We start from the raw sequence: 494,678 nt of genomic DNA on the forward strand, positions 1-494,678 counted from the left end.
CCCCTAATTCTCATGCACTGTGGTTTGTGGCCTGGTGATGAGGCGATCCGCGTCTCCCGCACCAGGCAGTGGCTTGGAGAGGGTCTGGGCGGCCTCGCCCGCTTTCTGCCCCGCCGCCGCTGCTGCAGGCGAGAGCTCCCTCCGCGCGGGCATCTGCTCCGGTGACCGCGTCCGGCCTTAGGCCCTCCGTGTCTGACGTCAGCCTCGCCCCGGAGGCAGCGGGACCAGCGGGAGCAGGTGGGGCTCGGCCGAGGCTGCAGGGGTGTGGCTCCAGTCAGGGGGCCCCAAACTGGTGGGGCTGCCCTGTCTGACCCCGGACACTTTTGGGGCACATCAGCCCCACCCTGTCCCCACGAGCCTCTCCCTGGCTGTCTCCCCACCCAGAGGAAGGCAGCGCCTGCGCCTCTGGGCTCTCTCAGCAGGAGGCTGGGCGGCTCCACCTCAGACCTGCCCGCCTGAGGTCCAGGCTGTGCCAACTGTGACTCTGGGCGCCCGAAGGGCCTCGTCGCCACCGCGGGCCTCTGTCCCTCGCCTCTGGGTCTCTTCTGCACTCACGCCCGCCGTCCCGTCTGCTGATTGCTCAGCCTCTGCCCCTGGGCCCACATCCGAGCTTGGGCATCCGGAGAGCGGCTGCCAGGGCCACCCTCCTGCTGGGCCGCAGTCCCTGCCCGGCGGCTTCCACAGCCGAGGCTGCGGCAGCACAGGTGCCTCCCGGCCAGTGTCTGTGGCTGGGGCCGGCTCCGGGACTGGAGCTGCCCGGTCGTTTGCCGAATGACCCGCCTGCCGGCTGCGCCCTGGCCTCGCACCCGCGTGTCCTTCGGGAGGCGCCTGTCTAGCTCGAGGGCCCATTAAAAAAACCGGGTTCTTGGCTTTGGTCCCGCGGGCTGCAGGCCTTGGTCCGGCCCTGTGCCCCCCGCGGGCGCCGTCCTGCTTCTGTGCGCGTCTGTTGCCGGCAGCTGTTCCGTTCGGCTCGCTGGGCCCCTGGTCCTTCCTGCTTGCTTTTGTTTCCCACGCTGTCTGGAGTCGAGGCCCCGAAAACGTCCCTAAAATGAATACTGGGGAGTCTTCTACCTCTTTCTTTAATACGTGCCCTACGGTTTCCAGGCCTTTATCTTATTTTGAGTTAAATTTAAGTGGAATTTTTATTTTAGTGTTTCAGGGGTCTCTGTGTCGTCCCCCACGTGCCACAGCACCCCGCGGCCCCCCCATGGCACGTCTTTGCCCGTCACTCGCAGCTCCCTCCTCTCGCGCGGCCTTCTGGGGCGAGGCCCCGGCGGATGGGTTTGCCTGTCCCTGCTGGTGTGGCCGGGAAGCGCCGTCTCGCGGCCGCTGCCCTCTGTGGGTCTTCCTGGGACACGGGTCTGCTCGGAGCCGCGGCCCAGTTCCTGGATGATGTCGTTGGTCTCCTGCCTCCACTGCCGGGCGTCCCCGCAGCCTGCGTGGGCCCCTCGTTGGGCGATGATGCTCCCTTGGTGGGCGCCGTCGTGCTGTGAGGCAGTCTCCTGGCCGTGCGGCGCGTCCGGTCGCTGCGGCTGGTGCTGTGCTGGCTTTGACCCCTCGCCTTGGAGCGGAGTCCACGGACTTCTCGCCGTGGCCACTGGCCCGTTGCCTGCGTCTTCGTGTATCTCAGGCCCCACGGGCCGTCTTTAGCCCACGCCGAACTGCTTGTCACGGTCTCCGCTGTCCATCTCGCGTGATTCTTCTGCGGTGACTGTCTGCCCGCCCTGCCTTTCCTGGGGAGACACCCCCGCCCCGCCCGCGCCTCTGTGTCGTGGCAGCTGCCATGTCTTTGCGCTTCAGTGACACGGACACGCAGGCGTGGGCCTGCTCTGTGGCCCTCTAGCAGTTGGTGGACTCAGGCCAGCCACGCCCACGTGATCGTTGCCGGAGCTCGGGCAGCAGCTGCCGTGTCTGTTCTGCTTCCTGCTTGGCTCTCGACCTCCCTGGCCGCTTGTGTCCTAACTGAGCATTTCACAGGACACGTTCGTGCTCTTTCCTGGAGACCAGGCGGGGCCAAACTCAGGCGTCAGTTCTGCCACGGGTCGCACGTTTTCCGGGCTCATGGGTCAGGGCAGGCCTGTCGGAGGTGGCATGGGGGCGCCCATGGGGTCCACACCATGCTCCCCATACAGGGCCCCCAACGCGCTCTGGGGCGGCCGGCGCAAGGGGCTTCGCCATCCACATCGCAGACGAGGCCGGGCAGCAGGTGCCCCTGCTTGTCTCTTACATGGAACAAATGGCAACTTGACACCGGCTTTTGGATTAAAAATGTGAGCTGCTTGTTGACTTGGCGAGAGTTGATTTGAAGGACAGGGAGAAAAATGTGGACAAGCGTTTGCTCTGCTCCAGTTATTCCGCCACGTAATTCACGCCATAGCAGCTTCCTCGCGGCACTTAAAATACCACCAACCCGGAACACTTGCCAGAGGCAACATCTGTTTATGCCCAGAGTGTGGCTCGTGACTCGCCTCGTGCTGGTCTCCCTCGCCCGTGCAGGCTGGGTCCTGTGCTCTCCGCTTTCTGTTCATGACCGTGGACACCGAGGGCAGGGCGAGGGCAGGGCGAGGGCGGGTCGTGCGCAGGTCCTGGCCTGCCCCCCCGGGTCTCCCGCCCCGACGTCCAGGGTGACGTCCAGCCCACTCGGGGTCCTCTGGGTCCACAGCCTTATCTCATCAGGGGCCTCCGCAGGTGTGTCCTTTCAGAGGCCCGGCCCCAGCTGCCTGGTCACGCGGCGCTGCCGCCCGGTCGTCCCCTTGACCTGGTCATGATGTGTGATGGTTAAGGAGGTGCTGGGCCTTTTGGCACCTGCATGGGTTCCCGGCTCCCTGTGGAGCTGCAGGAGGAAAGGAGGGGGGGGGCGAGAAAATGCTCCTGGATGCCAGGACGTTGAAGCTCACCAGGTAGAGACACGTGGGCACGTGGGCGTCACTTCCCATCATGTCCCCGAGCGCCTCATTATCAGTAAATAATCATAAGCGTGTCAGGTTTTTTTAAGAGGCAATTTTCTATGACAAATGCAGCCTGGAATGTCCCAAGACAATTCCTGACCAGATCTTCTGAGAAATACGTTTTCCTGTAAAGTGTCCATACGGTTCAAGGCTACAAGTGAGCTTTTCTCCGAATCATGGGAACAAACCTTTCAGCGGCGTCAGAAAGCCTCCGCGTTCTCCCCGCAAGGACACACCCGCGGCCTCGGAGCCCCAGCGGGGTCGTTCCTGAGGCTGCCCTGCGGCCTCTCCGCCCGCTCCGGCTCTTTGGCCAGCCCAGGCCTCCGTGTTTCCAGGGCCAAGCTGCTCGCCTCAGCCTCCTCCTCACATTCTGTGACACAATCTGTGGATCAGATTGTCACCCCAGGGCCTCCCTGGTGCGCAGCGGGTTGAGCGCAGCACTGTGAGGCTGTCCACAGCCTCTGCAGTGTGGGTTCGATCCCAGCTGGCCACCGAGATGCCCACGTGGCACGGCAGACCTCTCCTGTCTCCCCGCTGCCCCCCTCAGCGGTGGATTTCAGTGGATCTGTCGGCTGTTCTGTTCCCTTCTCTGTCTCTGGTGAATCCTCTCACCCTCCCGCGCCTCTGGCCTGCACCCCAGTTCTTGTATGCATAAATAAATAAATCTTTAAAAAAAAAAGTCACCTCAGCCAAGGTTGGGCGAGGCCACCCGCGCTAGCATTGGGCAGCCTCAGAGTGTCACAGTGTCGCGTCCACAGGTGTGCGTGTGCGATGTCATCTTATTGACTCACCTCGCATTTGCAGTCCCATGTAAATTGGGGGTGCATCTTCATCCCTCCGTGTGGGGAAGCCTCACCTCGCTCACCCTAGAGCTGCCATGCCCCTGTCAGATCGGCCCCCACCACCTTCCTTCCTGCCTCCTGCCCTTCCACCTCTGGTAGCTGCCATTTTCCTCAGACTCTAAGAGCTGCTTTGTTGCGACGTGTGCCTGTGTTTGCTTTAGTCGTTTGTATTCTGTGGAGCGAAGGCGCCGTTAGTTGCCTTTTTTCTGACTTACTTCACTCAGCACCACCCTCTCCAGTTCCACCCGTGTTGTCACAAAAGACAAGGACAAGGCTCCATCCTTTTTTTTTTTAAAGATTTATTTATTTTTATACAAGAACAGACTGACGAAGTACACTGCGGAGGGGAGCAGCGGGGAGTCAGGAGAGGTCTGCTGCACCATGTGGGCAGCTCCCTGGCTGGCCAGGATCGAAATGGCGCTGCAGAGGCTGCGGACAGCTCCGCAGCGCTGCGCTCAACCGCCTGCGCCACCAGGGAGGCCCAAGGCTTCATCCTTTCTAACAGCCGTAGCGTTCCGCTGGGTATCTACGACTCCGCTTCTCTGGCTGGTCGTCTGCCAGGAGCCCCGAGCTTGGCTCCATGCCCACGGGTGATGCTGCCGTGGGCTGAGGTGCAGGTGGCTCTTCACACTAGTTTTCACGTTCGCCAGGAAAGCGCAGGGAGGCCCTGCTGCATCGTGGGTGGTCCGAGTTAGTCTAAGGACTCGCCTTCCTGTTTTCCCCGGGGCCTCACTGATTTGCCTGCCAGCCCTCCCTCCACCAGGGCCCGTTTCCTCGACACCCCAGCCCCCGCCGCGCACTGCCCCCCCAGGCTTGCGTGTGGCATGGACGTGGGTGTGTGGTTCCATCCGTGTGGCTTCTGGCGCGCGTGTTAACTATGTGTGTGTGTTTGTGTGCCACGCCTGGCTCTGGACCGTGGCCGGTGCTTGAAGCCGGCCTTGCCTGCGAGCGAGCCGCGCGCTGGGCAATGTCTTCAAGCTCAGAGCCGGGACAGCGCACCGGGGGGCGGGCAGGAGGGCCAGGTCGCGGGCCCGGCCAGGACGAGGTGTGACTTTCCCCTCTCCCTCTCCCCCCGCTCCCACAGACTCGCACATCCCACCCCACTTGCGTGCAGACAGCCTGCCGTCTCCGCGGGGTTCGTGGTATCAGCCTCGCGGCCCACGTGGGCACCTGTATGGGGTGTGGCCTGTGGGCGTGCGGGCCTGGGGTTCCGGTGCTGCTCTGAGCCACCCTCCGAGTTGTCCTCGACGCTGCGTGTCTCCGGCGGGTGTGACGCGTGGAGATCCGCTCCCGCCACCGGCCCCTCCGTGGGCTCCGTGGCCTGGTCCTGAAGACCACCCCGCCCCGCTGTAGTGGCTCAAGGAAGCAACAAGAGACATTTGTTAAACTGCTTCGTAATAAGGAGTCATTTCCTGCCACCTACCATCACATTCCTCCAACGCGCGCATGGGGAGGGCCGCGCCACCGTCTTCCCTCCGTCTTAAAACCCAAGTGTGATTTTTGCTCTTTTTTTTGGCATCTTCAGAAGAGGCATCACCGTCAGCAGTGATTTTTTTTTAATTCCTGAGGCTTGTTATGAGGAAATAAGCAGTGCCGCCGCTGCCCCGTCTGAGCTCGCTTTTGGCTTGGAATCGGCGGTTTTATCTGTGGAAGGAATTAGCGTGGCCGGCAACGTCGGGGACCGCGGCTGCGCGAGGCTGTCCACGTGCCGAAACACACCCCGCGCGGCTCAACCTATGTACAGTCGGCAATTTTCTGAAATTTCTCTTTTTATTGTCTCCTCCTATTTGTTGCTAGGGACACATTCCGGGCCCACACCCCCTTTCTGAGATGCCACCCCATCCGTTGAGTGGCCCTGTGTCCTGGGGAGCTGAAGTGGGGGTGCAGCCTCCCCCAACGTTGGCTCTTATGGGGAGTTGCTCCTTCTCTGCCCTGGACTCTTTCCTACACGAGCTGGTCTCCGTGGCCCTTGAGGTGAGGTGGCCCCGCGCTGTGCCAGGATATGTTAGTTTGAATTTAGGTGTCAGCAGGAGTCAGCCCACGAGGGCGCTGCAGTTGCCACCACACACCAGAGTGGCTCAAAGCCGTAGTGGCGACGGTGCAGCCAGCAGCGAGCAGGAGTGCCCGCCCCGCCCCACCCCAGGACAGCACTCGGGGCAGCCTTGGCTGCGACCTGGGCCCGCCCACGTGGTCACCCCACTTCCTGGGGGCCTCGCAGGGTTCCCAAGTTAATGAAAGGGGGACTCAGCATTGCCCCAGACCGAGTGGGATGACCGCTGCAGGGGGATTTTGGAATTTTGCTTCATGTTCAGAAGAAGTGATTTTGGGTCTTTGGTAAACCGTGCCCCAGGGCAGGCCACCCCGAGTCTCTCCCGTCCCACAGAGCACCGTGTCTGGCGCGCTCGGCTGGGCTGATTCCAGCTGTAAAGTCTCCATGAGAAGCGCTGCGCCCGCCGCCGCCGAGACGCGCCCGTGAGCGTCTGAGAAACAACGAGCCATTTCAAAGGGCTTTGTCTCCGCTGTGCTGTGCCTTGAAATGAAGGCGCACACGTGATTTTTCGCTTTGATTTAAAATATTTCTCTTTGTTCCTTCCTGGTTGATGCAGCCAGCATTTAAAAGTTGCTCTCCTTACAACTGACTTTAAAGACAACCTTTAAATAAAAAAACCCCGCTGCCTTTTGTGGGGCGCCTCAGCAATAAGATCTACAATAAAAAATGTAGGCCCGAAGTCCTACGTCTCTTTGAGAAACGCCGGGTTCGTGTTGGTTGCTGCGGTGAGCGTGCGCGCAGCAGGCTGGGGCGCAGCCCCACGTGAGTGTTACGGAGGCCGCCAAGGGCCGGGCGGCCTGGACGGTGCCGTCACGGAGCCCCGGCCCGGCCTTCTGGCTGATCGCCCGGCACGAGGGCCCCGCCGCCGGCTCCGACCCCGTCGCCCTGTAACGCGCTCTCAGCTCATCGTGATTTAGTGTATGTAGAAAAAATAATGCCGCGGGGGGTTTCTTTATGTGAAGGTAAAGCTTTTTGTTGGGCAGGTTGGGGCTGCCTAGGCCCGGCCCCCAGCAGTGGGCGACACCCTCATGCTGGAGACTCTGCAGGAGGGACCGTTAGGGGACACTTGATCCAGTGAGCCCGGAGTCCTCGCATGGGAGAGGCGGAGCCTGAGGGACAGGCCGGGCTGCCAGGGCGCAGGGGTCAGGGCGCCTCCCCAGGGTGGGACCCTCCAGGAGCTGCAGGGAGCAGCGTCTCGGGAGGGACAGGTGCGCCCACACCCTCACCCCCCTGTCCCCCCCATGCCCGCTGCTCCGGGGGGCTGCCCGGGAGACTCAGCCGGCCGGGACAGCAGGCGCTGCAGTGTCGGGAGCTGTGACCCCGTGAACGTTGTCAGGGTCCGACCCAATCGAATCTGGGTTTACACAGTCACTTGTGGGTCCACCTGGCTCTGGGGCTGGTCCGGAAGTTCCACTGTGAGGCTGCTTGGGGGGTCTTTGTGGGGGACTGGCGGGACCCCCCATACCTCTGGCCCCTGCAGCTAAAGGCAGGGCCCAGCGGCGGGACACCCTCAGGGGTCGCTCCAGGGACTTGGAAGTCCACAGCGGGCGCCTGTGCACACCCAGGGCGTGAAGTCACTGGGGAGGGGGTTTCCGGCTCTTCCGCTGGCGCCCTAACGGCTGCAGGCAGATTTCTGGGTGAGCTGTGGGGCAGGAAGGCCTCATGGCGGCCACAGAGCTTCAGAGACGTGCCCCAGCCGGCCAGTGGGTCGTTGAAGCCCTTGGGCTTTTAGCCGAGACTCTCCCGCGAGGCAGGTGACCTTCCCTCCCCACCGCCTGCGGGGCTGGGTGGTCAGCCCGGCTCCAGGACCCTCTGGGGCCCGCGGTGGGCTGCGAGCTGAGCGCCAGGCGGGCCTGCCCCCAGGGCTCCACCCGGCACGCCTGACCTCGGGAGCTGAGGGCTGGACTCTGGGTCCTCACCTGGGCCCCGTTCCTGCCGGGGCCGGACCCTCCACGGACGGTGGTTTGGGGCTGACCGGCAGGACGGCTCTGGGAGCCTGACCAGTGCGGCTGCTGGGGAGAGGCAGGTGGTCTTGGAAGGGGCGCCGCGACCTGGGGGCTGGAGGGGCGCGGGCCGCTGCAGGGCTGACTCGGGCCCCCCGGACCCCCTTCTCTCTGCTCCGGCTACCCCGGTGGGCGCGGGGTCTGAGGCTGCCCTCCCGCCGCCTTCCTGCCGCGCGGGCCCTTCTCGGCTGAGCAGTCTCCACGGCAGGAAGGCAGCCAACAAGGCCCAGGGGACCCGCCCGAGACAGCGCGGCCTGCAGGGCCAGCACCCAAGGGGCAGGGCGGGCTGCTTGTGGCCTCTGCCCTGGACAGCCGCCTGCGCTGGCGCACGCCCTGGCCGCCCTCGCTTCTCATCGTGGCCAGTCCCAGCCCACGCCTGCCCGCTCCCTCTGCGCTGGCCGGCCTGCAGTGCCCACCGCCCTGGACCCGGCCAGCCTCCGGGGAGCCCTCGGCTCTTAGCCGTGCGCGGGGACCCAGGACAACCTCCTGCAAGGAAAGGGCGGCCCCCGACACGACACTGGAGACGCCTGCAGGGCCGGGGCTCCTCTGGGCCTGCCCGGGGCGGGGCCTCGCTGCTGGCCGCAGTCCATCTGGGGTCCACGGCGGCCACCAGAGGCAGGGCCTCGGCTTTGGAGCGGAAGCGCCGAGCGTGTGCCGCCAGGCCGGCGCCTCCCCGCGAGAAAGCAGCGTGACCCGAGCAGCACCCGCGGGCTCCCCTCACAGCTGGGCCCGGCCGCCCCCGGGACTCGGCTGTGTGATTTTCAGACACTGTTGGAGCAAAGAGGCTTTTGCAGGGCGAGCCACGTGCGGCTGGCTCTCTCCTTGAATTCCAGAGAAACAGCGGACGTTCTAGAAAGCGTGGAAAACGTGGAAACGGATAAACCATCCCGTAAGCCCCCTCAGTGGACACCAGAGTCCCCCCCACCCCGAGTAGCTCTGGCCCCGCGCCGCCCCGCCAGAGCCAGCGCCCGCCCGTCCTCACGGCTCCAGCGCCCATCGTGGCCAGCGCGGCCCCGGCTTCTAACCGCAGCCTCTGGACACCTGCCCGCCGCCCGGGCGCGGGGCTGTTCGCAGCAGCCGGCGGAGCAGCGCGCCAGGAGCGTCCCTCGCGCGGTCTGTGCTCTGCTGTGGATTTGGGGTAAAATTTCAATTTCTCCTCGTTATTAAAACCCGAGGGAAGCATCTGCGTGCGTAAGCCTGTGTCGCTGGGGAAACCCTAGCAGTGACTGGGTTAACGCACGCGGGTTGTTTGTACCTCAGCCTGTTTGTTTACATCTTGTCTGATGCAGAACAGCATCCGAAGGCCTGACTTGGAAGAACGTCTCACGTCCTGCGATGCCCCCCGTGGCCGGTGCAAGGTGCACGCAGGCCACGTCTCCGAGCAGAGTTCCCGGGGAGGAGGGACCCCACAGCAGCGCCCGGCCCGGGTGTGTGTGTGTGTGTCTTTGTGTGTGTGAGAGTGAGCGCCCAGCCCGGGTGTGTGTGTGTGTGTGTGTGTGTGTGTGTCAGCGCCCAGCCCAGGGGGCGTGTGTGTTCGCTGTGCGCCTCTCTCCTGCCCTCTGGTGGCTCTGCCGGAAGCACAACCGAACCTTCTCTTCAGAGGATGAAATGACCGTGGTCACCTGTCAGGGGTCGCCTGTCAATGGCGTGAGCTCCAGGGCTGTGCGTTAGCGCACGATTGCTAAAAATGTAGCAGATACAATTAATTTCTGCATTCTATACGGGGGTTTGTATTTTTAGCTTTTTTTCCTCGGGTGAATTGGACGTTGTTGGCACGAAGGCGCCACCCCACGCCCTGCGGGTGCTTCTGGGCTGGGAAATCAGCAAACCAGCGTCCGGACGGGCCGCTCTGCGCTCTCAGAGCTCCGCAGTTAGAAGTCCTTCCCCAGCCCCCTGGCTCAGAGGTGACAGTGAAGCCCCTGGCTTTCCGTGGTGCTGGCCCTGGCTCCGTCCGTCACCCCTGTGGGCTCCCACTTCCTTCCTTCTTGGGTGTGGCCACCATGATCCCCCCACCGCCCGTCTCACTCCTGCGTGTGCACCTCAGCCTGCCGGCAGCCTCTTGCTCAAGCGGTACGGGGTGGGGGCTCCTTGGTGCTGGCCTCTCTGGCCCGGTCACAGCCGGGGCTGCTCGGCAGAACCACCCTGCTCCGGAGGGGCCTGGACCCCGTGGTGACCCGTCCCCTGTCCTCTGGGCCGGCGCTGTCCAGGAAGGGACAGGCCACCTCGGGAAGCAGGAAGTGACTGGCGAAGGCGGGTTTCTGCCCAGACCTTGGGAATCCACACGCACTCAGAGAGCCCGCAGTTCTAGGGCGCTTGGGCCTCTGGAGAGGAGGGACACGAGGGCCAGGGCGGCGTCTGGAGGCCACCAGGCATTCCCTAGAGCTCACCCATCAGGCGCAGCGCCCAGAGGCCCAGCTCCTGCCCAGGCAGCCAGAGGTCCCGCCGCGTACTCTGCTGCCACCTTGTGGTGGACGTGCTGGCCGGGCGGGAGAGGCCGGGCTGCTCTGGGACCCCGACGCTGGCCGCCGACTGTCCTCAGCTCAGAGACTCCCGACCTGATGGCCAGCTCCACCTGATGGTCAGTGCCGAGAGGCCTGGAGGAAAGATCCGCAGGGGCCAACAAAGCCTGCCTGACCAGGCCGCCCTGCCGAGCTCCTGCGGCGTGGCCCGTGGTTGCCGCTCAGAGACTTGCGAAGTAGCCGGCCCACGCTTCCCCCAGTGGGCGATGTTGCCGGAAGCTCCTGATGTTTTAGTTCAAATCAACAAAACACAAAAATATTTGCTCACCCACTTCTGCTTGTCAATTGATTTTCCACAATTTCAAGCCATTTCCTTGTCACTGAGACACCATGGGCAGTGCAGGGTGCCCGCAGGACCCCGCTGACCTGGAGACCAAGCTGAGCTGGAGGCCGCCCAGACCCGGAGGCCGCCCTGACCCGGAGGCCGCCCTGACCCGGAGGCCATGCTGACCCGGAGGCCGCCCTGACCTGGAGGGCATTCTGACTCGGAGGCCACCCAGACCCGGAGGCCATGCTGACCCGGAGGCTGCCCTGACCCGGAGGCCACGCTGACCCGGAGGCTGCCCTGACCCGGAGGCCACGCTGACCCGGAGGCTGCCCAGACCCGGAGGCCACGCTGACCCGGAGGCTGCCCAGACCCGGAGGCCACGCTGACCCGGAGGCTGCCCTGACCCGGAGGCCACGCTGACCCGGAGGCTGCCCTGACCCGGAGGCCACGCTGACCCGGAGGCTGCCCTGACCCGGAGGCCACGCTGACCCGGAGGCTGCCCTGACCCGGAGGCCACGCTGACCCGGAGGCTGCCCTGACCCGGAGGCCATGCTGACCCAGAGGCCGCAACCCGGAGGCCGCCCTGACCCGGAGGCCATGCTGACCCGGAGGCTGCCCAGACCTGGAGGCTGCCCTGACCCAGAGGCCACGCTGGTGCCTTTGCACGAGGGCACAGCCACAGGCACCCAACAGGGTCGGGGGGGCAGAACGGGCCTTGGGCCTGAGCCTCGTGCTGGCGACCCCAGGTGGCAGTGAGGTGTCACCGCGAACCATCTCTCCTGCCGCCGCCTCCCCGGCCCGCCACCGTCACCCGCAGGGAGGTGCCTCCACGCACCTCGGGCTGGCATGAGGCCAGGAGGAGCGCGCGGCTGCAAGGGCCCTGGCCCCCACCCAGGCCTGGCTCAGGAGCAGAGCCAGGGCGGAGTGGGGTCCGGGGGGGGAGCTTCGGGGCCTGACAGGCACAGCTGAGTCCCCCTCCCCCCGTTTCGTTCACTGACTCTTGTTCGCGAAGTGCAGGGCGCGGGGTGGGCCAGGCAAGTGAGCAGGGGCAGGAGCAACGATAAATGAGCCAGTGTCTCAGCGACTCGCTTTGGGGGCAGCCCCCAAACACCGCCCGAGACACCCCGGAGAGGTGCCAGTGTCGCCCCTGGGGGCTCCGTTGTTGGCGCCGCTGGGGCTGACCAGGGCCATGGCTGGCGGGGTCCTGCTCTCAGCCTCGGTTCAAGCCACAGGAACCACGTCAGGCCAACTTAGACGAGGCTGCGACTGGCCAGCGGGTCCAGAGGGAGCTGGCGCCGGCAGCTGTGAGCCCAGGCCTCCGCACTTTGGAGACCCGGCTGGCCATCCGCCTGCCACCCTGTCCTCAGCCGGGCGCTCCCCGGGTCAGCCAGCTCTGCTCCTGGCGCAGGCACGGGGGGCTGTGTGGGAGCCGGGACAGGCCCCCCTTGTTCCGGGTCTCTGAGCAGCAGGCCCCACCCCGAGCACCTTGTCTGAGGCCCAGCCCTGCCCGTGACGGTGGCCGCCTGCTGCGCGGGGCTCGCGCCCCGACAGGGTGCTCCCGTGGAAGGGAGGCGGCCCAGACATGCTGCCCGTGCGGGGCCAGCGGGGGCCGCGTGAGAACAAGAGGGCCCAGGGAGGACACCGCTCGGGCCGCTGACCTGTCCTGTTGGGGGCAGGGCTGCGGCGAGCCCCGGCCCCGGCCCTGTGTCCTCGCCCGGGAGTTGGTGACACCGCAGGTGTTTGTGACGCACACCCCAGGCGGGGAACCAGACGGGGCTGAAGACGCCACAGACAGCCTGGTTGTGTGCCTGCGTGCATGTGTACAGGTGTGCCTGCGTGCGTGTGTGTGTACAGGTGTGCCTGCGTGCATGTGTGTGCGTGTGTACAGGTGTGCCTGCGGGTGTGTGTGCGTGTGTACAGTGTGTCTGCGTGTGCGCGGGTGTGCAGTGACGGAGGGCGGCTGGGCGGCCAGAGCAGGGGCAGGGCCCAGCGCTGCAGTTGAGCTTCCCGGGACCCGCCCCGGCCGCGGTGGGAGCCCCCGAGGCCTTCCCCTGCGGCGGGGCCCACACCCCGGGAGGGGGCGGGGGTGAAACTGCCTCCCCACCTCTTTTTTCAGCAGTTGCTTTTTGATGCCCTGGGGTCAGGGAACAGAAAGGAGGCCGGGGCCAGGGGTCATAGCAGATGGACACGGAGCTCCTTCAGCCTCGCGTGTGCTGGGGGGTTCAAGGTCTTATTCTAGCGGAAGAGGCTGGAGCGGGGTCCCCTGTGTGCCTGGTCCTGTGGCCAACGTGGTGGGAGGGGTGCGGGGCAGCCTGCTGAGGGGGCCCGGGAGCCCGGCCGACCTGCGGCCAGGGGAGGTGTGGGGCCGCCACTTCCCTGGGCCCCGCCAGCGGCTTGCACAAAGCGGCAAGTTCCCCTCGGGGCGCCGGGCTGTTCGCAGCGAGAAGCATGTGGGGCTGGCGTTGCGGAGGACGCCCTGGGCGCGGTCGGGTCTCCGCTGTCCTGCGGGCGGCCGCGTGGCTGGGCGTGACGGAGCCTCTCGTTCTGCTCCCACAGGGCACGGGTGACTTGGCCTTGCCCCCAGCCCGGCCCGCGGCCCTGGCGGAGGTAAGTGAGGCTGCTCGGCACCGGGCTCGGGGTCTTTCTCGGCGTCTTCGCTGGTTTTTCCCAGCGTGCAGAGACCTGCCGCGGGGGCGGGGCGGGGGTGCGCTGAGTGTCGGCCCCACAAGCCCTGGCCGCGGGGGCTGGGGTGAGCCCGGGGCCTGGTGCAGCTCCTGCTCTTCCTGGAATCCCGAGCTGCCCAGGGGCCTGGGCCGTCTGCCGTGGGCGCTGCTTTCCCGCGGCCCGAGGAGCTGGAGCGAGAGCGGCGGGAGGGGCCCGGGGTGGCCGGGGCGGCTGACCTGACGGGCCTGCGGCCGGCTCTCCTCGGGACCTGCCCTAGGGAGTGGCCCCGTGGCCGCCCTCCCCGGGAGCAGGCGTCTGAGCTGTGTCAGCTGCGCCTGCGGTGGCCCGGGCCGGCAGGGGAGGTGCCTGAAGCCGGCGCTCTGGCTCCGCGTTCCCGGCCTGGAGGCCCCGGCCCCACCCCCTGACCGTGCCGCAGGGAAGCCCGCGGCGGCCCAGGCCCTCAGTGGACTCTCCATGCAGTGTCCACAGCCACTGAGGAGCGGATGTTCCTGCTGCTGGTCAGAGCCGGTGGACACAGCCGAGAGCAGGAGGGCCCCACCCTGGGTGCCTTACTCTGCCCCTGCCTGGGGGATGGCGCCTGGGCTGGAGGGTCTGGGGTGGCGCGGAGGCCCTCAGTCCCTCAGTCAGTGACCAGGCCTGCAGGGCTGGCCCTTGGGAGCTGGCGGGCAGAGCATCCAGGGACAGTGGGGGTTTCGTGTGCGGGACCAGTCCTGAGGCCTGGAGCGCCCAGGGGCACCACTGACCCGCGTCCTCCAGGCCAGCCCCTGCTGGTCGCCGTGCACTCGGCCAGCTCCTCAGCGTGAGGGGCGACAGGTCCCTTCCTGCATTCAGGACGGAAAACTGAGCCAGGCCTCTCAGAGGCCCCCCTCACCCTCCGCTGCCCCCCACCCCCCAGCCCCCTTCTCTCCCTGTCTCCCCCTCCCCGCTGCCTGTCTCTCTCCATGGTTAACGTGGCGCCTGATGTGGGGAGGTGGCTCCGGGTGAGGGGTGGGAGGATGAGGCGACCCTGGGCAGAGGAGCAGCCGGTGGGGGGGGGGCAGTGGCCTGGCAGGGTGGGGATGGGGGCCGCCGCATCCCCCCTGTCCGGTGTGGCCCTGAGCACCTGCGCGGCTCCCACGGCAGCCAGTGGGGCTCCCTCCGGCCCCCTCCTGTGGTCACTCTTATCACCAGTGTGAGGAGCACCTTGGAGGGCGCAAGGGTGGAAATCCGGGGGGCCCTGGAGGAGCTCCCACTCCCGCCCGGAGCTGGCTGGGGCCCGTCCCTCGCATCTGCCTGGGCTCTCGCGCCTCGGCTCGCGGCCAGTGGGGCGCCGTGTTAGCTATTTTTAAGGGCACGGCTGAGTGGTCAGGGAGCAGCTGAGGGGCACCCCGGGCACCGCCGGCACCCCCCAGCAGCGGGGCAAGGAGCTCGCGGCCCGGGGCGCTGCCCAGGCGGGGGCGGACCGTGTGGGGCGCCCACACCCCGGAGCCGGCTCCCCAGAGGCTGCGAACCTGTGGCCAGGAGTGACCTTCCACGAGAGACCCCCCCGCAGCGCGCCCGCCCCCTCCGCGGGCCGCCCCCCACCTGCCGCGCCTGCAGCACCCGCAGCCCACCAGGCTGAGCCGCCCCGTCCCTGCTCCGCCTGCTGAGGGGCCTCCGGCCGCCCCCCCCACCCCGAAGCGTGAGTCAGACACGCCCCGAGCTGTCTCCCATCTGCCCCCCACCCCCGGGGTGACAGTGTTTGGAAACAGTCGGTTGATTTGGAAACATCCAGCACCTGCGCAGGAAGCGGGGAGGTCCTCGGCCAAGTCCTCGGAGACAGCCCCAGGGCCCCCCAGCCGAGGTGGCCATAGGAGGGTGGGCGCCTGGGGGCGGGGGCCGGGGGCAGTGGAAGGGGACACTGGGCATTCCGGCAGGGCCGGCGCTTGCCTCTGACCCTCGCTGCGCTGGCCGGGGGAGGCCCTTGCTCTGGCTGTGAGTGCGACCCCGTGCAGAGGGCACAGTCTCGGGGCCCCTCGGAGCTGGGGCAGCCTGCGGGTCCCGAGGGTGTCACCGCGGAGGGACCAGGACTGCCGCGTGTCCCCACGTCCAGCCCGGCTCCCAGTGCCCGTCTGTCCTCCCGGGGACGTCCTCTTTGGGGGCCGGCGGTGCCAGGTCACCGTGCAGGTCCCTGATGGTCTCCTGCTGGACGGGAAGTCCAGGCGACCTGTCAGGACAGCAGGGCCGAAGGGCCCCCCTGGCCAGGAGCGCAGCTCCCCGGAGCAGCCCCCGTGCCCCCAGCCCCACAGGAAGCCGCCCCTCGTGGGTCCTCTCCGCACGCTCGCGTCTCAGCCCGACCTGCCCTGGTGTTCCCCACTGAGCACCCACCACCTCCCCGGGGCGCCGACGTGCGGGGAAGGGGGAGTGGGTCTCCCCAGAGCAGCTCCCCGACTCTGGCGCGGCTGAATCAGCGGGCCGCAGGCAAGGGAGGTGCAGGGACATCCCCCTGTCTGGGAGGTGCCTCCCCCCCCCCCCCCGCCGTCTGCCTGCGAAGGCCGGGGCGGGGCAGGGAGCGCTGGCGCTGAGCAGGCCCTGCTCCCCTAGACCCCCGGCTGGGACCCGCTTGTTGGGGCTCTCGTCCCGCGATGCCACGTCCCCGCACGGGCGCCCGCAGAGAGGGGACGCGCCCGCCTCACTCTGAACCGAAGGTTGGGAGATGCCCGCCCGCCCGCCTGCCCGCCCGGCCTCGCCGCCTCCTGGCATCTCCGGGACAGCCCCGTCCCGCTGGGTCCCTGGCACGGAGCCCACGCTTGGGTCGGCCTGGAGCGTCCCCCCTCAACAGCGCCCTCGGCACCCCCGATCAGTGCAGCCCCCGCGCCCCCACCCCTGTGGACACCACCTCAGCCACGTCCAGCGCCCGGCCGGGGGGGGCGCCCAGGGCCCTTCCTTGTTTCGGCGTCGCTCACCGGCCCGCGAGCCGCACACCACCTGCCTGTGGCAGGGGCGCCAGCATGGCCGCTGGACCCCACGTCTGGCTCTGCCCGGCTCTGCCCCTCAGCAGGGTGGGGGACAGCAGACCCGTCAGAGTGGGAGGTGTGGACCTGCCTCCACCCGGAGTTCCGGCCCCGGGGGGGAGGGTCTCGGTCCCGGGGCTCCCCCCTCATCTCAGCGGGTCGGGGCAGGCTCCTCCCTGACCGCACTGCGGCCATTTCACCACTTCCTTCTGCAGACGCTCTGCCGCTGCCCTGGCCTCTGCCCATCCCGCCACAGAGACCCGGCACACACCCGCGGGGGCACCTCCCGCACCCCCACCCATGGGTGTCACCCCCTGCACCCCCATGGGCATCACGCCCCACATTCCCCCGCAGGCATAACCCCTGTACCCCCACCGGTGGGTGTGACCCCCCCGCACCCCCACCCATGGCTGTCACCCCCTGCACACCCACCTGTGGGTGCGTACCCCCTTGTGGTGTCACCCCCAGGTGCCCCCTCCTCACGGGGCTCCGGTGCAGCGCTCAGGCGGCCACACTGTTCTTTCCCAGCCGGTCGTCATGGCGGCCTGTGTTTGGAGGCAGGCGGTGCCCCCGGGACCCTAATTGCCTCCGGGGCCGCCTTGGGGCGGCCGCTCTCCCCGGCCGCGGCACCCAGCTGGCAGCGGTTGCCAAGCTGCTGTGTGTTCGCGTGGTGATATCATGGCCCACGACCGGCCGGCGGCGCGGGTGGCCTGGGGGCCCCCGTGCTCAGGGGCCCTCGCCAGCTCGGCCGAGCGCGCGGAGGCCCCGGTCGGGCGGCAGGACGTGGGCGCAGCCGCGGGGCTGGGCGTCCTCGGGAACCTTCTAAAGAGCACGATGCAGGTGGGTGGACGCGTGGGTGAGTGCGGCTGGCTGTGCTGGGGTGCATCCTGGGGTGCCAGAGGCCCCAGCAATCCAGCTGCCCCGGACGCACGCGGGAGGCCGCCCTCGCGGGCCGGGGCCAGCGCAGATGCCGGGCCGGCGGCCCCAGACAGCCCGTGGGCCGTGCAGGCCGGCGAGGACAACGCCCACGTCCCCCGCTCTGGCTGCCCAGGACTGGTGTGCGCCGGCGGGCCAGGCCGTGCTGGGCCGGAGACGGCCAGGGTGGGGAGCCCCGCAGCACCCCAGCAGGACAGCCGTAGCTCGGCCGGAGCAAGCGCAGGCACAGCACCGGCGCCTCCACACCGGCCGCTCGGGCGGGCCGGGGTCAGGAGCTCGGAGCTCCGTGCAGTGCCCGGCCTGGCCTTCTGCCCGCCCCAGGCGCTGCTGCCTGGGGATTCCCAACACACTGGGTCCGGGCCGGCCTCAGGGCCACGTCCTCTGGGGTCTCCAGGGCCTTCTCCGGAGCCGGCCTTGCCAAGTGGCTGCTGTGCAGGGGCCAGGGGGCGTGGCGTGAGCAGAGTCTTGGCAGGGGCTCCCCTGTGAGTCGTGGGCTGGGCTCGGGACCCCGCGCGGGTGCCCAGGCGGCTGATCGAGAGCCCGGTCTCCAGCCCCGGCCGTGGCTGCAGTGACGGAGCAGCCTGCGTGGGTGGGCGGGGGGGGGGGAGACCCCGCTTGTCCTCCTGTCCCTCAGAGGCAGGGGGCCCAGGGGAGCTTGCCGGAGCCGGCAGCGAAGGCCTCGGGACGCTCGACATGCGGGGCAGTGCGGCCTCAGCCCAGCCGCCGGCCGGAGCAGCCTGTTCGCTCTGGAAGGCTCCTGTGCCGGCGTGTCAGCCTGTCCACGCGGGTGCCGCCCGCCTGGGGCTCGGCCACCCTGCCCTCTGGCGGGCCGTGCTCCGGGCCGGCCGCGGGGCCTCTGCTGACGCTGGGCTCAGCAGGTGCTGGGGTGAGCGTGGGAGGGGACAGCTCCGAGCGGGAAGCCAGGGCCCCTGCCCGAGGGCCCCCCACAGTGCCCGCCGGTCTCCGCGCCGGGGGCGCCCGTGACTTTGGCGCTTGCACACGCGTGCACCTTTCCTGCTTGTTCCACACTCAGCTCCTCTCACCGGCCCGGGCGCGAGAGGGTCCCCAGGGGACAGTGCAGCGCGCGGTGGAGCGGCCTTTCTCTGGCCCCGCTCCAGCTGCCCGAGCGCCGGCTGGGGTGGGCAGCGTCCGGCCGCCCAGCGAGCGCGATCCCTCAGGCCGAGGTGTCGGGGCTCCTCCGCCAGCAGCTGTCGGGAGCGGCACGGCCCAGGGAGCCCCGGCAGAGACCTAGGGGTCCTGGGGCGCTCTGCAGTCTGGTGCCTGCGCCAGCCTCAGGGAGGGGGAGGGGGCGCACTGCGGGTTCGCTGGCCCAGGCAGCCGGGGACACCCCCCCCCCCGCCGCCCCCGCCGCGCCACCTCCATGAGGGGTGCACTGATGAAGTACCGGGGGGAGGGGGGCAGCGCGGGGGGGCTGGGCAGGGCCTCGGGAGTGCCGGCTCCTGTTTCTCCCCGGGCTCGTCCCTTTTCACCCAGGAGACCCAGGATGACCTGACCCTGTACACCCGGAGTTCAGCTGCGCCCCGAGCCCCGGCGCTGTGCTCCGGGGCCCCAGCCCCTCCGGGGCCCGGTGGCAGTGGAGCCTGACCCAGCACTCCTGGGGGGGTGCGTGCTGGTGGGTGCCACAAGGGTGCTCGCTCGAGGGGGGCGTGCTTGTGAGTGGGAGCCGGTCTCTTTGGCCGCTGGGTCTGGCTTCCCCGCAGCAGCTGCCTCCGGCTGCGGCCCCAGGTCCCCGGCGGCCCCTGGCGCGGCCGGGCACACGCGCCGCAGCGGCTGGGGCTCCTGGCCTCGCCGCGTCTGTGTTCGTGGTGAGAACGCCCCGAGCTTTCCAAACCATCCCTGCTTTCGTGCACTTTTACTTTATGTTTTGGCTTGTTAAGTTCTTCCTACTTAAAAGCAGCGCGACTGCCCCGCCTCCCCTCATGCCGGGCCGTGGTGCAAACCCGACCTCGGGGTGGCCGGGGAGGGCCGGGCTGGCCTCGCAGACCAGTGGTCTCCGCTGGGCTGGCGGCTCTGGCCCTCCCCGCCCTGCCCCTCGGCCTCTGTCCCTCCGCCGGGGCCACCGCCGACCGGCTGAGCTGCAGTTGGGATGGCCCCGCGGCCTGTCCACCGACCTGGCGTTCAGGCCCGCTCAGCGCCACGCCTGTGGGGCGTCTGCGGGGCCGCGACTGCGGCAGAGGTCAGGCTCAGGGAAGCCGCTGCGTCCCCAGCACCTGCCCGGCATCTCGGCCCCCCCAAGGCATGGCTCTCTCCTCGGGGGCCTGCCCAGGAGGCCCCGGATATGGAGGGAGCAGGCCTGGCTGGTGGCCCTCGCTGCGGGCGGGCGTGGAGGGGCCCCTGTGCAGGGCTCAGAGGCGGCTGGTGGGCGCCGGGGCCACACCCCGCTCTCTGGGGGTCAGCGCCTTCCAGGGCCCTCGCGGGCGCACAGAGCAGGAACAGAGGTGGCGCGAGACTGAGAGACACCGTGACACTGCGCTCCATGTGCTTCTCAGCATCTGCTGACTCCCCGACTTTGTTTCTGACTTTGGGGTGCTCACCCCATTTAAAAATTACTGTGACCTTTCCCCGCATGCCCACTGAGGCTGTCAGCTGCTCCGAGTGAGCCCAGCCTGTGGCCGCTGATGGACAGAGGCCGCGGAGCCCGGACCTAGCCGGTGGGCGGCCCGGTGGCGTCCACGTCTCCCGGGGGGGTCTTGCTGTTTCCAGAGGACTGTCCTTGGGAGCCCGCGTGGGTCCCCCGAGCCCTTCACCCGCGTCTCCCAGTGGACCTCACAGCCCAGCTACGAGGAGGACTTGTTAGACCCCAAGACGTCTCTTTCTCATCTGGAAAGTGGGGCTGACACCAGGGACCACTTCTGAGGCCCAGGACGGCGGAAGCCGCCAAGCTCGCCAGTGAAACGTGCCAAGTGGCGAAGGCGCAGGAGGCTGCGAGGACGGCGGAGGCCCTCTGTGGGGTCTCAGGCCACGCTTCTGCCTCTGCTCTGGAGGCCTGGCCTGCCCCCCATCCCTCCCTCTCCCCGACCTGCCCCTCTCTCTTCTCACTTGCTTCTCCCTCTCCCCCACCTTTTCCCCTCAGTCCTCCAGGGTCTCGCTGCCCTCCAGATGCCAGGTGTGCAGACGCGCCTGGGTGGCCAGCCCAGGGGCCGCAGGGTGGGGATCCGGGGTCTCCCGGTCGGCGGGCAGGTGGCAGGCAGGTGGCGGCAGGCTGGCTGTGTCGCCTGAAGGACCCGCTTTCAAGTTCCCGGCTGAGAGCCGCTGGGCCAGGGCCCCAGTTCCTGACAGGGTGGCTGGGGGTCCCTGGGTGGAGGACACGTGTGTCCGCAGCTGCTATTGGCGTGCGGGCCCAGGGCCGACCAGACGCACAGGGTCTCAGGTGGCCGGGCTCTGAGAGTGGCCACTGCAGCATCGCCCCGTCCCGTGACGCCTCTGGACAGCGGTGCTTGGGGAGGGCGACACCATGCGACTCTGGAGGCGGGCTCCTAGGCCGTCGAAGGCTGCCGCCGCCACGTGCCAGTGCAGGTGCGGGCGGGAGCAGGTGCGGGCGGGCGCAGGTGCAGGTGTAGAAGGAGCCGGTGCAGGTGCGGTGAGTGGAGTGCGGATGAGGGGGCTGCAGGTACAGGCGTGGACAGGTGCGGGCGGGAGCAGGTGCGGGTGGTGAGTGCCCCGGAGCCACTTGTCCGAAGTGTGACCGCACACGCTGCCCCGACGCTGCCCCTGCTGGCTCTTGCTGCCACCTCCAAGGGAGCAGGGGGTTTTCTCTATTCTTTGTCCCCATTTTGGGGTGTCAAGGCTGCGCTGCAGGGAGGACATGACTGCGGCTGGGCTGCTGGCCACAGGACTGCCCAGGCCCCTCACACAGACCCTGAGCGGCCTTCTTGGAGCCCAACGGGCACGGAGCCCCCGCCACCATGAGGGTGGCCCTGGTGGCTCCATCGCTAGGTGCTCCTCTGGGGTCCCACCCACAGACCAGCGGGCCTGTCTGCCTGCAGGGCGTGTTCTGCTTTAGCAAATCACGGCCTGAACGGTTCTCGGCATCCGTGGGAGCGTCGAGGAGCCGCCCCCACCCCCGCCCCGCCCGGCTCTTGCTGGGAACAGCCCTCCGGCGCTGGTCAGCCCACGCCCCTCTCCTCGAGGTGTGGGTGTGACGGGTGTGGGCGGAGCCAGGCTCCCCAGGACTCTGGCAGGAGCCGCCTGCAGGTGCAGCCCGGGCCGGCGGGCGTGCGAGCCCAGCGTGCGCCTCTGGCTGAGGACGCTGTGCTGGTGGCGGCGGCTGGTCGCGCGCGCGAGCCGGGATCCGTTATCGCTCTGCCGTGAGACGGTCACGAGGACGGGCAGGTGGTTATATTTCACGAGACAGATTTGTAAAGTATTTAAATGTCCCTGAGGGAGACATAAAACGCGGCCCCGCCTTGCGCCGCTGGCTCAGCTGATGCAGGCGCCAGACCCCGGCCTGGCCGGGCCCAGAGCTGCGGGCGAGCGGCCCGAGGCTCCGCCGGGGGTGTAAGCAGAGGGCGGCTTACGCTCCGGTGCCTGACGGCCGAGCTGGTTAACTGGCAGGTAGAGGAGCTCACTGCTGGCCCTGCCCACGACGCCCCGGCCACCTGCGTGGACGAGCCGGGCGGGTGGCGGCGGGACCTGCTGGCTTCCTGGGGCCTGGACAGGCAGGGAGCGGAGTCGAGGCCTTCGGAGAAGGCTCTGTCGTGTCCATCGCAGGCCCGTCCACACCGGGGCGCTGCTCGGGGGAGAGGGGGTGGCAGGGCCCGGGGAAGGGGGGCTGGTGGCCAGCAGGAAGCAGTGCTCATGCCCCCCCCCCCATTTCCAGGCACAGATGCCGCCCTCTTCTTGCTGGCCCGCGCCCTTCCGGAACATTCGCTTCTCTTCTCACGGCCTTTCCCGGCTGCTGAGCGGATGAGCTTAGCGGCTCCGTGGGAGGAGATCGGGGGCAGCCTTCGGGTGGCCTCAGCTTCCTGTCTCCTTTTTACAATGCAATTGCCGGACGTGGCCTCCCAGCCTCCGGGTGGGGACCCCTCCTCCACCAAGGATGACCCCTGTGTCCTTGCGCTGGGCTTTGTGCCCCCCCCCACCGCCCTGGTCCTCTCGCAGCCCGGATGGGATGGGACACCGGGTCCCTCCAAGGTGCTGGAAGGTGCGGTGACCAGGCCAATGAGGACACCAGGACCGAGGCGGGTGTGGCTTGGCTGCTGAGGCCACGGCCCCTCATGGGGCCACCCCAGCTCCCTGGCTCCTCCCTGACCACCCGCTGCTTGCCAGGCACAGTCGGGTTGCGTCCCCCCTGCTCCCCGGCCCCTCTCAGAGACCCGCCTCCAGCTCCCCGCCCTTCCCCCCAGGTCAGCACTCAGTAGCGGTCCCAGGACCGCAGGGTTCTAAGGCTGGACAGGCGCTTTGGGCCTCATGGATACTGACCCCGAGCCCGTCCTTGGGCTGGACGAGACCCGCCGCAGGCTCAGGCGCCCCTAGGACGCTTCACTCAGAAAGCAGAGCCTGACCGTGGGCTGTGGACGCTGTGCGGGCGCCTGATGCTCCTGCCCTGCCCGGGCTGCCCTGTGCGCCGTGCCAAGCGTGGCTGGGGTGCAGGCGTGGACGGCAGCTTGGGCCTCGGCCTTGGGGTTCTGAGACGTCGAACCCACTGAGAGCGACTCGCAGTCACCACTGACTTTAATGCCAAGTGCGGCTTTTTCTTTCTCTTCTGCGTGAGATGCTTCAGCCGTCGTGCGAAGCGGGATGCCCGCCGATGGCTTTCGTCGTTTCCGGCAGTCGTGGCTCATCTTCGCGTGTGATAAATAAACAAGCTGACGAGTAGGCCCCGGGATTTCAGACGTCATGTCGCGCGGCCCATGCCCAAGTGCAAGTCTCAAGAGAGAACACGTGGCTCGAATCAGGCCCGACTGGGCCGCAAGTGGCCGGGGCCTCAGACATCCGCCGGGGTCTCCGCAGAGGACACCCCGGGCCGGGCCGGGAGAGGCATTTGCCAAACGCCTGTGGCGGGCCATGCCGGCCCGAGAGGCCTGGGCGAAGCAAGAGGAAATCAGGCCACGCCGGAGGACGGCAGACCCTGTGCCGTCCACGCCGCCCCCGAGCAGCCCACGCTGAGCCGTCGCGGGTAGATGCACGCGGTGCCCGGCGTTCGAGGCTGGGCCTCCACCGCTTTGACGCGGCTCGGGCGGTCTTTGGTCAGCCTCGGCCAGCGGCCGCGGGCTCCCGCTGGGTCCCTGGCTCACTCTGGGACGACATTCACTGGGCACCAGCACCCCCGCCGTGGAAAGACCGGTCCTTTCCAGCTAACGCATCTGTGTTTGTTGTGCAAAGGCCCCTCGAACGCTGATGACTCAGACCTGTGACCGAGGTCCGAGGGCTCCCCAGCTGGGAATGAAGTCAGCTGGAAGCTGTCGTCTTGGGACGGAGCATCGGCGAGCGGGACGTGCGCCCGCCCTGGGAACTCCCGCCGGCCTCGTCGCCATCTCCGGGACACTGGCTGGAAAGGACGCCTCAGACGGCCGTGCTCCCGCAGGCCCCGGCACGCTTCCGCCATGGGGCAGCTGCTTGGCTCCGTGGGCCGTGAGTGTGGTCAGAAGAGGGTACAGAGGGAGGCACCTGCTCCTGCTGCGCATGGCCATGGGTGGCCGGCAGGGCCAGAGTCCAGAGCTGCGTGGCAGGCGAGGGGCCCGTTGGGGGGGCAGCTGCGGCAGTGCCCACATGCGGCAGGGCCAGTCTGGCGGCCTTGGTGGGCGGGGAAGCTGCAGGTTGCATTCCGCTTGTGGACGCTCTGGTTATGTGAGAGCTGGGCAGGAAGGAAGGGCCGGAAGGTCAGGCTTGGCTCCTCCAGTTGGGGAGGACACGACAACGAGGCCGGGATGGAGGTGCCAGCACCCGCAGTTGCTTCCTCCACTGGGATGGAGGGGGACGCCCCACGGCCACTGCCCACACCATGTGTGGGTTCTACTAAGAAAGGCTTCACGGTTTTAAGTGCGGTGAAATCCCAAGATGTGGCACACGGAGGTGTTGCGTGCCAGGAGCATGTCCCCATCCTGTCCTCCGGCGACAGCGTGGCCAGACAGCCGTGGTGGCCGGTGCCGCCCACAGGGAGACTTCGTGGCTGCAGCCAGATCTGGGCCTTGCTGTCCGGCCTCCCCGGTCAGGCGGGGAGGGTTTCATCCCCAGGTCAATCGGCAAGATCCCAGGTCTCCCTGGCCTGCGGGTCTTGGTAACCCTCAAATGCAGACGCCGTCACCCCAGCCCGTGCGTCCGTGAACACAGACAGGTGGCCACGGAAAGTGGCTGGATTTTCAAACTGGCCAACTTTGTTTTCCCCCAATTTTATTCTCAAGTGCAAGACCCGGTCAGCGTGACAGGGGCATCGGGCCAGTGTCTGTGATGGACCCACCAGCTCTCTGGGCACCGCGGCCCCACCCCCCAGGGGTCTGAGACGTCTGGGTCGAAATATTTGTGGGGTGCGCTCGGAAACAAGGCCTCTGTGTTACCGTAAGTCGTCATGCCCGTCTTGAGAGGCGCGTGGCACAGCCTGGCGTGTCCTCAGGTGTGCTTTTTTGTGGGTGTGATTCGACGTGTCTGTGTTAATCCGGATGTGATGTGACGCAGACTGCGCGTCATTCAGACTTGGAACGCTTGTTCTTGCCGAAGGGAACTGTCTTTGGAGGCTTTCGGTTTTCCCAGCAAGTGGGTCAGGAGTCTCCCTGGAGCTGGCGCTCAGCCGGCGTGGGCCGCGGTGGCCCTGAGAGGCGGCTGGCGTCGGCGCCTCGGGCCTGGCCCCTCTCTCACCGGAGCGGGTCCCGGGCAGATGACCCGGGCTGGCCCCCTTTGTGCTGTGACTCGGCGCTGCTGAGCGGGCAGTCGAGCTTGAGTCACAAAGCTATTCTTGCCTCTGTAGGAAATGACCGGGGACACAGCGATAGTGACCGCTGCCCAGATGCGGGCCGGGCACAAGTAGACGGGAGGCCCGGCGGGAGCTTCCGGCGCCTCCGGGAGGCCGATGTGTATCCCTGGAACAGTCTGGGCCGGAGCGGAGGGGCTGTGCAGGCCGGCCCCCGTGCTGCCCTGGACGCCCGCCTCCCTCGGCCTGGCCGCGCCCCCCCCCCCCCCCGCCGGTGCGCGACCCTTTGTTGGCCACGGGCGGGCCTTTCTGCTGCTTATTGAAATTTTGGTGATAATGTCTGACATCGATGGTTTTCAATTCAGTTTTGATTTCACGCTTTAGCAGTCGTGCCCGAGGGACGATGGCCTGACGTCTCTCCTGCCTTCACCCTGCTCTGTGCCGTTAGCGCCGCACACGCAGGCTGGGGTTTTCTCCCGGCGTCTGCCTTGTCGGATGCAGCCTTCAGGGTGAGCGGCTTTTCCCAAATGGCTCGTCTGTTCTCATTCAGCCCGGGTGTCCGTGCTGTTAGCTCGACTTCACGTGTTTTAATTGTGGTGCAATTTGCTGTCTCTCATCAATGTGACCGTGGAGACCAGTGCCAGAGACTTCGACTCAAGGCCCCTGCTCTGAGACCTGCCGAGGGCCGGTGCCCCCTCTCCCGGCATCTGCCCTGAGAGGCGGCGCCGGCCTGAGGCCTGGGTGCACCTGCTCATGAGGGCGCCAAGCAGAAGCAGGTGTGGGCGTGGCGGAGGCCGAGGCTGAGCCGAGGCCGAGGAGGACACGGGGGCGGCTGTGCCATGAGCTGGATGCGCTCCTGCTCCCCCCAGCGACACGGGGGGCCGGAGGGGCCCGGGCCAGGCCTGGAGGGGGCAGGGGTCTCCCCTGTGCGTGCTCTGGAGAGACAGGACGGAGAACAGACGCAGCCAAGCCCACCCTGGAATCCCACTGCAGGACTGAGGCTGCTGGGCTGGGGGGTGGGTGCAGGAGGCACCCGCGGGCGGTTGTGTGGGCGGGGACACCAGAAGCTGCACCCTGAACCCGCGGTGCCGTGAGCCACCACTGCTGCACTGCTGATGAGGAGAGAGCGCCGAGTCAGCTGCTCTGAAGCCGCGAGGGAGCAGCCTCAGTGACCCGGGAAGGAAGTCGTCTGTGTGAAGCCTTAGAGCAGGTGCAAAGCTGCTCATGGCCACGAGCACGGGGTCCACCGTCCCCCAGGCCCTGGCGGTCACCCGCCCCCCACCTAGTTCCGTCAGGGCCGAGGCAGGGGAGGGGAGGTTTCACTCAGACCGAGCGTTTTAAACATCCTCTTTGTCACATCCTAATAAAGGAGCCCGCTGGCTGGCGCCGGCGTCTGAGAGATGGGGACTCGGAGCCCAGTCCAAGTGATGGTTCCTAAAGCGGCTCCGCCCACTGTGTGTCCCCGGAACTAGCAGACAGCGAGGGAGCGCTGAGGGGCGGCAGCCAGCTCCCCGAGAACCAGCCCTCAGGGCCTCCCTGGGGGCGCCGGGGTTAACGACAGCGATGACGAGCTATCGCCAGCCACTGCGGCCTGAGTTCGATCCCCGGCCAGGGAGCTCCCCACAGGGCGCAGCAGACCTCTCCTGTCTCCCTGCTGCTCCCCTCAGCAGTGGATTTCAGTCAATACGCCTGTTCTGCTCCCCGCTCTGTCTCTGGGGAGTCCTCTCACTCTCCACGCCTCTAGCCTGCACCCCAGCTCTTGTGCATAAATAAATAAATCTTTAAAAAAAAAAAGAGCAAGCACTTTAGTGAAACGACAGCACTCAACGCGGACACCTGGGCTCAGTTAAGCTGGAGACGAGCCCATTTTCTCCATGGCTGCGCAGCGTTAGCGAGAACAAGTCTCTCCTTTGGAGATACAGACAATAAAAACAAGGACAGTGACCAGGTGACCTTTACACTGTCTCCGTGTCTCTCCCGCAGCGCCCAGCCCCGGCCCCGGCCCCGGCCCCGGCCCCAGCCCTGGCGCCCGGAGCATCCAGTGACGGGGCCCCGGGGAAAGCTGCAAAAACGCGTTGCGGGCGAGAAGCAGCCTGGCCTGACCTGCAGGCCTCTGGCGCGGGCCGGCGGAGGACACGGGCTGCACCGGCGGGTGTGGGCCGTCCCGCGGGGCCACGGTGCCCTCCGCCTGGCACGGCACCCGCGAGCGCGACCGGGCACCGCAGGCCAGCTGGCGGCGGAACAGGTGGCCGGCCGGCGAGCCCGCCCCGCGGCACAGCAGTCCCTATATTAAGTAAATGACCCCGCGGGTCTGGTGAGGTCAGTTACTAAAAGTGACCAAGACTGGCCCTGCCCGAGCTCCGATGGTGCCCTGTGGGCACCGGCGGGTGTTTACAGCTGCGCCTGCGTCTGTCCCGCCCGGAGGCGCCAGTGCGGCCAGCTGGGCCGTGCCCCTGCCCTCGCGCCTGCAGTGAGATGCTGTCTCGGGTGCGCCAGGCCTTCGCCAGGGTCTACGGGGCGCTGCTCGTGAGTACGCGCTTGTCTCGGCACGCGCTGCGCGTGAGCTGTTGTGGGGGCTCGTTTCATTTCCCAGGTGATGGCAGCTCTCCCGGGAGCCAGGCGGGCGGGGAGGATGGTCAGCTCTGCGGAGCGCCTGGTGTGCGTGACCCCCGCCCCCCCGCTGCCCGGCGGTGGAGGTGCCGGCCCCGCGCGTCCCTCTGGGATCAGGTGCTGGCCCGCTGCCCCGGGTCTGTTTTCCCTCAGTTTCGGCCGCGGCGCCCCGGCCGCACCCGGCTGCTCTGTGTCTGGCCCTCCGTCCAGCGCTGGGGGCAGGTGCTGGGCCACCCCGGGGCTTTATCTGGAGCTGGAGGCGTGGGGTGGGGGTGCCTGTGTTTTTCTCACCCCCATCCCCTTTCCTCCCCTTGCCGCCGCCCCCGCGGGGCTGCGGGAGACGCGCGCTGGGAGGTGTCCCTGCTGCGGGCCGCAGGGCCGTCCCCGTGGCCGCATCAAGGGCAGGCCCGGGCCAGGGCTCTCCTCCCCTCCCGGCCGCTCCTCGGGTGGCCCTCGACCTCTGCCCCGGGCTGGCTGGCTTGCTTTGGCAGAGGCGAGCCGGGAAGCAGAGTGGGAGCTTGGGACACGCGTGCGGGTCTGTGCTCATGACCGGGCCCGGCCCCAGGCAGCGGCTGAGCGAGGAGGGACGCAGAGCCGCGGCCCCCGGCCGGCCAGGGCGGCGGGAGGGGCGGAGGCGGGAGGGCGCAGCCGGGCGCCAGGCGGGGCGGGAGGGCAGGGACGCACTCGGGGGCCTGTGCAGACCTGGCGTGGAGCCCTCCGCCTGGGCCGGGAGACCGGGCTGACCGGCGCGTGCCTGCAGCCAGCTGTCTGGGCCCCGCCGCCCGCCTGCGCTCTGCGCGCCCCGCTCGGCCACCACGCCGGGGGCCTTGCGGGTCCTCTCAGCCCGTGCCGCTGCACGGTATCGGCAGGCAGAAAGCGCCACGCTCGGCCGCTCACCCAGAGTCCTCCCGGGAAGCAGGTCGCGCTGTCTGGGGCAGCGCTTGATCAGCGTCTGTCTTGGGGGGTGAGGCTGAGGGGGGCAGGGCGGGGGCCCGAGGGGGCCTGGGCAGCTGGAAGGCAGCAGAGGTGCGGGGATGCAGGGCACAGCGAGACCCCGTCTGCCTCGGAGGATGCTGCTGGGCAGCTCCTGGGCCTGTCCCCGGGCGACAAGGCCCCCTCGTAGCCCCGTATCACGTCCCCGGGAGCTGGCGGGACGACGGGCCTGGTGCTCCATGCCCCCCACCCCGTGTTCACACGCCCCTCTCTGCACGCAGGGCCCGCGCCTGAAGCGCCGTGGGCACCACAGAAGCCGCCCCCGCCTGGAGTGACTCCGGGAGGCCGAGCAGCGCACCCGGCCCTGGGGCGGCATCTCCGCGCTGATGAAAGGGCCGACAAGGGGCCAAGTGCCATCTGGGGCCTCATTCTTTTTTTTTTTTTTTTACGATTTATTTATTTATTTACACAAGCACTGGGCACAGTCGGAAGCGCGGGAGGGCGAGAGGATCCACCAGAGCCAGAGCGGGGAGCAGAGCAGGCAGAAGGACCGAAGGACACTGCTGAGGGGGGCAGCGGGCGGCAGGAGAGGTCTGCGCGCCATGCGGGACCCTCCTCCGGGGCCGGGGAGCAGCCGGGGATCGAACCGGCGCCGCAGAGGCCGCGGGCGGCTTCGCCACCCAGCGCTCAACCGCTGCGCCCCCGGGGAGGCCTTGGGGCCTCAGTCTTAAGGGAGCTCGCCCCCTGAGGGCGGGCACGCGCCGCTGCCCGTGGTTGCTCAGTGCTGTCCATTCTGAGACGCGCGCCGCGGGCACATGGCCGCGGGGCAGACAGCAGCTCCCGAAAGCCCTCGACCCCACTTAAGGGTGGGCGAGACCCGCCCTCGGGCAAGAGGTGGACCTGGGCAGTGACAAAGGGGCCACGTTCACCACCCGACAGCTCGTGAGCCTCTTCCCTTCACGTTCTCATTTCTCACCAAAAGAGGTTCACCCCAGCCCTCCCGGGAGCGGGTGTCGGGGGGCACACCCGGGAGGCGTCGGGAGGGGCCCGGGCGGAGGCTCCCCCTGCCAGGGCACGAGGGTCAGGGCACCCCGCCCCGCGGCAGGCGCAGGCATGTGTGCGGGCGGCAGGTGTGCGGGGCGGGGCCAGCGCTGCCTGCGGGGTGCACTGAGCGTGCAGGTGAGCGTCTGAGTTATAACCTGTACCCCGGGTGTTCTTGGTCACCCCATAGTCTACATGGGGCGTGTCACCGTGTCAGAAAGGTGTGGCCCGAGCTGCAGTCCTCATCTTGGGAAAGGACTTTGCTCCCATGCGAGGGGTCCTCAGCCTCGGGTCAGGCTGCGTGGTCCTGCCCTGTTTGGCATGTCTCCGCCTGTCAGGGTGCCCTGTTATGGGGTGCGTTCTCTGGCTCTTGTGCTGATCTTCATTCCCCTTTTCTTGCCACTCTCCTAAGTCTGCTCCCGACCACGCGGCACCTCCAGAAACGGGTGCGGAGCCCGAGGGGGCCGTGTGCTCGGGCGGCGCCGGCTTTGGCTGCTGTCGGCCCCGCCGGCCGTCTCCGGGGGCCGCTAGACGCGTGGCCACGAGGTGGGCGCCGCCTGACCTGACGCCGGGCTGAGGCTTGCGCGTGCTGCTGGCTCGGGGCCCCCACGCTGTGTGCTCACGCGTGGCTTCGCCTTTTGTGGATTTGCACGGTTTTACCTAAGTGACAAATGTGAGTTAAAATAGCTTTTTGTGCCACGTTGTGTCTCGGCCTCTGTCTGCCGTTCTCCCCTCGCCACCTGCCGGGGGGCAGCTGGGGCTGCTCATGTGAATGAAATCCTGTGTATCAGCATTTGTGGGGCGCAAATAAGACTCACCTGCTAATGAGCCCGGCCAAAGACTGGTCTAACAGGCAGCCGGTTCCCTCGGGCACAGACGCGCGGTTGGTTTCTGGGGCTTTTCCCGCTTTTGGCAAACTTGAGAAATTGATTTGGCCACAAATAGCTGCTCCGCCCTGGGCATTGCAGTGCTGCTGAGCGAGGCGCGGCCAGGGGCTGCGAGGAATTGAGGGTCAGTACCTCGAGCCCCTGGGGGCCCGGTGTCGCGCTGGCCTGGCGAGCTGCCTCTCCTCCGGGGCGCGCTCCGTCCTTCTCACCTCGCCCCACCGCCCCCGAGTCTGGGCCGAGTCCCGACGTGTCAGCCCCGTCCGGGCGGCGTGTGAGTGCACGTGCTGAGAGGCAGCGTCTGCGTGGGGGGCCTTTGTGCGGGGAGACCTTGAGGGTGAGCCCGCCCGTGGGCTCACGGAGAGCCAGCGCTCGTCACGCGGACGAAGGAGAGGCGCCGAAGGCAGAAAACCACGTCCCTCTTACACACGTAGGTAAAGGGAAGCGCAGAGAACACCGCAGGCGCTTTCTGTGGACTCCGGCTCGCCGGGGCCTGTGGGCTTGCGTGGACCTTGAAGGAGGCAGTTTGGGGGAGTGGAGGGTGCTGGGGTCCGGGGAGCTCTCGGCACAGACCGGCCTTCGCAGGCCGCTCCTCTCGGGGACGCTTCCTCCCGTCTGCGGGAGTGACGCTGCTCTCGAGGCATGGACCGCGCTGCGAACCCACAGACGCTGGATGTGCTTGAGTGACCGCGCAGGCCTTCCAGGCAGCATCCACGCCACGTTCCGGGATTGGGCCACGGAGACGGGCAGCCCCAGCCTTTGCCAGGAAGGACTTGCTGCCTGGTGTGCATGGACGCCGACCACTAGGGAGCCACGTGTTTGAGAAAAGAAAACATTTTATCACAAGGAAGGGCCTCAGATCTGCCCTCCTGTCCCGGATGGGGAGGGTGTATGGGTTGCAGGGAGCGAGGCTGGGAGTAAAGCAGTTAAAATGTATTGGCCAAGATGCAGCCTAGGGACCTGGGAAGGTGGGTTTGGCTGAAGTTCACGGGCCGGGGGGGATGCAGTCTACACGGGAGACTGCAGGGGCCTGGGCTTTCAGAGCTGCCGTTTATCGGCCCCATGCTTGGGCACCCCCTCCCCTGTTATTTCTGACTTGGGGCTGGCAGTCTGCGAGTTTGGCTGGCTTGGGAGCTCATTTAAAATCACTTGCCTCGGGGCCTGCTCGGGCTGCCTGGCCTTCATGAACATCTGGGTGCTCTTGACCTGCACATCTCAAAAAAACGCATGGGAAAGCGGGGCTGGCTGAGCTCAGGGCCAGTCACTGCAGAGCTGACGGGGGAGGCCGTCGTGGGAGGGGGTCCGGGAGGGTGACCCCAGGCGGTCAGCATAGGACACCCTCAGAGGAGGGTGGACATGGGGTTCGATATGGGTATGGGGTTCGGTGAGATCTGGCTGCAGGAGTCTTTTCGTGATGGAGGAATTAAAAACCTAAGAGGAACTGAAGAGGCGAGGGCTCGTGGAACACCATGGCAGGCTGGAATTTCACAGGAGGAGACTCATCGGCCCACGTAGAGAAGGGCTGGTTCCCAACTCCCGGAGAGAAGGGGCTCAGGGGGTGTCTGAGGCTGCTGGGCCCGGGGCTGTCTTCTGGGAGGCCGCAGAGCCCCTCATCCGGTGGAGTCGCTGCACCCCCCTTCTGTTACCACCCAGGACGACCTCCCTGCCCAGGGGCGCCAGCAGTGGGGCGCAGCAGCTGGGGCCCGTGGGGCGGCGGGACTTGAGAGCTGTCGGGGGACGCGGCCCGGACGCCTGCCTCAGGCAGGACGGACGAGCGAGGCGTGGCCGAGAGGAAGGTTTCCACCATGCCTGCTGCAAAAAAACAAAAACCAGAAAACCTGGGACAATGTCGAGGGATCCTTCTAGCACGAAGAACCAGAAAACACACACGGAAAATACATCAGAAAGAGAAGGCGCCTCCCAGGTCTCCGCCGTGACGGCGGCGCGTCGCGGGGCCGCGGGGCCGGCCGGGGCTCAGCGTCACCCGCGTCGGGGAGGACACCGCCCGGCAGGGCCCGCGTCAGCGCCGTCCGACCGGGGGCCGGGGCGCCGGGGCCGGGACTGGCCGCGAGTCACCAGCCCCTCTGTCTTGCCGAGCTGGTGGCCTTGCCGGGGGACCTGCCGCGACGTCTCCACGGCAGGTTCTGCCGAGGGAGGACGGGTGACGTGCAGGCGCAGGGCTGGCGGCGGCGCGCGTGAACCTGGCCTCAGCCTCAGCCTCAGCCGGGGCCACGGGCGCGGCGGAGGCGCTTTGCTTTCCGAGGGCGGGGGCCGGCGCCGGACCCGGGTGCTTCTTGGGAGCTGGCCGCGGTGGGGGCCGGCGCTGGCCGTGGGCGCCTCTCAGGACACGGCGGGGGGCGGGGAGAGACCCCGAGGCCCGGGGCCCGCCGCTCGTCTGTGGTCCCGCGTGTGCGGCTGTGCGTGGCGGGAACGCTCTGTAGACACGAGTTGTAAAAGATTCTTGAGCTCGGTGGTTTCTGGCCCACGGCCCACTCTTTCACGCGGGAGTTTTGTTCTTTCCATAAATAATTTCTTGGCGAGTTCCTCGATCTCCTGCTCGGTCCTCGCTCGTCCCCGGACCCTCTCCCACCCTGAGCTCCGGAGTCATCAGCCCGTTGTTCTCGGTCGGGGCTTCCTGTGGGCGCCCCGCACCCCGACGTCAGCCGAGCCCCCCGGCGCCCCACCCCCCGCCCCCGCAGGACCCCAGGCAGCTTGGCGCTTACCCGCCTCACCCTGTCCCCAGCCGGGGTGGCCCTGGGAGCCCCTGCCATGCCCCAAGGACCGTTGCCCCTAATCCCCGTCAACAGTGCCCCGCAAATCACCTCCTGATGCTTCACGCTCGTGCCTTAAATTTTTTTTTTTAAATTATTTATCTGTCTGTGCATGTAAGAGCTGGGGTGCAGGCCAGAGGTAGGGGTGAGAGGACTCCCCAGAGACAGAGTGGGGAGCAGAACAGGCAGATCCACTGAAACACACTGCTGAGGGGAGCAGCGGGGAGACAGGAGGGGTCTGCTGCGCCCTGTGGGGAGCTCCTTGGCCGGGGATCACACTAAGGCCACAGCGGTGACCGCCTTGGACTGACCCCTCGCCCCCAGAGAGACCTCTGTAGGGTCAGCTCGAGAGCTGGCACGGCAGCATCAGCCCCGTGGGGCATCAGGGCGTGGCTGTCTCAGAGGAGCTGGCATTTCCTCCCCCAGGCCTCCCAGGGGCACCCGCTCCGGGTCCACACAGGCGTGTCTGGAGACCTCGCTGAGGGGGAGATCCGGGTGGCATTTTATGTTCATTTGATGGGAACGTTCTAGAACAAGCACATTAGGTCCGTGTGACAAATCCAGTCTCTTTTGCAGCAAACTGTGTGTAAAGTCACCGTGAGCTGGCGCCTCGTGCCTACTCTGAGCGCGGCTGCCCTGCTCTGCGTCTGCAGTGCCCGTCAGGGATCGGGAGCACCTGTGACCAGCCACTCTCCTCACAGCCAGGCCAGGCGCCTGGAGGGGCAGCGATGGCCCCAGAGGGTGTGTCTCAGTTGCTTCCACTCAGGGTCCTTGTCCGTGCACAGCCTGGCCGCGGGCGCCCCTGGTGGGACCGCATCGGTCAGCAGTGGGCTGTGGGGCAGCAGCCGTGCAGGCAGGTGAGGGGACTGGCGGGTCACGCCAGTGTAGGGCAGAAGCCCGCGGCCCCGGGAGGGATGGGGCCTGCGTCCACGCATGCTGGCCAGGGCCCGGGGCCATCACAGCGGGCATCTCGCTGCACTGTGAGCGCCGCGCTGGGCGGTCCGAGCCCGGGGCGGGGGGAGGGGCGGCTGCAGGGACAGGCCTCCCGCCCAGGCCCGATCGCCTGGAGCCGGCGAGCACAGGAGGACGTGGCCGCCCCTGCTGCTGTGGTCAGGCCAGCGCACCCCCTCGGCCGGAGCTCCCTGTCGGGGGGCCAGGTCTGCGGGACGCGAGGCTCCCTCCCCCGCGGCCAGGCCCTGCTCCGGGGCACCAGGACAGCGAGTGTGGTCCCTCCTGGGAGCTCAGCCACAGACGCTCATCGGCAAATCCCCGCTGTTGACAGGCCCGGCGCACAGTGCGGGGCCACGGGGCCGGGAGCCACAGGCCCGCCGCCCTCTGTGGGTGGCCGCTGACCACTCCCTGGCCGGTGGCGGGTGGGTGGGTGCTCAGGGGCGCGGGTCTGTCTTCTCCGGACCCCGCGGGTGCCGTGTCACTGCAGCGGGCGTTTATACGGCGACCTCCTCCCCGGCCTGCTCCCCGGCCTCCTCGCCCCGCCCCCCTCCCTGCCTCCCCCACCCCGGCCTCCCCCCCCACCTCCTCCCCGGCCTGCTCCCTGCCCCCCCCCCGCCCCGCTCCTCCCCCAGCCTCTCCCAGCTCCCGGGGCGGGGGTGTCCTCCCGTTCCTGTGTCTCTCACCTCCTCTGGTGTTGCCGTGATTGTTTTTGCCAAACAGGCTTTAGGCTCTTCCCACACGCTAACTGCACTGGCGGGCAGGCCCCGCGGGCAGGATGGGGCGGGGGACGCGCCCCTCTGACTTGTACGTGGGGAGCTGCCTTGGGGACGCCAGACTCTAAGCCCCTCACCTTCTCCCTCTGCCCGGAGAACCCCCTTTCTGACTGTTCTGCGCATCTCCAAGTCTAAGCCATGGGGACCCTGCCCTGGCACCCGTGTCCATTCCGCGGGTCCTGGCCTGGCCCTTCCCGGGGTAGGGCCTGTTCCCATTTGGGGGGCCCCCCCTGGCTCTCAGGGCAACCTCGAAGGCCCCTTCAGCCAGTGCCTTCACCCACCCTAACCGCATTCTCTGCAACCCGTGTCCCACCGGAGGTGGTGTCAGGTGCCCCCGCCAAGGCTGCGGGTGCCTTCCCTGTCCTGGCCACTGCTGGGGCGCGTGCGGCCGACCCTGCGTGTCTGTCTCCAATGCAGGCCACGCTGCAGCGGGCAGTGCTCCCTCCCCCGCAGCGGGGCCGGGGCATCCAGCGCTGGCGTGGCCGGTCTTCCTGGACAGGACTGGACCTGGGGGCCGGGGGAGCTGCCCGACCCCCTGCGGAGACCCCAGTTCTGACCCCTCCGCAGAGACTGGAGACAGCCGGGCCTGCGGGGCGCAGAGGGCCGTGGGGGCCGGAGGCGTGGGCGCAGCACAGCACTCTGGGGGTGCACATCCTGCCACCTGTGAGCGCTTCAGAAGCCCTGGCGCAGAGCAGCGACGGCACCTTAGACGCGCAGGGATGCCCACGGGGGGACGCGTGGACAGGGCGGGCCGAGGGCCAGGCTTCCAGCCATGCTGAAGGTTTGTACTTCTCCAGAACGAGTGGGAGAGAAAGGGGAAGCGCGTGGCCTGCCGGCCGCCTGGAAAGGCGAGGGAGCGTCTGACCAAGTGCTGCGGGAACTCGCCGGCTGGGGGGGCATCTCCGCTGGGGCTTGCAGGTCCAGGGCTCCCCCCTGGCGCGGGTGGTGCGTCCCAGGACGGCTGCCCTGAGGCCCCGGCTCCCTACCGCCCCGCCCTGGCCTAACCGGTGCCCAGCACGGGCTGTAGGGACAGGGTGAGGAGAGGTCAGCGGGCACCTGAGGGCCCCTGTCTCACAAATTCGGGGTGATTTCACTTTTCAGAAAGTCAGACCCGACCTCTGCCCAGTGGGGTCAGAGCTGCGGGTGTCCGCAGGGGAGTGGGCTGCTCTGCCGCTGTCTCCCTGTCTGGTGGCCAGCTGTGCTGTGCCATGCTGGCGCCCCTTAAGTCAGCTAGGGGCCCCCGGGGACCCCTAGACTCTGGCATGAAGGCTGGGTCGTCTGCACATATTTGAAGCAAGCTCGGTGGTGGGGGCGTATCCGGTCACCGTCGCCCACGCTTCAGTGACGACATAAAGCTGCAGGGAGAAGCCCCCTTCGGAGGAGGCTTCTGCGGCTTTCCCGGGCCCTGTCGTCTTGCTGGGAGGACTGTCCGCGGTTGATGGGGTGTTCAGCTAAGCAAGGACTCGCCCCGTGGACATCGTGAGCCTTTGCGAGCGCAGAAACAGACGTGGGGTCGGCTGCTGGCCTTGAGCTGTTGCTGTGGGCGCCTGGCGTCAGGCCTCACCCCACGCGTCATGGCCTGGGGGACACGCTTGAGTCACTGTCCACGGGTGCGTCTCGCTGTCCCAGCAAGTCACGCGGCCCGCTGCAGGTGGCCCGCTCGGCATGGAGTGTGTGTTCTGCTTTTCACCAAAAAAAAAAAAAAAAATATATATATATATATATATATATATATATATAATGTGGTGTAGCCGGGAGACAGAGTAGGCAAAGCATCACCGTTTCACCCAGAGCGGGGTCTGGAGCAGAGGCTGACCCTGGTGCTGCCCACCGGGCGAGAAGCTGGGCCGGGCAGCTGGGGTTGCCTGGGCACGCGTCCCAGCGCCTCGACAGGCGGCGGTCCATGGGCCTGAATTTAGGTGCCAAAAACAAGTGAATGACCCGGCCAGGTGCCTGGGCAGCCCAGCCTCACCACCTGCCAGCATCCCGGATCCCAGGGAGCGGCTGGAGGTAGGGAGGGTCCATGGTCCCGGGTCAGCTGGCCACAGACTTCTCCAAGAATTGAGAATTTTAGCTGCGATGAGAGAGCGGAAATGAGAGAGAAGGGGGTGGGGTGCTCCGGAGCCGGCGTATCAAGCTCCCCAGGCTCGAAGGTCGCCGCCTGCCTCGTTTTACCTCATGCGGGGGTTACGGGATCTGGTCACTGGACTCTGCTGGAGGCAGGTAGTCGTGAAAGCAGGACATGAGCCGCTTCCCGCCTCGAGGGAGGGCAGAGGGAGAGGCTGCTGGACGCGGCCCCGCTCAGGCCTCCGTGCGTCAGGGTGGCGGAGAGCGGCTCGGGCCCAGGCGCCTGGCTCTGGGGACAGACCAAGCTGCTCTTTCACTGTCTGAGTAAGAAGGTGGTGATGACAGATTTCCCGTGGGGACCCCAAAATAGAGCCCCAGAAGCCTTCTCTTCCCCACCGGCGGGAAGCTCAGCAGCTCGGATGTGGGTAAATTGTGCCGTTTTGGGTGATTCCCAGCAAAGCCACCGTGCCTGGTGCTGAGGGATCTCCCCACGCCGCGCGCACACGTCTGTCCTCGGAGCAGGGGCGGCCCTGTGCCCGCCTGACTGGCCAGCCTTACAGCCAGCGTCTCTTAGGGGCAGTGACGGCTTAGAGTAAGGTGCCGAGGAGGCAGCCGCCGCGGCCCCGCATGGTGAAGTCCCTGTCGGCCTGCGCCCGGCGGGTGGCGTCTGCCAGGAGCCGCTGCTGGGACGCGGCCGCAGGACAAAGCCGAAGGCGCCCTGCGCCCCCCGGGTGCTTCCGTCCCGGACGCGTGCGTGGCCCTGAGCCCGGGCCCTTGGGTGCCCCAGTCTGGTGGGTGTGCACAGCCCCAGCGTCTGCCGTCTAGGCCAGTTCCGCCGCCCCTGCTGGACACTGGGGGCGGGGGTGCCGCGGCCGGGAGGCCAACCCCACAGTAGCGTGTGAGGCAGCAGGAAAGCTAGCGCTTTCTGGGACACTAGGCTGCAGGCTGAGATGCAGAGGTCACAGCTGCCCAGGCCCGTGGCTGCTCCTCCTACTGGGAAAGGAAACCGCGTGCCCGGAAGGGCCAACTAGAGTGAGGCTTTAAAGACAGAGGCCAACACCGGCAGAGCTGGGGGCAGCAGGGCCGGAGGCGGGAGCGGGAAGGGCAGCTGGGGGGCCGCGCCGGCCGGCGGCGCAGGAGAGCAGGGCCGGCTGCGGGGCAGGACATGGGCCGAGGCTGGGGGGGCAGGGGTGTTCTGACCTCAGGACCTGCTGCGTCAGCGCCGGGGCACGGCAGGTTGGGGCCGAGCGGCGGCTGGCACTGCCCGTGGGAGAGGAGCTGGGGTGGGGTCAGCTCCAGCGTCGTCGGAGCTTAGACCTGGGCCAGGAGGTGGCGGGGAGACCCTGGGCCTGGCGGAGGGTGCGGTGCTGGGGGGTGCAGGGACTTCCTTGCTGAGGCTGACGGCTGAGGGTCAGGGCGTGGGTGGCGCCGTTTCAAAGGCAAGGACCCCGCGAGGCCAGGCGCTGGAGCGAGTGCCACACACCCAGCTGGGGTGGACACCTGGCAGCGGCGCCCAGCACAGAAGGCCAAGACCAGCCACCAAGTGTCCTCCTGGGAGCAGACGTCCCACGGGCACTCAGCCACGGGGCCCGTCGTGAAGACAGAAAAGCCCAGTCAGAACGCAAAGGCCCTACGTATACCTGGGTTATACCACCCGGGTGCCTCGTCCGTGGCGGGGTGAGCCTGCCCGGGGGCTCCTGCCTCTGCCCCACCCCTGCCCTCCTGCCCCGGGCTCCTGCGGGGCCTCCACTTTGTCCTTTTCCTGGGAGATTCTGGAAGCTGTGCTTACCCCAAAGCATTTATTTCAGGGTCCCCTGAAGCCCCACCCCACCGGCCCCTCAGGAAGATTCTGCCAGAGACTCAAACCCAGATGCCTCTGGGAGTGTCTGTCCTGGGGTCTCTCCGGCCCCAGCTCCAGGAGCCCTCGGGCTGTCGACAAGCTCTCCGGTCCCTCGGAGCCCATCTGTGTGTGTGTGTGCACGTGCGCGTGCGGATGTGTACGTGTGCGTGTGTTCTTGTAAAGACCCCAGCGCTACCGGGGTCAGGACCCGCCCACCCCCAGGCCCAGCTTGGTTCTGTGCGGCCCTACGGCTGCCCTTGTGGCTTCGCCTCCTTCCGTCGCCTGGCGGGTGCTGGCCGGTCGCCTGGAGAGGTGGGGCCCCGCCCGCCAGCCAGGGGCGGCTGCTCCAGCCGGGCCTGCAGGCCCCCAGGGGCAGCTTGGACTCTGGTGCAGGCCTGAAGGCACATCCAGCCGCGCTTCTGCGGGCAGGTCGTAAACGACAGCCTGAGTGACCCCAAGGAAGCTGGGTCTGGAAACTGCCGTTTCCTTGTGGCGTTAGCATGAAGGCGTCGCGGGGGTCCCCAGCCTCACACCTACAGCCCGACCCCAAACCCGATTACTACCGGGCCCCGGCGGATGTGATCCAGGCGGAAGTGAAATCACACGAGCCGCCAAGGCAGTGACGTCAGGGCCGGGGCGGGGAGGTTCCAGATCGGCACATCGGCCTCCACGCCCCGTGGCCAGATCTGACCCCTCTGGGAGCCTCTGGTCTCCCTGTGTGTGTCGCCTGCCCTTGGCAAACCAGAACTATCACTCGGGGTCACGGGCCAGTCCCCCCAGTAGCCGGGGGCGATGTGACCACTGGGCGTGGGGGTGAGGACAAGGCTGGGGTGGGGGTCGTCCTCCCACCCTGTGCGAGTCCCTCGGCGGCGTGGGCCTCGGCTGTATCTCACTGCTAAAGCGCTGTTGTTTTATGCCTGCTTCCCCCTAGACAGGAGAGGCTCCCCCCCCCCCCGGGCGCGGCCACTGGAGCGCCCCCTCCACCAAAGTGCCCGCGGCCCCCAGCAGCATCCCCCAGCAGGGTCCCCAGGGCCGGCCAGCACGTCCACACCTCAGTCTCCTGCCACGGTCCACGGAGCGCGTCGCGCCCCTCCCCGCCCTGCCCCTCCCCTCCCGGGCGCGAGGCCGGCGGTCGGCCTTCCAGAGCTGCCTTCAAAGCTCGAGACTGTGGTTGTAAGTGAAATGACGTCCTGGGATACTGTCCGCCCCGTCCCTTTTCTGATTAGGAAACACTAATTTAGTTTGCAGGCGCAGTTTTCCAATCCACACCGCGGCGAGTGGCGAGACGCCCCCCGGGCCCAGGGCAGGCGGACTTGTTCTCCCCGTGGGGCGCATCCCACCGTGGAATTAGGGGAGCTTTTTTTTTTTCCATTTGAGACTTCAAAGTTCAAATCCAGGGAATCTTGAATGTCGCATAAGGCATCTCCTCGCCAGTCTGGCCTCGCCGGTCAGGGTGCCGCTGTGCAGCACAGACGTCCTTGAGGCCGGCCCCGGGCCTTCGCCAGGAGCAGGGTGCCCTGGCCCAGCTGGGCACTGCATTCTGGCTTCAGCTCCCCGCTGAGGCTTGGTCGAGCCGACCTTCCTCATCCCCGGAGGCCTGCCTCACGCCCCGTGTGCAGCAGCGCTCCCTGCCAGAGCGCCACGTGGGGCGGGGGCTGGGGCCTGAGCTCATCTCTGCTCGGAGCCCACCTGCGTGCTGGCGGCTGGGGCGGGACCAGGAGTCTGGCTCCACATGTGGACGAAAAGCGCGAAATGTATTTCATGGACGTGGTTTCTTCTTAGAGATGCACGAGGGGGTCACGCGTGTGCACGGAGGCTCCCCAGGCAAGGAGGGGGCTCCACCCGCCTTCTGAAGCAGCGCTCCCCGGAGCCAGCAGCGTCCATTAAACCCCCGGGAGCTCGCTGACCTCACGGGGACCCACCTGCAGCAGGAACCCACCAGTTCTTGTTGGGGGGCAGGATGTGCCCCCTTCGCTCCCTGCGCAAAGAGCAGCCATCAGGTGAACCCAGCGTCTGGGGTGGGTCTTCGCCTGGGGTGGGTCTTCGCCTGGGGTGGGTTTTCGCCTGGGGTGGGTCTTCGCCTGGGGTGGGTCTTCGCCTGCTCGCGGAGGAGCAGCACTTGTGTGCAGCGACTCAGGCCTGATTCTGGACCGGCAGAGGGGGGGACACCACACCCGTGACCTTGCTTGACCTTAGCTGGAACGTCAATGCCACGGCGCGTGGACGTCGCACGGAGTCCCGAGTTCGCAGAGCCGGGACGGCCTTACAGCCCCCCAGGAGCATTTCCAGGGGAGAAATCCCTCTGCGGCTGGTCGGGCGCAGCCTGCCGCGAGCGGCTTCGGGCCCCGGCCTGTGCGGTGGACGCGGCCTGCCCAGCCTCGGGCGTCTTCTGGGTCCGGCGCCGAGGCGGGGGGCGGGGTGCTGGCCTGTGCCCAAGGCCGGGGGCGTCCTGGAGCGGCTCCCCGGCGGCCACCCCCGAGTGGGGCGTCCTCCCCGGGGAGCCGGCAGCCCGGGGCCAGGTGCAGCGCCGCAGGCCCGGGAGGGGCGGGTGGGGCGCGGGACTGGGGGCGCCGGCCGGGCCGAGGTGCAGCGCCCGCCGCGCTCTCCGGGTTTCTCCATTTTCCAGCAACAATTAAAGTTTTGTTCAGCACAAGAGAGCGCGGCGCGGGGCCGAGTGTGCGCTGGGCGGGCGGAGTGAGTGTGCACTGGGCGGGGCCGAGTGTGCGCTGGGCGGGCGGAGTGAGTGTGCACTGGGCGGGCCGAGTGTGCGCTGGGCGGGCGGAGTGAGTGTGCACTGGGCGGGCCGAGTGTGCGCTGGGCGGGCCGAGTGTGCGCTGGGCGGGGCCGAGTGTGCGCTGGGCGGGGCCGAGTGTGCGCTGGGCGGGCCGAGTGTGCGCGGCGGGGGCCGAGTGTGCGCTGGGCGGGCTGAGTGTGCGCTGGGCGGGCCGAGTGTGCGCTGGGCGGGGCCGAGTGTGCGCTGGGCGGGCCGAGTGTGCGCTGGGCGGGCCGAGTGTGCGCGGAGCTCAGCAGGAGAGACAGTGACGCCCCCAGACTGGGGCCGCCCGCGGGGTGTGGGGGGCGGGGGCGCCGCTGCGGCTGCTGCTGGGCGTCGGGGCCGGGGGCGCGGGGAGGGCGCGGGGCTGGGTCTGGGCGAGTGGGGGGCGCGGGGGGCCGCGCGGATTGGCCGCGGGGCCTGGGCGGGGCGCGGGGGGCGGGTCCCCGGGACCTGGAGCGCGCGCCCGGGCGGCGGCGCGGATTGGCCGCGGGGCGCGGGCGGGGCCGCGGGCCGGTCCCGGCGGGGGAGGCGGAGGGAGCCGGTGCCGGGCGCGGTGGCCGCGCGTCCTGCCCTTTGTGCCCGCGCCCCGCGCCCCGCGCCGAGGCCGCCGCGCGCGCCCGCCGGCCGCCCTAGCCCCCCGCCCGCGCCCGGACCCCCGCCCGCGCCCCCGGACCCCCGCCCGCGCCCCCGGGCCCCCGCCCGCGCCCCCGGACCCCCGCCCGCACCCCCGGGCCCCCGCCCGCACCTCCGGGCCCCCCCGCCCGCGCCCCCAGACCCCCGCCCGCGCCCCCAGACACCCCGCCCGCACCCCCGGACCCCCGCCCGCGCTCCCGGACCCCCGCCCGCACCCCCGGGCCCCCGCCCGCGCCCCCAGACCCCCCGCCCGCGCCCCCAGAACCCCGCCAGCGCCCCCAGCCCCCCGCCCGCACCCCCAGACCCCCGCCCGCGCCCCCGGACCCCCGCCCGCACCCCCGGGCCCCCGCCCGCGCCCCCAGATCCCCCGCCCGCGCCCCCAGACCCCCGCCAGCGCCCCCAGCCCCCCCGCCCGCACCCCCAGACCCCCGCCCGCGCCCCCGGACCCCCGCCCGCACCCCCGGGCCCCCGCCCGCGCCCCCAGACCCCCCGCCCGCGCCCCCAGACCCCCGCCAGCACCCTAGCCCTCCCGCCCGCGCCCGGACCCCCGCCCGCGCCCCCGGACCCCCGCCCGCACCCCAGCCCCCCCGCCAGCGCCCTAGCCCCTCCCGTCCGCACCCCCAGACCCCCGCCAGCGCCCCCAGCCCCTCCCCCCGCCCGCGCCCAGACCCCCGCCCCCGGACACCCGCCCGCGGCACCCCCCCCCCCGCCAGCTCCCCCAGCCCCCCCGCCCGCGGCCCAACCCCCCCACCCCGCCCGCGCCTGCGATGCGCCGGGGACGCGCGTCCCCCGGCCCCGCGGCTCCCCCCGGCCGGGCGCGGGGCGACGCACCCCGGCATGAAGAAGTGCGCGGTGCGCAGGCTCTTCTCGGGGCACCTGCGCAGGAAGCCGCGCCCCAAGAGCGCCAGCCTGAGCCGCCGCGAGGTAAAGCCCCGCCGGCAGCGGCCGCGGCCCGGGACCCGGGCGGGACTTGGGGGCGCCCGCGAGCGCCCCGTCTCCGGGAGTCCCTGTCGGGACTGGGGGGCCCGGGCGCGCCCACGCGGGTCTGTCCTGCGAGGACGTCGGCGCTGGCTCCGGGAGGGGGTTTCAGCGCCTGCGGCTGCCGCGACACCCCGGAACCCGGCTCAGACCCCTGCTGCCGCGGGCGCCGGCTGGCTTAGGGGTCCCCAGCGCCAGAGCGGCCCCCCTGGGCCGGCGCAGACCCAGCAGGAGGCTGTCTCCCGGCGGCACGGACCGGCCGGCGGGGTGGTCCCCCCCCCCCTCGGGCTGTCCCGGGCGCCAGGACCCCGAAGCCCGGTCCCCTCCGCCTGTCCCTCATCCTGCCCGCTTGGGTCCGAGGCGTCCGCAGGCCCTTCCCGAGGGAGGCGCTTGCGGAGCCAGCAGCCCAGTCTCGTTCCTTCCTTCCCTCCCCGCGGCCAGAGTGCTGTCGGGTCTGCAGCCGCCCGCCCGGGCGGAGGGGGTTCCAGTTGGACAGCGCCGGGCTGGAGGGGGCCATGGACACAGCCAGGGCGCCGCTCCCCGGCCTCGGGCTCAGGCGGGCTCCTGAGGGGTCGGCTGGTCGCCTCGGCGAAGTCAGGTCCGGGGGACGCGCCAGCCCATGTGTGTTCTGTGCCCGCTGCCGCGCTGTGGTCGCGCCGTCCCTCTGCCCTCCGCGGGGCCCGGCGCCGCAGGGCAGTCCTCGACGCACGGCTTCTGCGCTGGCCTCACGGCGCCGACTTCGAGGTTCTGGTCGGGCCGTCGTGGCCGTGAGGGCGGGACGCGCCTTTCAAACAGCCGCGACCTGGGGCAGTGGTGGGGCCTGGCGGAGGCTGCTTCCTCCCCGGTGACGGACACCAACGCGTCCGCGCTCAGGTCACTCTCCCGGCTCGGGTCCCTGAAGGCCGGAGCCGCGAGGGCGGACACTCAGAACGCGGTCTGTCTTTCTACCCGGCCGGCTCTGCTCGTCCAGATGCCAGGTCCGTGACGCCGCTCCTGTCCCCGTCCCGCGCTGTCCTCGCCAGGGGGAGGCCGTGTCCAGCAGGTGGACGCGGAGCACCAGGGACAGGCGTAGGGTCAGGCCCACGCCAGCAGGGCACCCTCCGCTGGGTGCTGGGTCAGCAAGGCCCCTGGCTGTGGGAGCACCTCGTGAAAGAATTCAGTGGGCACCACAGGGGGTGATAGATATGGGGTCTCTTCAGCGGAAAGCACCATTTCTAAGGCGTGTGGGGCGGCCGTCAGCCACGGGGGCGCCGAAGCCGCCTGGACGTGAGTCTGAGGGTGAGCCCCTCAGACGTGAGTCTGAGGGCCGGAGGGCCTGGCCGGGCAGGGGTGCCGCTGATGAGGCAGGCGCCCTGCAGACGTTTCCCTGCTGGGCCCCCCCGGCCCCAGGGACACCGGCTGGCCAGGGGTGCTTACGCGCCTCGTTCCCCTGCGGCGGGAGCCCGCTGAGAAAGCGAGGGTCTTCCCGAAGCTGGGCGGCCTGTCCGTCTGCTGGTGCACGGCAGGCCGGAGGGTGGGGAGCCTTTTTGTGGATATCGTGGATCCCAGAACGCCTCCTGGCCTTCCCCTGTGCAGGGCCCAGGACCGCTGGCCACCGCGAGGCCCGTGCTCCTGTCCAGTGCCCGCCCCGCACCCCAGCACCCGCGATGCCTTGGCACATCCGCAGGCCGAGGCGCGGCCTCTGATAAACGGCGGCGCGGAGGGGCGGTCAGCGGTGTGAGGGCAGAAATAGGCCCCTCAGCGTGGCCCGGGCACCGGTCGCCCGTCCGAGCGCGCGGCAGCAGCGGCTCACGGATGGAGGGAGAGCCGGCTTTGGTGGTTTCCGTGGAGCTTGTGTTCCAAAACACGAGAGACGGACAAGTTCTGGTTTGAGCCGGAGCTTGCGCACGTTCTCGGGCGGCGAGGGCTGCGGCTTCAGGTCTGCGCGGCTCCGTGGCTGCCCGGGCGTCGGGGGAGAGGCCGTCTCCGCGTCGCCCGGCTTCCTGCTCGGCTGGCTGGACGCGGGGCCCACGCCGGGCGCGGCACAGGGACGCCCACAGGGACGCCGCCCGTCCGCAGAGTCGGGGCGGGTTTGTGAGGATCTGTGGCTTCAGTGCTCTGGGTCCTCAGCTCCGCCCCCATGGGGCGGTGGATCGTTTGGGGGTTCTGAGGGGAAGGGGCGTCTGGCAAGGACCTCATGTGCGTGCCAGGGACGCTCTGGGGCTGGGGGACCCCTGCCCTGGCTTCGGGGTGTGCTGCGGCCTGAGCCCCCCGCAGCACGGCTGGGTGAGGTGGGCAGCCCAGGCAGCAGCTGGCTTGCTCCCTCCTCGAGGCGGGCGCTGCCCCGCGCAGGCCGTGCTGCTGCTGCTGCTGCTGCTCGTCTCAGCCGCCGGCCGGGGCGCTCGAGCCCCCGCGGGTTGGCGAGCCTGGGGGAGCCGCTGTGCGCTTTACGAGGAAACTGCTCTGTGGCATGATTTGGAATCTGCTCCAACACCTAGAATTTCTCCAGAGCCGCGTTCCTGGACGTTGGCGAGTGCCGGGTGAGCTGGGCGTGCGTCAGACGCTTACCTTGGGTTCCCGCGTGCCCCTTCCAGAGCGGGCGGCTCCTCCAGCTGCCCGCGGCTCCTCCTCCCCCCGCGAGCTGAGACGCTGCAGGTCCGAGAGCCGACATCCGGGCGCGAGCTGCCGGCCGTGGGTGAAGACTCAGCCCGGGGTCTGAATGATGCGTGGGGTGCTCCCAGCCGGGGGTGCTCCCTGCCCGGGGTGCTCCCTGCCCAGGGGGCTCCCAGCCTGGGGTGCTCCCTGCCCGGGGTGCTCCCTGCCCAGGGGGCTCCCAGCCGGGGGTGCTCCCTGCCCGGGGTGCTCCCTGCCCAGGATGTTCCGCTCTGGGATGTTGGTAAATATTTCCAGGGTTCACTGGTGCTCGTCACACTGACCAGTTGGTTCTGCGTGACCCTGAGCTGGCGCCTGTGGCCTGCAGAGCCCCTGCCTGTGCCATCTCAGTGCCCACTCAACCTGTGACTGTCACCTTGAGGACCTCCCCGAGCTCTGGGGAAGGAAGGACGGGAGCCCAGGTCTCCCAGGAGGCCGTTGCAGGGGAGGTGGCCGCTCGGCGGGAGCCCTGTCCTCCTCCCGCCCCGTCCGAGCCTGTGGGCCAGCTGCCCCGTCTGCGCTCAGTTTCTGGGCCCGGGAGCATGTCCGTGTCCAGTGTGAGCCCCGACACGGCAGAACTTCAGCACGGAGCCCCACCCCGTGCACACCCGCCTTCAGCTCGGGGAGCGGCCGAGCGAGGCCCACCCGGGGGCCGGGAGCGGGCGACGCAGAGGGGCCTGGGAGGACCGCGGGCTCTCAGCGAGTGAACGTGCCGTCGCTCACTCGGGTCCGCTTGACGGGCCGGCCCGGAGGGGCAGCCCTCACGTCGGTCCGTTTCGGGACGGCTGTCCGGGCGGCCCGGCCGAGGGGCTCCTGCTCTGTGACCCCCTGTCGTCGCTGCTGTTTGGTTGTGGCTCACGGGAGACGCCTGCGGGTGAGCACGGAGGACGCGGGCGGGCCTTTAGCGGCATGTTGCCGTGGAAATCGTGGCGTGGAAGGACAGACAGTTCCATACGCTTACTTCCTCGCTGTGTGCACACCGGAGAGACCGTCGCACACCCACGGCAGCGGCTGAGCGGCTAGAGCTCAGAGGTGCGACCCTGCCTGCAGGCTCTTGGTGCCAAGCTCGAGGCGCCGGTGCGGGGGGACCCCCTGAACGCTGGCGTCTGGGCTTCTGAGCCCCTGAGAGCCGCAGTCACGGAGACTGGGCGTGCTGGTGCGCACAGGGACGTGTGCCCCTCGCTTGCTCCTCGCAGGGAGCGGGGTGCCCTCACAGCACACCCTGGGAGCCACGCGGGCCCCGTCTGGGGAGACAGAAACTTCCTGCAAGGTCAGCCCTGATGCCACTCCCGGCGCGTGGCGGTGACTGCTTCCTCTGCATTTGGGTGGTTTCCAGGAAAACCATTTCTAGTTCATTTCAGTACACGCACCCAGAGAAATCCTGCGTGAACCCGGGTTTTATTGGGCCTTTGGACAACGGAGACAGACGCCAGAGCAGCCCCGGGGACACCCCCGCCATGCACGCCGCCCGGCTTGCCACCCCACTCCTCAGGCCGCAAGCGTGGCCCGTTGGGGCGCTGTGGCGGTGCTGCCTGGCCTTCGCTCGAGCCAGGCTTCCCACCTCCAGTGAACCCCCAAAGGGCTGCACGCTCACCTTACACCCCACACTGCGCACCCTGCACCCCATGCCCTGAACGCCACTCCATCTGCACCTGCTCCCCATACCCGCACCCCCAGGCAGCAGGTGCTGCACCGGGCTGTTCGCCAGGCCTGGGAGCGGGAGGACGAGCAGGACACTGAGCGAGGCAGGGCACGGCCAGGCCTGGTCTCCAGGGAGCCTCTGCCCTGCGGGCCGGGGTCAGTGGCTGGAGGAGGTGGGGACAGGGCGGGCGCGAGAGTGTAAGCCCAGAGCAGGCCTTGGCGCACCAGAGCCCCTGAGCGCTGCAGTGGAGTGCAGGGCCGGCCCCCACGGCTGGCCACCTCTGGCGCGGGGGCCTCGGGCTTGGGGAGCAGAGCCAGCCGGGACGGGGCGACTTCTCCCAGGCCCCGCTGCGGCCCCGACCACCAGGCTGTGGAGCTTCCCTGGCGCTGGCTGCGCGTGGCCTGGGGAGAGCCGGTGGACGGCACCCGCATCGGTGGGAACACCAGCAAGAGGCACTGACCGGCTCTGGCACGGGCTCAGCAGAAGCCACCGCCTGCCTTTGCAGGCAGCAGCTCCAGGGGGAGCCGCTCCTGCAAGGGGGAGATGCTGGGCGAGGGGTCTGACGGCCGGGCCTGAGCGGGACCTGCACACGTCCTGCTCCCCAGGCCACACCGGCCCCGCGAGGCCGCCCACCCGGAGCCTGACCTGGGGCGCCTGCTCACCTGGCTGGGCTGCAGGCCGGCTGTGGCCAAACTCCTGGAGTCAGGGAGCAGAAGCGGCCCCGCCCTGGGCACCTGGTCACCCTCCCTGCCCTGTGAGAAGAGGGGGACACCTGCAGCGTCTCCCCCCCCAGCCGGGTGCCCACCACAGGCCCTGTCTCCCCATCTCTGCCCACCCCAGGGGGGCAGCTCCCTGCCCTGCACCCTGGCCGCCTGGCCGACCTCTCGGCTGCAGGACGCGGAAACCGACGACGCTCTCCCGTCCACGTGGACGCAGGCACAGCCTCGTGGGGGGGCGGCCCTGGCCCCCCAGACCCCGGGCCCATCGCAGGTCCTGGGCCCAGCCCTGGCCTGTCCCGCACAACCCCCCTGCCGGAGCCCTCTTGCCGGTGACTCGCGTGGGGCTGGACGCGCAGGGATTGCACCTCGGCTTCTCAGCCCCCCGGCCTGTCGCGGGAGGGAGCAGCAGAAGCTGGGGCTCCCGGGAGCATTACGCTCTCACCCAGATTCCCGGGAGCAGCACCCCGATCTGGCGGGAACGCGTGGGGACTTGCAGAACCCAGCCAGCAGAAGCGGTGACCCATCGCCCCGGGACGCGGGCGCTGCCCTCAGCCCCTCCACCCTCCTGCCCTCCCACAAGCGGCCTCGGGCGCCTCCGGATGGGGAACCCCAGCACTGGGGCGACAGCGCCTCCTGCCCAGTGGGCCCCGCATTCTGCGTGAGGAGGGGAGAGGGTATGTGTTTGTGATGCCCGCCCCGATGGGGTGACCGGCACGTGCCCAAGTCCTGGGAGTGGGCCAGCCCCTGGGGGTTCACACCAGCACCCCCACTTCCCACTGGCTGGATTCTACCACCCTGAGCTCCTCCTGGGAGGAGCCTCCCCCACTCCTGACCCCCCCCCCCACCCGACCTGTCCCTGGGCAGACCTGCCCCTGCTCCCCGCAGCCTTCCTGTCCTGCCCGCTGTCCCCCCTGGGACCTGCAGCCACCCCCGCCCCTCCCCTTCCCTGCGGGCCTCCCCTGCCTCACCCCTGCCCTCAGCGCCGGGGCTTGGAGGGGGACACCTGTGGTCTCGGGGAGGTGGGTGAGCCTCGAAGGAGCATGCGTGAGGCTTCCTCAGGCTCCCTCAGACTCCTGGGGCTCCGGAGGCCGCAGACCTGCCCTTGGGGAGCGCAGGCCACCATCGTTTCTCAGCCCACGGCGCTCGCGATGCCCGTGCAACCTCAGAAGAGCGGCGTCGCTCCGCGCCTCCCCTTTCTGCATTCTCGTTCGGGCGGCAGTGGAAAGACCGGGCCGGGGCCAGGTAGCTGGGGCCGGATGGGCGTGCGAATGAGCCGGAGCAGGTGCCGGAGGCGGTCACCTCAGGGTGCTCCCCGGGGGGTGCTGGGGGTCGCCGGAGCCACGTCTCAGGTCATGGGGCAGCATCAGGAACTGGGAGTCTTGGTGGGTTAGGGTGGGCCCAGGTTGCGTCTTGGTGGATCTGCGCTTGGGAAACGCACTCGGTGCTTCAAGCGCAGCGAGTTTGCCAGTTTAATTAAGATCGTGAATTGGAAAATCAAAATTAGGCTTTTTCATTCAAAGAAACGGGTTATTTTGCATTTGCGCGCGGCCTGCTGTCCAGTGTGCCCGGCGGGGCCGAGGCGCTCGTGTCCGTCCCGTCTGCTGCTTTCTCCCCGCGGTGCCCGCCGCGCGAGGGCTGACGGGACTCGCGGGTCAGCGCCAGGCCTGAGTCCAGGAAAAGATGCCGTTTCTTGCGTGTCCTTCCCACTTACTGAAACCGCTCGGGCTCCCGGCCCCCCGCATCCCCGCCTGCCCGCGCCCCTGGAGGGCGGGTTTATGAGGCGCCGTTCCCGTCGCTTTTCATGAACCTTCGTGGCACATTTTGGTCAGCGCCGCCTGTTAGCCGCGGGGCCGTGTGTGGGGAATGCCGGGGGCGCGTCAAGAGAGGCCTGAGACGGGCAGGGAGGGCCGGTGCCACCAGCTGTGCAGACCGCGGCCTCCTGCGCCCCGAGCCCTGACTGCCCAGGCTCTGTCCCCACCCGCCCCAGCCTCGGTGAGCGCGTCCTGGGCCCTGCCCGCCACGGATGGGAGCCATGCGGCCTCCGGATGCTCACGCCAGTCCCCGCCCGGCCCGCAGCCCGGGCTGGCTCTCCCCTGCGCGTGTGTCTGCCGAGCGTGCACAGGACGGCCACGCCTGCTCTTCGTGCACTGCAGATGCTCAGCTCCCGTGACCGGGGCCCGCGTGGACTGCGGCCCCGGCGGGCTGTCGGGCCTGAAAGATGCCGTGTCGAGTAGATGAGCACGTGCGGGTGAGAGAAGTTGGGGCAAAGCGTGTGATCAAAAAGTGCAAGAAAGAGCCAGAGTTAGTGACCCCAGCTGTTCGGGCCCCTCACTCTGCAGTAAGTGTTTCTGGGCCACTGTTTCTGGTGGCGCGAGTACCCGGCGCGGGACTCTCCCCTGCGCGTGACCACGGCTTATAAAGTGTGCTCGGAGCTCAGGGCCCCGGCCTCGATGGCCGGGCGGCGTCACGACGCCGGCTCCTGGCCGCTGCAGACCCCCGTGCCTCGCAAAATAACCCGTTTCTTTAAAGAATGGAAAAGCCTAACAAAAAGCCCACGGCGACTCCAATCGGGGCTCCCCCGTGTTCTCCCACGTAGGAACTGGATTTTGAAGGGAACCCCGGGAGCCCTGATCTCCCTGGGCCCCCGCCCGCCGTGGGCGTGTCCCGGCTGCAGGAAACCTCAGGCCACAGAGGCCGCATGTCCTGGACAGCAGAGCCACCCGCCCCAGCCGCGGCTTCGGAAGTCCGCAGAGGTTGGGCGGGGTTCAGGCTGACACCCCACCCCCCGCACGCTCCGAAGTGCTTTCGAGCAAGTCTCCAGTTGTCACTTGTTTACCTCATTTTTCTTTTCCATAGAAATATCCAATTTTTTATAAAACATCCTTGGCCGTTTGGCTGCTTGGATTCGGGCGTGAACAGGCCTGTGGGCCGGCCGGGAGGAGGCAGCGTGGACACCTGGAGGGGAGTCCGTCCCGGGGCCGCGGGCGTCTCCTCCAAGAGCAGAGCCAGAACCGCAGGGGGTGGGGGCTGCCCGAGCCAGGAGACAGGCCCAGCTCCTCACGGCCGCCTCCTCTGCTGGGCCCCGGGTGTTTACTTTCTTGGCCTTGGAGACCTAAACATCAGCCCAGGCTCCTCCCGAAACTCAGAGGGGCAGGGCCCCGCGGCCTCGGGTTTCCTCCGCCGGGCTGGCACCTGAGCGGGGGCGGGCGGGCGCGCCGAGCCAGCCGCCTGATGAGGTCCCCTGCTGGAGCGCGCGAGGGACCTCGGCCTGCCCGGGGCTGCAGCCCCAGCCCAGCTGTCCCGAGAGTCCTGCGGGCCCCGGGCCCTGGCAACAGGCCCGGACTGTGCCGGGGATGACTCAGGCGCACGGCAGCCCGGGGCGAGTGGGCCCCTCGTTTCTGTCCGCGGAGAGTCGCCCCGGGGCCGCGGGCCCCTCATGCCGAGCCGGGCTCTCCCCCGTGGCGAACGGCCTCACGGGTCCCCATGGAAGGCCCGGGCGCCGCGTCTCTCACGAGTCCGCCCTGTGCTGCCTCTCCTCCCGCGCGCAGTAGGGCTTTTCCTTGGCGGCTGTGAGCACGGCGTGTCCGGCGCCCCAGCCTCGGCTCCCGCGCCCCTCCCGCCCCCCTCACCGTCCTGCGGTGGGCCGGGCGTCTCTCTCGGGGTGCGGCGCGGCCCTGGGGGTCTGGCCAGTGCTCGGTGGGCGTGTGGGTGGCCCCGACCCCACAGCTGCCGCCCCGGCTGTGGCTCGATCCTGGTGCTCGCCCGAGCTGTGGGCGGCCCCGGCACGGCCCTTCCTGCCGACGACGCTCCGGGGTCCCCCGAGGGTGCCGCGGCTCCCAGGATCGCGTGTGTCTCTGCGGCCGGGGCGGCCTGGGCACCTTCTCCGTGGACGTTGGCCACATCTGTGCCGGTTTTTAAATTGGGTGATTTCTCATCGTGGCGCTGTGGGGGCGGCTCTGTGTCCCGACACAGACCCTACCCGGCCGCTGCACTCGCTGCCCCCACCCCTGCGGCCTTACCAGCCCGTGCCCCGGCCTCGGGGTCTCCCTGAAGGCCTCCGCCGAGCGGCCTGGTCCCTGGGTCTCTGCGCTTCACACCCGGCCTCAGCCTGACTCCCCGGAGCTCGGGCCAGCGCCACCCCAGCCCGGCGGCGGGCCGTGCGGCTCTCTGGGCATTGTCCCCGGAAAACGCCGTCACCAAGTGGATTTAAGGGCATCTTGTGAACGCCGGTCCCTGTCAGCAGAGCTCGCCCCCGGGAGAGACGCACGGCCGCCTCCGTGGCGGGTGTCCCTGGTCTGTGCGGGCGGATCTGCGCAGCCGCGCGGGACACACGTGGCTCCCGCTGGGCTCCCACGCTCCACCCCCCGCCACGGGCCGCCACCCGTCTAAGACAAGAGGGATTCGCTTTCTGCTCCCCTGAGGAGCCCCGGACCCTCGGCGCCAGGACACGTCGCCCGTCGGGCCCGAGCCGGCAGGGGTGAGCGGGGCGGGGCGGCAGAGGCGGTGGAGCTTCCTGCTGCTTCGTGGCTGTTGTCAAGACGCACGCGCGTCCCGCTCACGGACAGAAGGCGCGTGTCTCATGATCTCCACACACGTGATGTTTCCGTCCACGCGGGAGAGTCACCCGCAGCCTGTAGCGAGCCCGGAGCCGGGGAGGAGCTGCACCCAGTGCCCAGAGGGCTCCCCCCTCACGCCTCAGCCCCCCGGGATCCTGCCTCCGGCCGGTCCAGGCCACTCCCTGCCAAGGCTGGGTCCGCGCCCCGACCGGCTCCTTCTTCTCCCCGCTGAGCTGAGGGTCCAAGCGTTTCTGCGCAGCGGGTCCTGTCCTGGAGCTGCAGGTGTCCTTGGGCACAGACCGGACCCGTGACGTCCAGTGTCGTGAGCAGACGGGACTGGGGGCACGTGTGGGCCTCAGGATGGGGCAGAGGGCTGGCGGGCTCAGGCGGGGGGTGTCAGGCGGGGGTCCCCGGGGCAGAACATATGCCCATCTGGCCGGGAAGGCGGGTGCCCTGGCCGCATGGCCCTCCCCGCGCCCTGGCTGGACTTGGCCTTCACCGTGTGGGGCGCCTCCGTCCTGCAGACTGTCCGGGTTTGTGTTGTCGGAGCCTCCGTCTCCCAGGCCGTGTCCACCCCGGAGCCCGCTGCGCTGCGCGCCCCCTGCGGGTGGGTGGGCCCGGCCGGCATCAGCGCCTCCTTCCTGACTGGATGCCTGGTGGCCGCTCTGGTTGTGTGGGGGGCGGCTGTGCTGCTGCCATGGTGCGTGACCACCCCCTGGCCCTTGCCCGAGTACACAGGAGGCGGCTTTCAGGCAACGGCCGGGGTGACCCCCCTCCCAGGGCCCTGGCCCAAGCCTCCCGGCCTGCACAGCGCCCACTGCCTGCGTCAGCCATGACATCCGTCACCTTCGAGAGTCCCCAGGTGTGGTGGCCAAGTCTTGGCCACTGCATAGGGAGCCCGTGACCTCCTGGGCCAGCCGTCCCTGCAGGCGGTTCCCCCACTGCTCCCAGCTGGGCCTCCAGGGGCCAGACCCGTCACCCGAGGGCTCTGAGGGCGTGACCCGGGGGGTGGACGAGGTGCAGGGTCGAGCTGGGAGCCGACCTCACGGGAAGGAGGCCCCTGCGGAGCGGAGACTGCGCCAAGTGTCCAGTCTCCCCAGATAAGTGGCCCCCTCTGACGCAAGAGGAAGGATGTTATGTAAACAGACGCGTCGGACCAGAGCGCGTGGGACTGTCACCCACGCAGCCCCGGGACCAGGTGCAGACGCCGGTGGTTTGGCCGAGAGCCCCGAGGTTCAGAGGGCGTCGCTGGCTTCTCTTCAGACGTGGCCTGGAGCCGCCCCCGCCGGGCTGCCTCTGCTCGGCCTGTCCCCGCCGTCTGCTTCCGGAGCCCATTCTGGAGTGGGCACCCGCCCCACCGCCTGCTGGGTACTGCCAGCGGCAGCCCACACGCCCTCGAGGAAACGCAGACCGGTCACCCCAGGGCCGGGGCGGGCACTGGGCACGCGCAGGAGGATCCGGACACCCCCCATCGGCCTCCCCATCGGCCTCGGCCCGCCCCTCCCTGCAGGCAGGCAACAGCCCTGCTTTCCCGGCCGCCCCGGCCCTGCCCGCCTCGGCTCGGGCTTCGCCACCGGGGCGGCGTTTCAGAGCTGCCGGCTAGACTCACAGAAGCCCCGGGGGGTTCCTGGCCTCGCCCTGTGTCCACTCCAGCCCGGGCTTGCAGCCCCCCAGCTGCGCGCCTCGCCCCCGCCACTGACCGCCCGACCTCGTGCCCCACCTTTGCGAAGGTTGAAGAGGAAAGTGCGAGCGGAGTGAGCGCGAGAGCCGCAGAGGCTGCCACGGTGCCCACGCGGGGTGTGTCCCGTGGAGGACGCCCTGCGCCAGCCTCCCCCGGCTGGGCCGTTTGTGCCGCCCGCCGCCCGCCGCCCCACGAACTCTTAACTGTGCCGCACGAGGCCCTGGAGCCAGCCCTGCCCCCCGCCGTCGCCCTCCGCGCCGCTCTGCTGTCCCTGCCCCTCACGCGGCGGCCGGCACGTCTGTCCGGGCCGTGCGCCTCCGGCAGGCTTGGCCCTCGGCTGGCCAGGACAGCACGGAGGGCCCGAGGGTGGCCGGCCAGGCCAGCTGCTCTGTGCGAGCGCGTCGGCTCGACCCTGCTCGGAGGCCGCGGGCCCCCCGGCGGGCCCCCTGCCCCAGAGGAGGGTCAGGTCGGCGTCACGCGGAGGTGACGGTCCCGCAGGCTGCCCCGTGTCCTTGCCGACGTGCTTGTGGGCCGCCTGGGCCTGAGCTCCTCTGGCCTCTGCGCCGCAGTCCGGGCTCTCGGAGTCGGCGCTCTGGCGGGAGGAGGTGGCCCCCGGCCCGCGGCCTGCGGGACTCAGCAGAGGCAGAGCTCGTCCGTCCTGCTCCGCGGAAGGCCCCTCGCTGCCGCCCACCTCCCGGCCCCCCACAGCCTTCTCCAGGGCCCCCCCAGCTTGGGACTAGCAGGGGTGGGGTGGGCTGCGCTCCTCTCCGGGGCCTGGCGCGCAGCTCTGCGAGCAGGTCCAGGCTGCCCAGCTGACCGTGGCCCCCCCAGCCGTCACCAGGACCCCCAGAGACTCCTCAGCTGTGGGGATTCCTCGGTCACTCGGCGGTGGGGGAGCTCTCGGCGCCCGGGCTGGTGTCCCCGCAGAGCCCCTGCTCCCGGGTGGACGGCTGCCCGCAGGCCTGGCCAGTCAGCTGCCCGGGCGAGACGAGGTGTGCAGGGCAGCAGCGCAGGGACAGCTGCGGGGTCTCCCGACGGGCCGAGGGTGGCCGGGCCGCAGACCAGGCTGGGCAGACTGCAGGCTCAGCGCGGGGCCCTGCCCGTCAGGCGCTGCGGCGCCCCCTAGCGCCGCTCTGCACGATGGCACTTGTGTTTTTTTATCGAATCCCCAAAGCCGTCTTGCTGCGCGGGTCACTGTCCCGTCTGTCCCGTCGGGAGGAGGAAGGGAGGGGTGCAGCTGTCCTGGCCCGGGTCGGGGCGCCAGGGCACGCAGTGCAGGCCCGTCGGACCCCAGGGAAAGCCTCTTCCCTGTGCTGTCCCAGCCCCCCCCCCCCGTGGCATCGGGAGAGGACTGCACACGGTATGCAGGGACACACACACGCGTGTGGGCACGCTTGCGCACATGCAGGGCTCCTACACGCACACACACGCACACGCACGCTCTCGGGGGCACAAAGAACCCTAGTTAAGAAGCAAAGTCCCTGGGGTGACTCCTAAGGGGCTCCTGGCTCCCACGCTGGCCGCCTCCTCCCATGCAGCCCACAGGGCTCAGCCGCTGCGTCTATTTCAGGCTACTCCGGTGGGTGGAAAGGAGATGTGTGAGAGTCTCCGGAGCCTAAGCTTCCTGCACGCGCTCCGTGTGGACGTGCAGCGTGGACGTGTGGAGGTGCGGCGTGGACATGTCCATGTGGATGTGCAGCGTGGACAGTGTGGACGCGCCGTGTGTCCCGTCCACGTGCCTGCACTGTGCTCAGGGCAGAGGCACCCGCCTGAGGACCTGAGTCTGCTGCCCTGGGAATACCCGGCTGTGTGTCCCCAATGCTCTGCTGTGCCACCTTTCCGGGGTCCCCAAAATGCCCCCAGATGACGCTAGCGCCATGCCCGTGTGAACCCCTGGTTCTGCCTGACGCCCTCGCCCCTCTGCACGGCGTCACTGTGGCCTGCGCCAGGGGGCCTTGCGGGGCGTGCTGGTGCCTGCAGCCTCCCGAGAACGCTGCTGGGAGGCCGGCCTGGCCGAGCCGCCTGGCCTGTGTGGGTTTTCGGCTGAAATTGCTGCGGCATCCGTGGGAAGAGGCGGAGCCGATGGGGGTGGCGGTGTTCACAGGCTGGGCCCAGACACTGGGTCAGCGTCCGGCCAGGGTTTGCTGTGGCTGGCACAGGATGTGGCGTGTCCTGGGCACAAAACAGATTTTAAGATGTAAATTTTCACTGCCCTTAATTGGAGTCCCATCCCCACCGGGCGCGGTCGTGAAACCCTGTAACAGGACGTGGCCCCCCGCGTGGCTCTGCCACCCCGGGTGTGCGGTCACTCCTGGGAGTGAGATGCCACGGAGGGGCAAGGACCAGCGCGTTGGCCAGTCCCCTCGGGCGGATTCAGCTTCTCTGAGGTGCTTCCTGGGCGGAAACGAGGGCCCCGGGAGCCTGGGGCCTGTGGCGTCCTCACCTGCGGGTGCTGGGCGGGGCGCTCAGGCAGGCTGGCTGGCTGCACCCCCCACCCCCACCCCGGGGCTTCCCGGGGACTGTGTGTTATAAAAAGCAAAGCCAGGCCACCTGCCCGAAGGCCCTGCCCAGCGCCCAGGCCGGCACACCAGCCGCTTCTCTGGCAGAGGCCCCCGCAGCGGCCACTCGGGGAGGAAGGGGCACCCCGGGACATCCCGCGGCCTTGATTGGGATGCCAGGACGTGCAGCCGACCCCTGCTTCCGTCTGGCTGGTCGTCCGGCCCCGGACATCAGGACGAGGATGAGGTCCGGGCGAAGCAGGCCCTGGTGACAGACCCGCGGGATGGCGACTCTTGGACTGAATGTGGGCAGCGCTGACCACCGCGGCCCTTGGGAACGCTGCACTCGGAGGCGAAGAACAGGGAGAAGGAGGGCGGCCGGCCCTACCCACTGCGCTGGGCTGGGCTGGACAGGCGTGGGCTGGACAGGACAGGCGTGGCCTGGCCGAGGGGCCACCCGCGTGACCGCCGTCCCCGCCGCCTCTGCTCCTCACGGCGCGTCACGGCTGCCTCGAGCCCACGGCCCTCTGGGCCTCGGTGTGGCGCTGGGAGCCAGCGGGGTGCCCGGGGTGGGCGCTGCGCCGGAGCTCGGCTCGGACACGTGTCCGGTGCGGGCTGGGAGCCGACTCTGCGGCGGGCCTCGGGCTCAGCCCAGCTCCCTGGTGGGGCCGAGCCTCCCGGCGCGGCTCTGCGGACTCGGGCTGGCGGCGATGGGCTGTGGGCGCTGCTGGCGCATCCCGGAGCCGCCAGCCTGGTCTGACTTTCCCGAGAGCGTCGTAGCCTCCAGCATGTCGCGTAAGCTGGTGACGGACGCGAGGGCGGCGCGGGGCAAGACCAGGGTTTGTCTCTCCCCGGACTCCGGTGCCTCGCGCATGGCCGTGGTCCCTCCGCTGCGCTGCCCGTGGCCAGGGCGCATCTCGCACGGCGGGCCGCCCTCCCGGTGCTCGCGCCGCAGCCTGCCGCGGCCTCGCTGTGTGGACGGTGCTGCAGCAGCGCTGCCCTGGGGCTCCGCGGTGAGCGGCTCCCAGTTCCCGGGCAGGCGCGGGGGGCCGCCTGCTCGCCGCCTGCCCGTTGGCGGAGCTCCGCGGTGCTTACAACGCGGCGGCGCTAGCCGCCCTGCCTGCACGCGCGAGGGCCCTGGCCCCGCTCTCTGGCCATCTGTTACCAGCCCCCCCATGCGAGCGGCCCCCGGGGCAAGGCGGCTCGGGTTTGGGGGCGCCTCCCGGGCGCCAGTGCCGTGAGCATGTGTTCGTGCGCTGCTGCCCGTCGGTTGCCGTGGAAACGCGTGGCTTCCCATCTCCTCGCTGTACTTTAAGTGTCATTTTGCTGTTGAGTTTCCTGAGTCTCCGTGTGATGCTGACCGCCTGCCGGCTCTGCGGGGCGCGGGGTGCGAGCGCCTCCCCCCAGGCTCCTCCTGCTGTTGTCTTCTGTTGCTGGCGGGAGCATCTTCACATGGTCTCTGCCCCCTTCCCTCGGGGTCGAGCCCCCAAGATGCCTTTGCTGCAGCTGTCACGGGGTGTCCCCTGTTTTCTTCTCTCTGTTGAGTTGTCAGGAAAGTCGTGCTGTGTTTTTTCTGGTTTTCAAGCAAAAATGTGTCATGACTTTTCTGACAACCCAGTATTTCGATTTTGGTTTTTCCATCCAGTTCCGTAGCTTGTGCCTGTGGGGGGAGCTTGAGAGGCATCCAGGTTCATTCTTTTGCATGTGGCTGTCCAATTTCCCTAGCACTGTTCCTTTCTTTTTTTTTAAGAGGCATGTATATTTATTTATTTGTTTGTTTGTTTGTTTGTTTGTACATGCACTGGGTACAGTCAGAAGCTCGGAGGGTGAGAGGATTCACCAGAGCCAGAGCGGGGAGCAGAGCAGGCAGAAGGACCTAAGGACACTGCTGAGGGGAGCAGCGGGCGGCAGGAGAGGTCTGCGCGCCATGCGGGACCCTCCTCCGGTGGCCGGGGAGCAGCCGGGGATCGAACCGGCCCCCAGAGGCTGCGGGCAGCTTCGCCGCCCAGCGCTCAACCGCTGCGCCACCGGGGAGGCCCTGTTCCTTTTTTTTAAAAAGATTCATTTTATTTATTTATACATACGAGAGCTGGGGCACTGGCCAAAGGTGTGGGGTGCAGGGGTGAGAGGACTCCCCAGAGACAGAGTGGGGAGCAGAACAGGCAGATCCACTGAAATCCACTGCTGAGGGGAGCAGCGGGGAGGCAGGAGAGGTCTGCTGCGCCATGTGGGTAGCTCCCTGGCCGGGGATCGAGCTCGTGCTGCAGAGGCTGTGGAAGCTTCATAGTGCGGTGCTTAACCCCCTGCGCCACCAGGGAGGCCTCAACACCATTTCTTCTTCTTTTTTTTAATTTATTTATTTATACAAGAACCCGGGTACAGGCCAGATGCGCGGGAGGGTGAGAAGATTCTCCAGAGACAGAGTGGGGCACAGAACAGGCAGACTGACGAAGCACACTGCTGAGGGGAGCAGCGGGCGGCAGGAGAGGTCTGCTGCACCATGTGGGACCCTCGCCGGCCGGCTGGGATTGAACCGGCGCTGCAGAGGCTGCGGGCAGCCCCACAGCACGCGCTCAACTGCTTGTGCCACCAGGGGAGGCCCCCAACACCATTTCTTAAAGAGCATTTCCTTCCTCCATCGTGTGCTCTTGGCACCTTTGTCATAGATTAAGTGTCGTACGTGTGTTGCTTTATTTCTGGGATCACGACTTGATCCTATTGATCCATGTGCCTATTTTTAGCCAATACTGCAGGGTTTTAATTATTCTCACTTTGTAATGTAGCTTAAAGTTCAGTAACACGACACCTTCATTTTTCTCCTCTCTGAAACTGGGTTGTTTTCTTCATTTACTTTTCTTCTCGTGAACTTTCATATAAGAACGCAGCAAAATATCACGCGCTGGTTTTGTAGCCTGCTGTTTACGGCGTTCATTCATTGCTTCTCGTATTTTGTTAGTGGCGCGCCACCCAAGTTATCCAAACTTAACTCTGACGTTCCCAGTGGTTTGGCCTGGGTGCTGTTTGTAAGAATCCCCAGGACAGGCGCAGAGTGTCTGTGGCGGGGCGGCCGGGGGACAGCGGGTGGCTGCGTGTCCTTTGTCTGAAACGCTGACAGCCCCCGGGCCGGCTTCTCCAGGGGTGACTGGGATGGTCTGTTTTTATAAGAAAACTAACAAAACCGTTGGAACCAAAGTGTTGGCAGATCCAGCTCTTCCCTTGCTCCGGGCCCTTCTGCAGGGGCCCTGCACCCCCAGGAGGGAGGGTGCCGGGCAGCACTAGCGGGACACGTCACTGCGGCTGATGTTTCTCGAGTTGCCATGAATGACGATTCAAGAAAAAAACACCTAGAAGCTAAGGCCAGCACACGCGTCCCATGACACGCAGCCGTCCACTCGCCTGGCAGCCTCGGCTCTCGTGTCACGTCTAGATGGCTGTCGCGCACGCTCGCGTGTGTGTGTGTGTGTGTGTGTGTGTTGGCTGCTGGTAACTGACACCCCCACACCCGCCTCCCAGAAAAACACTCTGGACTCCCCAGCTGCTGGCCAGGCTGGACGGTGCGTGTCCGCTTCAGGCCGTGCGTGGAGGGGCGTCCGCCTTGCACCCGCCTGAGATGTCCGCGCAGCCCGCGGGGGCCTCCCGTGTGCGTCTCGAGGTGCGCCTGGTAGCGCGGCACGCGCCTTTCTGTCTTCGCAAACAGTAGGTTTGGTTTTCACATCCGAAAACGGCGTCCAGCGTCGGCCTCCGTCTCTTGTTCCTTGCGACAAGTCACTTGGTGCGTTTGCCTCAGGACGCAGCGTTGCCAGCGCCTTGCCCTGCGCTGGGGTCTGCGCGCGGCGGTGGGAGCGCGGGCCCCGGACGGCCGCGAGGGGAGGGGCCGCTCGCGGAGCTTCCGCGGAGGCCGGTCTCCGCGATTGTTTCTGTTTCTGTAGGAAATGAGAAAACAAACGAAGGACAATTAATCTCTCCTGTTCCTGTTGTGTCCTCACCTTCCAGGTCTTGATGCGTTTCCCATAAACGCTTGCCCACGCCTCTTGCCGGCGCCGGGGCCGTTGCAACGTGCAGTTTATTTGCCGCCTTCTCTGATGTGAAATCTTGTAAAGGGCCTTTCCGAGTTGCCAGAGAGATTCCAAAATCACTTCTTGTCCTGAAACAGTCACCGAGTCACTGAGGTCCCAGGGCGGGGTCCACGCGCCCCCCGGGGGGTCTCGGGCAGGGCACGTGCCTCCCGCCAGCCTCGCGCGCGGGGGGTGCGCCTGTGGTGGTGTGGCCTGGGGTCTGTGTTGCTTCATCGGTGTGAGGGTTCGTGTTAATCTCACACAACCCAGAGTGCCCCCCGGGGTCCTGCCGCCTCCTGCCCGCCGGCTCGCGGCCGCGGCTCTGCCCTGGGAGCAGCGGGCCGGGCCGCTCTGCTCTCGCTCGCCCTCGTGCCCCTCGCGGCCCCCCAGCCTCGCTCCAGTCTTGGTGTCCGCCGCGTTCGTCGGTGTTTTGCTCTGGGTCACCACCACGCGCACGCCCACTCGGCCTCGTCCCCGCGGCCCCTGCACAGCGCCCCGAACGCCGCCCGTGCGCCGGGCATGCGCCGCCTCCCTGGGCCTGGCGGGCGTCCGTGGGAGGCTCTGTCGGGGGAAGAGAAGAAGAAAATATCCTCAGGCAAGTTTACGGCCGCTCTGAACCCGCACCCTGAGCTTTACCGGAGATTGGCCTCTTCCGCCCTCCCGGGACGGCTGAGGCTCCTCGCTGGGAGAGACCTGCTGGATGTGAATGACAGATGAACGCCGCAGCTCCTGGGCGCGACGGCCCGACGTTCTTTAGGCCGTTCGGGGGAAATGGGGGGGGAATGGGATGTGTGCTCTGGGGCATCCGCTCTCAAGGCTTCAACGGCAGGATCCACTCGAGCTGGGGTCTGGGCAGAGACGCGTGTCTAGACCCTCGCTGTGCAGGGCTGACGTGCTGACGCGGGAAGGTGGAGCGCGGGGGCGGGAGGGCAGGGCGGGAGCCCGGGGGCCGCCCGATGTCCCCGTCTGTAGAAAGGTGAAGCCAGCTTTAAGGTGGGCGCTCCAGGCGGGGGCGCTGGCGGAGCCCCAGGATCTCGGTGGAGGGAACCCCTGGTCCTGGGTGTTCCAGAGGGGGCGGGGCGCAGGTGGCCATGCCCGCGCCTGGGCACCTGCTGGACGCTACAGCCTCCCGCCCCGAGGATAAGACCCTCCACTGATGGCAGACCTGCAGAAGAGGGCCGTGGGGCCACCCTCAGGCCTCTGTCCCTCCTAACAGCAACCACCCGGGGCGTCTGGGGTCTCCAGGAAGCACACAGGAAGCACGCACGAGCGTGCAGAGTGCAGACCCAGGCTCCGGGCCCCGTCAGTCGGCAGCCCCCTCGTTGGCCAACACCCCTGGCCCTAGCCCGGGACACCCCCGGCCCCACTCCTGGCCCATGCAGTGACGTGACTGCCTGGGGCAGCAGTTCTGGTCACCTGCGGTCCTTCCGTGGACGTGGTCCACGTGGTCGCTCTGGGAGTCTTGCAGGCCTCGCCGACCTGTCCTCAGCGGCCTGTCTGTGGGACGGTGCCAGCCTGCTGCGGGCGGGACTGGCCGTCGGAGCCCCAGGGCCACTGGCTGTGCAGTGTGGGCGCTGAGGTGGGCGGCCCCTCACGCACAGGAGCTGTCAGGACCTTGCACCCCCAGAAGAGAGCAGGTCCTCAGGGCTCGCTGCACCCCTTCCCACCCAGCCCGCCTGAAGCCGGGTGCTGTTGCTGGGGCCCGAGGTTTGGTGAGACCCGACGGCAAAAATCCACGAGGAGAGGAGAGACTCCCTGGCCGCAGGACCTGCAGGCAGCCTTGTCGGACAGCCGGGGCGGGTCAGACACAGCCGCAGCTCCAGCCCCGGAGGCCCCTCACAGCCGCGCTCCCCCGCCGCTCCCCCCGCCGTCCCCGCAGGCCGCCCCGGCCGCTCACCCGCGCCGCTGTCTTGCAGGAGGAGGGCCTGGTGAAGGAGATCGACATCAGCCACCATGTGAAGGACGGGTGCGAGAAGGCCGACCCTTCCCAGTTCGAGCTGTTGAAGGTCTTGGGACAAGGGTCCTACGGGAAGGTAAGGCGGTCGGCGCCCTCTGGGGAGGCCTCCCTGAGCCGAGCCCCATCCAGGCTGCAGTCCCGAAGGCCCGTGGAGGGGCCGGTTGAGCCCAAGGAGCACGGCTGCTGGGGTGTCCCGGACAGCGGCCCCCAGCCTCTGTCTCCCCTTCGGAGACGGCAGATGCTGGAGACTGGGCACTAGGGAGCGGCCGCCTGTGTCGCTGGCCCTCCAGCCCTGCCTGCTGGACGCCAGCCAGCCGGGCCGTCCACAGCCTCTCCCCAGGCACGGCCCTGACCTCGCCTCAGCCTGACTCTGCTCCCCAGAGAGTGGTGCGGCCGGGGCCCGGGTGTCCTGGCAGGAGCATGGACGCTGCTCATCACGCCTGCCGAGGGCCGCTCCTGCCGGCGGCGAGCCGCAGCACACTTTGCTGGAATGGCAGGGACAGTGGTCAGTCCAGCCACGTCCGGGGCGGGGCTGCAAATGGACAGGACACCGAGGACAGCCCCCTCCAGTGGCAGAGCGGCCTAGGGTGCGCTGGGGGGCAGTGGGGTGACACGGGCACTCCGGAGCTGTGACCTCAGGCGCCCAGGAGGCAGCAGCAGTCGGGGCCACACGTGAGATGGTCAGCTCGGCCTCAAGGGCCTTGCCCCGGCACCTCCTCGCCGGCCTGCCAGGGGTGCGTCTTCGTGTCCCCTGGGGGGCCAATCACCCCGGAGCCCCTGCCCGCGCCCCCAAACTCGGGGCTGCCCGCAGGCACCCCCACACGTGGCTGCCCTCCCTGCCCAGTGGAGGCAGCTGCCTCTCCCCGTGGCCCGGCGCCCCCTCCCGCCGGTGCTCGCCCCCCAGCCCACCTGCCCGTGGACCCCGGATCTCAGGACACGACCAGCGGCGATGAGCAGAGCTGGGGAGGCGGGGCTTGGGCACCCCCAGAGACACTTGCTCGGCACCCCGGTTCACGGGAGGGGGCTTTGCTCTGTCCCTCACCAGAACATGCCACCGCCCAGAGCTTGTCCCCTCAGGACGCCAGGCGGCCCCTGCCCTGGCACGATGGGCCGGGCAGGGCCGAGCGCGCAGGAAGAGACGCGGTGTCTGGCGGGTCCTTGTGTGTCACGGGGCCCCGCGGGGTCTTCCCCGGAGGACTCACAGCTCCCTAGGACTTGCGCACCTGCTGGTGTTTGGGGGTGTCACCTAGTGTACCCTCTCATAGCACGTCTGGGGACCCGTGGCTCTCCCCGGGGTCGCAGGCGGGGCTCCGGCGGCGGGCGGCCAGGACTGTGGATCCAGGCTCCCGCACCTCACCCCCACGCGGCCGCCGTCTGGGCTCCCCGCCTGCCACCTGTCAAAGCCGGGCGTCGCGCGCTCCCACGCCTGTGTCCCGACAGGTGTTCCTGGTGCGGAAGGCCCAGGGCTCCGACGCCGGCCAGCTCTACGCCATGAAGGTGCTCAAGAAGGCCACGCTGAAAGGTGAGCGCCAGGCGCCCCTGGGACAGCGTCTGCCCCCCACTTCTGGAGCCATGGAGGACGCGGCGAGACGGCCCTCCAGCTCACGGGGGGCAGCCCCACAGACGCCCACAGCCCGGGGACGGGGCGCTTGGAGGGATGCCGCCCGGTGGGGCATGGGCAGGGAACGGGCGGGGGCGGCTCAACGTCCCCTGGTGGGGGGTGGAGAGGAGGGGGTGGGTCCACCCCATCTCTGCCACAGTGGGGAGCCTCAGTTGGGCACTGGGCAGCCGTGTCAGCCCCAGGGGCTGCCCAGGGGTGCAGGGACCAGCAGGGTGGGGCGTTGGCACCACGTGGCCCCGTCCTGCAGAGGGGAGGCTCCTGTGGTGACTGCGGCTGCGGGGACTGAGGCCGTGAGTGGAGGGCAGATGGGGTGCAGCTGGCTGGAGGGGAACCCAGCAGTGGGGTGCGCCCCTGGGTGGCGGTGGGTCCATCAAGAGCAGTAGGAGCTGAGGGGCTCCTGACCGAGACTTTGGGGCCCGTGAAACTCAGAGCAGCTGTGGCAGCTGGAGGTGCCGTGGGGGTCCCGGTGCCTTGAGCGCCGGCCACGTCGTGGTCCTGTGTCCACTCACGTCCCGGCAGCTGGACTCCTACACGCCTTGGCGTGGAACTTGCCGAGTGTTCCGAGCGCCTCGTGCTCGTGAGATTTTAAACAACTGCCGTTCAAAGGGCGATGAGAAGGTGCGCAGGAACATGAGCGGGGAGGAAGCAGGGTTCACTTCCCTCGATTTTTTATAAACGAGTCTCGTCACTGAACGGTGCTGCCGTAGGAATGAAAACTGAGGGGACGTTTTTAAGCGAGGGGCGTCTGGACGCTTCCCAGCGCTTGCTCAGAAGGGCTTTAAACATGGTCCTCGTGGCTCCCAGCTGCCCGCTGCGCCGCCACCCTCCAGGAAGCACACAGGTGCCCCCGGCAGGTGTGCCCCGGCAGGTGTGCAGGGACACCTGTGGCCCATGTGTGGCCCGGGAGTGGAGGGCACCCCGGTCGTGCCCCGGCCAGGACGGGTGGAGCGAGGGGTCACCCGTAAGTCAACTCTAAGCCCAGCGGCCATGCCTCGTCCTGGCTTTGAGGGCCGTGCTGGCTCCTCGGGTCCTGGAGGGAAGTGGGGGATGCTGGTGAGCCCCTGCTGGCAGGGCTGGCAGGGGCACGTGGCCCAGGTGTTCAGCTTCTCCCAGGCGCCGGACCTGCCTCGGGTCGTGGGCTCGGAACTGGGGTATCTGTAAGCTGCTGGTCGGGCCTTTGCGGGGTGTCCGGGGAGCAGCTGGCGCCGACGGGGGTGCAGCCATCCTAGAAGCAGCCACAGAGCCGCAGCTGCGTGAGCCACGACCTGCTGTGCCTGATGGCGGGAGCGGGGAGTGGGTGCCCTTGGGGGACGCTGCCTGCACAGCCACCCAGGGTCGAAGGTCACGGTGGATCACAATCTACTGTCAGATTTTAGGCTAAAATGTTGGGGGGTGAGGTGAGCAAAGGGGGCAATTGGGAGTTACTTCCTGGTCGTCCGTCCCCCTGGCTGTGTGGGGAGCTTCGCCAGCAGAGCCGGGGAGGATACGGGGCGTGCGGGCTCCAGCCGCGGGCAGCGCTCGGCTCTGCCTCTTAGAACCTCAGCTTCTCCGCTTCGCAGTTCGGGACCGGGTCAGATCCAAGATGGAGAGAGACATTCTGGCTGAAGTGAACCACCCCTTCATCGTGAAGCTGCACTACGGTAACCAGGGTGGGGGAGGCCCCCCAGGCGGCTGGAGCCGCTCCCCGGATCACACCCTGCACGCCACACAGCACACACCCCACACAGCACACACCCAGCACACACACGCCCCATACGCAACACACCCCCCATACAGAGCACACACACTCCAGCACACAGCACATACACACTGCACATACAGCACACATGCAGTGCACACACATACACATGACACACCCGGCACACACACTGTATTATCCACAGCATGTAACGTGCGCACAGTGTACACTTTCACACAGTGTGTAATATGCAGCGTACGTGTATCCCATACACATAGCACATGTCATGCACACGCAGTGTCCATACACATCACAGCGTATGGTATGACACGGTACACACTGTATACACATGGCATGCAGCATGCACACCCTGTGTAGTTACCGCGTGTGTCCACACCACACAGCGTGCAGCACATACGGTACGCACTGTGTGCACTGCGTGTGTCATCACACGGTGTGCGGGAGGCATCACCCACAGCATGCGGCGCACATACACGTATGCCGTGTACACACACACACCGCACAGAGTTTGCACGCGCTGTTCCGCGGCCAGAGCAGCGGGGGCTCTCCTGCAGAGCCCGAGGGGGGCGCACGCCCACGGTGGGCCCATGGCCTCTGACCGCCGCTCGCTGTCCTCCGCAGCCTTTCAGACGGAGGGGAAGCTCTACCTGATCCTGGACTTCCTGCGGGGAGGGGACCTCTTCACCAGGCTTTCCAAAGAGGTACGTGGGTGGTGGGTGGTAAGTAGGCAGATGACCAGATGACAGGTAACTAGCCGGGTGGAAGGACAGACTGACAGGCAGACAGACACAGACGCACAGGTGCACAGAGGCATGGACGGATGGGCGAGAGTAGAGGTGGACAGTCAGGAGCGAGAACGCCACAGCCCGGCCCGAGCCTGAGCCTGGCCCGCCGGCCCCTGTCCACCAGCTCCCCACCGACCTGCCGACTCCACACGCGACGTGCCGCTGGGCAGAGAGCAGGTGGCCGGGGTGACGCCCTGGCGTGGTCACGTGTGTTGACATGCGACACGCTCACATGCCACGTGCCCCGTGAGAGGAGCCAGAGATACATGCGGAGCCGCAGACGCGGGGCGGGGGCCAGGCGGGGACGCTCCCCGACTCGCCTCCTGCGGGACCCCGCCCCCCGCTGAGCTGCCACCGGATGCAGTCACTCGTGGCGGGGGCCGGACGCTGTGCTGGGCCCGCCACGCCGTGTGCTCTCCGCCCAGGTGATGTTCACCGAGGAGGACGTCAAGTTCTACTTGGCCGAGCTGGCCTTGGCTTTGGACCACCTGCACGGCCTGGGGGTCATCTACAGAGACCTGAAGCCCGAAAAGTAAGTGGGAGCCAGTGGGGTCCCCCTCCCCGCCATGCCATTGCTCCGGACTCCCGAGTGAGTGCATTTCAGGAGGCAGGGACAGCCTCGTGTGGGGACAGCCCGTGCGGGGACAGCCTCGTGTGGGGACAGCCCGTGGGGGGACAGCCCGTGGGGGGACAGCCCGTGGGGGGACAGCCCGAGTGGGGACAGCCTCGTGCAGGGACAGCCTCATGCGGGGACAGCCCGTGCGGGGACAGCCCATGCGGGGACAGTCTTGTGCGGGGACAGCCCATGCGGGGATAGCCTCGTGCGGGGACAGCCCATGCGGGGACAGTCTTGTGCGGGGACAGCCCATGCGGGGATAGCCTCGTGCGGGGACAGCCCGTGGGGGGACAGCCTCGTGCTGGGACAGCCCGTGCGGGGACAGCCCGTGTGGGGACAGCCTCGTGTGGGGACAGCCTCATGCGGGGACAGCCCGTGGGGGGACAGCCTCGTGCGGGGACAGCCTCGTGCGGGGACAGCCTCATGCGGGGACAGCCTCGTGTGGGGACAGCCCGTGCGGGGACAGCCTCGTGTGGGGACAGCCTGTGCAGGAAGGGCCTCCTCTCACGCAGGCTTCCCGGTGGGCTCTGCCTGCCTGGCGCTACAGGGAGTGGCTGTAAGGACGGTCCCGGCACGCTCTCCCTGGCCCTCCGTCTCTGGGGGCGCGGCCAGGACCCAGGTCCGGGACTGGAGAGACTGGGCAGTCGGAGGAGGCTGGGCCGCCATCCTTGTCCCCCTCCCTGCCCGCCCTCCCCAGCTGCTCGCCACGCAGGTGCCCTCAAGGCCCCCTCACCCGGCCTGTCTCCCCGCCCTGCTCCTCCCCGCACCCCCGGCCCCTGCCCCCTGCCTCGGAGGATGGTCTAGGACTTTTCTCAAAGGCGACAGGCGACTCCGGGGCAGCTCCAGCAGGGCCGGCGTGGCGGTGGCCGCGCCCTCGTGCGGCTGCCCCTGCGTGTTTGCTCACCTGCTCAAGGTGAAAGGTGACCTTCGGAAGCGCTGGCCCCCATGTCGGGTTTCTGCCTGCTGTTTGCCTGAGCTGAGGCGAGAGTAGACGGGTCCCCCCAATGGCGGAGAGGCCAGGCTGCTCTGCCAGCCCCACAGCCTCAGCGAGGCCGCTGGCTTCTCACTCACTGCTCGCTGCCCCCAGGGCACCCTCGAGGCCACCGTCCAGCCAGCCCCGGCCTGGGCGAGGGGAGCCGGGGGGCATGAACCAGCTGTGGGAGGGGGCCCGGACCACCCCTGCAGGCTCCTCTTGGCCCCCCTGAGCCAGGGGGGCGCCCTCATCCCCGGCGGGTGCCTGGTGCGGCGTCACTGAGGCGGCATCAGGGCTGCCCCGCGGTGGTGGATGCGTGTGCAGCTGCGCGGAGACCAGTGCCAACCCAGGGCCCGAGCCCCTGTGCAGAGCAGCCCCCCACGCCGCCATGTCCTTGAGGAAGGCGCAGGCCGCGCCCAGCGCTGCCGGGAGGCTGAGGCCGAGCCCCAGGCACCCGCCGTGCTTTTGTCCACGGTCAGAGGGACCTTCACAGCTAGAGAGTGTGACTTCATTTAAGGCGGCTTTGGGGAAAAAGACCCAGTCGCTCATGGGAACTAGCAGGCAGCTGCCTTGACAGCGGCTCGTTTCCGGGCAGAGGTTAGGGCAGCAGAGGCGCGTCTCCTCGCACAGTGTCGTCTGCACGACGTGCTCCCGCCTGTCCCTTCCGCTGTGTCTGGCCCCCAGGGAGGTGCTCGCACCAAAACCCAGGCCTCGGCGCATGGCCGACCCGTCCGAGAGCTCAGCCAGGCTGAGTGTCCCGCGCGCTGCAGCCCCTGCACGTCCGGCCCAGACGCCTCAGGTTGCAAAGCAGACGGTCCAGCGCCACGATCCCCTCTCCCGCACTCCCCTCCCCGGCCGCGGGGCCACCTGACCAGCAGAAGCCGCTCCTCCGAGCCCGCACCCTCCCGGCGGAGGCCACGGCCTGAGCAGGGCACCCCCGAGGCCACCCCCCACCCCCACCGTCCTTCCTCCTCCAAAGCCCGCCCTGCTACTGTCTTTCAGCATCCTGCTGGACGAGGAGGGCCACATTAAGATCACAGGTGCGTGAAGGAAGCTCTTCCCGTGACTCAGCCCTGAGCACCAGAGGCCACTCGGCGCAAAGGCCTCTGTCCTGCCTGCCTCTGCTGACCGGCTGTGACCACTGTCCACCGCTGCCTGTGCTCGCGCCAGTGCCCTCACCCCCTGCCCCAGCCCTGCCGGCGTCTCCCCTGCCTGCGCCCCAAGCTCGGGCATCAAGTGTCCACGCCTCGCCTCAGGTGCCCGCTGGGGCCCTGGGCCGCCGCCTGCCCACCGTCTGCCCCGCCACCAAGCTCAGTCAAACCAAAAACGGGCCACTGGCCCGTCACCGTCGGGGCCTCCTCTTCTGTGTCATGAGCCGCACGACCTCACGGTGGCCATGGCGTCCCTGTGCGCCCTCCTGTCCACACTGGGTCTCGTGGGGCTGAACCCAGGGTCCGCAGGCCGAGGGCCACTCTGGACAGACTCCAGGGCGAACCTGCTGCCCTGGCCAGCGGCCGCCCTGCCCCTGCAGCCCTCCCCGGCCCTGGCCCCACTGCCTTGGGGCGCACTGACCTCTGTCCCCACCCTGTGAGGCCCCTGTCCCCCCACTTCTTCCCTGGGCCTCCTGCCCTGCTTCTTTGCTTCTGGGCTCCTGCCTTCCCCCTGCTTCTCCCCCTTCTCACCTCCTCCTCCTCCGAAGCCCCTCCCCTGCCCCCCCACTACGCCCCCGCTCGCCTCCCTCCCCCCTGCCCCAGGGCTCTCACTGCGCTGCCACCGCCTGCATCTCCCCACATCCTGGTGACTACGGCGTGACCCCGCTGCCCAGGCGCCCTCAAACCTCGCGGCTGCGCGGGGAGACTGAACGCGGCCGAGCTGTTTTAAGGGCCCGTTCGTGTGGAGAAGTTCGGCTCGCTGGGTTTCCCGGCAGCTCGGCTTTCCTCGAGCTCCTCGGGCCCGTGTGCCTGGCGGTGCCGTCTGGGGCGCCCGGGCTTGGACTCGAGTCACCTCTGGGGGTGGGGTGGGGTGGGGCGGGTCCGGGGTGCTCGCTGCCCCTGGTCTGACCCGCCCTCGCACCCTGGTGCCCCCGCGTGTCCCACCTCAGAGGGTGCCTGGGACAGCCGGGGGAAGTGCCGCTCCGGCCTGCAGGGTCCCGGGGACGCCCGGTGGCGCTGGCGCCGGCCGAGCTCCTCGGAGGTTCCGACTCGGCCGGCGTGGGGCAACCGCACCTCGTCGGGGAGGCTCAGGCCGCGGGCAGACCCCGTGGCGCTGGCCCTCGCTGGAGGGGCGCAGGCCGGCAGCCGCGGGGCGAAGGCGTCTGTGTGTTTGCCTCAGACTTCGGGCTGAGCAAGGAGGCCATCGACCACGACAAGAGAGCCTACTCCTTCTGCGGGACCGTGGAGTACATGGCGCCCGAGGTGGTGAGCCGGCGGGGGCACGCGCAGAGCGCCGACTGGTGGTCCTTCGGGGTGCTCATGGTGAGCCGCCCCCCCGCCCCCGGGCCCCCACATCCACCCCGCCCCCCACGCTCCCCCACAGCCCCGGGGGGCGTCCTCCGCCGGGCACTCGCCGGCGGACTTTGCGGATGGAGCCGGGGCTGCGTGTTCGTCGGGCGCCGCCCCCTCCTTCCGTGAGTCACGCTGCCCTCCTGCGCCCACAGTTCGAGATGCTCACGGGCTCGCTGCCGTTCCAGGGCAAGGACCGGAAGGAGACCATGGCCCTCATCCTCAAGTGAGTGGTCGTGCCGGGACGCGCCCGAGGTCGCGGCCGCGGGGTCAGGGGTGGCGCCCGGAGCGGTTCTGGGTGGGCGTCGGCAGGAGCGTGACCCACGCCTGGCACCCTGGGGTCGGTGGTGCCGGCCCGCGCGGGTGACCAGTGTCCCGACGACGTCCTGGACGTGGTGCGGTTCTGCCAGGCACAGCTGCCCAGGCCGGCCGCTGCGGGGCACAGGGTTAGGCAGGCGGGGTGTGGTCTCCCTCCGTCCTGCCCGCCCCCAGGAGCCACTGTCCTGTCCGGGTCGCGGGACTAGCCGCTGCCGGGTCCACGCACAGGCGCTCCTCCCCGAGTCCAGGGAGAGGCCTCCGCAGGCCCCGGCTGCCCGGCGCCCTTGCTTGCTGGGACACAGGGCGGGCGCCGCCTGAGCAGGCATCAGAGGGAGACGGGGGAGGCCGCGGGGCGCTGCCCGGGTCACGGGGCTCCGTCGGCTCCTCCCACCCGCAGGCAGAGGCTTCCTCCCCACGGGCCGCCCAGAGCCCGTCCCTGAGCCTCGGGTCTGTCACTAGCAGCCCCACCCAAGTGTGCTGGGAGGACCCCGGGGCCCCAGCTTGCAGGTTCCCCTTGTCCAGATGTCCTTCTCAGTGCCCAGCAGGCCAGGCCCAGAGGCAGGCGAGAGACTCCAGCAAGCCAAGGAGACTCCAGATGTGATGTGGCCCGTGTGGGGGCCCCGGGGACTCATGCGCCAGGAAGGCCAGGACCTGCGCCCCCTCCCAGGCGCTGGGGCTGCGTTTCTCTGTCGTGGCCCGGAGGGCCAGGCGGGAGGCTGGAGGGAAGTGCCCGCTCGCTGCGCGCTCACCGGGCCGCTGTCTTCCAGGGCCAAGCTGGGCATGCCGCAGTTCCTCAGCGCCGAGGCCCAGAGCCTGCTCCGAGCGCTCTTCAAGCGGAACCCAAGCAACCGGCTGGGTGAGAGGCTGAGCCCTGGGCTGTGGGGCGCCTGGGGACCCGGGGACGCCTGGGGACCCCTGGGGCGCGGGTCTCCTGGGGGCGTGGGGTGCGGGTGCTCCATGCAGCTCTCGCCCGCCTGCCAGTCCCAGGCTCACCGGTGGTGAAGGGCCGCAGGGGTGCTGCCGGGCGTGAGGTGGGGGCTGCACGCTCCTCCGGAGACCCGGGCCTGGGAGCGGAGGCCACGGGAAGCCGCCCTCTCCCAGGGTGGCCGCTCAGGGTCGTCTTGGCCACCTCCCTCCCGAGCACCGGGGTCCGAGGACAGAACAGCCGCAAACTGCTTCCCATTAAATTCAATTAAACCCTCTTACGTCAGGGGGGCTTCAAATCTATTCAATTGAGATTTACGTGATTATTAATCTAGAGCCGGTTCCTTTTCAAAATAATTGTTTCCACAGTCGCCTGTAAATGGCAGTTTGTCTGCAACGTAATTATTAGACGCTGAATGTCTGCGCGGTCCTCCCGCTCCCCTTCTCCGCACACCCCAAGCCCTGCTGCCCAGCGGGGGCATCATGGCACTGACGAGGACATGGGGTGGACGCCGTGGCCAGCGCGGGCGAGGGCTGTGGGCCTGGAGGGCAGCAGAGCTGGCCTGCTGTGCCGCGGGCGCCCCCACGCGGGCCCCGCCCTTTCTTGGCTTCGGGGCCAGAGCACTCAAATAATGTAAAACCGTTGAACCCAACGAATTTGACGTTCTCGCTGCGGTGCATTTGCCCGACTGACAGGCCGCGTTGCAGGGCGGGCGGTGAGCTCGGCTCGCAGCTGCGTGGTCTCTGGCACGAGCCAGCCTCGGTGCCCCCGCCGCCCTCCTCACGTGGGCCGCCGCGCTCAGAGTGGCTGCTGCAGCTCCAGGCGTCACATCACATGGACGAGGGGCTGTGTCCGTCCCCTCTTCCGGGAGAGCCGAGGCCTGGCTCCCGTGCTCCGCGCTGGCTGGACCCCCTCCCGGCGCTGGGTGCTGGGCGCTGGCCCTGGGAGTGAGGCCGGGTATGGGGCAGAGGTGAGAGCACCGGCTCCGGGCCAGCATGGGAGGCCCCCCTCGTGCAGGACACCCCGAGAGGGCAGAGCCTGAGCTGCTGCCCCGTCCTGGCTCGTAGAGGCCGCACACGTATGGGGCGGGAGGGACTGAGAAAGGCACAGGCGTCCCTCGGACACTGGACAACTCCGGCCTGTACCCCAGCACCAGGCTTCGGGAAAGAAGGAGGCACTTGCAAGCCGGTTAGTGAGGAGACAGGAAGGACCGCACAGCGGTCGCCCAGTCCCGAGGGGGCAGGGCCTGCGGGTTGAGGGCTGGGGACAAAGGAGCTCAGTCCTGCTGCCAGGGAGGGCTGAGGGATGCGGTCAGCGAGGCCCCCTGGCTGGTTGCGGGGAGATCCTGCGTGGCCACGGAGGCCACAGCCCTGCAGCGTCAGGACACAGCAGGCGAGCCAGGCTCAGCATACGGAAGGGACTGCAGCCACATCAGTCACGCCGCCCAGGGACGCTGCCCATCTGATTGCCGGGAGCCTTTAACCAGAGGTGGGGGGTGGCCATCACACGGCCTCTGCTCCGCTCTGCCTGCGGAGGCGCCCTGGATGCTGGACCCTAGCCATGTACTCGCTGTGGAAGAGCTGGACCCTGTGGAGGAGCTGGACCCTGTGGAGGAGCTGGACCCTGTGGAGGAGCGTCCTTGTGGCAGTGGTCTAGGGGTTGCTGTGTTAGGAGCAGGCCCGCTTGGCAAGGACCCTGGGTGGCATCTCAGGCCGTGCCTGTGACATCGAGGGCAGGGCCTCGTGGTGCCCGGCCCGTGCCAGCCCGTGCCAGCCTGACGAGTGCCCGGGCGCAGGCAGAGACCTGAGGACACCCCCCCGCAGCTTGGTCCAGACACCCGCGTGGAGGCGAAACACTGAGCAGGACGAGATCACGTCCACACGGGCCTGCAGAGCCTGGACACGTGCTGGACTGGACACATGCACTGCGGCCCCCTTGATGTCCCCATCCATGCCTTCTGGGCGCCGGGCACCTGGGGCACGGGGGGCAGGCCTGGCTGGGCTGCCCAAGCACCTGTCCTGGCTGTTCTCGGCCACTGGATGTCCGAGCCTCCTCACGGGACCAGCGAGCCTCCGTGTCGGGTCTCGCCCTGAATCGCACGAGAGAGAGACAGTTCCCTGCTCTGCTGGCGAACGTGCCGTCTGTCAGGTGTGCCCCCGTTGGGTCCGCAGAGCCTCCGCGCACGCTGGTTGCCGTGGCGATGCGCTTGCCCGGTCCGGCCTCCGTTCCCTGCCCCTCGATGTCAGCGGAACGGCCACGGCGCTGACGCACTGTTGTCTACAGCCCGAGGCCTCAGAGCCTCGGGGAAAGTGCGGAGGCGAAGCTGCCAGGTGTCCCACAGACCGGCGTGCACCCCGGGGGACCTCGCCGGCCCTGCCCCCGCGTCCCGCGGCTCAGCTCCCGCGCAGTGCCCCTGCGGACGCGCGCACGAGGCGCAGGCCCCTGTGACAAAGGCGACCGCGAGGGAGGCAGCGGGGGAGCCCCGGGCGCGGCACCTGGGCGTGTCCTCACCATGCTGAGAGGCCCCCAGAGCCCGGGGGTGCTCGTGTGGGCACCCCCATGCTCTGCAGCGGTCCCTGTGTCTCTAGAAGGTCCTGGAGGCGGCACGCGTGGCCGGCGTCCCCGCCCCCCTTTGTGCAGGACAGCGCCTGTGGGCCGGATCCGCCCTCACCCCAGGAGGACGCGCCGGTAGATGCTGCCGGGGGCGCCTTCCTTGGGCTGGCTGCCCGTTCCGGCGCTGCGGGTGCTGGGGAGCAGCAGCCAGAGGCCAGCGCTCAGGTCGGGGAGAGATCCAGACGGGACCTGTGGTCAGGGTGGACACGCGCTGGGCGACGCCAGGGAGCCCCTGGGTCTGGCAGAGCGGGCTCCCGCCCCGCCTGCTCCTGGCCGGCCCGGGCTGTGGGGCGTCTGCCCACCCGAGCTCTGGGCGTCCACGGCGAGGGCAGTCGGGCGCCGGCCCCTGTGATTCTTCCACGGGTGCGTTTGCCCCGGAGCACGGTACTGCGGGCAGCCCAGGCCCTCTGTGCACGCGTCCGGGCCTGCCTGGTGCCCCGGCGGAGGGGGGCTTGTCCGCAGGGCACAGAGGGGCCGTCCTGCTGGCCCCCGCCCCTTGTGTTCCTTCTCCCTCCCCTGCAGGGCTCTCCGCCCCCGCACCCTCCCCTGGAAGGCCCCGCCAGCACTAAGGGGCTTCTCTGCTGGGGCTGGCGCGTGAGCACCGCAGGCTCTTCCCGGGTCCCCAGGCCCCCAGTCCTTCAGCAGAGGCTCCCGGCCTGAGCCTCCCCACCCACCTCCTTCCCCCTGCTGGGCACCCCCAGCCCTGCAGGGTGGGTGGCGGCACCTGGAGGCGAGGCAGGAGTAGGCGACGTGGGGCCCCCTCCCGGGAGGGGCCCAACCAGGACTCGTCAGGGCCGCCGCGAGTGCTGGGGGGCTGAGGCCGGCTCTGCTTCCCGGACAGGGGCCGGCGTGGACGGCGTGGAGGAGATCAAGAGGCACCCCTTCTTCGTGACCGTCGACTGGAACGTGAGTGCGCGGGTCGTCCACGCGGATGACGGGGTGCCCCCCCGGAGGAGCCCTCTGGAGCCCTCTACGGGCCGGCCCCTCTCACTCGGGAGGGCTCCGAGGCGCAGGGTGGGCTCGGCCCGGCAGGGGCCTGCGGACTGCAGCGGACTCCGGGCCTTCCCATGTCCGCCGGCTCCGACCGTGCAGCGGGCACCGGCCCAGGCCGTGAGAGCAGGCGTGGGGCGGTCGGGGCGGGGTGAGCAGGGAACAGCAGAGGTGAGCACATCTCCACGGCTGGGGGTCCCGGAAAGGCTTGATCCTGGCCGCCTCCTAACAGAGCTGGTGGGTCACGGTGTTGGTGTCACGCGCTGTGCTGACCCCAAGCCGACCGTGTCTCCAGGTGCTGCCAAGGGCCCCTTGGGCAGATGGGCCTCGGGGGACACTGGGTTTCAGGATTGTTCTGCACAGCTGTGAAGCGGGGGGCAGGCCCCGGGGAGGCCCTGCACCGTCCTGGCCCTGGGCCCCGTGGGGGTGAGGAGGGCTGGAGTGTACAAGCCTCAGCAGGCGTCTCCCTTTGGGCTAAGCTACGACTGCTGCTGCGTCTGTGTGCGCCCGCGTGGGCCCGTGTGGGCCCGTGTGGGCCTATGTGCCGCTTGTGTGGGCCCATGCCTATGTGTGCTCCTGTGTGTGGGCCTGTGTGTGCCAGTGTGTACCTATGCGCATGCCTGCATGTGTGCTCCTGTGCGCACGCCTGCGTGTGTGCTCCTGTGTGTGCGCCTGTGTGTGTGCCTGTGTGTGTGTGCTCCTGTGTGCGCCTGTGTGTGTGCTCCTGTGTACGACTGTGTGTGTGCGCCTGTGTGTGCCAGTGTGTACCTGTGTGCACGCCTGCGTGTGTGCTCCTGTGTGTGCCTGTGTGTGCTCCTGTGTGCACCTGTGTGTGCGCCTGTGTGTGCCTGTGTGTGCCCGTGTGCGCCTGTGTGTGCCAGCGTGTGCGTGTGTGTGCGTGAGAGAGAACCAATTCCCGTAACGGAAGTAGGACCTGGCTCTGTGGGGTGTGTGGGCTCTCTCTGTCTCTGTCTCTGTCTCTGTCTCTGTCTCTGTCTCTGTCTCTGTCTCTGTGTGTCTCTGTCTCCCTTTCAGCTTCTCCCTCCCCCTCCCCCGCCCCCGCCCGCTGTCCTTGCAGAAGCTGTACAGGCGGGAGATCAAGCCCCCCTTCAAGCCCGCGGTGGGCCGGCCGGAGGACACCTTCCACTTTGACCCCGAATTCACAGCCCGGACCCCCACAGGTCAGTGCAGCAGCCCCACGAGCCCCCGCGGTCCTTCCCGGGGACCCCCGCTCTGGGGACGGCTGTCTGGACCCCGGGGCCATGTTCAGGCGGCTCCCACGGAGAGTGGCTCCCAGCCGGCCTCCGCCTCCTGGGTGGCGCGGCGCGTCAGCCCGGCCTCGGCTGCTGGGGGTGAGCTTGGAGTCTGCAGGGGTGCGCCCCCGCGCCCTGTGTCCTGGTGCCGCCCAGTGACCCCACGCTGGGATGCGCACACCGGCCCCAGCCCGGGGGGTCCCCTTTCTCCGTCTTCACAGGAAGAGGCGGGTGGGGCCTGCGGGGCTGCAGCGCCAGGCAGGAAGTGGCCTGTTGGGAGGTTTCGCCACCGCCGGTCTCAGCAGAGCGGGGCGTGTCCACGGGGCTTGGCGAGCACCTGGACGACCTCCCCAGCAGGCGTGGCCCCAAAAGGCCGTCCGCCGTGACAAGGAGGAGCATTTCTGAAGGGCCTCTGTCTCCTCATGCTCAGGCCCCTCAGGACACCACAGCAGGTCACTCCGGCCGCCGCTCTGTGCTCGTGTGGCCTCCCCTGCCTGGGGCAGCGGCGAGGGCCTCGGCCTGGGGTCCCCAGAGCGGGCAGGGCTGGCTCTTCCTCTCCGTCCAGGCGGCCATCCTGCCCCAGCCCTCGCCCACGCCCGCGGTCAGTGTGCGGGCGGTGTCCGGCACCCTGGCTGCTCCCCAGGCGTACGCAGAAAAGCAGAGTTCCGTGGTTACGTCGGGGCTGGACAGCAGCTCTGGGGTCCACTCCGAGGGCCAGTTGGTCTGTGAAAAGGATGTTGCCCCCTTCACCATGATGGGTACCCCCAGGCCAGGCGGGGGGCCCCGAGACTGGGTGTGCTTGGAGCCGCCTCTCACACGGGGCCTGGGCCCCGGGGCACAGCACCTGGGTCACACGGCTCCTCGGGCCCCGCTCCCCCCGCTCCCCGGGGCTCCACTCCTAGTCGCCAGCCCTGGCCTTGAGGCCCTGCCGCGCGAACCCTTCCTGCTTAAGGCCGACCTGAAGCAGCGAAGCCCCCTCAAGTCTGGCCCGGCTCAGAGTCACCCCTGCCTCCCTGCCCACCGTGGCCCCACCCAGCTCCTGTGGGCGGCCGTCTGCAGCAGGGTGGGCAACGAGGTGGGGAGACGCAGTCTCCGTGCGGGCAGCGCTTGGCCTAGGGCCTGCCACCACTTCTGACCAGCGCCGTCAGCCCAGACACTCGCCCCAGAGGCCACGCTTGCGCCTGGCCTCACGCACACCACAGCACACGCCAGCATGCACTCCCCACCCCGCACCCCACAGGCCCGTGGGGCCCCGCAGCGCTGCCCTCACGGCACCGGCCTCTCCTGCCTGCAGACTCCCCGGGGGTGCCCCCCAGCGCCAACGCCCACCACCTGTTTAGAGGCTTCAGCTTCGTGGCCTCCAGCCTGGCCCAGGAGCCCTCGCAGCACGACCCGCCCAAGACCAGCGTCCACCCCATCGTGCAGGTAGTCGGAGGGGCCGGAGCCTTGCACAGGGATGTCCCCCTCGCCCCCTGGGGCGGAGGACCTGCTGGGCCTGAGCAGGGGCCAGCAGCGAATTGGGTCGGTGGCGGGTTTGGGCCTCCGTCCGTCTCCCCAGAACTTCTGAAGGAACCTGGGTGCAGGCTCACGCGCTGTGGGGGCTCTGGTGTCCTCGGGGAGGAGTCAGGCGGAGCAGACAGGATGGGCGGGCAGGCCAGCATGGCGCCTGCGCCTCGGGCCAGGTTTCACGCCAGGAGTTGGCCTCCAGGCCATCCTCTCCGCCCAGGGGCTGCGGCCACTCAGCCCGCTCGGTGTGGGGCGAGAGCAGGCGAGGGTGGGGGAGGGTCGGGCGCAGCCCACCCGCAGCGCCGGCCGGTGCAGGCCTCAGGGCCGCCCCCCTGTGCCCCAGCGGCCGGTGCGGAGCAGCCCCCTCAGCTCCTGTCCCCCACAGCAACTCCACGGGAACAACATCCACTTCACTGACGGCTACGAGGTCAAGGAGGACATCGGCGTGGGCTCCTACTCCGTGTGCAAGCGCTGCGTCCACAAGGCCTCCGACGCCGAGTACGCCGTGAAGGTAGGAGACCCCGCCGGCCCCGCCGCGGCCCTCCACGTGCGCAGACAGGGCGAGTCCTCGCGGCGGCTCTGCGTGTCAGACGGGCCGGACGGAGCCAGGCCGGGACCCGGCGAAGGCAGAGGAGGGCCAGGCCGTGGGGGCGGAGGGCGGCCGGCGGCCGAGCGAGCTGAGCAGGTGCTGGCGTGTTTGCGGGACCGGCGGGGAGTGGGCAGGCGCGCTGTCAACCGCGGAGAGCGGCCACGGAGACCACAGAGCTCCTCTGCCGTCCCCACCGGGCCGCGGCTTCCGTGACGGCTGCGGTGTTTGAGCCGAGGGCCCAGGATGCCGGTTGTGGCCCCTGGGTGCTCACACGTGAGCTGGGCTGAAGCTCCTGCTGACGTCAACGCTAACTCACGTGGGAAGCCGCCCTGGCCCACGGCCTCCCCACTGAACTGGGCCTGAGACGCCAGGGGCCAGGGCCGGCCTGCGGGCCGTCACAGTGCTTGTCGGGCAGGCCCCGGTTGGCCGGTAACTCCGTCTTTGCTCCGAGGCCACAGGCAGCTGCGGACCCAGGTCCTGTTTCCCTCTGCTGCCCTCGGCCCAGCGCCCCGCCTGCTCCAGGGGCCACATCCTGAAACTCCCCGGGGCCAGGGGGCGGCTGCAGACGCCTGGGGGACTCAGGGCCATTCAAGGCCACACCGGCACCCCGGCCGCACATGCCGAGGATGGGGAAAGCCTGGGTCCTGCGCGGTGCCGCCTGCCGTGGACCTCAGGAGAGAGGGTGGGCAGGGCCGGCCCCAAGTGAGGGCAAGGCTGACCTCGAGCGGGGCTGAGGGCCCCCCTTACAGACAGACGCGAGCCCGAGGCGAGGGCCCGGAGGCGGGTTTGAGCGCCCCAGCCCCGGGCACGGAGGACGGCTGCAGCGCCGCGCGGCAGGGGCGGCCACCAGAGGCAGGACGGCCGAGGGCGAGGAGACGGCCGAGCGTGCCTCTCCCTGCAGCGGCCCGGGAACGAGGTCTCAGAGCCCCGCACGCGGCCTCGGCCCGCTGATCGCCTGTCCCCGGGGAAGCGGCCCCCCCGTCCCCGTGCCAGCAGGCCGGCGCCCGTGGAGCCCGGGTCACTGGCTGGCGGGCGCGTCCGAGGAGGCCCCGGCGGCGCTTACAGCAGCCGCCGCCATGAGGCTGCGTTTCCCAAGCCTGTGATGTGTGAACCGGGAGAGGCCGCGGGGCGAGGGCAGACGCTGGACGTGAGCAGAGCGTGTTTTCCGTCCAAGAAATTGACTGGCATGAAAATCTGCGCCTTCCCGGCAGGGAGACTCGGCGCGCTCCCTCTCGGCCGCTCGTTCCCGCGCGCTCCGCCACCTGCTTCCCAGCGGGTGTCGCCCTCGGCCGGGGCAGCCGCCGCCGCGACCCTCTGGCCGCGTCCAGGTCTCTGGGTCTGTGCCGCCGCTGCAGGGGGTCAGCTTCGCCGCTGTCCCGCTCGCCCGGGCCGTTGGGAGGGCGAGAAGCCAGACTCCGCCCTCGCGCCCCGATGCCGCCCTCGCGCCCCGATGCCGCCCTTTCACACGAGCGTTCACTGGGAAAGAACGATGAGCCGCGGCTGTTCGCCTCGGTACGTTCGCCCCCCACGCGTGGAGATCGCAGCTCCCAGAGAGGGGGTGGCCCCGGGACTGAAGCAGCACGCGCCACCGCGGCCCGGGAAGGCGCCCCCAGAGGGGCGTTCCGGAGCGCGCCGTGGGGTGAGGCTGTGTGCACGTCGCCCCTCTAGACCCAGGCTGGGGCCTGTCGCCAGCAGACGCCACCCGGTGTCCTCCCTGAGAGCTCCGTGGAGTTCAAAGGGCGGGAGCGTGTCTTCTCGTCTCCGGCAAGGGGTGCCCTGGGCGCCGCCCGGGGTGACACCCAGCTCGGCGGGGGGCTGGGGGTCTGACGCGCGGGAGGAGCAGGCAGAGTTGCTCCGCCTCGGGGACAGCAGAGGCCCGGGTGCTGCCCGGCATCCTGTCCGCGTAGGGGAAGAGGCTGAGCCGTGTGACGGCCCCGGGCCGCCACCTCACGGCCTGGAGCGAAGCGGCTGCTGCCTCCCCGGAGCCTCGGGGCAGAGCGGCTCCGTGTTCCCCAAGCGGGACACGCCCGGGGCGCGGAGGGAGGGACAAAGGGCTGCAGTCGCTGGGGCCTCTTGGCGAGAAGCTCGCCCGTGGCTCACTCCCGGGCCGTGGCCGGGGCTCCCGCTGGCGTGGACCGGGGCCGGGGGCGCGGCCGGGGCTCGTGACGGTGCCCGGTGCGACCCCGCACAGCGCCTGTGGCAGTGGCTGACAGCCCCCCATGGGAGGCGCCCCAGCCCCCGCCTCCATCCAGCCTGTCGTGTCTGAGAACGAGGCTGCCTGTCCCCTCTGAGGTCACGCTGGTGCCCGCTGGGAGGGACGGGGCCGCCCTGGATCTCCGGGCGAGCGTCGCCGGCGAGTAGAGGAGCGGGACGCGTGCAGCCGCCCCACCCGCTCGCTCGTTGCAGATCATCGACAAGAGTAAGAGAGACCCCTCGGAGGAGATCGAGATCCTCCTGCGGTACGGCCAGCACCCCAACATCATCACCCTCAAAGACGTGAGTGGTCTCGGCCCACCTTGCGGCTCCGCGTGCTGCTCAGCCGCCAGGTCCACCGCCCGCTCTGTGCCCCGTCCGCCGGGGCGGGGTCCGGGCACTGCCCGGCCCTCCAGCGGCACAAGTGTGAAGGCGGACGTGTCCGCCGTCCCGTGGGGTGGACGTGGGGGGGTCCAGGAGGTGCCACTGGCCTCGCTGGGCGGGTGGCGCTGCCCGGCTCTCTGCTGGCGGCCAGAGGTTCTGGGGCGGGGGGAGGCCCTGCGGGGCAGCCGGCCAGCCCAGCGCCCCGCAGGGCTCAGGAGGGGACAGAGCCCCCATGCGGGCACGGGAGAGCCTCCCGGGCCCAGGCCAGCCGCGATGCCGGGCGGCGCCCCACGGCCGAGGCAGGGTCAGGCGGCCTGTTTCAGCCACTTCCCCCCCAGCTTGGGGTTTGTCAGCTCCGCGGGGGTCATCCCGGGCATCGGCCTCCACCTTGGTGCCGGGGGCGGGGCCGCGGGGACAGCCAGGTTTGCTCTCAGAGCCGCGGGTCTGAGCCACAGAGATGCCGGCGCTCTCCACGCCCCCCCAGGCAGGCGCTGCCGACGCCGCCCACACCCGAGGCTGCCGGCCAGGCTCCCCCGACCCGCCCGCACACCACACACACCACACACACCACACACCACACACACACCACACACCACACACCACACTCCACACACACCACACACCACACACACCACACACACCCCACACACACCTCACACACACCCCACACACCCCACACACCCCACACACCCCACACACACCACACACACCACACACACCCCCACACACCCCCACACCCCACACACCCCCCACACCCCACACCCCACACCCCACACACACCACACACCCCACACCCCCCACACCCCCACCCACACCACACCACACCACACCCACCCCCCCCACACCACACCACACCACCCACACCACACCACACACCCACCACACACCACCACACCACCCACCACACCACACACCACACACCCCACACCACACACCACACACACCCCACACACACCCCACACACACCCCACACACCCCATACACACCACACACACCACACACACACCACACACACCGCACACACCACACCCCACACACACCACACACACCACACACCCCACACCCCACACACACACCACACACACCACACACACCCCATACCCCCCACACACACCACACCACATACACACACACCACACACACACCACACACCCCACACACACACCATACCACACACACACACACACACACACCCCACACACACCACACATCCCACACACACCCCGTACACACACCACGCACACCACACACCCCATACACACCACACACACACCACAACCACCCACACCACACACACCCCACACACACCCCACACACCCCACACACACACACCCCACACACCTCCCACACACACCACACCACACATACCACACACACCCCACACACACCACACCACACACCCCACACACACCACACATCCCACACACACCCCGTACACACACCACGCACACCACACACCCCATACACACCACACACACACCACAACCACCCACACCACACACACCCCACACACACCACACACACCACACACACACACACCCCACACACCTCCCACACACACCACACCACACATACCACACACACCCCACACACACCACACTACACATACCACACACACCCCACACACACCACACCACACATACCACACACACCACACACACACCACACACCACACACACCACACACACACCACACACCACACACACCACACACACACCACACACCACACACACCCCACACACACCCCACACACACCCCACACACCCCATACACACCACACACACCACACACACACCACACACCACACACACCGCACACACCACACACACCACACACACAACCCACAACCCCCACACACCACACACACACCCCACACACACCACACCCCACACACCCCACACACACCACACACACCCCACACACACCCCATACACACCACACACACCACACCCCACACACACCACACACACCACACACCCCACACCCCACACACCACACACACACCACACACACCACACACACCCCATACCCCCCACACACACCACACCACATACACACACACCACACACACACCACACACCCCACACACACACCATACCACACACACACACCCACACACACCCCACACACACCACACATCCCACACACACCCCGTACACACACCACGCACACCACACACCCCATACACACCACACACACACCACAACCACCCACACCACACACACCCCACACACACCCCACACACCCCACACACCCCACACACCCCACACACACCCCATACACACACCACACACACACCACATACCACACACACCACACTCCACAAACCACACACACCACATGCACACCCCACACACACCCCACACACACGCCACACGCACACCACGTACACACACAGCACACACACCACACTCCACACACCACATACACACCACACTCCACACACCACGCTCCACACACCACACACACACCAAACACACCAAACACACACCATACCACACACACACCCCCCCACACACACACCACACACCCCCTGTTGGGTATGTCCGCCGTCCCCGCCAGGGCGCTCCTGTCCACCATCTCCCCTCCGCGGCCGTGGCGCCGGGTCAGGTAGTGGCCCTGGGCCCTGCCCTCCGGCCCCCCTGCCACCGGCCGGGAAGCGGGAGTCCTGAGGCGCCAGGGCCGGCGTGAGGAGCGGCCTCGCGGGCGCGGGAGCCCGGCCACAGGCGGAGGGGCGGGGTGTGCCGGGGCCGCGCGGCGCCTGACGCCCCGCCCGCAGGTGTACGACGACGGCCAGTGCGTGTACCTGGTCACGGAGCTGATGCGCGGCGGGGAGCTGCTGGACCGCATCCTGCGCCAGACCTGCTTCTCGGAGCGGGAGGCCAGCGCCGTGCTGTGCACCATCGCCAGGACCATGGACTACCTGCACTCGCAGGGGGTGAGCGCGCACCCCTCGCGCCCGCCTGGGCCGTGCCCGAGCAGGGGGGCCGGGCAGCTGCGGGCGTGCACAGCCAGGAGGAGGCGAGCGCCGCTCTGCCTGCGCAGGTCCCGGGGCGCGGTCATGTGCCGGCACCCGGCTCGGCCGCTGGGGGTGCCCCGGCTTGCCCCCCCTTCACCGCTGCCCCTGACCGCTGGCCGCACCTGTTCACAGTGGGGAGACCATGGCCAGAGGGGCGAGGCGCTCGCCTAGGGCGCGCAGGTGAAAGGGGCAGTCGGGCTCCAGACCCCGCTCGCAGGCCCTCACTTCCTGGAGGCAGCTGCGTGGCGCCCATTGGTCTCCCACCCTGCCTGGGGCGCCTCCCCCTGCCCTGCGCCCCTCTCAGCTCCTCCCAGCAGGCAGTGCTCCTTGCGCCCCTCTCAGGTCCTCACAGGCAGGCAGTGCTCCCTGCATCCCTTCAGCTCCTCAGGCGGGTGGTGCTCCCTGCGCTCCTCTCAGCTCCTCCCAGGAGGCGGTGCTCCCTGCACCCCCTCAGGTCCTCCCAGGCGGGCCGTGCTCCCTGCGCCCCTCTCAGCTCCTCCCAGGCGGGCCGTGCTCCCTGGGCCTCAGCTTGCAGGCGTGTCTGAGCCGGCCCTTCCCCCACCGCCACACGGGGTCTCTGTGTGGTCAGCGGGGGCTGGGTAGGACATCCGGGCTTCTCTGGAACCCAGAAACAGTTCTTTGCACAATGGTTTCCCAGATTTGCTTCTGTTAACGCGAGCCAGCCACGGCCTCAACCCAGGCCTCCAGAGTCCTTGCCTGGCTCTGCTGGCCGCGCGTGGCCCTCCAGCTGCCCTCTGGGCCTGCAGCGGGGTCCTGCGGGGGCAGCGGGGACGCGCAGGCTCCGGGCCGCCCGTTGGCCTCTGTCCCCTCTCTGGGAGCTCGCGGTGTGGTCAACAGCCCCAGCGCGGAGGGTGCCGGCCCTGCCATGCGGCAACTGGCCCGATGCTCGCCCCACTTGGCACCACCCGGCCCGCATGGGGGCGGCTTCTGGGTGTCTGTGGGGCTGGTCCCCGCCCGGGCAGAGGCCTCTGGCCCCGACTCCGCCCCTTTGGGGCCTGCGGGGCACTCGGCACAGACTGGGCTGGGCATCCTCTTAGCTGCGCCCTGCACCGCCCGCCTGGATGGCCACCCGCTCCCTCCTCCATTCAGGCGTCTCCTGGGGAGGGGGGGTCTGCGCTGGGTCCCCAAGAGCAGCGGCCGGTGGGGGATACCAGGCCGCAGCCGAGCGCCCGCCACGCGCTGCCCGCAGGTGGTGCACCGCGACCTGAAGCCCAGCAACATCCTGTACGTGGACGAGTCGGGGAACCCCGAGTCCATCCGCATCTGCGACTTCGGCTTCGCCAAGCAGCTGCGCGCCGAGAACGGGCTGCTCATGACCCCCTGCTACACCGCCAACTTCGTGGCCCCGGAGGTGAGCGGGGCCTCCCCGGAGCGGGCGGGGCGGGCGCCGGCCGGGCAGGGGTTGAGGCAGCAAGAATCAGCCAGACCTGGCTCCCTCGGGGTCGTTTCTTCGTCTCACTGCCCGTTTGTGGAACTGCTAAGGCTGTTTCCGTGGCAACCGTGTGGTGCTGCAGGCCATTTGGACAGAGCCCCCCCCCCCCAGAACCGAGGTGCCCGCGGGCTTCCTGGGGCGGAGCTCGCAGTCCTTTCTCTGTGACAGAAGCGCGTGGGGACCAGGCTCCCCCTAGGGCCTGTAGTGGTTTGCAGGTGCACCCCAGAGCCGAGGGCCCCCGCCCGGCCCCGGAGCCTCCATCCCAAGCCCCTCCAGGTCCGAGCCCGGCCTCCGTCCCATCAGGTCCTGAAGCCGCCGAGGAGCTCCGTGGCCGGTACCCCTGGGTCAGCCTCGGCAGAGGACCGAGCCCAGAGCCACTCCCGCCGGCCACTGAGCGGGCTCACGACCCCCAACAGGCAGGGTGTCGGGGCGGCCAGGTCCCCAGCCGGGGTGCCGCGAGCAGGCCTGACAACGGAGTTGTGCTTTGCCCCTCGCCATGGCCGGACGCAGCCGTCCTGGCCAACTCAGGCCCCGCCACCCGGTGCTCGTGGGCCTCCTCGTGCTGCTCCCCTCTGGGTGTGTCAGAGGGTTCCCGGGGCGGGGCCAGGCCGGGCCCCAACACGCTTGCCAGAGAACTGGATACGGTGCGACTAAGCGCTGCGGCAGGAGCCGTCACGGCGGCGAGAGCAGACACTGTGCACATGGCCGTGCAGTGCCCGTGGCCGCACCAAAGCGCGGGAGCAGCCGGGTGGCCGTGCACAGCCGACGGACGCGCAGCACAAGGCGAGGCCTGACATGCAGGAGCTGGCCCGCGGCTTGCGGGCGCCGCCCTGGGGGCCGGCGGGTGACCCGCTCCCAGCCCCGGGCCGCCCAGGGTTACAAAGTGGACGGGCATCGCGGGGCACAGGGCCTCGTGTCTGTGGGCATAGAGTTTGCAGGAGGGCAGGGGATTCTGGAGGTGGGTGGCGCATTTGCACGAGGTGAACGCACTTGCGCCCCTGAGCTGCGGGCCCAGGTGTGGGCGGGAGGGAGCCTTCCCCTTGGAGATACTTTGCCGTGATTTCAGGAGGCTCTTTGGCCTTAAACATGAGCCTTCAACGGGTCCTCTCCGACCTGTCAGGTGGCCAGCAAGCCCTCTGGCTGCCCGGCGCTGGCCTTTAGGGGCCGGGGGCAGATGTGTGTGAGGGGGCTGATGGCAACGAGCCTCCACCGCCTGCCGAGTGGGCCACGGCCGTGCTCCCTGCCGCGTGACCCGCCCGGCGCGCCCGTCAGAGCCGCCACCTGTGTCTGCTTCCCCGCAGGTCCTGAAGCGGCAAGGCTACGACGCGGCGTGCGACATCTGGAGCCTGGGGATCCTGCTGTACACCATGCTGGCGGGGTGTGTGCAGCCTCCGGGGCCGCGGTGGGGCGGGGCCTCCCGGGACCGGGCGCCCCCCACAGACGCACACTCACAGGTCTTGGGGGGGTCATGCAGACTCGCTGAGCCCCTATGAGGAGGAGCCGACCCGCGCATTGCTTGAAAGGCTCTCCAGGGTGAGGGAGCTGGGACCCCAGAGTCAGCGCCCCCACAGCTCCCACCCATGGCCCACGTCAGCCCCGGGCACCGCGCTGCTCTCCTCCAGGGTCCACACAGCCCGTCCTTGACAGCGTCCCCTTTGCCAGGGCCGGGCAGCGCAGGCCCCGCGGGTGCAGCAGACGGCCAGCTGGCGTCCCTGTAACCGCTGCAGCAGGCCATGCAGGCAGGTTCCAGGAGGGCTCGGCTGTGCCTCCTCCCGGCTGAGCGCCACACCCAGCTCCAACCCCAGCTGGACTTCTCGGCCCCAGTGGCCACTTCCCTCCCTCACTTTTGAATGCGGAATAGACGGGGCTCCCCGAGCCATGGAGGTGTGGACGCCTAAGAACTGGCCGTTTGTGAGAGAGTTGCGTGCAGGGAGAGCTTTGGGAAGGCCCGAGGCCACTGCCATCTTGTTCACTGCAGCGAAATGGACAGGATGACCTCAGGAGGGGGCGAGGGCCTCCTGCGCTGTGGCCTTGCGCAGCCAGTGTCTCGGCGGGGCGGCCCGGTGTCCCAGCACGGGGGAGCAGAGGCGAGGCCTGCGGGTGCCCTGGTTCTCACTTGGCATTGGCGTGGCCGGTGCCACGGGCTTGGCCACTGCAGACGGTGCTGTGGAGCTGCCACTGCTGGTGGTGGGCACTAGGCGCCCGGCCTTGCAGGGGACAGACAGACGCGCTTACGGGCTCCCTGTGCCCACCTGGGTGTGTCCATGGGCATCGCTGCCACGGCCGGGAATATTTTCCTCTAGGTATTTGCAGTTGAAGCTCAAAAATTAACTTGTCAAAGCTGTGGGTAGGGCGTGGGCAGCGCTGGGCCTCCGGCGCAGAGCAGGCTCCATGCACCTCCCGCAGACAGCCGTGGCCGGCCCGCGTGTCCCCAGGCCGCTCTGGCTCAGAGGGCCGTCGGCCCTGCCCTGCACCTGCTGGCGCGACCCGGGGAGTAGTTGAGGGCCCGGCTGAGCTTGATACTGGGCTCAGCCCGGAAGAAACCCTCCCTCCCCGCCTGCGCCGGCTTCCCTTCCTGCTGCCCTGGACGCTCAGTGCCCCGATGCGCTCGTCACACAGGTTCACCCCTTTTGCCAACGGACCGGACGATACTCCTGAGGAGATTCTGGCCAAGATTGGCAGCGGGAAGTACGCGCTTTCGGGGGGAAACTGGGACTCCATATCGGACGCGGCCAAGGCAAGTGCAGGCCCATCACCCTTCCTTCCCGGGCGCTCCGAGGCAGGCCAGGGCAGTGCGGCCGTCTCGGCCGCACACGCCTTCTTGAGCCTCGGCTGAAATGAATGTAAAGGAAACACAGGACACTTGCGCGCGCCCAACGGGCTTCCAGCTGGTCTCCAGAGCAAGGGCAGCAGCAGGCGGGGGGTCAGGCTGCGTGAGTGTGGAGGGCAGTACCATCCCAGGAGCACACAGTAGGGCGGCAGGCTGCAGACGCAGTGTGTGTTGCGGCTCAGGTCCAGGCTGCCTGTGGCAAGCTCTTTTCAAGATCTCTGCTGACGGGACGCCCCCCGTACCGTCGGTCTGCCCCTGACTGACGTTCCACCTCAGCCCGAGACGTGTAGGCGGCGTCGACCCAGTGCAGGCCAAGCCCGGCCCGTTGGCGCATTTGCCACACACGCAGCTGTGAAGTGCCGCCCCGGTGTGGGGCCGGCCGTGAAGCCCTGGTGTGGGGCCCGGCTCTGTGGCCACAGCGCCTGTCCCCTGGTCCTCCGCAGTCCGCTCTGCGGCCAGCTTGTCTCCTCACCCCAGACTGAGTCCAGCTCAGCCTCTGACTAAATAGTGGACCATGACCCAGCACGGGTGAGCAGCGCGCCGGCCTTTGCTTCCTGTAAGAGAACCGGGGCCGGGCCCTGCCGGTGCCCTCGCTGTGCAGCCTCGTGCAGCCACGGAGGCGAGGGAGGGCGGCGGTGACGGTGAAGGCCACGCTGGAGGTGCCAGAGGTCGCGTGGAGGAGTTGAGGGGTGAGCGTGGGGAGAGGGTGGTGAAGGCGGCAGAGTTGATGGAGCTGTGAGGGCGAGGTGGCCGAGGTCGTGACGGAGGACGTGGCGGGGGCCGTGGCAGAGGTCACGGCGGAGGTCATGGCCGAGAGCCCGAGGGTCCGCGGGTCTTCCCTGGCGCGGGTTCTTCACCACCAGCCCCGAGCCTCGTCGGCGAGGGGGAGAGACGGGCCCGTTCCCAGGGCTGCGGTGGCTCCGAGGGCCTGAGCCGCGGGCAGGGCCTGGCGACGCCGTGCGGAAGCAGGCCACACTGGGCGTGGCGCGTGCACACGAGGCGTGCCTGCGTGCGCTCTGCGCGCGACGTGTGGGTGTGCCATGTGCGCGCGTGTGCGTGTGGCTGTGGAGCAGACTCGCCTTCACAGCGCCGCGGGGGTGAGCGTCCCCCTGTGCTGGGCTCAGAACCCCGCCGCCGGGGGGTGTGCACCGGCGAGCTGCGCTGGCCGTTACGCAGAGGCGCGTGCGCGTCTCTAAACCTGAAGAGAGATTTGAGCCCAAACCCGCAGCCACCCCAGACAAGGCTGGGTTTGGCCCGAGAGGGGCCGGGACCCCGTGGGCGGCCCCTGCCCCACCCGACCGGCCCGCCCCTCCCCCGCAGGACGTCGTGTCCAAGATGCTGCACGTGGACCCGCAGCAGCGCCTGACGGCCGTGCAGGTCCTCAAGCACCCCTGGATCGTGAACAGGGAGTACCTGTCCCAGAGCCAGCTCAGCAGACCAGACGTGCACCTGGTGAAGGTGGGTGCGGGGCAGGGCGGCACGTGGGGGGCCCAGGGGCGCCGGGGCAGCCGCCAGCCGGGAAGCGCCACGCACGCAGCCGGTGACAGCCGGTGACTGGGGAGCCGGAGCCCGGGTGACAGAGGGCGAGTCAGAGGCGAGAGGGCGGGGAGGAGCGGAGAGGGGGTGCCCACGGCCGACGGCCTCCAGCCCTGAGCCCCGCTGGGCGAGGTCTGCACGCTCTCCCCACGGCCCGGCAGAGCCATTTTCGACTGCGTGAGCCAGAGTCCGCCTGTCTGCGGTGCCTCGCGGGGCGCAGAAACCCCAGGACGGAGGCCTGTACCAGAGGGTGGGCGGGGGTGGCTGGCCAGGCGGACCCGGCCTGCTCTGGGCCTTCCCGACAGACCCCTGGGCCTGTGCTCCGGGGACCCGGCTTGGCCACTAAGGATGGAGAACCCTGAGACCCGGGGCCGCGAGGCACAGCCGCAGAGCAGCAGGGGCAGGCTCCCCCCACCCCGCCCTCACTGCCCGCCACGGGCTCCGGCTCCACTCGTGGGTGGACTCTCCCCCGGCCTCCCCGGCGCTTGAACTACCTGTGCGAGGAAGCGGCGTCCTGCACCTGCGCCCTGGCCTACAACCCAGATAGACTGACGGACGTCCGGAGGTCTGGGGGTCTCTGCTGCTGGGGCGAGGGGCTCCCCCTCCGTGCGTGGGGCTGCAGAGGGGAGGCTCCGGCTCAGGCTGGGCCAGGCGGCTCACCGGTCCAGTTAGCAGGCAGTGGGGTCCAGTGAGCACCCGGGGGGGCGTTCCAGTCTCACCCCCTTTCCAGGGACCTCGCACCCCACCCTCGGGTCACTGCTGCCATGCCCTCAACTCAGCAAGGCGAGTGGGGCCTGAGCCCCCAAGCTGAGTCTCGGGACGGGGTGCCTGGGGCGGGATCCCTCTCTGGAGAGGCGTGGCCTGCCCCGCCAGGCGAGTGGTCCAGTCAGGGTGTCTGCTGGACCAGCCCCCAGGACTGAGCCCAAATCCAGTTCCCCAGGCGCGTCTCAGCTTCTCAGGCGGGGCAGAGCCACAGGCCAGACCCAGTCCTCGATCCAGGAGCCCCGGGGCCCCAGCCAGACCCGGCCCCACCGGGAGCCCAGAGCCGGTGACCTTCTCCCGCGGTGCCATGCGGCTCTGAGATGGTCACGGGAGGTGGCCCGGGATGAAGAGGGATGCAGAATAAGAAGCAGGTCCCGCCCCGCAAGGGCCCCTGTCCTGAGCTGTCCACTCTGGATGCCCAAGGCCCCCGCATCCATCCAGCAGGGCACCGAGGCTCCGCATCTACAGCATGGTCACCTGCCCCTTGGTTTTGCAGGGCGCCGTGGCCGCCACCTACTTCGCCCTGAACAGAAGCCCGCAGGCCCCGCGGCTGGAGCCGGTGCTGTCCTCCAGCCTGGCCCAGCGCCGCAGCATGAGGAGACTCACCTCCACCAGGCTGTAGCAGCCAGCGGGCATGCGTGCCCCTGGGGACACGGCCGGTGCCAGCGCCGCCATGACTGTGCCCTGGGCCAAGGTGCCGCGCTTGCGTCTGACGCAGCCTCCCAATGCCTTGCTGTGCCAACCCCACCACCTCCACCCACCTGGGCTCTGCCGACGGACACTGCGCCCGCGCCCGTCCCACGCCTGCCAGGCCCCCGAGGCCGCACTTCTGCTCAGACGAACCAACGTCCCCCCCAACTGTCGAGGCTGTGCTGAAAAGACGCACCGGCCAGGCGGAGGGTGGTGGCCAGCAGCTCCGGCCATGTGGTCCAAAGAGCGGGTCGGAGTGCAGAGAGAGCCCCCCAGACGGCGGCAGCACCTCTGCCTCGACGACCACGTTTCCTGAGAGTGGCGTGTCCCCCGGGAGAAGCCGTCCATGCCCAGGCAGCTGGCGGTGGGAGGCCTCGGGGCTGCAGGGCTGACCACGGGCCGAGGGCTCCGGGCCACCCAGGGCGCGGCTGTGCCTTCGGCTTCCACTTTCTAGTCCGCGGAAAAGCTGTGATGTCGGCAGCCCAAGCTCTGTGCTGCCCCGTGCGTCCTCCCCGGGCTCTGCCGCGGCAGGAGGGTTAGGGCCCTGCTTCTGTGTGTGTGCGCGCCCTGCACAAGCGCCCCTTCACGTGCGTGTGTGTCTGGGGTGGTGACCCGGGGTGGGCGTGGCGTCCGCGCAGGGCCGAGCGCGTGGCCGCCCGCCCGCCCGCCCCCACCCCGGCAGAGAGAGCTGGCCGGCCGTGACCTTTCTGGTGACCGTCCCCAGGGTGGGAGCCGGAGGTGCCAGCTGCGCCCCCAAACGGTGGTGGTCCCCAGTTTCCAGCTTCCCTTCAATCCAAAAAAATAAGTGCCACATTCTCAAATTAGGTGGGTCTGATCCTCTTCAGGCCTTAAAACATTAACTTATTTCAGAAGCTTTAATTTATCCCGTGGGGTTTCCTTGCGGAGAATCTCAGAGCAGGCAAGAGCCCGAGGCGGGCCGGCCCCTGGGCCAGTCCCCGCCCCGCTAGGCCTGTCTCGTGTCTTCTCAACACAAAATGCTTGTCCCAAAGCTGAGGCAACTTCCGCCCGTAACAGTTGGTTTCCGGTCTGTTACTTCACTGATCATCAGAGTCTGCGGAAAAACGGGGTCCTGCTTAGGCCCTGGGTCCCGCCCCCGGAGCCGACCGGCCCCGGCTCCACTGTGGGCCGAGGGCAGCCCTGGGGGCCTCGGCCGGGCCTGGTTGGGGGCTGAAGGCTGCAGGCACGCGGGCGGGAGAGCGGGGTGTGCCTGCTCCGCCCCAGGGGGGCCGCCTCAGGGCCAGCCTGTGCTCCCCGCAGCCCCGCCCCGCCCCCCACAAGCAGCTGTACTTGAACGTGGTCCGTGAAATACCTCTGCCCCCCCCACCCCCCACCCCTACCCCCGCGCTCCCGCTGGGGCCCAGATACAGGCGCCTGGAGAGGTCGGTGGGGCGTTCTCCCCGGAGTGTCCCCAGAGCAGTCGTGGCTGTGCTGGGCGAGCCCGGCCCCCGCCTCTCTCCTCCTGGCTCTGGGGCTCCCGGTGCGGCTGCACGCAAGTCGGATGCTGCCCTGCTCGGGCGGCGTCAGCCCCGTGGCGAGACCAGACTGAGGATCCAGCCCGCACTCGGCCCCACGCCAGGGCGGGCCTGTGCCCCGTCCCGAGGGAGAGGTGCCCGCCCCGGCGTGTCGCCCCAGGCCGCCCGGCCCTTGGGGGTCATTTGTATCTTCGAGCCTCTGAGATTCCAGACCGAGCGTGTCCCTGAGGGCGAGGCCGGTGCCCAGCAGCCTCCCCGCCCCGCGGCCGGCCCCGTGACCAGCACTGTGTTTACCCGCCCCGCGCCTTTGCAGCCCAGTTCATGTTCACGCTTTACATTGTGTGTCTGAGAGGGGCGGCCCCTGTACAGGTATTTATTACGCTTTCCAGACTTTCTGAATAGATTTTTGGAATAAACACGGGTTTTATGAAGTGCAATATTCTTCTACGCAATAGCCGCCCTTGGGACCCTCTCCACGGGGCCCCGGGTGAGGGCGCCTGCAGCAGGGGGCGGCGAGGAGAAAGGGCAGCGTTTCCCATCCCGTCGCCAGTGCCAGCCACACAGGCGTGGCCCCAAGCAGGGCCTCGAGGCCTGCGCGCCGCCCCACGGGCCCTTCTGGCAGGGCCAGCAGGCGGGCGAGGGCCAGGCGGGTCTGGGGGGAAGGAGGGAGACCACGGTCACCCCCCAGTCTCGCACCCACGCTCTGTCTCCTCCCAGCGCCTCCTTCCCGGGCCCCCACGTTTCCCTGGGCAGGGCCAAGTCCGAGATGGTGGCTTTTCCCGTCTCCGCTCCGCGCGCCTCCCCCAGGCTGCAACCTGGTCGCCGGTGTCCCCGCCCGCTGGGCCCCTCCGCTGCTCTACGGCTCCCCCAGTGGGCAGGGCCCCCGGGGGAGACCCTTGCGTGGTGCGCCCGCGCTGTAACAGGCCGCGCTGCGTCCCACAGCCCAGCATGCCCTGAGTCGTGCCGCCGCGGGGCCGGGCGTTCCCGAGAGGGTGAGGGGTTGCCCTGTCTGCTTCCTGCCGCTGTGCCCGCCCGGCCCTGCGTGTCCCCTTGTAGGACCAGGAGCCGGGTACAAGGCGCCGGCGGCCACACGGGGATACCCGACCCTGGAGGAAACACCCGTCTCCCACTTCCACCTGCGCCGCGGGCCCCAGTGCCACGTGGCCTTTAACCCCGCCCCGCCCCGGCCTGCACGGGACCCCGCGGGGCCGCTGCGGAGCAGGACGCTGAGGGGCCCTGGCGTGTCTGCAGGGGCGCGGGACGTGTTTGCTGAGCGTGAGCTGTGGGGCCCGGCTGTCTGACCCAGTTGTCTGGCACGACGTGGAGCAGGCGACCCTCCACAACGTCCCGTCATCTCAAGAGCTGGGCCAAGGGTCCCCCAGGGGCGCCCCCCTCAGCCACCGCCAGGGCACAGCCACGCTGGCCAGGGCACCTCGCACTCCCAGGGCCTTGGCCACCGCCCCCACTTGCCCCTGACCCTGCCGAGTCTTACAATGGACACGGCTCCCTGTCCTCCGGCAGGTGCACAGGTGGACACAGCCGTCGACAAAGGGCCGGAAGCAGGCACAGCCGCGCACCTGCAGGCGTGGAGAGGCCGTCGCTGGGCCTGGGGCTCGTGCTGAGCTGCATGGCCCATCGCGGGCCAGCAGCTAGACCCCGCAGCGGGCTGCCATGGTGACAGGTGACTGCTGCGTCCCGCTGCTGCCTCCTCGCCTACCTGCTGCTGCTGGGGCTGAGAGCGGGACAGCAGGACGCAGGCGGCGGGGCCAGGCCTGCAGGGGTGGACATGGTGACGCAGCCGTAACCGGCCGCAGGAAGGACAGTCCTCAGGCCCCGACGGCCAAGGGTGTCAGAGGCTGCGGGAGTACCAGGGCATGGAGCAGAGCCGGGGGTGCACACGGCCTTTGTAGAGAGACCCGTCCTCACAGACCGGCCCAGGCACACCCCGGAAGTGAGTCGTCTCACTGTGGAGACAGGAGCGAGCCCCCAGAGAAGAGCCCCCCCTGGGGCCCGGCAGGCCTCGCTCTCAGCAAGCCTGTCCCTCTGGGGGAGCTCTCTGCGCGCTGGTGTCTGTGCCAGCCCTGCCCTGCCTGCCCTGCCCCCTTCCTAGCCCCTGCCCTGCCTGCCCTGCCCTTTCATAACAAACCGGCCCTTCGGCTGTCCCTAAACATCTCTGCCTGTGGGGGGCTCGCCCTGTGCCTCTAGAGGGGGGCGCCGGTGGAGCTTTCTCAGGGGGAGCCCGAGGGCTGGCTCCCTGAACCCCGCGCCCCTGCACACCCATCACGCGCGTGTGATAGACGAGCCTGAGCGGCAGGTCGGACAGTGTTTCTTGGCTCGCTTGGCGCTGTGGGCAGACTACATGCGCCTGGTCGCGTGCGGGCTGGTTATGTCATGCGGCCTGGGCCAGCCTGGGCCTCAGGGGGGCACCGTCCTCCCCCACCCGGAGGCCTGAGGGCGGGTCTCCTCCTGTGGTCCTGACCCAAGGCCTCAGGCCAGGAGCAATCTGGGGGGTGAGCAGGGGAGGCGCTGAACTGAGTCAGGATAGTCTCTGCCAGCCCTTGGTGCGGGAGGACATCTCCACCGACAGCGCGAGTGTCCCACCCGCCGCTAGAGGCCAGAGTCAGCCCGAATCCAGCAGGCGGGCCGCAGGGGAAGCCCGCTCACCCGGCAGGCTCACTGGCAGCGCGCACGTGGGCAGCTACCCCTCCCAGATGGGGCGGGAGGGCCCCGGGGACAGCCCGCAGGTCCTGCCCTGGCCGCCTCCCCAGAGCTAAGCAGAGACCGGAGCCCTGCCACGGGGCAAGATGGGGCTGCCCGGGCTGTGCTGCCCCAGCTCTCGCTGTCTCGGGTGTTTCCGTTTCCCCATCAAAACCCCCTTGGGGGGCTAAACGCTACTTAGCAAGCACTTCAGTAGAGAAGCTCTTTACGCCCCTGCGGGAAAATGATGCAAAAGCGGTGACATGGGGTGAACACACCTGGGGAGCCCCGAGGAGGATGCTCAGAGGACAGACCTGCTGGCAGGCCCTGCACCCACACTTCCACAGCACCCCCAGTGGGGGGCCCTGCCGAGGAGCACGGCCCGGTTTGTGACTTAGTGAAATGCTGCCTCCGGGGCCGCCACACGGGGTCACACGCACACGTGGCCCCGGCCCTTCAGCGGCGCGCGCCGCTCTTACCCGAGCCGCGGCCACGATGCCTCTGCTCCCGGGCGCTGGCTCGGCGCAGCCCTGTCATCCACAACACTTCCCAAGGCCACATCCAGACCCTTTGTCTGGGCTCCCCCCCACGGCAGCACGTCCCCCCCGCGGGCCCTGAGCGCAGGTCTCTGCACGTCCTCCAGCCCCAGCGGGGCCAGTGGCCGGCCCGCTCCCTGGAGCCCCCTCCCTCCTGCGCTGAGCCCATGCTCCCTCCTCTTCCCCCACCCCCTTTCTCCAGTTGGAAGGCAGAACGCCCACCTGTCCAGGTTTACCTGAGCCCGGAGCAGCACCTGCCAGCCGCTGGGCGGCCCTGCCATGGGGCAGAGAGGCACGGGATGGGCGCACACAAGGGCCTGGCTGCTTCCCTCCCTGGAAAATCCTCCCCTCCCTCCTGGGCCCTCCACGCCCAAGTCTCTGGAAAGCTTGACATGGACACCGGCCCACAGCGCGTGGAAGCAGAGACGTGCGCACCGGGCCGCTGGAGGTCACAGGTTCAAATCCCAGCTCCTGCCTCAGCACCCGCACAGGGTCAGTCAGAGGGAGGTGTGGCCCAGCCGGGACAGGACGGAGGGGGTGCCGGCCCCCTGGTCCCTCCTGGGGCTGGCAGGGCCCTGCGACGCCACTTCCTCAGGTAACTGTTGCTCCAGTGCAGCTTCCCTCTTGGCCTAGAAGCCAAAGAGAACGGATGAGGTCAAACCAAATATTAGCTTCCAGATCAGCCCAGAAGGGCACCCGGACCCGGCACCCGCCGGCGCGTGCAGCCTGAGCCAGCGAACCCTGTCGCGCCAGCCGCTTTGTAGGTGAAAGGTTTCTGGAGAAATCAACCAATGCGGTCGACTCCCCGCGAGCGGCCGGGTCAGCTCTCCGGTGTTGGGACCTTCGCTTTAGCGCGCCACCACCTGCTGGTGAGCCTGAGGCCGGATGAGGCCTCAGCACCCAGGTCCCCAGCCGGTCCCCCGGGGAGCTGCAGAGCTGCAGCTTCTCAGGTGAAACTGGCCAAGAGGAGAGCAACCCCTGGCCACTGCCCCAGGCCCTGTGGCGCGCCAGAGGGCGCCTGGGATGCACCCAGAGGCACCAGCAGGCAGCCCCACCTCAGGCAGGAGGGGGCGGGGAGGGGGATGCAGCTTATAATAAATTCACAGGCATGAAAAACTGTTCAACCGATGTTAGGTAACCAGAATGTACATCCATTTCTCAACTGCTTGGACGTCACTTAGGAAGGGGGACGAGGAGCGGAGTTGGCAGATCTGCAGTGGCCCTAAGTGTCTCCATTCCGAGCCAAGGATGAAGGCAGCGGAGGGAAGCTTTGTCTGCCCGCAGGCCAACCGGCTTCTGCCCACAGACCTGTGAGTGCAGGAGGAGACACGGCGACCTGTGGCCCGAGAAAGAGGCCGCACGGGAGCCTTGAGTCCTCTTGCCTGGCTGCTGGGGGCCACAGAACCCATTTCTGCCACAAGGGCAGGCAGCCCAGCAAGCGGCCCGGGCTCTGAAGGGAGCTGCTGTCACTCTCCCCGCGCCGCGCCTCCCGAGGACTCCTACCCAATTGCCACCTCACGCTCCAAGCAGGCACGCTGGCCAGCGCCACGGCCAGAAACTGTCCAGCTGATGGGCTTCCCTGGTGGTGCAGGGGTTAAGCAGAGCGCACTGAAGCTGTCCGCAGCCGCTGCAGCATGAGTTTGATCCCCCAGACCCCTCCTGCCTCCCCGCTGCCCCCTCAGTGTCTCTGCCTGTTCTGTTCCCCACTCTGTCTCTGGGGAGTCCTCGCACCCCTGCACCTCTGGCCTGCACCCCAGCTCTTGTATGCATACATAAATAAGTCTTTAAAAAAGAAAAAAGAAAAGAAATTGTCCCGCCGACAGGCACCGGCCGGGAGCTGCTGTTTCACAGCAGCTGAAACATCCGTGACCCTGGGGTGTTCGCTGGGCCTGGGGCCCGGCAGCTGGCGCTGGGCAGCTGGCAGAGTTTACCGAGGGCTGTTGTCCTGCGCCTGCCTTCGGGTTTCTGGGATGAAGGCGCGTCTGCCAAGAGGTGGACAAAGACGGCGTGCTCAATAAAGAGGAAATTACTGAATAAAAACTACTCGTGACCCAGCGAGACGGGCACTTCGGATACAAATCCGTGATACGGGCCTCACAGGCCTCACAGGCCTCGCGGACCCTCCACAGCCGGGTCGGCCGAGGGGAGGCCGCGGGGCGGGGGGCGCTGCGTGGGGGGGTGAGGGCACGGGCTGGCCACGGCCCCTCTCCTCGGGGCTGCGTCCCCCGTTCCAGCAGGAACAGTCCCCAGCCCCGCTTCCCGCCCCCAGCAGCACCCCAACTCTCCCCCAGCAGCACCCCAACTCTCCTCCGGCGCCCCGGACACGACCCAGGCGTTCCTCCGTCCACGCGCAGCCAGCTGCGCCTGACCTGTCCTCACAGCCTGAGGGCCCTTCCCCGCCGCCCCCGACCCCCACCCCCCCACTCCCCGCCCCATCCCCCCTCCCCATCCCCCTCCCCCTCCCCATCCCCCCCCTCCCGGCAAAGGGGATTTCCAGTGGAAACAGAAACGGGGGTCCCCGCCGCAGCCCAGGGGGTCGGGGCGCCCTTGGGGGTCGACGGCGGTGCCCCGCGAGTCGGGGCGCCCTTGGGGGGCGGGGGCCGGGCCCACGCGGGTCGAGGTGCCCTTGGGGGGCGGGGGCCGGGCCCGCGCGGGGCGGGGCGCCCTTGGGGGCCCACGCAGGCGGGGGAGCCGCCCGCGCGTTCCGAGGACAGCCGCAGCGCGGGGCGGGGGGCGGGGGGCGGGGGGCGGGCGCCCGGCAACCGCCAGCCAATCCCCGCGGCGCCGGCCATGTTCCCGCGGCCCCGCCCCCTCGGGCCGAGGGGCGGGGGGAGGGCGCGGCCCGCGCCGGCCAATCCGCGCCGCCGCCGGCCGCCCCGCGCCCTGCGATTGGACGGTTGGGCGGGGCGGGCGCCGCGGCGTCGGGCGGGGGCGGGGGCGGGCGGGGGCGGGCGGGGCCTCCCTCGGCGCTGCGCGTGCCCGGCGCGGCGGCGGCGCATCGGCGGGCATGGCGGGCGCGCTGGCGCGCAGGGCGGCGGACTACCTCCGCAGCCGCGACTTCCGCGACTACCTGCTCAGGTGACCCGCGGCGGGCGGGCGGGCGCGGGCGGGGACCCCGGCCCGGGCGCGGGGGGCGCAGGGGCGCGGGGGGCCGGGGGCGCAGGGGCCGGGGGGCCGGGGGCGCGGGGGGCGCAGGGGCGCGGGGGGCGGGGGCGCGGGGGGCCGGGGGCGCGGGGGGCCGGGGGGCGCGGGGGGCCGGGGGGCCGGGGGCGCGGGGGGCCGGGGGCGCGGGGGGCCGGGGGCGCGGGGGGCCGGGGGCGCGGGGGGCCGGGGCCGGGGCCGCGGCGCCCGCGGGTGTCCGCCCCGCGGGGCCCGGGCTGGGGCGCAGCGAGGGGGGGGGCGGCCTCCGCGGCGGACGGCGGCGCCCCAAGGGCACGCGGCGCGCGTCCTTCCCGCCGGGCCAGGGCGCGGGGGGGGCGCGGCCTCCCCGTCTCGGCCGCCCGGCGCCGGCCCGGCCCTGCGGGAGGGTTTGGTGCGCGAGAGGCCGCGCTCCCCCCCCCCCCCCCCCGCCGGCGCGGGCCCGGGGGAAGCGGCGTTTCCAGGCGCTGGAAGGCGGGAGCCGCGGCGGGCAGGGCGGCGCCGCGGGCGGCAGCCGGGGCACCCGGGCCCGCGGACGGGCTCCCGTCGGGCCTGGCCGGCGCCGTGGTGCTGCGCGCGGCCCTCCCGCCCGGCGGCCGCCGTGAGGGCAGGAGTCCCGCCGGGCAGAGGGAAGAGCCGGGCAGCAGCTTCTCGCCCCCGCGCGGCCTCGCCCCGTCCGTCCCCAGGCCCGGGCCGCGCGGGCCCCGGTCAGGCCGTGGGGGCGGCAGGGCTGCAGCACCGAGCGTGTTCCTGGTCCCTCCTGCCAAGTGTCGCCGGTTTTGAATCTTCGGGTTTTTACTGACGTTCTCTCCTTGTGGACCTTGTAATAGTGGCCGGCCAAGGTCAAAGGGGGGAGACGAGGTCACTACTCACCGGGGGTCTCCAAGGGGGAGGCCTCTCGTCCGGCGTGGCGTGTCCCCTTGGCCTGGGGCAGGTGCTCATCTCTTCCCTGGCAGGACTGGCCAGCCCATTCCCAGGAGGAGGGCCTGGCCTGGAGGGTGCCGGCCGCCCCGCTGGCTGCTTGCTGAGCGCCAGCTGTCCGGGCCCTGCCTGCTCCCCTAAGGTCAGCTGCACGCGGCGCGGCGGCACCTCTCCTTTCTGGCTCCGGCGTTGCTTGAGTAAAGCAAGGCAGACTTGCAGCATCCAGGAAGGCCCTGCGATGGGGCACCTGACGACAGTTCAAGGGGGCGCCCCAAGCCAGGGGGCCCTGAGCCCACAGCCGCTGGGCTGCAGCACACCTCTCCGGAGGGGGTTCACTGCCCGTGCCGGGTGCAGCCCTCTGTGAGACTGACCGGCCCCTCCCTGGCCCGTCTGTCCCTCTCTGAACAGCTTGTTCTGCAGGTGTGGGGGGAGGTCGCCCCAGTGTGGGTGTGTCCGGGCTCCCCATCTGAATCACTGTTGTGCAGCCCCCAAAGTGGCCCGGCCGCCTTGGGGTCCCCGCCGCTCGGGGCTGCCCGCGACCTGCCACAGCCTCGGAGGGCACTTGGGGGTCTGGAGCCCAACTGCAGGAGCTTCCATGGGAGCCTCTTCCCCTGGACAGAGCAGCCTTCCTCCTGGACTTGGCCAGGGAGGCGCCCCTGTCCCCACCTTCCTCGTGAGAGAACAAACCCCCTCCCGGGGCGGCTCGCGGCAGGACGGGGGCTTCAAACTAACACCCTTCTGGAAACAAAAATATGCGGAGCGGCTTCGCTCAGCTTCTTACTGGGTCGCAGCATCCCCCGTGCGCCACCTGGCGCTTGTTTTCGTCCTTCGGACTCGCCGTTCCTGCAACTCCCTCCATTTTTTCAGCACAAAGTTGACATCACATTTCCCACAGAGGGTGAATTTCTGTCAGTCAGGTTCTGGGAACACGGCTGAGATGACTTTCTCACGGAAGGGACCTTCCAAGAAGCAGGAGGAAGAGGCCGGGCCCGGCCCAGAATGGAAGACCAGACAGCGGCGAGGGCGGCCCGCGGGCCCGAGCGCCGTGAGCAGCCGCCGCCTCTGCTGGTCTGGCGCGCGGCGGGGCCGTGGCCTGGGCTGTGAGCCGCGGGCTGGGGTTGCGCCCGCCTGGGCCTGGCCGGGCCGTCCGACAACGCGCAGTCTCTGCGTCTCCGTCGCCTCAGCCCCCGCGCCCCGGGCGCGCTCTTCCTCTTCCCGGCGGCTGCCACCCCTTCGCACGCCTGTCTTTGTTCCTGCCTTCATGGGGACTGAGAATCAAGAACTTTCTGGATCTCTGTTATCTTTTTTTTTTTTTTTGGAAACGGTTTCCCTCCGGTCTTTCTTGGTAGAGTGAGAGAAGAGAGTCTTTTTAGCTCTTTTCCCCCGGAGTTTTGGATCAAGAATGGAGGAAGAGGGGCCTCCCTGGTGGCACGGGGGGGGGGGGGAGTCTCGGCGCTGTGAAGCTGTCGGCAGCCACTGCAGCGCAAGTTCCATCCCCGGCCGGGGAGTGACCCACAGGACGCCCCAGACCTCCCCTGACTTGCCCGCTGCTCCCCTCAGCCATGGATTTCAGTAGATCCACCTGTTCTGCTCCCCACGCTGTCTCTGGGGAGTCTTCTCACCCCCCCACACACACACCTCCGGCTTGCACCCCAGCTCTTGTAGGCATGAATAAATCTTGAAAAAAAAAGAATAAAGGAAGAAGAGCAAGTAGGTTTCCAGATGGGGCGTGTATTTTGGTGGCTGAGCCAGCCGAGCTCTGTGCAGATCTGCCCCAGAGAGCCCCCCTGGGGAGGCCGCGGACTCGGATGCCTGCCTCAAGGAAGTTCCCTTCGGGAGGACGCGGGCAGCAGGGCTTTAAAGCCCGTTCGCCATCTCGCGGGCCTGGCAGTCTCCAGCTCGGGAGGGTTCGCCGAGACCGTCCGCAGCTGGCAAGGGCCCGTCTGCGTTCACGGGGGCGTAGCTGCTCGGCGGCCTCCGGGGTCACCCTGACCCCAGGACAGGCGTGGCGGCGCTGCAGAGCTGGCGTCAGCCTGGGCCTCACATATCCGCCGCCTGAGAGGCTTGTCCAGCCAAGCAGAAAGCCTGCCCCGCTCCGGATGCCAAACTTGGAATGCCAAAACCGGACACTGGTCTAGGGCTCAAGGCAAAACAGTGGCGCCGAAGAACGGCCGGCCTAGCAGACCAGGCTTCCGGCACCGCCCCACACCTGCTCCCGGCCACCCAGCGCCGCCTGCCCTGCCCTCGCTGCCCCTTCCCTGCCCTGCGCCTGCAACTCTGGGCGAAGCCCAAAGCTCTGAAGGCAGACCTGGCACCGAGAGTCTCAGAGCACCGGGACAGGCTCCGTCTCCAGGCCTCGCCTGCCAGACAAGTTAGTGCGGCCAGCACCTGCCGCGGCTGCCCCGTCTCCAGCTGTCGCGCTTCTTCCGCCTCAACTCGGGCTGGAAAACCGGGCGCGGCTTGGCAGGAGATGGGAAGCGCCAGGAGGTTCCGGCGGCCAGAACTGCCTTTGGGAGGCCCCGGCCTGGCCGCCCGCCCGCTCCGGCGCTGCCACAGACGGCTCTGCCGGGCGTCGCTGGCGCAGTCGGAGCTGGCGGGGGCCTGTCCCGGCATCTCCAGAGAAGGCAGAGGCCGCCAGTCGCGGCGTGAAAGCGGGAGAGACGCGGCAGGCCCAGGAGACGTGAGGAGGAGGAAAATGGGCTCAGAAGAAACTGACAGGCCAGGCCGGGTCCCCGCCGAGGCGAGAGCAAGACCAGCCCCGAGGAGCAGCGCCCTTGCTCTCACCCCCGAGGACTGGACCGCGCGTGGGGTCTGGACGGAACAGCCGAGGCTGCGCGGCCCCCACGGCCCCGGCTTCCGCGCGGGCTCACCGCGTCCCCGCGTGACGGGCTGGTCTCGTGAACTCACCGTCGTGAGGACAGACGCCGACTGGCCGGCCTGTCTCTCCCGGCCCGCCCGCCGCCCCAGGGAGCCCCGCGCCGAGCGCACTCACAGTGGCTCCGTCACGGCGGAGCTGTTGTCGCCTTTCCCAGGCCGGGCGGGGCGAGAGGCGGGCGCCCTCCCCGGACCCCGTCTGCCCCGAGGCCCCCGCCCCGCGCGCCCACGGGCGGAGTCCGGTGCTGAGGACGAAGCTCCCCGACAGGAGCCGCCCCGGGTGTCGTAGCTCTCGACAGACACGCCCGGCTGCGCGCTCGGGCCTCCTGACCGCTGCGTGGACACGGCCAGAACCGCATTTGGTTGCGAGTCTTGATGAAGGGTGTTACCATTTCATTCCGGCAGAGAATAAGTGGGTGTTTAGCACTTCGCCTCGACAGAGAAAGTCAGCGCTACCAGCACGAGTCGCCGTTTCAGAAAGAAACGTGACCCGCTCTAGAACCTTCCACGTGCTTCTAGGTGGTGTCAGCTTTGGCCTTCAAAGAGCAGTTCGCTCAGCCCTGGCGGTGTCCACTGGTCGCTCCCCCGGGAGGTCCCTCGTGAGCATTGCGCCGCCGGCCACAGGGCCCGGCGTCCAGGAGGGAGCAGGTGTGACTCTCCAGGCTCTTGGGTCTGTTTTGGGGGCTCACCTGGTGATCATCTCTTAGCAGGCAACAGTGGAAAGTGCGTGTTCATGGGGCTCTGCAGCGCTCGGCTCTCCCCAGCCTGTGGTCTTGAGCGAAAGCCCGTGCTGCCCGCCCGCATCCGCCCCGCCCGGAGGCCGCCGCGCCCCAGGAACAGGTGCCTGCGGGCCGCGCTCGAGTCAGAGTATTTTGTGACGTGTTGGAGTAAATAAGCTTAATAAAGCTCTCTTGTTTCCTTTTACTTTGTTAATGCGACTTCTAGAAAATTGCCGGTTCCCTGTGCGGCTCTTTCTGGTGAGCTGCATCGTTTTCCCCGGAACGGTGCTCTCCTGCGGCTCGGCGCCGAGAGCTCAGGCTCACCTTTCCCAGGCTTAAGGGTGTGTCGGGCCGGTTGTCGCGGGAACCGTGGCTTCTCTGCAAGAGCCGCCGACCGGTCCCGTGGCTCCCGCGCGCTGCAGCAGAGGACGCGGAGCGCGGGGCCGAGCTCGGCGTGGAGCCCCGTCTTGGACGGCATCTCATCTTTTCTCTTCTTTCCCTCCATGCCTCCCGCCTGGACTCGGCCGCGCCTCGCCGCACAGCACGGTAAGACGGTCCCTCTCCTCCCTTCCAGGGCTGTGCCCCGGCGTGCGCGGGCGGCAGGCTTCCGGGCTAGGGGCTGGCCCAGTGTCCCTGGGCGTCTGTCCCCTCGGGATGCCACCACCTGCGGGACGGTGCCGGGGTGGCCATGGCCAGCAGTGGGGTGAGACGGGGGCGCTGGCCTGCCTGAGGGGTGCGGGGGCACCATGACTTCCTGAGGCCAAATGACCTTCTTAGGAAACCCGCCTCTGCGCAGCTCGGTGCTGGCAGCCAGAAGCCCGCCGCCCGCGCTACGCCCCTCGCAGCCCGACTGCCGCCCTCCCCTCTGCCCAGTGTGGGTGGCGCTGCAGGCCCCAGGCTGGCGGCTGAGCCCCCGCACCGCCCAGGAAGCGCCCGAGCAGGGAAAGGAAGGTCGGACGCAGGGGAGGGCCCCAGGAGACATAAGAGGCCCCTTCCCAGCGAGTGTCGGGGCGGCAGGGGCAGCAGGAGCTAGGGGTTCACGCCCGCGGGCTCCGCCCTGCCCCAGGGCCTCTGCTGCTGTCGGACACGTGGAGCTGCCCGCGGCCAGCGGTCGGTTCTGCTGTGTGTGCTCCTCCGGATTCCCGCCTGCCTCCCGTCTGGCTTGGCTTCTGGCGACTCCTAGTTGGCGTGCGGTCAAGCGAGGGCCGTTGCCGCTGCGCAGTGCCCTGTGACCAGGCCGCCAAAGGCGGCCTCTTCGTATGTTAAAGTAGCTGCACGTTGTACACAAATAAAACACATTTTCATGGGCCAAAGCCACAGGACTTCCGCCTCCAAAATTAGACAACGAGTGGATGTGGCCCCTGCGCACCCCTCAAGGCACGGTGACAGAGGGGTGGGTCGAGGCTCGCCGCAGCGGCTCCAGGAAGCACAGGTCTGCGGGACCCGGTCCCTAGTCACACCCTCCATGTCCGGGGGCCCTCCCAGAGCCGCTGGCCCGGCGCCGGCTCGGCGCCGGCTCGCACGCAAACGCCAGGGCCCGCCTCCGAGCCACCGTCCGGGGCTGCACCGCAGGGGTGAGGTGAAAACTGACGCTGAGGACTCGCAGCCGCCCGTGGCCCCCTAACTTTCCTCTCCTTCCCCTCGCATCTCTTGACAGCACTTCTGGGGCCCAGTCGCCAACTGGGGTCTCCCCATAGCCGCCATCAATGACATGAAGAAGTCCCCAGAGATCATCAGCGGGCGGATGACCTTCGGTAAGGGCGAGGGCGCACCCTGTGTCCCCAGAGGCTGCAGGCGCCCCAGGCCGCTCAAACTGTGATCCTCCAGGGAGGCCACTGTAAATATTTGCCTGAGTGCCAGGCTGTTTGCCTTTCAGGTGGAGCCTCTGCGTGTGTGTGGGGGGGGGGGTGTCCACTGGACTTTGCTTGGGAAGCCTCACGTCCCTGGGGCCTAGCTGGGGTCGGGAACAGACTCCCACACAGGGGCTGTGGACACTGGGGGGCACGGAGACAAGGGCCAGGCCGCGCACAGCCCACACTCTTGTCCTGCCCAAGAGGGTTACTCACTGGCCAGGCTAGCAGGCAGCTCTCCCCTCGGCCATGCCCGCGCCCCCGCTGTCAGTCACTGCCCCTCTGCTCTGCCGCCGCAGCCCTCTGCTGTTACTCCCTGACCTTCATGAGATTCGCCTACAAGGTCCAGCCTCGAAACTGGCTCCTCCTGGCGTGCCACGCCACCAACGAGGTGGCCCAGCTCATCCAGGGCGGCCGGCTCATCAAGTACGAGTAAGCAGCCCCTTGCCGCTGTGTCCGGGGAATCTGGAGCGCAGCTCCGGGCCTGTTAGGAGGGGCTGGGGGCCTGGGAGGAGGGCTGGGCGTATTGGGGGTGTGGGGGTGTGGTGATGTGGGGGTGGGGGTGGGGGTGATATGGTGTGTGATATGGGTGATATGGCGCGTGTGTGTGGTGCGGGGTGTGGCGCCACTTGCCGGGGACCAGCCTCCGGCAAAATGTCGTGTCAGGGTTTCTGAAAGGATGAGACGGCGTCGGCGAATGATTTGAAACTTAGGGACTGGGGGGAAGGGAATGAGAAGACACCGACACTTGGTGAGGTGCTAGTATCTTCTGCCCGAAAGGCTCAGCAGATTCTTTATTTATACGTTTTTTGCAAGCATTGAGATTACATTATCAAGTTCATAGAAACAAAGCAGAAACAATTAGCGCATCTCTTTTTTGTGCTCTCAGCAAGAAGGCAATAAAAAACTAAGTCTTACACTAAAATTTATTGTTTCAGCTAAACAATAACCTAACACAATTGATAGTCACCAGAACATTCCCATCAGCTAAAGCTTAAGCAAAGAAAGAATTTTTTTTATTCTCATGGCCTTCACACCAGGGGCCGGCTGCTACTCAGCTATCAGAACTTTCTCTACCTAGAAACTTCTTAACTCAAATAGTTTCATTTAAAAACTTTCCCAAGAAACTGCAAGGGAAGGCAAAAAAAACCTTACAATAATAGTTGTATTGTAATGCTTGTCAGGCATGTTTAATAAACCATCTCCCATTGTCAAGTGGGCCAAATTGTTTAATAATTAGTTTTTAAGAAATAATTTTCCGTGTCGTTTATTTACTGTATATTGATGTATATAATGTAGTGCCTGATGTGCCTTTTGGGAAATTTTTTTCCTTTTATGACCAAGAACAAAAAGTGAAGGAATGTTAGATCTTCAGCCCCATGGTGTGAGGCACAAGGAATCTTCGGCCCCACGGTGTGAGGCCCTTTGAGCTTCGCTGCTTGCCAGTAGTTTATCTGGCTGGGGCTCCAAGGCCTCCTGCAGCGGTGTGTGATATGGGTGATATGGTGCGTGTGTGTGGTGCGGGGTGTGGTGTGGTGTGTGTGTGTGGCGTGTGTGGCGTGGGGCGGGTGTGGTGTGTGTGGGGCGCGGGGTGCGCACACACCGGCCGTGGGCAGTCAGGAAACGTGACCCGAGCCCAGCTGTGTGAGCCCGCGGTGGCGGGGCGCCCCTGGGCGGCAGGCCTCACGGGCTGTCCCCTCTGCTTGCTTCCAGGATGACGAAAAGGGCCAAGTAACGGCGAGGCGAGGCCGCGTGGCGCTGGCGCCGTCTCCTGCGGGCCGTCGTCCGGGCCCCGCAGCCGCAGTCTTTACTGACCAGACTTTTTATGGACGTGGCCGAGACCCCGCCGACTCGTGGCCGCCCCGCCCTGGCTGCGAGCCGCCCGCCAGTGCACCTTCCCCGCGGGCCAGCAGAGCCCACGGGCCCACGCGCTGCTTCTCACAGGCAATAAACGACCCAGACGCTTGTCCGATGAGCACGATTCTCTGCTGTGTGTGCCGCGGCCTCTCCCGGAGAGACCCCGCAGCGGCGGGGGGGGGGGGGGGGGGTTGCAGGGCTGGGGTGGCGGGCCTCGAGCAAGGCGCACTGTCCTCATGGCGCCTCGCGGCCTCTGAACCCCGCTGGCCCTGCGTGCCCCGGGTCCTCACTGAGCCCTCGGCCCTGGGGACAGACGTGGCTTCTAGCGGGTGGCTGGGCGCCGGCCCCCAGGCCCAGGCCTCGCAGGGAAGGCACATGCCCGAGCCCAGGCCAGGGAGGACAGCGCTCCTGAGGCACGCCCCGCAGGCGCAGGCTCCTCCCGCCACCCCGTCACCGCTCCTCCTGGGGCCGGGTCTGTCCCTGTCTGCTGGGCCGTGCGCTAGTCTCGCTGTTAAGTGAGGTGCCCCCTCAGAGCCTCAGCTCCTCCCGGGGTGCCTGCCAGTGGGTATCAGCCCCGTTGGGCACCGCCGGGCCCCAGGGCTCAGGAGTAGGCCCTGGAGGTCAGAAGGCAGCATCCGAGAGAGTCCAGGCCATGCCTGGTCAGTGAACTTGTCTCCCACAAGAGCACGGGGTGCGAGGCAGAGGCTCCAGCCCCAGAGGGCCCGGCCACCGGGGACTCATGGCTAAGAGTCCAGCAAACCCTGAGGGCAGAGACCCCCCCCCTCCCCGCCCCACCTCCCACAGCCCATTGACAGGAGCCAGAGCTCAGACGGGGCTGAGGCAGGGCCTCGGAAGCGCCCCGGCCCCCCTCCCGGCACAGCCCCCCCGTGCAGAGGCGGGAACATGGCGCGAGCCCTCACCCGCACTCTTGCCGGGCTCTGTCTCCTGCTGGGACACCCAGGGCGGGCCTCAGAGCCCGGGGACTGGGCCGGGGGCGCGTGCACGGCGCTTCGCAGCCTGCGGCCCACGCGCACCCCGCCCCGCCCGAGGCCTGCCGGTCGTCTCAGCGCGGGAGGCAGCTGTCAAGGCCCCAGCCGCACCAACCGTGTGAAACCGCAATGCCGGGTGCTGCGGCGTGGGGACGAGGTGCCAAACACAGAGCCTCGGAGCCCACACACCCGTGTTCTCCCTAAAACTCTCCCGGCTCCCCACTTCAAACGGTACAAGTGGAGGCCCCAAAGGTGTCCCGGCTCCCAGCGCAGGCCACGCGGGACCTGCACCCGCTGCCCCGCTCAGGGCATTTCCTCCCGGCGGGGCAAGTTCAGACGGAGCGACCTGCCCGCGGGCGCCCGGCCCCCACCTGCCAGAACGGCCCTGGGAGGGACGGTGGAGAAATCAGCGGCCTTTGGTTTCGAAATCGTCCCCTGCCGCAGTTGGCAGAGGCTGTGACGCTGCCTGGCTCCCCCTCCGGGCACGGGCGCCGCAGGGGTGCAGCACTTCCTCCAGCCTTTTGACTTCACCTGAGGTTCTCAGACGTGCCCGGCGGCCAGCGCAGAGAGGCCAGAGCCCCTGCGGGGTGTGAGCGGCTCGCCCAGCTGTCACCTCTGAGGCCTGACCCCGGATGCCGCCAGCGATCCTTTCCTCTGCATGTGCCAGAGGAGAAGTGGACACTGAGGCCCAGGACACTCAGCAAAGCCTGAGCCCCTGGGACTGTACCCCAGGAGCCCGTGGGGGCCGAGGGGGTGCGAGGGGGCTGATCCAGAGTGTGCCCTAGCCCCTCGCCACAGCTCTGGGTCTGGGCCTCCCGGGCCCTGGGTTCATCTGTGCTGGCGGCCACAGCAGCCAGAAAAGCTGCCTGAGGATTAGCCACCCGACAGCCTTGACATGAGAGCTCCTCAGGCCACGGCTGGCGCCCCTGGAATCCCAGAGGCGTCCCCGAGCCAGCAGCAGGCACACAGTCCATCTCTGGTCCTGAAGAGCCCCCGGAAGCCCCCCCGGAAGCCCCAGAGCGGCAACGGAAGGTCAGAGGGAGGCAGAGGCTGCCTGCCCCGCCGCCGGCGGGCCTCCTCCAACGCCTTGGCCGTCAGGGGAACGTGCGCCGGGCTGGGCTCGCCCCTGCAGAAGCGCCTGCCGAGGCAGCAGGTGGCTCAACGACCACCCCTTCCGCCTGATTTTAAAAGCGAGGCTCGGCAGCTATTTCAGGCGTCATAAATTATTTTGGATTTTTTTCCCTTTCAAGCTTGAGGAAAGGATCAGCGTGGGAAGGAAAAGCAGAGCCAGGCTAAGTTTCTCACGGGCGGGAAATTTGTTGGGCTCCCAGGTGAGGTTTGCCGACCCCTGTGAGGGCCGGAGAAGTGGGGGGGGGGTCGAGGGCAGCTTTCACAGGGCGGGTCTGGCCTGGGAGGGAGCTGGAGGATGCGGAGTGGAAGTTGCTTTTCAAAGAAGTTTTTTCTCTCAGAACCGGTGGTGGGTCTCCCCGGTGGCGCAGCGGTTGAACGCTGGGTTGCGAAGCTGCCCGCAGCCTCTGCAGCGCCGGTTCAATCCCCGGCTGCTCCCCGGCCACCGGAGGAGGGTCCCACATGGCGCGCAGACCTCTCCTGCCGCCCGCTGCTCCCCTCAGCAGTGTCCTTCGGTCCTTCTGCCTGCTCTGCTCCCCGCTCTGGCTGTGGTGATTTCTCTCACCCTCCCGCGCTTCTGACTGTACCCAGTGCTTGTGTAAATAAATAAACAAATCTTTAAAAAAAAAAAAAAAAAAGAACCGGTGGTGGCCAGTTCTTTGTTCCTTCAGCCCCACCAGGCCTAGCAGGGCCTGTGCACCAGGCAGAGCCGGCTCCCAGGAGGCAGGTGGCAGCGGTTTCCAGTCCGCCCTCTACCCCGTCTCTGCCGCGGCCTGGACTTGCGGGGCACGGGCTCGCGGGTTCTCCTAGTGCTTGCTTTATCAGCTGCAGTTACTCTCGGCTCAAAGGTAGTTCCGTGGCTGGGACCCCTGTTATAAAGGGGTCCTCTGGCCTCAGCCCATGAACCCTTGAGGCGCCTGTGTTTCCTGGGCGCTGCCCCCCCACCACGGAGACGACCCTGGGAATCGGTTGTTGATCCCCCCGCTGGGTGGTGGGACCTGGGCGGCCAGGAGGTGGCTCCGGCCGCGCCACATGGTGCCTCAGGACACTGACCAGGCCTGAGGACTCGCCTATGCCCGCGCTTCCGAGCGCTTCACGCGGAAAGTCAGCACGAGCAGCTGTGCGGAGCTCACTGGCGCGGCTTTAGGGATGGCCTGAAGCGCATTTACACTCTGCTTAGGCGGGTGGAGAGCACCCCAGGACAAACTGCAGGGAACACCTCCTGCTTGCTCAGTGGTTTCATTGTTTTGCTCACAAAGGCGAGATGGGGAACAAGGAAACATTTCTGTGGTTAAAAATAATGCTATTTAGTAGAAAAGATTCAGTGATGAAAATCAAAGGACTGACGTAGAAATGCCACCAGGTTTGGAATGCACCTGGGGAGTATGTCCACAGGGCCAGCGCCCAGGAGTCGCTGTGCCGGGTGCAAAGGCCACTCCCCAGATGTGGGCCGGGGTGGCCGCGGGCCAGGTCAGGGGTCAGTCTCCCAAAGTGGCGCCCATGGCGCCACCTTCTGCCCTCCCGGTCCTGCCACCTAGCCCACCTGTGCTGACGAGTCCCAGCTGAGCAGTCACCTCCGAGCCATTCCTAGAGTGTGACAACCGGCGTATTTTCACTTTTTATCTTGCCCCAATTGGAAGTTTTATCTTCTGTCCTTTTGAATTGTATTTTTTCTTTTTAAATGAAATTAAAGATATCCGGCCTTTTACATACCACGCTCTATATTTTCACACCAGGGTTTACATTGTAGATTTAAAATTCTCTCCTTTCACAGACTTTTGTTGGAGTCAGAGTTTGATTTTCCTGTCTGGAGACTGCAAGGAGATACGTGTATCCCACATTCCACGTGACAAGCACAGCGAACGCATGTAATACAAGCTCTTGGGGTTCTCTCTGCATCTTTTGTAGCACAATTAAATGCCCTTCAAGTAGCTCCCCTACCTCAAACTATGTAGTAGCTGTAATTATTTTCTTAAAAATACAAACAACCCCTGAGAGTTGTGCATGACCCAATGTGCAGTTTGTAACAGCAGCACCACTTTTGTCATAGGTCAAAATAAGGATCAAGGTCAAGGTCAAGATAAGGATCAAGTGGGGCAGCGAGAAGGCGTGTGTGTTTGTGCACACAGCAGCAGCAGTCCTTGCAATATCTTTGCTTCTGGTCGAAAGAGATTAAATCAAGTTCAGGACAAAACATGTTCCAGCGGACCTCTGCCTGGCCCCGCAGCTGACACGCCTCACGTGCCTGGGAAAATCACACAGACCTGCCGGCGACCCATCTTGTACGTTTTGCCACATTTAAATTGAACCACATTCCACTTTTTTCTAGTCTTTCTAATCAAGCATGATAACTCCATCCTTTCTATTGTCGTTTTCAGAAGTCGTTACTCGAGCAGAGGTAACGCTAAGACACTCGGGGTGCATGGTCACCTGGGGCGGGGGGCATCACGGCCACCTTTCTAGAAGGCGGCCAGGAAGGTACGATATTTCTAAATTTACTGAGAGTAAATATTCATAGTTATAGACTTTATCTTGAGTGAACACTGTAATAACAAAAATATAGTACTTAACTTTTAAAGTGGCACAGTATTCAGAGAAAGAATAGAAGTACAAAGAACATCCAATACAACTACACATGAAATAAGACAGCAAAAGGTAATGTTAACATACAGTCACTGTAATAATTGTAAATGGGTAAAACACACAAATATAGAAAAAAGACTCAGATTTAATACAGAAAAAAACAATTTCCAATTATAGGCTGTCTAGAAGACACATGATTAAAACATAAAGATTCAGAATGATTGAAAATAAAAGATGGCAGAAGCACAAGTAAAATACTAGCAAGTAGAATTCAGGACATTAAGAAACTATTTCACCGTGAGCAAGTAGAATTCATTCCAGGCATGCGAAGCTGGTTCAATATTTGAAAATCCATAAATATCTATATATATTTACAGGTCTGGGAAAACATCATCTAATTACCCCCAAGACACTAAAAATCTTGGACAAAATTCAAAACTCATGTCTGATCAAAATTACTCAAGTAGAACTGAGTCTTTTTTTTTTTTTAAGATTTATTTATTTATTTATACAAGAACGGGGGTGCAGGCCAGATGTGTGGGAGGGTGAGCGGATTCACCAGAGACAGCAGACTGACGAAATACACTGCTGAGGGGAGCAAGGGGCGAGACAGGACAGGTCTACCGTGCCATGTGGGCATCTTGCCAGCTGGCCAAGATCAAACTGGGGTACAGGGCAGAGGCACGGGAGGGTGAGAGGATTCACCGGAGACAGAGCAGGGAGCAGAGCAGGCAGACAGACAGAAAGCATTGCTGAGGGGAGCAGCAGGGAGACAGGAGAGGTCTGCTGGGCCATGTGGGAATCTCCCTGGCCGGCCAGGAATCGAACCGGCACTGCAGAGGCTGCGGACAACTGCACAGCACTGCACTCAACCCTCTGTGCCACCGGGGAGGCCCTGAGTCTTTCTTAATATGATAAAATCCATACCTTGGTCCTAAAGGTACCATTGGATTTAATGAAGGGACATTAGAGGCACTTCCACCAATGTCAATTCAAGGAAGGGGTGTCCAGTACCTCTCCAACCACTGGACATTATGTCATGGAGTTGGCGTGCAGTTACAGGAGAGAAATTAATTACAGGCGTAAGAATTTTTTTTAGGGCCTCCCCGGTGGCACAGCAGTTGAGCGCTGGGTTGCAAAGCTGCCCGCAGCCTCTACAGCGCCGGTTCGATCCCTGGCGGCCAGGTGAGGGTCCCGCATGGTGCGCAGACCTCTCCTGCCGCCCACTGCCCCCCTCAGCAGTGGATTTCGTCAGTCTGCCGGTTCTGTCCCCCGCTCTGGCTCTGGTGAATCCTCTCACCCTCCCGCGCTTCTGACTGTGCCCAGTGCTTGTATAAATAAAGAATTTTTTTTTTAATTTTTTTATTTTATATAATTCTTACATCATTTTTCATCTTTGCACAATGTGTGCATTTTCATTTTGATTATATTCCCCATACAATTGCACCCCCCTTATTTTGACCCTAATCCTTCCTCTCCCCCTCCCACCCCATAGTGTGTCTCTGGTTTATAGTTGCTTGTTGATTTTGATTATTACTTTGTATTGATTAGTCTTTTTCCTGGCCTCTTATTTAGGTTTTCTAGATTCCTGCTATGAGTGAGACCCTCCAGTATTTTTCTTTTTCTTTCAGGCTTATTTCGCTGAGCATGATCCCTTCCAGCGCCATCCATGTTGCTGCAAACTGCATGTGTTTATCTTTTTTGATTGCTTGAGAAAAGAATTTTTTTTAAAGATTTACTTATTTATGCACACAAGAGCTGGGGTGCAGGCCAGAGAGAGGATTCACTAGAGACAGAGTGGGGAGCAGAACAGGTGGATCCAGTGAAATCCACTGCTGAGGGGAGCAGCGGGAAGACAAGAGAGGTCGGCTGTGTCCTGGGGGTAGCTCCCTGGCTGGGGATTGAACTCGTGCTGCAGAGGCTGTGGCCAGCTTCACAGTGCTGCATCTTAACCCCTGCACCACCAGGGAGGCCCCAGGCCTAAGAAGTGATGAAGAAATGTAAAAACTCTCTCATTTCATAGGCTATGACAAGATATCAGGGAAAACCCGAAAACCAATGACAAGATTAACTCATGCAATGAAAGAATTTAATGTGGTGGCAAGATAGAAAACTTACACACAGAAATCAAGTCTTCATGTGTACAAATAATAACTAATTGGAGGAATGACGGCAGAGAAAACCCCGTCTAGAAGAGGAACAAGAGGATGAACCGCTCAGGAATGAAGCATCACACAAAATATGCGAGGCGCATGCAAGGGAACGTTCAAGAGCTCCGGGAAGACACCAATATAGGCAGGAACAAGTGGAGAGACGCCCTGTTCTTGCAGAGAATGACTCAACGTTATGGAGATGGGAATTCTTCTAGATTAATTTATACTTGCAAGAAAGTCCAAAAAAAAAAATCAGAACTTTTGTACGGAGTTAGACGACTTAATATGAAAGTGTGCGTGGAAAAAGGAGCTCCTGACGGAACTAGGGAAACGCTGAACGGAGACGCCCCGACGCCCCACCAGGTAAGCCTGCGGCCGGCATGGAGGGCGCGGCCAGGCCAGTGCGGCGCTGGGGCACGGGCGGGACAGGCCAGGGGAGCCGCCGCCTGGAGACCTCGGATGGGGAGGGGTGGCTGCACACAGCCCCGGGCCACAGCCGGGAGACGCGTCCTCCTCACGGCAGAGCCAGGGCCGGCGACGCCCTGATGCTGGGACGGCCGCAGCCGTGCGGCCCGGCCAGGGAGAGGCGGTGGCGGAGAAGAGCCTGCGCCGCAGGAAGATCAAACGCTAGAAGAAACGTCGGGAAATTCCTCTCCACCACGTGCAGAGAACGCTTTCTCCACAGGCCCGGGGCTCAGCCGTCACGCAGGGACAGGCACCCAGGGGACTTCCTGGTTCCTCGCCGAGCAGCCGCGTACCCAGGGGCAGCGCTCGGGGTCGGGCTGGGACATCTGCGCCGCGCGCCGCCCGGGGCCGGGACTCCGACCCACAAGCAGCTCTTTGAAATGGAACTGAAGACCAAACTGCCCAGCAAAAGCTGGAAAAATACAAGATCAGATGATTCATCTGGAAAGACGCAAGTGGGCACTGGGCTGCTTGGAAACATGGCGCGAGGCCATCCAGGGAAACCGCCCTGCACGCGGCTTCCCCCTGGCAGGGTCAGAAATGCCCGCTCCACACCCTGGCGCCTGCTCCCGGGGGGCTCGCGGCTCGGTGGGGTCCCACGGCCCTGGCAAAGCCGCCAGCCCCCGACTCCGCCCCCCCCACCCCGCTGCGGGGACGCTCCCCTGAAGACGCCTTCCCGGCAGCAGCCTCTGAAGGGGACCCCAGCGACCCCCACCTCCCAAGTTCCTGTCCCGTGTGTCCGCGATATCCTGGCTCCGTGTGGGGGTCGGTGACAAAGCAGGTGGCGTGGGGCGAATCAGGTGAGGGCGCAGGCCTGCTGCTGGCGGCGCGTTCGCACGTCTACAACCATTTTGAGAGGAGATGTCCTGGGGGACACACGGGTAGGAGAATGGGGCCCTGACAGCCAGCGGGGATGCGGCCGCACACACTTTCCACGCGGCACCGCCCCACCTGCCATGGGGAGAGACTGGACCCACGCAGGGCCAGAGTGCGGGGCTGGAAGGCGGCCCCCAAAGACTGGGGCCCTCACCACTGAGCCAAGTGCCCCCGGCTGGAGCCTCCAAAGCCGGGGCTGGACCCCGGATCCGCCCGGAATCTGACCCGGCCTGGGGAGAGAGAGCACGGCTAGGCCCTTCCAGAGGCCCGGGAGCTGCTCCCTCCAGGCCCTGCCCCCTCGCCCCGCTCTTGTCCACAAGGGGGGCCTCATCCCGCGGGCATCTGCACTGGGGGTGGCCCACAGGCAGCTGCAACGTCAGGCTCAGCTGGGGGGCGGTGGGAAGGGGGCTGGAAACAGTGTCACTTTGTTGTCACCAGTTTAGCAATTGGCCAAGTATTTTCAGCTTGAAATAAAATAAAACAAAATTCTGTGAAAATCGCGTGTGTGGGGCCGCGCCTGCTGGAAGAGCCTGCGCTTGGGGAGCCGGGAAACGCGAGCTGCGGGAGGGGCCGGGGGGTGAACAGCACCTGACCCGGCTCCCCAGGGTCCGCTCTGTGGACCGGCCGCGCCCTTGCAGCCACGCAGGATCCAAGGAGAGGTGAGGAGCCTGCTGTGCTCCGGCTCACCCACACCCGAGGGCAGCGCGCCTCTCCCTGGGGGGGCAGCCCTGATCACCAGCACAAGGAGCCGGGGGTGCAGAGCTGGCCCGGCCGGACTCGGTGTCCAGCCCAGCAGCCGGGGCACGGGCGGCCGGAGGGGCCGTCATCACAGAGCTGGCGCCTCTGCGAGGGCCAAGGGCCAGGACAGACGGCCCCGCGGAGACAGACGCGGCACAGACCGTCCCCCGCCGGCGCTGCCTGCACAGCGAGTGGGTGCCGGGTTGGTGGTGCGGACAACACACCCCCACCCTCCCCACGCCCACCCTCCCCCACCGCCCCCCACCCGCAGGGCCAGAGCCGAAGCCTCTGCTGCAAAGGCCGTTTCCCTCGGGCGTTTGCTCAGCGACGCACGCACAAGACGCATGGAGAGCCCGGGTGCCTCCGGCCCTCCGCGCGTGTTGAAGCGGCAGCTCTGACCTGGCAGCGGCGTCCGCGTGAGAACTTCTGCCCGCCCGTTCGTGCCGCGAGAGTCACCACCGTCTCCCGTGACAGGCGGCTGGAGACCGACGCCCGTCAGCCCCAGGCGCTCGCGTCTGGCTGCTCAGCGGGGCTCGGGACAGAGGCCCCCAGACGGTGTCGGCTCACTGCGCCCAGGCGAGCGCAGGAGGGTCCCCGCTGGTCATCACCGTGGTGGTGGCCGGCCCTGGCCACGTGGGGACGGTTGGCGTGGCTCGGGACCGAGATCAGCCGAGAGCTCGGGCGTCCATTCTGTGGGCCTGGGTCGGTGTCCAGAGACTGGACCCTGTCCGGTGGGGATGCACGCCCCACCTCCTGTGGACCCCTGAGGTTTCTATGAAGGGCTGGGAGGCCACCTTGTCAGGGTGGACACACCCAGTGGGGTGCAGAGGGCTGGGCCCCCGCAGATGGCCACGGGCCCCTCTGGGCATTGTGGGGTGAAGTGACAGCTGCAGGGGTCAGAGATCACCTCCCCGTGTCCTCTGGGGTCTGCCTGCAGTGTCCAGGCCGAAGGCGGCATCCTGGGGCTGCTCACAGTGAAGACCCCACCTTTCCATAGGGGGAGAGGTCTCCCTGGGCCCCGGGGGGCGGACCCCGGTTTCTTTGGCAGTGGGCGCGCTCAGCCTGCTCTTGCGGCCCTGGAAGAGCAGCTTGGAGACCGCGGGGAGGCTGGTCTCCGATGGGGGGTCCCCCACCCGTGGCTGCCTCCCACGTCCTCCCTCTGCCCTCTCCCTGCACTGGCCCCCCTTCTCTCTTCTGGGCCCCCCACCTCCCGAACGTCCTCCTGCAGGCGCCGGCAGCCCCGTGTCTTGACCTGGAGACCTGCCCGGCCTTCCTCCTGGTCCTCGGTGCCGCGCTCTGCAGCCACGGGGGCCCAGCCCTCGCCGCACGGCGCCTCGGCCAGGGCAGCGGGCCCGCTTCCGCCCCGGGTTGCCAGCCGCGGGCAGCCCTCGCAGGCTGTGGAGACGCCCTGCCGGGGCCAGCAGGAGCGTTCCCAGGTGCACGTGGGCTCTGGGCCCGCGGCCGAAGGGCGAGATTGTTCTTAACCCGCGGAGGGCCGACGTCGGGCCCCAGCCTGACAGAGCGGGAACAGCCCGCCTTGCTGACCCCCAAGGCTGAGCCGGGAGCGCACATGCGGGCCCGGGGTCCCAGGGGGGCCTCCAGCGCCTGCAGGGCTGAGCTGCCCGGACTCCCCGGCGGACTCTGCGTCCCTCTCCTTCGCCCCAGCCCACTCTGAGCCAGCACAGCTGCTCTCGGCCCTGGCCCCCGCCCTCACTTCCCTACGCAGAGCCCATCTCCTTCCCGGCCGGGGAGGCAGGGTCGTGGGTTCCAGCCCGTCCCGGCCAGCCGCCAGCACAGGCTCCCTTCTCCGGGCGGCGCGGTGGCGCCTGGGCTCGGGCCCTGCCCGCGGTGCCGCTCGCTCCCGCCAGACCCAGCTGACTTCCCTTCTGCCGAGGCTTCGCCCCAAACCCTCACCGTGCTGGCTGGGGACCGACAGGCGTGTCGCCCCCAAAATGACATGTCAAAGCCCTAATCTCCAACGTGAGGGTGTTTCAAGGGGGACCCTTGGGGGTGACGAGGGGTAGAGCGGGTCTCGAGAGAGGGGCCCCAGGATCAGGTCAGTGGCTCTGCAGGAAGAGGAGGAGATCAGGCTCTGCCCGGTGGGCGGGTCCAGGCGGAAGTTGCTGCGCACCCGGAACAGAGGCAGCGGGTGCCTGGGCCAGACTGTCCCATCGCCCCGAGCCTGTGGTGCTGTCCCAGCAGCCCCCGCAGCCGCACCCCGGGACAGTGTCCGCCGAGCGTCCCCTGTCGGCCCTCCAGCCCCAGCCATCTCCCCTCTTGCGCTCCCAGTACCAGGCCCCAGACCAACATTCATTTGGATTCCGCTCCCCACCCCGGCTGTCCTCTTCCCGGAGCTCCCCTCTCAGAGAGCGCAGCGCCCCCAGACGCAGCCCGGGGAGCGGCCCGCCCGCTCACTGCTCGCCAGCGCCATGGGCGCCCACGCCTTTTGGGAGAGCAGTTTCAGGCTCACTGGAGAATGGACAGGAAGAGCAGCGCCCCCAGCCTCCCCTCCCTACCGACGCCGCCTGCAGGGCCTTGGGCCGCTGACCAGACGGGACAGTGGCGACTAGGCAGAGCCCATTTCTGCCCCCAGGCTCCTTCTGGGCTGCGTTCTGTGGGGTCTGCACGACAACGCGCATCGCAGCCTCCGAACTCCCCCACCTCTGACCCCCGTTCCTGCGGCTTTGCTTCTCCAGAAGGTGGTGGATGGGCCCGCGGTGTGTGTCAGGGCCCCGTCCGTGCGGTTGGGCAGCCTCTGCCTGCCGTGCCGAGTCACGGGCTGCTGGCAGCGCCCGGGACGTCCCCTCTGGGGTACACAGGTAGCGGGAGGGCAGGACAAGGGACCTGTCATGTCTCAAGCAGGCCAGGAGGCCTCCCTGAGGAGGGGCCAGAGCTCTGGCAACTGGCCGAGAACAGGAGTTGGAGGAGTTGGGTCAGGAGGGAGGCCGCAAGGTGCCAGGCAGCGAGAGTCCCGTGCAGAAAGGCCCACGGTGGGGCCAGAGCAGGTGTTCCCAGGCACGTGTGCGGGTGTTTTCCCAGGCGCGTGTGCGTGTTCACAGGCGCGTGCGCAGTGCCTGCGGTGGTGGCGTGTGAGGTGGACACGGGCCAGGTCCGTGCATCCCTGTGGTGTGGCCTTTCCTCTGAGGCTGTGGCGGAGTCGCGAGGCTGCTGAGCGGTCACGGGTGGAGATGGGCCAGGGGCCAGCCTGCAAGTGTTAACTGGAGCTCCCGGTGCCACATGTGTGCCCCTGCGGTTGCCGGCCTGGCCGCACCACCTGCGGTTTATTTGCCTGCAGCCTCCTGCGCTTAGGGCCGTGGCCTCCAGTCCTCGGCCTCCCTGCGGCTCCCGGGAAGTGGCGCCTGTCCTGGTGGCACACCCCCACTGCTGTCCCCACTGCTGACGCGGCCCAGCACTCCCTGGATCTAGGGTGACCTCAGCGTCAGCGCTGAGCTGGGGTAGGAAGGAATTCAGTCTCTTTGGAGACAAGACGCACAACCAGAACAAAGGCTGTTTTCTCAGATTTGCCTCATGTCTTCACTCCAGCCAGAGTCCTGCTGAGCAATTATCCCTGACTCCTCGGCTCTCACCCAAGCTGCGGCTCCCTCCTCTGTCCTGTGCCCAGGGCTTTGCTGCAGCGCCAGAGGTAACCATGGCAACAGGCCTGCAGAGCCAGACCTGCCCTGGGGAACCCCCCCAACACAGAGCATCCCGGCTCAGTCCCTGGGGGCAAGGACTAGTGGACTAGTTTCCTGGCCAGGCTCTGCTCTCGGCCCTCAGGCGAGCTGGTGCATCAGGGACCCCCCCAAACCTGTGCTTCCAGGGCTGGGCCTGCCTGGCCCTGGGGTGCTCGCCCCCTGCAAACCTTCTGCCAAGTGTTGGTCTAAAGGAGCTGGGCTCAAAATTTTGCAGCAAGGGGATGGCGAAGGTGCCTGCTCTATGCCCCCCTCCCCCCTCCCGTGGGGGGGCTGGCCCTGCCTTAGGCATGAAGATGGTGGCTGAAAAGAAGGCAAAAAAGTCGCCAACAGCGGCCCGGCCTTGGGGAAGTCGGAGGAGCAGCTGCGCGGTGGCCCGAGCTGGCGCCCACCACCACCACCGTGTGACCCCCGAGAGCTGCGCAGCCGGGGGCGCTCCGGATGGGCTGACCCAGTGCTGGCGGCGCCGAGGCCGGGCACACGGGGTCCAGGCTCCTGTAATGAGAGCGCAGCGTGTGCGGGTGGCGGGGGGCCGGCTGCTGCCGGTGGCGCATGCGAGCCTGTGCGCAGGGTCCTCGCACGGCCTGTCCACCTTCCTCACCCCGATCTCCGAGATCAGCAAGGCCCTGAGCGGGGCGCGGGGCTGACTTCGGCCGTGGCCACCGCGGTCCGACCCCGGGGTGGGTCTGCGGGAGACACGCCGGCTGCCCCTCCCGGGCCGCTGCCCGCCTGGTGAGGGGACGCCGCCGGGAAGGCCCTGGAAAGCCCTGGCGGGCAGGAGGAGGAAGGAGGGGAGTGTTGGGTTTTCTTCCCGCGAGTACCAGGCTTGGCCGCGCGCGGCGGCGCCTGACTGACCCCACGTCAGCCCCGCGAAGGGAGTCGCGTGGCCCCGCGGCTTCCCCCGGGGAAGGGGAACTGGAATTTGGGTGGACGCGGCCGCGATTCCACAAAGCGACGGAGTCACCGAGCTGGAGCCAGACGCGACCGCGCAGCGGCGCAGCCGGGGCCCCCCCCCCCCCCGGCCCCCGTCACCCCACAGCCTCGGGCTGCAGGAAACCCGCGGGCGTCTTCCGAGCTGGGCTCCAGGGACGGGAAGAGAAAGCAACCCCGTCCTCAAACTTCAGCGCTATTTTCTGAGTGAAATTTCTCACCCCAAGGGCAGGTTGAAAGCTACCGAACCACCTTTGGGGGCGCGTCGCGGGGCCGGGCGGCCTCCGCCCGCCGCGCCCCCGTCGCGTGGAAACCGGCCCGCGCGGCCCCGCTTGTTTCTTCTTCTGCGTGAAAGTCCTGCCCGACCCCGCGAGGGGCGCCGGCGGGGGAGGGGCGCGGCGGGGGAGGGGCGCGGCGGGGGAGGGGCGCGGCGGGGTCACGGGGCGGCCTCCGGCCGAGGCTCTGGACCTGGAGTCCGGGCGCTGGACGTGGTCAGAGGCCCTGGGCGTTGGGCCTGGACGCCGGACACGGCTCTGCGCCCGCTCCCGGGTGTGGACACTGCGGAGGGCCGGGCGCCACGCTCGCGGGTCTGGGCGCCGAGCGTGCGTGGGGGGCGGGGGGGGGCAGGGGGGCGGGGGGGCGGGGGGAGATGCGCCTTCTTAGGTCCTCCCGATCCGCAGGTCACCGCCCCCCCGCGGCCCGCCCCCGGCCCCGCGCCCTCGGCCGCCCCACGCGCCTGCCCACGCGCCGCCTACGCACCGCCCTACGCGCCGCCTACGCACCGCCCTACGCGCCGCCTACGCACTGCCCTACGCGCCGGAAGCGGGAGGCCGGACTTCCGGCGGGACTTCGGCCCGGTTTCCGGGTTCCTGTGGGCTCGGGGGTCGCCAACGGGGCCGCCGCCGCCGGGACCGGCCATGGAGAAGCTGCGGCGGGTGCTGAGCGGCCAGGACGACGAGGAGCAGGGCCTGACGGCGCAGGTAGCGGGCGGCCGGCCGAGGTGGGGGGCGAGGGCGCGGGAGGGCCGCGGGCGCGAGTCTCGGGGCGGGCGCGGGGCCTCCGGCGGGGTCGACGGCGTCCTCCGCCTCTCCCCCTCCCCTCCCCCTCTCCCCCTCCCCTCCCCCTCTCCCCCTCCCCTCCCCCTCTACCCCTCCCCTCCCCCTCTACCCCTCCTCCTCCCCTCCCCCTCCCCCTCCCCCTCCCCTCCCCTCCCCTCCCCCCTCCGCGGGGTCTCTGCGGAGCGCCCGGCCTCTGCTGGACCCGTGACCCCGGCTGGGCGCTGTGGAAACTGGGGACGGGCCCCCGCTCCGCGCCCCAGCGGTGCGAGTCTCAGGGACCCCGCGGCTTCCCCCGGAGCGACCCGGGGCGCTGGGGCGGGAGCGGAGCAGCCTCGGGCTGTGGACGCCCCCGCCGCGCAGCCACCGGGCGGCGTGACCGGACTCGGTGTCCGGGTGCCGGGGTCTGAGAAGAGGCGGGCGGACGTGGGGGGTGCAGAGGGGGGCGCTGCGGGCCGGGGAGGGGCGTGGGGGGGGCGCGCTGGCGGCCGGCCGGGGCTGCTGAGGGCCGGGCCCCTGCGGCCCGAGGGTGGTGGGGACAATGGGCTTTTGTTCTGGGCCTCGGGCTGGGGCAGAAGGTGGATGGCGGGAGGCGGCAGGGGAGCGGCGGCCTCGAGTTTTAGGGTAGTTCATTGGAAACCGAAACCATCAGTGAATGGGCAGGCGCGGGGGGGGGGGGCGCTGGACAGGGTCCCGTGGGGGTGGGGGAGGGGCGGGGCACTCACGTGGGCCACCTGCTGCCCCAGGGGTCCAGGGTCAGGGGTGAGAAGTCAGGCCCTACTTGCGATGTCACCGGAGACCACATTGCAGGTGCAGCAGGAAGTGGGGAGCGGTCAGAGCAGTGGGGTGTGGGGAGCCTGCTGATGTGGCCCGGGTGGGTGGAGGTGCACAGGGGAGGGGTGAGCTCTCCTGTGGCGCGTGTGCCAAGGGCGAGGGTTTGGTGTGCTTGACCCCAGCAGCGGAGGAGTCGGGCGAGGAGGGATGTTGGGGCGTGTCCTGTTCTCTGTAGCTGCTCTGTCCTCCTGCCCGGGGGCTTGGGGACCAGGGAGAGGCCCCCCTTCAGAGACATCGGGGGCATGTCAAGGAGGGGGCGACCGAAGTTTGGTCTTAAAGGTCAGGTCCCCGACACTCACTCTCAGGACACAGCCCCCTTCCCTGCAGGCTCCTAGACCTGTGCCCAGCCGCCCCAGCCCCCACCCCAGGGGGCCAGGCTGCCCCTCGCCTCCCCCCTAGTGCAGCCACTTCCTCTGCCGCAGCGGCCCTGGCTCTCCTCAGGGCGCCTGCACTCACCACAGAGGGCCCTTCTCTGCTGCTTCCTGGGGAGCGGCCCCCTCCCGACCTCCTGCTCCTGCCTGCACCTCCCAGCTGAGTGCTGGCCCGAGGGCAGGTGGGCCCCGAGTGCTTCCTGCTGTGTCTGGAACCTACCAGGTGCCTGGCTGGGGACAGCAGCCCACCTGGTGGGTGCATGAGCGAGTGAAGACTCTGACAGCTGAGAGATGGGGACTGGTGCGAGCACTGGTGCCTGTGGCCCCAGGGGTCCGAGGGGGGGAGTGGCGGGTATTGGAACTGGTCCTGGAAGAGCCTAGTTGGGGAGGCCGGGGCCGCTCCATGGAGGGACCGCCTGCCCCTTCCCTCGCCCCCGGGCCTTTCGCTGTGACGGTGGTGCCCCCGTGAAGACCTTTTCCTGTTTCCCGGCTCTCCCGGTTTTCTTAAAAATGAACGTCTCCCTCTTTCCTGCTGTCTGCTGGCCAGCTCGCAGGGGGCAGGCCCGGGGCAGGCCCGGAGCAGGCTTCTGCCCTGAGACAGCTGCTTCCTCTTCCTTTGATAACGAGCGAGACAGCTGGCGCCACTTTCGGTATGTCGGGGACAGCACCGAGGAGCCGCGCGGTGGCTGGGGTGCTTCGGGCGGTGGCCGGACCGGAGGGCGGGCTCGTCCCCGGCGGCTCTCCCGGCCCTGAAGCCTTGCGCAGCGTCCTCGGCGAGCACCTGCCCACACCGTGCGCCGGCTTGGGGTAAATCATTCGCCCGCGGCCCGACTGTTCCATGTCTGCACGTGAACACAGGTGTCCTGGGCAAGCGCCCGCGTCCCGGGCAGCAGCGCCGAGGGCAGGGTCAGCTGGCGGCGGGGGATGGCCGCCGGGCAGGCGATGAGGTGGCTGCACCGTGAGAAGAAGGCGGAGGTGGGCGCTCCCTCCGCCCGCCGGCCCTCACGCCCGCGCGCCCGCGGCGGGGCCGCCCTTCCTGGGCGCTGGCGGCTCCGGGCCGCCTGTGTGGGGTGCGGGCCTGGCGTCCGTCTGTGGTGTGTCCTCAGAGGACGCGCCCTGCTTCCCCCGGGAAGGGAAGAGGGAAGGGATTTTTATAGGCAGGGTCACTGGAAACAGGAGTCAGTTTTGCTATAAACATAAAATTGCTGGAAATGCGGGTGTGAGTTCGCGCAGGTTTTAAGGAATATTTAAAATGTGTTGGGCCTCCCGGGGGCCTAAGGGTCAGTCTCAGGCTGTCCGCGCTGCGGCCTGAGTCCGATCCCCAGCCAGGGAGCTCCCACAGGGCGCGGCAGCCCCTCCTGCCTCCCCCAGCTCCCCTCCGCACTGGGTGTCAGAGGATCTGTAGATTCGCCTGTTCTGCTCCCCGCTCTGGCTCTGGGGAGTCCTCTCAGCCCTTCCCCTCCCCCCCTTCTTACGTGTATAATTCCGTCAATGTTTTTTTGAAAGAAACATTTAAAATGTGTAAGAAAGTGACATGTTATATTGACAGAACAATCTTTAATTACTTTGTCTGTTTTCACGCTGCCGAGGACTGGCGGATTAACCCGTGGAGGTAAGGAGCGGAGCCGAGGGCTTGACCCTCTGTGTATAGAACATTCTGCTTCGTTTTCCCCAAGAACGTGAGCTGGGGTCTTCTTTTTGGCTGCATGTGATAATGCGGGCTGGAAATCGAGGCGTGTGGATTTTTACGTGTTTCCAGTGTCTGGAAACGGCTCTTTGAGCGGCGAGCGGCGCCCCTTCCCTGTGGGGGCAGAGCTTTCCGTGAAGCCTTTCGTCAGCCGGACTGGCCCGGGCTGGAGGAGCCCCCAGCTTGTGGTTCCCACGGAGAAATTTTGTGGCATTCCCAGAACAAAGTGAACCTGCCGGCTTAGGCCAAATAGCATCAGGCCTGGGGTCGCAGCCCAGGACCCGCGGCCCGAGCGGAGCTGAGGCGGCAGGGAAACCGGCCTGTGGGAGCAGCTCTGGGCAGGCCCCGGCGGGAGCCGCTGCCCGGGGCTCGCTGCTCTTTTCGCCTTGCCCTCTGGGCCGCGAGGGGCCGGCACGACGGGCTTCGGGAGCGAAGCGACCGGGTGGGGCGTCGCGCTGGCGAGGGCGTCTGCTCTTGTCCACCACGCGTGTCTGCGCCGCCTGGGCTGTGCCGGGTCAGCCGCTGTCTCCGGGGCGGGGACTGTTGCCGTCCACGTCATTTGGGGAGCGTGTGTGTGACGACGCGACAGCGGCCGCTCTGGAATACGTGGTCCTTCCAGAGGCGTTTGCACTGCTGGCCGGACGGAGGAGTTGGCGTCAAGGGAACTTCTTAAATGGAAGCCGTTGGCTGCATCCCGCGGTGATGCCGCGGTGGCTGCCCAGGTCCCTCCATTGGCCCTGGAGCACCCCCGAGGCGCACGCTGCTCACCCTAGAGCTTCCGGGCTACCCGCTCCTCCCCCAGCCTGCGGCCCACCGCCAGCTGCTGGGGAGAGGGTCCCGCCTGCCTCCGCGCCGGGTGACCCAGCGGTCTGCGCTGCGGGCCCGGCTGACCTCCGGCCCGTCGGGACCCTGGCCTGGCCAGTGCCCCCCACTCCCCTGAAGGCCTCCTGAGCGCCTTTCCTGCACGGGGAGCCCATTCGGAGCCTCACAGAGAGCGCCCTGGCGGGGCGGCGAAACGGGAGCGGGAGGACGATGCCCGGCCTCAGCGTCTGTCACGGCGCAGCCTGTCGCGGCGCCCTCCTGTGTGTCCTCCCGAGTGTCCTCTGCGGGGCCCTGCCCACCTCCCGGCCGGCTGGCCCGGGCCTGCGAGGGGCCTCCTGCTCCGCCGACCCCGGGCCAGCAGCACGAGGCTGGCCGACCGTCTCTGCCTTCGTGAGGCGGGGGCTGCGGCGGCCGTGGAGACTCACCGCGCTCTCGCCTCCCTCCCTGCTCCTCCCCAAGGTCCTGGATGCCTCGTCCCTCAGCTTCAACACCCGCTTGAAGTGTTTCGCCATTTGCTTCGTCGCTGGCATTTTCTTCTCCATCCTGGTGAGTGCGGGCCCGTGTGGGGCGGGCTCCGGGCAGGGCGGGCGGCCCCGGTGCGGGAGTGAGGCGGGGGCGGCCCGTGTTAGGGGAGCTGCCAAGTCCACGTCGCTTGTCCGCCACTTCCGGCCGGCGGGGCTGCTCGCCGACACGGCGCGTCACTTCCGGCGAGGAAGGTGGTGTGGGGCCCGGGCGAGCAGCTTCCGTGCCCGCGGGCGGGAGGGTCAGACGGCCAGCGGCGCTGCAAGCTGACTGGCGGGTAAAACCGTAGGCCGCACGCGGGCACCACCCTGCGCTCACGCGCTGGGCTAGCGCCTGCCAGCACCGCCGCTGGCGTTCTGGGCCGCTGCGCTGGCAGGGCCTCCCTTAGCGCTGCCTGTCCCGTCCCAACGCAGGGCACGGCGCTGCTCTGGCTCCCCGGCGGCATCAAGCTCTTCGCCGTGTTCTACACCCTGGGGAACTTCGCCGCGCTGGCCAGGTACGTGTGGGCCTGGCGCCTGCGCTCTAGCGGGCTTTCCCCAGAGCGCTCTTCTGGGGGCTCTTCTGGGGCTCCGCGCGCGCGAGCCCAGCCACAGGCGCACGCTCCCCGCGGGCCCGGCTCCCTGGCGAGTGGCCAGCCTGAGGGTGCCTGGAGCTGCGCGGGGGTTTCGTGTGTCCCCCCAGAGTGTGAGGTGGGCCTCTCCTCACCCGCCCCCTAGGTGGGCGTGTGGCACAGAGGCCGCTGCCCGTGGCCTGCCGGCGAGGGTGACGGCGAGGCCCTGCCCCCAGGGCGCCCGCGCAGCCCGCGGCTGCTGTGTTCGGCCCCTTGCGCCGAGCCTGGTGGCGAGCGAGGCCGCCACTGGAGAAGGGTGTGGGGTGCAGTGCTGGCGGGCTGACCGTCAGCAGGTGCGGGGGCTCCTCTCTGCGGGTCATCTGCCTCTGGGGGTGCCGGTGTCCGCTGAGTGTATCAGATCCGGGAGCTCAGCACCCGTACACCCGCCTCTCAGGTGGCCTGCTGCTTCAGGGGCGTTCTGCGTCCGAGGTGGTGGGAGGTGAACCGGGGTGAGGCTCGGCCAGCTCTCTCTGGCTGGGCCTGCGCCGCGTCCCCGCCGTCGGCTCGCAGAAGCCCCGTCCCGGGAGACATCAGACGCCCTCGCCTGTGGTTCCAGACCGCGGCGCGCCGGCGTGTGCCTTCCCCACAGAGAACTAAACTGGTGAGGTTTCTTTTACTATCAAGGAGAAATACAGCAGGTAGTGAGGGCTGCCACAGTCAACCCCAGGCGTCAGGGCTCCCGACGGCGCCTGTTCTCAGGGCACACCGACCAGCGGGCCGTCTCTGCTTCTGTTTGCTCCGCAGCACCTGCTTCTTGATGGGCCCCGTGAAGCAGCTGAAGAAGATGTTTGAGCCGACGAGGCTGCTGGCCACGGTCGTCATGCTGGTGAGTAGTGACGACGGCTCGGACACCCGTCGCACGTGCGCTGTGGGTGGCGCCTGGGCCGGGTTGGGGTGCGCGGCATCACCCGCAGAGGCCTGGGCCCCAACCCGCTGTGGCGCCTGCCTCTGCCTCGGCTCCACGTCCTCCGGCCCCGCGTCATCTCTTGACGGAGAGCCCCGTGTGCGTCGCTTCTGGGTCATTCCACCGCCTCCGGGAGGGCGGCCTGAATTCAGAAACCTGTGCCCTGACTTTGTCCCTTCCCGTCAGGCTGCCAAGGGACGTTCCTGTGGGGACACGCCTCAGGCTTGCCCTCGTGGCCCCTTGATCTCCGGGTCCAGACCGCGGGATGGGGGTGCTGAGTTGGAATGTGGGTTTTGGGTCCTTCCCAGATCCTGGCTTTGAGATGAGGGCCGGGAGCCCGAGCCTCTCCCCGGCCGCGGGCTCGCGTGCGCCGCCGCTGCCGGCCGGTCTCCGGCGGGACAGTGTGCTGTTGCGGGCGCGTCAGCATCCTGCTGTCAGCTCGCAGACACGCCGCCCTCTGTGGACTTGTGAGGAGGGACCGTCTTCAGCCGGGCTGCGTGACGACCTCTTCTTCTAAGCAGAGAAACCGTTTCTGGTCTAATTTTCCTGCCTTCCCGGTGAAGCGCAGCCGGTTCTGACCTGCGGCCACGAGGCCGTGCTTGGCGATGGCGGGCGGAGGTGCCCGCGCCAGCCAGCCTCTGCGCCCCGACATGCTGCTGTCGCCTGCTCGTGGCGCCGGAGCCGGGAGGGCACCGCTGTGCGCACCTGAGTGGAAGGCGACAGGACTGGACAGGCAGCGCCTCACCAAGGACGCTTGGCTGGGGCATCCGAGCTGGGACCGCCCGAGTCGCTCGTGGCAGCCTCCTGCCTGTGCCCTCTGCTGTCCCCTGCCTCTCACGCTCGCTCCTGGCCTCTGAGGACACAGGCTCGTGGGTGGCGATGTCATCTTCCTGTGCGCAAAATCGCGTCAGTTCTTTTCTGGAGCTGCGCCAAACTGTGCGAGTGGTTGTGTGGACGGGGCTGTCGTCAGCGCCCGGCGCCGCAGGACAGCTTGTTACGGCTGGTGATTTCCCCTCCCGCGTGCTGTCTGCAGGGGAATGCGGGGCTGGCGTGTGTTCACCAAACTGGTGCACGCCCCCACGCTCCCACTCTCTCCTTCCCTGCAGCTGTGCCTGGTGCTCACCCTGTGTGCCGCCCTCTGGGTAAGTGACGTCCGCCCTGCCGGCTTCCCGCTGACCGCGTCTCTCTCCCTGGTGGCGCGTCGCCACGCATCTCCAAGGAGCTCGACGACTGCTGGAGACCAAGCGTCCCTAAAATGGGTGCCATCCAGTTCCAGCTAGACTCCCTGCCGTAGATGCCGCCAGTTCGGGCGGGCACACCCCGTGCAGGCGCGCACCGCGCACACGCTGGGCTCTGGTTGGGTCTGGCTGACCCCTGTAGTGGGCGTGACGAGAGGCCTGGCCCAGGTCCGGGCTCTCTCCCGGCCGGCAGCGTGCGGCTGAGGGGTGACCAGGAGTCCAGCTGGTGAGGGGAGAGGCCAGAAAATGAACCAAAGCATCCGACACGGACATGGAGGGACTGCACTGGGCGGGGCACCGCCTGGACAGGCAGCTCCTCAGGTGCCTTTGGGGGCCGGCCGGTGGCAGCCACCCGCATGGCCACCCCAGCCGGCCCCGTTGCCCTTCCCTTTGCCCTCCCCCGGGCGTGAGGTGCTTCTCAAGCCGTCAGAAACACACTGTCGGGGGGGACGGCGTACAGGGCGCTTTGGAGATGTCCTCCCAAGAGCAGTCTGTGGTCTGTGTGTTTTCATGGCGGAAGCTGAACCTCGGCGAGCCTTCCCTGACACCGGCTTCCCCACGGTCTCGCAGCAGCGTCTGAGACCGCCTGTGCGCACGGGAAACACTGATTGCTAGTTCTGGAATTGTCTAGGCGCCTGTCCATCAGTAGCAGTAGAAATCAGGAAATAAGTAATAAAAATGGGAATTCCTCAAGATAGGGAAGGCTAAAAATGGATCATCTTTAAACGATGGAATTTGTTTTTATTATTCCAAAAGATCACCATAAAACGCTGCTCTCCTTAAAAAAGGAAACAAAAAAGACACAGGAAAAGGAGGGGGGACGTGGAGTGTGTGGCCTCTGCCTCTGCGGGGACGCCCGCGGCTGCTGCCTGCCCTTAGCCGCGCGGGGCGCTGAGCCGCTGACTTGGAGCCCCCGACACTGGCGCTCTGGCGTCTGCGCTCTGCGCGCTCTCTTCAGGGACAGTCATCGAAGGGGGTGCGTGTGGCAGTGTCTGACGAAGGCAGGATTCTGGCAGGGGCTGTGCTTCCTGACGTTGGGCTGGCCCACGGTGTGACGCTGCAGCCGCACTGCGTTTCCCGGGCCTGCGAATGGCGCCGAGTTCAGTTTGGAGGGGGCGGCGCGGCCCGTGGGTGGGAAGCCGTCTTGCCAGCCCGACTCTCGTTTCTCTTGCCAGTGGCACAAGCGGGGCCTGGCCTTGCTGTTCTGCATACTGCAGTTCTTGTCGATGACCTGGTAAGTCTCGGGCCGTGAGGCCGGGAGTGCCCCCTGGGGAGCGGCCGGCACTTTGTCCTCTGCGGGGGGCGTCCCTGGCACGTCACCGGGTGCTGGGAGGGGCCTCGGGAGAGGTCTGGTGGGCGAGGGGCGGTGCCCGAGGAGGAGAGCCGGGCGCCTGTGGGAGGGAGGGCTCCGTGCTTGCACACTTCCTCCGTGGCGTGTTCACGGCCTTTCCAATAAGTGAGACAGGGCCGGGAGAAACGTAGCCTGTGCCCGCTGAACCCGGGAGCGCCCGACCGCGTGCGGCTGCACCGCGCAGCTGGAGAGGCCCGAAGCAGGGCCCCCCTGGTGGCTGTCCGGTCTGGGCACCCCGTGAGAACGTGGCCGCCTCCTCTACCCGATCCCCCTTCGGGCTCCCCTTCCCGAGCCATCTTTCCGTCTCGGATCCCCCAGCCCGGCCCCCGTGTGTGCCCGTGGGCCAGAGTGGGCGTCTCGCATCAGAGTGATTCGGGAGTGTCTTCCTCTGGCTTGGAGCGGAGTCTGGCTTGCCCTGACCACAGAGGCCCTCCCTCTGCCCCGCCCCCGTCTCCGGCACCTCTGGCCCTGTCTGCCTTTCCGCTGCTGGAGGTCACGCGGCGCCGGCTCCGGCTCTGCAGCTCGCGGGGACAGCGGCTTGCGCTCCAGGGAAACGTGCGGCCCTGTGGTCTGGACCGCGGTCGGTGGGCCCCCCCGGGGGAAGGCCCTTGTTCCCGGCTGGACCCTGTGGTTCCGAGACGGAACTCTCGGAGGGCGGGTGCTGAGCCTGCCAAGGGCCTCCGGGCTGGGTCGATGAAGGCGGGCAGGCTGCTGGTTCAGGCTGCGTCCCTTGGGGGTGGGCCGGGCCGAGGGTGGGGGCCACTATCGAGTCCCAGTGTGAGGGCACCCCTGGGCGGGTGCCCTGTGCCAGGTTCCGCGGCCTGATTCTTGGCGGCGCTGGGCTGCGGCCCTCGGGCACTAGGCGGCGTCTCGTCACTGAAAACACGCGTGGCTTTGTCTTGCAGGTACAGCCTGTCCTACATCCCGTACGCCAGGTGAGCCGGCCCCGCCCCCCCTTTCAAAAGCTGTTTCGTTCTCACTTGACTCTTCCCGGGAGTGAGAGAGATTCTCATGAGACCGGCGGCCCTTGCCTGGTGAGGAGGCGGGGCCTTGGCCGGAGACCCGGGTCCCTCCTGGCCGTGCGGCTCGGGAGAGGCAGCGTCTCCACTAGGCAGAGTCTCCGGGGAGACGGGGAGGGGTGAGATGTCGCGGCCCGTGGACACGCGTCTGCGCTGGGCCCGTAGAGACGCTGTCGCTGGAGCTTCCCTGCTGCGCGCAGGGCCCGCCCGAAAGCTGTACAAATAGAGTTGAGGAAAGTCATCTGTGAGGCTGAGGCGTAGCTGCTCTGTGGGATTTGGCAGCACAGGGGTGGCTCTGTGCACAGCGGCCAGCTGCAGGCCAGGTGGGAACAGGAGGGACACGGCAGCCTTTCTCTCTCCCTTCCTGTCCCGGAGGCGTCTCTGCGGGACACCTGGTTGGGGGGGGGGAGGCAGAGCAGGGCGAGCCGGCCCCGAGCCGGCCCCTCGGCCTGGCGGGCTCCGCCTTTCGCGCCAGGACTCCGCTCGCTCCGCTCTGGTCAGCCGCCCCTGCCGCGGGCCCCGCCCACCCGTCCCCGAGCTCGGGGTGCTGCGCGGGGGAGCGGCCGAGTCTGCTGGCCGCCTGGCCTGCGGGGGCAGCTGACCGCAGGCCGTAGACGTCGTCTTCCGTGAGTCGAGTGTTAAGTCACAGCTAAAGCTTTCGGAAAAGAACGCGAAGGACGGAGCGGTTCATCCTGACGTTTCGGGGCGTTCTGAGGATGTGCTTGTGGACGTTTCGCTTTTTAAACTCCAGTTTACTCTCCCTTTGCTTTTGCCGTCGCTGTCCGCGGTGCTGGCGCTTATCTCCCGGTAGGGTCAGCTCGCGTGCTGGCGGATTTCCTAAGTATGTACTTCAGGCGCGAGCCAGTTATTGCCAAAGCGTAGCTTCAGGTGACGTCATGGAGTTTAGGTCATCAAGACACGTGGGGTCTTCTGGGGTCTCGGGGGGGGGGGTCGCCTGGCCCTCGGCCACGGTGCTCCTGCAGACGCGCTCATCACACCCGGGCCCTCCCGCAGGGACGCGGTGATCAAGTGCTGCTCTTCCCTCCTGAGCTGAGGCCGCTCGCTCGGGCGGCTTCTGGGAGTTCATGCTCTGCTTTTGGCGACGTGCCCTGCCCGACGGACGACCACTCCGGGAGCGCCCGCAGGGACCACTGTGAAGACCCGGCGTGGACGGCCGCAGACGCGCGTGCGCAGCCGCTCCGCGCTCCTGCGTGGGGTGCGGGGTCCTGGCCAGGCTCTCCCCGAGAGGGGTCAAGCCCCAGCCGCGCGCGGGTCCTCTCCGGCCGCTTCTTCCCTCTTCTCCAAGCCGCCTTTGAGACGCGGCTCCGGGGTAGACGCGTGCTGCGTGCGACGCTCCGTTCGGCTCCTTTAAGATGTCCACGTTTTTAACTTTTTTAAACAAACTTTAAATGTGAATGTTTTTACTTTAAGCTAAACATGGCTCATTATATGTAATAAAAATAATATATAAATCTTTACAACTTTGAGATAAATCCTCACTTCCACGCTTGGAAAACTAACATTTTCTAGACGCCGTGTGTGCTGTTTTGGGGGGGCCTCACTCAGGGCCGGGCACTGGCCTTTCTGTGGGGCAGCCGGGAAGGGCAGTGTCTGGGCTGTGCACCGCCCAGCAGCCCACCAGAGCGGGGGCCGGGGGAAGGGCTGAGCCCCCGCGTGGCGTCTGAGGGGGCCCCGGGGCCGAGTCCTCATGCAGGGAGCGCCAAGTCACATCTGCCCCCACCTCTTAACCTCTGGTTTCGCGAAGCCCCTGCCTGGTCTGCTGGCTGCCCGGGCCCCCCGCTGCTGGGCTCGTGCCTGGCTTCACCGCAGGACCTCTGCCCAGGAGGGCGCAGCCCGGAGCCGTGGCGGTGCTGTGGGGTCCTGGGGCCCCTGACACGCGACGCCTCCCCAGGTGTACATGGAACGTGCAGCCCCCTCGGGGGCCCTGCTGTTAGCACCTGCCGTGGGCCGCCGAGGCGGCTCTGGTCGGAGGCAGCAGCTGCAGAGGTGCGGGAGAAGCAGGGCAGGTGAGCCGGCAGGTGCTGCCGTCGCGCTGGGGTGCCGGGGCCGTCTCGGTCTCGCCCTGCGCCCTGGGCCGGTGCTCACCCCTCCGCCTCCGTTTCTCCAGCCCCAGGGGCCGGCGGCCACTCTGGCATTCTGGTGGGCTGTGGGCGGGCACCGCGGGTCTGGCGTGGAGCCTGCTGCTCAGCCTTCTCGTCACAGGCCCCATGCTTGTCTCGAGAAGCTGCTGTCACGCACATCTGCGCGACTCGGGCCTCAGCCAGGGCTCCAGAGCGAGCCGGGCGCCCCGCGGATGAGCACATCTGCTGCTGGCCGGGGAGCCGGCTCCGCAGGGCTGGGGGAACGGGCTGGGGACCCTGGGATGAGGCTTCGGGGCTGGCATGGGGCACGAGCGGGGGGAGCCCTGTGCCCTGTCGGAGAGTGACCTAGGGCGCCCTGGGGGTCTGGAGAGGCGCTGGCACGAAGGCGGCGCAGAGGCTGAGAAGCGGCTCCCGTCCACGTGCACCGACTTGCTCCTGTGTCCCGCCGCCCTGACTGCCCAGCCCTCCCCGGGCACCGCTGCTGCCGGGCTGGTGGGAGGGAGGTGAAGCCATGCCCAGCACGCTCACCTTTCCCATCAGCCCCTGCGCAGGGCGGGAGCACCCAGTAGGGACGCGGGGCCAGGGCCAGAATGTGACCGCATCCTTGTGCCCTGACGTGGGGGGGCGGGTGGGGGGCGCAGCTGCTGTTGGGATGGGATCGGGCTGCGGGCTGGCCCTGGTCACTGACGCGAAGGTGCCGGTACCGGGTGACCCGCCAGGGGACCCGGACGTCCTGTGCCAGAGTGCACGTAGGCCCGGCACTAACCTGTGCCTGCCAGCCGCCTGGCGTCTCCAGGTTGGCTGGGAAAGCACATCCTCCGGGGAGCTGGCAGCCACCCCAGCCGTGGGGGGGGGGGGGGGCTGCTTCCAGGAAACCGGCCGCGGCATCGCTTTCTCGCTCAGGGACTCCATCAACAGACGCGGGACTGTTTTCCTGTCTTTGCAACTAAAACAGAAGTTGGCATGAGGATGAAGCCCGTTTACTGTGAGCCTGTGCTGCAGCAACGGAGCTGCCTCCCCTCGCACCCCTCCCTGGGAGACCCGGACGCCTGGCGTTGGGGGCCTGTAACTGGGGGGAGCCCCTCACCCCCTCGCGGAGCACCAGGTTTTCCAGCTCCCTCGCGGGTGGCTGAGCCCGACATACGTGGAGGCAATCCCTGAAAGCCTCCCCAAGGCCCGCCCTGGCCTCGCCCTGCACCCGAGGGGGCAGTGGGAAAGGACTTTCTCCACCTGCCGGGCCCGGGGCTCAGGGCGCCTCTGATGGGTTAAGGGGGGGCCTGGCGCTGGGTCTGGTTGCCCCGGAGAACTTGCCCCGGCTCCGCCCCCGCCGGCCAGGCCCTGCCCCCCGAGGCTGGTCGTGGGCCGCGCGGGGCCCTCGCCAGCTGGTGGCGGGCGCCTGCCCTGCTGGCTGGGACGCGGGAGCCCCGAGAGCGAGCGGGGTGAGCCCGACCCGAAGGCAGGCAGGAAGCAGGGCGCTGGGCGCACAGCCCCTGTCCGCGGGCGCCGGGCCGCCGCGATGCTGCCGCTGCACGGAGGTGGGTGCGGGGGCACCGGCGGGCACCCCGGGGAGGGCGCCGGGTCGGCCCGTGGGCCCCTGACTGGGAGCCGCCCTCTCTCCGCAGGGCGCCCCTGACCCGCCGCCGGCGCACCATGCCGCCCCCGCCGCGCGCCCCGGCCCCGGCCCCGGCCCCGGCCCCCGCCGCGCGCCCGCAGCTCCCGAGGCCGCGCGCCCCGCCCGGGCCCTGGTCGCCGTCCGCGGCCCCGGAGAAGCAGCCGCGGCCCCGCGAGCGCCCCCGGGGCGCGCTCCCCGGCGCCCCGCCCTCGCCCGGCCCCAAGAGGCCGCCGGCCCCGCGCGCGCCCGGCCCCGCCCCGTGCGCCCCGGCTCGGCCCGCGGCGGCCCCGGCCTCGAGGGCGCGGGCGGCGGCCTGGGGACCCGCGCCCCACAGCGCCCCGCGCCTCTCCCCGAGCCGCCGCGTGCAGGCGGCCCCCCGGCGGCGCGCGCCCGCCGCCCCGCGCCCCCCGCCGCCCGCCGAGCCCCGCGAGCGCGACGACGCGGAGCGCCCGGAGGAGGCCGCGCCCCGGGACGAGGGCCTGGTCCGCAGGTGCACAGAGTGGCTGCGCGGCGTGGAGGCCGCGGCCGCCGCGCGCCGGGCCGCGCCCCTGGACCTGCTGCCGCACCTGAGCGCGCTGTAGCCGCCGCGGGGGGCGGCCCCCAGCCCCGGCCCCCCGCCCCCCCCGCCTCCCCCCGGGCCCCCCCGCCTCCCCCCGGCCCCCCTCCCGCCTCCCCCCGGCCCCCCCTCCCCCGCCGCTCCTCCAGGCGTCGGGCTTCATGCAGACCCTGCCCCCGGGCACTGCCCCCGCGCTGCACCAGGACAGCATCCCCCCAGACACACGCTCAGACCCCCCACGAACGTGCACCACACACTGCAGACCCCCCCCACGCTGGCACACTCACATGCTGGCACACTCACCCCCCATGCTCGCACACTCCCCATGCGCGTGCACACGCGTGCACTCTCACACCCTCGCCCTCACATGTTCTCACACCCTCAGACACACTCGGCCTGTCAAGGCCCCTGCACGCGCGTGTGCACTGTGGCCGCTATCTCCCCGCTGGCAACCGGGCCCCGGGGTGAGGGTCCTGCCGGGCAGTGCTTACGGGCTGCTGCCCGGTGTCCTCCGAGCCCGCAGTTGGGGCACGTGGCGGGCGCTGAGCAGCCAGCACCCCCAGGCCAGGGCCTTGCTGCGGCGGCAGTTCTTGGGGCCATCAGTGTGAGAACGGGGGGCTTGGTGAGCGCACCCCCTTGTACGCAGTTAGATTTTTAACAAGACAGTTGCTATTGTTGGAATAAAGAGCCCAGCTCTCCCGCTGCTGGGGCTGCTCCGTGCCCTCCAGGCCGCCTTCCAGAGTTCGCTTCCTCGTGTCTGTCTGTCTAGCTCTGAGGTGGAGGAGGGGGCAGGTCTCGTCAAATGAAGCCGAGCAGGCGGGTGTGACGCCGGCCCGCGTGTGCGGCTCGCGTGTGCGGCCCGCTCACCAGCCAATGGCCAGTTCTGCGTTTATCTCGCGAGCTGACGTGCCGGTCCTCCGTTATAGTCCACCTTGAAGCCTTCCATTTCCGACCGAGGCTTGTGGAACCCCCCCGCCCCCCATGCGCCCACACACCTGTCACACCTGAGGCCTGGATGCGGCGGCCGGACCTGCCCCCACTGGCCGAACACGCAGCCTCATCTGCCCGCCGCCTGCGGGCGCCAGGGTGGGGTGGGAGAGGCCAGGTCAGGGGCAGGCGGCGGGCAGCCACGTGGCCGTGTGTCCTCCTGCAGCGTCCAGCCCGGGCAGGGCCAGGGGCAGGCTGAGGGGCCACTGAGCTCCAGGGGGCACTGGGCTTGTCTTGGGGTATGTGGCGCAGATCCCAGGAGCAAGGGGCCTTCATGGGCCATAGGACGACCCTCAAAGAAAATGGGGTTCCCATGCACACGGACGCCCCTTCACGCCGGGGCTGCTGCGGACATGCACTGGGCTGCCGCTGCCGTTCTCAATACCGTAACAAAGAGAACCCCAGCGCCTCACATTTCTGGGGGACGGACACTGTGCTGGTCTCCTCGCGGGGGTCTGCCTCTCCTGGCACGGCCGACGTGGGCGGCACTTCCGGGGCAGGGGCTCGAGGCCTGCGATGCCCAGGACCCGGGACTCGGGGATGGATAGGCCCTTAGCAGCGTGACGAGGCTGTTGACAGTGACACTCGGCCTCTGGGGGCCTGAGCCCCGAGAGCTGGGCCCCCGTCCTGGCCCTGCTGTTGGCATCTAATCCGGCGCCGTGGCCCCAGGGGAGCGCCCGAGCTCACAGGCGTGCCCACCGCGGGCGCAGAGCGTGGGCGGGACAGGGGGCCGGCTGAGTCGGGCAGGGCGCAGGCATCACGGCGGGGCGCGGAGGAGACGTGCAGTGCCCGGCGCTGAGTGGGCGGAGGACTCTCGGGCCGGGCCGGGCCAAGCTCGCTGCGTGTCCTCCGGACACTCCCGGAGACCGAGTGGAGGGGCAGACGGCGAAGCTGCTGTGTCCGCGGGTGGCCAAGCACGGGCCGCCCCGGCAGGGCCGCGGGCCCAGAGGCGCCTGCAGACGTCTGCGTGGGGACCCTTAGGATGTGCCGTCGGCCACATCTCCAAGTGGGGGCAGCTGGGACCCCAACCGGGCCGCCAGCCACGGGACCATAGTCGGCGGGGAGGCCTCGCGGGAGGGGCAGCGGTGGCCGCTTTTCTAGACCAGCCCTCGGGGAGCAGCTCCCTTCACCCCACCTCAGCGGCGCGTGCAGAGGCCACGCCGGCAGCCACGCCGCAGAGCCGGTCTCTGGGCTCCCCTTTCAGGGGCGAGGCGGGGAGGCCGCGGCCGTGGGAGGGGGTGGGGGGTGGGGTGCAGAGCCAGGCGGGAGATTGGGGTGGCTGACCCGCGTGCCCGTCGCGCCTCCGCCGGCTGGTTCACCCCCCACCTCTAGGCCAGTCCAGCACCCCCAGAGCCCTCGGACACTTCTCTGGGGGAGATGACCCCTGAGTCTGTTTTCCAGGGAAACAAACCCAGATCGATGATCTGTCACTGTCCGGTCTGCGGGCGTGGTGCCTGGGGTACCGGGGTGCCCCCCAATGATCCTCCGGCAGACAGGACAGTGCGGCGGCTCTGCTGCACCTGCAGGGTGCGGCCGCCTCCCCCCCGGGGTGGCAGGGAGAGGCTCTGCCTGCAGCTGCCACCAGCCATTGTGTCCAGAGCATGAGGCATGGCCTGGCACCGCCTGCGCCTTTGTTGACCGTGGTGTCTCCCTGGCAGCTCTGGGGCATGTGCTGGGGTGCACGGAGCCCCAGCTGCTCCTCTCCAGGAAGCGGACAGGCCCGCCCTGACGTCGCTGAGCCGGGAGCCGCGGGCCAAGAGAGGCCCGGGCCCGGGGGAGCCAGCAGCGCTGGGTCCTCCACGTGCAGACGGGGGCGCGGACTCAGGGGCCAGCCCTAGGCCGGGCACCCCCACCCGGGGCCTCCGTCCAGGGGTGTTTCAAGGAGGGAGGGTAGGATCGCAGAGGCGTTTGCCGAGTGTCAGGCGCGGCCCTGGGTTCGGCTCCTTCCGGCTGGTTTGGTTTTGCTGCACTTGGACAGGAGGGTTCATCAGGAAACGGGGAGAGAACGGGAGGCCGGCGCCGTCCGGGGGGCAGACCCCCTCCAGGTGCAGCAGCTCAGCGGGGGAGGGGGCGGCAGAGGGGAGGGGAGTTGGGCCCCGCCCGAGCACAGAGCCCGGGGCTGTCCCCGGCCCTGGGGGTGGGCGGTCAGCCTGCAGGCCTCGCCGCCTGCCCGGGGGTGGGGCTGGCTGGGGACCTCCTCAGGCCGTCCCTCGACCTGCCCCCACGCGCACCCCCAGCCAGGACGCGCCCTCGGCCGCTCCCCCAGCCCTGGATCCCGAGTGGCCGTCCCCACGGTTTCCTGCACAAGCTGCGGCGGGCGCCTCCTGCCTGTGCCCGCGTGGGAGCGGGTCCCGTCGCTGCCTGGCGCTCGGGCGCCCCTGCCTGCCCCGGCCCCGCTCGCCGCCCCCGACACCACAGCCTTTCTGGGGCCGGGGCTGGCCTGTCTTTCCCCCGCGGCCCTCCGGGCAGCTCCTGACGGCGGCCCGCGTGGCCGGCGGGAAGTCCCTCGTGAGTGAACAGCCGGGCCGGGGACGCTCCTAGGAGCCGCCGTCCCCCGCGGCACGGGCCCCGCTCCCGGCGGGCGAGAGGCCTGGAGGCAGCGGGTGGACCGGGCAACGGCCGCAGGGGCCAGCGGGACGGAGGGCCAGGCCCACGCGCTGCCCGGCCCCCTGGCTGAGGCGTGGGCGTCCCGAGGCCGCGGACGGGCCTTGCGGTCCTGCGTGAACACGGCCTGGCCACGCTGCGGGGGGCCTCGATTTCCTCTTTAGCTCAAGCCCCAGGACACGGCCGCCGCCCGCCCCGGGGGCGAGAGAGCTGGGGCGTGATGCCAGCACGGAGGCGGCCGGGGGCCGGAGGGGCAGGCGGCGGCCCCGGCCGGGGTGGTGGCCTGCGGGGGCTGGCCGGGGGCGGGGCTGGGCGCTGCGCGGGGGACGTGGGTCCTGCTGGAGAGGGGCTGACCCCCCCGCTGTGCCCCCAGCTCCCGCCGCGGTTCCTGCAGTGACGTGCCAGTTCTTTCGGGGATCCCAGGCCAGCGGGGCGGGGGCCAGGCTGGGAGAGCCCGAGGAAGCGAGGCCTTCACCGTCCACAGCCACACCGCGCCGGGCGCCAGGCTCCGAGTTGGGGTGCTCCGGTCTGTAGCAGAAGACAGTGCAGCTTAACTGGCAGAAGGGAAGTTAGGAGGAGCCTCTGGGGGTGAAAAGGAAAAGCCGAGGGGAAGCTTCAGGGGGTTCGGAGCAGCTCGGCCGCATCCCCACCAGAGCCGAGCGCCGGCCGGTCGCTGCTGGGCCTCGGAGAGGAAGGGCAGGCGCCGGCCGCTGTCCGAGGGCGGAGGGTGGGGTGGTGGACGAGGGAGCCGCCAAGACCCTGGAGCTGGCCGCAGAGGGACTGGCGGGCGAGCAGGGCTGGGAGGTGAGGCGTGAGGGAGGCCAGGTGCAGGAGGCGAGGGGCCGGGCAGGGGAGGTCGTGGGGGGAGGCACTGGGCAGGCGTCCCTGAGAGGAGGGCCTGGGAGGTGGGCAGGAGGGGGGGGCACAAGGCAGGTGGTAGGAGGGGAGGTCCTCGGGGGGGCGGGTACTGGGGGCCAGTGGTCAGGCGGGGGCGTGAGGTCCCCGGGAAGCCGAGGGCCCGGGAGGAGCCCCGGCGGGAGGGTGGGCACCGGGAGGGTGCGGGAAGAGGCGGGAGTCGGGGCTGCACGGGCTCCTGGGCAGCGCTTGCCTCCTGGCTGGGTGCCCACGCGAAGGGCCGTGTGGCTGAAGGTGGCCTCGCTGGGCAGCCCTGCACGGCCCCAGGAGGCCCGCCTGCTCTTTGCTGCCCGCTGGGGCTGGGCCCCGCCTCCGCACAGCTCCAGGGAGCAAGGAACATCCTTTCAAAGGGCTGAAGGACCCGAGCGGGAAAATGGAGGCCTCCAAAGCTCCCGTGGGCACCCACGGTCCTCCCCACCCAGAAGCGGGCTGGAGGGCCCCAGCACAGCCCCGCTGGCCTTGGGCTGGGACCGTCCCTGCACCGGCTGGGGTGGGCTACAGCAGGGCGCAGCCGGTGAGGGGCCGGCCAGGGCGAGCAGCGTGGGCACGGGGTGGGTGGGGGCCGGTGCCAGCCGTGCCATCTGCGCCCTCCCCTCCTAGGCGCTAGACAATGAGGGCCCAGGGCCTGCTGCCCAGCCGCCTCCCCATCCCCGGGCCCGGTGCCGAGCAGAGCCGCTCGCAGCAGCTGTCCTCTCGGGGTGCACATCCCAGTACGTCACCAGTGACCAGTGACCCCCAAATGAGCACCCTGCTGGCCTCCCTTGGGCAGCCGTGTCCACTGGGCCTGTGTCCGGGCCCTGAGCGCCTCCCCGTGGCCGGCGATGTCCCCGTCTTGCTGCGCCATCTCAGGGGCTCGGGGCTGAGCTGGCCGAGGGGAGCTGAGACTTATGCGGACGACGGCCTTGCCGCGGCTCTCCCCAAGGCCGCCCAGCGTCACCCAGCGCGGCCGCGACTGTCCCTCCCACCAGCGCCTTCGGACCGGACCGTTCTCTGAATCTGATGTCAAGAGGAGGGGCTCCCCCGGTGTCTGGACTGATGGCGAAGCTGAGGTTTTGATCAGTTTGACGTGGTGCCGGTGCGCGATCCTGCCGGTGCTCCCGTCGGTGCTCCTGCTGGTGCTCCTGCTGATGCGCTGCGCTTGGCTGGCTGGCCCCAGCTGGCCCGTTTGCTCGGAACCTGGGTCTCCGTCGCTCACCCGAGGGTGCCGAGACCTCCCGGTCGGCGCCAACACACTCAGGGCTCCCGCTGTCCCCGAGCGCGGCCGACCACAGGGGCAGCAGGCCAGGGGTCCGGCCACCCTGTAAACGCCCACCCAGGACGCCGTCTCTCGGGTGCCCGGCCAGCCTGGGCCGACAGCTTCTCTGGCGAACAGGCCCTTCGGCTCCACATGCAGCGGGGCCCCTGGGGTTCGAGGGCAAACGTCAGGGCGGGCGCGCCTCGGGGTCTGGAGACGACCTTGCGGTCAGAGGGCCCAGCGGCCAGTGACCCCCAAATGAGCACCCTGCTGGCTTCCCTTGGGCAGCCGTGTCCACTGGGCCGTGTCCGCCTCCTCTGCCAGCGGCGGGCCGGGGCGTGGCCGCTGCCTGTCCGTGCCGGGCGGAGCGAGAGCGGAGAAAGCCTCTTTGGGGAGTGTCTGTGCAGCCGCGCTGGGGGTGGCGTGCCCCGAACCCACCGCCAGCCCCCACCCCGCCGAGGGCCGTGCGTCCTGCCAGTTCCCGCGGGTGGTGAGTCCCGAGGCTCGCCCAGCCCGACAGCCCCCCACCCAGCACCCACCACGCGCTCCCTCCGGGCACTGTCAGGGGGCGGAGGTCGGCCAGGGAGCAGCGAGGCTGCCCCGCGAGGCAGGCCCCTGTCCGCCCACCCCCAGGCTCTGGCCTGTGCCCCTCGCAGCCCCTCGCAGATGGACCAGGCAGGACCGCCCCGACTTCCACCGTTGCTGGGTGCAGCCGGGGCTCTGGTTGGGGGGCCAGCCCCTCAGACAGCATCTCCTTGCCAGGAGTCAAGCGCTTGGACTTGGGGCTCATCCCCCAAGTGGGGGTCGCTTTTGAGTCACTGGCTCTGTGCCCTCCTGCACTTCACCTGTTCTCCTCCCGCCTCCCACTCCGGCAGCAGCTTGTGCCCAGTCCTGGGGCTCCCAGCTGGTTCTCGGGGCTCACACCCAGTTCCTCGGGCTTACAATGAATTATTGGGGTTCACACCTGATTCTTGGGACTTACAGCCAGTTCTTGGGGCTCACACCTTGTTCTCAGGGTTCACACCTGGTTCTTGGGGCTCAGCCAGTTCTTGGGGTTCACAGCCAGTTCCTGGGGCTCACACCCAGTTCTTGGGGTTCATACCCAGGTTGGAGTCTTCACTCTCGGGTGCACGGCTCACCCTCAGGACCCCCCGCAGCTGGATTTTCCTCCTGTGATGCTTTGCTGTGTGAGGCCTCCTGTGATGGCCACGCTGTGTGCTGAGTCCGGGCTGGGATTTATCCACATTCAACCCTGACTCCCCTGGGGGGCCCGGGGCAGGGAGCCCCCTCTGCTGGGCCAGCGGCCCCCGGGAGCCCAGATCTGGCTTCTCTCCCGGGGCTCGAGCAGACAAGCTGCTTCCAGCTCCCGCTCCCACCGCCAGCGCCCACCCCCTGTGAGCTCAGGTGCGTTCAGACAGCCCCAGGGAGCAGGCCGTTGCCTGGGCTGGGCTCAGCTGAGCTCACAGCGGTGCCCGCGGTCACAGTTTTGCGCCACCAGCAGCTGCAGCCTCCACCCGGACGGCCACCCGAGCCTTGGGCCGAGGGCGGAGAACGGGGCGGCCCGAGGGCCCAGCTCACTGGACAGGCGTGGCCGGTCCCAGGGCCTGGGTCGGTCAGGGGGCCACTGTCCACGCCCGGGAGGAGGGACAGAGAGACAGCGCTGCTGGACAGATGGCGCACGCCACAGTTTTCCCTCCTTGTACCAGAGTCGCTTCTCTCCCTGCCCACGACACGTCTCCCTGCCTGCCCAGGGAGCCCATCCGGTGCCAGCTCCAGGCTGGGGTGCGGGACCCTGGGGTTCCAGGCAGGTGCTGCTGGCCCCTGGGCTGACATTTTACTTCTCCTGTGGCTCCGCCTTCTTGGATTGCTTTAGCCTTCTAGAAGGTTCTTCATTTCCCGGTGAGGACCCCTGGGGAGGCGTCGCGGCACCCCAACCCCTCCCTGAGCTGTGTCCATCTCTGAGCCCACAGAGAGGCTTCGCCCCCAAGACCGTTCTGTGACACGTTGTGGCCCCAAGCCGGCAAGCATTTGGGGGGTCTTATTTGCACCCCCAAATCCCTGAGCCAAAGGATCAGATTTTTCCTATTTTCAGCTCTAATGAAGTGACAATGACCCACAGCAGAAGCAGCCTCCGGTCACTCGGCGCACAGGGGCCTGCCGAGCAGCGCCCGGGAGGTGTGGGCCCGTGGCCGCCTCCCCGCGGGCAGGTGTGTGTGCGGGGACCGGACCTTCAGGCTCTAGACCTGTCTCCTTCGGACACGGAGACAGCCGGGCTGGGGACTGGTGGGGGCTCGGCAGGCGCCCGCAGCGTGGGGCCCTCGTGCTTGGACCACGAAGCCTGGGCTGGACGAGCTGCTCGAGCTTCTCCAGGGCTCACGCCACCCCCGCACCCCCCTCGCCCCGCCCCCCCCCCCGGGAGGGCTGCACAGCCAGAGTGACCGGACCCGATGCCAGAGCTGGTGGTTCGGCGTCCCCGTCCCCTGGGCGCGCGGGGCTTACTGCCTTGGCGTCGGGCGAGGCCTCGGCACCCACTCAGCGCGTTCCCCCCCGTGTCACGGGCCCTCTGGGGCGCTCCCGGCGTCCTCAGCCGCGACCTCTGTGTTCTCCCGGCACAGCCCCGAGAAGCTGGCACGGCCAGTTGGGCCCGGCCACGGGCACAGAAGCAGCCGCCCAGCAACCGTGGCAACAAACAACAAAGGGGCTGAGCGGCGCCTGAGGATTGCCCCGCGCCTCTGCCCCCTGGGCTGTGGGCGCCGCACCCCCTCCCCCACGCTGCTCCCCAGGCTCAGGGGCCGGGTCGGCCCCCAACAGGTGATGGGGAAGGCGGTGCGGGGGGCCTTGGAGTGGAGGCAAAGCAGCTGGTCTCCTGGGGGCCCCTTGCCGGGGAGGTGCCCTGGTGGGGGGCTCTGGGGGCTGCACAGAGGAGACCTTTGCGGGGGCGGGGGGTGCCCCATGCGTTGTCCCGGGACCCAACCCTCCCTGCCAGGGAAACCAGACTCCAAACTAACTCAGAGGGCTTCTCAAGGGCCCTCCCCACCCCCATGTCAGCCCAGGCTCCCGCAGGCCTATGGAGCGGGGGTGCTGGGGCGGGGGGCTGGAGCCCCATCTGGAGCATTTGGGATGCCTGAGCAAGAGAACCGGGCTGCCCTGAGCTGTCTCGGCCCCTCTGAGTAATTCTTTGTTTATTTTAATTGCTGTGACTGCAGACAGACGTGTGGATCCACATGGGCTGTGCAGTGGAGACACCTGTGGAACCTCACAGGCCTTGCAGTGTAGACGCCTGGGCCCTCGTGGCCGGGCGCCCCACAGCAGAGAGGTTTCCGTGTGCGCTGAGGCTCCTGGGCGAGCGCCCCGGACACGGGCCGGCCGGCGGGGGTGAGCTGCGTGTGGCTTGTCTGGGGCCGCGGGAAGGCGCGGCGGGAGTCGGGGGCTGGGAGAGCTGTCCTGGCACCGAAGCGGCCCTCGCGCCAGCGGCCCCGGGAGGACGGGTCCCCCGCGCCGCCCCTAAATGCACATGGGGGAGACGGACACGAATTGCCCCCGTGGCGCCAGTGGGGACCCCAGCAGGGGTGCCGAGACGGGAACGGCTGGACGGCACGGGCGGGCGCAGGCTGGCGGTGTGGGTGGTGTTGCTTTGCAAAGAATTTTCAAAAATCTTAAAAAATAGGAGCGAAGAAATGGGCCAGCGGCACGTCGTGAACAAACGCGCGGTCTGGCGGGCGAGGCAGGTGGGGGCGCAGGGGAGACCCACAGCGGGGGCGGAGGGGGGGTGGTCAGGACGGGGCACTGGGCAGCAGCCAGGCCGAGAGCACCAGGAAGACCCTCAGGGGCAGGAGGGGTGGGGCCGGGAGGGACCGGCGGGGCCCCCAGTGCCTTCATTCCTTGGGGACACGTATTCCCTGGTGGAGGGGCCGGGCCCCTCCACTCGAGGTCCTGGATCTGGGCGCTTCGGGTGGGGTCGCCCAGGAATCCCTGGATCTGCTGAGCTGTTCTGTGGCTCTGAGCCCACGCGGGGCCGAGGAGGAGCCGGCGTGAGAACAAACCCCGGCTGTGGCCTTCGAGAGCCATGCACGACGTCACGGGCTGGGTAACCACGAGCCCAAGTCCACCCTCGTGCTGCGACAGCTCGTCCTGGTGGAGGGCGCAGGCCGGCCCACGGGCTCCCTGCTCACGGGTGACTCTGCCGCCCCGAGCTGTGGTCACGCAGAGGCCGGGTAGGGGCCTCATATCCCACTGAGAGCAGCCCACTGGCCCCGGCCCGGCCGTCTCCTGCTGGGTCTGAACCTGGGTGGGCGCTGCAGCGGCCCTGGGGGCTGCACGGAAGATGGGGTGAGGCTAGGCCAGAGCTGGGGCTCGGAGCGGTTTTCCTCTCGGAGACTGTCGGGACGACCAGGGGCCGACCCTGAGCCCAGCTCCCGCGGCTCCTCTCCAGCTTCCCCGCGTGAGTCCCTGTCCCTGGGCCCTGCTCATAGGGACACCCGTGACGCTGGCCCCGAGGCCCCGTCCAGCCTGCCCCACTGTGACTCGGTCCTCAGCACCCTCTTTAGCTCTGCAGCCCTTTCCAGGGCCTGTCACCAAACGCAGTCACACTCTGATGTCCTGCATGGTGGATCCCGACATCTGACTTTGGGGGCACCGTTCGGCCCCTAGCATCCTGGAGGAAGGAGGCGGGTTGCCAGGTGCGGGGGGCTAACTCCGCCTGTGGCAGCTCCTGGACTGGACCCTCCCGGAGAGGTGCGGCAGGCAGGAGGGATGAGGACAGAGGCGCCCAGAGGCCCAGGCCCTGGTGAGGCCTCCTGGGTCCCCGGGCGGCTTTAGACTGGCCACCTGCTCAGGACCCCTGCCTGCCCGTCCACCTGCTGGCGCCTCTCTGCCCATGCTGGGCTCTGAAATCCAGGAAGGACAACCAAGAAGGCCGCGCGGGCCTGGTGGCCGCTGCGAGTGTCCGGCAGGCTGGCTGCTGCGCTCAGAGACGACGCCTGTGGGGCCGCAGCCTGCGTCCCACTTCCACTTCCATGAAAGCCCCTATTCCTGTGGTGAGTCCTCTGGGCCCCTGTGACCTGGAGCGGCGGGGCCTGCTTGTATCCCTGGGCCTTGGCGGGGGGGCGGCTCCTGGCCGGTGCGCCCACCCCTGGGAGCCTCCTGTTCACGTCCAGGAAGACACCAGGTAGACACATCACCGTGGAAATGCCCGACCCAGATTCTGACCCAGTTTTATTTTCAAAAGATGTATTTATTTATGCATGCAAGAGCTGGGGTACAGTCCAGTGGTGTGGGGGGGTGGGAGGAATCCCCCAGAGACAGAGTGACTTTGTCACTCTGAGGCAAGCAGGCTGACTGAAATCCACTGCTGAGGGCAGCAGCGGGGACACAGGGGAGGCCTGCTGCGCCCTGTGGGCAGCTCCCTGGCCGGGAAGGAACGGCTGCAGAGGTTGGTGGTAGTGTGATAGTGCTAAGACTTAACCCCTGCGCCCCCAGGAAGGCCTGATCCAGGTTTAAGAAAGTGTGACTAGGAGACACCTGAAGAGCTGACGAGCACCCCTGAAGCAAAGCAGAGGCACCAGGGGTTCCCCACAGCAGCGGTGTTAGTGCGGAGCTGGTGACTCTAGCCCCGCCACCGGCCCCAGCTGTGTCTGACCCCTGGTGTGTCTGAGCCCAGGTGTGTCTGACCCAGGTGTGTCTGACCCAGGTGTGTCTGACCCAGGTGTGTCTGAGCCCAGGTGTGTCTGACCCGAGGTGTGTCTGACCACGCTGCCTACCCCATCACTGGTGGACAGGAAATCCCGCCGTCTGCACGAAGTTGCAATTTCTAGCGAAGCTGCTTTTTCAGGGTCCCTTTTCTTTTACACGCATGAGGAGAAGGACACCTGCGGCTTTTGCTCCTCCGTGGGGCGGGAGAGACAGGCCGGAGTCAGCGGCCACGGGGAGGACACCAGGGGGGAAGGGCGCGGGGTCAGGGCGCCCCCTGCAGGAGGAGGTGCAGGGCGCAGGCTGGCCGGTTCAGCAGCTGCAGGGCCTCCCCTCCCCAGAGGAGTACCGGGGTGTGCGCCCAGCTGGGAGCAGCCGGCCTCCAGCTCCGCCCCCCCCCCCCGCGCCCCCCCCCCCCGCACCCCTGGCCTGCTTTGTCCTGGCAGCTGCTCTCACCTGGGCCATCGCCCGCCTTCCCACCCTTTGCCTGTGCTGGGGCTCAGCGGGGAATTCCCCAGGGAGCCTGGTGGGGGAGCAGGTGACCCCAGAGGGGAGCAGAAGAAAAGTCGGAAGTTAACAGCTTGGGCGAGAAGAATTTATGGCCGTAATTCTGCAGGGACAAGGAAGACAGGCGTTTGGGTCCGTGCTGCAGAAGCCTGGGTGTGCCGGGAACGGGGCGCCGGATTGAGAGCAGGGACTGACCTGCCTATCTTCACTCCGGGAGCGAAGATGGGGTTCTCGGAGACGGCGCACCTCTCACCAACAGTCCCACACCGGGGAGACCCCACCACATTCCCCTGGGGCCCAGAGGGAGCCGCCGTTGCTGTTTCAGTTAGGAAAAAGGACACAGGAACGAACGCCGTGAGCCCTGCGACGGTCCCGCAGGCCCGGCTGGCCGCCCCCACTCTCCCCTCGCAGACGCCCCTACAGCAGGCCCACTCTGGACGTTTGCGGAAAGCCTGTCTGACTTTTGGGGAGACGACCCAACTGCTCGGAGCTGAGGATGTGGGGTCCTCTGCTGGACTCTGAGCAGGCACACCCGCTTATTGGACCCCGTCAGCTGGACATGCCCTGGCTGTGACCGCCCCAGGCAGCCCAGGGGCCACTACCTCTAAGTCCAGCGGAGCATCCTGAGCTGCCTGGGGCTGGGGCTCTACAGGGCGGGTGAGGAGGAGGAAAGCAGAGGCCGATCCTCCAGGAAGTGCAGGAATTAACCAAAGACCCGTCCTCCTGAATGGACCCTGACGTTTCACAGCTGAGTTTCAAAGCTTTCATGAAAGAGGCTGTTTTCTGCTATTTCAGCTGACCCAGTGCACTGAGAGAGGAAACCGGCCAGTTTTTTTAAACTAGAAAAGCATTAATTTTGGAACAACAGTTCTTTTAAAATTAAAAACATGATTTTACTCATGACGATGGATTAAAAAATACTAAATGAGGGGCCTCCCTGGTGGCACAGCGGGTTGAGCGCAGCGCTGTGAAGCTGTCCGCAGCCTCTGCAGCGCCGGTTCGATTCCGGGCCGGCCAGAGAGAGTCCCACATGGCGCAGCAGACCTCTCCTGCCTCACCCGCCGCTCCCCTCAGCAGTGTCTTCGGTCCGTCTGCCTGTTCTGCTCCCCACTGGCTCTGGTGACTCCTTTCACCCTCCCTCGCCTCTGACCTGTACCCCTGTTCTTGTATAAATAAATAAATCTTTAAAAAAATACTAAATGAGTTTCTGCTATAATCAATCAAACTATAAGAAGAATATGGAAGCAGTAGATGATCAAGCAGTTTTGTGGTAAGACAGAAAAAAATGGTTCCTATCCTAACAATGTCCTGTCGTGTCATTCATACCTTCGGAGTTCAAACGAGAATGAGAATGTAAGCTCGTTTCATCAGATACTGGAAAGAAAGTTGATGAAATTCACCGTTCATCCTTGACTTTCACGACTGTACGGAGAACCAGAGCAGGAGGGCGTGCGGGCCTGGGGAGCGGGAGGGCGAGCGGGCCTGGGGAGCGGGAGGGCGAGCGGGCCTGGGGAGCGGGAGGGCGTGCGGGCCTGGGGAGCGGGAGGGCGTGAGGGCCTGGGGAGCGGGAGGGCGTGAGGGCCTGGGGAGCGGGAGGGCGTGAGGGCCTGGGGAGCGGGAGGGCGTGCGGGCTTGATGGCTCCGTGCTGCCTGGGGAGGATGACTCGGGCCTGGCCCGGGGCTGGTGACAGATGAGCAGGTGGCTTCTCACCAGAAGCCAGGGCGGGGAGGCGGCGGTGGTGAGACACTTCCAGACATCGAAAGAAAACAGCTTCCAGCCCGGAGTCCTCCGGGCCCCTGAGAGTCGCGTGAGGAGCGAGAGGCAGAGACTCGGGTGATGGGGACAAGGAGACTGTCTCCGTCAGACACACCCGACGGCCTCGGAGCCGATGGTGAGGCAAAAAGAGCAGGAGCAATAAAGAGGGGCCCTCGGAGAGCTGAGAGAGAAGAGAACACGTGAGCGAGGACAGAGGCTCCTCCGCTCCTGAGCCGACGCTGAAGCGGGGGCGCCGCGCGAGGGGCTGCGGGTGTCCGGCGAGCGAGTCCTTCAGGCAGGTCTCTCGTGAGCTGCGGGCAGGGAGCACTTGAAGGAGGCCGAGGCCGCTTGACCTCACGGGACCTGAGGCAGCGCCTGGGTCGCGATGAGCTGCGCGAGGACAGCAGGGGCCGGAGCAGCGGCCGGGCAGCGTGTGGCGCGTCGCGCAGGCAGCCCGCGCGAGCCGGGGCGCAGAGCGGGTCAGGCAGGCCCACGCGGGGACTGGGAACGGCGAGGGAGCGGCGCGGGTCGGTGGGAGAGGAGGGTCTTCTTACGAGGTGCCGTTGACACAAGGGGACGGGCAGTTGGAAAAGGTAAAATTGGGCCTCTGGCCCCTGCCGCCCGGAGAGAACCCCAGAGAGAACCCCAGCCTCAGCAGGGAGGCCCGAGCCCCTGCGGACCCGCTGGCGACCGCGGTGTTCTCCTGGCGGGGCGCACGGCGCTGAGCGGGTGCGGGGCCCGGGGTGCCGGTCAGGGGGCCGGCGTCCTGTCCCCGCCTCGGGGAGCCGTCCACGCGGGAACCCCTCGGTGCTTGGGCGGCGGATGCCCGCCCGCTTCTGTCTCTGGCGCCCGACACGGAGGCGCGCGGCCCAGGGGACAGGGGACAGGTCGGCCCCCTCCGAGGCCGCCCAGCTTCCCCTCGAGGAAGTGAGTAAAAGGGCGAAAGGCAACGAGCAGCTGAAGTGCCCCACGTCTGTGTCTGTCGCGCTCTTAAAAAGCTTGTTGTGAATGACAGCGACGCCCCCAGGCCCTGACAGACTGAAAACATGGGATCTGCTCCGTGGAGCAGGAAAGACCTGCGCGGGCCGGGGCCGGCGGCGGGGGCTCCGCCCTTCTGGCTGCCCTGGATGAGGACCGGCGCCTGCAGGGCCGGGGACCCGCGCTCACCTCCTTGCTGCCTCCGGGCCGGCAGGTCAGGTCGCGTCTCCAGATGAAGTCGCAGGGGCAAGTGGGTCTTGCTGAGCCCCGGGCGGTGGGAGGCACCGGGCGGGCGCGTCTGGGCTCACTCCGCGGCGGGGGATGGGGGGGTGGGGGGAGCCCCCCTTTGTCCTGCTTGTGGGCCTGGCTCTGCTTTCTTTTTAAAAGAATTTATTTTTATTAAGAGTTATTATTTATGCATACCAGAACTGAGGTGCAGGCCAGAGGTGGGGGGTGAGAGGACTCCCCAGAGACAGAGTGGGGAGCAGAACAGGCGGAACCACTGAAGCCCACCACTGAGGGGAGCAGCGGGGAGACGGGAGGGGTCTGCTGCTGTGGGCAGCTCCCTGGCCGGGGTGGGACTCAGGCCGCGGTGGTGACAGCCTGAGACTGACCCCGGGGCCACGGGGGAGGCCCCTGCTCCCATCTCTGACTGGGGCCGTCCACACGGAATTGGGACTTTGTAACTGGAGAATCATCTCCGATGCCGAGCAGGAGGGTGGGGTCATATTTCATTATTACAAGTCACACGGCCCAGACCCAGAGCCGACACGCGGAGACTGACGCAGGGAGGGCGAGGAGGGGGCGCAGGCGGGACCCGACTGGCCGCACGTCCCGCGCCCTCCGTCCTCCCTGTGTCCTGCTGTGGGACGCGCCGCTGAGCCAGGGAACCCCAGGAGGCAGCCACAAAGGGGGCTGCCTGTGCTCTGCCCGCTCAGATTCCCTGGCCGGCTCCAGTCTGCCGGGTCCTGCAGGCCCGGCAGGAGGTCAGAGGGTGGGGGCCCTGGAGCTCTGGGGTGGCTGCGCGGCGCCCCCTGCTGGCGGCTGCTGCTCACTGTCCCCCCACAGCGGGTGGAGAAGGCGCGGCCCTGAGTCCGGGAGCTGGAGCAGCTCTGCCGGCGGGTTCCTGATCCTGCCACGGGTGTTTCTTCTAGCGTGACGCTGAGCTGCGCGAGGACGAGCCCAGAGTGAGCCGCGTGGTGCGGGACGCAGCTGGCAATGCAGGGCCCGGCCCCCCGACGGCGCCTGGAGCCGGGGAGGAAGAGGAAGGTATTGTGCTGTCTGACCCGCTCTCGTGGCCCCTGTGCTGCCTCCTGTGCGGTGGGTTTTGTTTAGATCCGTCTGGTGGGCGAGAGGCCGGAGAGCTGCACAGGACGGCCAGTGCCGCGGCCAGGGCGCCGCCTGGGCCATTCCTCTGCCCTTGGAGGGGACGCCCGCCGGGCCGGGCTGCTGCAGGCAGAGCCTGGCTGGGCAGGCCCCTCCTTTCTGAACCCCTTCTCTGTGTCCGAGTTCCTTTGCAGGGCTCCCCGGAGAGGGGACGGCCTCTGCACCCCTCCTGCGGGCTCCTCTTCCTTCTCCGCTGTGCCCACCAGCCCACAGGAAGCAGGGGCTCCCCCGACCTCATTAGGGACAGTTCCACCTACTCCAGGCCCTAGACACCCCTCTCGCCCACTTTATGAGTTTGCTCGCTCCGTGGCGATGTTTATTACCGCCCAAGCCACGAATTTGGGGGCTGACTTAGGGTACCATGTGAGCCTCCGTGGGCGTCCCTTTGTACTGACGAGACAAACTCTCGAACCCCAAACCCAAGGTGACCCAGCGAGTCAGGCGGGCGGGAGGGAGGGGCAGGTGCTGGGAGGGAGAGGAGAGACAGAAAGAGGGGGCTGCAGGCTCTGGGGGAGCTGGGGGTTCTGTGATGTCAGGGGGACAGTCAGGGCGGGCCCAGGAAGGGACTCGGGGGACCCGGGTCTGCTATGGCTGAGGAGGAGCAGCAGGTGCCAAGACCCCGGCGCCGTGCGGAGGGCAGGGCCTGTGGCGGGAGCGAGGGGAGCGGGCAGAGCACCACGACGTCCGGCCAAGCATCTGAGTGTGGTCAGCCTGCCTCGGCGTCCTGTGCTCAGGCCTCTTGCTGTGGCATTTGAGCCCCGGCCTCCGGGGGTGGGTTTTGGGGAGCCCGCTCCTCCGTGAACTGCCTCCGCCTCTGGACGGGGCCGGGCATTGGCCAGCTGGGGAAGACGCCACGTCCACAGCGGGTCCGGTCAGGCCTCCGGGCGGGGCAGCTGGGGCTGGCCACGGAGACAGCGTCATGCATGCAGGGGGGACGCACCGGCCAGCGTGGATGGTGTCCCCACCGTGCACTCGGGGCCTGCCAGGGGCCTGGCCTGAAGTGTGTCCCTGAGTCAGCCTCCTGGAGATGTCCTGGTGAAGGTGCCGCTGGGCCCACATCGCCCGGGGCGGGGAGCAGGAGGGGCTGTGGACACAGAGGAGAAGGCATGTTTTGGGGCGGGTGGGGGTGCTGCTGAGCTCCTGGGGCCCAGACACCCAGAGCAGGAGGCAGAGCAGCCCATGCCCGGCCCCTGGGCGCGTGGGCCCAGCCCAGAGCTGCGGACGCGCATCTCTCAGGGTAGCCCCTGGGGCTCAGCGATGTGAAGGGCTGGGAGCCCCTGTGGGGGCACATCTGGGCTTGGCACTGAGGAATCACAGATGCCCCACACCCCAATCCTCCCCGCCCCCTGCACAGGCCTGCGCTCTCTGTCCCTCGTGCCCCCCCACCCCCGGCCCCCCCCACCCCGTCCCCTAGACCACCGTATCGCCCAGGCCACCCGCCCCTCCCCAGCCCTGCGCCTCCCGAGTGCCTGGGTACACCCCAGGTCCAGGCCTTTGCCCCCCAAACCTCCCTGACACCTGGGCCGGCTGGTGGGCCCTTCCTCCTGCACTGTACCCCTCCACACACCCCACTTTCACTGCCCCTTCCGCCCGCGGCGCTGGCGCCGACACCCCAGGCTCTCCCACCCTGTGCTCCTGGTGCCGCCCCTGGGAGGAGCGTGCCTGACTCATCTGCTCTGTTCACCAGGGTCCCCCAAAAGTCAAAACAGGGTCTGCTGGGGAGCTGTTTCCCAGGTGGTTTGGGGCAGGAGCGGGGTGCAGGGGCAAAGCAGCTTCTCTCCACTGAGTCTGCGGGAACCTGTTCTGGGGGTGCCCGCCTCCTGGGGCACATCTGCGTGAAGCGACACCCCCTGGGGCACCCCCCCCCCCGCGGGAGCCTGGAGCACTAGTGTCCCCCCCAACGCCCCCCCAGCTCAGAGCAGGACTGTCCCCGGACCTGGAACTTCCTAGAAAGCTGACACCCCGCCCCAGTCTGCTGAGTCCATCCAGGGGTGTGGCTGCAAACTGGGGCGAAGCCGGCTGCAGGCCCCCTGGGCCGAGCGGGAGGGGGTTAGGCAAACAGCCACCTGAGGCTTTGAAGGGGGGTTTGCGCCTTTCAGAGAGTCCATTGATGTGGAGATAATTCCCCAGACCACTTTGCTCTCCTCCCAACTGAGAGGCGAGCCGGGAATCCATTCCCAGGGCGCCCCGCCCCGCACCCCGCCCCGGACGCGCAGCGTGGGGCCCTGGCAGCGCCCGGTATGCGCATACCCGTCTGGGCCCGATCCACAGACGAATCAAAGGCCCTTCCCACCTTTTGCTTGGCTTCCTCCCGCACAGTTATTTGCTTAAAACGACTTCCTCGGGGAATTTCCTCCCTGAAAGGGGCTGCTCTCCACTTTAAAGGCGGATGACCGCTGTTCCGTCCTGAGCCAATTTCTGGCCCGGCTCCTTGATGAGGCCGGGGATTGCCACGGTTTTCCTGGCCCCTTTTTAAGTCTGCAGCCACTTCTCGGCACATGGGCGCTGGCGGGACGTCCGCTCCTGGGGTCCCCGCGGCCCCCAGTGCCGGGGCGTGGCGGGGCCTCGGGACCCCGTGTCTGTGGGGGCGCAGCGGCCCCTGCCCTGGCCGGCCACGCGCGTCTGCGCCCACGAAGTGGCACCGGCAGCCAAACCCGGAGAAACGCTTGGGCTGCGAGTGTAAACTGTTCACCCGCGTTCCGCCGGGCGGCGGCACACTTGGGGTGTTTTCCGAGGAGTCAAATCAGGGCTTTTTTTTTTGGCCAAAAAGCTGTGTCTGAGGCTGATTGCGGGAGGATCCTAGCGGCTCTGACGCGCTCAGCTTCGTGCCCACGGAGGGCGCAGGCTGGGTGGCAGAGGGCAGCCTCCCCTCCCCCCAGCCCTGGGCCCCAGCCAGCTGCGCCCCGCCCCCCAGCGGGCCTGCCCCCGCCAGCCTGGGTGTGCAGGTGCCTTCCCTGAGGGCCGTGGGATGGGCGGGTGAGGCGCTGTCTCTGCCCTGGCGCAGCCCGAGTGGCCCCCGCTCTGGCCCTGGGGTCCAGGCCGGCAGACTCCGCGGGGCCTGTGCGCCCCCGTCCTGGCCGCACCCCTTCATCCCGGCTTCCTCCTTGGCAAAGCGGGTGGGGCGGGGCAGGAGCACCTGGAGGGAGCCCTGGGGGTCTCAGGCCTCACTTCCTGCGGTGCGCTTGGCACCCCCCTCGCGGACCCCGGCTTGGCGGGTCCTCGACGGCCGGCTGGGTTTCTCCAGGCGCCGGGCTGCAGACTTCAGCCTGAGGTGGACAGAGGCGCTGCTTTGAAGCGCTGTTTCAAAGCGGACTTCGAGGGCCTGGGCAGAACTCAGTCATCATGTCTAGGAGAAGCTGCTCTATAACAGAACCAGTCCCCCACTTCTCTCCGGGTGGCCATGGCACGTGTGCCCTTGAGCCCTTGAGCCCTGTGGTCTGCTGTCAAGGGCGGCAGGTGTCCAGTCCAGAAGAAAGAGCGAGACTTTAGGGGGGTCGGCCCTGTGGGTGCAAGGTCAGGTCCCTCGTGAGGTCCTTCCTGGGGGAGCTTGGCGTGGCCGCTGCTCTGAAGTCCACGCCAGAGGCCAGCTCAGGCCAGCTCGGCCATGGCAGAGTGGACCTCCAACCCCCGCCCAAACAGACCCCACCTGTGACCTCAGGAGCCTGGGGACGGTCGCATCCCCGTTCTGAGTGGACGGCCGCGCTGACGGACGGGGTAATCGCAGCAGAAAGAGGCAGACGGCTCAGTGGGGCCGAGGCGGACGTGTGCCAGCCGGCCCGGGCAGATTTGGTGCATTTGAAAGACCTTCCCGGTCTCTGTCTTCAGCGGGCGTCCTTCAGGGGACACCCCTCTGCTGGCAGTTAGAGGGGCCGGACTCAGGCGGGCCCACCGGGGACTCCCGGAGTTGGGGCGGTGAAAGGGTGATTCCAGTGGCATCAGCTTGAATTCAGGGCTGGGGGCCCCGCGATGCCAGGCAGTGCAAGGCTCATGGTCAGCCTGTCCCGGGGAACCACGCACGTCCTGGGGAGGGGGTGCCGGTGTGGCCCCCGGAGTATTTCCCACTTAACAGGGGTTTTTGGGGATGTGACCCCAAGCCCAGTAAGATCTGTACATGGGAAGACACCAAGCAAACAGATAACCTGTCAAATAAATACATGTCAATAGTGCAAAAATAATTGTAACTAAATCATTATTCCTGGTGTTTTGCCACAAACACCAAAAACCCCTCATTGATCAAAATGGCGCTTGATGCGGGAAATCTAGTGAGCCACTTCCGGAGAACTTCAGCTCAAAGGCGAGGGCGCCACCACGAAAGGCCACGTTGACCTCCCGCAGGCAGAGCCGCCGGGTCAGCTGTAACCCAGGACGCCCACTGCCGTGTCCTCCCTCCTGGGGGCCTTGCGGCCCGTGGGGCTTACATCTGTATCCCTTGCAGGAAGGCGGACACGCGTGTGTGCAGCTGGGTGAGTGTGCGAGAAAGACCCAGGCCCGCTCCCTGACTCCTCCGTCAACCCCCCGCGGGGCCACTAACAGGGAGGGTCCCCTGGGTGGGACTCAACTGCGCACACCCTCAGCCGCGGCGAACTCGAGATAAAGGAAAACCACGTCGCATCCTTAGGGTCAAAACAGGCCTCGCGCAGGGCCCCTGCGTCAGCACCGCGTTGCCATGGTGACAGGCAGACCCCCCCCCCCCCGTGTCCCCTGCGTCCCTGGGGCGGCCGGGAGCAGGCACGGGCGTCTCAGCTCCATTTCACAGACGGGGAGCTGAGGCGTGCACCCCCGGGCCCGCGGGCTGGGAGACCGGGAGGCGGCCGAGTCTGGACGGGCAGGCGTCTGGATCTCAGCTGAACGCCATTTTATCCGACCTGTCCAAGGCCCTTCGTGCGAGGGCGTTCACACACGCTGCGGCTCCTGCTTGCGGGGTAAATATCCACCTGAGCTTTGCCTGATTTCTTTTGCTGTCTGCACGGTTGGCTGCTGTGTGTGCTGTGTTGTGGCTTAGAAGATACGGCCTTGGTACTCATGGACTTTTTTAGACTTATTTTCTCTTTCTTTTTTTTTAGATTTATTTATTTGTGCATACAAGAACTGGGGTACAGGCCAGAGGTGTGAGTGGTGAGAGGACTCCCCAGAGACAGAGTGGGGAGCAGAACAGGCGGATCCACTGAAATCCACTGCTGAGGGGAGCAGCGGGCGAGTCAGGAGAGGTCTGCTGCGCCATGTGGGTTCCTCCCTGGCCGGGGATCGAACTCGTGTTGCAGAGGCTGCGGATGGCTTCATAGGTTGCGTCTTAACCCCTTGCGCCCCCAGGGAGGCCCCTATTTTCTATTTCTAACAAGGCTGCAGATCGGAAGGATGGAATTGAAAAGGTCAGTGATGCACGAAACAGCGAGAAGGGCAGTCTGAGGGCAGGCAGGCGAGGGTGTGGGCTGGTCAGCGGGCAGGGCTGGCCTTCAGGAGCTCGCATCACCCTGCAAATCTCACAGGGCTTTGACAGATCCAGTTCCGGTGGCTCACAGCAGACTCGCAGAGGACACAATCTGAGTGCTGCCTGCTAGATAGGAGGCTGTTGGGCTGTGAGCATTTTTGGGGAGCACCCTCCCCAGCCCCACCCCATTCCAGGGGGCCAAGAGATGGGAGAGACAGCCAGGGAGCTGACGGGGACAGCGGCCTGGTCCTCCCTGGGCCGGGCATCAGATCTGCTTTGGCAGGGCCTGCGGGCTTGGGGGGCTGGAGGGACCCGGGCCTGGGCGCTCTGGGCCTCTGGTTGACACAGAACAGGGTTGAAGCCCCTGGAGGTGGAGGGCGAGGTTGCTGTCCTTTGGGCGCCCGTGTCGGTCTCCTGGGGCTTGGAACAAGTGACCCCAAACAGGGTGCTAAGGACCCAGTTCACCCCCTCACAGTTTTGGGGTCCAGATGTCTGAAATCAAGGTGCCAACATCTGACGGCAAAAGAGGCTAAAAGGAAGACACAGCAGTTAGGAGGAAAAGCCTGGGACGCCCGAGGCCAGAGGCCCAGGCCGGGAGCCCCTGAGCCTCCCACCTGTTCCCGGCCTCTCAGGAGCTGCGGGGGTCCGGGGGGCACCGTGGCAGGACTCAGAGACGGAGAGAGGGTCAGCCGAGGGGCTTGGCGACTCTGCCCAGGGAGCGAATCCCCCGGGGTCCGCCAGACGCACGGGACCCGGAGAAAATGGCCTCTGCAGAGCTCCGCAGCAGGGAGGGGAGGGCGCCGCCAGCCTGGGCCCCCTTGGCCAGGGGTGGGGTGGGGGAGCCCGGAAGGCAGAGCCCAGAGCTCCTTCCCTCTGGCCTTGAACCCTAACCCAGAGAGGCCCAGCCTGGCCGCCTGGGCTGGACAGGACTCTCCCGCAGGGCCCCGCGGTCGTCACCGGCCCCTGGGGTGAGGGTGTGTGGGGAGGAAGCTCACGGCCTCCAGGCCCATGGACTACATGATGCTGCCCGCGAGCCCCCCCAACCTTCGACCCCAGCTAGATGCTGAGGATTCAGACTTTGCTGCACTATAAGGGAGAGAAACTAATCTCTGGACTCTTGGGGCGGGGGTGGGGGCGGGAGGCGAGGTCAGACCGTGGGGGAGACTGTTCAGGAGGCTGGCCTGGACCCCCCCGTAAGCGTCTCCGAGCCACAGTCGGGCTGGGACTGGCTTCCACCTGAGCCAGGCCACCGGCTGGGTCCCGTGGACGGCCCCGTGTGGCCCCTCGGGGGCTGTGGGACGGCCCCGCGATGGATGGGAAGGGAGGCGCACCGTCGCGGCGAAGTGCCCGCCTGTGCCCGTCTCACGCCTCAGCATCTCCATGAAACTTGAAAAACATCTCAGGATCAGCTTCCCACAGACACGTGGCTGAAGTGTAGTTTTCGTTTTGTAAAGATTTACTTTTATTTATTGATGCACACAAGAGCTGGGGTGCAGGCCAGAGGGGTGGGGGTGAGAGGAGTCACCAGAGACAGAGCAGGGAGCAGAACAGGCGGACTGACTGAAGCCCACTGCTGAGGGGAGCAGCGGGGAGACAGGAGGGGTCTGCGGCACCATGGGGGTAGCTCCCTGGCTGGGGCTTGGACTCGTGCGGCCAGGGAGCTGCCCACAGGGCGCAGCGGACCCTCCTGTCTCCCCGCTGCGCCCCTCAGCAGTCTCTCTGGTCCGTCTGCCTGCTCTGCTCCCCGCTCTGTCTCTGGTGAATTGTCTCACCTCCCGCACCTCTGGCCTGTACCCCGGTTCTTGTATGAATAAATAAAATCTTTAAAAGAAAAAAGAAGGAATTACTTTGAAAAACAAAGAGTCTGCGCTGAGCCCGCCTGCCCATACGAGGGTAAGTGCGGCGCCAAGACCGCGCGGAGCTGCTGGGCCGGCCTCTGCGGCGCCCCAGGGAGGGAAGCCCCTTGCGGTCAGGCGCGGCCCGGAGCCTGCCCCGCGGATGGCCCGGCGGGGTCTGCTCACGGGCGGAATCCCACGACTCGCCTCACCGAGAAGGGCTCCCGGGCCTCCCGCTGCGGGCAGCCCCGTGGGTCTCGCCGGACATCCCCACCTCAGATGGGAGGAAACGCCGTCTGCCCTTTATATTTTTTCCAAGCTTTTGTATTTTGCCGAGTTCCCAGGCCGTGTCTGCAGCCACTTTGCAGCTCCAGATTCCCGCGTCCGCCCCCCACGAAGCTGGATGGGGCTGGACAGATCCGGGCTGCCTGGTGCCGCGTGTGCCGAGGGCTCAGCTTCTCCGCATCAGCGCCCCGGGGTTCCAGGGCTCGGGACCGCCCCTGAGCTGGGAGCCCTGGGCGCTTGGGGCACCCCCAGCGCCAAGCCAAGACGAGGGGGACGGCGAGGGAGACGTCGGGAGCCCTGGCTCTCCCCTGCTCGAGCGTGTCACCAGCCGTGTGTGTGCGTGTGTGTGTGTGTGTGTGCGTGTGTGTGCAAGCGCGCGTGCGTCGTGGGTGGGCCTGGGGTGATCATTCGCTGGTTTTGGGCGGATTCAAACCCAGGTGCGGGCGGGCGGGCCGCAGGCAGAGGCCGGCCCGCGAGGGGGGGCGGGGGGGGCGGGGGGGGCAGGAGCCGCGGCTGCTCATCTGGGTCCTTTCCAGCAATTCGGGTCTGCACCCGCGCGCGCTGCTGGTGACACACCTCGTGGACTCTCGGGGGCGGGCAGGACCACTGCTCGGCACTCTGAGCCCGCAGATCCCGAGGGCAGCGTGGCCCCGGGTCCAGCCCACTCGGCGAGGTCGGCCCCAGGCCCGGGGGTCTGTGGAGCGAAACCCCCGAGGCCGAGGTGGGGCCCGAGGCCGCCCGCGGGGAGATGCGCCCCGCGCCCCGTCTAGCGCAGCCCAGACGAGGGGTCGCGGGGCGGGTTAAAGCCGGAGGGGTCTGGGGGGGGGTCGCGGGGAGGCCGGGCGGTCAGGCTGACCAGTGGCCAGGCCGGGCCACGCGGAGGGGCGAGCGGCCTTCGCGGAGAGCAGGGCCACGGCGGGGCGGGGCGCGGGGCCACCGCTCGCTGGAGAGGGGGGCGGGGGGGCGGGGGGGGGGCGCGGCGGGCGGGGGGGGGTTTGCAGCCAGTGGGGGCTCAGGTACTCAAGGGGGCCGCGCTGGGGAAGGCGGGGCGCTTCTCGGGCTCCCCTCGACGGGTCGGGCCCTTTACCTTGGCTGGAGCCGCCCTGTCCCCGGCGCCCCCCTCCCCCCTGCGCCCCGAGACGTGAGACCGTGCACGATGGCGGCCCCGTCCTCGCTGCTCTCCGACCCCCGCCAGGGCCTGACCGCGGCTGCGGGGCGGGGGAGGGGGGGCTCGGCCTGCGGGGGGTGGGGGGGTGGGGGGGGGGTTGGGGGGGCGGACTCGGCCTGCGCCTCAGGCGGGGCGGAGCGGGCGCCTCCCGGGGCGCTCATTAGCGCCCCCCCTCCCCCGCCGGCCCCCCCTCCCCTGCGTGTTTACTTGTCATTTGTTTTTGCCTTTGTCAGCGGCTCTGTCGGGCGGCTCGACACCCCCCCCCCCCCCCGCAAGCCCCCCCTTCTCTCCCGCCCCCCCCCCCCCCCCCCCGCGCTCGGCGGGGCGCCGGCCACCCAGGCCTCTCTTTGGGCCGGCCTGGCCCCTCCGCGCCTTCTGGCCGCCCCCAGGTTTCTTCAGTGGCGCCCTCAACGCGCTCCCCGGCAGAACCACCCCTGCTGGGGAGCCCTCGCCCCAATCCCGCCCCGCCGCCGGGTGAGCCTTTGTTCCCGGACACCCTCTGTCCAGAGCTGGGCGGGACGCTGGTGCTGGACAGAAGGGGAGCCCCAACACAAGCCCCCCCCCACGGACTGGACGCGCGCCGGGTGGGGTGCTTGGCTCTTCGGGGGGGCCCCGGCCCCCCACCCCCACCCCCGCTCCCGGGAGCAGCTGGGAGCTGCACCTGCGCCTCCGGCAGAACACCCCGTCCTGCCCGACCGCGCCCCGGAACTGAGCCCGGGAGCTCAACCCTTGAGTCTGTTCTGGGGCGCTCAGGCTTCCAGAAGCGCCCGCTCTGCCCACCGCCCCCCAGTCGCCCTGCGCCTCCCCTCGAGCCCGCCTTTGCGGTGTGGGGACCCAGCGCTCCCCATGGGCGGGAGGTAAAACGGGTCGGTGGAGTTGAAGGGAGGCGCTTACCTGTGTCCCTCCTGGTCTTCCGCCTGCACCCCTTCCTCCCCGGCCCAGACCGGCCCCTGCTGCTCCCGCTGCTGAGCCTTTCAAAGAAGGAAGAGGAGCCCCCCCTGCCTGGTTGTTCCCTTTGCCTGTTTTTCATGGAAAGGAACCCCAGAACCCAGGTTTTCAGAGGCCAGCGACTACTCACCATAAACCCCCGTGTGCTGCCCCGCGGCCGCCAGCCGCCCAGGGCCTGCCGCCCGGCTGTGGGGTGCCGGACACTGTCCCCTGAGAAATGTCCCTGCGCGGCCCTGGGCTTTGCAAGATGTCGGGGCTGCCCAGGGACCCGCCCGGGGTGGGGGGTGGGGGGCGAGGAGCGAGAGCCCCGGAGCTTTGGGGAAGCTTGAGTGGGAGAAAGCGGGGCCCAGGAATCAGGGGCAGCTCCAGGACGCAGCGCGGGGGGCTGCGGCTTCTCCCTGGGTTTCCCCTGGAGCTTAGACCATGCTTCGCCCCTGGAGCGCGGACTCTGGGAGCAGCTGCGGCCGCGTCAGAGGTTCGGGCTACGGAAGAGCTGTCGGTTAAAAATTTAAACTGGTTTTAAAACTCTCGATTTTGGTTTGTTTTACCACTCTGGTAACGTTTGTGCTATTTTTATCTAACATAAAAATAGTCGCTCCCTGTGGAGTGTGAGGTCGTGAGTGAGGAAACGCTTGTCCCGGCCCCTGCCTGGGCCCCGGGGCCTCGCTCACCAGCAGGAAATTTCTTTTAAAAAAAGCTGAGCATTTCCTCCCGGCTAAGACCCGGCACCCACGCGTCCCCACGCGTCCCCACACGGTGACGCAGCAGCCCAGGAGCGCTTACCTGTCACTGGGCACGGTCGGTCACCCTCAGGGAGCCTCTTTAAAGGAGATTTCCACAGTTTGGAAGTCAACGAACCTCAAACCAACGCCCCCGCTGGCCTGTGGCGCGGTCAGAGGGGTTGGCCGGGTCCAGCGCCCACATAGACCTGGCACTGTGGTAGGAGGAGGTGGCCTTCCCTGAGGCTGCCCGGAAGCCCCCGCCAGCGGCTGGTGCTCGGTGTCCGCTGTGCCAGGCTGAGGGGCGTCCGTGTTTGCAGAACTGCCGAGACACACTCGTTGTGCCAAAGGCTGAGCGTCGTCTCTCCTCGGCTCTGCGTGGACACCCTCCACGCTGCCGCTGGCCACCAGCCATGTTCTCCTCGCACGGGCGCACAGGGTGTGGGTGCTGTTTCCATTAACAGCAGCTCCAGCCGCTTTGTGCAAACTTGCAGATTTCTTGGCTCCTGCGTTTGCCCTGGGAGCATCCGAGTCCTTGAGCACCGTGAGAGGCTTTTCTCCTGGAGGGGGGGCCACGCGCCCATCTGGTGTGCGGGGGCCGGGGCGCTGGTGTCCTTGCGCGCTGCGGACGTCCTGGAGGAGGGCACGTGCCAGAGCTGCCGAGGACGCCGCTGCTGGGGTGCAGGAGAGGAGGGCCCGGGTGGGTTGGAGCGGTTGTGCGGATGTGGGACTCAGGCCTCTGCCCTCATTTTGCCTGGTCGCGTCCTGTGTCAACTTCTAAGCGGCACCTCACGGTGTGCCTTCTGCTCTTCTGCACGGGTGGGGGTGGAGACTCTTCCTGCTAGATTCTTGGCTCCTGTGTTTGCCCCATATCACCCGCCCTGGGAACAAACAGGTCGCCCTGATGCCCAGAGACAGCTCCCAGTGTCCAGGCCTGGGAGAAGTGCCCCGACTGCCAGGGACGCTGGCCAGAGCACTGGGGGGACCTCCTGCATGGTGGTTTTTTTTTTTAAGATTTATTTATTTATGTATACAAGAACCGGGGTGCAGGCCAGAGGTGTGGGAGGATTCACCAGACATAGAGTGGGGAGCAGAACAGGCAGACTAATGAAACACACTGCTGAGGGGAGCAGTGGGCTATGCAGGAGAGATCTGCCGCGCCATGTGGGTATCTCTGCGGCTGGCCGGGATCAAACCTTCATTGCAGATGCTTTGGACAGCTTCTCAGAGCGGCGCTCCACCACCTGTGCCACCAGGGAGGCCCTGCATGGTTTTTCATAATTGTTTTTAATATTTGTTTTGTAGAAGAACTGGGGTGTAGACCAGAGGTGGGTGGGGGGGGTGAGAGGATTCACCAGAGACAGAGTGGGGAACAGAACAGGCGGACTGACTGAAATCCACTGCTGAGGGGAGCGGCGGGGAGACAGGAGGGGTCTGCTGCGCCCTGTGGGGAGCTCCCTGGGGATCAAACTCCTGCTGCAGTGGCTGCGGACAGCTTCATAGTGCTGAGACTTAATCCCTGTGGCACCAGGGAGGCCCTGAAGTACATTTTAAGAGAAGAAACTGCAGGTCAGTATCTCTCTCATGAACCGGATGCAAAAATCCTCAGCAAAATACTAGCAAATCGAATCCAAACCTGTTCAAGGCGAACTATACAGCGTGGTCCTGGGGTTTCTGGCACCTGTTGGCTGACTCGGGTCAGAGGTCGGGCACTGTGGCCTGTCACCCCCACAGACGAAGGTCAGGCTCGTGTCGGTAGGTGCAGAAGTGTTGACACCCCAACACCACACGTGGGCAAGACCTCCAGCACATTAGACGGGAAGCTTCTCGACGCCACGGCGACCCTCTGTCGGAGGGGCAGCCGGGTGGTGTGGGTGGGGGGAGGCGGCGCCCGCCTGGGGGGCCGGGCGGAGACCCTCTGCGACGACAGGACAGGAGAGGGGTCACATTCGCACAGCTTGGGAGGGACGCGTAAGACTTTGTTCTCACAGACTCGTATTCACGTAAAAATATCTGAAAAGTCTGACAAAATCTCCCGACGCGACGTGGGGTTACAAGAGGTCAGGACTCCAGCGGACAGGGCTCCTGCGGGCGGTGGGGACGCTGTGGGCGGTGGCAGGAGCCGCGGGGCCTCCCCGTGCCTTCCTCTCAGCTCCGTGCGAACCTGAAAACCGGCTCTCAGAGCCGCCTTTGATAAAACAAGAGAAACCTGCGCGTTGTGGACCAGGAGGCCCCGGAGACAGAGACGGCCCCAGCCCTCCAGCGCAGGACAAGCCCGGGGGGACCCTGGAGGCTGAGTGCCCTCTCTCCCGGCTGGCTCCCCGCTGGCCAGGGCAGATCTTGCAGCCCAGGTGGGGTGAGCTGCCAGCTTGGGGCCGCCCCCCGGGCGCTCACACCCAGCTGCGAGAAGGCCCTTTCATCTGGCCTGGGGTCCCAGGGCGGGAGGGCTGTTTGCGCTGCCTGCTCAGGGCAAACAGGGCTCTGACTCAGCCTGCTACGTGAGCGCTGCCGGAGGGAGGAGACGGTTCACAGAGCAGTGAGGAAAAATAAACCGAAATGAGGTGAGGCCTTTGCCAACATGAGAAGAAGAAGGGCCTGTCGAAATTAAATCCAAAATGGGTTGAAGGTGACCGTGGCGACAGCCTGCAGCGGCGGCGAGTGTGGACGAGGCTCTCGGAGAAGGGAACGTGGGAGAACGTGGCGGGGCGTGGGGGCCTGGAGAGTCCCCGCGGGGCAGCCGCCTGTCCATGGAAGAGGGGCTGGGACTGCCCTCGGGGACCAGCTCCCCAGACCTGGGAGCCCCTGGCATTGGCTGGCTCGGGGGGCACGTCATGCTCTGCGCTGGCCTCCAGCCCCTGCGGGCAGCGGCCTACGCACGAGGGTGTGTTTCCACCCCCCTGCCAGGCCGCTGCGTCCACAGGCCTGAAGGACACTGTCGGGAGAGCCCCGCCGTAGCCGGAGCGCAGGGAGCAGGGCCCTTGGGAGCTCCCGGGAGCTCTCGCCCCAGGCCGTGTATGGCCTGGGTCAGGCCGGCCGAGGGACAGGAGCGCCGGGGCTGCCAGCCGCCCGGGACCCCGGCCGCAGCCCCCAAGGCCCCAGCGCTGCAGGGCCGGGCGCGCGGGCCTGTGCAGGGACCGGATGGGGGCGCTTGGGTTTTGTTTTTCCCCTTTTTTGGTTGGTCGACCGAACATGCCGGCTCTGAGGGTCACGTGGACAGACACACCCGCCGGGAAGCGGCCACGGGAAATCTCCCAGGGCTGAAGCAGCAAGAATCACGAGGTGATGCTGGTAGAAGGTGACCTGGCCGTTCCGGGCCTTTTCTCACGACGGTTTGATACAGATTCTTGGACTTTTCATTGGTGTCAAGTGACCCCACTCAGTAGAACCCATATCACGAGATCTGAGCTAGGGTGCCCCGTTTTCAGTCAGTAAACTATACTCACACTTTCTTATCAAGCCGGCTCTGAGCGCGCCGGGCTGCGGGGGGCTGCGGTGACTGACAGACGCGGTCATGGCTGTCCTCAGGCGACGGTGAGGTCGGGGGAAGGTAATCCCATCGGGTACTGGGCGGATTTGTATTTTATTTTATTTTTTCTTTCTGTATTTTTTTAAAGATTTATTTATTTATTTATACAAGCTCTGGGGTACAGGCCAGAGGTGTGGGAGGGTGAGAGGATTCACCAGAGACAGAGCGGGGAGCAGAGCAGGCACAAGGACCAAAATCCACTGCTGAGGGGAGCAGCAGGGAGACAGGAGAGGTCTGCTGCGCCACGAGGGACCCTCGCTGGCCGGCTGGGATCGAACTGGCGCTGCAGAGGCTGTGGACAGCTTCACAGCGCTGCGCTCAACTGCCTGCGCCACCAGGGGAGCCCCCGGATTTGTATTTTAAAGAATAATGCAATTAAATATTTTTGACTCTGTTTCTGGATCCCCAGTGCTAAATTCTTCCCTTTCAGTGTCTTTGTTCTGGGGGGAGTGCTGGGTTGGCAACGGAGAACTTACGTTTACCTCTGTTTGCAGCGTTACCAGGTGGCCGGCCCGGCTTCTAGCTCAGGAGCCTAATCCCCAGCGCCTGTTTATCCTCAGGGAGGGCTCCGAGGCGGTCACACAGCGGGCGGGGGAGGGACTTTTGAACCTCAGCAGTGACCAGACACAACGTGTGGCGGCTGGAGTACTTTGGCCTCGGCAATTTGAAGGAATCTGAGACTGAAAAAAGCACCAGCTCGGCTCTTCGGGTGGCGTGTTCTGTCCTCCGTGTTCTGCCCGACAGCCGCCGGGAAGCACATCTGGAAGCACGTCTGGATGTTGGAGAAACAGATGTGGAGACTTTGGGATGCTTGGTCCTGGGTCTCGTGATTATTAAATCTCCAATATTCACACAGAGGAAAATGTTACGGACCAAAGATTGTTTTGCAAATAAATGATAGAAAATAGCAGCATATATGGGTGCTTCTCGCGTGTGGAGAGTCGGCACAGGCATAAAGACTCGAGCTATTCAAGCAGCACACATTCCACCAACCACTGTGTGTGTGTGTGTGTGTGTTAGTGGTGTGTGTGATGTGTGGTGTGGTGTGTGGGGTGTGTGTGGGGTGTGTGTGGAATGTGTGGTGTGTGTGGTGTGTGTGTGGGGGGTGGTGTGTGTGTGGTGTGTGGGGTGTGTGTGGTGTGTGTGTGGTATGTGGGGGTGTGTGGTGTGTGTGTGGTATGTGTGGTGTATGTGTGGTGTGGGGTGTGTGGGGTGTGTGTGTGGTGTGTGGGGTGTGTGTGGTATGTGGTGTGTGGGGTGTGTGTGTGGTGTGTGTGTGGTGTGTGTGGTGTATGTGGGGTGTGTGGGGTGTGTGGTGTGTGTGGTGTGTGTGGGGTGTGTGTGTGGTGTGTGGTGTGTGTGTGGTGTGTGGTGTGTGGGGTGTGTGGGGTGTGTGTGGTGTGTGTGGTGTGTGTGTGGTGTGTGTGGTGTGTGGTGTGTGTGGTGTGTGTGTGTGGTGTGTGTGGGGTGTGGTGTGTGTGGGGTGTGGTGTGTGGGGTGTGTGTGGGGTGTGGTGTGTGTGGTGTGTGGTGTGTGTGGTGTGTGGGGTGTGTGGGGTGTGTGTGGTGTGTGTGGTGTGTGTGGGGTGTGTGGGGTGTGTGGTGTGTGTGTGGGGTGTGGTGTGTGGGGTGTGTGTGGGGTGTGTGTGGGGTGTGGGGTGTGTGGTGTGTGTGGAGTGTGTGGGGTGTGTGTGGGGTGTGGGGTGTGTGTGTGGGGGTGTGTGTGTGGTGTGTGTGGGGTGTGGGGTGTGTGGGGTGTGGTGTGTGTGGTGTGTGTGGGGTGTGTGGGGTGTGGTGTGTGTGTGGGGTGTGTGGGGTGTGTGGGGTGTGTGGGGTGTGGTGTGTGTGTGGGGTGTGTGTGGGGTGTGTGTGTGGGGGTGTGTGTGTGGTGTGTGTGGGGTGTGGGGTGTGTGGTGTGTGGTGTGTGTGGTGTGTGTGGGGTGTGTGGGGTGTGTGGGGTGTGTGGGGTGTGTGGGGTGTGGTGTGTGTGTGGGGTGTGTGGGGTGTGTGGGGTGTGTGGGGTGTGGTGTGTGTGTGGGGTGTGTGTGGGGTGTGTGTGTGGGGGTGTGTGTGTGGGGTGTGTGGGGTGTGGGGTGTGTGGTGTGTGGTGTGTGTGGTGTGTGTGGTGTGTGTGGGGTGTGGTGTGTGTATGTGGTGTGTGTGGTGTGTGGTGTGTGTATGTGGTGTGTGTGGGGTGTGGTGTGTGGGGTGTGTGTGGGGTGTGTGTGGGGTGTGTGGTGTGTGTGGGGTGTGGTGTGTGGGGTGTGTGGGGTGTGGGGTGTGTGTGGGGGTGTGTGTGTGGTGTGTGTGTGGTGTGTGTGTGGTGTGTGGGGTGTGTGTGGGGTGTGTGTGGTGTGCGTTGAGAGTCCAGCCTGTGGGGTTCTGTGTCCCGAGGCGGCGTCCGCCCTGGGGAGACCCCGGGGAGACCCGGGGGGGGGGCCGGGGGCTCCGAGCTCCCGCCCTGTCCTCCCAGCCCGGCGCCTCCTCCGAGTCCTCCGCTGTCCCCCGCGACCGCAGGGCGATGAGGGAGTGTCCGGAGCGGCCTGGACCCCGGCGGCGGGGGGCGCGGCGGGCGGCGCGGCGGGGGGCTGGGGGCGCCGCCGTCGGGGAGAAGCTCCTGGGGCCCCCCCTTGAGCTGCGCGTCTGAGAAGCCAGCGCGGGCACCGCGGCGAGCCCGCGTCCACCTGGGGGCTCCCGCGGGGCGGAGGGGGCGCCTGCACTGGCCGCATGGCCCTGGGGTGGCACCCCGCCCCCAGGGGCTCGACGGCTCCGGTTTGGGGTGCCCGGCCCGGCGCCGGCCGGGGTCGGTCGTGCCGGGTTTTGGCGCGTGGCGGGCGGCGGCGGGACCAGCCCGGCTCCTGCCCCTCGCGTGGGCGCCGCCCTCGCCCGCCCGCGCCCGCCCGCGGCGCTGCTCCCCGCGGGGCCGGCCCAGGAGCTCTGCGAGCGGCTCCGCGGTGGGGTGCGCGCGGTGGGGGGAGGGGAGCGGGTGGGGTGAGGGGGGGCCGAGCCGCACCCCCGGACTTGCCTGTAGCTGCAGCAGAGGCGCCGGCCAGCCGCCCCCCTCTAGTCAGAGCAGGAACCCCGGAAGGTGGGGCTCGGCCAGAGGCGGGGATCCGAGGACAGAGGACGCCCTGGCCTGCGCGCCTCGGGCTGGGGGGGCGCTGGGTGCTGGCCAGGGAACACCCCGGGGCACTCGACGCATCTGCATTTGTGGGTGTCGCGGCGCCATCTGGCCCTCCCTGCCGAGCCGGGAGCGTTTGCTGTAAACCCTGCCTGTCCTCCCGCGGCGCCAGGGGAGGCCGCTTTGCCCCGCGCGGCCCTGGCGGGCGCCCTGCACACACCTGGCTTCTGCAGCCGGGCCTGGCCCTCCCGGTGGGGCCGCTGCGGGCTTTGGGGGCGACTTCTCCTGCGACGTCCGGTGGGGACGGGCAGCGTCTCCAGCCCCCGTGACCCACCCTCGGCTCCCACGGTCAGGCCCCGAGACCCGAGGTAGGAGGGGCGCCCCAATCGGCCTGGGGTCCGGTCCCACCTGGCCCGGAGTTCGTGGGTGTCCTGACCCCGCCTGCACCTCCAGCCCGGACCCCCACGGCGTCGGGGTCTGTTCTGGGAAGGGGGTGCTGCCGGCAGGGGGAGGGTCCCCTCCGGGGCTAGGCGTTGGCATGACGGAAGCGGGGGCCCACGCGTGGGGTGGCCCGGGGTCCGGTGAGCCTGTGCGTGTCCTGGGCAGCTGCCCGGCGCTGCAGGGGCCTCCGCGAGGCTTGTGGCTCCTTCAAGGGGCCTGCGACCTCTTGGTGACTTGGGGGGCAGCTGAACGCGCCCCAAAGGCCCCGGAGGTGACCGCTGCGGCCGGTCCTGCTTCCTGGCCCCACCGCCCCCCTCCCGCTGCGCGCCGGACTCCTGCTGCAGCCTCGGCCCTGGCCCGCCTCGGCCTCTCGTGCTGCTGCCCCGCAGCTTTCCCGGGCCTCCTGGCCAGCGCCCCTGGGCAGCGCCGCCCCCACCGCCCGCCCCCGCTGTGTCCTGCCGCCCACATCCCCGCCCACCCTTGGCCTTGCTCAGCGCAGGCCCGAGTCCCTTCGTCCTGGGCGTCCCCCGGTGCCGCCGTGGAGCAGGAGTGCCGACGGCCCGCGGCCTGCATGCAGCCTCGGAAGGAGGGAGTTTTCAAAGACATGTTACTTCTTGGCAGTGTTTTCCATTTTCCTTCGTCACAGAAAACTCCGGAACCACCCAGAAGCGTAAAGGAAAGTTGCTTAACTCGCGGCGTGGTCAGGCCAGGCTCCGCAGGGGCGGGCGCCTCTGCCGGGGGTGTCCTGCCTGCCCGGGGCGTCGGCAGCCCCTCCTTCCCCTGCAGACTAGGCCGTGGCCGTGCAGATGCTCCCCCCAGTCCCCAGCTTCGGCGGGCCAGCCCTGGACACCCTGGGGCAGGTGTGGGCCTCACCCTCCTGGGGCCTGGCTCCTGGTGACCGCCGGGGTGCGGCCCGGGCTGGCCGGGCTCCCCCTGAACAGCCCGCCCTCTCCCCGCCCTCAGGGCTCATGTTCCGCCTGGGTGTAGGGCATCGGCCTGCCCCCCTTCCCTCCCCCACCACCCCGCTTCCGTGGGCTGGGCGTGGCCGTTGCTCCTGGGTCACTGGCTCCATCCCGCAGGGTCCACCCTCACCCCCAGCCTGTGCCCTGGCTATGACGCGTGTCTGTGGAGCCTCCAGCTCCCCAGAGCTGACAGTGGGGTCACGCAGCCCTCCCCCAGGGGACACCGCCCAGCGCCGGCCACGGCCTGACCCGCCATGGTGTCTGGTCAAGGGGCTGCTGGAAGGCGCCTCCCTCCCCGAAACCCTCGTATCTCTTGGATCAAGAGCCCCACTTCGAAACATCTCCTCCTCGCTGACGCAGCGCGGTGGCTCCGTGGGCCGCCCGATGGGCCCCAGTGGGGCCCCGATGGGCAGTGCGGCTCCTCAGGGGTCCGGGGGAGGGGGCTCCCTTTTAATACTTCATTTTCCTTGGGCTCCGTGTTGAGCTCCCTGCTTCCGCCGAGGGCGCTCCCTGCCGTCAGGTGACGAGGGCCCCTGCAGGGAGCACCTGCTCTTGTTGGCGGCGTCGGGCCCCGGCAGGACCCAAGCAATGAGCCAAGCCCTGGGCAGCGGCCGGGTCGCGCGGCAGGACGGACGGCGCTTGGGCTGCTGCGGTGATGGGGCCGCTTCCCCAGAGAGGCCGGTGATGCCTGGACATGGCCTCTGGCCGGGAAGGATGGACCGCCCCGTGGGGACGAGTTGGGGGCAGGAGGACGGGCCTTTAGCGCCGACTCGCCGCACGCACGGGGTCCTCTGAGCACGCTTTCTCGCTCGCGCTCTCGGCTCGACTGGAAACGTGCGAGGGGCAGCTGGCAGTCGTGCTGGGCTTTCCCGCCGCCGGCACGGGCTGCGATCCGGGCACCGCAGCTGTGTGTTCAGGTCGGCCACTGTTCAGGGTTCAGGTCGGTCGCCATCACGTCAACCACTTCACAGTGCTAAGAAGTGATCCACATTGTGCTGGTCCCGCCACAACTCCTGTTGTCTATGCGCGTCGGGAGGGACAAGCCTGGCCGGTGGCAGAGACAGATGCGTCAGGGCCCCGGCGCGGCCGAGCTCTCCGGGCCAGGAGCGCCTGTCCGGGTGGCTCCTGCTGCGGCCCCGCCGGCAGAGGCTCTTCCCGAGGGGCTGGTGTGCGTGTTCCGTCGGGTGCAGGTGTCGTGCTGAGAGGTTTTGTTTGATAAACAAAGTGTTTCTCCTCCCCACATGTCCCTGAAGGTGCTTTGAAAGCCTGCGCTGCCCGCACGTGCGCGCCCCTATCACCCGTGAGCAATCGCTGCGTCTGCTCTGAAGCATTTCTTCCCAAACTTTGCCCCTGGGAAGGGTCCGATAAGCCTCAAAGATGTGCTTGCTGGGCCTCCCTGGCGGCGCAGGGGTCAAGTCTCAGCACTGTGACGCTGCGCAGCCACTGTGGCCTGGATTCGATCCCCGGCCAGAGAGATACCCACAGGGCGCAGCAGACCTCTCCTGGCTCCCCACTGCTCGCCTCAGCAGTGGATTTCAGTGGATTCTCCTGTTCTGCTCCCCACTCTGTCTCTGGGGAGTCCTCTCCCACCCCTGCACCTCTGGCCTGCGCCCCAGCTCTTGTGTGCATAAATACATAAATCTGTAAAAAAAAGTAAATAAAATATGGGAACCAACAGGGGCCGTTATCAAAACCACGGCCTTAACCAGGGGGGTGATGCATAAGATAAACATGGAATCCATCGATGTCTGCTATGAACAGGGTGTTAAAACTGGATTAAGGGTGTAAGATAGATTCTTGTGTTTATACATCGGGGACCCCACTTATAAAGCAGCGTCTTTGAGGGGAGCCCTGACTTCCCGTCTCTTTCTCTCATGCTGCTTCTCCCTTACGCCCGCCCAGCCCGGCCCCTCCCCAGAGCAGGCACGCCCCCCGCCAGCTTCTGGGCTCTGAGACGGGGCCCCCCAGCTCTCCCACCCTGCGTTTCCTTAGAGAATGGTCTATAAGGGCAGGAGCAGGACCCAGGGCAGGTTTTCTGATCCAACAGACCGGGTCAAGGAGGAGTCAGAGTCCTCAGTGGTTTTGCAGGTTTTTATGGGGGTTCAGAGGGTACGTGGCAGGCAGGGGTGCTGGGGGGGCCGGGAGGCTGGCCGTCCTCCCAGCCCCCAGCAAGTCTTCACTCTCTCTGGGCTCTCCGGCCTTCTCTGCTTCTGCTCCGGGCTGCTACTCTTTGGCTTCTCCTGGCGTCCCCGTGACGCCGCCCTTAAAAGCACAGTCTTAGCCCAGGTGCACCCACTCCAGGTGCCGCCATCAGGCCTGCAGTCAGGACCACAGGGCTCCCTCGTCTATCCTGATGGCGGGAGGGCAGAAAAGCCTGATTTTTTACCTTACCCTACACGGTCTTTCTCAGTTTGCCAGTGGAAACAACGGGGTCGTTGGCTCCGTCCCTGGGGGCTCACGCTGGCGCAGGCGTCTCAGATGCTTCTCAGGTGGAGAGCCGAGGGCAGAGGGCGGCGGCCTGGCTGTCGGGCCCGGCAGGGGCTGGCATCTCACGAACCCCACGTGCTGCTTGTTCACCGGCCAGTGTGAGGAGGAGGGCGCACCTGGCCTTGAGGCCTCGGAGAAGGTGTTTGTTCCCGTGCTCGAGGCCGCGGGGCACGCTGCGAGAGCCCGGCCCCGCCCCCTGCACGACAGGTCGAGGGCATCGCCGGGCATCGGCGCCGCGAGAGGCTGTGCGGCCTGGCCCGGCCCGGCCGTTTCTCGGAGAGCTGCGGGAGCTGGAGCCCGCACCCCGGCCGGGGCGGGGGAGGCCTGGCCCGGGCCCCTCCCTGGCCGGCACCCAGCATGGGGTGCCAGGAAATCATCAGGGGCACCCTGGCCTCCCTCCCACACCTGCTGCGGTTCCTGCCGTAACTTTATGGGCCGTGAGGAGGCAGGTTTGACGCCAGGGAACAGTCTCTCCCGACAGCTGCAGCCCAGCCGAGACCCAGACAGTAAAACGTGAGGGGAGGGGAGGCCCCTTTGAAGTCTGCGAAAGCCTGGCTTTGGCCACTTCCTCTTCCTCTTTCAATTGGGGTCCCAGGTATGCCGGGGCGGCCTCAGCTGTTTACAGGGAGGGACCCGCCTCCCGGCCCAGGGTCTGCACTCGGCATGGAGGTCCAGGGCCTTCCGGGCCGGGGACGGGGGGAGGGGAGGGGGCTGAGCCCGTCCCCGGCCCAGGCGGCTGGGGGGGCCAGGCCAGACCGGGTGTGCGCCCCAGGGCGGCCTGCGAGAGGGACGCTCTCTGGACAGCCTCCACTCAAGGTGAAGGTTAGCAGGGCCGAGCCCCCCGGCCGTCGCTCCCTCCTCGCCTGTGCGGGCCTGAAGAGCGAGGGGGCTGGAGACGGGCGCGGCCTTGACTTGTGCTTCCACACCTCAGCTTTCATCTCCGCCGAGGCTCTTTGTGGTGCTGCCTGGGCCTTGTCTCTCGCTCCTCGGGTTCAGCCTGCGCTGTCCCCAGGCGTGGTGGGCGGCTCCCGGGGGGCCTGGGGGGTCCGTTTGGGCCCTGCCCGGGGGCTCAGGCGGCCTCTTAGATGACAGAACGCACCTGGAACAGGCCTGTGACTTGCTGTGGCCCCGCGTTCGGGCTCACGCCAGCCGGCGGAACGGATGAAATTAAAAATGTCCGCTGCCCACCGCGGAGCTCGGGACTGGCGGCCGGGAGCGCCTCTGGCGGCCAGCGGGGCGCTGGGGCCAGCCCAGCAGCCCAGGCCCCCACTTCCTTCTGAAGCCTTCGGGGACGGAAGCGCAGCCCCGGGGACCCGCCCAGCACGGACCACGAGGCCCTCACCGTCCACCGCGGGGCAGCCGCCCGACTCCTGGACTCAGTTCCCCACCTGGAAAGGGTGCTCCCCGCTCTCCTGCCCGACACAGCAGCCGTAGTCGTGTCCGAACGGAACTCGACAGTCGGGCGCCCATCACAGGCCCCGTGGGGCTGGGGCCACTGCACTGGCCGAGGGCTGAGGAGGTCCCGCTGTTGGTGGCAGTTTCTTGCGTCTTTAACACGTCATTTCTATTTTATTTTATTTTAAAGATTTATTTATCTATGCATACAAGAGCAGGGGTGTAACCCAGAGGTGATGGGGGCGAGAGGATTCTGTCTCCCCAGAGACAGAATTCCTGGGGCTCAAATCTGCACCTTCAGGCGACGGGGACCTGCTGGTCTTGGTCTTTTTCCCTACAAATAAGGCGGGAGGATTCTGTCTCCCCAGAGACAGAGTGGGGAGCAGAACAGGCAGACTGACCGAAAATACTGCTGAGGGGAGCAGCGGGAGAGTCAGGCGAGGTCTGCTGGGCCTGTGCATCGGCTCCCGGGCCGGGGCGGGGCGGGGGGGGGGAGGGGAGCTGGCGCTGCGGTGGCTGCGGACAGCTTCACAGAGCCCACACTCACCCTGCGCCCCCCGGGAGGCCCTCGCATCATTTTCGAGAGAGTCCTGCGAGGTCATGGACCCGCTGGCCATGGATGAGCCTGTGCCAGCGCCGGTGTCCCGTGCCCCTGCAGGGAGCAAACAGCCCCGGGTGTGGGGGCTGCCGGGGGCTGGGGGAGCCCCGGGGCGAGGCTGCAGGCCAGGAGCTTCCCCGGGCCCTCGGGTGCGCCAGGCACCGCAGCCGCGCAAGCTCAGCCGTGGGGGGCAAGAGGGGGAGTGTGACAGCGACAACGGGCCGGGCTCGAGGCCTCGGGGTCCCCTCAGGCGTGAGGGAGAGCCCGCCCTCCCGCCACGCGCAGCCACCCGCAGCCACCCGCGGCCCCAGAGCGCGCTGTTGCCGACGCTGCAGAAGAGGCGGTTCTCGCGCGTGTCCGAGGCCCCGTTGTGTGCAGCTCGCGCCTGTGTGCGCGGCTCTCTGCGCGCCCAGCCAGCGGGGCTGGTCTCCCCAGAGCGGGTGCGGCGGGGCCCGGGGACACCTGCACTTGCCGCTCGAGAGCGCGCGTCGTCGGGATCGCAGCCTCGTGTCTGGCCCGGCGCAGCCTCGTGTCGGGCCCGGCGGCGTCGGATTCCGCCTTTGCCCTTTGCCTTTACCATGTGTGCATTTTTATGTGTGGAGCCACCGTTCAAATTCCTGGGGCTCAAATCTGCACCTTCAGGCGACGGGGACCTGCTGGTCTTGGTCTTTTTCCCTACAAATAAGGCGGGAGCCGCGCGTGATTCTATTTCATGAGCGGCCGGAGCTGGCGGGCCCGAGCCGGCGTCTGGTCACCGCGCCGGGCCGCCCTCTGACCGGCATCCAGTCCGGAGCGTGCCGGTGATTCCTCGCTCACCCCTGTTCTCTTGCCGACCCTCCTCCTGCCCACAGGCTGGCACAGGCCCCCCACCCCCTTGTGTATTGTGGCAAAGCATATTGTGTTTTTGAGAATTGTTACTGCTGTCATTTGTTCAAAGTTCAGTTTTATTCTTGCCTTTTACGGTGATGACTTGGGACAAATGAAGACAATTTGCAGCCTAACGCCTGCTGGCGTAGTAGAGGCGTCCCCCGGCCCCCCGGCCCCCAAGTCTGTGCCAGGAGACGCGTTTCCAAGGCAGGGCTGGCAGCTCCACAGAGGTGTGTGCCCGGGTCAGCCGGGCAGCAGGTCCCAGGCAAGGCTGTGCCCTCAGGACGGTGCGGGGAGCACGGGGTGGGGATGGGGGTGCTGCCGGAGGCGCTTGCCTCACACACAGTGGGGCTTGCCCTTCTGGTTGCAAAAGGGGCCCGTCCCACTGTTAGGTCGTGGTGGGGTTTGGACATAGCTGGACACTCGGGCCAGCTGCGGGGCTGAAGGGTCCTTTAAAGGGTCTTGCGTCCCCCTGCAGGACCTTCTCTCTCGGCTGACGGAGTGGAGGAGGAGGCATGAGCAGAGGGAAGTGGCGGGGAAGCCTCCCCGCGGCCCGGAGGAGGTGAGCTCGGGTCTCCCACACCCCCACCTCCCGCACCTCCTTCCTCCTCTCCCCGCCGCGGAGCAGGGAGGATTCGGCCGCCCTTCATCTGAGAAGGGCCCGTGGTTTGGGGTTTCGAGGTGAAATTGAGCCTCCCTGGTGGCCTAGGGGCCACTCTCAGGCTGCCACCTCCAAGGCCTGAGTCCAATCCCCGGTGGGAGTGACCCACGTGGCGCCGCAGACCCCTCCTGTCTCCTCTGCTCCCCTCAGCAGTGGATCTCAGTGAATCTGCCTGTTCTGCCCCGGCTCTGTGTCTGGGGAGTCCTCTCACCCCCACCTCTGCACGCCAGTTCTTCTAGGCAATACATAAATAAATGAATGAATGAATCTTTAGGGAAGAAAAGGTGAAACCCAGCGGTGTAGACAGCAGGGAAGGAAGGAGGGCGCTGCTGGATGTTGTGTCCGCGTGCAGGTGGGCAGGGGCTGAGGTCCAGGCCTCTCCCGCCCAGGGTCCTGCCCGCGCGAGGAGGACGCGTCTGCCCACCCTGAGGCCCCCGCCGGTGCGCATGGGGACCTGAGAGCCGGCCCTGCCACGCGCCGGTATCCCCAGCAGGACCTGGGCGCCGGGGGCGTGGGACCCACGTGGACCCACGGCTTGTCCCCAGGCTCCCGGGCTCAGGTCCAGCAGCCGGACTCGGGCCCTGTCACTTCACTTAGCGCTGGGCCCGGCTGCAGATTCCCAGAGAGGCAGGACTCGGCCTTGACCCCCACGCCTGTTTTCCGCAGTGTGAGGCGGCCGGCCGGCCGGAGCGGGGGGAGTCCCCGGGGAGGCGGCACCTCAGCCGCCTGCGCCAGATGCACGCGGCCTCCCTCGCTCACGCGGGCTTCTCCAGACGGTGAGTCGCTCCCTGCGCGCCCTCAGCCACGATGACAGGCCCCGCGGGCGCCCGGCGAGCAGTGGCGGGCGGGGGAGGCCCGGGGCCCTGCCTGCCTGGCCGAGCGGCGGGCGTGAGGGTGGCCAGGGCTTCGGATGGCTCCCGCCGGGCAGCGGCGCCACGTCCTGGCGGAGCAGAGCCGGCCCCGCTCGTGGGCCTCCTGAGGCTCCGGCCGGACTGAGCACGGCCCACGGCTGGTCTCCACCAGGCCGGCAGGAGGTCGCAGGGAAGACCCAGCGCAGGAGCCCCGAGGGGCAGAGGGGGCTTCTGGCCCTCCGTCCACGCCGCTCGGCCCGCGCGGCTGCAGGTGCCCAGGTCCAGCCTGCTGGGCAGGGCCCCGGGCACGCCCCTCGCCTGACCCGTGTGAAGAGGTCAGCCGGCTGCCCCTTCCCCTGACTGGACAGGCCCAAGGCGGGACCCTGGCCACAGTCAAGGCCTGAGCCGGGCAGCTCGAAGGGACTCGCCCAGCCCTGAGCAGGGGGGTGCCGGGAGGAGTACTGGGGGGCAGGGGCGGGTGAGAAGCCAGTGCCTGTCCTCTCGGGCGAGGGCGCTGCCCGGGTGTCCGGACGCACGAAGGTGGCCGTCCATCTCCAGGCCGGCCTTTCCCAGCCGAGCATCCCGGCCTCGCTCCGCTGTGTCCAGACGTCCCCCGGGTCACGACAGAGAGGTAGACGTTCAAGGAAAGCCCCGTGTCTTCCCTCTGCACACAGCACCCCAAGATGCCTGGCACCCCGACGCCCAGGCTGCTCCCCTGCGCCCTGTCGGGGTCGCCGGCAGCAGACGAGAGACGGGGTCTGAGGGACGTTCCCTCTCGTGCCCGCTGGCCCTGCCATCAGCGTCTGAACGGGCGGTCCGTTGCGGTGATCGCAGAGCCCCCAGGCCTTCGCTCCTGCGAGTTGGGGGCTTGACGTGATTTTTTTCTCCTCCTTTAGTCAGTTCCCGGGAAGGAAGCGGCTTCTCCAGAGCGGGGAGGTCTGGCCTGGAACGGCAGGCGTGCGCCCGTGTGGTGCCCCAGGAGGCCCGGGGGTTGCTGGCAGCCGTTGCTGGATGAGAATTTGGCTGAAAGTTCTACATCTTCCTTGAATAATGAGGGCAGCGGCAGGCCTGGCGGAGATGCAGGGGAGGGTCTCCATCGCCCACCCGTTCCCTCCCTCAGGGAGGGGTGGCTGCAACGGGGTCACTCCCAGGACCAGCCGGCCACAGGGGCCATGCCGGGCCCCCGCCTCAGGCGTGGGTGTGGGGTCCAGCAGGCTCGGTGACGGCTGGGCCAGGACCCCGGGAGCCTGGCAGCTGGGACGTCCTCAGGTGTGGGCCTCACAGCCCCCGCAGCCGTTTGTCCCCTGTTTGGACACAACATCTGCAGATTCCTCTCCCTCCTCCGCTCCTGTCCAGGCGCCGGGCGGTTCCCTCCGCGGGGCGGGGTCTGGCCCTCCCCTCCCGCCACCTCCTCAGGAGCCCGCGGGCCCATCTCCCCTCACCAGCCGCTGCGCGCCCCGAGGCCCAAGCTGCCTTTCCTCGAGCCGCGGTCTTTTTTGATGCCAGCTCACGGTGACGTGGCCCCCAGGCCTCTCGAGGGCACAGCTTGGCTGTGGTCACGCAGAGCTGGGCAGCCCCCACTGCTGTCCAGGGATGATCCTTGTCCTCCCCCAGGGACGACGCGTCAGCCAGCAGCATGTCCCTCCCCCCTCGGGGCTCCCCACCCGCTTTCCCCACCATCCTGCCCCTACCCTCTCCCACCATCCTTCCCAGACTCCCAGGAACACTCGCCCCTGCCCTGTGGCTGTGGCTCCGGGGGCAGCTTATGCTGATGGAATCACAGGACATGAGGCCTTTGGGACTCGGTTCACTCAATGAATTAGAGGTTCGGCCACTTGCAGGGGGTGTGAGCCCCAGTCCTTGCCCCGGTCCTCGCCCCAGCCCTCGACCCTGCCCAGGCCCTGCTGCCTGGGGTGCACCACACTTGTGGGCCCCCCTACCCGGCCAGCCTCCGGAGCCCACCCCAGTGCAGGCGGGAGTGCACCGCCTACGGCTGGGCCTCGGACCTTGCAGCCAGGACAGGTGCCGGGCCCCAGCCGGGTCCTCCGGCCTGCAGGCTCACGAGTGCTGCCTCACGGCTCCCTCTGTGTTTGCTTTTCTCGGGCTGGTGCCGCGGGACAGGCTGCTGGAGAGGAGCGGCCAGTTTGCAGACGTGGAGCGAGAGGGCAGCGTCCGCAGTCTGGTCAGTGCAGGCTTGGCCTGGAGGCTGCCCAGGGAGGCTCTGTGCGCGGGCGGGGCGGGGGCAGCCCTGCGCACCGTAGGCCCTGGAGCGCCGAGGGCTGCCCGGAGCAGGCCGCCCTGGCTCTGGGGTGCGCTTCTGGCTGACCCAGCCGTGTCCGTCCGGGAGCTTGATGAGGGGCGGGACGGGAGGCCAGGTCTGGCTCTGGAGGAGCGAGAGTTAAATCCTGAGTGTCACCTAAAGACTAAGTGGAGCCCCAGCTGCCGCCTTTGCATGGCTTCCCAGAGCAGCGCCCCTGCCCTCTGCCCTCCTCACCCTCCCTGCCCCCGCGGCCCCCTGTCCTCAGCACCCCCCCCCCAGCCCTCGGCCCCCACCCCCGGCTGCCTGTAGGCTGCTGGGTAGGCCCCCGGGGAGCAGAGGAGCTGGTGGAGCGGCCTCTACCTGCGGGGCCAGGCACGTGACTGGTGCTTCTTGGCAAGAAAGCGCTCGCCCACCAAGCTGCAGGGCACGCGCGGCCTGAACGCACCCGCCTTAATGGGCGCTCCCGACCCAGTGCCACCAGCTTCTGCTGGGAGATCAGCTCTAGTTTGGACCGTCAGGAAAGCAGCAGTGAGGGCATGACGGTCACGCTGCTTTTCAAAGCTGGACGATGCGCTCCTCGGCGGGCGCGGGCAGCAGGCGGCAGGCACTGCGGCCAGGGCGGTGAGCACCGAGGACCCGGCGCCCTGCACCCCTCAGCCTAATGCTCGGCTGCCCCTGCACTTCCTGAGGCTGGACGGCCTGGCCAGCGGCGCCCCACACTCCAGCCGGAGAGCAGGACGCCCGCGGGCGGCCCTGGGGGTCAGGTGAGTGGTCAGCGGTCAGCACACCAGAACGAGAAATAGAGGCAAAGGCCAAACCTGCCTTGGGGAGATGCTCAGTGGAAGGTCATCAGCTGGCATGGAGCACCCCAAGCTCAGCGAGGATGTGCAGACGGCCCGGGGGCTCCCCCAGGAGGCCTGGAGGGAGGCGGAGACCCTGCCCAGGACACACCATCACCCCTGCTGCCCTTCCCCGCCAGCCTCGCTTCCTCGCCTTCTGAGCGGCACAGGGGCCTGCTCCGGGGTGCTATGGGGCCACAGCCAGTGGCAGGAGCCTGACCCATGCACCCGGCAGCGTCCAGTGTGCTCTGAAGCGGGTGCCCATCCACCCCTATGACCTCCTGGGGGCGGTGGGGGGGCCTAGCCCCCCAGGGCTCAGTGCAGGTGATTGGGATGGACAAACGTGAGGGGGGTCATCGAGGCTGCTGGCAGTGAGAAGCTTGCACCCTAGAGTCCTCGGGGCCCGCCAGGCACCCGCGGGTGCTTACACAGGAGGAGCTTCGCCAGCGCACGAGCTCGGCTGGAGCTGCCGCAGGGGACGCAGTAGGCGCTCGGCCCGGCGTCTAGGGACGCCTGTGATGTTTGAAAGGGTTGGGGTCGTGAAGGTCAGTGGAGCAGAAAAAATCTTACATTTGTAGAAAAAGCACAGCGGCACTGCTGCTTCAAGAGCCTGTGTCTAGAAAAGATGGTTTCAGTCTGGTCTGTAAGAGGAGCCTGTCTTCGCCCTAGGACTCACGCCGGGGCACACGAGGGGAGCCGGCCTGCGCCCCCCGGGGCAGCCACCGTGCCCCTGAGCCTGGAGCAAGTGCGTCAGATGCACCGGGTCCTGGTGGGCGCCTGTCCCGTCTCCCTGGAGCTTTAGAGGGTGCAGCTCCCGAGGTCGGGGACAGACGGGGGTGGGGGGTGGGGGGAGGCGCGGGGCAGAGGGTGCAGGCAGGGGCCGTTGAGCCTGAGGTTTCCCTGTCAGGGGGCCCTGGAGACCCCCAGAGACCAGAGAGGGAGCTGCCCTGCAGTGTGGGCTGGGAGTTGGGGGCTGCAGAGCCCGAGGCCCAGCAGCCCGAAGGGGGGCTCCTGGGAGAACGGCAGGAGCAGCTGAGGACACCTTGCTTCCCTGTCAGAGGCGGGAGCAGGGGCCGAGGGCAGAGCCACAGTGGGTGCTGGGCGGCCCCTGGGTGCCACAGTGGGTGCTGGGCCTTCAGGGGCCATATGGGCAGGTTTGTTCCTTTCCCGCACTGTAGGAGGCCAGGACAGCAGGCCGGCATTGGACTAACTACGTGGACTGACGGAGAGTGCGGCGCCCGCCCGCGGGAAGGGCTGCAGGCACGCGCCAGCCGGGAGCAGCCACGGGGCGCTTCTGTGGCTCCCAGCTGTGATGCCCGGGGGGTGCCTGCAAATAAACAATATATTCATTATAAATGTGCCATTTTCGGCCTCCGTGGTGGCGCAGGGGTTGAGTCTCAGCACCATGAAGCTGTCCGCAGCCACCACAGCACGAGTTCCAGCCCCGGCCGGGGAGCTACCCACAGGGCGCAGCAGACCTCTCCTGCCACCCCGCTGCTCCCCTCAGCAGTGATTTCAGTGGATCCGCCTGTTCTGCTCCCCACTCTGTCTCTGGGGAGTCCTCTCACCCCCCACCTCTGGCCTGCACCCCAGCTCTTGTGTGCATAAATAAATAAATCTTTAAAAAATTAAGAAAATAAATGTAACTTTGTCATGCAGAAACCCAGAACTGTGAATAAGAACAGAGAGAAAATGAGTCAGCAGAATCCCAACCACAAAGAACGGAGCCACCGGGAGTGTCAGAGGTGGGGCACAGTGAGGCCATTGATATGGGTCGGTGTATTTTTAAAAGAATGTTTCGATTTTGAGTAAGGACCAGGAGCCTGTGAAATGGATCACAGACGTCTGAAAATAAGAATTCAACAAATGGGCTCCAGAGTGGGTCGGTCCTACGGGAGGGGAGAGCCTTGAGCTGCTTTGGTCGTTAGGAATTATTCAAAACACAGCACAGGTCCAAAGGCCGGGGTGTGGGCAGGAGGCCAGGGGACATAAAAGTCGGGGTCAGGATGTGCACCGCGTATCCACTCACGGTTCCTGTCAGTGTAACTGAGACAATAGGGAAGAAGCATATTTGAAGAAAAATGAAAATTTATAGCATCGCTGAGAGAGGCGAATCTTCAGATCGAAGGATCCCAAAGAATTACAAGTGCAAGAGATAAAAAGAACTTGGTGTTTGCTTTGCATGAGATTTTACAGAGATTTTTATATCCACATGAGAGAAATGCTCACAACAATTCTGTGATTTTATAAAACGATTTTTTTTAAATAATAAATTTTATTTTTATATTCCCCCATACAATTGCAAACGCCCCATTCTGACCCCAATCCTTCCCCTCCCGCCCCCCACCCCCCAAAAAGTGTCTTTGGTTCATAGTTTTTTGTTGATTTTGATTTTCACTTTCTTATATTCATTTTCCTGGTCCCTTATTTAGGTTTTCTAGATTCCTGCTATGAGTGAGACCATCCGGTATTTTCCTTTTTCTTTCTGGCTTATTTCGCTGAGCATGATCCCTTCCAGCGCCATCCAGGTGGCTGCAAATTGCATGTGTTTATCTTTTTTGAATGCTGAGTAATATTCCATGGTGTCTATGGACCACATCTTCTTGATCCAGGCATCTGTTTTTGGGCATTTGGGCTGTTTCCAAAGCTTAGCTATTGTAAACAGTGCTGCTATAAACATAGGGGTGCAGGTGCCCTTTGGAATTGATGTTTCTGTGTCCTTTGGGTAAATCCCTAGGAGTGGAATTGCTGGATCCTATGGAAGCTCTATGTTTAGTAGGTCCAGAAATCTCCACACAGCTCTCCACAGTGGTTGGACCAGTTTGCACTCCCACCAACAGTGCAGGAGAGTTCCTTTTTCTCCACACCCTCGCCAACATTTGTTGTTGCTAGTTTTTTTAATATGTGCCATTCTCACTGGTGTGAGATGGGATCTCATGGTTGTCCTCTCTGAAAACAGACATCAGAGAAAACACATACGTAGTGGGAGACTTCAACACACCACTATCAACAATGGATAGATCAACAAGACAAAAAATAAGTAAAGAAACTAAAGCTCTAAATAAGGACCTAGAGCATTTGGGCTTAACAGACATCTATAGAACACTAAACCCAAAAAAAACGGAGTACACATTTTTCTCAAGCGCACACGGATCATTCTCCAGGATCGATCACATACTGGGGCACAAGACAAACGTCAACAGATACACCAAGATTGAAATCATACCAACCATCTTTTCTGACCACAAAGGCATCAAACTAGAAATAAACCATAAAAAGAAGGCAAGGAACTATCCTACCTCGTGGAGATTAAAAACCACCCTACTGGAAGACCACTGGACTAACGAGGAGATCAAAGAAGAAATTAAAAAATTCTTTGAATTGAATGACAAGGAGGACACCAATATCCTAAATGTATGGGATGCAGCAAAAGCAGAAATAAGAGGAAAATATATAGCAATAGAAGCTCACATCAAGAAACAAGAAAGAACGCAAAGAAACAACCTAATCTCGAAGCTCAAAGATCTAGAAAAAGAACAACAAAAAAACCCCAAAACCAGTAGAAGAAAAGAAATAATAAAAACCAAAGCAGAAATAAATGAAATTGAAACTAAAAAAACAATCCAAAAGATCAATGAAACCAAGAGCTGGTTCTTTGAAAAAATCAATAAAATAGACAAACCCCGAGCCAGGCTCACAAAGGAAAAAAGGGAGAAAGCACAAATAAACAGGATCACAAATGAAAGAGGAGAAATCACAACAGACACAGCAGAAATCAAAAGAATAATCAGTAACTACTATGAACTATTATATGGAAACAAGTTCAACAATCTAGAGGAGATGGACAAATTCCTACAACTCTACAATCACCCAAAACTAGATAAAGAAGACATAGAACACCTAAACACACCAATTACCAGCAGCGAAATTGAAATGGTAATCAAAAACCTCCCCAAAAACAAAAGCCCAGGACCTGATGGATTTACAAATGAATTCTACCAAACATTCAGAGACGAATTGGTGCCTATCCTTCACAAACTCTTCCAAAAAATTGAGAAGGAAGGGACAATACCAAACACGTTCTACGAAGCCAACATTACACTAATACCAAAACCGAACAAGGACAACACAAAAAAGGAAAACTACAGGCCAATCTCCCTAATGAACACTGATGCAAAAATCCTCAATAAAATTTTAGCTATAAAATGATTTTTAAAGTTTCCTGTTATGGGAGCAATAAAATGGATGACGCGGCAGCGGGAAGGACTGGACTTTGGCTGGTGAACCGAGCGCCGAGCACACGTGTTCGCTCTCGGCGGCATCGACGCTCACACTGTCACGTCAGTAAAAACGTTAAAATGAGACGCGTGTGGAATATTCACGAGAGACATTGAAGAAGACCTAAATGAAAGGGGCCGCCACCCCAGGCGCGGCACCGCCTGGCTAAGGATGCCGGTGCTCCCCACTCTTGAGACGCCACGCGGTAGCGCCCCGTGGACCTTGACAAGGTGAGCCTCAAGGTCATGTGGAGGAGCAGGCGGCCGCGAGGCAGACAGACTGAAAGCAGGTGCGGGGCTTCCTCCGGACACAGGTCAGGCCTCCGCCACTGCTGGCCTGGCGCCGCGGGCTCCGGGTGGACAGAAGCACCGATGGACAGAGCCAGGACCCAGACTCACCCGACTCGGACGCAGGAGCGAGACCCCACGGGGCTCCTGCCAACCCCGGGGAGGCAGAGACGGTTGATGACGGTGTGGGCGTGGATGACGGTGTGGGCGTGGGTGAGGCTGGCGAGGCTGTCAGCACCAGGCGCCCTGTGAGATAGGGCTGGGGCGGGGCGCTGGGGCGGGGGTGGGTACGGGCCTTGATGGAGTCAGGTGCTGGGGTAGGACCCATCGAGTGCTCACCACGAGCTTGGGGGCCTCCACGGAGGGGGACCAGGCCCGCTCAGGTGAAATCAGCAGGGGCCCGGCGCCCCCCAGCCGGAGAGGGGGTGCAGATTCTCCTGCTCCTCCAGGGCCTGTGAGAGGACCCCCTTCCCTGCGTCCCCAGGAAACCCGTGAGCTGAACACATCTCGGGGACCCCTCCCCTCCTGCAGCCCTGGCTCCCCAGGGGCTGGGGCTGCGCCTGCAGGTTAAGGAGAAAGCTTCAGGCCAGGACTCCCTGCTTCGCTGCCGCGTGAGCCAGGGCGGCAGGGGTGGTCTCGGCGACCCTCAGCTGCAGGCCATCAGCCTCTAGCCCTCGAAGGCCGCATCCCACAGCGCCCTCAGCTCCGAGGACGGCCTGGTGGTGCCCTGGACACCCGCTCCCTGGGCGCCCGGGCGAGAAGGACTTTGATCAGCTGGTCTCCTTCCCCACAAACCTGCGCCGGAGTCGCCCCAAACGCCCCAAGGGCCTTCACACAATTTCGATGCCAAGGAATCTAAGGAGTAAAATTGTAAAACTATAAAAAACGTAACAAAGTCCCCGGGGGAGACACAGCAGCGGCCGTGCCGGGGTGGCCGCCACCAGGCCCTCCACTGGGGCCTCTCATCAGGGACCCGGTTGGCCCGGCAGGGGCTCCGCGCGCTGCAGAGTGTGCAGCGGGGGAGCAGGACGCGAACAGGTGGCGGGAGCCGCGTGGAGGCCAACCTCGCCCGCGCCTGTGCACGCGGGAGCGTTGCTTCCAGCACACGCTGCACGGGCAGGCGAAGACTTGCTTTCTCACAGAAAAGACGGACAAGGGTGGGGCGCTGGTAAGGACCCCAGTGCTGTCCCTGCTGCAGGTGGCCGTCAGCCTGCCCAGCACAGTGGACGCAGCTCCTAGAAGACAAAGGGCCTGTGGCCCGAGAGGGAGCGGGGTGGGACCCGCCATCTGGGAATGGAGGGTGTGTGGTGGGAAGCGGCTCCTCAGTTATTGGGGTTGTGCCCTGGGGCTGGCACAGCCTCGCTCTCCTCCCCCCGGAAGGGCAGGGCTCCCCAAGAAGAACGAGGCCTTGCGAGAGGAGCCTCAGAGCCATGGCCCTCCTCCCTCCGAGGAGGCCGCTGCGTGGTCATTAACTGGGGGCCTTTACAGCTGGCCCAGAGGAAGCCTTGGCTGTAAACCGTCATGCACCGCAGCCTCCGCTGAAAAGGCCCCGAGGGCGAAGACTAAGCCACAGTTGCCGAGCCGCCGCTAGGCAAGAGGAGAGGGAGCGCACCCTTGCCAAGCCACGCCGGCCCCACGCTGGCTCCACGCAGCCGCCCAGCCCCGACCGGCCACAGCAGCTCCGGTCTCTGCTTGGCCCCCACTCCGGCCCCTGAAATTTCTGCCTCTCACCCTGTAATTCCTGTCCTGGGCCCGAGGCTCTGGGCGCCTGAGCTGTAACATTCTTTGGGGTTTCATTCCTATGTGATCCTGCCCCTCCCGTCTGAGGGGTCCGCTTAGAAATCAGGGCGCTTCTAGAGCCCTCTGGGGACCCTCCTGTGTGCTGGGATCTTCTGGACTTGGGGAAAGCGGCCCTGCCTTCAGAGTCTGCGCTGCTCTCAGGGGTCAAGGGGCTTCGTCAGAACTTGGACCAGGACGAGGGGGAGGGTCGGGGGTGCCCGTCTCCCAGACGCCCGGGCAGTCTCAGGGCGGAGAGCAGCCTTCGGGCCCTTTTACTCTCCGGGAGGACGAGCACCCCTCCCCACCCCCCAGCCCGGCGCGGCGGCCAGGGGAAGGCCAGGGAGGTGCGGGCCAGGAGCAAACGAGGGCCTTTTGGTGCCTCTTTCCAGAAGGAACTCCCCACCCCCACCCGGGTCAGCCCCCTAGGAATTTCCATGCGTCCCAGACAACAAAAGAAACTGAGAAATGCGGACCTAATGAGGTGCACCCGGCCTCCCGCTCCTGGGGCTCGGTTGGGGAGAGGTGGGGGCCGCACCCCAGCGCAGGGTGCCGGAGCCCTCCCGTGGAAGGGGCTCCCGAGGGGCTGCCTGGCAATTCCCGCTCCCAGGGCAGGCCTGGCCGGCGCCGGCAGGGCAGGGCAGGGTGCGCGGGCGCAGACCCACGTGCGCCCCGAGACTTCCCTGGCTGGGGCGCAGGAACGCCTTGAATGGGGCGCCCCACCCGATGCGTAGGCTTTTCCCGGTGGGTGTGGAGGCCGGGCGCGCGCGGAAGACTGGTCAGCCGGGGCTGGAGCCGCCAGGTCCTGGAGCCGCCGGCCAGGGGCGCGGGCGCGGGGCGCGCACAGCTCGCGCCGGGACAGTCGGTTCCTGCTCCTCCCGGGCCCGCGGGCCGCTCGGCAGGAAAGTTGTTGTTCCAAGTGCCCCGTTGGGCATTTCTCCTGCTCCCCGCGCGCGGCCTCCCCAGAGGTGACAACACCGCGCCCCGCAAGGCCACTGGCGCCGCTGGGTGCGGGTCTCGCTCCGCCCGGGGCTGAGGACACCGGCCGCCCCACGCGCCCCCGCGCAGAAGCAGCCGCGCGGGGTGGGGGGGCAGCCGCGCCCAGGGGCCAGCCGAGCCCGGGGGGCCAGCCGCGCCCAGGGCCAGCCGAGCCCGAGAGGCCAGCCTCGCCAGGGGCCAGCCTCGCCCGGGGGGCCAGCCGCGCCCAGGGCCAGCCACGCCCCGGGCAGCGCGGCCGCGCGGCCAGGCCCGCGGCGGGGCGAAGCCGGCTGGGGCTGGCGCCGAGGGTGCCGGGGGCGGCGGCTCCCGCTCCCCGCCGGGGGACAGCCGGAGACCCCGCCCCTCCCGGCCAGGAGAGGGCCCGGGGAGCGGGGCGCCCCCAGCCGGGCTGACGCGCGGACCGGGGAGTCGGCGGAGCCGCCCGGGGCGCCGCGGGCCGGGACGCGGGAGCCCGAGGCTCGGAGAGGCGCGGCCGGGCAGTCGCGGCGGACCCGGGCGGGGCGGGGCGCGGCGGGGCGCGCAGGTGAGCGCAGGTGAGCGCTGCGGGGGCTGCAGCCTGGCTCGCCGCGGCGTCGGGAGCCCCGGAGAGCGCGCGCCCTCGCGCAGGCTTGGGGAGGTGCTGCCCGGGCGCGGCGTCCCCGCTCCCCACCTCCTGCCCGCGGCCTCCGCTGCGGGGCGCTTTGATGGAGGTGCAAACATTTGGGGGGGCGGGGGTGTGGGGGCTGGCCCGGCGCGGGGATTTACATGAAACGGGCGCGCAGGAGCCCGTGGTTCCCCAGCCCGGCCGCCCCGGGTCTGATATGGCCGCGCGGGGCCAATGGGCGGCGGCCCCCGCACTTCAAAGGGCGCGCGGGCCAATCCCCCGCGCCCCTCCGCGCCGCCGGCCCTATTTATGGGGAGGGGACCCGCCTTCTCCCCGCAGAGCCCTCCTCCGGCCGAGCCGCGGGAGTTCAAGTGGAAGCGCCTCCCCGGCCTCCCCGCCCCTCCCGGCCCCTCTCGCCCCGCGCGGCTGCCCAGCGCCCGGCCCGCGGCCCCTTCCACGCGCCCGGCCGTCCGGGGCAGGGTGCGCCGGCCTAGCCGCGGGCCTGGGGCGGGGAGGGCGCGAGGATGAGCTCCGCGGGCGCGGAGGGCGCGGGCCGGGGCGCGCAGCACCGCGTGGACCACCTGCTGAGCGCCGTGGAGAGCGAGCTGCGCGCGGGCAGCGAGAAGGGGGACCCCACGGAGCGCGAGCTGCGCGTGGGCCTGGAGGAGAGCGAGCTGTGGCTGCGCTTCAAGGAGCTCACCAACGAGATGATCGTCACCAAGAACGGCCGGTGGGTGCGCCTGCCGGGTGCTTCGGGGCGCAGCCTGGAAAGGGGTGCGCTGCTTCCTCCTGATGGGCGCCTCTTCTCCTCGTGGCCTTAGCCGTCACTCCCCCGGGACTCTCCCTGGGGGTGGCTGGGGAGGAAGGACTCCAGGGGCGCTCACCCCGCTGCGGGGCTGCCCAGGTGTGGCCGGCGCTCACGCCTCCCTGCCAGGCCCTCGCCCCCTTCTCTGCTGGGAGTGGGCGGGGGTCTCCAGGGACCAGACAGTCGCAGCCGGCGCAAGGAAGCTTGGGGGTCCCCTTTGCAAGTCCCCGGGGGGCCTCCTGGCCCCAGGTGACAAGCCCTGTCCTGAACCTTCCGCCTGCGGCCCCCGGGGCCACCCCTCTCCAGGAGGATGTTCCCGGTGCTGAAGGTGAGTGTGTCTGGCCTGGACCCCAACGCCATGTACTCCTTCCTGCTGGACTTCGTGGCGGCCGACAGCCACCGCTGGAAGTACGTGAACGGGGAGTGGGTGCCGGGGGGCAAGCCGGAGCCCCAGGCGCCCAGCTGTGTCTACATCCACCCAGACTCCCCCAACTTCGGGGCCCACTGGATGAAGGCGCCCGTGTCCTTCAGTAAAGTCAAGCTCACCAACAAGCTCAACGGAGGAGGCCAGGTAGGCGGGGCAGGGCAGCCCCTGGGGGGCCCACCTGCTGCCTGGAGGAGCCCTGAGGGGGCACGCTGGGCACAGGGGGTGAGGTCCGCACTGAGAAGCTGCTGCCGCCTCCTCAGTTCAGCCATTAGTGTGTGTCGTGTCCTGTGCAGTCGCCCGCGGGGGGCCGGGGGTGGGGAAGGGGAGAGCCTCCCTGCTGCGTCTCTAGTTTTGGGGAACTTCTGTGTTCTGGCTTTCAACTTCCCTGGTGGGGTTGGGGGGATGCCAGCCTTTGGGGTACACAGTCACGCTGCAACTGAGCGAGGCCGCCTGGGTTGTGCCCCCGCGAGAGCTAGCCCTGGCGGTTCTCAGAGAGCCCAGACCGGCTGCAGGGCCCTGGGGGCGGCAGGGGGCGCGGCCTCTATCCCGTTAGTGTCTCTGTTCCTTCCCCGAGCAAACGCCCCGCGGGAGAAGCTGCTGGGAACCCGCTAGCTGCAGTGGAGGCTCTGGGCTGTGCCCCGGCAGCTGGGACAGCGGAAGCGATGCTGCGACAGGTGTGGGAAGGCTGCTCCTGTGTTTCTGCCCCACAGATCATGCTCAACTCCTTGCACAAATATGAGCCCCGAATCCACATAGTGAGAGTTGGGGGCCCGCAGCGCATGCTCACCAGCCACTGCTTCCCCGAGACCCAGTTCATAGCAGTGACCGCCTACCAGAATGAGGAGGTGAGGGCCGGGGCGGGGGGGGGGGGGGGGGGGCAGGAGAGGAGATGAGGGGGAGGTGGGGGGTGGGGAAGCGAGGAGGTGGGGGTGGGGCGGCGAGGGGGCGGGGGAGCGGGAGAGTGGGGGTGCTGGAGGAAGCTCCTAGGCTGCCCCTGGGCCTCCAGGTGAAAGCAGCCCGGGTGATCCGTGTGCTTGGGAGTGGTGCTAACTCTTTCAGCCACTCGCCGGGACCCTGAAGCGGGAGGGTTTTAAGCAAGTCCTCGTCCGGGCGTTGTCCCTGATGAATTCTCCGCAATGTCTGAAACTAGAAGCTCCTACCAAGTGTTCCAGAGCAGAGAGGAAGGAAGCGTTAGGGGAAGCCCTGGGGGCACTTGTGGAGGAGCAGCTAGGCCCAGCCCATGGGTGGTGCCTGTGCACCAGCCTGCCCGGCAGGGCCCGTGGGGTCCTGTGCCTCTGGCCACGTCCTCGGGGCTGACCGGGCCCGCAGGCCCTGCTTTCTGAGCAAGGCCGGCTACGTTGTGAGCCAGATTTGTGTGATGCACACAGACTATTGTCGGCAGCAGCGTATGGGCGGTGATCTCACTTGCAAAGCTGGCACTGGACTCTGTTAGTGAGTATGCCTCCTCCAGGGGCTGCGCAGGAAGATGTGCCTGGACAGAGGTCTGACCGGGTTCGAGCATTGAAAGGGGGGATCGGTGTTTCCCAACTTCTTGGGGCCAAATGAAGTCCGCCGGCTCTCAAGCCACAGGCCACTAAATCCTCCTCTCGTTTTTCAGATCACTGCTCTCAAGATTAAATACAATCCGTTCGCAAAAGCATTCCTGGACGCCAAGGAACGGTGAGAGGGCGCTGCCTGCCCGGTGTGCTGCTCGGGCGGCCGCTGACCGCGCGGCCCCCCCTGACAGTGCCCCCCGCTCTCTCCGCAGGAGCGACCACAAAGACATGCTGGATGAGGCGGGGGACAGCCAGCCGTCCGGCTACTCCCAGTGTACGGTTTGCCGCGCTCTGCCCCCGCCCTATCCGGGCTGTTCTGGGGACAACTGGCCGCGCCACCAAGGCTGAGTGGGGGCCTGGGTGCGGCAGGGCGCCTGCCTCTGCGCTGGCAGAGCTGCCCCTGACCTGGACGCCCCGGGTGGCCACCGTCTGCCCCTGGATCTGACGGGGTGGTGGCCGGGCCCGCGGTGGGGCTCCGGCAGACGGGTGTCCGCGGCTCCAGGCTCTTCGGTTGTGCCGGGAAGGGCGACGGCACCCAGGGCTGGCTGGGGCCGGACCGCTCGGTGCAGATGCTGTTGTTTGGGGCGAGAGGACCCGCGCACGTGTCCACTGAGGGGTGGCGCCCGCTGTCCACGGTCGAGAGCGGGAGGGCTGTCTGGCCCGGTGCTTGTGGACGGCTGTCCTCTGCTCGCCCTCCCGCGTGGCCCTGGGGAGCCTGTGCTCCCGGCTGCGAGGCGGCAAAGGATGGGCTGGAGTGGGCAGGGTCAGCATCCCTGGGGAGGCCGACCGGCTCCAACAGGAGGAGGGCTTTGCGTAGCCCCCCGGAAGCCCGGGGAAGGAGCCGGGAGACCGCACCCCCCGTGGGACACTTGGCCAGCGTCTGTTTGTCCCTCAGGGGGCCTGAGCCCCGTGTCCTCCTCAGCAGGCCTCTCCCGCGCGTGCGTCTGTTACCGTCTCAGACTCACGGTGCGTCCCCCCGGGGCAGCGCCTGGGCAGACAGGTGGGCGCCGGTGCGGCTGTGTGGGCCGGGCGGGGCTGGGTCTGGTGGGCACCTAGGGACCCCGGCGGAGCTGCAGTCCCGGGAGCAGTTTCTGGCTTGGCGGCTGGAGCAAGAGGAGCCTCTCCCTGGAGGTTACTTCCTCTGAAAAGAAACGCCAAAGTGACCCAGACAGGACGGGCCTGGGACGGTCCTCCGCCGCCATGCCCGGGGACGGGACTGGGTCAGGAGACAAGCGGACGAGGGTCGGCGGCAGGGAGGCGGGTGCTGGCCAGGCAGCCCGGCATCCTCAGCAAGGCTCGCTCTGATTCTGTTTCCACATCGTGCTCAGCCGCTGGGCCTGGGAGCTGGCCTGGCAGGGGGCAGGGGACACCCACAGAAAGCTGGAGGCCCCTGGGGGTGTTGGACTAAGAGTGGTTGAGGGGGCGGCTGGGCGGGCAGAGACCGGGGTCTCCCAGGTGTGCTCGGGTGCCCTGCTGTGGCGGCACCGAGTCGGGCATCTGCAGACTGCGCTGGGCGCTCCGTGCCAGGCCCCCGGGAATGAGCCTTGTCCTGGTCCCCTCCCCTCCCCCCGGGGCGAGGAGCCACTACTCAGCTTGCTCTCCCCACAGCAGGGGGCTGGCTCATTCCTGGCACCAGCACTCTCTGCCCGCCGGCCACGCCACACCCGCAGTTCGGAGCTCCCCTCTCCCTGCCCTCCGCACACGGCTGTGACCGGTACCCCGCGCTGAGGAGCCACCGCCCTGCCCCCTACCCCAGCCCCTACACACAGCGGAACAGCTCTCCCAGTAAGTGGCCTCGGTTGGGGGTGGCCGGCGGCTGGGATGCACCACATGGGGTGTGGGCCAGGCTTGGGGCCCACCCAGCCCTGTCCTGTAGTGGCTCCACCTGCGTGAGCCATGCTGGTGGGGCCGTGGGGCCGGCCAGGGGTCCTGCTGATCACCCCTTGCATTGCCTGGCTCTTGGGGAGGGCCCAGCTTGGGCACTTGTGGCCTCTGCTCTCGTGAGAAGGAAGAAACTGGACGTTTCCAAGCACTCACACGTGGGGCTGTCTGTGTCCCTCACATGCGCATGTGTTGTTTGGGTGTGGGTTTCCCAGGTGTGTGTGGCCCAGGTGTGGGTTTCCCAGGTGTGTGTGGCCCAGGTGTGGGTTTCCCAGGTGTGGGTGGCCCAGGTGTGTGTGACCCAGGTGTGGGTGGCCTAGGAGTGTGTGGCCCAGGTGTGGGTGGCCCAGGTGTGTGTGACCCAGGTGTGGGTGGCCTAGGAGTGTGTGGCCCAGGTGTGTGTGGCCCAGGTGTGGGTGGCCCAGGTGTGGGTTTCCCAGGTGTGTGTGGCCCAGGTGTGGGTGACCCAGGTGTGTGTGGCCCAGGTGTGGGTGACCCAGGTGTGGGTGGCCTAGGAGTGTGTGGCCCAGGTGTGGGTGGCCCAGGTGTGGGTAGCCTAGGACTGTGTGGCCCAGGTGTGGGTTTCCCAGGTGTGGGTGGCCTAGGTATGAGTGGCCTAGGAGTGTGTGGCCCAAGTGTGGGTGACCCAGGTGTGTGTGGCCCAGGTGTGGGTGCTCAGTGTGGGTGTCCCAGGTGTGGGTTTCCCAGGTGTGTGTGGCCCAGGTGTGGGTGCTCAGTGTGGGTGGCCCAGGTGTGGGTGGCCCAGGTGTGAATTTCCCAGGTGTGGGTGGCTCAGGTGTGAGGAGCCCAGGTGTGGGGAGGAGTCACTGCACTGTGTGCTCCTGGAGGCCCAGCAGTAACGACCCTGTCTGACCTCCGTAGCCTACCCTGACACCTCCTCCACGTGCTTGCCCATGCTCCAGTCCCACGACAACTGGTCCAGCCTGGGGGTGCCTACCCACTCCGGCGTGCTCCCCGTGAGTGCCCACTCCGGTGTGCTCCCCGTGAGCGCTAATGCCGGCCCGCCCGCGGGCTCCAGGTAACTTCCTGCACGGGCACGTCTCGCGTGTCCTCCACTGGCCTTTACCCGGCCATCTCCCTGAGGTGGTTGCGCCTTTACTTGTGATTCGACCAGTAGCCAAATATGCTGGGGACCCCAGTTTCATGACCGCTGTGAGGTCCTGCTCGTCCATTCTCCTGGAGGACCTGGGGCTCTTGGCAGGGGCCCCTGAGAGATGGGGCTGGTGAAGCAGGGCCCACCTGGCTTGGCATGGCCTGGCTCACAAGGGAGCCTGGGTGGCGGTCCCTCCCCCAGAGCTGGCGGTGATGCTGGCTGACTTCCCCAGGCTTGGGGTGGCCCTCCTGGCTCTGGTCTGAGCTCCGTCTTTGGTGGGTGCTAGCAGGAGCGTCCATTGCACCGGGAGAGCCGCTGCTGGGCCTGTGAGCCGGTCCCCGGGCTCTGAAATCCTCCCAATTGGTAGATCTGGGAATGTTGTGGAACTGCTGGTCGGGAGCCTTCTGTGGCAACATTTGACGGCGTTCTGCCAGGACCCTCAGCTTGTGGCCGCTGGCCGGTCAGTTTTTGTTAGTAGAGCTGACCACGCTGCTCTCCTCTCTGGGTGGTCCCCGCTGTCCACAGTGGAAATGGCCTGTTTGTGAGCATGACCCTGGCCCCCTTCCCAGGCGTGGGATTTGGTGTTGTGGGGCCTGACGTGTCTGTTCTCCCCTCTCCGGTTCCAGCCAGTACCCCAGCCTGTGGTCCGTGAGCAACGGCGCCATCGCTCCGGGTACCCAGACACCAGGGGTGCCCAATGGGCTGAGCACCCAGTTCTTCCGAGGCACCTCAGGCCACACTGCACCCCTCGCCCACCCAGCCTCGGTGGCCTCCTCCTCAGCGTCCCCCCTGTACGAAGGGGCTGCCCCGGCCGCAGACATCACCAACAGCCAGTACGACCCTGCAGCCCAGGCCCGGCTCGTCGCCCCCTGGACGCCCGTGTCCCCGTCCTCCATGTGAGCCCAGTGTCTCAGAGACCAGCGACTCCTGGCCCCCTGCCCGGGCTAAGGGGTTGATCTGCTAGGTACCAAGTAGCAGCCTCACAGGCCCAGGGAGCGAGACCAGAGCGTAGCAGCCCAGTCCTCTGCCCTGGCCGGGGCCGCCTGTGAAGGCAGCTGTGGGTCCCTGCCGCTGGCCTTGTTGCCATGACTCCCAGCAAGAGCCACCAGCTGGGCCCAGAAGCTTTCGTTTGCCCCTTAGAGAGCGCGTAGGTGCTGGCGGCACCTCTGAATTTGTAGACTCCACTGGTCCTCCTGTAGCAAGATAAAAACACACACTGAATCCTCTTCCTGTTGCTTTGGAGTAGTGTCCAGCCCGTGGCAGGCGCCACACTTAGAACGGGCTGTTAAGGACGGCCCAGCCTGGCGCTGCCGATGGCAGAGCCCGTTGAGGGGGCGTTTGCCTGCTCGCCCTCTAGGATGTGTTGATTGGGAGCCTGTGTCACCAACAGCCTCTTCTCCCGTTAAGCCTGTAACTGTCGATATTTTCCTGTTGACGAAGTAGCCAAGGACAATCAGCAGAAAGCGCTTTCTGCAAAATAAAGGCAATATGCAGACCTTGGTCAGTCCTGTTATTACTGTTCAGCCCTTTCCTCTTCTGGGGCGAGGTTTTGCTCTTAGTGTAGCTGGTGGGGAAGGCTTTGTCCCAAAGAAACATCCCAAGTGGGCCGAGCATGAATCTCTTACCCAGTGAGTTGCAGAACTGGAAATTGCAGAACTTGAAATTTGGGTGTATTGACCACAAAAGACAGAAGATGCTAAAGGAGTCCCGAGAGAGTTAAGCAGTCAGCACTGCGTGGTGGGTGGGCAGGCGCGGTGGAGAGTGTGCGGCTGCACGGGGACACCTGCGTCCCATGCAGGGACAGAGACGAGCTGATGCAAAGGGCAGTTGCTGACTGTTAGAGGCGGCGGCCTGAGCCCCCAGACAACATGGCATCAGTGTCCTTCTGATGCTTTGGGGGCAGTTTCTCCATCTACTGGCAGAACCCTGAATTTGATCCTGCTTGTTCTGCTTTCCAGAACCTCCAGGTGGTCAGTGCCTTGGGTCTCGTTAGACTGCGGTGGTGTGGGTGGCACTGTGGACGCAGAGACTGGCGCGGACATTAAGGGCCAGTGATGAAAGGCTGAGAGGGTGTGAAACCTCCAGTAGGAGCTTTAACTACTTCTCATGGTCATTAGCCACTTAGCCGGAGCTCTAGCTCCCGTACACATTCGCGCTTGTCAGGGCAGACCTAGAATTTATCAGGACAAAGGTTGAGATGATGGTTCAGGAATATTGATAAGACATAACAGCTAATTTTTGTAAGAATAATGTTGATGAAATGTTTCTCCCATTCTATTATCGAAGAAACATGAAGGCCACAGCATTGGAGTGTGGGGTGGGCGTATAGGGTGGAGCCTGGGGACCATCTGACGGCGGGCTCTCCAAGGCCAATGACCATGCCGGAAGTGCTGGAAGCAGGCAATAGAACATCTTTTCTCTCCGAGCCTCCAAAACACAACTGATTTAAAGTGAAGAACACGCCACATGGACGCCTCTCTTGTGATTAAGTAGAATTATGTGTCACTTAAGGGCAGGGACCTGTTCTGAGGAGTTCCTCCTTAGCTGATTTCATGGGCTTTGTCCTGTGTGACCATCGCAGGGTGTAATTATGAAGCCTGGACGGTGCTGTCTGCACCCCTGGGCTGGAGTCAGGGATCTGCTGCATAAGTGGTCAGGCCATCATTGAATGAAATTGTGCTATGTTGGCCATGACGGCGAGGCTGGACAGAGTTACAGCTCTAGGACTGGAGCGTTAGACGAAGCTTTTCCAGGGCTGTGGGGCTGCAGCCATGGATGAGACCCCCGGCCCTGGCTGAAGGCCCAGAGCTGAACTGGAGCCGCTTATATAGACAACTGGGCGGGGCTGGGTCTGCTTTATGCAAGTAAGGTTTACAGTCAGTGCCCTGATTGGGGGAAAGCTTGTCAAGCAGCGATTGGTTAGATTCCAGTCCTGGGCGTGGCTTGCCAGTGAGGTTTCACTCCTGGGTGAAGATGCTCTTAGCATCCCCATCTTGCCTGGGCTCATGGGCACACCTGCACAGCTGGACGTGCCCGGGTACCCTGCACACCTGCACAGCTGGACGGCCCGGGTGCCCTGCACACTTGCACAGCTGGACATGCCCGGGTACCCTGCACACCTGCACAGCTGGATGTGCCCGGGTGCCTTGCACGTCTGTACACAGCTAGATGTGCCCGGGTGCCTTGCACGCCTGCACAGCTGGACGTGCCTGAGTGCCCTGCACATCTGTACACAGCTGGACATGGCCAGGACCTGACCCTCCACGGCCTTCTGATCTGGCTGGTGTTATCCAGACCTGGGAAGGCTCCGTGTTTGCTATTTCACTTTAGTTATCAGTCATGTGGCCTGTGACTGGAAACATGCAAGACAGCGTTCGCGTGGGGGAGGAGTGAGACCACAGCGTTGCACTTGCTCCATATGGATCGTGGAGCAACACCCCGTGGGGACGGACTGTGGCGAGTCAAGAATTGTCTACTGTGAACTCTGAAGCAGCCTGTCCCGCAGAGTCCTATCTAGTGAGTCAGCCGGGGAGCAGCCTGTGCGCCTGTTCTCTGCTCTCCTCAGAAGGAGCGCGGGGCCCAGCCCAAGGGGAGGCCATGCTGGTGTGTGCGCTCTCGGGCCCACTCTGAGAGCCAAGCGTAGACCTGGCCTGGGCACGGAGGGCGCCCGGGCCCTGCACACCTGCTCACAGGCCTCGTGTGCCCACGGCAGGGCCAGGCCGGCGTCTCAGGACAGAGTTCCGCGCTCCTGGCCCCAAAGATTCACACTGTCCCGAGTCGCACACTCTGCGGGGAACTAAGCTCCATACGAACCGTGTTCAACCGCTGGTGCAGCAGGGTCCTGGCGAGCCCCAGAGCCCAGCCGTGTGCGAGGCAAACCCATTTCCTGCTCACGTTCTGGGCCAGCGCCGGAGCTTCGCCCGACAGAGCAGGCAAGCCTGGCCCACGGCGCCCCTCAAGGCCCTGCGGCTTCCCCAACACCACCCGGACCTGCAGGCCTCCAGGTGGAGGCTGAGAGCACTGGGCCACGGGCTGTGTCTCTTACACCTTGTGCTCAGACCCGGCAGTTTTAACGCCCACTCCTCTGTCGTGCAATCAAGACACGCCAGGCCTCCTCAGAGGGTCGGGGCCCCCGCGGGAGAGGGGGGCTGTTCATGGGAAAAGACTAATGCAATTTATCATAGGCCCCGCATTCCCACAGAATCCAGCAGACACGACGGCCAGTCCCCCCAGTACACACCCCTCCTTCGTCCAGCTGCCGCGACGGCCAGTCCCCCCAGAACGCACCCCTCCTTCGTAACAGCGTCAAGGGCTTCTCATGGGTGTGACTGAAAAAGAACGTGTTTTTGTTTCTGTTACTGCATCGTGTGGACTTGGCAAGCGGCTGTTAGTTTTCTTTCTTGGCCTTGATGACTGTAGCCACTGACCCACCGCGACCGGCCTTCATAAACATCCTTCTTAGAGTGAAACTTGGTCCTAGAAACAGGAGAGAGAAGGCACCGGGGCTGCAGAGAGCGTGTCACCGCGCGCAGCACCGGCCCTGAGGAAACACGGTGAAGCAGAGCTTGCAGCCAGCCGCTGGGGAGGAGAGCCCGACGGCGGCTCCCTGGGTGGGGGGCTCCTCCCGGTGACCTCCGGACCCTCAACCTCCATGAAGAGGTTTCCTAAAATTGATCTGCTGAGAAGATTCTTGGGGTGGAGTCCCCCCTCCACCGGCATCACCACCTCCGCCTACTTAAAAGGGGCGGTTTACTGTGGGCTCGCGAGGCCCCCCCTCACTGACCCAGGTGTGAAAACCTCCAGACATCAAACGAAATGGACAATCCCGGGGCATCATAAAGGTCCCTGGATGCCCCCAATAAAGCGCTCTAAGAATCCACATGGCAGAAGGCACTTCCCGGCACCCAGACGCGCAACCTTTAACTTCCAGCCACCCCAGAAACGAGACTTGGCTCCAGGCTCTGGAGGCGGCCACAGCTCCGAGCTGGGGGCTGGTCACGCGCCAGGCCCCGACCATGGCCTTGCATGTCAACTGCCTAAGCCCGATCCCCCTTTATAGCAAAGGAAATGAGGTACAGACAAGCCCTGTCTTACTCAAGGTCACACAGCTGACAGGGGGCGGGCGCACCCAGAAGCCGGGCAGCCTGCTCTCCATCTCCCAGCCGGGCCAGGCGCACACGCAGGACACGCACAGGAGTCGGCCCGTCCGCCACCCCGGTTCCCATCACCGCCTCTCCCGGCCTCCGCTCCCCAGCCCCGCCCCGCCCGCCCCCTCCGTCTGCACGCCCGGGGCATGCAGGAGGGTGGAGGGTCATGCTGGCCTTTCTGTGGCGGCTTCCCTGGTGCCATCCTCTGGGCCGCCCGCGGGAGGGGCCCCCCACTTTGCGGTGCAGGCAGACCCCCCGCCGTGCGCCCACGCTCGTGTGACGCCTCTGTCCGTGAACACCCTGCTGGCTCCCACCATCTGGCTACGGTTTCCATGCTGCCGTGAAGATGGGGTGCAGATAGCTGCCCGGACCCCACACATCAGCGTCAAGAGCTGGCCTCGTGGCCTGCCGCAGCACGCGGGCTGGCAGCGGCGGGAGAGACGGTGACCCCCGGGGCTTGCAGGACCCCGGGCCCGCCCGCTGCGCCGCTGCAGACCACAGCAGCCGCAGGACGGCGGAGGAGGTCAAACCACGGGCCGGGGTCAGTTACTGTGGGTGTTGAAATGTCTTTTTCTAACCATTTAAAACGGGCAGCAGTTTTTAGCTCAGGAGTCAAGACAGCAGGCAGCCGGCTGACCCGGGGTGTCCAGGCAGGGGGCCGCCGCAGGCTTTCCAAGCTGGACAACAGTGTTTTAAAAAACACAGGTGCCAAGGCGAGAACCACGGAGGCTGGATTTTTAGGTTCCTCATTTAAAAACTTAAACCAGACAAGTTCTCCACTTCTGGGAATACACTCCCGCGAGAGATGATAATTCAAAATACAAATTCCCACTTAATGAAGAAAACACACAAAAGAAAACATGAGATGGACGTTTCAGCTTAGCGCTTAGCTTGGAAATGAAAACCTGACTGAAGCGATGCGCGTAGGCGCCAGCGGAGAGGAGGGCGCTGTGGGGTATGGTGAGGCCCGCGGGTGCCCGGGCACAGGTCTCACCAGGAGGGTAGCTGAAATGCCCATCACCGTCAGTGAGGGCAGGCACGCCCACTTGAGGCTTCCTGCGGGCTCAGGCACGTGCGTGTGTTATGGGGAGTCCTTGCTCTTCTGGACGTCCACGGGGACCCTGGGCCTGGCCTGAGTCTTGGTTTTCGAATTGACTAGATTTCTTTTATTTTTTTCAAAGATTTATTTTATTTATGTATGCACACAAGAACTGGGGTGCAGGCCAGAGGGGTGGGGGTGACAGCATTTACCAGAGACAGCGTGGGGAGCAGAACAGGTGGATCCACTGAAACCCACTGCTGAGGGGAGCGGGGGGAGACAGGAGGGGTCTGCTGCGCCCTGTGGGCAGCTCCCTGGCCGGGGAGCGGACTCAGGCCGCAGTGGTGACAGCCTGAGACTGACCCCTAGGCCCCCGGGGAGGCCCCACGAAGGTCCGAGGTTTTGGATCCACCCATTAGAGGCTTATTGCTTTTAATTGATATTTAGAAAAAAACAGGTTTGTCCTCATGAATTTCCTCCTTCTTACATTTTCCGTTTACCCGCGTCCACTTTACCTGTTCTGGGCTGAACGGCCCTTTCCCAGGTGAAGGTGAGGCCCGGCGGGCGTCCGCCTGCAGTGGGTGCCGCCCGGGGCTCCCCGCGGGGCTCTACCCCCGCCCCGGTGTGGCCAGACCTCCCGGGGCCGGGCAGCAGGGCCTGCGTGTGCCCGCGGGCGGGTCTGAGCTGCTGCCCGGCCATCGCAGGGCTGGAGCCCGGAGCCTGGGCAGGGGTTTCCTCCACTCCGGCCGGGGCATGTGGCTGGGGCGGGGGACACCCGCGCCTGGCTGGGCCCTCCGCTCCTCAGCCCCAGCAACTGCCCTGGGCCCTCGGCAGGGCGCCCCGGAGCCGCAGGACCAGGCGGGGGCGGCCAGGCCCTCGGCTCACTCTCAGGCTGGCGCGCGCCCGGCGGGTCTGAACCTCGTCACGGGCCAGGACCCGGCCTCCTCGCCCTGCCGCGGCCGCCGCCGGCTCGAGCGTCGCCCCCGCAGGTGTCGTGTCTCCAGAACGCGGGAGGCCGCCGGGCTCGCTGGGCTGCGCGTCTCCCCCCGGACACGGCCTCGGGCCGCTTGTTTCCCTCTTCACGGTGAAATCGGACGCAAAACTCTGGCATGTTGCTCATCACCGTCCTCTTTCCTCTGCGTTTCCTCGTGGTTTACACACCTCAAGGCTGGGCCGGTTCCCTTCCCACGGCTCGTCTTTAAATGAAATGAGTTTTTCCAGATCAGCTACTGAAAGAGAGTGAGGGCTGGCTCGGCGCGGCAGGGGCTGGGCTGCTTCCCAGGGCTGTCTGTTGTGTGTGTGTGGCGTGTGCTGTGCGTGTGGTGTGTGTGTGGTGTGGTGTGTGTGGTGTGTGTGGTGTGTGTGGTGTGTGGTGTGTGTGGGGTGTATGTGGTGTGCGTGTGGTGTGCATGTTGTATGTGTGGTGTGTGCGGTGTGTGTGGGGTGTGTGTGGTGTATGTGGTGTGTGTGTGGTGTGTGGTATGTGTGTTGTGTGTGTTGTGTGTGTTGTGTGTGGTGTGCGTGTGGTGTGTGGTGTGTGTGGTGTGTGTGGTGTGCGTGTGGTGTATGGGGTGTGTGTGGTGTGTGTGGTGTGTGTGGTGTGTGGTGTGTGGGGTGTGTGTGGTGTGTGGTGTGTGTGGTGTGTGTTGTGTGGTGTGTGTGGTGTGTGTGGTGTGTGGTGTGTGGGGTGTGTGGGGTGTGTGTGGTGTGTGGTGTGGTGTGTGTGTGGTGTGTGTGTGGTGTGTGTATGGTGTGTGTGTGGTGTGTGGGGTGTGTGGTGTGTGTGGTGTGTGTGGGGTGTGTGTGGTGTGTGTGGTGTGTGTGGTGTGTGGTGTGTGGTGTGTGGTGTGTGTGTGGTGTGTTTTGTGTGTGGTATGTGTGGTGTGTGTGGTGTGTGTATGTGGTGTGTGTGGTGTGTGCTGTGTGTGTGTGGTGTGTGTGGTGTGTGGTGTGGTGTGTGTGTGGGGTGTGTATGGTGTGTGTGTGGTGTGTGTGGGGTGTGTGGGGTGTGTGTGGTGTTTGTGGGGTGTGTGTGGTGTGTGTGGTGTGTGTGGTGTGTGTGGTGTGTGGTGTGTTTTGTGTGTGGTATGTGTGGTGTGTGTGTATGTGGTGTGTGTATGTGGTGTGTGTGGGCAACGGGCGGGGGCAAGTGTGGAGGGCAGAGGGAGCAGCCACGCAGGGGCCAGAACATCGGGGTGGGGTCTCCCGCCCTGGAGGCCGTGACGCGGGGCGCAGGGAGAAGAGGCGGAGCTGACCCGCACCCCGGGGACGCGGTGCTGGCGTGAGGGTGGGCGAGGGAGTGTCTGGGGCATGAGGGTGTCTCTGGGGGGCGACGGGGTCTCTGGGCCTCTGGTGCCTGCGTGCAGCCGGGCCGCAGCTCTCCGGAGCGAGGACACACGCAGGCCGGAGCTGGCCGCACCCCGCAGCTGAGGGGCCTTGGTGTCTGCCCCGTGGCGCCAGCGCCTCCACCTCGGGCCCGGGGTGACCCTCGCGCCCCCCTGAGCGCGTCCCGCGGCGCCGCACTGGCCGCTTAGCGGGGCAGGTTGTGAGTCTGCTGCAGCCGCCCCTGGCGCTTCGTTTTTTGGGGTCGGAGCCTCGCCCAGCCCCAGCCTCCTGGGTGGGGACCACCCGGGCTCTGAGGGGTCCCTCCCCTCCCAGCGGGCGTCCCGAGCGGCCGCTGTGCCCCGCGGGGGCCGGGCCACGGCGCATTCCTCACCTAGATGGGAGAATTTTCTCCTCGGGAAAAGCACAGTCCCGGCCGGGCGGCGCTGGGGAACATTCCTCGGGTCTGAGTGGCGGGGAGGGGCCGGGCAGCGGGCGGGTGACCTGCCCCGAGGGGGCACCCCACGCGGAGAGCGCTGAGGGGAGAGGCCGCCCCCGCCCAGTTTTCCTTTTTGTGTGTTCCCCAGCAGGGCCGCCCCGTCCCTCTCCAGTCCCTCTCCCAACACCAGCACCGGCCGGCGCGTGTGGGGGCGCTCGGGGCGCACGGCCATCCTCTCCTGGCACGCCTCTGCCGAGGGTCTTGGGGGCGGGCGGGCGTCTGGTCAGCGGGCAGCCTGCGCGTCCTGGCAGCTCTGGCCGGCGAGGGCTGGTGCACCCCTGGGGGCCGCAGCAACCCCTGCCAAAGGTGCGGTGCCTCAGACGGGCAGGGGCCAGGAAGGTCACGGGACAGCTGCTTTACACACACGTGTGCGCACGAATACCCCCCCACGTGTGCATGTGTGCCTCTTCTTGCACACCCACGAACCATTTCACACGCCTTCTCCTAACCCGTCTTCCTGCCCAGTCAGACGCTTCTGGTCCCCACTGCCAGTGCGGGGAGACGCTCAGAGACAGCGCAGGCGGCGCGGCGCCCCAGTCCACTCCCGGGCTGGAAGGGGGGCCCTGGGACCTGGCGCTCAGCCACACCTGAGCCCGGACCCCAACGCTGAGGCTGCCCCTCCATCCCTCTCCTCGCAGTGACGTAGCGCCTCAGGCCCCGCGCCCTGCGTGTGGCTGCGGAGTGGGGGGGGGGAGCCCCGGCCCCCGCAGGCTCCCGTTGCCGGGGCCCCTCCGCCGGGCGCCAGGGCCGGTGCAGAAGGGAGGCCGCCGCGCAGACACACCCGGCATTGAGCTCGGGCCTGGGCAGTCACGGGCGTCTGACTCAGCCGGGCGGGCGGGTGCGAATTTTCACGCCCTGCCCCAGGCCGGGCCTCCCGGGGAGGCGGCCCGCGCTGGCCCAAGACAGCGGGACAACAGCGTCACCCTGGTTTCCACTGACACCGCGCCAGGTGCCCCAGACACAAGCCTCTCTGTGCCCTCCCGCCTCAGGGTGCCCGGCGCCCCCGCCCCGCCCCGTACTTGCCGCCCTCTGAGAAACCGCCCCGGAGGGAAGGGTCAGGGCCTGGAGTGTGTCTGGGTCCCTGCGGCCGTCCCCCGGGGCAGCCCTGGGCCCCCTCAGGCACCCCTGTACCCCCTCCCCGCCACCTGTGGCTGAGGCTCCCTGCTCACCCCCGCAAGTGGCCCAAATGCTCTTCCACGGTCCCCACTAACCTGCACTCTGGGGGCGCTCGGGAGGACCCCCTGTCTGCCGTCAGCCCAGACCCCCGAGCGGGAAGGGACACAGCTGGGGAGTGCAGAGCGCCCCCCGCCCGCGGCCCTGGCGGGCTCCTCCGCACACGAGAGAGCTGGTGTGGCCGGGGCCCCGCGGCCTCAGCGAAGGCGGCCGAGGACTCGCTCCCCGGGCGCCCCACACGGTGGGGTTCAGGCAGGGACACCTGCCCGCCCTCCGCACCTGCAAGGCAGAGGTCACGAGCCAGAGACACGCCGGGGAACAGGAGGGAACTGCGTTTGCGAGACGACAAAGGCGCGCCTTGCCTCACGCGGGCGCAGCTGAAGCCGGGCTCAGCGCTGTGTTGCCTGAACCGCCAGGCGAGGCGCCCGCTGCGGAGGAGGGGCCCGAGGCGGCCATGGGCCCAGAAACTTCCCGAGCAGGAAGGCGGAGCCACGCCCGGACCGCAGGGGCACGCGGCCTCCCTGACACTGGGGGGCCAAGCTGGCCAAGGGGTAGCCCCTTAGCCTGGACTCACTTGCTGGGCCAGGGGGAGGTGGGGGGGGACTGTCCCCCGCGTCCAGAGAAGGAGGCGCTGCAGCCGCAAGACTCTGAGAGGCCACACGATGGCGACCCAGCCCCGCAAGGCCTGGCCGCGTCGCGGCGCTGCCAGGGCGCCCTCTTCTGGCCCACCTAGGGGGTCGCTCCTGGGTCAGCCTCACTCATGTGACTGCAGGCCCTGCCCGGGGCCGCCAGGAGGGCAGGGGGTCCCCAGAGGGCCTGGGGTCCCGGAGGCCTGGGCGCCTGGAGGAGGCGTCCCCGCGGGCAGACAGGGTGGCGGGCTGCCGAGCTCGAGGCTGCGGCTTGAGAGAAGCATCAGCCCCGCCCCCTCCTGGCACCGAGGGCCCCGCGGGGACAGCCGGGTTTTCGGTATCACCCGAAGGGCAGCCCGGGGCAGGGCCCAGGCGCCCCGCTGCACCCCAGGCTCGTGTCCGGCAACTTCCCCCTCTTCCACCTGAGTGTGTCCCTCCATCAGGCGACAGGGCAGAGGCGAAGCTCCGTGTAGCCACCCGCCTGGGCGCACATGGCCGGCGCCGGCCACTGAGTGGCCCCCACGACGGGGCAGGCGCTCTTCACGCCTCCGTCCTCTGCCCTGGAAGGTGGCCCAGGGCCCTGAGGCCTGGAGACACCCCGGGCACGTCCCCTGGGAACAGAGCGCCTTTTACAAAAGAAAACAGTGGCTTCCTGAGACGGTTCGAGGGGCTTTGAACTGCCCCTCGCCGGGCACCGCGTGTCAAGGCCAGGCCGGCGGAGGAAGCAGGACGCGATGGGAGCGCAGGTCCAGAGAGCCCGGCGTGTCTGGTGCCCTCGTCTAAGCCTGCCGCCTCCTCATTGCGCCCCTCAACTCTCTCCTGCCCCCTTGGATCCAGGGGTGAATAGATGTGTGTCTGTCCACGAGAGCACAGAACACCCTGGAAGCTGCAGAGTTGGCCACGGGCACCTGAAACGTGGCGTGAGCCTCCCTGCTGGCTGTGACATGTCCCCAGGGTCTGGCAGGTCACCGCTGGCCCCTGTGCGTGAGGCAAGGGGTCTTGCTCTGCTTTGAGCCTCTCTCAAGAAAATAGGGACTAGACCCGGATAGCGTAAGGGTTTCTCGTCTGCACTGGACTGGGGATGACCCCGGCGATTCCTCCAGATGCCCCACACCCTCGAGGCTGGTGTGGGGGAAGCTGGCCTTTTCTGAGCAGAGATTCTACCCCCGTCCATGGAGGAACCTAACTGCAGTGTCTCGTAGGACGTTTGGCTCCTTCCTCACCAAAGGCCGGGGCAGCCACTCCGCAGCCCCCACGGGATGGGGGGCCTTCAGAGCCCCCAGAGGCAGCACCTTCTTATAGCTGATCCCAAGCCCATGTGCTCATCCTAGGCCGTCCCAGCAGGCACACGGCTGACCAGGGCGGCCCTCTGAGCCGTCCAGAGTGTCCTGACAGGTGGTCGAGGGCTTGTTCCGAGCATGCGGGAGGGAAGGGTGAGGGAGGGTGGGGTGCAGGGTGTGCAGGCGAGCCGCAGTGGGTGGGGAGGCGTGAGGGCATGCGCACCTCACCTCTTCCCAGTGTTTGCGACTCCGCTGTGGGCCAGGGGTGACTGCCCCTTTGTTCCCAGGGGGCTGGGCATTGTCACTCCTTTTGCAGACACTGACTTAATTCCTGCTAAAACGGGGCAGGCTGAGTGACAGTCAAAGAGCCCAGTGAGGAGACAGTCCACTCCCTGAGGAGACAGTCCACGTCGTGAGGAGACAGTCCACACTGTGAGAGACAGTCCACACCCTGAGGAGACCATTCACTCCCTGAGGAGACAGTCCACTCCCTGAGGAGACAGTCTACACCATGAGAGACCGTCCATACCTTTAGAGACAGTCCACACCCTGAGGAGACAGTCCACACCCTGAGGAGACAGTCCACACCGTGAGGAGACAGTCCACACCCTGAGGAGACAGTCCACACCCTGAGGAGACGTCCACACCCCGAGGAGACAGTCCACTCCCTGAGGAGACAGTCTACACCATGAGAGACCGTCCATACCTTTAGAGACAGTCCACACCCTGAGGAGACAGTCCACACCGTGAGGAGACAGTCCACACCCTGAGGAGACGTCCACACCCCGAGGAGACAGTCCACTCCCTGAGGAGACAGTCTGCACCATGAGAGACCGTCCACACCCTGAGGAGACAGTCCACACCGTGAGGAGACAGTCCACACCCTGAGGAGACAGTCCACACCGTGAGGAGACAGTCCACACCCTGAGGAGACGTCCACACCCCGAGGAGACAGTCCACTCCCTGAGGAGACAGTCTGCACCATGAGAGACCGTCCACACCCTGAGGAGACAGTCCACACCGTGAGGAGACAGTCCACACCCTGAGGAGACAGTCCACACCGTGAGGAGACAGGCGGTGTCTTTTTTGTTTGATTTGGTTTTTAAGCCCAACAACACGTGTACCATCCAGGGGAGATGGACAAGCAGCCCCTTTGCTTCCGAGGTTGGTTCTCAAACGGTGACCCCCCCAGGGGACGTTCTGCTGACCAGCGCCCTGGCCTTGGAAGGACGCCCCGGTCTGTGGAAGTTGTTTCCTTGCCACTGACGGGGGTGGGGAGAGCAGGCGCAGGGTGGGGGGCAGGTGGCTGCTCTGGCCTCTGTCACCCGATGCTGCTTCCTCCCCTCAGGGTGCGCGGGTCACGCCGGGGAGAGGGAGGAAACAGAGCAAGGCTCCACCGCTGCTGAGACTGGGATGAGGGACTTCAGCGCTGGCTCTGCGGCGGAGTGTGGTGGACACGGAATTCCTGGAGCCAGGAGCGAGCGGAGGCGTGGGGGGGCCTTCCATCAGGTTTGAAGTGGAGGGGGGAGTTTCCCGTCCACCCCCCACCCCAGCCTCCGAAGTGTTGCTGAAGTTCAGGCTGTCAGGAGCGGCTGCTCCCCGAATCCTTTCCCAGCAGGCCTTGCCAGGAGGCGGGCAGGTGTGAGAGCGCTGGGGGCGCCTGGGGGCTGCGGAGGAGGATGAGCAAGAGGGCTGCGGGCGGTGCTGGAGGCTTGGAAGAGGGAGGCCCCTTTGGGTGGCCCAGAAGCTGAAGGGGCCTCCGCCAAGGGGAGCAGGCGGGGGAGGGAGCAGGCGGCAGCCGGGAGAGGTGACTTTTCTATGCAGCTTAAGATCTTCTGTGGCTGCCCTGAGGGTCCCAGAAGAGGGGTGGGGGGGAGGGAAATTGAGGGGGATGCTGCAGAGTATTGACCTGCCGCTTAGAATTTGGACCAGAGGCCTCGCGGGAAGAGCCCTGGGAGGTCAGGACTAGGGTGCTGGGAGGTGGACCCCCAGCTGGCTGCAGGGCGCCTCCCTGCCCAGAGCCACGGGCCTGGCACGCCCGTGCGGTGAGGTAGGTCAGCAGAGAGGAAACTTCAGGCTAAGGCGGTGCTAGCTGACATGAGATTCTTTGAGGAAACATCCATATCACAGACGGTGCAAGCTCTGCTTGGCTGCCGCCCACTCGTCCACCGACGCATCCCGAGAGGCCCGCGCGGCTTCTCGGCGTGTTTGTCCGCCACGGTGAAGAGCCGCGGTGTTTAATAAGCCGAACCCGGGAGCTGCTGTTCTCCACACAGGCTGGAAACCAGGGGCAAACAGACCACGGCCTGCGGGGCGCAGGCCTGGACGCCGGAGCCCCAGATGCCAGAGGCCCGAGTGGCCAGAGGCCCGCACGCCAGAGGCCCAGCCCTCGCGGCCCTGCCCGCCTGACAGCTGCGGGAATCTTTGGCCTCCTTTCAGACAAAACCTGTGAAACCTTAAACGACAGTTTCAGGCCTTTAAAATCATCCTGACACGAAGACCCTGGAAGTCAACGTGTGAGGGGGGACGCGCGCCCTTCCCGCCACCTTCTCGCTTCCTTGGTTCCCGGAGGCGGCGGCAGGCGAGGGAGGAGCGCGCCGCTGTCGGCGCCACCACGGCTCTGCTTGAAAAAACCGGAGATGAATCTGCACACAGAGAAGTGGGTGCCGGCTGCCGAGCGGAGGCGGCGGAGCGCAGCCCTTCCAGACGTGCGGTGGCGGAGTCGGTGGGTGCTGGAAGGCGCCGGCCCCCGCAGGGGCGGGCAGGGCTGAGCCTCAGCGGGAGCGAGGTCAGCTTTGTCCACCCCCAGGGCGCCGCCAGCCAGGTGGCTGCAGCTCAGTGACACTCAAGCAGGATTTTTAAACTAGGAAATGGACCGAGGCTGTGGACACTCTGGTGCTGCACCCAGGCCCGGGTGGTGCTGCCGCGGCTGGTGGGCTTGGGGCTGCGCTCACTGGTGTCCGACCACAGGCCGAGGGGGCAGGCGGAGGCCTCGCTGGCGTCTGTCCTCACGCAGACACCAGCCTCCAAGTTCCATTTTGGGGTGGTGGAAGGGTCATGTCAGCTCCGGGGTTCCTGCAGGACTGGCGAGGCCTCGGCAACCAAAATCTGCGTCTTCTTTTCTAGAAACTAGACGAAGTCCGAGGCGGATTCTACCGGGGAAGCAGCGAGCCTATGCCAGGGGGCGAGTGGGGCACTGGGCAGCAGGATCTGGACGCAGGGAGCGGTGGCTCTGTGGGTCCTGGTTCCCATGGAGACGGGAGACACTGCCCACTGAGCCAGCCCCCACCCCCAGCAAGTGTGCAGTAGGTCATGAAACACCCCCCGTCACACCCGGAGAGCCGCAGGGCCTGCGTGCCGTGTTCTGGGGCCTCTGGGCCACAAACACGCAGGTTCCAGGTCTGCTTGTTTCTTTTCATTTTGATGGTGGATTCTTCCACTGCGCAAAAGCTTTTTAGTTTGATGTAGTCCTGTCTGCTTATTTTAGTTTTGTTTCTCTTGCTTTTGGGGTGGAATCCACAAAAACAGCTCTAAGGCCCTGTCAGGAAATGTATTACCTGTTTTCTTCTATGTTTGTTCTGGTTTTGGTTTTGCATTCAAGTTTTAATCCATTTAAATTCATTTGTCTATGGTATGAGATAGTGATTTAGTTTTATTATTTTGTATGTGGCTGTCTAAACACCTTTTATTAAAGAGCCTTCTTTTTGCATTCTATGTTTTTGGCCACATATCTGGGTTTTTAATTCTGTTCTATTGAGCTCTATGTCTGCTTTGTTCCCATATCATGCTGTTTTGAATCCTATGGCTTTGTAGTGTTGTTCAAGGTCAGGGAACAGAATACCTCCTTTTATTTTTTTGTGATAGTTTTTGTCTATTCAGAGTCCTTTGCAGTTCCATATAAATTATAGGATTTTGTCCTATTTCTGTGAAGAATGCTGCCAAGACATAAAATTTAACACCCTGGCAAGGACCCCAGAAGATAGTTCAGAAGGGAACTGGAGTTTTTCAAAGAGTGATATCTTTTTCTCTTAAGTGGAGCTGGAATGCAGAGCTGCCATGGCACATGGGGGAAGGAAGAGTCTTAGGAAAGTGGTCAGGGTGAGTGTACAACGCAGCCCAGAAGGCCCTCCGCTGACCACGTCAGTGCAGCGTCCAGTCATTCTCTGTAACTCTGCAGGTGTGTGGGGTCTCCTGCTCTGCCCAGGTGGGGTAGGAAGGCTACAAGTGCCTTCTCACCTTACCTAACTGTAAACCCTGACAAGAAATTCGAAATAATGACTCACAGGTTTTGGACAGCGGGAGAGGGGAAGCCAGGGGGTGAGTTGTCAGGACGTGGGCAGAAAGGGGCGCTGAGGGCCAGCCATCTTACTACCCCAGGGGATGTAGGCTGGACTTCCTGGGGGGCAGGCAGCTTGAGTTTGTAGGTTGAAAATACAGGAGGACTGCAGAGAGTGAGAGAGAATGTTCCAGAGGAATGCCCTGGGGGCCTCCCACTCCGCGCCACTGAGTGAGTGCTGGTCTGCTCTGCACGTGCAGAAAATGAAATCCTCCGGGCTGCGAAGAGAAGCGAAGCAGAGGGGAGGGGCCGCTGGTGCAATTCTTGTAGCCCCAAAATTCATGCAGCTGCTCTTGAAGGACCTCATAGTGCTCGGGCACCAGGCGGCACTCTTGGGGTACTGGGCTGTGCTCGCGGGGTGCCAGGCAGCGCTGTGGGGGCCCCCAAGTGGTACTCTCAGGTGCCGCTGTGACCCATATCTGCTCCAGAGGAGAGAGGTTGCTGGACTGACCCTAGCCAGCTTCAAAGAGAGCCTCAAAAGAAGCAACTGATTCTAAATTGTAAACAAAAACTCCACTGCTATTTCGAACAGTTATTTCTAGCCTGTGTCTGCCGTCGATGCCTGCTCGCGGGCGGGAGGTGTCTGCAGAGAAGCCGGTGGAGGAGAGAGCCGGAAAGGCACGTGTGGGAGTCCCTGGTCTGCAGGGGCCACGGAGGGTTGGACGCTCGAGACAGTCAGATTCCCGGGGTGGGGTGGGGCGTTGCAGTGAGAGCCAAACAATTTACACCTGTAAGAAAAATCCTGAGTCCACGAAGTCCAGACACTCAGTCAAAAGAAAGACAAAGAGGAGGAAAGAAGAAGAAGAGAGGCCAGGGGAACAGTTGTGCTTGGTTGTCACCGCAGTCAAGAACGGCCCCGTACCACGGGGATGGGGAGCCAGGCCACGGGCAGCCCATCGAGGCCTATGTGGTCACGCGCTGACCTTCACAGGGCTGTGAAGTCACCCTAAAGACACGTTTCTCAGAATTACCCGAGGTGGAGCTGCACTCTGTGTTAGGCGTTCCTTGGTTTCGCCGGATCTAATAGGTCAGCTCAGCGGCACCAGACGTCGTCCTCAAAGACGCGAGCTACCAGACTCACCAGGAAGACACTGAGGCTCGATCCGCTCTAGATCTGGGAAGTAATCGAGATCCCACCCAGCCCCTACCCCGGCACAGCCCTGCAGGCCTGGAGAGCGGCCCCGGGAAGGGCACGGGGGGACCCCCCAGCCTCCCAGGCCGGGCAGGAGGCGGACGTCCACTCAGGGCCCAGTGCGGCTGGAGGCCAAGCCCGCATCAGCAAACGTCGTGGCCAGGGCAGCAGACAGCCGTCCCAGCGCCATGTGGACGGCAGAGCCTGCAGATGCAAAGTGTGGTGTGAAGCGGAAACCCCACGTGGTCACCCCAACATTCCGGGGGAGACGTTCACAGGATGTTTACTCAGTTCTGATAAATACAATTCTTGGAAAACGGGGCCTATAAATTAATTTGTCAGTACGATAAGGCACAGCAATAAAAAAATCCCTACAACCACCACTGTCTGACGGTGAGAGGCTTAGCTTTTCTCCTGAGGTGGGAAGCAAGGCCCTTTCACTCAGCGTGCGTTGGGAGGCCCACCCAGGGGCCGGCCGGCGAGGACGAGGAAACGAGAACACAGGCTGACTGAGAAAAATGAAACCGACTTTCTTCACATGACGGTCCGCACAGAATAATTCCCGGGACACTAAGAAGCCCCTAGAACTAGAAGAAGATGAATTATTCTCCCGAGGTGACAGGCTAGATGACCAACATAGAAAAATCAGCTCTATGCTTCTATCCTAGCGATGCAGGGAGATTGAAATTTAAATCAGATCGCTCCTAAGAGCACCAAAAAAAGATGAAGTACTCGGGGACAACGTCAACAAAATATGGGTGAAACCTCAATGCAGGTAACTAAACAAAGACCAGCGTTGAAAAAATTAAAGATGCTCAAGCAAATGTAGAGAAATTCCATGACACAGCAATGCGGGGGGCCCGGGGTGCTTCCGCAGAGCCCCCCTCTCCAGCCGCCTCAGCCCACGCCCCAGCAGGCTGGCTCGCGACCCGATCTGCAGGTGCCGAGGCCCTGGCGCTTCCGTGAGGGTTTTGAAAAATGACGATGAGGCCGAAGCACTGACTGGCCCTGCCTCGGAGGCCCGCGCGAGGGGGGCCGGCGCGCCACAGGCGCAGGGAGGCCCGCGGGAGGCAGCTGCCCGCACGGTGCAGGGCCGCGGCCGGAGCCACGTCCTGGCGACAGCCCCGCTGTGGAGAGCGACCACGGAGCGGCCAGGGCCCGCTGGGGAGGGGCCGGGGCAGAGCGGCCAGAGGGAACTTGAGGTGATACAAAGCGGGAATGGTGATGACCTCCGGGGCTTTGCACACAAAGCCTCATGGGGCCCCTGTGAGCTGAACCCCGCGGGGCCGCCCAGGCCCGGCCAGAGCAGCTCTGTCCCGGGGCGCTGCCACCGGACGCGGCCTGGGAGGCCAGCGGGGGCGGAGAGGACAGTCCCGCCACCTCCACCCGCCACCCCAGGGGCGGCCTGGCCCCCGGGACACACGCCCCGCCTCGGGCCCCGCGTCTGGGACCTCCGGGACGGGCATTTCGCCCTGGCGTTGGGGACACCCGGGGAGTCCCGGGACCGCCGGCCCCTCTGCCGGGAGAGCGGCGGGACGAAGGGAGCTGCTGGCCCGAGCCCGCCGCCCTCCAGGAAAGCCACGGCCGCCTCCCGGGAGGAAGGTGCTGCCGGCCACCCCGGGCGACCCCCAACTTGCAGAACACTCGCGGCCCTGAAGAGCGGACTTTTCACCCAAGGCTGCTGAGAATAATTTGCCAAACTGACCGGGCGTCACCTGCTTGCCCAAGCGCGGGGACGCGTCCCTGGAGGAGCCCGCGCACGCGTGTCCGGCGGGCAGGCGCCCTTGCCGTGAACCCCGACGCCCCTGTGTGGCGTCCAGCCGGCCCTCCTGCGCGGCCACTCCTGGCGGAGACGCTGCTTCCTTCGAAATGGAGTCGATGGCCCCGAAGGTACGTTTTATGGCGGCTTTTTAGAAGGATTGTTCCCAGCACAGCCCTTCGGGCGGGGGCGGGGGAGGAAGGGACTTGCAGGCTGGCTCTGGCCCCAGAAACTGCCCGGGTCGACGTCTGTCGTCCCCCGAGAGCCGGCGCAGGTGCACGGAGCCCGTGGCCAGCCGGATACCGACCTGGCCACTCGGTGGGCGTCCCGCCCCCCCCGGGCCACAGCCTCCCGGTGGCAGCCCCGTCGCCTTCCAGCGGGAGCACAGGGCTGCTCGCGGCGGCTGTTCCCGGTGTGGGGGCCTGAGACGCCCTTCGGGCCGCGCCGCTGTCACTGGGCTCCAGGTTCCTCCAGAGACGGAGGCCACAGCCCCAGGCCGGCAAGTGCTGGCCGCTGTGTGTTTCCAGTCGAGGGCTTAGTTCTGTTTCTGTATCACCTCTGCCGTGTTCTGCCCCTGGTTCTTTCAGTGCCAGGCAAGGGGTTTGAGCTTGTATCTTATGTCTTTATTTATTTTTATTTATTTACGCATACAAGAGCTGGGGTGCAGGCTAGAGGGGTGAGAGGACTCACCAGAGACAGAGCGGGGAGCAGAACAGACAGACTGACTGAAACCCACTGCTGAGGGGAGCAGCGGGGAGACAGGAGGGATCTGCTCGCCCTGTGGGTAGCGCCCTGGCCGTGGATCGCACTCAGGCCATGGTGGTGAGAGCCTGAGACTGACCCTGGGCCACCAGGGAGGCCCCCTCTTATGTCTTTAGTGTCGTCCTTGACCCCTTCTCCACAGCATCCCACGCCGCCTCTAGTGGGAAACTCTAGGGGCTCTGTCTTCAAACCGTGTTCACAATTAGGGGCGTCTCCAGGGCTCCCCTCCCACTTTGCTCCTAGGAGCATCGTCTCTCCCTTGGTTTCTTCTCCCTGGACTCCTGCTGCCCACGCTGGCCCTCCAGTCCACTTGCAACCCTGCGGCCAGAGACTTTTTGATAACCTTTTATCGCTGCACACCGGGAGAAGGCGGCGCTCCATTTCGGGAAAACCGCAATGCTCGGGGTGACCCGTGGGGCTCCCCACCCCCTGGGATCCCCGTCTCCAGCTCTGCTCTGGGCTGGAACGTTCCTTGCACGGGTGCCACTGCTGGCTCCGGCTGCACCCCAGCTCTGCTGAGGGAACCTGCTCTCCTGCCCCGTAACCCTGTCACCTCCTCCCTGAGCTGATCTTGCACAAGCACAGCTGACTCGGGCGTGCCCCTACACGTGTGTCCCTCACTCAGGAGTGGGCGCGCCGGGCAGGGCGGGGCTGGCTGCACCGGCGGGGCATCCCTCGCGCCCAGAGCCGTGCCCGGAGCAGGGGCCGCGGGTTCCTCGCGCAGCTCGCACCTGTGCCCACACAGAATCCTGGGAGCACTGGCTCACGTGCTGGTGATGCCTCCCGTGATGAGCCGTGACAGAGAAGGGAGCGGTCACCCCACGCGGGCGGACCCCACCCACTTTCAAATGCAGGCTCTGCGGGTACAGTGGGACGCCGGCCCCGCCCACTTTTATAAACGCGCCTGAAGCACAGGCTCCTCCGTCTTCACAGGGACGGCGCCGTTGGGACGGGGTCGGGGGGACACTTGTCCGTGGGCGTGGGCTCAGGGGTGGGTGCCCCTCCCCGCCCCAGGCCCCACACTGGAGTAGGAGGGAGGAAAGGTGCCGAGTGTCACGGCCCATCGGGGGCCTCACGAGCACGTGGGGACCTTCGGGACAAGCCTCCCTGCCCCCCTCCCCCGGGGTGGGCCTGTTGCTCCCCGCACTCTCCTTGGTGGTCTGAGATGCCAGGGCCGGCAGGTGCGCCCCTTCACCTCTACACTGCCCGCCGCATGGGGAGCCCCCGCGACTGACGCAGACCTGACTTTCCCTGAGGCTGTCGGTCCCTTCGGGCAGGAGGTGCCAAGACGAGCTGCTCGCGACCCCCTGCCCCGCTCGCGACCCTCTCCCCGGTGCCCCTGCTCCCCGCGAGGAGATCGGGGCTCCCCCTCATGGACTGAGGCCAACCAGACGGCAGAGCCCAAGGCATCTGGGGGTTCATTCTGTCTTCAAAGGACACACGGAAGCCCCAGCTCTGGGCACCAGTGACCGTGGCCTTGTTCAGAAATAGGGTCTTGGCAGCCGTGAGGAGGTCCTTGGGGGGGTCTCAGGTCAGCAGCCAGGCGGGGGGGGGGGGGCAGGGGCAGGGCTGAGGGAGGAGCCCCAGGCTGAGCACCAGGAGGGGAGGGGCAAGGCCAGGCGCCACCCAGAGTCGCTGCCAGCAGAGCCCCCACATCCCGATTCCCGCTTCCAGACCCCACTCCCGCCCCCGAGAGCATCAGTCTGGGGTCCCCGCGTGAGCCGCCAGCTTGGGGTGCTTTGTTCCCAGGCCTGCACGTGGGATCAGGGGTCATTCAGGGCCTCTGGGACAGAGGCCCCGGCCCCACTCTGCAGCAGGTTCCTCCGCCTTCCCATGCCCGCCCGGAAACTTCCGCAGGGTCCCCGGAAAGATCTGCTGCCCCCACTTGCCGAGGGGCAGGCAGCCATCCTGGGTCCTGGGCCGGCCCGCGCCCAGCGAGGGTCTGTGCTTGCTCTGGGGGCCCTGCAGCCGCCCCCCACCTGCCGACCGTTCCGGCTCTTCCCGCGCCGTCCTGCTCCCTGGCGCCCCGCGGGGCCCTGCGCTGGCCGGGGCGGCCGCCCTCCCGGGAGAGGACACGCGGGGCAGCCGCCCTCCGGGAGAGGACACGCGGGGCAGCCGCCCTCCCGGAGAGGACACGCGGGGCACCGCCCTCCCGGAGAGGACACGCGGGGCACCGCCCTCCCGGAGAGGACACGCGGGGCAGCCGCCCTCCCGGAGAGGACACGCGGGGCAGCCGCCCTCCCGGAGAGGACACGCGGGGCACCGCCCTCCCGGAGAGGACACGCGGGGCAGCCGCCCTCCCGGAGAGGACACGCGGGGCACCGCCCTCCCGGGAGAGGACACGCGGGGCAGCCGCCCTCCGGGAGAGGACACGCGGGGCAGCCGCCCTCCGGGAGAGGACACGCGGGGCACCGCCCTCCCGGAGAGGACACGCGGGGCACCGCCCTCCCGGAGAGGACACGCGGGGCACCGCCCTCCCGGGAGAGGACACGCGGGCAGCCGCCCTCCAGGAGAGGACACGCGGGGCACCGCCCTCCAGGAGAGGACACGCGGGCGGCCGCCCTCCAGGAGAGGACACGCGGGGCAGCCGCCCTCCGGGAGAGGACACGCGGGGCAGCGGCCCTCCCGGGAGAGGACACGTGGGGCAGCGGCCCTCCCGGGAGAGGACACGTGGGGCACCGCCCTCCCGGGAGAGGACACGCGGGGCACCGCCCTCCAGGAGAGGACACGCGGGGCACCGCCCTCCAGGAGAGGACACGCGGGCGGCCGCCCTCCAGGAGAGGACACGCGGGGCAGCCGCCCTCCGGTAGAGGACACGCGGGCGGCCGCCCTCCCGGGAGAGGACACGCGGGGCAGCCGCCCTCCGGTAGAGGACACGCGGGCGGCCGCCCTCCCGGGAGAGGACACGCGGGCAGCCGCCCTCCAGGAGAGGACACGCGGGGCACCGCCCTCCAGGAGAGGACACGCGGGCGGCCGCCCTCCAGGAGAGGACACGCGGGGCACCGCCCTCCGGTAGAGGACACGCGGGCGGCCGCCCTCCCGGGAGAGGACACGCGGGGCACCGCCCTCCCGGAGAGGACACGCGGGCGGCCGCCCTCCCGGGAGAGGACACGCGGGGCACCGCCCTCCGGTAGAGGACACGCGGGCGGCCGCCCTCCCGGGAGAGGACACGCGGGGCACCGCCCTCCCGGGAGAGGACACGTGGGGCACCGCCCTCCCGGGAGAGGACACGCGGGGCACCGCCCTCCAGGAGAGGACACGCGGGCGGCCGCCCTCCAGGAGAGGACACGCGGGGCAGCCGCCCTCCGGTAGAGGACACGCGGGCGGCCGCCCTCCCGGGAGAGGACACGCGGGGCACCGCCCTCCGGTAGAGGACACGCGGGCGGCCGCCCTCCCGGGAGAGGACACGCGGGGCACCGCCCTCCCGGGAGAGGACACGTGGGGCACCGCCCTCCCGGGAGAGGACACGCGGGGCACCGCCCTCCAGGAGAGGACACGCGGGCGGCCGCCCTCCAGGAGAGGACACGCGGGGCAGCCGCCCTCCGGTAGAGGACACGCGGGCGGCCGCCCTCCCGGGAGAGGACACGCGGGGCAGCGCGCGGCAGGCACCGCCCCGGGACCGGCCGGGCAGCCACAGCCGACCTCGGGGGGCAGGAGCGCCTCGGCCTGAGGTCCCGGCCTTGGCCGCCCTCAGACTTGGAAAGACACGTTACATTTTTCACAAACTCCTTAACTCTTTGTCCCCCCCGCCCCCGCCCCCGCCCCCGCCCCCGCCCCCCGCCTTTCAGCGGCTGAGGAGGAGCCCTGAGGCGGGCTGCGCAGGCCGGGGCGCGGGGCGCTCTGGCGGGTGGCCCTGGGGGGACGGTGCCCGGCCCAGCGCGGCCGGAGCTGCCCCGCGAGCCCCGCGACCCGCCCCCCACCCGCAGGCCACCGCGGGCCGCGGGCACGCTCGTGTGCAGGGCGGGGCCGAGGGCCGGGGGCGTGGCTGCCGCGTGCAGGGCTGAGTGTGCACGCGAGGGGGCGGCCTCTCAAGTGCTTGTGAGCGCGTGCACGCGCAACACGCTCATGCGCACTCACACACGCACACGCGCACACACGCGCACACGCGCGCACACACGCGCACGCAGGCACGGCCGCCGCGCCCCGGCCCCGCGGGAAGGAGGCGCGTTGGGCGCTGCCCTGGGGGCCGGCCGCGCGCCCTGGGGCTTTGGGAGCTTTTGGGGCGCTCCCTCCCGGGCGCCCCGCCGGCCCCGCCCTCAGCGCCTGCGCGGGGCGCAGCTTCGCGGTCTCGGCACCGGGCGTCTCCGGGCCCACCGTCCCGCGCGGGCGCCCGGGCAGGCTCCGCAGCCCCCGCGGCTCTGGGGCGGGGCGCGGCGGGGCGGGGCGGGGCGGGGCGGGGGGGGGGACACGCCGCCCGCCCCCAGGGCTTGGAGGGACGGGGCGCCGCCTTCTCTCCCGCAGCCCGGCCGCCCGCCCCCTCCCGCCGGCGGGTCCGCGCGGCTCCGCGTCTCCCCTTCCCGGGCGAGGGGCGCGCGCCTCCGGCGCCGGGTGCTCCTGCGTCTCGCGCTGATTTTGTGTAAAAATCCGTTTTTCAAGGAGGCGGATTTGAACTTACTTCGGGCCGAGTGGCCGCGCCCCGCCCGCCGCCCTCGGGGGGCCCGTCCAAGGCTGCGGGTCCCGGGGCGCTGGCCTGGCGCCCCACAGCTTCTGCCGCTCAGCGCAAAGGGCGCCTGGGGGCTGTGGCCCCTTCCCGCTGGCGCTGCCCCCGGGCGGCACCGCCCGTCCACCGCGGCGCGGGGCTGAGACCGGCCCGTCCACCGCGGCGCGGGGCTGAGACCGGCCCGTCCACCGCGGCGCGGGGCTGAGACCGGCCCGTCCACCGCGGGGCGGGGCTGAGACCGGCCCGTCCACCGCGGCGCGGGGCTGAGACCGGCCCGTCCACCGCGGCGCGGGGCTGAGACCGGCCCGTCCACCGCGGCGCGGGGCTGAGACCGGCCCGTCCACCGCGGCGCGGGGCTGAGACCGGCCCGTCCACCGCGGCGCGGGGCTGAGACCGGCCCGTCCACCGCGGCGCGGGGCTGAGACCGGCCCGTCCACCGCGGCGCGGGGCTGAGACCGGCCCGTCCACCGCGGCGCGGGGCTGAGACCGGCCCGTCCACCGCGGCGCGGGGCTGAGACCGGCCCGTCCACCGCGGCGCGGGGCTGAGACCGGCCCGTCCACCGCGGCGCGGGGCTGAGACCGGCCCCCACGTGCCCGGGCCGCAGGGCGGACGTGTGCCCGGCAGCTGCGCGGCTGCGGGAGGCCGCGGGGTCCGGCGCAGCCCAGCAGGTCCGGCCTCGGCTGCTGTGTCCGGCAGCGGAGAAAACCGCGACTCAGGACGAGGAAGGTCGGAACTGGGGGGACAGACAGCCCGGCCGCGCCCAGGTCGCTTATGGCCGGGGCAGAGGGAGGCCGGCGGGGCTTGGTGGCCCGAGCCGGCACCCCACGAGGCCACCCTGCCCCCCGCAGCTCCGGGCACAGGGCGGTGGCAGCCCAGAGCTTCGGCACCGGCCTGCAGACGCGGGATTCCGCGGGGAGGACCCCCAGACCCGTGTGGTGCCCCCGCGAGGCGCCCCCCCAGTGTGCTGTCTGTGTCACTGCTGGGAGCAGGCCTCCGGGTGCCCCAGCTCACCCTGCGGAGTGGCCGGACCTCTCCCCGTGGCCACCTCTGCTGGATCGGAGGAAGGGGTCCGGGGGCGCCCCCTGGGCCTCCCAGCCGCAGCCGAGGAGGAGGACGGGTCGGTTGGCCAGCCCCAGCCCCCCGCCTGCCAGCTGCCCGCTCTGCTCCGGGAGGGGAGGCGCTGGCACGGCCGCCAGGCGCTCGGCTGCTGACGCACTTGCTCTGGATTTGTATTCCTCGCGGGCGCTGCTGCCGTCAGCTCACACCCACACGCGGGCGGGAAGGTGCCCCCGCACCACCTCCTGCCCGCCGCCCGCCGTCCTGGCCCCGCTTGTGCTGCAGCGGCCCCCTCTGCCCAGCTGTCCCCTCTGCCCAGCTCGTTTGCCTGCCAGTCCCATGTTTTAGGGTCTTGGGGGGGCTCGCGCAAGCCGGGTGCGGGTGCAGGTGCGGGTGCGGGTGCGGGTGCGGGTGCGGGGCTGCAGGGTCGCAGCGGTGGAGGGAAGGTTCGGCTTTCCCTGGAGCGGGAGAGGCAGCTCAGCCCCCCCCCCCCCCGCACGCCCCCGTGTCCCCGCGGCGGGGAGGGCTGTGCGCGTGCCAGGCCCTGCGGCCTCTCCCTCCCCGAGTGATTTATGGGTCTGATAATCAAAATCCCATTAGGCTCCTCTCATTGAGAAAAAGGAGCCGAAGAAAAAAAGCCACGTGTGTCACCGAGGCATTGACGCAGGCAGCTCTGACGCCAGCAGCTCGTGGGGTTGCAGGGCTGGGGGGGCTGGGGGACCCACAAGGGGTGTGCGCGAGGGCCGGCAGCTCTGCGAGGCGCCCTTGCACAGCCTCTGCTGCCCCAGTACCCCCTCCACAGCCGCTTCCCCGCGCGCCTGGCCCCGGGGCTGTCCATCCTGCGCTTCCCGGCCTCTCTGCACCCCCTTCGCAGCGCCCCCTTCCCTGCAGAGATGCCCTCCCCCACTGCATCCCTGCCTCCCTCTGCTGCTGCCCCCTGTGCGGCCCAGTGCCCCAGCTCCTCTGCCCGCCCCTCCCCCTGCACATCACCCCTCCCCGCAGGAGATGTCCCCAGCATCCTGCAGACACAGCCCCCAGCTCTGCACCCTACAGCCCCTCCAGTCCCCACCAACCCCTTTGCCTGGGAGAGCAGAGAAGTGGGTGCAAATGGAGGGGGGCACCCTGACTGGTGGGGGCAGGAGGCAGCCCCCAGGAAAGGGGCAACAGCTGCCGGGGGCAGGGACCCTGCTTTGCATCCACACTCTGGCCAGGGGTCACCTGCCCCCGCCAGAGCTGCTGCCCTGGCGAGGAAGCCAGCCCCCCCCCCGCCCCCCAACCCGCGCCTGCTGCTGTGGCCTGAAACCTGCTGGAGGCAGCGACATTCTTCTGCAGGAAAAGCAGCCCCCTGGCGAAGCTGCCGGGTGCACGCCTGGGTGTCTCTGCTCTTCCTGGGGGGTCCTGGCCCCTGGCAGGGCAGATGCAGGGTGCTGGGCGGTGGGTCAGGCTGACTTGGGGTCCCGGGCGGGGTCCCGGGCGGGGTCCCGGGTGGGGCCCCGATGTGTGACCGCTCCCAGCGCCCGGGGCCCCTGGATGGGTCTTCTCATGAGAACGCGTGGCCGGTCACGCTCCCTTCTGGGTGCAGGGCCAGCGTGTCCGCAGGGCGGGCCTGACCGGCTTCACCTTCTCACTTCAAACTCCCAGGGCTGCATCGGCCCTAGGAGAAGCCTGGCTCGGGCACAGACCCAAGGCCGCGTCACCGTCCCGTTAGCCCCTGGCATCCCCACTGCCCTCTGCTCGCCTCCCAGAAGCCGCTTGCTTCTCGCGCCGCCTCCGCCCCTCCCGCCCCTGGCGACGCCCCCCGTGTTGTGAGGTCCCCTCGGCAGGGGCAGGTCGCTGCACACCATTCCCCTTCCCACCCCAGACGTGCGGCCCCGGCTGCTGAGGACGGCCTGAGCCTCGCGTCGCCACCTGCAGCCACAGGCCCGCCTGGGCCGGCCTCTCCTGGCGCCCGAATCCCCGCCCAGCCGGGACCCCGCCAGACTGTGCCTGGGGGTGCGCATGCGAATCCGTGAAATATGAGCGTGTCCCGCACCTTATTTTGGTAACCATGGAGCCGTCACAGGGCAGCGTGGCTGCCGGCCTGGCCCGGGGGTACCGAGCCCCCGCCTGTGGTGTTGCCCCATAAAGTTCTGATGTCCCCCTCTGCTCCCCACATGCACGCCCACCCCAGTTCTGTCACTGAGACACGCTGCGACCTGTAGGATCTCTGTTCGGGATCGCTGGCAGGTGCGCGTCTGCTCAGCCGTGTTCTGCACCTGGTTAAGATAAATGTGCCTCGAGACACCGACAATCTGCAGACACCGGCAAGGCTTTTCCTAGAAGGACCCGAGGCATTTGAACTACAAATTAAAGAGGCGCGTGTCCACCCCTCGGTTGTGCAGTGTCCCCTCAGCCGTGCAGTCGTGCGAATTTCCCACCGTTGATCTTGGGTCTTGTGGGTCATGGGTGTCCACACGCCCTCACAGTTCCCTGTGCGCCCGGGTACACAAGCGCTCGCTCACCGGCCGTGCTTCCCCCAGCAGTCGTGAAAAAATCCTTTTGATCCAAGACCGAACTGTTCATTGGTTGCGTGTCGCTGACTTGCTGTTTCATCACACGTCAGTCAAAACCTTAGCATTTCTCAGTGGAAAATTCCAGATTTGCAAGAGAATCTTTAACATTTTTCCCTGAGTGTCTTGAGAACGATCAACCCTGAGAGGCAACTTCACAACTTTTGATGACACATTTGCTGCGTCCTCATGCAGGAAAGTCCTGTGGGGACCTCAGAGGGCGGGCAGGGGCTGGGAGAGGCCGTGGACTCAGACCGGGGTCAGCCAGGGGTGGTCTCACTTGTGACGTGACCCCTGGCTTGTGCTTTACCGTCACGAGGACCCCGGTTGTCCCCACAGTGACGTGTTGACAGCAGGGAAGCCAGCGGGACTGAGCCCCCCCGGGTTCACACGGCACAGGGACGGACCCCTTACTCTGTTAGCCCCTCGTCCGTCAGCCCTGTTTCCGGAATGGCTTATCAGCTGCTTTTCTAGAATGAAGCTGTTTTGATACGTGGTAGTTCTTCTCTTTACACCCGGGCCAAATCTGCAGTCAGACGGGCTGATGGACGCAGGGACATCTCATGAGGAATGTGATTGACGTGACCAGGACAGTGCCCGCTGTGCCCAGCTCCCGGGGGCGACCGTTGGGCCCTTGGAACAAATGCCCTGACGCAGCCAAGTCCAGCGGCTGGAGGTCACCTCACTCCAAGGGGGAGGACAGGGAAGGACACGACCCAGGGCTGGGTGGCCCTCGAGCTGGGCGCTGAAGAAGAATTAGGCCCGGGGAGCGTGTCCCGACAGAGGGAAGGGCGTGGGAAGAAGCGGGGAGGCCTCGAGGAGCTGGCACGCTGGGCAACCTCGGGTATTCACTGTGCTGAGAGGGGAGCAGGCCGGTCTGAAGGGCTCTCTGTGGCCAGCAGGCAGGCAGGCTCTGTCCTGATGCGAGCAGGGGGGTCAGCTGTGGGCAGGCGGGCTCTGCTGGTGTTTCTGTACAGCTTCACGCCACTTGTGAAGGTTTCTGCACAGCAGTGAGGCTGGAGAGGAGCAGGTGCACCTGGTGACTCTGGGGCTGAGACGTGGCAGTCGTGGTGGGCCGCGGCAGGGGGGAAGAGGGAGGGGCCTTTCCACAGCACTGCGGCCTGGGGACCGGGGAGAGGGCTGAGCAGAGCAGTGAGGGATTTGTGAGTCCCCTGGGTGAGGGCAGAGGGTGGCACTCGGGAGGCTCGGGCTGCAGATGCCAGTCCGTCTTAATTCACAAGGGCCCTGAGTGACTTGGAATGGAAAACCCCACACAAGAGGGCGGCCCCGCCTGGCCAGCGCTGCCCAAGAGGAGCTGCCATCTTAGAACCAGGCTTCAGAGCCCCGATGGAGCTGCCTGAGGGTCTGAGCAGCCTCGCGGGCCCCTGGGGAGGGGCTCTGGTTCTTCTTGCTCCCCTGGGTGAATGAAGCGTGGCGTGCCGGTGGGAGAGCAAGTCCCTGGGGACGGGAGGGCCCTCTCCTCTCCTCCTTGTTTTTGCACGCGGCCTGTCTTTCTCAGCCTACTGCGCTCGAAATAAGTCTCCTAGGTCTTATGGAGAGACGAGTAAGAAGCGCCAAGCCCTTCCGCCAGCTGGAGAGGCGGCCCGCCCTCCCCGGAGGGAGCGCGCTCTGAGGCCCGGGACCAGCAGCGACTCTCTGGGCTGAAAGTTCCGCTTCCAGAGAGTATCTCCTGGTGAAGAGCTTCACAGAGGGGCGCTTGCTCTCGCAGCCACATGTGCTCCTGCACGGAACTCCAGTCACTCGAGGCCTCAGAAGGTTTTGGAGCCGGAATCTGGCAGGGAGTGAGCCCATCCCTGCGCCCTCCCAAGTCGGGAGGTTGACGGCATCAGCTGACTTTCTCGAATTCGCAGAGCGCGGACTCAGCCCTCCCCGCTCGATGACCCACATCGCTTTCCCAAAACATTGCTTTTTCCCCTCATCTGTTGGCACTCGGGGAGCTGTGTTTAATGTTATTTTAAAACGAAAACGATTGGCGAGCTGTGAAGGAGAGCGCGACCACACCTCACAGAGCCACGCTTCGGGTCCGTGGCCGCAGAGACCCACCTCTCAGCGCTGCCCAGAAGCCGCGCCTCCCAGGGGGACATTCGGGCCCAGAGCGTGGCCCGCGGTGCGGTTGCTGGGCCTTCGGGACATCCCTGGTGCCTGGGGAAGGCAGGGAGCTGCTCGCAGAACGAGGAGGCCCGAGAGCCGGGCCGAGTGAGGCCCAGGATCGTGAAGTGAAGCAGCACGTTGCCAGCGCGCAGCTCGAGCCCCGGGTTTGTGCAGGGGATGGCGGGCGAGCGAGGACACGGCCCTCTCCGTCCAGTCCAGCCGGACGGCAGTGCAGAGACGAGGCAGGGCCGCCTCCCGGGAGGGGAGAGCGAGGCGCAGGCGAGGGAGTCACGGACAGTCCGGACTCTCGGAAACACTCACACGCCAGACCCCAGCAATAAGGCGGAGGCGGTCAGAATGAGGGGGGTAAGACCCCCAAACAGCAGAAGCAGGAACCCAGTGTCGGGGATCCAGGATCCAGGCCTGGGCGCGGGGCTGGGCCGCGGTCAATCAGCTGAGCATGGGCTAAGTCTGTGCACAGGGGGGTCATGTGCCTGAGAAGCAGGGGCTTCCGAGGGCTGAGGAGACGCGAGGGAGCTGGGAAGGCCGTGGAGCCCGGCGGAGAACCACAGTGCCGGCCGAGACCCCGCCCTGGGAGGGCCGGGCGGCCCCACGGGCTCCAGGAGGGACGTGTGGGAAGCACGCGGCCCGCCCGCAGGCTCCAGGGAGGCTGAGCGGCCCGCGCCCTCGCGCAGAGGCTGCCCGCGAGCCCGCCGAGAAGGGACGGTCTCTGCATCCTCCCACAATGCTGGCGTCACGGAAGATTCTGGAAATGCTCCAGATTGGGGGTCTGAGAAATAGGGCCTGATCCGGGGCTGTGTCCTGCCCTGGGGAGTGCTGCTGGGTCACTGCCAGAGGGATTCTGGCAGGAGGGAGACAGAGACAGGGACCCCCGGCGGGCAGCGGGCATGCTGGAGAGGAGAGAGCCGCGCTCCCAGGACAGACACGAGCGGGCCTGGGGGCGCTGGCACCCGCGAAGCACTGGAGCCCCGAGCGGAGGGGTGTGGACGGGCCAGTCTGGGCCCTGGGCCTCGGACTCTTTGGGCTGTTTCCGTTCTTCAAACTTTTCTGTGAATTCAAAATTATTTACAAATAAAAATATAAAAAAGGGGGGGTGACGAAGTCTAAATAGAAGAACGTGTGTCGAACGACGCTGTGCTGCTCCTGGCGGGGGAGCAGACGGGACCTGGGCTGTCTCTGCGCATCGTGTCCGCCCTCCGGGAGGCCCCGCCGGCCCGGCCGTGGTTTGCCCTCGTCCTCCTCCGGCGAGGGGCCGCGGCCGGCTGCTCTCCTCGGTAACCGCGTGCTCCTCGGTTCTGCAGGCCCAACGAGGCCTGAGCCGTCCCTCGCACCCACCTGGCGTCTGTCCCGGCTCCTTCAGGTGGCGCCTCGCCAAGGCCCCCTGGGACGCAGGGGCCAGATGGGCGGGGCCACAGGCTTTGCTCGAGGCTCCCCCATTTCCTTGGCCCCCCAACCACCCCCCTGCTCTTGGGAGGTTCCCGAATCCTGCCTCCCCAGGACCTCGTGTCTCTGGAGGCTCTGGGACGGCCTCTCCAGGGCAGGGATGCGGCTCTCGCTCTGGCAAGGAGGCCAGGCCTTTCCGGTGCCGCGATGGAGCTGGGTGGGGCTGTTCTGCAAGGTCCCCCTTTTGCCTCAGGGGGTCACTGGGCGCAGTAAGTGGGCCAAAGGCGGGGAGAAGGTCCAGCTCCAGGTCCAAGGTGTCCTGCAGCCGGATATCTGGGCTGGAGGCTGGGGACACCCCAGATGCCCTAGGACCACCTCTCACTCCTGACTCTGGCTGCGGCCTAGGCTGACCAGCCCGAGTCCGGCATGTTCCACCATTGACTTGTCGGGGCGATGACCGGAGAAGGGATAAAGAGAGGAAGCAGGACGCTGGAGCCCCAAGATGCAGCCCCCACCCTAAGTGCCAGGCTGGCTTGCACATCTTCCGTGAGCCCCTGCCCCACCTGCCGCACGAGGCGGGTGACCGGGGAGAGCGTGGATGGTTTAGACCCTGGAGAGCGCCTCGACCAGAGCCGTCCCCTGACCCAGCACCCTGGGGTCCTGCCGGCAGAACTCAGTGCTCCTTGCGTGTCCGGCGCTATTCCCACGGCCCACCTCCCACGCCCGCCCCCACCCAGTCCTGCTCCAGGCTCTCCCAGCCTCCCGGGCCCCAGTGTCCCCAAGGAGCCCCACTCCCCACCCCATCTCTGCTGGATCAGGTGCCCCGAGGGGGCAGTCCCAGGGCTCCAAGCGTGGGGCCGGAGCAGCAGTGCAGCGTGGAGGGCGAGGCGCGGCCTGGGGCTGGCGTCCTGCATGCAGTGCTGGGCCGCTGCCTGGGCTGAGGAGGGCCGTGGACACCGAGGCAGGGCTGGAAGGGAACGAACCACGGTGCTCTGAGGGCACAGGCCAGCTTGGGGCTCCTCTACCCGCTCACTGGCCCAGGGGCTGCAGGATCCCCCCTGGTGCCCGGGACTGGTGAGGACCGGGCAGGAATGCGAGGCCCCAGGGATGGAGAGGGGGAGCGTGTGACGGGCGAGCAGTGGGCGAGCAGTGGGCGGGAGCCCCACCCCGCGAGCAGCTGGACGGCCGTGGTCTTGGCAGGGGCGCGCGTGGGCACGGGACGTGGGGACCGGCGTGGTGGGTGCGCCCCTGCCAGCTCGCGGGCTCGGAGCGCTGCGTGGGGGCGGCGACATGCCATGCAGCGGCATAGGCCGTGAGGCTATGAGCAAGGAGGGACACAGAGCCCGAGTCCAGGCGGGACCCGAGTCCAGGCGGGGCCCGAGTCCAGGCGGGGCCCGAGTCCAGGTGGGGCCGGGCGGCTCACGAGGCTCAGCAGGCGGAGGCTGAGGGACGGCGGGGCGGAAAGAGGCCTGCGCCTCTGCCCTCACGAGCGTGAACTGATAACACGCAAAGACTAACAGTGGGGAGACCCTGTCCTCCCCGCGGCGGGGCCCAGGTGACCAGGATCCTGTCACCTCAGCTTTGCTCCACCTCTCCTGCGGGGGCCTCCCTCCCCCAGCGCACAGGCTTTGGACTCTCCATGGGAGAAGGGAACTCATTACCCCCCTCCCTGCCCTTCCCTCCCCGGGTCCTGGTTTCGCTTCTCTCCTTGCTGCTCAGCCCCCCCCCCCCCACACACACCTGGGCTATTCTGCAGAGCTCCAGCAGCAGCAGCCACCTGCCACTGTCCACCTGGCCCGCTGCACCCAGGGGTCCACTCAGGCTTAACACCTGCTGGTACCTCTCTGCACCCTACTTCTTTTTTTAAAAAAGATTTAGTTATTTATGCGTACAAGATCTGGGGTACAGGCCAGAGGTGCAGGGGTGAGAGGATTCCCCAGAGACAGAGCAGGGCGCAGGACAGGCAGACTGACTGAAACACACTGCTGAAGGGAGCAGCGGGGAGGCAGGAGGGGTCTCCTGCGCCGCCGTGTGCGTCAGCTCCCTGGCCGGGGATGGAACTCACACTGCAGTGGCTGAGGATGGCTTCACAATACTGACACTTAACCCCTGCGCCCCCAGGGAGGTCCTCTGCACCCCTCTTGCCTGCCTGGCCAGGAAGGCAGGAGGTGTGGATCCTGCCTCCAGTGTGTCCTGTCCCCCCGCCCTGGTGCCCAGCCCCTCAGAGGGAAGTCGCCGTCACTAAACTTTAACTGAAGAACAAGGTGCCTACTAGGTTCCCCCCACTGTCCCCCAGGAGGGGGTGCAGCTCCTCCCACAGCCATGGGTTCAGGTGCCTGCTGCAGGGGGCAGCCTCTGGGCCAGAGCTAGGGGTGCTGGGCGAGGGAGTGGGCAGCCTTCGGGGACAGCCCTGCAGCCCCTCCCGGCCGCTCAGACAGCGCAGTTGCTGGGGTGCCGGGCAGTTGCTGGGGTGCCGGCAGACGCCTGTGTGTTTCTAGGTGGGAGGATCCGCGTGTGGGAAGCTCCGGGGTGTGCTGGGCCCCTCCCAACTCAGACCACCGGGCTCCTGGGGAGGAGCAGGACAGCCCCCGGGGCCCAGCAGAGGGGGTGGGGGTTGAGGGTGCCCCTGTCCCATCTTGGGGGGCGCCATCTGGCTGCTTCCTGCCGCAGCGCAGCGGGAGCGCGGTCCTGCGGATTCCCAGGAGCCGGGCTGGTGTGGGGACCCCGCCGGTGCCCCCTGCAGCCCAGCAGCCCCCCCCCTCCCCGCCACGCACCCCAGGGAACTCGGACGGGCGCGCTGGTGGGCGCAGAGGGAGGGCACACCCCGGAGGCCACGTGGCCGCCGGGCCCCGCTGCCAGGGTGGGCGCGGAGGCCGCGGGGTGCGCCCAGCCCTCCTGCCCCGCAGCCCTGCCTGGGCCCTGCGGCCCGGCCCGCAGGAGGGGCCCGGGGCGGGGGCTGCAGAGGGGCCCCGGGCTGGTCAGGGCGGCCTTGGGGGCTCCTCCTGCCCGGCAGAGGCGTGGGCGCATCCCCAGGCGCGGCCTCCTGCGGACCCGGGGACCCCGCGCAGCCGGCGGCTCCGGGGATGCCCGCGGCCGCCGAATCTGTGAATGGAGCAGGGAAGGCGCCCCCGCAGGCGCCCCCGCCCGCCCCCCGCCCCCCGCCCCCCGCCCACGCCCCGCCGCCTCCCCGCGGCCCCGCAGCGCGACCCCTCTGCGCCCCCCTGGGGGCCGCGGCCGGCGGGGGCGGGGCGCGCAGAGCGGGGGTCCCCCCCACCTCCCCCCCCCGCGGCCGGGCGCCGGCGGGGGCGGCAGGTGCGGGGGCGGCCCGTCGCGGGGAGCGGCCGGGCGGGCGCTGACGTGGGCGCCGCCGCTTCAATGGGCGGCCGCGGGGCTGCAGCCGGCGACGTCAGCGCCGCCCGTGGGGCGCGGGGGGGTCCGCGCGGCGCGGCGCGGCTTAAAGGAAAACTCCAAGTTCCCGCGGCCGGGAGGGAGCGCGCGGCGCCCGCATCGGCCCGGCCGGCCCCCCGCGCCCCGGCCCCCCGCGCCCCGCCCCGCGCCCCGCGCCCCCGCGCTCCGGGGAGCCGCGTCCAAAGTTGGGGCCGCGGGCGGCGGGGGCGGCGGACGGTGCTCGGAGGCGCCGGCGCGGCTCGCGGGGTCCCGGGCCCCGCGGGAAGGGGCAGGAGCGCCGCGCGCGCGGGGTCCGGCCGGGGATGGGCCGCGGCGGGGCGCGGGGGCGCCGGGACTTGGCCCCGGGCTGGCCCGGCAACTTGCTCTGCGCGGCGGGGCGGGGACCCCGGCCGCCCCGCGCCCCGCGCGCCGCCGCCGACGGAGCCGCGGGCACTTGCGATGGAGCGGACCGGACCGCGCGCCGGGGCGCACCTGGGCGGGTGAGTCGGGGCCCCTGACCTGCCGCGTAACCCTTGCGCTGCCGGGACGCCGAGCCCGGCCTTTCCCCACTTCGGGAAACTTCCCGCCTCGCCGCGGGGCGCGCGGGGTGCTGCGGGGCCGGGCGCCGCGGGGAGCCGGCCGGCGGGGAGCGCGGACCCCCGAGGAGAGGAGCGGGCAGCCCAGCCGGACCCGGCAGCCAAGCGCCCTGGGGGCGCGGACCCCGAGGCTGCGACACCGCCGGGAGAGCCCCTGCGGGGTGCGCGCCCCGGGCCTTCCCCCGCGGCCCTCTCGGCTCGGAGGGGGGCAAGACCCCTCCAGCCCCCGCTGCGGCCCCCGCTGCACCCCGGCCCCGGCCGCCCCGCGGAGCGCCGGGATGTCCTGGGGGGGCCGGCGCCCCTAGCACCTGAGGTGTGTCCCCGCGCGGCCGGCGGTTGTCTCTTCCTTCCACCTCGTCTTCCTTGGGCTCCATTGAGGACTCCCCCACCGCGCCCTCCAGACGCCGCCCCCACGACAGGCCCCGAGCCCCGTGCACAGCGCCCCTCCCGCCCTCCCGCGGCTGCCGGGGACGGCGAGGCCGAGAGCCTCTTCCCCGGGCCGCTGAGCGCCCCCGAGGCGGGGAGACGAGGCGCGGGAGCGGGGAGCGCGCGGAGGGCGCGGGCGGGGCGCGCGGGCCTGGACAGGGCCGCCTCCGGCGCGCAGGACCCTGCCCCTCCCGCTCCCGTCCCTTCCCCCGCCGCCGGCCTCCCGCACCCGCCGAGCCTGGCTCGCCCTGCGGCCGACCCCACCTTCACCGCTGTCCTCTCCGGGGGGGGGGGGCCTGGGGGTGGGGAAAGGACACCCCAGAGCCCCAGCCCCGGGCAGACATGTCGAAGAAGCGCAAAGCCCTGGAGGGCGGAGGTGGAGCGGAGCCCCGGCTCCCCGAGGAGGACCCCACTGCCTGGCTGGGGGCCGGCAGCGAGGAGCAAGGTAGGGGGAGGAGGCGCAGGGCAGGCCCGGGGGGGACAGACCCCGCGTGGCCGGCCGGGCCTCCCGCAGCCGTCCAGCAACTCGAGCAGACTTTGCCCACCTCGGGGTTTGCCATGGTCTTCAGGCGCCCGGGGTGGGGTGGGGTTGAGCTGATTAGGCCGGAGAGGCCGGAGGCCCCAGCCCGGGCGCCTGGAGCTGCCTGGGGAGAAGGGAGGGTGGGGCGCATGGGAGGGGAGGCGGGAGGCCTGGAGGGTGGGTGGAGGGTGCCCCACCGTGGCCGTGAACGCGGGGTGCTGCTGTCCTGGGGAGGGCCGGGCTGCGTGGACACCTGTGTCGGAGGGGGTTGCTGGCCGGCCCGGGGGTGTTACTGGAGGCAGCACGGGGAGGGCCATCGCCTCCTCCAGGCTCCTCCGTGCAGGGGCTCCCCGCTGCGTCACGGCGCCCTGGCCCCTGCCCGGCGGGCCCTGCCGCCTCCCGAGGTGAGGTGAGGGCTGCAGCAGATGAGAGCTGTGCTGTGGTTTCAAGGCGGCTGGCGTGGTGACAGCAGCCGGGTTCTCCTCTGCCTGGAATTATGCCGGTGAAACGTGAAGACGGGGATTTTCCCATGGAAACAGAGGTAGCCCTCGGAGGTCGGGTTTGCACAGACGAGCACCTCCGGGCCCCTCCCGGCCATCTGGATGTGGCTGGGCAAGCCCGGCCCAGCCCTCGGGCCTTCCAGGGCTGTGGCCACCACGCAGAGGGCCCCCAGCAAGGAGCAGGTGTCTTGTTGGTGGGGATGCTCTGGACAGTGAGGGGGAGGCGGCGTGGGGCCAGCAGGAGCCCGGGCAGGGGCAGGCCGAACCGGCGTCACTGTTTTCCTTCCCAGGTGGAGCCCGTGGGTCCCTGGCTGGGGCGGGTGCGGGTCTGAGGGCAGTGCCAGAGTCCTGGGCATCCGTCTCCAAGATGGAGCCCGCGGCGCTTGTCCTTGGTGGCGCCGGAAGCACGAGCCACGGGAGTGCTCCCGGCCTGTCGGGTGGCCCCGGCGCACTGGGCGCCGTGGCTGGCTCAGGGGCTGCTCCCTGCAAGGGCAGACCGGGTTCTCTGGAAACGGGGGTGCCGCTGCACCCAGGCCTGGAGGCTGTATTCCAGGGGCTCCATGTTTGTTTTCCTGAGCTTAGAGCAAAAGCCAGTGCGTCTCTTACAACAGTTTTGCTGGAGAAGTGGGATCTGGTCAGAAAGCCGGGGATGGTGCATGACTCTGCCCGAGCAGCTGGTGTTTTTCCCTCTTGGGCAGGATAACCGGGTCTCACCCCGAGTGTCCCCCGAATGTATCGGCTTTGCACACAGCTTTTGATTTCCACCTGAGGGGTGCGCGTGGGGGTACCAGCGTGCTCCTGGCTAAGCAACTAGTGGCGTCTGTGGGAACTGACGTGATCATGATGGCAAATATTACCCCGGCCGCCGTTACTCTCGCGCGGGTGCTGGTCACGAGACAAGCAAGGACTGTCTCTCCATGGTGCTTCTGGCCTTCCTGGTGGAAATCCGTGGTGCCGGGCTGTGAGGGGCTCTGTTCCCGAGGCCTAGGTGCCCTGGGCAAATACACCCCACATTCCGTCATGGGTTAGCACCTGGCAAAGAACATTTTGCAGGTCAGAACAGGCGGTGGCCAGCGTGCGGGGCCCTGTTGTCCAGAGAACATCATCATTCTGCAACGACTTGTACAAATTGCTTTTGTTTTAGAGCTTAAAAATACCTAATGATTTTACTGTGTCCTCTGTACTCAGCAAATAAAAGAGCCGCTTGGCCACTGTCTGTGGGTATGTAACTAGAAGCCACGAAGGGCGGGATCCTTCCAATGGAGAGCACACCCCTGGGAGATGGCCTGGGCCTCGCAGAGCGGCGGCCCGGCCTGCACGTCTGGCGCGGGGCGAGGGGGTGCCGAGAGCCGGCTTCTGAGCCACAGTGGCCAGGCACACGTGGCGTGAGGCCTCCCCCTGCCCGCGCCCCTCCCGGTGCGATCCTTCCAACCCTGGTCTCTGGGCGCACGTGTCTGTGGGCGCCGGGTGGTGGAGAAGGCACCTGTACCCACCTGACCCACCTGGGCTGTCAGGAGGGGCTTCTTCTGACTCCCACACCTGGGAGGCCATCGGTGTTTGTTCATCTCAGCGATTGACACTCCCCAGAGCGCGTGTTCCTGGCAGCTGGAGTGGCTTGTTGGTGGCAGGCACTGCTCTAGAGACCGTCCGTGGGCAGGTGGGTTGCACCCAGGGGTCTACCTGCCCTGGAGACTCGCAGCTGGAGACTCGCAGCTTCAGAACAAAGGCCAGGCTCTCTTTCCTGCCCCTGCATACCCGCGTCCATCCACCCTTGGAGGCCGTCAAGGAGTGTGGGGGGCACGTGCTGAGTAGTTTCTGAGTAGTTTCCTCCCGTGGGAGTCTTTCCGGGCCAGAAGGTGAGCGGCTCCGTGGCCTTGTGCGCACACCCGGGTGCTGGTGTTTCCAAGAGCGCGCCGGCTTCTCCCGCGTCATGGAGCTGAGTAGAGGGGCGAGCCCCGCCCAGCCTGGAGACACGTTTCTCTGGCTGTCCTCTGAGGTTGTTTGTCTCGTGCGTGTGTGCACACGCGTGTGACATCGTGGTCAGAACACGGCCCTCTGGTCCTGCGCTCTGTGTCCGACACCTGCCAGGTCATACTGGGAGATTTTGCATGAAACGTTAAACGCACAGAGATTGTGTCTTTACAACTTGGAGACATGGGTGTGCAAATGAACAGTGCCAGCGCGACCTTCGTCTTGCCCGCGCCACCTTCCTTCTCTGCTGTGAGCTCAGAAGCGCCTGTGGCAGCTGGCCGTGGAGTGGACGGGCGTGGGCAGAAGACCGTGTCTGCGCGGCTCGGAGTAATTATATTTAGGGATCTTTACCCTAAGAAGATACTTACATTTTTTATTCTCTGCACATTCTCTTTCCAAGGATTTATTATTTTCTGCGACATTGGTCAAATCACGAGATATTTCATAGCTTCTCTGCGCCGAGGTCAACGTTCAGCCCTGTGCCCACGGCTCCCTCCCCCCAGGGAGCTGTTCTCTCCGTCCTCGCGGGGCCTCGGAATCCGCCCCGTTTGCACCCTTCTCGACGCGCACCCGAATTGCTTTTTTTGGGGGGGGTGTTTTGCTTTCTAGTTTTAACTCTCATTTTTAAAAGACGAACTTTGCGTGTAAAGTGATGTAGTTGTTTATCACATGCAATTAATCCCGTGAGTGTTGCGCAGATGGCTTTTGTTTTTGCTGCGGCCGCATCCAGTCCTGCTTCCCGGCACCCACCACTGCAGATTTCAGTCACCTCCAGGGAGCAGGTGCTATGAGGGGGTCACACCCAGCCTCTGTGGCCTGCTGGCGTCTCCTGCCGCGGGTCCCGCCCCCGGGGGGCCGCCTGTGGCGGCCGCACCGCATCCTCGCCGCGCACCTGAGCTGAACCTGGTGGCCTCCGGCTGCCCCTCTGCCGTGACGGTGGCCCCTGGCCCTTGTCATCACAGTGACTCTCCCCCATCACGGGGGGCCCTGGGCTTTGGGGCGCTGGGGTCGGGGGCGAGGGCAGGAGGACGCCCGTTCCGTGGCGTGCAGCTGGCCCGCCCCGAGCGCCTGGACCTGGCTTCCCTGCGCGCGACCCCGGCGCCGCCTGGAATGATGCCCTTCCCGGCAGTGCGTGTTTTTAAGCCACGGGCGGGATTGCCTGGCTTCCTCTTTAGAGTCACGAAAAAGCACCTTCAGGGTGATTTATGATCATTATCATGAAAGAGAGGGCAAGGCCCGCGGTAGGGGGACCCTGGGGAAGGAGAAGACTCCCCCAGCACGTGCCTGGGGAAGCCTGGGGGGCCCTCAGCTTTGTGAGCCCCGTTAGCACCTGCCGGAGACCCCGCGGCCAACCTCTGAGAAGAAGCGGAGGGGAGAGGAGGGCCGGGCTGAGGGGGGCTGGACCTCGGCACTCGCGCGGCTGCTCATCCTGTCCTACAAACCAGAAAGGGGGAGAGCGGCCCCGGGGAGTCCCCTCCTCACCGGTGACACCACGGGGTCGAGCTGGACGACCCCTACGGGCACAGAGCATGTGACCTCGCTTCTGCGCCTCTGATGCTGGCTGTGAGAAGAAATGGGGGGACCCTGGGCTGAGCCCCGTCTATGTGGACTCTGGTCTACGTGGACCCCGGACCCCAGAGACCTGAGGGCGGGAGGAGGGCTCCCTGCGGTCTCGCAGCCCGGAGGGGCGGCCGCGGGCAGGACGCTTCCTGTCCAGACCCGCAGGGGCTCGGGCCTGGCGACGTGCCGCACAGGCGCACGTTCAACCGCGGGAGTTTTAAATTTATTTGTTTTGTAACCCCGAAGAAATAGTATTTGTTTCTCACCGGCAGTTTAGCAGCGACAACTCCCTGCGTTCTCCGCAGTGTGGCTTACACTCCTATTTCCCACCCCCTGCTCCCCACAAACGCATGCCCCCCCCCAGTGGAGAAGCAGGAAGGCAGGCGACAGAGGCCCCCAGCGGCGCTTCCTCCTCGCGCCCCCGCGTAGACCGTGGCGCGCAGGTGGCGGCTGCCGCTCTGGTGAGCAGAAGCCTCCCCGCGCGTGAGGAAGAGCATTTTTGATAAAGAGCTGCTCGGGACGTAGCGCCCCGGGCAAGAGCGCCTGGGCTTTCTCCTTCCTTCCTCCATCGACGCAAGATTCAACCACACGTGCCGGCGTCGCTGTCGCAGAGACACGTCCGCTCACGTGTGTGCCCACGCAGAGGGCAGGGCGGCCAGCCGGGGCGCGTGCACAGGAGACACAGTGCGGCTCCCCCCAGCCCCGACCCGTCCTCAGGGGGTGGCCCTCCAGGCTCCTGGGTCCCGGCAGCCGCTCGGCGCAGGGTGCTCACAGGTGCAACCCTTCCTCCGCGGGCGCCGGCGCCGTCCGCTCACCCACCTCGTGCCTTCGCTCCCGCTCTGACGTCCTGGGAGTCGGTCCGCGTGCATCTGTTGTCACTGATCACGGCCGCGCGCGGCACTGAGTGCCGGTGGCGTGTGTTCCAGTCGCCAGGCTTCTGGCGTCGTAAATGTGCTGTCACGGCCCGCGCGGGGTGTGTTTTGAGCACTTCCACACGAGCGCTCGCCCGCGCACATGTGAGTGAATCCCCAGGTGCAGCAGGCGCGCCACGAGCGGGTCCATCAGGACGCCCTGGAGGCCCGTGTGCCCCAAGTTGCTCAGCACCCTGCGCTTTCATCAGGGAGGACGCCACCCCCGGGACCCAGCACTGGAGAGTTTGGGGAACACAAGGGGGCGTCTCTAAACAGTGGGGCAGGTCTGCGGAGCGGACAGCTCGCACCGGGCAGCCCGCGAGGGTGGGCTTCAGGAGTCAAGGGTGATCGTCTCCTGCTCCCGGCTAGCACACGCGGACCAGCCGCCAGGGTGCCCGGACGCGGCCTTGTGATCCTGCTGGCGCCGGGGGTTTAGGCGACAGCAGGGAGGAAGTGCGTTCTTTAAGAAAAGCGTATTGTTTTAACGTAGGCCCCCAGCGCACTTTCTGGGGAGACCCGCGACAGCTCCAGTCGGCGTGTTACTCGCGGATGCTCACGTGACTCGTGACTTGTAAACGTTTCGTGTATGTGGAGATTCTTCACCATCGCCAGTCGGAACGTAAGTGCAGCGGGCAGGGGCGCGTCGCGGCGAGCGGTGGTGGCTGTGGTGGTCTCGCCTGTGAGCGACCAGAGCTGAGGAAGACTCAGTGGGCCTGAAGAAGTTTCTCGTTCATCAAAGAAAGTCATCGCTGAGGTTGAGCATCCGCAGGCGGTTCACCGACACGTATCACCTATCGACGAGCATTTCCGTGGGGCTAATTCTAAGGTCTCGGTGCTGCGGGATGTGTGGAATCTGGATCTGGATACGGAAAGTGTCGAATCTGCCGGGAGCGCCCGGATGCAGGCACTGACCGCTCCTCGCCCGGTTCCCCGTGGCGACTGGTCTCACGGCCGGACTCCGGGTCCCTGCCCGGCTGCGCAGCTCTCAAGTCCCCGCCAGCTGCCCCTGCCGCCCCAGACACCGGCGGTGATGAGAAGCCCGCCTTGCCCTCCTGGGGTGCAGGGCCAAGTCCACCCCAGCCCTGCACGAGCCTTGCCCAGCCCCCCGGTCGGCCTCCCCTGGCCCTGCCCCCCGGGCCCGCCAGCAGTGGGCAGGAACACGCGAGGGCCTCACCAGCCATCCGGGGAGCGCCTCATGGCGTCAGCTGTGCCGGACCCCCTCAGTGCTGAGGAGTCCTGGGCTTGACACCGGAGCTGGCGGTGCAGCGGGGCGCTGTCCTCAGGCGGGTCAGGTGCACGCTGGGGTCACCTGACGCGGCACCGCTTAGCCGCGCGGTCCCCTTCCTGGAGATGGGCTGCTGCCCCCCAGCCCGGGAGCTGCGGCCGCCCTTCCTCCTCACGTTCCTTAGCCTGGGCGGTGACCCTGGTGTCTTGGCGGGCCCAGGCCCGTTACCTCCCAGCAATTCCCAGTCTGGACTCACGGGCTGTCCCTGACGACCAGCCTGGGTGAAACGCATGGGCAGGGCCCCTCCCTGAGGCCCCGTCCCCGGCTCGCACCACGGCAGCTGCGTGGCGCAGTTGGCCACGCTGGTCTCCCTCCCCGGCGGAGGGGAGGGCCGCGGCCTGGTCCAGCGCCCACCCCCGCTGGCTGTCCCACGGCCCAGCGGCGCCCGTGTGCGAAGGCCCAGCGCTGACGCCATCTTCTCGGGATGCTGGCTTCGGCCAAAAAGAGCCCGTGATGGACAATCACAAGAATTTGTGTTTGGTTTGCGTGTCAGTGATTCGCGCGGTGCCGTCCAGGACGTTTGCCTTCTTGGGTGAAGCCCGCGGTGGGTCTCAGGCGACTCTTCACTGAGCCACACGCCCGGGCAGCTCGGGGGCCTGGGCTCCTCGGGGGCTGCTCCTCGTGAGCGCTGGGAGTGCCTCCGCTAGCTCCTCCGCGCATTAGCGGCATCAGCGCCCCGTGACCCACCTGTCCTTGCCACCATCGCTGGGCAGTCGCTTGTCTCCCCCTGGGTCATTGCAGATGAAACGGCTTCGGAACGTTCTTGTCTGTCGCTTGGCGTGTGCCCTACCGTGGCGGACACGGACTCGCCTGAAGCTCCTGCACGTCAGTGCTTGGGTCTCTGATGGAACGTTCCTCGTCGGTCACTGGAGCCCGCCAGCGGAGATGTTGGGTCAGCTCTAAATAGGCCCGTCGTAACGTGGCAGTCATGAGGAAAGCCCAGACCCACGGCACACGCTTTATCCAGGCACGGCCTGCACGTCAGACGGGGTCTCGATGCACGAACTCCATCTCTTCACGAGGGGCGAGGCTCTGCCGTGGGCTCCGCCCTCCCCGCTGCGGGCCTCACTCCCCTGCTTCCCCCCAGCAGGCTGCCTGACCCCGAGGAGCAGGTGGGCGGCATGGATTTCGACGGGGCCTGACGTCCTGGGGTGGAGTGTGTAACAGCGAGCCCGGCTTCTGCTGGGCGGACGCGCGGGGCGAGGGCCACCGCGCGGCTCCAGAGGGCAGCATGCCCAGGAGGAACCTCCTTCCCAGACGGCCCCTCCCCGAGGTGCCCCGTGATGTGTGAGCAGCCGGTGCTGTTGCGAGTCGAGGGCCCCCGGTTCCACTGACCCTTGGCGGGATCCCCCCGGCACGGAGTGGCCCCGGGAGACGCTTGGATGCCAGCGGCAGGGTCAGGCCCGGCTCTGTGCGAGGATGTCCGCTGTGCCAGCAGAAGGGAGGCTCGCTGAGGCAGGGAAGGAGAGGGGAAGGGGAGAGGCAGAGGAAGACCCCGGGGTGGTTGGTGAGGACTCAGCGGGGACGACTCCCGCGTGTGAACTTGGGGTGTGATGTCGTGATGTCAGCGGTGCTCCCCAGCGTTTTGCGGATGTTGTGGAGTGGACTTTGTAGAGGGCAGCGGGCAGGCCCGGGCCCCCGCCGGGTGAGAGGGTGCGTGCGGGGGAGCCGGGGTCTGTGCGCCTCGGGGCTCAGGGCCTCGGGCCAGAGCTGCAATGCTGGGCGGTGGAGCTGACGTCGCTCTCAGGCCGGCCGGGCGTGCAGGTGCTGGGGGTTAAGGGCAGCACTGACTGCAGCCGCGGCCGCTGCCCATGGTGTTGGAGCGGTGCCACCTGTGGGTGGACCTCGGGAGGGTGGCCAAGCCTGGCCACTGACAGCAGAGAGCCTGGCCGCCTTGGTGACCCCGCCCAGCCTCCTGGGGTGTCTTAAGTGATCCAAGTGACGGCTGACACCCGCAAATAACAGTGACTTTCAGGGTACCGGGGGTGTTGTTTCACTTCACTATGAACGTCCGAGGGGCACAGGGAAGACCAGGTCGTCATGACACACGAGAACTTTCCGTTGTTAACTCACAGCGTTTTCACGGAACCTGAGCGCGTCTGCTCAACGCCAGCCCCTCTTGTTGCCGTTCCCTCGCTTTGCTCTTGTCTCTGTCAGACTTGGGGGGTCACGGTGATCTGATGGTCTAAATGCAAAAGGCAGTGCAGCAGTGGTTGTTCTCGGGAAGCCCCGGGTGGGGGCGGGTGGTGTGTGTGCTGAGGCCGGCGAAGGCGCCTGCTGCCCTCTGAAAGGACTGAGGTGTCCACCCGAAGGTCCCGGGCCAAGGAGGGCCGCAGGGAGCCTGCTGACCGCACCCTGCCTGGAGCCGTGCTGCTCACTCGCCCCCCACAGACTCCGATGGGTGAGCCTTGGGGCCCGACGGGTGAGCCTTGGGGTGGGTGGAGACGTCTGTCACATTTAACTTATAGAACAAAGTGCTCTCTGAGCATTTTTTTGGAATCCACCCTAAGTCTCCCTTGAGAATCTGTTCTTGGTAGCGGTGAAACCTCTCTGGTCTCTGCCCAGGGGGGCAGCTGCAAGCCTCCGTGGAGCTGTGGATGAAGACCTGGCTCCTCCTCGGTGTGACTTTTCTCCAGACTTAGGGTGAATTCCAGAAGAAGGCGAAGGCAGGGCTTCAGAAGCACCCGCTCTGTTCCAGGCACCTGTGCCGGAGGGCCCCTCAGCCCCCAGCAGGCGTCCAGAGGGCGTCAGGGTTTCAGGGCTCCCCTGGGTGGTGCAGGGACATGGGGTCAGTGATGGGGTTCCAGGGATTGGCAGCCTGAACTTGGGCTCCCCGGCCCTGCTGCCCTCAGACTGCAAGGTGAGGGCCGCTTGGCTCCCGGAGACGCTGAGCACTCCCCTGCTCCCCCAGGGCCAGACCTCTCATCCTTGCAGCAAGTAGCGTCCATCTCTGGAAGAACCACGGAGGGGAGCTGGGGGTCAAACCCAGCAGCCGCCTCCCTGTCCCCCCGTTCAGGGCCCACCCAGCAGGCAGCCGCCCCTCTCCTCAAGGGAGACCCGAGTCCCGCATCCCCAGTCCCACCCAGCAAGTGCTTCTTCCTCTGGCAATGAGAGTGGCACCCGTCTCATGGGGGGAGTGAGGAAAGGAGAGGGTGCCGGCTGGTTCAGGGGGGCACAGAGCTGCACCCCATCCTCTTGTCTTCAGGACCCCCTTGGGCGCACGGTCCTCAGTGAAGTGGGTCCTTGCTTTCCTCCGGGCGGGGGCTCTGGATGGCGTCTTCGGCTCCCAGGGTTTGGGGGCAAGAGGAGCCGAGGGGGGTTGAGGTGTTGAGTCCCTCCAGCTCCTAGCGTCTGAGGGGTTCAGGGGTCACAGCTGCTTCCTGGGACTCTCCGGCGGTCAGGGGAGTGACCACTTGCTCAGGAGGCCCGAGGACCATTTTTGGTAAACCAGCCTGCACTTCTTTAAAGGCTTGACAAAGTGTGCTTGTACAGCCGCCCTGGCCAGCCTTCGTCTGGGGGGTGCCTGGTCCCTGCTTTCGCTGCTCTGATGGTGACTGGCATCTTCTGTCGTCCTGGTCAGGCTTGCGGACGGCCAGGCTCTAGGGCTGTCTTGTTCTGAAAAGTGGCCCATTTATTCGACATTACTGACCATGTTGGCATCTAGTTGTTCTTTGTAATCTCCTGGGACTCTTAGTATTTCCACAGGATCTGTAGTAATTTCTCCTTTTCCCTTTCAAATTCTTGAAGAATTTTATTTTTGAAGAACCAATTCCTAGCTTCATTCATCTATTTGATTCCTATTTCTGCTCTAGTTTTTGTTATTTTCTTCTTTCTGTTAACATTTGGTTTAGTTTATTCCTCTTTTTCAAGTTGTTTTAGATGTGCCCTAGGACCGCTGTTTAATTGACTAGGGAGACATTTGTTCTTGGGGGAAAGTTATCACTTTTCAGAACAGAGGAAGGAGAAGAGGAGGGCGGGCCCCACCCCTGCTCCAGCGAGAGGAGGCCGCGCGGGGCGTGGGGCTACTTAGCATCGGCGTAGACTTCTGCAGCGTTACCTAAGAATTCACAGTCCTGCAGACTGACTCAAGCGGTGCTTTGTAGATGACAGAAGGTGAAAGGGTAGAATGACTGGCTTGCAGGGTGGATAACTGTAAGCCAAAGTGCTTACGTTTTCTCACAGATTGTCCCGCTATTGAAAGAGGACATGGCCTCCGTGTCTAGGAGGGTGTGTTGTGGTAAAGAGAAGCCTCCAGGAAACCCCTGTACTGAGTCTGTGAAGTCAGACCGGTGCCGCCCCATGTCGCCCAGCTGGCCCAGCCCAGCCTCTGACCCTGTCAGGTGGAGATGCTGGCCCTCCCCAGTATATCCCGCTGTGACAAGCACATCCCCCCAACCTGGCGCTGCCCCCCACAGCCTGGTGCTGTGCCCACGAGGCCTGGCACTGCGGGGCCACTTCAGTTGGCTGTTTCCAGGGTGACCCATGCCTAAGCCAAGTTGAGGGGGTGTCCGCTCACCCTGCTCGCAGAACACGTGGGTCTCAGAGACCGTGGCCCGCAGCACCTGGGGTGACCTCAGTGTGTTTCCAGCTGTGGCTCGTGACCTATTTGTGAGTCCTATAAGCTCTCGTCGCTCGTGGTCTCAACTCCAGCTTTGAAGCCTGAAAAAAAAATGGGATGGGGGGATCCAGCAAGAGGGGGTGGAAGAAGAGTAGGGGCGGGGAGAAGGGAGAGAAGAGGGTAAGGGGAGGGGAGGGGCAGAGGCTCAGAGGGCGGGGTGGTAGCGGGGTGGTGGGGGCGAGAAGCAGCAGTGAGATCCTTGGGGCAGCTGCTGTGTCACCGGCATCTTGGTGACAGAGACTAGAATGGTTACAGGCCAGAAAACAGCAAATACAAAATGTAAGTGAATTTTTTTTTTAAAGATTTATTTTTTATTTATTTATACAGCACTGGGTACAGTCAGAAGCGCGGGAGGGTGAGAGAATCCACCAGAGCCAGAGCGGGGAGCAGAGCAGGCAGAAGGACCGAAGGACACTGCTGAGGGGCGCAGCGGGCGGCAGGAGAGGTCTGCGCGCCATGCGGGACCCTCCTCCGGTGGCCGGGGAGCAGCCGGGGATGGAACCGGCGCTGCAGAGGCTGCGGGCAGCTTCGCAACCCAGCGCTCAACCGCTGCGCCACCGGGGAGGCCCAAAATGTAAGTGAATTTTTAAATTCAAAATTTAAAGCTCCCCCCTGGATGGACATCTCTGGAGGGCTGAGGGGTCGGCACATGGCCCTGAGGCCCCGCGGCTGCCCGTCCTGCGAGCCGGGAAGGGGCGGCCGCCCGCGTGTGACACTGGGTGCCGGGCGGGTGCAGCCCCGCTGGACAGCAGGCTTGAAGGGCGGGGCCAGGCCTGGTGGCGGGTTTTCTCCCAGGGCTGAGCCCAGAGCGCAGGCCACGTGGTGGGCAGGGACGGACACGAGCCACAGTGCGTCCCGACGCGGGGCCAGGGCAGGGGAGGAGCAGCGCCTTGGGACCCCTGCCAGGGCAGGCCACTGTCCACGCAGAGAGCTGAGCCCCACCTGACGTATCAGCAGGGACCCCCAGGCCCCGGCAGCTCCCCCACCCCGTGAGGCGCCTGCTCTGCTTTCCGGAATTGCTCTTCTATGCTCTTGAGAACTTTCCATGCCTGGTTCGCGGTCTTCCTCCAGCCTGCTTGGGCAGTGATCGTCCGGTCTTCCCTCAAGGGCCCCTGGGCCTCCTTTGTCACGGTGCCCCTTCACCCCTCGCCCGGGCGCCGGTGCTGCCCGTTATTTACGCCACAATTCCTGCCTTGTTGGTGTCACTGTGATTCGAAGCTTCTGGGTAAATTGGAGGCAGCTGATGGGCGCACAGCTCTTCACTTTCCCTTCAAGTGTGAGGTCCGAGCTGGCCACTGTGGCGGGGAGAGGTCGGAGGAGGAATGAATGAATGAATGAGCGGAGAAGTGAGAGCCGTGTGGTGGCCTCACCGGACAGAGTGCTCTCGGCTCTCTTCACACGCTTCTTCACACACATGCACACACACACACACACTCACACACACACACAACGTGGGCCTGGAGGGGACAGTACTCCGGAAACTGCTTTCCGACCCAGGGCGCGCGGGCATGCCCACGGATTACCCGCGGAATGGCGCAGAACGATTCTCATCCGGATCAGCGGCTCAGCTCAGCATATTTTAGGGCAAATCACTGTCACTTTTCTGTCTTCACAAATCACTGAGAGCGGGAGGGACGCCAAGAGCGTGGAGTGACCCCCTTCTTCCCGGCCCACCGCCGGGCCGCAGCTTTGCCTGTCCCCACCCGCCCGCCCCGAGGAGGTGCTGACTCGCCCACGTGCAAGCCTGGGCTGGAAGGGGCAGCTGGACACATTGCGGCGCCGCCCAGCCTGGCTGCGGTGGCACTGCCCGCACTCAGACTGGTCCCTCTCATCTGCGCTGCCTGCTCAGAGTGGCTGAGCAGGTGTGGAGCCTGAAGGCGGCCAGCTCAGGAGGGACCGGCCTCCTCTGCTCCGCGTGGGCCCGGTCGCGGGGAAGGCCTGGGCCGTTAGGCCGTGGCGGGAAGGCCCGCGCGCCTCCTCCACCGGAGCATTGCGGCGGGAAGGCGTCTCAGGCAGGAAGCCCTGCACAGGTTTGTGGGCAAACCTCCTTCTTAGAGGATAATAGGCCGGAGGGTAATTCCTGTTAATTACCTGTTTCTATAGAACAAGTGTTTGTTGCCAAACGTGGGCCCGCTGCCCGAGGGCGCAGGCGCCAGCAGCCACTCCAGCGGCTTCTGAGGCCCTGGCGGGAGCCCGGAGCCCGGAGCTGACCTGATGGGCGCCGGCTGTGCTGGGGCTGGGGACCCCGTGGAGAATCAAGGGTGGAGCTGGGGGCTGCTGCTGAGTCCGGGTGCCGTCGCTTCAATCTGGGCCCAGACGACAGTCCCCTCCATCGGGACGGCGTCCCTCCAGCCGTGAGCGGGGCCTCTGCTCCGTTGCCACGGCTGCTTCGGGCCAGCAGAGATCTGACCTGGAGCACGGGCGCATGCTGGGCTTGGGCGCATGCTTGAAATGGGGGGGAGGGGGGTGTCCTGCGTGGTTGCCAGCCCCCCAACACTGCTCTCGCAGGAGGAGGGAAGCAGGACACGACCGTCATTCCGTTTCCCCGGCTGTGCGTCCGGCCGCTGCCCGGCCAGCGTGGGAGAAGCGGAGGCCTGTGGAGCCTGCCCTGGGGTCCCGGACACCCTGGTCTCCGAGCACTCATCCAGCACAACCTCCCTCTGTTTCGTAGCTAAGAGAGAAACTGTGAGGTCTTACTCCGGAAGGATCAGAACCCCACTCGCCGGTTTTCAGCTGGGGCAGGGCCGAGGCTGGCGCTGGGCTGGGGTGAGGAGAGACGGGCTGAGAGGTGGTGTCCTCCGCACCCCCCCCCCCACCGTCCCGTCCCGCCCCAGGCCAGCGCGCCCTGTGGCTCAGCACCTGGCCTTTAAAGCAGGCTGGGGCGGTGGGTAGGGGCGCCGGGGGTGGGGGGCTTGGGCCTGACTGGAGTTTGCTCACCCCAAGCCTCTCCGAGTAGCTGGAGCAGCTCTGAATCCCAGGCTGGTCTGTCACCTCCTCTCTGAACTTATTTGGCTCCTTCCAGGCTCTCAAGCGCTGAGGTGAGGGGCTGAGTCTTGTGCTTCTTGCTGTCTTGTCCTGGCAAAGCTTGGTGCCTGGTCCTGGGCATGGGCGTCCGGCGTGAGTGGGGCGGGCAATGTGGCCAGGGGGCGGGCTCTGTGGGCAGGGAGCCCTTCCCGCGTCCCCCTCCCCTCCCGGTGGGGAGCATCGCCCAGGGAGTGGCAGCAGTGGCTGGTGCTCCCGAGAGCCGCGAGCAGGGCTGGGCCCTGAGTCCTCCTCGCCCACCTCCGCTGGCAGCGCCCTGAGCCAGCCCTCAGCCGTTGGGCCAGTGCCCCTGCCCAAGAGCAGGGCTGGTGGCAGCAGGATCTGCCCCGACCCTCCTGTCTGACACACGTGACTTGTCCACCAGCCTCCCGGCGCCCCCCTGTGACCTTTGGGAGGGCGGGGCAAGCGGGCTCCACCGTCACTGGTCTCAGGAAAGAGATTGCGCGTGACCCCTGGCCTAGGCAGCAACCTGGGGCAGCGGCGGGTGTGGGGAGACCCCCACCAAGGGCCGTCCGTGTTAGCAGGGCCCTGAACATTGCCTGCAAGGGCTGGAGTGGCCAGTGGGCAGGACAGAAGCAGGGCCGCAAAGGCCGGGCGGGGCAGAATGGCCGGCACAGGTGGCACTCGCCCCGGGAGACGGGGGGCTCAGGGCTGTCCGAGCCCCTCCCCCAGCTGCGCAGACGCTGGGGCTCACCCTGGTGATATCTCAGCATCGTCTTCAAGGTGGAAGCAAAACCGGGATGCGAGTAGGTTCTGCAGAGACTTTGCCTGCGAGGGTGTCCTCTCCGCGGCGCAGGGTGGGGCGGGGCGGCGAGCTCACAGGGAGCGGGGCTCACCCCAAAAACGCAGCGGGGCCTTGAGCTGGGGGAGGGCCCCCAGCGGTCCCTGGCCTGCCACATCTGCCCTGACCCCCGCGCCCCACGCCCCTCTGGCAACCAGAATGTTTTTCATTGGGTCTCAGAAGTATTTTTGCTGTTTTGCCAGTTGCCACGATTATTTTTGTAAACGCAAACCGCCGCCGCACTTGCTGTGTGAAGGCGCCGCGGAGGACTGGAGAGGAAGGGCCAAGTGTGGGGAGGCGGAGCGCCCCCCTGCTGCCTCCACCAGGCCATGGCATTGCAGGGACTCAGCGTCTGCTGGGCCCTGCCCTGGCCGCTCTGGTGTGAGCGTCGGAGCCGAGCATCTCCTCCGCCTGAGCCGCTGCACGGGCTTTGTTTCCTGTATGGCCCCCGGACTGGAGAGTTCGCTGCTCTGGATGAAATAGAGTTCCCATCTTGGAGGAGTCTCGGCGCCCCTGTGGCCCAGTCTGCCGTCGGGGGAGGGCCAGGGCACCCGGCAGGGGTCTCTGTAGCTGCTCCCCATCCCCTGCACAGCCAGGGCTTCTGGTGCCTGTGTCTGCAAACAGCAGCGTCGGTCAGCAAGGGGCGAGGGTCTGTGGGGGACTGGGGAGGACGCGCCTTCACCCAGGGGCCCTGCATTTGGGAAAACTCCTCTGACCCTCCTGCATTTAGACCTGAGCCAGTGTCAAAGCATTGTTTCATGACAAGCACTGCATTTCCATAAAGCAGGTGACGGGCCTCCAGGACAGGCCTCCCAAGGCCACGGAGAGCCAGGAGCTGACCCCTCCCTGCTCACGCGGGAGCCTTAAACTTTTGTCTAAAATTTGTTCAGAGAAACAAAAAAAATAATCCAGTCAAGAAATGGGCAGGAGAGCTAAAATGACACTTCTCCAGAGAGGAAATGCAAATGGCCAACAGGCCTATGAAAAAATGCTCAACATCACTTGTCATCAGGGAAATGCAAATCAAAACTACCATGAGATACCATCTCACACCAGTGAGAATGGCACATATTAAAAAAACTAGCAACAACAAATGTTGGCGAGGTTGTGGAGAAAAAGGAACTCTCCTGCACTGCTGGTGGGAGTGCAAACTGGTCCAACCACTGTGGAGAGCTGTGTGGAGATTCCTCAACCTACTATAGATAAAGCTTCCATATGATCCAGCAATTCCACTCCTAGGTATTTACCCAAAGGACACAGAAACATCAATTCCAAAGAGCACCCGCACCCCTATGTTTATAGCAGCACTGTTTACAATAGCTAAGCTTTGGAAACAGCCCAAATGCCCAAAAATAGATGACTGGATCAAGAAGATGTGGTCCATATACACCATGGAATACTACTCAGCATTCAAAAAAGATAAACACATGCAGTTTGCAGCAACATGGATGGCGCTGGAAGGGATCATGCTCAGCAAAATAAGCCAGAAAGAAAAAGAAAAATACCGGATGGTCTCACTCATAGCAGGAATGTAGAGGATCCAAATAAGGGATCAAGAAAAAAAAAAAAAACCTAAGTACAATAAAGTACAAATCAAAATCAACAGGCAACTATCAACCAGAGATGTTGTGCAGGGGAGAGAAGGGGGTAGGGTGGAGACGGGTGGGGCGAGCACGAGGGACAGCGGTGGTGGTCCCGGGAGAGCGGGTGGCGGGAATTTCACGGGGCCTCCACCTGGGAGGAGAAAGCGCGCATTGTGCAAGAATGAAGAATCATGTGAAATATATAAAAGTAAAAAATATAATTAAAAAAATGGGTTCAGAGGCCACAGCCCCACGAAGTCTGCGTCGTGCTTTGCCAGCGCGTGTTCTGCGCCGGCGTCCCGGGGCTGGGCTGGCTGAGCTGCCGGCCTCTGGGGCTGACACCGAGTTGCCGGTGACCACAGCCGTGTGTGCGTCTACCTCGCGGGGGTTCCTGACCTGTCGGGGCCATGTCCCCCAGACTTGCTGTTGGCCACGCAGTTCGGGCTCCGCCGTCTTCCCGGAGGAGCGGGGGGGGGCTTCAGGGGGGAGGGCTGTGCCACCAGCGGGTGCTGCGGGAGGGCGATCCTGGTCTTGGGGCTCAGACCGGCAGGCGCGACAGGCGGGAGTCTCCGAAGCGAGCAGAGCGGCCCGGACGGCGCGGGTCACGGCGTCTGGCCCAGCGCGGGCGGCCTCGGCCGGGGCGTCCTCACAGAACTGGAGGGAGTTTTTTCAACTTGTAACGTGCGGCCCTTGACAACAGGCTCTGCGTGGTGACGGCCGCTCCTTCGCAGCCTGTTTTGATGTGTTTGCCCAGACGACGATTCCGCCTCTGTCACTGGACAAGTGCCGCGGACCCCACCGTTCAGCAACGCCCTGCGTCCCCGCGGCAGCCCCAGGCCAGGGCCGCGGCCGCGCTCCCCAGATGCTCCGACTAGTGGTCGAAACTATTACTCAGAGACATAAAAAGAAAAGTCCTGTGAAGGGAGGTTTCCAACAAGTAGATGTTTGCTTGGGTGCGCCGTGAGGGCGGGTGCGCCGTGAGGGCGGGTGCACTGTGAAGGCGGGTGCCATGCAGCTGTTTCCAGCGAGTGTGCAAGTCTCGGCGTTTCAATCCCTCACACGGGGTCAAGGAGCCTGGTGCGCCGAGAGGAGCCAGGTCGGGTGGAAAGGGAGCGCGAACGGGGTCCAGATGTCAGCTGATGTCCTCATCTGTGGCCCCGCAAGGCAAACGAGAGCCCTACCGGGTCTCAAGTAGGCACTGCCCGGCCCAGAGCAGAGGCCAGGGCTGGCCTTCTGCCAGCTGCACGGGGCTGAGAGACTTGGGGGCTCCCAGAGTCCAAGGCAGCGCTGCCTTTAGGGGACTAAGAATATCTCGGGGCTCGCCCCTCAGCTGTGCGGCCGTGTCTCCCGCTCATGGGGCTGTGCGGAAGCAGCCCCGGCGGGCATCAAGGCCATGTGGGGTCCCGCCAAGGCGCCCCTCGGGCCGCGGGCTGGTCTCACTCCCGTCCACCCCTGGCCTGATGCTGCTGCTCCACCCGGCAGGAAAGGACAAGGGCGCGCACCAAAGGAGGGAAGCCGGGAGGACCACTGCCGGGAGGAGCCGGGGCGCGGGGGGCCCTGGTCTCCGGTCGGAATCCTGCCCATTGACCTGCCCTTCTCCGCCCACGGCTGCCCTTGAGCTCCCCGACAGGTGCCTCTCGCCACACAGCAGGCGGAGCGGCGCCTTCTCCCCGGCGCCCCGTCTCTCCCGCCCCAGAGTCTCCGCGTCTCCGGTTACCTGTGTCGTCCCCAGCCCCGCCCCACCCGGCACGGACACGCTGGGGCGAGGGCCCCGACGCCCCACGCCCGTGGCTGGTGGCTGTGACTCCCCGGCCTCCCCCGCTCCCCCCCTCGTCCTCAGCTGTCTTCCTTGGGTGCTGGGCATCGCTGTCCCTGCTCTGTCGTCCTGTCTGCCCCGCTCCCAGACTCGGGCCCTTGCCAGCGCCATCACTTTGCCTGCAGGCTCCGCACCGCCCCCCCACGCGCCTCTGGCTTGGATTGACCCGCATCCGCCGCCAGCCCACGCCGCGCTGGCCCTGTGTGATGTGCTCAAGCCAGTAAGCGGTCACCTCCACACCCAGGCCCCCCGCGTGGCTGCTTGCATTATAACAAGGCGCGTGGTGGGCCTCCCTGGTGGGGCAAGGGGTTAAGATGCAACCTATGAAGCTACCCGCAGCCTCTGCAGCACGTGTGCGATCCCCGGCCACGGAGCTACCCACACCCCCTGTCTCCTCGCTGCTCGCCTCAGCAGTGGATTTCAGTAGATCCGCCTGTTCTGCTCCCCACTCTCTCTGGCAAATCCTCTCACTCCCTGTACCTCTGGCCTGTACGCCAGTTCTTGTATGATAAATAAATAAATCTTTAAAAAAAATGCAGGTGTTGCATATTCCCAGGTGTTCACCTGTGCAAAAATACATTTTAAAAAGTTAAAAAATGCAAGATTTATTTATGCGTACAAGAGCTGGGGTATAGGCCAAAGGTACGGGGGTGGGGAGGGGTGAGAGGACTCACCAGAGACAGAGTGGGTGGCAGAACAGGCAGATCCACTGAGATCCACTGCTGAGGGGACCAGCGGGGAGACAGGAGGGGTCTGCTGTGCCCTGTGGGCAGCTCCCTGGCCGGGACGGAGCTCAGACCACAGTGGTGACAGCCTGACCCCTCGGCCCCGGGGGAGGCGCGTCCCGGGAACACCTTTAATAATAGCATCTTTGTTTTCTGAGGCTGGTTCCTGGCGGCTCAGCCCGGCTGGCCCTGGAAGGGTCGGTGCCCGCCGGTCAGCTTGCCCCAGGGCCGTTGAGAAGGGCCCGGCAGCCTCTCCGGCCCAGTGCAGCCTTCAGCCGCAAAATCTGTGGGACACAACCTGTTCCTCCTAGAAAACGAAACCCTTTTTGGCGTGAAGGACGAATCTCCGTGAAGCAGAACCCCTTCCGGCGCAGAGGCCGTGACCTGTGCCTGCGGGGACCGGGCGGCAGCGCCGGGCGGGCGGGCAGGGAGTCTGGCCCTTCCCGGTGGGCGCCTGGCCGGTCCTCCGGTCTCCTGTCGCGCGGCCGGGACCCGCGGGGGCTGTGCCCTCGCCCCTTGCCAGGACTTCCAAGTTAACTGCAAGCTGCACTTTCTAAAGGTCGATCAAACGTTTCTGTTTAGCTTCTCCGTGTGAACAAGCTCTCCAGCGCCAGGAAGCCGGACACCGGCGCACCCGCGGGGGTCGCGTGCGGTGCTTCTCCGAGCCGGGCCAGGCGGCCTGGGCCAGGCAAACGCGGCCGGGGGTGTCTTCTGCTGGCCGGGGGCTGGTCCGGTCCCAAGCAAGGGTGGCGGCTTCTTAGCCCAGCCGCGCCCCGGTCGGGCTGCTGGCCGCTGGGCCCCGCGCTCCTGCCGCGGCCCTCCCCGCCGGCCCAGCCCAGGCTCCGGGCGCTCCGGCCTCCCTGGCCGGCAGACACCGCGGTGAGGCCGCGGCCGGGCATCCGTTGGCTCCAGGGACGCAAGGGCCTGCGCTGCCACTTAAATTAAAAAAAAAAATCTTTGATGTAAGTGAAGATTTTTATGCACTGCTAAGAAGTAATCAAGAAAGCCCCCCGCCCCTTCACGCCCCACGGGGTGCCGGCGCCCCGAGGAAAGGGGGCACCGTGGCCCACCCGGCCCAGGGACCCGCCTGCTGGTGTTCGGAGCCGGCGCTGAGCTCCGCCGGGTCTCGTCCCCGCTGGGGCCGCCGCAGGGACCGGCTGGTCCAGGACGCGCCTCGCGGCCGCCGCTGGCCTCGGGGCGCCTCCCCAGCGCCCCCCGCGCCGCGGGTCTGGGGTCTCAGGCGCCCCGCGGTGGGGTCCGAGGGCGGCTCTCGGGGGCGCTGCCGCCTCCGCGGGCTCCGGCTGCCGCGCGGTTGGGGCGAGGCCGTCCCGTCGGGCACCGGAGGCCTCCCCGGCGCCGCTCCCGCCACTGCCGGCCGCTGCCCGGGCGGGCTCGGCCTCCCTCCCGCGGGGCCGCCGGCTCCTCCCGCAGCCGCGCGCCCTGGGGTGCCGTTGCCACGCGACGGCTGCTCCTGTGTCCGGCTCCCGTGTCCCTGCTGGACCCGCGGGCCCGGCACGCCCGACGGGGACGCCCCGAGTCGGGAAGGGGCGCCCCGGGGCGTCCGTCCCCGCGGGCGGCGGTGTCCACGTCGGGCCGCGGGGGCTTCTTCGGCGGGTTTCGGCGCCGCCTCACTGGCCTGGCCGGGCGCGGGCGGCGTGTCCGCGGCGGCCTCTGCGCTGACCCGCCGGCTGCGCACGCGGGGCCCAGACGGCGCCGGCCCCCGCAGGCCCGGACCCGAGCCGCGAACCTGCGCTTGGGCGGAGGGTGGAGGCGCAGCCGCGTGGCCAGCCCGGCCCCCACTTCCCGGCGACCCCAGCAGGGCACCCCCCGCCCCGCCCCCCGCTCCCCCCCCCCCCGCTCCCCGATGGCCACGCCTGGCCCGGCCAGTCCCGCGCTGGCCCTCGCGTGCGCGCCCCTCGTGCACGCGCCCGCAGCCCCCCGCCCCGGGCACGCGCCCGCACGCTGAGTGGGGAGCCCTGGGCAGTGGGCCGGGCCGAGGACCCCGCCGGCCGCGTGGGCAGGAGGTGGGGGCAGGAGGTGGGGGCAGGCGCGGGAGCCACGGGGCCAGTGTCCGGGGCCAGCCCTGCCCTGAACGAGGCCCCCGCGTGGCCAGGGCGGCGAGCCCCGACGGTGCGGGGGCGGCTCGGGGCTCCCTGGCCGTGGGCGCCCCCTCCTGCCCCCGCCCCCGCCCCCGAAGATGGGGCGCGCCGCTCAGGGCTCATGGCGTGTCTCGCGTGTCCCCTCGTTTCACTGTGGTTTTCAAACACGTCCGCCATGTTTCCGCCCCTCGAGACGGGCGGCCGCGCTCGGGCAGGGGCGGCTCGCGCGGGGGCGCCCCTGAGTGACCAGCCCTCCTGCCCCCCTCCTGCCCCCCTCCTGCCCCCCGTCCATCCCCCCCGTCCTGCCCCTCCTCCTGCCCCCTCCTGCCCCCCGTCCTGCCCCGCCTCCTGCCCCCCTCCTGCCCCCCTTTCTGCTCCCCTCCTGCCCCCCTCCTGCCCCCTCCTGCCCCCCTCCTGCCCCCCTCCTGTCCCCAGTCCTGCCCCGCCTCCTGCCCTCCTCCTGCCTCCCTCCTGCCCCCCTCCTGCTCCCCTCCTGCCCCCCTGCGGCGCGGCCTGTGCCCGTGGCCGCCCCGCCGGCGGCGCCCGGCCCGCCCGCCGCTGGGCCTGCAAAGGGGCGCGGCCCCCGGGGGGCTCACCCGCCGTCCAGGGCGGCGCCCCGCGCCCCTCCTCCCGCCGCCGCGTCCCTGGCGCCCGCCTGCCCTGCGCAGCCGCCCCCCGTGGGCACCCCGAGGCCCGGCCGGGACACGGGGTCCTCGTGGGGCGCCCGCCCTGGGCTGGGCCCCCAGGAGCGCGGGCGCCCGCGGAAGTGTCCGTTTGTCGTCCGAGTTGGCGGAGCTCGTGGGTGACGTCTCAGATCGCCGTCACCTAGGCGATGGGGCAGGTTGCCATGGGAACCGCAGAGCCGGCTGGTGGCGCTTCAAAGCCCGACAGCCGGCCCCCCCCCGCCCCCCCCCAGCCGGCCGGGCCGCGGCTGGGGCGTCGGGCAGCCGAGCACGTGGGGACGGCGAGCACGACTCCGGCGCTTGCTGTGGGGCGCGGGGACTCCCCGGCAGCTGCGTTCCGAGGCCTCGGGCTGGCGCCCAGCGGGGGACGCCCAGGGCTGGGCCCTGGCCGCGAGGGCGGGCTCCTGTGCGTTTCTCGTGGCCGCCCGCTCCGGCCGTCGGGGCTCCCGCTGCTGGAGGCCGAGGCGCGAATCTCCTCCCACGGGGCCCGGTGCCTCCGCCCACGCCCGTCACACGCGTGCCCGAGCGGCACCCCGTGCACCCAGGATCACGCTGCGCGCGCGGGGCCGCGGGGCAGGTGCTCGGAGCCGGTAGGGCTGGGGCAGGTTTGGCACCTCCCTAGGGAGACCCCAGGGGGCTGTTAGGGACGCGCTGGGGGCCCGAGGCTGTTAGAGGCTCTTGGTTCTGCCTGGGCCAGGAGGGATCTGGTAGAGGTGTGGGCGGTTCACCTGCCCTCTGCGTGCTGCGGGGGCACAGAGCCACCTGCCCACACTCGGGAGCCCTGGGCCCATCCAGGTGCAAGAAGGGAGACCCAGGTGCGAGAAGGGAGACCCAGGTGTGAGAGGGGAGACCCAGGTGCGAAAGAAGAGACCCAGGTGGACGAGGAGGGTCCAGGTGGGAAGAAGGTGTCGTCCAGGTGGAGCTGGCCAGGTGGCGGGAGGAGGCGCGCCCCTCAGAGCAGTGCTGACATGGGAGGAGGGGTTGCCGTCGGCTACCCTGGGGCTGACAGACTCCTCACAGGCTCTGCAGGCCAGTGGCCGTGGGGTCCGTGGGAGGCGGCCAGGTCGGCCAGGTCAGGAGGCCTCCGGGATGAGGGCCTGGAGCTCCCAGGCGCGGGGCTCTGCATTCGCTGGGCGGGAAGCCTGGGGGTGTGAGCACAGCTCGGCCTGCAGGGGGCGCCAGCGCCTGTGCCTCGGGAGAGAGACTCGGCTGAATTTCCAGGGGGGATGCCAGGCCGTTCACAGCCCTGCAATGGGGAGGGGTGCAGATGGGAGAGGGGCGAGCCCCAGGCCGAGCCCCAAGTTTAGAGGGCCGTGTGTGTGTGTGTGTGTGTGTGGGGGGGGCAGCCAGAGGACAGTGGCTGCAGGGTGACTGCGGGGGAGGAGAGCGCAGGGGAGGTCGCCTCGGACAGCGTGGACGGGCCGGAGCAGGCACAGCTGGGGCAGCGCTGCAGGGGGGCCCGGAAAGCGGGGTACATCTTTTAGAGAACCCAGGCATCTCGTGGGTCCTTCTGCAGAGGACAGTCCTGTGGGGCTTAATAAGTCACTTGGGAGAGGAGAGGAGCAGCCAGCGTTCTCGCCACTCTGGGGGTGACGGTGTGCAGGTGCGCAGGTGTGCGCAGGTGTGCGCAGGTGTGACTGCATGCAGGGCGGGCCTCACCTGCACTGCCAGAGCTGAGAGGCCCACCTCCAGGGAGGGGCAGAGGCAGCCCTGTGTGTCGGGCAGGGCAGGAATTGGCCCCAGTCCCAGGCGGGTCACCCGGCCGGCCTGTCTCCCCTCTTCCCACCCTCCGTCCCATCCCCCTCAGGCGGGCAGGTGCTCGAGCGTGCGGGGCACCACCCTGGCATTAGGGAACCAGCAAAGGGGTCGCAAGTGGAGCGGGTGCGGTTTCCACACGCCACCTTTTCTGCAAGTCGGACGGCCTCGCTTCCGCAGATGGCACCCCCCGCGCCATCTGCTCGATCCGTGGAACCGTGTCCAAGGAGAGTGGAACCTGGTACCCGTCACGCTTTATCTCCCCCGTCCCTCAGCATGAGGCTTCTCCCATTCAAGATGTGATCAAACAGTGTCGACCAAAAATAATTCGAGGCAGCTAACTAAAATTAGGTCTGGACCCTGTGTGTTATTTTAGCTCCTACCCACGTGTGTGCCTGAGTCTGTATCCCTCTGAGACAGAGATGCTTCACAACTGCCTGATTTCTCGTCCCCTCCCCCCATGGGCGTTGGTGTAAAGAAAGTGCTAGTTACTGTGTGAGGGGAGCAGTTCCCAACTGCTGCGTGGCGAGGCCCCGTGGAGCCCCGTGGAGGCCCGTGGACACCCGTGGACACCCGTGGAGGCCTGGGGGAGGCCCCGTGGAGCCCCGTGGGGGCCCATGGACACCCATGGATGCCCGTGGAGGTTTGTGGAGGCCCCGTGGAGGCCCCGTGGAGGCCCGTGGAGACCAATGGGCATCCATGGAGGCCCATGGAGACCCATGGACACCCGTGGAGGCCCCGTGGAACCCTGTGGAAGCCCCTGGAGACCCATGGACACCCGTGGAGGTTCGTGGAGGCAGCAGCAGATGCACTCGAGAGTATCCTCCAGGCTGAGGCCCTGGCCGCACAGGGAATCCCTGACCCCACGAGGCGGTCACGGTTGCAGCCTTCAACGTGCTGAGTCCAGCCAGCTGAGGGGACTCTGCTGAGGTCCTGGGAGGATGAAATGCTGCAGTTTTTGTAAGGAAGTGAGACTTGATGGCATGCTGTCCACCCAGCCTGTGCAGAAAGGCCGCTTCGGGGGTGGGACCGAACTGGAGGGCTGCTCTGCGGGTGCGCACGCGCACACACACACAGCCAGAGGCCGCTCGGGCCCGGGAGCATCTGAGCTCACTCGTAGTGACCCCTCCCTAAGGATCTCTGCGTCTGACGCCCGCACCTTCCTAAGGGCCACAGCCGTGGCCATGCAGGAGGGCAGTCTGCGGCCCAGTCACAGGTCCCCATTGGAAGTTACTCTTGGCCACTGTTTCCTCCAGGCAGGAGCAGGTGGCGCTGGTGCTGGGCTGACCGGGGCTCTGACATGGGTGCACCCGCGTCTCAGATGACCTCAGGCCACTGGGGTTTGTGGACAGTTTTTCTATTTTAAGAGCAGGGTTACTAGTAAGAGGGACAGATAAATGAAGGACACTCGCATAGACACTAGCGGACAGGAAGGGCTGCCCCTGTGGACAGTTTTATGTGACGGGACTCATTTTGTGCGTGCAGCGGGACGAGAGGAGGAAACATGGCACTCTGGAGATGCGCGCCATATGGTGGGGGTAGCGACAGGGAGACGTCCAGCGCGCTTGCTCTGAGGAGCTGGGGCTCCGTGTCCAGGCCGCGCTGCCCTGGAGTGAGGGGCCACCTGGCAGAGGCTTCCAAAGGAAACTTGAGGGACGGCTGGAGCCGGAGGGAATGCTGGGGGGAGCCTCGAGGGTCGGCGTGGCCGGGGCGCTGCCGCCTTGCCCTGGGAGAGGGGGCGGCACGGGTCAGGCGCTGGAGGCACCTCCCTGCCAGGGAGCTGGGCTGCGTCCCACTTGCAGGAGCCCCTGCTGCCTGCAGAGAGGAGACATATGGCGGTGACCCGACGGGGGGTGAGCTGCTTGGCAGAGCCGACTTGCAGGCAGCCTGGCGTGGAGATGGACGCGCCAGAGGCATGAGCCCGTCCCTCGTGGCCCGGCCAGCCAGAGCCCGGAGCGGCCCGCCGGGTCCTGCCAGTGCCTCCCCGAGTCCCGTGATGCTGCTCCCTCCTCCAGGGAGCACCCCCTGCCCGTGGACACAGCCGCGGCGCCCGGCCCTGCTCCCCCTGCATTTCCAGCGGGTTTAAAGGGAGATGTGAGCGTGTATCTTGGAATTTGTTTTATTTTGTATATTTTTTACATCATTTTCCGTTTCGCACACCGTCTGCACCTGCCGGGGCAGCCCCGGGGATTCCCTCCACCCCTCTCCGTGTCCCCCACGGCCCCTGAGCTCTTCCCAGCCCTGCTCGGACCCGGCTCCCTGCCGGCTGCGGAGGAGGCCCGGGGTGTGCAGGGGCCTGTGCTCGGGTTTCCTGCAGCCCCGCGGCGCGGCCGTGGCTGGGCGAGCAGCGCCCCCTGGCGGTGCCGGGTGTCCTGACGGCCGCGGGGACCCGCCCGCCCTGCTCCTCGGGGGCTCGTCTCCCTCCCACACCCCGTGGTCCCGCAGCACCCACAGCTGAAGGTGCCTGTGGTGGTTTTCTGAGATGGAGGCACAGTGGGTGACGTTCAGTTCCTCCAGCCCACGAAGGCCGTCGGCAGTGAAAGCTCAGGCACCCCTGCTGTGCGTTAGGGCCGCGTGGGGCCTCCCCTGCCCCTGCCCCGGACACTCCCGGACGCAGCAGGTCAGGCCCACGCGGCCGGGCAACTCGGGTGTCACTGTGCGATTCAGCCCCGCTCGTCTGATGCAACCCACCGAGGGTCTGGGGGGCAGGCCTCGAGGGGTGGGCAGACGTCAGCAGGGTGAGGGGTGTGTGAGGACCCTGGCTCTGGGTGGGAGCCTGTTTCCAGCCAGCCCGGTGCTGGGTGCTGGATGCTGGGCCTGGGTGCTGGGCCTGGGTGCCTGGGTGCTGGGCGTTGGGTGCTGAACCTGGGTGCTAGGTCCTGGGTGCCTGGGCACCTGGGTGCTGGGTGCCTGGGTGCTGGGCCTGGGTGCTGGACGCCTAGGTGCTAAGCCTGGGTGCCTGGGTGCTGAGCCTGGATGCCTGGATGCTGGGCCTGGGTGCTGGGTGCTGAGCCTGGGTGCTGGATGCCTGGGTGTTGAGCCTGGGTGCCTGGGTGCTGAGCCTGGGTGCTCGGTTCTGGGCCTGGGTGCTGGGTGCTGGGCCTGGGTGCTGGGTGCCGGGTGGGTGACCAGCTCCTGTGTCTTCTGAGGCCCAGCAGCCACGTTCCATGGGCTCTAGGGAGTGACTGGGATGGGGATAAATTCGGGACTGAAATATTGATGGAAGGAGCTTTTCCAGTAAAAGTTTTGTGACACTTTGGGGGGCAAACAGGCGTGGTAAAGAGCACCCCAGGTCTTCCCTGCCCTGCTCACCCCTGGAAGTCTCCCCAGCAAGCTAAGGCTGTTTCCTGGGACATGTGGAGTCCATGCTGCTCTCGGCTCCAGCCCGCGACCCCCACCCACTCTCTTTCCCCTCTGCGATGGCCCTTTGGGGTGTGGGGTGCCTTCGGCGCACTGTGTCGGGTTACCACGTCTGCTCTGTGCAGCCCCCTGGACTAGCGAGCCCAGCGGGAGGCTTGAGATGAGGGGGGCTTGGAGCAAGCAAGGGGTGTGCCTGTGCTGGATCTCTCACGCTGGGGCTGCTCTGCCAGGGGCTCTGTGTGGGCGCAGCTCCCCATCCTGCCATGTCACCTGCTCTTTCGCCCGTGTCCCACCCATGCACCGTGGCCAGATGGCGAGCGGGTGTGGTGTGGGGGCCTCACCGCGGTCCCTCCTGCCAGGGGAGCGGGCTGGGGGTGGGGGACGGTGGCGCCTCCCTGACGGTGCTGCCTCTGGGCTGGGCGGACGCAGGGGGACGTGGGCAGGAGCCCGCGGTGCTCTTGAAACCAGAGCCACTCGGTTTGGGGCTGCTGCCCGGGTCTCCGTGGCCCCTTTCGACCACGCTTACCTGCCGGGCGACCGCAGATCCGTCCCTGGCTTTGACTCACCAGCGCCCGCGACCCAGCGTCGCGTGTCCCGGGCTGGACCAGGTGGAGGAGCGGGGGCCGGTGGAGGTGCCCTGTGGGCCCCAGTCAGCTGCCCAGACACGCGTCCCGGAGGCGAGCAGCGGGTCACCGGGTTGCGTCTCCAAGGTTAGAGGACTGGCCTCTGGTGAGACGACGGGGAGGTGCCAGGGCGCGCGAGGGAGCGGCTGAGCGGCTGTGGGCAGCGGACTGGACGGGGGCTGCCCCCCACCCCGAACCCTGCCAGCTCGCCCAAGCCTCCCCCTGCACCCTGCCCGCACGGGTACCGCTGCAGCACGGGGCCAGGCCCGGCTGTGGGGGGTGGGGGTGTGGTGCTGTCGAGCAAGTTCCTCCCTTGTGAGGCTGGGGAGCCCCCGGGGTAGCCCTGGTGAAACGCGCCCGGCCCCTGGGCTCTGCCCAAGGAGTGGGAGTTTGCACTCCGAGCGGCCTGTCCCGCGGGCTGAGGCCAGGTGCTGCTGACTGAGCTGTGCTGGCCGGGGAGGGGGGGTCTGACTTCTCGGCCTGGGGCACATGTTCTGGCCTGGCAGCGGACACTGCCCGCCCCACCCCCCAAAGGCGGGGGCCACTTCGAGACCGGGCACGCCGTTCTGGAGAGATGGCCCAGCTTTGCAAAGCTCTGGTTTTGTTTGCTCTTTTCCCCCCTTTTGTTAAGAAAGGCGTCTCTGTGGTCTAAACAACAAAAGGAAAAGCTTGTGACCCTACACGGAGGGCTTCTTGGACACCAGCTCCGACGAAACGCCTTGCTGAGTGTGAGTGGACGAGACGCAGACGGTGGGCCGCGTTCCCGTGACCTGCCCGTGGACAGCAGGAGGGGACAGCGCTTGGCCCACGCGCGGGGCTTCCCGGCCCAGGGAGCCTGAGAAAGACCTCAGGGTCTTGCTGAACCTGCAGCTGCCAGCGGAGATGGTTCCGACTCCGTGATGCTGAGTGGACACAAATGCCCGGCCAGGGAGGTGCGTCCCTGCGTGTCCGCAAGGCCTGGCCCCGCAGGCCTGGCCCTTCACCAGAGGGGCCCGCAGGACAGCGGTGCTGCCTCGCCCTCCCCGCCCAGTCAGGGCTTCACGCTGTACTTTTTTCTATACATTTTAAAAGGATGGAGAGAGAGAGAGAGAGAGATTGGTCTGCACAGCCACCGGCCGGCGGGGCTGCTTCCTTCTGTCTGTCTGAGTCCTGCCTCCCCCGGAGCTTTCCAGAGCCCCACTAACGTGTTTACCATTATTTCCTCTATTTTGTATTAAATTACTTGTCCACTGCGGTCACACTCGCTCACACGCTCACGCTCACCCACACCCCTCCCAGCCCCGGGGCTCCCCTCCCAGCCCCTCCCATGGGCGCCTCGGTCCCACGGCAGGTTTCTGGGTGCGTCTGGGTCGGTTTTGTCTGTTCCTTTGCTTGTTTCCCCGTGTTCGGCCCCGGCTGGCCGCTCCGTCCACTCGGGCCTCCCCTCCAGCCCGGCCGTGTTGTCGCAGCGGCAAGATGTCATCTTTTACAAACATTTTGACTAGAAGTGAACTTTTCTTGCGTGTGGACACAGCACGCAGGCCCTCCGGGGTGGCCGTGGCTTTCTGCGTGGCGGGCCACTGCCCAGGCCCACGGAGCCGGGCCCGCCCGCAGGGAGGGACCCTGGGGGGCGTGGGGGCCCGCGGAGGCAGCACCCCACCCCAGGGGCAGGCCGGGCGGGGAGCCCGCTCAGCCGGCTGTGTCGCCGCACCCTGAGCGGGGAGAGCAGGCGGGCTCTGGGAGAAAGGTCGGCACTGACATTGTTTCCAAAGGACGATGGGAGAAGCATGGAGCCCACCCCGACAGAGGACGCGGGCTGGGCGCGCTCGCATTCCTGAGCCTTAGCTCCGAAGGGGCTTCTCCGGGGGTCACCAGCGCGACCTGGCTGGCCTGCTGAAGCCACAGGCCGCTGGGGATGCTGAGCTTGGAGCCGCCTCAGCTCCTCCCGCTGAACTTGCTTGGGGAACGGAGGCTGTGAAGGACACTCCCCCCCCCCCGCCCCCCGCCAAGGAACGGGGCTTGCCGGGTCACAGAACAGTTCCAGTTTTAATTTCCCAGTAAGTATTGCCTGGACGGCCGGGGTGTCCGTCCCCGGGGCTGGGGCTGGCCCCTACTCCTGTCTGCCCACCTAGGCCGGTCGGTTTCTAAAGCAGGTCCCTCCACAGGTTCCCAGCGCTTGTGGTTTTGAGGGCAGTGACTCCCCCCAGCCTGGCCGGAGGTCATCATGGCAAACTTCTCTCCATGGTTTCCAGAAGCCCCATCGAGATCAGCAGAGAGATTCCTTACGGGGAAATTGAAACTGGAACTATTCTGTGACCCGGCAAGTCTCCTCTGCGGACTTACCCAAAAGACTTGAAATCAGTGCTGCAGGCGATGCCCAGCCTGTGTCCACGGCCATGGCTCGCAGTCGGGGACAGCCATGTGTCCAGGCAGACCAGCGGGCCACGGGGGTGTGGCTCGGCCGAGCCATGGACTGTTCTTCAGCTGCCACCAGGAGGGAGCCCTGCCAGGCAGCGGGCACGGGGCAGGGCGTCCTGCTTGGCTGCTGGTGACCCCAGGAGCCGTCCCCTCCAAGGAGGGCCCAGCGGGCTCCCTGTCGCCTCAGCCTGCCCTCCCTGACAGGCCCCGAGAGTCAGCAGTCGGAGGGGCAGCCCCCCGAGGCCCAGGTGTGCCCTCCTGTCACTGAGTGCTGCTCTCCGCTCGCCTGGGGGCTGGCTCACGCGGACAGGTGTGCTCTGAGATGCTGGGAAGCTCGTTCCTTGCCAAGGCAGCTCTTTAGGGTGACTGGGGAGCCTCCCGAGGAAGGGGGGGTGCACTGGGACCCCATTTGTGTGCACCAGCGGCTGCTGTCCAAGGCTGCCCCGAGGCTACACGGCCATGGGGTCCCCGATCACCAGCCGAGCCCACGGCCTCCATGGTGCTCCACCCAGGAGGTTCAGAGCCAGGGCTGTGGCCTCCAGAGGCATCTCAGCACAGAGGGGGTGGTGTTTGCTGAGGTCGAGGGGGTCAGCCCTTCCTGTGCTGGGGAATGGGCTTTCCCTGCCGCTTGGTGGCCAGCTTTGCCGCTCGGCCTCCTGCCGCCCAGGGCACAGGGTGTCTGGGGGCAGCCCCGGGGTCCGGAAGCCTCTGCCGCCTCAGCCCAGCGCTCAGGGAAGGCGACGTCAACGTCACCTGCTCTGCTTAAAATCTCCGCCCTCGGCCTCGCGTCCTCTGACCTCGGGAAAAGCGCGTCTTCCGTGGTCCAAGCGCCGGGAAACCTCCGGGCGCTGCTGGGAAGGAGCGGGGAGGCCTGGACTCCGGGCTTGTCCTCCCCGAGCTGCCATGTGCGTGGAGCGTTGGGCCTCCCTGCCCCTTTCAGCACCTGCACGGCGGTGATGACCGTCCCGGGCGTCAGGAACTCGGAGCCGGGGAGGCCGGCGTGGGCTCACATCCCCCCGAGGGGGCGCGGGCGGCGCTGGGCTCGTCTTAGAAATGAGACGTGCTTCGGCCGCGAGTCTTTGCTGTAGGTTGTAAAGAAACTTTACCTTAAAGGCCTTGGGGTTAAACTCATGAGGACTCTTGCCATCAAGGCATCGTCCTGACGGCGTGTTCCGAGGAGATCGGAGGGTGTGTCTGCAGACGCCGCGCTCCGGGCTGCGGCAGGCAGGCGCCCGAAGGGCTCACCCCTCCTCACCCCTCCTCGGGCCCGGAGCCGCCGGCCTCCTGCTGAGGGGCGGGCCACGTAGGCTGCCCACGGCCGGATTTAGAAAACATCGACCCCTTGAGAATTCAAAGCGTGCGCCTGTCTTAAGCCTGTTTAGAATGAGGACGGGAATCCTGCGTCTTCCATACAAGGAAAACAGCACAACCAGGCCCCTGTCCTGACCAGGCTGTCCCGGGCTGGGCTGCAGCTTTGCTCTCGGAGCCCCGCAAACAGCGCCCTGTGAGAAGACAGACGGTGGCCGTCTGCCCCGCCTGCACACCCAACGGCCCCCTCTCGCCGCGCTGGCCCCCTAACCCCTGCGTCCCCCCTGGCCGGATTAGGTCCGGGGGAGACTCGTCGAGACTGGAAGCGGGAGCCGGGGGCTGCGGGCAGTGAGCCCCCCGCACCTGGCGTTAGAGCCCACGGCCTCCCTGGGGATGCCGGGCCTCCCTCCGCCCGAGGCCCAGCCCCCAGACGCCGAGCAGCGCGGCCCGTGAGCCAGTCCACTTCTGCGCAGCGTAAGGAAACTGTCGCCGCCAGGCTGGCTCAGAGTGACGCATCAGCGTGACCTGGAGACGCCCGCGGGCGGCGGCAGGGCTGGCACGGTGCGGGCGGGGGCCGGCGCGGGTGGGCCTTCGGTGCGTCGTCCCCGAAGTGCTCCGCGAAAGTCGTGTTCACGGAGGAAATTAGCGCCTCAGGGAAAACTTAAATATGCCTCAAAGCCTCCGAAACATGCCGTCGAATCCTCAGTGCTGTGCCTGAGCCTTAGTGTGACGCACGGGGCCATCCAGGGGCCCCACAGCCACCCCCTCGGCAGACCCCAAGTTCCCCAAGGCCCTTGCCTCCCCGGGCTGGACAGCAGACACATCTTCCTGTGCACACATGTGTGTGCCTATGTGTGCATGTGTGCATCCCAATGTGCGTGTGCGCGTGTGCATGTGTGTGCATACAGGTGTGCACAGTGTGCACGTGCGATGTGGCACCTGCGGGTGAGCTCCGTGGCGCTGGGCACCCAGGCCGTGGGCTGCGGCCTTGTGTGTCTGTCCGAGTCCGTGGCTGAGGAGCAGCAACTGGACGGCAGGAACCCGCCGGCTTGTTTCCACCCCGGGCCGCGGAGCTTTGTGTGCCCGACGGACCCTGGGAACCGCCTTGGTTTTCGCTGCTGTGGTCTGTCCGGGGCAGACGCAGTGGCCGGTGTACAGCAGGTGCCCTGGAGTGGAGGTGACTGCGCAGCTTCTCGCGGTGGCGGGCAGCCACGGGGCGGCTGACGTGCTGGGGCCACAGAGCCGCCATTTGCGGTGAGGTGAGGATGGAGCAGCACAGGGGATCCGCTGTGGGAGCGCCGAGCCCGGCTCCTGCGGGGAGTCCTCCTGGCCCGGGTGGCCAGGGGCTGGGCAGGGGGCCCGGCCGGTGGTGCCGCCTGCTGCTGGGGGCTGCGGGAGGGGCTTTGGGGGAGGCCGTGAGGCCGGCGTTGCGCGGTGTCCGGTGGCCACCCCCAGAATTTGCAGGCCCGGGAGCTTGAGGGGTGACACGCCCAGTGGTGTGTTAAGTGCGGGGCGCGCGGGCAGCGCCAGGAGGGACGTGGGCACCGGCGGCGGCGGGGGCTCAGGGCCAGCCCTCGGCCAGGCGCGGAGGGACGGTGGGCAGGAGGAGCCGGACGCCGCGCCGAGAGCCCCCGGCAGGGTCGGCCCCGCCAGGGCGCCTCGGGACGGGCTGCGGGCACGCGGGGCGCTGGCCTGCTGGGCACAGGCGCTGCCCGCGACGCCCGAGGTGGGTGCGGCTCTGGCTCTGGGCTCGCACCCGCGGACGGCTGGGGGTGCCTGGGCAGGCCCCGGCACCGCGTGCTGCAGGGGCGCCTCTGGGGGGGTAGGGGGGCTGGGGGACTTTCGGGGGGGCTCTCGCGGGGTGCTCTCGCGGGGTGCTCTCTGGGGTGCTCTCTGGGGGGCTCTGGGGGGGGCTCTCGCGGGGGCTCCCGGGGGCAGCTCTCTAGAGGCAGCTCTTGGGGGGCTCTCGGGGGGGGGCTCTCGCGGGGGCGGCTCCCGGGGGCGGCTCTCTAGAGGCGGCTCTTGGGGGGGCTCTCCGGGGGGCTTTCGGGGGGGGGCTCTCGCGGGGGCTCCCGGGGGCGGCTCTCTAGAGGCGGCTCTTGGGGGGCTCTCGGGGGGGCTCTCGCGGGGGCTCTCGGGGGCGGCTCCCGGGGAGCTCTCGGGGTCTCCCGGGGGCGGCTCTAGGGGCGGCTCTTGGGGGGCTCTCGGGGTCTCTGGGGGGCTCTCGGGAGCGGCTGTTGGGGGGCTCTCGGGGGGCTCTCGGGGGGGCTCCCGGGGGAGCTCTCGGGGCCTCCCGGGGGGGGCTCTAGGGGCGGCTCTTGGGGGGCTCTCGGGCCGCCGCGCGCAGCTGCAGCCGGTCCCCGGCGCGTCCCCGCGCGGCCGGCAGAGGGCGCCGCACTCCGGGCCGAGGCCGCTCCTCGCGCCGGGGGCGCCTGAGCGGGGCGGGGTCCCGGAAGGGCCGGCGCCCCGTGACCCGCGCGGCCACGGCCCGCCCCGGGGGCACCGCGAGGGGCGTCCACGGCCCGGGGCGCGGGCGCGAGGCGGGAAGCTGCCCCTGACCTGGGGCGCGGCCGCCTCACAGATGCGCGTTTTGTGGGGACCCCGGGAAACGGGGCTCGGCCTCCCTCCAGGGCCGGGCAGTGATGCCAGCGCCTCGGGGGCTGCCGGGGCGGCCGGGCAGAGCCTGCGCGCTGCTGCGCACCCCCATCCGGGAGCGGGGGGGGGGCGCGGGCTCAGCTTGGGGGCCCCGTCTCAGCTTGGGGGCCCGTCTCAGCTTGGGGGCCCCCGTCTCAGTTTGGGGGCCCCGTCTCAGCTTGGGGGCCCCATCTCAGCTTGGGGGCTCCGGCTGGGGCGTGCTGGCCACGTGGAGCAGGTGCGGGCCAGGGCTGGCAGGGGTCCCGCGCTCCACTTCATTGTCTCCCAGGATCCTGGCAAGAAAGCTGGGGGGGGGGGGCCCATCGCCCCATGGAAACTGAGGAAAGTGGGGATCACAGACAAGAAGTGGGTGGTCCATGGGCCTCCACCTTGACCACCCCCTGCCCCCCCCCCCCCCCAGCCTAGTCCCAGTCCTGCAGCAGGATTAGCCTCAGCATACAGGCCAGGCTGGGCCCAAACGTCTGTCAGCCAGAGGAGAGGCCAACGCTGGAGACACCCCTCGGGTGGCCCCTACACCCCGAGACCCCTCTGGGTGACCCCTCCCACTTCCCTGAGCTCCACACGCCCTGCCCCACATCTCCAGGCCTTGTTCAAGGCCACGGTCTCTGCACAGCCCCGAGTGACCCACTAACGGGGCGGCCCTCCCCCGTGGACTGGCCAGCGGTGCCCCTCCCCAGTAGGCGCCCCTCCCCACCAGCACACCCCCGCCTCGCCCTGGTGGGGGGCTCTGGGATGAGAGAAGGGGTGCAGCAGCGTCCCTGAGGCTACCCTCCTCCGCCTCCCAACCTTGACCCTGAGGGAAAAACAAACAAAACCGGGAAGTTTAATGGGCCTCGTGCAAACCCAGCAGGGCCCCCGGTCCCGCAGCAGGAGACACCGCCCAGCCGCCCTCCCCTGCCGAGAAACACCCCATGGTTGCACCCAGTAACCCACACCGGAGCACCCCGCGACGTGAGATCAGAACTGAGATCCAGGCAAATGTGCTCTGGGCCGCAGCTGCGCTAACTCACCTCCCAGGGATTCCGGTTCCTGCTGCCTGGGTTCTCCCCTCCTGGATAAATGCAACCCCCTGCTTTGTTTCCATGACCTGCTGTCAACCCCCAAACCAACCCGCCCAAAGCCCCCTCTGCGGCGGGCGAGCCCTTGCTTCGAAGCAGGACGCTGGGCGGGGGCCGCGCTGAGGGGAGGCATCCGCTGACCGGCGCGCGTGTTCCCAGACTTTTCTCGAGGACTCGGGGCTCCTCGGCGGCTCACGCCTGTGTCTTCCCGCCGCTGCGCTGCTTCGCCGCCTTGTTCGCAGCCTCCACAGGCTCTTCTGTCCCAGGCAGCGCGGCCTCCTCCCTTCTGTGCTGGTGAGTGAGTTTGTTCTGTGCATCGTGAAAATGCCAGGAAAGGCTTTTCAGGATTATCGAAACGCAGCTAATAGACCTGAAGTCGCAGCCCCTGGTTCTCGCTGAGTGGAGGCCCCGCCTTAGTGGCTCTGGGGGTCTCTGCGGAGGCCCCGAAGGGCAGGAAGGGGATTGAGCAAAGCTGGCTGCGATGGCGGGGTACAAGCAGGACGGGGCGAGGCGTGACGAGGGGAAAATGCACCAGAGTGGCCGTCCTGCCAGGCCGCGCCCAGGCCGCTGGGGCCTCGCTGGCAGGCGGACAGCGCTGACCCGGCTCGGGCGCTCCGCGGGAGGGGGGCGGAGGGGGGCCGCTCTCTTCCGGGGGTCGTGGCGTTTGTTTCTCACCCATTTCTGCTTTTATTTGGTTTCCACATTGTTCATCTCCGTCCCTCATTTCCTCCTCCGCAAACTGCTTAAAGGAGAAGCAGCTCCTTCAGGGGTCCTCGGGGAATCTCCCGCCCTCATGTTTGGACTAAAATGAGGTTCAGCCAAGCTCTGGACTGATGCCCGCTGATGGCGGGGGCAGGGACGAGGCGGGGTGCTGAGGAGAAAGGACCAGTCCCTGCTGACTCTCCCCACCCTGCGCCCCGACCCTCACCAGCCCGGCCCTGGCGGCCCGTCACGCCTGATGCTTCGCCACTCGGGAGGGTTTCCCCTCGAGGACGGTTTCCCAGGGGACACCACTTTGCTTGCCCGTTATTACGACACCCCTGATGGGGGGCGGCGGTGGTCTCAGGCTTCTCTTGACTGTCTAGAGCCGTCGCGGGGTGCGGCCCCCACAGGGCCCGGCTTCCCCGGGTGACCAGGCGAAGGGGAGGCTCCGCACCCGGCGGCAGCACTGGGGCCCAGCCTGGCCGACGCCCTCCCCGAGAGACGGAGATCGACTAGGGGCCACCTGGAAATTGCCCTAAATTAGGACCCACCCTCCCTGGCCTCACCCAGATTCTATTTCTTCACCCGATGCCCCAACCCGTGTGCCCTGCACGGACACTGTGGCGCGGAGACGCCGCCCCTCAGGCAGCCGCTGGGCGCCGGGCCTCGTCAGTCAGCGGGCAGCCCCGGCGTCCGTCCGTCACGGGCACACCGAGCAGAGGCTGGCAGGTGTGTGGGCCACGGGAAGTTGCTTGTCAAGGGCCGCGATGTAACGCTTGCGCGCGTGTTCAGTGCCCCGGCCGCCGCCGGCGCTTTCCTCACGAGGCCCGGCAGCCCATCCGCAGGCCGCGCAGGCAGCCTCGGAGTTTGAAGGAAAAACGCGTCCCTGCGGAGTGGCCGTGGCTGCTGGGCGGTGCTGGGCGCTGGGCGGTGCTGGGCGCTGGGCACTGGGCGTCTCCACCGCGGGCCGCTGTGCTGTGAGCGGAGCCAGCCAGACGTGAGGCTCCAGGCGCGCGTCGGCTTTCAACCTGGCTCCGACCCACCCCACATGCTTTTGTGCTTATTGGTGCTTGTAAGGGTCAGGACTGACCACTGAGCAGGTTTCCTGATCCCATGCAGACCGGGTAAAGGAGGAATCGGAGTCCTCAGTGGCTGTTTGCAGGTCTTTTTATTGGGATTTACCCGGCACACAGCAGGCAGGGGTGCTGGCTGGGGGGCCGGGAGGCTGGCCGTCCTCCCAGCCCCCAGCAAATCCTCACTCTGTCTGGGCTCTCCGGCCTTCTCTCTGCTTCCCTGCTCTTCTGTTTGTTCTGTTGCTTCTTGGCTTCTCTTTGGCTTCTCGGCTTCTGCTGGTGTCCTCGTGACGCCGCCCTTAAAAGCCCCGTCTCAGCCCAGGTGAATCCCATCTACCCAGGCCCACACCCCACTCCAGGTGCCGCCCTCAGGCATGCGTTCGGGACCGCAGGGATCCGTCATCTGTCCTGATGGCGGGAGGGCAGGACAGCCTGACATTTTTCCTTACCCTACAGTGCTGAGCACGACTCCCCCGCTCCTTGCTCATTCTTCGTTATCGTGGCTTTGTCTCTTCTCAGCGCCTTCTCCTGCTGCCCCAACTTGGTGGTCTGTTAAGCGCCATCCTGTGACGCCCCCACTAGACTCCTCGAGCCCCTCAGCCTTGCCCTTGGCCATGGCGTGTGGATGGCAGAGCGATGCCTCAAAGGCTCTTTCTTCTCTTTCTTTTGGCTCAGTTGATTCTGTGATGATGTTTACTCGCAAAGGCTGGTTGCTCACTCTACCCCGAGGTGTTTCAACCCAGGCTCAGCACGAGGAGGTCTGTCTAGGACAGACACCGACCCTCCAGGTGAACACCAGAAGCCTTCTGATCGGCAGCGCCACGTCCAGACTGGCACCGTCTGCTCAGGGCTCATGCGGGTCCTGAGCAAGCTGTCCTGAGGTCAGTAAACATCACAGCGGGTGCTTCCAGAAACATCGGCCAGCAAGTGCCTCCTCGGGCAGCGCCGGAACCACTTTTTTTTTTTTTTTAAAGATTATTTATTTATTTATACAAGCACTGGGCACAGTCAGGAGCGCGGGAGGGTGAGAGGATTCACCAGAGCCAGAGCGGGGAGCAGAGCAGGCAGAAGGCCCGAAGGACACTGCTGAGGGGAGCAGCGGGCGGCAGGAGAGGTCTGCGCGCCATGTGGGACCCTCCTCCGGTGGCCGGGGAGCAGCCGGGGATCGAACCGGCGCCGCAGAAGCCGCGGGCAGCTTCGCAACCCAGAGCTCAACCGCTGCGCCACCGGGGAGGCCCCGGAACCACGTTTTTTAAGGCGTTGCGCTGGCCACCCCCAGGCCCACCCAGACGAGCGGCCAGGCTGCCCGGGGCGGGGGTGTCCCCGCACTGACTCGTCTTCAATGTAATTCTTCCCACCTGCTTGAATTATGATTAAAGAGTGAAAACAAGGCTTGGGGTAATCGTGACAGAATGAAATTAGGTCAAGATACTAAGGTTTCGGAGCTATTTCTATCTCGCCTCATGGTTTTAAAACATACTGAACTTTGAAGTTAACTTTTACATAAAGAATTTCTCACTCTCGCCTCACGGAACCTCGCCGACGTTCCAAGCTCAGGTTTGGCAAGAGGGCGGAAGGTCTCGTGTGCTCCTGCGTGGCTGGGGGGGCCTCCCTTGCTCCCGTTCAGCCTCGGCACTAGGCATTTGCATGTTGCACAATGCGCTTCCCCCGAAACCTTCAGGATGAGGCTCAGAGACCCCCGAGTGGACCCGCAGCCAGCTTTCCTCTAGCCGCCTCTTGTCTTGCACCGTCCATGGCTTGAGGCACTTTGACCTTAACCTTGGCCTTGGGAGGCAGGCCTTCCACCGGGCCCTGGGAGGGAGAGGGGAGGGAGAAGCTCAGAAGCAGGGCCAAGGCGCCCCTTTGGGGTCACACTGTAGACTGGGGGGGGTCCTGTCCACTGCTCAGAACTGGTGACCATGTGACCCGGGAACAGAAGGCTCTGGAAGTCGTAGAGGTCTTCTGAGGTCAGCCAGCTCGGGAGAGCAGACGCAGAATTTGCTTTCCTGTGTCCCTGCTCCCCTCAGCACCTCGTGCTCTCTTGGTCTCAACCACCTGCGAGAGGAGCGTGGCCGCTGCCGCCAGCCTGAGGAGCCGCGTGATGAGCTGCCGCGTGGTGAGGGCTGGGGGCTCCCCGAGTGCCGCTGCTGCCAGGCGCCAGTCACAGCACCAAGTGCTTCTGTGTGTTGTCTCGTTCCTCCAGCAACGCCTTGTGGGGTGGCCGCTAAGTGACCCCCTCGGGCGCGTCAGCGAGTCCCCGTTGGCCTAGGTACGCGGAGGGTGGCTTCTGGGCTTCATGGGACAGTTCCTGTCACCAAGAGGGTCAAGTCCATGAGGACAACGTTCCAGCCTGGAGTTCAGGCCGCCTGTCTACTCCCCGGCCTGCTGGGCCCTCGCTTGCCAACAATAGACATCGCCCTAGCGCAGGGGAGGGTGGTTCTGCCATGTGGTCGCCCCAGGCACAGAGGGTGTCCACTAGGACCGGGTCACTGCTGACACTGGGCACCTGCCCCTTTGCACTGGCCATGCGAGTCCCCAAGGAGCCGTCAGTGGCTCAAGCTTACACACGAGGTCCTGGAATCAGGGAAGCAAACCTCTGAGACGTGCGGCCAGACCTTTCCTGGCCCCGTGTGCCGGTTTACGAGCGAAGAAACGCTCATGTTCTGCATGAGGGTGATGGTGGGGGTCATCATCCTGTACGACCACGTCCACCCTGTGGGAGCTTTCTGCAAGACATCCAAGATCGATATGAAAGGCTGCATAAAGGTTTTGAAGGAACAGGCCCCAGACAGTGTGGAGGGGTTGCTGAATGCCCTCAGGTTCACTACAAAGCACTTGAATGATGAGTCGACTTCCAAACAGATTCGAGCAATGCTCCAGTAGAGCTCAAAAAGAGGATCTATGTACTGACCTCAGAAGATGTATATGTTTACATAATTTAATACAGATTGATGTTAATACTTGTGTATTTAAAAAAAAAAAAAAAAAGGGCGCCCACATGACCGGGGTGGGTCCCACGAGAGCGTGTCCCAGGCCTGCACGCAGTGTCTCCAGAGCCTCAGAGCAGTGACAGGCATGGACCTCCCACTGGAGAAGGAGCACACGGCCGGGGGGTGGGGGGGTCAGAGACAGAGACAGAGGCTGGGTTGGGTGGGCCCAGGAAGACTTCTCGGAGGCGGTGAGGTTTGACCTAAGACCTGAAAGGCCCGTGAACGCTGACCCTTCAGAGAGGCAGGAAGGGAGGACACAATTCCTCAGGCCGAGACACGGCACCGTCAGCCTGGACGGAGCAGGATCAGTGGGATTTGCTGTGAGACGGGACCGTGGTCCGGAGAGCGGTGCAGGGGGCTGGAAGTGGGCCGGGCCGAGCCCGCGGACGCCCTGGCGGTTAGGGCCGCGAGGAGTTTGGACAGAAACTCCTCGCTTCTGTCCTCGAGACCACGGGGACTGAGGGTGCTGTCGACCGCTGCTTCCTCCGGGTCCTCCCTCCCGACCCCCAGTGTCCCTCAGTGTCCCCCCAGGGTCCCCAGTCCCCGACACCGTTCCTACGGACAGCTCCCGCAGGAGCCTGGTGGCTCTTGAGTCGAGCGCGTGTCCGGCGACGTGGACGCTGACCCCGGCCAAGCTGTCCGTCTCCTCTCTGCCCAGAAAATGCAGTCTCTCAGCACGCGCTCAGCGCACGCTCGTCACCGGAAGGACTGACTCTTCCCACAACACCAAGTCGGGTGAAGAGAGGAGAAGCAGCGTGTAAGGACATGGTCAGCTCTTTCAACTCAATAAATGACTATTTTTAAGTAGCCACACGGACGCCCAGACTCCTGGCCGTGATGTGAGCGACGCGTCGCGGGGGTCTCCGGGGCTCTGTGCACGAGGCGGTGGAGCTGCAACTGCTGGCATCCTGCAGGGCTGTGCCCAGGTCAGCACAGATGCTGGGGCCCCACGCCCCATGTCCCCGGCTCCCTCCACCCCCCTCCCGGGAGACTTGTGGTCAGTCGGCCGCCTCTGGGGCTGCAGAGGCCCAGCCCTCGGTGGCACAGAGGAGTATGGGGGAGAGGAGCATGTCCCACCTTCAGACCCAGAGCCTAAGCCCTCCCCTCCCCCCCGCCAAGCTGCTTGAGCGCAGACCGGGCTGGGAGCCAGGGGCAGCCCTGCGTGACCTCCCTGTGAGGCCGTGGAGGCCTGCTCCCCAAAGCGTGCTGATGCCCACCGGGCCCCCGGCCTTGGCACATGCTCCTGCCTCTCCTCCCAAGGACCGCGAGCACCGGGCCCCACGGTCCCCAAAATGGCTGTGGGCAGGAACTCAGCCCAAGCAGCCGGCATAATCCTGGAGAACTTACTGGATTAAAACAGTGTCCAGAAGCCGTGCTGCCCAGGGCGGGGGAGGCGAGGGCCCTGCAGGGCCGGGGACACTGGGGTCAGGCAGGGGCTGGCGATGGGGGACAATGGCGGCCGCTCGGATTCTGCACTTTAAGGGGTGGCCCTCACTCTGCGCACGTGAATCCCCGTCAGGACACAGGAAAGTGTCCGGGCCCCAGAGGTCCCAGATCATCTGACGGAAAGCACAGCAAAGGTCACGAACCACCACAGGCCCCAGATGATGCTCATCGTTTCCTGGCTTGACTTCATTTCGGCCAAAAGGCGTTCCAGCCCCGTGGGCTTCGCTAAGGTGAGAGGTCGTGAGCTGCGGGGCGCGAAGGGGCGTTTTCCCCATGAACTCCGCAACGAGGCCGCGGGGTCGACTGTTTTCATGCCTCACAGACCCACGACCTCGCGCTTACCCCCGATGCACCCCCTAAACCGCTGGCTGCCTCCTCTCAGCCCAGAGCCGCTTTCCAGGCTGCAGACATCCAGCGTCCAGCGTCGCACGCGAGGAGGCCTGTGTGGTGGGCACTGGGCCCCGCGGGAGCCGGCCGTGTGAGGGCCCCGGCCCCCTCGCCCCCCGCTCCCCCCCGACACTGAAGGCTGAGCCAGTGGAGGCCGCAGGTCCCAGCGGGACTCCAGCTGTGCCTTCCCGAGCTGGCCAGAGCCGGCACACGTCCAGGGGAGGACAGCGCAGGTGGGAGGGCCCGAGGCCCCCGGGCACAGACATTCAGTTGAGGTTCATGATTTTGGTCTTTCTGGACTTCCGGGCCGAGGCCCAGACAATCCCATCTTCCAGGCTTGCTGGTGCTGAGGGCTTCGGGTTCCGGACGCGGGGCATTCCCAGCAGGAAGGGCTGACCGTGCTGGTCACAGGCCGCCTGGAGGGTGCCCAGGTGAGGGCCCGCCCGCACCGGCACTCAGCCTGTCAGAGGGGGCCGCTCCTGGTGGCAGTGCCAGTGGCTCCTGCCGAGGACAAACCACTGCTCCAGCGAGAATCGCTGCTCCCGGGGTCCGTGCAGTCAGGCCCGTCGGGCCTCTTCTCCTCCACCAAGGGCAGCGAGGCGGGTGGGCGCCTGGCTCCTGGGCTCCGGGCTGCTCCCGCCGCTCGCCTGGGGCGGTTCTCCGTGCAGGGGCGAGCGTGGAATCAGTGTCTCCAGGTGACCTTTGCAGCGCCTCGGGAAGTGGGGTGCCCAATGGCCCCTGACTGGCCGCAGCGCTGCTCCCTGTCCCCCAGCGCCTGCCTTTCTCTGTGGCTGTTGGGTCAGCGGCCCTCGAGCAAGGCCTGGGACGGGGAGGGCCTGTCCCTTGGTGAGAGGCGTGCGCGAGGGCGGGTGGGCCTGCCCGCACGGCCATGCTGCTCTCCGGGTGACATCCAGGGTGGGACACAGCGCTGGGGCACCATCCCCAGGCAGCCCAGACCCAGTGGTCAGATCAGGACGCGCCGTCCTGGAGAGGGTGCCAGGAGGGGTGCAGTGAGCTCCGAGGCTCCCAGCAGGTCTGCTCTGCCCCAGGGCCCCACACTCGCCAGCCCCCAAGGCCTCAGCGGCTGCCCCTCCCAGTCCCCCTCCGCCCCCACCCCTCTGACCACCCCCCACTACCTCCCTCATCTCCCTGCTCTTGTCCCCCCGTCTCCCCCTCCTTGTCCCCTCTCCCTGCAAGCCCCTTCATCTCTCCTGTGCACCCTACTTGGCCCCTCTCCCCCATCCCTTCCCACCTCCCCTCGCCCAGCCTCCCCTGCACGCCCTCACCGGCCATCTCTGCTCCCACAGCCGTGCACAGGGCCAGCGCAGACTCCCGTGCACACAGCTCTGAGCCCCTCCTCTGCGGGGAGCATCAGATGTGACTCGCCCCCCACCGGCGAGGCCTCAGGGGCTGCAGGAAGCCCTGGGTCGTGGGGCTCACAGCAGACGGGAGGGTGGGGGCAGGGGCTGGGCCCCGACTGGCCGCTTGCAGTCTGCTGCTACCTGGGAGGCCAAGCAGGAGCTTTGTCTTGAGGGGAATGGAGAGGACATTTCTCAGCTCTGAGAGTGAGGAAGACGGAGGAGCAGGAAGCTCAAAGGCTCGAGGGAGTGGGGCTGTGTGTGTGTGTGTGTGTGTGTGCGCGCGTGCACACGTGCATGGGCGTGCGGTGGCCGGGCCTCTCCTGAGGCTGGGGCAGGCGCAGGGCTGCGGTGTGTCCTTGCTGCTTTGTGACTGTGTTTTTTTTTTTTAAATAGAGGCATGTTTTATTTATTTATTTATTTGTTTGTTTGTTTTCGTTTTATACATGCACTGGGTACAGTCAGAAGCGCGGGAGGGTGAGAGAATTCACCAGAGCCAGAGCGGGGAGCAGAGCAGGCAGAAGGACCGAAGGACACTGCTGAGGGGAGCAGCGGGCGGCAGGAGAGGTCTGCGCGCCATGTGGGACCCTCCTCCGGTGGCCGGGGAGCAGCTGGGGATTGAACCGGCGCCGCAGAGGCTGCTGGCAGCTTCGCAACCCAGCGCTCAACCGCTGCGCCACCGGGGAGGCCCGTGACTGTGTTGTTGATCACAGTTACGATGACAATATTTTGGGATTTGGGAGGAAAAAAAGGTTTCTTGACGTGATGTCTGCGGCCTGAAGGCAGGGGGAGGGCAGGACGCGAGGGGAGGGCCGGGCCGCAGGCCTGTGGGTGACCTGCCCCTGCCTGCACCTTTGGGGTTGGAAGGGCACCCGCCATCCCCCCACACCCTCCGTGGCCAGTGCAGGAAGGGAGGCCCGAGACCGACCCCCAGACCTGCCCCGGGGCCGCGCGCCCTCCCGAGGCTGGTTTCTAGACGCGCCTGACGGGGGCGGCAGCGGGCCCGGCTTTCAGCTAAGCGCCTTCTGCCTCTTGACGCAGCAGCGTTCAAAACTGTCGCTGGCTGAGGGTGAAATGAGAAGCGCTGTATTTTGCAGGAAACAGACAGCAGCTTGTCCCGAGAAGAACAAGGCCGAAACTGCCCAAAACCCTCCTTCCGGGAAGCCCCCGATGCCGCCGCCGCTGTGACCCCGACGCGGTCGCGGGCCCGGCCCAGTGTCCCGCGAATCCCGAGCCGGCTGGGCCTGCGGGCGGCGCGGGGCTCACACCCCGCTAGGGGGCGGGTTGTGAGGAGAAAAACGTAGGTTTCCAGGAAAGTGGATTTTAGTGCTGGCGCGTGAGATGCAGCGCGAGGGCACCAGCTGCGTCCCGGGCACCAGCTCCGCGAGCCACCGTGTCAACCCGAAGCTCATTCAAGATGCGTCTGGGCAGCTGGTCCCCTGAGGCTGCTGCAATGTCTGTGCTGCCAGCAAATGGTTTTGTTCCATCTTTACCAAATGGAAGGGTGCGTCTCTGAGAGGGGGCCGGGGGGCACCCGGACTTTCTGAGAAGTGGACGACTCTCCCACACTAGTTTCACTGACGGGCGGGGAGAAGACCCCACCTGTGCCGGCCGCTGCGGGGGCTGTGTGGGCCTCCCCCAGGGGCCTCCAGTCAGGACATTAAGGATCACAGCGCCGGGAGGTAGCAGAACCACAGACGCCACCGGTCAGACCCCGGGGACTGCACCCGGCAGGCCCGAGGCCGGCTCCTGGCAGGATGGTGCGCGGCAGGAGGGCCCTGGGCGCGGGCCTGCGGGCTCCCGTGCAGGTGCTGACGTTGGGGGCCGTGAGGCCAGTTCCGAAGCTTAGCACAGAGCACGGTCCGGCTTGCTCAGGCTGAGCCGGCCGTCCGAAGTCCCCGGGCGGCCCCTGCGCCCCCTTCAGTGCAAGGCCATTTGCAGTCTCTAGGCAAAGAAACAGCCCAGCACGCCCTCCCCTCCGCTCGCCGATCCCGAATCTCTACCTGTGTCAGAGAGAAATGATAGACAAGTTCAAGCACATTAGCATAATTTAAACGTGTCTCCTGCATTTAAATAATGGCGTCTTCTCCGCGCTTCTGTCGTGTCATCGTCATCGGTAATTAAACCATTAAATGCTTCATCTGGAAATGGTTTCAGTTTGTTCTCGGTGCCATCAGGACCGTGGTTTTCTGTTTGGGTTCCGAGCAGGGCAGCGGGCAGGCGGGAGATGGACATGGGCGGCTGGGGCCTCCCCGCCCCGTGCGCCCTGGAGCAGAGGCCTCGGGCTGAGCTGATCAGTGCCAGCTCTGTCCCCCACACAGCCCCCCACCCCCACATTTTCATCCCTCCCAGTCTCGCTGGTCGGTTGAGGAAGAGGGGGCCGGGGGAGGAAGCAGCTCATCGGGGAGACAGACCGTGGGCCAGGCTGCTCGCCTGCAGGCCCGCCCGGCACCTGCCCCGCCCGGCACCTGCCTCTCGGGGTCTGCTCCAGGGCTGCCCGCTGGGTTACGGCAGTTTGGACGCTGAATACTCCACTGAGAATGTGTGAGCCCGAACCCCTGCTTTATTGTTTTGAGAGCAAATGCATAAACAAGGTGATGGGTTTCACGTTTGTGAGGTTTTGTTTGATTGAGGATTCTGCCCAAAAAAGGCAAAGGAAGGGCTTGCCTTCCAGCTTCCTCCGGCTCCCGCCTGCTGCTCGGTGAAAGTCGGGGCTGGAGGGAGGGGGAGACAGACGGACTCGGGAGAAAGAAGTAGTGATGGGGAAGTTGATGGGGAAACCCGGAGGGTCCCAGCAGCTGGTGAGATGTCCCTCTTCAAAACCACTTTCCAGCACTACTATCCGTTTATTTAACCACTGTCTTCAGCATCTGTGCCTTGCATCTTGCAAATTGCTTCTGATATGACACTGAATAAGATCCAGAACCTTCCCGAGAGGCTGCCAGTTTGGGGGTGAGGGCGGGACAAATAGCAAAGCAGCATTCATCGAAGCAAGGGCCATCTCGGGGAGCCCCCGCGTCGTCTGGGTCACTGAGGAAAAGTCAGTGGAGTCTTTAAAACACCAGGTCCCTTTTCAGTTGATCTCGCTGCGGTTTTGCCACCTGTGGCCAGAGACCCGCGGTCACATGTCTGTATTTATAATCATTTTGGGGCAACTGGCTTGATTGTGGAAACTGGTAATTTAATAGGCTCCTGCAAGTTGGGGGAAAATTTTAGGAGTTACTGTAGGACTGAGACTTGTTTTCTGGGTGTTGATTTCTAATATTCATAGTTATAAACTAATTATTTTTCCCTCCAACACTAAAGTGAATTTTTCTACTTTAAAAACCTGGTTCTAAAATTCTATTCTGTACAAAATGTTTTCAACTCCAGGTTTTGAGTATACTGCTACCTGCAGTCTTAGCTACTTTAAATTGTCAAAAGCTTGAACAGATTTACAATGTCACATGAAATGAATACTTGGTTTGAATCTGGTTGAGTCAATTAGCTCTTAATAAGCAGCTTTTACCCATCTTTGAGCAGCCACTGAGCTTAAAATGTCGATCATGCAATTAATTTGATAGAAGTCTACTGGAATGAGATCATAACGGATATTGATTCCACATAAGGCTAGAGTCTGTTTTCAATTTATTTTCCCCACTCACCAGATCTTAGTAGGTACCCAAATATTAAGGCCATTGAATGTTATTGCGATGAATATGAATATCACAAACATGAAAGGGTTTGGACAAAATGAAGTATGGTTCTGAGGAAATGTCTTCAGGGAGAGAGTTCATCTGAAAACATAAGCTTGTTCGTGAAAGCAGTTATAGAACTATAGGCCAGGACTAAAGCATTGAGCAACGTTTATGTTACATAATCCTTTATGTTTTTGCATTCACCACTCATTTCTTGTGCAAACGAAGCATCCCAGGGTGTTCAGCCCACAGACGGGCAAGAGCTGCGTGCTCAGAGTCCTACAGGCCCTGAGCAGAGTCTTTGCTCCCTGATGTCTGAAGCCAAGGGAGGGGCATTGCACACTCACACACTCACATTTACACAGAGCAGGGAGATGCAAGCTTCAAACCGAAGCACAGAGTTGGTAACGCGCCTCTGTAGGAAGCATGAAGAAAAATCTAGAACTCAGAATGTGTGGCAAGAAAGGAGAGGAAAAAAGTGATGGTAGATGAGGAACTTGTGAAGCAATCCTGCCACACTTACAAGAGTCTCATTGTTCTTTCCTACGAAAATTGATGCATAATCATAGGGGAGATTTTGTGAAATATACATAAGGAAAAGTGAATTTAAAAAAAATCCTTTGTCTTACATAACTGATAATAATCCTGTTAGAACATTTTGCTATAGATCTTTGTGGCTCATTTGTACATATATTTTTAAACCCAATAAATCCAAAACACGTTATTCTTATAATCTTTCTTTAGTTAACAAATCAAAAAGTTTTCTATAGTATTTTAATGGTTACATTTGCAGTGACAGACACATATTCTTGTCAAATATAATTTATTGTATTCAAAATATTTTATAATAAAAATTGCCTCCTAAATTTTATGTTATTGTTTTCAGGATTTAGAAAACTAAAATTGCCCCTTTGTCATTGGATAAAGTATTATCCTGGGAGGAAAGTGCAGGTTATAAAGCCACTGAAACCGTCTATTAGGGGTTGTCAAGGGTTTGGGCCCAAGACCACAGAAACAGATTATGGAGCACCTGGCTCTGCCTGATGGGGTCAGAACAGCGGACAGTGGATGACCGCCTTGCCCTTGGAGGTCAGAGGGGACTGTCCCTTCCCTGCCATTAGATGGGGCTGTGCACAGGACAGAGGAGTGTCGGAGAGAGACAGCGCTGGTGTGCGAGCACGCTTGCGGGTGCCGTCTTACCCACCTCAACCAGGCTGTTGCGCTCACCACTCAGACCGTCGGACTCCGGACCACGAGAATGTCTGCACACAGGAAGCTTTTTCTTAGAGAGTGGATTCAGGATGGCAGAGTCGCTGCTTAAAAGGCTGCCTCCTCTAGTGGCAATTGAAAGAACATTGTATAGAACAGAGAGGAATGTGGGGACCTAAGGGGCATGGGGGGACTGTCTTCATTCTCAGGTCTGGGAAGCCATCGGGTGGCTGAGGGTAGTCAACCCTGGGATGATAGATGGTATTTCTGGAATAGTTGCTCTCTCTGTTACTGATTTTAGATGACAGGCACTCATGTCATCAGCCTCTGAGGAAGGAACAGAGATAATTCATGAAGCGTTCAGCACCCACTACCTGGGCCCTGAGGGGTCAGTTCATTGACCTTGGCTCAGACCCAACTGTAGACACAGGAAGCAGCAGTGGGGGCAGCCAACAGGTGCTGCTAATGCAGATCTGAATTTCACAGTGGATATGAAATTTTTACAAGAAATACTTATGGGTAGAAGTACAGAAACTGGCAGCCAGTAAAATGTGGGCTGTGAGAGGAGAGTCAGAAGTCGGTTGTGCTGCCTGGGCAGAGCACATCCCGGAGCAGCAGCGTTGGAGGAGAAGCACTTGGTTTTGGGGATGCCGAGCGTCAGATCCCCGCCGTGAGACCGCCAGCCAGTGGGGAGGCCGATCTCAGGTTTAGATGGAGTCCTGTAAAAGCACAAAACCGAATGTATGTATTTTCCTGCCCCCATTAAGCTTTTCCTTCCACTGACATTTTAAGCCTGTAAGTAAAGAAATTGTGAAACGGACCCTTTCTCCAGACTGGATTGACTTGAAACACAACCTCTGCTAAGCATGAATTAATCCCGTCCAGCAGGCCTGAAGTAAACAGGATTTAGTCTCTCAGTTTCAAAGACGCTTCCATCATTTGCTCTTTGTTCTGGCATTTGGATTTGCTCCAGAGATATTAGCAGGAACGTTTGGCACTGCTTTTTAGAAACCCTTCAGATTTTGTTTCGCATTATTTTAAAAGAATGGACTCTGAATTGCACTCCTTTGTGAGTCTGAAATAATCATTCATCATTTGAGATGGTTCTTACTTTTATTTTAATATAAGTATTTGAATTTCATTCTCGAGTTTCCCACAGCGAGCTGACTGGGCAGGACCACCTTCTCACCCAAGGCAAACCACAGCTAATAGGTCTGCACATATTTTTCTACATCCATTAGCTTCTTGCATTTTGCTTTTAGTGTGTGTGTTTGCTTAGCTTTCCCTTGGGATTGAAAAATGGATGAATTTAAAGACTTTAAGTTTGACTTTCTTGTAATTCCCCAGAGATGCATTTCATTTCATTGTTGTTTCCACGCCACTAGCCCAAAGGCAGCAAACCCACACAGCGAGGTTTGCCAAGGCGGGGCGCGGCGTGTTTCGGTTGGTTCCCGGTCCTCTTGTCTCCTTCCCCTCCCTTGCCTTCCGTTTTGCTTCCGCGCGGTGTGGCAGCAGGCAGAGGCGTATGCGTGCGGCGTAGCCGTGGTGATGGGCAGAGGGGACCCTCAGCGCGTGGGCCGGGGATGGCGTCCATGCAGCCGGGTTTTCTCTCTATGAAATGGGGCTCGGGAAGCCGCTTCCCAGCAGAGCGCGCGCCTGTGATGTGTTTACATCAGAACCTGGCCAGTGGCCACCTGAGGAATGTTCCTCCTCAGACTGGACCACCAGCGTCCCACAGGCTTGCCCTCTTCATCTTGCAGAGATTAAAATTCTGTAGCAGTTTTTCATTCGCGTGTCTGATCTCATTTGCCGCAAACCCCTCTGTGGGAAGCAGCGGCTCACATCTCACAGGTCAGACGCCGAGGCGCGCTTCAGCTGTCTCTAAACTCTCTGGCCGAGTCCACACTCGAATCTTCTTCCAAATCCAGTGTTCTCGACTCTGCCTCCGCTGGAGAGGACCAGACCTGGCACGGTCGGTTGCCAAGACTTGTGGCTTTCACATCCATGTTTGGTTTGTTCTGCAGCTTCCTCGCCCCGAGGAGAGGCACCGCCCATGCGCTGATGGCAGGAGTGACCCCGTGTGAGGCGGCCGGGGATGGCCTCCCCACAGCTGAGCTTTCTCTCTGTGAATTGGGGCTCAGGAAGCCGCTGCCAGCAGAGCACGCACCCTCATGCCTCGCGCAGGCGTCTGCTCCCGACCACGACCGTCCTCAAGGAGGCTGACAGCATCTGGCCTTCGCCCTACTTTATCACACCTGTGGGCCGGGCGCGGGGTCACGGAACCATTGGTCCCTCCAGCTGTCACTTCTTTGAGAACTGTCCCCCCTTTACGCCCCGTGCTTCCCGCAAGCCCTCGGGCGCCTTCTGCGCACAGCGCCTTGGTTGGGGCTGGCTTGCCGTCGGATGGGGCCAAGGAGCGTCTGCCCGGCACTGTCGGACCAGTATGGCCCTCTGAGCGGCTGAAGCGATGGGGTCTTATTTGTGGAGCTACCAGCCTCCCTGCTGCATCCGATGGCAGGCGTCTGGACCACGGCGGGAGCGGGTGCGCCATGGAGCAGGAGGCGGGGGGTTGAGGGGGGGCATCTGGAGAGCTTCTGCGGTCCTGGTGAAAATTATTCCACCTTCTTTTATTGGTCATTGAGTTTCCCCAGGTCTCCTGTTTTTCTGTTATTTTCCCTGATGCTGACTCACGATGGGTTCTACCATCGTGAGTTCTGCAACCAGAACTTCCTTAACCATGGCAGCATCTCCTCTCCAGCACCCCCGGCCCTGGGTCCAGCGCATCTGTCCTCCCTCGTGGAGGCTTCCTTCCGGCCAGCGCGCGGGGGCCTGCCCCAGGCCAGGTGCATTCCGCCGACAAGAAGGCCGGTCCTCTCCCCTCGCCCTGTGACTCCTGGCCCAGGGCCCCCTTCTGCCCCCTCCCCCCCCATAGTGCTGTGCTGACTCATACTCGACCTGACCACTAGATCTCCAGCTGCTTTGATTGCTGTTGGATGCTTTGCGTGTGTGCTTATAAAAAACAGAGTGCTTAATGTTTACAAGAACGCGGTAACTGCGCACTGAGCCCTCCTCATGCGCCTCTCAGGATCCCCATCGGACAGAGGAGGCTGGAGCTGAGTCCAGTCCTCGTGGCCAGTAAGTGAGGGGGTGTTTCCACCCATGCAGGTGGGTGGCTTCATTAGCCCCTGGCCTGGGTCAGTCCCTTCACCAGAATCCCCACGGGCCCTGCAGCCTGAGGACCTGGTAAATGGCCAATCAATACTCAGCCCAAAGGCCACCTGGGGGCTGCTATCCTCCAGGCAGCCTGAGAAGGGCGACCCTGGAAGGAGGTGTCAGCAGTGGGGTAGGACATCAGGATATCAGCCAAGGCATGGGTGGGGGTAGAGGCCTGGCTTATCCCTCACACCCTCTGGGCTACAGCTGCCCACACAAACAGTATGTGGGGGCAAAGAGTGGGCAGAGTGGGCTAGTAGAAACACCTATACTTTTTTTGTTGTCTTTTTTTTTTAAAGATTTATTTTATTTATTTATGCATACAAGAACTGGGGTGCCGGCCAGAGCCGCAGGGGGTGAGAGGACTCCCCAGAGACAGAGTGGGGAACAGAACAGGCAGACTGACTGAAATCCACTGCTGAAGGCAGCAGCGGGGAGACAGGAGAGGTCTGCTGCACTGTGTGGGTAGCTCCCTGGCCGGGGATGGAACTCGTGCTGCAGAGGCTGCGGACAGCTTCATAGTGCTGAGACTTCACCCCTGTGCCTCCAGGGAGGCCCCAACCTATATGGATTTTAAAGTTCACTGCTTCTATCAGCCTGTGAGCACTGGACATAGAACTTGAAGCTGAAAGTCAAATACAATATCCAAAGAACACTGGTGTCTCCATGACGTCACAGCTTCTGCGTCTTGTTTGTCCCGCCCCCACCCCATGCAGTCCTGGCTGATGTCCCTATGGGCTCTTAGCTCCTCACCCTCCCCTCCTGCCCCATCAAAGCCCCCACAAACAGGACTTGTCCTGGATTCTCCTGGGCGATCCCCACCCACAGCCGTGTCAGCGGGGGGTTGGTTCGTTGCTAACTGTTCTCCTTGACCTCTGTGAAATCTGAGGCCTAGATGTCAGTAATGACCCCCAGATCCAGTGAGGACACCTGCCCTTTCAGAACAAAACTCCCTGAATTCCATGACTGGGGCAGAAGAGCAAGACAGGGCCATGGCCGTTGTCAGCCTGGTCACGCCCTCCCCGAGCTCATGGGTGGGCACCGGGCACTGAAGGTAACCCCCTGCCCTGCCCACGGCTGTTCTTTGAATGAGCAGCCAGAGAGGAGAGCGGCACTTTCTCAGCCCTTACTCTGGCCCAGAGACCAGGGTGGAGCCCCTTCCACGAGAACATCCTTCCCCAGCGCCCAGCGCCCCCTGCAGGAACAGCGTCAGGACTCCTGTGTGATGGCCAGTCATCACGGATGACCAGTCCCCTGGGCACAGCTGGGAACAGAGCAGGTCCCCAGCGGCCCCGGTGCGACCGGGCGGCCTCTCCAGAGTGGGAGCTGGACCTGACCTCCTGTCTCCATGGACGGTCCCGCTCGCCTCCCAGCCACTGCCCTGTCCTGCCGAGGGATGTGGCTGTAGGAACAGGAAATTTTAGGTTTTGATTTCTACTCCATTGCACTCCTGCCTAGAGAATTCCTGCCCAGGAATTAAAAATCTTGTTTGGTGAATCTGTGTTTAAGGACATGGGAATTATGGGGACATGGGAGTGAAATAATTCATGGAAAACAAATGATTCCTTATTTTTCTTCATTGGTCCAATATTTTAACTTCAAGATAAAGTCTTTTCAGAAATGTGTAAATCACTCTGTAGGCTTTTAGCTATAATTTCATTTGCTATTCCTCACAAGCCTGGCTGGGAGCTGAGCTGGGTTCCTGTCAACCTGCCTGACATGGATGAGAGGCTCCGTCTAGCCGTGGGCTCGATGGTCTGATGAGAGGAGGCGCCTCCCCAGCCGCCATGTCTTCCCAAGGACGCCGACCACTTTCCACCTCCACCCTCCCTGCCCACACCCCAGCCTTGGGGCTTAGTGTCTTCCAAATCCAGAACACGCTGGATTTTTTTTTTTTTTTATAGAGGCATGTTTTATTTATTTATTTGTTTGTTTGCTTGCTTGTTTATACAAGCACTGGGCACAGTCAGAAGCGCGAGAGGGTGAGAGGATTCACCAGAGCCAGAGCGGGGAGCAGAGCAGGCAGAAGGACCGAAGGACACTGCTGAGGGGAGCAGCGGGCGGCAGGAGAGGTCTGCGCCCCATGTGGGACCCTCCTCCGGTGGCCGGGGAGCAGCCGGGGATCGAACCGGCGCTGCAGAGGCTGCGGGCAGCTTCGCAACCCAGTGCTCAACCGCTGCGCCACCGGGGAGGCGCACACACTGGATTTTTAAAAGTCAGTAAATACATCAGATTAACGTGCCAGGTTCGCCCAGAGCACCGACCTCCACCCAGCGCGTGCTCAGCTCCCTGCCCCGCTCCAGGACTCTCCAGCTGGTTCTTTCAGTGCCCAATACCGTGTCGCCTGCCTCGACGGCTGTTTGCTCTTCCACACAGCTGAGCACCTGGTCACGCCAGGCCTGGCAACGGCAAGTGAAGCTGCTGTAAACTCTCGCGGCAGGGCTTCCCGGGTGGATGCACCATCTCAGCTCACTTGGGGGAATACTCAGGGACATGTGCTTGCCGGATTGTGCAGTGAGCCCTTGTTTTGTTTTATAAGAAACAGTGCTGTTTCCTTCCCAGCAGTCCCGGAGGGATGCTCAGGCTCAGCACACTTGCACTCTACCTGGAGTTTCTGGTCTGGACATTCCAACAGGTGTGCATGCCTTCTTGTTGCTTTGCCTGTGCCTCCCCCATGATGTGTGATGTGAAGCTTCTTTTCCTGTGCTTATTCGCCATCTATATTCCCTCCTCCCTTGTTTAGTTAAAGTCAGTTAGGTTCTTGTATTTATTTTAGAGTTATAGGTGCAAATCTCTGAAGAGGTGTGATTTCACACCCCAACAGCCCTCCACCAGGCCCCAACTGGCCCTCTCCTCTCCCCCACTCCCACCGTGATACCCTGCCCCTCTGGCACCCCAATTTTGCAGTCAGATCTCAAGGGTGTGTGTGTTTTTGTCTGAGTCTTTGTTTGGTTTCTCTGTAATTCATATATAAGTGATACTACCCGGTATTTGTCTTTCTTCTTCTGACTTATTTTACTCAGCTTTATCTATTGAATATGTCATCATAAATGGCAAGAATTCATCCTTTTTAGAGCTGAGTAGTATTCCTGTGTGTGTGTGTGTGTGTGTGTGTGTGTTCTGATCCAGTCCTCTGTGATTGGGCACGTAGATAGACTGTTGTAAGTAGAGCTGAAGTGAACACAGGTGTGCATACAAATATTTAAGTTAGCACTGTTTGGGTAGACAAGTAGGTGTGGAATTACTGACTCATTAGGCAGATCTATCTGTAATATTTTCCACAGGGGCTGGAGCCGTCTACATCCCTATCAACCGTTTATGAGGGCTCCTTTCTCTCCACATCCTCACCAACATTTGTTGTTTCTGGTCTTTTTGATCTGGGCCATACTCACCTGTGGTATTTAATTATTGTTTTGATTTGCATGTCCCTGATGGTAAGTCATGATGAGCTATTGTCCATGTGTTTGTTGGCATCTGCGTGTCTTCTTTGGAGAATGTGTATTTAGCTTTTTTGTCCATTTTTTGATTGGGTTAATATATATCTTCTTTAGGAACCTCCCTGGTGGTGCAAGGGATTAAGTGTCAGCACTGTGAACCTATCTACAGTCGCTGCAGCATGAATTTGATCCCTGGCCAGGGAGCTGAACCACAGGGCACAGCAGACCTCTCCTGTCTCCCTGCTGCTCCCCTCAGCAGTGGATTTCAGTCTGTCTGTCTGTTCTCTTCCCCACTCTGTCTCTGGTGAATCCTCTGATGCCCCCTACCCACCGTTCTTTATTTATTTATTTAATTTATTTATACAGTAGCCGAGGTACAGGCTAGAGGCACGGGAGGGTAAGAGGACTCACCAGAGTCAGAGCAGGGAACAGAACAGGCAGATGGGCCAAAAGCACTGCTGAGAGGAGCAGCGGGCATGACAAGAGAGGTCTACCGCACCATGTGGGAATCTCCCTGGCTGTCTGGGAATTGAACCGGTGCTGCAGAGGCTGCGGACAGCTTCATAGCACTGTGCTCAACCCACTGTGCCACCAGGGAGGCCCTCTGCCCTGTACTTCTAACCTGTACTTGTATGCATAAATAAATCTTTAAGAAAAAAAAAATCTTCTTTAGAAAGGGGCATTATAAAATATTTGACTTATTTTTTAAATGAGATTGTTTCTTTTTTTTTCTTTAGTTCCCATACTTTTAATATGTGACACAATCCAAGTTGAATATGTTGCCATAATTAAAATTTTTGTTTTCTTAGAATACATTTTCACCTGCTTGACTAGTTGTCCTCCAAATGCAGACTAGAAATATGCTAATATATATTAATATGCAACTTTAGTATCAAACCAAAATTATAACTGCTTATCCTGGTATCTAATAGGGTACCCCACATAGCCTCCTACTACAATAAGTCTTCATCGACTCTGACATTCAATTATCTACATGTTGCAGTTCCTCTGTTTATTTGTTGTTAAGTTTTAAGAGTTCTCTGCATATTTTGGATAAGAGTCTTTATCAAATATGTGTTTTGAAAATATTGTCGGGCCTCCCCTGGTGGCGTAGTGGTTGAGTGCTGGCTGTGAAGCTGCCCGCAGCCTCTGCAGTGCCGGTTCTATCCCCGGCCACCAGGCGAGGGTCCCACATGGCGCACAGACCTCTCCTGCCGTGCCCAGTGCTCCCCTCAGTAGTGTATTTCTTCGTCAGCCTGCCTGTTCTGTTCCCCGCTCTGGCTCTGGTGAATCCTCTCACCCTCCCATGCTTCTGACTGTACCTAGTGCTTGTATAAATAAATAAATAAATCTTTAAAAAAGAAGAAAATATTGTCTTCTCATTTTCTTGCCATTGTCTTTTACAGAGCAAAGATTTTTAATGAAATCCAAGTCATCAGTTATTGCTTTCATGGATTGTGCCTCTGGTCGTGTATCTTAAAAGTTATCACCATATCCATGGTTGTGTAGCTATTTTCCTATGTTATCTTCTGGGAGTTTTATAGTTTCACATTTTACTTTTATTTATTTATTTATTTTAATTTTAATTTAATTATTTATTTTTGGGACCCTTGCCAGCGGCCGGGGAACAAACTGGCACTGCAGAGGCTGTGGGCAGCCTCGCAGCCCAGCGCTCAACCGCTGCACCACCAGGGGAGGCCCAACACATTTTACTTTTAGATCAAAGATTTTTATGAAGGGTGTAAGGTTTGCATTTAAGATCTTTTTTTTTTTTTTTTGGTCCATTTGTCTCAGTACCACTTGTTGACAAGAGCTCCTTTGTATGGTTGTGTGGTCTTTCCCCCTTTGTCAAAGATCAGTTGACTCTGTGTAGGTGGCTCTTTTCTGGGCTGTCTTCTCTGTTCCATTGATCTATTTGTCTATTCTTTGGCTAATGCCACATGTCATTATAGTTCTACAATAAGTCTTTCAGTCAGATAGTGTCAATTCTCCAACTTTGCTCTTCTTAATATTGTATTGGCTAGTCCGGATCTTTTGTCTCTATATTAACTTTAAATGCAGTTGTTTATATCCACAGAATAGTTTGCTGAGACTTTGGTCTATAGGTGAAGTCAAGAAGACCTTGACAATATTGAATCTTCCTGTCCATGAACATGGGATACCTCTCTATTTAACTAATTCTCTGATTTCACTATCAGAGTTTTGTACAAGTTCTCCTTATATAGCTCTTATGCATTTTTTTTTAGGTTCACACTTAAGTATTTCAAGTATGCATCACTTTAAAATTTATATAGACTATCATAGGGTGCTGATCCTTGTTGGTTATGTGAGGACGAATCTTGTTTAAAAGTTAGTTAAACTCTCACAGACTCAATTTCTTCTTTGCAAGTTAGAGATAGTTGCCCTTGTTTGCAGTTTATAAAAAGCAGAAGTGAATATAAAGAATCACTGCATGGACAATAAATTGTTCTATAATAAGGTAGTAATATTTGAAGACAGAATATAATTTCAAACTTTTTTTTCAATTTTAAATGCCAAATATTGTCTAACTGATATCATTAATTGTGATACTTTTACCTTAAGCTTTTCTAAAGCAAGCTGAAACCTTTGAAACAATCAGCAGTTCTCTTTAAAATAGCCCACTGGCCTCCCTGGTGGCACAGTGGGTTGAGTTCAGTGCTGTGAAGCTGTCAGCAGCCTCTGTAGCACCGGTTCGATTCCCGGCAGGCCAGGGAGATTCCCACATGGTGCGGTAGACCTCTCCTGTCGTGCCTGCTGCTCCTCTCAGCAGTGCTTTTGGCCCATCTGCCTGTTCTGTTCCCTGCTCTGACTCTGGTGAGTCCTCTCACCCTCCCGTGCCTCTGACCTGTACCCCAGCTTTTGTATAAAAAAGTAAATCTTAAAAAAAATAGCCCCACTGATCTTGTCTACAACCAACCTTCTCCATGTACAGTACCAGTTGGGGTGAAACACCCATTTTCCTATTTTATCTGGAGTTGTGGACTATTCACTTAGTGAGATGACATTTTCTTTCTTTCAGGATCCCCAGTGTTCCTGACTTGGCCATTAATCAATTTGCTGAAGTTATTAAGAATTTTTTTTATATACTGGATTTGAATATTAGGAATAATGTATTTTGTCGGTACAATATGTCATCCTCTGAAAAATATTTGTTTGGAACTTACTGTAAACATCATACAGTATGGGAGTGGATAGAAAATGAGTAGCTGACTCAAGCGTGATATGATTATATCTTTCCTACTTCCCAAAAGAACTTGAATTGCTTTACAATAAAACATTGACTAATTAAGACTAAAACCATTAGCATAAGACGCAATTAAAAATGCCCAAGTAAATGGAAGTGGTGGAGGAGCAGTCAGTCCAGACTACTTCGGAGCAGACGCTGCAGCCCAGTTCACGCCCAGCTTAGGGGGCACTGAGCTCCTGGGCTAGCGGGCGGCTCCTGCCTCTGCCAGCAGCTCCAGAGGAGGGTCAGCTTGCACCCTCAGGGGGTCAGACCCACACAGCTTGCTGTGCCCAGACAGGAGGCCGAGATGGCCAGGGAGAGGGATGCCATGGCAGCGGTGGCTCCGGGAGTGCAAGGAAGGACAGGAGTATGAAGCCAGGGCTTCTGGAATGAGAGACTCCCCACTGTGGGGGGAGCACAACGGTGAGACCTCAGGGCCAGGGTGTCTGTGTGGGCGCAGCTGGGCCCAAATGAAGGTCTGTGATGAAGGTGAGTGAGCGGAGCCTGGAGAGCTGGGTGTCAGTGACCTTGGATGCTTGGTTTTTTTTTTTTTTCCTTTTAACCAGAAAAGTGCTAAATGAAGAAAAATTCTCAAAAGATTAATCCAGTCACAGTGGCAGGTGTCGAGAAAAGCGATGTGAGAGGAGAAGCTGCTTCCCTCCCCGCAGTGACAGCGGGATGGAGACAGGAGGGTCATCCGGGGCCATTCAGCGGAGAGCACCTGGCTGGTGGGGAGCAGGCACTTCCACCCAAGGAAAAGGAGGGAGTTGGTGCTTTGAGGATGGAGCAGAGTAAGTCCACGTTGTCAGAAGAAATGGTGGTCAGCCAGCCAGTGGGCCCTGGAGACAGACAGACTGGAAGGCAGGCTCAGCCAGGCAGTGGGCATGAAGAATCAGCAGCACAGAGGGGTAGACGGTCAGTGAGAGTTGAGTGACCTGAGGAAGCGAGTGCAGAAGAGCAAAGTTAGGCAAACCCCAGGCTGGGAGAAGGATGGCTGTCAAGACCAGAGAAGAGTCCACTCCTCAGGGGGCGCCTCCCCCTCCCAAGGCCAGGGACATTCATCCCCAAGACTCAGATGGAAGAGAGGCCTTGTCCATAAATTATTTACAGTTACCCTGAATCAAACTACTTCAATAGATCAGGATAGGCTGTGGTTTTGTTTATACAAAGATGAACGAAGAAATGTCCATGAACAAAGCCCAGGCACAGCCCTCGATTCCAGAGCCAGCCCAAGCTCTCTCTGCAAGTCTGTCAGAGTTTAATGTTTTCAAAACAGCTAGGTCAAGTGGGAGTAACAGGAATTCACCTCTCCTGAACCACCTGCCTTGCCAAGTCTGGGGCCAGAAAGTGTCGATGTAGCAATCCTCACCCGGGCGTGGCAGGGACACCCTGGTCTGGGGAGGCGTCTTCTGAGGCCTCATAGGAAGGCCTTTCGGCCAAGTCACTCACATGTCCCGCCAACAAGGCCCATCCCTGTACAGAGCAAATGTATTCATATCTTGGGGAAAGAACCAGCTTGGGTTCTTGGAGGCACTGCTGTGCTTCCAGCTGCCTTGGGTATTCATCTCCTAGGCTGCACCCTGAGTTCTCTGCGGAGCCTACCCCAGTGTGCATGCTCTTGTGCATTTCATCCACTGCTACACACTGGTACAGGCAGTGTGCCCTGTACCCCAAAATGCACCTGCAGCATCAAAAAATGCACCATAAAATGCACCTGCATCATCATTTCTCATGTGGTACCTGTGCCCCTTACACATCTGCCAGGCCTCCTGGGAGGAAGAGGTGGTGAGGGCCCACCTTCCAGGTGCCTGCCAGGCGTCTGCCAGGCAGTGGAGAAGACGGGATTGAACCACCCTTGCCGTGTGGATGTGAGAGACACTGGGAAGGAGGCAGACCCTAGGTTGAGGGTTCGGGGCACGTACTGGGGTGGGGAGTATCCAGGGGGAGGATTCAGCCCCGGTGGCCGAGCATCCTGGAGCAGACATAGCAACAGCAGTGCAGGACTCCGTGGTGGGGCATGTGTGGGGAGTGAGGGAGGAGCTGAGAGGACACGAAGACCGGTGAAGGACTTGCTCTCTGCATGGGAGCCAAGCTTGGTCCTGAAAGCTGCTGGACATTAGAATGGTTGCTCAACAAGAGAGCGGGGCTGGAGGACTGACGGGAGGGGTGGGCGCCAGGCGGAGCCAACCCAGGATGGCGACCACAGCCGCCCAGGACTGCACAGCAGAGGCCGGGGGCACCCACTCCCCAGCTGCCTCCCGAGACAGGAACAGGCTGCAGGTCTCAGCAGCACAGTGGAGCAGCCCACTCAGCAGCCCTGAGGCATGAGCTGTGGCACTTAGACTAAAGTCTTGCGGCAAATGATGCTTAAGGTGGGACAATTCGTTTCAGAAGTCCATAGCATGTTCTGCCTCGGGGTGACGTCCTGACAGGACGCGCTTGGTGGCGCGCCATGTTGGCAAAATGACGTGCACGTGCCAAAGCGAGGCCGAGGAATATTCGCCAGCAGTGATGTCTTTGACTTCACGTGGAAAACTGCAGCTGCCATTTTTACACACCTCGTCAGTTACGCGGAGACGATCAGGGCGACGTGGGCAGGTGGTGCACACCTCCAGCCACGGGCCTCGTGACGCCTCAGGCAAGTGGACAGGAGGCCTGCCCTGCCCGGACGCCTGCAGGCCTGCACTTCTGGAAAACACTAGCTGGGAGCAATGACTCCGCTCAGTCCTTGTCCCCGCTGGAGCGGAGCCCAGCGCGACAGAGGCGCGGGCTGGAACCGGCCGTCCAGTGACCTGGCCCGAGCAGGCAGGGGCCGGGCAGCCCTGAGGTGCCTCTGCGGGTGTCTGGGGGTAGAGTCAAGCGCGTCCCCCCTGCGCCCGCAGACTGTCGGGGCCAGGAGTGCCAGAACCACGGACGAAGCAGGCGTGCAGGGCACACCCCTCGAGCCCGACTCCCCGAAGGCAGCCGTCCACCTGCCATGGGGCCGGGCAGCGCCTTCCCGCGGAACCTCCCGCCACGAAGCCTCCGTCGTGGCTTCAGCTGGAATCTGAATGTCCGAGGGGACTTTGGGGGTTGAGCACGGGACTCTCCGATGTCCCCGGGCGCTGCCTGAACCTGACGCTGGCGCTGAACCTGCCCTTTTCGCCTGTCTAGCTCACGGCGGCGGCTCCGAGCCCAGAGCTCGAGCTCTCTGCCCTGGCCCGCGCCCCTTGCCGCCCTCCCTGCCTCTGTGGGGTCTGCGCCCTCACTGCATCCAGCCGGGAAACAGCCCGGGACCCGAGCTGGCCGAGGGGAGCGGCCCCGGGGTGAGGCGGGCGGGAGAGGCGCGGGCAGAGGGGGCCGCGAGGGCCACGCGCCCTGCACCTGCTCGGGGAAGATCCCAGGCGTCAGCAGCCTTGCCCTGGGCGCCGGCAGCAGGCTCTGGCCTTGCGGCGAAGGAGACCCGGCTCGCGCCTTCTGGAGAGAGAGTGGAACAACCAGCAGCGACCTGAGGGGTGTGCGGAAGCCCAGCTCTGGGCAGGGCCTCCTCCAAGCGGCCTGGCTTGTGGCGTTTCAGGGCAGGGGCAGCTCGTGGACGCCCCATCGGGGACGCAGGAGGGTCCTCGGAGCCAGCTGAGCAGGCGGAGTCGGACAGGACCCTGGGGTGGGGGGAGGCGAGTCCACAGAGAGCCAAGGCCCCGCGGCCCAGAAGGCCCAGCGCAGCCCGGGCAGCAGAGCGCGCAGGCTGGATGGCAGCAGGGGCCTGGGCAGGGCGCTCTGTAGCAAACCCCGCATCTAGGGGGTGGCACAGTCATACCCCCGAGCAGAAGTTGGCCTCCCACACTGGGCACAGCTGGCACTGCCCGCGGCCAAGGGCCCGGCTTCCTCTGAGGACGCGGAGGCACAGCCAGAGCAGGAGCTCGGCCTCGGGGCTTCCTGAAAAGGCCACGAGAACACAGTCCCCCTGCCAGGCCTCAGCTCTGCCGGGCAGACGGACGTGAGCAAGCTGGACGTGCAGGCTCGGGCTGGGCCCGGTGGAGGTGGGGGACGGACCCTGGCTCTGCCTCCATCAGGGCGGCTTCCGGGACTGCTCTCGCCCCTGGAGAAGCTGTTTTATTTTGGAAACAGGTGCCTCTGGAAATGTGACCTGCTTTTTCACAGAAATACACTTGATGCTATTTTATGACTTTTCTTGGACATGGTATTTTTTATGAGCCTCTGTGCCAAGTGGCCTGGGTTGTGCAGGTTGTGGGACCCTCGTGGGGCTACCCCTGCCAGTGACAAGCTCCGTCATCTCACTGCAGGAGTTTCACGGAATTACGTGCCAAGCACGTCAGAAAGACAAAAGTGGGAAGTTGAAGCCTGTAGACAATTCAACAAAACAAAATATGCACAAATAATAATGTGTTATATTATTATATAATAATAAATGAAGTGAGGGCTCTGGGGTTAACAGGGAGGGATGAACAGTCTGGGGGATGAGGGAGGGTGGAAGGGGAATTGTGAAGTGTTCACAAAATAAAATCAAATCTGTAATCCGGGAAAAATCAACTAATTAATTCGGCCCCCACTGCAATTTTCTTTTTTTTTTTAAGGATTTATTTTATTTATTTATGCACACAGGAGCTGGGGTACAGGCCAGAGGGGCGGGGGAGGGGTGAGAGGACTCCCCATAGATAGATCGGGGAGCAGAACAGGCGGATCCCCTGAAATCCACTGCTGAGGGGAGCAGCGGGAGACAGGAGAGGTCTGCTGCGCCCTGTGGGTAGCTCCCTGGCCGGGGATGGAACTCGTGCTGCTGAGGCTGCCGATAGCTCCATAGCCCTGAGACTCCAACCGGCGTGCCGCTAGGGAGGCGCTTGCAGCTTCTGTTCTAAAGCTGAGCTAAAGCTCTTCCCAGCTGCCCACTGAAGAGATGTGAAGACCTAAAAATCCTCAAAAATGAATTTTTGGATCAAAAAGATCAAAACGAGCATAAACGTGCTAGCAAGACTCTGGGGCTGATGACCTGGCGCGGCCTCCGTGGGCAGCAGCTGAGGAGCGTAGCCCCCCGAGGGCGGATGCCGCAGCCCTGCCCGTGCAAGGGGCCGGCGAAGGGCGTCCAGGCCAGGGGCTCAGGACCCCGGTCTCTGGGCCCAAGAGGGCGCTCCCCCCTTTCTGTCCCCTGTGACCTTGAAAGGAAGGGGCCGCCGCAGGAGGCCCTGGAGGGGCAGGGGAGCAGGGCCCGCCTCCTGGTGCCAGTCGTGGCTGTACTCAGGGAGCAGCCCCCGGGGGAGGGGACCCCTGGGACGCGGGGGCTTGATAGCCGGGTCAGCCTCCAGCACTGACAGGGAAAGGCTCAGCTGGTGGCCAGCGTGCTTTGAGGGCGGTGGTGAGTCCTGAACCTCCTTTTCCTTCCAGCCTCAGCCGCTGCAAGTCGAGTGACCCCTCTGAGAATGGACACGATTTCATTTATTTTTGACGGTGAATTTAAGGGACCAGTCCCCGCACCTGTTCCAGAAGAGCGCGTGCGCTCCGTGGGCCTCCCCGCAGTGGAAGCGCGTGGGGGCCGGCGTGGGGTGCGCCGTCAGCCTGTCCACGGGACCCCACAGAAACCGCAGAGCTGGTGGGGGCAGCGCGTCCACGCTAAGGTGCGTTCACTGCCGGGGACGTGCTTTCTCACGTTGCTCTCCAAGGCGCTCCAAATGGAGGAGAATTTCCTTTTCCTCGGGCGAGGGACAGGCCGCGGCACTCAGCGGGCACGCGGGACAGGCCGGCTCTGGCGCGCCCTCTGCTCCCCGGCCAGCCCCGCGGGCCCTAGACCCCTCCCCACTTGGCGCGTGGCTTTGCAGACGCTTCTTGGAAGAGAGCACAGACGCCTGTCCGGGAGCTAAGGAGCTGCGCTCAGCCCTGGCCCGGCCCCTGCAGCCCTGGGCGGTCACCACAGGGGGCTGAGGACCAGGGTCCGCTGGAGGTGGGGTTCCTGACCCGGGTCCCCTTCAGGGCATGCAGGACCCTTTATCCTGCCACCCTGGAAGTTACTGGAATATACTCGTGAGTAGAGTTAGCCGGAGGGGCGCAGGGGAGGCGGTGGCCGTGTCCTCAGCGCTGGCCGGGCAGGGGCCGGGCCTGGAGAGGGAGGGGACCGCTCCCCTCTGCCCTCGCTGGGGCGCTCCGCTCTCCCGGTCCCTGCGCCCAGCCCAGGGAGCCGGCTCCCCTCAGGAGCGCCCCCAGGGTGAGCCCAGAGGACGTCTGGCTCAGCTGACTGAGGGGGCCAGCTGGTTCCCGCATCTCCTGCTGCCTCTGGAACTTTCTCCTCCCTGCAGGCTGGAGCACCCGCGGAGCTGCCCCCCCCCAGGAGCAGCCCCTCCCACCTGAGCCTCAGGCTGGGGCTCTCTGCACCCCGCTCCCCTGCCCCCGCCACTCCAGGGCCCCGGGCTTGCCCCCGGGCTGTCAGTCACCGCCTGCGCCCTGTCCGCCCCCAGTCCTGCCCAGACCCTGTGCTCAACTCTCACCCCAAATCCCTCCTGCGCCCTGCGTGCTCCGCCTGCTCCCCTACACCGTGGCCCCCCTGCCTCCCCCACCGCACGCCCACCCCACGCTGTGCCCCCACATCCCCAGACTCTAAGCCCTGCCTTGGTAGCTTCTAGGCCTTCAGAGGGGTTGACCTTTGACCACTCCCCCAAAGAGGCTTCTCCCTGCAGGCTTCCAGGGGCCTCTCCTTCCAAAGGGGGGCTCGCTGCCTGGGACCAGCCCTTCCATCAAACAGGGTGGATGAGCTTTGGGGTTTCCTCAGCAAAACAAAGCAGAAGTGAGTGAGTGGAAGCCGGGAATTCTCGCGTCAGGGTGGAATTTGAGGCGCATTCCTGCAACAGCTGTCAGCATTTTAGTGAATTTGGAAGGAAATATTACAATTTGAGGACCTTTGAATCTGGGATGAATCACTGTTTTGATAAAATATTTCCATTAACTTTTCCTATCAATCTGCCCCGCTAGCCCAGCCTCCCAGCGCACCTGTCTCCGCGGCTTCCGGGCGTCTGCCGGCTTGAGGCGGCGCGTCCCCGCCGGTGACACCAGGACCCGCTCTTGGTTACGGCTGGTTTCCCCCGCAGTCCTGCTCTCTCTTCCAGAGCGCGCGTCCCCGCGGGCCTCTCATTTAGAAAAGGGGGACAGTCGGGAGGTTTGGTCCAGGGGAGCAAAGGAGGGGAGAAGACCCGACTCAGGCCCAGTCCCCTGCGTCACAGCAGCGCCGCCGCAGGGCCCCTCGGCCAGGCAGAGGGCCCAGGCCCTGGCCCCCCACCCCGCCGGGCCCTGCAGGAGCTGTGCCCCCCAGGCCTTGGCCGCCCCCCCCACCCCGAAGGGCCCTGCAGGAGGTCGCCCCCTCCAGGCCCTGGCCCCCACCCCTGCCAGGCCCTGCTGGGCCCCCCCCAGGCCCTTGCCCTCCCCGCCCCACCCCCACCGGGCCCTGCAGAATGATTCAGAAAGCGGGAGCCCTGAGCCCAGCAGCCAGAGGGGCTGGAAGCTGCTGCCTTTCTCCTCGGCCTGGGGGCCGCACTGTGGGTGGGCCTGAGAGGAGGCCTGAACCCCCTCTGCCTGACCCCACCCCCGCACACCCCCCAGAGTTGCAGCTCTGGGCGCGGTGACCACGGCCAGCTGGTCCGCAGCAGAGGCGCCGAGCCCTCGGCGACCTCAGATGCTGGACATCCGAGACTTGCTTTTTTTTTATTATTTTTTATTTTTTTTATGAATTATTTTATTTTATATAATTCTTGCATCATTTTTCATTTTTGCACAATGTGATGTGTGCCTTTTCATTTGGGTTATAGTCCCCATACGATGCCCACCCCCTTTTTCTGGCCCTAATCCCTCTTCTCCTCCCGGCGCCCCCACAGCAGCGTGTCTGGTCTACAGCTGCTTGTTGATTTTGATTTTTACTTTATCGCAATTAGTCTTTTTCCTGGTCCCTTATTTAGGTTTTCTAAATTCCTGCACCCAACACTAATGATAAAGGACTAATCACAAAAATCTACAAAGAGCTGAGGAGACTCAACAAACACAAAGAAAATAATCCCGTCAAAAAATGGGCAGAAGAGCTAAAAAGGAACTTCTCCAAAGAGGAAATGCAAATGGCCAACAGGCCTATGAAAAATGTCCAGCATCACTTGTCATCAGGGAAATGCAAATCAAAACGACAGTGAGATTTGCTTTTTTAGGACAGAGGGAGTGAAGACCAGGCCGGTCCCCCGAGGCGGGACAGAGCTGCCCCGAACCCTCTATTTGAACCTTATCCCCCGCCCCTCCGCCTCCGGGCCGCATCCAGTCCTGCCCAAACAGTCCTTCCTCTCGTCAGATTGTAAACCCGAAACAGACAAAAAAGATGTGGCAGAGGCAGAGATGGGGTGCAGGCCTCTCCCACGCCGGCCCCCTGCTGGGTGACCTTCCCTCCCAGCTCTGACTCCCCCAGAGGCAGAGCCGGATGGGGGCCTGGTGGGCTGCCTATGCTTGCTGGCGGGGGGCACCTCTCTCTGCAGCTGGTGTCCCCCATGTTCTGTGGCCTTTGATTTTTTTTAAGATTTATCTATGCATACAAGAACTGGGGTGCAGGCCAGAGGTGTGGGGGATCAGAGGACTCCCCAGAAAGAGTGGGGAGCAGAACAGGCAGATCCACTGAAATCCACTGCTGAGGGGAGCAGCGAGGAGACAGGAGGGGTCTGCTGCGCCCTGTGGGTAGCTCCCTGGCCAGGGATCGAATGGTGCTGCAGAGGCTGCAGATAGCCTAATAGTGCTGCACCCCCAGAGCGGCCTTGCCTTTGATTTTGATGGTAAATAATCACGTCCTCATTCAAATTAATTAGATGCCTCTTGACGCGCTGCTAGTTTAGGATTAACTTCGATGGTCAACGTCATCAAGACTTTGTTTCCGTGAGGAGATTTCAAGCTCTCCTCTGAGCGCGGCCGCCTCCCGCGGGGCGTTCCAGGCCTCTCTCCCGGACGCGCTGGTCCTGGCCCTCCTCAGACGCTGCTGCTCTGAAACCCACGCTGCGCTCGGGGCCGGAGAGCCCTGCACTGGGTCCCGTCGCGGGGTGAGGTCTGGGAGGGTCCAGAGGGGCCGCAGGCCGCCAACAGGACAGAGACTGACCTCCGGGGTCAGCAGGTCTGGGGGAGCAGCCAGCACCCCGAGAGTCTACTCAGCTTGTGTCTTTCCCCCGTGCAGTCTCTTCCAGTTTTCATCTTGATTCTTCTCCCTCAAGGACCCGGTTCACCCCTGCCCGACCTCCTTCTGTTGGCGCAAACAGGGGAGACAGACCTGGACTCCCCGGGCGTGTGACATTGGCCTTGACGGCCAGGGCGCTTTTCAGAAATGTAACTTAACAAACCTTAGACTGGAAGAGCCCCCTGTTTTCCAGCCCAGCCGGGATGTCCCTTCTCATAGCAGGGGTTCAGGACCTGCGGGTCCCCGCCTCAGGCAGCCAAGGCTGTTTCTCCAGTTCCTGGAAGCCAAGGACACGGCCCCGAACGCCCGCCCTCAGCCTCAGGCCACGCCCAGTGCCAGCCCGTGGCTGAATGAACAAAGAGTCACCCCTGCTGGTCTGCTAGATCCTCAGAATAATTCAATCACCCGGCATCAGGCAGGGCAGAGAAAACAGCCAGAGCAAGCGTCTGAGCGAGCTGTGGGCAGCAGCGAGTGCCCTGTGGCGTTAGGCTTGGCGTCCATTATGCCAACGTAAAAGGTTAAGAATATTTAAGCACGGGGCCTCCCTGGTGGCACAAGGGGTTAAGCACCACACTATGAAGCAACCCGCAGCCTCTGCAGTACGAGATCGATCCCCGGCCGGCCAGGGAGCAACCCACAAGGCGCGGCAGACCTCTCCTGTCTCCCCGCTGCTCCCCTCAGCAGTGTGTTTTGTCAGTCTGCCTGTTCTGTTCCCCACTCCGTCTCTCGCCCCCCACATCTCTGGCCTGTACCCCGGCTCTTGTATGCATAAATAAATCTTAAAAAAAAAAATACTTCAGTACGCCTATTTCCATTTTAAAACTGGTGACCGTGCTTTAATCATCTGCCAACGTTAGGCCGATGTGCCTGACTGTGATCATACCTTTGCCCGCCACGAGTGGTCGTGAATTATTAACGTGTGACCCGTCCCAAGGCCGCCGCGTCACTAGAGAGGGAGGGTGCCGTCCCTGGTGCCCCGCTGAACGACGTCGGTCAGAGAATCCCGCTGCCTCAGGGAGGCCGTGGCCTCCCCTGGCTGATGAGGACAGTTCTTCATGCTGGAAAGCGCGAGCTCTGGGACAGGCAGCCTAAGTGAGGGTTTAGTGAACAACCATCTGCGGCTCCCGAGGGAAGGAGTACCGGGCCCGACAAGTCGCCAACGGGCTTTAAAGTCACTAGAGGACCCTGCTGAAAAGGATGCCCCTCAAGGCTTCCTCGAGTCATCACCCCACAAATTACTTGCTAATTGCAAATGGCAGAGCCACGTGCTCAGGAGCACCCGTGGCCTCCCCAGCAGGCAGCCTTAGCAGGGCCGCGGGGCACGCCCTGACCTGAGAGCTCGCTGCACCCCACTGGGCCTGGCCACAGGCCTGTGTGCTTCACACACCTGCATCCTGCTCCCCACCAGGTGTCCAGGGCGACTATGACCGAGGCCCACCCTCGGGGCGTCACGCCTGGGCGTCCATCCCGCGGCTGCCCTATCTGTCTCCTGTCCAGGACACTGGCCAGGCGGGGCGGCCTGCGAGGAAACTGTCACTCCAGAAAGCGGAACATTCTACAGAAGGTTTGGTCTGGTTTCCTCCCGCTTCGGCGTCGTGGAGAGGAGGGGAGGGTGGAGCAGGGCCCGAGACCGTCGATGAAGCAGCTCAAGGCACCCAGCGGCCAACATAGACCCCGGGAAACTGTGCGCCCGGGCCGGACACCGCGGCAGAGGCTTCAGGAGTGTTAGGGCGCTGTTGAGGGCGTGACTCTAGGCCGCAGCCTCTTTGCTGCTATTTTGTGAAATCCTCAGGAGAAGAGCGCTGTGCCGAGCCCCCAGCTGTACCCCACTCGGCCGCGAGGGCTGAGGGGTGGTCCCAGGACATCCCGCGGGGACCCTGGGCCTGTCATGGCTCTGCAGTTTTGGGGGAAACTGCCACAGACCCAGATGGGCAGCAAATGTGCACCAAAATGGGAGGAAACCTCTTCCATGTCCGCCACCAGGAGGAGCTGGGACGCCTCCGGGGAGTCTCTGGTCAGGGTCCCGCCCGCCTGGGCTGGGCCTGGGGCTTTCATGAGCAAAGGCCTTGGGTGAAGTTGAGAGCAAAAGTAGGCCTAAGACCCCAGGTTCGCATGGAGGCAGCGGCTGACCCCAGGCTGAGGGGTGAGGCTCAGCGGACCCACTCGGGACCCCAGTAGGGAGCTGGTCGCTGGCAGGGACACGTCTTCAGGGCAGGACAGGGATGATGCTGCAGATGCAGCCCTGAACTCAGCCTCTGTCTTCCGGGAGCACCCTGACCTCTTCCTCCCGGGAGCACTTCCTCACAGGGAGCGCCCCAACCTCTTCCTCCTGGGGAGCACCCCAACCTCTGCCTCCCGGGAGGACCTGACCTCTTCCTCCCCGGAGGCCCTGTGGGATGGGCAGGAGGACCCTGTGTTTCCCGTCCTGGACGCCGTGGCCGGGCAGCCAGCAGGGCCAGGAGGAGCGTCCCCGCCGGGTCCAGGCCCGCACGGCAGACAGCCACGTGGCGCTGGCGAAGGGCCGGGCCGGGTGTGTCCGGGCTGTGCAGGGGGAACAGGGACAAGCTGGGGAAGAGCCCCAGGAAGACAAAGCACCGGCAGGTTCCCCTACGGGGAGGAGCCTTGTTTGACTCCCTTCAGAACCACCCCCAGAGAAGGAGATTCAGGTGCCTGAGATGACAGGAACAATAGCTGCGAGAGTGCGGCTTGGAGATGCGGGGAATTAACTCCCTTTTGACATGGAAATGACAGCTCTGTTTTGACAGAGCTCTAAAATAAGCCCAGTCACGTAAGGTTTTCTTTTCTAATAGAGTATCTATATAATTTTAATTTTTTTCTATTATAGGATTGTGTGCAGCACAAAACAATAGGCACACTCATGTTTATTCATTAATCATTCTGTAGCTCTTTTCCATCAGTACTGTAAGTTCTTTATTCCAGAAAGTTCCACTGACTCCCAATTTAAAAAATTCAGTGATAAAACCATCACTTCACTCTAGACCTGCCGTTCAAGTCCGGGAGAGCTCAGTCCTGTGCGAGTCGAGCGGCCTCAGTATTGTTAGCGTTTTGTACCCATGTGCGTGTGCACGAGTGTGAGGGTTTGCTGTGCATAGGACAGTGGGCTGCGGGTGTGCATAAGCGTGAGTGCAAACGTGAGAGTGTATAATGGACGTAGGAGTGAGATGTAAACGTAGCGGACTGTGCGCGTGTGTGTGAGCAGATCGGGGGGGGGGGGCCCCGCTTGGGCTGCACTCTGGCCCTCGCTGGCTTTGAGCCTCTGAACGAGGTGCCCGCGAGCCTGCCCGGGGGGCGCCGCACGCAGCCTCGCCTCCCTCCGAGTGTGTGGGCCTGTACCGTGAAGTGACGCAGTGGAAGTTCCCGCCCAGCCACTGGTCCATCCCAAGCGCTGACCAGAGGCAAGGACTCTCATTTTGCACATTTCTCTTTCTAGAGAAGGATTTTGAAGTTGGCATCTTCCCTGCACAGTCCTCACGCGCCTGCACCCCAGAGAAGCGCGTGCACATGCTTGGAAGGCGAGATGGGGTGCTGGGCTGTCCCCACAACCTGCCTGGGCTCTCGGGGGGCTGGCGAGGGGTGGGGGGCAAAGTAGCAGCTCCCCTAGCGCAGCAGGGGGTTCAGCTGCCCGTGGGCACGGGCGGGTCTGACCCGGGCCCCTCCTGGGCACTGACGCGTTCCTGGGGGAGGCTGAGGGCCTGGCGGGACCCTGGAGCCACCCGCGCAGGCTGGCCTGGCCTTCGGGGCTAGGGCCAGATCTGGGCAGCGCTCTGCGGCCCAGCAACCTCTAAAGGGGCCTCGCTTCACGTCTCTGTTTCTGACCGATTTCGTCTTCTGCTTAGTGAGTTGCGGCTTTCCCTCCAGGGCTGCGATTTCTTAAAAGTAAGAAACAGGAAAACGAGACGGGCAGGCGGCCCTCGCCCTCTCCGTCTCTCCGCCGTGGCCTGGGGGTGTGCAGGGTCTCCCCAAGCGGACCCGTTTCAGCGTTGGTCCGAGATGGTGGGTTGGTCCGTTGCAGGGGATAGTTTGAGCTTTGTGGGTGTCTTTCTACGGTGCGCTGTGGCTTCCGGGTGTCTCCGTTTGCACCCTGACTTGGAGACGGATTCTGAAGGGGGCGGCCGGCCCGGTGGCTGCCTTCATCCTGCGGCGTTTCTGATCATCAGAGTTTCGCGGCTTTTTCCCTCAAGAGCAATTGGAAAGTAAAAGAACATCTAATGCCTTAAAATATGCGTTTGTCAGTAAAATATGGTGGTTGAGGGGATGCTTGGCACCCTAAGAATCACTTGGGAGGAGGCACCCAGGGGTGCTTGCCTGCCCGTGCACCCTCTGTACATGCAGCCAGGCCCCCCTCGCCAGCCTCCCTGAGTTGGCCCCAGTTCCCGTGGCTGGGTGATGAAGGAAGCGGCGTCCATTGTCACACTGTCAGCTGTGGGCGCCCAGCCCTGAAATGCATATTCCTGACCACGTCTGTGGTTTTGTTTTTTTTTTTTTTTTTTGGTAAATTTTATATTTAGAGCAGTTTTAGGTTAACAAGGAACACTGAGCGAGGACAGCGTGTTCGGGTGTGTCCTCTGCCCCAGCCCCCTGCCCCGGCTCATTAGGTCCATCTTTTTATTTACTTAATTTAAAGGAATCGTGGGTTCCGGCTTCTCACCTCTGCAGAGCTGTGTCCCCACCCCGCACCCACCGCAGGCGCTCAGCCGGGCCTCTCGGCTGGACGCCCCAGTTCTGCAGCCCCAGGTCCAGGCCGTTCGTCTGTTCTGTGGCTCGTGACGCTCTCGTCCACGCACGAACCCGCCCCGCAGCTCTCCCCAGGCCGGCCCGCGTCCCTCAGCGTCATCCCAGCCAGTTCCACCCCCGTTGCCGCCGGCGGCGAGGGTCGCCTCTTCGTCCAGCTGAGCCGGAGTCCACGGCGCGGCGCCTCGTGGCCCAGCAGCCCCCTCTTCGCCCGGCCCCTCTGCCTCGGGGCCCGGGGCAGCGCGTGTGGCCCGGCTGTCGTGTGGGAGCCGCAGTGACAGCGGCGGGCGCGCAGCCTTTGCACGAGTGACGTTGCATTCTTTGGAGCAATACCGAGGAGCGCAGTTTCTGGGCCATTGGGTAAATCTGCGTTTACTATTTCGAGGCACCGCACGTTGTTTCCACAGGGGCCGGGCCCGGCTACGCCCCGCAACACGGTGTGGGGCTCCTCTCCCTCCACCTCCTTGCCAGCTCCATTGTTTCTGGGCCTGGGCCACTCTCCCGCGAGCGAGGGGCGTCTCCCGTGGCTCTGTTGGCATCTCCCCGGGGCCACGCGCACGTCTTCGGGGAATGCCTGCCCAGCCCTTCTGCCCACGGGATCCGCGGCTTGGGTTTCTTGTTGGGCTTGATGCTTGCGTTTGTAGCTCTCGGGTCCCAGCCCCGCCTTGGCTCTGGGGGGCGAGGCCCCCCCACCTGCTGGGGTCTCTTCATGCGAATGTGCCCCTGTCGCGGGCGGCTTTTCAGTTTGCCGTGTTTGGCTTTATTTTCCTCGCAGCCGGGGGCACGCCCCAGAGACAGCCTGTGGCCACTGTCGTGGGCTGCTTGTCTCTTCTTTGAAGCGTCTCGTAGTTTCCGGCCTTATGTCCGAGACTATCACCCACGTGCCGTAGCGCTCACGCGGCCAGGAGAGTGGCCGGCATGCATTTTCCAGCAGGCGACTGTCCGGTTCTCCCGGCACCATCCGTGAAGGGCCTTTGTCTCTCCACTGTAACGCGCCCGCCACCAGCCCGCGCCAGGGGCCTGCTGCCGGCAGGAAGGCACGCTGCTGCGTTTTCACCGAGCGCAGAGTCTGCACTAGGGCCCGCGCTGGTCTGGGGCATAATGTCAGGAGCCCGCAGAGTTGTACTGCCCGAAACCCTCGTGCTCTCAGCCGCTCACGCCTGCGCCAGCCCCGCGCCCCTCCTGCGCCCTCCGTGGTCGGCCTTCCCGGAAAGCCACACACCAGCACCCGTCCGCCCCTCGGCCCCGCTGTCGCTCACTGATAGGCATTTAAGGCTTCCCAGGCCTTTTCCTGGCTTGACACCTCATTTCTTTTTAGTGCTAAAAGTGTTCCTCTGCCTGAACTTATTTTAAAATAGTTTATTTTTCGTATTCTTACTGGAGGACATCTTGGTTGTTTGCGTTCTCGGCACTTGCGATAAAGCCGTGATGAACATCTGGGGCACGTTGTCCCATGGACGTACATTTCGGCTCCTGTGGTCCGTGGAGGCTGCAGCTGCTGGGTCGGGGCTGCCGGGAGCTCTCGGGGCGTGTCGACGCGCAGCCGTGCCGGGAGCCGCCGGCCAGAGGGCGACCTCACTTCAGCTTGCCTCGCTGGCTTTTCTTCTAATGAGTAAACTGCTTTTGAAACATGTTTGGAATTCTTTGATTTAGAACTAATACACTTTCATAAGATACAGAAGTTTGATAAAGGCTGTCCTTTTCTCATAGTACAGCGGATTTAGAGGCTGTCGGGTTTTGATAGTGCCCAGCAGCTGGGAATTTGGTTCAATCCGTAAAGGTACAGCCACTAACAATAATGACTCTTCTCGCTAAGACTTCACAGCTACGTCCAGTCGTGTCTATGGGGGTGTCTATAATACTCACCAAAGACTCTCTTGACTAAATTTTATTGTATCAACTAGGTGTAAAGAGCAAGTTGATTTAAGACCCGATGCTTTGTCAGATTTTTTTTTTTTCATTTTAAAAAACAGGTTTAGGACCTCCCTGGTGGTGCAAGGGTTAAAGTCTCAGCACTATCGAGCTGTCGGCAGCCATCGTAGCATGAGTTCGATCCCCGGCCAGGGAGCTACCCACGCAGTGCTGCAGACCTCTCCTGTCTCCCCGCTGCTCCCCTCAGCAGTGGATCTCAGTGGCTCCACCTGTTCTGCTCCCTGCTCTGTCTCTGGGGAGTCCTCTCACCCCCTGCAGCTCTGGCCCCCAGTTCTGGCACGCATAAATAAATAAAACAAATCTTTAAAAATGACAGGTTTAAGAGAATGGGGGAAAAAGGTGCCTATATTTGGCACACAGACGCCTTTGCCTCAATTTCCCCCCAATTTAGAAAAGGAATAAATGGTGAGTTAAGGGGGGGAGGAGAACAACGATTAGTATTTACTGAGTAACACGCTGATCGGGAGCATTGTGCTCAGCACTTCACCCACCTGGACGCTCCCGGCAGCCCTGGGAGGGAGGTGGACGCCGCCCCACGGAGCAGGAGCCGGGGCTTCCCCTTGCTGAGTGGTCACCCCCAGAGCCAGGCCTGTGCGCGGGACCGAGCAGGAATTGTCAGGGCCCCGGGAACTCTCCCCAGTACTGACAAGCCCCGTCCCTCGGCTTCCTTCTCTATCCCGTCTTAATGGCGCCTGAGTGACGAAGGTGATTGTCCCCAATTGTGACTTGACTCGTCTTCACCCAATCTGGCCGCGCAGTTTCCTACCTAAACCGGTTTGCAGCGGCCTCACTCACGCTCACACTCGCCTGCCTGGTCTCTCCGCCTCTGAGCACCCCAGGGGCCTTCCTAGGCCTGCAAGGGTGAGAACTAGCAGAGGCACAGTTGTGGAGACGCGGGAGCCCCTACAGGGCTGCTGTTGGGAAGGTGATTTTTCAAGTGTTTGCAATTAAGTAAGAAATCCGGTGCCGCCTGCTACGTGTACATTGAACTCCCGTTAAAACAGAAACGATATGAGTTGTTTTCTATATTCCACATTCTGTAATAGTCGAACTTTGGTATTTGAATTATTTAAACTTATTCCATTGTCCTAAATTCCTTCCCTGTGTGGAAATGGCTAAACGTTGAAAGAGAAGAAAAGATTTAGTTGTCAAATAGATGAGTGCCGTACGCAAACGCGCAGGGAGTTAATGTAGCTACGTGGGACCACGGAAGACGAGCAGGCCCCACGGAAGACGAGCAGGCCCCCCGCAGGCCGGCGCGAGGGGCCGGCACAGGCAGCGGGAAGCCCTGGGGCCCGTATTCTACTGAACTAGATGTGACCCCCCAAGTCACAGGAGTGAAAGACCCACTTTCCACGTCATAGCCTCGTCTTACTTCCCCCTTCGGACACCAGCCGCAGCCGCACATTATCAAACCTGTTCTGACGCTCACAGTCATTAGTACTTTGAACTTGACAAGTCAAGTTCTCATTTCATGTTTCTTTGCAGCCCTTAAACTAGCACATCTACAGCAAATCAAGGGTTGGCAAAGCCCCCGGTCTGTGATATTTCGGTTCCAAGTATGACATCATTCTGAGCCAATCACTTCACGACACCCTCCTGGACGTCTAGAAAAGAAGTTTTCCTTCTCGAAGGATCTTCCTCTTCTCACTGGCCAACACCCCCCCTGCTCCAGAACCAGGCAGAGAAGAGATCCTCAAACTACGGAGCGTCCCGAGAAGTATCTCTTCGTTAGACTGCTTGTTACTGTTCTTAATTTCATCCATTTCTTCTGTAGACGTGGCAAGGGTGAGAAAACTGTGGCACGCTGCACACTCTGACGGGGGGCAAGAGTCGAAAGGCTCTATACCTGAACTTAAAAAAATGTATCTTAGTGGAACCGACGAGACATATTTACAAGATCATGGCTGAGATTATGACTGTGATGCTGACTGGCCTAATATTCCATCCTGGTTATGGACTCCCCGACCCAGGCCGTCCCGTGGACCGTCACGTCCGGTGAAGGGCTCAGGACTCGCATTTGCTCAACGCGCAGTTGCTGAGGGAGTGAAATACTTTCAGCATTATTTCAGACTGCCGCGTAGCCACAAAATGCCTTTGAGGACGGCGTGATCTTCGAGGCGTGAAGTCATGCGCTCATTGCTTTACAAGGCAGGGAGCCCGCGGGAAGCTGCAGAGAGCCGCGGTGTGTGGAAACAGCATTCTCCTTGGAGCTCGGCAGCTGTAAAAATTGTACATAGTGAAGACACAGGAATTGAACTTGGGCTTTCAAACTGGACCATCTGATTTCCTGCTCCACGGAATGTGCATCGCGAAGCCAGCAGCGCGGCGGGGCCTCTGCAGACAGCGAGCGGGTCACCGGGCTCCGAACGGGCGTCTCCCTGAGTTTCCGACGCGCCTTACGCTTGTGCCCGGGGGACTGTGATGGATTGAGTTAGCAGAGTTCCAAGCTCCACAGGAAATGTCAGGGAGGGTTGGATAATTGAGTGCAGCGTTCACCTCAGAAGGTCAAGTGAAAAACAGCAAGACCACGTCGCTCTGCAGCTCAGCGAACCGCTGCCGGGCCAAGCCCCCTCCAGGCAGGCTGGGCCCTTCTTGATCCCGTCCCCCGCCTGGCCCTGGCTCAGAGCTTTGGCTTGAACATAGAGCCGTTTTCAGCCGGGGTGGTCAAGCACATTGCTGTGAATTTGGAGTGAAGTGGGATGCTTTGGCGATGCCTGTGAGGCTGCCTTCAATTAGTGATATGATTTCTCTGAAGCAATAAATCAAATCCACGAGGCGGATGACAGTAAAATCCCAGAGGACAATTAACTTGTCAGCAATTCACATGACGTAGTCCTTTTACCGAGCTATATGCTAACTTTGTGATTAGATTTGAATTATTAAGAAACTTTTGATTTAAGGAATTCAAGGTGAACATACTTTAATTAGAACTTTTAGATTTCACTTAGCTTTGGCAAAAAATCCCTACCTCCTTTTCTACACTCTTGAGCATTTCTCTCCTCTCTGGGCCTTTTCTCCCTTCATATTTCGAGCACCGGATTACTGCTCAAGGACTGGTACACAAATAACCAAAAATGTAGTGTCTGAAGACAACAGAAATATTCAGTGACATGAATTACGCGTCCAGGGAGGGCCCCGGGTAGAGCAAGGTGCTAGCGGCTGGCCCTTCCTGGCGGTCCTAAGGGTTTGTCCATTTTGCAAAGACCAGCTTTAGGCCTTGACTCATGCGTGGCCTCTTTGTCCATCCTCAGAGCCAGCTTGTCTGGTCAGGTCTTCCCACCCAGCATCACACCGACTTCCTCTGCCAGAGTCGAGTCTCCCCCGCCTTCCGCTCCCGTTCCCAGCTTCCACCCTTACGCCCCTGTGATGTCAGCGAGCCCAGCAGATGACCCTGGAGCACCGGCCCGTAGAGCCACATCACAGTCTCTTTCACAACTAGGGGAATATCCATGGGTTCCAGAAGCTTGGGCAGGGGCGTCTTTGGCAGAGGGGGCGTTACTTTGCAAACCACAGGGTCTCGCCACAACGTGATGGCTCCTGTGTGTGAGTGTGAGAGTGTGAGTGTGTGTGTGTGAATGTGTGTGAGTGTGTGTGTGTACGCACTGTATTTCTCTGCTGTGTAAATCCCTGAATACCCAGGGTTATCTCTTGTCTTGAGGTCTCTGCTTTCCCTGGGTTTACTTGCTGGGTCCCCGTCTTGGGGCTGGATACGCCAAATAAGAAGCGGCCAAGTGTGAGCAGATATGAACCCGCCAGTGGTCAGATACCAAACGGATACAGAGGATCAGACTAACCACGAATCAGCGCTGTGTGGGGGCCACAGTCAAGGTCAGACGCTGTGCTAAAGACAACCGGAGAGACAGTCAGGGAAGTCGTCAAAGTCGAGGCCAACCCCCGGGGAGGAGCTTGGAGCCGGTGCCCGCTCTGCGCTGACAGGGGCGCGACCGCTACTTGTTCAGGGGATTTGGTGACCGAGGAAGGTCCGAATCGGTTCCCGTAGAATTTCTTTCTTCCAGCCTGGACTTGGCTAAGCGCCCTGGGTCCTGCCCTCCGGGAGGGTGCGGCTGGTCTCAGGGCCCCGAGAGGCGGGTCTGATGGTGTGTGGCCCCCCGCCCCCCCCCCCCCCCCCCCCCCCCGCTCCGCGTGTCCCCTTGCACTTTCACAGGCTTTCTCCTCCCCCGCACCAGGCTCGGGGCGGCGCCTGGAGGACACGGCACTTCCAGTGAGCGGCTCAGGGACTCTGTCAACCGTCCTCTTATGTGCCCGTGTGGTCTGATGTGGAAATAATTGGTATAAGCTCGTTTCTGTCACTTGAGTAGATTCGGCATCTCTCTTAGTCGTATATTAGTTATATCCTGAGATTTAGTAAGTCTGAAAAATTTCAATCACATTTTGAAGAGAAATAAGTAGCCTTTTTGCACAGTAAAGCCTATTTTATTTTACTTCATTTTCACTCTAAAGACTTAGGCAAAACATTACCGAGCATTATTGTGTGTTGTGCGTTTAATTCCATTTTCCTTAGAAGAACTCAAGGCATTAACAATTAAATTCAAACTTGGGCCACTTGGAGACACAAATGTGGATGGTCTGAGAGAGGAACACGGACGCGAGGAAGCTGGAGAAGGAAGAGAACATTGAGACATAGGGCAAGACAGACATGGGTCCCCAGAGGGGACTCGCCCCGACCAGCCCGTCTCTCCTTCGGCAGGAAAATAGAGTTGTGGGAAAGCATTCACTGGGCCAGAGGTGGTGAGAAACAGCCACCAGCGACTTTGGGGACCCAGGGAGATCCCCTTTACTGCTGAAAAGTCATGTGAGTCACACCCACACACTCACACACTCACTCATCACTATTTTCCGTGATAACCCAGTTCCTTACTTCCCTGTCCATGTGAACAGGCCCTTTGTACATCACTTGGGCAATGGCAGGTCGTTCAAGAAATGGTTTGGGGGGACTTCACTGTGCGTGGGGGCAGTAAGTGTATATTCCTACCTCACACCCTCGCACCATCTGCTCCTGTGCTTCAGGGACTCAGTGTGAAACGCAGGACTTTAAAACTTGAAAAAGATTAAAAAACCTCTTTATGAGCCTGGGAAGGGAGGGGCCCCTGACATGCCCCAGAGCAGGCCCTGCTGGGGCCAGGCCGGGCTTGGACAAGGTCAGTGACTCCAGGATCAAGACTGTGCTCCTGCGAGACCCAGCAGGGAAGGCCCAGCAAGGAGCAGTTCCGGGTCTGCCCAGGGCTCCCGAGATCCGTTTTAAAAATTGGTGATTCAATTGAAAAAACAAACAAACAGCAAAAGATACTACCAAGGCTCCAGGGCCGGGGAACAAGCACAAGGCCGTGGTCATCCAGCTGCAGGCAGGACAAGGACGTGGGCCAGAAAGGGCGACGCTGCCCTTGGCACCCGCGCTGGGACGCACGTGGAAGCGCTGCGGGGGGAATGGAAATCCTGACCCACCTTTAGCACCATCCTGGCGAGCTTGCGGTGCCACTCAGGGCCTTGGAACATTCCAGATGTGGGCAGCAAGACCTGCGCGTCCGTGAGAGCCGCAGACGCCGCCCAGCTGCCCGGCGGGGCCAGGCCGGGCGCGCGCAGCTCGAGGCCGAGTCCACCCGGCGGCTCCGCGGCCTCACACCGGGGCGCGGCGGGGCGGGCGCGGGGAGCCCCGGGCGGGGTGGCGTTGGCGCAGAGGGCCCGGCCCTCCAAGGCAGCCGGCGCGTCCTGTCCTGGCGAGCGTGGATGAGCCACGCGGTCCGGAGGCCGAGCCCGTCAGGGAGGAGCCGCGGCGCGGCGGTGGCTGCAGGCGCCCCCCGCCCCACTGCAGACGCGTCCCCGGCGCGCCCCAGGAGGTGGAGCCCCGGGGTGCTGCCCTCGGGCCTGTGCGTCCACGGGCTTCGGAGCCGGTCCCGGGGCGCCTGGCCCGGCCTGGGGCTCGGCGGCAGCAGGGGTCCCCCGCGCGCGTGGAGGGGCTCCCCGCCTTGCGGCCCGCGCGGGGTGGCCGGGTCCCTCCGTGCCCCGGACCAGCCGGGCGGGGCTGGACAGCGTCGGGCCCGCCTGGCCCTGAGCCGCCCGGCCGCGCTCCCGGGGGCGGTCGCAGGGGAGCCCCGCGCGGGCAGAGACGCTGCGGCGCCGTTTCTCGGGAGGAAAGTCCCCCCGGAACCTCCGGCCCGTCCTCCCGCCGTGCCGCGTGGGGCACGTGCCCCCCAGAGCGCGGCCGCCCCGCCCGGGGTCCGGCCCGAGCGGGCAGCGAGGCCAGCTCGGGGCCGGGGGGATAGCGGAGCGGGGGGCGCCCTCCCGGCCCAGCGCGGCCCGGCCCTCCCCGCGCGTGACGCGGACGCGGCGAGCTCCACCCGCGTGGCCCGGGGCACGGAGGGAACCCCCAGGGGCGCCCCGGCCCCCGCCCCCCGCAGCCGCCCGGGGTTCGGACCGGCAGGCGGCAGCCCGCGGGGGGCGAGGGCAGAGCCGGGGGCGCTGGCCAGGGGCAGAGCCAGGGGCAGAGCCGGGGGCAGAGCCGGGGGCAGAGCCAGGGGCAGAGCCGGGGGCGCGGGGCCAGCGCGGCAGGTTGGGCTGGAAGCGACGCCTGGGGGGTCACGGGGGGCCGCACGAGCCCCGCACGGAGCCCCACGAGCACCGGCTCCCCAGTCCCGCGGCGGGAGGGCGCAGGCCGCGGGGAGCCCCGAGCCTTCCTACCGGTGTAACGCGCGTGCCTTGGAGGAAAAACCACTTTATTTAGAGAATTAACAAGGAACCACCTAAACACAAGTGTGTCCGCGCGCGCGCGCGGCTCTGCAGCCGGCTTCGATGAGAGACGGTTTCGGTTCTTTTTCCCCATCCAGTGGATCAAAAACACCATAAATGAAGCCCCGGACTTCGGCGTTTCCCCGCTCGCACGCGGCCCGTCGATCAAATTATTTGAGGCTTCCGCAGGTGGAAACGGGGTAAACCTGTTACTCAGGTGAGTCTTCGAGGGCGGGAAGCGGGTTGTCTGGAGTGACGTCATGGCGGGTGTTTCTGCTGCTGAGAACGGGGGTCCCAGAGGCTCCGCCCGCCGCGCGCCCCGCGGGTTTCCTGTTTCGCTGAACCACGAGCTCCGCGGGCTCCGGTGGCACCTGGCCCGGGAGGACGAACCAAAGCAACGTTTAAAATCGCTTAAAAAAAGATTTATTTTCCGTCTCGCCCTTCCTGGTGGCCGCAGGGTCGCGTGTCCCGCGCAGCGTCGCTTCCACGTGAAAACGGGGCTCCCGGGGGATCCGGCGACGCCTCCGTGGGCGAAAACATGAATAAACAGAGCTTGGAAAACAACAACAAACAAACAGATACGGGTCAGTCCACACGGGACGAGCCCAATGTCCCCGGGCGAAATTTCCTTTCCCGGCCTCCCGGGGCGCGGCGGGTGAGCGCTGGGTGGCGGAGCTGCCTGCGGGCTCTGCGGCGCGGGTTCGATCCCCGGCTGCTCCCCGGCCCCGGAGGAGGGTCCCACATGGCGCGCAGACCTCTCCTGCCGCCCGCTGCTCCCCTCAGCAGTGTACTTTGGTCCTTCTGCCTGCTCTGCTCCCCGCTCTGGCTCTGGTGAATTCTCTCACCCTCCCGCGCTTCTGACTGTGCCGGGGGCTTGTATAAATTAATAAATAAATCTAAAAAAAATCACTGAAATTTCCTTTTCCCCTCAGGAGCGCAGCGAGGACGCTCCTCTCTTGTAAACAGGGTTCTGGCCAGCGGGGGAGGGCGAGGCCGCGGCCCAGCCCAGGACCCGACCGTCCGCGAGGCCCGCGCCGGGAGGCCGGGGGTGTCCGCGGGTGGTCGGGGCGCACAGACCGGGAGCGCACAGGCCGGGAGCGCACAGGCGGGGGGCGGGAGAGGTGGTCCCGGCCGCTGCTGCCCGAGGGTTCTCCCCCGTGTGCCGGGCAGCCCGGCCCGTCCACTGTCCCCCGGGGCGCCCGCGGCAGCTCTTGAGGTCACCGCCGGCTGAGTCACCCCAGAACGCGGCGCCTTCGCGCTGGGCGCGGCGCGTGGTTGAGGTCGGCGGGGACGGAGGCCGCCTCCAGGGACGCGGAGAGGCGGGTGGGCGCCCGGCTGCGCTCGGCCCGCGGTGCCCGGGCCCGTCAGGTCCAGCGATCACCACCTGCACGTCGGGGCCTCCCGGCCCCGGCAGCCGGGTCCCCCCCGCCCGCGTCCTCCCGGACCCCGGGGACGCGTCCGCACCAGCGGCCAAGGGCCCAGCGCCCCGCCCCCCCAAGCCCCGCCCCCCCCCCCCCCCCCCGCTGCCCCCAACCCCGAGAAGGCACGTCCCCCGCCCCGCCTGCGCCCCTCCCCGGCGCGCCTCCAAAGCCTTGAGTCTCCCTGTTGGGGTGCAGGGGGGCGTTGCTGAGAGTCTCGCTGCCCTCAGGGGGAACGGGGGGGGGGTGGGGAACAGGAAGGTGGGGGGGGGGGCCCTGCCGGCGCCTGGGGGGAGCGGGCCTGGGCGCAGGGGTCCCCCGGCGGGGGGCGGCCGCCGTTTCCCTGGAAGGTTTTGGTGAAAGTGTTTCTGAAACGTGGCGTTGAACTCATCCTGTTCCTTGACGCAGAAAGAAAAGTCAAACATCTGAAGAGTCTCGTTGGCTCGGATGGCGACCCCGAGACACCGCCGTGCGTCCCGTCTCTGAAGGCCCTTCGCCCTGCGCCCCGGGCCCTGAGGGGTCTCCAGTTCCTCTCGCGGGTTTTTTGGTTTTTCTGCCCATTTCCTTGTCACCTTTCTTTTTTTTTTTTTTTTTTTTGAGAATGAGAATTTAAATTTGTTTTTTTCTTTTTTACCTGTCACCTTTTGCGCACCCTCAGGTCGCATAGTCTCTGATGTGCTCACTGGTTGTCTGCCACCTGCGAAGTTTGACAATAAACTAATTAGCTCAAGCTAGGCTTTCACCCTTGACCTCATTTTGTCCTTAATTTTGACGTGGGGATCCCTTTTCTGCCAGAGTCCTTGGCTCTGTCCCAGCCAACATAATTGAAGATCTGAACTTTCCTGCAGTGTGATTTTTAGAAAGAAAAACATTACTGTTTGGAAATTAGAAATATTTTCTACTTTTTTAATTTAGGCTTTTATTTGAGACCATGAAAACTGTAATGAAGATGCGGGGAATAATTTGTTATCAAAAAATATAAGACCGGCTTTTCAAACATTGCCTCGCACAGCGCCAGGAAGCAAACTTTCTGTCGAACATTATTATTTCAGAACCACAGGCTTGTCCGAGGAGACAGAGCGGCACGTGCACCCCTCAAAACAAAGAGCTCTGATCTCTCACAATGACTATTTCCTCTGCCAAGGATGGCAGAGACCAGCTCGGCACGTGCATGTTTTAAAATAACTGTCTGTACTGTTGAGTAGAGAAAAGTAAAAGCTCCTTAATTTGAACCTGGAGCAACATAAAATGGAAATTCAGAGAGATCTGTGCTTTCATGGATTATTTTGTCTGTCTGGTACGAAAGTGACTTGCTCCAGGGAAATAGTGAAAATGAGTTTGTAGAAAAATCATCTATTTAAGGATAAAGGGCTCACCTGATAAATGATGGCCTAAATGCATAAATGATGGCCTTTTGCATAAATGATGGCCTGTTCAAACCCCGGGTCCAAGTGCCTGTGGGCTAGGGGTCATTAGACAGTCACCCGGGGCCCTTCAAGTGTCAAAATATGGCTTCCATTCAGAACATATGGAATGTTCTGTCCTTTGAGTTGTCACTCCACCACGGGTCCTTGTTACCCCCAAATTAGCAAGTGCAGCTTTCCCACTTACTGTGCTGAAAATAGCCCCGAGCTCTTATTCTCCAAAATTTTTTTTCCCCAACTAGTTTCACTTGGAAAGTAGAACACTAATGAAAATATACTATGAGAAATCATGCTAAACATTTGATCATAGAGTTAGAAAGAAGCCCTAAAGACATCCAGCCCCCACAGAGGCGCATGACCGAGGGGTGCCCAGGGGCACGCTGTGAAGGGTGGCATTCTAAAACGGGTCCAGTGTCTGCACCCACAAAGGCGAAGGTAGCAGGCTCTTGGTGGGAGGGATCTTTGGCTCATGTGCGTAGAGACAGAGAGAAGAAATGATGTTCCCATTATAACTGTGAGCAGTGCCCATGCCCATGCGGGCAAATGCTGGACCAAACAGGTGCCACCCAAAGTGCGGCCACTAGTCCTGAGAGTGCACCGCAGTCTAAGTCACCTTCTAACAGAAACCCTCAAGAAATTGGCTAGGCAGGTCCCAGCAAGCTGAGACAGAAGGAGAGACCCCAGATTCAAAATAAACCGGGTAATCCACCACAGGTCACGATACCAACTGCCACGTCCCTCCCTGGCCAGACCCAGCCTTCCCCGTGTCTCACCTCGTGGCGCTTCCCAGGTGTCTCTCCCCCTCCTTAATTCCACCTCTAGTTATTTATCCCCCGACTCTTCCCAGATGTGCCCACTAAGGAAGTCTGGCTCATGGGCAGCAATCGTGGCTTCTTGTCTTTTTTATAATAGTCACGCTGACAGGTGTGAGGTGATACTGCGATGTGCATTTCCTTGCTGATGAGTGATGTCGAGCACCTTTTCCTGGGCCTCGCGGACATTCGTACATGTGTCTTTGGGAAAATATCTATCAGATCCCTTTTCCATTTTTAATGTTTAGATGTTGTTATTTTGCTATTAAGTTATATGAATTCTTTATATATATTGGATATTAACCCCTTACCAGACATATGATTTGCAAATATTTTCTCCCATTAGATAGGCTAATCTTTTCATTTTGTTGATTGTTTCATTGCTATGAAAAAGCTTTCTAGTTTGATAACATTCCACTGGTTTGTTTTTGTCAAATAAAAAAAAAAAAGGCACCTAGATGATGTCAAGGAGCTTATACCTGTGTTTTTTCTATGTATTTTATGATTTCAGGTATTGCATTCAGGATTGTAATTAATTTTTAATTATTTATTTAGTATGGTATAGGATAGTGACCTATTTCTTTCTTTTGCATATGGCTGTCCAGTTTTCCCAGCACCATTTACTGGAGCAGTATTCTTAGTTCCTTTGTTGCAAATTAGTTGCCCATAAATGTATGGGTTTATTCTGGGGTCTCATTTCTGTTCTACAGATCCTTGTATTTTTTTAAAACTCCAGTGTCATACTGTTTTGATTGCTGTAGCTTTGTAGTACAACTTTAAGTCAGTTAACATGATGTTCTTTTCTCTTAGGAAATCCATAAGATCCAACAATTCCACCTCTGGGTATTTGCGAGATCTTATGGATTTCTATTCTTAGTTTGTTAAGGAATCTCCATATTGCATCAATTTACATTCTCACCAACAGTGACCAAGTTCCCTTTTCTCCACATCTTTGCCAGCATTTGTCCTAGTCCACGAACATATAGTTTCTTCCCATTTCATTTTGTCTCCTTCAATTTCCTTCACCAGTGCCCTAGAGGCCTCATTGTTTAGGCTTTCATCTCCTTAGCTAAATAGATTTCTAGATATTTTATTCTTTTTGGTATTACCATTTTGATGGGGTTATTTTCTTAACTTCTCTTTTTGATAGTTTATTGTTTGTATATAGAAATGCAACGAATTGTTCTCTATTGATTGTGTACCTTGCAAATTTGCTTATTATTTCTAAGAGTTTTTAATGGCACCTTTAGGATTTTTCTCTATATAAAATCATGTCATCTGCAAATAGTGACAATCTTGTTTCTTCATTTCAAATTTGGATGCTTTTATTTTTTTCTTGCCTAATTGCTTTGGCAAGGACTTCCAATATTATGTTAAATAAAAGGGAAGCATGTGAGCATCCCTGTCTTATTCATGGTCTTAGAAGAGAAGCTAGAAATGTTAGCTATTGAGTGTGATGTGAGCTGTGGGTCTGTCCTCTATGGTTATTATTATATTCAAGCATATACCCATTGAATTGAGAGGTTTTTATCATAAAAAGATGTTGAATGCTGTCAAATACTTTTTCAGCATCTCCTGAGGTGAACATATGGTTTTCATCCCTTTTTTTTTTTTTAAGATTTATTTATTTATTTACACAAGCAGTGGGTACAATCAGAAGTGCAGGAGGGGAGAGAATTCACCAGAGCCAGAGCGGGGAGCAGAGCAGGCAGAAGGACCGAAGGACACTGCTGAGGGGAGCAGCGGGCGGCAGGAGAGGTCTGCGCGCCATGTGGGACCCTTGCCGGCGGGGGGATCGAATCGGCGCTGCAGAAGCTGCGGGCAGCTTCGCAACCCATCGCTCAACTGCTGTGCCACCGGGGAGGCCCCATCCTTTGTTTTTTAAGGTGGCATGTTGCGTTGACTGACTTGTGGATGTAACCATCCTTGCATGCCTGGAATAACTCCATTGTATCATGGTGCATGATACTTTTAGTGTATTGCTGAATTTAATTAGCTAATATTTTGTTGAGGATTTTTGCATCTCTAGTGATCAGAAGCAAGGTTTGAAATAGTAGCTAAATGTCAGGTTTCTTTCCTGTACTTGTTAAAGCTTCACTCTATGAGGAAAATGTCTCTAAGAACATCGGAGTCACAAAAAAATCTTTGAACGCAACTATATTGCATTTAATAACTAAGTGCGTCCCTTCAAACACAAAAAATAAACCTCATACAGTTTATAGTTTCCTTGTCAGTCATTCTTCAAACAACACATTACTTTATTCTTCATGTTATCTATGAGGCTGATATACTTTGGGCTGCTTAAATGAGATAAGATAACCTTGTCCACTTGTACTATAAGACACTCACTGCATCTTATAATAAGATACAGTATTATAAAATCACAGGAATATTCATCCTTAAGATGGACCTTTTAAAGAATTACTTCAAATACAATAAAAAAATGGAGCACGTGAATGTTAAACTTTGGGTGGGGAGCAGGTGACTCCCCCTAGACATACCTCAGCAGTCACAGGAGCTGCCCCAGACGTTGCTGTGCTCAGGCCGGGGGCTGTTCTAGCAGGCACAGAGGTCAGAAGGTCCACAAGCTTCCTAATCCTGCCACCAGGCTGACCTAAAGCTCAAATAAGGCAGGAGAGCAAGCAGCCTTTAAACTCTTCCCTCTTTTCCGTGGAATTGGAGAGTTGACAGAGGTGAGGTCAGGATCTTGAAATTATACACTTTGCCCTTTTCTGCAAATGTATTATTTCTGCAAATGTTTTATTTAGAGAGTTGTTGCTGATCATAGATTTGAGGAAATATGCTTAATTTTCTGTAACTTCATGGGAGTCAACTGCAATCTCCTTCGGGCCACTGCCCCGTCTGTGTTCCTGGTGTTGTTTGCCTGGAGGTTGGGTCGTGCAGATGAGCACTGCGGCGCTGATGGTGCTGGTCCTGGCGAGGCAGCATGAGTCCTAGGGGCCAGTGCAGTGGACGATGGAGCTGGTAACACTCATCGTCAGGTGCGCCAGGTGCGCCAGGTGCGCCAGGTGTGCCAGGTGGCTGGTGCCACGGGGCCAGCTGCAGTCCTACCAGAACTTGTTCCTCGGCCCCAGGACCCATAGACAAGCAGAACTGCATCTGTCCGGTTTCCCCGGCTGTGCAACCTCCCACGCCGTCGTGCGCCTTCACGGCTCTCTGGTTCTCTTCCTTGAGTGCACACAGGCAGCCGATACTTGGGTCATGGGGGGAAATAGACGTGGCAAAGGGGAATATCAATGAGACCTACCCCCTGCCGCCAGGCCTCGGTCTACAAATCAGATCTCTCCTCTGGGTGCAGGAAGGAGCGTGGCCTTGGGGCAGAGTGAGGGGCTGGAGCTGTGGCTCTGACCCGGAGGGACCCTTTGCAGGAGGAAAGAGGGAAGGAACTCAAGGCAAAGCAGGGGTGAGGCGGGAATGGAGCCGGGATCTGGCAGCTCTGTTCCTTGGCTGTGCCGCCGGCCCGCAGGCAGGCGATGTCAGGAAAGAAGCAGCTCCTGTGTTTAAGGGCTGTTACGTATAAATACTGCACAGAGAACATTCTGGAAGGAAACAGGAAAGCCCTTTCATCCAGGCGTTCCCTGGAAGGTGGGAGCCTGCCCTTCTCAGTTAATACCTTTCTGCCAATTGGTCTGTTTTTAATAGACACACGCTGTTGGCGGCTCCTCAGTCCCATCGCACGAGGAGTCATAATTTGTGACGCAGCCCACCGTCAGCGGGCCAGCACCACCCTCGTCCTGAGGAGACAGAGCCTAATTTTTCGTACTTTCGCCTTGCGTTTGCCTTTGTTTGCTCTCACTGCGTGCTGTCCCTGCGGCGATGCTGCGTCTCTGTGTCTTACGCAGAGTAGATGCGGCTGTCGGCCTCTGCAGGGCAACTTTCTGGGCAGAGAAACCGCTTTCCTTAGACGTCAAAGTATCTGTCAGTGTTTTCTGGGATCACATTGTGAGAAAAAATAAAAATCACATAAGCGATCAAGAATGATCTTTTTACCTATTAGGAATGATGTCTAATAAGTTGCGTTTCTGGAGCCATCACGGCGTCTCTATAGTTGCGTGAGTTTGCGTGGGGCACAGACCCACGGAGGCTACAGTGCTCACGAGCGGGCAGTGGAGGTGAGTGGGCGCTGAGGGGCCTTTGTCCTCTTGAGTCTGGTCCCATCCTCTTTAATTTCTGATCCTCTGATCAGAACCTGCCTTTGCTCACAGGCGAATTTGCCCACATTCTACATTTCTATCTGAACGCAGTTTCCATGATTATGTGCTTTCCAAGATTTTCACAGGGTATAAAAAAAACTATTAGCAATTAAACTTTGGCTTAATTTTAGTTACATGCTTGGCAGCGGCTCGGATATATTCTGCCAGGAGTCTGCATAGATTCTTTTCTTTGGCAGAGAGAGAGGAAGTGCTTCTAGCAATGCGCATCACCCTTTAAATGAACCAATACAATTACCACGGGAATGATATCTTGACTTTCTCCTGTTTTTGAAATAGGTTACCGTCTCAATCAACTGTCCAATCTAGTCTACAATGAACGCCTTGTGTTGTTTCCAAGCAGGCGCGTGGCTACCGGATGACAGGGCAGCGCTGCCGGCTCCGCGGCTGCTACCTGGGGTGCTGGCATTTCACTTCATTAATGAGCAGCGTCAGGGGCCCGTCCCTCAGCGGACTGAGCACATCCCCAGCATCCAGCGGCCCCGTGAGGCCAGGGGCTCTCCACGGCACATGGTGGGACAGTCCCTCCCTGCGGGAAGCTCTGGGGCAGCTCAGTGCAGAGCACGCACATTCCCGAGAATTAAAGAGGGGACGTGTCCGTCCACGCTGCCCACGCTGCCCGGCATGCACGTCCGCAGAGGGTAGGGGAGGACAAGACGCAGTTCCCCTGTGTTTCTGGCAGGACGGAACACGAATTGCTCATAAAATGCTGCGTTCCACCTGTGCGGTTTCACCTGGCGGGGCCCACACCTGACTTCGGGGCGTCAGGTGCATGGCCTGTTCTGTCCCTTCCATTTAGACAAAGGGAGGAACGTGCGAGGACAGCAAAGATGGTCATGGGCTTGGTCTTTCTCTGGCTTCATGTGGCAAGATCTGGCTGAGACCCAGGCCCGGCTGCTCCGGGGGGATGTTGGCGCTCAGTGCTCTCCCTGACACTCGAGGCAAAGCGGCTTCAGACACCGTCTTGACTCCCCGCCTTCCCATCCTGGGACCTCTCAATTCTAGGCCTGCATTCGCACCGTTTGCGTCTGTGTGCCTGCATACACACATGTGACGTGCCGCATATCAGTATACGTGTGTTCTAAACGTGCCTAGACACGCCGCATGATGAGATGCTTTCTCCTTGTGTTCTGATGGACAATCTTCCATCTCCCTGTCAGTGTGGAAAATTTTGAGAGCAAAATGAAAGGTCTTTAAAATAAATTACTACCTACACCATATACAAAGACTGACTCAAAATGCATCAAAGACGTAAGTGTAAAATATAAAACTCTTAGAAAGGAACACAGGTGTAAATCTCTGTGACCTCAGAGTCGGCAGTAACTGCTTGGATGTGACATGAGGCACAGCAACAAGAGAAACGCGGGGGCTGGACTTCATCGAAATTAAAAACCGGTTTCAAAGAGCACTATCGAGAAAGGGCAAAGAAAACTTATTTGCAAATCATGTATCTGGTGAGATCCAGTGCAGAACACACAGCGCCTGGACTCGACAGTGGGGAGATTAATAACATAATTTAAAAACGGGCATAGATTTGAAGAGACATTTCCCCGGAGACACGCCACGGTCGGCCAGCGCTGAGAGGTCGCCGGCATCTCTGGTGCCCGGGGGAGGCACGTCAGGACACCCGCCCCCACCTCCTGTGGCCGCCAAAATAAAATACAGACTACAAGTGTCTTCCGAGAGTCACCGAGACTGGAATATGGGCACATTGCTGGTGTGAGTGCAAAAGCACTGCAGCCACTTTTGACAGTTTCTGACCACGTCAGCGAGAGAGGCCTATGACCCAGCAATTCCACCGCCGGAGAGACCCAAGACCACAGCGTGTGTTCACACGAGCATGTGTGGCTTCCTGTGAGCTGGCGACCCGCCGGCCACTCGCGGGCAGCTGGGACCTCCCTGCCATCTGCAGGCCCCAGCAGGGGCTCCTGGACCGCCCGGAGCTGACCCGTAGCAGGCGGCAGGCTGGGGCGCCCGGGCCCGGGGACCTGACGCCGTGACCGTCTCCGGGGCGGTCTCGGGCTCCTCTGCGGCGATGACCTCACATGCCTGCTGACGCCACGGGCTCCTGACGCAGGGTCACGGCCCCTTCCTGGCCCTCAGGAAGCTCTGTCCTCCGGGAAGCTCTGTCCCCCGGGCCTCCCCACCCTACGGGCCTCAATCCTCCCCCCGTGGCCGCTCGCCCCACTGTCACAGCCGGGGCTCATGGGGGACGGCGCAGGGACGCGTGGGGCGCGAGGACAGCCTCGCACTCCTGCTACACCCCTGCGGGTCCCCCGTCTCCAGCAGCAGCGCAGGCCCCGTGGCCACAAACATGCACTGGAGCAGTCATGGGGCAGCAGAACAAACGTCAAATACCCACCAACGGATGAGGAGAGAAATGCAACTTGTCACCTCCCTACTGTGGAATACTTTCAGCCACGACAAGGAAGGCGGTCCCGATACCTGCGGCAGCCCAGGTGAATCTTGACCACATCCCGCCCAGTGGGAGGAGCCTGGCGCGGAAGCCCGCGAACTGGATTATGATGTTTCTATGCTGCCCGGAATAGGCAAGTCTGAGGAGACAGCAAGCAGCTGGGGTGGCAGGTATCGGGCTGTGAACGCCTTCGAACAGGGCTGGAGGGTTAGGAAAAACCCTTGGGGGTAGAAATGATCTTGAACTAGATTGTGGTGATGACTGTACAACCTTGTGGACAGACCGAAAAATGCTGCACTGTGCACTTCTTAAGGGCAGAGGGAATGGCGTGGGTTATACCTCAACAAAAGCTTTAAAATGCATATTTACATAAACCCCGGTGTTTCTTCTTAAGTGCTTCATCTAATCAACTTTCCCCCCCCAGTGCCTCAGACCGCGTCATTTAGGGAAATTGACAGAAGAAAAATCAAAAAGTCTGACAGGGGCAAGTGTCAGGTGGAAAGATAACAGCACAATCAACGTTTTTATGCAGACACATGAGGAGACATCTCTGCACTTAGCTGGAGCAGAAATTAGAGGTGGAGCGTGTTACTTGTGAGCCAGAAGATTCAATTATAAAACAATGAAAAGTTTGAAAGACTCAAGTAGTTAGCGGGTTTTTTTTAGTCAAAATTGCATGTTATATAATCTTTGAAGAGCCACCTAAGAAGAGCTCTGAGTCGCATAGGAATTTCACACGTGTCTAAGCCCTAAATACATGGCCAGGCTCCAAGTGCACTGGCGAACTATTAAGCACGTTTACTTCGGTTTATCTGGCGCTGTCTTGGCATCTGCGCCTGGCCCTGAGTGTCGGCGTGTCTGCACCCAGGAAGGGGAGGCCCGGCCTGCGGCCTGTGGCTGGGGACCCCTCCCCAGGTCAGGCAGGACTAGCCAGCCAGCGCCTGCAGGAGGGCTCTGCACACAGACGACCGAAGCGGGGGCATAAAAAAGTCTCCCCACTTGGCACAATAAAGCCAGCCCACGCAGAACAGGCTCTGACCATGGCCTGGCGGCTCCGGTGTTTGCTCTGCTCTCCGGGGAGCCTCGCGCAACAGGGCGTGAAACTGCAGCTCCTGCTGACTTAAGAGTGAGCACAATCAAGCCTTAAGATAAAAATCTCGCCAAGGCCTTACAAGCGTGAGTGCCTAGTCAGGATAATCACAGATAAGGAAGAATCCTCCTGGGTCAAGATGAGAAGGTTCTAGTGACTATTCACCAGCACAGCCGTGTGGGGAGGGGGCCCTCTTTGCCCAGCAGCTGTCTGGACCGCACCCCTCCCGGCAGCGTCTCTCAAGCGTCTACCTGCAAAATAGTCTCCGCACATCCGGGATCATTAACTTTTCTGTACATAAATACACTTTTTCTAAAACTTCAGGTCATGGTAACGGAAGCAGGATGGACGGTCCCGAGCAACACAGCACCGTGTCTCCAAGTAGCTGAGTGGGGTCTCTGAACAAAGCAGACGCTCCTGCCCGCTGTGGAGAGGCCAGGACCGTGGGAAGATCGCCCGAATAAACACTGGGGTGTTTTCTATCTGAAGAGCCAAGTTAGGAGAGCACAAAGCCTGATCTTAAGTGTTTAGTTTCAAGCAAAATTCAAAATAACCCAGCGTCATCACGCGCCCCATCTGTCATTACTGGCGATGGTTCTGGTGAAAACGTACGTGTCCCCGTCAAGGGGGCAGAGAGATTTCAGTTTCCTGCCATGTTTATAGAATTTGTCTCTGGCAACCACCAAGGAGCCTGAACATTTGTCAGGATTTACGAACGAATAGTAGAAGACGAAATGAACATTTCCTGCTATCAGAAAAAAGCAACGTCGTAAAGGTGTCACTTCCCTCCAAAGAAAGAATAAGTTGTCACGCCGGTAAACATAAAAACTATTTTTCGCTGCACGTGGTGAGTCTAAAGTTCACATGGGGAAATTAATTGGAACTTGCCCTACCAGAGGTTAAATCATGTTATAGAAACTCAGTAATTAAAACAGTGATAAAGGCATTTGGTAGAGATAAAAATCAGTGCGAGAGAATAGAAATCCCAGAATCTGTGCAGACGCAGGGGCTGCATGTGTGGAGAGACGACTCCGCGGGCTGGAGGACACGCCGCCACGCCGCGGGTGAATCAGAGCTCGTGCTGATCCCGGGCGACATTTCAGACGAATAAAAGATTGAAATTTGTTTTCATTGAAGTCATGAAAAAACTGGAAGAAATGTGAGAACAGTCCCAATCGTTCAACACAAAAATGGCCTTTCTAACTGTGTTTCAAAGTCGAGAAGCCATGAAAGAGAAGACCCACGGATTTAACTTTATTTTAAAAGAAAATTTCTTCAGAAAAAAAGGAAAAGAAAACAAGGGGCACAAAAGGGGGAGCGCTGCTCCAGCCCTGCCCCACAAGCCCACCAGAGCGTGACTGAGCTCTCCCTAGACGAGAGGAGGTGGCCACGAAGGACACGGCCCCTCGGCTCCCACAGCGGGCGCAGGGTGACCCCGACGCAGCAAAGCCGGGCCCCTGCGCCTGAGTCTGGAGGCGTCGGCAGCTGGGAGCAGGCCCTGCTGGCAGAGGGTTTCCAGAAAACAGGTGCGTGGAGAGCAGCTGGGCGTTATCCACCACCCCGGGAAAGACCAGCGCCTCAGAGAACTGTGGACAACCGGCCACACGCGCACACTCAGCGAGCTGTTGAATGCGGGAGCAAGACTAGCAGCACCCTGGGTGTCGGCGGAGGCGGAGCGGATGCAGTCCACATGCGATGTCCACCCCTCTGCCGGCCCACGGGGCAGGGAGAATGAAGCCAGGTACTGACCTGGAAAGATCTCCCGGTTATCATCAAGAGAAAAGTGGAAGGCGCGAAACTTTGTGTTTGTGCATGTGTTGATGTTTGCTTGTGTGAGCCTGAAAATCTGAAAGGATACAAAAAGAATAATGCTAGTGACACAAAATTGTAAGATCTTTAAAGGATCCATGGTGATGATTGGACGCCCACACACATGGACTGGGGAAGGACACCCCCATCTAGGCAATTAACAGTCATCGTCACATCATCACTTATTTAGCCTTTTTTTTGGGGGGGGGGGGAGAAGGTTCAAGTTCTACTTTCAGCAAATTTCCATTACGCAATGCAGTGTTACCAACTAGAGGTATAGATATAGATACCACTGAACATAATGCCCTCGAGGGCCTTCCTTCTGTCACAAATGGCACAAGTTTCATCCTTTTTGTTGACCGAATAATATTCTATTGTGTGTGTGTGTGTGTGTGTGTGTGTGTGTGTGTGCGCGCGCGCGTAAACATCTTCATCCACTCATCCATGGACATTACGGTTGCTTCCATGTCTTGGCTACTGTAAACAATCCTGAATGAATAAGCGGATGCATCTATCTTTTTAAACTACTATTTGCTTCTTTACATAAACACCCAGAGGTGGCGTTGCTGGGTCATGTGGTATGTCCAGCCTTAATTTTTCAAAGAATCTCCCTCCACACCATTTTCCATCGTTTTCAACAATTTACACTCCCACCAACAGAGCGGGAAGGTCCCTTCTTTCTATATCCTCCCTAACACATTGTTCCTAATCCTTCCACAGCAGCCATGCTAAGAGGTGTGAGGTGATCTGACCTTGTGGCTTTCATTTGCATTTACCTGAGGTTAGTGATGCTGAGTGTCATTTCATCCCTCCAACCATTTGAATGTCTTCTTTGGAAAAATGTCTATTCAGATCCTATCCATTTACATTTTAAAAAATTCTTTATATGTTTTGATACTAGCTCCTTGTCAGATACATGCTTTGCAAATATCTTCTCCCACACAGTAAATTGCTTTTTCAATTTGTTGATGATTTCCTTTTATATGGAGATGATTTTTAATTTGATGTCCTGCTGCCTTATTCCTGCTTTTGTGTCCCTTGATTTTGGTGTCAAATCTAAAAAGATATCACTAAGATTAACGTCAAGAAGCCCATGGTTTCTTCTCACAGTTTTACCATCTCAGGCCCTACGTGCAAATCTTTAATCCACTGGGAGTTTCTTTCCACATGGGCTGAGAGAATGATCTAGTTCCGTTCTTGCTCATGTGACTGTCCAGTTTCCCCAGTAACATTGACTGAAGACACTTTCCTTTTTGCATATTCTTAGCCCCTTTTTCATAACTTAGTTGCTCACATATAGATGCCTTTATTTCTGGGCTCTCTGTTCTATTCCATTGATCTTATATGTCTATTTTTATGCCAATACCAGACTACTTTGATTACTATAGCTTTGTAATAAAAATTGAAATCAGAGCCTTCAACTTTGCTTTTTCCCTCAAGATTGTTTTAGTTATTCAGGGTCTTTGGGAGCTCCATACAAATTTTAGGATTTTTCCTGTTGCCGTGAAAAATTCATTGGCACATTGATAGGGATTGTATTAAATTTGTTTTTATTTAATTTTGGATCGTATTGGCATTTTTAATATTAATTCTTCTAACTCACAAGCACAGAATATCTTCCCATTTATTTGTGTCTTCTATTTTTTTCATCCAAGTCTTAGAGTTTACTGTCACAGGAATTCCACCCCCTTGTTTAACATTTTTCTTAGGTATTTTATTATTTTTGATGCAGTTGTAAATGGAATTACTTATTTAATTCCTCCCCAAAAGTTCATTATTAACATATAGAAATACAACTTTTTTTTTTTGTATACTAATTTTGTATCCTGAAACCTTACTGCTTTTGTTTATTAGTTTTATCAGCTTTTCTTTGGTGGATTCTATTGGGTTTTCTGTGTATAAAATCATGCCATCTGCAGACATTGGCAGTTTTACTTTTTTCCTTTATGATTTGGATGCCCTTTGTTCATTTTTCTTGCTTAATTTCTTTTCTTTTCTTTTTTACATTTTGAAAGTCCAGGTTTATTAAGAAAAGGAGAAAGGATGAAAGAGAGACACCTGCATAGTCACAGGGCAGGGTGGCGGCTCCTGTGCTCTGCTGAATAAAAGTGTCTTGTTCTTGATCTTAGAGAAAAAGCGATTAGCTTTTCACTGCTGAGGATGATGTTGGCTGTGAGCTTGTCATATATGGCTTTTATTATATCGAGATACGTTCCTCCTGTACTCTGTTGAAAGGTTTTATTTTTTTATCATAAATGGGTGTTAAATTTCATCAAATGCTTCTCCTGCATCTATGGAGATAACTGTACGATTTTTACCCTTCATTGCTGTGGTGTATCTTGTTGATTGTTTGTGCATGTCGGACGGTCCTTCCACCCCAGAGTAAATTCCGCTTGGCCGTGATACATGGTTTTTTAATGAATTGCTTAATTCTCTTTGCTTGTATTATGTTGTGGACTTTTGCATCTATTTCATGAAAGAAATTGCCTATGATTTTATTTTCCTATGGTATCCTTATGTACTTTTGCTATCCCAAAATACGTGTTCTTCCTTTTAGTTTTCAGAGGAGTTTGATAAGGATGGGTTTTAATTGTTTAAATTATTTTTTAAATATTTATTTTATTTATTTATGCATATAAGAGCTGAGGTGCAGGCCAGAGGTGGGGGGGGTGAGAGGATTTACCGGAGTGGGGAGCAGAACAGGCGGATCCACTGAAATCCACTGCTGAGGGGAGCAGCGGGGAGACAGGAGAGGTCTGCTGTGCCCTGTGGGTAGCTCCCTGGCTGGGGATCGAAATCAGGCCACAGTAACTTTTGTTTATAAAGAAATCGAGGCAGAGAGGGGTTAAGTAACTTGCCCAGTCCCACGGGGCAATGGCGGTACGCCCATAAACCAGAGTGTATGGGCTGTGCCACGCTCTGCTGCCTCGCCTGCTGGCCCTTGAGAATAATGTGATCTTGTCTCCTGATTAATCACGGCGCCTCTTCACTGGTGGGTCACCCGCCCATCCCCCACTCATTCCCTTTCCAAAAGGGGGAACTGGCGCCTGGAGCCAGGCACCGGGCATCTGCCCGCATCTGCTGTGAGCTGAGCAGTCTCCCCTGCCTGCACTGCCCTCCCCTCCCCGGTTTGGCCTTTGCAGAATTGCTGGTCCTGTGGGACCGTGAATACTTTGCCTCTACAGCCCGCATATTTAAATACTTCTTTTGGCACAAAAAAGAAAACAAACAGTTCTGTCATGTCCTTGACACTGCAATAACATTAGTGGTGTCAGCCGCACCGGCCACTCTGAAGTCCACGAAAGAAAAATATTTGAAAGGGGAAAGATGCAAACATCGTGGTTCACTCCCCGCAGGGCGCTCCGCATTCCTGCACCCCTGGGAGCCAGGAGCCCAACCCCAAGCGCCCCCGCTCCCCAACATCGCGGAGCTCTGCCCTGGACACTTTCTAATGGATTGGGGTATCCACTTTCAGGGCAAGCACTGTCTTTTCAGCACTGTCTCTGTGCTCCAGCATCAGCAGTGGGAGCGCAGCCGATAATTAAGTGCTAATAAAACTCAGAGCTACAAGGCAGGTTTCCTAGAAAGGGCATTTTCCGAGGAGGCAGCTTGATTGTGACTCCCAGGTGAGAGGTCTGTTTCAGGAAGGTTCTGGGTGGGGCTGGAAGTGCAGGAAGGGCAGGGGTCCCCACTGAGGTTTCCCTGGGCTGCCAGAAGGAGAGGGGTGGCCCAGACGCCCCCCCCACCCACCGTGATTGTCCTGTTTCCTTAAAGAAATGGCGCCCCCTTCTCTGTGTGGGGCTAAACGCCACCCCAGGGCCCTTTCACGGGGTAGCTTCTTCATAGAGCTGATCATTTCGCGGGGCTTTCAAGAGCTCCAACGAGCGTGGTAGGTGCGTCAACCCTGAGCACTTGCTCCCTCACGCGGCGTCTGGGGGGTCGCCTGCACAAGGCCGGTCAAATCTGTGGCTGGTCAGTCAGCACCTGATGTCTGTCCTGTTTTACTTTTAAAATCCTTTCTTTTGTGATCACTGTTTGCATTCGAGCTCCCAGACTCCAGAGCCCCTCCCAAGGGCTCTCAGTGTGCTCAAGCTTTGTTTTGTTTTGTTTTATTTTCACTGAGGGGTGTAATGCCCCCGGCCTGGCGAGGGTCACGCCGAGCACGGAGCCGGCTGTGTCCTTCGCTCACCATGAAAAGTCAAGCCCAGGCTCCGCTGCTCAGGAAATGTGTATTTGCCATCCTTCCCTTGCCCGGCGTTGGGTCTGGTGCTGGGTTGTCTCTCCTGGGCCTGCTTGTGGCGCTGGCCAGCGCGTCTTGCTGGGACGTCTCCTGTCCAGCGCGGCAGCACCCTCTCAGCGTCCTCCGCCTGGGGTCCTGGCCGTGCGGGCCCTTTGTCCTTCCAGCAGTTTCCAGCCGCCTCCTCAGGGCAGGCTGCAATCCACAGAGCTTGCAGATTCCTTTGGGGAGAGTCGACTCACACCCGTATTCACGACGCGTCTTCCCAAGGGCAGGGCGGCGGCGTGAGGTCTTGTGGAAATGCTTTGCAGCGATGAACCGTGATTTTTGGCTTCCAGAGCGTCCCTACATTTTCTTAAATTTAATATGAATTACTGTGTGGCTGTCCCTGCCACCAAAGGGGCAAATGATTTAAGCCGCGTCGCCCAGCGGGCTTCCCTACATACAGGGAGCGGCTGCCGCGCCAGCCCATACACTGGGGTTCCCCTAAGAGCCCGCCCCCCACTGGCTCCTCGGCAGGCCACGTCACACCTTCTTCCCTTCCTGTCGTTCCGTGACCCCTCCTGGTTGTCTGAGGGCCTGTGTCAACCCTGACGGGTCAGTGGGCATTTCTGAGACTGCATGCGACGCCAGACGAGGACATGGACAAAGTGAGCTGTCGGTCAGCCCTTTGTTACCAACACCCAAGGACAGCCCCAAGAAGCCGTCCCCGCACATGGGGTGGCTGTGTGTTCTCCAGGGTGGGCGGCTCGGGGACAGCAGCAGGTGAGACCACAGCCCTGGACTGAAGGGGGAGCCTGGGGTCCCTCCTAACGATGAAAGAAAATGTTCAGTAAAATGTAAGACTTTTATTTATTTATTTTTAAGATTTATTTACTTATACATACAAGAACTGGGGAACAGGCCAGAGTTTTGGGGGGTGAGAGGATTCACCAGAGACTGAGCGGGGAGCAGAACAGGCAGACTGATTGAAATCCACTGCTGAGGGGAGCAGTGGGCGAGACAGGAGAGGTCTGCTGCACCATGTGGGTAGCTCCCTGGCCGGGGATCGAACTCATGCTGCAGAGGCTGTGGACAGCTTCATAGGTTGTGTCTTAACCCCTTGTACCACCAGGGAGGCCCCGAGACTTTTATTATTTATTTATTTATTCATTAAAGATTTATTTATTTATTTATTTACACAAGCACTGGGCACAGTCAGAAGCGCGGGAGGGTGAGAGGATTCACCAGAGCCAGAGCGGGGAGCAGAGCAGGCAGAAGGACCGAAGGACACTGCTGAGGGGAGCAGCGGGCGGCAGGAGAGGTCTGCGCGCCATGCGGGACCCTCCTCTGGTGGCCGGGGAGCAGCCGGGGATCAAACCAGCGCTGCAGAGGCTGCGGGCAGCTTCGCAACCCAGGCTCAACCGCTGCGCCACCCGGGAGGCCCGACTTTTATTTTTTAAAGACACCTTAGAGAACATCATTTTTAGTAACTACTGCCAGGAGCTGCCTGGTCTCTCGCCCCATCACCCCACACACCTGCTGCTGGAGAGACTGTCCTGGTGGCAGAGCTCAGGCCTCTGGCCTCCCCGGCCTGGTCCTCACCAGGCCTCCACGGAGGCACCCATGCGCCTGGCCTGGGAGGACCCCTGAGGGGCCACCATGGCCTGTGTAATATGTAGCATTGTGGGGTATACTTTTAATATTATAGTATTATAAAATGATGTATTTTTAAAAAATTATCTCTGGTGGAGGAGAACTGCTGGGTAGTAGATATGTTTATATTCAATTTCCTGCTAACTGCCAAGTTGCTCTTGAAATTAGTGGTGTCACTCTAAGCTCCTGTCAAGAGTCTCTGATGACCCAGATCTCTGCCAACACTTGCATTTGTCAGGTTCCAACTGGACTCATCTATTAATGTGAACAAATGGTGTCTCGTCTTAGTTCTGACCGATCGGCAGTTATAACAGCATCACCACCGATGGAGCTAGAGGGACCAGGGCCTCAGGATCTGGCGGCTGATGGTTTCACTTCCCTTGCGCCTGGTGACGCAGCTGTGGAAGTCCCCACCCACCTCTTTCTGGGTGTGTTTCCATCATCTGCAGAAGCCGCTGAGCTGGCAGCTATGAACTCTAGTCCTTGTTTTCTCACAGTCCTTATTTGGCCCTCGCTCCTGAAAAACAGACTGAGGGAAATTCTCTGTCAATACCTTTTCCCTCAGCACACTGGAGATGCGCTTCAAGCATGTCTGATACCTGAAGATGTCCCTGTGGGCCCAAGTCTCATCCCTTCTTCAAATATCTTTCCTCTCTGGTGATTTTAAATGTTTTTCTTTTGTCTTTGCTGTTCTTTCACTTCACTGATCAGGAATCTGTGGTGGTTCACTTTATGTGTCTCCGTGGCTGGACCATGGAGGACCAGATTTCTGCTCAGAGATCATGCTGGGGGTGTCTGTGAGGGCTTTTGGGGTGAGAGTAACACCTACATCAGGAGAGAGGGAAGCAGATTGCCCCGCACTGCAGATGAGGCTAGACTGATTGACTCGGGTCCTGAGCAGAGAAAAGACTGACCTCCCCTAAGACAGAGTTCTCACACTGGCCCCTGGGCCTTCAGACCGAAAATCATCGCTGTCGATTGTGGACTTGCCTCCATAAGATGAGCCGATTCTTTATAGGAAACAACTTGAGAGGTAGAGACATACAGATGCGGAGAGGTGGATCTAGAGAGTAGGGATATGGAGGAAAGAGGGATAAATAGGCAGAGAGACAGATGCAGAGAGACAGAGGTGGAGATGAGAGACGTGGGCAGGAGAGAGCCCAAGGGCAGATGCAGATGGACAGAGGGACTCTGATGGGCCGCTCCCTGCAGAGCCTGGCCAGCACAGACCCAAGCGGGGGCTCTTGTCCTGCCTGGGGCTCTCCTGCTTCTCTAGGCCAGCCTGAGGGCTCTTGTTGAAAACTCCCCGCACTGAGAACGCATTCTGGGCCACCCATTCTCCTGCTCCCCTCCACAGCCCCCCTCCTGCTCCCCGCCAACCCCGGCAGCTCCCTTGAGAACACGGACGTTCTGGGCAGAGCCTGCTTCTGTCCCTTTCTGCCCCTGCTTCTGTCCCCCAGTGTCGGCTCATCTGGGGCGGCCCTGGCCCGCAGGCCCTTCCTGACCAGCCCCCCCCCCACACCCCCCAGGGCTGCTTATCCAGTCTCCTATTTTCAGTGGCGGTGCTTGTGCCTCCAGGAGCTATTATTTCGAATCTCCGTGATGTTTCATTCTCTGATTGTGGCTCTGAATCCTTCTCTAAGAACCTCAAGCAGTTTCCTGCTCTAGTTTCTGGCCCCGTGGGGGTGCTAAGCTGTGTGCTGGCCGGCGTGGGGACCCCGTCCTGCGGCCCTTCCCTCCATCCAGTCACTTTCTACCTGGACATCTTTTTCTGTGGAATTGGGGCCAGGCGCAGGCAGGGGACAGTCCTTTCGGGTGATTAGGCCAAGGGCTCTGGCGGGTGGCCCAGGAATGGAGGCCCAGCCTGCGGGTTCCCAGGCCACGCAGACGCAGGTCCCAGAGACCAGAAGAGACCGCTCCTCGCGGGGAACACGGGCCTTGGTGTCCTTTCTCTTTGGGCAAGTCCTGGTGATGTCTGAGCTCCCTGTTTCCACCTTCCTGGACCCAGGCCTCAGGCCACGTCCACAGACAGGGGCTGAAAACCGCCTGGCTGGGCGGGCGCTGGGGCTGCTGCTGTCCAGGGCGAGGCCTCCGTGCACTGCCCCTCGCCCCCACCGCCCCACCGCCCCGGCCACTGCCGCACGTCTGCGCAGCCGCTTCTCACACATGGGGCTTCTCGCCTTGGGTGAAACTTGGTGCAAGAAGAGATTGTGGGGTACAGCGAGGAACAGCAAAGTGGCATTATGTCTTTAGAGAGAAGAGAACAGCCTAATTTCCTCCTGTCAAACACGGGGTGTTTTAATAATCCCAGCCTTTTAATGTCGCAGACTTGTACGTCTCCTTCCATCTTTGACATGATTTCTCTTTGCAATTCCGCCCACTCGCGGGGGAATAATGAGGCCGGGGTGCTCTCCTCGGCTGTGCTCCTCTTCAGAGCTCCCCTGCACTCTGCACGCAGCCCCGAGGTCCGGCACCCCCGCTGCCGCTACGGCGCTTCAGCCAAGTCCTGGGTGAGGGCCGCGGGTCCCCGCGCGGCTCAGAAGCAGAAGAGCCGGCCGCACCCACTGCAGAGCGGGGCCTCCTGGCCCAGCCGTGGGGAGCTGTTCCCAGGAAGGTGACAGTGACACGCGCACGTGGCCTGACTCGCTTGACACCACTGTCAGCGGCCGGCGGGCGGTCAGGGGCAGAACAGAGATGGTGAGGACAATCGTGCAGGAAGGCGCCTTTCCTCGTTCTTGGAAAGGCACCTCCCGGAAGCCAGCACTATTGTGGGAGCTGGTAGAATATCTAAGTGCGGGTTTTGCTGATACTGTTTCATGATCTGAAACCTACATCACTCAATGCTACTTCAATTTTTAAAAATTACACCTGGGCCTCCAGGGTGGCGCATGGGGTAAAGCACAGCACTATGACGCTGTCCACAGCCTCTGCGGCACGAGTTCGATCCCCGGCCAGGGCGCTACCCACAGGGCGCAGCAGACCTCTCCTGTCTCCCCGCCGCTCCCCTCAGCAGTGGATTTCAGTTCAGTCTGCCTGTTCTGCTCCCCACTCTGTCTCTGGGGAATCCTCTCACCCCTGCACCTCCGGCCTGTATGTACCCAGCTCTTGTATGCATAGATAAATAAATCTTTCAAAATTATACCTAAGAAGAAAAGGACTAAGTTTCTTTTTACATGATGGTCCATAGGGACTTTGAGGAGGTGGCTGGGCCCGAGGCCACCCAGGGCCTGTCCAGTGGGGGCTGGGCCACCCTCCTGTGGCGGGCAGCGCTGACGAGTCATTACCTTATCACGACCTTTCAATATCTCCCAACGCACATTTTTTCTGTCACTGTCCAGCCCTCCAAATCTGTGGTTATGTGAAGTCATTTATCCAGATATATAGTCTCTTATCTATCCACGTTGTAAGTTAGAGAATAAAATAAGGATTTTAAAAAAAAACTGCTGTTTTTTTTTTTTTTGGATTTTCCATCATTGAGCGAGATTCAATTTCACTGAAATTGAATTTTTGCTGGAAAGCTTTAAACATATCCATTTCCCTCTAATCCCTTTTTTTAAAAATTTTTGTGAATTTTTTAAAAAAGATTATTTATTTATACAAGCACTGGGTACAGTCAGAAGCGCGGGAGGGCGAGAGAATTCACCAGAGCCAGAGCGGGGAGCAGAGCAGGCAGAAGGACCGAAGGACACTGCTGACGGGAGCAGCGGGCGGCAGGAGAGGTCTGCGCGCCATGCGGGACCCTCCTCTGGTGGCCGGGGAGCAGCCGGGGATTGAACCGGCGCTGTAGAGGCTGCGGCAGCTTTGCAACCCAGCGCTCAACCGCTGCGCCACTAGGGAGGCCCTCTAATCTCTTTCTTAATTAGCTTTTTTCCAAGTGAAAATCCCTCCCCATTTCTACATAATCATATAACTCTTAGATCCAATAGATTAATCATGAAGGAAGCAGAGGCTCACAGGGCGCCTGCCCTGTTGGGGGTTCTGCACTGTCTGGCCCCAAAGTGGCCGGAGCGCCTTGGGGTGAGGCCTCGCTGCTGCGGAGCTCCCGGCCTCCGCATCGAGGCTGCCTGCTGTGCCTGCGCCAGCCCGTCTCACGCGTCCCTGCTGCGCTTTCACTGCCTGGCACACACGTTTTTTGCCCGCGTGCGCTCATTCCAGCCTCTGCTCAACTGGGTCCCCCAGGTGCTAACGCCCTCCTGCTGGGGCTGGTCCGCGCTGGGTGGCTGGGTGTGAGCTGGCGCGTGAGAACCACGAGTCCACTCCCCACCCCGCCTCACATGTTGACCAGCAGGAGCAGCAGGACCTGTCCTCAGCTGCCAGCTGTGGTGGGGGTACCTGGGCTTCTGCGGGGGTACCCAGGCTGCGCCTCTGTGGAGGGGGGTGAGTGTGGAATTCCTGCGGCCGGATCCGGCTCCTCCTGCAGTGGCAGAGCTCAGGTGGGTGCCGACCTTGACGGCAGGTGCGGAGCCACTGGACACGTGGGTTCTTCGCGTTCTGTTTCATTAAATGCACAGATGGGCTCGGACTTTTTCCTCGCGGGGAATCAAGTTCGGACTTGAGAAGATAACGGACTTCTTTTATTAGAAATGAATTAATGAGATGATTCATTTCTAATATCATTCATTTCTTTTATCATTTTCCTTCTTCCTTCTATCGGCTCCCTTGGGGCTTCCAGCAACCCCGAATTCTTGCGTGTCCCTGCCGCTGCGGCCCGGGCGCCGGCCCTGAGCCTGTGGGGAGGCCTGGCCACCGGGGTTGGCCTCTCCCAGGCCCCCACACCTGAGTTCTCTCCTGGGGCAGGTGGCCAAGGCACAGGCCTGCAGCTTTGTCTTTTTAAAGCCTCGCGTCTGGGAAGGCCGGGGGCTGCAGCAGGCCCCGGCCTGGCGGACTTGCAGGCGGCTGCAGCGTTTCTCCCCAGCTGACCTCTGACGTCAGCGCCTGAGTCAGAACCAGGACCCAGGGTTGAGTCAAACTTGGCTTGGGCTGCGGTGTGTGGTTCTGAGGGCAGGTGGTGTCGATTCTCAAGAACAGCCCGAGTTAACCCCAAGCTCGTGTGGCCAGCGGGCGGGCGGTCCGGGGGCCTGGCTTGCAGCCCAGTGGGGCTGGCGCTCGGGGTGGGGCAGAGGCCGCCTCGGCCCACCCTCCTGTGCCCACAGAGGCCGCCCCTCCTTGGGCGGGTTTGTTGACGTGCGAGTGATTCTGGCTTTATTCTCAGGAGACTTGATCCTCTGTCTGCTGTGTGTCCTGCCGGCCGGCATGTATTTGGGTTTCTCTGTGTGTCCACTTTGGCCCCCAGTGAAGGGCAGGAGGCAGGAGACAAGAGAGGAGGAGGCAGGGCAGGAGGGCTGCCAGAGACAGAGGGGTGCTGGAGAAGGGGGGGCAGAAAGTAGCAGCCAGGAGGCCTCGTGGCCCAGCGCCGGCGTGGGGAGGGGAAGGGCTGGGTCTCTGCTCAGCTCAGGGCAGGGCGGTTCAAGACGAAGGAGTGGGGCAGGGCTGCCAGAGCGAGCCCTGAGGGCTGAGGAGGCCCTGCAGGAAGGGTCTGCAGGGACGGGCAGGTGGGGCCTTGCACCGTGGAGAGGGGATCTGCGTCCACTAGTGAGAAGGGCCTGGCTGGACGGGCGGTGGCCCTGCTCAGGCCTCGGCCCCTCCCTGTCAGCCCAGAGCCCGGCCTGCAGCCTGTGGTTTCTCTCTGCGTTTCCTGTTGCCTAATTATCAGCCATACAAGCAAACCTCATCCGATTACGGCCGCTTCCCAGAAAAAAAAAATGTGAACAGTGCAGCAAACGTCCACTCATTACCCACAAGCGCATCTTAGCGGGGTTGTAAGGACCCAGCGGGAGGAGAAACTTTGAAAGTGCACTTGGCAGGTCGTAGGCTGGACGGCGGGTGTCTGCAGGCCGGCACGAGAAGCGGCGCCCGTCCAGGCCAGCGAGGACGACGCCCTGCTTTGGGCTCACTCTTTCTGGGGCTCCCGGCTCCCTGCGCCTGTCAGCGCGGCGGGACTAGGGGAGACGGGTCGGTTTTGCATTTGTACAGCTCTTGTGACCTCACCACCCCTTCCCATCGGTGACACTCTTAGTGCCAACAAGGCCCGGGGAGGGCCGGGGAGGGTCGAGGAGGTTTTACCGCCTCGTTGAGAGACAGCCGAGCCGAGCCCAGCCGGGAGATCAGAGCGGGGGCTCCACGCCAGCATCTGTCATTTCGTGGGTTCGAATAAAGTCCCCAGTTTGGCAAAGTCTCCAACATCCAATCTTCCCGTGCAGACCCGGGCACAGATGCACGCGCGGAAGGCTGCTGGTGTGCGGAGAGGACTCGGCCTCCCTCTCACCCCACGGCTGCGCGGAGCTCCCAGCAGGCATGGCCACGCCAACCTCCCGGCGCCTCCGACGCCGGCCCGGCTTGCACTGCTCAGGGACATAAGGGCCTTCATTTCCCAGCACCTCGCAGAGCAATTTTATTATTTGAATAAAATCCATACACTGACCTCCAAGGGAAAATAAAGAAATAATCAAGCCTTTATTTTATCCCTTGTTTGTTTGTTTCCACACCTTCGAAATTGGCTTAAGAATGCTTGAGCAGCCGGCGGGAGGCAGCCGAGCAGAAACAGCCTTCTGGGTGTAACTGGGTGTAAACACGGCCCTGGATGAGGCTGCCGGCCCCCACGCCCCGCCGCCTGCCCTGGCAGGGCCACGGTGAGCTTCCGCCTGCCGCGTCTGAAGCATCACATTCAGCGCGCGGGGATGGCGCCAGCGGTGGCCAAGCGCTGCTTCCATCCCCGACACGCACAAGGCTAAGCCCTCCTCGGACTCTGGAGGGACAGACCGGGCCTCCGCCTATCCCTCTGCCCCGCATGCCGAGCCATTGCCCCGAGCGGCGTCCGTGTGACCAGGGACCCCGACCTCGGCCTTGGCTGCGGTCGCCGGCACACGGCGGTCACGCCGCGCACGCCATCTCTGGGTACGGGGTGCAAAAGGGAGATGTGGGTGAAGGGAAACAGCAACCAAGTGGGATCATCATGTCGCATTCAAGCAAAAATGCTGCCAAATGAAGTGTCTGGGGGCAAGGAATGTATTTATTTCTTTATAAAAGGATCCTCGGAGCATAAGAGGCCGGGTTTTACCTAAAAAGTTGGGACATGATGTTAACTCTGGTTCTTCAGAGATCTTGGTGGAAGCGCTCTGGACGTCACACAGCCGCCGCGTGGGCGTCCTGCTCACCTGCCCGCGGGAGCCCGAGAGGGATGGGAGCAGCCCGCGAGGCCTGTGTCACAGTCAGAGCGGGTGAAGCCGGGTCAGCTTGTTAGCCACAGATCGTGGTGGATGGAGCAAATAACCCTCATCCTTTTTGCTTTATTATTATTATTATTATTATTTCAGAGCATTGGACATGCCAGGGAAATAGATTTCCATAAAATTGTTCTACAATCAATAGATTGACCAGGCAGTTAATCTGACATAATCAAATAACCAATTCCACCTAACTGGAAAAATTGGGAGTAAATATATCTGTGATTAGATATGCAAATTTGTGGTTTAGCACCCATAGAAGAAATCGCCTTGGAGCCCCCAGTTTTAAAACTACTCTAATGCCACGAGATGTGGCAGGTCGGCCCCCAGGTTCTCATCTGCGGCCCGATGCGAGAAGATCACGGCAAGTCATTCTCAGGAGAAGTTCTCAGCCATTTTAGGAATCTTACGAGAGCCGGATTCTCTTCATTTATAGATCAGTGTCACTTTTACAGATCTTATTCACTTAGTCATTTTAGACATCACAACCAGAGTTGACTAAAATAGGGGGCGCACAAGTGAGTGAGGGGCATGACAGCTGCGTCCAGTCTGGACTCTGGTGACCGTCTGAGCGTGTGTCCCTGGAGGCCGCGTGTGTGCCCGTCCTGCCCCGGTGAGGCTGCCCGCCACGCTCTGGGTGCCTGCTAGGCGGCCCGGGAGGATGCGCCGCTGCTCCCCAACGCCTAGCACATGGGCACAGATGTCCCTGCCCTTGGGGGGTCCGCTGGGAGGGTGTGGCTCCCCAGACTCCAGCACGAAGGGAACTGGGGAACCCTTGATCTGCTCCCCCACAGCTTCCTGGCCACACTGACCTGAGGATGAGGCCCTCCCTGCGTGCGAGGCTCTCCGGGACACCCAGGGCCACACACGGACCCTCCCTCTCGCCTGCCCTTGAACAAGCTTTTCAGCTCGAAACAGGAGACATGAGCCTCCCAGCCCCAGAGTGGGCGCGGGGGAGGGCGCAGACTCCTTGCCCGCCTCCTCGCTCCCCAGGGACCTGCAGAAGCGCTAACGCCAAACCCTGTCGCACACACGGCCTGTGGGGCGGGGCCCGAGGACCCATGTCCAGTCTGGACTCTTGTGGCCGCCTCTCGCGGTGCCCTGAGGCCTCCGCTCACGGCCTCTGGTGGACACACACTCAGACGGGCGGCAGCTGCAGCGGCCGGCTCCTCAGTGCCGCCGGGCTCGGGCCCTCCCCGCTCGGCTGCAGTCTGGGGCTCCCGCTGTCCTGTCTTGTCCGGACCACCGGTCAGAGCTGGCGCTTCTCACAGGCCGCCCGCCCGTCCTGAACCCACTCCTTCCCCTCGAAACACTCTGGCCCCGGCTCCAGCCGTCCTGCAGGACGCCAGGGAGGCCGCTGACGGTCCAGAGGCGCCTGCGCGGTGTGAGGATTTGGTTTCCTTTCTGGAGCGAAGCCCTTCTGAAGGCGTCGCTAGTCAGGCCAGGGTGCAGACCCCGCCGGACTCGCGCTCGGACACCCACCACGGTGTGAGAAAGGGCGTGAGTTACACACAGGTCCGCCCGGCGTCGCATGCCACGGCGGGGCAGCACATGTGAGGAAGGCCAGCGCAGCCCAGCCTGTCCCTCCGAGGTGGAGCCGGCGTGGCCGAGCGGAGCTGAGCAGGGGGTCAGGGGCTCCCGCTCCGCACACCCGCTTGCCTTCCCCTCAACACCTCCCCCCAGCAACCGCGCGTGCACGCCCCCGACGTCCAGAGCTGTTGGCAAGCACTGGGCAGCTCGGGCAGACCTGAAGTTCTCGGGGGGACCTGGAGCATCACCCCCGTGTCAACCCCTCCAAAGAGCTATCTCGAGCCCACTGCCTGCCTGGGAGCTGCTGCTCCGGCCCATGCAGTTTGCACCACGCTTGTGACAGGAGGGCTGGGGGTCCCCCCTCACTCTGTTCCGGGGCTAGAGGAGGGACGCCAAGGCACAGGCGGCCTCCCCGAGTCGGCTGCGCAGGGTCTGGCCCTGGGGACCGGGAGGGGCGCCGCGCAGGAGGATGGCCGCTAACCCCGTGTCCTTGCTGTTCTCTGCAGCCGGCTGCGTCCCCTTCGCACTTAAAGGCGGGAGCAAAGGACCAGCTTCGCTGAGAGGCAGGACGGACGCCCGGGGACAGATGAGCCCTGAGCCAGCCGAAGGCAGCCCGGGCCGCTGCGGCCTCTCAGGTACGTGCCCCCCGCCCGCCCGCCCCGGGCCTTTCTCCCCCCTGAGCAGGGCTGGGTGTCCACCGCCGCCGCACGAGCGGCCCTGACGGGAGCGTGGGCGCCCCACGTGCGAGCAGTGCCGGGGCGCGGCGGTGGCTTCCGGGACTCCTGTCTGGCTCTGCTCTCTCGCTGGCTTCCTGAGCTTAGGGCGGCTTCTTGGCCCCACGTGGGCCCGATTCGTGCCGCGGTGTCACCACGAAGAGGGGCGCCCGAGCGCTGTCCCCAGGGGCGGTTTCCATGCGGAGTAATTTGCGTTATTTCAACCTGACGGTTGTCATAGCTGAGTGAAGCATCTGGCCAAAGGCTTCCTGGCTGTCCTGACTTATCTGAACGTTGTTCATCAAGTGGTGCTGTTAGAAACTCAGGGGAAAAGCCCCTACATTACAAGCCAAGTGTGCTTTCCTCTGCTTCTGCGCCCGAGAAGGCCTGTGCCGTCTTGAAGAGCAGTCGGCCGGTCTGTCGGGCACGCGTGTGGCAGGGAAGCAGTGTCCCCCCACTCGCAGCTGTGGGGGTGGCAGAGCCCTAGGAACCGGGAGGACACTGACGTGGCTGGGGGCCTTGATCCGCAAGCGGCTCTTGCTGCCCGCCCCCGCCAGGTGCAGGGCGACACTCGGTCCTGGGCATCACTGGGGTCCGACCTATGCCCTGTGTCCACGTGCCCCTTCCAGTAGGGCTCAGAAGAGGCGGCGGACGCTGTCGTGGTGGAGAGTGAAGAAAATCAAGCGGGGGGCCGGGGGACGCGAGGCGCCCAGGACCCACTGCAGCTGCAGCAGCCCTGGCGGCCGCTCAGAGGGTGGCTCCGAGCCGGGACACTGTGCTCCCACACGTGCTCCCACCTGAGCACCCAGGCGGCCCAGGGGAGATGGGGGTGTGGAAAGGAGCAGGATCTGGCGGAGTCAGTTTGGGTCCACGGGTTGGAGGCGCCGGGACGTCTGAGGCAGAAGAGCTGCGACGGGCGGTGGCTGTGAGCACACTTGGCCTGTGTGAGGCCCACCGGAGGGCAGGAGGGGCGCCCAGGCTCAGCGAGGGCGCGGCTGCATGGGGGGTTCTGAAGAGGGGGAGCCGGGCTTGCTGACTGGTCAGAGGAGGGCGCAGGGAAGGGAGCAGGGACAGCCCCGGGGCCTGGTGGTGGCCCTGGGCTGGTGGCTTCCCGGGAAAGAGCCGGGAGCTGCAGGTCGGGGAGGGGCTGAGCTTGTGCTTGGGACGCGGGAGCGTGAGGCCTCCTGATACCCAGGGGTGCCGAGGGGACACTCAGAGGTGCCGAGAGGGCTGACTGGAGCTCAGAGACGAGTCTTGGCGGCGGGAAGTGGAAGGCGTCTGCAGAGCGATGGCCGCGGGGCTGGACAGCTGCTGCGGCCGCAGACCTGGGGAGAGCAGGCGGCCCCTCAGGGTGGGGTGGGGGCGCCGGCAGGGGCAGCTCAGAGGTGGCGGGAGGAAGCGAGTCCTGAGGAAGACGCCCGGAGGACGGCCGTGGGACTGGCCAGAGGCCCTGTGAACCGTGACCTCGGGGCTCTGCGGGCCGGAGGAGGCCGACAGCAGGCCCAGCGGAGGGGCGAGGGGGAGGCTGCAGGCGCAGACCCTCTCCCAGCCGTTGGGATTTAAAGAGCGGGGAGGGAGGAGCCGGCCGGAGGCAAGGTCCTGTGACGGCTGTGCCGGCAGGAGTGGCGCTGCCCTGCCAGGTGGCGCCAGGCCCCGCCATTCCTGGGGCAGCAGCCTAAGCCGACCTCCGGGTCTCGGGCCAAGGGGACCGGCTGCTCCACTCTCCGCCGGGGACTTGAAGGAAGATGGGGCGGCAGCTGCAGGTGCCGCGTGTGCACGCACGGTCCAGCCCCAAAGCCAGACCCACCCCGTCTGTGCCCGTCTGTGCCTGTCTGTCCCCGTCTGTCCCTGTCTGTCCCCGTCTGTCGTTGGTGGCTACTTGCCGGTGGCATCATTATAACTTACGTCCCTGAGGAGTCCTCAGCAGGTGGTCCAGTGGCTGCGGGTCGTCGAGGCACAGGGTGACATGGGGTTGGAGACTCCCGAGTTCGTGGGGTTTGCCCGGCCACCACGGAGGTGCGTCTGGAGGACTTTTGCACCAAACCAGGTGCTGTGGGAACAAACCCAAGTCTAAGACGAGGGCTCCACCTCTAGTGTCTGCTCCTGGGCGCTCTGCAGGAGCCGCCCATGCTGCCGTCCCAGCGGCCCCGCGCCGGAGCCTGAGCTCACAGGACATTCACACGCCCTGCAGGGGCCAGAGGGCTGCCCCGGCTGAGGGCCGGCCCCGGGTGTGCAGCAAGGACCATTGCGGGCCTGGAGCATGGCGGGGTCTGCAGGGAGAGGCGGTGACCGGAGAAGAGCTGAGGCCGGGCCTCCGCTGTGCCCTGAGCTCGCGCATTTGGCCCCGATGTCTGTCTGCGGGGCGTGTCCTGTTGTGCAGGGAAGGCCTTTTCCGCCTGAGCCGCACCGGGAGGTGGGTTCCTTTCACCTGCTCGGGTTTGTCTCTTTACCTTAGCCTCGCGCTCCGCCCACAGACGGCAGCAAGGAGGCGCTTCCTGCGCAGCGAAGCCCGTCCCCAAGCCCAGCCTGCAGGGCTGCTGTGCTGCTGTCCAGGGCACTGATTTTCCCTCTGAGTGGCCGCGACGGTGAGGACAGACACCCCCCGTGGGGTCTCGAGTGGACACTGCCCGTGGACTCTGAACGCTGCCTGCCAAGGACCCGGCAGAGGCGGTCACACTGTGGAGGGGGTCCCGGCCCCTCCCGCCTGTCCTGGACGACTCCCCGGGGCCTTGCCCGGCCGGCCAGGGCGGTGGGGGGTCGGGACGTGGCGCTGAAGGGGGTCCCTGGCCCCCCGTCGCCCCTCCTGCCGAGGAGCACGGCGCCTCCAGGGCGGCTGCCTGCGTGGCTGCTCCCCGCGCGCCCCCTCCAAGGCCCTCGGGCAGCGAGGCCCACGGTGTTTGCGGGCCCGAGCCCGGCGCGGGTGCCCCAGACGCGCAGACCCCTCTGTCAGGGACAACACGGCAGGCTGGGTGCCGCCGGCGCGCCCTCCGCGGCGAGCGTGTGTGAGTGTGTTTGGGAGTGTGCAAAAGAAAACGCTGGCAGCTGCGTCCCCGTGAGCGGACCCTGCCGCCAGCTGTCCGCCCTCTGCGGGACCCGACCCCGCAGGCAGCCGCGTCCTCGCCGCCGCGCCACTGGCCGCCAAAGCCCCCTTCAGGTGTCGGGACACGGAGATGGGCTGGCCGGGGCCTTCTTGGCGCCCCCACCCTCCCCTTGGGGCGCGCGGCCCAGGTGGGAGGGCAGCGGCGAGGGGGCAGGGCAGGGGCCGGCGGGACAGAGGCCCCGGGAGGCCGGGGCTCCTTGTGTCTCTTCTGGCCCAAGGCAAGACTCAGAGCGGAGGGCGAGGCCAGGCTGACCGGCCGCTCGGGCCCAGCTCCTGGCCACACGCCTCCCTGCGTGCTCGCGAGCGGCCGGCCGGCTCCTGCAGCGTCGGGGCTCCCTCCCCGCCCCGGCTCACCTTTGAAAGCTGGGGCTGACGTGTCTCTCTCTGGAGCTCTCTGGGAGGGGTGCCCGGGAAGAGGGAGTGGCCAGGGCGGCGGGGGCTCGTCCTGAGTCCTTGCTGCGGCTTCCCCTCGGAACCCTTGGCCCCTCTACAGCCGGGGAAGGGGCCCCACGTTTTCTCCCACCTGCCCTGCGCGGCTGAGGCTGCAGTGTGGGGGCCTCAAGCCAGCACCCCACGGGGAGCTCCCCGGCCGCCCTCCTGGGAGGGGACGCATCTGCGGGGCTCTCTGCTGCCCAGAGCGTCACGGTTCCTGCCGTCCCGTGTGGTTTTGCTCGTCTCCCTGGCGCTGGCGTGGGCCTCCCAGCCGATGTCCAGCTCCAGCCAGGGCCAGGCGGCGCGCTCTCCAGCGTCGCTCTCGGCCTCCGCGGTCCGGGCGCCGGGCACGCTCGTGTGGTTCTGGGCAGGGCCTCCGTCCCAGCCGCTGGTTCCCACGCGCCCACCGAGCTTGGGGCGGGAGCTGCGAGAAGTCAGTCAGAGACGGACGCGGGGGACACGGGTGATCTCACTCACGCGGGCTAGAGAGAGGAGGCCCGAGGGCTCAGTCAGCCCCTGGGCTCTGGCGGCAAACGGCGGTCACCAAGGAGCGGGCCCGGGTGGGGGAGTGGCAGGGACGGGGTGATGGGGCATTAGAGCTTTGGTGGGAGGTGTGGCGTGCTCAGGTGTCCAGGCGGAAAGCTGCCCACCTGACCCTCACCGGGCTGACCTTGGTACAGAGAGGAGGGGGGCGGGAGGGGAGGGAAGGGGTGGTCCTGACACCCGGACCCCGCAGGAGTGAGACAATGGGGCTCCAAGTCCGACTTAGGCAAACACATTTAGGAAATGGCTCCATTTCGTCTGATCAGAAATGATACTTTGCACGTCTGTAAACAGCCCAAGGACCTGGCCTTTGCGCACAGCCCTTTTCTTTCCTCAAATGAATTGTTCTGTCAACAAAGGCGTGTTGCATTGGGGCCGGGGAGGCCGGAGCTGGGTCCTGCGGTGGGTCCTGTGCTGGGCTCTGAGGTGCTGCCCGGGACCCTGTCCCTCCCGGTGCTCTGACCACCTGGTGCTCGGGACGACCAAGGCCTGAGCTCTCTAGCTCCAGCACAGGTCACGTCCTGCGGGGCTGCCCTGTCCCAGCGCCCCGTCTCAGGCCCTCTCTGCACCACCCCCCAGGCCCCTTGCACTTCGCCTGCTGGTCAGTTTAGCACATTCCTAAATGGGCCGAGCGCTGTCCTTGTTCCCGCAGCCAGCAGCCTGCAGGGTGCTCTGAGACTCAGCTGGAATGTCGTGGAACCCCCTCTCTGCAGGGCTGCTGCAGGCCTGTGCCCCCAAAGGGCAGTGCCATCCCTGCAAGCATGCGCCTGGGCAGCGCCTGGTCCCTGAGCCAGAGATTGGAATCAGGCCCTGGCCTGGCCTCGAGATCCGCTTGGGCAAAACGCCCATTAATTTCAGCTGGGGGAACAGGGTCTGGCTGTGGTCAGTCGCAGTGGTCGAGGTCAGGAGGGAGAGGGCATGTGGAAGGAATTACGCGGGGGAGTGGCCTGTGCTCGCCCTGCGCCCTCTGCTTTGCGGTGAGGGCACCTGGAGCAGGTCCTTCAGCAGATTTGCCATTTCTAGCATCTTCCGAATGCGCTCAGCTCACCCTGCCGCCCCCAGGAGCAACTCCACGCGCAGACACTGTTTGCACTTGAAGGAGACTCTACGCAGACCCTCCCGTGGGTGATCGCTCCTCACCTCCCCGGCCGCCAGCGCAGCCCCAGGGCCTGCTGTCCCCACAGTGTCCCCCAAGCACGTGCAGCCTCTGCCTCAGTTTCTCTGCACTCATTCCTCAAGTCGTAGCCCAGGCCCCTGAAGTCTTCCCTGCCCCCCACTCCAAATACACACATGCACCACGCACTCACACGCGCACACACTCACTGTGCACACACAAGCACAATAGCGCAGGGCACATGTATGCACGCCCATTTGCACGCGCACAGCCAGTGTACATTCTGATACATACTTGTGCACATGCCCACTCGCACGATGCACACGCACACACACACGTGTGCCTGGTTGTGGCTTTTCTGCAAGCTTCCCTGTGTCCCCAGCCACTCTCCAGACTCTGAAGTCAGGGCCTTTTGTCTGAACAAAATAACACTCCTGCCCGCTGTGGAACAATGGGCCTGTGCGGCGGGAGTGTTTATTAGGCACATGCAAGGCATTTAACTGAGTTTCTAGAACCTACCAGGCACAGAAGACTTGGATATTTCAGAGAGGACCCGACTGTCCTCCTATTCATAATTCTGAGGGAACGTGGGCATCAGACATAATGAGTTGAAAGTCCTCCAGGTTCCACCCAGTGCTGCCAACTGCCGTGTGGACAAACACCCGTTTCTCTCGTGGGCACTGCCTGAGCACGTGCTCAACGGTCTCCCCAGGCCCTCGGGGCGGACAAGGGGCGCGGCATTTACTGGAGGTAACTTATTATTTTGACGTCAAGGGTGAGCTGGGAGTGAGCGTCCCTGCTGGCCAGTCCCCCGCGGCGCCTGAAGACGGGGTTCCAGCCCCAGCACCGCGAGCTCTGCCTTGTCCGAGGAGAGGAAGCTGCACCCGGCGCTCGGCCTTGACCCAGGGCAGCCGCTGGCTTAATTTAGATCTGACGCATTCGCTCAGCCCCCATAGACAATTATATCAGGTGACAAATGGCATTTTAATTGTCATTCCTCCGGCTTACGTTCTGTGTGATGTTACCTGCAGAAGGGGGAGGGAGACAGACAAGCTGGGGACGTGCTCTTGCAAGCGCCTCTAAGCCAGGCGGCCTCCCAGCAGCTCTGCGGAGAGGAGGCTCCCCCTTGAGAAGGCCACCGGCTGATGCTCCCTCAGAGGCTTGCATCCGCCTGGCCGTCACCACTGCGGCTCCATCCGCCTGGCCGTCACCACTGCGGCTCTCGGATCTCGGATCTCGGAATATCTCCTGACTTCAAAACAAAACTCAGGCCCTCTGGTTCTCTCTCCCTGCCCCCCCCGCCGCCCTCCCCCAGCCAGCCCACAGCCCTTCCTGGGCTGGACTCGTGTGTGAGTGGGCTCCCGGGCGCTGGTCTTTTGTGACTGGGTTCTTTGGCTCAGCACAGCTTGCTCACAGCCAGGGAGCCGGTGTCGATGCTTCCCCTCTGCTTATGGCCAAAAATACCCTGTTTCTGGCATCTACCATAGTCTGTCGTTCCGGTCATCAACTGATGGATGGTGGGTTGTGTCCACCTCATGGCTACAGTGAATAATTCTGCTGTAAACAGAATTATTTTCTATTCCCTGGGTCATTAATTTCTACTCTAATCCCTATAATTTCCGTCTTTCCACTGGCCTTCGATTTAGTTTGCTCTTCTTTACCCAGAGTCCTAAGGTGGTTCGTTACCTTGGTATCCTTCTCCACCGGGCCAGGCATTCATGGCGCTGAATTTCCTCCTGTGCCCCGTGCATTTTAGAATGCTGAGTCTCCACTTTCACTTGTCTCAACGTATTTTCCTCTTTCTTTTTCATTTATTCTTTCAGCCATTGGCTGTTTGCCAGGATGCGGCTTCCCTTTCACCTATTTGGGAGTTTCTTATGTTTTTCCATGATACTGATTTCTAATTTCATTCCATTAGGGGATGAGACAATACTTTAGATTATTTAACATTTTGATGATTCTAAAGTTATTGAGGTGGTTTTCATGGCCTACCCTGAAGAAAGGTCCATATGCTCTTGAGAAGAATGTGTGTTCTGGGGTTCTGTAAATATTAGATCTATTTGGTTTATTGAAGTCTTTTATTTCATGTTGATCTTCTGTGCCACTGTTCTACCCATTATTGAAATTGGGGGTATGGCAGCCTTCAGCTATTACTATTAACTTGTCAATTTCTCTTTTCCATTCTGTCAGTAACTGTATGTATTTTTTTTTTAATTAGGTATCCATATCTCCAGTATTGTTCCATCTTTATAATTGGATTGATCTCTTTATCATTATAAAATGCCTCTATCTATAGCAACAGTTTTAAGTCTTTTTTAAGTCTTGCCAACTTTCAGATATATGTATATGTGTGTGTGTATGTATATATATACTTTATACCTACTTGTATCTTTAAATCGAAAGCATGTCTTCTGTTGACATGGAATAGTTGAATCACGTATTTTTTTTAATCCAGTCTGATAATCTCCACCTTCTGTATCGCTTAATTCATTGCATGTAGTGATGTTATTGATATAGTTGGGTTTACTCTGCCATTTTACTTTTTATATTCTAAACATTCCTTGCCTCTTTTGTTCCTGTTTCTGCTTTACTGTTTCTCTGCTATTGAGCGAATATTTTCTAATTAACATTTAATTTCATTAAGTTTTTTTTTTCATTTTTTATCTTTGTGATTTCAAAACCCTTGTTCTTTCTTCTGTATCAGACACTTTTCCCATTTATGATTACAAGTGGTATTCCACTCTGTGGCCTCAATCTAATTTCCTGTCTTTTCTTTAGATAGGGCCCTTATTTGGGTTATTTATCCTAGTATTTTCTTTCTTTTTTTTTTTAATGACACTGGGAAAGGGGCTGGAATCTGAGACTTGCTGTAAGTATTTCTGTAGAGACAGAGGAGATTGCTCACGAGTGCCACGGAGTCCCCTGCTTTGTCTGTGGCTGCTCAGCCAGACCTGCCTTGAGCAATGTGTGTGTGTAGAGTCATCTTCCTGGTGTTCAGGGGAGCTGCTAACGGGACTTGGAATTAGGTTAGGTGCTAAAGAAATATGATTTTTAAAAAAAAAATAAGAGGCATTTGGGAGGCTGAAAGGAAAGGGGGGGGGGTTTCATTTCATGAGATGAATTTTAGAAACCCAGGCCTGAGAGGTGCAGGAGTTGCCTGAGATACTTCTTCTAGCGGACTGGCGGGGCCAGTGCTCACTGTTAGAGCAGGAACAGTGACCGAGTAATGCTGGTGAGAGCGGCGTGTGTTCTTTCTCTCTTACCATATTCTTTCTAGTGTGGTAAGAGAAAGGCAACACGAAGTTAACCCTTTGACTCATAATGAAGACTATAAGTTGTGTGTGCATACCACGTTATGTTTGTCCATTCATCTGTCGGCGGACACTGGCTGTTTCACCTTTTGTCCGTGGTGAATTCTGCTGCTATGATCATAGGTGTGCAGATGTCTGCTTGAATCCTTGCTTTCTTTGGGGTGTATACACAGTTAGAGTTGCTTATGGTTTGGGGAAGATTCCAATCATTTTTCATAAAGGCTGTTTCACTTTCTATTCCCATCAGCGATGAATAATTTCCAATTTCTCTACGTCCTTGGCAACATTTGTTATTTTCTGGGTTGTGTTTGTTTTGATAATAGTCACCCAAATGGATGTGAAATGGTTCCTTCATGCTTCCGAGTTACTTTTCAGTGTTTGCTCTAGACCTAGCTTCTATATCCTCATCTATCAGAAACAACTTTAGATTTACATTATCTAAAATGATCGACAGAAATTTTACGCCTTGAGAGCTCCATTGCCTTCTCCCTCCATTTATACTAATGTAATGCAGATTGCATTACCTATATAATGGACCCCAAAATGCATTCCTATCCTTATTACTCTACCATCTCTTATCATTTCTTTAACTATTACAGACTTGCCCTCACCCACTTCCTCTGTGCAGTTGTGGGTGGCTGTGTTCTACTTCTGTTACATCTTTAGACGCTCTACACTCAGCAATACATTATATTCCCATTACTTTTTGCAATTATTTTATACATTTGCTTTCTAAGTGAGTCAACTAAGGAGAAAATATGCTTTTATAGTGTCTTTTTAATTACGTAAATACTTTTACCAGTGGGCATTGTTCCTGTGGATTAGAATTAGTCTTTAGTTTGAAGAACTTCCTTTCGTATTTCTCATAAAGTGGGTCCACTAGTAACAAATTATATCCGTTTTTGCTTCTCAGGAAAAGTCTTCACTTCCCCTATGTTTTTGAATTATGACTTTTCTGGATCTAAAATTCCTTGCTGACAGGTTGCATTTTTCCGTTGAGCTCTTTGGACGTTATTCCACCGCGTCTGAGCCTCCAGTGTTTCTGCTGAGAAGTCAGCTGTGCAGTTACTGGGTTTTCCTCCCACCATGCATTGCTTTTCCCTCACTGCTTTCGATTTTCCTCTTGTCCTTTGGTTTGCAGCATTTTTATTTTGATATGTCTATTTGTGAGCCTCTTTTATTTTCTCAAATTTGGAATTTATTGAGTTTCCTAGATGTGTAGATTTTTTCTCAGTAAATTAGGGAGGTTTCCATTATTCCCTTGAATATTTTCTTTTGCTTTCCCTGTCCTGGTACTTTCACCGTATTGGTACGCCCACGGTCCCTCCTTTTCTATGAGGGTCCCGTTATTTTTTCTTTGTTCCTTTTCACTCTTTGTTCTTCACCTCACGTCATCTCTATGTGCCAGTCTTCGATCTGCTAATTTGTTCTCTTACCTGTTCACATGTAGAGTTGAGCCCCTTCAGTCAATTTTTATTGTTCTTTTCAATTCCATGATTCCCACCTGATTTTTTCCTCATACTTTCTTCCTTTGTCAGTATTCTCTTTTTGATGCTACATTGTCATTAAATCATTCATTACGTGTTTAATTGTGGTTTCTTCCCATTCTTTGAGCATGTTTATTATCGCAACTTTGAAATTAAATTCAGCATCTGGTCCCTCTCATAGGCCGTTTCTGTCGCCTCTTTTTTTTTTTTTTTTTTCTTTTTTGGTAGGAAAATATGAGTCATATTTTCCTGTTTCTTTAAATGTCTCATACTTTTTTGTTAGAAACTGGACATTTCAGATAATGTAACAACTCCGGATATTGGTGCTTCTTCTGCCCAGGGTTTGTTATTGTATTTGCTTGTTTGTTTCTTTAGTAACTGAGTGAATTATTTTAGTGAAGCCTACCCCTCACCACACACACACACACACACACACACACACACACACACACACACTGTAAATCTCTGGTGTTGCTCCTTAGGAAGCCACAGCTTTGAGGTGCCCGCAGTCACCCTCGGGTCACCTTGCCACTGCTGGGGTTCTCTTCCTCCGTTCCTAGACTACACACAGCTGTTGGGGTGCACCAGTCAGCTTGCTGTCTGATTGCTCTATTGTTTGTACAATGTCCTAGGGCGCACGTTCACTTAGGAACGAATCCTATCAAAGTCTATTTCTTTCGAAGGGAAAGTTACTGAGGTGAGTTTTGGTATTTGTTCTGACCCCGAGTGCTCCTCTCAGCTATTGTACCCCTTGGCTCTCTCGTGAGCCACTGGCCTGCACACTAAACTGTCTCTTCACTAAAATCATGGCGTCCTACCTGGCGCTGTCCCTAGCGTGCCCTCAGGGTTAAGCTCCTCCAGGCGCCATTGCAAATACAGTCGGTTCCCTTGGGAAGAGAGAGAAGCTGTCTGTTTTACTGCTTGCTTCTCCTCTCCGGCAAAAGCTGCGAACCAGGGCTCTGGGGCGGAGTGGGGACCTTGCAAACGTCCCTCTGAGTGACCGCTCTGCTCTAGGAGCTGGGTGTTGTGGGGCGGGAAGGACAGGAGCATTCAGGCCTTCTGTGCATCCTCTCCTGGTGTGGAAGCACACATCACAGCTGGGGGACAGGCAGCCGGGGGCCTGTATCATCAGTGCGCTTCATCTGAGGTAGACCTCCCACTCCATGGGTGGGTTTGGACAGAAGGATGCCCTCACCTCCCCGCTGCCCTCACCTGGGACATGTCCACAGCCACGGTGACCAGGACTGGAGGGTACCCTGTCCTGCTCCCCCTGGGAGGGAGCCCTGTGCTCGCAGCTGCAGCCCCCGAGTCTGGAGGAGGGAGTGAGGGCACCTTGCCCGTGAGCCACAGACTATTTGTGCTCTTATCAAATCCCCATAAATTTTCTTGAGTAGATGTTGCTTCACTTGCTAAGTGAAGTGAACCTCCATTTCTGGAGGTTGTAAGCGTTCGTTTAAGTGGTTTCCACCAGTTTCTTTGATGCACAAGCACCTCACAGTCTCTCTCAACGACACACTGAATATTTGGTGCGTGCTGTTTGTCTTAGGGGAAACCCTCATTTTTGTCTCCATAGAGAAAGGAATATTGCTCACTTGGTAGTGGTGGGGGGCGTGTGTTCCAGAAATGTGGCTGTAAAATAAACTTCACTTCCCATTGACTTCACTTTCAAAATAAGAGATTTATTCCTGGGAGGGGAACTCCCATAATTGATTGAGTTGAAGTTTATGGCAGATACAGGGGAAGCTGCCAACTTGTTAAAATTGTGCTTTTAGGGAGTCAACGTTCTCTCAGTGAATAGGCTTCTGTTTTGTTTTGGAACCTGGTTTTGTTCTGATCTTGCATCACCATCCACCTTCCCTTCCCACCATCCACCTTCCCTTCCCACCCTGCGGATAGTTTGAAAACAAACAAAACCTTTCTGGGTGAAGTTTTGACTCATCAAGGCTTCTAGCTGGACGGAAGCTTGGTGACCACTGAGGGGCCTTTTTGGTAAATGAGGCCGTGGGGCTGGGCCTGGGCCATGACTTTCTCATCGTCAGTGAGGTAGGGGAGAGTCTGGGTCCTGGTCCCGTTTACACCTGACAGGGAGGAAGGTGTGGGGTGCTCCCCGAGGAGCAGGGGGCTCTGGCCTCCTGCACAGGAGATTCAGCAGCATCGCCTGTGGGTCCGACCTCTGCTCCATCCGCTGGCAAACGGCTTCTAGCTCATGTCACTCTCCACTCTCTCTGCTGCCTTCCACTCAGGTGCTGATGAGGTGGGCTGTGCTCATTTGAGCTGCTTGTAGCTGCAGAGGTTAAATGTGGTACAAAAGGGCCTGAAGTGGGTTAATTATAAGGCTAACAATCATGCTGAAAAATAAAAGGATTCTAGATTTCTCTGATGTTTCTAAGGTTGCCTGTATTTAATTAATTTATAATGACACAGACCTGTGCACCACCCCCAAAGACAGAAAGCCTGTTATATAACAAACCACCGTCTGTTCTGGAAAGTTCCATTTGCTGTCTTGAGTTCTGCACCTCCTAATATCACCACACAAAGTACTGTACGGCTTCGCGAGGAGCTTCAACTTGTATCCATCCAAAATAAAGTATTTACTTCTAACTAGATTTATGAAACTCAGAATACATTTCAGAAAAATTAAACAAGTTGATTTCAGGTTGTTGCGTATTAGCTGAAAAAAATCTTGTAAACACTTGTGAGCCTTGTGGGAGCAGCGGGCATTATCTGAAGTCTGAAAACTGTTTCACTAGATCCTGTGAAGTGTTTGTTTTTTACCTTCTTGCTTGAAGTTAATTAGCCCCAGACCCAGAAAAAAGTTAACCCTTATTAGATGAATTTAGTCGGTGCCAGGAAATACAGAAAAGGCCTTTACTATGGATTCTCCTCACGAGAGTCCCAGGCTTTTAAACTGCGGGGTGACGAGAGACCTCGAGGGTGTGTAGAACATTACACCCGTCTGCCATTCGTGTTCCCCAAAAGTCGGTGCAATTTTCAATGTTTCACTTCACTCTTGATTCAGAGAATATTCCCCCGAAACAATAAACTCTGAGCTAGCCACCGTGGAGCTGGGCACGTGAGGCTCCGATCAACAAAGCAGTCAATTAATACTCGGCACCAGAGAAGTGAGAGGACCGTGCAGATTCCTTCCTGGACACCGGGCCAGGCTTCCTGGCGGCCGTGAGGAGGCCCCCCCTGCGCTTCCCACTGCTGAGAGGGGAAGGAGCGCATCCTGCAGGCTTTAGCCGGAGCACCCGGCTTCACGACGCCACGTTGCGTGCGGTTTCCATCCTGTTCAGAAACGAGGACGGATGACGCTGCGTCGCTTTGAACACCCAGCCGGTTTCCAGGTACAGATTTTCTCCTAAACGCAAAACCTGCAGCCTCGTGGGCAGGGCTGGCTTGTGCCAGTGTGGCCGCTGCTGAGAAAGTGCTTTCTGAACTGAGGGTGCAAGAGGGAGCTCCCCTGCCCCGGGTTTCCTTGGCCCTGGGAGTATTAGCCGCCAGCAGGGACCAGGACTAGCTGAAGTGGGGGGGTGGTGGGGCTGCAGGGTCCGGGGCTGTCACTGGGTGTGCCCTGGGGAGCAGGTTTGGCTCCTGGGCGGTGACCTGAGCTCCCGGGCAGGCGTCCTCATGGTGGCAACTTGTCCAGATGCGTCTATCTGATCCGGAATCCGGGCCTCACTGGTGGTGCCCAAGGGGCGTGGGCAGAGCCTGCTCTGCACAGTCCCCTGGGAAGCCACACCTGGGCACAGATGTGCCCCTTGCTCCACTGTGATTCTGAAGACCTGGTTGGCAGCAGGACTAGCCTAAGGGCTGCTTCTTGGGCCACTTACTGAGCTTTACTCATGCAAACACAGGAAGCTGGGCTGGGGAGGGCGGGTGCTGGCCTGGCCGCCTGCCTGTGGAGAGAGGCCCCGGTAAGTCCGTCCATGCGAGGGTGGCGAACCGGGTGGTCACCTCTGGGCGGCCACCTCCGGGCGCTGCTGGGGGGCTTCACAGCTGACACAGGCCCCTGGCTGTCGCCACCGGGTGTGCTCAAAGGTGGAGAGGCTCGGTGAGCGCCTGCTGATTCGGAAAGTGCTTGCTGAGAGCCTTTTCTACAAACATAAGAGAAAATGGTCAACGGGACTGAGGGGCCGGCCCGCTCAGAGTGATAGGCCAGTGGGGATGCAGGACGAGGGCCCCATGGGCAGCTGGAGTGGAGGGGAAGGCAGGAAGAAGCCCTGGCAGGTGGTGATGCCGCCTGGGAGGACCGTGGACTTTGGCCCGAGCAGGAGTTACCGGCAGGCGTGGGGGTGAGGCCCCTGTCGGGTGTGAAGACCTGTGGACACTCAGGAGGCGAGTCCTGGGGGCTGTGAGGCCTGGGGGGCTGGGCTCCCCCAGAGAGGGTGTGTGAGGCACAGATGGACAACCCTTTAAGGCCTGATGGGCCCACCAACAGCCTGCATTGGGGGCTCAGGGGTGGCGGGTTGCTGCTGCCCTTTGAGAAGGACAGGGCAGGCCCCCCCCACCCCGGGGACCGGGACTGGCCAGTGGGAGGGAGCAGCGCTCTGGACAGGTGGGGTATGGGCTTTTGGGGGCAGCCTTCAGAGCAGCGGCTGTGCAGCCCAGGCCGCAGACTCTCGGTTTTCTGTGGGGATGAGGCCAGACGCTGGGGTCAGAGCCTCGAGAGCTCCGTGACCGGCCCTGCAGAGCGAGAGAGGGGCGGGTGGCCACGGCCTGGGCTGCAGCGGGTGCCGGTCGGGAGAGCGGGTGGGGCGAGCCGGCCTTAGGGCGGGGGGCGACAGGGCCGGACCCCGCGTGGCTTCAGCGCACCGGCCGGGGCAGAGGAGGGCGCCCACGGGCACGTGCTGCCGCCCCAGGGCGCCTGCGGGCCGCCCCGTCGGAGGGCCGCGGCGTGGGCTCCGGAGTCTGCTCCTCCCGGCACGAGCCCCGCCGGGCTTCCCTACCGCCGCGCGGACCTGCTCTCAGGGCCCTCACTTGCTCCCGCGCGAGGCCGGCCTTCCGGGCCTGACGCCCCCGCGCGCCGGAGCGGGTCTCCCGTCCTCAGCAGCTCTGGGCCGTGGGGTCCGGGGGCTGCCGGAGGCGCGCGGGGGCCGAGATGCGGTTCGTCGGGCACGGGCGCCGCTCGCTCCCCGGGGCAGGTGCCCGGGCAGGGCGCGGAGGCGGGTGGGGAGGCAGGTGCGCGGGGGCGAGAGGACCAGAGGCCCCGGGCGGGCGGTGGGGGGCGGGCGGCGCCGAGGCACGGTCCGGTCACCGCCGCGGGCTCCTGCGCCTCCGGACTCGGGGCGCGTGCTCGCTCCCGACACCCCGAGGCGCCCGGAAAGCGTCTGGGGCGAAGCGGCCCCACCGCCTGCTCTGGGGGCGCTCCGGCCCGTGAGCCCCGGGCCCGTGGGCTGACCCGAGGCGGGCGGGGGGTCCGGGCGTCCGGCCCGCGCTGCTGGGAACGGGCAAGGCCGGGCCCGGGGGGGGGGCGGGGGGAGGCTGCGGCCCGTTCCCCTGGGCCCTGGGCCCGTCCCGCCACCGCCCGTTTCAGGCCCCGCGGTCGTGTTTTGGCACGTGACTAAGCGCGTGCGCAGAATGAGCCCGTCGGTCGGTTCGCCCCGTCGATGCAACCGAGGCGGCCCCCGGAGTGAGACCCGCACGGCCGCCCGGCGCCCGCGCGGATGTTCAGCTCCGCATTGAACTGTGACGTCACACCCGGCCCCCGGGGCTCCAGCGCCCGCAGGCGCACGGCGAGGCTCGAGGCCCTGGGCGTCCCGGGCCCAGTCTCTGCGGGGGAGGCGGGGGTGGGGGGAGACCGCGCCTGCGCTGTGCCGGCGTGGGGGGGGGGCGGCGCCTGGACTCAGGCGTAGGTGTTGGTGTCAGCGGTTGCGCGGGCCGTCAGAAGTGACGTGTACGCCGCGTGAGACGTCAGCAGTGACGTGTGCGCCGCGTGGGACGTGTGTGCGTCGAGCGCACATTTTACGCCGAATGATCGAGGCCCTGGAAAGTGCTGTTTTAACAATCTATTAAACGTGAAGATACACATTAAATTATAATTCAGCATGATCTAAATCTCCTTCCGAATCACAACCACCTCAGAGTACCTCAGTGGAGCCTCACGTCAAGGGCACCCCAGATGAACCCCACGTCACACACCCACAGCGCGGCTGACATAAGCACGTGACACTAGTTTCCGGGGTTCTGATTGAGTCGTGAGTGTGGTGTGTGTGTGGAGGGTGTGCCTGTGTGGGGGGTGTGTGGTGTGTGGGGAGTGTGGGGGGGGTGTGGTGTGTGTGTGGTGTGTGTGTGTGGTTTGGGGGTGTGTGTATGATGTGTGTGGGGGGTGGGGTGTGTGTGGGGTGTGTGGGGTGTGTGGGTGTGCGTGTGGGGTGTGTGTGGTTTGGGGGTGTGTATGTGTGGGGTGTGTGTGGGGGGTGGGGTGTGTGTGGGGTGTGTGGGGTGTGTGGGTGTGCGTGTGGGGTGTGTGTGGTTTGGGGGTGTGTATGTGTGGGGTGTGTGTAGGGGGTGTGTGTGGTGTGTGTGGAGAGTGTGTCCGTGTGAGGTGTGTGTGGGGTGTGGGGGTGTGTGGGGGTGTTTGTGTGGGGTGTGTGTGGAGGGTGTGTCTGTGTGAGGTGTGTGTGGGGTGTGAGTGTGTGGCGTTTGGGGTGTGTGTGTGGGGCGTGTGGGGTGTGTGTGGAGGGTGTGTCCGTGTGAGGTGTGTGTGGGGTGTGTGTGGAGGGTGTGTCTGTGTGAGGTGTGTGTGGGGTGTGGGTATGTGTGGTTTGGGGGTGTGTGTGGTGTGTGGGGTATGTGTGGTTTGGGGAGATGTGTGTGGGGTGTGTATGGTTTGAGGGGGTTGTATGTTGTGTGTAGGGGGCGTGTGAGGTGTGTGTGGGGTGTGGGTGTGTGGCGTTTGGGGTGTGTGTGGGGGGCGTGTGGGGTGTGTGTGGAGGGTGTGTCCGTGTGAGGTGTGTGTGGGGTGTGGGTGTGTGGCGTTTGGGGTGTGTGTGGGGGGCGTGTGGGGTGCGTGGGGTGTGGGCCCAGCGCAGAGCTGGCGGAGGGGCGAGCGGCGCGTGGGGCGCATCCCGGCGCAGGGAGCCGCGCCCCGGCCGCGGGGGGCGGCGCTGGAGGCCGGGCGGGGGCGCGGGCTCCTGGGCGACCCGGCCGAGGACGGCTCAGGACGGCCTCTCGACGCGGGGAGCGGGGCCTCGGGTGCTGGGCCCGTCGTGCCTGCTCTGACGACGCCGGCCGTCTCGGGAAGTGAGAGGCGCGGCCGTTCACACGGGGACCGGACGGATCCGCGTGGGGTCGGCTTAGGGTTCCCGGGGACTCCGGGGCCCGGACTCCTCCAGCGCGGGGGTGGCCTGGAGGCCCCGCCAGCCTCGGGCCTGGGCCCCGGCGCGTCCACGGCCCTCTCGGCGGGAGGAGGAGCGGAGTCACGAAGGAGATGTCTGTGGCCGGCGGAGGCAGGGGCTGCGGACAGTGGGTGTCCCGGGCCCGCGGCGTCGGCACCCCCAGCCCCTCCCCCCACTGCAAATCCTCAGCCTCGCCCCGTCCTGGGAGGCCTGGGCGCCGCCGCCCGGGGTCCTCAGCCAGTCAGGAACGGGAACGTTGATGGCGTCGTGCAGCTCTGCCATTGTCTTTACGTTTTCCCTTCCGGAGAGCCGCATGGACCAAAGTATTAGGAGACGTCCCCCAGCAGTACCCGTCAGGGGCACCCGGCAGCACCCACTGTGACTTCCACAGAGCACCCAGTAGCCGTCACCATGGGTGACAGGACTCCCGATGGTAACCAAGCGCCCCCAGCAGGGGTCCCCAGCAGCACCCACTCTACCCTCGGGGCCCGCCTAGCAATGCCCACGGCACCCACCATTGGCACCAAAGGCCCCGCGTGATCCACCGTGGCCGGAAGGTAGGGGCTGTCCAGAAGGGTCCCTTCCCAGGCGTGTCCGCTCTCCTAAGCTTGTGCACGCTTGTGCCCTCTGCCCTGAAGCAAGGTGGCAGAGGCCATGCCCCGCGCAGAGCTCCCTGTGCAGGCCAGCGGCCAGGAGACTGCCAGGGCCATGCGGGCCAGCCCGATGGTCCAGCTTCCCAAAGTGTGAGCAGACCCACCCGCAACAGAGGCGGCTGGCAGCGTCTCCCGACTTCAGAGTTTGGATGACTTGGGGAGCCCAGCCTCCTGTTGTGACTGGTACCCTTTGGGGGGTCTGTCGGGCGGAGGAGGTAGCTCCAGGCCGCCCGAGGGCTGAGCGAGGTAAGAACTGGGTCAGAACCCAGACTTCCCTTCTCAAATAGTTGCCCGTCCTGTGCGTTTCTCTGGGCTGGCTCGGAAGGTTGGGAGAAGGCGCCGCAGCTTTTCCGTTTCGGGTTCCTGAATTTCTTCCTGCTGGCGCCCGAGGCTTCCGTTCTGCAGAGAACATTCCTGCAACAGAGTAGGTCCCCTGGGCTCACACTGCGCCCCCCGGCACCGGTGCTCACCCGGGGCTTCGTCAGCCCGCCCTCTCCCCCGGCCCTGGGCGGTCCAGCTCTCCGGGAGGTGGTTCTGCAGATACCGGGATAACCCCCGACAGCCCCTGAGCGGAGCCCCCAGCTCCCGGCTTGCTAGTCCTACGTGTCTTCGTGTGGAACGCGTTCTCAAGAGTCCTTAGGAAAAGTCGGAGTCTCCGAGTGGGTCCTTGCAGCGGGATTCTGTTCTCCAGACCAGCTCCCCGCTGCTCCCGGCAACCCCCGCGCTCCCTCACACGGAGCCTGGGGAAGCCGGGCTGTGCAAACCTGGCACGAGACAGCAGGCCCGAGCGCCGAGTCGGGGACAGGGGGTTTGGCGGCTGTTGCTAGGATAGCGTTTCCCCCACGTGGACGAGAGAATGTGCATGTTAATTTGTCGTTCAAAGGGATTTTTTCTTCTTGGTAAGAGCTGATGTTCAGAACCTGTTGGCACAGAGAGGGGGCGCGGCGTGGGCGCAGGAGGGCTGTGCCCGCGCCGAGAAGCCTGTGACTGACGTGGCGCGCGGGGGGAGGAGGGGTCCGGCAGAACGTGACACCCCCCCCCCCCCCGTAGAACGGGGCAATTTTTCATGACTTTATTTTAGAAGCAAATGAGATGGTTATGAAGATTTGAGTGTTCACACTTCCAGCTTATTTTTTTTTAATAGAAATCCCGGAGCGGCTTGCTTCTCCAGAGGAGACTCGGGACGGGGTGTTCAGGAACGCGCGGGGAGCGCTCGGGGCTCGGGAGGTGGTGTCTGGACCACAGAACCGCGACAACGGGCCGTCGCCAGGGTTGGCAGGAGAAGTGGGCCTGACAGCGTGCAGGGCCTGCGGCGGCGGAGGGAGAGACAAGCGGGGCAGGGAGGGGGGAGAGAGAGAAATGGAGAATGAGATGCGACGGATTTATTTGTAGGAGCTGCTGGTGTGAGCGTGGGGGTGGGCAGGCCCAGTATTCGCAGGGCAGGGCAGTAGACTGGGCACCCGTCCGCCCCTCCGGGGAGGGAGGGAGTGAATCCTTCATTGCTCTCTAGACCTCCGGCTGCTCCCACGAGGCCCGCCCAGCAAGAAGGCCTGCCCAGTGCTCATCCTCCCAGAAATACCTTCCCAGCAACATCAAACCCGCGTTTGGCCACGCGCTGGGGCACGGTGGCCCGACCACGCTGACAAACCAGGTTAACGCTGTCGCGGGGGAGCTGACCATTCCAGCCAGGTGCTGTCCTGGTCTTCGAGAGCCGTGCTCAGAGCACGCGCGTTCCTCGCAGGTGAGCTGGCACCGTGGGGTGGCGGCGCTGGCCCGAGGACCCCCAGGCACGTCAGGTGTATGAGGCCTGACCTCGTTGGCTCCCGAGGCTACGGGCCTGTCCCGACACAAGAAGCAGGAAGGCCAAGGCCGCCGTGTCGACCTCGCGACTCACACGTCCTTCCAAAGCAATTCAGGAAAAGAGTGTGAGAGCTCGAGGCTCTGTGAGTCCCCGTCTCGCCCTCTCCAGGAGTGATGGAAACCCCGGGCGTGTGCCGGAGAGCGGCACCAGCACCACCCCGCGGCTGCCTGGGTGCCGGCAGACCCTCCCTGGCCGCCGCCGCGCTCTCCCCCCCCCCCACCTCCTCGTCTCTCCAGCTTCCAGTGAGTTGCGGCCGCACCGGGCAATGTGCGGGGTGCCCCCCACCCGCGCTGCCCTGCACCTCCCCAGCCTCCGCCTCAGGGACTCGGGCCTCTGTGACGGGAGCCCGGGCAGGGCCGTCTGGCTCCCCCCGCGCCCCAGGAGCGAGGCAATGCCTGGCACCGCGCAGACACCAGGTCCGCGTGCACGCGGCAGACACCTGCATGGTTGGAGAGCTGGGCGGGGCTGGCAGCAGCTGCCCCAAATCACTCCCCTCTCAGTATTTCTGGGGTTCCCCCGTTGCCTGACCGGATGACTCAGGAAGGGGAGGGAGCCCTTTTCAGCTCGCAAATTTCAGTTTGGGCGTGGAGAAAGCAGAGACTAGGAGAGGGGGAGGTGGCAGGAGAGGAGAGGAAGCCAGGCCTCCCCGGCTTTGGCAATGGGGATGGGGAACCCGGTGCTGAACGCAGAGTTTCAACAACCGGAGCAGGCTGCGCGCCCCGCTCCTGCCTGGAAGGGCGCTGAGGGCGCTCTGGCATTGGGCGGCTCTGGCTTTGGGGCCAAGTCCCTGGCTTCTATGCCCTTGAGAACAGGCCAGGCTAAAGCTCCCTGGCCAAAGTCACCAGTCAGGACCGGTGGGCGCAGGCTTGTCTGCAGCGCGGCCTCGCTCGGTGCTGCCGCCCAGCTGTGCATGGGCCCCGGGGCCTCGCAGGGAGGGGGCCTGGCCGTGGGGGGTGCTGCCCAAGACTGGGCAAAGCTGGACTCCAGGGCACTCTGCTCCAACTCACTCCTTGACCTTTACTTTTCTCTAAAGTCCATTCCCCTCGTCCCCGGCATTTTGGACACAAAACCTGGCGCCATCCTCATGGCGGCGAGATGACGCGGCTGTCCTGTTACTCCCATTTGTTTTGCGAGATGGGGCGTTCAGGTCCCCAGAACAAAGGCGGCGCCCAGCTGCTCCCCCATTGGCCCCACTGAGGTGGCAGAGAACACGAGGATTGAGATTTATTTTTTATTATTTTTTAAAGACTTATTTATTTATGCATACTAGAGCTGGGGCAGGCCAGAGGAGGGGGGTGAGAGGAGTCACCAGAGACAGAGTGGGGAGCAGAACAGGCAGATCCACTGAAACACCCTGCTGAGGGGAGCAGCGGGGAGACAGGAGACGTCTGCTGCACCCTGTGGGGAGCTCCCTGGCCGGGGATCGAACTCGTGCTGCAGAGGCTGTGGAAGCTTCATAGTGCGATGCTTAACCCCTGTGCCACCAGGGAGGCCCCATGGATTGAAATTTAAAATAGACAGTTTATAGGCCGCGTTCTCCTAGGGCAGCTGGGAAAGTGAACATGAACCAGTCACGCGGCGGGAGGCATTCTTAGCCACCTGCAAATTGATAAAATCACATTTCAGATAACTCCTGTATGGAAGAGGACCTCACCATCGAGGTCAGAATCATCTAGAAATGTGCCTTGGGGTGCATGCGGACATGTATTGAGGGAGCCCCCAAAGCTCAGTTCCGGGGAGGCGCACAGAGGAACCTGCCCTCCGTGTTGAAGGGGAACACAGGCGGCCGGGGCCCTGCGGGCGCACACTCGGCCCTCCTGCCCCTTGGCGTGGGGTGGGCAGCCTTGTCCTGCCCACGGAGTAACACCTGCCGGGCCCAGTGAGCCAGCCCGCCGCAGGGAGGCGCCACCAGAATTCACTCGGGTGGAGCTCTCTGGAAACTTCCTCTGGAAATCTCCCCCAGCATGGAGAACTGGGGGGAGGGAGGCGGAGACCCCCAGGCACTCAGGGGCCCCCCATCTCCTGGGGCCTGGGCCAGGAGGGGGGACTTGACTTCAGAGCCCCCTATGTGGGCTGGGGACCCACTGGCTGCTCTGTTTGAAACGGGAAAGCTGATCAAATAGTTGCTTAAGCGTCAAGCGGACGATGTAGGGGTGAAGACGGGGCGGAGGAGCCCTTGGTGGTGGCGGCTGGGCGGCAGTGGCTGCTGTGCTGCGGTGCCCCAATTTCTGAGCCCACCCAAGCGACGGTGACTGGCCTGGGGCAGCCCGCAGCCCCTCCGGCGCACCTTCCTCGATCCGGGGAAGGTGGGGCGGCTCTGGCTGTGCCCAGGCCTGTGGGCGCCTGTGCGCTGCCTGTCCTCAGGGGCGTCTCAAGGATCCAACATAAAGGTCTCCTTGCGGCTCGCGGAGGCGCCTTCACCCACGCGGGGTGTGAGCGTGTCGGGAAGGAGCCTGATGGTAGGAGCGGCTAGAACGGGGGTGCCCGCCCCTCACCCCGTCGTGGGCCCTGCGCTCGGGCCCATCTCCTGGCGGGCTCGCAGCAGGAGCTGGGGGAGACGCGCCTCCAAACCCGAGGACCAGGGCCAGAGCCGCGGGCCCTGGAGGGCCTGGCTGTGGGCTCCACACCCCAAGGGCCTCCAGTCCTTCCCGGGGCCTGCGCTCCCCCGGCTCCCTCTGCGCCCCGAGCTGTCCGTGGCTTTTTTCGATCTTGAGAGAAGGACAAGGAAGATCTTCTCCGGTGAAGCGAGCCACGTTGAACTTTACTTTGAGAAGAACCTGCAGGAGCGGCCTGTGCTTCTTGCTCCGCGGGGCACCGGCTCCTCGTGAAAGGCCGCGGCTCCTGGTGGGAGTGCCCTCGTGCCCAGAGAGAGACCCAGCCTGCGCCCCCCACGCCAGCCTCGCCCACGCTCTGTGGGCGCGCAGGTGCGTCCTCGGGCACGGCAGGCCGGGCGGGCGCGGGGCCAGGTCTGTGAGGCCTGCGTGTCCACCTGCCGCTTCCGTGGGTGCGCTGTGCTTTGACGCTCAAGGGGGCGTTTCTTTCTCTGAGGCCTTTTTGGGTTTCCGGACACATGTCTCTCGTGCTGCTTTTATTTGATTCTTTAAATGTCTCGAAAGCAGTCGGGGTGTCTGATTGAAGAAGCTGCTGACGGCAGTCACGGGCTCTAAGCGGGCCGCGGGGCGGGGTTGTCCGTGGCCTTCCGAGAAGCGCAAAGGCTGTCTGCGGGACACAGCCCCGCGCGTTTCCGAAGTGGCTCGACCGGTGTCTGCGCGGGGCTTCCAGCGGGGATCTGCTCCGAAAGCCACAGTGCTGGGTTACGTAAGAGCTAATGCCCCCAGTTCTCGCCAGAGCAAGTATGGATTATATAACTCCAGCAGTGACTTAGCGCTGGATACTCCAGCCTTGATACACAGTTTATTTTGGGAGGGAATTAAATGTTCTGCTTTTGATTAATGAAACTTTCCACAAAGATCTGATGGTGAATTAAAAATATACTTAACCCCTTTCTTAGAATGTTTGGACAATTAACACTGTTTAGGGATATTAATGTTTTGACAATCTGCATATTATCAAAAATATTCTAATTTAAACATACATATTATTTTGATGTTTAATGAAGGATAATATAACCGCTAGACGGTTTTAAACATAAAGCAATAATGAAATTGTAGTTTATTTTGTAGTTAATTGGTTTGAATTCGTGGGGAACTGAAGATGTGGAAGCTTCAGGGGTGGTTGAGGCAACTGTTTTTGTCATCTCTTGTCTATTTTCAAGACTCCCCTGTTCAGTGGGATGATTTATGTTAATGTTTTTCTTACTAAAATTGTAATGGCCTTTTATTTTGTAGGCTTGACACGACAATACTGTGAGAAAGCTCTCTCCCTCTAGTCAAGATTTGCTAACGGCCAGGCACTGGCGGCGGTGGGCGTGGAGGGGGGGCCGGGCCTTCAGGGAGCGCTGGGCCTGCTGGCCTGATGGAGGTTGAGGAGCAACCTCTACCAGCTGCTTAAAATGAAATCCTCAACGTGTGTCCATCACTCCTCTTCCCAAGAAGAATGCAACATGTTCATTTGTGCAGATTAGATGCATCCAGGAATCTAGACAACAGAGCTGTGATGGATCGCAGGTGAGAAAAATGGAAGCAGACTTTCTGGAGGGAAGACTCGGACCTGGGTGTGCAGAAGGCAGTAGACCAGCACCTGGCGCTGGGCTATGAGGGCTGCCTGGGACTGGCCTCCATTTTAACTTGCAGACAATGAAGAAATTTCTAGAATGCAGAGTTTTGTGCATCATACCTGAGTGACATAGACATTGGTGATTTACTAGCAATTAGATGGAGTAGGCTGACATGTGAAACCCGTGCCTCCTGCTTGTGAATTATTTTGCTCAGGTAACTGTATTTTAAATGTCACAAAAATGAAACCTAAAGAGAATGTGGCTTTTTAAATAGATTTTATCTGTATGAGTAGATGACTTTAACATTTAACCAACCTTTCTTCTTATAGCTTCACAAAAGGCATTTTAAAAGAGAAAAGAAATTCAAGAATCAACAATGTAGATTGACAGCTATAAGCACGAACATCAAAAGTTGTAAAATAAAATCAAGTAAGACATAGGCCTGCATGTTGAGCAGCAAAAAGCTCATAAAATGTTCACTACGTTAATTATAAACCGAACCCTTACGTTATTCAAAGAGGTTCCTGGTGACAGGGCCGTAAAGAAATTTCATACTTTTATAAGGAAGTTCATTTAAAAAAGGCTGTATACCTTGGCCTGTGTTTTCAAGAACATCCAATTCAAATTAGATAATAATCAGGGATTATTTCCCCTATAGATGGATTATTATGTGCAGAATACTGAAACTAATATAGAATGAACTTGATTGAAAAATTACAATATCTGGAACGATGTCTGGAGAAATTAAATGTATGGTTGCATGGGGTCCCTGCTATAATAATTATTACCAATTTAGCACTTTCTTGAACAGATTTCTTGATAAAGGACAGAGACATGCTTTATGGCCTCTACGATGGTGAACTCCAGCAGGGACCACCTTCACTGAGGCGCCTGCACTGCTGTCCACTGCTGCTCAACGTTGTTGTGGTATCTGCTCTGCCGTGTGGGCTGACATTTCCTCAGCCGAGAAGGAAGAGAAACGTCTGTTTCCCTGGCCCAGTGCTGGTGTCAGTTTCTGCTCTTCCTCTGCGGCCGCAGTTAGGAGTCACCATTTCAGGGGGGCCTGAATGGACTGGAATCTGACTGCATTTTGACAGAAGTTGCAGCCCTTGCGGAGACACCCGGGATGGCGTCTCCATTCACGGTGGACCAACGGGCTCGCTCCTCGGTGGCTTGGAGTCACGGATGATTGGTGACTCAGTCTTCTCCCTTTTTTTGATCAATCACCAGAAAAGCTCAGAGAGAAGAATCTCCGACACCTGCCTTCTGCCAAGCGCGGACGCTCGGAGCCCAGGGTGCGTGAGCCGCTCTGGTGTGTGGGTGTGTCGGGGAAGCTCCCGAGGAAGCAAAGTTCCAGAAGAAAGGAGGGTGCGGACTGCACGGGAGACTTATTTGAACAGAAATGGTTTCCAGTGGAGTGGCGAGAACACTGAACCCGTGTAACCCACATTCAGCCCCCCCATGTGTTGCTGCTGGTTGCCCCACTTTGTCATGTCCAGCCGGTCCAGGACTTGCGTCCCTTCCAGCGAGCGCCTGGCGGGGAGAGGGATGAAAATGGCAGAGACGGATTCCAGAAAAGGGTTCCTGGAGAGTCTAGTTTGCATCCTGATTTAACAAAGACTCGGAGAGTGAATACTTGGGGTTCTCCCACAGGCCCCCCCCACTGAGGCGTCTATTCAAATTACACGAGAATGAGAACGTTCCTGTACCTGGAAAGTGACTCTGGTAACCCTGAAAATGCAGCTAAGGAAATGCAGACAAAGAGGAACCTTCTGCGCGTAAAGGAACGGGGAGTAAACGCTCGCAAGAGCAACTTGTCCTCCCCAAACCTGCGGGCAGCCCAGGGACCCCCATCGGCCCTGGACCACCTGCGAGCCGCGCCCCCGCGGGGAGGCACGGGAGGCCCCCACCGCCCCGCCCCGCGCAGCCTCGCGCCGCCTTTGGGTTTTCCTCCGGCAAAAAAAGAGGGAAGCAGGGGCGAGCTCGCCCCTCAGGTGGGCAGCAGTCGCCAAAGCCATCCTCCCGCTCCGGAGCCGCGGGGGCGGGCGCTGCACGCGCGGGGCTGCGCCGGGACGCGCGCGGTGCCCCGTGGCCCGCGGTCGCCGCCAGCCTCGCGGGTGGAGCCGCCGCGCAGGAGCCCCACCTGCCCGGCGGGGTCCGAGGCAGACACGCCCGCGGCCCGGGGGCTGGTGCGAGCGGGCAACACCAGCCAGGGAAGCATCTGGAGCACGTTTCCAAGCAGAGCACTGGAGCTTTGCCCCTAGAGAGGACAGCGCCAGGGCGAGCGGCGGGCCAGAAAGGCCCGGGCCAGGGGGGTCCGGAGCCCCGGCCCGAGCCGCCCGCCTCCACTCGGGGCCGCCTGGTCCTCCGGGACAGAGCTCGGGCGCGCTCCGCGCTGGGAAGGTGACCTGGCGCCCGGGCTGCAGCGCCGACCGCCCCCCGCACCCCAACACGCTCGGGCCCGTGCGCTCCGGGGCCGGCGCGCCCGCCTTGGACAGACCCTGCTCCGCGGGGCGCTGGGCGCTGCAGCGCCCCCAACTTCTGCCCCCAACTTGTTCTGAGCGCCCAGTGGCCGCAGGTTTCCCTCCAGTGGTCTCCATGGCGCTGGGGGCGGGGGCCGCAGGGGCCGCCCGAGAAGCCACAGGTGACTGGGCGCGCCCTTGGGGCTGTGCGGAGCGGGCGCAGCTTCTCCCCTTGGAACCGGATTCTCCCCCGGCTCCACCTCCCCGGGCGCACTGGCGTGTGCGCACCAGGTTGCTCCGAAGTGGGGATCTGAGGGGCGTCCTGGGACGTTCGCTTCCCGGACCTTAGTCCTTGGTCCCCCGGGAACACCTGTGGGTCCTCCCCCCGCGGGCGCCCACCTTTCAGCCGCTCCTCGCGGAGCTCGGCATGGCTCGGTGGGGCGGCTGACCCGGCCCGGCAGGGATCCCCGGCCCGGGCGAGGTTCAGCCGCCCTGGCCAGCCCGCGGGGGCACCCCCGGGACGCCCGGCCCCTCCCGCCCCTCCCGGCCCCTCCTGGCCCTTCGTGCCCGCCCGGGCCCGCGCCGGGTCCGCAGCCGCCGGGGCGCGGGGGTCTGGCGCGGCGGGGCCGAGTCGCCGCGGGGGCGCTACGTGCGCGCGGGGGCGGCGTGGGGCGCGCGGGTCCTGCGGGGGCGGGGCCGGGGGCGGGGGCGGGGGCCATGGCCAGCCCCGGGGGCCGCGCGCTCCCCGCCCCGGGCCCCTCCGCCCGCAGCCCCGGCGCGCCGCGCCCCCGCGCCCGCCCCCGGCCCGGCCCGCGCGCGCCCCGCGGGGTCCCCGGGCGCCCTGTCTGCGCGCGGCGGCGGCGGCCGGGCCGGGGCCCGCGCGCTCGGGGCGCCCGCCCCGCCCCCCCCGCCCCCCCGCGCCCCCCCCCGCGCCCTCCCTGCACTTGCGGCCGCCGCCCCCGCCCGCCGCCCGCCGCCCGCCGCCGCCTTCCCGCTCCGCGCGCGGCTGGGGGGGGGGCGCGGCGGCCCGGGAGGCGGCGGAGCCGGCGGCGGAGGAGGACAAGAGGCGGCTCCCGGCGGCCCCCCCGGCAGTCGGCCCCGCGGCGGCGCTGGCAGCGGCGGGCGGCGGCGGCTCCTCCTCTCGCGGCGCTCCCGGGCTCGCTGCGCCCGCCGCGCCGCGGCTCCCCTCGGCCCCGCCGCGCCGCGCGGGCTCCCCGGCCTCCCGGGGGGCGGCCCCGGCCCGGCCCCGGCCCCGGCCCCGGCGGCCCCGAGGCGCCCGCCCGGCCCTGGCCGCCGCCCCCCGGCCCCGCCATGGACGACGGGCCCGCCAGCGGCGCGGGCTGCTTCCGAAGGCTGACGGAGTGCTTCCTGAGCCCCAGTGAGTGCCGCGGGGCGCGGGGCGCGGGGGGCGCGGGGCGCGGGGCGGGGGGCGCGGGGACCCCGGGCTTCCCCGCTCCGCGCGCGCGGGGGCAGGGCGGCCGCGGGAGGGCGGGAACCCCGGTCCCCGCCGCCTCGGGCGCCCCCGCGGATCTGGCCGCCGGGCTCCAGGCGCTGCGCCCCGCGCCGGGGCCGCGCGGAGTCGGGGACCCGGCCGGGGAGACGCGCTTCCTTCCACGGGGGCCCGCGCGTCCCCGGCGGCGGGGCGGGAGCACCCCCTGCCGTCCCGGCCTCGGGTCCGCGCCGCGCCCGCCCGGCCCCCGAGCGACCTGCCCCGAGCGCGGCCGGGCGGGGGGCGCGGCGCGGGCCGCGGGGGGCGCGCCCCGCCCGAGTCCACTTTCTCGGGAGCCCGGCCGGCCGGCGGCGCGGCGCGGAGGACAATGGGCGTCAGGCCGCCGCCGCTCGCGCCCCGCCGCGCCCCCCGCCCGGCCCCCCGTCCCCCGCCCCTGCCGCGCGGGCCGAGGTCGCGGGGCGCCGGGTGCCGGTGCCGCGGCGGGTCCCGGGGCGCCCAGGCGAGCGGGGCCGGGCCGGGCCCGCTGCCCGCGGGAGGCGGCGCGGTCCGGGGAGGCGGCGCGGGGCTCGCCGCGGTCGCCGGCGGAGGCGAGGAGGTGAGGCCGGGGCGGGCCGGGCCTGGCGCGCCGGCGGGCGGGGCGCGGCTCCTGCGGGCCTGGCGGGGCTCGGGCGCCGCCGGCCACCGCGCGCGCCTCCGCCTTTGTCTGCGCCCGCGGGGGACCGCGCTTCCCGGCGCCCGCCCGGCCGGCCCCTCTCCAGGTGGCGCTTCCTGTCCGGCGGCGCGGCCCCTCCGGAGGAACTCGCGCCTGCTGCCAGCGGGCGCCTGCGGGCAGCGTCCTGGGCTGGGCGCTCCCCGCGCGGCCCTGCTGCCCCGTCGCGCTGGCGGGGTCCCCAAGACCGCGTGGCCCAGTGGCCGTGGGCGCGCGGGCTGGGGCGCCGGGTGGGCGTCTGCGCGGACTGGCCGGTGATCTGCTCCCCGGCCATGAGTGGCCCTGGACACGCCCTGCCCACCTGCCCCGTGACAGCCTCTGGCCCGAGGGGCACAGCCGGAACCCCACCTGCGGGTGCCTGGTGAGTTCATGGACGGGCAGGGATGCGCTGGGCAGCAGTGACCGGCCTGCTGGTGTGGCCTTGCTGACATCTTCCCAGCCAGGTCCCGACCTGAAGTGGGGATGCCCTGAGCTCTGGCAAGTGACTGGGGAGGCCAGACCTGTCCGTCCTTAGGAAACACCTATTCCTCCCAGGCGGGGGCTGGTGGGGGCTGCCCAAAGGCGGCCTCAGTGACCCTGGGGTCCCCCCCTTGGGGGAGGGGGTGGTGCTGAGGTGACACCTGCGATAGCTTTCGTGCATTGGGCTGACTACTGTTTGCTCGGTGTGGGGGTGGGGCCTGTGTGAGGGGTATCGGGGAGCAGAAGAAAGAGGAGCCGTCAGCTTGGAGGAAGTTGTCCTGGGGGAACCCCAGCTTCCTGGACAAAGGCAGTGCCTGGCGCAGAGGGCGTTGGAAGCCCCATCCAGGGCAGTGCCGCCCCCCCCTCCCCCCGAGGTGCCTCAGGGAGAGCCCCAGTCTAGACCCCAGAGTTGGGGGTGGCTCCTCTGGGGGGGTGCTTGTTTCTCCCCCCACCCTTCTCCTAGCCCCAGGGAGTCACTGGGTCTGAAAAGTAGCAGCAGGTACAAGGGTCTGGGCATTCCTGGGGCCCCAGGTGCTTTGCAGTGACTCTGCTGCACCCACCGGCTGCAGGGGGCCCAGGGAGGGCTCACAGCGCCCACTTGGCCCTTCACCCCACACGCCTTGGGGGGCTTTGTTTCCATGGGAGGCCTCCTGGCCAGCTGCCTTCACCTGAGGTGCCCGAAACTTGGTGGACTTTTGTGAAAATTTTAGTAAAAATGAGCCTTTGGGAACTCACTTCTGTGTTCAGGAAGGACTGTCATGGTGCCCAGTGCAGACCGGCGTGTGTCTTAGTTGTTGAGGGTTTGTTTCCCTTTTCTCTTGCAGTGTCAGCTCCTCTCCCCTGGAGCCAACAGGCAGGCCTCATGTAAGAGACCGCTGGGCCCCATTCTTGTTTGTACAAATGTCAGTTTTATTTTTATCATCAAAAAGCAGATCCTGCACGGAAGGTGTCACACCTGGCTCCGCTCCTGTCCATTTTATCCCTGCGGTTGGTTCACTCGGGTCCACCGTTCGGTCGGCCCTGCAGGAACAAACAACGCCTATAAAGCCGGTGCCGCTTGCCCAGCACCGCCCCAGCCAGACCCCCGCCCTGAGCTCCCCGAGCCCGGGAGAGCCCCCAGGGCCCGTCAGGCAGCTCTGATGCGGGCACTGTGCTGCCCTGGAAGGCGTCAGGGCCGCTCCTGCCCTTACCTGGCCGCAGGCCTCCCCATCGCTTGCCGTGGCCTAAGCCTCACGCCCTCCACTCTGGGCTCCCGCAGGGACGGTCACTCAGGGGAGCCAGGACAGCGCCTGCAGGCAGCGCCCGCCCCTCCCTCGCGCATGCCCAGAGCCCTCTCAGCAGTGGCGTGTGTGTGCGTGTGCGCGCGTGCAAAGACACGCACAGATTGCAAGAAGTTGTGCTGTGACAGGGTGTGTGAGTTGCATTTGATCTAGAAGAGAACAGTTTCCCTGAGGACACTTGGGGGCCCAGGGGAGGGCAGGGCAGGGGACTCGCCTGTGGACAGCGGGGCCGGGTGCTGGAGGAGACTGACTTGGGGGCTTTCAGAGGTCAGAGAGTCACCTCCGTCCGGCGCACGCTCCTGGCCGCGCAGCCCGCCGCTCTGGCTCTGTAGGAAAGGAAGGTGCCGCATGGCCAGGGAGGGGCAGAAAGCGAGACGGGAGAGACCTGGGGTGTGGGCTGCACGTGCTCGGCAGCAGGCCGTTGTGTGGCCTCAGCTGTTGGGAACAGAAGAGGCTCGCGCTTCCAGAAGGTGCTTTTAGATAAACTCCGCACCATCACTCACTGCGCGTGTCCGTTTCTTGATGCACAACGTACAACGCCCCGCAGGGTGGCATAGACAAGTCTGGTGAAGAGCTCGGCACCCAGGTGATGCCCCAGACTTCACCTTGAACTTGATTTCCTGGGGCAGAGGTTCAGCGGGCTGGGGTGGGGGCTGGGGCAGCCACACAGCAGCACAGACAGATGTAAGTCACTTAACAGCCCACGGGCAGGTATTTGAATACCTACTCGCTGCACGTTGCTTGAGGCCATGAAAAGAATAAGGATTCCCTCAGAATCATAGGTAGGGGCGTCTGCCAGGCTAGCCAGGAAGCGAGGCAGGACCCCCCCCAGGTGGAGTGCAGGTAGTGCGTGCACCAGGTGTCTGTGGAGAGGCTCTGTGGTTTTGGCTGGAGTGACCAAAAGGGATTCAACACCAAGGCAGGCCTCTTTAATCCGCCTGCCACTCTTTGGGCTCGTCAATTTTAATTTCTTGAAATTCTTCTTGAAAAGACTTGCATGAAACCAGGTGATCCCTACACATTTCAGTGCGAAATGCTGGTGCTATCAGCCTGACATGTGAAAACGTTCCCTAGCCCATTAGGGAAACCGGAGGCGGTGCACTCGGGAGTGGCCCAAGCTTAGGATTTGGCTGACTACAAAGCCCGTAAACGCCAGCACTTCACCAATTAATACAATGGTAATTTGTTTGTTTTCAAAACATCTCATGTAATGGAAGGGGAAACAGAAAATAATTTTCTCAAAAAAGGAATAGTTCTCCCTTATAAGGAAAACTCTTAGTTATAATGCAAAACATTTTAATTTCCTTTTAAAATGTCAGTCAAGCTTCTCAAGCTGATCTGTTCTCGGAGGGTAAAGGCCTCGGTCATAGGAGAGCTCAGGGATTTACAAAGGAAACTAAGTTTTACCCGCGGCCCTTGGCGCCTGCTGGACTCCGGGCCTGCCTTCGCTCTGCCCTGCGCGGGTGCCCTGGGATGTGGGCCGGCACCGCTGGGAACAAGCTCGAAACCTGCTGGAAATTCAGAGCTGAGAAGCAGCAAGCCACCCCCACATGGCGCCCCTCAGGGGCCTGAGAAGTTGGGGGACACTTTCCCTACAAGGTACATGGCCAGAGCCTGTGTCCGGGACCCAGGACTCCAAGGTGTGTGAGCCCCTCTGTTTCCTCTGGCGCCGCAGTGGGGCCGGGGAGTCGTGGGGGACGGTCAGTCCCGGTGAGGACACCATCGCGCCTGCGGGGACGCGCCCCAGCTCTGCGGAGGAGCTGGCCGGGCCTCCCGGCCAGTGGGCTCCCGTCTGTCTGGAGGGCACTGCAGTGGAGGGGCAGCCGTGCTGGCCCCTGGCCCCGGGAGGCCCTCCAGAGGCTGCTGGCAGAGAAGGGTTGGGGTGTGGCGTGAGTGGGGTGATAGCCGGGGAGGGCACTCTGGGGCTCAGGCGACCCTGGAAGTACTGTTTGGGGAGTGGTCAGAGGTCGCCCTCCCCGGTGGCCCTGGGCTCCTGGGGGCCTGAGGGGGCGGCCGAGAGACCCTCTGTGACAGCGTGAGCCCCAGGTGGCCCAAACCCGGACAGGGAGCTGCCCCGGGGCGGGAGCCCTGGGTGTGGTGGCCCCAGCCCTGGGGCTGGCGGGGGTGGGGGGTGGGGGGGAGGGGGGTGGGGAAGGCCGTTGCAGTGGGTCACGGTCCAGAGTGGGAGGCGGGGCTGGAGGGCGTGGGGGTTCCTTGTCTAGAGAAGAGGCATCTCAGAAGGGGCATGTGCGGTGGAGCCCATGCTGGGTGGTGGGCAGGGCTGGGCCTGGGCCCCTGGCGGGCTGTCCAGCTATTGCGAGCCGGAGCCGCGTGTCCCGTCCCGGCAGCGTCGGCCAAGCTGCTGCTGTTGCAGGGGTGGCGTGGGAGTCCCCGGGATCTGGTGGCGCGGCGCAGCTGGCCCCGCTGACGGTCGAGGAGCGCAGGGGCGTGGAGGGCAGCGCTCCAGGGCCCGGGGCAGGACGGCAGTGAAGGGGGCAGCGGCGGGCCAGGCAGCGGGGCCTGGGCCGGCCTGGGAGCCGGGACGGCTGGGGGCGGGTGGTGTGTGGTTTGCCGACTCGGGGGTGGTGGGCGGGTGAGGGCAGGGGCTGCGGCGGTGGATGAGGTGGTCGGACAAGGAGGGCTCAGGGGGTGTGGGGGGCGGTGGTCAGGCCTCTCCACGGGCCTGGAGGCTGAGACCCGCTGCCCGGCCTGGGGCGATAGGTCCGGTCTGGGTCGGAGGGGGCCGGCCACGCCCGGATAAAGTGGACCTGAGCTCCCCCGAGAGCACACAGACCTTCAGGGACATGTGGACAGAGGTGCTGACTGGACAGCGGGGGACGGCCGGAGCCCCAACAAGCGCGGAGCGGGGAGGGAAGCCTCCTGAGAAGTGTGCGGAGGGGCCGGGCCGGGCGGGGACCTGTGACTGGGTGTCAGCGGGGCGGGGCGGGCCTGAGGGGAGCCCGGGGGAGCAGTCGGAGCTGCCCCCGAGAGGAGATGGCCGGGGAGGCCACGCTGGACGGCGGCAGATGCAGCGGCGGCCAAGCGAGCGCCCCCCGCCCAGAGCCCGTGCCCAGGGCTGGCGGAGGAGGAGCCCGTCTCAGCGGGGCGGGGCCCAGGGGCAGATGCCCGTGGCAGGTTTAGGGCCCGGGAAGCAGGTGAGGGGCCCACGGCTCCAGGGGGCGGCGGGGACTCCCCAGGGGGCTACTGGCTTGCGCGGAAGGGAAGGAGCTTGAGGGGCGGGGAGAGGGCGCAGACCGGGAGGAGCCGGGCGGTGCGTGCGGGGCGGGGGCCTCTCCTGCGGGGGGCTGTGCAGGGGACGCCCGCAAGGCCCGTGTGCGTGGAGAGGGCGGGAGGGCGAGGCTGGCTGGGCCCAGCCCTGGCCTCTGGCTGGAGCCCATGTCCGGAGCGGCCGGTGAGCAGGGCCTCGGAGCAGGGGAGCTGACCCCGGAGCGGGCGGGAGCGGGAGCCCCTGGAGAAGGGCTTGGAGCCCGGCGGGGGGCCATAGGGGGGAGGGCCAGCCTCTGCAGGGAAAAGAGGGGGCTGCGGCTGCAGTCTGGGGAGACACCCTGGGGACTGGAGTGGAGGAGCACTGGGTGGACGCACCCCCCGGGGGCCGCACAGACAGTGGGTGCTCTGGCGCGGCACTCGGGTGCAGATGGATGTGGAGCCGTGTCTCCTGGGAGCAGGAGGCCCGGGGAGAGGCGCTGGGGGAGCCGGCAGGAACAGGGACGCACACCCGAGGCTGCAGGTGGGATGGCCCCGGCCAGGGGGAGCAGCTGGGCGGCAGCCCCGGGCAGCGGGCCCTCAGGTTCCGTGGGGGACGGGTGTGGCCTCGGGGTCGGCGGGCAGGCGGGTGGACACACGCTGCTGCGGGCGGAACTTGCGCCTCAGCCGGCCCGTCCGCACCTCTGCTCGCTGGCAGCTCGTGAGGGTCTTCCGGGGCCGCATGTCTCCTCTGACCAGGCCTTGCTCCCCAGTTGCTGGCGGTGGTCCCCTGGAGCACCCCCTTCTCCCAGTGGGCAACCCCCATCCGCGTGCCTGTGCTTGCACCTGTCCGATGTCGTCCGTCTGCTGCCAGCCCGCAGGGCCAGGAGAGGAGGTTCAGCCACCACTTTACCCCGCACCTAGCGCATCGCCAGGCCGCCTCAGTGCAGGGCTGGTGCAGGGCGGGACTGCGGTGGCTTCCCAATGCCGATCCCCCTGACAGGAAGGGGCGGGCGAGAGGACTGCGGTGGTGAAGTTCTGCTCACTTGACTTGCAGCTTCGCGGGAATCGCTGCTGCGTGGCCCCGCCGAGGGCCTCTGGGTTACTGAGAACCCGGCACGTCCACCCGCGGGCACCGTGGATGGAGCCAGGACCTGAGTCCGGAGGCAGGACAGGGGCTCCGGGCGCGGCCTCGCTCTGTTCCCTGAGGCGGGGCACCGAGCTTGGCCCTTGACAGAAGCGGTATCCCCGCTGCGGAGGCGCCGCACGGCCTGCTGAGTGGCTGCGATGAGCCGCTTGCGGAACAGGAGCCCGGGTGGGCGTTGCCTGCCGCGGGGGCTGCGTGGGCACACAAGGGAAGGGGTGGGGCGGGGCTGCTGCGGGCGGGGGGTCCTCCGCTTGTCTGTGTGGGGTGCGCCTGGGTGTTTCTGTGTTACCCTTTGAGCAGCTTCCAAAACAAACATCTCAAATGATACCCCAAAAAGGCTAGATTACTATGCCCCCTCAGATTTGTTAATTACACATTACAGGGTTGCTGTCAGGATTACATATATTTACAAGATCTTTTCTCGTTCAGGACCAGAAGTTTCCTTATGCGACAGAAATCTCGCGTCACCAGCCCCGCCTTCCCAGGGCACTGCTCTGGGCGGCCCGGCGGCGCAGCTTCCCCAGGACTTACTGCAGCCGGAGGCCTAGTTAAACGCGAGCAATTAAAACGAGGTGGTGCCGACCGTGCGCGGCTAGAGAAGCCAGGGCAGGAGGACAGGAGGCTGGACACAGGCCCCGACGCCCAGGGCTCTGGCGTATTTGGGTCTGGGCGCAGCGTCGTGAAGGTGGGCGCTGGAGGAGATGACCTGGGGGCGACCGGGTAGTCGGGTGGACAAAGATAAAGTCAGGTCAGGCTTCAGCCGCGCCTCCAGGATACAGTCCAAATGGCTCACGTGTCTAAATATTTTTTAAAGGGAAACCATAGAAGGAAAAAAACAAGGAAATGCCCTCTAGCTCAAGGGGGGGAAGCGCTGCATGTGGCCCCACGTAGACAAGGGCGAGATCGATGAGCCGATGTCCGTGGAGAGAGGGGTCCCTGCAGGGCCTGACCCCACGAGCGGGCCCTGCTGCGTCCCTGGAGGGCACCTTGGCAGAGCCCGGCCCGCCTCTCCCACGGCTCCCCCTGAGCTCCAGCGGCCTCGGATACAGTCGCTCTTGAACTTCGGTCTAGGAAAGACACAGCTGGGACCCCAGAAAAAGCACCCAGAAACGGCCAGGAAGAGGAGCGCTCCAGTGACGGCGCTGGAAGACAGGACGGGCAGTTCCTGGAGGACGAGTAAGCGCCTCGGTGGGCTGAGGCAACCGGTGGGCTGAGGCAACCGGCCACTCTCGCATAGAATTTGGAGGACTCAGAACACAGGCTGTGGTCCTCTGTGAAGGGCAGGCTCTGTCCCCACCCCAGCGGCAGTGGGCACGGACGGGGAGCCAGCAGCTGGGCTCCTTCCATCCACGTTAAAAATCCACGTATCTGACGCACCAGTGATGCCACTTCTGGGACTTAATCATCCAGATCACTACCACGTGGGCAGAGCGTCTTAGCCAGGCATCGCCACGCTTCTGGAGAGAACTCTGGAAGAGCCTGACGGTCTGGCATCGGGCCCTGCCCCTGAAGCAGCTCTCTTCACAAGGGCACCTGTGCAAAGTCGGGGGACCCCAGCCGGCTCCCACATCTCTGGTGCAGCCAAGGGCAGTGCATGGGCAGGGACGCTCGCTCTGAGACTTCCCGAGGCATCGCCAGGTAGGGGTGGACAGCAGAGATGCACTCGCACCTTCCTGTCCAAGGGCTGCTGCAGCCACACCGGGGCTGATGCTAGCATAGGGCGCCTGCAGGACCACAGAGGCACCAGGGATGCCTTCGGCAGCCTGGGGGTGCCAGGTGGAAGCAGGAGAGGGGGCTGGGGGCGGGAGTGGTCAGGGGTCAGAGGCTTTCGGGGCTTTCTTTGAATACTCTGATTTTTCTTTTTTTTAAAGATTTTTATTTTATTTGTGCATATAAGAACTGGGGTGCAGGCCAGAGGTGTGGGGGGTGAGGACTCCCCAGAGACAGAGTGGGGAGCAGAACAGGCAGATGGACCAAAGACACTGCTGAGGGGAGCAGCGGGAGACAGGAGAGGTCTGCTGCGCCCTGTGGGTCAGCTCCCCGGCTGGGGATCGAACTCGTGCTGCAGAGGCTGCGGACAGCTTCGTGGTGCTGTGCTCAGCCCCGTGCGCCACCAGGGAGGCCCCACTTTTTGATCTTTCAACAACGCATCTTACTACCTCTGCAAAAAGGAAGTTGGGGACCCAGCGAGAACCCCTGGCGCCGCTGACGCCGCCCTTGCTCGGGCTGTTTGCTTATTGTCTCCCCATCGAGATCATAGTTTTGTTTTTCAGGCCCCAAAGTTTGTTCACTTGGTTTCTGTCTTCCTCTCGCCTCCCACTCACTCCTCCCACACAAGATCCCAGAATGTCAAACCATGAATATTAAAAAAATTCGCCTGCATCAGTTCCCTCATATTATCAACTGCCTTCCGACGTCACACGCGGATCTGCGAGTGGAAAAAAACGCTTGTGTTTTAATGTAATTCCTGACTGATACAGGCCGTGGCTTCACATTTAAGAGATGAGCTATTGTTTAGCTCCTGGCGAGCTGCCCAGCAGCTTCATCTGGTGGAAATCACTACACTCTGGCAAGAGACGGGATGTCTTCCCTGAGGACGTGGGCTTTACATTCTGGCACTTTCCAAGTGAATGAAAATGTAGCCTCAAACGGTCTTGCCCGTGCAAACGCCGCCGGCCGGGGTCGGGGCGGCTGGGGCTGGGCGGCTGCAGCGCGCGTCTCCGCCTGGAGCGGGAGCCGGGGAAGGAAGCTCTGCCTGTGGCCCCAGCTCTGGGCTGGCCCGATGGGCGGGCGGGCTCCCGGGCACATCACCTGGCCGTCCCTTGAGCTCCGACGGCGCTTTGCGGCACAGCTGAATTCTTTAGACCCTCCCGTGCGATCTGCTCCCTGGTCTTTGTGTGCGTTTCGGGTCAGGGCCGCTTCTCCAAGCGCTGGAGGGGGTGTTTTCCTCCGCCCACCCCTCCCCCGTGTGCAGCTCGGCCCTGCTGCTTTCCTTGTGTTCTGCTCATAATGTTGACATTTTTCTTTTGTCTTATCACTTAATATTGTTTCCTCCTAGTCCACCCATTGGTTTTATTTTTGCTGCTACTTCCTTCCTAGTTACTGGACTTCGTGAAAACCCTTTCCTAACCTTAAAGGTCAGCTTCCTACCCCGGCAGACATTTTCCGACCTGCTTGCTGGCTCTAGGCCTTCACACAGGCCTCGTACCTGAGGCCTCGGGAGGGAGGCGCTGCTCGGCCTCTGCCAGCAGCCCTGGGCTTGAGGCCTGTTGTCTCACAGCGGCCTGGGTTCCGAGGAAGGCCCGTCCCAGGCTCTTTCCTGGCAGGGCCTGGGGAGGACTGGGGAGGCTGATTCTAGGCCTTTCCCTTGGTCGCTGAAACCCGGCAGAGGCTCTCGGCCCCGGGAGCGGCTGCGCGGAGGCTGTGCTTCACCAGTGTGGTTGCGCCTGCAGCTTCCCCAGCTGTGGCGTCCGCCCCTTCCGTGCTCTGTGTCGGGACATACTCAGGGGTATCCCGAGCCGATGGTTGAGGCTCAAAACATTGATTTGACTTGTCAATCAGTGGACGTTCCCTCGTGGGAGGTTGCCCCTTTGCTGATACAGGGGTGTTCGGAAGCAGGTTGGGGGGCACCTGGACTCTGCCCAGAGAGCGCATGCAGCGGGCGCAGCCGCTCCGGTCTCTGCAGCACAGCCTGGCGGGCGCCCGGGGCTCCGCGTGCAGAAGCGGGCGCTGGCGCTGCACAGCGCTAAGGGTGGGTGACTCCGCGCGTCCGGGAGGAAGCAGAGGGCTGTCGGGGGTTGGGGCAGGGACTTGCCCACATCGGGCCTGGCCTGGCCGGTCCTGAGCGCGCGGCCAGGTGGGCGGGGTGCAGACACAGTGCCTCGTGCGGGCGCTGGGCCGAGGCTGCTGCCCCCCAGCGCCTCTGGCCGCCTGGGCTGTCCCCGCGGAAGGGCGGCGGTGGCCCTCGAGTGTGTGCGGGCAGGTGGCAGGAGGCGCTGGGCTGCCAAGGGACAGGAAGCGAAGCCTGCCCGTCGGGCGCTTGGCGGGAAAGGTGTTTCTTTGTAGTCACAGGAAGCCCGGCTTCTGGACACTGATGGCAGGAAATGGCTGGAGTCTGAGGGCGTCCCCTTTCTTGGCAAGGAATTAAAGGGAAATGTGTTGAAAATAAAGGGCAGAATTTTTGGAAAGAGAAAGAACTAAAAAAAAGCGATTGCCAGCAGGACGCTCCCGTTTAGGGCCTGCGTGCTGCAGGGGCCGCCCCAGCCGCCCCCCCATCCCAGCGCCTGGCCCGCGGCCCGCCGCTCCCTGCCCGGCTCCGGTGTCGCGCTCACCTGGCCCTGCCGGGCGAGCGGGCGAGGTGCTGTGTGGGGCCTCCCTGCTGCTCAAGGGCATGGAACACGCGGCTCCTTGCAGCCTGGGAGTGGCGCGAGGCCCCAGGTGAGGGGTGGTTTCACCTTAGGTGAGATGTTTTGTCTTCGGGGAAGATTCTTTTCAGCTCAGGTGAGGTGAGTTTTGTCTTCAGGTGAGGAGTGGGGCCTCAGGTGAGGTGTATGGCATCTCAGGTGAGGTATGGGGGCCTCGGGTGAGGTGTGTGGCTTCTCAGGTGAGGTGTGGGGGCCTCGGGTGAGGTGTGTGGCATCTCAGGTGAGGTGTGGGGCCTCGGGTGAGGTGTGTGGCATCTCAGGTGAGGTGTGGGGCCCTCGGGTGAGGTGTGTGGCTTCTCAGGTGAGGTGTGGGGGCCTCGGGTGAGGTGTGCGGCATCTCAGGTGAGGTGTGGGGGCCTCGGGTGAGGTGTGTGGCATCTCAGGTGAGGTGTGGGGCCCTCGGGTGAGGTGTGTGGCATCTCAGGTGAGGTATGGGGCCCTCGGGTGAGGTGTGTGGCTTTTCAGGTGAGGTGTGGGGGCCTCGGGTGAGGTGTGTGGCATCTCAGGTGAGGTGTGGGGCCTCGGGTGAGGTGTGTGGCTTCTCAGGTGAGGTGTGGGGCCTCGGGTGAGGTGTGTGGCTTTTCAGGTGAGGTGTGGGGGCCTCGGGTGAGGTGTGTGGCATCTCAGGTGAGGTGTGGGGGCCTCGGGTGAGGTGTGTGGCATCTCAGGTGAGGTGTGGGGGCCTCGGGTGAGGTGTGTGGCATCTCAGGTGAGGTGTGGGGCCTCGGGTGAGGTGTGTGGCATCTCAGGTGAGGTATGGGGCCCTCGGGTGAGGTGTGTGGCTTTTCAGGTGAGGTGTGGGGGCCTCGGGTGAGGTGTGTGGCATCTCAGGTGAGGTGTGGGGCCTCGGGTGAGGTGTGTGGCTTCTCAGGTGAGGTGTGGGGCCCTCGGGTGAGGTGTGTGGCATCTCAGGTGAGGTGTGAGGCCCTCGGGTGAGCTGCTCTGGCCTCAGGTACGGCATGTGCCTGCCCACCACGCGGCACCATCTCCGCGCCGTTACCTGGCAGACGCAGGTTGTCAGTTTTCCCTTTGCAAGTGCTTATTTCTTTCCTCTAGGATTTTGTAGTTTATTGGTCTTATTGGTTCTTCGTGAGCTGCGTGCGCGGTCCGAGCCCTACACGGGTGTTCATTTCTCCCCGTGTGACTTCGTTCTCTTCGACTGCAGGGGTGAGTGTGCAGCGATGAGCAGCCACTGCCGCAAGGGGACGTTGAGGCTGCGTTTTTAATCCCTTTAAAATATCCTCCCTCTGGCTTGCATTTCTCTGAGGGGTTACGTTGGTTACCTCAGCAGGTTACGTTGTTTTACCTGAAACTCTGTGCTTTGCGGAATCGTCCTTTGCTTTGCTAGGACCCTCTGGGGCCCTTTCGTGCTGGACGCAGCGGACACAGTGGACACAGTGGACACAGTGGACACGTGCCTTTCACACAGCCGCCCCCTCAGGAGGGGCATGACAGGAAGGGCCCACACCCTGGGACACCCCAGCCGCCCAGCGGGGGTCGAGGGCGGCCCCGGACTGCCCCGCCTCTCCTCCTGGGGGCTCAGCTCGGAGCCCCCGGACAGGAGCCCGAGGGGACGCTGGGGGCGAAAAGGTGGTTCTGGAGGGCGAGGAGGCTGGCGTCCCTCCCGGTAAGGCCGAGCCCCTCTTAGACTCCTGCCCGGACTCCTCCTCCAGGGAAACAGCGTCTGCTGGAAGTCCCAAACTGGGGGAAGTTTCTTGAGTTAAAGCAATTTGGCATTTGCCGTATTTTCAGTTTGGTTTTCTATTAAGTGCGAGCGGCTCAGCCCCGGTTTTACTGTGAAGAGGCCAGAGAAGCTGAGTGGTTTCCAGGCCCGGGACGCGCGCTTTCCGGTTTTCAGAAGAGACTGTGACGCTGGCGGGGCCGGGGCCTGGTCTGTGGGGTCGGGCCTGTCTTCCCTAGCCGTGAGTGTTTTGGGGTGCAGCCTGCTGCTTGGCTTCTGGCCCCCATTCTGGCTTCCTGCCTTCTGTGGGGGCCGGCTCCAAGGGGGGGCTCTTGCGCCAGCTGCCCGTGTCTCCCACGGGAGGCTCCCCAGGAGCGCCCTGGGGCTTCCCTGACAGCAGAGCCCGGTCAGGGCGGGCCTGGGGGGGGTGACTCGGCTGCAGAAGTAGGGGTGAAGTGGGGCTACAGGAAAGGCGTTACAGCTCCGGAAGGGGAGAGGCTGGGATTGACAGGTGGGGAGTGAGGGGCGGGGTCCCCTACTTGCTGCACAGACCCTCCTGCTCCCCACCCCTTGTGGCCTATGTGCCTGGGCCCTGCGCTTCCCAGTTCCCCACACCGGGCCCAGGTGGCACCCAGGGGTGCCATCCCGTGAGTCTCCCCTTGCAGGGAGCGGCGCCCCCGCTGGGCGGAAGATCCGGCCAACTGGGGTGCGCCCTGCTGTGCGCAGGCACTGGGGTGAGGCCTCCTGCTGTCCTTGTCCCGCTGTCGGGGTCTGGGCTCCTGACTCCCCACTCGCCCTGCACCCCAGAGTCATCCCATGGTGTGTGGTGCCGCAGGCCGGGCTCTCTCACGTCCACCACCTTCTCCCGTGGACCAGGCGGCCAGGGCGGGCCTGGGCGGGGGGCGGCCGTGCCGACGGGAGGCGGGCCAGGCACGGCGCGCTGACCACAGGGAGCAGAGCGCGCCCCCGGCTCACTCTCAACGAAAACACGTCAAACTAGAATGACATAAAATAATACTAAATAAAATTTAAGAGATAAAATTTAAAAATCACGAAGAGGAATACGGGCGGCTCTGACGAGGTGAATATGAAAATCTGTGCAGGTCGGCATCATCGCAAGAGTCAAAGCAAATGACAAACCAGGCAACACACAAGGGGTTGCCAACCTCATGATGTATTTTTTTTTTTTTTTTATAGAGGCATGTTTATTTATTTATTTATTTGTTTGTTTGTTTTGTTTATACATGCACTGGGCACAGTCAGGAGCGCGGGAGGGTGAGAGAATTCACCAGAGCCAGAGTGGAGAGCCGAGCAGGCAGAAGGACAGAAGCACACTGCTGAGGGGAGCAGCGGGCGGCAGGAGAGGTCTGCGCGCCATGTGGGACCCTCCTCCGGTGGCCGGGGAGCAGCCGGGGATCAAACCGGTGCCGCGGAGGCTGCGGGCAGCTTCGCAACCCAGCGCTCAGCCGCTGCGCCACCGGGGAGGCCCACCTCATGACGTATTTTGACAAAATAGTAAGAAAGTGAAAAAGCCCCGTGCCCAGGGAACAAGGCGCAGGGACAGCCAACTGCTAGGCAGGGCGCCTGGTGCCCGCTGCGTTCTGCAGAGCTAGTAAAAAATGAAAAATATTTTTTCCCATCGACATGGCCAAAATGTGAAAGAAATCAAGTGTCTTCCGTTTTCAAGGATTATTCGAAATAAGCCGTTTTTGAAGAAATTTGAGAGATAATTTATATGGCATAAAATTCACCCTTAAAAAAATAAAGCGGCGCCGTCTGCCTGGAGCATCAAACCATGACGCCCACTGGGTCGGGCCCGCACGTCAGTAACGCCGGGTGGGCGGTGGCGGGGGCGTTGCTTGTCAACGTGGCGCGGGTGGGATTTAGTTGAGCGAACGATCTTCGTTCTGCGTTTCCTGGCTGGGCTCTGCGAGGCGGTCACCTGACCATCGGGCGACTGCAGGCGGCTAGCGATGGACACTCAGAGGGAGCCCCGCTCGGACACCGCTGCCCTCAGCGCCCTGCGGTGGCCGTCCCGTGCGTCCGCGGAGGAGCCGCCTGGCCGGCCCGGTGGGCGGACGGCGTGGCCGCATCTGCTGTCCCGTTGTACTAGGAGACTCTCTCCATGGTGCAAGCCCCTCCCCTGGGTCCCCGGGGGACGCCGGCTGAGTGCCCGCTCACACCTGGGGACACGCCCCGCCTGTGTGACGTGCGGGCTTCTGGAGCCTGGGCTGGACACGCTGCGCCCCATTCAGCTTGTGCGGGCGGCCCCAGGGGTAGCGTTTCCATGAGACAGTTTCCACCTGGACCTGAGGTCACCGGCTTCCGGGCCCTTCAGTGTCCAGGTGTAAGGAGGTGAGGTGGGCCCTGGGGGGCTGGGCTCTCTGAGGCCCAGGTGTGGACATGGCCTTCCTGTGCCCAGCGCTGGCCCGGCGGGTGCTGCCAGGGCGGGTGGTGGCGCTGCAGCCTTGGTTTCCAGTTAGGCCAGTCGGGACGTTCCCTCGGGGCTTCTCTAGTGGACACTCCGCCTGTCCTCGGGCTGTGAGTGTGTCCTCTGAGGGTCACGATGGTGGCGCTGGGGAGTGGGTGGCCCAGGGACACGCGGGAGAGGCCTGAGGTAGCACCTCAGACTTTATTTAAAAGGTTTTCCTTGCCGCGGCACTGGCCGTCATGGCAGGCCCGGCTGCACGGCGTCCGCGCCGTCTGGAGGCCGCCCAGTCCCCGGCCCCGCTGGCCCTCCCGCCCCGGCCCAGTTTCCATTTTGTTCAGCTTGTTCCTGTGGCTTTGCCGCTCTCCCGCCTGCGCCCCCAGTGGGTCCACACAGACCCCTTGCAGGCCTCCAGCCGAGCTCGCTCTCCTGCTTCCCCGCCGCGCGGCCCTGCTTCCGTCTTCACAAGAGGACGGCCATCCTCTTCGTCGGGGCTGACGCTGGCTCACGAGCGGCTGTCGGGGGAGGCCTTGCTCTGGGACAAGTGGGAGAGCGGGGGTGCCCAGCGGGCCCAGGCGCCCCTCGAGGGCAGCCCGCCTCCCAGTGGCGCCCACAGGTACTGAGCAGCGGCCCCTAGGGCGCAGGGGCCTGGCTCCGCTGCGGGGCCGTGACGGGCCGTCCAGGGACAGAAGCCCCAGCAGAACCAAGCGCTCCTCCACTCCACGGTCTGGACAGAACTCCGTGCGAGGCACAGCTGCTGTGGGCACACAAGGGCACCAGGTCCCTGGCGTCCAGAGTGTGAGCTCGAGATCAAGTTTCTGTGTGTCAGCTCTAGGGTGCGTGGTGGGTCTGGACCCCTTCGGAAGCCAGGTGGCCGCTGAGGGTGGGGAGATGCAGAGGCCGCGTCCGCCCCACTTGGGAGTTGCCTGTGGCCTGTGGCCTGGCCGGTGGTGGGGCCCACCCCAGGCACCCCAGAGTGAGTGCAGCGGGGGTGGCAGCAGGGAAGGGCTAGAGATGGACGTGGACTGGGCCTTCCTCTGCAGCGGGCACACCCCGTCAGCGCAGCGAGAGCTGGGACTGCCCCCACCTTGTCCCCACCCAGCCGCTGCCGCTCAGAGGGCGCCGTGGGCTCTGCCCGAGGCCTGGTCTCCCCACGGGGTACAGGCCATCGGGGGCTGTGGGGCCCATGCCTCCCCATCCAGCCTCCTGGGAAGCGTTTTCCAGGTGCCTGAAGCCGGACTTTGAGGACGCCTGCGGGTGGGGGACGAGGGGCGGCGGCACCAGCCTTGGTCCGGCTCTCGGGGACGGCCATGCTCCCTACTCCTGGCGCTGCTCCCATCGCTGTAGTTGAGAACCTCGGGCGCTTAAGCCTTTTTGGCCTGCCGGGTTCCCACGCGTTCCCTGCGCTCCGTGGCCGCACCCGTTGCCCCCAGAGCCAGCTGGCTCCTGGCGAGAGACCTGCGGGGTGCACCCGGGGGGTTGCCCCATCGCCGCTGGACGCAGGGGCCGTATCCGGTTCTGCTCTCGCTGGGGAACGGGTTTCTCTGCCAAATTTGGGAGCCATTCGTCGTGAATGACCGTCATGAACAAACGTATGGATGATCATCCCCGCAACCACGTTCCATTTGCGCCGTCTCCCGGCACCGTCGCCGCGTGGCGTGTGGGCACCTGGCTGCCCAGCGGCCGGCCAGAGGACCGCGGGCTTTGGGCTCAGGCCCAGGCCCGGGAGGAGGGGGCAGTGCCTGCGGGCCGCTGCCGAGGCCTCGGTCTCCGCTCCGCGCGTCCTCTGCAGGGCCTCTGGGCTCACGCGTGTCCTGCTCTCCTTCCCACCTGGCGTGGCACGCGGGGGCTTGTTGAAGGCGGCGACCCCGTCGGCTGACAGCGGACCCCGGGGAGTTTTCCCTCTGACGCCGCTAGAGACGGAGAGATGCGCCGAGGCTCGGGGCGTGGGCGCGGGCGTGTGCGCTGACCGAGGGGATGGCGTGCGGGGGCCGGGGGCCGGAAATGGCGGGGAGCCTTCGCACCCGCGTGCCGTGGCAGACGCACTGAGAGTGCACGTCGAGGCGGAGCGCAGGGCGGGGGGTGAGGCCGTCCCAGCTTTCCCGCTTCGCCGTGTCTCCAGTTTCAGAACGTTTTCAGGGCCCACAGCAGGCCTGTGTTTCTTGTCCTCCAGCGAAAACCTAACAGACATGCCGTTCAGAGAGTCTGGGGGTCCCACGGGTTATTTCTTACGTCTCTTCGTTGCCTTGCTGCGCTGCGGGGTTAGAGCAGACACGGCCTCTGCGAACTCGATTCGCCTCTGAGGTTCCGTCGTGTGAACCAGGGAGTGAGCGGAAGGCCTCGGGCGGGCGGCCGCAGACACGGGAATCGCGAGGGGCCCATGGGCCTGGCCTCGGTAGAGCCTGGCGCTTCTGAAGGCACCGGGTCTGTGAAGTGGGGGGAGCTTCCTGGGCACAGACCCCCCATATCCGTCAGGAGAAAGATGAGATCATGGGCGCGCAGGCGCTGGGCACCCTGTAAAATTCAGCTTGACTGGGATGCGTCGTTAGAAATTCTGGGGCCACAGAATGTTAAAGTTGCTAATCCTTGTGGTTACGTGTTGGGGGGGCCTGTGTGTCCAGCCCGGCCCCCCCACCTTAGTGTGGTGGTCAACTGGCCGCTGTCGTTCAGACCTTCTTTCTCTAATCGCTGGGTGGGCGCCTGTGCAGACCTTGTTACACGGGCACGCCCCGCGGCCGCTCCCCTGGGGATGACGGGCTAACCTTTCACCAGTTTGCACTAGCGTGTGCTCAGGAGACCGAGTGTCTGGATCTCCCCGTACATGCCTCTGAACACCCGCGTCCTGGTGCGTTGTCTGTGCCGCTCTGTTCGCAGGATTTCGGGAGACGTGGCCGGGCTCTGTCTCAGAGGCCGGTGCCAGCAGGGGGTGGGCTGGGGTGCGAGGGGCCTCGGGGCGCGGCCCTCGGAATGCGCGAGGTCGGCCTGGGAAGATGAAGTCGGCTTTTCTTTCAAAGCAAGATTTTCCTTGGTATGAAAATGCCTGAGTCCATCCGTCCGTCCGTCTGTTCCTCTCTCCCTCCTCCCCTCCCTCTGCCTGTGGCTTTCACTTGCATTTAGCGTTGACCCCCCTGTGCTGACAGCACTCGGGGCTGGGGAGCAGGAACAGGGCGGGAGGCTGCCCGCTAGCACCACTTCCAGATGGCAGACATGGAAAGAGGAGCTTTTCTTCCTTCCTGCAAAGAGGCTTTCCGGGGCGCCTCGCGCGGGCACAGTACGGAATGAGGAGCTCTGCGTTCCGAGCGGGCCCTTCCACGGGGAGACCTCTGACCCCGGTGTGGAGGAGCTGTCGCCGCCAGCGAGGGCCGGGCCGAGGCGCAGGCCCTGGAATAAAAGCTGCGAGGAAACGGGACGCGGGAGGGCGATCGCTGAGAAGCGTCCTCGTCCTCGCGCTTCCCGCCGCAAGACGAGGCGCGTTTCCAGAAATTAGTTTTTGGCTCTAGGGAAATTCAAGCCCCTCCTTTCCGGCAGACCTTCCTGGAGACGGTGGTTATGCCTCAAGGAGACTGTCGTCCACTCAGGCCCCCCCCGGGCCACTCGGCCCATAGCGATGCCTTTGTCTTTGTGGTCCTGGCTTTGCTGTCCTGTGGGCTGCCTGGCCCCTTGAGGGGCTGCAGAGACCATGCGTGTCCCCTGGACACACGTGAGGGGAGGAGGGGACGTCTCCCAAGCCTGCCTGCGCTGCTGCCGCCACCCTCGGGCCCAGTGTGCGGACAGGAGCGGCGTGGGCCGTGCTCAGGGTCAAAGCATGTCCCGGCTGGGGTGTCTGCTCAGCCCCGGGGAGCCCAGCGGGTGGTGAGAGGTGGGCGGCTGGCCCAGGTGCCCATCATGTCTTCCGCTGCCCCTGCCGCCACGGCTGGGACCACCCCTGCACCCGTTGTCCTGCGTCACCCCAGTCTGTGAGGAGACAGTTCAGAGACCTGCCTTTGCCCGTCTGTGGGCCACAGGGGGTGGGGAGCAGCCCCCAGGCTAGGTCAGTGGATTCCCCGGGTCCGCCTCCGCACATGACCCGCATCCCAGGCCTGGGCGCTGCCCTCCTGGCTCAGTGTCCCTAACTTGCCACTCCCCCTCCCCCAGGACCTGGTGCTCCCCCCTCCCCCAGGACCTGGTGCTCCCCCTCCCCAGGACCCGGTGCTCCCCTCCCCCAGGACCCGGTGCTCCCCCTCCCCTGGGACCTGCTGCTCCCCCCTCTCCCAGGACCTGGTGCTCCCCCTCCCCCAGGACCTGGTGCTCCCCTCCCCCTGGGACCTGGTGCTCCCGCCTCCCCCGGGACCTGGTGCTCCCCCTCCCCCAGGACCTGGTGCTCCCCCCTCCCCCAGGACCTGGTGCTCCCCTCCCCCGGGACCTAGTGCTCCCCCTCCCCTGGGACCTGGTGCTCCCGCCTCCCCCGGGACCTGGTGCTCCCCCTCCCCCAGGACCTTGCCTGTGGAGGGGAAGGGCAGCTGTGATTAGGGGCGGCTCAGCAGGGAGCTTGGCTTCGGGGGGCCCCTGGCTTCTGGGCCCCCTCACTTTTCACAGACTCACTCTCGGGCATGAGCACGCGCTCCTGGCCTCACAGAGTGGGCGCTGGGGGGCCGGCTTCCCTCTTGGACGGCAAGGGCAGCGTGGTGGGCAGTGATGGGGTCAGCGGCCCGCAGCCTCGCGGGGTGGAGTCCCCGAGGTCCATGCTGGCCTGCAGGCCTCTTGGGAGGGCATCCCAGAAAAGCTGTGAATTGTCCCTGGAGGAGAGCGCCCCTTCTTCCTGCGCTGTTGGGCTCTGCAGGCCCCGTCGAGGAAGGCGCGGCCCCCCGTTGAGCGTCCAGTTGTCCTCTCAGGGGTCCGCCTGCTCTGCTCCTGGGGCCTGCGGGAGTGTTCGGGGTGGACGCGTCTTCGGGTCGGGCTCTGCTCTGAGGGTGGCCGGTGAGGCTGTGAGGCAGGACGTGGGGTGCCACACGGGGTACCTGCTCCCAGGACTCCCTCTCACCCGAGGCCGGGAACAGGGGCTTCTGCTCAGACACGTCCGGCCCCGCGGGGAGCGGTTTCTGTCGCCACCGCAGGGCGAGCTGTGCCTTGGCCGGTGCTGGCACCGCGATGACCGCGGAGACGGGCGTGAGCCGAGCTCCTCAGGCGGTGGCCGGCAGCCGCGTGCAGACGCCGCCTGTGGCTGTGCAGCGCCGCCGACTCCCTTACGGAGACACAACTTCGGTTTTCATGAGGTTAAAAGGAGACGCGCCGAGGGCTTCGGGTTGTGCCACGAGAGATGATCTTTCTTGGAAGCCGGCCACGCGGCGGGCGGCAGCGAGGCCCAGGCCGGGCGCCCTGGGCGCGTGCCTGGGTGTGGGCAGTGCTGGGGGCAGCCGCAGGCCCTGCTTCTGCCAAATGCGCAGGTGAGGACTGGGGGACGTGCGGCCCCGCCGGGCAGGAGGCGCCAGCTCCCCGCGGATGCCGCCCGCTGCCCTGTCCAGCCTGCACCGGGGACGGCCCCCAGCATGGACAGCAGCTGGACGGCGGATGACGCGGCGGTGGCCGTCAGCGGCCCCGTCTCCTCACACCCTGCTGGCTCCCCCTGCGCGGGGCCGGCTTCCACCCCTGCACACCGGGAAGGCCAACGAGCGCGCTGCCCTGCTGGACGCCGAGGCCTGGGCCCTGCTGGGGGGCATGGCCGGTGCACTCGGGCCTTGTGGACCGGACGGTCCTGCGTTTCCTCCTCCAGGGTTTCCACGTGAGCGTCCTGTGCCCGCTGACAGAGGCCCCGGCCCCTCTGCCCGGTTTTACAGAAGAGGATGGACCCAGGGCTCTGGCCTCGTGGCCCGTAAGGTGCGAGGCAGGATGGGGGCTCCCATGCGCCCCCCTCCCCGAGAAACCGGTGGTGCCGTCCAGCTGGGCTCCTTGGGAAGCCCCTCAGCGCAGGCCCTGGCCCCTGGCCCGCCTGACCGGAGGAGAGGCCCCTCCCTCACCCCGCAGGCCGCTCCCCTGCTGTGTCTGGGTGTCACCTTCAGGAGCCGCTGGCGCCTGCCGGGCCTGGTCTTTGCGGCCCCGGCGCTGGGAGGCTGGGGCTGCCATGCCTCTGTCACCTTTGCCCCGTGGCCCAGCGAGTGTCCTCCCTGGAGCTGGGAGCCAAAGGCATTTGCTTTCGTCTGTGCTGTGCGTCAGCCCCACGTGGAAAGTTGGTTTCCTGCCCGCGGTTTTCTGTCTGCAGACCGTGGTGTGTTTACGGCGCCGTGACCGTCCCTCCTGGCGGGGGACGTCCCAGGCTGGGGCCGCTCATGCCTGGCGGACAGACCCCCATGCCTGACCCCGGGGGGCGGGACCCGGCCTTGGGCACCGGAGGCCGAGTGGGCACAGCTGTCCACACAGTCCTCGTGGGCTCGGCTGTCCAGTGGCCACTGGCCCCTCACTGGCTCCCGCCTGCCAGGAATGGCCTGTCCTGGAGCAGGGCCCCGGCCTCACGCTGGGCGGGGGGGGGGCAGCCCTCAGCCTCTTGCTGACCCTCCGGTTTACCTGCAGAATGTTGTCATCTGATGAGCGCGTAGACGGGCCGGGACGCGCCGCTCCAGGGGCTGCTCCAGGGGCTGCCGCGGGGTGCGGGGGCCGCGGGGTCGGGCGCGCCGTCTGGAGGGCGATGACTGAGGGCCGCGTCCTGCCGCCAGCTGCCCCCGCGCGGCTCAGGGAATCGGCTTCTCCGGGTGCCCCCCCCTCTACTCCGGTGGAGGCTGCAGGCGACTCCACATCGAGAGACGACGGATGTTTAGTTGAAGTTAAACCTCCTCCCTCGGGGCAGATGGAGCCGGGCGGCCCGTGGGCCCCGAGCTGGAGCGCCGCGGCGCGGTGATTCAGGAACCCGCATCCGGCTGGTTGTGGGGGCCACGCGGGGAAGCTCGCGGGGCGCTGGCCGGGGCGGGTGGGCACTCGCTGGGCCTGGACCAGCTGCCGTTCCTCCCGCCCTCCCCTGCGCAGGACAAGAGTGAGCAGAAGGTCCTGCCTTCGTGCCCCGGGGCGGGGGCGCCCGGCCTTTGGGAGACGGCCTCAGTTTCCCCTCCTGCGTCTGAACAATGGACGGTCAGGTGCACGTTTCTCGAGTTTCAGCAGAAACGCGTGTCTGCCTCGGCGCCGGGTGGGCCCGGAAGGGCAGCGGGCCAGGCGGGACGGGGAGAGTGTCCCTCGAAGCAACGCGTGCTCGCGGCGTCTGCGAGGAGGACAGAGCTCGTCAGCACGAGGGGAGCCAGGGAGACGGGTCTCCCCGCCTGCAGGAGAGCTCTGTGTCGGGCAGCGCAGCGAGGGGAGGGAGTGGGACCCGAGGGCTCCTGTCCACACCTGGTCGCAGGCCTCCGCGGCTCAAGCAGGGAAACTAGCGGCCGCTTCCTGAATGGGCAGGGGACTGGGCCCTATGTCCCCAGGTCCCTCAGACGGCCTGCTAGCACCGAAGATGCTCCGGGCCCTGGCCAGAGCCACCCCGGCTGTCTCAGGGGGTCGACCCTGCGACTGCAGCCGTGTCTGATAGAGTGACTCAGCCCCAGCGAGGACGTGGAGACCCGGGACCTCAGGCGCCCCGGGGAGCTTTGGGGACATTGTGCCACAGACAGTAGACAGACGTGGTCACCATGCCCCTCACGAGGACGCCTGGCTTCGGCACGTATGTCCACACAGAAGGTCCAGCAGTGTTGACCAGGGACAGGCGGCGTGAGGAGTCTGCAGTGTCCTCTGGGGTGACGGAACCCCTGGAAGCAGGCAGTGGAGGTGATGACCGCAAGGCATTGCCGGGGCGACCCCCACCCCGCCCCTGCTGGGGGAGCTCATGTCCAGAGGCCGCCGGGGGCCCTCCGCTCCGGCGTGTCTCGCCCCTGCACGGCCGCCGCTGGGCTCTGCAGCCCTCTCGGCTGGTTCAGAGCAGGGGTCGGCGCTGCCTGGCTGAGGACGGCTCGGCCATGGTGATGTGCTCGACCGACATGAAGCTGGTTCAGCAACAGCGATTTGGTGTGATTTCCATTTATTCTTGTTAGCTTTTAATTGAAAGCAATCGCTACGCCTCAGCTGGTTCAAATCCTCCAATGCGCTTTAATTAAAAAAAAAGCTGCCTCGTAACTCAAACTAGGCTAATTGAAAGGACTTTTTAATATTTCTCTATGCTGCCTCGGACAGTTTATTAACTAATTTATGTCTAATTAAGAAAACAAAAAGTTTAAATGGGAAGGTGTCAGTCCCGTGACTTATTTCCTGATTCTCTAGCGGAGGGTGCAGGGTTGCATTTCAAACCCGGCTGGGGAGCTGCTCTTTGGACACGGCCCCCTGCACAGCCCCCTCCGGGCCTGCCCTCGCCTTCCGGGATCGCTGGCGTGGCCCGTCTGCCGAGAACTGTGCCCGCGCCAGGCGGGGCCTCTGCACCAAGGCTGTGGCTTCCTGGCGGTGAGGCGGTTCCGGCAGCGAGGTTGCTCGGGCATCTGGGTGCGCGGCCGCTGGGCCTCAGCGCGCTGGGCGTCTCGCTGCACACCGGAACTTTCCAACTCCTAAGAACTCTTCAAAAGTTCTATCAACGCTTAGTCATCAGACCCTCCCACACCATCTACCCACTTGCACATCAAATATCCTGAAATAGAGTAAAGTCATTTATCTCTATTAAAAAAAAATACCACCCTGGAAATCATGATTGCAGGGACTGACACCTGTGACGAGTCTGGGCTTTGAAACGCGGGGAGCTGCAGGGTGGGGGGGCTCTTCTCAGCACCCAGATTGTCCTTTTCAATCAGCACATTGCCTGCTTAGCTCCGGGAGCAGGTGCAGTGGCCACGCCTCGGTCATCTTAATTGGCAGCAGATTAGTGCGTTTCCCGGTCCGTGGGGTGACTGCGTCCTGTTTGGATGGTGACTTTTAAAATTTTGTTTAAAAATAACGTGCTACGCTGAACTCCATATCAGAGCACACTGTTGTCATGAGTTTTCCACGATGGAAATAACAGGCCCTATTATTCCCTGCACTGTGCATGTGTGGAGGCTGGGAGGGGGCTGCGTCGTGGCTGGGGGGAGGCTGGGAGAGGCTGGAGGAGGCTGGGGGAGGCTGGGGGAGGCAGGGAGGACGCTGGGGGAGGCCGGGGGGGGGGGAGGCTGGGTCAGCCACCTGCGTGGGGCAGCGCACTGGGCCTCCCTGACTCCAGAAGTGAGGGCCAGAGGAGAGAGGGGCCCCGCCTGAGCACGCGGGTCTGAGAGCCCAGGAGTCGGCCCACGGAGCCCCGCCTGCCCCAGACGCGGTGGCTGGCGGTTCCTGTGACTTGCGGCCTTTCGGCCTGTCACGCCGACGCGCCCGGCGCCGGGTGCAGCCCAGGTCCAGCGGAGGCCGAGAGCCCCGCAAAGGCCGGCATCGCGTGTCGAGATCGGATTCCCTCTTCAAGTGTAAAATGCAGTGATAATTTGCACCATTTAAGAAAGTTTCTGTGCAAACACGTGTCATTCTGACACGGGTCGCGTTTGCCTTTGGAGAGCGGCCGCCCGTCTGTCCTCGCCCTTCCCGCGGTGACCCTGTGTAGACGAGAAGGCAGGGCGGGGCGGCCTCCGCGTGGTCATCGAGGTGTCCCTCTCCTCCCGGTCTCTCGTCCGCGCTTCTCGCAGGAGGGGGCTCCCCGTGCGGGCGCCGGAGCGTGTGTGAGGCTGTGTGTGAGGCCTGGCTCGGGGCCTGGGCTCCAGCTGGAGCTGGCACAGCGGCTGGACACGCAGGCCAGGTTCCGGGCTGCAGACGGGACGAGAGTGTCTTCTGGGGGGACCCCAGCCTTATGGCCTTTGGCCGAGCGGGGGGCATCCCCACTCCGGAGTCAGTGTGGCTTCTCTCAAAGTTGGCTGATTTGAATGGTCTGTCCCTCTAGGCTGGCGCTCGGCCAGCCGCTGGGCAGCACGGCGTGAAATTAGCCGTCACCGGAGCGGGTGAGTGGGGAAAACAGCCGGTCAGCTGGAAGGGTGGGGGAGGCAGAGAGAGGGCCGTCTCCCAGGCAGCCCTCACCTCCCTGCTGGAGACTTTCGGCCCCCACAGACCTGTGCAGCGAGCCCCATTGGCAAGGAAAAAGGCCTCTCAGTTCCAGAAAGAATCATTTGGTCCCTAATTTCCTATGTGGGAACATTGTAAGAAAGTAATACTCGAAGAAGTGGGCTCTAGTCTCCAGTCAGTGGGTTTCATGGGTGGCGCGGCGGGTTGAGCGCTGCGCTGTGAAGCTGTCGGCAGCCTCTGCAGCGTGTTTGATTCCCCCGGCACCAGCCAGGGAGCTACCCACAGGGCGCGGCAGACCCCTCCTGTCTCCCCGCTGCTCCCCTCAGCAGTGGATTTCAGTGGCTCTGCCTGTTCTGCTCCCCACTCTGTCTCTGGTGAGTCCTTTCACCTGCTGAACCTCTGGCCTGTACCCCAGTTCTTGTATAAATAAATAAATCTTTAAAAAAAAGATTTAAAGTTTCCAATTTCGAAGCTCCCCAGTCATTACATCTAGAATACGCTGCTTGTAACGGGGGCTACGCAGCCAGGCTCCCCTCACTGTGTGATTCTTACCAGCAACAGAAACATGCAGCGGGTCCTCCAGACTTTCCTCAGACACTCGGGACAACTGGATAAAAGCATGAGCGGTGGTAAGTTCCCGGCCCTTCTTCCCAGGATGGTGAACTGGGGTCCAGAGAGGTTCCCCCCACCCCCGCCCCGCCCTCCCTGCCCCCTGCCCTGCCACCCCACGGGAAAGTCCCCGCCTCCCTCACCGCTGGCATCTGCAGGCACAGGCGGGTGTGCGTGGCCCGGCTGTGAGCGTCGCAAGAAGCGCCTCTTGCATTCCACGGCCCTCTGCCCACCTGTCTCCGCCGGCCACGCCGCGTGGCGCTGCTCTCCTCGCTGCTCTCATTCCATGAGCGCAGAGGCCGGTCCTTGGCACAAGCACCGTGGCCGGACACTGGCTGGCCCGCCAGGTTCCCGCTCGGTGAGAGAACAGGGCCGGCCGCGGGGAAGGGCCGGGAGCAGTGCAGGGCCGGGTGGCCGGGACCGGCCTTCTCTGGAACAGCTGGGGGCGGTGTCGCCCCAGGCCTCGCAAGTGGATGTTCCCCAGCTCGTGGGTGCTTGTGCGTGACCGCCCAGGTGGCCCGCTGGGCCGTGAGTCTCCTGCACCTCCGCTCCCCTGCACTCCGGGGTCACGGGTGTTGGCCGGGCCCCTGGTCCAGGCGCCTCTGTGGGGGAGCCCCGCCCCCCCAGGCTCTGGGCTCCTGCTCACTGCGGCTCTGTCCACTCTCTTGCCGGTGCCCGCTGAGCACACCCCTGCCCCGGCGGCGCGGGGGCCGCACTTTCCTCTCACGCGAGGGTGCGGCCGCGTCCTGTGGTGGGCTGGCTGGCGTGGCCGCGGGCTCGGGCCCAGGGCCGCCGTCGGGGGCGTTCTGCCTTGTCTCTCGTGCGCGGGTCTCCGGTCCAGCAGTCGTGCTGCCGGGTCCCTCGCGCGACGGCCACGCGGCTCCTGCGCAGCGCGGGGCTCGGGCGTGTCCACCGGGAGAGGCCCCGTGGCCAGCAGCCCTGCGCCCGCGGCCGAGGAGCAGCCAGGGGCGGGCTCTGGCCGGAGTTCGCCTCCCCGGCGTCTGGGAGGCTTATTGGGGGCCCCCAGCTTCCTCCCGTGGCCAGCGATGTGCGGGGGCGGTGAGGGCGGAGCGAGGGTCGGGGGCTGCCCGGCCGCCGCGGTCCTGCCCGGGAGAGGCGCCCGCGCCGCCCTGCCTGTGCGGGAGTGAGGGGTGACCGCGCGGGGTGGACACGCCAGGGGTGTGGTGCGGGGAGCGCACCCAGGGGTGCCCTGTGGTCAGTGGTTCCTTCCTGTCCTTCCACTCTGGGCCGAGTCCAGCGCGGCCTGAGGACTCAGTGCGCACAGGGGAGCTGTTCCAACCGGGGAGGCAGGTGGCCAGTTCTCTGATGGTCTCCCGGGCCAGGACGGCCTGTCCAGCACCGGCTTAGTGCGTGAGGTTCATCTGGAGGCCTCTTCCACGGACAGCACCCCGTCCCGGGAGCTGAGCCCCTGGTGCTGGGTGTTGAAAGCAGAGGCCAGGGGCTCTTTCTCTGAGCTGCAGGCCCGTCTGCTCCGGGTGGGCTGGTCGCCTCATCCGGGTCGGCCTGGCCAGTGTCAGCAGGGACAGTCTAGTGTCCTGGGAACCCCTCAGTGCGGGCATCCCTGGAGGGTGCTCCACGGCCCCCCACCTTCCAGGGGGCACCCCACCACCAAGCCGCTTGGCCCCTCCACACCTGCGGGACCCACACAAAGGCCGGTCCTGTGGACACGGCCTGTGGGCCTCGCTTATGGGGGTCCAGCCACGCCTCCCAGGCATCTTGCCTCCCCTGGGGGCGCCCACTAAGCCCCTTGGGTCAGAACTTTCCTTCTCCAGGACTGGACTGGCCCCCCCAGCAGCTGCTGCCCCTCGGCGGATCTGGCCTGCTCTTCCAGGTGTGAAGGGAGCCACACGCCTGAGGATACCCCTTTGGTCACTGCGAGCACCTCCAGGCCAGGTCCTTCCCTGGGAGGGGGCGAGGTCCTGTCCCTTGCAGCCGACCGAGAGCCACGGCCTTGCTCTGCCCGCTCAGCAGCGTCTACAGGGGTGGCTGGCGTGTGGCTCCATGAGGGCCTGGAAAGCACGGCCCGTCCTCACCCCGCGTGTGGCTGCGTTTCACTGTGCAGATGCTGGCGCTGTGCCTGCCCCCTCCCGTGCCCGTCAGAGACCTGCTTTTCCACTGGGGAGGAAACAGCTTTGAAGTTGCTGGGCTGGTGAGAAACCGATTGTCCCAAGTTGTCCGTTGACAAAGTGATTCCTGTGTGCCAGGGGCCAGTCTTTCGGGCCCCGTGGCTGCGTTCCCCTTGGCTTCCCAGCTGGTGGGTGGCAGTGACCGTCCGTCCTTGAGCCTGGCCGGGGTGGCGGGGCCTGGTGAGCACACGGAGACATCAGCTGGCCGCCCGAGGGGAGCTTGCTCTGGGGAGTGGACGCAGTGGGGAGAAGAGGACAGTCTCTGTTCACGACCGCCTGCTGGGCCTCCTTCCTGAGGTCCAGCCACACCTCCCGGGCAGCCCCGGGGCCTGCCCCGTCCTGGGTCACACACGCTGTGGGGGCTGCGCCCTGATCCCCATGTGCCCGTCTTGTCTTCCCTGCTGAGCACGGCGAGGGCAGCGGCCCTCAGCCCGCGGCTGCGGTGCAGGGAGCACAGGCCTGGCCGCAGCCCCGGCGAGGAAGTGGACTGACGTGCGGAGGCCTCGGGGGACTCGGCCCTCGCTTGCGTCCGTGTCCTGCGGCCGGGGCCCGGCGGACCCGCCCACATCTGACCTGGAACGCGCCTCTGTGTGCTCGGAAGGAGAGACAGGAAGCTCCGCGGCTCTCGGCACCGCCAGCGGGGAGGCGGCCGGGGAGGCGGGTCAAGCTCCGTGTCCACGAAAATGGTGCCACCTCCTGCGGCTCCCCTCGTTCTCGGGGCCCGATGCCCGCGTCCCTGCCCGGCCGGCCAGCGTGGGGGTGGGCGGGTCGCAGGAGCAGAAAACGAAAGTGACCGCAGCAGCGGGCCGGGCAGCGGAGCCGTCCCTGGACCTGGTGACCAGGTTGGCGCCCGGCCCTCCCCGCGCCCCACGCCGAGTGGGTCTTACCCACCAGCTCCACTTGGCCCAGACGGGCTTTCAGGTAGAACTTGGACTGTTTCCATCCGGGCTGCATTTCAGAGGAGCTCGGGCTCAAAGCTGATGCTTGGTTTAGCTTCACGTCCCTCTTTCAGCAAAACAAGCGGCCGTGTCCTCACTCTGCCCTCGCGCGAGGCCTCTGCTGCTGCCCCGCCGCCCCTCAGGGGAGCACCAGCTCCCCTTGGCCTGGGGGGTGCGGGCGGGGGCGGGGCTGGGCTGGGCGAGGGGCTTTCGAGCGCCAGGCCGCCTTGTCGGGTCTGCCGCCTCCAGGATAGCGGCGGGAGTGCCTCTGTCCGTCGTGCGTGTTCTTACACGTCGGGGTGAGTCGGAGGGCCTCGCCCCTCTGGCCTGCACCCGGCTCTCGGATGCCTGAGCAAATGAACCTTTAATGGAAAGACGAGTCAGCATCACCCGATGAACACGGCGGCCGGCACGGGGGCAGGGCCCACGGGGGTGCGGGTGGGCGGGGCGGTCGGGGTTTCTAGTGGGGACTGCGGGTGAGGGCGAAGCTGCAGAGGGGATTTGGGCCTGGTTTGTGGAAACGCTTCGGGCTGTGTTAACAATTTTGACTAAGCGATAAGGGGATAAGGGGCGGCTGTAGGTGTTTGTTTTCGCTGAGGTGAAGTTAGTTCACAGCGTGGTGTGCGCTTCAGGGGTGCGGGCTCCTGCCTCCGCGGGTGGAGGTCACCGCGCCACACTCCCCCGAAGCCCCCGCAGCCCTCCACACAGCGCACGGCCCCTCCCACCCCCTCCCTGCTCCCTGCTCCAGTCTCCCCGCCGCAGGCTCCGTCTTTCGGTCATGTTGAAGGTCGGTTTGGTTCGGTTCTGTCTGCTCCTTTGCTCCGTTTCTCCCATTCCCGCAGGTGAAATCATCCGGTGTTTGTCCTTCTCCTTTTGAGCTGCTTCACTTCCAGGCATCCCTTCCGGTTGCAGCCACGTTGTGGCCGGATGGCAGGGGCTCCTCTTGTTCAGAACCGGGTGGTGTTCCCCGGTAGCCCGGCCAGGCCCCTCACGCACTCGCCTGCTGCAGCGTAGGAGGGGCTGTGGGGCCCCGCGGACAGGGCTGGGGATGGCTTCGGCACTGAGCATCCGCGGTGTGGACGGACGCAGCTCGAGGCAGAGAGGATCTGGCGGGACGGACCAGCGATGCGGCGACGCGAGTGACTGTGATAAAAGGAGTGAAAACGTGGGAACCTTGCGTCTGCGCGAGGTGGCAGCAGCACCAGCTGGCGCCAGGGCTGCAGGTGGCAGAGGGGCGGGTGGCCCGACCTCTGCTTGGCCCTCACTTTCAGGCGCAGGCCGCCGGAAGGGGACCCCGAGTGGGGCCAGCTGGGGAGGGAGAGGCCGAGGGCGCTGCTGGGCACGGAATCTGCACGGCTTGCGGGATGAACGCGCTGCAGGGACGAGGGGGCTGGGGCCTCGTCTTGGGCTGGGGCTGAGGGGTTCAGGGCCAGGCGTCCTTTAGAACATTCTGTGTCTTACCTTTCATGCTGCCCTGCAGAGCGGGACTGTGCTGTGCGCTGACCCAGATCATTCCCCACGTAGTTGTGACTAATAATAGGTGGTATGGCCCCCACGTCACCGTTCCCGGCTTCCCTCGCCGTCCACACTTGGCAGTTCTCGGCTATTGTCAAATAAGTATTTGATTCGTGGGCGGCTGGGTTCTGGGGTGTGATCCATGGAGAAGATCCAAACGCTGGCAGGTGAAGAAGGCGCCTCCCAAGGCCGCGCGCCGGGGACCCGCGCCTGCCTCGCGCCTGCCGTCTCCGGGGCTCGCGGCAGGGAGGCGGGCGTGACACGCACGTCGCTGAAAGGGCGGCTCCGCTGGGGCCCGGCAGCAAGCGGAAGAGAGGCTCTTGTGGGTGACCCCCCTTCTGTTTGCCTCTTGATGGTCTCGCGGTCAGATTCGCGTCCCTGCGCTTCACGTGTTGTTTCTGCTCACAGAGCTCGCGCGGGGCCGGGCCGCCGCCGCCCATGTAGTCTGGTTTTGAGTTTCTGCTCCGCTCCTTAGAAGGGCGCATCTGGGCTGGGGTCTGCGTGCTCGGCCGGGCTTCACGGGGCAGCGGCTGAGCCCCTGAGGGGGCGTCTCTCAGGCTGGCCCCTGCCCGGCCCATGCACCCCTCTGCTTCCCTGGGCTCAGACGGGCGCCCCAGGCCTCTTTCTCTCGCCCTTAGCCAGTGGGGGGCGTTGCACCCCTGCCTGGAGCACATACTGGTGTCCACATCCGTATTGCGGGGTGGGGTCCCCCCGAGGGTCCGGAGTTTGGAGAATCCCAAATGCTCCCCACCAGGAAGCTGCTGTTGCCCCTTCCGTCTCGCTGGTCTGCTCTTGGGGTCACGACGGCTGATTGCGCTGCCGTGTGGGCACCTCTGACGTGGCCAGGACATGGCGACTTTGGACCCCGCGGCCTCGGGCAGTCTTCAGACACGCCTGGGGATGGGGGGGTGCAGGCACCGGGGGCAGCGTGACCTGGACAGCCCCAGGGCTCGGCTGCGGTGCCTTGTGATCCCGCACAGCCGGGCGAGCCTCACCGGCCAGGGAGGAGCGGCTTTTGAATGAAGGACACCAGGTGGCCGGACGCCGCCCTTGTCGCACCTGCGGTTGCGCGAGCGACAGTGTGTTCCACCGGGTTCTGCGGCGGCTTCCCCGCGGAACCACGGCGACAGCCACGAGGACATCCCGTGGCTCCGAGGAGGAAGGCCTGGTGGCCACGAGCCCGAGGGCCCCGGGCAGGCCGGGGGTCTGCTCCAGAGAGCCGATGCCACGGCCTCGTCAGCGCGGCCTGCCTGGGCCACCAGCGTTCCCGAGACCCCTCTGGAAACGGACCCGCGCTGCCGGCTCCTCATCCGTCCGCCATCCCACCAGGCGTCACTCACAGTCTGGCTTCGCCACCCTCGGCTGGCAGGACGCAGGCAAGGGCTGTCCCTCCAAGTGGGTGTTGAGCAGGGACAGCCGGTGAGGATCCTGGAGGGAGGTCTGGGGGGCTTGGGGAGGATCCTGGGGGGCTTTGGGGGTTCTGGGGGGAACCTGGGAGGCCTGCAGGGTAGACGGGGTCACGGCGTGGACTCCCTGGTGGCGCAGCGCCAGCAGTGCCCTCTGCCCCGCCTGCCTTGCTGACCCGGGGGTGTTTGCACATCGGGAAGGCAGAGTTTTGGTTTCAGTTGTCTTTTGCCCACAGGAGTTTCTGTCTTGTGCGTGTAGGGTTGACTTGCTCTAAAAAATCAAAGTGTAGGTGTGGGGGCGGCGGTCAGCCCCCCGCCTGGCCCCCTCACTCTCCCCCGTGGGTGTGGGGCAGGTACAGGGATGGTGCCCGGCCGCTGGACTCGTGTGTCTGCCCATGCGGCGCTCCCTGGGTGGCCACGCGCACAGAATAGCCCATTTTTTGCAGATTCCACACAGGCGCGCGCTTACGGGCAATGAAGCACGTTTCACAAAACCAGTGGTGAGGGTGCTCCCCCGGCCCTTGGGAGGGGTCTCCAGGGCGCCCCACCTGGCTGCCACGTGGACCTGGCCTGCCCCCAACTCTGCTCCAGGTCAGATTCTCGTGTGACCAACATCGGAGCTGCCTGTGGTCACTCCAGGGGAGTGTGCGGATTCCTGGGCTCTCCATTCAAGTCAGCCCCTTCCCTGCCCAGAGGGCCCAGCTGAGTGAGCCCCAGAGGCAGTAGGTGTGTCCTCCAGAGCCCAGGCCGGGGGTTGGTAGCCGGCCCAGTGCTTTGCTGAGAGAGGGTGTGAGGGAGACTGGGATGTGGTGGGGAGCACCCGGCTTGTGCACCTGCCCCTTGGGCCTTGGAGCTGCTTTCCTGGTGTGATGCTCCTCTCCTGACACGGGACGCCCCGGAGAGCGCTGGGCGAGTGCGGGGCGGGGGCAGTGGGCTTGCAGGGAAGAATCTCGGGGAAGGTGCAAGTGCAGACCCAGAGACAGGCTGCCTCGCCAGCCATTGTGCGTGTGGCCCCGCTGCCAGGATGCTCTCTGGAGACGTCGGCGAGTGAGCAAGCACATCACCCCATTTCCTGATGCCTGGCGAGTCACCGTAATTGGTGGCACAGGACAGGGCTGCTAAATGTCGGGGCGGTGGTCAGCCTCTCAGCCGGACTCTTGACGTTCAGAAACTGTGGGAGGAGACAGTGTGATCACGTGTCATTAACAGATGAGGCCATTGGATGCGCCTAAGAGCAAGTGACCCACAGGGCAGGCGAACAGCTGGGGAGGACGGAGAAGCCGGTGGGCGAGCTCTGCGGGGTCAGGGCGGGGCAACCAGAGACCAGGTCTCTTGAAGGTGAGGCTCTTGGGACACGTGCTTGGAGGACAGGGTCTCCCCAGGCGTGAGTTGGGTGGGCAGCTCGGGTTCTCCCGCCCCAGTCACATAAAGCCTGTGCAGCACACAAGAAGCGATGAACACACGTCACCTAATGGTGTGTGACAGAGTGTTGGCAAAACTAAATGTTACGGGGCCTCCCCTGGTGGCGCAGCGGTTGAGCTCCGGGTTGCGAAGCTGCCCACAGCCTCTGCAGCCCCGGTTCGATCTCCGGCCGCCGGCGAAGGTCCCACATGGCGCGCAGACCTCTCCTGCCGCCCGCTGCTCCCCTCAGCAGTGTCCTTCGGTCCTTCTGCCTGCTCTGCTCCCCGCTCTGGCTCTGGTGGATTCTCTCACCCTCCCGCGCTTCTGACTGTGCCCGGTGCTTGTATGAATCAATCGATCAATCTTTAAAATTAAAAAAAAGAAAGAAAAACTAAATGTTACGTTACCAGGCTCGAGAGCTAAAGAGAAAACCCTAAAGTCACACATAAATCTTTGAGCAGCGGATTTGGCGACTGCTGCCGCCACGTCAGTGGGTTCAGAGAATTAACTCCTCATTTGCCAGGGAGAGTGGGAGGACTGGAGTGGGGACTAGAACTGTGGCTGTGCTGTGACACCAGCTGGGTCCTGTGCCGGACTCCTGGGTCCCGTGCCGGACTCCTGGGTCCCGTGCTGATATGCTGCTGCTGAGCAGGTGGGGGTGCTGAGTGGGCCTGCCGGTGCCTCAGGGTCAGGTGCTTCTCTGTGCCCTTGACGGCACAGTCCAGGGCGCGGAGTCCAGGCCGCGGACACGCGGAGGCCAGATGGAGGTCAGGGATGTTGAGAGGAAAACGCAGCTGGGAAGTTCCCGGGAGGGAGGCCGCGGCCGGGCAGGGGCAGGCGAGGGGAGAGGGGAGCCTGGTTCTGTGGGGGACACCTCTGCACTGGGAACTGCGGGCTGCGTTGTGAGGGTTGCAGGTGCTTGTGTGCAAATGTCCGCACAAGCGCAACATGCGCGTGCGCACGCACAGCACACTCGGCACGCGCCGCGCACACAGCACGCTCAGGCACAGCAGAGGCCCTCCCAGGAGCCGCCCCTCTGGTTAAGCCTGAAACCAACCTCACCTCACAGCGCCCCGTTCACGCCGACGGCCTCAGCCTGCTCAGCCCTGCTGCCCGCCGGGGTCTGCTGCGGCCCTGGCGCCGGGGCCGGCGTGTGGCTGGCGCCCTGGCGAGCCTTGCCTGGCACCCCGGCAGGTGGGCTGACTGCTGGAAAGGGGTCAGATTCTCACCCCGGCTGGGGAGCGACTGAGGGGAGAGCGGAAGGGGTGAGTGAGGCGAAGTGAAGATTCCAGCCCATTCTGTGATGTCAGCGGCGCCCCGGGAACCGGCCCTCCAGCCTCCCCGGCCCTGGCAGTTGGAATCTGTTGGGGCGGTTGGTCCTTCCCTGGTGGACAGAGCTGGGCGGCAGGGCCCCCGAGTGGTAGCTGTGACCCAGGCGGACGGGAAGGAATCTGAGGACCTGCCAGTCCGTGTCCCAGGCCTGGCCGCCTGCCTGATGCCAGCCCCAGCTGCCCTGCTGCCCAGGGGCCGGGAGGCTGCGTCCAGGCTGCGTGCTGCGGGCCAGACCAGCACTCCTGCCCCTGCCCGTGGGCCCTGGCGGCTGCGGGATGCCTGGCATGGCGAGGCTCTATGGTGAGGAGGCTGCGTGCGGGAGGGGGCGGCCCTGCTGAGGCTGGTCCTCCGCGGCTGCTTGGGGTCCCTGTGTCAGTGAGGCTCCCTGAGTAGCTGGGCTAAGGATGTGTGCGGTGGCCTTGAGGCTTCCTCTGCTCGGTACCCCAAGAGGCCAGGAGGAGCCACGAGGGGAGGACAAGACAGAACCGGCAGAGCAGCCGGGAGGAGGCGGGCGCAGAGCAGGACACGGGACAGGGAGCCGGGCGAGGCAGGTGGCCCCTGCCCGGAGGCCCGAGGAAGGCTTCTGGGAGCACCGGCCTCCGCTGCGCTTTGCTGGGCTGTTTGCTTTGGTCGTGGACTGCTGCACACAGGTACTGGTGGCCCTGGGTGGCTGGCAGGGCGACGTGGCAGAGGGCGTGGCCTCTTGGGGTGGCAAAACAAACCTGAGCATGGCAGGCCTGGGTGGCCACAGTGGACTGGCCAGCAGGCCTGAGGTGGCCAGAGTGGACTGGCCCGCGTGTGCGCAGGCTGGTGGCCTGGGGCCCAGCTGGCTGGGGGCAGGGAGAGCCAGGGAGCAGCTGGGCAGCCAGGCAGACGGCCGGCTCTTTCCTTACCCAGCTGCCCGCCCCGGGGCCTTCCACTTCCCGGTCAGGGGTGAAGCTCGGAGTGTCCCTGAGTCAGGCGAAGCAGAGGCGGGATGGGGATCCCGGGCCTTTGTTCTTTGGAAACTTCCCGCCTTGACGAGTCCGTGACCCGCCCACTGCGGTGGCTTAGGAGGACGTGGAGGCGCGTCTCCCCAGGGAGGCCCGAGGCTGCCGGCCTCTGCCCCTGGCCGGGCCGCGACCACGTGTGCCCTCATTCCAGAGAGGGGACCCCTCCGGCCTGGCCCAGTGGTATCTGGGGTCCCCTACTGTTCTGCTGAGTCGGGCTCTTCCCTCTCTTTTTCCAACCAAAAGAAACCTTGAAAACAAGTTGCCGGTGACTTTGCAGATAGTTCTTGAAAGTTTTCTGTTTCGAGATCTCTGAGACATCGTCAGTTTCCGGACCGCTCGGAGGTGGAAATAAGGAGACAGAATCCAGCCCGGGCGCAGCACAGTCACCCCCGCATCCTGGTCCCTCTCCAGCAGGGCCCGCCCTGGGGCGGGGCTGCCCTTGGTGCCCTGACCACCTGGCTGGCAGTGCGGCCCCCTGCAGGGTCCTGCGGTGGGGGGGGGTGGAGGAGGGGCAGGGGCGTTGCTGAATGTCCGGCCCTCACCAGGGGGCGAGTCTGGGCGCGCAGCTCCAGCTCTCTCTCCCCGGCAGGTGCACCCCGCCCGGCTCACGGGGAGGTGGTTCTGCTGCCGGCGTGGCCGTTTGCTTGCTGGCTCCAGCGGGGTCTGTGGAGGGCCCGTCTCTCCCTGGCGCGTCCTCGACGCCCCGCGTTCACTCGCGAGCGTGGCCGGGTGCTGCGATGCTTTCGGGTGTACAGAATGATGGTTTTTGAAAAACCCCACTGTTCCTACTGCATTTAAACCGTGAACTGTGTATGAAAGACGAGCGCCTCCTTTTCTTAAGCTCTCACCCCCCCCCTTCTTTTGCTCTGCTTGGCCTGGGGGATCCTGGTGTGTTCACAGCCTGGGCTGGGCAGGGGGGCACGGTGGGCCCCCTTCTCTCCTCGCGTGTCGCCCGTTCCAGTCCGCGGCTGGGTTCGTGTCCTGCCCCCTCAGCGGCCCAGGCCTGGCCAGAGCTTCCTGCACACGCCCGAGGCGCCCACCTGCCCTCTGCCCGGGGTGTCCGTGTCGCCTGAGCTTGACGGGGACCTGCAGTGAGCCGTCCCGGCCGCCCTAGGAGTGGGGATCCTGCCCGGTGGGGGCCCTGCGGGACCTCGGGCCTGCTCGCCGCCGTGGGGTGAGCCCCTGTGGGGGCTTTGCGTGGGTAAAGATAGGACAGGGTGCCTGACTTTAGGGCTCTCCCCAGCTCCAATGCAGCACTGCGGGAGCGGCGCCAGGAAGGCAACTCAAACAATTATGACTCAAAATCACCCGTATAAGAAGCAAGTCCGGGAAAGCTGGTGTTTCAGGCGAGGAGGATTCGGCAAGAGTTTCATTGCAGTGGGAGTGCTGAATCCCTCGACTTGGGGGTGATTTGTTGGCTCTGACGGAGTGAAGGAACCTGAGGAAGCTTCTCGTGGTCTTTGGGGTTTGGACTAGTCTCTGCATCCCTCACTTGCTCAGAATGACCACAGGGTCCAGAGGGAGCATCTTTGCGGGATGGGGTAGGCCGGGAGCACGTCTGCTGCTCTCAGGCTTCTTCAGTGATCGTTGGAGTCTCTCACGGCAGGCGCTTGCCAGCCTGGCTTTAAAGAAATTGAAATGTGTCTAAATCATGTTTTAATATTAGCGGTAGATTTTGCTCTTGACTAGTCAATACATGAATCTTTTGGGTTTTTTTTAGTCTACGGTAGTGCCCCGTGTTTTTGCTGTTTTTACTCATGTTAGAACGTTATCATTAACTTTCCTAATTAGGGCTTTAAAAAAGTTGAAGTGACACTGGTCTCTGACGTTGTGTGGGGTTCAGGTGTGAACCCGCATCCCCGTGCACTTCACGGGGCTCCTCACCAGGTCTCTGTCCGTCCCCCGCACGGAGCTGACCGCGCTCTCCCGGCTGACGTGGGTCTCCTCCCCTTTACTCCTGCTCACCGTAGCTTGTTCTTGCAGTCACGTTTGTTTGTTTGTTTTATTTATGCATACAAGAGCTGGGGCACAGGCCAGAGGTGCGGGGGTGAGAGGACACACCAGAGACAGAGTGGGGAGCAGAACAGGCAGATGAAATCCACTGCTGAGGGGAGCAGCGGGCGAGTCAGGAGGGGTCTGCTGCGCCCTGTGGGTAGCCCCCTGGCTGGCGATTACACTCGTGCAGTGGAGGCTGCGGACAGCTTCCCAGTGCTGAGACTATGTGCCATCAGGGTGGCTCCTTATTTTTAAATTTACTTTGATTTAAACTGTTCACCGAGAAGAAATGACTATGCAAATGTCAACGCTACTTTTGAGCCTGATGTTTCTTTAGCTTCAGTAATTCCTCCGTCCCTCCCCAGGTGTGTGCATCGCAGGAGTGCGTGAGCCGGGGCAGCTGCGCCGTCACCGCAGTGCGGGGGCGACGTGGCGGGGAGGCTGTGGCTTTGCAGCTGCAGGCACAGCGAGCCCTCGAGGGGCGTTTGGGCGAAGCCGAGACATCCATGGAGCTCGCACGGGGCACGGCGGTGGGACGGTCCACGCCCGGAGTGAGAGCCTGGCCAGGAACGGACACCGGCGTAACCCAGCCTGCCCCAGGCTGGCTTGTGGCCGACTTCTTGGCCTTCTCTGCGCTCGTTCCCACGTCTGTAACGTGGAGGGAATGACTTGGTAGAAAGTCATGAGGGATACACGGAAGCGTGTGCGTGAGCCGCCTGGCCCCCTGGCCTCCCGCGCTTGTTCGCTGTCATCAGGACTGGTTTCCTGTGCAACAGCCTCCCGTGGCGTAATTAGTAAAATTGGGAAAAGCCAAGATCCAAGATTTTCTTGAAATGAACGTGGGTATTATTTTAAATGGAAAGTCAGTCATTAAAAAATGGTTATTCCTCTGCTTCTGAGGCTCTTCTAGCCTCTGTAAACATCTTTGAAACATTTTTACCAATGATTTAAAAATTTGCCTCCTCCTCCAATGTGTCTGCAGTTGAAAATACTTATTTTTGAAGTACTTCTGAGAAGAATCTTATACCTTTAAATCTGTGTGTCAAAAAAATTAAAATCACGTAATATGCATATTTAAATTTAACATTTTGCCATTTGAAGTGCTTTTCTCCTACTTGACATTCCTTAATTTTTCTGTAAATTAAATTTGCACTTTGAAGTTTAAACACGACTAAAACTGTGACACACCTGGGTGGCCGGGCTTTTTGAAACCTGTTTGCCTCACTTTCTAGCTCGGTATCGGGCTTGCAGTTGGCGGAGCAAACCCCAGGCTGCGGCGCCTGCCTCCTAAGTTGCCAGTTTTCCCTCCGATGTGTTTGGTTTTCCAGTCACTCCTCCAGCCATGCGTCCACCTGTCCATCAACCCAGTACCGACATTCTCTGTGTCAGGCGTGTGTCTGGGGATGAATGTGATGAATTAAAAACCCGAGGGCTGGGCCTCCCTGGTGGCGCAGCGGTTGAGCGCTGCGCTGTGAAGCTGTTTGCAGCCTCTGTAGCGCCGGTTCAATCCCGGCTGGTCGCCGAGGGTCCCACGTGGCGCGCAGACCTCTCCTGCCGCACCCGCTGCTCCCCTCAGCAGTGTCCTTCGTCCGTCTGCCTGTTCTGTCCCCCGCTCTGTCTCTGGTGAGTCCTGTCACCTTTCCGCGCATCTTGTCTGTACCCCGGTTCTTGTATAAATAAAGAAAAAAAATCTTAAAGCAAAACCAAAAAACCCGAGGGCGCCGTGAGCAGCGGTGCACACACAGGCCAGCCGGACACCCTCGCTTGGTTTCACAGCTCCCCGCTCTCTTTCATTTTTGATTATTTTACTTAAAGCTGAAATGAGATAAGGAAACGAAACATCTTTCTTTAGCTGGTGTATTTTTGGTAGCATGGAGTGGAAATAGGAAATGTATGTCGTGGGCCCGCTGGCGTGGCAGCGGGGCACGGAGTCAGGCAGGGCCTGCTTCTCAGGAAAGCGGGGGTCGCGGTGTGTCTGAGGCGCAGGAGGGACGGGCCAGCCTCCCTCGGGCCACTGCTGCGTCTCCTCCCACCCCTGACCCCAGGCGGACGGGCCCCTCCCCGCTGTGGCCTCAGGCCAGGCCCCATGTCAGGGCCCGCCCGTGCCCGGCACCCCAACCCGCAGATGAGCCTGGCGTACCCCTGCCCTGGCTGCTCGGTTTGACCGCAAAGCCGCGAGAACCCAGCGGGGTCGGCGCAGTGCCGAGAGTGTTTTCTTGGCTGAGCAGCCGGGGCCGCAGTTCGTGCGCAGTGGAGCCCTGAGGGGCTCGTGCGTCTGGTCTGGACACAGGCGCCGTGTTCTTAGAGGCGACTGTTCGCCACGCAGACAGCGGAGGCCTCTGCGGCGCCCTCTGCCTTGGGAGTTCAGAATCGAAGCCTCGATCCCACTGCGCAACTGACTGCATTAGCAGGAGTGGTTTCTCTAGATAGTAGAAACTTGTTTCCAGGAACTTTGAAGTCGAGCATGGAGTGTTTTTTTTTTTTTTTTTTTTTATAGAGGCATGTTTTTATTTATTTATTTATTTATTTTTGTTTTGTTTGTTTGTACAAGCACTGGGTACAGTCAGAAGCGTGGGAGGGTGAGAGGATCCACCAGAGCCAGAGCGGGGAGCAGAGCAGGCAGAAGGACCGAAGGACACTGCTGAGGGGAGCAGCGGGTGGAGAGGTGGCAGGAGAGGTCTGCGCGCCATGCGGGACCCTCCTCCGGTGGCCGGGGAGCAGCCGGGGATCGAACTGGCTTCGCAGAGGCCGCGGGCAGCTTCGCCACCCAGCGCTCAACCGCTGCGCCACCGGGGAGGCCCGAGCATGGAGTGTTTTTATGCATTGGTTGGGGGGAACTTCAACAAGGCAGTTTTCTCCTCTGGAAACGTGAGGTGACCAAGCCCTGACCCCGCTGGGGCCCCTGTTGGATGGGGTGTAGAGGTGTGAACACTGGGGGGCCCTTGAAAGCCACTTGAATGTTATTTCCAGTCCCCAAAGCCTCGTTCCAGTGGGGCTGACGTGGGGAGGAAGGGGCCCCTCGCCAGCAGCTTTTCCTTTGATGTTTCTCATGGGCTGTGATGGAGTCTCTGTTCCGGAACGTTCTCCCGGGCCGCGGGAAGTGCTGTCTCAGAGTGGAGCTCCTTTAAAGAAGCCTGCGCTCGCTAAGCTCAGGTGAGTGGGTCCCGCAGGGCCTGTTTGTTTTGTTAGCGCGTGGCCCGGCCTGCCGGTGCCGCGGGGCCTCCGCCCTCGCCACTTGCGCCTGCCCCTCCGTCACACGCGGCGGCCGGGGCAGAGCAGACCTGTCAGCTGAGGAGATAAAAGAAGCTCGGGTCCCTGCCATCAGCCGGGCCCGCCGCCGGCTGACGCACACCGGCCCGTCCTGATGTCCCCCGGCTGATAAGGGCCTTGGCTCCCTTCCCGCCGCTGAGCCCGCGCGGGGAGGCTTTGTCTGCGAGGGCAGGTCTGCTGGAGCGTGGAGCTCCCCGGCCCCGCCCTGCTTGTCTTGACTGCGGGCCAGATTCTTGTCTGTTTAAACCGTTGAGCTTTATTTCTGAATTGTTTGGCAGAAAAGGAATGTTTGTTAGCAGAAAACATGTTTAATTCATCACGCGCCCTGCGCGGCGGGCCGCCGGGAGACGCCGAGTCTGGCGTTGGTGTGAAATACGGTGGCAAGTTTGGCGGTGGGGAGGTTGGTCGGTGTCACGTTTAAAAACTGTCACCAACATCTGTGTTTTCGTCCCGATCGTCTCAAACCCGCGGGGCGGGAGACGCCCGACTGGGGGCTCAGCGAAGCCGGCGGCCGTGACCACCCGGCACACCGTTCACCGCCGCGGCCTTTCTGCGGGAAGACGGGCCGGCCAGGAGACGGCACGCCGGGGGTGGGGACCTGCTGGCGTCCCGGACACGTGACCAGGAGTCACAGACCCGGCCAGAGCCCGGCCCTGCTCTCGCGGTGCTGACCGAGTCTGAGCCGCCACCCTGTGCGGTCAGAAGGTCGCTCGCCCCCGGAGCGGCTCCCTGTGGGCCCCGGGGAATCCAGAAAGCACAGAACTGCCATGTCACGACAGCTCGGGAGGAGGCTCCGGCGGGCCTGGCGCGGGCCTGAGGTCAGCGCAAGTTGGAAGCCCAGTCTGGCGCTCTGACCGCAGCTTCCCCGCCGTCCACCTAAGGAGCAGGTGTGCAGGGCTCCTGCGGGGCCAGTGTCTCAGCTGGCCGTGCGCTCGGGGTCCACCACCAGCAGCCTGAGCCAGGTGTCTTGATGCAGAGACACACTCAGCGAGGCCTGCACCGGCTGGTCGGGGAGCATGTGGCCGAGACCCCCTGGACCTGCCCTGGACCCACCCTGTGTCCCCCAAGGGCAGCAGCTGGGAGGGGCTGATTGTGTATTGGTGGAGACTGGACAGACACAGCCTCTGGGACGAAGGTGACCCGCAGGGATCCAGACTTGCTGCGAGAGCGAGTGGGGGTAGGCAGCGTCCCCTCGAGGGCTCCCCTGGGGGCCGGGGGCCAAAGGGGGGCATGGCGTCGCCTTGAGGGCTCCCCTGTGGGAGACTCAGCTCCGGCTTGGGCGGATCCTGGCACAGAAGACCCTCGGGGCGGGGCCTCGCCGCAGAGACGGGAGCGTCGCGTGTTGAGTGCCCGGTGTCCCGACCTGGTGGAAGAGACGAGAGTCACCTTTCAAATCAGGTCGGACTTGGGAAGGGGTTTCTCCTGGAAGGGCATCGCGTCAGCAGGCTGCTTCGTGCTCTTAGCCCAGCCGAGCTTTCTGGGCGCGCTTGCGCGGTGTGGGGGCGCCGAGGCGTCGGCTCAGCCCCACTCACCTGCGCCCCGTCCGGGGCGTGCGACCAGGCCAGGCCCGGCCGAGCCTCTCGTTTGCACCTGTGAGACATCCCGTCAGGCTCACGGTCTTGTTTGCTTTCTTGACCCGGTCCTGTGCAGTCACTAAGAATATCCACCCTGCCTCTTACAAAAGTTTTAGAGTTGAGCACAGTCTACGGAAAGGGGGGTGTCTGTCCGTAGGCGCGGCCACGGACTCCAGTCTCCCGGGTGACCCCCCAGCCTGGTCTTCCGGGGGGGGGGTGGCCCCGACATTCTCTCCGTCACTCCCGGGGTTCCGCACTGCAACACCCGCTCTCACTCTGGCTTCTGCTGCTGCCGCCCGCTGCCCAGGGCTCCCCTCAGCCGCATTCACTGCTCATGCTGGAAGGACACGAGCCTCAGGGTTCTGCAGGCTGCGGAGTCTCCCAGGGCCCAAGGGCAGTGGCCCCCCCGCCAGGGCCCCCTGGGCAGGGCTGTGAGCAGCGAGGGAGCCGGCTCCGCCCCGCGTGGCATCCCCTCCTGACTGTCCTGCTTCTGGGCAGTGGCCCCAGCTGGGGCGGGGGCAGGTAAGAGACACGCCTCAGCCTCCCGTGCTTCCCCGCGAGGCGCTGGGCCGCTGGGGCGGAGGTTGGTGGTTTGATGGCTGTGGAAGGCCAGCCGGTGCTGAGGTCTCCCCGTGAAGCACACCGTCTCATTCTTTCAGTAAATTCATGTTTTACGCCCTAGATTTGCTTGGATCTGCGGGAGAGATGCGCACTGGGCTTTCTAAAGGAGACCCTCTGTGGGATGACCCGAGCTCACTGCTCTGCATACACAGACGTGAGACGGGCGGGCGCGGCGCCCAGATGCTGTCTAGCTGAACGCCCGCAAACCCCAGGCAGGCGCTGCCGCCTTTGTGGGTCACAGGGAAACCGAGGCCACGGGGGCGGATTTAGCCAACCTTGCGCGGTGACGCACGGCAGAGCCACGTCTGAGGTCGGGGCTGCTGGCCCCTCGTCCTGACGCTGCCCTGACCAGCTCCGGCTGTGCCTTCACTGTTCTGGGGGCCAGAGCCGGCGCCTGCGACCTGGAGCTCAGCCCTTCCGCCTCTCCGGACAGTGACTCTGCGGCCCGAGGGGGTGCTGCGGCCTGCGTGGGGCAGCCCCTTGACCCTCGCCACGACGTGTCCACATCTTAAATCAGACCCAGGGAGCGTGGCCTTATTTGGAAGCAGCGTCTGGCAGTGCCGCCGCGTTGAGGATGCTGAGAGGGGTTCATCCTGCGACCCGCGCGGGTGCTCTGGCTCCAGCCACCAGCTCCGCACACGCGAGAAGCTGGGGTGCCCTCGCTCAGCGGGGCGGCGTGACCGGGAGGCGGAGGCCCACGCGGTGCGAGTGCAGGTCAGGAGCGGGGCCCAGGGCCGGACTCCCGGCGGGGTCGTCGCCAGCAGGGGGAGAAGGGCTTTCTGCTGCTCCGGCTCCGCGGCCCCCCACCGCGGTGGTGATTTACGTGGTGGCCGCAGGAAGTAACAGAACTGCTGGTTCCGAAGTGGTGCTGGCTTGGGCCTGAGAACCTGGCAGGAGTCCCGTGCCAAGGAGTGCCCGGATACCCGGGGCAAATCACGACGTTTGTCTCAGGTGTTTCCTCGTGAAAGGGGATCAGAACAACACCCCCCACCCCAGGCTCTCCTCGAGCCCACGTGAGGGTGCACGAGGCTGTCCGTGGGCTTTGGGGGGAGTGTGTGCTTCGCCTGTGGTGAGCGGAGGGTTATTTGTCTCCCCCCTCCCTGCTCAGCCACCAGAAAGAGTGGCTTCCAAAGAGGGCAGGGAGGACGGCCAGTCGGAGCAGGTCCCGTGGCTGTGGACTCACAGGCGATGACCCCGCTGCAGGGGATGGACAAATGGCCCCCTGGCTCCCCCCTCCACGCGGGGCCCCGGGCCAGAGCCGCCGGCGGCGGCTGACAGTCCACTCTGGCTCGGTCCACTGGCTCACGGGGAGCCTCGGGGTGGCGGCAGAGCTGGGGGCTCCCGCACGGCCCATGGAAATGGCTGAGGTTAACTTTAACCGTGTTTTCCATTTAGCTCAATACATCCACATCCGAGACCTCAGCGCGTGGTCAACGTGAACGTGATGTGGTGACGCCTTGGCAGGCTCACGCCTGCGCCTCTCGCGGGCACTTGACGGAGCAGCGCGTCTCACGCCGGCCAGCAGCGTCCAGGGCGGCTGGCTGGGGGCGGGGGAGGGGGCGAGTGCGGCTCCACAGTGTGCGGATCACAGAATAGCGCGTCTCGAGTTGTCTTTCCCCAGAAAGCTTCGAAGTTTCTGGGCCTAGGAGGCAATGAGTGAGCACGTGAGTGATCTGCAGAAGCACCTGTGAATGCTGACAGACTATTTTTTATCTTTGCAGGAAATAACCGGCTGCAAAAATACCCTTGAGCACCACGCACGCCACTTAGATGAGCAGCTGCTAGGAAGGGAAATAAGTTAGAGTCTCGACTTGCAAAGAAGTTAGAGTCAGAATTCAGAACAGATCAGCAGGGTGCTGGCTGGAGGGTGAGCTGAGAGGCGGAGATGGACGGGCGCTCCCCTGGGCTGGACCCTGGCCGTGGCGTGTCACCGCGTGCAGCCCTGCGGGTTTCTCCCTCGGCGCTCATCCCCTTATCGAGCCCGTCTGACAAATGACCTCAGATGGCACCGGCAAGCCCTCAGTAGGGGAACTTGCTTAGAGTGTTGGAACACAAAAGAAGCCAGAGCCTGTGGGGGGCGTGGGCTGCCCTGAGGGTGAGCAGGTGTTTACATGGACGGATGCTGAAGGGCGGGCAAGGCCGAGGGTCTGGCATGAGGCTCAGGGCGGGCAGCATGCTCTGGTGGGAGCTGCCGTGACAGCTCTTCTGAGCAGTTTTTAACCCATGGCTTTTTTTTAAATTTCGTAAACCTAGATTTGAATGCCACTTCTACACTTGCTAGTTGGATGCTTTCTTTCTGAGTTTTGGCTTTGGTAAATAGAAAAAAATTTGAATAACAACCAGAGTGGGAGGTTGAGGAGGGTCTGGTCCCAGGCACATCGGAGATGTACAGATGCACAGGGCACTTGGCCGTGTCCTGCTGTGCAGGTGTGCAGGGTACCCGGGCATGTCCAGCTGTGCAGGTGTGCAGGGTACCCGGGCACGTCCAGCTGTGCAGGCGTGCAGGGCACCGGGCATGTCCAGCTGTGCAGGCGTGCAGGGCACCCGGGCATGTCCAGCTGTGCAGGTGTGCAGGGCACCTGGGCACGTCCAGCTGTGCAGGTGTGCAGGGTACCCGGGCATGTCCAGCTGTGCAGGGCACCCGGGCACGTCCAGCTGTGCAGGCGTGCAGGGCACCGGGCATGTCCAGATGTGTAGGTGTGCAGGGCACCCGGGCATGTCCAGATGTGCAGGTGTGCAGGGCACCCGGGCATGTCCAACTGTGCAGGTGTGCAGGGTACCCGGGCACGTCCAGCTGTGCAGGCGTGCAGGGTACCCGGGCACGTCCAGCTGTGCAGGCCGCCTCCAGATTCCAGACTAGCTGGAACCCCTCGTTTTCCACTCGGGGGAGCTGTAGTAGGCAGACTTGTCCTGGCCCCCGCCCTGCCAGGCCTCACCTGGGCCTTGGAACAAAGGACAGCCCAGCAGACGTGGCGCAGAGGCACAGCCATGTCCTCCAGGGGAGGGGGCCCCTATCCTGGCCTCGAAATTCCCCCTCCAGAGACAAGGCCGCAGAGTCCGGAGGTGTTGAGGGGCTGGTCCAACATCGCAGTGAGGACCCACTTACAGAACTCTGCGGATTGATAGGAAACATATTTTTAGCCCAGATGTCATCATTTTTAAATCTGCATTGTGCAGGCCACATTACTGAGGAGGGCTAATTTTTTTTTTTTTTGAGAAAATTTAAATTTAACTGGTACTAATGATGAATAATAGAGCCCCGGGGTGGTGGTGTGGGGGCGGTAGAGAAGGTGCTTTTAGCAGCTGCCTTCCCTTCGGGACAAAGGCGTTGGTGACTGTCAGGTCCCCTGACCCTGGCCGGCACCTCCTGGGCGTCCAGCCTGGCTGAGTTACTGCAGCTTCCAGCACCCACCCCAGACTGACCCTCGGTGTCCCCTCACCACGGCGCTTTCTCTCCACCTCTCGGGGACTCATTCGTGCGTCAGGTTCAGACTCAGTTACCCCCACCTCGGAGTCCCCTCGGACCTCCGCAGGGGGACACTCCCCTGCCCTTTCTCTCTCCTGCCTTTGCGTTCGGATGAGCCTGGTTTTGTGTGTGAAACTGTAAAACAGCAGCAGGCTCGCTGCAGGCGAAGAGGGCCGAAGCAGCTGGGGAGCGAGTGTGTGTGTCTTCCAGTTTGCCGAGCAGGTGAACCCACCACTTTCCTTTAAGACGCAGGCCAGTGAATTAAGAATAACACACGTCAGTGTTGAGCACGTCTACTTGGTGACTTTATTAGAGTCGTTATTTTTATGACAAAATCATCTCTTTAATATGTAGCTTTAGTTTTTTTCCTGGCAGATACTTCCGGGGAAACGTGAATACACCTTTATGGGGAGTGGTTAGGAAAATGGACGTGGCTTACGGTGACTCACTTTAGAGGCGTCTTTTCAGAACCTCCTATGAGGGAAGCCGCGGCCTTTCTTCCTGAGACGCGTCTGGGTCAGCACTTCTTCCTTGCTCAGCCTGTGCCTTTGCTGGTCACTGAGCTTAGATGAGGTGGGTCTGGCGGGGACAGCCCCGAGCAGGCTTCTGATCCCTCCTCACCCTGCGCGAAGGCTGCAGAAGTGCTGTGTGCTGGGGCGGGGGGCCCGCTGGGGTGCGTTTGTCCAAACCCATCAGGGGCCGTCAGGCGTCAGCTCTGGGTCCCTGATGCCCCAGGGTGGGGCATGGATCATGGCAACTCCCCGCCCGGGGAGGCAGCTGGTTATGTGGAGGCTGCGCATGTGGGGCTGGGGGTGAGCGGGGCACCTTTGGGCCTTCCCCTGGCTTTTGCTGTTGATTTAAAACTTCCTTTAAAATACGAAGTTTTGGGCCTCGCTGGTGGCACAAGGGGTTAAGCACAGCACTGTGACGCTGCCTGTAGCCTCTGCGGCGCAAGGATCCCCAGCCAGGGAGCTACCCACAGGGCGCGGCAGACCCCTCCTGTCTCCCCGCTGCTCCCCTCGGCAGTGGATTTCCGTGGAGCCGCCTGTTCTGTTCCCCACTTTGTCTCTGGTGAAACCTCTCACCCCCCACACCTCTGGCCCGTACCCCAGTTCTTGTATTCATAAATAAGTAAGTCTTTAAAAAATTAAAAATTAAGTCTTAAAAATTGATATTTCAAGTTCATTCACTTCGGGGTGAGTGTGCTGAATGAGGGAGACGGGGTTTCCCCTACGCACCCGTCTGTCACACACGGGACGCCACGGATTCGGAGCGCTGAGAGCTGCACTTAGCCTGTTCAGGCTGCCTTCTCTGCAGTCTCCTGAGCAGAAAGTCTGTGGCAGCGTGGCGGTGTGTGACCCTGCGGGACAGGAAAGGCCCTTCTCACCGAGAACTGGGTGTGCAGGGGCCACGTGAAGACTCCAGAAGGACCAGGAGGGAATTCACCATAACGGGGTTCTCTGGGGGGAACAGCACTGCGGGGAGGCGCCCTGGCCGCATGCCCAGCTCCCCCCTCGGCTTCTTCTCTTTCTAAGACTTCGGTTCTGACTCCGTCTGGATCCTTCTCAGAGTTGGCCCCGGGGCGGGGGTGGTCTCAGGGGCAGTCGCGCGTGTGGCTGGCGAGGGGGCGAGCGTGGACGCGTGAAGCACTCCCCGCGTCGCTCTCCGTGCTGCTCTGGGGGCCGGAGCTCGGGCTGATGCTGCGAGGTGAGTCTTGTCCTTGGAGCGCTGGCCTGCGCCGGTCTGAGCGGACCGCGCTCCCTGCACTTGCCCCTGGAGTCCTGCTTGCACGGTCGTCTCGCGGGGTCCCGTTCTCGCTCCCCCGGCCTCCCCGCGCCGCCGACGTGGTGACTTAGCGAGGAGTGCGCGGCTCTCGTGGGCTGCGGGCCCCTCCTGGGCGGACAAGGGGAGCCGCTGACCGGGGCGGGGGTCAGCCCCCCGCGGGCTGCCCTCCGGCCACTGAAGCTGGTTTGAGCAGAGCCTTAACTACATTTATTCCCGAGCGGCGTCCGCCGTGCGGAGCACACGAGGATGAGTCAGTCACGTGACGGCAACACGTGCTCAGTGTTGGCTCTTCCAGGTCGCGGGGACGTGCTTGATGGAGGCGCCGTCACAGACGTCCAAGCAGGCGGCGGCAGGGGTGGGCGCGTGAAGGGGCGCTCGGCCCTCGGGGACGGAGACGCTGCTCGGCCACCCAGTCGCCTGCCCCTCCTGCCTCCCCTGGGTCCTGGGCCTCCAGTCAGGGCCTTGGGAGCCGAGACCTGAGGAGCCCCTGGGGAGCCCTTGGGCTGGAGGCAGCTCGCACGGGTGGGAAGCCAGCGCCAGAGCCAGCCCACGTCACTGCCGCCCTGAGGCTCGGCTGCTGCCTGCCTCGGTTTCCCCGGCCGCGGGGTGGGATGACAGATGCGCTGGGTCTGTGCAGCAGGCGGAGCCGGCCGTGTGGGTCCGTGGACAGCAGGGCTGGGCCTCCGGCGTCCTCTGGCTCGTGGCTTGTCCCCGCTCCTTGTCTTCCTCGCCTCTCCTCGCACGTTAAGGCTTCCCCGGGCTCGAGGGAGCGCTCGGCTCAGGCTCAGCCGCGTCCCTGGCCTGGTTGCGCCTCCCCGGCCCCTCTGAGCCACGTCTGGGTGCAGGAGGCCCTGCCGCCCCCTCTCCGTCCCTCTCGGCCCAGCTTGGCCGCGTTCCTCTCTTCTGGAGGCCGCCCCCACCCCCAACCGAGCGGTCTCTGGCGTTGGCTGGTGGCTGGTGGTGGGGTCGCCCAGGGGGAGCAGCCGGCGCGGCCAGGGCGGGTCCGCACTCGAGCTTGGTAAGCGACACCAGTGCGGGTGCTTTTCTGCACCTGCTGCTGGGTTTTGGGGCTCAGAAGCGCACGGCTCACGAATGTCCTGTGACCCGTCACGGGAAGTCAGTGTCTCGATCTCGCCGCTCAATCCCAGCGAGCTGCCCTCGCTGGGTTGGGACACTCCAGGTCTCTGGCCCGTGTCTTTATCGTTAGTACCGAGGTGGTTCTGTCTGCGACACCACCTCAGATGCGTTCACGTCGAGCCTTGGATTTGTGAAATGAACCTTAACACGCATTTTAGCTTCTCTTCCTCACTGTCGCTTTTGGGTGTCGAGAGCTCGAGATAACAGCATCCCATTAGCACAGAATGAGAGAAAGGAGACACCTCTCAAAGGCTGCGGCGCGTGCGGGGTCAGACACTAACACACCACAAAGCAAGGTCAGTGCTGCTGAGCGTGAGCTGGGAGTTTTCGTCCTCGCCTTGCACAGACGTGGTTTCCTTGGTTAAAAGGGCCGACCCCGGGTCCCAGCCCAGCAGAGCAACCCAAGGTCCCGCCTGAAGGTGGGCCCGGCCTTGGCATCCGGAGGCCAGGGGGGAAGCGAGACGCTTTTCCACACGCCCCTGAAGAAACAGCAGCTGCTGTGCTCGTAGTCAGGGTTCTGTGGACGCGCCTGGGTTTGCGTCTTTGCTCTACAGTCTGCTTTGCAGACTGGTCTCTGGAAGCCGCCTGGAGGAGCCCTCCCCGCAGCGTCTGTGCTTCCTGGACGGCAGGGACCCGACCAGCCCTGCTGACGGGAAGGCGACCTCCGCTTTCTCCAGGGTTGGGCTCAGGAGCAGACGTGCCCCGTTTCTTCATGGAACCACACGCTGGAGCCACGTGGGGGTCTGACTTCCAAGGTGTTTTCAGCGGAGATAACGTCGGTCATCCTGGCCGTCGTGCCTGGGGCCAGTGGCCGAGTCCACCCCGGAGCAGCTTTGAGAGACCCCGGGGCCTGCCCGCCGTCAGCCTCGGAGACGTGTGCTGTCCGGATGAGGACACGGGCCCAGGCATGGCACGGGCGGTCCCCCGGGGTAGGGGGCGAGGTGAAGGCTGGGCGGGCCTCGGGACCTGGGCGCCCGCCTCTGCGCCCCGCGTCCGCAGGGGGCTCCTCTGCTTGTGGGTTGAGGCTTGTTGAGCGACAGAAGGTCAAGGCCTGGAGATGCAGGGCAGAGACGTGCCTTCCCACGTGCGCCTTCCTCCTGAACAGGGTCCTCTTCGCCTGTCACCACGGTGCTCGGTCCTCCTAGCAGCCGAGACGTGAGAGCTGTTGTTTCTCGGAGCGTCTTACGCTTTGAACGTCCCGGGCGGCCAGGTGCGCTGTGCCCCCCGCCGTGGGGATCGGAGTCTCCGTATCCCTATTTTAAGAGACATTTCAGAGTCGTTGGGTCCGGCAGCGCAGGCTGCGGTTACAGTATTTCCCCCTCAAAATGCAGTTCTCTAGTTGAGTTGTCAAAGACCAGACCAGCTTTACTGTTAGGGCTCATTTTTACTCCGGAAGCACTAGCTGCCCGGGGGGGTCGGGCCCATTTACTGCCCTGTCACCGCAAGCAGAGTTGCCTGCAATTGTTGTGGATGATCAAACTCCCTTTAAGTTAGATGTTTTAGTCATGAGAAAACAGTGACATATTTTTGCAAAATCTGAAGAACTCTGGAGGCATCGGATTTTAGCATTATCTTTAAATCTCTGTCAAATTATACCCATTCTTTACCAAATTCTGGGGAAAGAGATGAGAAGCCTTCTTCTGAGTCAGCAAACGGTCACCTGCAGGGACACGCCGGGCAGCGCGAGGGCGAGAGCCGCGTTCGCCAGGCCACGGGGCCCTGGTGTCCTGTCCTTGCTGGACTTTCACCCCTTGGGGCTTGCGTCGGTTTGGTTTTGTGTCTCGACTGACCAGCCTCTCGGCCCCTCCTTGGGTTCTGGCCTCGCGTTCGCATGAGCCTCCCCGGCCGTGTGGCCATGTCTGTGCAGTCGCCTGGGGAGTTGGGGTAGGGCCAGGTCTCCTGTCCTGGCTCAGGCCCGAGTGGGGCTTCGATCTGCCCCGGGGCCTGGAGTCAGGTCTCAGTGCTCGCCCTGAGCTGGCTGATGGCCGCTGCTCCTGTTGCCTCTGGAGCGCGCGTGGAGGCCACGCTGGGCTGTCGGGGCTGCTGTTCCTTGTGGAGAGAAGTTGGGTCTAATAGCCTCTAGCTGCGAAGGAGCAGCTGCAGCAGCCACGAGCCAAGCGGGGTGAGAAGCACAGACTGGCGCCCGGAAAGCCGCACCCACGGGGGCACTGAGGACTTCACGCTGGACAGACCTGGCCACGGCTTTCATGGGATAGGCACACTCCTGCGTGGGACAGGGCGGCCCTGGGCACGGCGAGCACATCGGGGGGCTCTTGGTAGGATGTCCAGTGTCGGCTGGTGGCACTGGGGGACGAGCAGGCACAAGTTAAAGGCAGAGAGAAGAGTTGCTGGTGCACAATGGAAGGGGCTGCTGGGGCCTGGGGTTGCGTGACGGGCCCTACTCGGCTACTTGACATCTTGAGGGAGGGTGGTTGCATGACAGCCAGCACCTCCTCTGCACCCGGGGTTAACCTGTGTTTGGGGGGGCCACTTGGAGATCCGCTCGCTCGCCACTCCCAGCACGCAGTGGACACCGCGACAGGACCCCAAGGTCTGTGCCTCTGACCGCCTGCCCCTCCCCTGCACCCAATCTGGTAGTGCCCCCATCTCAACTCCACTGTGGGAGCCACACGCGATGGGCCCACGCGGTCCCTGCCCCCGTCTGAGCTCCAGAATCTCCCAGGATGTCCCAAGGACGATCCGTGTTGTGCAGAGGACGGAAGAGGTTTCTCGTTTCTATGACTTAGTAACGGTCGTCGTGTGCGTGTCTGGTGTGCGTGTCTGGTGTGCGTGTCTGGTGTGTGCGTGTGGCGCGTGCAGGCTTCCTCCCAATAGAATTGAGCAGGCATTGTCCTCTAGTGCGTTTGGAACGGCATCCAGGAGAGGGAACTAGTCGGGCCATGTGGAAGGAGCCTCTGCGCAGCCAGGGAGCCAGCAACGAAACGGAAACGTGACCTGCCACGGGGGAAAGTTTTCCACTGGTAACGCTGCTGTGCGGGGATCACACCCAGACCACATCAGGAACTCTTAGAACTCAACAGTGGAGCAAGACAGACAAGCCCGCCCCATTTTCAGAAGGGCAGAAATGTTGAATAGACATTTTCCCAAAGAAGAGCCCCAGACGGGATGCGCAGAGACGCTCAGCGCCCCTCGGGGTTAGGAGTGCAAACCCGAACACACGCGCGTGGCCTCGGCCTCTGGGACGACCGCGGCCCTGGCAGCCGGGAGGACCGTGCCTACACCGGCGTGCAGGAGAGGCCCGCCCTGCGCCTGGGGTGCTCGGGGTGCAGCCGAGGGAGGGGAACCACCCACGACCCCGCAGCTGCCTTTCTGGGCGTTTACGTGAAGAAAATGAAAAGTTAACTCGAAAGCGCATCCGCTGCCCCACGCGCCTCGGCGCGGTCCTCCCGGGGGCCAGGCGCGGAGCCGGCCTGGGTGTCGCCCGACGGACGGCGAGGACGGAGCAGGAGCAAGGGCAGCCGGGCACACGGGGGAGGCGTCCTCAGGGACTCAGCCTGGGGGAACATCCCAGAACATCCCCCGGGACCCCGCTGCCATGTAAGACCGCGGGGCGCCGGGTGGCGCGTGCCGTGTGGCTGGGAGCTTCCTCGGCTGGAGCGAAGACGCAGCAGGATGCTTGCCCGCGGCTCAGGAGAGCCAAACACCCCGCGCTCTCTCCCACGTGGAAACTCGCTCACAGCGCAGACTCGGAGGTCGAGAGCCCAGCGCGGTAGTTGCTAGAGGCGGGCGTGGGGTGGGCGCCGTGGTGGGAGAGGCGGGAAGGGAGCACATTTCCTGAGCTCAGTAGCCCCGAGAGACGGGATGTAGACATCGCGACCCAGAGGGCGTATCTGGAAGCTTCCGAGAGCAGGTGGTAGAAGGTGGAGCATTCTGAATTCAGCGCTCACTCGCACCATTGATTTCCGTGTTGCCGAGAAAAGGGAGACTCTGTGGTGTCAACAAGAGCAAGTGAGAATTTGGTCACTACATTTCGTAGCACCTAGACTGCGCCAGGATTCTGTTCTGTTGGAGGCGGTTGCTCACTTCACCCCCTTAGGTGCCAGATCTGTGCTAAATACTCTCTTATCTCTTAGAAATACCGGAACATCATCAGGCTTAACTGCCCCACGTGGGGACGGTGCAAAGGCTCACACGCACCCTGAGGATTCCTCGTGGACAGGCCCCAGGGCGCGCGTGATGTCGCCGCTAAGCCACGGAGGGGCCACTCCCACCCCGTTGCCCTTTCCCTGGTGGTGAAATACAGACGACCACGCCTGCCGTTCGACCACTTCCAGCCGCGGCTGGTGTGCTCAGGCTCACGGTGGCGCCCGTCCCCTGCACCGCCAGACTCTGCTTTACCCCAAACAGAAACGCTGTCCCCGCCGAGAAATAGCTCTTCTTTCTCCCCTTCCCCAGCGTCCGTAACCCCCAGTCCTGCGTCCTTGAACCCGGCTTTTCTGGAGATTCCATGCAAGTGGACATGTGCAAAGTGTGTCCTTATTCCCACTGTTTTCATGGGGTGGAGCCTGAACCAGGGCTCCGGTCCTCTTCCCGGGCCTGGCATTCCAGAGTGTGCACACGCGCCCTCCCGTTCCTCGCGTAGCCTCGCGTGCTTGACAGCAGGCTTCGCGTCGTCTGACCTTCCTCTGTATCTTACATGCAAAGGAGGATGCCGTGGAGGCTAATTTTATTCTTTCCAATTCTTTTGCAGGTTTGACAGATGAAAAAGTGAAGGCCTATCTTTCTCTCCACCCCCAGGTCTTAGACGAATTTGTATCTGAGAGTGTTAGTGCAGAGACTGTAGAGAAATGGCTGAAGAGGAAAAACCACAAAGCAGAAGGTACGGTCTCTCGCGGCCGCCGTGGCTCTCTTGCTAGCTCAGGGGGCGCCGCGGTGAGGACAACGCCGTGGATCCCCACCCAGGTAGAAAGTAAACTCTAATTCCACCAGGGCTCTGTGGGGCTAGAGAGCAGAGAAGGTGCATTTGCAAATAAAAGCAGAAAGATCCTCGACTGAAAAAGAACTTTGGCAAATAATTCCCTAAAATTTGCTTAGCGAGGACCATGTTGAACAATGCAGAAATCACCATTAGACTTGGTTTTATTTCATGCTTATTCATTATAAGGAAATTGTTTCTATGTCAAAGATACGTTTGTTACTACATTTTGCAAAAGGACTTTTTTTTTGCAGAAAGACTATCTGTGTGTGCGGGTCACAGGAAAAGAGCTGTTGACTTTGCGTTAGACATTTTGTTCACACTCATAACCGTAAGAGCAGCTAGTCATGCCGTGAAGAGAAGTGTTGGCTCAAAGGATGTAAAACAAGCAAATTTCCTCCTGAACTGGAATTATATTAACATGTTGGATTTGAATCGTGTCGTATTTATTTTATTGTTGGTTTTACGTGGGCTTCTGTTGGGTCCGACTTGACTTCTCACGTCTACGAACATTATTTCTATCATGGTTTTGGTTTTCTATGTGGATTTAACTGTACGAGGGACTTTGATATTAAACATGTGAAAAGATTTTCTGGACATGTATTTATTTTAACAAGAATGCCATATTTGATGTCGAGAAGTGATGGTGTAAGAGTTCCGCTGTCAGTGGTGTCCTGCTTGGAGCTGATTTTCCTCATTCCAGCTTTGAAAGTTTAGAATTTTCTTATATAAGGTTTAGGTTAAAAATATGTGAACTTTGAAAAAGGAGGACTTTTAGCATTGAGACTCAGCATTGTTTGAGCATACGTGTGTGAGTGTGTGTGCCTGCTTGTGCGTGAGTGTGCAAACGTATGAGTGCACGCGTGTGCTTGTATGCACGTGTGTGCGCATGTCTGCGTGGAGTCGGGGGGAGGGAAGCAGAGACAGGGAGGTCCCCGAAGCAGCCTGTTCTTGTGCCTTCAGAGCCCGGCCTGAGGCCAGGGTTCCGCCCCTGCCAACCCCAGAGGCTTGAAAACAACGCGGAGGCAGGTGCGTTTCCCGGCGGGGGCTGTGCCGGAGATGGACTTAGTGGTAACACTTGTCCCAAATTTGGGGTGCTCTCAGATGTCAGGGGGGCCCCCCAGGACTCAGCTTGCCCCGCTGGTCTCTGCTGCTTGCTAGGCGCCCTCACCCAGGAGGCTCAGACATCCAGTTATAAAAGCGAGCGCTGCTAGAACGTTCCTCGGAAAGGGGAGTTAGCGCGTGTTAACTATTGGTAAGTTGTAGGAAGTGACTTCTGTTTTGTGTGTGACACTCTAAAGAGGAAATTACAAACAGGTGGTTTCAACTCAGATATTTTTCTCATATTATTTCTCTATAGTTTTTTATAATAGATATTTCTATTATATTATATGAGAATATTATTTAATATTAAATAATATTCTCATATTATTTCTCTATATCTCTATTATTATTTCTCATGTTATTTCTCTATTTCTCTATTATTTCTCCTATTATTTTCTCATATTATTTCTCTTCCCTGGTTGCCGCCCTCCATGTAAAACCTCTATAAAAGCCTGAAAAAGCCAAAAAAAAAAAAAAAAAAAGACACTCCCGAGCGCATGTAAGGAGATGCAAGGTGTCGCTTGTGCTTCTGCTATTTGTGCCGGGGAAGCACAGCCCCATCTGAGCTGTCACGCGGGGTTCACGCTGCCGGGGTTTACCGTGGAAGTCGCGGCGGGGCTGGCGCGCTGGGGATCACCGGGGCGAGTTCGCCAACCCTGTGCGCCACGAGCTGAGCGGCTTCCCGGCGCCATGTGGCTGGCAGGCGCTGGGGAGAAGGCGCGGGGTCCTCATTAGTTTACCAGTTACATTCCTTTTCGGGGTGGGGGGCCCCTCCTGAGCGCTGATGGCACCTGGGGGAGGGGCGGAGATGGGGCCACTTGTTCCCTGCTCTTCATTTCAAGACAGAAGTTGAGAGGAACGTCTCCTTTTGCCGCGTTCCAAAGGTGCCAGGGTAGTAATATGTTACTGCCAACAACATAGAGCCCGTTTTCTCGCGGGGAAGTTATTTCTATAATCGGGAATTTTTTTCCATTTTGCAGTAAGATGCAGCCCGTGACTCAGGCTCACCGTGACTAAGACCTTTCTGATCCGCAGCCCCTTTGACTCGCTCGGCTCCCAGATCTCAACGTCCCGGCCGCTTTGCCTGTATGGGGGTTCCTGCGAAGGCCGCGAACGGCCCAGGGCTGAGGCGAGGGAACGCGGGGTGTGTTCCTGCCCCTGCAGCGGAGCAGGCCCGGGCCTGGCGCAGGTGCAAACTGGCCTTGCAGAAGCAGCCTCGCAGCCTCTGAAAGGAGGGCGGGAGAGGGCGTTTTAAAATGTAACCCCCTGCGTGTTTGTAAGGACTGTTTTCCCTCATGAATGCAGCGGTGAAGACCCTGCCTGGACTGCAGGATTTCTGGGATAAAGTTCATCCTCTGTTTTGCTCTGCAGGGCTCCTGAGCAGCCCGTCCCCTTCCCAGCCCCAGACACCCTCACTCACGCCGCACTCAGGGGCTGCCCTTGGCCCCTGCCACCCCCCCGACTGTCCGTGCTCGTCCCGGGGAGCTCGGTGGCCCGTCCACACACACGAGCAGTGAAAAGAGCCCGTGGAAAAGGACCTTCTTGCAGATGACCCGTGTGATAAGGAGCTGCTGTCCAGGAGCCGGGAGGAAGCCCCACAGCCGACAGCAAAGACGTCGGGTTTAAAACGGGCAAAGGACTCGCAAGCTTTTCCTCAAAGATTCCCAGGGGTCCCCAGGCTCGTGAGCCGCCCCTCGGGGCCTCCCCCCTGGGCCGCCTGCGATGAAGATTTAAAGTCCAGACACGGGCCTGTGTTGGCACAGCCGAGAAACCGCGCACTCTTGGTGGGATGTGAGACGCGGGGGCTGCTGTGGGCCATAGCCTGGGGGGCCTCCAAACACTAAGACCGGGGGTCCCCTCAACCCAGCAGGCCCCTGCTGGGTTTGTCCCAAAGGGGCTGGAGGCAGAGCCGGGAGGCGGCGAGGGGCCCTGGCTGAGCAGCCTGGCCCCGTCGGGGGCAAGTGCACGTGGCGGTCAGTCGGGAAGGCGTCCTGACACATCCTGAGCCTTGAGGAATTCCTCAAGTGGAGAAGGGACCTGGTCTTCCCTGTGGGGTCTTCCCGGCCGTGCCTGGGTAAGGGCAGTCTCCGTGGGACGGGCGCTGCTGGACACCACCGGACACTGGGACGTCCTGGGACACCGCCAGACGCCCTGGGACACTGTGGCCTGCCCTGGGACACTGCTGGATGCCCTGGGATGCTGTAGGATGCCCTGGGGCACCACGGGATGCCCTGAGACGCCACGGGACGCCCTGGGACGCCACAGACCACCCTGGGACACCATGGGATGCCCTGGGACACTGCTGGATGCCCTGGGATGCTGCAGGATGCCCTGGGGCACCACGGGATGCCTTGGGAAGCTGCGGGACGCCCTGGGATGCCCTGGGACGCCACAGACCACCCTGGGACACCATGGGATGCTCTGGGACACTGCTGGGTGCCCTGGGACACTGTGAGATGTCCTGGGACACCACGGCCCCCCCCGGGACACTGCTGGATGCCCTGGGACACTGCTGGACACGCTGGGACACCTCAGCTCACCCTGGGACAATGCTGGATGCCCTGGAACACTGCTGGATGCCCTGGAACACCACGGCCTGCCCTGGGACACTGAGGCCCGTGGGGAGGGTGGCGGTGCCGGCCGCTGTGCCGGACGAGGTGGCCGTCCACCCGACGGCTCCTACCACTGCGCAGGGCCGTAGTGGCTGCAGGTGTTCAGGTCACGCGGGGCAGCCGCGCATCCCTCCCATGCAGCCCACGGCCTCGGGGCCATCGTCCTGGCGTCCACAGACTGACACAGCTTCCCCAGCGTTAGCAGACGAGGTTAGTGTAGCTGTGGGTTAAGAAAATGGGTTTGCTAGACCCCTCCCATGTTGAAAGCTTAAATATAATGAAAGTATATTTTCAATAAATCTTATTTTAGGGTAAACATTAGAACAGTGAATTCTGGATGCAGTTTTAGGTACGGAATACTTCACCTTGCGCGTTTCTGTATCGGTGTAAAGACAGCCTGGCCTTCAGGAGCGCGTTGGCCATCAAGGAAGGTGCGGGTGGAACCACAGACAGGAAATGTGGCCCTGCGGGGGCGCCCACGCCTTCGCACCTGGAACCCCCGGTCAGAGGGCGCCGCGAGCTGGGACTGCCGGGCGCTGAGCCTGCCGCGCGGTGGGTGACCTCCAGCCTCGCACCACTCCCCGCTCTCCTCCTGGGGCGAGGGCGAGGGGCCTGCAGGGGCCTCGGGAGGAGCAGCCGTGGCCTGGCGCTGGCCTCTGCTGAGCCCGCGGCCCAGGCTGTCCAGGCTCAAGCCGGGACTGTCCTGCCGGACAGGGCTGGGCTCTCCTGCGTCCACGTGCAGCTGGCCTCTGGGGTCTTGCCGAAGCCCAAGGGTGTGTGGCTAGAGAGCTCAGCCCTCCCTGGGAGACCCCTCCGGCTGCCCTCTCCTGGCCGGCGTCCACCCTGCAGAGCGACCTGGAGCAGTTTGAGGACGGGGAGTAATCAGGGCCCACCTGCGGGTCCCCCGCAGATATGGAGGGATGGCCGAGGCTTTGCCAGAGCGGGAAGGGGGGGGCGGCGGGAGGCCTAGCCCTCGGCCCCCCGCGCCCGGGGACTGAAGCCTGGGCCAGCAGGACATTCTGCAAGGGGCATCTTCTTTGCAAACCCGGGACGATCATGGGGCGAAGAGTCCCCAGCGCTGCTTCACGGGGCCTGAGGCCCAAGAGACACGTTCTTGTTTGACCACCCTCGCTAAGGGCTGCTTCCAGATAACGGGGCCTCCCTGTCTGGTCCCAGTAGCTCAGCGTATTGTCACGCAGACGCCCCTGGCTGCAGCTGACCCCTCTCCCCCAACGCCGCCCCCTCTGGCCCCGCAGCCCCTGCTGGGCCCCTACCCCGGCTCACGGGAGCAGAGCCGCTGGGCGCCCGCCTCACGCGAGGCCAGGGACACTCAGGGACGGCAGGTCTGGACGGGACTTGGCCGTCCGCCCGGTCCGGCTGCTGGCCGCTCCCTTTGCACTGGCCCGTCGGTGGGTGGCGGTGGCCCCGGTGTCCGGCCTTCCGGTGGTTCCCCACGTGCTCTCCATGGGCCTCTGCGAGGGGCCTGTCGGATCCCTGCCCACCTCCCTGCACCGAGCTGGGTGTGCGTCCGGGGCCGCGTCTTGTCGGCCGTGGGAGGACGCGCCTGGCCTTGGCCCCGGGTTCCTTTCGTGGACGATGCTGTTGACCCGGCGGTGCTAAGCTTCATCGTCTCATCAGTTTCTCTTCTAGAGTTTGCACTTTTTGTTTTTAATGCAGGAAATAGGCCTCAGGGTTTTCCTCCTGAGCTTTGTGGGGTCCGCTCTGGTGCGCGGCCTGTGCCCCAGTGCACGTGCTGTCCGTGTTTGGTGTGAAGTTCGGGTGTCTCCCAGGCGCCTCCCCGTGCACTACAGCCACATTTGTGGGGAGACCAGGGTGGGCTGTCCATGTGGGCCGCGGTCGACGCTCTGCTGCCGTGCGCTGCTCCCCACGCGTCGATGCTACGTGACGCGATGCTACTTCAGAAGAAAGGGGGGTCCTGTGTGCAGGGGTCTGTTTGGCCCAACCCCCCGCCCCCCGGAGCGTCTTCGTCTAGGATCCGCTGCCTGGGCTGCCTTCGCCCTGTGTGGGGTCGGCAGAGAAGGGGTGTTCATCCCAGCGCTCGGGGCAGCACCACCAGCGCCAGGAAGCCCCAGCCTGTGGGGCTACGGGGAGGCGGGTGGGGGCGGGCGGCACACACGGGCACCTGCCCCACAGAGTTCTGTCAAGCTACTGTTCAGCTTCGGGTGCACGGTCAGTGACTGCAGATCTGCTGTGTCCAGGGGCCCAGGGCCCTCGACCCTTAAGCCTTCACGTCCCCAGGCCCCCGGGCCCCAGGTGTCCAGGCCCCCAGACCTCCAGTCCCCCAGGTCTCCAGCCCTCCCACCCGTAGCCCCTGCTCTTGCGTCTGGAGGAGCCGCCGCACCTGAAGAGGAGTTACGTGAACTGCTCCAGCGTGCATCAGTGCCCCAGCAGGAGCGCTCAGCCAAACAAAATCCCAAATACAAGAAGTGGGAGGAGCAGGGTCCCCTTATTCTAGCAAATTTCACCGTGTCGTTGATATCCTCAGCTGGAACCCGCATTCCTAAGCACGGTAGGTGTCACTTTCACTTGACAAAAATTGTTCGACTTCTAAGCTGGAAGAAGAGTCAGCACAGACCTTTCTAAATCGGCCCATAGGGTGAAAACCCCGGGAAGCAGCTGTCATGACTGGCTTCAACCGCGTGGATCCCCGCGGAGCAGAGCGCAGCAGGTGCGGCTGGCCTGCGGCTGTCCCGTGGGGCGCGAGTCTGAGGTCACTCTCACGGGCAAACCAAAAGGGCCGTGGGTTGGCAGGTGTCCGTGGTCCGTCCTCCCTAGCGGCGTCCCGGCCGGGGCAGAGTGCAGCGAGCGGCGGCCCAGGTCTCCTGCCCGGGCCTTGTCTGGCCTGCCCACTGCCCGCTTCATCCCACGCCTCAGTCCACTTGCGCTGTCCAGCCCCGGCTGCCTGTTGCGCAGGGAAAACCTTGAAACTATTCAGTTTGTGTAACCGCTGCAGCTTTGTACGCACTCAGTTCACTTGCTGTAGTGATGAAATGGACCCCCGGAGAGAGTCGGGAAGGCTAGAGGGCTGGGAGCTGGCGGGGCTGCGGTGTCACTGCGGATGGGAGCGGGGCAGGCGCCGACATGTGCCCCGTCAGGAGTCAGGGTGTGACGCTGGGCTGCACGGGTCATGGGTGAGGCGTGTAAGCATGTGTGTATTTACAGGTGGCCCCCAAAATGGGCCTGTTTGTTGAACACCTGCTGGCTGGATCATCTTCCAAAGGTTCCCAGGGAAAGAAAAAGTGAGCCCAGCCCAGGGTGGAAATCTCCTGTGTTTCAGGTCCCAGCGCACCTGAGCCCTGGGCATAGATGGGGTATTTTGAGACAGACTGGGTGGGTGAGCATGTGTGTTTGTGTGCGCACTTGTGTATGAGTATGTGTGTGTGCATGTGCGTGTGTGCGTGCGTGTGCGTGCATGTGTGTTCATGACTGTGACTGTGTGTGTGTGCGTGTATGAGTGTGCGTGTGTGTGTGTGTGTGTTTGTGACCACCAGGGCAGATGCAGGTCCAGACACCACCTAAAGGCTGCCTGCCGGCCAGCCTGTGCTCTAGGACAAGACTTGGTGTAACTTGTGCAGATGGACGGTAAGTGGTAAACTGGAGAAAGAGCAGAGAAAAGGGGACCCACAGGGCCCAGTGTTTTAGTGAATAGGGATGCTGGGGGGACTTGCAGCCCAGATGGACGCTGCGGTCACGCCCCGGTCGTGGGGAGCGGGTGTTCTGAGTCTGCGAGGCTCAGGTGTGCTAAGTGCATCCTAAGGCGGGCCCAGCAGGGTTTGCGTGTTAGGAGACCAGGGCCCGGGAGGAAGCGCGAGAGCCACAGCTTGCATTTCAAGCTGCCGCCGTCGCAGGCCGGAGGGGCCGGGCCCAGCAGCCTTCCTCTGCCAGGCCATGTTCCAGCACGTTCTCTGAGTCGGCACAGGGGCCTGGGTGGGACGCGGAGTCCTGCCCTTGTGCTCCCTGTGCTGGGAGCCCCCCCGCGTCTTGGCCACGGCAGACCCTGGGGACTCGGAGTGTCTCTCCTGGGGAGCTGCAGCCCAGCAGCGGGGTCTGCCGGCCACGTGCCCACCAGCCAGCAGGGACAGCCCCAACGTGGGTCCCTGGAGCAAAGCCCCAGCAGGAGGTGCCATTCATGCCTGGACAGCCACAGAGTGCAGGCTCGGGGCTCTTCCCAGCACCGCGCCTTCGTCGGGGCCCCTCTGGTGGTTGCCGCCCCTGCAGGTCCCCCGGCACGTGGGTGCCCGTTTACAGACGGCTCCAGAGCCTCTGGAAGGTAATGGCGAAAGGCCGAGCAGGCCGTGCGCTCCCTCCCTGGCGCAGCGCGGAGGAGCGGGCTCGGCGCTAGGCGCGGCCTTTGCTTTGTAGACGTCGGCCGTGACCCGTCAGGTCTTAGATGCCACTGGGCGGCGCCCGCGAGGGCAGCGCGGGGTCCGTGGGGGGCTGCTCGGTGTCTAACCGTGTCTCCCTCCTTTTCCACCCCCAGACGAGGCGGCTCCTAAGGAAGTCAGCAGGGTAAGTAACTGCTTGTCTGCTCCGCTCGCCCCCCCGTCCTCCTGCCGCTCCGCTCCGGATACGGCTGCAGAGGAGGGGCCAGACCTGCCGCGCGCCTCGTCCACCGGGCAGCCTCGCGGGGAGAGGGCAGGAGAGCGGCTTGCGCCCCTGTGCGCCCCCATGCGCCCTGCGAGGGCCGCTGGACACTCGCGCCTGGCCCAGCCGCTGCCCTGCCCTGCCTGCGGCTTCGCCCTCTGCCAACCCGCAGCCTGTTTTACAGGGAAAACTGCATCTGCTGCTTCTCCTCCCCGCGCCCTTGCACGTCTCACTCTTAATTCTGCCTCCTCCCGCTGGAGGCATCTCTCCTCCGCCCCTTGTCCCTGCTGTGCCCGAGGAAGGCGCCCGCCTGGGGACTTGGCAGGCGTTCTCCCCGCACCGCGGCCACCTGTGGGCTGTGCTGGAGCGTCCGCAGCCTGGCCACCGGCAAGGCTGGGCGCCTGCTTGAGCCCCTTCCCCGCTGCTCTGGGCTGTGGGGGTCAGGCCGGCTCTGTCCAGTCAGCCGTCTCAGATACAGCGTTTCCTTCTAGTCTCTCCTGCCACGCGCCCACTGGCGTGGCAGTAAATACATTGGTTTGACCTCGGGTTTTCTCACCTTGACCGACACAGTGACTGTCTCCACGAGCTCTTCAGTCGGGTGCAACCGCAATGACTGACCTTCCCCCACGGGGCTTCTCTGGGATTCACCAATTCCCGCTCACATTCCACCGCCGGGCCCCTCTCTGTCCCTCGTTGCCCCCGGCTGACCACCTGTGTGCACGGCAGGTTTATCGTGAGATGTTTCTCAGGGGCGGTGCTGGGGCCAGAGTCGGGGACCCTGGAGTGCCCGTCTTCTGGAGTTTGCGCATCTTGCGGGCTGGCCTGTCCAGCTACTATCCACTTAGGTTTCGGTCAACACAGCAGGTGACCAAGCACCGGCGTGTGTCCACGTGGCGTGTCCTGTGTCAGGGATGACGGCTCAGAGTTTGTGTTTAACGCCAATGAATGTGGCTCAGGTGGCCGCTGTCTTTGGGGGACCCGCATCTCTGCCTCGTGTGGGTGAAACGTTGAAAATCACTTGTCCAGGGAGTGTAAGCGACGCGGAGGTTTGGGTTCCTGTGTTGCCGCTGTTTGTCTGGGTGACCTGGGAAGCGGTAACTTTTTTACGTCTCCCATGTAAAATGGGGATAAAATCTACCAAATCGAGGGGCTGCAGCCCAAACAGGATGAAAATTCCTGACCTTATATTCATTTATTATCACACCAGAAAGAAGCTTCTAAAGAGCGGGGGACGGAGTTAATAAGAGAATAAAGTCCTGGCTCATAATTAAGAACATAGACTTGATTAATAATTCAGAAGACAGTCCCTCACACAGATCAACGCGTGGACTGTCTTTGATACTCTAGTTGGGAAACAAACAAAAACAATGAAGGAACGAGAGAGGGAACGGGCCTCTAGAGGCAGGAAGTTTATTGATTATTGATAGATGCAGGGAGCTGATTGATTACTGCTGTTTAGTGGGGAACAGCGTGCGCTGATGCATGGAGAATTCAGACGCAGTGACCAATGTTGAGGAAATAATGTCTCAGGCGACTCCAGATGAGTTCAGAAACCTCACTGTGTTGCTGTCAGTGAGAAATGCGTGAGGCCATTCCAAGTGGTCTTAGACCCAAAAGATTTGACTGGATCATTCCACTGGACACGCAGAGGGAGACGATTCCTCCACGAGCTGAAGTGTTTCCAACCCCAGGGGCGGCGGCGGCAGGAGGGCGCAGGGGCGCAGATCCAGCGCCTGGTGCAGACGCGGAACCGGCCGAGCAGCCCCGCGAGGGCGTGGTGCAGGCCGAGAGACCTGGCTCTGCGGGCTGGAGCGGGGCCGCTTCCCCCTGCCCAGGGCGGAGGCCAGCAGCCGGTGGTGGCTGGACTCAGAGCCCAGGCAGCTGCCCGGAGGCGGAGGGCGGGAGGTGGGCAGGGCCCGGGATGGAGCGGTCAGCGCTAGGACTGGCCTGGGATGCTGGCTCCAGGCGGGGGCGTGAGAAGGGCGGGGCGCAGCAGTAGGAGGGCTCTGCCTCCCGGGCCGGGGTGTGGGGACGTGGCCAGGCGGGCCGGGCGGCGCTACCTTTCTCCCTCCATGTTCTGCTCTTGGTTTCCCGGCCTGCCCTACGTGGGCCGAGTCCCAGCCTTCTCTTTGGAATGTGCTGCTTCTCCCGACATGTCCTCCTCCGTCCTTCTGCCTTCGTTTCCAGCCCTGCCCCCTGCTCAGAGCAGCAGGCGGATGACCAGCTGAGCCGGGCCGCTGGGGCGCGAGCCGCCGGCCTCCCTCGGCAGCCTAGGCGTCAGGGCCCGGTGCAGTCTGTGGGTCTCCTGTCACCGAGCCTCCGTCCTGACCACCTGCTTAGAGGGTCCCCTGCTGCCCGCCGGTGTCCTCTCCCAGCCTTCCCTGCTCCGTGTGGAGCACCCGCTACCTGGGGTCACCTGTCTAGACGGCTGTTTTATGTTCTGCTACTGGGACGGAGCTTCCTGGGGAGTGGAGTTTCATTTGTTCATTCTCTAGGGATTGTCGCATCCCAGAGCGTGCTCACCTGTAGCGCTCACCTGTGGCCCTCACCTGTAGGGCTCACCTGTGGCCTTCACCTGTCACCCTCACCTGTGGCCCTCACCTGTCACCCTCACCCGTGGTCCTCACCTGTGGCCCTCACCCGTGGCCCTCACCTGTGGCCCTCACCCGTGGCCCTCACCTGTAGCAGGTTGTCATGTTTCCTGGGGACACTCTTGTTGAGAGGTTGGGTCATCTTTTCTTGCATTTATTTGTTCACGTTCATCCCCTCATTCCCTGATAACGGACCGAGACCAGTGCTCAAGAAGAACAGCAGGTTCTCGGCTTTAGGAGCGAGGGTGCCTTGGCGGTCCCGAGGCACATGGGGGCCCTGGGCAGAGCTGGGGCTCCGGGGAGGGGCCTGCCCATTGTCCTGAGTGCCGCAGGACCCCCCAGTGCTGAGCTGCCAGCGACAGCCTCGGGTTTGTGCTTGAGTTCACCTTGGAGAGCGGGCCGGCCGGGCGAACCTGAGCAGGCGGGCTGGGGGGGCCTCCAGCACTCTGAGAGCAGACTCAGGCGCCCGCCCTGTGGGGAGGCCCTGGGCTCCCAGCCAAGGCGGGGGCACAGACGCCAGCGAGTGCAGAGCGGACTCTCGCCCCAAGGCTGGGGGGCGCTGGCATCTCCCACTCTTCGTCTCTCAGCGGCAGAGTTCTGAGTCGTGTTTTCTGCTCTGCCTGCTGATGCTTGATGTAGGAGACTGCAGGAGCGTAACGATCATCGGCAACCTCGGATGGTATACCTGGAGCTTATGGGTCATCCTGAGTTGCCCTGACGTTTTACGTGTCCGTCTCTTACAGCAGACGATGAGGTTGAGTCACGTTCTCTAAAAGCAAATGAACAGCTGGAGGGTAGGGGGCAGGACTGGGGTCGCCCCTGAAGACGTGTGTTTCCTGTATTGAGTGTGCCTGCCTTTTTTTTAAATTTAAAGTACCAAGACACGAACATGCAAGGCGTCGTGTACGAGCTGAACAGCTACATCGAGCAGCGGCTGGACACGGGCGGGGACAACCAGCTGCTCCTGTACGAGCTGAGCGGCATCATCAAAATAGGTGAGACCCCCCGCCTCCCCCGTAGAGATGCCGACCCTCCCGCTGGGCCCTGCGGCCCGTAGAGGCGTGCAGAGCGCCCTTCCCTGACTAAGCTGCAAGTGCAAGTTGTTGGTTTGCCGCTATTTTGGGACCAAGTCAGAAGTGGAAATATTTTATTGTGAAACCACCTATATTACCCCCCCCCCCCAAATGCGTCTGCCTGTCATGGACGTGGAAACCTCTGTGCCTGCTGCTTAATCCTCGTCTTGTCTGGAAAGAATAGTCGTGTGGACTCAAGTCACGTCTTTACAGAGGAAGCCCGTAGCTCACAAGGAAAGCGGTTTAAACTTACCTGGGAAGGTGACGCCTTTACGTCCTGGTGGCACCATTTTACTGATGAGGAGACCGAGGCAAACACAAGCCTCTAGCCTGGCCCAAGGACACACATGTGACAAGGGGAGAATCGGGGTTTAAGTTGGGGTGCTGCCCCTCAGTAACCGCCTGAGGCGCTGCCTGCAGGGCCCCTGAGGCTGGTGTAGACAGACCCAGCAGGTGCTGGCCCGGGAGCTGCTCCTCGGCCGGCGCTGCTGTTGCTCAGGTACCATCCTCAGCGCCACTGCCGCATGCTCAGCCCTTTAACAACGAGTGTAATTCTCAGCTGTTTTGCAGTAGTTCCGGTGTTAAAGTTGGACAGGCGTGCGTGACAGTGCGGGTGGCACATCTCTCCACCCCCAGTAGCTAATAAAAAGAAATGAAACTGGTCATGAAATCGGGGAAAGCCCACGTCACGTTGCTCCAGGAACTGCGTGACCGTTCCCTGCGCTGACGAGCCCCTCCTAGCCGGGTCTCACCCGAGAGGCTCCACGCGTGGTCTATGCTTCCATTGAGATTAGTTTCTTCCTTTTTTTTTATTACTTTGGCAGCCACAAAAGCTGATGGATTTGCACTGTATTTCCTTGGAGAGTGCAATAATGTAAGTATCTAACTTTAGATTTTGGTGTTCTAGATTAAAAAAAATGTCTTATGCTTTTTTTTTTTTTAAAAAAGATAACCTAATGTGCCAAATGCCAGATGTGTGGTGACTGTTCCAGCTCGTTGTGTGCCCTGCTGCTCTGCGTGGCCGTGGTGGTCAGAGCCGTGGTGTGATGGGTCTCGGGCCGCTGCGCTGCGCAGCCGCTGCCGGGTGTCGTCGGGGCCAGGTGGAGCCTGTCCCGTTCCTCGTGTGCAGGGGGGAGACGGGAGCAAGAGTCAGCGTTTTTATGTGACTGTTGGGTTGTCTGATGTTCATCGACAGTGCAAGCGCCCGCCCCTCGTCCTGGCCAGCCGACGCGGGCTGTGCGGCCTGCTCTGGGCCGCTCACGGGGAATGGGGCGCTGCTTGGACTCACCGTGGACTCTGACCCGAGCAGACTGGCTGGGGTGCACACTCCTCCAATGCCGGCGGCCCCGTGGGGCTGCTCCCTGCAGGCCTCTGTCCGCTCCCAGTCCCGGGCAGCCAGCCCCCGTGCGGTCAGCCCACGCAGCCCCTCCGGAGACCTCAGCTGTCCCGTTGCTGCTATCTGACCTCTGCGGTGGTGTCGGGGCAGGTCTGCAGCACGGCTTGGGACGCCAGCGGAAGCCACGACACTGACACCCAGGGCGAGTCAGAGGCCACGCGCTCAGGTGTCTGGCGAGCTCGCCGTGTCCCCTGGGGTCGGGCATGGTTACTCGAGATCTGGGAGGTGTCTTTGCAGCGTGATCCTCGAACGCAGGGATAATCCAGGTGTACGTGCTCACGTGTTCGGAGTCGGGGAAGGGGGCGAGGCCGTGTTTCACTCAGCGGAGCAAAGCGCGAAGCACTTCCTGGCCGATTGGCTGACTCCGACCCGGCCCTCTGCCGTCAGGCCTTTTCCTTGCTTGGTGGTGCTGTGTCCGCCGGGGCGTCCGCGGGCGCGGACCGCCCCACCCCACGGCCGAGCTCCCCCAGCCTCTGTCCCCGGGCCCCGTGGCCAGGGCCCGCGTCTGTTGGAGCGAGGCCGCGTGTCCCCGCCGAGGCTTCACACTGACCTGCAGACGCGGGCGTTTCTTTAAACGGTTCAGCTACTAACATAACAAAACAACTCTTGCTTTTTCCTGTTCATTCTAAAAACTGCCTTCTGTACTTCTGGGATTTTTATTTAAAGGTTAAGAATCGCTTCTCGAAAACGGTGTAACATCTGCGGTTACTGCTGGGGCCGCGGGGGCGGCCGCCCTTAGACCTTCCGAGGCCCCGACAGGCCTCGCAGTTCTGGCTCCGTGACCCACGGTCGTGGCTGCCTGGCGGGGCTGAGGCTCTCGCTCCAGCTCGCACCCCCTCGGCTCCGGCGCTCACCTCCAGGCACCGGGGTCACGGCCCGGCTCCCGGTTCTTCTTGGCGGCGTCTTCCCGCTGGAGTCAGTTTTCTTCACCCAGAGAGAACCTGCTCGTGGGAGCGCCCCCGGATTTTGTCCAGCCGCGTCTGTCTCAGGTCACGCCTGCTGGAAAGGTCTCCTTGCCGGACCGAGTTGAGGCCGACGGATCTCTGCGTGAGCCACTCTCGTAGAGACGTTCCTGCTCTTTCTCAGCTTGTCTCGGGCCAGCATCCTGTTTTTAATTCCCGGACATATTTCCAAGCGTATCCGTCCTTTCTTACACGCGCAGCCATCCCTCGTCCTCGTTATTTTTTCTTCTAATTTATTCTTGTGTCTTGGCTTAGTGTCGCGCACGTCTCGCAGGCGGGTGACCCGTTCCCCGGGCTTCGTTTCTCCTCCCTCCTGGGAATTGCGTTCTCCCTTGGCGCTTGCGGAAGGACGCCCGTGGGGCTGGGCTCCTTCCTCGCAGACGCGGGAGGTCTTTGATCTCATCATGCACCTGACACGTCTCCGTCCAGGACTCTCTTGATGAGATCAGGTGACTGAGATTCCCTTCAGACTGCGGAGCGGGGTGGCCGCCGAGCCCTGTGCTAGGCGGCGACGATTTCTCCCAGGCAGCTTTATTTCCCTTCCTGCCGTGAATCTGAGATAACCCGCGGGAGACACAGGGGAGTGGCCGGCTCCCTGCTGGCCGTGGCGCGGAGCAGCTGTGGAGGGAAGGGTGCCTCCGGGCCCCGCAGACAAACCTCCCGCCGCGGCCGAACGGAGTTGACGCAGCTGCGTGCGCTCAGTGATCACAGAGACGGCGAAACAGTAGATGGTGCGGGTGACGTCACGGAACACCGGATACCTGTGCGAGGACAGTAAGGCATGGACGGCTTCTGAGGAAAATATAAATTGCCCTGTTTAAGGCAAATGATGACAGAAAACCTCCAGGTGTGCAGGCGCGAGTGGGGGCCAGGAGGACGCGCCGTCTCAGCTGTGCTCGGGCACCGTCCCAGCTGGCACCGCGGGCCGGGGGACTCTGGACCCCGAGTCGGGGTTGAATGCGTCGCCCCAGAACCAGTGGGGTCATCAGGTCTGTTTGAGCAGGTCTTGAAGGTCTTTGCCTTAGCAGATAAGAAAGGAAAACCAAGGGCTTCTTTCCTGGGGAGCCAAAGTGTCCATTTGTGAGAACTCTGGAGCCAGGCAGGGAGCGCGCCGGGCATCACAGCTGCTCTGGCGTGTTTGTGCCTAAAGCTGACTTTCCACGATTACAGTTTTGCATATTCAGCGCTCCTTGCTTTTGTTGATGTTTTCCTGTCATCCCTCAGAGGTGTGTGTCAGAGCTGGGGCCCTGTGCACTCTCATTATACCTTGAAAATTTCATTTCACTAAGTTCATCGTTAGCTTCTCATCTCTCGTTAGAGAGAGCGACTTAGAGCCCCTAGTTCAGGCTCCTCGTGTGACTTTGCCAATTGCAGAATAACTCGAACGGATTTATTGTTTGGAATCTTGCAAGCGGAGTCTCCCGTCTCTCAAGTGCCGGCGAACCCGCCGCCAGCGGCGCCGGCCGTCCCCAGGCCCTCGGTTCGTTTGCTCTCCAGCGCCATCTAGGGCCTCGGAAGAGAAATAACAGAAAAATACTTTTTTCTTAAAAAGTCTTCAGATTTTAACTGGTTGCGAGTCGAAGTCAACATAACCGTGAAGGTCCAGGAGTGAAGTGATCTTTGAGCTGCGCGTGGGGAGGAAGGGGTGGGTGAGCGTCTGCCAAGTGAAGTGGACCCTAGACGTGTCCATTTTACATTGAGCATCACATTTTCCCATTTTATCAAAAAAACATGTTTTTGCATAACTCGTGATGGTTTCTTCTGCTGTTTATTTCCCCCCAGACTGGGTGCTCTCAGTTTTCTTTCTCCTACTGGGAATGCTGCTTTAGTTCTCCACGGAGCCCCTGCCGGTCAGCGCCGGATCACCCGCACGCTCTGGTTGAAATTACCGCGCTTTAGAAACACGCATGGCGACTTTCTGGGTAGTTTCTTAGAAAAGTTGCAAAATTGAAAACCTCACCCCTGCCCTCCTGGCCTCTGCGTTGGCCTCGGCCTTCGGCCAGGTGTCCTGATACAGCGGAGGGGGGCGGCAGCTGCCTCCTGCAGGAGCTGGCGAGGGTGGCGGGACCCGCTGCGTGCCGCCGTGCCTGCCTGTCTCGGGCATCCCCTGGAAACCCCCACGGGCAGAGCTGGATGATGCCAGGCGCGTGACCCCGGACTGAAAGGTGAGGGAGTGTGAGAGGATCTCCTGAGTCCAGCCTCAGAGGGCTGGTAGCAAAATCTCCCCAGAGACGTTTGTTGTGAGTCTCCAGACAACAGACAAACAGCTATAAAGTCAGCGCGCGGTTGGCTTTCTGTGGCTGTCCCGGGAGGGCCTACACCTCAGCCCCGGGAGGCTCATCCCTGCAGCTCTGTCTCTGGCAAGGCAAAGGAGCTGAGGCCCCTGCGTCCTTGCAACCCTTTCTCGTGGTCTCCAGCACCGCCCCTTCGCGCTTCCCTCCAGGCTAAACACACCATGTCCTTCACCTTTCTCTCCCCTGTCACCTCTTCCTCCTGCTCTGGAGTCTTTTCTCTGTTCTCAGACCTGAGAAAGGGCGAGACCTTGAACTCAGTTGTAGCCACGCAGACCCTGAGTCAGGGGACCCTGATTTCGCCCACACATCTGGAAACTTTGAGGATAGTGATGCTGGTTTCTGGCCTCTCTCTTCGCATCTTAGGTAGTTACGTTTTTGAAAATCCTTTAAAAATCTGTCACTGTAAGCATTTTAAAGTTAATCCTTTGTAAAGGAAACGCTTGGACTTATTTTCGCGGGCACTGTATTTAACTGCTGCCGCAGCTCAGGCGCGGCCGTAAGGGAGGGAGATGCACTCGTGAATGCAAAAATACTTTTTTTATTAAAGATTTATTTATTTATACAAGAGCCGGGGTACAGGCCAGATGCGTGGGAGGGTGAGAGGACTCACCAGAGACAGAGTGGGGAACAGAACAGGGAGACTGACTGAAATGCACTGCTGAGGGGAGCAGCGGGGAGACAGGAGGGGTCTGCCGCGCCATGTGGGACCCTCGCCGGCGGCCGGGGATCAAACCTGCGCTGCAGAGGCTGCGGGCAGCTTCACAGCGCGGCGCTCAACCGGCTGCACCACCAGGGGAGGCCCTGCAAAAATACTTTGAAAGTAGCTTCCAGTCCATAGAGAGGGGTGCTTTCCTTACAGCCGCCTGGACTGAACAAGCCCTTTGCCTTCCTCCCACCCTGTGCCCCAGGGGTCGAGGGACCTCCGTTTAGGGGGCTCACTCTCTTGTGATTTTAAGCAAGGTTTTATTTGAAGGAAGGGTTCCCTGGCATCGCCAAGCTTAAAAACCGCGTGTCGAGTAAGTTAATGGACGCGTCCAGCTTGAGCTAGCTCCGCGCATCACGGCGTGGTGTCAGCAAGGGTGGCTCGCGCGGATCTGTGGCTCACCACCTCCAGAGCCTTCCGCCTTCCAGCCGCAACAATCCAGCTTAGGATAAAAGTAACAAGTGTCGGGGGAATTTGCCGGAACTTCATCTTCTCACGGCAGCTAGATAATCAAATCCAGTTATGTCAAAATATTGTCTCCAGTCCCTGCATGATTTGTTTTGATTAGCAATTCTTGTTTAGTGGAATTTTATTTTAAAATATAGTTGATTTAGTCAAAATAAGAGACCATATTTTTAAAAGCATTTATTTAAGTACTCCAGGGCTTTGCCCGCCCACCCAGTGGCTGGGAAGGGAAAGATTTGCGCAGAGTTGTCCAGAGTGTTGCCTGTAGCCAGGAGCGAAGCTTTAGTCCCTGTCCGAGCCTGTCCCTGGACTCCGGCTGGAGGAACGGGTGGTGGCGGCTTCCAGGGAGAGATAATGTGGGGCGGAAAGACGTCCCGTGAGGTGGGGTGGGGTGTTGCCAGGTTGGGGCCGCCCCTGGGCCTCAGAGAACTGGCCAGTGCCCCCTTGCTGTCCCGCGTGTGCGTGAGGCCGGAGCCCATCGCCGGGGGCCGTGACTCTGTGTCCCCCGCTCCTCCGAGGTCTCCCCAGCTGGCGGGTGGCGTCGAAGAGACCGCACCCCCTAAGCCGCCCCTCTCTCCCCAGAGCCTGTGCGTGTTCACCCCGCCCGGCGTCAAGGAGGGGCAGCCGCGGCTCGTGCCCGCGGGCCCCATCGCACAGGGCACCACCGTGTCCGCCTACGTGGCCAAGTCCAGGAAGACACTGCTGGTGGACGACATCCTCGGGGTAAGGGCTCGCGGCCTGGTCAGCGCCGGGTCTTTGACGAAGAAACGTGACGTGCCCCGATGCCCGATGTGCCCCGATGCCCCCCTCCCCACAGCTGCCAGGCTGTGGGCGCACGGGCGGGCGTGAGCATCTGGGGTGGCAACCAACTGGGCGGGGAGCGCTGTGCAGCAAAGGCGGTGCGTGTCCACGTGGCCAGGGCTGGCTCCCGGGTCTCCTGGACGGGGGAGGTAGGAGCCCCTGCGAGGAAGGGGTGGCAGTGCTGCCTGAGCCAAGCTGCCACCAGCCGGCACCCCCTCCTTCCCAGCGGCCGCTCCGTGCTGGCCCCCGGCGGCCACCTTGGTCACTGCCCATCACTCGGCAGCTCTGCCCTCTGCTGCCCAGGATGGCGGCCCTGGGGTGGGGTGGGGCTCCCACAAAAGTTTCCACGCCTTTGATGGGGTCACCCAGAGTGGGGCCCCAGAGCAGGCCCGTCTCCGAGTCGGGGTCCCAGGATGGCCGTGGAGTGAACCCGGGGCCCCCAGCCAGCCTCCCCCACCTGGAGAGCTTGGCCCTCACACAGCAGGCGCGAGGCCGGGTGTCTTGCTCAGAAAAGTGCCCCCAGGAGTCCCGAAATCCAACACCAGGCTGCTAGTCACGCGTCAGGAAAGCAAAAGTGTTTGAAGGAAGCGTTTCAGCCGCGCAGTTGCAGCCGCGGCGCGGTGTGGTCGCCCGAGTGCCGGGGTCGGGTCCTGACACTGCCCACCACAAGCGGTGGACATGGTGTGGGCCCCGGGGGACAGCCGGCCCCATAGGCTGGGGCGAGGTGGACCCGCAGCCCGAGCCCGCACTTCCGCGGAGAGAGCCAACCTCCGGCAGATGCGTCGTCTGAGAACGCCCCTCACGCAGACCGGCAAGCCTCTGGGGGTCTCAGCTGTGGCTTGCAGGGGTCTCCCCCCGGAGAGACGCCCTCCGCAGACAGCGGAGAGCGGGGGGACATCGCAGATGGGCCTTCATGCGTCCAGTCGCTTCTCTGCCCGCCTTTGCGTGATCTTGCCAAGCAAGGAAACCCTGATGCCAAAGAGGCACTTCACGTCTGAGATAAGGAGCTGACGGCCCTGATGAGGGGACGTGTGTCGCCCCAAGCGCCCCGGAAAGCCCCCCAGCCCCCGTGCGCCCCCCGCCCCTGGGTGGGAGCCTGTGCTCTGCCGGGGGCGTCTGGCTGGCGGCCTTGCTCCGGGCCGCCCTGAGGACGGTTCTGGGCACACGGTGCCCGAGCGCCTCCTGGGCAAGGGGCAGTGGCCGATGCTGCCTGGCTCGCCTGGGCCAAGACGGCTCAGCGATGCAGGACTGGGCAGCCGGTGTCTTGCAGGGACTTACCCGCCCCTTACCCCCCCCAGGACGAACGGTTCCCCAGAGGCACCGGGCTGGAGTCCGGGACGCGCATCCAGTCTGTGCTCTGCCTGCCCATCGTCACGGCCATCGGGGACCTGATCGGCATCCTGGAGCTGTACCGGCACTGGGGCAAGGAGGCCTTCTGCCTCAGCCACCAGGAGGTGAGCCGCGCGCGGCGCCCGCGCCTCACGGGCCTGGAGCCTCCCTGACGCCTTTGGACGGGAATTGTGTGCCCTGCAGCTATTCCCGAGAACCCTGGCGGGTCAGGAAGAAGAGAGTTTCTAAAGCTGGGCACCCATGTGGCCAACACAGTAGGGGCACTGGCCCCGGCGGCCTGGCCCTGGGTCGCGAGCCCTCTAGTCCCGCTCCTTAGCGATGTCCCCTTGGTCCTGGAGCGTGGCCCCAGGGGGACCAGCGTCAGTGCGCTTGGGAGACACTGCGCCCCGTTTACTCCTCCCGGCATCGGGACTGGCTCGTGCACGCAGTGAGAGCCGGTCCCCCAGGAGCCTGTGGGGTGTCCTGACTGGATAACCGTCCCCTCTCCCCAGCGTCCCCACCCCGGCCGCACTGGGCCCTGAGCAGGGCAGAGGCCCCCCCGCCCCGCCACCGCTCTCCTTTATTGGTTCGTTCTCGTCCTCCTGGTCCCCACGGCGAGCCGCCGCCTCCGCAGTGCCCGGATGTGTGTGTGCCCCAGGGAGGCCTTCCCCCCGCACCGCAGGGACCGGGGCCTGCCCGGGCGCTGCCTGAGGTCCCGCGGCTCCTGGCCGGGCTCTGCCCACCCCCGACCCCCTGCGGTCCTCCTGGCTTGGCGGCCCGGTCCAGCAGCTCGCCGGGCTGGGCCATGGCGCCTGTGTGGGGAGCCCGCTCTTGAGCACAGGCACCGCCCGGTCCCTGGGCCCCACCAAGCGAGTGTCCCTGTCACAGAGGCGGCGGGGCCGCCGGGGACTCAGAGCCGGCCCGTGGACTGGCGAGACTCGTCCATCGTTTAAAGTCCTCCCTGGAAGCCTTTCTGTAGTGCTTCCACCTGCGTGGTGATTTCACACGCAAACAGACCCCGCCGGCCAGGCGACAAGCCGCGTGCCGTGAGCAAACGCCGGGCGAGCATCACTGTTTCTGAGAAGGCAGGCGTGACGGAGGAATCTTCGACGCTGTGTTTGGCCAAATATCCAAAAGCCCAGTGGCCTCAGAACATGCCTCCCACGCGCTGCTGGGCTCCGCTGCGGGGGTGTCTGCCTGCGGTTCGTTGAATGACTTTCTTTTCTTTTGTGTTTAGGTTGCGACGGCGAATCTGGCCTGGGCCTCGGTGGCGATCCACCAGGTGCAGGTAGGCGCGGCGCTGCGGGGCTTCCGGGGAGGAGCCGCTCAGAACCCAGCCAGGCGGGGTGGGGGGCGTGTGAAGGGTGACCCCCTCTGTCGTGGGGTGTGCTCGATGTCTTGTTATTTCTGTAATTGGTTATTCACCTGGGAATTTACTGCCTGCCTTGCCGAGCTCGCGGGCCTCCACGTGTGTGCTTGCATGAGAGATGGCTCCTGCGCTATGTGGCGGTGCCCCTCACGCCGCCTCTTTGCCCCCAGAGCCCAGAAACAACCCGGCGCACATAATACTGACATTTCCATGACGCTGTTTTCCGAGTTAAAACCCCTTCCGAAATAAGCCAAAAAGAAAAAGAAAAATACCGGATGGTCTCACTCATAGCAGGAATCTAGAAAACTTAAATAAGGGACCAGGAAAATGAATATAAGAAAGTGAAAATCAAAATCAACAAAAAACTATGAACCAGAGACACTTTTTTGGGGGTGGGGGGTGGGAGGGGAGGGATTGGGGTCAGAATGAAGGGTTTGCAATTGTATGGGGGAATATAAAAATAAAATTTATTATTTAAAAAAAAATAAAAAAAATAAAAGGGACTGATAATGAGACTCAACTGTAGGCACACGCAAAAAGGTTAATAAAGGGTTTATTTATAGAAAGGGGAAATGAAGAAAGGAATAACTCAGGGAGAAAGAGATAAATCTGTGACTGCGTCCACCAGTTCTGCTGATCTGGAACCCCAATGGCACGCTGAAGCCTGGCGAAAAATCAAGGACCCCCAAGGCCCACATGTCTGGTTTTATGCCACGCCTGGCTGCTTAACTCCACCCTTAGTTCCCAGCAATCCTCCCTTTGGTGGTGATGGAGATTATAAGATTTTCAGTCCTTGGTGTCCTGGATCTCTTTGGTCTGGGTTGGGGGTGGGGTCCATAAAACCTGTGTTTGTTCAGTTTGTTCAGGACAGCCTTTCCCCTCAACAGGTGAATGAACACAAACGTTCCAACTATTAAACTTTCCTAAACATTCCACCCAAAAAAAAAAAAAAAAAAAAAAACCCCTTCCAAACCGAGCGCTGCGTTAGGTCACTCACCTGGGCGCTGAGACACCCGCGTCGCTTGAAAACGTGACGTAGTTTAAAGTATCGCAGCCGGCACAGCCTCTCCCTGCCGACTGGGCGTGGAGGTTCAGGCATTCTGGCTGGTGCCTCGGATCTCTCCACAGCTGCTTTCTTCTTCGGGGGGGCATTTCCGCCAGCGGGGGTGGCGAGGAACGGCAGGGCGGAAGGGGAGCTGCGTGTAGCTGTGGGCGACGGCCCGAGGAGCCAGGCCCTTGGGGTGTGCCGGGTCAGGGGTGGGCAGGATGTGTACCAAGGACAATTTTTTAAACACAAAGTCGTTTTTAAGAGCAACTTTAAAATGGGGGTGGGGTGGGCGACCACCTGGGCCGCACAGACTTAGTGGCTCAGGCCCTCAGCAAGTCTCTACACTTTCTACGCTTCTGCAGACCCCAAGCCTGTGTGCCGGCTGAGAGGACACTACCAGCTCGTGCACGCATGCAGTTCCCATGACGCGCTCTGACCTCATCTCCGCACCGCAAGCTACGTGTTAGCGTGTGCCTTTCACAGTCAGCCGCGAGGAGGCCTGTCGTCCGTTTATTTTTGAACACGTGCAGCTCCCAGAGAGTGACCGACCTGTGTTTTCTTTGGCAGGTGTGCAGAGGCCTTGCCAAGCAGACGGAACTGAATGACTTTCTACTTGACGTCTCAAAGTGAGTGTCCCCTCCCCGGGTGTGGGGCTCTCACTGACCAGTGGGTGGAGCTGAGCACAGGCACAGACGGGGGGCCTGGCCTGCCGCGGCCGTCTCAGGAGCTCAGTCTCTGCTGCGGGTAGTCGGCAAGGGCGGCTGACATACTGTGGCCATAGATCCTTACAGGCGAGGCTGTACAGGTGACTGTACAGGTGCTGTGGGTGCAGGTGGATGTGCCACACTCTCCGTTTGAACCTGCTCTGTAGTTTCGAGGTAGCCCCTCTGGCCCACGTTGGGGTCACTGCTGTTTCTGTTTTTGCAGGAGAAAGCGCGCAGCTGCGGGAGAGGAAATGCTCCCCAACTTATTTTTGTCCAAAGCGCCCTCTCTGGCGTTCCCTGTACACGTCAGTGAAGTGAACTCACGATGATAGCCTTATCTTAACTGTCCCATGGAGGACGGCTCAGATCTCACTTTGGAGAAAATGTTCCATTTCTCTGAAGTCTCACCTAGAAACAGTCTCCCGAGCCGCCCAGTCCTCCGCTCCGCGTTGCTCCCTTGAAGCAGTTGCAGATACTGCCCAAGCCCAGGCCCTCGGCCTCTCGCCGCAGGCCAGGTCTTCGGCTGGTCCGACCACCCCCTCAGCCATTGGCTCGCAAACTGCCCCGGGAGGTGGCGACTTCAGGGGCCTGTCCCGGACAGGTTTCCGACGGCCACCGTGTCCGCTCTGTGTTGTTTCATGACAACATCGTTTCCCGAGGCAGCGTTGCCGTAAGCCCTGTCTGGTTCGGCTGGTTCTCTGCAGACGCCGCCCGCCCCGCCGGGCCCCGCCCGCGCCCCAGCCAGTCTAGCAGCCTCTGCTCCAGTTGGTTTTCCCTGCGCCAAACCCGTTTCATTTCATGATGGCCTCTGTGGAATGCTGCAAACGCCCTCCTTGCCGCCCTCCCAGCAAGACCACTGTTCACCGCGGCCTCCAGGCCTGGTCTTTCATGTCTCCCCTCCAGGTCTAATGTGTCCTCTGGTCTGAACAAGATGACTTACAGCTTTTATGTTCCTCTTTTTCAGAACGTATTTTGATAACATAGTCGCAATAGATTCTCTACTTGAACACATAATGGTAAGTTGCCTTTTGCCTTGAAACTTACTATTTTCCTTTAAGCCTTGGGTTCATGTACTACTGTTTGGGGGGACACGCTACTGTGTTAGATAAGCTGCTGTAAATATGATGAAACAGGGAACTGGGTCACCTAAAGGGATAGCCCGGATTCACTTGTCACGTCTGTATTTTTGGAGAGCTTCCGAAGAACGTATCGAATAACATTTTGCAAAATTCCACGGGTCCGTGGAGAGCTGTACTTGGCAGCACAGTGAGTTTCTTTCTATGGTCTCCAAAGTCCCTTTCGTGGGAGGCTGCGGCAGGAGCCCCCTCCAGATTGCTTGCAGCCTCGACATTTGACTTTGTTTGTTCTGGGTGAACCCCTCTTCCAGAAGGCACTGGCCCTAGGGATGGAAAGGCTCAGGTGGAGAGTTTCGCTGTTCCTGGGGGCGTCCATGGCCACAGTGTCCCCGTGGCGGCCAGGCTAGCTGCGCAGAGCGGGCCCTGTGTGGATGCTGATAAATGTTTCCAGGGTAGACTGTGCAATGAGGGCCCCCCTTCCTGGCTCCATGATGGCATCACCCCCCACCCCGCTCTGCTTCTTGTCAGTCCCGTGGCTGACCAGCGTGGCCTGGGATGCGTTTGGTGTCTTGTCAGGGTGATTAGGGAGGAGCGAGGACTTACTATTTCCAACTGATTTTTTTTCTGTATTCATTATAGTGATGGTTTTACTTGGACAAAAAGAAAGGTAATTAATTGCAGAGAAGATATTTCTTAGTTTTGATAAAATTTAAGGAATTTGTAATTAGGTGGCAAGTAAGAAAAAGAGTATAAAAATAGGAGCCATGAAGTGGACTAGAGATTGTGTTAAGACTACGAGAAATACTGACTTGGTGATTATATTCTTTTTGAAAACCATTGTACTGAGATATAATTCAAATATCATACAATTAATCCACTTAAAGTGTTCGTTTTATTGGCATTTAATGTGTTCAAAAATATGCAGCCATTTTCTGTCAATTTTCGCACATTTTCATGAGCTGAGAAAGAAAGCGCATGCCGTTGTAGCCTTTGACTTCTTATGCCCCCCTCCCCACTCAGTCCTAAGTAACCGCCCATTCACCTTCTTTTTCTGTGGGTTCACCTATTCTAGGCATCTCGCGCGAAGGGGATCATGCTCTCTCTGGCCTTCCGTGCCTGGCTTCTTTCACGGGGCTTAGTGTTCGCAAAGTTCACGCGGGCTGTGGCGGGTGTCAGTCCTCTGGTCTTCCTTACAGCTGAATAATAATCTGCCACGCGGGTAGACTTACTGCTGATTTCTTTTAATCCATTCATTAGCTCATAAACATTTGGATGTTTTCCAAGTTTTGGTGACTCCGAACAGTGCGGCTGAACATTTCAGGTACAAGTTTGTGTTTGAATACTTGTTTTCGATTGTTTTGGTGTACACTAGGAGCGGAACCGCTGGGTAGTACAGTCATTGTGTGTTTAACCTTTAGAGGACCTGCCAGGCTTTTCCTTGGCAGTTGTGCCATTTTATGTTCTCGCCAGAAATGCACTTGGGGTTCAGTTTATCCACGTTCTCACCAGCACCTACTTGTTTAATTTCTTGATTACTGCCGTCCTAGTGGGTAGAGTTGAAATACTTTCCTCAAGGTGGTTTTCATGCCATTTCCATAGTGGTTGCTGAGGCTGAGATTGTTTCAGGTGCTTATTGGCCGTTGGTATATCTTTTTTTGAAAACAGGTTGATTCAGATCTATGGACCACTTGTTAATTAAATCCTTTGCCTTTTTTTTTTATTACTGAGTTGTGAGAGTTCTTCATATATTCTAGACAAAACTCCCTGCAGGATTAGCAAACATTTTCTCCATCTGTGGGTTTTCTTTTTCACTATTTTGATGGTTTCTTTTGAAGCACAAAAGGTTTTAACTTTTGTGAAGTCCAATTTATCTGTTCACTTTTCCTTTTGCTGCTCATACTGTGGGTGTTGTGTCCAAGACTCCAGAGCCAAGTCAGAGATCATGAAAATTTATGCCAATATTTTTTTTTTCTGAGGATCGTGTTGCTTTAGTTTTTGCATTTAGGCCTTTGATCTATGTAGAATCAGTTATCTATCTATCTATCTATCTATCTATCTATCTATCTATCTATCTATCTATTTATTTAATGTAGGGGTCCCGCTTCATTCTTGTGCATGTGGTTATGCAGGGTGAATCAATACTGTTTGTTGGAAAGACTTTTCTTTCCCCTTTGAATGGTCTTGTCAAAATCATTAGATCCTTGGCTTTATGTCTAGACTCTCAATTCTGTTCCATCCATCGGTACGTCTGGCTTAACAACACGCCTCACTGTCTTGCCTACTGTTGTGAAGAAAATTTCGATCAGTAAGTGTGAGTCCCCCATTATTTTCTCCTTTCCCAATATCTTTGGCTGTTTGGGGTCACCTGCAACTTCATATAAATTTTAGAATCAGCTTGTCGATTTTTACAAAAATTCAGATAAGATTCAGACAGGGGTTGTGTTTAACCCGGGTGTTGACCTGGAGAATATCGCCACCTCAGCATTATTAAGTCTCCCCCTACATCAATGGGGGTTTTTCCCCCTTATTTAGATCTTCTTATTTTTTTCCACAATGTTTTGTAATTTTCAGAGTGTAAGCGTTGCTCTGATTTTAGTAAACTAATTGCTAAGTGTTTTATATTTAATGCCATCATAATTGTTTCCTTCATTTTTGTCTTCAGGTTTTTCCACTGAAATGACATAAAAACAAAATTGTTTTTTTATATTTCGATCTTGTAACCTATAACTTGATAAAACCAGTCTTTAATTTTCTATGTACAGGGTCGTGTCATCTGCAATGAGTGGCCGTTTTACTTCTCATTATGAGCTTTCACAGCTCTGGGCTCTTGGAGGCATTTTTCCCCTTACATCAGTGACCTGGTCGAGCCACCAGCACCGCGCTGTTGGGTAGAAGTTGTGGGTGTGGACGTGCTTGTCTTTCTCCAGATCCACTGATGGGAGGACATGTCAACCTTACACCACTTAGTCTGATGTCAGCTGTGGACCTTCATAGCTGCTCGTTATCAAATTGATAAATCTCCCTGAAAGCCCTATTTTTTTTTTAAAGATTTATTTATTTATACATGCACTGGGTACAGTCAGAAGCGCGGGAGGGTGAGAGAATCCACCAGAGCCAGAGCGGGGAGCAGAGCAGGCAGAAGGACCGAAGGACACTGCTGAGGGGAGCAGCGGGCGGCAGGAGGGGTCTGCGCGCCATGTGGGACCCTCCTCCGGTGGTCGGGGAGCAGCCGGGATCGAACCGGCGCTGCAGAGGCTGCGGGCAGCTTCGCAACCCAGCGCTCAACCGCTGCGCCACCGGGGAGGCCTGAAAGCCCTAATTTTTAATGTTTCAAGTCATAATTCGATGTGGCATTGTGATAATTCTGTCGTTTTAAATTTTTATCCCACGGATAAACAGTGCATTGCACAAACTGATTTTCAGATGTTAGAGCTCACCCTGCATTCCCGTGCTCGTGCCACTCCACAAGGTGTGATTTATATTGGAATCACCTTAAATTGATGGGAAAACTTTAATAGAGCTGATTTCTTCAGAATACAAACCGTTCTCATATAAAAACATTAACTTATTTTCAATTAAAAAATGTCTCTCAATTGAGCATGTTTACTTTGGTCTCCTTTATTTAAGCTCTTTTCAAATCTCAGGTCTTGGATTTTAAAGAAACACAAGCATTTGTAAAGTATGTGATAATGGTAGAGGTTCTTTTTTGCCACTGCTTACACCTCTAAGTTCTTGTGCCTTTTTAAAATGTGTTTGCTGGGATATTGCAACACTGTTGAGTGGAAGCAGCGCGAGTGGCTCTGTTTTCCTTCAGGTGTGGGTGGGCCTCTCACATTTCATTGCCATGTGTGTTCCCAGCGATATTATTCATCAACTGAAAGACATAAAGTGTGTCCATTCGTAATGTGCTGTGAGTTTGTATCTGATTGTGTGTTGCGTATTGTCAAACTTTTGTAAAGCATTACTAAAATTTTGTAAAACTTTCCCCCCCCTTTTTTCAGTTAGGATAGGGACTTGTGTGAAGTCATGACTTATTGCCGAACCACTCTTGCCTTCCCTGGGGAAGGCCCTAACTAGAGGGTCTAAAACTTTTACTCCTAGATCGGTCACTTTTATTTCCTTCTGGCTTGAGCCTCTGTGGACACACGTGAAGCCACTCCCTGACCTTCCTTCTTCGGCTTCTGGGCGGCACTGGCTCTGTTGCTAATTATGACCACGTGCCTTTGTCTCACTCTCGACTGTAATGTCTTAGCCCTAACGGGAGGTTCTGCCGTCTCAGGACGGCGCTTAGGGCTGTGTGGGTCCTGAAGCGTCGCTCACCACAGCAGCCGCATTTCCACAGCTTGAAGGTCACCATGAGACTCTCCCTCCTGGGACTGGCCTGTGTGATCCTAATCATCCGCTCTGGCACGGGACCTCTACGAATGCTGTAGGATCTTCTAATGGTGCGGTAGTGGTTCATTTATTCTTCTTTAATTAGCAATTATTTTTATTAATGATGACCCTACTGTTTGCAAGGTAAATTGGCTGATGGTTTTCTTGCTACCAGCATCTGGGTCAGTTTTTGTGACATGCTAGGGTTGTAAAAATGACTGCAGAAGTTTAGATCTTTTTGAATTTAAGTGGTTTAACTTGGATGGAAACTTACTTGTTGATGATTCTTAATAATTTCTTAATTCTCGAGATCACGTGGCCTGATGCTTTTCATAGCAGTAATTCTTTCAATTGTCTTTATGATTTTAGTTCATCTTAAAATTTTCAATTCTTCAAAATTCATTTACTTTTTCTAGAAAGTTATCTATTTTATCCAGATTTTAATAAGTTTTAATATAGATTTGCAGCAAAGCATTCAGTAGCTAACATGGCACTGGGCAACTGGAGGCTCATTTCACTGCATAATATAATCTGCGCGGGGTCCTTATTATGATCGGAGAGCTCGTGAATTTGCCAAATGACGAGGGATTCTTGTCTGTTTGCCAACAATGTATTACCATCACTGCCTTTCTGCCCTTCATCCTTCCTCAAAGATTCATGGGGTGTCTGTACGTTCTGGAGACCAACGTCCTATGCAAAGGTTGGCACTCTTTTTTGTCAGGGGCCTAATCGTCAAGTCCTGTGCTCCGCAGGCCACCTCCTCTTGGGTCTGCAGTGTAACAGCCACAAACCACACAGGGCGGCGTGAACATGGCCATGTCCCAATAAAACTTTATTTACAAAAACAGGCAGTGGGCCGGCCAGTGTTCTGGGGCTGGTTCTAGGCCATTGGGACATGGTGGTGGGAGGGGGCTAGGGGAAGAAGCAGTTTCTGCTGAGCCAAGACTCAGAGACTAATGTAGATGAGGAAACCAGAATTCTGCTCCCCTGAAAGCCCCACGGGGTCGGGCCTGCCCATCACGCGCAGCCAGCGGTTGTCGAGTGACTGAAAACGGTTCCATAGCAGCGGGGGGGGGGGGGGGCGCACACAGGGCGCAGAGGGCCCGGCCCCACCTGCCCTGGTGTCGTCCACCCTGAGCAGCCGGAGCTGTGCTGGAGGTTGTGCTGCCCTCCGCTTCGGTGGCCGGCGCGAGGTCTCCCCAGCCTGGGACGCAGGGCTTCTCGCGGCTCATTCTCTCCTCTGCGGACTCTCCTCCTGCCGTGGTCGGGCGGCTGAGGTTGCCGCGGCCCTCGCAGGGTGCACATGGTGTTTGTGTGCTGACCGCGGCCCCCGGAGACAGCGGGCATGCGAGGCCCCGATGGTTGGCAGGCTCTGGTGACTGGTGAACAGGGAAGATGGAGGCTGAGTTGAAAACCCAGCTTCCCGTTCAGAAAAGGAGACTCTGCCCTCGAGCAGAGGCTGGGGCTGCCAGGCGAGTTGGGGGCCAGGCCTGGTGCTTACCTGGACCCGCTGTCCCAGCAGGCCGAGTGAGACGACGATGCGGCGCCTCTCGCTGCTGCTGAGCATCCCGTCAAGTGATGCAGTGAACGTGTACAAAGTGTGGACACACGCTGGCCGGCCGCACCCTGTCACCAGGGTGGCAGCAGGGCGATAGGCTGGTCAGGGGCTCTGGTCAGGGGCTCTGCTCATGGGCTGTCCAACGTACGTGGCTGGGACTGGGAGCAGCTCAGACCGAGGGGCCAGGGTGCCTGAGGGGTTCCGGGCAGAGGCGGGGGCCGAGGCTTCTGGGGAGTGGGGCAACGTTGGCCCCCTCCCCGCCCCTGCGGGACTCCTGTTCCCGTGGCATCTGCGGGTGTGTCTGCGTCCCCAGCGTCTGACACACGCCCTTTGCATTTGCGCACCTGTTGTCCCCGAGAGGGCGCTGCCGCCGTCAGACGCGGAGGGCAAGGGTGGCGCCGTGGAAGTGCCCGTGGCTGCCGCGTCTCTCACCGGCTTCCTCTCGTGGCCTCTCTTTCTCCAGATATATGCAAAAAACCTGGTGAACGCCGACCGCTGTGCCCTCTTCCAGGTCGACCACAAGAACAGGGAGCTCTACTCAGACCTCTTCGACATCGGGGAGGAGAAGGAAGGCAAGCCCATCTTCAAGAAGACCAAGGAGATCAGGTACAGTGCGTGGGCCCGTGGCGGCCGCAGGGGGCCGGAGCCAGGCCTGTGCGTGTGACTGTCTTCGTCACGCCGTGGTCCCCTCCCGCCAGGGCGCCTCCTGCAGGCCGTCCTGGGAGTGGACTGCACGCCCGCCGGCCCGTGCCTGGGCCGTGTCCTGTCCTCCCTCCTGGCGACGCCGGCTCCTGGAGGTGGGCTTTGGAAGTTGGGCTGGAAAGTTTGCTAGTGCCCCCAGGTGGGTACAGGTGCAGGCATGGCCAGCAGGTCCTCCCAGGCCTGGGATGGGGTTTCCCTGGATGCCAGCCTGAGGGCAGTTGCCTGGTACTGGGCCCCGGCTGCGACCGGTTCCCGTGGCCTCTGGGGGCCCAGCCCCTCTTCGCGGCTGCCTGGCCATGGAGGGGGTGGTGGACACCAGCCACGGTGGGGCGCCCTGTCGCCCACCGATCACCCCTCGCGGGCAGGGACGGCAGTGACAATGCAAGGCTCCGCCGTGGCCCCTATGCTCCTGCCCGCCGCTCCTCCCCGACACGCTGAAGGCTGGGCTGAGGATGCTGTCTGGCATCCTGCCCCCGAGGGAGGCTGCTGGCCGTGGGCCGGGGTCCTGGCAGGGAATGACCTGACCGGGAAGGTGCCCGGCACACCCCAGGGCCATGCGCAGTGCTGCCCCCGCCTCGCCGACTGGCTCCTGCCTGCCTGTGGTTGGATCTCGTGCGTGATCTGGACAGGCTTTAGCTCAGGGAGGATCCTTGCTGAAGGCCCAGCGGCCCTCTCTGAGCTGCTGTGAACTCACGCGCAGGGGCATGGCGGGTCCCATGGGTAGGATCGTAGTGGATCCCATGTCAAGGTCATGGCGGGAGCCTTTCATGCTCGGGAGGCGCGGGGGTGGGGGCAGGGCTGTGGTTCCCCAGGACTGGCCCCTCAGTGCCCTGAGCCCTCTCCGGGGCACACGCTCGGCCGGCGTGTGGCTCGCAGGCGGGCGCTGCGCTGTGTCCCAGGCTCCGGGAATGTGCTGGAAGCTCCTAACGCTGTGCCCCTGCTGGGCCCGCTGTGGGGAGTTTTAAGAAAGTCCTTTCTCTTTCCAGCCAGTTGCCTTTCGAATTTTCAGGGTGAAACTTTATTTTAAAAATACTTCCTACAATGTTAACGATGGGATAGTCTGAAAGTCCTTCCCAGGCTTTGGATCGTGAAGCGTGTGGACGAGCTCCATCTCAGGGCCTGCGGGCCGACAGCATTGTGATGAGAAGCTGTCGTGACGACACTGTGTTGAGGCAAGAAAGGATGCTGCCGTGCGCTTGTCAGGGCGGTTGTATTTACCTGTTTTCACACGGAACGGCTTGGAGAGTAAAAACACTGCGAGTCGCATTGTTGTCCCGGCGCGCCCGTGCCGCAGGTGTCTTACAGTGGAACGGCCGGGCCGTCTCGTAAGGCCTGCGGCTGCTATTGTAAGAATATCAGCAAATCACTGAGCCACGTGGGGCCGGGTCCACGCCAGGCAGGAATTGCTCAGGACAATTTGCATCGCAGCATCCTGACAATGAAGAGGTGCTGAGGGTAGAAACCGGCCCAGCCGGCGTGGGCCGCCCGCGCCTCAGCTCCAGCTGCGGCCCGGCGTAGCTCAGCACGCGGCACCCCTGATCTTCAGGCAGGTTCTCCCGCGAGCGCGGAGTCTCTGTGTTCCCGCTCCGTACCCACAGCTCTCGGCCGCCTGGGACAGGCCGAGGGCCAGTGAGGACGAGCCCCTCAGTAGGACAGTGCTCTGTGGACCACCTGTGGTAACCGCGAGCTGTGCCGAGTTGCCTGAGAGCCGGCGTGCGCTGACTGGCTGCGCCTCTCTTCGTGTGTGCAGGTTTTCCATTGAGAAGGGAATCGCCGGGCAGGTGGCGAGGACAGGGGAGGTGCTGAACATCCCGGACGCCTACGCAGACCCCCGCTTCAACAGGTCAGTGGGCGTGAGCCCCCAGTGCGGCTCCCGGGGCCCAGTTCTGTCCCTGACTCAGCTCCTCCCTCTGCTCGTCAGACGCCCCGAGAGCTCGCACTGCGGAGCAGTCGCGGCCTCAGCGTTTTAGGAAGCGTGGGTCCGGCACCACTGCTGAGCACCCGCTGGGGGCGGGTAAAAGGCTTGAGCTTTGGTCGCTAAATCTGCTGGTTTTCATGATGGTGTCATCACCCTGTCCCGAGTTGCTCCCTACTTCTCAGTCACACCCTGATAGACCATGACGTCTGGTGATAAAAGTAAATGCTCACTTGGAATCCAGGGCCGGTGCTGTATTAGGTCTGGTGTGACCTGGAGTAGTTACCTTTCTGGGCCTCAGTTTGCTCATCTTTAAAATGGCTGTGATAATGCTTATTCGGTAAGTTTTTAAGTTTAGTGAAATTATTCATTAAAGGTCAGGCAGCTGTCCCTGACTGACACAAAGTAGGAGCCAGATCGTTTTCCTCTTGTATTATTATAAAATTATTATAAAGTTGGCATTTAGGTGGCTTGTTCAGATGTTTTTGTCTTATTTTGAATTTCTTTGGCGAGCTAGAAACCCCTTTCTGTAATACGATTTAATAAATGTCTGAAAATGGGGCTTCCCCGGTGGCGCAGCAGGTTGAGCGCAGCGCTGTGGGGCTGTCTGAAGCCTCTGCAGTGCAGGTTTGATTCCCGGCCGGCCAGGGAGATTCCCACATGGCGAGGCAGACCTCTCCTGTCTCCCCGCTGCTCCCCACAGTGTTTTTGGTCCATCTGCCTGTTCTGCTCCCCGCTCTGTCTCTGGTGAGTCCTCTCACCGCCCCCCACTTCTCTGTCCTGTACCCCAGCTCTTGTATAAATAAATAAATCTTAAAAAAAGTTAAAAAAAGTAAATGTCTGAAAATGGAAACTCTCACCATCAATGCTTTGCTGGGGAGTGCGAGTTTATATGTGTTGACAGCAGCGGCCAACCAGTGCAAGTGCCTGACTGACTGGAAGGCACAGATGACAGAAGCAGTAGGAGGGGTTCTCCAGGTCTCTGAGGGGTTCCCCTGTCACAGGCAACAGGTGCATCAGCACACCTGCAGCCTTGCGAGACCCTCTCCATACACTAGGAATAGAATGAAATTTGTTTTTTCCAAAAAGCCAACTTGCGATTATTTAGAGCTGAAATATATATGTGTGTGTGTATATATTCTTATCTAAAATCTTTATATAAAAATTTTAAATCAATTATTAAAGTGCAACGTTTTGCAAAATACACCTGACAGAGTGCAGCTTTCTGGGACACACAAACAAGCCTTCCAACAGAGTGGTAACCAATTTAATAGAAAGGGCACGGGATGTTAACAGACGCGTCACAGGCGAAGGTGTCCTGGCAGTAGGAAGGACAAGTGAAGGGATGCCTTGACTTCAGCTGACAGTAAGATCCCGCCTCTCACCAACTTGAACGGCGAGAACCGTAGAAGCTGGCATGGGAGGGCTGGCAGGACGGCCCCTCTGCGTTGCAGCTGGGAACGGAGAATTGTCCGGCCACGTTGAAAGCAGTTTTGTGCCTTGAGAAGGTTGCAGGCCCTGGCTGGGCCGTCAGCCGGGGCTGAGTGTCCGTCCAAGAAAAGTGGGCACCTCTGCGCACAGGCGGCTGCGCGGTCCTCCAAGGCGCCTTATTCACGTCTCTCCCACGCTGGCTGTCGGTAAAGCGCCCTGTGCTGGAGTGGGAGTGGGGTCCGCACTTAGAGCCCAACTCGGCCGCCTGCTGAGGGGGACGCCCCGGGAAGCCGGCCTCCCCTCCCTCGAGTGGCGCTCACGGCGGTGGCGCTGAGACCCGGTCACAGGAAGGGCCCTCCGAGCGCGGCCACGCACCTGCCGTGTGAAGGGGAGGTAGGGCTTTGGCGTCGGAGCCATAGCCTGTTGTGAGCGCTCAGCTCCGCTGTCGGCGAGGCGGCCCAGGGAGGGGCGGGCGGCTGTGTCCATCACAGCGGACTCCGTCTTAGGGTGCAATGCTCCTGCCATTATAAATGGAGACAGTTTTAAAAAGTTTTATTTTTAGTTTTTATTTTTTTTAAAGACTTATTTATTTAAGCATACATGAACTAGGGTGCAGGCCAGAGCTGTGGGGGGTGAGAGGACTCCCCAGAGACAGAGCGGGGAGCAGAACAGGCAGATCCACTGAAATCCACTGCTGAGGGGAGCAGCGGGGAGACAGGAGGGGTCTGCTGCGCCCTGTGGGTAGCCCCCTGGCCGGCCCCAAATGCCCTAAGTTGAGATCTGTTTAGGAGGAAAGGTTCCGAATATGCAAGAGAAAACTTGATTGACTACAGTATAACCAAATTGCTATTAACGTCATGAAGGCACAATCAGTTTCCGAGGAGGGTGCTGGAAACCAGGCACAAGAAGTTTGTGCACTGGAAATACTCAGGAGAGGCGTGGCGCAGCGTCTCACCCTGCTCTGCCCTGCTCTGCGTTCCCGAGGCGGCCGCTGCCATTTCTGTTTGTTTAGCGAGTTCCTGGCGCGTCGGCACGGCCCAGTTGGCAGGAACGTCTCATTTTACCAAATTTCTCGTAATTTTCCTCTGAACCAACATCTTGTCTGGCTACTTGGTGATGCTGGTTCCCTCCCATGGCGCGGCCCCCGTGGGACTCCCAAGAGCTCCCTGATCAGCCCCTGGCCCCGGGGGCGGGCGGGCGCTCGCGCTCAGGCTGGCGCCCCAGGCCGGCCGGGGGCTCACTTGCTCCTGTCTGTCCTCCTGCCGCCGCCGGCCGCGCTGGCCAGAGAGGTGGACCTGTACACGGGCTACACCACCAGAAACATCCTGTGCATGCCCATCGTGAGCCGCGGCAGCGTCATCGGCGTGGTGCAGATGGTCAACAAGCTGAGCGGCAGCGCCTTCTCCAAGACGGACGAGAACAACTTCAAGATGTTTGCCGTATTCTGCGCCCTGGCCCTGCACTGCGCCAACGTAAGTGACGCCCGCGCCCTCCTCCCTTGCCGCCCGGCCTGTCCAGGGCCCCTTCGGTGCGGCTGCGGGCTGCTCCGCTCTCCCTGGAGACATCCTTCCCCGCCAGAAGGGGCCGCTCCCGGCGTGCACAAACGCTAAGAAACCCCTGGGAAAGAACGAGGTAATAATAGTTTGCATTTTGTCCAAGGGGCGTGTTTGTGAGAGAGACCAAGAGCCCCAGAGCCGGAGTCCTCTTTGGCACGGGGGCGGTGAGGTGGGCCGGGCCGTGCCAGGCTGCGCTCGCGGCCCCAGACGAGACAGGCAGACGCTCAGCCGTGGCGCCCGCCGCCCGCAGCCTCAGCGTCTGCGGAAGAGCGGGGGGCTGCGTGCGCCCCTGGGCGCCTTCACCCTCGCCTCGGTCCTGCCCTGGGCCCTGACAGGAGGAGGAGGGTCCCTTTATTTCATGAAATCGCACTTTAAAATGCTTGAGCTTGTCCCTTTCCTGGTGTGATATTTTAAGTGAGTGGAGCGTTTAGTCCTCCACAAACGGTCGTGGCCCTTGAGGGACGTCCCTGGGATTTCGAAGTTCAGGGTCAACGCTCCCCACCCCGCACAGCGCTCCCAGGGCTCACCGGGCAGTGGGTGCGTCCCTGGTGCTTGTCACCAAGAGCAGCTCAGCAGGACCCGCCAGGATGCGGGCTTGGAGAGCAGCTTCCTGCAGCCACCTGGGGAGCGGGGTCACGGCCGCCGGCGCCCGGTGCACGGCCCCCACCATGCGTGCGTGCCCCCCTTCCCACGTGCACGGAACCCGGCGCCGTCCTGGCCCTCGGGGCTGCAGTCCGCGCGGCCACGCCCACACCCCCATGGGCGCCCAGGCCTCCCTGGTGCGCTCTCGGGGTCGGAGAGCAGCCGGGGTCGGAGAGCAGCCCCCAGCAGGTTGGAGTCTGTTCTCGGGGGGCTGTCCTCAGCGCTGCCCCGGGGCCCTGACGCGCCTGGCTCTGTGCAGTGAGGGTGACGGCGACACGGTCGGGACAGACCCCAGAGCGGCACTCGCCGAGCGTCCTCAGGCACCTTCCTGACCGCGGGGGGCCGCTTTGTGGCCGGGCAGGGGCGGCTCCTCAGCTCGTCCGGGGCCTGCCTCCTGGCGCCCCACCCCGGGGTCTGCGGCTGGCAGTGGCCGCCCTCCCCGCCCCTCCACTGGCCCGGGAGCCCAGCGGCCGCTGACCGCTGTCGCCAAAGATCAGCTTAAAAAGACGACCCGGCTTCTGCCTGCGCTGTCACTTTGAGTGGGACGAAGGGCCAAGGCCACCTGCTGGTCACCTGCTCTCGGTGGCCGTTTAGTCACCACAGTGAAGGTTTTTGGGGCCTGGGGAGTAAGATGTGCATGGAATTTGCCAAAAGTTTTTATTTCTGCCAAAAGGTTAAAATGCACGTGTTGCATATATATACTGACTAGGAAACAAAATATATTCAGGTTCAAAACTTTATATATTTACAAACACATAAGTGGGTTTATATTTGAATTTATAGAGAAAATGTTATTTAAAAATTAAATTCCTTCTACGTGGGAGTCATTAGCTCTCACTGATGTAGAATGGAGAGAAGGATCATTTGAAAGTGATTGTGAAAATGACGATAAAGGAAAAAGTGCCTTGCGGAATTCTTGTGGGAATTGGGTGAACTAGTCTGACATCGTGTCTGCCACAGGGCCCAGGGGGATTCTTGAGTAAAACAGCAGCGCTCACCCCACGCCCTCACACCCCTCCAGCAGCTTCCCCGCAGAGCTAACAGAACTGGGGTAACCCCCGGGCGGCGCCCACCCGCCACAGTTGCCAGCCTCCCCTCCACAGCCCCTGCAGCCGAGGGCAGGGGTGGGGCCATCAAATGGCCTTGCCCTGAGGACCAGGGAGTGGGGGACTTCTCTCCAGAGGTGCTGCTAGATGAGTAATATTAAAGAAACGACATTTCCTTGATGGTGAACACCTGCGTGCGTCTGGGGCGGGCCCTGGCCGGATGGGGTGTACCGGGAGCCCCTGCAGCTGCGAGCAGGCGTGGGTGTGGCCGCCCTGGCAGGTCTGGTCCAGCCTGGGCCCCGTCCCCATCAGGAGGGGTCATCGTCAGCTGCCCAGAACGACTCCAGTTCCACCCCCTCCTCAGGGCCTGCCGCCTGGTCCTGGCTGGAGGGACCGGGCCCCACAGACTGTGCGCACGCGTGTCTTTCACAGAAGGATGAGTTCTCCACCCGGCTGACCTCATCCCATGACAAGTGACAGTGTTTTGTTACTGAGGAGATACACGCAAATAACATGTGATCTGAGTGGTCAAATTGTGAGTGGTGAGACTCCTGTATGAGACAGTAACTGCCTTTCCAAATAAATTCAGGTAAGAAGAGAACACTTTGAAGACAGACGTTTGCAGGCGACTACGTGTCTTCACTGCATGTGACTTTTGCTGAAATGTGTGTCACCTAGGCTGGCTTTAACAAGACTAGGGGCGTTTTCTTAAACAGCTTTGCTGAGGTTGCGAATGTGCAGTCAGGGGCAGCTGTTGAGAGCGTGCAGCTCGACGGGCGTCCTTAACCCCCTCCCCATGACAACCACCAAGAACAAGAGAGATGATGGCTCCGGCCCTCACGAGGCCCCTCCCTCCCAGGTCTGTGTGCCTGTCTGTCGCCCCCCACCCTGCCCATCTTCACCTCCCCCAAGCCAGTTGAGATAACCGCCGATGGCTGTCCTGTGTCTCGATACATGACTGTGTGTTTTCTAGAATCGCTTTCCGTAAATGGACTCTCACAGTCTGGATCCCTCTTGGTCTTTGTTCTTTCCGGCATAGTTAATTATGTTGCATCTCATCCGTGGAGCCACGTGGGTGATAGTTTGTTCCTTTTCATTACTGAGTAGTACTCCATTGTGTGGGTGTCCCTGAAACGCTTCTGTCACCTCTTGGTGGCATTCAAGTTATTTCTGGGTTTTGGCCACCACTGACGAAGCTGCCGTGGACGCACACGCGGTGTGTGTGCAGGCTGTGTGTGCAGTCCCTGGCGCGAGCGCCGAGGTGTGGATGGGCAGCTTTTGGGTGGGGGGTGCTTGGCCTTTTCCGGAACCGCCAGACCATTTTGCCAAGTGTCCTGCCCTTTCACATCCCGTCTCGGTGTGTGTCCGTCCTCTGCCTCTGCAATCTCCCTGCCTTCCAGGTTAAGTGTGTCCTCAGGTCGCTGGCCCATCCTTGCGATCAGTGGGTTCTGGTGCTGCTTCCTTCTCGGCCGGTCACTCGCACATGTTTTCTGCGGTGTCCGGCTTGTCCTGCACTCGCCCCGCCTCTGAGAACATCTGTCCATGTGGAGGCAGCCCGGCCCGCCAGTGCGCCCGTCCGTGCTGTCGGCCTTTACTGGAGCGAGCTGACATCTTCTTGTATGGTTTCGTTTAGAAGTTCTCACAGCCCTACGTGCAGGCCTGTGGGCTATTTTGAATAGATGAGTGTTGATGGTGCAAGAGGGGCTGTTCCAGCTCACGTGGGCATCCAGTTCCAGCCCAGACTGTCCTCTCTGTCCTGCCGCCCGAGTGGACAGGCACTGCCCTTGAGGAGCGCCACCGTCCTCTGGACGCGCGGACCCCTGGGCTTTGCTCTAAAACCTGCTCTGTCTGAGGTTGACCCGGCCCTCGAGCGCCTCGCGGCTGGCGTCCAGTGGCACGTTTCCCGGCCTTCCCTCTTGCCCTGTTGGTGTCGACGTGTCTGAAGTGGGTTCTGCAGACGGTCTCGGCGGGGCCTTGTTCTCGTCTCCCCTCTGACTCTGCCTTCCCAGGGAGACGTAGCCCCTGGCCAGGGTGCCGCGGTGAGAACACCCATCTTGTTGCTCGTTTTCTGTTCGTTCCCTCTGTTCTTTGTTCCCGGCATCTTCCTTTCTGAAAATCCTTCAGATTTTCACGATTTTACCTTACGGCATAGCTTTTAACGGATTGCCTTCTTCTCCGCGAGGACCCTCGTTGAGCTCTGGGGTTTGGAGCCTGTTGATTGTCTGTAAAGATGCGACTGAGTCGTTTGCAGGTTGAACTGACCAAGGCGAGGAAAAGGGGCGGAGTTATCTGAATTTCAGCCCAAATATTAGTGTTTATAGAACAAAACTCTTCAGGGTGTGATGTTTCGGGACAGACCACACTACTGTTATTCCTCCGGGAGCCACATGCTTTTTGGCATGTCTTTCTCAAATATGGTAGCTGGGAACGGAGCGTGGGAGTGCAGGAAGCAGAACCAGCCCGAGTGCCGCCCCCTGACCGCGTGTCGCAGCCTCACCACCGGGACACACGTTTAATGAGGTTCTCGCCGTAAACTTTATCATTGTTTGGGGACAACAAAAACACTAGCTCAGTAAGTAAATGGAAGCATTTAAAAATGTGTGCTTTCCACTTGAGAGTTTTTAAATGTCTTTCTCATGTTACTTAACATCCGAGGACATGGGCTGCCTCACGACGGGGTGCAGGTGGTGGGGAAGCGCCTCCAGCGCGATTTTACGGAGAGAGCTTCTTAAGTCTCGGCGAGTCTTAGTCCATTTGGGCCCCATAACAGAACCCCGGGCCGCGTGGCTGAGGAACGGTGGCCTTCGTTCCTCCCGGCGCTGGGGGCCGCGAGTCTGAGAACAGCCCCGGCGAGGCGCCCCGCGTGGGGACCCCTAGCTCCGGGATGACACTGGGGAAGGGGGGCGTCGCTGCGTCGGCCAGAGGAGCGAGGAATCCCTCAGCGCCGCTGGCCTCAGTCACCTGCGCGGGCCTCTCCGGGGTGTGCGGGGAGGTCCCGGGTCGAGGCCAACGTGGTGGCTCCGGAGCCACGTTCTGACCGGAGGCCGCCGCCGTGTCCTTGCGCAGATGTACCACAGGATCCGCCACTCGGAGTGCATCTACCGGGTGACCATGGAGAAGCTGTCCTACCACAGCATCTGCACCTCCGAGGAGTGGCAGGGCCTCATGCACTTCAGCCTGCCCGTGCGCCTCTGCAAGGAGATCGAGCTGTGAGTATGACGGGGCCTCGGCCCTGCGGCCCCCGGGCCAGAGCCGCCTCCCCAGGCGACGCGCGTCTCCCCAGAGAACTCGGGAACGAGGGAATAAGATCTCTGAAAGCAAAAGGCGGATCCTGCTCTGGGCTGCGCCGCCCCGACGCGCGCCTTCCTCCCCTCCCCCTGCGCTCTCTGTGCCGTCTCATCTCCGATCTTCACGGGGCGTCTGCGTCAGCAGCAGAGGGTCTTTCCACGGCAACTTAAATTTTCTAAGTGAGTGGAGGGTCCAGTCACCGTCTCCCCTCCCTGGGCGTCTGCCTGTGCGGACGGGTCAGCCTGACCGGTGGCCTCGGGCCAGCGCGGGGATGCCTCCCGGGAGCCGCGCTGTCTCGCCGTTGGGCAGCAGCGCCGGGGGCCTGGCCTCACCTGAGGGCGCGCCGGCCTTGGTGCGGACCCCTGCAGGTCCCAGCCCGGCTTTTCTGAGGGCCCCCTGTTCCCGGCCAGCCCCTCTCCACGGCAGTCTCTCCCGGGCAGGGGCTCCTGGCCACGTCCAGTTTAGCTCTGCCCGGCTCAAGGCAGTTTTGCTCAGATAAACCCTGGTAAGTTGCCGCCGACTGGCCTGTGCCGGCGCGTGCGGGGGGACGTGGACGTGGAGTAAGAGCCTTGGGCCTGGCCGGCCTGCCCAGCTCCTGCGGTGCCCTGGGTCACGCGCCAGAGGGGTCTGATGCCCGGCCAGACCTCGTTCGGCTCCTGGCCTATCCCTGGGGCCGAGGGGTGTTCCAGGAGAGCCATCAAGTGACCGAGGCTTGGAATTCTTGGCCTCACCCAGAGCGGAGGGGGCTGGGGTGAGCTAATCACCAACACCGGTGACCCCACCCCTGCCTGCCAGAGATGCCCGCACAGCAGCCCCAGCCCAGCACCCAGGAGGGCGCAGTGGGCCCCACCCTCTGGCCCTGCCGGCCCTGCACATGCAGCTCCTGGGTGCTGTCCTGGGTGGGTGGGTGCCGCCCTGGGTGGGTGCTGCTCTGGGCGGGTGCTGTCCCGGGTGGGTGCTGTCCTGGGAGGGTGCTGTCCTGGGCAGGTGCTGTCCTGTGTAGGAGGGTGCTGTCCTGGGTGGGCGGGTGCTGTCCTGGTGGGTGCTGTGCCGGGTGGGTGCTGTCCCGGGTGGGTGCTGTCCCAGGCGGGTGCTGTCCTGGTGGGTGCTGACCTGGGTGGGTGGGTGCTGCCTTGGGCGGGTGCTGGCCTGGAGATGGTCAGTGCAGGGCTGTGCTGGACCCTGAGTGTCCGCCTCTCTTCCAGCCCCCCGCGGGGCTTGGCTGTTGACGGCTCCCCCAGGCTGTGTGGGGTTCGTGCTTGGAGGTCATTAAATCCAGCAGTGAGGGAAGGGGCGGGGAGAGCTGGCTGGCTCGGTGTCCAGCCCACCCAGCCGTGGCTCAGCGAGCTCTGCCACCTGCCCAGGTACCTGCCTGGTGACTGCCTGGTGACCACTGCCTTCCGTCCATTTCAGGTTCCACTTCGACATCGGCCCCTTTGAGAACATGTGGCCCGGGATCTTTGTCTACATGATCCACCGGTCGTGCGGCACGTCCTGGTAGGCGCCCGAGGCCGCCCGTAAACTGGGGGTGGGGACACCCACCCCCTGCCCGCCACCCTCCGCCAGACTCGCCTTCAGATGTCACATCTGCGACAAGCTGTTTCTTCTAAATGTTCAAGCAAAAGGGGCCCGGCTGCAGGCCAAGGCTGCCTTCTCCCGTCCTGTCCCCTCGGGCCGGTGGCCTGCGGGTGCTGGGGTGGCCTGCGCGGAGGCCGGGCTGGGCTGGGGGTGGCCGCGCCTCTGTGAAGGGGTGCACGCTCCGTGCAGTGCCGCCGTGTTGCAGACGAGGTCGGAGTCTCCCGACGGGCTTCTCCTCGGGCCTGTCCTGGCTGCTTCCCCGAAGCGCCTTCCCAGACCTGTGTCTGCTCTGAAGCTGCGGTGCCAGGGGTTGCTTCATTCCCCTTTTCTCGTTTTCTCCTTACAGGCGTCCTCACTCTCTCTGGCGCTCACTGATCGCTCCTCCCCTTGAGCCCTGTCTGCCGCGCTGTCAGGGAGCGGAGGGAGCCCTGATTTAAAGGCACTGGGTGTTCGCTGTTTCCTAGATGAGGGACGGGTGGGAAGTTTTAAAATGGCGCCGCTGCATTTCAAGGGTAGCGAGCAACCTCAGCGAGGACAGCGTGGGGATGTGTCTCTGTCCCTGTGGATATGAGGACACACGCGTTTGCTTTCGGTGTCTGGTGGGTCTCGTCCCTGGTGGTTGAGCCTGTTTGGGGTGGAGGCACCTCTGCATTGGGCGCCCTGCACCCCTGGAGGTAGCAGGGCCCTGCAGGGTCAGTGCGGCTCACGCTGCACTGTGACAGGGGCCCGGGACAGCTGCGCGCCCGGCAGTGCTCTGCGGGGATTTGGAGACGGCCACTTGCCACCTGGCACTCGCGTGAACTGTGATAACGTGGCCGGTGGCTCCTCTGCGGCGCCCCGGCGGGGTGTTGCAGTTCGAGAACCTGAATGTGCCTTGTGGGGAAATCTGCTCAAAGCAGCCTTGAGCAGGGTGATGCCTCGAGGGGCGCGGGGACCGGGTGAAGGAGGCCCCAGCGCGGGGGTCTGGTTCTCTGAGGTCGCGGTGAGGACCCTCCTGACGGGTCTTCCTCTGGGTGGCTGGAGGGGATGGACTCCAGAGTTTCCGGTTCCATCTGGGATGCCTTTGCTTTCTGTTCTCTTTTGTATTTTCGTTTTACCGAGGTAATGTTGGTTCACAGCACTGAGTGCAATTTGGGGGGCAGTTCACACCCCTTCAGATGTGTGTTTCACACCAAACCTACCACCAAGGCACCCCGAATTCTCGCCCCAGTCCATGGGGCCCCTTCCCTTTGTGCTCTGCACTCCCGCCCTCCCTCTCTGGAGCCTCAGTTCTGCAGGCAGATTGCAGGGTTTGTTTTGATTTAGTTTTCCTTGTTCCTTTGTTTATATCCCACCTAGGAGTGAACCATCTGGTATTTCTTTCTCTTTCTGACTTATTTTACATAGCACCATCCATCCATGTTGTCGCAAATGGCAAACAATCACCTTTTTCATAGCTGCGTAGTATTCCACTGAGACCACACACATCTCCATCCTCTGTCCCTGGGCACGTAGGCCGTTAGCACAGCCTGGCTGCGGCGAGCGTGCTGCAGCGAGCACAGACGTGCCTGCATCCCTCAGCCGTTGCTTCCGTGCGGTTGTGCTCCCAGAGGCCGGGGTGCAGGCTGCGACGTGTGTCTCACCCAGGAGGCTGCCGCCACACCGTTTTCTCTTCCTTTCAGCTTCGAGCTGGAGAAGCTGTGCCGGTTCATCATGTCAGTGAAGAAGAACTACCGGCGGGTCCCGTACCACAACTGGAAGCACGCGGTGACGGTGGCCCACTGCATGTACGCCATCCTGCAGAACAACCACGGGCTCTTCACCGACCTGGAGGTGCGCCCGCCCCCCCCACCGCGGCCCTCTCCTGGCGTCCCTGGGCCTCCGCCGGCCGCCCTCCTCGCTTCCTAGGTCTGTGCCGCAAACCCGCCAAGCCCTGCTCTCCAGCCGGCTCCCCCCCACTCCGTTTCCTCTGAGACCAGCTCTGACCAGTTGTCTCCCTGCACCCCACCTGGGAGATGCCCTGTCCTGGGCCCCCGTCTGGACACTGCGCCCCCCAGCCCGAGGGCCCGCCTTGGCGCTTCCTCGGAGTCACTGTCTCTCTTCCCTCATCCTGGCCCGGCTCTGGGCCGGCCCCGCCCTCTGCTCCGCCTCAGCTCGGCTGTGGTGTTTGGACCCTTCTCCCCCACTCTGGCTTCCTAAAGTCGGAAACCCAGGGTTCAGCTGAGCCTTGTCCCCAGAGGACAGCCTGGTGCCCCCGCTGGCCCTTGGCGCCCTGCGCACACTGGCCGTTGGCTTCCTGAAGCCCATTTAAATAGCAGCCGCCACGAGCTCTCCCGACCATCATCTCCTCCCTCGTCAGCTCCGCCCCCTCCTGCAGCCGCGCCCCCTGCGGTTCCCCCGTCTCCGTGGCCAACAGCCTCAGTGTCTGAGGCCAAGAGCCACGGGAGAAGCCATGCTCCCCCCTCCCCTGCCCTCACCCCGTCCTCCCCTCTGCTCCTCTCACGCCCTGACACCCCCTGACTCTGCCTGCAGACCCCCGAGGTCGGGCGCGCCTCCCCGCCTCCCGCTGTCATCCTGGCCAGCGTCCCCTCTGGTGGCCTGGCTCACTGGGAGGCCGCACTGGCCCTGCTCGCCCTGCTGGAGTCTCAGGACAGCTGCGCGGCCCCTGTCACCAGGGCCCCGAGGCTGATGGGCTGCTCACACCGTGTGGTGCAGCCTCTCACGGCCCCTGTTCTCTCTTTTTTAAAGATTTATTTATGTATGCACGCAAGAGCTGGGGTGCAGGCCAGAGGTGAGGGGGGTGAGAGGATTCCCCAGAGACAGAGTGGGGAGCAGAACAGGCAGATCCACTGAAATCCACTGCTGAGGGGAGCAGCGGGGAGACAGGAGGGGTCTGCTGCGCCCTGTGGGCAGCTCCCTGGCCGGCCGGGGTTGGAACTCGTGCTGCGGAGGCTGCGGACAGCTCCACAGTGTTGAGACATCACCCCTGAGGCACCGAGCAGGCCCCGACCCCTGCTCTCTCGCGGCCTCCTTCCCGCGGCCCTGCCGCTCTGGCCGCTCTGGCCGCTGGCCGTGGGAGACTCGCCTGCAGCCGCCCTCCCCGCGTCGTCGTCCCCAGTCCCTTCTTGCGTTGTCCTTCCTGGGGCTTTCCTGGGGCCACCCCAGCCGCTTCATCCACTGCCCCTGCCCCCGGAACCCCCTTCGGCCTGTTCCTTCATGTCCCTTGTCCTGTGCAGCCTGCCGCCCGCCGCGGCTGTGCGGGCCACTCCCTGTGTCGTTCCCGTTAACAGCAGCGTCGCCGGCCCTCGGCCCTGAGCGGGTGTTTAGTGATGGGCTGAAGCCGTCCTCTTGGGTCGACGACTCTGTCTGTGCGTCTCTAGACAGGTTGCTCTCAGTCTGCTTCAATGTCATAGCGCCTGCCCTTCTCCCCAGAATTAAGCAGGAAGATTAAGCTTGTGACCGAGGCCTAACCAGGGGCCCCAGACTATTAAGGGCTGCACGTTCTGAAAGGAGCTGTCCTCCGCGCACACAGAGGCAGAGGAAGCTTCGCTTCAGATTTTTAATGGAATCAATGTGCAGAGAGAGAGAGAGAGAGAGAGAGAGAGAGAGAGAGAGAGGATTTCACATAACGGTTTCCCGATAAAACTCCATCTCTATCCGTCGTCTCACGCGCAAATGCCAGCCAGCCAGGGCGGGCTAAGTGGGCCTGTGAGAGCTGAGCCTGGCCACAGCCTTGCAAGGAACGGCCGAAGGTGCCAGGCGGGTTCCGGGGCTGGGGCAGGACAGTCGTGATCGCCACGTGGCACGGAAGCCGTAGCAGGTCAGTGTAGCTGCTGCCGGCATCTCCGCCAGGGCCGGGGTCCCCGCCCAGCAGAACCCCCGCCCTTTGTACGCCCCTGTTCCTCCCCAGCCACCCCTGCACGCTGGGACACTCGGGCCAGGCCCCTGGGTCTCTTCAGCGCGCAGATGGGGCCAGAGTGCTCCTCTGACGTAGGATAACTTGGCAGTCAAGGGTTTAAAAGAGTTTGACGAGCAGGACTCAGAGCTGTGGCGGGGGTGGCACGCGGCCAGCGTGGCCAGAGTGTGGCGTCCGATGTCGACCTCTCCGCACCACGTTGCTTCTTCCAGCGCAAGGGCCTGCTGATCGCCTGCCTGTGCCACGACCTGGACCACCGCGGCTTCAGCAACAGCTACCTGCAGAAGTTCGACCACCCGCTGGCCGCGCTGTACTCCACCTCCACCATGGAGCAGCACCACTTCTCCCAGACGGTGTCCATCCTCCAGGTGAGACCCGGCCCCGGCCCCTGCCCCAGGTTAGGTGCCCGCGGCTGTGCTCCCTGCAGAGCTGTGGCCCCGGCCACGGGGCCTTGTGTGTCTCATCGTCCTCAGATGGTTGGGCCTTTGGGCCCCAAGAACCCCGCGAGGACTTTGAGTCTGTGGACTGGGCAGTCACGCTTGGTTTCCAGTCCGTGACGCCCCCAGCAGGTTCCCCCTTGGTGGACGATTCCCGGTGACGCCGTGGCCCTGTGGCTTTGGCCCCGTCCCCGTGATTGTCGCATTCTGAGCCGTGTGGTCCCCAGGCGCTGGCCCTGCGATGCCCAAGGACCCTGGTGAGCGCAGAGGCCGCACGCCCCTCCCCACAGAGGTGCCTGCCCCCTCCCTGCACCCCATCCTGGACAGCCCGCAGTGGCCACAGCAGGCTTTGGGCCCTCAGGCCAGCTCCGAAGGCACAGCCTGCGCTGGCTGCACAGCCTCCAGTTTTCCTGCCCTGTCACTGCTCTCGCAGGCTTCACCCCATGGCCCCGACTGTGGTGGCCGGTGGTGGCCGGAGCTGACTGACGGCTGTGGCAGGTGGGACGGCTCTGCCGGGCAGTTCTCTGTGCCCAAGCCCTCCTGCCTCGGCTCCTGGCCCCTCCTGACTCCTCACTGTCCAGTGTCGGGGCCACCGCCCAGGCCCCTGTCCTGGTCGGTCCCCTTGCTCAGACCCGAGAAGGACTTGCTTGCCGTCCGGTCCCGAGTCAGTGCTGGGTCCCGGCGAGGCCCTCGGGGGCGCCTCAGGCGTTTCACTCCTGGCCAGCGTGAAGAGGCTCCGGACTGCGTCCCTCCGAGAGCACTGAGCAGTGGCCGCGCCCAGCCCTTGGCTCTCCAAGCAGTGCATGTGCGTGTGCGGGTATGTGTGTGTGTTATGTGGGTGTGGTGTGTGTGTGTGTGCATGTGTGCGTGGCTGTGTGGTGTGGGTGTGTGTGTGAGGGTAGGTGGAGGGACTCATTCACACCCAGGGGTTTAAGCAGAATGAAAAGTGTGTTTGCATGTGTGAGTGCACATAGACACACGTGTGCACACACATGTATATGAGCGTAGACACCTGTGCACACACACACGAGATGCTGCACTTGAGTTTCTGGTCTCCTCGGAGCCGGTGCCCGTGGTCATTTCCGTGTTACGACCCAGTGACTTGGTCTGAGGCTAACCCGCTTGCAGTCACAGCTGGTCAGCGTGAGGCCGGGACGAAGCGGCAGGGCCACTGGCCTCCAGAGGTTCCTGGGACGCGGCAGGCGACTAAACACAAAGTGACCCCCGCTGGGCCGCCGCCCTGAGTGCCTGTGCCGCGGGGCTGCTGGCCTTCTTCATCCAAATGCACGTCTCCTCCGTGGGGCCTGGGAGGCCCTGGGCTCAGCCGCTTCCGCAGGCCTCTGCTGCCCTATGGCCATCCGACTGTCACAGGATGTGCGGGTCACCTTGCGGGGGACGTTCCTGGACATCAAATGCTGGCCTGTTTGGGAACGCAGTGGGATCCTCTGCCTGAGGCCGTGTCAGCCTCGGACGTGGTGACGCGGTGGCCTGGCCGACGTCAGCTGCGGTGATCTCGGGTGGGGGCGGCGTGTGGCTCTGCAGAGTCTGAGTTGGCTGGTGGGACGCGGAGCCTTGAAGACAGTAGACACTGGCCACCAGCTGGTGCTGCCCCTCGCTCCCTGGCCGTTGGGGGATGAGCTGCCGCAGCACCTCCGAGGTCTCTGGGGAGGGGCCGGTGTGGCGGCCGCATCTTCCTTGCCCCTGACTCGTAACGCCCGAGGGAGGCAGGTCACGGCGCTGGTCCAGCCGTCCTGCTGGGCCTCCTCCCCAGCGAGTTACCCTGATATAGAAGGAAGATGAAGGAGATAACGCATCCACGCCGGCGGGGCTGTACCAGGAGCTGCCGCCGGGGCCTTGGTGTGTCTTGGCGAGGCTGTGAGGACACACCCTCAGCCCACAGCTGCACCGCTGCGCGACCGCCGTGGCCCGGTGGCACCTGAGAGCCAGCCCAGGAGCCTGCTTCACATCTGTTTTCAGAACATCAGCAGCAGCGGAGCGGGGTCACCTGCTGCCCGCTCCCCACTCGCCGGCGACGGGAGGGCGTAGGCAGCCCGTACCTGCCGCGGTGGCTCCCCCGGCAGCCTGCGGGGTGCAGGCGTGAGCACCAGGAGCCCAAGCGGGCTCCAGCCGGGACCAGGCTGAGGTGGGAACTCGGGTGTCTGAGCTGCTGTGGCCCAGCTACGATCAAAGCAAGGCGAACCTCTTGCCAGGGCAGGGGTCAGAGAGATTTTCTTCTGATAACTTTCCGCCGCAAAACTGGTACTGAGGCTGGACGGGCCTTGAATCCGGCCTTGTCCTCCCTGCCTCCACTGCCCTGGGCTGGGCAGCCCTGCTGTGCCTGGTCTCTCCCAGCCCCGAGTCCCGCCTTGTGTTGCACAAAAGTCTGTCTTGTCGCGTCCACCTCTCTGGCTGTCGTGTCCACCTCTGGCCGGCGCGTCCACCTCTCTGGCCTTGTCTTCGGGAAGCTGCTCCCCACGAGATGGCTCTGCTAAGAACCACTCCAGGGCCCGCTGGCCCTGAGCACTCAGCGCCCTCAGCCGCAGGACAGCCTCGCTGTTGTCTGAGCAAGCGCTGCGTTTCAGAGACGTCGAAGGCTTACATGTTATCGTTGACGGTGGAGTCACGTGTTTGAATGAGCTTTATATCTCTAGCGCTTCCTGCAAGCTCAGGCCTCCCCGCCTCTGCCCCAAGAATGACCAGTGAGAACCGCCCCTTCGCGGTGTCGTCGGGGTCGTCTCAGAGTCTGCAGAGGCGGGAGTGAGTGACGCGGCAGGCGGTTCTCTCGCTGTGTCGCAGCGGCGGGTCGGTGAGGCCCCTCTGTGCAGACTCTTCCCCACGCTGCTGACGGCCCGTGGTGCAGCGAGGCCCAGGGAGGACGTCAGAGTCACCCCAGAGGACTTGGCTGACGCTGGCACCACTGCGGGGAGCCCTCGGTGGCGTTGTCTGAGCCGCCCCAGCCGTTCTCCTCTGAGCAAACACAGCCGTTTCTCTCAGTCAGTAAGAACTTCAGAGCCTCAGGGGAAGAATTTTTTAAAAGTCTTTGAAAAGATGCAGGTATGGGAGCCGGTTCTGGGCCGTGGAAGGTGGACCCCGTGTTGGGTTGGCCTCACCCGCCTGCCCCACAGCCCGCAGCGGCGAGAGGGCGGCCCGGCTTCCTGCCTGAGACCTGTGGGCGAGTGCTTGCCTGCGGCGGTCTCACCTCGCCTGAGCGACCTTTGTTTGCGATCGTGGGGCTTTTTCTTCTAGGGTTCAGAAGAAAGTGGATCATGGCTTGTTCTACTGCTGACGCCACAGGCCCGCGGTGTGGGTGTGTCAAGCCCGTGAAAGTCCAGGATAATATAAAAGTTATCGGAATTTTAACTAGTTTAAGAGAAAACTTTTTTTATTTAAAGGTTTTACACGTTACAGTCCTTTAATTTCTCACTGGAAATATCTTGAAGCCGGGGAGTATTTGTTTATACCACTGGGTGTTTTTTCAAAGATTTATTTATTTTTGCATACAAGAGCCAGGGTACAGGCCAGAGGTGTGGGGGGTGAGAAATTCACCAGAGACAGAGCAGGAAACAGAACAGGCAGACTGACTGAGATCCACTGCCGAGGGGAGCAGCGGGCGAGACAGGAGAGGTCTGCTGTGCCCTGTGGGACCCTCACCAGCCGGCCGGGATTGAACCCGCATTGCAGAGGCTGCGGACAGCTCCATAGCGCTGAACCCCTGCGCCCCCGGGGAGACCCTCCACTGGGGGTCTGTAGCGATGATGTTACTGTGGCTGAAGCAGTTTAAGGGGTCACCCGTAGCTCAAGGAGAACTCAGGAGCCCGTTTCGTGAGTCCCCTGCAGCCACTCCTTGGTTTTGCCAAACCCGTCCCGGGCCCCAAAGCCAGGGACCGACTCCCTCGGGTGGTAACTGACGATGCCTGAGCAGGAGCTGCGCTGTCAGCCGCGGTGTCTGTGCTTTCTCCCAGCTGGAAGGACACAACATCTTCTCCACCCTGAGCTCCAGCGAGTACGAACAGGTGCTTGAGATCATCCGAAAAGCCATCATCGCCACGGACCTGGCGCTGTACTTCGGGAACAGGAAGCAGCTGGAGGAGATGTACCAGGCCGGGTCGCTGAACCTCAACAACCAGTCACACAGGTAAGACGCCCCCCCAAGCTTCGGCGCCCAGAAAGCGATTCCGGAATGATTTTATCTTTTCACAAAAGTGACTGTAATTGGACACGTGTTTCCCTTTGGAAGGAGAAACGTGAAAGACGTTAAGAGCTTTCATTTGTCTCATGGTCTGGCTGAGCTGCTGGCAGCGCCCCGTGGGGGTGATCAGGACACGAATCGGGGTTTACGCTGGTCCCGCGGGCCTGGGGCTTTGAGAGGCAGGTCGTCTCCCAGAGGCACTCCCTGAACTGATCCCAGCCCCGGGCTTGGTCGTGGGCCTCACAGACTAAAAAGGGGTTGAAATGGATTCCGATTCAGAATAAGTGCTGCTGACCAAGCCAAGACGATCCACGTGTAAGCCTGGAACCCCTTCATGGCCGCCTCAGGGGCCACGGCGTTGCGGTTCTGTGGGGTCAGGGCATTTCAGAAGCCGCGGAGTGTGGCGCTAGGAGGGGGACTCGATGACTTCCTGTGCTGCTGGCATCAGGCTCAGGCTGATGCCTCTGGGCTGTGGATGTGCGTCTGGCCGCGTGAACTCAGGTTGCTCTCAGGCGGCACATGCACGGAGGGCCTGGCCACCCTCTGTGAGTTGGACCCAGCCCTCGGCAAGGTCACCCCTCCCCTCGTCACCTGAGACCCCGGCAGTGGCAGTTCCAGCAGCTTTTGCTGCAGGGACTTGGCTTTTGCTGTTCTCAGGGGTGACCGAGCCCATCTGGCCAGTGCAGCCTTTGCTGCAGCCCTGGGGGTCTGTCCTGGGCCTGCCCGCTCTGTCCAGGACCTCCACAGCCCCCTCTGTACTCCAGCAAGTCCTAACCCCAATGTTTCCTTCGGAACAGTCTCTGTTTCCAGGTTCTTAGAAGTTGGCTCCATTACCCCCAAACACAAACACCAGAGAAGCCCGCCTCCCTGTGCTTGCTGCCCACGGGTGCTGGCCGTGCCTTTGATTAAACAGCAGCTGCTCCTGACTCAGTTTACCTTCTAACAGGGGCAGATTTCATGGTACTTGAAACTCATGCTGTCTGGGGGACCGACTGCACCTGGGGGGTCCGTACACACCCCGGTGGGTGTCGGGGGGCAAAGGTCCACCAGCCCCTGCAGCCCCAGGGAGGCCTGCGGCTTCCAGCCTTCACACCTCTGCCCAGCAGGCCTGTGTGCAGCTCTTGTCCCGACACCTGTGGGGCCTGTTCGCTTGCAGCGCTTCCAAGGCCGGACGCGCCCTGGGTGACTCTCCTTCGACTTGATGAAACCCAGGGTATGCGTACTTCGGGGGTGACTATAAATAGGAAGCGTGTAGTGAGTATGAGGATCCTTGCACATTTTTAGCAAAATGATCACAATAGTAATATTACCATACAAAAGAAAAGCGCACAATGTAATTGTGAACGTATTGGTGCTGATGCACGTGTGTGTGGCAGTGGTGTGTGCTGTTGGCTGCGTCCGGTTGCCTCCTTGACAGTAATTTTAAAGGCGATGCACGTTGTCAACAGCGCAGGGAGGACGCGGCAGAGAGTCACGCTCATTTCTTGGTCCCAGCGCGGCCCGTTCCGCACGCAGAGCCCCCCGCGCGCGCGCACACCTGCGCTGTCTTCTCTTCTTTCCCTTAAACGAAGGAGGGACGGTGCCAGACGCACGCCTCTCCGAGAGCGGCGCACCCCCACGCCGCGCGTGTCTGCGGGCGGCCTGGCCGTTGTAGAATCCCACGGGATAGAGGATGCTGCTGACGGGGCGGCGTCTGCTGGTCCTTCAAGCACGTAGCGCGTGGGGTTGTCCCGGGAGCGCTACCCCGTCTGAGGGAACCAGAAACCCACATCCTTCCTAGCAGGCGGACGGAAACCTCTCTCTCTGAATGTGCCGTGTCTCCCGGCGGCGGCGCGGAAGCCGTTGTCCCGATTGCTCAGCCGGGGCTGTTCTTTCCGCTGTGTGTGTCGTTTCGTAACTTTTGCTTCCTTTTTCGTGGAAGTGCTCACTTTTTTAGGAATCGGCTTGCATTCAGTATTTTTGTTAAGGACATTAATATTTTCTCTGTTCTATGTGATTTTCTTTCAATGATTTTCAAGTTTTACTCCGGCTTTCTTTTGAACACACGGAAATTTGATGTCCTCATAGCAAACCTCATTTCCTTTCTTGCTCACCAGACACCTGGTATGAACATTACACCTGTCATATACATAGTTCTTACAGTTTTCTATCAGCACTTTTATAGCTTTAATTTTTAGCTAGATATTTTTATGGACTTACATTTTATGAACGTAACTTTATTTCTTCTGGACGGATTGAATCAATGTCAGTTATTTTAAATGTGTCAAGTACATATAAGCATGAATAATTATTTGGCTCGCTCTTAATTCATTTAAACGCTGATTTTCTCACTTTTCACCCTGGTGTGATCACTGTAACTGTTGAGATTTATCAAACATGTCCAATAAGATCTTCTTCATCTCTCATTTACTTTCTAAAAATTTCATGGAGTAAATTTCACGTTGCTCAGTAAGTGTATTTTTTATAGTTTTATAAGACAAGTTTCAAGCTTGGGACCTCCCTGGTGGCGCAAAGGGTAAAGCACAGCACTGTGAAGCAACCACAGCCTCCGCAGCATGAGTTCCATCCCCGGCCGGCCAGGGAGCTACCCACACGGCGCAGCAGACTCTCCTGCCTCCCCGCTGCTCCCCTCAGCAGTGGATTTCATCAGCCTGCCTGTTCAGCTCCCCACTCTGTCTCTGGGGAATCCTCTCACCCCCCGTACCTCTGGCCTGCACCCCAGCTCTTGTAGGCATAAATAAATGAATCTTTAAAAAAAAAGAGACAAATTTCAAGCTCGCCGAAGAGTAGAAATGATGTGAAATGTACACTAGAAGCCGTGGCCCTCGCTGGGGATTGTCTGCGTTTCAGCACAAGTACCCAGACATCGGGCCCTCAGGCCCTCCCCTCATCGTGGGTATTCAGGGAGTGAAAGAGAGTTGTGTTATCAGGCTTGCTTTCAATGAGAAGTATTCACATGGCATTTCATTTTTTATTTTTTTAGATTTGTTTATTTATTTATATAAGAACTAGGGTCCAGGCCAGAGGTGCGGGGGGAGAAGGGGAAGAGGATTCTCCAGCCACAGAGTGGGGAGCAGAACAGGCGGATCCTCTGAAACCCACTGCTGAGGGGAGCAGCGGGGAGTCAGGAGAGGTCTGCCGCACCATGTGGGTAGCTCCCTGGCTGGCTGGGGGACCCAACTCGTGCTGCAGAGGCTGCAGACATCCTCATAGGTTGCGTCTTAACCCCTTGTGCCACAAGGAGGCCCCTGTTTTAATTTTTTTTAAAGGTTTATTTATGCATACAAGAACTGGGGTACAGGTCAGAGGTGGGGGGGGTGAGAAGACTCACCAGAAACAGAGTGGGGAGCAGAACAGGCAGACTGACTGAAATCCACTGCCGAGGGGAGCAGCGGGGAGACAGGAGAGGTCTGCTGCGCCCTGTGGGTAGCTCCCTGGCTGGGGATTGAACTCCTGGTGCAGAGGCTGCTGTCTGTAACCCTTGCGCCACCAGGGAGGCCCCACACTGGCATTTTGGTGTGCTCATGTGATGTTATTTCTTCACTTGAGAAAACTGGACGTGTTCTGGTAGGTATTCAAGAGCGTTGGGTTGACTCCACAGCTCTGAAGAGTACTTTGCAGTTCACACAGGCCTTGTAAAATATTTGGCAAAATGGCGTGGCCTGTTTTATAGGTTTTACACTCAGGAAAGTATTTTTCCCATTTTTAACTGGAAATACTGTTTCCAGAGTAAATGTTGTTGTGAATTGTTTTCTTTTTGTCAGTTTTGCTTCATTTGTTTAGAAGCTTTGACCCGAGGTGCTCACACGTCACATTTGTTAGCTCTTCGCCACTTTCACGCATCAGCATGCAAGGGGCCACTTCCTGCCTTCAAGTCCTCGGCCGGATTCCTGCGCTCGCTCCTGGGGCATCACGCTCCTTCCTCGTCGCCGGCCGCGTCCCCCCCAGGCGTGTCTAGCAGCCAGGACGAGGCTCCCTGGGGCTCATCGCTCATCACCGCGGGGTCTTCCCTGGCACGTCAGATGGCCGTGGCTTCTCCAGTCCTTCCTCGTGCCCTCTGTCCTCACTGCTTTTGAGATCATTGAGCCTCAATTCATTCTCCACCTCTTTCTATTTCCAAGAGCTGCTGTTGAGTTTACAATCTGCCTTTTACCAGTTCACCTTGAACTGCGGCTATTGCATCCCTGTACAGTGGGCGAGCCCTGACACACACACACACACACATGCATGTATACACATATAGAAAACATTGATGTTTGTATCTTTTTTGTTTTTCACGCTATTGTTATTAAATACTGCACTGTGCCTGTGTTGTGCACCTCAGATAGTTTGCTAACATTTTAAATTAAATGGCTAACGGACAAGTGATTTTTTTAAAGGAGAGAGGAATTATGTCCTATTTTCTCACCTACAAGTCATCCCCAATGCTTTTTTATTCGTCCGACCCCATCCAGATTTCCCTCTGGTGTCAGTGCACTTGGGCCGCGAGCGCGTCCTTTGACATTTCTTCAAGTGTGTCGACGACCTCGTCTAGAATGTCTCTCCTTTGGCTTCTCTTTTCCAAGGCACTTTGCCGGATGTGAGAATGCGAGACGGGTTTTCTCTCGTATGGTTTCAATGTCCAGCTCTCTTCTGGCTTCTCCCCCGTCCGCGAGCGATTGTTTTTCTCCACACAACTGTCTTTTCACGCTGGCTGCTGGTCGGCTTTTCTCCACGCCGTTAGCTTCCCAGCTCTGCGTCCGTGACGCGCTTTGCCTGTGGACACGGGGCGTGTGGGCTTCTTTATCGTCACCCTGCTCTGGGCCCCCTGAAATGCCCTGGTGCTGGGGCTGCGATTTGAGTAACATTTGGGAAAGTGTCGGCCATTATTTTTTGTCAAATTTTTTTCCTGCCACACCTGTTGCCTCCATTCTTCACGTCTATCCCTGCCCGACCGGCCGCGCAGCCCGGCCTCCAGCTTCTTCCTGCTCTGCTCCGCCTCTCCGGGCTCCCGGCTCTGGCCCCGGCTTGGGCAGCTGGGTGCGGCCTGCCTCTGGGCTTCACGGATCTTCTGACCGTCTCTCCAATCGGGGCTCAGTTCACCTGGTGGCTTATATTATTTTATAGAGTGTATTTCTCGGTTCTGAGATTTCTTTTTGGTTCTTTTTTTTTTTTAATAACTTAAATGTCTCTCCTGCAATTCCTTATATCATCATCATTATACCCAATCCATGTTTCCCTGGAAGTTCCTCATCCTGTCTCTGAGTCCTCTCTGAATCTACTTGTTGACTATTTTCTCTCTGGATCATGGAATACATTGTCTGTGTCTTCACGTGTCTGGTAGCTTTCTGTTGATATACTATATTGTGGGCTATATGCTCTCTTGCTTTTCTGGATTGTTCTCTTCCTCTTAAGATAGTTAACTTTCACCCTAGTGATCAGCTGAGTTTCTCGTGCGTTCCTCTAACCTCACGGGCCTTTGCCCAGAACCACAGACAAGACCCCTAGGTCGCACCCCCAATGGTGCGGCAGGGTACCTGCTGCAGGGCACCTCTTTACAGGAAACCCGCGGACTTTCGTCTGTTAACCGTGTATCCTGCTCCCTTTTGCATGGCACCACTTCTTAGTTCCAGGAGTGTTTTTTGTCCAGTCTTTTGAGTTTTCCGTATGCCCAGTTTATGTCATCTGTGAACAAAGACAATTTTAGCGCTTCTTTCCCAGTCAGTGTTCGCCCATTTCCTTTTCTTGTTTTTCTACATTAATAAGGACCCCAGCTCCGTGCCGAGGCGCGGCGGCAGGGCACCTGGCCTGGTCCTCATCTCAGTGGCACAACATCTGTCTGGGTGTCCCGACCCGCGGGATTCGTAGGCAGGAAAAGAGAAGGGCTGAGGATTGAAATGAGGGGCTGGAGACAACTTGACGCTGGCGGTTGCTTCTTTATTTTTCCTTTACCTTCTCGTACTTTTCCCCGTCTTTCTACCTTCCCTGACCTTCTCTCTGCTCCTCTCGCAGTAACCCCTCGGCCTTCTCGTGGTTCTCTTCTTATATCCTGGTAGCTCCTCCCCTCGGACCTCCCAGTCTCATTTGATTAGCAGGAAAAACCTGTGGTTTCTCAGCAGGCGAAACGGTAAAGCGAAACTTAATTGATGGCACGTGTTGCGCAACACGGCGCGCGCTCCAGACATTTGGGCCTCATCGAGTATGATGTTGGCTGTGGGGGTTTGTGGACATGTGTCAAGTTGAGTGTTTTTATCATGAATGATAAAACTCACGTGTTGAATTTTGAATGTTGGATTCTGTCAAGTGCTTTCTCTACATCTCCTGATAGGTGAATATCATTTTCCTCTAATAGGTTCACGTCCTGCACTCACCCCAGGTCTTTGCACCTCTGATTTGTTTATTGAAAATGGAAGAAGCGTTAGTTTGGATTTTTCAAGGTTTCTACCTACTCCCTATTTGCAAAACTGCTTGAAAACAAAAAATCAGCCCAGTGGCTGTAGAGGTGGCAGCTGAGGGGGTCACATCGCCTACCCCTTTGGGTTGGAGCTCGGCGGTCACCTGGGGTCTTGCCGCACCTGACAGGCTCCTACCGGGCCAGAGCCCTGTTGGGTTCACCCCGGCCCTGAGGGTTGGACTCAGTGCTGCCTCCCCGGCCCCCCAAAGTCCTGCCGCTTTATGCCTCACTCCTGAAAAGACCTGTCTTTGTGGTCCTGAGGCGCAGGAGCACCTGCATGCTGACCAGCTCTGCTTTGTCCTTGTGTTCTAGAGACCGGGTCATCGGCTTGATGATGACCGCCTGTGACCTCTGCTCTGTGACGAAGCTGTGGCCGGTCACCAAGCTGACGGCAAATGACATCTACGCGGAGTTCTGGGCTGAGGTACGTCCTCGGTTTTCTGTGAACACAGAGCATCTCAAGAAATGGGGATGTTTGAAGAAGAAATTAAATACCTGGGTGACTTCGTAACTGCGTCTCGTTGCTCGTGCTGCTGCTTGGGTAGAGAGCCGGGTCAGCCGCCGGCGAGAAGGTGCAGGGTTTGTGCGGGTGCAGAGAAAGGGGCGCACTCGGTCACACCAACGGAGCGTGGGGTGCATCTCCTGGTCTCGAAGGCAGGGGCTCAGGAGCTCACTTGCTGAACAGCAGCGCAGGGCTCCTGATGTGACAGACCATCTTCCCTTTGTTCGTCAGAGGAGCCAAGGTCATTACGTCTCATGTAGACAGTGGAGAGACGTATTGGGGGACCCACACTTCATGGGCTAGATGGGCCTGCAGGTGGTCACTCCGCAGCGTGGACATGCGGGACTGTGCAGAAAGGCGCCGAGTCCCTGGGGCACTGTCTGGTTCAGGGCGCTCCTGACACGGGAAATAAGCTCACAAATCACGTTCACGACTGTTTCTCTTTGGCCGAGTTACCTGTGATCAGAAACAGGCGTTTTGCTCCTCGGTGTTCTTCATGATTGTGCATCAGTACACAGGACAGGACTTTCCTATTCAGATGAACCCAGGAATACCCAGGCCCGTGCGTGATCACTTTCAGAAAAACAAAAACCAAGCAGCCCTCTGGGGCCCTCCTTGGATGTGACGAAGTAGGAGTAAACTTGGAGGGAAAGAGTGTGGGGCTGACGGCTCCACCGCGCTCACCGCTCTCCCTGAGGGCCTCGAGGAGGTGACCGCCCGCCTGTCACTGGGCCGGACGCGTCCCGACCGTGGGGCTTGTCCGTCTGAGTTCTTTAAGCGACTTTTCTTGTTCTTGAAGGGGAAATCCATTTAAGTCTCACTCTTAGAAAAGAACGTGTGTGGAGCGTAAGAGCCAGTAAATTGCTCAGTTTCGAGTTTAGAGCATCGGATGTCTGGTGGTGGCAGAGCCAAGCCATCTTCATGGCCAGAGGCCCCCAGCCGAGAGCCCCCGGCCTGCGTGTCCTGAGCCCTGTGTCCAGGGCTGCTCTGACAAGGACAAACCCCTGAGCTTTGATGGACAGGCCCCTGCCTGCCCGGGCAGCAGGGTGAGTCACTAGACCAAGGGCGAGGAGTGTCGTCCTGTCTCTCCCACTAGTTACTCTACTTTCTTGTTTAACTTCCACAGACGTCTGCAGGGTGACCCCGAAAGTGGAGGCTGGGTTTCCGGAGCAGGTGGGGGAGGGAGTCACTGATGGAGACGGTGCCCATTTTGACGATGGCGAGGCAGGTTGAGGTCGCTCGTGCCTGCATCTCTGCCTGCTCGCAAGCACAGCGAGCGTGACTGTCCCTTCCGTCCTAGGGCGACGAGATGAAGAAGCTGGGGATCCAGCCTATTCCCATGATGGACCGAGACAAGCGGGATGAAGTCCCCCAAGGCCAGGTAGGGTCAGGTCGGGGCTCACGTCCTGTGAGGCGGGCGTGGAGTCCCGGTTCTGCGAGGTCGGTGTTGGCCGCGCAGCCTGAAGCCCAGAGACCCTGGCCTCCGGGCGTCCTGCCAGGTGTCTTGTTTCCAGTGTGGGAAAGTGGACGCTGAGGAGTTTGCATGTTCACCTGGCTCGAGGGCCGCTGTCACTGTTGGTTCTGTTCTGACCTCTGAACCGTGAGCTTGCGGCTGGGCTGCAGGTGCAAGGGCCAGCCCAAGGCGGCTTGACCCCGCTACGTTACAATGGAGTCGGGGGCAGTAGACTGTCCCCCGGACTCAGAATAGCCGGAGACCCTGGAGCCTCCCCTTGCTGCCCGGGTCGTCGCGGTGAACTGGCCCCTGTGCTGCTTAGAATGGAGCAGAGAGGAGGAGCCGAGTAGCTAATGTTCTCAACAAGCAGAAGCAGCTCCACCGTTGCGCATGCACGACCCCTGACGAGGCCCACTCTTGCTCACGAATCACGCCGGCAGCGTTTTAGTCTGTCTCGAGTCTGGGCGCGCCACCCCTCGGCACTAGTCACTCTCTCTCCGGGTCTTACTCCGTCATTCATGTCACGTGTTGACGCTCTGCGCCCTCGTGTGCCCTGTGAGCCGGGTGGCGCGTGTTCGTGTAGCGTAGTCCTCAAGTTACGGTCATTCAAGTGACCGGTGCTTCCGATGTCCCGCTGGGGCAGCTGCGACGGGTGTTGGTGGGGCAGGAGTTGGTTTAGAAAACGTCTCAGATATTTCACGAGCTGCTGCGCTTTGATACGTTTTCGAAGGCTCTTAGTTTATTTAAGGCCTGTTTACTGCCCGCTGGGAGGTGGCGTCCGGCCCTGAGGGCCAGCGCGGCCTTTCTGCAGTGGCTGCCGCCCGGCCCGTCTCTGCTGGACGAGCCCCACCAGGCCCCCAGTGTCCGCGCATCTCCCTGCTTTAGGGCATTTCTTATGGGGTTTCCCGTCTGCGTGACACCGTCACACCATCCCCGTGTCACCCCAGTCACACTGTCCCCGTCTGGTGCCTGCTTTCCCACCACGTCACGCAAGTCCGTCCCCCCCGAGCTTGTATCGCCGCGTTGCCTGCATTCGCCCTCTGCTTTTGTTCCATCACTTTACGTTTGACTTGCTAGTTCCTTTGGAGTTTTTCTGAGAGCCTGGGTTACCACCGGGATGGCGTGGTGCAGCAGTCCTACCCGCGGAGCAGCCCGGCGGCCTGCGTGCCCGCAGCGGGCTCTTCCCACTTTCATTTAATCAAGAGAACTGGTTCTACTTTTGTTTTTACCAAAATTCCAGATCCATTTACATAAAGATCTGGATATTTTAGTAAAATATTTCTGCAATCAGCTAATATTTTACCACCTTTAGTGCTTGTAAATGATGAAAGTATCCCTTGTCCTCATAATACAACGTCCTGCATCCCAGTCCCCACACCTGCAGCCTCCCGCGTGGTGTCTGTGCTGTGTGGCGTGGCTGCGGCGCAGCTCAGGGGACAGCCTGGAAGCAGAGAAGGCGGGGGTCCCTGCGGAGCCGGTCCTCAGTCTCATTGAGGTTTAGGTTTTGAAGAATTTGGGGAGCCTCGCTGGCATCACTACCCGAGGGCCAGCTTTCTCTTGACCTTGTCCACTGCTCGGACAGCTATACCTGGCGAGGCGATGCATCCCCGGCCTCCTCCGGCAGGTGTTTTGCTCTGCTTCAGGCAGGATCTGAGCCAGCCTTCTTTGTCTGCACAGCGACCCAGAATTCCGAGCAAAATGCTCTTTAATCTTTGTTCTCAGAATCACAGCTTAAAACTGTGAAATCTGGGGCCTCCCTGTGGCACAAGGGGTTAAGTCTCAGGACTATGAAGCTGTCCGCAGCCTCTGCAGCACGAGTTCAAACCCCGGACAGGGAGCTGCCCACAGGGCGCAGCAGACCTCTCCTGTTTCCCTGCTGCTCCCCTCAGCAGTGGATTTCAGGGGATCCGCCTGTTCTGCTCCCCACTCTGTCTCTGGTGAGTCCTCTCACCTTCTGCACCTCTGGCCTGCACCCCAGCTCCTGTATGTATAAATTAAATAAATCTTAAAAAAAAAATCCAACTGTGGCATCTGACAGAGCCAAAGCACGTTGCCCGCGGGAGCATCGAGGAGGGTTTGCTCTGGGCCAAAGCAGCGGGATGTGGGCAGGCGCCCTCGGGAGGCTGACCCCCACCTGGCCAGGGCACCACGTGGACCAGCCGCGAGCCTCGCGAGTGAAGTGCGGACGAGGCGGCCGGGGGAGGACAGAGGCCTGCACTCCCGAGCCGAGTGGCCCAGGGAGCAGAGCGGGGCTGGGTGCCCGCGGACAGGCTGGGGTGCCGTGCCGGGGTCTCCCGGGAGCTGCCCTGCGCCTCTCGTCTCTGTCTCACCCCAAGGCTGTGTCTTGCAGCCCCAGTGCTCCGCGGTGAGCGTCACAGAGCAAACCTGGCGCGCCCAGGGGTGGGGGGACTCGCGGAGCAGAGCCGCGCTGGCGGGGTCCCGCGCACCAGGCCCACTAACGTGCCTTTTGTCCTGTCCTGGCCGCAGCTGGGCTTCTACAACGCCGTGGCCATCCCCTGCTACACCACGCTCACGCAGATCTTCCCTCCGACGGAGCCCCTGCTGAAGGCCTGCAGGTACGTCCTGCGCAGCCAGACCCCGAGGCCCTGGGGGTCCCCCCGCCGGCCAGACCCGCGAGACCCTGGGGTCCCCCCAAGCGGCCTCTGTCCCGGGCGCGGCCGGGTGTCCAGTAGGCTGGGGCGCGCTCACGCCGCAGCCACCCGCCCACCTGGAGGAGCAGGAGGACGGCCGGTTGGTGTCTTCCCGGCGCGGAGGCCCCTGCAGAGGCGGGCAGCCCCCCACCCCCACCCCCCCCCCCCCCCCCCCCCCCCCCCCCGGCTCCGTGGAGAGGGGCCCTGCCCGGGTCCTCATTCCCTTTCCCCCAAGAGGCTCGAGCCCCCGGGGCCTGTTCTGGAGCGTGGATTCCACCTCAAGCCCTGGTTGCCCCCAGGCCGAGCCTGGCTAAGAGCCCCGCTTTGGAAGGGCGAGCCAGGGGGCGGGGGCGGGGGCGGGGGCGGGGGCAGGCCGGTGAGGCTCTGCGGGACTTGCTGTCCGGCGGGGCTCCTGACCCCAGGGCGAGCTGCGGTGCGGCGGCCACTGTGGGGCCTGGGCCGGGTGGCTTGATGGACAATGGGTGGATGTTTCGCTTTCAGGCATTTTATTCCAGTAAATCGACTTGTCCCCGTTCTGGGGCAGGTGAAGGGGCGTTTCCTGTCATCATCAAAACGGGGTTCTTTTCTATCACCGAAGAAGGTTGAGCCAGGAGGGGCATCGGCCGCTCCAGGGGGCCCGGCGGGCACTTGTCTGACCCCGGGTCTGACCCGCCCCGGCCGCGGCGAGACCGTTTAGAACAAAGCCAGGTCTCCGGGGCCGCACCCCCCTGCTGCTGCGGCTCCTCTGGGGACTCCTCTGTCGGGGAAGGACGCAGGCCCGCCGCTGTGACGGGCGAAAGCCAGACCCTGTTTGAAGGGACGCTCGTCCCCCCCAGAGATGCGGGGACACCCCACTAGCTGTGGCGCCGTCACGGGCCTTGGCCAGCGGTCGGGGTCCCCTGTGCTTGCTCCACAGGGCTGGGCTGTGGACGGGTGGTCGGCCGGGCTCAGTTTCCCTAGGATCGGGCTGGACGCCTGGTCGCCCAGCAGGGGAGGTGGGAGTAGCCATTGAAGCCCTTTTCTGCCCAAAAGTCTCTGTGTCTGTGGAGCCGTGTGAGGTGGCGGAGCACGGGCCTGTGGGTGCTCGGAGGGCAGCGCGGGCGCAGTGGCCACGGCGGGGCCCTTAGTTCTGAGGCTTCCTGCGGCCCTGGGCGGGGTGGGACACCCTCTCGTAAAGGCCCTTTCGATCTTACTAACAACACAAGAGGAATCATCCTCCGGTGTCCAGGGGGCGGCGGGGCTGCGGCCATTGTTGGAGTGTCTGGAGAGCGCCAGGGAGGGCGCCGGTGGCCCAGCTGCTGCCCGCGGGGGCTTCGGTCTCTGCTCTTGTCAGCGGCGCCCCGGGGCGCCCGTGCCTGGCGTGGGTTTTGTCTGCCGGTGTCAAGTGTCCAGTCGGACTCTGACCTGGTCCGTGAGGGAGCCAGGGCAGGAGGCCGGTGTCTCCCTGGCCGGTGTCTCCCGGGCTCCCCTGCCGGCCGGGAGTCCAGGGCGTCCTGGGGGCGGCCCTGGGGCACAGGGAGCGGCCCACAGCCCAGGTGAGTCCTTCAGGCCCCTCCCTCCTCTGCCCCTCGCCCTAGGAACAACCTGAGCCAGTGGGAGAAGGTCATCCGCGGGGAGGAGAGCGCGCTGTGGATCTCGGCCGCGCCGGCCACCCCCTCCTCCTCCTCCTCCTCCGAGAAGCTGCCGGTGAAGATCGAGGACTGAGCGCGACGCTGGTGCCGGCGCCGGCCCAGGACGCTCGTCCGCTCCTCTGCCCGCCCTTCTCTTTCCGTGGGGAAACCTACACCTGGCACCTGGGTGCGAGCCTCGCCAAGAAAGAAGCACCAGTGACTCTCCCGCAGCGACCCGCCCCGCCTCCGGCCCCGCCGAGCCCCGCCAGCACCCGGCCCCAGCCGCCCAGGCCCCAGGCTGGCGGCCCGGCCTCGCCCGGCCACTGCTGAGGCCTTCCCAGGACGGGCGCTGGGTCCCCGCGGGCCTCCCTGCGGGCGGCGCCCCCCAGCGCAGCCCTCACTCCTCGCGCTGGGCTTCGACGCCCGGATGGCCGCGCCCGTGTTCCGTCCCGCCCGCCTGGGCCCGGCGTGGGCTGCGGGGGGCGGCCTGGCGAGGCCTCGGGCCGCGGCGCGAGCAGCGTCTCCGCAATCAGTGATGGATCCCAGATTCTTCTCCCAGAGCCTCGTGAGCGGATCGCCAGGCGGGCTGCAGCGGGTCCTCCGAGCCACGCCGGCAGCGGAGCGGCCGGGCCGGCCGAGGGGAGCGGCCCCGTCCTCCAGAGAGAACGTGCAGACACACCCCAATAAATCTCAGAGCTTAGGTAGCGATTCGAAAGATGTCACGGAATATTTTTTACGTATTTTTTTCTTCATGGCAGTCTCGGCGAATCTACCAGCCCTTTTGCGTCGAGAACAGAGTGAGAGCTTGGACGGGTGATGGGTTTTTCACCGGCAGGTCTGAGGGGTGTGAAAGGTGGTGTCTAATCATGAGTCCTTTGCTTTTTCACTTTGTGTCCTTGCAAAGTTTCGGACTCACACGCACACGGGAGGCTCGTTCGACACATGATCTGATAGAAACACCCCGCAGTTCTCCCGGAGCCCCCCCCTGCCCCCCGTGCCCGGGACGGCGTCTCCTGCGACTCCCACCCCCCAGGGCCACCCGCCCCCTCCCCAACACCTTCCTTTGCTCTCCTGGCCGTGGGGACGGGAAGAGAGAGGGTGTGCTCCCGAAGCTCCCCAGGACCCGTGGGGTGCGGCCTTCTGACTGCCGGCGAGCGGAGGGCGCTGCGCTGCATCAGTGTTTTGAAGAGAATCCGCAGCGGTGATGTGTGGACACGTCCCAGGAGGAGCGGGCGGCGGTGCCCGCCTGGGGCTGGGCCTGGGCAGACCCCGGACCCCACGGAGCGCCGGCCCGGGCTGGGCCGGGGGCGGATAGACCAGTCCTGGCTCATTTGCTCACTTTTCCCGGGACAGGAGACCGGCTGGTGCCTCGTAATAAGGTCCATCTTGGACATGTTCTTCTACGTGCTCGAAACTACGCGTGGCTGATGGAGGCGTGGGCTTTACAAACACACGGAGCCCGGTGGGGCTGCAGCCGCTCGCTCATGTTGCAGTGGAGCCGGCCCCGCAGGGTGGTGGTCTTGCCTGACGAATAGCCTGCGTGTCCATCTCCTCCCGGGCCCGGCCCCAGAGAGTCACCTGCAGCGGGAGGCGAAGTGAGTGCTGGCAGCGGAGCCCCCTGCACGCCAGCCGGGTGCCAAGCGCACAGGTGCGGGGACCCAGCCGCGGGGAGAGAACACGCCTGACAAAGGAAAACCAGCCCCTCCTCCGGGAACCGTGCGCGAAATGCCCTGGGAAATGCCCGTTGTCGAGGAGGACCCGCGGGGCTGCCCTTTGCCATGGTGGCGTCTCCCTAAGAGCAAATTCTAAAGAATCACCAATTTTTCTGCATCCAAATTCGTGACGCTGGACCCTGCCCGTTTCATCCTCCATCACAAAAATGAACTCAGCGGCCTCTTTACCGTAGAGGCTGGATGGCCAGAGAAGAGGACACCGTGGGGGGCTGCGTGTGATGAAGAGGCGTCTGGAGAATGCGTGACTGTGTCGTGACAGGGACACTCTCCCGGGGGTGTGGGGAGAGCTCCTGGGTCATTTCGCATTTAAGGTTACTGTTCTGATAAGGTTAGTCCAGAAAATTCTCATTGTGATAGAGCCAGGTCATTCCCTTATGTGATCTCTGCTTGGAACAAGTCCCTGCCTCGCCCGCCCGAAGTGTATGATTTACGGGTTTGTTGGCTGGTTGATTTCTCGTGAGGTGTTGTCATCATGGAGAGACGTTCGGCCAAAGGCGACTGTTCTATTGTAAACTGTTACTACTGCTTTTCACCATGTGTGAGATTTACTAAATGGTCAGAGTCACCAGAAGTGAGTGTCCAGGATGCAGTGACCTTTAGTTGGTACTGTTTGGGGGAAGCGCAGTGAGGAGTATTTCTGTATTTTTTGGCAGCTATATTTAGCAGACGACTTTTTAAATTCTGTTCTCATCTTTTTCACAATTCTTAAAAGGGCAGATGGTTTTCATTACCCAAAGTTTTGATGATTTTCTCATTGAGGTGGTATTTTATATTGGGCCAAATTTTCCTCGTTAAGCATAAATTTGGTAACTGGCTGTGAGCGTCCGTAGGATGTTGGATTTGCAGAAATTATTATGGGCCGTGGTGACGTGGAACAGCCCTGCTTTATTGGCAAGTGCCACAATTCCATCATCTTTCCAAAGATAGGGAATGTATGCTTTAACCAGAAAATTTCTTGGGACTGCATGCCAGCCGCGGAAATACCGAACTCGGATCGGGGCAGAAAACGCTAAAAAGTGCCAGCACCTGGTTAATTAGCAGTCGGCTGTGACGTCATTCATTAGAAACGCTTCAGAATAATGCAATGGATGTGGAAATAGTGCTTAGAAACGGCCCTTTCATCCGGGCAGGGATGGTGACCCTTTTCCCAGCCGTAGTTTTTGCGAAGGAGCCCAGGCAGAGCCGTTCTCGGGACAATGTCCTGGACACGGCGGCCCCCGGCGGGGCGCGGCACGGGCAGCAGGGACTTGCTCTCAGGGCGCAAACACGGACCTAATCGGAAACCAGCTTTGTTCCGTGTAGGTTTCCTCTTTCCAGCATGCTTCTCTCCCCTTTTTAATTTTGTACACTCGGTCTCAGTGGCTTCTGTTCCCGCGCACTAGCCATGTCTGTGAATGATCCATGTGGATGCATCGATCCCTGACCGCCTGGATTTTAAATCAGTTTAGTTTTGAGTATGATGTTTCTGGTCTTTTAACTCAAAATTAAGGTTTGAGCTTTAATAGAACTAAATTATTCACCATGCCTTGGCCTGGGCCTTTATTTCAAACTCTGTACTTTTACTTCCTCATTCATGTAGTTGTTACTTTGCTTTATCGCTGAGCCGTGACTGAGAGCTGCTGCGGGGCGCGGCGGGGCTCGTGTGGCTCACACCGAATGACGGGGACCAGCCCCCCACTCTGCGTCCCCCGCCACCGGCCAGGCGCGGCCTTCCCTCCCACGAGCGTCCAGGAGCCGCGCCGCGCCCCACGGACTCCAGTTACACACGCATGGTTTTTCGATTTTGAGAATCATCTCTAGCTTAATATAGTTCGAACTCGCGTCGCTTTCTCTATATTCTGCTGATTTTATTTAGGGTTTAATTCTTCAAGGACTTGCTCATTTAACCACTTTAGGATATTCTTCTATTGCAAGTAGGACTCTGATTGTCGAGCCACTGGGAGGTGTGAAGCAGCCGAGTGGGCGGTCCCTCCCCGCGGCCTGCCTCCGGGGCCCTTGGCGCTTGTGGTTTCACGTTCGCACACGTGCTTGTCCCGCCACACGTTGCTGATGTCTTTCGACACTGATCTTCGCTTTAGAGAAGTGATACCCCCTGCGATGCACACACTTTTGGGTTTTTGTCTTTTTTTCACTGGATTTGTTTGGGTGTCTGCAGCACCTGATGCATGTGTCTGATGCTGAAAGTAGTCCAAAGAAGAAAGGCCTCAGCGGTGTTCTGCTTCTCGATTAAAAAGGTGGAACAGAGACAGCCGCTCACGGTTCCCACGAAGCATGTTTGAAATGGGAGAAGGTGACATCAGTGTCTCCGCAGATCCTTTCCCTTCCGGGCCTCGCGACAGGGCCGAGTGGTCTCCTTGGTACAGCTGACGCGTGGGAGGGCCCAGAGCTGAGAGCCTCGCCTGCTCTGCGGGGCTCAGGGGAGCCTCACCTGAGGAACCAGGTGCGAACTCCCTGCTCGACCCAGTTTGCAAGCAGAAAAGTCAGTTGGGTCGGATGTCAGCGCGGCAGTGCATGTGCGCAGAAGTTGAGATGGACGTTTGGGGTCCCGCTGTCCATTAGTGTTCAAGGCGTAGTGTCCAGCGCTGTGGCCCACCTGGATCCTCGCACGTCACGGCGTTGCAACTGTTGTTTTCCTAACACGCCAGTCACAAACCACCATGTACATGTTCTCCTGTGTGATGTGTTGCGTGGTGCTCCTCTGTGTGCTCATCCAGTGTGAAGGGTGAACATAGTTTTTTTGTAGGAAATTCTTCTACGCACTGTCCCTATTTGCCAGCCCCAGCCCGCTGGCCCATTCGAAACAACGCCCTCGCCCCATCCACTGTGAGCCGGTCGCCAACATGGGTAGAAATGCAGCCCCTTGGATCTTGCGGAAAAGAAAAGATGGCTTGCTCTACGTGTCCATACGGACAGCAGAGACCCTCTCTCTCCACCTGGCCAGGGCGTCTGGGTCGGCTGGTGGTGACCTTGGCAACACGGACCAGCAGGCCAAACCCCCGCGCGTGGCCAGCTGGCTCGTGGTGTCGGTGGGTCCGTGTCCGAGTCTCCGTGGGCGCTCTCCTGGAAGGAGAATGTCAAGTTGACGTTTCCAGTCTCATGCTAGCTGGTGAGTTAGTGAGTGAAACAAAATATTTTCTATGTACGACATATACAAACCTTTGTAAAATGCGCAAGTGCAATAATTTAAAGAGGTCTTAACTTTGCATTTATAAATTATAAATACTGTACATGTGTGTAATTTTTTCATGTATTCATTTGCAGTCTTTGTATTTAAAAGGAACCTTTACCGTTATGTTTGTATAATAGAACAGCAACCATTTACTATCGCCGAGGCAAGTTGTAAATAAATCGTGATTTGCGGCCAGGACACACGCATACACGGGGGTCACACCGCAGCACCGCTGTTTCACTTACACACTTAGAGCAACCAGAGATCTTTTGTTGATATGTAATTATTCCTATAAAGTATATATATGTATGATATATGAAATATATTTAGAGATGTTCATAATTTTAATGGATATCCTTTGGTGAGAATAATTGAATACAGAATTTTTAAAATATCCTTCGTGTGCATCGTCTGCTCTTTGGCGGGAAGGCGGGAGGCTGTGTGGAGGGGGACGGCGGCCAGAACCTCCCTGGACAGACACTTCCGGCCTTGTTCCCGTAGAAGACACCAAGGTCGCCGTGAGGTGACGTGGGGCGTTTGCTGGAGTCATTTCTGGCAGACAAGCTGAGACAACCCAGGATGTCACACTTTACAAGGAGCCGTGTGAGTGCGCTGTGCGCCTAAGGTGTACAGGCCGTCTGGGGAAGCAGCTGTTTGAGATCGAGGTGCTTCGGCTGCAAAGCTGAGGGCCTCGAGCGCTGGCCGCAAGGGCCTGAGAGCGCTCCAGGGCCACAGTGAGGGTCACTGTCAAGGGTCACCAGGCTGAGTGGCCAGGAGTCGTGGGGCGTGCATGCGAGGGTGTGAGCGTGTGTGTACCTGTGTGAGAATGTGACAGTGAGAGCACGTGTGTGTGCATGTGTGATGTCAGCACGTATGAGTGTGTGTGTGGGGGGATCCTTCTCTGGTGGAGAATCGTCCCGGCTAAGGCCCAGGATCTGACGTGCTGACCAGCGTCGCCCTCCCTGCCTCTCCGGGAGGCTGACAGCTGTGTCTACTCGGAGGCCTCGCGGGCCAGCGGGAGGCAGATGAGGGCTCGAGCTCTCAGGCCAGAAAGCCGACGTTCAAGGGGGCCGCCCCCACCCGACCACAGACAAGCAGGGCCGGGCGGAGACTAAGCGGCTGTTGGGGGAGGGCCCGCGGGCCGCGGCGCGGGCAGCTGGAAGCACAGTCGCCCTGAGCGGACCTGCCCGCCAGCCTCTTGCTGCGAGTGTCCCAGTGCGCGGCGCCTCTGCTGTGGGCAGGATTCTCACTAAGGGACCATTCCCTGTGCGGGAGCCAGGCTTGGCCCGCGTTGAAAATAAGTTTGATGAGCGAATATGCGGTAAACGGCCTCGGGGTTGGGAGGCCGACGGGCTGCACGACTGGCCTGAGCCGATTCCTTTTCTCAGTCAAGCTTGTTTGATGTCCCTCGACCTTCCACGCGAGCTTGCAGGAGAGTCACATCCCCCGCGTGCCTTTCCTCACGCAAACAGAGCCCTGAGAAGCACCTCGGCAAACGAGCATTGGGTTAATAAGGGCGGCAGCGCCTCACTGAGGAGGGGCAGCGGGGAGGCAGGAGGAAGCCCGGTGCGTGGACACTGAGGCCTGGTCTCTTGGCCCTCGTGGCCATGGAGCCAGTCCACGATGGTGGGAGGGTGCTGTCCGCCCCCTGTTCTCTGAAGGATGGCCAGGTGAGGACGGCAGTGGTTCTAGGGTCCACCCAGGAATCTATTTGAAGCATCAGCTCCCGCATCCCCGCCTTCCTGAGGCACAGGCCAGTGTGGCCTCCAGGCGTGGGAGGCTGGGGCGGCTCCTGGCTTACACGGACACGCTGTGGAGTACTACGCAGCTGTGTAAAGTCAAGCGGCCCTGGATGGGCTGCTGTGGGATGGTCTTAAGATGGTTTTTGAAAGAGAAAAGAGGGAGCAGTGTGTGCGCATGTGCGTGAGGGAAGCACGGGGTGGCTCAGCACGGCCAGGAGAGTGGCCAGGGCCTGGCTAAGAGGCTGGCCAGGTGGTTTCTCTGGTCACCTGCAAGCAGAGGCCTCAGGGATTTGCAGGCCAGGGAGGATTCTTCTCTCTCACTTCATGGCTTAAGTTCTTCTAGGAAACCATGAGGTTAGGAGAATGAATACTCGTTACTTCGCAATTATTTTCACTGTTTTTTGAGGAATTTTCACTGTTTTTGGGTCAGCCTCTATCCTGACCCAAGGCAGCGATTTCCACTGTTCAGAAAGTTCTTTGACGGAACATTGGAAACCATTTGGATGAGCAGTGGACGGCAGCATGAGGACAGGAAAGCAGCTTTTATGGGCAGCGCGGGCAGGCCTGAGTCCCGCTTGGCGGCAGGAAGAGGCGGCTTGGGAGGCGCGGCCCGCAGGGGTCCCGGGAGGGGGTTCTGGCACCGCTTCATGCGCTTGTCAACCTTTTATGGTCTTCTGTCCTTTTTCCTCAAATATCACTCGAAATAAAGTGATATTGCCAAAGACACCTTCGGGAGGCCAAGGCTGCTCCGCGGGGCTAGGCGAGGGGGCCGAGCCGCTGAGCACAGGCCGGTCACAGCCCGGCCCGGCCGCCCCTCATGCCCCGCGCTGGGCTTGGGGTCCGCTTCCCGGGGGTCCTGAACTGACATCGTGTGCCAGGGAGTGCGGGGGGCGGAGACGTGGGGTCGAGACAAAGGTTCTGGTTTGTGTATTTTTAAGACTGAAGAGGAAAAGCACATTTTTCCGATGGAAACGTTCCAGGGGCGGGAGCGGGCAGGGCGTGGGGGGCAGAGCAGGCCAGAGGGGAGGGCCCCGCCAAGAGGACGCGTGTCCCCGCGCCGCCAGCTTGCGTGGAGGGCGGTTCCCCGGGGAGGAGCGCGGGCGCCTGCAGCCGTCATCCCGCGCCTGTGCGGAACGAACCGGCTCTGCTCCCGCGCTGCCTGCTGCCGCGGCCTCCTCAGGAGATCGCCCTCTCCCGGGGGGCTCAACTCCTGGCCGCAGGGCCTGCAGGCCGCTCGCTCCCTCTGGACTTCCGGGGCGAAGCGCAGAGGTGCTTAAAAAGTTGTTTCAACTTGGTCCGTTTTGCACAACAAAATCTGACGACAGAAAAAGCAGCGCGGGGCCGATCATCTGCCCAGCTCCTCTTTGCAACCCGCGGTGGCTCTGACCACACGCCTGCACCCGAAGCTCTCCGCCCGGCCTGTTGACCGCAGGCCCCTGTGCTCACCCATCGAGTCCTTGGACCCCCAGACGCCCCTGCTGTCCCAGCCCCTCCCCCCTGGCTGCCCCTCTCGTCAGCACTCGTTTCCACCCCGGGCGCCTTCCCAGCGGGGAGCACAGCCTGTTCCCTTGTGAGCAAGGGACAGTAACAGGTCGTTTTTCTTGTAGGGTTGGGGGGGGGAGACGGCGCGGGTGAACAAGGCCGGGGTGCTTCCCGGCAGGTTCCGGCGCCAGCCCGAGCCGGAACACAGAGCAGCCGGCGCTGGGGTTCCTGCCCCAGGCCTGGCCGCAAATGCCGCGTGCCTGGGGGCACGACTCACGGTCCTCCCGGGTCCTGCCCGACTCCCGCGGCCCGGGCACTGCGGGGAAACGCTGCGCGGCTGGAGGCCACGGGCGCTTGGAGGCTCGATGCTGATCTCACACTCCCCAAGCCGGATCCACTCCTGTGCCAAGGGGCAGTGTGGGGCAGCAGGGGGACCCCAGCCCTGCCGGCCCAGCCGCCTGCTGTCCCCCACCGAGACCAGGGAGAAGGGAACC

General features: G+C 63.5%; 6 protein-coding genes across 8 annotated transcripts in view; all 6 read left to right on the forward strand.

Annotated features, from left to right (window-relative positions):
* Window positions 1–64,562: 64,562 nt before the first annotated feature.
* RPS6KA2 (ribosomal protein S6 kinase A2) lies at window positions 64,563–92,274 on the forward strand (the record flags this gene model as incomplete). Its single annotated transcript, XM_084229055.1, has 19 exons — window positions 64,563–64,608; window positions 66,267–66,347; window positions 67,028–67,107; window positions 67,617–67,723; window positions 69,783–69,820; window positions 71,112–71,254; window positions 71,437–71,507; window positions 72,367–72,455; window positions 75,979–76,043; window positions 77,206–77,308; window positions 78,675–78,805; window positions 79,272–79,397; window positions 81,882–81,971; window positions 84,832–84,990; window positions 86,282–86,443; window positions 87,826–87,902; window positions 89,144–89,261; window positions 90,675–90,812; window positions 92,149–92,274. The coding sequence occupies exons 1-19, from the start codon at window positions 64,578–64,580 to the stop codon at window positions 92,272–92,274; spliced, it is 1,935 nt and encodes a 644-aa protein (XP_084085181.1). The 5' UTR covers window positions 64,563–64,577.
* A 7,801-nt stretch (window positions 92,275–100,075) lies between these two features.
* MPC1 (mitochondrial pyruvate carrier 1) lies at window positions 100,076–108,535 on the forward strand (the record flags this gene model as incomplete). The annotated part of the gene is made up of 5 exons (XM_084259565.1): window positions 100,076–100,146; window positions 105,263–105,266; window positions 106,378–106,474; window positions 106,870–107,002; window positions 108,284–108,535. The coding sequence occupies 5 exons, from the start codon at window positions 100,076–100,078 to the stop codon at window positions 108,303–108,305; spliced, it is 327 nt and encodes a 108-aa protein (XP_084115691.1). The 3' UTR covers window positions 108,306–108,535.
* A 14,363-nt stretch (window positions 108,536–122,898) lies between these two features.
* SFT2D1 (SFT2 domain containing 1) lies at window positions 122,899–133,448 on the forward strand (the record flags this gene model as incomplete). Its single annotated transcript, XM_084228298.1, has 8 exons — window positions 122,899–122,961; window positions 127,210–127,296; window positions 127,686–127,768; window positions 128,627–128,708; window positions 129,893–129,928; window positions 131,200–131,258; window positions 132,281–132,310; window positions 133,409–133,448. 8 exons carry the CDS (start codon window positions 122,899–122,901, stop codon window positions 133,446–133,448), a joined length of 480 nt encoding a protein of 159 aa, XP_084084424.1.
* Window positions 133,449–189,397: 55,949 nt separating this feature from the next.
* TBXT (T-box transcription factor T) lies at window positions 189,398–195,715 on the forward strand (the record flags this gene model as incomplete). 3 transcript variants are annotated; one of them, XM_084228033.1, is made up of 8 exons in its annotated part: window positions 189,398–189,762; window positions 190,144–190,408; window positions 190,975–191,109; window positions 191,883–191,944; window positions 192,033–192,094; window positions 193,429–193,605; window positions 194,584–194,740; window positions 195,442–195,715. In XM_084228033.1, the coding sequence occupies exons 1-8, from the start codon at window positions 189,557–189,559 to the stop codon at window positions 195,713–195,715; spliced, it is 1,338 nt and encodes a 445-aa protein (XP_084084159.1). In that variant the 5' UTR covers window positions 189,398–189,556. The 3 variants fall into 3 exon arrangements, with proteins under 3 accessions (XP_084084159.1, XP_084084160.1, XP_084084161.1); XM_084228034.1 differs by having other exon boundaries at window positions 193,432–193,605; XM_084228035.1 differs by lacking the exon at window positions 193,429–193,605.
* Window positions 195,716–231,426: 35,711 nt separating this feature from the next.
* Window positions 231,427–486,152, forward strand: PDE10A (phosphodiesterase 10A; the record flags this gene model as incomplete). The annotated part of the gene is made up of 23 exons (XM_084228789.1): window positions 231,427–231,529; window positions 340,069–340,197; window positions 422,442–422,570; window positions 430,884–430,912; window positions 434,453–434,573; window positions 435,476–435,525; window positions 441,054–441,194; window positions 442,571–442,726; window positions 443,839–443,889; window positions 445,586–445,644; window positions 446,687–446,738; window positions 453,194–453,336; window positions 455,183–455,275; window positions 458,064–458,250; window positions 463,089–463,231; window positions 464,724–464,807; window positions 466,550–466,700; window positions 468,996–469,151; window positions 473,183–473,355; window positions 480,155–480,266; window positions 481,645–481,725; window positions 484,285–484,373; window positions 486,026–486,152. The coding sequence occupies 23 exons, from the start codon at window positions 231,427–231,429 to the stop codon at window positions 486,150–486,152; spliced, it is 2,559 nt and encodes an 852-aa protein (XP_084084915.1).
* Window positions 486,153–490,631: 4,479 nt separating this feature from the next.
* Window positions 490,632–494,678, forward strand: part of LOC311167741 (uncharacterized protein C6orf118) — a gene marked incomplete at both ends in the record, with an annotated part of 20,513 nt that continues 16,466 nt past the window's right edge. The window contains one exon of the mRNA XM_084228790.1: window positions 490,632–490,817. Within this exon, the coding sequence (XP_084084916.1) occupies window positions 490,632–490,817 (186 nt within the window). The remainder of the gene's footprint in view (window positions 490,818–494,678) is intronic.

The sequence above is a fragment of the Talpa europaea genome (assembly GCF_964194135.1).
Source record: "Talpa europaea genome assembly, chromosome: 2".
NCBI classification, from domain to species: Eukaryota; Metazoa; Chordata; class Mammalia; order Eulipotyphla; family Talpidae; genus Talpa; species Talpa europaea.